The sequence below is a fragment of the Leopardus geoffroyi genome, chromosome B4 (genome assembly GCF_018350155.1).
Source record: "Leopardus geoffroyi isolate Oge1 chromosome B4, O.geoffroyi_Oge1_pat1.0, whole genome shotgun sequence".
In the NCBI taxonomy this organism is placed as follows: Eukaryota; Metazoa; Chordata; class Mammalia; order Carnivora; family Felidae; genus Leopardus; species Leopardus geoffroyi.
Genome location: NC_059341.1, coordinates 65,140,532 through 65,717,247, shown reverse-complemented (window position 1 = coordinate 65,717,247; position 576,716 = coordinate 65,140,532). Strand labels below are relative to the sequence as shown.

Below are 576,716 nucleotides of genomic sequence, written 5' to 3'. Positions count from 1 at the left end.
ATAGAGCACAGGCAGAGTCGATGTAGCATAATTCTTTTAGGCCCTAGAATTTGGAGTATGGTCAATGAACATTGGCTTCAACTTAAATGCAACTTCACCAGCTGCATTAGCTTCTAACAAAAGGGTCAGCCTGTCCTTTGAAACCTTGAAGCCAAGTGCTGACTTCTCTCTAGCAATGAAAGTCCCAGATGGCATTTTCTAATGTAAGGCTGCTTCATCTACATTGAAAATCTGTTGTTTTATGTAGCCACATTTATTAATGATCTCACCCAGATCTTCTGTGTAACTTGCTACAGCTTCTTCATCAGCACCTACTGCTTTGTCTTGCACTTTCATGTTATGGAGACGGCTTCTTTCCTTAAATCTCATAAACCAGCCCTGCTATCTTCCAGCTTTTCTTCTGCAACTTCCTTGCCCCTCTCAGTCTTCAGAGAATTAAAAAGAGTCAAGGTCTTGCCGTGGATTAGGCTCTGGCTGAAGGGGATGTTGTGGTTGCTTTGATCTTCTGTCCAGACCACTCAAACTTTCTCCATATCAGCAATAAGATTGTTTTTTATCTTTCATGTGTTTGCCGGCATAGCACTTATAATTTTTTTCAAACTTTTTTTTTTTTTTGCAGTCACAACTTGGCTAAATGTTTAGTAGTACAAGAGGCCTAGCTTCTACCTATCTCGGCTTTCAACATGCCTTCCTCACTAAGCTTAATCATTTCTCTTTTTTTTTTATTTAAATTGTGAGACATGGAAGTCTTCCTTCACTTGAACACTTGATTGGCCTAATTTCAATACTGTTGAAGGGCACCTGGGTGGCTCAGTTGGTTAAGTGTCCTACTTCAGCTCGGGTCATGATCTCACAGTTCGTGGGTTTGAGCCCCACATCGGGCTCTGTGCTGACAGCTTGGAGCCTGAAGCCTGCTTCGGATTCAGTGTCTCCCTCTCTCTCTGCCCCTCCCTTGCTCATGCTCTCTCTCTCTCTCTCTCAAAAGTAAATAATAAACATTAAATTTTTTTAAATAAACATTAAAAAAATTTTAAAGGAAAAATGTAGAAGAAAAGAATCCTTAAATTTTTTTTCAATATTGTTGAGTCTCAGAGAATAGGGAGACCTGAAGTGAGGGAGACAGATGGGGAAATAGTCAGTAGAACAGTCAGAATACACACAATATTTATAGGTCAGGTTCTCTGTCTTATATGGGCTCAGTTCATGATACCCAAAAACAATTACAATGGTCACATCAAAGACCCCTAACCACAGATCACCATAACAAATATAATAATAATGAAAAAGTTTGAAATTTTGTGAGAATTATTAAAATGTGACTCAGAGACTTGAAGAGGGCAAAATCTGTTAGAAAAAAAAAGAGCGCTGATAGATTTGCACAATACAGGGTTGCCACAAACCCCCAATTTGTAAAAAAAAAAAAAAAAAAATGCAGTATCTGAAGGCACAATGAAGCAAAGCACAAGAAAACAAGGTGTGCTGTATTTATTTTACACGTAACATTTGGCATCTGTTGCTGATACATTCTATAACTGGAGAAAGTTACGTGGAAGAGACAAATCTTTTTTGAAATAGGATAAGGAGGAGGTATTTGATCTATCTCACATGTGGTACAGTTTATTCTTCCACGTTTGTTTAATTACTATCATGTACGTTGTTAAACAGTGAAGATAGTAGGACATAGTAACTTTGAAACATGCAATCTTTCTGCATCGTATCTCTTGTTGCCTAGTGACAAAAATTCATCCTTTTACAGGCCTCTAAGTTAGGCCTAAGCAAAGAGAGCCTTTATAAATATTCTCCTGAATTAGAATTTTTAACTTTCTTTTTAGAAAGGTTTAAATCAAAAAGACTAATGAATTTTATTTATTTCTCATCTTCAAATGAGTGATTGGACCAGTTGTTATTTAAATTCCCATATAGCTGTAATTCTACATTTTAACATAAATGTAGCTATATTATAGATACATTGTAATAAAAACTGGTTAGGGAGTAGGGTTGGGGAGAGTGAAAAAGCCTCACAAGAAAAAGAAAACGTGGCTCCTAACCTGAAGATCTTTTGTAACTGAGCACATACAAGCATATTTACTCAAGTATAATAGGAATTTCCAATCACTGAGTACACAGCTATGAAGTTTCACATTCTTGTCCTTTGAATCGTTGATCTGACTGAAATTATTTGCATCTTTTATATTTTAATTTATACCTATTTTATATATTTGTGTTACTCAGAAAGTCTACGCAATTGTGTATTGAAATCTGAGAAAAAAACAGAGTCAGTTGATTTTACTTTATATTTTTAAGATGTAGTGCATTCCTGGTATGCATATGATTAAATAATTCAGAGCAATTTTGCTTTGGATGTAATCAAGACAACATAAAACTTCTCAGCAGTAGATGAACTGGAAACTGGAAGAACCGGCTGTGGCAGACCCCTGGGAGAGATCAGTGTTTTATTTTGTCATGTTTGGTATGCAGCCTCATTTTGATTTTTATTACATTGGGCTTTTCTTTTTTACTTCTTTTCCTACAGCCCCTTTGTGAAAGCAATATTACAGCATCTTTAAAAATAGCATTTTGAACTGAGAGAAGAGGACAAAACACCACTGTGGGATGGTGATTTGGCTATAAAAATCTTTGAGCCAGAGGATTGGTTTGTGACTGACTTTATTCAGATTTGCTCATTTAATATTGGTAGTATTTCAAGTAAAAAAAAAAATGTTCTGTCTTCCAGAGGATACTGTTAATTCATAAGATGCTTAAGAGATGCTGGTGAGGTTGAAGACAAAAGCATACAGTGTATTTCAATGTGTCTGTCTGTCGTCTGATATGGAATGGGCTGTGGAAGTCCAGACTGTTATTTGTGCAGGTGCAGAAAGCTATTGGACATCATCTTGAACAACTACACAGACTCTGGAGCCGTTGTAGTTTCAGTAGGGTGCTTAAGTAAGGAGTGGGGGATGGAGAAGGACACTGGGGGATGTGAGTATTCTTTTTGCGCTCTTGCGTTTGGGTACCTAAGCAATGCTCTAAGGCTGATACATTTATGCAGTACCTTCTGTGTGTCAAAGCACTCTGCCATATATCCGTCGCTGTTATCTAATTTAATCCTTCCAATGGGCCTTTGAAGTAACTAATCTCTCTGTAACCTGAATTTCCCCCAAGTCTTACCTGTCTGAGGGTACAGAAGAGGTTCTGTTAACACTAACATCCAAATTGCAGTGGCACTTAGCCCTCCCTGTGTGACAGCCGTCTTTACAGGATCTCACCATGCATGTCTCATGTAGCTTAAGAGCAAGGCCATTTCTTTTCCTCCACTCTGATTCTCACACTGGTGAGGTCAGCACCAACCCTTTAGAAATGCTCTCTCCAAGCTTTCCTGCCAAGCAGAGCTACCCTGGGTCTGCAGCTACCCTTGGATTCCTCAGCATAAATCTGAATTGGGATCAGTGGCTGCATAAGGTGCTGTGAGAGGGTTATTGGAATTCAGGGTAAAAGATGGCTTTACCCTTGGGACGCCTGGGTGGCTTAGTCTGTTAAGCATTGACTTCAGCTCAGATCATGATCTCTCGGTCTGTGGGTCGGGCTCTGTGCTAACAGCTCAGATTCTGCTTTGGATTCTGTATCTCTTTCTCTCTCTGCCCCTCCCCTGTTCACTCTCTCTCTCTGTCTTTCAAAAATAAATAAAACATTAAAAAAAACTTTAAAAGATGGCTTTATCCCCATCTCTGTGTAGCACTTCTCCACTTGGACCTGAGGTTACATTCATTGTACCATTGTTGCACACACACACACACACACACACGCACACGCACACCCCTCACCTCACTAATTATTGCTCCATCAATTTCTTTTCTTCACTCCTCTTTCCACTGGGGCTCAAAACAAATCCCAAGTCCATGTGAAAAGACATAGAGACAATTCCGCTTCACTCTCTTCATCTTCCTTCTTTCAGGTATCACAGCACACTCCCCACCCCACCCCACCCCACCCCCGCCGTCACCTATCCCTCTTTCTTTAGAAACCCTTACACAATACCAACTTATGACAGTAGACATCTAAAGGGATCGTGTATCCATCTGTTCCACACAGATGGCCAGACTCTGAAACCCATTTTGGAATCAGCTGGAGAAACTGGCTAAAAGTCCCTGTGCAGCATATGAAACATGGGCAGTGTAGACTCCAAAGGACTGTGTTCTTCAAACATTACAACGCTTCCCAACACACAGGCATAGAACTTGCCTGGTTTCAGACTCAGTGTGCTTCAGAAGACTTGTCACCAAAAACCATTCTCAACACCTAACATATAATGATTTTGAGGGAAAGAAAAATAAGAAGTATAGAAAGCGTATTCTGAATTTTACTACTTAAAAAGTTTGTGTTGTTCGAAAGATAATCATGTGCAGGGCTACTAAGAGGCATCAGCATAAAACAATAGTATCCAAAGAACAATGGGATCTGTCTGAGGAAACTTCCCATTTTCATGACTTTTAAAGGAAGCAGTGATTTATTATTTTCAGAAGTATGATTATTTTTTAATGTTTTTAATTGTACTATTTATGCTATACCGAACAATGCACATTAATCTGCACATTTTCGTTTGCTAAAACGTCTGAGCTTGCCTCACAACTCAACTCTCCTGAGTTTCATGGAGGACACTGAGGACTCCCCTGATCTCTGGCCAAAACTCTGTGATCAGTGCCCTACTCTGACACTCATGACAGAGGTTCCAAATGCATTCACAGTAGACAGGGCTGCACCAGATAGAACTTCCTTCTCTTCACTCCTTGCAAAATGTTTGCATTGCACTGTCACTTTTCCTCCCACTGTACTTAATGTCCCTGACAAAACATTAAGGCACCATAAACCCCACTGTTTAATAATAATACAGACTGTAATATTTTATTGGTACTTTTAACTTTTAAGGCACTTTGCTCACACGATCATATTTTACACTGATAGCAGTCTTTTCAGAGGGCTGGAGCTGAAGTCACTAGCTGACTTGTACATGCGACAGAGAAGAAATGGTTGAGAGGCATGCTGAGGACCATCCACTTTGTGGGTGTCTTATCTCTTTCATCAGAATCTGCTGATTTTTTAACACATATGACCGGAAGCCTTGATGTAATGACTCTGGTCGTGTTTTGATAATTTTGAAAAGTCATTATGAAAAAATTGAAAATGAACTTTTATTGGTTCACTTTTTCATTTGTTCATTAAAAATATTCATAAACACTCATTCATGTCTATAGATTCAGCTAGGGGAAAAAATAGTCCAAAACTCCACTCTCACGGAGTTTATATTCTAGCAAGCAGAGAGTCCATAAATGAAACAAACAGGTAGCGTACATATTGTGCAACATGCTAAGGAGACAAAGCAAGAAGGAGTTGGCGGTGGTGTGCATTTCAGACAAGGTGCCCCCGGATGGCTTCACTGAGAAGATGACATTTGTGTAAAGACCCAACAGAGAAAGACACTAAGAAGATTAGGTTTATATAGTTTACTGTATAACCCACAGCTTTTAAATTACGTTCATATTTATTTTTTTTTTATTTTTATTTTTTTTTTTAATTTTTTTTTCCAGTTTTTTATTTATTTTTGGGACAGAGAGAGACAGAGCATGAACGGGGGAGGGGCAGAGAGAGGGAGACACAGAATCGGAAACAGGCTCCAGGCTCTGAGCCATCAGCCCAGAGCCCGACGCGGGGCTCGAACTCACGGACCGCGAGATCGTGACCTGGCTGAAGTCGGACGCTTAACCGACTGCGCCACCCAGGCGCCCCTACGTTCATATTTATAACATCAGTTCAACTCACCAGGGACAGTATTACAGATGAGGAAATGAACCTCAAGGATTTGCCCAATATCATGGAACCGGTTAGATTCTAAGCTGGATCCAGAACTTAAAAAAAAAAAAAAAAAATCCCTGGTCACTGTTGTTTCCACTATACAAACTCTCCCTCTGTAATTGAAGACATAACATCTTTTTTGGGTCCATGGAAAAACAGGTTTAATAGTGGATTTTAAAATTTTTATTGTAAAACTGTTTAAATTTAAAATGCAGAAATGAAAGTATTTTAAGATCTTTTATCACACTGCAATCATATTCAGTTACTCATATTTAGTACAACTAATTGTTTTAGCAACTTTTCATTTTGTCTACTTAAATTCAATTAAATAAGTTTTATTAAGTACCAGCTATGTGGGCAGGAAAGTGTTCTGTTTTGTGAACAACAGAATACGATTAAAAAGCCTAAGTAGTCAAATGAGCCATCAAGGAATTCATCCAACTATATTTCGCGATTGTGACAAACTAGATCCTGAAATGCTAGTTCTTGGGGTCCTAGTTCTGGCTATATAGGACACATAATATAAGCCCTCATGAGGTGGTGCCTCAGTTCTGATGTGCAAAATCTCAGAAACATGGGGAGGTAATTGTTTCTATTAACATTTTTCTTAACATATTTGGAAAACAAATACACAAAGATGCTCCTAATCCCTCAGACCCGGAGGACAAATAATGATACTTTGGGTAAATAAAAAGTCTCATTGATTGCTCTTCTCATTCTTAAGATCAAAAATGAGAAATGTAGTTATAGCTTTCTTTCCACAACACTGAACATTTAATGCAGATAGCATTTAATGCAGGTTTTCTTTTTTCAAGCTAAATGAATGGCCAAGTCCTACTGGACTTGTTTTACATTGCTCAGAATTTTATGAGAGCCAATAGGCAGCAACTTAGCAACAGTGTGCTAAATTTCAGGATGGCACCGTTTTCACCCTGCCTCCTCACCAGTCCTATGGAGTAATCGCCAGTAAACACAGGGGGTGATATTAGACTCCCATATTGCAGTCACAGTAGCTGCAAAATGCATTTTTCTCAGGCCCCTTTGAAACCGACCACTTCATTAGGCAATGGACATGCTCGTCGACATCATCTCTGCCTCCTATAGTTCTCAAACTCTCCAGGCTTGCCTCGCTCCCTCATAATAAAATAAGCAATTTTCTCTAACTATGCTCACTGTTGCCCCTGTTTACTGAATTAGAGTTTCCAGGTTTGGTAATTGGTCTCCTGCAAATGTTGCAGCCACAAGTGTTTCTTATCACTCAGCTGCTGCTGTTCCCATGGCAACAGATGTGTTTACATTCACAACGTTATTCAACTTTTTTTTCCACCTCTGCAATTCAGTAAGAATAAAAATTGATGTGTGAAAAGGAAAGATATTGCCATAAAAAGGGACAGGAAAGAAAAAGGATTTTTAATTATAGGAATTAATAAAATATTCAACACCTACATACATGTTTGAATATTTTATTAATATTCAAAACGAAGCATGTTTACTTTTAGAGGAAAGTAATGAAGGCAGGGACTGGTGTCTTTGTGAGATTTACTAAATACTTTAAAATCAGAAATAAATATATATCGGGAGAGCCTGGATGGCTCAGTTGGTTGAGCATCCAACTCTTGGTTTTGGCTCAGGTCATGATCTCTGTTTCATGGGTTCAAGCCCTGCATCAGGCTCTGTGCTCACAGTGTAAAGTCTGCTTGGGATTCTCCATTTCCCTGTCTCTCTGCTCCTCCCCAACTCATGCTGTCTCTGTCTCTCTCAAAATAAATAAATAAATTTTAAAACAAAAAAAGAAATATAAATCTTATTACAGACATGGATGTAGAGAAAATCGTACTTAATACGAAGGTAAGAATTGAAAAAAATTGTGTGAAGACAATGGTTTTCACAACCTCCTGTAAACTTTTTTCTCCCTGATCTTAAGATCTTTGGGACCTATTGTGGGCTGAATGTTTGTGCTCCCCCAAATTTCATATGTTAAAGCCCTGACCCCCTATGTAACAATATTTGGAGGTAGGGACTTTGGGAGGTAATTAGGTTTTAATGAAGTTATGAGGCTGGGCCCTCCATTATGGAATTACTGCTTTTATAAAGAAGACCCTCCAAGAGCTTTCTCTCTCTATACACATTCACCAAGGAAAAGCCATGTAAGCACACATCAGGGAGGTGTCTACAATCTAAAATAGGTTTCTCACCAGAGCCCAGCCATGCTGACACCTGATCTCAAACTGCTAGCCTCCAGAATTTTGAGACAGTAAATGTGTTTAATCCTCCCAAACTATGGTATTTTGTGATACAGCGCCAGCAGACTAAGATAAGGCCCTATCATTGAGCCTGTAGAAATGAATTAGTCAAGACTAAGCTGCTTCAAACATTGTAAAGTAGAATAAATGCTATTTCCCTGTGAAATATGCCCTGTGAATATGATCTGTGTGTCCTCATAACTTACTCTAAGGTGAGATAAGTTGCAATTTGAGGAAAGCCCTGGTCATACCTTGGGTCTGAAGTCTTTCTGCTCAGTTATACCTGGAAATGGAAGCTGAGAACCATTTTTATCCCTGTAAGTGTCCTGTCGCTGATGTGTAGAAAAGTTGCAGTCAAGAGAGTGTCATAGAATCATTCCATGCAGCTGATCAGGAGCTAAATAATTTTAAATATAAATAAACTATTAACCTCCACTTGATTTACTTTCTAAGGAAGTGGGGAATGAGGAGGATTCTTTTGTTTTGTTGAGTGAAGTGGTGAAAGGGAAAAGCAAATACAACGGGTAGATTGCTAGGCTATAGATCTACCAAGAAGAATAAGGTCTGAGGAAAGCAGCAGGGAGGAAGACAAGTAGTGGAAGAATAATAAGAAAGGTAGGCTGAGAGCAGGGCCCGGGGGTGGGGGTGTGTAAAGGGAAGGAAGTAAGTGATGTGGATAGTTGCCACATGTAACGAAACTTTGGGGGAAGGCAGACAATATCTAAAGAGAGTTTTAAAGATTATTGTGTTTGCCATGTGATATAATCCTCCCTTTGCTGACTCATTAATTGGCCTTAGAAAAAATCTAGATTATTTTTCTGTTTTCTGTTTTCTGTTTTAAGTTGAACTTGGATTTAAGTTATGACCTGATGATGAGGCTGTCAATAAGATAAACTTTAAGTTTTACTTCCCTATATTAACTGCCAAGACTTCTTGGTATCCTGCATCATAGGACTTAAATGACTCAACTACCCTCCTTAGATGTGGGTATTTCTAAATCAAAATGGCAGGCCTGAATTTTACACAGTATTCTTGCCATCTTTGTCTTCTGCTTCTCTGTCTCCTTAAGGTCCATTTCTGAAATCTCAGAACTATCCTTGAATCCCTCTGCCTAACCTCTAACTTTCTGTGTATCTTCTCCATTTCATTAAAATAAATTAACATCCACCTGGTAATTCTATCCCCATCCCAAAGCATTGGTTTTGTAGTAGAAAATCAATATCTGTAAATTCTTTGGAGCTCTTTCCATCAAAAGGTGGAATCGACTTCTCAAACCCAGGCATCTATACTGGCTCTGTGACACTCTGCCTAGTAGAAAGCAGTAGAAATGGTGTTGTATGACTTCCAAGCCAAGGCCTCAAGAAACCTTTATCTTTATTCCCTTTCTCACAGTGTTTCTCTACTTGAGCACTATCAACATTTTAGACCAGATAGATCATTCTTTATTGTTGAAACTGTCCTGTGCAATGTAGGATGCATGTCTACCACTAGATGCCAGTAGCAATCATCCCCACTCACCATCTCACAGCCCTTCCCTTGGTAATTAACTTATTAATCTTAATATTTTAATTTACAGTCTTTTGGATTTTTAACATATATAACCAAAACATGTACAAATAATCATTATAACATATTTCTTTTTATTACCTTATTTCACTGACTGGAAATTTAGTATTTTTTCCTAATTTCCAGGAGAAGTTTTTAAACATTATCAAGTATGATATTTGGTATTGATTTCTAATAGATATACTTTAATAGATTAAGGATATTATCTTTGATTTCCTAGACTGGTAATAGGCTTTAAAATGTTTTTGAATGTATGTTGAATTTTTAAGTCTTTTCTGCATTAAGATAATTATATGATTTGTCTTATTTTGTTAATGTGGTAAGTAGCATTGATTTATTTTTTTATTATCAATTTTTCACTCTTGAAATAGGCTCAACTTATTTGTGTTTTATTATCCTTCTTTATTTATTACTGGATTCAGTTTCCTAACAATTTTAGGGTGTTTTTTTTTTCATCTATGTTTATCAGTATGGCTGGTTTGTAATTTTTCTTTATTGAAATGTCCTTGTTCAGTTTTATTATCAAGGTTATATGGGCCTTATAATATGAATTTGGGAGATGTTATGAATAATTTTTTCATTTGCCCCTTCAGATCCTTCCTCTGTCCTTTTATATGTTCAGAAAGTTTGATTGCTAAGAACAGAGGCAACCTGGCTGTCCTGCTCTCTGCCTTCTATTTGCATCTGGGTATGGGAGGCAAAGATTGGAGAGCAAAGGACAGGAGGAAGAAGTGATTAGGTTATTTATTCTTTCTACTAGCTCTAGGTTTATCTGTGGCTACTTTTCTGTTAAACTACAGATTCTGCTTGGAACCCTTTCTTGTGTGACTATGCCTGTCATGGTCCCCTGATAACCAGGTTCCTTCTTCTTGCTTCTTTGGATCTGGCGGCAGTAGAGGCTTCCTACTGTTGCAAGCCCAGGGGTGCCTCACCATCTTTTGTTTCTACTCTTCACCATGTCCACACCTCTATAAATAGTTCACTCCTTAAATTCTCTTCAGTTAAACCTTTTTACACGTGCCGTATTTCTACCAGGATTTTGACTGAAGATGTGTTGTTTCTAGAACTGGACCAGTGTTATGAAGTGAAGTTCAAAATGGAGCTCTGAGTTTCAGTTGTTCACATGCTCAGTGAGCACATGGATAATCCTGCTGAAGGAAATGTGGCACAAGTATTCCATGGCATACAGCAAACTTCACAATTATTTAAATTATCACTGGTGGTGGCATGGGATAGAATACTAGAAGAGGACAAGGTGATGGGGGAGTGGCTCTGGGATTTAGTTGCCATGGTGGCAGTGTTGATTACAAAGATATTGAGGTAAGCTACTTACTTATGAGTGTCCTGGAGACCTTATGAAAGTAAAAGCACAAAATTAAAATAAAATTAAAATTAAGGCTTTGGATTTGTCAGTGAAGTCATGAATGAAGAACCACAAAGCTTTCGTGATAGCCTTAAAGAACTTCCTTATCTCATGTAACCACAAGGTGGACATTGCTGAGCATCAGACCACAGATCTGATTGTAAGATTTACAGAGTTGCAAATTCTGTTAACCTGCTAAGTCCTCTGTGCTAAGGAAACTGTTTGGAAGGAGTGGCACTACTTGGAGTAGGGAATTGGGGCAGATAAAGACAAGGGTGAGAATTTTCGATCCCATATTATCTTGAAATTTTTGCTAGTGGAAGGGCCATTGCATCTCACTTTGTGCAAACAATTACTCCTTTTCATGAATAATCTTCATTAACTTCAGCTGGGACAGGTACTTTGCAGGAAACTCCCACACATCTGTCATTGTCTTGAGACCTGTAATGAGAATTAGTGTCCAGCCTAGTCCAGATGGAGAAGTGTAATGTCTACTCTTAGGAAGAGATAGTATATATACCAAAGGAATTACAAGATCTTGCCAATTTGCCTCTATGGGAGCTTACAGAATAGGCATGGTAATGGATTCTGGACTCCATTGTTCCTTCTTCATTTATTCTCAACTCTAGAAGCATTTCTGTGTCCTGTGTTTGTTCTTCCTGTATTATTGAGCGAGCTCTTTTTTAAAATTAATGGTTGTTTTAACTAAATTCTCTCTGTTGAAGTTATTAGAGTGGTTTCTGTCTCCTGATTGGACCCTGCCAGACAGTTTCATAGAGCTTACAGTAATGCCATTTGAACCTGCTCTTTATTTATGGAAGGCAGATTTTAGATGACTGTTTCAATTTACTTAACAGTTATGATCAATGCATCTTTCTAAACTTTTCTTACATTTTCTTGCATTATTTAGTAATGATTGTACATACCTTGTGGGTCACTATTATTTTCCTTTTACTTGATGTATGTATTTTAGAAATTCCTTCATACCAACTTTCAGTCCAAACTATCATCATTGCTTACTTTGCATCTCCACTCATCATTGGACCATGGCACTAACTGTATAACTAGACTTCTTGCCTTCCTTAAACTTATCCTCAAATATCAGTTATATTTTATGAATATATGTATCAGGTCATGTCATTTGCCTGCTAAAAAACCTGAGAGATATCAAAATTTATTGTCTAGCATGGATTCTTAACTTGGCTTCATGAACGAGCTCTAAGAGTCTAAAATATTACTTGGAATTCTATGCAAATTCATAGTAAGAGTATCCTCAACACTTAGCATATTCTTGGAAGAGTCATGACACTCAAAAATTAAGAACCACTTTTTAGAATATTTACAGCATTTATAATCTTTACATGAATTATTATAAAAGTACATAGTTCTCATTCCAGGATACAAGTTTAAACATTCTCAGTAAGTATGCTTGCAGGCTCAATGGCCAGTGCTTGAATTTTACAGTAAAGATTCTTGTAACCAGGGTGGGAAAATCCATGCAAAAATCATTCCAATAAAATGCTGACTTAATAACATTTACTTCTGCGTGGATGTGCCATGAATTACCAAAATTCTTGGTAATTATATATTTATTATTAGAACTCAGGGGGCACCTGGGTGGCTCAGTCAGTTAAGCGTCCGACTTTGGCTCAGGTCATGATCTCACAGTCCGTGAGTTCGAGCCCCGCGTGGGGCTCTGTGCTGACAGCTCAGAGCCTGGAGCCTGCTTCGGATTCTGTGTCTCCCTCTCTCTCTGACCCTCCCCCATTCATGCTCTGTCTCTGTCTCAAAAATAAATAAACATTAAAAAAAATTTTTTTTTAAACTCAGAATATCTTTGCACTAAGGTACCACATTCTTTTTTTTAATTTTTAAAAGGTTAAACTTTTATTTAGAATATTCCCCTTTCCAAACTACCCATTTCATAATGTTCTAGGTCAATAAAGTGTTATAATCATTGAAATAACAACACTGACAGAAGGTAACATTTATTATAAGCTTACTCTCTACTAATATGGTGCTAAGTACTTTTACATGTATTTCATTCTCAAGACAACGCTATGAGGTAGAGTTTATGATTATTTCTGTTCTATGAGGAAACTGAGGTTTGAAAACTTAAATATATTATCTAGGGGCGTACAATTGATAAATTTTAGAGACAAGAACTGAGCTCTTTAAAATTTATTCTCTTTACCAAGTGTTAGATATGTTGTCTTGTGGCTTGGATAGAAACTACTAAAATACGGCTTCTGGAAGATTTCTGTTTTATAACCAGTAGATATTTTTCTGGAATTACTTAAATTCTTAGTCCCTCTGCCTCCTTCCACCCTCAGAAAATGCTGATTATAATTATGTAATCAATTATGATGTGAGCAATACCCCCATTCTTAAAAAAATTATTTTTTTATTTTAATCACCTGGTGCTCATCACACCAAGTTCACTCCTTAAACCCCATCACCTACTTCACCCATGTTCCTACCCACCTCCCCTCTGGTAACTATCACTTTGTTCTCTACAATTAAGAGTCTGTTTCTTGGTTAGTCTCTCTCTCTCTCTCTCTCTCTCTCTCTCTCTCTCTCTCTCTCTCTCTTTTTTCCCTTCACTCATTTGTTTTATTGTTTTGTGGTTGTTTCTGAAGATTTTTCTCTGATTCTTTCTTGTCTTCTTTTTCATGGTTTTTGGTTTTCTTTAGTGATATGTTTGGATTTTTTTTCTCCTTATTCTTTGTCTATTGATTAGTGGTTTTTTATTTGTGGTTTCCATTAGGTTTATATATAACATCTTTTGCATATAGCAGTCTATATTAAGTTGATTGTCATTTAGGTCCTCTCCTTCCCATGTTTTAGGTATATGGCATCATATCTTACCTCCTTCTTTTTGTGAGCTTTGACTGATTTTTTTATAGAAATATTCATTTTTACTGCTTTTATGTTTCCTACCTTCATAATGTCACTTTTGGCCTTTCATTTCCACTCAAAGAGTCCCCTTTAATATTTCTTACAAGACTGGGGGCGCCTGGGTGGCTCAGTTGGTTGAGCGTCCAACTTCAGCTCAGGTCATGATCTCATGGTTTGTGACTTCAAGTCCCACATCGGGCTCTGTGCTGACAACTCAGGGCCTGGAGCCTGCTTCGGATTCTGTGTCTCCCTCTCTCTCTACTCCTCCGCTGCTCACATTCTGTCTCTCTCTCTCTCTCTCTCTCTCTCAAAATTAATAAAGATTTAAAAATTTTTTTTAAATATTTCTTACAAGACTGGTTTAGTGGTCATGAATTCCTTTAGTTTTTGCTTGTTTGGGTAACTGTTTATTTCTCCTTCTATTCTGAATGATAATCCTCCTGGATATGGTAATCTTGGCTGCAGGTTTTTCCCATTCAGCACTTTGAATATATCATGACACTCCTTTCTGGCTTGGAAAGTTTCTGCTGAAATATCTACTGATAGCCTTATGCTGTTTCTTTTGTATGTAACTATCTTCTTTTTTTTAATACTGATTTTAATAGTTGTTTCTTTATCACTATATTTTGCCATTTTAACTACAATATGTCTTGGTGTGAATCTGCTGCTGTTGATTTTATTTGGGGATCTCTATGCCTCCTGGGTCTGGATATCTGTTTCTTTCCCCCCCCCAAATTAGGGAAGTTTTCAGCTATTATTTCCTCAAATAAACTTTCTGCCCCCTTTTCTCTCTCTTCTTCTGGAACTCCCCTGGTATGAATGTTACTACATTCAGTAGAGTCACTGAGTTCCCTAAGTATATTCTCATTTTGCATAATTCTTATTTTTTTTTTTTGCAGTGTAATGTCCCCTCTTGCAGGGCTTGACACTTTCAGAAGTATCCCCAATGTGTGCTGCATGTGCTCTGTTGTTGTGTGCTTTATCCTTCAGGCCAATCATCTGCAGAGGCCCTCATTGCCTGATACAGGCAGTGTTTGGTCCCTGGCCTGAAAGCAGTGTGTTTTAACTAGATGTACTCTGATGAAATGAGACCTGTCACTGCCTGGAATGGAAGCCTTGCAAAACTCCCAGGTAGGGAGAGACAGAATGTTGATAGGGGTTTGGGCTGGTCTTCTGGAGGGGAGTCCCCACACTGGGACTGAGGCAAGCATGACAGAGGAGGGCAGTTCTTCCAGAGATGCCGGTGGGGGGGGGGGGGGGGAGGGGAGGCTTAGCGTAAGCCAGTTAGGTAGTGAGTGTGGGCATTGCACTGGTTCCCACAGGTGGCCCTGTGCTAATGCTGAGGGGCAGGGGAGGGAAATGTCACCTGCCAATGCCTTTGTTCCCAGAGGGATCTCTCTGTGAAGGCTTCCTCTCTGTGACATGCTCCAAGATGAGCAACTAAGCTCCCTACTGTGTGCTCCAGGTGCACTTCAGATTGCTGTTACCATGCTGTGTGTCCATGGGTTCTTTACTGTCTTCTCACCAAGAGCAACCCCAATGTCCTCTGAGCTTTCCCAGAGTCAGGCACACTGACCTTTAAAACTACAGGCTCAGGGCACCTGGGTGGCTCAGTCAGTTAAACGTCCAGCTTTGGCCCAGGTCATGATCTCATGGTTCATGAGTTCGAGCTCCACATCGGGCTCTCTGCTGTCAGCACAGAGCCCACTTTGGATCCTCTATCACCCACTCCCTCTTTGCCCCTTCCCTGTTCAGGTGCTTTCAATCTCCTTCTCAAAAATAATGAAAAAAAAATTTTTTTAACTCCAGGCTTTAAGTCCCACTCTTTGCAAGAACTCACAAAATTTGGAACCCCCCCCCTCACTTTCTAAACCAGTTGCTGTTGGGATTCATCTTCCCTGGGCACTCCCCTGTATGTTAGTCTGTCTCTCACCCTTCTCTGCAAGTGCAACTTTCTCCCCACTACAGCAGCTACAATTCATTTCTTTCCCAAGCTGTTTCTCCACACCTCTTACTTTCTTCAATGGAAGTGCAATGGAACTTTCTTTCTTTTCTACCTTTAATTGTGGAGTTTGTTCTGCCAGTCTTAGGTCAATTTCTGGGGTATTATGGGTGGTTTGGTAGTTATCTAGTTGTATTCATGGTATGTAACAAGCCTAGGGGCCTTTATTCCACTACCTTCTTCTCCTCCTGCCCAAATGCTCCTTTAAAAATATTATTTGAACTAAAGAGGAGAGGTATTATATATATTAATAATGTATATTATATATAGGAGGAGCATAGATCAAAGCTGTTGTTGAGGAGAAGCCGCTTTTCCTCTGCCTTCTTAGGTTTAGTGACTAGAGCCTGTAAATTTATAGTAACAAAACACAGATTAACAGGAGAAAAGACATGCAATTTTTATTAACATTTATTTGCATAGGAGTTTAAAAAAAAGAAGTGAAACTCAACGCACTGGTTAGACTCAGGAGTCTCTATACCATTTTAACAACAACAACACAAAAAAAAGGCAGGCCATTGGGCTTCAAGGAATGATAAGTTAGGGGAAGTGACTAGCAAATATATGGAGAAGATTAACGGGAGATAAAAATGTAGTTATTCAGATTTCATTCTGCCTCTCTGCGTTAGGTGATGAGTTGCTCTCCTCTTCCCATGACAGGAGATGGGGACACCTTCACAAAGGAGGGATTTATGCCCTGCTTTTAGGTAGACAAAGGGAAGGCAGAGAACCTTTCCTGCGTCTGTGGATTCTCAATTGCCTTCAGCTCAAAATAATCCTTATGCTAAAGTTGAATATCTTGGGGAAGCACATACCCTGATCTCCTCCACAGCAGTTCAAGTTAATTTTGAGTCTGTGTCACTTTGCTTCTGGTTTAGTTTAACCCTTTTAGATACTGCTTGATTAAGTAAAGTAAGATTAGTTACATTGTTAGCTATAATAACAGAGCAATGTTGGGATTAAAAAAAAACAGGCTAGTAATCAAGTCAACATAGGAGCTCTTCAATGACATTCGATCACACTCAATTTGTAATGGGTAATATGGTCTGCTGCTGTCCTGGTTCAAAGGGCATTTCAAACTGGTTTTGCCTTATCCCCTGTCTGTCAGGGAATAAGACTTTCCTTTTAAGTCAATGCGATTGCATGAAATATCTGAAACTCCACAACTATGAGTTTCCAGGATGATCTGTTGGTGGATTGTCCCCTCAGTGTGTCAGTGATATGTGGGGGTTTGTTCCAAAAAGCACAGGGTTCGTGAAACTATTTCTTGCCCTCTTGTTCATGTGATCATTTCTCCAGCTCCTCCAGCTCTCCTGTTCTTAATCTGCTGCCCTTTATATAATCACCTTTATATGAATTCACTCTCTGCATGTGTGCATGGGAATTTTTTGACCTTGGGAACGCTTTGTTCTTTTTTCTTCAGCTCATGATTTGAGTGTGGGTTTTTAGAGTGGAGAGTGAGAGGCCTTTGGGTGATTGAAAGAATTTCATGACTGCAGGTATTGGGGGAGGCGAGCGTGCCAGTTGAAGGAAAACCAAATAAATTAGCTATATTCCTCTACGTGTAAAATGTAAGCTCCTTCCCCTAACCTACAGGACACTTGGACCTGGCTCCAGCCCACTTGTTTGCACATTAGTCTGCACTTTCTCTTCCTTCCCTGAAACAGCCTTCCCTTGGCATGGTGGGCTCCTTAGTGTCATTTAGTCTCAATTCCAGCAACATCTACTCATTGAGGTCTCTCCTCAAATGATAAAGTAGCCTGCAAGTCACTCTTGCATCATTCTGTTTTGTTTACTTCATGGCACTTGTCACTGTCAGAAGTTGCTTCACTCATACATTTACCTGCATGTTGTCCAACTCCGATGGAACATAAACTCCAGGAGAATAAAGACTGGGTATCTCTCTTTTTTACTGCCGTATCCCCAGTCCCTATAATGTTGCCTGGCAGTAAGTCCTAAGTGAATATTTCTTTGCTCAGTGATTGACTGACTAAGAGAATGATTTGGTGAATTATGTGGAAGGTGAGGAGTTCACTTAGGACAGCTGTTTGCAAATTTTTTCCCCAGGATCCTATCACACTCAAAATTATTAAGGCTGCCCAAATAACTTTTATTTATGTGTTGTATGTATGCTATTTAATGTATTAGCAATTAAAACTGAAAAATTAAAAAATATTTATTAGTTAATTTATTTACAAATAGTAAAAATAATAAATCCATTACATCTTAACATAAAAAAAGAAGCTTTTAAAATACAAAGTCAAGGCACCTGGGTGACTCAGTCAGTTAAGCATCTGACTTTGGCTCAGGTCATGATCTCACAGTTTGTGAGTTCAAGCCCCACATCGGACTCCATGCTGACATCTAAGAATCTGGAGCCTGATTCAGATTCTGTGTCTCCCTCTCTCTCTGTTCCACCCCAGCTTGCACTCTGTCTCTGAAAAGTGAATAAACCTTAAAAAAAATTTTTTTGAAGGAATATTGGTGATGCTGCCTTGTTTCATGCTGACTAGGACACCTACAGTTTTCCCCACCATTGTTTCTGCACTATCAGTGAAAATTTTAACTCTTTTACAGGGAAAAAAAAATAGTATTATTATAAAAATAAATATTGACTTCATCTACCTCTTGAAAGGGGACCCCCCCACACACACACCAGAAATGTTCTGGGGCCACACTTTAAAAAGCACTGCCCTAGGGGAGCCTGGGTGGTTCAATTGGTTAAACATCTGAATTTGGCTCAGGTCATGATCTCACAGCTCATGAGTTCAAGCCCCACACTGGGCTCTGTGCTGACAGCTTGGAGCCTGGAGCCTGCTTCAGATTCTGTGTGTGTCTTTCTCGCTGCCCCTCCCCCATTCACGCTCTGTCTGTCTGTCTCTCTCTCTCTCTCTCTCTTAAAAATAAATAAATAAATAAATAAATAAATAAATAAATAAATAAATAGCAAGCACTACTCTAGTTCATGGTTGCTATAAGCCAGAGATAAGATACAGAAGAATAGTTGACACCTTCTAAACCCAAACTTCAGTCTAATTGAATTTACAAATACTAAGTTCAAGCAATGTTTTCTTCCTATATTCCCTTATATATAAATATATGTCCAGAAATGAGCCCAAAGAATAAGATAGCAGGTTAGAGGTACCTTATACAACTATTATGGAGGCTCATTGCTCTATTATGATCTAGGCATTGCTGATCTTCTGCATATGAGACAGGTCTTATATTTGTGCTCTATGTCTTAGAAACATTTCTACCATTTTCTACCTGTGGATAGAGTGAAGAGAGTGAAAAAGATTATAGGTAGTAATCCATAAGTTTTAAAATTCTTTTTCTAAAAGTGGTTCCACAATATTACTGGCCAAACTTTTCAAAGAAATTAGAATTTGACCAATTTTGATGACAAGCCATCAGTTAGAAACTTGAAGGTTCTCTTTACCCTATGAGAGATTTCTCAGGCCACTTGCTTGCATAGATAGCCGTGTAAAAATCTTAATTTTATTCTGTTTTGGGCATGCTTTGTATTTCCACATGCTTCCTATTATAGTGCAAGTCTATAAGCAAGGCTCTTTTATCCATACTTATGGACATTCTGCAAATGCTGGGAATTTGGCACAAGGAACAACCCTCAGCAATAAAAGTAGGAAATAAAAACCCCACTTTCCTTGTCCTTCACTGAGATAATTCTAAATTCCTGAGAGCATCCCCATCTGGACCTAATCCCATTGCCCACAGAGGTAACCCACCTCATTTAGTGCACCCTCTAATGGCTTTTCTTCCTTCCTTCTTGCACCTTCTCAACTCCACTTGTGGATCCTGGGATCCACTTAGATAAACCACCTACACTCAAGTCCTTTTTTCAGGAATGGCTTTTGAGAGATCAAACAAAGACAGAATTTTCCCTTAAATGAAGTCAGTGGTAATGAACAAATCTCAAGTAGTGGGCTTAGTTGGGAGGCAGAGAAGGAAAGAGGGAAGCAATGTCACCTTTTACTTGACAGCTGATAATGTGTTCTAGTCATAATATTCATTGACATGCCATTATGTTAAGAAAATCTTATACAGGGCATATTCTCAATTTCAAAGCATGGATGTTTTCAAGCCTAGTTTCTGGAGCTATATCTCCACCAACATATTTTTCTCATGATATTTGGTTTTCAGAACCACTAGATTTATCTGTGGACTCCACTTTTTGCTATCTGGCAAAACTTACAGATTTACAATTTATATTTCCATATTGCTTTCCCTTTCATTCTCTTTAGCTACTATCAGTCTGGCTTATAGTAACTTTTAAATATATGAGTGAATACAGGGGCGCCTGGGTGGCTCAGTCAGTTAAGCGTCCAACTTCGGCTCAGGTCATGATAGCACATTTCGTGGGTTCAAGCCCCGCGTCGGGCTCTGTGCTGACAGCTCAGAGCCTGAGGCCTGCTTCCGATTCTGTGTCTCCCTCTCTCTCTGACCCTCCCGCATTCATGCTCTGTCTCTCTCTGTCTCAAAAATAAATAAATGTTAAAAAAAAAAGAAGTTATTTCTTTCCATACCCCCCTCAAAATGAAATCTAAGAGAAAAATAATCTCAAAATGCTTATGATTTTTTATTTTCTCCACACCACTCTTTCCAAATCATGTTTTTACAAAGGGCCTGGCTGTACAAAATTGTTTTTAAAAATATTTTCAGTAAAATTCTAGTCCAACCACCTTGGAATGTGTGTGATCTTTTCTCCCTCACTCAAGAATTAGACTTTTTTTGTTTTCTTTCCAAGACAAGCAGGCTTTAGTTCAGTTGAGGAAATACAATAAGTAACTCATCCGGGCTATAATTTCTAACTGTTGAGCTTCTGGCAACTTGCCCCTCCTCACCATTCTCTAGATATTCCTCCTTTTCTCTTCTTCACTCCCACGCGCACACAGTCCCCTGATATCCTCCATGGAAGCATCACGTTTGCGAATTGGGATGATGGGAAGGCTTTGAAGTCGCTCAGGCATAATAATTTGCTTTCTATTTTTAAAAACAGATCTACTGGTAAAATAAATCAAGTGTTGGGCAAAGTGGTATAATCAAATGTTTATTTCGTGCCTCTTTCTGAAGAACAAATAAAATTTTCTCTCCGTGGGGACAAGAAATGATTTGGAGAATTGGAATAAACTTCACCTCTCTGTCCCCAAATTCTTGATCTTCAAATATTGACTGTCTTGATGAGAAATGCAGATGATCCCCAGCAGGCCCAACTCAGACAGAGTTCCAGGAAGCTTAATATGTGGCTGCTCAGTAACTGAGATATCAGTGCCTCTAGGTTCCTTTGAGTGGTCCAGCTGCAAACTGGATCCCTCATGGTATGTATTGTATTCACAAGTTATAATTCACAGTTTTTTTTTCCTTTTTGTTTAGTTTTGAGACAGTGAGAGACAGCATGAACGGGGGAGGGGCAGAGAGAGAGGGAGACACAGAATCGGAAGCAGGCTCCAGGCTCTGAGCCATCAGCCCAGAGCCCGACGCGGGGCTCGAACTCATGGGCCGCGAGATGGTGACCTGAGCTGAACTCGGATGCTTAACCGACTGAACCACCCAGGCGCCCCCCTAGTAGTCATTTTCAAAAAAGGTAAATGCTGATGTCAGCCTCCATGCAGCATGACTTAACAGACTTTAAATACCATTCCCAGAGCAATTTCACCAAAATCCCATGACCCCAAGTATACTAGTGATGAACACTCTCTTCTTAACCACTCTCTAGAAGCATGGGTTCTAGCAGCATAAAGCTGCGTCCCAAGGATGGCATCCACCCCCTCTTAAAATGCCTCCTGAGAAAGCTTACAACTATAAATCCTTCCTCTGCTTCTTTGAGATGTAAATCTTCTGCTGTTCAAAACTGTCTCTTCAAGGACCTAGGAACCATCTCTTTGAAATAAAACACTGAAGGAGATACCTCTCTCTCTCTGGCTCCCAGACCATGTGGGAGAGGAAAGGCCTAACTTCAGTGGACACCTTGCTCCAGCTTTTATAAACACACTAGTCATAAATATACAAGAAGCTTCTTCCTCCTCTGGATGAGTGCCAATTAGCTAGATGGCCTAGTTGGATGTACCAAACACCCCCTTCACACTCTCCATTGCCTCTCCTTTGGCACACCTTGGTGTTAAAAAGTCTCCTTTTATTTCAGCAGAGTTGAGCTCAGGGTTCTCTTCCCTACTGTAATAGTTATTACTGAATAAAATTTGTCTTTATCACTATTAACTAGTGTCCAGCTTTCTTTTTGATATCAGTCCCAATTCAACGAAGGAAACAGTAACCATTCTAGGAATTTCAAGCAGAAGAAATGTTGGGGCGTCTGGGTGGCTCAGTCAGTTGAGTGTCCAACTGTTGATTTTGGCTCAGGTCATGATCTCCCAGTTTGTAGGATCAAGCCCCACACAGTGCTCCATGCTGATAGCACAGAGCCTGCTTGGGATTCTCTCTCCCTCTCTCTCTGCCCTTTCCTGCTCATTCTTTCTCTCTCTCTCTCAAAATAAATACTTTTAAAAAAGAAATTTAAATATAGGTAGTTAGGTATATACAAAATATTATTGGAAGAATGGAGAATTGGAGGTAGGGTTACTAACTCCTAAATAGGAGAAATTTTTACAATGAGGGGGGCTCTACTGATAATTACACTAGTATTATGAGTATAAATCAGGACTGTTCTAGACATACATATGTATGATCAACCTATTGATCATACAGATATATGATCAAGTGGCCACTAACATGTCAAAGTCACACCAGTTAGCTGCTATTCAGGGTTTTGAAGCTTCTACCCCTACTGTTGTTGTCTCAACCCTAAAAGGCTCACACCCACAAAGCTAGAGACAAGGGGAAAGTCTGAGGTGAGTCCCCACCAAGTATCAGCCAGAGTGTGCTTGTCAGGAAAACAGTCTTCTTTTCTGCCTATCCACTGTGTCTGAGTACCTCTAATCAGCAATACCTGATTTGTATCTGGACCCCCTAGCTGTAACTGAGTCTGGAAATGTCCTTGATAGATTTCTAATTTGTCGACAAAGGAGGAAGATAAAATGAAGGTTCAGAGAACCAATATAAGCATCTTACCATAATCTATCATACCAGGCTATTTGGCCATGATATCAGACTGAAAAATAAGTCTCTGTCATGTCAGAGCTCTAAAATGTGAAATATTAAGATTTCCAAGTCCCCTCAAGATTGCCTGAATGAACTCTGGTCAACCTGACTCAGGACCATTCATTGGTTTTACCCATTGTTAAGTGCTGATCCTAATTCTGTTTACTGTGAGAAGGAGGCAAAGATGAGAAAGAAGTTTTTTTTTTCCCTGAATCTCTGTTAGTAAGTTATCAATACATTAATACTTTTTCAAAGCAGCAGATAGAGTTGTTTACTACAGGTATAATGAAAAGAGCATTAAGGATCCATGTGTTCAAGAGGAGGGCTGCCTGAGGAGTTATAACTACAATGATACTTTGGTTCAGTTTATGTTCCAGCTCCTGAGTGTATTGTGGAATACTTACTAAATCTATTATTTGGTTTGTCTTTTGGGTGTTCCTGTGACAGATACCAACGAGCGGCAGGTATCATCTACTGGGGAAGAGATAGAAGAGGGAGAAAAAACAGAGAAAATGACCAAAAGACAGTAACAGAAAAAGAGCCATAAGGAGACAAAAAGACCCAGAGAGATATGGAGAGACAAAGGCAGGCACTTGCACCTCCCGCACCAGGATACAAGTGTTCACATGTGTATATAGGCACACACACACCCTTACAATAAAGGAGCAGGACGGATGAAAGAAGAGACGGAGAAAGGAGTGCACAAAAGCAAAATGAGAGAACAAAAGTAAAATCAAGAAGACAAATATAGGGGCACCTGGGTGGCTTAGTCAGTTAAGCATCTGACTTCAGCTCAGGTCATGATCTCACAGTTTGTGGGTTCGAGCTCTGCATCAGGCTCTGTGCTGACAGCTCAGATTCTGCTTCGGATTCTGTGTCTCCCTCTCTCTCCACCCCTGCCCCACCCTGCTTGTGCTCTATCTCAAAAATAAATAAATATTTTTTAAAAATGTTTTAAAAGAAGACAAAATATAAAGATCGGGGAAAGCCTTTATAATGCTGAAGCTATGCAGAGAATCATTATAGCACAGGAAGAAATTTCAGGGATTCTGCATCTGTTCTTAATTTGTTTTGTTTCTAGGTTATTTCATTGTTTTTGTTTTGTTGCTAATTGAAGAACATCGCATAAACATACATTCTGATTATGAAACTAGCTTTTGTCTGGAATTAAATTGGTGACATGCAAATTTAAGAGATGTTGAGACAAAATATTTTTTGAGGTTTTCAAATGTGTAATCTATGCATCCTTCATCCCATATTGCTACTAGGTAGATAATGTGAGCACCTGCTTTGTTGCAATAATTTTGGTGTTGAATCAAATAGGCATTTCCCTTTGGTACAGTTGAAATTCTAACATGTCTCCTGGTTCCAGTTATTTAGGCCATTGTCCTCTAAAGTATTATTGCTAGTTTTGTACACATTCATTAACTTATTTTTTCTTGCACTTTACTATTTCCTTCAAAGTAAAAGAAAATCTTTTAATGAAGAGTATTTTTTCAAAAATTAGTTGGTGAACTATCAAAGGCAGTTTCATTATCAGGAATTAGGGTTGTCTACTGTCAGCATATTGTTCAATGTTGTCTTGAGGTTCAAGCTCATTTAGCAAAACAAGAAAATGAAATAAGCTGCACAAGTATTGGAAAAGGAGAGACAAAATTATCATTATTCCATGTAATCTGATTTAATAGCCTCAAAATATAAAATATCCAAATAATATATATATTCAGAATTAGATTCCTGGAGACAAGAAATATTTCAAAATCAATATCTTCTATATATGAAAATAACCAGTTAGACGGGACGCCTGGGTGGCTCAGTCAGGTAAGCATCTGACTTCAGTTCAGGTCACAATCTCACAGTTCATGAGTTCAAGCTCCACATTGGGCTCTGTGCTGGGCTCTGTGCTGACAGCTCAGAGCCTGGAACCTGCTTAGATTCTGTCTCCCTCTCTTTCTGCCCCTCCCCCACTCACGCTCTTTCTCTGTCTCTCAAAAATGAATAAACAAAAAAATTTTTAATAAAGTAAAATAACCATCAAAATAGGACAAATACTTTATTTACAACTGTGGGAAAAACTACTAAATATCTAGAAATAAATTTAGTAAGAAAGGCATAAGAGCTCTGTGAAAAAAATTCTAACAGGACATAATAGAAGACCTAAATGAGTGAAAAGAACAGCCACTATTCACGGTGAGAAAACAGAGAGTCTTAAAATCCTAATCCCACCTGAACAGATCCATAAGCATAGTGAAATCCAAATTAGAGTATCAAAATAGGATTTTGAAACTTAAAAAAGTTCAAATGTCAAGTGACAAAATAATATGAACAAATTACTGAGAAATTTTTGATTAAAAAAATCACAGATAGATACATGTCCCATGAAATATGGAAAAAATAAAAGTTACTATTAATCAAAACACTGTGGTACTGGTACAGAAATAGATAAAGCTAGGTATACATGGAAATGCAATATATGATGAAGCTGACATTACAATTAATTTGGGAAAAGATGAGCCGTGTAATGAATTGTATCAGGACAACTAATTATTATTTGGAAGAATTTTAAGTGAATTCATAACCTCTCAACATATATCAAAATGTTAAATATTAAAACACTAATGTAAGCAATTTATCTCTTAAAAGATTAATACATATACATGATATAATAGTCTACAATCTTTTGATGATTTGGGGAGAATTTCTAAAATTGGAATTAATAAGGAAAAATCTGACATATTTGACTACATAAACAGTGAAAACTTTTGCATCATGAAAGACTTCATTAAGAAAGTTACCTAAAAAAAAAAAAAAAAAAGGAAGTCACCTAGTGTCAGGCAAGGAAAAAAATTATAACACATATAACAGACAAAAGGCTAATATCCCTAATGTGTAAAAAATGGTAATAAGTTAATAAGAAAAAGACAAGCCAATGGAAAAATGGGCAAAAAATACTAGCAGGCAATTCACTGAAGAAAAGTATAAATGGCTTATAAACATAAGCCATGGTTGCAATTGACATAAAAATAAGAAAATAAATTTTGCCTTTGAAGACTTAAAAGGATAGCATCCAATGTTAGCAGAAGCATTGGGCAATGGGAACTCTTAAAATATAAATTAATATAATTTATGGGAAAGTAATTTGTCCATGAAATTGTAAAGTGTATATTTCCCTTAACCCAGCATTTCTTTTCTAGGACTCTAGCCCACATATATAACATGAATCACAAAGCAATTATCGTAGCATGATTCCATTTTTGTTAACGTATGTGTGTGTGTGTGTGTGTGTGTCTGTCTGTCTGTCTGTGTGTGTGTCTGTGTGTGTGTCTGTTTCTTTGCATTATGTATCTATAGCTGGGGTCCGTAAAAAATTAGCACAAGGTTGGAATAGATAGGCACAAATGAGTACTTTGACAAATAGAACTGAATGAGAGAAAAAGAAGATTTTCATTTCTTTATATATTTTCATTTTAAAGTAGTGCCTTGGGGCGCCTGGGTGGCTCAGTTGGTTAAGCGCCCGACTTCAGCTTAGGTCATGATCTCACGGTTTGTGGGTTCGAACCCCACAGCAGGCTCTGTGCTGACCACTCAGCCTGGAGCCTGCTTTGGATTCTGTGTGTCTCTCTCTCTCTGCCCCTCCCCTGCTTGTGCTCTGTCTGTCTCTCTCTCTCTCTCTCTCTCTCTCTCTCTCTCTCTCTCTCAAAAATAAATAAACATTAAAAAAATAAAATAAAAGTAATGCCTTAAACAGATGAATGGATAGAGAAAATGTGGCATATATACACAGTGGAATACTATTCAGCCTTAAAAAAAAAAAAAAGAAGGAAATCGTGTCACTTGTGACAACATGAATGAAACTGGAGGGCATTATGCTAAGTGAAATAAGCCAGACACAGGAAGACGAATACCACATGATCTCACTTTTACATATAGAAACTAAAATAATGTCAAATTCTCAGTAATAGACTGGTGGTTATGAGGGGCTGGAGGTGGGGTAAAAAGGGGAAATACTGCCCAAAGGGAACAAATTTTCAGGTATAAAATGAATAAATTCTAGAGACCTAATGTATAGCATGGAGACTATAGTTAATAATAATGTATTCTTAAAATTAGCTAAAACAGCAGCTATCAAATGTTCTCACCACACACGCGCGCACACTCACACACACACACACACACACACACAAATGGCAACTATGGGCGGTGATGGATATGTTAATTAATTTAATTATGGTAATCATTTTACCATGTATACATACAACAAAACATCACATTGTATACCTTAAATATATACAATTTTTATTTGTAAAAAATAAATCTAAAAATTTTTAAAGAAGTAATTTTTAGAAAAGTTAAAATGGTAATTTCAGGTACATCTATGTGACTTTTATTTGTAAACTGAATGTAAAGTGTTTGACTTTAAATTATCTCTATCTCTACCTCTTTTTGTAACAAATGTGATTTTATTTAATTCTCCCACATATTCTTCGGTTTTCAGCTCTATTTGTCACATCGGTCACTCAATAAATATTTGCTGAACAAATGAATTAATAGCCAGACATTCTCTACACTTTATCTGCCTATGGGTACCCTTTTTCCTTCATAAATACAATAGTTAGTTTTGATTTCTGTTGAGCTGATTTAGCACTAATTATTCAGCAAATTTTTCAGTACTATTTTTTAAAATAACTTTCATTTTCTTACAGCTTTAGCTGCCTCTCGTTCCTCATGTCTCTTATACTTGCCACCTCTCCTTCGTCAACTCTCAGAGTGGAAAGCATGCACTTGTTGACATATTCTGTCCATGTTCTCATTTTTAATCATTGAATTAGACATCATATAAGAAATAGACACTTTTTTAATTAAAAAATAATTATGTGAAACTATTTGAAGAATTATTTCTTCCAGTTGAAGAATAAATTACTGGGCTCAATCATGTTTTATTATTCTAGAAAAAAAAATAATTTCCCAATTAAGAGGAGGGGAAAGGATTAATTTAATTGTGAAAATAAAGAAATATATTCCCGTAATAAAAACAAAATGTGTTGGATCAACTCAGATTTCTACAGTGATAATAAAAATATTCTTTGTTCTACCTAAAGTCCCTGATTCTCAAGTCCAAGTTTATCTGTTTGGTTTAGGATGAATCTCCGGTCAAGACTGTTTATGCAGGCGCCTGGGTGGCTCAGTCAGTTGAGCATCCAACTCTTGATGTCAGCACAGGTCATAATCTCACAGTCGTGAGAACCTCTGTCCCCCTCTCTGCCTCTCTCCTGCTCATGCACGTGCCCTCTCTCTCTCTCAAAAATAAACATTAAAAAAACAGCTATTTTTATATGCATTTTAAAGGTAAAGAAACAAACCTAGGTTAATAACTTGAACAAGATTTCACAGTTGGAAATGTTAAATCTGGGACCCAAATCAGGTCTATCCAACTCCAGAGTTTGTGCTTCTATACCAAAAGCCACACCCACGAATTCTTAAATGTCGTTCTCAATCAGAACATTATCACATGGGTCTTCAAATAAGTGTTGCTTTTCCCATTCCATATTTCATTATCAAATTTCACAATGCTAATTTTAAATATAATCAGATTCATTCTTATTTAAAATGTAAATGGCGGGGGGGTGCCTGGGTGGCTCAGTTGGTTGGGTGTCTGACTTTGGCTCAGGTCATGATCTCATGGTTCGTGGGTTCAAGCCCCGCATTGGGCTCTGGGCTGATAGCTCAGAGCCTGGAGCCTGCTTCGGATTCTGTGTCTCCCTCTCTCTCTGTTCCTTCTCCACTTGCACTCTGCCTCTCTCTCTCTCTCAAAAATAAATAAAGATTTTTTAAAAAAGGAGTTTTCTCTTAAAAAAATGAAAATTGGAACCTTAATTACTTCGCTTTTAAGTAGACTTTATTGCTGTCTATAGAAATTCTCTGCCTATTGGAAAAAGATGCATTAAGAAATGACCAGTGCTCTGATATAATTATGTTCATTTGTCTCTGGAGTTTTTCTTAGCATTTTAAAATGAGCTAATAGTGCAAACCAATTAACAAACAAAATGAGATTACATTCAGACTGCAAAGCCAAACACCATTCCTGGTAAATATAAATATTAATAATTAGAGTTTTAATTAGAATAAACTTTTAAACCAAAGGAGGTATAGAAATAAACATAGCAAGCACAAGTCAACCTCACAACAAGCAACTATTTTAGCAGAAAATATAGAAGTATAGAAGTAAACTCTGTAAATTCTTATTCTCCTCCTCTCAATCTTAGCATTCATTTAAATACCTTTGTTTCCAATTTTGAATACAGACATCAAATAGCGTTTCGAGCCAGCATCAGTTTACAAAGAGTGGTAACAACCACTCCAGGTCTTTGTTAACAACCATAATGAAGAGGAAACAGAAAATAATGAAGTCAACTGTCTGGAAGTGTTTTCTTCATGTAGAAGCATCTTGAGTTTTCTCTGGTGAGACTTAGGGCTCCTTGCCCTATTTCAGTTTATAACCACTATAACCTTAAAACCCTTGGAGGACACATTCTGGACCTGACATTTAAAAAAAAAAAAGGGCTAAAAAATTGCTTTATGAGCAACATAAACCACATAATTAACAGGGTGATTATGAATAGTTTAGATACTTACAGAATTATGTGCTCCAACCATTGATGGAGGCCCTGTTAGGTAAAGTGCAATCACTGAAAAATTAAGGGAGACAAATACTGTGTTATCCTAACAAGAAGCCTTATTTGATACTGAATTTACAGCAGTAGGAAAGCCAAATTATCTGTCTTGTCCATGGTGCTAGCTATAATAGACAGTTAGGTTTTTAAAAATGTATAGAATCAATAGGGCACTGGGAAGGAAAGTCCATACAACATAAAACTATGCAGCCATAAAAGGCTAATGAAGGAGCTCTTTATGACTGTTACAGACAGTTGTCAAAATAATAATATTAAGAGAAAGAAATAGGATATAAAACTGTGTTAAAGTATGTAATCATTTCCTTTAGAAAAAAAAATTTTAACTTAGAGGAAAGACTGTGAATGTATTTTGGATTGTTTTTACATAAAATATCTCTGAAAGGGTAACACTGGATACCCGGGAGAAGAAATGGATAGCTAGGGGTGGGACACAGATTTTTCATTGTATATTTGTTCATTCATTTTAATCAGCATATACTGTGACCCAGGAACTCCCTAGCTAAAAGTTTCCCCTATGAATATAAACATATTCCAAAATACAAATTCAAAACAACATTCACTATAGCAACATTATTACTAGGAAAGAACTTGAAAAAAACTAAAAATGCATCAATGGCTGATTGCTTATATAAGTTGTGGTAGATCAGTCTACTGAGTGTAATTAGCAAGGGAAGGAGAATACCTGTGTACCCCAAATAAAACTGTCCCTCTGTCATCCCAGAGGCCTAGCTCTTTATTTGCTACCCACCAGTGAATCTTGGGGAGCCTGTTTGGTAGTATATTTGGTCTCTTGGGGTTTGGAGAGAAAAAAAATCCAGGAGAAATACTACACCAGCATGTCAAGAACTTCAAAGGGTCTAACATTTTACCCTACCTGCAAGCTAACAAGCTAGTTTGTTGGCCACAGTTTTAAGGATGCTTCCAGAAGACACAGACTCCAGAAATAGAGCATTTTGCTCTTCACAGAAATGCTAATAGCCAGAGTTTCAGCATTTTCCTATGCTGTTCCCTGTGCTCCAACTCCAAAAACATGACCCGAAAGGTCCAGGTGACACCTGCACACACAGTGGGTTGTATTACAGGAGATGAATTTAGAGCTTAGGGAACACACATCTCTTATAATGGCCAGTAAGATGCCTGCCCTTTGCTCCACAGGTGTACACTTTCTCTAGTTTGCAATACTGTAAACATTCTCCACACCAGCCCCCCAAAACAGGAGTGTTACACAGTTCTTTTATCCATAACAATGCTTTCCAGTGAGGTGAAACTAATCTGAATACCTTTTAGCCCTGAGTGTTACCATTGATCAATTCGGTGAAAGTCAAAGACAAATTTCATACCACTTTTTCTAGTTGAATGACTCTATCATTGTAGGGATAGCTATCTACAAAATAAACATAAATAACAAGTCAGTTATCCCTCTGGGAAGCTCCTCAGAGTAACCAAGGGTAACTTCAGTTTGGTAGGATTGCGATAGGCAGCTGAGGGGAACATAATTAACTCAAATTTTTCCTTAAATCCTTGAAAGTGTCTTATGACCATCTCTAAGATGCAAATCACTGTATTTGTGGGACAGAAGCAAATTAATGCCTGGTTTCAACACAAGAAGTACATTTCCAGGCGTGTATACGGTGCCCCTGGAAAAAAAGAAGTATTGTTTACATTTCGGGGATCCCCAAGAGGAGCTTACATCAGGCTAGGAACCCAGGTTGATAATGCCTCCAATGTAGCATGTCAGCCAGCTAGTAAGCCTTAAGATTGCCAGTTCAGTTTAAATAATTGAATCTGGTTCTTGTTTCTGGAAACAATTACCCAAGGAAAGTCAGCCCAACCTGTCCTGTTTGCATAGGCCACCAACCAGGATGGCCCCTATTTCTAAATCTCTCACAAAAATCATCTGTCTGTATCTCTGGGTATCTCCCCACCTTCATTCTCATACCTGTTGCTCAGTCATTCCAGTGGATGGACAAATGCCACCTGGTCAGTGTGTTAAAAGGTTTGGATTTCATTTGTTTTATAGAAAAGTATGGGAAGGAAGAATAGTAAACTTTAACAGCACAGACACTGGAGCTAAGATGGCTAGATATGGATCCTGATTCTGGCACACTTTTGTTAATATTGCCATCGATATTATTAGAAAAAAATATTTAAATATTAGGAAACTATCAACCTCACAGTACCACCTATGAATTTCCAAACTCTATAAAGTTTTAAAGCTCAAATTTTACCATTGGCAACAAATAGTATCAGTTGTGTTTCTTGAAGCAACAGGCTCACTTTGTTCATTTTTTTGAGAAAATATCCACCAAATAGCCAAATCTGAATAACCATAGTTTGTCAGTCATTTTTTCAAGTAAAAATGTTCATTGAAAAAGCAGTTAGTTCAACTCACAAATCAAATGATCACACAAGGGCTTTCTCTCAAGACAACCATCATACTGCCAAGAAGGGCTCCATGAACACTTCCTACTTTGTCATATAGAATATTAAAATGATGTATACTCAAAAGTTGATATTTAGTCAAATTAATAATTTGTTCTTTATCAAAGACAACCTTAAGTGAAATTCATTTGATAATTGACAGGGTTTAGAACATGCTGCTCCCAAAATGTAGCACTTTGGCATATTGAATATTTCAAACTGAAGGGATTTGAGAGGTACCTGGGTGCCTCAGTTGGCTGAGTGTCCAACTTCGGCTCAGGTCATGATCTCGTGGTTCGTGAGTTCCAGTCCCGTGTCGGGCTCTGTGTTGACAGCTCAGAGCCTGAAGCCTGTTTTGGATTCTGTGTCTCCCTCTCTCTCTGCCCCTCCCCTGCTCATGCTCTGTGTCTCCCTCTCTCTCAAAAATAAATAAGCATTAAGAAAATTTAACTGAAGGGATTTGAGAAACAACAAACACAAGAAAGACTCTCTTTCATCCCCCTTCTCCCCTAAAGTAGGTCGTAAACACGCAAGTGAGAGGTGCCCTCTCTATACCTGGAAGAAAGGAGCATCCTTATCTCCAAAGATGGAAGGATATCCAAAGGAATCCAAACAAATAGACCTTGCTAAGACTTTACTATCCTTAGCTACCCATTTGTCCTGTCACATTTTTCTACAACTTTCCACTCTTCATCAAACCTATTATAAAAATGCTCAGGCTTAGTTACTTCTTCAGGTCTTTATTTCTTTACAAAGACTCCTATGTCACATAGAATTAATAAATTTGTATGCTTTTCTCCTGTTAATCTCTTTTGTCAGTCCAATTTACAAAGCCCCAGCCAGAGAGCCTAAGATGAGTTAGAGGAAGAGATTTTTCTCCCTTACTCATTGAAGAACAAAATAGCTATTAGTATAGCTTAGTGCTATTGACTTAATTTGTACTCAGGACCAGCATTTTTACCCACCATTGTTTTGTACCATTAGTGCAAATGTCAGCATAGCAGAAAAGACAAATAACTTCTTAGTACTATTGTAAAAATAGGTTTGATCTCATGGAACCCTTAAAGTGTTTTGGAGACCCAGGGACTTTCAGATCCCACTTTAAAACTTCTGGTCTCTGTGAACATGATAAACTCCTAAACTAGGGCAAGTGCAATAGAAATGAAAAAGGAGAGCTGTGTAGGAAAATTTTTGAGTAGGATACACAGAATTTAATGACAAAGTACATGTGCGAAGTATAGAAGAAAGGGTCAATTTTACTGAAAATTGGCTGACTACCTGGTGTTAACATAAGGAACAAAAGGAAGTGGCCATAAGATCAGCAATGGTTTTGGAGACATCTCCTAAAAACTATTTTTTCCTGACCAAAGAAATACAAGGGGCAGTATTTTGTTTAGAGACTATGATCCCAAGTGTAGATCAGTCTATGACTGAAGTTATCATCTAGGCGAGCTGCCAGTGGAACTATGACAACTAGGTTGAAGGAATTGTAATTATAAATCTAGAAATACCTAAAAGAGGTATTTCACTAAATTCCCATCTAGGCATCAATAATAGAAGATTCTAGCTACACTGGAGATTGAGACTACAACAATAACAAAAGATGACAATGGTAGTGCAAACATAGGGTCCTTGACATCAGATGGAAAATTTGGCTAAGACATTAGTAGACCTCAACAGAAGAGGGGCACCTTAACAAGGATATTTGGTGTGACTCATTGTCCCTGGAGCAAACATCAGCAGTTTCAACATTGGACATCATACTCCTTGCAATAAGCTTCAAGGATCATCAATAACATTGGCATCAGAGCATTCACGGAGCTTCAGCAACAAAGCTGCTATGGGGTTTGCCACAAAAGAACCTCCATCTGAGCCAGAGTAGGAAGAGTTGGGTACATGATAATCAAAGGGCTAGAACATGAGAGACAGTCTCTGGAGAACTCTCTGAATGTTCTTTGTGAAGAATTTACAGCAGGACTTGTGTTCCCACAAGGATGTAAGAAAAGCAAGAGAAATATTGTTCTGAGGTATTATTTTTCCTCCTTTGCGTGATAAAACCTAGCAAATGATTGATGATTGGGTATAAACAAAACCATAATACATGAAAATTAATTTGGGGGCTATTCTTATCTTCCATAGACATTGGCTTGATCCAAAAGTCTATTTAAACAAAGACCTATTTTCCCCCAAGAAATGTTGATTTAATTACAAATCAGAAAGTGGAGAAGTTTCCCTTTTTGATAAAAACTCATTTGCTATGGTTTTATTTTATCCTCAAAGACTCCATCTGTGTCTGATCATTAATGATAACCACATAATCACTACATAGCCTGGCATTTTTAATATCTATTTTCCATTCTATATAATACTAGCCCTTGGAGAAATTAAGTTGCTACATCATATTTTATGATGGTTAACCTACCCAAAGAATTTCTCTGTTTTGTGAAAAATGTATTACATATTCACTAGGAAGGTCAGTAACCTGACCACAGCTAAAATGCAGTATTTTACTATATGTAGCTTTTTTTTTTTAGTTTTTCAATGTTTATTTATATTTGAAAGAGAGTGCACCAGCAGGGGAGGGCATAGAGAGAGATGGAGAAGAATCCAAAGCAGGCTCTAGGCTCTGAGCTATCAGCACAGAGCCCGACATGGGGCTTGAACTCACAAGCCATGAGATGACCTGAGCTGAAGTCGGATGCCCAACCAACTGAGCCACCCAGGCGCCCCCTGTCGAGATACCCCTGTCGAGGCACCCAAGGAGATAATTAAAAAACTATGAACACAAAATATATGCTGAGTACTTATAAAATGTTGCTTATCTTCTATTATCTAACAAAAAATAGGCCATGAATAGAAATTACCCACCAATCTCCTCCTCACCACTAATGTCTAATATACTGGCCTTTTAGCCATTCCTCAAACATGCCAGGCTTGTTCCTGCTCAAAAGATTTCGTACCTATTATTTCCTTTTGCACTAGTTATGTATTTCTGTATAACAAAACACCTCAAAACTTCATGACTTAAAACAATATGCGCTTATCATCCCACAGTTTCTGGGGGTCAGATTCTGAGGTGGAGCTTAGTTGGTGCTCTGGCTCAAGGTATCTTTTGAGATTGCTGTAAGATGTCATCTGGGGCTGTCATTTGAAGCTTAACTGGGGGCTGGAGGGTCCACATCCATTACAGATCCTTCTTGTGGCTGGCAAGCTGGCACTGGGTGTTGGCAGGAGACCTTAATTCCTTACCATGTGGCTCCACTCCATATATTTGCTTGAGCATCCTTGTGATATGGCAGCTGGTTTTCTCTGTAAATGTTCCAGAAGATCAAGGTGGAAATGGAAATATCTTTTAAGTCCTAACAGAATTTGTACACCATCCCTTCCACTGTAGAATCTGATCACACAGACCAATCCTAGTACATGTGAGAGGGAATACACACAGGCATGGATCAGGAGGCAAGGATCATTGGATCATTGGGGGTCATCTTGGAGACTGGCTACCACACTGCTTTTCTCAAGCCTTTTTTATTTTTTTCCTTAGCTCACCTGATTCAGGTCTCCACTGAAATGCAGTCTCCTCAAAAAGGTCTTTTACCCATCTAATATAATTTCAGGCATTGGTAGGTGCTATGAAAGCAATATAAGGTAATGGGATAGAAGGTAATAGGTCAAGGGGAATCTACTTTATTCATTCCCTCATGTGTTTATTTTTTTTAATCATCTATCCCAAGAGAAACTTTGTCTATTCTTGTTCATAATACAGGCCAGTTATGGAATACAGTGCCTAACACAGAGTAGGCGCACAGTAAATATTTTTTGAATCAATGAATGATTTTTGAAGCAGTGGTAATGAATTTGCAATCAGCACTTCATGCTCTTTTACACTATTTTGTAACTCTGCACAGAGAGAAATACTAGCAGAAACCTGAAGGATGACAAATCACAAGACCAGAGCTCCATAATATTTCCTTTTCAGTGAATTATAGTGTGTGGTAGTAATTAAGTTTCCACATCATTCAATATGAAATATTTTTACCTTTCTAAGTGAAATTTTCAGGATTTATGAAATATTTTAATTATTGTATGTATTATGTGTATATGTATGTGAATATTTTAAATATTCAAGTATAATAACCAGTAAGCTATCAGGAGAGGGTATTTGGAAATAACTGTAGATAAAGAAAAATATTAATTTTGGAAGGGACTTCATCTCATTGAAAAACATTACTTAACTATTTAATACTTCTGGTTCTGGTTCATTTCAGTACCTGATGTACATGTATATCATCATTTTGTTACTGAACTGAATGAAAAAAGAAGTGTGCTTTGTTTTATTTATTTTTTTTAAGTGTGCTTGTTTTAAACCAACATGGGAAAATTGCAGCCCTATTCTCCTAAGTGCCACTCTCCCCAAGGCAAAATTGCAATTTACCCCTTCCCTGCTAATAAGAATATAATGAAAGTTAAGGGGCGCCTCGGTGGCTCAGTAGGTTGAGCACCTGACTTTGGCTCAGGTCATGATCTCACAGTTCTGAGTTCAAGCCCAGGATCAGGCTCTCTACCGTCAGTACAGCTTGTCTGCCCTCAGCACAGCCTCTCTCCTGCCAACACAGAGCCCGCTTTGGATCCTCTGTTCCCCTCTCTCTGCCCCTCCTCCCACTCACACTCTTTGTCTCTCAAAAATAAACATTAAAAAAAAAGAATATAATCAAAGCTAAAGCCCAATGCTTAAGTTTCATCTAAGATGCTGTATCTTATACTCTGTACCATGAAAAAAAATGATTGGAAATGTTCCCGAAAATACTCATTTCTGCAAAGTCATTTGCACCTATGCAATTAGATTATCATGGCAATAATCTGTTCAGACTAATAGCTCTCATTGCAAATGCAATTATTCTAGCTTTAATCCGTTTTAACTGAGTCAGGGAGCAGAAATGGGTAGGTCAGTCCGTAAATGAACCTCTCACTCCAAGATCAAAGTAAGCAAAAGGATGTTCATTCTAAAGTGGACTGCTAAATAATTTCTGGAATATGGTAATAGAATTACAAAAATGGAGAGAATATTAGAAATTATCCAAGCTCCCTTACCAGCCACAGCAGAAGTTTTCCCCATAGTATCCAACCTCTATTTGAAATATACCATGTTTGAGGTCTCTCCTCTCAAAGTATTTTTAGAAAATCCAAGTTCAAATGTTGCTCCAAAGTAACTGTCTTTGAAGTTTCCACATTTAGAACCTAGCTCTATTCCTTGACACATGACAAAACAAGGCTAATCCTTTCTACCACTGGTCAGCCCTTTCAGTTAGTGATTCACATACTTGGGTGCACATCAGAGTCATCTGGGAAGCTTAAACTACTAATGCCTAGATTCCATCAGCAAAATTCTTATTCATCTTGTCAGGGTGTTAGTCGGGGATCTAAAGTTTCAGAAGCTCCCCCCACCGTGTAATTCTAATGTGCAGGCAGGGTTGAGGACCACTTTGTTTGCAAAGAACTGTCTCATTCCCAACACTTATAATCTTCTCTTCCCAAAACTAATTTTTCCTCTTTCCTTCAGTTATTCTTCACAGGACATAATTTCCAGAGTCCCTCATCATCTTAGTCCCCTGAATATGCTCTACCTCATTGTAGTCAATCCTCACACACAGAAGCTAGCAGTTCTCCAGTGGTCTGACCCATGCAGACTAAGGTTGCCATTGTGATATCTTATTCTTTGTAGATTGAATCACATTTGTATTTGAATAACTATGTGACACTGGTAGCACATTGTGAGCCTACTGTCAACTAAATCCCTTAATTCCTTTTTATGTGAACTGACGCAAAACCATGAATCCCCAACCTGATTGTACAAGGTTGATTTTCTGAATTTCCTACTTACTTTTATCATCTCTTAAGTTTGTTTTCATTTGTTCTATTTTATTAATTTTTTAATAAATCATTATTCAATAGCCCAGGGCCAAGATTAGGGTAAGGCAAGTAAGACATTCACCTCAAGGACAAAATGTAAGGGGCACCAAAGCTCTCAGAAATTGAGGCAAATTTTTTCAGCTTTTATGAGGTATAATTGAGAAAATTGTAATGTATTTAAAGTATATAATGTGATGATTTCATGTATGTATACACTATGAAAGAATTCCCACAATAGAGTTACTTAACACATAACTTACCTCTTTTTTGGTGAGAATGCTTACGTTCTACCCTCTTAGCAAATTTCAGTTATACAATATAGTGTTATCAACTGTAGTCACCATGTTATACATTAGATACCCACACCTTATTTATCTTATAAATGAAAGTTTGCATCCTTTTATCATCCTATCCTCATTTCCCCCACCTCCTAGCCCAGACAACCACCACTCTACTGTTCCTATGAGTTCAGTGTTTGTTTTAGATTTCATATGTAAGTGATACCATCCAGTATTTGTCTTTCTCTGTCTGAATTATTTCACTTAGTATAATGCCCTTTAGTTTCATTCATGTTGCCACAAATGGCAAGATTTTCTTCTTTCTCAAGGCTGAATAATATTCTCTGGTTGTGTGTGTGTGTGTGTGTGTGTGTGTGTGTGTGTGTGTGCACCCACACACCCATTTTCTTGATCCATTCATTCATGACTGGGCTACTGTGAATAATGCTGCAATGAACATGAGAGTACAGATACCTCTTTGAGATAACAAATAATTTTTTTTAGGTTTTTGAAATTTATTTTGAGAGAGAGAGAGAGAGAGAAAGCACATGGGTGAGAGGCAGAGAGACAGGGAGAGAGAGAGAATCCCAAGCAGGCTACATGCTGTCAGTGCAAAATCCCAACATAGGGCTCGAACTCACAAACCATGAGATCATGACCTGAGCTGAAATCAAGAATCAGATACTTAACCAACTGAGCCACCCAGGAGCCCCTAACAAATAATATTCTCATATAACATTTAAAAAAAACAATATACATGAAAAAAATCCATGATAAACAAAATATCAGAATTTTAAATCAGATTATTCTTTGTTTGTTTTATGACCCTGTATTATTATGCAATGGGAACAGTCATTTCCAAGCAACCTGTGGTTCACAGGCCAGGCTAGCCATCAAGCCCCCACCTCCAGCCCACCCCATCACTACCACAGTGGGTTATAAGGGCTGACAATGATATGCAAACAGATTGAACAAATTTTATATATATACATATATACACACACATTTTGGGTCATAGGGTTTTTATTACCTTTTCCATTTGGTTCATAGTATGTGTGGATATTTTGACCAGTGTATATGGGAGCACATATTTTTCTTTTTATCTCAGACTCCAATTAAGTTGCCCCACACTGCAATAACCATTTGCCCCTATCCCCAGATTTATGTATGTAATTTAATAAACACAAGTTTTGTATTTTTGTCTAAAACATTGATAAATATATTAATCATGGCAAATTCAAGTATAAACATTAGTTCTCTGGTTCAGAAAGCTTGCTCCAGTTTGAAAATTGTTCAAACAACTAAAAATTAACTTACCTGTAGTCATTTGCTTCACAATTCTCCATCTTCATATTTCTGTACTTAAGAGATGCTCATCATCTACTAAATTGAATTATACTCTTAGTACTTGATAAATTAGAATACCTCATTTTGGGTCACTTGGGTGGCTCAGTGAGTTAAGTATCTGACTCTTGATTTCAGCTCAGGTCCTGATCTCACAGTTTGTGGGATTGAGGCCCACATCAGGCTCCATGCTGACAGCATGCAGCCTGCTTGGGATCTCTCTCTCTGCCCCTCCCCTGCTCATGCACTCGCTCTCTCTCTCTCTCTCTCTCTCTCCCCCTTTCTCAAAATAAATAAATAAATAAACTTTTTTAAAAAGTCTTAAAGAAAAGAATACCTCATTTTACATATAGGCAAAAATCCCAGAAAGCTTACAGTGTTTTATTAAAAATGCATTGTAAATTTTATTGTCTATACTTTTCATTTACACAGAGAAGAATCACTAATTCATTTGATTTACTTAGAACAATGACCTCTATAAGTGTTTTTTTTTTTATTCAAATAGCAGAATAAAGAGGTGGAAGCAATAGAACATCACAGTTTTACAAGTACAAGAAAGAATTTTCTAACACCCAGAGATGTTCAGACTTAAATGATTTCCTTGTCACTAGAAGTGTTTAAGCATAAGATCTATACCACTTGCTGTGAATGCCATAGCAGGAAATCAAAAGTGTAAGAGGAGCTTGGATTTGATTACTCTAGAGGTCCTTTACAGCTCTAGAGGTCTGTGATAAGACCCCACAAGATAAGCAGTATTATAGGGTTCCGTATAAGTAAAATTAGGTTGTTCTTTAAGCTTGCTATTGTATGTAACTATGGTTCAAAAAGATATTTGGGAAGGAGCAATGTAATTATTTTCATGATTTCAAACCCAAGGGCTAAATAGACATTGTGAATAGTCCTAATCTCCTTCTAAACATGCACCATTTTGTCTACACCCTGTGGAACTCATTCTATTTTCTGCCTGCATTGCCATTCTGAACAGCACATTCTATGGATTTACTACTTATTTGTAAACTAAAGCATCATGTTATTCTATTTGTTCTAAAATTGCCTCTTTCCTACCTCTGAGGGAAAATTAAAAGTTATTTCTATTGTCTCCATACTTCTTTACACAAACTGAATTGATAGGTACTAAGAAAATGTTGATGACATATTTTACAAAATTATGTTTACAGTAGCCCAAGGAAAGAATAAATTTTTATTCCATTAGAAATGAACTCGACACATCCCCAAAGGCAAGGGAATTAAAAGCAAAAGTGAATTACTGGGATCTTATGAAGATAAAAAGCTTCTGCACAGCAAAGGAAACAACCAACAAAACTAAAAGGCAACCAACGGAATGGGAAAAGATATTTGCAAATGACTTATCGGACAAAGGGCTAGTATCCAAAATCTATAAAGAGCTCACCAAACTCCACACCCGAAAAACAAATAACCCAGTGAAGAAATGGGCAGAAAACGTGAATAGGCACTTCTCTAAAGAAGACATCCGGATGGCCAACAGGCACATGAAAAGATGTTCAACGTCGCTCCTTATCAGGGAAATACAAATCAAAACCACACTCAGATATCACCTCACGCCAGTCAGAGTGGCCAAAATGAACAAATCAGAAGACTATAGATGCTGGAGAGGATGTGGAGAAACAGGAACCCTCTTGCACTGTTGGTGGGAATGCAAATTGGTGCAGCCGCTCTGGAAAGCAGTGTGGAGGTTCCTCAGAAAATTAAAAATAGACCTACCCTATGACCCAGCAATAGCACTGCTAGGAATTTATCCAAGGGATACAGGAGTACTGATGCATAGGGGCACTTGTACCCCAATGTTTATAGCAGCACTCTCAACAATAGCGAAATTATGGAAACAGCCTAAATGTCCATCAACTGATGAATGGATAAAGAAATTGTGGTTTATATACACAATGGAATACTACATGGCAATGAGAAAGAATGAAATATGGCCTTTTGTAGCAACGTGGATGGAACTGGAGAGTGTGATGCTAAGTGAAATAAGCCGTACAGAGAAAGACAGATACCATATGGTTTCACTCTTATGTGGATCCTGAGAAACTTAACAGAAACCCATGGGGGAGGGGAAGGAAAAAAAAAAAAAAAAAAGAGGTTAGAGTGGGAGAGAGCCAAAGCATAAGAGACTGTTAAAAACTGAGAACAAACTGAGGGTTGATGGGGTGTGGGAGGGAGGGGAGGGTGGGTGATGGGTATTGAGGAGGGCACCTTTTGGGATGAGCACTGGGTGTTGTATGGAAACCAATTTGACAATAAATTTCATATATTAAAAAATAAATAAATAAATAAAATGCAATTAAGAAAATTAAAAAAAAAAAAGAAATGAAATACATGTGGGGTGCCTGGGTGGCTCAGTCAGTTAAGCCTCCGACTTCAGCTCAGTTCATGATCTCACGGTTCATGAGTTCGAGCCCCGCGTCAAGCTCTGTGCTGACAGCTCAGAGCCTGGAGCCTGTTTCAGATACTGTGTCTCCCTCTCTCTCTCTCTCTGACCCTCTCCCGTTCATGCTCTGTCTCTCTCTGTCTCAAAAGTAAATAAACGTTAAAAAATAAATAAATAAAAAATAAAAAAAAAGAAATGAAATACATGTATTTGGTTTCTCTACATGAGTGGCTCTCAACCTGGCTATTCACAAGAATCACCTGGAAAGTCTTTAAAATGCTGATGGACAAGTCCTAACTTAGGCCAATTAAATCAGAATCTCCTAAGGGAAAAGGAGCCTGGGTAAGAGTATTGGTTTAAGTATGACAATTGTTTTTAATGTGCACCAAGAGTGGAGATCTGCTCCTATATTTGTGTGTTGTACTCTCTCTCTCTGTTTCTCTGGAACAGATGGAACTGAAAAACAAAAACAAAAACAGTCAGAGGTTCTCTGCATGTAAACTGAGACACAGGTGCAATCAGAATATTTTAAGTGCCCACAGAGGACAGACAGAGCGTCAATCGCTGACTTCCAGGAGGAGTTTTCCTTCCTACTTTTTAAAACTAGGTTGAAAATAAAATATCCTAATTCATAATTTTGGGTTCTTTTTGTCTAGTTTTGTTTTTACAATAAAAAGACAATTGACAGATAAGTAGATCATAGTCTGAGACAGTCCTAGTGTGTTAACAGTGCCCTGACTAGTGGCTGGGAAGTTATATGCTAGTATCAATATTGGTTTGTAATAAAAACTAGTAGCCATAATGCTTTTTAAATTCTCAGCTTATTTTAATTTTAAAAATTCAGTTATGGGTCGGTCATTCAGATCATTTATTTTAAAGTAAGCATTTGATCAAATCTATAGAAGAAACAAATCATAGATTTAAAAAGAAAAAGATCTATGAAAGTGGACTGTCCCTAAGACAGTCAGGCAAAATGAGGTATTTATGTCATCCTGTGCTAAGGAGAAGGGGGTAGGGTTCTGAGACTTCAAAGAAAAGGAAAGCAATTCACAGAAAGATGAAAGGCATAAATGGTAAACAAATGTTTGCTGGGCCCTACACAAACAATAGGACATAGGAATTTTAGCAAACAGATTTTGCTAAATTCCTCTCTGTCTACCACTCCTAGTGCATATTAGAATATAGTTACCTATGGTGCTAACTTCCTTCCTGGAGCAGGACCTCTGTCTAAATACTTTTAGGAAGTTAGGGGTAAGGTCAAAGTTTCTTTATGAGTCATTTGGGCCTTGACAGTTTTCAACTTAAAATAATCCACATACTGGGGCGCCTGGGTGGCGCAGTCGGTTAAGCGTCCGACTTCAGCCAGGTCACGATCTCGCGGTCCATGAGTTCGAGCCCCGCGTCAGGCTCTGGGCTGATGGCTCAGAGCCTGGAGCCTGTTTCCGATTCTGTGTCTCCCTCTCTCTCTGCCCCTCCCCCGTTCATGCTCTGTCTCTCTCTGTCCCAAAAAAAATAAATAAACGTTGAAAAAAATAATAATAATAATCCACATACCAAAGTGGCACATCATGGGGTGATTTTTTCTGAATACCTGTGAGACCAATATTGTTATTTGAAAACAGTCACGTTTAAAGGTAGCATGAATAGTATAATCCCATTTTAAATATATATATATATGTATATATATATATATATATATATCTTTCATAGATATTAGTCATCCACATATACATGGAGTATATATGTTAAATATATATATACTAAATTATATACATAATTTTCTGTTTGTGGGTTGTTTATCTCTGGGTTTAGGATTACTAAATTTTTTAATTACTGATTTTTAAATTTTTGTTTCAATTTTTTAGTTTATTTTTATTTTATATTTTTTGTAAAATGAACAATGAATTAGTTCTGTGATAAAGAAATAATAAAGACTTTTATCAATTTATATGGCTTGAAATAGCACCAATTTTTCTTATACCGAGGTTGAGATCCAGAAACCTGCTACCATAGATTCTTTCAAAGACAGCAAAGAAAAGCTGGGTTTTTTGTTTTTTAATTTTGTTAACCATTTATTTTTGAGAGAGAGCTTGTGAGGGGCAGAGAGAGGAGAGAGAGAGAGTCCCAAGCAGACACCACACTGTCAGTGCAGAGCCTGATGTGGGACTCAAATCCATGAACCCTGAGATCAGGACCTGAGTTGAAACCAAGAGCCAGAAGCTCAACTGACTGAGCCACCCACGCGCCCCAGAAAAGCTGTTTTAAATCAAATACCAAGTTTTTCTCCTACCCCAGTTTTTCCGCCATTCCCTCATTCTTGTCAGAAATGATAGTTTATGCTATTTTTTAGAGAAAGCAAATTTTTTGTTGGATTATAAGAGATGAGAGCAACAGTATAGAAATGTCTGGATTGTGTTCAGGCATATTCTACAACTCTATATATCATATCTCAAGTCATCACTAAGATAATTGGAGAAAGGGATTTGGCAGAAGGGAGAGAAAAATACTGTTTGTAGTCCAACTCAGCTTCTTGATATTTTAGGCTATTCTTTAAAACTAGTCCAAATCTCATCTACTATTGAAGACTTTCAACCAATTCACTAATCTTTCTCTCCTCCAAATTCTTAGAGACTATTGTCTATATAACACATTTAAATCAATTCAATATTGAGTTACATTGTTATTTCACCTTTCATGTGTGTAAAACTGCCTTTTACAATGAGAATATAAACAAATTAAGGGCAAGACTATATCCTACATGAGCCCAATACAACCTTATCCACACAGCTATTCAATATCTACTTTTCACATTCATTGGGGGGTGGGGGGAGGCGGGGGGGGTGGTGTCTTCACAGTGGATCTGGCTCACTTGCATTCAAATTGTGAGAAATCCAAGTCTCTCGATAATTTCCTGGTACCCAAAGCTAAATCATTTAGTCTTTTCAGTGATCTGTCACAACATGTTTGACATGTTTCAATGATCTACCATAGCATGTTTGACAATGATTCCAACTTGTATAATTCATTGTTGTCTTCATCTGATCATGTGTACATTGTTTAAACAAGAAATGCTTTACCCACGTAGTCCATATAGCAGATAAAATGTTTTTCAAAGGATGAGCTTAGGGCGGGTCTTCCCAAAGCTTGCCTGGGGTACGTGAGAACATTAAAATACTCTGGAAAGGGGTGCCTGGGTGTCTCAGTCGGTTAAGCATCCACCTTTCGGCTCAGGTCATGATCTTGCCGTTTGTGAGTTTGGGTCCCACATCAGGCTGTCTGCTGTCAGAGTGGAGTCTGCTTTGGATCCTCTGTCTCCCTCTCTCTGCCCCTCCCCACTTGCATGAATGCACACATTCCCTCACACTCTCCCTCTCTCTCAAAAATCAGTAAACATAAAAAAATGTTTTGAAATACTCCAGAAAAAATTATTGTAAAATAAGAATGAAAAATGCTGCATACTTGGGGCACCTGGCTGGTTCAGTTGGTATAGCATGCGACCTTTGATCTAGGGGTTATGAGTTCAAGCCCCACTTGGGTTTAGAGCTTACTTTTAAAAAAGAAAAGAAAAATGAGGCGCCAGTGGCTCAGTCAGTTAAGCATCTGACTTCAGCTCAAATCATGATCTGGCAATTCACCAGTTCAAGCCCCGCATCAGGCTCTGTGCTGACAGCTCAGAGCATGGAGCCTGTTTCAGATTCTGTGTCTCCCTCTCTCTCTGTCACTCCCCCATTCATTCTCTGTCTCTCTCTCAAAAAAAAATAAATTAAAAAAAAAAAGAAAGAAAAACAACTAGATATCCTTATAGGAAAAAAAAATTAAACCTAACTCTTACCTCAAAATATATACAAAATTAACTCTAAAGAGACAGATTTAAACAAAACCTAAAAAAAAAAAATAATAATGCTGCATACATTATCCAGCTCTTAGAAATTAATATTGTACATTAATACACTAAGGCTCCTGTGAATTCTTGAAATGAGTAAACCTGTTTCATTTGGTTTAACCCAGCATTTCTCAGTGACATCATTTGTTGTATAACATTCAATAACAACTTGCAGAACATACTTTGAGAAATGCTGATTCTGGGGGCGCCTGGGTGGCGCAGTCGGTTAAGCGTCCGACTTCAGCCAGGTCACGATCTCGCGGTCCGTGAGTTCGAGCCCCGCATCGGGCTCTGGGCTGATGGCTCAGAGCCTGGAGCCTGTTTCCAATTCTGTGTCTCCCTCTCTCTCTGCCCCTCCCCCGTTCATGCTCTGTCTCTCTCTGTCCCAAAAATAAATAAACGTTGGAAAAAAAAAAAAAAAAAGAAAAGAAAGAAAGAAATGCTGATTCTGAGATTCAGAATTTCATTCCTCTTTCTTAAAGGTCATACCCAAATAGCAGACTTTATCATTGAGTTATCAACATAAAGGTTATTAGGGTTGATTAAGAGGGATCTTAACATCATAAGGCTTTGTTGTGTCCAAACTTCTCCTTAAAGATTTGTAATGCAGAAGACTGTCTTTCAGTGTCTGGAGAACCAAATAAATAATCCTATATATTTTAAGGTCCTGAGAAACAAGAATGATCATTTCATTTACCACTTAGTCTACCGAGTACACAGGAAGGCTGTTAACTTTCCATTCACTAATATGTTTTCCCAGCACTTCATTCTTTTCCTCTAGTTCAACTGTTAGATCACAATAGTGATACTTTAAAATATTCTGTCTGGTGAATCTACTAACACCAAAGGAAGCTGTAGATTATGCACAGTGAGACTGCTTGACAGAAAGAACAATGGAAAAGAACATCTATCCTGATAGAGAACAAAACCTCCTAGCTATGCTTAAAATATTAAAATCTGGTTTGCAGCAGCTTCTGTCTTTCTATGAAAACAGACAAATATGGTGAAAACATAGAGCTGGAATAGGGTTCTGGATGCCATAGTAACAGCATCTTCAGTGATGACATTATGTACCACCTGGTGCTCTCTGACTAAATTGCAGTATTGTCTCAGTATTCACCAAGGTGGGAAAAAGCCCAAGCATAAAACAGAACAATCACATTAAAGCAACAATTCACCTACAGGTTGGAGTAGGATGCATCAATCTTTTTTTATATTCCTAATAATGGTCTTTGTGCTACCAGGTGTTAGCTTCATGGCAAGATTTGTGAGCAAAGCTAAAATTCAAAGTAAAAGTGAAACAGAGACTATAAATGTGTACATCACAAACATGCATGGAAGACTCCACTGAAATCTAATCATTTCAATAAGAAAACCTTGCCAGGGGCACCTAGGTGGCTCAGTTGGTTGGTTAAGTGTCCAACTTTGGCTCAGGGCACAATCTCACAGTTCGTGAGTTCGAGCCCCATGTCGGGCTCTGTGCTGACAGCTCAGAGCCTGGGGCCTGCTTCGGATTCTGTGTCTCCCTCTTTCTCTGCTCCTCTCCTAGTTGCACTCTATCTCTCTCTCTCAAAATAAATGAATAAATATTAAAATAATTTTTAAAAAGAGAAAAAAAAAAAACCTTGCCAAACTTCTGTTTAATCAACATAGTTTCTAAGGCAGAGGCTGAATGACCACTTTGGGGAAAAATGGAGGAGGATAACAAGACCTTTGGACTAGATGATCTGTCAGGACCTTCACCACGTTAAAACACAATGCTTCTATGATAAAGTCATAGTATTTCAAAACATTAGAACATAACGACCTACTGAACTTGAGAAAACTCCCAGTTTTCCATCTGAGTAGGAAAAAACCCAGTTCTCCTCCTGTATGTCTCTTTATTCTCACATGACTACCATACTCATGACACTTCTAATACCAGATGTGTGGGGGTTTTCCCCAAAAAGCAATTCTCTGCAACACCACCTGGGTGTCCCACAGTTTAACTCAATTCTGACACTATCTACGTAGACATAGCATTAAGTCCCACAGGTTAAGGGCTCAGTCCCATAAGACCCCACATACACACATATACACACACACATACTTTAGATGCCAATCACAAGTCCAGGTTGTCACGTGTGCTTCTGAACTTGACTGGCTATAATTCAGAGGCTCCCATAGCCCCCTCTGCAGATTCAATTAATTTGTTAAAGCAACTCACAGAACTCAGAAACGAGTTACTTATGTTTATCAGTTTATTAAAGGATATGATAAAGGATACAGATGAACAGCCAGATGAAGAGATAGAGAGGGTGAAGTCTGGGAAGGTCCTGAGCACAGGAGCTTCTGTTCCCATGGAGTTGGGATGCATCACCCTCCTGGAACTTGGATGCATTCACCAACCTGAAAGCTCTCTGAATCCCATACTACTGGGATTTTTTTGGAGGCTTCATCACATGGGTGTAATAGGTCATTAACTCCATTTCTACTCTTCTCCCTTCTTAAAAGAATGGCAGGGCTGAAAATTCCAAGCTTCTATTCATGGCGTGGTCTTTGTGGTGGCCAGCCCTCATCTAGGAGCCATCGAGGAGTCTACCCAGAGTTGCCTCACTAAAACAAAAGATACTCCAAACACCCAGGAAGTTATAAGGGCTTCAGGAGCCCTGTGTCAGGAACCAGGGTCAAAGACTGAACAAAAGATGCTTCCAGTGCCCTTATCACTTAGGAAATTGGAAGGTTTTAGGAATTTTATGCCAGGAACTATAGGTCGAGACCAATATATGTATTTTCCATTATGTCATACTACCAAATAAAGGTAATGATAATTTTCCATTTCTTTCATGAAAGAGAAGTCCTTTATGGTTTTGTGAAATTAATCAAAAAAGAAGCTTTTATCTAACTGTGGGTCCTAATTCTTTTACGGACATGTCAGTATTTATTTAGTAAGCATCTATTCCTTCAGAATTTGTTTCAGGTATAGCATACAAGTTCTATGAAGGATATGTCATCATTACTATTCACCAAATATTTCTGGGTCTCTCTTTTCAGAACACATGTTAATTTTACTTTCTGCCTCTTTATGAAGTTAAGTTTGAACATGTAATTTGTTTGGTTCAATGGCATATTTAACATGTAATTTGGGGGGTCTAATGGCACATTACTTCCAAGCAGAAGTTTTAAGAGCCAGTTCATTTGCCATGTTCTCTGCCTACTGCTTCCATGATCCTGGAAGGAGATACCAAAATGAAGTCACCATTATCCTGGGTCCTTGAATCACTCCATTGAGCAGAGGACCACTGCTGACCCATGTTGGACATAAAATCCAAGAGAGAAATAAACTTCTCTGTTATATGACTGAGATTTAGATTTTTACCACAGCATAAATCTGCATAGCAACCTACTCTTGTTTACTGTGCTTTGCCTGATGACCTCCCATAACCAACTCGCCATCCCCAACGTCTTCTTTTGTCTTTAGCTGAAGATGGTAGTAAAGGTGATGGCTTGGACCATCTCAGGGAGTTACCGGTTTTCCTGGGTCTCTCTCATTTCTATAGGCAATATACACATTATTAAACATTTTTTGATTTTCTCTTGTTAATCTATCTCATGTCAGTTTAATTCCTAAACCGACCAGAAGAAGCTTGAGGTGTAAAGGAAAATTTTTCCTCCCCAACAATTCCTCTGATTAAACCTAGCAAAAAAAAAAAAAAAAAAAGACCTAGCAAAAGACGTTTGAAATTAACACAGATATATGAATTATATCTCAATAAAGCTTTTACCAAAAGAAAACAAGTAGCAAAAAATACATAGATGCATATCTATGTATATCTCTATACATTAATGTAATATTTTAATATATGTCCTTTGAGATGCTTTTAGACAAAATGGAATTATACAGTGTATGCTATTATGAAATAGGCTTTTTTGGTTTGACTTTGTATTAAGACCATTTTCCAAGACAATGAGCATTAAAAATCATATTAATGGTTAAATAGTATTTCTTTATATGGATATACCATAATTTATCAAATCTATTGCTTGGCTATTATAGTGTTTTCAGATTTTGATGTTAAAAGCAATGATGGGAGAGTATTGTCAGATTATTTCTGTTGGAGGCAAGTTTAGAAATAAATTGTGAGTCAAAAAAATACCATATTTTAATGTACATATTACTGAAAAAGTTACAGTAATTTAAATTCTGAGAATTCCCCTATTCACATCCCTTTATTTAAATTGGAAATTGTCATTTTATGTCTTTGCCAAGTAAAAATTGCTGTATTATGGTTATCTTAGCTTGCATTTCCTTAATTACTAGTGAATTTCAACATTTTTTATACATAAAGTCACAAAATGAAATTTTAAATTACCTATTCATGTCCTTTGCCCACTTTTCTATTGACATGCATATTCAAGTGTTTTTGAAAGATATATCTAGTAACAACATGCTAAATAGATTGAGGCATGTGTGCTGCCTAAATGTAACTGAGGGAAGATAAGATTTCAGAATCATAAATCTTCATTTCATTTGAATTTCTATAAGGTTGTGGCTTCTTTCGTTTAGGCCCAAAGTGATATTGTGGTTAAAAAAAAAAACAGCATACCAAAGTAACTTCAATTTTTCTTAATGTTTATTTATTTATTCTAGAGAAAAAGCTCAAGCAGGGTAGGGGCAGAGAATCCCAAGCAGGCTCCAAGCTACCAGTGCAGGCTCAAACCCATGAGCCATGAGATAATGACCTGAGCTGAAACCAAGAGTCAGACACTTAACCAACTGAGCCACCCAGGTGCCCCAGTAATTTCAATTTTTAAACCCAAGTCCTTTACTCCTATTTCTTGAACTCTGAAGGAAAATGCATACACAGAGTGACTAATAATATTTCTTAAAAATTCTCTTTTTCCTCTCCCATCCATGCTCTCACTTTAGTGCCTTTGAGCCTATTTCTCTCTTCAAAGCCACCTAAAAACTCCTCTTTTCGTAGTCCAAGCAACCTCTGTTCCTATCCCCTCCCTCTCTCTCACTACTATTTATCATGCGTTGTGCAAATATAATTAAAAACAAAATTTTCTGCCAGCTCAGATAACTTCTCCACAGAGGTAGAAGAAAGAGAAGATGGTTTTGTTAATAAATAAGCGTTGATCCAGAATGTGACGCACATCACAGGCAATCCACTAAGAGATTGGAAAGACAGAAAGAAATCTCACCCATGTTCAACCCATTGCATACATATTCTCAAACGGAATGATAACTAGTCTTCAAGTAAGAGAAACTGAGAGCACCATTTGTCACACATCCTAGATTCACTTGGTTATTGGGGTGGCTATCCTTGTTAGAGAATTGCCTTTAACCAGAAAAGAAAATAACTTCTCTTATCTTTATTATCTCTTATCTCTCCTACCCTCCCACAGAAACTGGAATATAGGGACACTATTTTCCTTAATGATTACATTTCAAAGAGATGGCTCCCCAGTCCCTGGGGAAGACACTCCTGAGTTGTGATACAAAAAAGAGGCTTATTTAGGTTTTGAAAAGGTTTACATACACACCAAAAGCACAGTTACAAGTTTTCTAAAGAAAATGTTCTGAAAGAAGAGACATGGGGGAGGGGAGCAGAGGTAGTCTCCATTCCTTTTTGCACCAGGGAAAATAAAATAGTTTGTTTTTTTCTTTTTTGTTTTGTATGTGTCCTTACGTATGCAAATAGGTTTAACCTCACTCAGTTGGCAACACCAGACTTTCCTACTGAGGACAGGAAAGTGTAGGCCAAAGTCCTCTATAGTAGAGGGCAGAGTGGAAAGAGGCTTCAATGTCCCTGAGGAGATGTTCCTTGGGTGATTAAAACACATCTAGACCAGCAATCAATGTTCTCAAGTTCCAGTCCTCCTTCTGCAATTAATTTGCTGAGTGCTTTCAGGGCTCTATCTTCTGAAAATCTCAGTTTCTTCATGAGAACAGTGAGAGGATGATTATTTATGTAATTCATTCCAACTATAAAATTCAGTTTTCATGAGCTACACGTACACAGAAATAAATGGCAATAGCTCTTCAAACAGATGTCCTAGTACAAACTGAAATGGATGCATTCCCAGAAAATGGAAACATCACTTCAAATAACGAAGAGAAGCAGCTGAGAAGGTAGAGAAGGAGAGGGACCAGGATTTCTCATCCAGAATAATATGGAGAAATTCATGCCAAACCACCAACAGCCAGGAAGCAATGGGCACAAGACTTTACCTGAAATGATTACCAAATCTCTGTGCACTGAGTTCTGCTAAGTTACATCTCTGACCTTCCAGCCATATTCTGGAAAATAATCGTCAATTCAATCATCTGGGCATATGACAATAACAGTATCTAAATTACAAAACAATTTTAAACACAAAAACATATAATGGTCAGATCTTACAGGATGTTCCGCTCTTTGTTCCCTAATTTGTCAATAAATCTAAATAACATATATATTAAATATATCTAAGTAGATGTATCATTTATCTATTGCACAAAATGTTGCATTGTATACAACCACAGTAGCATTCAGCAACACATTTATTTAGCTCACAAGTCTATGGATTTCTGCTGACCTGGCTGAGTTCATGCATGGGTGTGTGATCCACTAAGGATCAGTTGATGTAGCACTCTGCAGGGAGATATGAAAGAACACGGTCCTGCTCCAGGTGTCTCTCATCATCCAGCAGTCTAAGCTAAGCATCCTCCTTAAGATAAAGCAAGAGCATCAAGTGAAGGCTCCTTTCCAGCCTCTGCTTGATCACTTTGCTAAATCTTAGAATGACGAACTCTTGTCCTGGTTTGCCTGGTCTATCCCACATGCAGGAAGCTCCCTCAGCTCCAGCCAATCAAGGGCAGTTGGTCACCCTACAACATCCCATTGGACAAAGCGAGTAACATAGCCCAGCCCCAAAGTCAGAGTGGGAGGGCCCTACAAAGTTGCCCTACATGGCAAAGAGCATGGAGAGAAGGTCATTACCACACAAGGATTTTTAATTTCTTCCTATCTATGTGTTCTATTCTTGAGTTTCGAATAAAACAATCCATGAGGATAGTTTTATGTCCCGTGTCTGTGATGCCACTCAGTTCCTAGGTCCTTGAAAAAACGGCTCCTCCAGGTTGACTTCTTAGCTGCCAGAGTTGTGGCCTTTGAATTACAAAACCAGGGATGTACAAAACCCTTGACACTAGGTTTCCACCCTCGGGGTTTCAACCTACAGACATAGTACCTTTGATAATTCCCCCTCAACCACATAGATCAAATATGCCCTGCATTAACCTATTGATAATTTTCTCATTAACAAGAGAACTGCTAGAGCTCTACAGTATTCTTCCAAACTGAAGAACTTTACATTTGACCTAACTACAGAACTAATTAACAAAGGTATAGGAGACCCTTCCTCCTCCAAAATCCAAAACAAAACAAGGTCACTCCACCATTATGGTCAAAGCACATGAATTCTCATATGAAGTGCAATATTTAGGCACATATTTTATAGGCACATATATCTTGTTGGTATTAGAGAAAAAAAGAACATTCAATATTTTGAAAAATTTAACTCTAATATGCATTTTTTAATCCACTTAGTTGCTATTTCATCAAACAGAGAGAAAACTGCTCAACTCCATATTCAAGAAATTCATTTTTTCTTTTATTCTTACCTAAGTCTCTATTGCCTACAAGGATTTCATAGAACTTCTCTTAGGAAAGATAGTATCATTAGTCATCTAATTTGGGCTGATATCTCATTCAATCCTCATAATAATTTCACACAATTTACTGTTATCCATCCTTCACATTTTTTTTCTATTTCATTAACATGAGACCGAGAAAACAATAATTTTGCTCCTCAAAATTATTCTGATTCTGCCTCCAACTGGCCTTAAATATTTAATGGTTGGTTATGTCTCTAAGAAAGAAAACACTGTGTTCTTGGCAGTAATTCTCAATCACTATGTTTTTCAAACATAAGCAAGACCTACTGGAGATATCTGTAAGAGTAGATGAGGAAAATGTGCAAAGCCCTACTCAGCTGAGGAATTTTGCCACCACATATTCTGTGGTCATCTCCCATAATCCTCAAGTTTCAGCAGCAATAAAACTTCCTCATAAGTCTGCCAATTCATATACTATTGGGGCTGCGTATATTGTTCACTTGCCTAACCATCTCCATATTCAATATTGACAGTATTTATTAAATTGCTTCCCCATTTGTTCCAAAGAAAAAAGTAATATATTCTATCTTTTCCACAGTAAAAATCTGAAAAATAGACAAATCTATAAAATATAATAAAATTATAGAAACAAATATACATATTACCTTATATATCATATACACAAACATGTTTTACATAGTTTATTATACATAGTATATTTATATGTAGTATATTACATACTTTACTATATTTTTATTGTATTATATATACAATTATGAATTATATTACTATTCTATTATGCAACTATATAAAAATAACAAATGTGACATCTTAAACCAGTGGGAAAAGGATAAATAAGTCAATAAATGGTATTAGGAAAGTAACTTCATACAAAAGTAAATTCTGGGGGCGCCTGGGCGGCTCAGTTGGTTAAGAGTCTGACTCTTGATTTTGACTCAGATTATGATCTCACCATTCATGGGATTGAGCCCTGCATTAGGTCCTTGTGCTGACTGTGTGCAGCCTGCTTGGGATTGTCGCTCTCCCTCTCTCTCTGCACCTCCTCTCTCTCTCTCTCTCTCTCTCTCAATCTCTCATAATACAGCAAGCATGATAGCAGCAGGTTCCGACAGGCAGGACCCTCAGAAGGTACCAGTCCTCAAATCACGTTTTACCTCGGGGAGAAGGATACATATCAGTGATCCTGGAAATGATGAGAGCAAGAATAATGATCTAAAGACAGATCTGCTTAGATTTTATTCCACTCATGTGTGTACTAGAAAGATTCCTGTGATCCTGACAAATGACTCGTTTTCCCTGAATCTCAGCTGCTTCATTTATAAAGTAAAGGTCTCAAAATAAAGGTCTCAACTGAGCTAATCTTTAAGGTCCGTTCTTGTTGCAGTATTATACCAGCCTGTCAAGCAGCTTCAATAACATAAGACAGATATCCAGGCGACAAACCTGGATAACATATACAGTATGTATACATATACAGTATAACTATGACCTATACAGTATGTATGTGAATCATATGTGTTCCAACTGCTTCAGATATGCTCTGTAAGTTGTTCCTAAGCTGAAATGTTTCTAGAATAGACTCTATCTCTCACCTTCCTAAGGACTAGAAACTCATGAAAAAGTCTCCTAAGGTTTCATGGATCTTTTATGATGCTGCTTTTGCATTCTTATAAGAGATTTGCCTTCTTGTATGAACTCCTTAGAAAAAAAATGTTTAGAGGTTTTTAAATAATACAGTTTCTGAAAGACTCTTGGTTGAGAAAACTAGGCATTTGCTTCCTTAAGTGCGTATGCTGTGTATAATGGAAAGAACTTTCACCTGAGAGGGAAGAAGGCTGGATTCTTGCTTCAGCCAAGTCACTAACCTATATATCACTAGTATCTTACACATAGCAGGCATTCAACAAATGCTTGTGGAACTGAATTGGAAATGTTAGGCCATTATTGTGAAGGATTTTGATGTTGTAACACTACCACCTAGTGGGAAATCAGATAGAAAAAAAAATTCAAGGTATTCCTAAAAGCATTCTTTTAAATACCTTTGGATCAAATATTGGGGGTCTATTTGTAAACAACAAGCCAAATGTTAAGGCAGAATTTCTTGATCATTGGAGTCGGTCACAATGAATGAGTAGGTAATACATGAAAAAAGGTATTTGTGGTCAAGTAATTTTGAATAACTCAGAGTAAAGCAAAAATAAATAAGCTTTTTAAAATGTGAGGCTTCACAAAGCTTTGAATATGCTAATTTGCATTTTGACTTTCTAAGAAAGAGGATATCCAATATATTCTTAATTCTGTGGTGTACTTTTATTCACCTTATAATGTTGTTGGAATCAGAATTGGACTTATAATTGATGTGTATATTTAATTTAGCTGTATACTTTTCTCCAAAAGTTTTTAAATCAATGGCTAGGACTGACAATTACACTTACACTTTTATTGAAGATAAATATGGTAATATGCAGGTTTCATAACTTTTATTTGAGTATTTGTCTTTTTTGGATAATCTCAGGAATATATTCCATGTAATATATGGATATATTCCTAACATGGATCAAATTTAAAATGTTGATTTAATGATATTGGAATGGTTATCTTGATAAATTGTGCATTTATGCTGGCATTCTTACCATGAAAATCAGTGTCACCTTTGTGCTCTATGCAATGGCTTGAAGCCACACAATTAGAGCAGCTGGATAAAGTAAAATCTGGCTAAAAATAGTAAATTTGGTAGGAACATAGCAATATGTCCTATAGAAGAACAATGAAGAGATAGGGACCTAACATAATTCTTTTTATCTCAAACTGTGTGCCAAGGCACCCCAGGGCACTTTAGGAAACTAACAGGGCCCCTGTAAGATATTTGAAATTTTCAAGTGAAACATATCCTGACACCTGTCAGATACCACCTTAACTGTTAGCCCAAAGTAGATCAGGTTCACCATTAACTCACTCTACATTCCTTTCATTGATGTCCTATCTTTGTAAAGCTGACTTTTTTTAAGTACTGTTTGAAGATCAATGGAATAGTTTGTTTTTTGGGGTTTTTTGTTTTTGTTTTTGCCTAGAGGTGCCATAAAAATTTCTGAGGCACAAAGAGCACCATGAACCAAGAGATTTGATAACCTCTGAACTAATACATTCAACAGCTAACAATATTTGAGAACTTACTAGATACCAGACATTTTTTTTGGAGTGCTGGAAATAACAGCAGTAAAATAAAACAAAGTCCCTACTCTTCTGGAACTTACATAGTAAAGAAGAAAGACACACAATAACAAATAAATATGCCTGTCAGTGTGGTATGAAAAGTAATTTAGTGCTGCCCAATTCTGCTTGGACTCCATTAATCCTGTTTAAAAACCTTTGATGAATTCTTACCACCTATCAAATAAAATTTAAAATCCTTTGTCCAGCCTTTAAGTTCCTCCGCAATATTCCCAGTCATTTGATGGTTGTGATTTCTTCCCACGAGATTCCTTGATATAGAGGTTGTTACATACTGCTTTATAGATGGTCACCCATGTAAATGTATCATTTTCCGTATTAAAATATAACCTACTTGAGGGAAGGGACAGAATATCATCCAATTTTGTACTCCTTTCAGAACTAACACAGTTCCTTATCTACAGAAATTGCTCAATAAATAATTGTTGAGTAACTGAAAGACACTAGATAATAACATTGCACAACAAACAAGACCTCTTTGATTCCAGCCTCACTAGAGAATACTCATCTTCATAAATTTCTTGAGTGGAGAAGGATATCCACTCCATCAGTGCATATTCAAAATTGCATTCTGGGGCACCCAGGTGGCTCAGTCGGTTAAGCATACAACTTAGTCTCGGGTCATGATCTCACGGTCTGTGGGTTCGACACCCACATCAGGCTCTGTGCTGACAGCTCAGAACCTGGAGCCTGCTTTGGATTCTGTGTCTCCCTCTCTTTCAATCCCTCCCCTGCTCATGCTCTGTCTGTCTCTCTCTCTCAAAAATAAATAAACAAATTTTTGTTTTTTTAATTGCATTCTTACATACGCACTCCTTTGGTTTAAGACTTCCATTACAATGAGAATATAGCTTGGAGAGAGAACATGAAATTTTCTTAGCTTGTTTTGCCTTGCTAGAAATTGACTTCCTTAACTCTAAACTGGGGGCAGGTTTAGGCATTCAGTAAGTACTTGTGGGTTGGATAAGTAACTGAACTAATAAATAGATGAATAAGAGTGAGGATGATTCCACAATTAACACAAAAAATAGAAATTATGCCCAACTCAAATATTGCGGTTTACACTATGACAGTAAAAATAATGACAGTAAAAATATGACAGTTTTGCTCATTTAACAAACAAATAAGTAAAGGAACAAAGATGTTAAGAATTGATTACGAGTTAAATTGTAATAGGATTTAGGAGCCCAACACTGAACCTGCCACTCCATTACTGATATGTTGTCTAATAATTGTAACGTATTCCACATTTCAGGTTTAAACTTGCAGCATCAATGCAATCCTGCTATGTTTGAGACTCTGTATGGATTTACTCTTAGTTGAGAATCTAAAATATATTTCTAGTCAGGTTTACTTAAAGCAGCAGAAATGAACCACCACTGTGCACTCTGGCCTTGGGCCCATTTCCTTCATCACAGTGCTTAACACTGATTCACCTTGCCTGGGGACATCCCAATGTCCCCAGGCCTCAAAGTAGTATCTTTGGGATATAACCTCTTAAACATTTTATGCCAGAGTTGGCATTTGTATAAACAAAAGGTCACTGTAATAAATTGGAAGAAAGATAAAAGGTTAAACATAATTAAATAATTTAAATTTAAATAATTACTGAAAACATTGAAATAATTACTGGAAACTTTCAAGTGACCAATTCGAGGGACATCTTGGTTTGCTTGAGACTGAGGGTTTTCCCAGGATGCAGGACTTTCAGCGATAAAACCAGAACTGTCCCAGGCAAACTGGGATGGCTGGTCACCTAAAATCGATAAGCTGAGGAGATAACACAAGATGTGTCATTAAGTAAATTTCCTAGTAGAGAAAGTTACTTAATCTCTCTGGGCCTCACTTCACTTATCTGTGAAATAGGACTGATAAAGGGGCCTGCCTCCTATGGTGGGTTGTGAAGATTCAACTGATATACAGAAGCGCTTAGAAATAGTGTAAATTACTCAATAAATTCCAGTTCCTAATGTTATCATTTTTGCTGTTATTTTATGAGGCACTCATGAATGTGTGCTTCATGAAAATGTAATGAGAGAACTATAACTAATTTTATGATTTTTGTTCTAAAAATACTCCCCATAATTTTAACTATTCAACTCTTAGCTGTCCATTACTTTCCACTAGACATAGACACACTTTTAAGAAAACCTCCTGATTGGGGGCACCTGGGTGGCTCATTCGGTTAGATGCCTGACTATTGATTTTAGCTTAGGCCATGATCTTATGGTCATGAGATGGGGTTCTGTGCTAGGTGTGGAGCCTGCTTAGGATTCTCTCTCCCTCTTTCCATGTTCTTCCCCCACTCACATGTGCTCTCTCTCTCAAAAATTAATTAATTAAAAAAAGAAAATCTCCTGATTGTGATTATTATTAAAGATAAAATAAAATCTAACAATTGAAAAATTAAATCCCTGTGGTCTGTAGACTATCATTTAATATAGACCCTAAGTCTCCACTGCCAGACTACAAATTAAAGAATTAAAGGCCCCAATGATAGTCCATCTTAAGATTAATTAAATGGAAATTAATTGTTCCCAGAAAGAGACTTTGAGGTAGAAGGGAAATAACTTACCTAATACCAATTTGGAAACCCTCATAAATCCAACATCCTGCTAATGCCTGAGTGTAGAAAATGCCACTCCTTTTTGGTGACTCCTACACCAAATGTGTAGGTGACTCCTACACCAATCCCTATGCTCAGGGATTCTGAGCATAGATATCATGACAGATCATGTTTATGTATTGATTATTATATATTTCACTACCAATACTACCCCTAGAATATAAAATGTTCGTCAGGGCCTTGTCTGTCTTATTCTCTGCTGTGTTACAGTGCCCACCCCATAATAAATACTCAGTTAAAGAAGATACCAAATATAAGCTTGGTTAACACCAGATTTTTTCAATGTTGAAACATATTAAAATCAACAATATCAACAAAAAGGAATTAAACAAACTTTTATAACATCTCTACCACAGTAAAAGTGTCTGCCAAGCTTCAGCATAAATTTCCAATTTTAATAAGCCGTTTTTAAAATAGCGCTTTAAATTCCCTAAAGACCAGTTCAAAACAAGTAAATTCAACAATTTTCTTTTCAAAACAACTTTAACTTCAGAAGTACATATTTGACTTTATTCAGCAGATGAACTCTTCCTCTTCAACATTATCACTCCATGTTTAATTGAGAATACTTTTCCATTGTATATACATAAGGCACTAGCAGGAATCTGGATTTACATATAAATGGAATCATACTATTGTTCCATAATTTTTTTTCTTTATGCTTATAATGATACATATCATGAACATTCTTCAGTTTTAGCACATGTTCATCTTTCTTATTTTTGCCCAAGCATTTTCTGAATAAGGGGAACGACAGATCATGTACATTGTTGACTAATACTGGAGAACTGTGTTCTCAGAGCGCGAACCCCCTACAAAAAACAAAAGATATACCTCTCTAAAGACAATAATTATCGGTTGTGCTAGACTCTCCCATTCTTTCTGAAAGCAGCCCTTTGAGATCTTGTATTAATTTGGTAGGGCTACCATAGCAAGTACCACAAACTCTGTGGCTTAAAAAATAGAAATTTATTTCCACACACTTCTGGAATCCAGATGTTCAAGATCAGGAAATTAGCAAGGTTGTTTCTTCTGACACCTCTTTCCTTGGCTTGCAGATGGACATCCTTTCCTTATAACTTCACATCATTCCTCTGTGCATGTCTGTGTCCTAATCTCCTCTTCTTAATAAGGATACCAGTCGTATTGGATTAGGCCCCACCCTAATGAGCTCATTTCACCATTTTAAAGGTCCTGTATTCAAATATAGTCCCATTCTGAAGAACTAGGGGTTAGGACTTTAAGACATTAATTTTGAGGGACACAGTTCAGCCTATAACAGACCTATATTTAAGACTATATTCGTGTTTCAATAATATATACATTCAAACATTGTTTTTAGCAATACCAATTATGAGAGTACAGTATTTTATCAAAATTCCAAATTAAGTAGTACATACAAAGGAACCACAACTTTGACTAGAGATTCCAGTTATTAGCAGGAGTAGGCATGGTTTTCCTACTTATTTATCACTTTTTCCATTTGGATTTGCTGCTCATCTATGCTTTTATTTACCAGAATGGATGCTTACTGGAAACTTACTTATCTTTCATGTGAAATTAGCAACAGCAAATAATGGCATCAATGGCAGCCAGTTGCAGTTGATGAGACATGATTATCTAGCTTTCTGCACTTGGTAAAAATGAAGTATTTAAAATGCTTAATACAGTCACTTATCATTCTGTCATCCAGGCATTTCCATCTCCCAGCGAGACCTAATTCTCAATTTCATCTTAAATTTATGCAGTATCTATTACCAATGCCATTTGATATGGCACAACCTTTTCACAAAGTACCTGCTGGGGAGTAATTTCTTCTTGCATAATTTCTACATTGATTTCCAAGACACCAATGGCCTGAATAAAAATCAAGGTGCATATTAATCTGCTTACTTGAATTCTTTTATTCAGGAATTATTTTCATGTATTAACCTTGGTGTGAACAATTTTCAACACCTGACCTACAAAAAGCAATTACAGAGACAGAGCTCACAGGCAAGTTTGAGCTGGCAGGAACCTCACTCATTTAATGTCACAATGAGGTGAATGGCCCACTTGTTTCAGCTTTTTTATGTGAGCTCAAAGAAAAAGTAGAGGTCCTCCACTTATTCTAGCTTAGAAATGAAGACTCTCCCCTTTGATAAGGGAGACACAACACTCTAGTCTATGGTAGTTTGTTTTTAATTTCTTGTGAGTATGTGTGATAAACATAAGTTAGGCTTAGTGTATAGGGTATAATGGGAAAAGAAGTTCTGAGAGAATTTCTTTTGGATATCAGAAGTGGGAAGCTGCATAGAGAAAGAAACAAAGACCTTATGTTGGTGTTTTGTACTTACACCTCCTGTAATAATCAGTGATCCCAAGATCACATTAAATTGGAGCCCCAATTAACACGAAATGGAACTATTATAAACTGTCACAGGTAACTTCAGTACCTCAGCTATGTTAGCAGATGGGAAAGAATATTTTGAATGTCTCCATCCTATATAAATAACCAGAAAGTAATATATTTGAACTAAAGACCATGATCTGAACTTTGCCGCTATAAATAGCCAGGACATTTATAAAGTTCTCCAGGACATAGTCCACCCTGCAGCTGTAGATATTTTCCAAATACAAAGAATACAGGGTGCCTGGGTAGCTCAGTCAGTTGAGGATCCAACTGTTAATCTCGGCTCAGGTCATGATCTCATAGTTCATGGGTTCAAGCCCCACATTGGGCTTTGTGCTATCAGCAGGGACCCTGCTTGGGATTCTCTCTCTCTCTCTCTCTCTCTTTCTCTGCCCTTCTGGCTTGTGCTCTGTCTCTCAAAATAAATAAATAAACTTAAGAAAAAATACAATACAAAGAATATAATGGAATGCAACATCATAAATATTGCAAGAATTAGTTTATCCATAAGCAAAATACTACTACATCCAGGAAAAATCATTTTGTCAACGTGGGTGAGGGGAGGTAAGCAGGGAATATACTTATGTGTGTCTTTACAAAATTACATAAACTCCAAATCTTGTATTAAAACCTGAAAAACCACAAACTTAAATTAATGAGGTCACTGAGAAATGGCCTTTATTCAACACACACACATACACACTTCATGTTTACACATCTTTGCCTTGATATTCCTGAAGCTTTTAAGGGAAAGCTGAATATCAGGCTCTATTCTATTTACAAAATGATAACAGACTTACTACCACACCTCTATTCTACTCCTAGACAAGGAAGCACCTGTTCAGTGTGAAGCCCTACTGCTTTCTCCCTCTAATCAGGCAGGGGCTAGGGTCAGGGCCCCCCCTCCCACCCCGCCCTCCAAGGTCCCTGGATTGTGATAGGTATGTGCCTCCCTCTGTCTCTTCCTTTCTCTCATCTTACTGTAAGGAAGCACCTTCAACACTTTGCCTGGAACTCTCCTTAATGAGATCACCCGTCTCGTTAGATATCTTTTCTACTTTCCACATTACTTCAGGTGAAAATGTTGCTAAACCTGCTGCCACTACAAGGATCCCCTTTTTATCCGGTTTCCAAAAACATTTTCCCCAATTTCTTTTAAAATCTCAGCAGCAGCCTTCTGAAAGGCCATTAGGCTTCTACTAACAGTCTCTTCAAGACACCTTAGCCTTTCACTTGCACTCTTCTCTTTCATTCTAAGTCTATTTATTTTGAGAGAGAAAGAGCATGAATTAGGAAGGAGCAGAGAGAGGGAGAGAGAGAATCCCCAAGCAGGCTCTGCATTCTGCATGGAGCTCCACACAGAACTCAAACTCACAAACCATGAGATCATGACCTGAGCCGAAACCGAGAGTCAGATGCTTAACCGACTGAGCCATCCAGACACCTCATCAGTTACACTTCTCAAAACCCTCCCAGCTTCTGCCCACTGCCAGGTCCCAAAGCCATTCCCACATTTTTAAGTTTTGTTATGGCACTCCACTTCTGAGTGCCCAAATATGAATACTTACCTAATGCTGCATACCAAATGATTCCAAAGCATAGCAACTTAAAATAATGATCAACATTTATTATCTCACAGTTTCCATGGGCCAAAAAATTGGAAGTGGCTTAGCTAGGTGATCCTGGCAAAGAGTTTCTGATAAGATTGCAGTGCAGAGGGATGCCTGGCTGGCTCAGTCAGTAGAGTATGTGATGCTTGATCTCAGAGTTGTGAGTTCAAGCCCCATGTTGGGCATAGAGATTATCTTACAAAGAAAAAAAAAAAAAAAACCTTTACAACAACAACAAAAAGATTGCAGTGCAGATATCAGGTGGAGATGCAATTATCTGAAAACTTGACTAAGATTGGAAGATATGCTTCCAACATGGCTCAATTACACTGCTGACAATTTTGTGCTGGTTGTTAGCAGGAAGCCTGAATTCCTTGCCATGTGGACTTCTTTATACACCTGCTGAAAATCCTCATGACCAGAGACTAGATTTGCTCTTCAGTCTGAAACAACTGAAAAATGAAAAACTAAAAGATATATGAAACAACAGTTTTCAGAATTTGAGTATCAGATGATGCAAGATAGTGACTCCTAAGAGAGGGAAAGCAAATGAACATAACCTTAAAATTACGTTAGCTTCCTGCCTGAAAAGTTTTCAGGCCATAACACAGGGGAAAGAATTCACGGGAAGCCTAGGTATAATATGGAATTCAAGAGACAGAACTGGGAATCCAGAGAGGCTAAGACAGTTAAAGTTCAAGGGCAGAAGACCACAGAAAAGATAACTACACAGAGAAGGAAATTCAGAGATCTCCAGAGGAACCCACTTAAGTTTTCAGTTGAGTACTGATCGGCACATGTGTATGAGGAAACTACCTGAGGTCAGAGAAAAAATAGCAGAGGGAATAATTCTCTGCTCTCTGCTCTCTGCTCTGGGAAATGTTTGTGTTCCCACCCAGTAGAGTGTTCACAAAACCTCAGTACAGGGCCAAATTCACCCTACACTAAGGGCTGCTCTGATCCAGCCCAATAAAGGCTAAATGCAGGCCTCAAAATAATTAAAGTAGCTTCATCCCAGAATAAAGTTCAGGAATAGTAATAGAAAATACAAATTATCCAGCACTTAAGTAAAATTCACGATGTCTGACATCCATTTAAAATTACTAGACATGCAAAGAAACAAGTAAATAACATTAATAATAAAGACATTAATCAGTAGAAAGACTCAGAAAGATACAAGTGATAGAATTAGTAGACAAGGACATTAAAACATATATTCTATATATTATATATTCCTTATGTTCAAGGAGGGAGAGAAAAAATTGAGCACGTTAACTAGATAAATGAAAGACATTTTAAGAAAATCAAGTTTTAAGAGTTGAAATGTAATATCTTAGGTAAAATAAATACACATTAGGATTAACAGCAGATAGAAACTGCCAAAGAAAGTATTAGTAACTGGAAGACATAGTAATAGTGATAGGGAAAAATCTGTTATAAGGTGGCTGACAGGAGTGATAGGGGAATTCCAGTCCCTGCCCAAAGACTCCCCTTCTGGGTTCTTCCTGCCCTGCTTGCCACGTATGCCAAATTACTACTAATGAGGAAGTAACAGACTATAAATTGTCCCCCATGCTTATGCTCAGGACTCAGAGCTCTGGAGAGTGATCTCCTCTGAGCCCACCGGTGTGAAATAAACCTCCTTCCTTCCAAGGTCTCCGAGTACCACTTGGTTTTTCCACTGGGTGATCCAGGCCAGGTTCCATAACATTTGGTTCCCTGACCAGGAAACCCAACTGCACAGGCCCATTGTTGCCACCGGTCTGGGAAAATGGCGAGGCAGTGATGGTAGGAGGAATCGCAAGGGAGAAGGTGTGCCCTGCCTGATATTCGGCAGTCTCCCACTCAGTTGCCTCAGGCCCCACTCTGCCTTTCCCACCGGATTCGAGGAGGATTGGCAGGTGAGGAGCTGGACCCGACATTGGATACCAGTAAGACCTGGGGCCCCAATTCTGTCCTGTCCAGTGCACCCATAGTGGTGGAAGGGGGACCTGATCACTCCCCGAAGACCTCAATGGTCTCACAGGCAGGAATCCTGGTATGGGGCCCCATCAGTCCAGCCCACGCAAGGCTGGACTGTGATCCCAGACCTCAGTGATCTCACAGATAGAAATTCTGTGGGAGGGAATGTAATAACCTCTGGTGTGTATGTGAGTGTGAATGTATGACTCAGTCTGGCTTGCCTACCGAGTTCAATTCTGTGGCTCCACGAGAGGGCACCCTTAAAGTCCTTAAGGTCCCCCAAAAGCCCATCGAGTCTGAGTGAATGGCATACAGTCTATGGCGGCATTGGAATAGTTTCTGATCATAAGTCACAGAGCTGAGACCACTACAGCTAAGTGTCACCTAAGTTCCTTCAGGACACTGCCAGACAGGCATCTGACTGGTCTCCTCATTAGAGGGGGCACCCCTACTCCTCTGTCTTTGCGACTCTGCGTCACAGGAACATCATGGGGTCAGACAGAACAAAGAAGAGGTTTTCAGGAGACTGTGGAATTAAGATAACCCCTGGCAAGTTAAGGACCCTATGTGAGCTAGAATGGCCCACTTTTGGTGTAGGACGGCCCTCAGAGGGAACCTTAGATGTCCCAACAGTCCGTCGTGTCTGGCATGTTACACCACAGACCCAGGTGACCCTGATCAGTTCCTGTATATCGACTCCTGCTTAGAGACTGCCCAAACCCTTCCGCCTTGGGTGCGATTTACCTGCAACAAACAGGGACAGGCTAGGGTCTTAGTCACCTCGACAAAGTGGCCCAGAGAATGTCAACAGAAGTCCCAACCTCCACAAATTCTTGCCGGTGATCCAGAAGAAGAACCAATCTTGCTCCTGCCATATGCTCCCCCGAGACCATCAGCACCTAACCCCCCATTTCCCGATACTCCACCACCTTTGGTCACCCCACCATCTCTGGACTTGGCAGATCCTCTCTCCCCCAGACCAGTGGCCAAATTGTGCCCTCAGCCAGGCACAGGTGCTCTCCAGATGCTGGTCCACAGCCACTGGTACCGACTCTTCTCTGGGGGGATTGGAACAGGGCCTATGAAGCCTATGAATATGGCCAATCGCAAGGGGAATCCCTCAGGGACTATTATGAGAGGTCTGTGAGGCTTACACCCAATTTGACCCCGAGGCACAAGAGAGCCACGACACCTTGACAAAAGGACGGGGAAGGTCCAGCCACCAAAAGCGGGGGAGACCCAAAACTTCCTTAGCAAGTGATCAATGTTCCTACTGCAAGGAGAAAGGACATTAAAAGAATGAATGTCCCAACGGGGGAAAGTCCCAGAAACCCAGCCTATACACACAAGAACCATGCAAAAAAAGCTCATAGGCCTAGCAGGAATAGATTCAGATTGAGTGGGACCAGGCTCACTTCTTCTTGGCCCCCACGAGCCCACAGTCAAAATAAAAGTAGAGGCCCAAACTATGACTTTTATGTGAATTTGGGGGCCACACGGTATGGCATGAATTCCTCTACCTACCTGAGTGCCCTATCCCTCTCCTCAGCTGGGATATACTCTCAAACCTGGTGACCCAAATAACCTTTGAGCCAACAGGATGCACCAGCCTCCCATTGGATCCAAATAGAGGCTATCCTGTGCCCAGGCCCAACCAAGCGGCCCGCCCAAATTCAGGACTGCCTTCCCCACTGTATGGGTCGAGGATAACCCCCCCGACTTGCCCACAACCGGGCTCCCATCATTGTAGAGTTAATCCCAGGGGCTCAACCGCAGAGACAGTGGCAATACCCCCTCCCACAAGAGGCAAGAGCAGGCATCCAAGAAAGCCAGCATTCTGGTTGAATGCCAATCACCCTGGAATACCCTGTTCTTGCCAGTCAAGAAGCCGGGAGGAAGGTACCGACCAGTTCAAGACCTAAGAGCTATCAACAAAGTGACTGTCTCCTTGCACCAAGTGGTCCCGAACCCATACACCCTCCTCAACCAGATCCCAGGCTCTGCCAAATGGTTTACCTGCCTAGGTTTAAAGGATGCCTTCTTCTGCCTCCACTTGCCCCCCAGAGCCAACCCTTGTTTGCCTTTGAATGGACTGAACCAGACACAGGGCGACAGATGCAACTGACTCAGACGTGCTTCCCACAGGGGTTTAAAAACTCACCTACCCCCTTTTGGGAGGCACTGGCCGGAGACCTCGCCAGCTTTCCAAGGGAGACCACACACTGCACCCTTCTCCAGTATGTGAGTGACCTCTTCCTCGCCAACAATACCTGGGAGAATTGCACAGAGGGCACAAGAGCCCTCCTCCAACTCCTGTCAGACTCAGGGTATCAGGTCTCATGGAAAGAGAGCACTAGGGCCAGAGAGAAAGAAGGTCATCACCTCCCTACTCCAGCCCCAAACTAAGAGGGGGCTATGAGAATTCCTGGGGGTTGTGGGATTCTGCCAAATCTGTATTCCCAGATTCTCAGCAATAGCAAGACCCCTCTATGATCTCTTGGTAGGGCCGGAATGAGAACACCCTGTCTGGACTGAAGAGGCCAAAGCCACCTTCCTAGAGATAAAAGCCACCTTGGGGCAGGCGTCAGCCCTTGGCCTGCAGGATATAGAAAAGCCTTTTAATCTCTTCGGAGTGAGAAGGTCACCCTCAGGGTTCTCACACAGACTGTTGGCCCTTGGCAATGGCCAAAAGAGGCCAGTAGCAGCAGGATGGCCACCATGCCTTAGGGCACAATCAGAGTTTGGCCACAGTTCTGCTCATTAAGGAGGTAGATAAACTCACCTCCTGGGACAAGAGGTCACCTCTTGGGACAAAAAATAAATGTCAAGGTTCCCCATGGTGTTGCGTCTCTCATGCCTCCAACTCTCGGCTAGCACAATACCAGGGGCTTCTCTGCAAGAATCCACGGATCACTCTTAAAAACCATGCGGACGCTGAACCCCGCAGCTTTCCTACCTTCTCAGGAAGGGAATGTCCATTGCACACCAGGAACTCAAGGTTTCTCTCCTTTTGAACTAATATATGGGAGGCCTCCTCCATGTCTAGGGAGCTTCCCAGAAAGGAAATAAGAGAACAACTTCAAGGTTTAGGGGCCACCCTAAATGAGTTACAACAATACCATAGAGAGGGCATCAGTCTCTCTAGGATCCCCTGTCCACCACTTCTCACCAGGGAACTCGGTCTATGTCAAAGACTGGAAAAAAGACCCTCTCAAACCACAGTGGACTGGGCTTCATACCATTATTCTGGCCACCCCTACTGCCCTCAAGGTCACAGGTATCACTCCATGGGTCTACCACTCCAGAGTCAAGAGGGCCAGTCCTGAGGAGCCCCAGACTTGGAAGACTGACCCAAGTCCGATCTTTAGCCCTGCTCCAGCCACACCCCGGAAGCTGACTGGTCTATGCATGGCAGAAGCTTGAGAAATTGCCCATCTGATAAAATAGACTGTCCTTACTCCTTGCCATGGTATTGGCAGAAGTTGCCCCAGAAAGCTGGGGAAACAGCAAGAGGTTCCTGTTCACACTCACCTTCCTCTTATGGATAGGATGTTTTGTTGGCATTGGTTGCCTCTAATCTGGGCCCCATTCGTAAGAGCAGGGCACTTTCAGTGGAAGAATCTGGAGGGGGGGGGGGGGGGGGTTAAAAGCTTAAATGTGGTGTAACCTTTTTAGGTCTGCTGGTTTGCCTGCCAGTAAGGAGGTTGCCAATGCCATTTTGGGGAAGTGTTTGTACTAATGTATGCCTCAAGCTTCAGGAAAAAGAGATTAAATGATTCTCAGGATAAAAGTTGGTGCTTGGATTAACCTTCAGCCCTGAGGCCCAGGCTAAATGAGAGGTGTTATTACCCATCCTCCTAGGGGCAGGAATAGCCACAGGGACAGGGACTGGCATAGGAGACATCTTCTGTGGGGCTAACGAGTAGCTGACTCCCTAGTGTCTCTGCAGAGCCCCCCCCCAAAAAAAAGTTCCCTGGCAGGAGTTGCCCTCCAGAACAGATGGGCACTTGACCTCCTCACTGCCAAGAAAAGGGGCACCTGCATCTTCCTTGGAGAAGAATGCTGTTACTTTATAAACCAGTCAGTAATAGTTACAACCAAAGTCAGGGAACTGAGAGACAAAACCAGCCCATAATAAGTGAAGGTGATGCCCTCTAATACAGCCTAGATCTGTTTAAAGGGGCATCAAAGGGGGGAATGATAGGGAAAAATCTGTTACAAGGTGGCCAACAGGACTGATAATGGGAATTCCAGTCCCTGACGCAAGACTCCCCTTGCTAGTTTTTCTTCCCGCCCCGCTTGCCGTGATCGAACAGACTACAAATTATCCCTGCTGTTTATGCTCCAGACTCAGAATGATCTCCTGAACCCACTGGTGTAACATAAACCTCCTGTCTTCCAAGATCTCTGAGTGCTACTTGGTTCTTCTGCCGGTTGATTCAGACCAGTTTGCGTAACAATAGAAACTATCCAAGTGAATTACTGAGAGGGGAAAAAAGACTGAAAAAATGGAACAGATGTAATGTGTCAATTATACTTCCATTTAAAAAAAATTGGAACAGCATATCAGCTGCAGGATGACTTCAACCAGCCTAACATACATATAATTGAAGTTTCTAAAGGACCAGAGTAGACAAATTATTTAAGTAATGACTAAGATTTTTCCAAATGTGGTGAAAATGTAAGGCCATTCATCCAAAAAGCTCAACAAAGCCCCCAAACAAGAAACATGAAGCAAACTATACCAAGGTACCATATAATGCTTAATAAATAAAGTTGTAATTCTGAAACTCCCTATCCCTTTTTCTGCTGTATTTTCTTTATAGGTCTTACCACTCCTTAACATCACATTTATTTGTTTGTTTGTTTATTTATTTATTTATTTATTTATTTATTTATTTATATAGTTATTGGATTAGTGTCTTTTTATTTATTTATTTATTTATTTATTTATATAGTTATTGGATTAGTGTCTTTTTTATCCCCTAGAAAAATGAGCTTTGTAATAGCAAGAATTTATCTTGTTTATTACAATAAATCCAACAGGTAAAACTATGCCTAATATACAGTAAACAGGCAAAAAGTAAATGTCAAATATTTATTCAGAGAAATTATTCTGAGTTTATAAATTTTTATGAGTTTAGTTATTTTTGACCCAATTACTATATTACTATATCATACTTAAGGAGATAGAGTTTAGTTTTAGAAATAAAAACATTCCAGACAGTGCTATTGAACTGACCAAATTATCTCCAATTTATTATTCATTTTAAACCAAAATATACTGAATATCTAACCCAATTTTATTCAGTATAATCTTGTTTCTTTACAATATTCTATTGAAACTTCCCATACTCACATTAATCCCTGCCTTCCTTTTTCCTCACCTTTACTCCGAATTTGGCCCCTTCTCTCTCTCTCTCTCTCTCTCTCTCTCTCTCTCTCTCGCTCTCTCTCTCTCTCTCTCTCTCTCTCTCTCTATATATATATATATATATATATATATTTACATTCAGACACCATCTTGGTACAAACAAAAGCACATTGAAGGATACCAGAATATACCACTCAAAATATACCTCTGACATATGGATTACTTTGAGCTAAAGGCTATTGAGAATCAGCAGATTCAGGAAAAATTCTCTACCTCCCCCTAATGAGCTAAAAATAGAGTATAAATTTCCTCTTTTATAAAGGAAATTTACACTTGTAAAGATGTCTCTGTACCAGGAAGAGAGCTACTCCTACTGACAATTCTTAAGGCCTGAGAGACTCTTATCTGCATAACAAGACAACTCTTATTTACCATACATTTCCTTCTCTCCCCCTCCCACCCACAAGCCCAAACTTCTTTTCCTTTGTTTAGCTAAAAATGATATGTTAAGTCTCAAACCTCTAATCTTATCCTGGAGCCATATTTTATTTTGTAAACACCTGTGCAAACACAAGGAATAATAACTGTTTTCTCTTGTTCTTCTGTCTTTTATCACATCGATTCAAGACCCCCAGTCCTTGAACGTAGGATGGTAAAGATTTTACCACCCATACTACATCCAGACACACCTATGTACATGCAAGCACACACATACATATACAAACCCCAGTCAAATAGAGACAAATATATATAAGCAAACATACACAAACACAGGTGAACATACACAGACTTACACAAAGACACATATATACACAATAAAATCCTTATAAACAGACTTAAAAAAACTTTTAATCTATACAAAATGGCTACACATTATATTCTCTCTCAGAGATTCATAACTTGCTTTAAGAGATTTTATGTAAAGAAACTGGATTAAATTTGCTTAACATAGTACTTTCCAAAATTATTTGAACACATACCTTTCTCACACTGCTATGAGCATCTTAAGGAACAGTCTTCTGAAGGACACTGGCTTGGGAAATACTGAGCAGATCATCCCATGAAGTAGATATGTCAGATTATTTTAGCCCAGGGAATATCCATGTCACTTGGGGAGATTTCTCAAAATTCAGAATTACAGAATCCATCCCAGATGTATTGAATTGAATCTATGCTCTAATCCACTATGTGTTGGTCTACCATTACCATTTCAGAGGACGGTCTACTTCTCTTGTTTCCAATTTCTAGCTGGCACCTTACTATTAATCCCATATACATTTAAAACTCTCTGGAGTTCATTTCTTTAAATTTTTTTTAATGTTTATTTTTGATAGAGAAAAAAGAGAGAGAGAGCAAGTGGGGAAAAGGTAGAGAGAGCAACAGAATCTGAAGCATGCTCCAGGCTCTGGGCTGTCAGCACAGAGCCCAAAGCAAGGCTTGAACTCACAGACCACAAGATCATGACCTGAGCCAAAGTTGTACACTTAACCAATGAGCCACCCAGGTACCCCGTCTCTGGAATTCCTTTCATGTGATGCCCAACTATCTGGTACTGAGATCAGATGTCACCATTCGTCTCAAGCCTTCACTGGCCTGTCCAGGTCGTCAATCCGATTCCCCTTTTCCATGAAGTGGTGTCATTTTACCCTGTAATTTTTTTTTCTATCTCTCTGCCTGCTATCCTTCATCATAATTATTTGTTTACATGTTCCTTTTATCAGACCGCTATTCTTTGCAGATAAGCCCTCAAGTTTACATCTTTATATTCCTACTGACTTTCAGTGTGTTTAACAAAATATTCAATAATTTTGTTGGTGTTGGTTTGGGTTTATTTAAACTAAAGTGAATTAAAATCTACTCATTTTATTCTATTTTGGTATAGTTCTCAGTTCTCAGTTATTTACACATAATATCCACACATATGGAGTCCTTTATGTAGCAAATAACCCACTTAATATATATTTGTCCCATAGTCATCAGCCTATATTAGGGACACATTGTTACTGGCTCAGCCTACACAATTATGTCAAAATGTATACCAAGATATGGCCAAAAAAATACTGTTGACTAAGATGTCCATAGTAAGTAAGCATTTAGGACAGTAGTGTTCGTATTTGAACCAGGTCCTAGACTCCCAGCTCATTGATCTGCCAATGGCTACCACCTCCTGACTGAGATGTGTTAGCCATTAGAGTTGAGAAGAGTCCAGGTACCAAAAAGGTAGCAACAAAGATTAAAATAATAATAATAATATACAATAATATAAAAATACAACAACAACAATAATAATATCATTTATCAACCACTTACTTTTTGGCAGAATGCTCTACATCTACATATATTAATCTCTCATTAATCCCTACAATAACCTTGTAAGATAGCTATTAGTGTCAGAGAGGAAGAATTTGCCTTTCAAGGTTTTTCAAGTTGGAAGAAGAATCACATTGGCATGAGGCAGAATAACAGAAGGAAATCAAATTTAATAGCACACATATGGGGAATCCTCACAGACATGGAAATTCCAAAGATAAGCAACATAATGCTAATGTGAGCTCATGCGTATGAGAGGTCAGAGGATAAAAAGGGGAGAGAGACCATTAGCAGGGAAGTAAAAGGAGATATTTGGAAAACAAAGCTTGCCCTATTACTTAGATAAGTTTCTCAGGTAAAGAGGAATCTCTGTTAATATTTTTCTTCCTGATACAAGCAGGCAGTTGAAGGGGAGAAAAAGAGCTTTTCCTAAATCTGCTGGGTATTGATAACTTTCAGCTTAAAATAACATTCATGCCAAAATGGCCCATCTTGGGTCAGCCTGCTCTTGGCCTCTACATTAGCTTCCTCTTTCTACAAATAAGAAAATCAAAGCCTAAAGAGTGTTATGGACTGGGATTTGCATTCCCCAAATTTCATATGTTAAAGCCCTAATCTGAAATGTGAAGGTATTTGGAGGTAGGGTATTTGCGTGTGAAAGGTAATTAAGTTTGGGTGAGCTCATGAGAGTGGGGCCCACATGATGGGATTACTACCCATGTAAGAAGATTCCTTAAAATGCGTCCTCCTGGGGCGCCTGGGTGGCGCAGTCGGTTGAGCGTCCGACTTCAGCCAGGTCACGATCTCGCGGTCCGTGAGTTCGAGCCCCGCGTCGGGCTCTGGGCTGATGGCTCAGAGCCTGGAGCCTGTTTCCGATTCTGTGTCTCCCTCTCTCTCTGCCCCTCCCCCCGTTAATGCTCTGTCTCTCTCTGTCCCAAAAATAAATAAACGTTGAAAAAAAAAAAAAAAGAACTGTTTAAAATGCGTCCTCCTGGCCTCTGACTTTCTTTACCCTTATCACATATGCTAAATTTTGACAAGGAGCACTGTCCTTCATGCAACATTTAATAAGTATTTGTTGTGATGTTCCATTCTTTTTTCTCTCAACCCCCAATAATTATTCTTCCTCCAGCTGTACTATTTTACACTTTGCTTAACAAACAACCTACCTGAATTGATTCAGCTTTAGAACTTTCTCCCATCTAGCTACACTGCCCTCATGGACAGGGCTTCTATCAGAAGGATACTTTAGGATGCTTTCAGATACAGGTACCACCACCACCACCAACAACAACAACAAAACTGATTAAAGGAGGCTTAAACCAAAAATATATAACTCAAGGTTAACAAAAAGTCTAGGTATAAGCGAATCCAAGCAGTTTAGTGGCTCAAAGTTGTCAGCCCTCCAGGTTAGAATCCATGAGAGTCTCTTTGCTTTTGTCTTATGGTCACAAGGTGGCTACCATAGTTCTGATTAGTACTTCCTCCCAATAGCATGTACTGAGCAAAATAGACAAGGGTCAAAAAACACCTTCCCACCAAGTTGTCTCTCTGTTATCAAAGAAGAAAATGCTTCTCATATATTTTCAGATGGATTCCCTTATATTCCATTGTCATAACTAGAACTAAGCCCATTTTCCCACTGGCAAAGAGAGTGAAATTAATGCGATCGGTTTAGTCAGTTATGGTTTACCCTCCCCTGAGCCTGTTGCTACCTGTCCAATACCTCAAAAAAAAAGAAAGACTCAATTAGCAAGTAGGAAGAGAAGCAACAATTGTCAGATAGATAAACAGTTGCATTGGCCACAAAGCTACCCAAGTCTCCAGGAGCAGAAACCAGCAGCATGGCAGCCAGAGTCATATCTGCCTCACTTTCTATCCATCACTTCATCAAGCAGAGTACGCTAATATTTTGAGTGGATGAAAGGCTTAGGGATGACTTGAAGAGGACAGCAAAAAACAAGAACAATATTTTTACTGCCTGTATAGTGTGTGTGTGTGTGTGTGTGTGTGTGTGTGTGTGTGTGTGTGATAATAAGTATTAGAGTTGGATATAGGAAACATGAGTCACACTGATTTCTGAAAGAATGAATTTTTAGAAATCAACAAAAACATGTAACATGCAAACGTATATAACAATATTTATAACTTTAAAAAGTCATGTATGGAGTATATGGTAGTATATGATGTGATCATTATTTTTAGGAAAAACCTCCTAAGGAAAATGAATTTTCAAAGGGAGTCTGAAGGAAGGAAAAAACAAAGAAACGAGTGAGAAGAGGACCCAGGGAGGACACTGCACAAGAATCAGAAATGCCAGTAAAGACTGTGCTTTTACCCCCTTGTTATTTTTTTTCTTAGTGTCATTATTTTCCTCTCCTAGCAATCCCTTTTCATTCTCTGCCAAACTTATTTTATAAATAGTCGCCCCACACTGCTCCACTCCTTACCTCCTAGTAACTGCTCAACTCTGGGCAATTTAGCTTTTACCATCATCACTCTGCCAGGCAAGAATAGAAAGGAAACACTCTTATTACCTAATCTAAACCCATCTCTCCTCTTCCTGCTCATAAACCCCCAAGACGTGGAACCTTAAGACAGCAATAATATGAACAGAGAAGCCTTCCCTTGGATGAAATTAGGTACCGAAAGAAATTCTGAGTTTTCCTCCAAAAACTGTAGATAATCCTTAGTATCTCCCATGCTGTCGGTAATGTTCTTCAACCCCAGTGCCAGTTTTGCTTACCAAAATTAGCCCATTAGCCTTTCACATTTCCTAAATTGAAGTAATTAGGAAAAAATATTAGCTCAGAAGATTCTTAATGGAAAACAATCATAAAAATAGGAGAGTAAAAGATACAAGCCCAAAACCCAAGAATATGTAGAGTATTAGTGCTCCAAAAGATTGAGCAAATCCGTCAAATTATTAGGTCTCAGTTTTTCCACATTTAAAACTAGAAGGGAGAAAGGGAGTTAAAAGATCTCTATAGAAATTTTTAGCCCAAAGGTTTATAATTTTATCAAAGTTCTGTCTCAATAAGTCACCAATAATCCTTTTAATTGTTACATCCAGTAGTCTTTGATCTTTTCTGATTTTGTTTTGCCTCTGCAGCATTTGGCACTTTTCACATTTTCTTGTTTCCTTTGATGTAAATGAAAGGTTGTGATTTCTTTAAGAACTGGCAGCACTTAAGACCGCTGCAAATGGTTGTGTAGGATGGGTATTGCCCAACCTATTACATGCAAAGGACATTATTACAATCAAGGACATTATATCTATGCATGTATTATAAAACTTTTCCACTGATGACAGTAAATAATTTTGTCCAAAAAAACACCACTGTATTATGACATTTTTTTTAAAAAGGTAACTTTTCTAATTTATGCAAAGGGTCTCATAGGCTGGCAGTATACTGGCAGCAAGGTCTGTGTTGATAGAACAGAATGAGTTCAGTCTTAACCCAGTTATTAGAACTTGAGATTTTACTGTCATCTTTGGCTATTTCCTTTCCTCAACAAATGGCCAACATAATATTCAAGTAATTCAACCTAATTATAATTCAACTAATTCAATATAATTCAACTTTTTTTTGAGCATTCACTCTTTTTAAATTAAAAAGAAAAAGGCATAGTAGTATTTCAGAGAAGTCAATCCTATTAATTCTACCCTCCTCTACATTTCTCCAGCCACAGTATTTGTCATTCTCCCTACCTTTGGTCTCATCCTTCACTGATATATCTTCTATACCACTACCAGTGATATCTCCCCAAGACACAGACCCAATCATCTCTTTTGTTTTCTTGACAACATGCACTTATTGATGAAGAAAATGTAAGAGTCATCCATGTTCTGGCCCCAGTCTACTCTTCCAGCTTTATTTCATGCTTAGTGGGTCCTTAATACATCTTCACTTGGGCCGGGGCGGGGTGGGGGAAGGACGTGGGGGGAGAGCAGGAAGGAAGTATAGAATGCCTTGGCAAAATCACAATCATTATTGACTAAAATGTAAATGTTTATACTACATCTGTGGCCTAAATAGACACAGTTTTGCCCAATCCATTTTAACATCTGATTGGGTGAAATAAAAGCAAAAATTCAGTCCTCTTATTTGGAGCCTTTAGATAATTTCACAGGGATTTATAAAGTTCCCAGCATTTCAATCTAGGGACACTCTCTGTTTAAGGCAAAGCAAACTATTCTTCCTCATTTTGGAATTGTTTATTATTCAGAGGCTACAGAAAAATACTCATTAATCCCTTTACGAATGTGAAACGCAGAGGGATGCCTCATCACTGAGTCATTCAAAATTTTCGAACATTTAGCTCAAAAATAGATGATAACTCATGCAAGTTCTCTCCCTGTTTATTATTTCTGATCATTAAATTGTCTATGGCAACAAGTCTGTGACCCACCATATCAGCTGACAGCTGATTTTTAAAATAAATTTTCCTTCTGCCAATTTTCTAAATATATCAGCTCTCTTAAAATGAGTAAGCGTCAAGGAGCTAACCTGAAGACCCAGTTTTTGCCCCTACTAAGAAGGTAGCTAAATGTAGAATTTGAAAATGAAACACATTCCCTTTTATTTTCAGAATTTAAAAGCATAGGACATAATGAATAGCAAATAAGGAAAATGACATCTGAGAGACACAGAAAGAAAAGTAAAAAGCATTTTCCCATGATCGGTGACTTTAGTCTGTAGTTCTCAGCTTCACATGGGTGGCCTGGGAGTAGTGGCTCATCTAGTTGCACACGGATGGTCTTCAACCACATCAGTTGGTTTCACATTCAAAATGATGGTTCTGGGACCAAGAATAATCCCATTTTTTTTCTATGTTTTATTTATAATTGGGTGTTCTTCCACCAGTCTTTTGAAGCAACACAATCCGAGTAACTAAATACACTTACCTCGTCCACATGCCAATTAATTGCCTAACTTCCTCTTCTTTGTTACTTGGGTGTGTCTCACTCTGCTTAGCAAATGCATTTCTTTAAACTGTGTATGTCAGGGGCGCCTGGGTGGCGCAGTCGGTTAAGTGTCCGACTTCAGCCAGGTCACGATCTTGCGGTCCGTGAGTTCGAGCCCCGTGTCAGGCTCTGGGCTGATGGCTCAGAGCCTGGAGCCTGTTTCCAATTCTGTGTCTCCCTCTCTCTCTGCCCCTCCCCCGTTCATACTCTGTCTCTCTCTGTCCCAAAAATAAATAAACGTTGAAAAAAAAATTTTTTTTTAATAAAAAAATAAACTGTGTATGTCAAATTCTGATAAACTCATAGTATAAATATACTGGCGATGTTACTGTTTAAAGGAAATGTTTGATGAATGCTACTAAATGGTAAAAATCCTGAGAGCCACCTCTGAATTTCTCTACTATAAACTCTGGTTCCCACTTACTTACTGAGTTGTAAAAAGTGGAATTAGATCAATAAACATTTTTGGTCTTTGGAGAAAAAAAGCTTTCCAAATCTACTTTTACTTTGTTGGTTGTTTTTAGTCAAGACATTTTGAATGTTGTTATCCTTTGCATACTTAAGTGTCAGCTCACCACTGATGTTATGAAAGGAGCTTTGACCTTCATCTTAGTCTCATAAGTTGACTTGGCATGTGCCCAAAGTATTCTTAGTCAAGTTGATAGTGGCTCCTCATCTATGAGTCACATTGTTTTAAATACACTAATAATTTCATCAGTATGATCATAGTTTCTGCATGGAGGGTTTAGTTTAGGCTTTCTTTCCCTTCACTGAAACCACCTGGTTCGAGAAACAACTAAACAAAGGTGTATATATTGGATAACACTCAAAGGATCACATGTCAGGGTTGGATTTGGTTTGTTGTTTTTTCATTCTCTCAGCATTTCTGGCAAGTGAGGTGTGCAGAAACCAAAGAATACATTCCCTAACTGATGAGGTGGGGGAAGGCAGCAAGAAAATGACACCTACCTAGTTTAAAGTAATTCACTTAAAAATCCCAAAATTAAAAATCCCAAATTAAAAGGAAGATACCCTCTAACAACCACTTGATGTCACTGCTGTAGCTCATCTCCAGCTTCTCCGGAAGAAGAGTGCAAGTTGGCTCCTTCCTAAGTGACCAGAAAAGAAAAAAGGAGACAAATAGAGTTTTAGTCTTTTTACATGGACATTTTTTTTGAAGCTGATGATTGTTTTAGTTTTAAGTTGAGTTATCCCACCGTGCTTCTTTTTCTTGTTCTGAAGAGAAAAGGAAAGTCTGTGAAGGATCTGAGCAGCTCCTACTGGACAAAGACAAATATTTCATTGCCATGTCTACAGTTCTCAAATTAGCTGCGTATCAGAACTCATCTGGGGATCTGTGTGAAAATACAGGTCACTGGACTCTACCCAGGAACTGTGGAATCCAAATCTCTGGAGTAGGGCATAGGCATTTACGTTTGTATTAAGTCTTTCAAAGTGGTTCTGAGTATCAGTAAGGTTTGGAAATCTCCGTTTCACTTTGCATTACGTTTTTCCTAATTTATAATGTTAGGGAATGTAAGCTGACCTGGTTTTCTACGCAACTAACGAATTTTACATTTTCACATCCTCATTTGTCACTCAGAATGAACTTTTGGGATGCACCCTCTCCTTCATGCAAACCTTCTTTCTTTCATCTCTTTCCCTCATTTCTCCTCTTTATTTTTCTCTTCCTTAAGTATTACACAGTATACATTCTCTTAATTGCAACAATTATATATTTTGCTTTACTTACATATCTATTTTTCAACTGAAGGGAAGCTGAACTAAGTCCTCCCTTTGTTGTTTGGCCCTCCCTTTTATGACAAGGACTATACTAGTTCCAGCATTATTTCTAACAATAAAAACAAACTCCCTTGCTAAATTTACACATTATTAATGTTACATGCATTTTTTAGAAAAATAACTCCCTTACCTGGCCAGTTATATGCCAGATTCCATGTAAGACATTTCACACACATTTGTGCATTCTCTCATAAAACCCTATGTGACTAATACCATTAATGAATCTTTACAAATGAAGAAGTTGAAGCCAGAATTTTGCCTCCTCCACCCTCCCCCCCACCCTTAATCTTAAAATGGGAAATTCTAACGCAAATTCTTTGGTTTTTGCTCTCTCTTAGATACTGCTCTGTCTTATCAGAAATATGATCACAGTGCTACTGACCAATTTATTAAGTACTCAGTGTGCCAACTTCAAGGAAAATCAGACTATAAGCTAAAGGTAAAGATCCCTACATAATCACATACTATGTAATCTTCTTGATGAGTCATGTCATTTCTGGTTACTAGGAAAGAAGACTCAATAACAATCCCCAGAACTGTGAGCCAACTGCGGTGTGACAATCCAACACGTTTAGGACATTACCTAAAATTTTGCAGACTGAGGGACAGAAAATTCCATACTTTGAACAAAGAACCCAATTAGCGGCCCTGCCTTTAGCTGATAAATTGAAGATTGTGATGTCTTCCTGTGTTTTTTCAACAACTCCGTGCATTTCAGCTCTTCTGCAGAACTCGTCAACAATCTCAAGTGTTTTGTTTGCTTTTAGACTTCAGAGGAGATTTGAGACTGAAAACACACTTACCCAACCAATCATTTATGTAAGAAATACTGATTCAATTTTAGCATACTGCCTAATTCTGCCTTTTTCCTGACATAACAACTGGGAAGAATATCAAAGCAAAAATTGCATTGCTGAGCCTGAGAAGAGCCAAAACAATGATTATACTAGCACCAGATACTTAAAACACTGCCAAAAGAAAGAAAACAGGTATTACTCATTTTGCTAACTTGACTAAAATTGAAACAGAAATTCTGAATCTATGTTGTGTACCAGGTCCGGTATCTGGTGATTATCCAGCTGTGATTTTTTTTTCTTAATTAAAGTGAAATTCACATCACATAAAATTAACCAATTTAAAGTGAACAATTCAGTGGCATAAATTACATTCACAATGTTGTACAACCACTGCTTCTAACAGTGTTAGTTTCAACATTTTTTTTTTTAGTTTCAACATTTTTATCATTCCAAAAGGAAGCCTGATACTCATGAAACAGTTACTCCCCTCTCCCCCAGCCCCTGGAAACCACCAATCTGCTCTCTGCCTCTATGAATTTATGTATTCCTGATATTTCATATAAATGGAATCATACAGGAGCACCTGAGTGGCTCAGTCAGTTGAGTGTCCAACTCTTGATGTCAGCTCAGGTCTTGATCTCAGGAGTTGTGAATTCAAGCCCCACCTTGGGCTCCATGCTGGGAGAGGAGCCTACTTAAAAAATAGTTAATTTGGGGACATCTGGGTGGCTCAGTTGGTTAAGCATCCAACTTTGGCTCAGGGCATGGTCTTGCAGTCTGTGAGTTTGAGCCCCACATTGGGCTTTGTGCTGACAGCTCAGAGCTTGGAGCCTGCTTCAGATTCTGTGTATCCCTCTCCCTTTCTCTCTCTCTCTCTCTCTGCTCCTCTCCCACTCATGCTCTGTCTCTGTCTCTCTCTCTCAAAAATAAACATTAAAAAAAAATTTTGATAATTAATTAATTAATGGAATCATACAATATGTGACCTTTTGTGTCTGGCTTCTTTCAGTTAGTATAATGACTCCAAGGTCCATCCATGTTGTAGCATAAGCATATATCAGTACTTCACTCCACTTTATGGCTGAATAATATTTTATTATATGTATACATCATAATTTGCTTATCATTCATCTGTTGATGGGCCTTTGGGGTGTTTCCATCTTTTGGCTAATTTGAATAGTGCTGCTATGAAACATGTATACACATGTATTTGTTTGAGTAGCAACATTTTCTTTTCTTTTCTTTTTTTTTTTTTTTTTTGAAGTGTAGTTGACACACAATGTTACATTAATGTTACATTAATTTCAGGTGTACAACATAGTGATTCAACTTCTCTATGCATATGCTACGCTCATCACAAGCATAGCTACCCTCTGTCGCCATACAACACTATTACAGTGCCACTGACTGTATTCCCTATGCTGTACCTTTTATCCCCATGACTTATTCATTCCATTGAGTAGCAGTTTTAATTCTTTTTGGTACACCTTAAAGTGGATTTGCTGGCTCATATGGTAATTTTATGTTTAACTTTTTGAGGAACCACTGTGATACTTTTTGTAGCACATTTCTTCTCCTGCCATCAGCTCTCATTGAGATAGAAAGTTAGAGGAAGAGGTGAAACAATGTCAATGAGACCAGAAGTTCTCAGACTTGTTGGTCTCCTTAACTCTTTATACTCTCGAACTTTTTTTTCTTTTAAGTAGTCTTCAGGCCCACCATGGCCCTGACCAAACCCAAGACCCCAAGATCAAGATCTGAGCCAAGACCAAGAGTCAGACACCCAACCAACTGAGCCCCCACTCTGAAACATTTTTAAAGAACCCAAAAGGCTTTTGATTGTGCTGGCCGTGTCTATCATTATTTATTGTATTAGAAATGAAAACTGACAACTTCTTAAAATAACAGAGCCATTATATATTAGCATAAATAGCATATTTCTTGGTAAGATAACTATTTTCCAAAATGAAAATATTTAGTGACAATAGTGAAATTTTCATACATATGCAGCTAATGTAAGACATCTAGATTCTCTGGGTTCTCGGCTGGCTCATTTGATAGAGCGTGCAACTCTTGATCTCAGGGTTGTGAGTTCAAGCCCCACATTGGGTGCAGAGATTACTAAAAACAATAATAGTAATAATAGTTTTATTTTTCATTTTGTGCTTTAAAGTATTTTTTTTTTATTTGAGAGAGTAAGTACGTGAGCACACACACATGCATGAACAGGAGAAGGGCAGAGAGAGAGGATCCCAAGCAGACTCCATGCTGTCAGTGCAGAGCCCCACATGGGGCTCAAACCCACAAACTATGAGATCATGACCTGAGCGGGAATCAAGAGTTGGATGCTCAACCAACTGAGCCATCCAGGTGCCCCAATAATAATTTTTTTTTAAGACAGCTGGATTTTCATATCTGCTTCTACAGTCAATCTGTTGTTTTACTGAAGTATAAGGAAAAAAATCCAGGCTCACATAGATATATAATTGGAAAAGGGTGGAACAGTTTAGTAGCCTTTTGGGATATTTATCAGCATTTTCTTTGATACTACATGAAAACTTAAGTGGTAGAATCTTACAAAGGTTGGTTGTGATGTGGAATCTGAAACTACATTAATGAATTTTTCTCACTGTCTACATTAAAATCCATTTGTCTATTTAGCAATCTGACTAGCTCTTTCACCATGCATGATTGTAACATAAATGTAGGTTCACTGAATTATGGATCTCTTCTAAATGTTGATAAGTCTGGGTATACAGGAACAAAAAAAAATCACATTTTTTAATATCACCATCCATCTCAGAAAAATATGGGAAGCTTTTAAGGTCACAATGGTGACACATTTTTTCAAAGTTCTCATTTTTACTTAAAAGTATGAAGCTTGTCGTTTTCAACAAATACTTGTAGTTGGTGCCCTTAAATTGACAGCCTTCATTTATTTTCAAGAAAATACCTGCCAATTACCCAAATCTGAGTAATCATATTTTGCCAGTCCTTCCTAAAGTGAAAAATGCTATCTCATGAAAAAAGGGACTTGTTACACTCGCAACTCAAACAGTTGCACAAACGCTTTTTCTCCTAACAGTTCTCAGCAGTTCTCTGTGTGTACTTCCCGTGGGGCTTGAACTCACCATCCTGAGATCAAGAGTTGTATGCTCTACCAGCTGAGCCAGCCAGATGCCCCAGTCATACAGAATTAAAAATTTTTTTTAACATTTATTTACTTTTTTTTTTTTAATGTTTTTTTATTTATTTTTGAGACAGAGAATGAGCAGGGGAGGAGCAGAGAGAGAGGGAGACACAGAATCCACAGCAGGCTCCAGGTTCTGACCTGTCAGCACAGAACCTGACGCGGGGCTTAAACTCACAGACTGTGAGATCATGACCTGAGCTGAAGTCAGACACTTAACCGACTGAGCCACCCAGGCACCCCATCATTTATTTACTTTTAAGAGACAAAGAACACGAGCTGGGGAAGGGCAGGGAAAGAGGGAGACACAGAATCCGAAGCGGGCTCCAGACTCTGAGTTGTCAGCACAGAGCCTGATGCAGGACTCAAACTCATGAACCGTGAGATCGTGACCTGAGCCCAAGTCCGTCGCTTAACCGACTGAGCTACCCAGGCGCCCCATACAGAATTTTTAAAAGGCATGTACTCAAGGATCAAGATTTAATAGAATTAATAAGTTTTACTCTGCCTTGCCATCTGTCTCACCGGCCACTGTTTTCCACAGTCAGGACAAACATCAACATAGCAGAAAAGGCAGAGAAAGTTTCACTCTTGTTATGAAAATGGTTTTACTTTAAAGAACTCTGTACAAGGGTCTCCGGAATCCCTTAGTGTCTGTAGACTATGCTTTAAAAACCTCTACTCTAAACGTATATGCTTGGCCAGAGAAAAGTTATACAGGAATAGCTTTTTAAGGGCAAGGCTGGAAATTTGGAATTCTTAAGCAAATCAGTTGCAAAAGTGTCCCAAGAGTTGTTTCTGTTGAGAGTCTAGGGAGACAGAGAAAAAAAAAGAAACCGTCTTAACCTCCTAAACAACCAAACTTGTTAGGGGCCTTTTGAATGGTGCTAAACATCCCTCCTACGTAACAAATTCTCCTACTACCATTGCTTCTTCTGCATCTGGCTGAGAAAACACATGCCCTAAAGCCCCAGAATCACCTTCTGATCCCCATAATACCGAGGACTCCTAGTTTACCAATTCATCTCCACTCCTCTTTTCCCTTCCAGGCCATTCCAGGGACTATAGATAAAGAGATCAGTATCTCAGATTCATACCTCAGAGAACCATCACGCTCCAAAACTTTCTGGGACTCTCCACTGACCATTGCAGTTTTCTCATGGGGTCTCCAAAGACACTTTTTTTTTTTTTAATATAAAGTTTATTTATTTTTGAGAGACAGAGAGAGACAAAGTGTGAGGAGGGGAGGGGCAGAGAGAGAGGGAGACACAGAATCCAAAGCAGGCTCCAGGCTCTGAGCTGTCAGCACAGACCCCGACACAGGGCTTGAACCCACAAAGCATGAAATTGTGACCTGAGCCAAAGTCAGATGCTTCACCAGCTGAGCCACCCAGGCGCCCTTAGACACTTTTCTTTTTAACAAAATATTTGTACATGGTTAAAGTTTGAGATGTGCTGTTGTATAATGCACAAAATCTACTCCCAACATTAAGGCCTTTGCAGTTTGGACCTCAACTAAATTTCTTGCTTTATGGTTCACCAATCCTTTTTACCTGTGGTTTCCAAACCTGGCTGTTCATTAGAATCTCCTTGAAAGCTTTTTCAAGCTTATAGATTCTAATTTAATTGGTTTCCACTGGAGCCTAGGAACCAGTATAATTTTTAAAGTTTCCTCCTTGATTCTAATGTTCAACTGGTTTGGGAACACTAGCCAGAATTACTCTAGTCAGGCTACTTTCCTTATCAGGCTTCCAGCCATCACACTTTTCTACCTCCACACTTCTGCTGCCCACCTTCTTAAAAGCCTCTACCACTTTCCACCTAATTCAATCCCACCTACCCTCAAGATCCAGATCAGTGAAGGGGCACCTGGGTGGCTCAGTCACTTAACCATCTGACTTTGGCTCAGGTCATGATCTTTGGGTTCGTCGGTGGAGCCCCGTGTCAGGCTCTGTGCTGACAGCTCAGAGCCTGGAGCCTGCTTTGGATTCTGTGTCTCCCTCTCTTTCCGCCCCTCCCCTGCTCATGCTTTGTCTCTCTGTCAAAAATAAATATTTAATAGTTTAAAAAAAAAAATATCCAGCACTGTGAATACCCAACCACAATGTCTATACGTATTACACCACCTGGAAAGCAATCTCTCATGCCTGGGACTTCAGAAATACTCTTTATCTTTCCAATTTATTTGGCACATCATCCTGCACCACCTCCTTTATTGTTGCTTTGAATAATTTTTGACATGCTATTGTTATTTAACTTTTGACATATTTTTGTTTTATCTCCCTATCTGTGACAGAAGGGCCTCTAGGGCAAGAATGTGCCTTATTCTTTTTGCATACCAAGTTCCTAGCTACTGTCTTACATATTGCTGGCTTCAAAACAATCTGTTGCTTTGATCGCACATGTGTAAAAATTCTAAAATATGCAAGGGGCATGAGGGAACCCATAAGAGCAGATGAAGTCAGCCTTGCTACGGAAAGAAAACATAAATTGGCCCTTAAAAGGTGGGTAGACATAAACTAGGCAGCCACTGAAAATGAGAGGAAATGAGCACCAACAATTTAGGGTGTGAAAAGAATTTTAGCCTGCCTACTTCAGAATGTTTGTTCTGGAGAGTTCCATACTGTGAGATGAAGTCAGCTTGGTAGGGTGAGGCTGATGAGAAAGATCTTAAATACCAGGATAATTAATGCTGGCTGATCCTTTATGCAACTGATTGTTAATGGGGTCACTTTCCCACTTAAGAACTTTCCTGACAACATCTTTGAAATTTGGTTTATTTAGTCAATAATTGCCTTGTTATTCATGGCTTCAAAGCTTGATGTTTCTGCTGAAATACATAACATTGAAATATTAGCAAGACCATTCAAAATGCCCAGAAAATCTTTTTAAACCATTTCCACGGAAGCTCCTGCCACAGTCATAGTAACTTCAGAGGGATTTCCTTTCTTACCTCCTCTTCTGTATCACGGGGCAGTCATCAGGATTCCTAGTTAACTTTGGTTCTATGGCCAGAATATTTCTTCAAAATGTTTCTGCTGTCTGAGCGATGACACTTTAAGCTTAAAAAGAGCAGAACTTGGGGCACCTGCATGGTAGCTCATTTGGTTGAACATCTGACTCTTGTTCCCCACTCAGGTCATGATCTCATGGTTCATGAATTCAAGCTCCAAGTGGGGCTCCACGCTGATGGCCTGGAACCTGCTTGGGATTCTCTCTGTTTCCCTCTCTCTCTGTCCCTCCCTTGTTTGTGCACAGGTGCACGCCCCCGCTCTCTTTCTTTCTCTCAAAATAAATAAACAATTTTTTTAAAAAAGAGCCGAACTGGACAGGTCCTAAATTTGAACTCGTTTACTTCAATTAAGTAGATGATATTAAGGAATTTTAGTTGCCGCAGGAAAGCTTGGGCTGTAAAAATGAAACAAGTGACTTCAGAGATGCAGAAGTATGTGTCCTGTCTAGACCTGTCCCTGAAACCATGAAAATCCAGAGCGTTCCAAAAGGCCTTTGCCCTTTACAAGATTGCCACATGATCCCTAAGTGAAAGGGGGTGGTTCTGGGAGATATGCTGTAAGCTCTGGGTTTCAGGTTCCAGGATCACAACAAATTGTGAAAACGGATGATTGCTTAACCTTACCTTCAGTTAACACATCATTATTCAAAGCCTTAAGTTTAAAAAAAAAAAATAATGAAATCAAATTAATAAATCAGAATCCCATCTTTTATTATAAACCTTTTTTTCCAGAAAGACACACAAAAAATTTGTCCCCACATTTAAACTCTATTAAACAAGAGAGAAGAACTAAAATTAAAATGTATTTCTATTATGCATTTATTTAACAAATCCTGGGAGCTTACTATATGTATGGATTCTCAGTAGTACAGATGAATTGGTGAACAAAAAGTATCTGCTTGCAGGAATCTTAAATTCTGGTAGGGAAATAACATGTATGAACATATGTATCTCTGTAAAGACGACAACTATCAGGACAAATAAGTGCTTTGTAGAGAGTGACAAGGTAGCTGTTTCACACTGTTTGGCCAGGGTAATGCTTTCTTTTTATTTTTTAAGTAAGCCCTACACCCAATGTAGGGCTCAAACACGTGGCCTCAAGATCAAGGGTCTCATGCTCCACCAACTGAGCCAGCCATGTGCCCCAGGGAAATTCTTTTTGAGGAGGAAATATTTTAACACATCTGAATGACAGGAAGAAATCCATCTCATGAAGATTTGGGGAAAGCATCTTCCAGGAAGAGAAAGAATTAATGCACAGGTGAAATTCAGCAAAATATGAAAAAGGACACTAGCCCCATGAGCCAAACCTTGCCCACACAATTTTTAAATTGAGACTGCAGACCTAATAAAATAGAACAGAACATAACTGGTATGGCCTGAATGTTTGTGTCCCCCTCCCCCCAAATTTATATGTGAAACCTAAAACCCAATGTGATAGTATTAGGAGGTGGGGTCTTTGAGAGGTGGTTGGGTCATGAGGATGGAGCCCTCATGAATTGGAGTAGCACTTTTATAAAGAAGACCCCACAGAGATCTCTTCCCCATCTTCCCCATCCCCATTCTCCAGTAAAAAGATGCCTTCTGTGACCTGGGAAGTGAATTCTCACCAGACACCGAATCTGCTGGTATCTTGATCTCGGACTTCTAGCCCCCAGAAGTATGAGAAATAAATGTTTGTTACCATTAAGCCACACTTTGTATGGTATTTTGTATAGCAGCTTGCACCAAGACAATAATGGAAGAGCAATGTAAAATAATGGGGTTGGAATAATAATTGTCTGTCCCTTCTCACTCATACTCTCTCTTGGCGATTGCTGTTCTTTTGGATGATAGCAACTATATTCCAAGTGAATAGCACACATTTCTTCTTAATATTGTAAAGGTGTTATGTATTTTTCTCTTATCATTATTATAAGTAGGAATGCCACAATAAAGTTAAGCTATACTATTAATCACTTTTGAGATTTTTTAAGTTATTAATGAGTGTACTCTGAATAAAATCCAAGATGATGATCGTTTAAGCACCAGTGACATCACTGAGATGGTGAACACACTGGAACTCTATCCACTGTTGAACCAGGAGAGGGCCAGCAGGGAATGCTTCACATCCAATGAAATATGTCTGGATTAACTGCACTTGATTTCTAAAGATATCCAGATTTTCTCTGAATAGAGTTTAAACTCCACTGATAAAACAGGCAGAGAGCTACATGGATCCTCTAATCTTAAGTAAATTAAGATTGATTTCCTTTGGCTTTGCTTCCCTGGCCATCAAAAAATAATAACAGTCCTGCTAACCTCTGAGAGATATGCCAATTATTGATAATGGTAAATAATAACAGCAGCTGCCACGTATTGAGCACTAAGGGTGTTAGATGGTTTACAAAGATAGCCACAGCATCTCCTCCCATCCCTGCATGCACACCCCTTGTAATACAACTTTGTAGTCTCTCCCTTAAGAGGTGTCATCTCTTTTCCCCCTCCTTGAATCTGGGCTGGTTTTGTAACTTGCTTTAACCAATAGAATGTGGTCAAAACAACACTGAGCAAGTGCCGGAGCCTAAGCTTAAAAAGCCCTATTGCTTCAGCTCCTACTGTCTTAGAATGCTACTCAAGACTACCCTGTAAAGAAGCCTAACTACTAGTATCCAAAATCTATAAAGAGCTCACCAAACTCCACACCGAAAAAACAAATAATCCAGTGAAGAAATGGGCAGAAAACATGAATAGACACTGCTCTAAAGAAGACATCCAGATGGCCAACAGGCACATGAAAAGATGCTCAACATCACTCCTCATCAGGGAAATACAAATCAAAACCACACTCAGATATCACCTCATGCCAGTCAGAGTGGCCAAAATGAACAAATCAGGAGACTATAGATGCTGGAGAGGATGTGGAAAAACGGGAACCCTGTGCCACTGTTGGTGGGAATGCAAACTGGTGCAGCCACTCTGGAAAACAGTGTGGAGGTTCCTCAAAAAATTAAAAATAGACCTACCCTATGACCCAGCAATAGCACTGCTAGGAATTTACCCAAGGGATACAGGAGTACTGATGCATAGGGGCACTTGTACCCCAATGTTTATAGCAGCACTCTCAACAATAGCCAAATTATGGAAAGAGCCTAAATGTCCATCAACTGATGAATGGATAAAGAGATTGTGGTTTATATACACAATGGAATACTACGTGGCAATGAGAAAGAATGAAATCTGGCCCTTTGTAGCAACGTGGATGGAACTGGAGAGTGTGATGCTAAGTGAAATAAGCCATACAGAGAAAGACAGATACCATATGTTTTCACTCTTATGTGTATCCTGAGAAACTTAACAGAAACCCATGGGGGAGGGGAAGGAAAAAAAAAAAAGAGATTAGAGCGGGAGAGAGCCAAAGCATAAGAGACTGTTAAAAACTGAGAACAAACTGAGGGTTGATGGGGGGTGGGAGGGAGGGGAGAGTGGGTGATGGGTATTGAGGAGGGCACCTTTTGGGATGAGCACTGGGTGTTGTATGGAAACCAATTCGACAACAAATTTCATATGTTGAAAAAAAATAAAAAATAAAAAAAATAAAATTCATAGGCATAAAAAGAAAAACTGAGAACAAACTGAGAGTTGATGGGGGTGGGAGGGAGGGGAGGGTAGGTGATGGGCATTGAAGAGGGTATCTTTTAGGATGAGCACTGGGTGTTGTATGGAAACCAATTTGACAATCAATTTCATATATTAAAAAAAAAAGAAGCCTAACTAACCTACTAGAAGATGAGAGACCATATGGAAAGAGGCTCAACCATCCTAACTGTTCCATCCATACTAGGTGAGTTCCCGGACCTATGAGTATGGCTGTCTTAGACTACTGTACAGCCTCTGCCAAGCCACCAGCTGCCCTCAGCCCCATGAGTGAACTCAGGCCGAACCCACAGAATTGTTGAGTCAACCACCAGATGATGAGAAAGAAATCATTGCATGTTTAAACTCTTAAATGTTGGGATAGGTTTTTGTTGTTGTTGTTTTTGTTTTTCAAGAATCAATAACTGAACTAGGTGTGGACTAGGAGATCTAAGTGTTTTATATTTATTATCTAAGTGAATATTCTTAACAGCCCTTAGAGGCCAATACTATTAATGATGCAACATGACAAATAAAGGACTTGAAACTCAATGAATTTAAGTAACTTGCCTAAAGCCGCATAGCAAAGCAACAAATCAAACCCAGCTCTCTCTGGACTCCAACACACATTTACATCCCTCTGCCATTCTATGAGGATGCTTTAAAATATCATCCTATAAGGGTGTTTATGAAAGATGGGACTTTTTAAAATCCAAGCCACATTATTAATATTATTTTTTTGAGGTAGAATGTAATACTTCCATTTTTAGAATTTCAAGGAAATAATAGTATGTATGGAAAAAGAACACAAATTAAAAATGAAGATAATTTATTCATGAATGAAAATACACATATATCAATATCTTGTATCCAAATAATTGCCAAACAATTCAAAAGTATATAATGAAGTAATTTAAAAAATTTAAATAATTCATGACACTGTGATGCTAGATCCTTTACAAAGTTGTAGAAAACCATTTTTTTCCTGAATTTCTATGATACCTTCATAAGGTTAAAGATTATTAAACATTGTTCCCTCTTAAGCATTCAAATCACACTGAGATTTTGTTTCAGGCCAGGCCACCTCCTTCAGGGTGCACCTGGGCCCACTCAGAAGCAAACTAATTGATCAAAATGCCTATAGGTAAGAGGTTATACTCAATAAAGTATTTATTGAGCACCTACTAGTTATCTCATTGCTAGGCTCTATGGCAGAGACAAAGTGAGGAACATGGTCTCTTATGAAACCAAGAATATATGGTGGAAATCAATCAAGTTGTTCCCTCCCTTCCACCTCTGTGGCCATCAGATGAAAGTTCTGACAGCCATTTATGGAGCAGCTGTGATCATCCACCCAGAAGGTAGTGAGCTCATACATGCGCATTAGTCATGATTAAAGTAACTGTCTTTTTTTTTTTTTTTTTAGTAAACTCTATGTCCAATGTGGCGCTCAAGCTCACAACCCTCAGATCAAGAGTCTTATGTTTTACTGACTAAGCCAGCTGGTGGACCCTAAAGGAACTGTCTCAGAAGCCTCAGTAACTTTGAACAAATTGCTCGTTGCCAGCCCTCATGGTTGCCCACTGGGTTTCTGCTTCCCACATCACATTTGAGGTCTTTTAAAAAGAATAATTTTCAGACCTACATACTGACAATGTATCCAGAATAGCAGACAAAATGGACATCTGTATTAAAGATAAACACCTTTACCCTCATTTCCATTGAATGTCCCCATCAGAGAGTGATGTTCAGCACCTACATGTTCAGAGCTTCCTTTTCCACTCCTAATTCAGTTTCATTGTATGTGGCTAATGATAAAACTGTTACCCATTGCCTTGGCAACATATCCATTTGCTAAAAGGAGAAATAAAACCTGAGATTTAAAATTTTCTGCCAGGTCTCTTACACTAATTTAGGAAATATTTTTAAAAGAAATAGATATTAATAGCCTACAAATAGTAACAGGAAAATGTTTCAAGAGAAGACACTCATGAAAATGTACTAAAGCTTATTTTTTAAAATAAAAATCAAAGAATTTTGATGCCATTAATGTTCTTTAATGTTCTTCATTAAATTAAATATTATTTCTGGGTGGCTCAGTCAGTTGAACATCTGACTTCAACTCAGGTCATGATCTCACGAGTCATGGGGTCAAGCCCCACATCAGGCTTTGTGCTGACAGCTCAGAGCCTGGAGCCTCCTCCAGATTCTCTCTCTCCCCCTCTTTCTCTGCCTCTCCCCCACTTGTACTCTCTCTCTCTCTCAAAAACTAAACATTAAAAAAAAAGGTTGAAATATTACTTCTGCTCCAAAATGTATACTATAGTCTTCCAGTAACTTCATGAATTTTGTGCATATTGGAATTTCCCATCCTGGAATTTATAAATGGTTAAAGAAAAATAAAGATTGCTCTGAGGAAACCCTAACCATAGTTTGAAAACAATAAAATATTTGTACTTAAAGGTTATAATGTATAAATCAGATAAAAATGCAAATTTAAAACTCAAGACTTTTTCGAATCCATACTGCAGTTTTCCAGAAGTAACCTCATAATTCAATTATCTGTTATTTAGATTCCACCTCAACATTGCTGTGATTTTACCTTTTTTTTCCTTTGTTGGCTTCTGTTGGTAAATGAAAAACAAAAGAAGTGAAGCATTTTCAAAATTGAACCAAATACTAAAAAGTAGTAGATTGCAGAACAGCCAGACACCACAGAACTATTCACAGCATTTTTTTTCCACTCCACAATTTGTTGGCCAGAAGCTACGTTTAGCAGGTAATCTCAGGGCTTGCTCACAATTTAGGAAGTCAGCTAAGCAGTTTTTCCAGGAAATGCAAAGAACATGACAGGACTTGCACTCTGTTGGAGTAGAAATGCATCTATTGTGCGTTTGGGGGCACGAGACTGGAGTCTGCATCCTTACTCACCCTGTAATTATTGCTATTGCAATAGGGTTCTCATGTTCAAAGAGATCCTTTGAATGAGTTGATATGTTAAGTTTATTTTCAAAGAGATTGTTCTACTGAACCATTGAATTATGAGAGTATTCAAAAGTTATTTCAGTTTAGCTTGTTTTTATTTATAGGAATATTACATAGCTAATTGGTAGAATACCTAGAGTATGTAAAGATATCCATGTGACTTTTTAAAAGATAACATGTTACCAAAAGAGTTTGAAAACCTAAATAATTATTGCTAATGGCTGTTGGCCACTCATCATATACCATGTAATATACTAAGTTCTTTTTTATTTTTTAAAGTTTAGGGCACCTGGGTGGCTCAGTCTGTTAAGTGACTTCAGCTCAGGTCATGATCTCATGGTTCATGGGCTGGAGCCCTGCATCAGGCTCTGTGCTGACAGCTCAGAGCCTGAAGCCTGCTTCAGATTCCGTGCCTCCCTCTCTCTCTGCCCCTCCTCCATTCATGCTTTGTCTCTCTATCTCTCTCTCTGTCTCTGTCTCTCAAATATAAATTTAAAAAAAATAAATGTATTTATTTATTTTGAGAGAGAAAGAGAGAGCACGCAAGTGGGGGAGGAGCAGAGAGGGAGGGGGACAGAAGATCCAAAACAGGCATTGTGCTGAGAACAGACAGCCTGATGTGAGGCTCCAACTCACAAAAACATGAGATCTTGACCTGAGCTGAAGGCAGACATTTAACCAACTGAGCCACCCAGGTGCCCTGAAGTTCTTTTTGTAAAAAATCCTTATTTATTTATTTATTTATTTATTTATTTATTTATTTATTTATTTATGTGTGTGTGTGTGTGTGTGTGTGAGAGGGAGACTGTGCACGAATGTGCGTGTGCAAGCAGAGAAGTGGCAGAGACAGAGGGAAAAAGAGAATCCCAAGCAGGTTCTGTGGTGTCAGCTCAGAGTCTGACCTGGGGCTTGATCCCATGAATCGTGAGATTATGACCTGAGCCAAAATCAAGAGTTGGTCCCTTAACGGACTGAGCCACCCAGGTGCCCTTATACTAAGTTCTTTTATGCTTCATTCATTCATTCATTCATTCCAACATATATCTATTGTCTACTATGTGCATTACTCTAGGGCCTGGAGAACAGCAGTGAACGAAGCATCCCAGCTTTCATGAAGCTTATATTCTTGCACGAAACAATTAACAGATAAGTGAAACATAGACCATCTTTAATGAAAATAACTGCTATGGAAAAAAATTAAGCAGCAAAAGGAGACACTGAGGACTCTGTGTGAATATGTGTGTGTTAATGTACCTCACTGAGATAAGTCAACATGTAAGCAAAGACCTGAAGGAGCTGAGGAAATCCAAAAGTGGGTCCCAGGAAGATGTTTGTTAAACAGCATTAAGCAATTACTTATGGAGTATTCTTATGAACCACCTATTTAATTCTCACATCAGCAGTTTATGGTAGGTACTTTCATTGTTCCCATTTTGCAGGTAAGAGAATTGAGGCTCAAAAATGTAAAGAAATTTGTTTAAGGCCACAGCGTTCACAAAGGGCAAGTTGAAATCTGAACGCAGATCTGCCTTGCTCACAAACTGTAAGGCTTTCAACCAGCTTCATCCTGTCTAATCACCCACTTATCCTATCACAAGATTTCTACGTGCTCAATATTGGTACCTACGTAAGATGATAGTCAATTACAACATCACACTTAAAAAAAAAAAAAAACTACTTGAGAGGAAAAAGTAAACCAAGTTTGGCTCAGTCAAATAAAATAAATGAGAAAAATTCCTCTCCAGTTCCCTGGTTAGGGTTCTAGATGGGGGCAGAGCTGACCTTGTGGATTATGGCTCTCCAGGCACAAAAACAGGGATGCCTCAGCTGGCCCTGTGGGGCTGGTACTGAAATGTCCTTCAATGCAGCATTTCCAGGGCTGAAATAAGAGGCCATGAGTAGAAGTGGGGCAGAGAAAGAAGAAGGGGACAGGCACTGAGTCTGTTGTTGGAAGTCTCTATCATCACTCCCCATCAGGTCACTGATCTTTTCAGTTGAATCTCAGCATCAGGGTTGAATGTTTACATCTGACTGTGTAATTGAACTCTTCACAGGGTATAATCTACTTCAGGACTGGTCCTGCTGTAAGGCATTAAGACCCACCATCCACATGACTTCACTTAAGCACTACATTCCACAAGGCTTTAGCCTGTGGCCTGCTGAGAAAGAGTGGCAAAACTATCACCACTCTGTGGTCTAGGCTTTGGGCCCCTTGATTTCCTCTTCACTCCCTGGAAGCACATGTACCTGTGCATTAAGTGTGTGTGTATGCTTAGTGGTGAATGCACAGGACAAAAGGGAAGCCGTGTTCCCCAGCCACTCCAGACCTGAATAAATGGAGTTTTGCAGTAATTGAGTGATTTGAGGGAAAGTGAACATACAAACCCAAACAATCAAAGGAAAGATTATCTTACTTAATACCAGGGATAGAGGTTTTTCTTTCTGCCTCTCAAGTCCAAAGAGGAAAATCAGGACAAGTGGCTTAGGTTGTAAACTTTAAGGTCAAGGACCCTTTCTGTTGAGCTTGGCTCTCAAGTTCTCTGAGTAGTCAACTGCGGGTGAAACAATGAATAGTATGATAAATATCAGTTGTGAAAGATCTGATTGAAAGTCAGAGGCCACTTCCATGGGCACCCAACAAAAGCCTACCACAAACAAGGCTTAATCAACATTAGCAGGGCTATTAAACAGTATCACCTATTAAAAGCGAGCTCTTCCTAGCGCCTCTTTTTGGAGTTTCTCTGTGTGGGTGTGTTCGTAAGAGACTGGGTGAGCAAGAGTGTACTGGGTACAATTTGTGTGTTTACAAGAGAAAACAGAAGCTCTCAATGAGGAAGAACATATGTTTCTGGGACGGCATCTGCGCAAAAAGTACATAGCTCCTGAAGTTGTACTAAGAAAAAAAAACTAGTTAAAAAAAGTCTTTTATTTCACACACGTCATCTTCTTGGCACATTTCCCTCCTACTGCCCTTTCTGCCCGACCTTTCTTACCCTCAGGTCCAGGAAAACCACGAAATGTTGAACAGTCTGACAGAGCCTGCCTAACCAGATATGCTACTCACTCGGGGATCCCAGAGGCAAATCTCAAGCCAGGATCAGAAATGACTCTCCAGGGCGCACCTGCCTGGAGGGCGGCCACTCTGCAATTAAGCGAAAATCACATCCCTTGCCAGGGCTGCGCGGACGCCGAGCACTGCAACTTGAGCATAGCGCGGCCCCTGCAGGCGGTATCGGAGGTGACTCGGAGGGTTTGCGCGACCCCGGGCAGACCGCGCCCCTCTCCCACCTCCCCGCGGGCGCGTCCGACTAGCCAAGGGCCGGCGCGCGCGATCGGCCCCGCCCCCGATCCCGGGCCGAGTGCGCGTGCCTGGCCGGAGCGGCGCCCCCTGCCCGAGGAGAAGCTGGACCTCAGCTCTGGAGGCCGCACTCCCCCTTGCTCGGGCCTCGCTCCAGGCGTGGGGGGCGGGGCTGGAGGCGGGGCCAGGGCGGGGCTCGAGCCAGTGTCCGGGGCTCTGCTGCAGCGTCTTCCGCAGGTCTCGCGGCAGGCTAGCGGCTCCGTCGCCTCTCCGGCCCCATGGCAGCCCCCGGCTCCCCGGCAGAGTGCGGCTACATCCGGACAGTCCTGGGCCAGCAGATCCTGGGGCAGCTGGACAGCTCCAGCCTGGCTCTGCCCTCCGAGGCCAAGCTGAAGCTGGCGGGGAGCAGCAGCCGCAGCAGCCAGGCGGCCAAGAGCCTGCGGATCCAGGAGCAGGTGCAGCAGACCCTGGCCCGGAAGGGCCGCAGCTTGGTGGGCAACGGTGAGTGGAGCCCCGCTGTCCCCCGCACCGCGCAGATCCCGCCCCTTGTCCCTTCCCCTACCCAACCCTCATTCTCAGCGCCCTGTTGCTTCGATTCGTTGCTTCCTGGGGGTGCGGGACCTGGTGTTCTGCCCACCTGTTGCTCGCCGTCCCTTTGTATGACCCGCCGCTCCTCCAGACTCTGACTTACTTGGGGAAAGCATTCTCCTAAAAGCTTATTCAGCTTCGTCTTTTATGTATTTACTTATATTAGATGCACGTGTACATCTACGTGAAAGAATTCAGTACTAGATTTTCACCCCTTCCTTAACACCCCCCCTCTTCACCCCCCCCCCACCCCAATACCGTGGACTTAATCTGGAGGCTGCGGGAGTCTATAAGCATTTTGAGATTCTGTGCAGAAATTTGGTATCATTTTTTTTTTCTGGGAGAAAATGCTTCTAGCTTTTATTAGATTTTTTTAAAAGAGTATGACTCCTCCATATATACATATATATACATATATATATATATTTTTTTTTTTTTTTGAAAATAGCTGAAAGTACTGGCCCTCCCTCTTACAACCTGTAAATTGGGATTGTAGTGCCTCGCCCAGGTACTTTAGGGCTCTCCACCTTTATGCGGAGCGAGTGGTTGATCTAGGAAGTGAAAAAATTGAGTAGGAGGCTTTGGGCGAGGGAAAAGCCACACCACCTGCGGAGGAGGAGGAGGAAGGGGACTTTGGCCCAGGCGGCCGAAGCCTTGTCTGCCTCGTTGCACCGTGCAGAAGTCCTCGTGTGTACAGCCCTGGTCTCTCCAAAAATTTAAAACGTGGAAATAAAAGCGGTTTAAAAAACACAACAGCACTATATTAGTAATTAATTGATAGGGGAGGTGGAAGGGAACACGGCAAACCGGTTGTTAAAATTAGAGAACATGATATATCATTTTCTCCCCTGCTAAAAGTCAGATGATCAGATCCGCAGAGTAACTCTTATTGTTTAATTTACTTTTTTATAAAAGCAGTAAAGGGGCACCTGTGTGGCTTAGTCGGTTGAGCGTCCGGCTTCAGCTCAGGTTATGATCTCACAGTTTGTGGGTTTGAACCCCGCATCGGGCTCTGTGCTGACAGCTTAGAGCCTGGAGCCTGCTTATGATTCTGTGTCTCCCTCTCTCTCTGCTCCTCCCCCGCTCATGCTCTGTCTCTCTCTCCCTTTCAAAAATAAATAAAAACATTAAAAAAAATTTTTTTTAATTAAAAAAGCAGTATAGGCTTATTGCAGAAAACAAGAAGAAAGAAATTGAACAGTTAAGTTGGGATATCTGTTTGTTTCCAGCAATGTTGAACTGTTTCTTTTTTGAGGACATAACTTGGGCAATGGCAAATGTAGAACCCATTAGGAAGAAAAAAAAATATTTGCAGACCAGAAGATTTAAAACAGCTGTCCCTGGGAGGATGTATTGTTTTCAGTTTGTGTTAAAGAATCCTAAAGGATCCTAAAGAATCCTAAAGGATCAGGCAGTCAGTATTTGCATGCTTGAAAGGTAAAGAGATGTTTAATGACTGTAGTTAATGTAATTGCCTGTGTGTGCCATGAATCAACTATGTGGTTTGCATTTGTTACTATGCTTTCAAAACAGTACTTCTGTGGTAGATGTTTGAATCCCCATTTTACAGATGAGGAAACTAAGCAGCTAAGTAACACTCAAGTTTCCACAGATCGTAGCAGAATTGGTATTTAAACCACCAAGCCTGAATTTTTAAACCACTCATTAGTTGTATTGTTAGCTTTTGGGTTAATACAAAATGGGGTTTTTATTAGACCCTGAGGCCTTCCTGATCCCCTATTTTCCTCTAAGTAAAAAATCTGAGGCGTTCCGAGAGTAGGGAGGTCTAGATAACGCTCAACTGCCACAGTACATGGGATAAAAAGAACCTAAATTTACATTTGAGAGTCTGACTAAAGACTCCAGGACAATTGAGGCCAATTTTTGACTGCTGGTGTCATTGCACCCATTAGTCTGTGCAGGTCCAGTGTTTAACTGAAAACAAACTAGGGTCTTCTCAGGGGACACAAGGGATGCACATTGTGTGTTCTTTCTTACTCTCAGAAAGTGGCTAGCCAGAAGAGCAACTAGACATCAACTATTCAATAAATGGGGGAAATTAACAGAAGAAGAGGGAGCATTGTTGAGCGTCTGTGTGCCTAACCCTGTTCTAAAATCTTCCTCTGTTCGCATTTCATTAAATCCTTAAAACAATTGCATAGGATAGATATGAAGCTCCATTTCACGTGTGAAGAATGTATCAGTCTCTGAATATTGGATGCTTGACTCCAAACCCACATGTGAACTGTCTTCCCTACAACGTGGCGATTCAGGTTGCTTGGTGAATTCAAGAACTACTGAATGAGTCTATACTTCATGCAGGGCATTGTGCAGGTGCTGAATTACCCATAAGACTCCCCTTGCTTTTGGGCAAGAAGTTTAAAGTCTAAAGAAGGAAACCTCCCTTAAAAAAATATGTTCTCAAATAGGAAATAGTGAGGAACCCAAAAGAAGGAGAGCTAACATAGTTTAGAAGTATGAGTTAGACTACTAGTTGAAGGAAATTTTAAAAAGCTTCTGAAAGAAATTGATATTTTAGAACTCAAAAATTCAGTAGGACTGGATATGGGACAGACATTGGAGCATTCCAGGAGAGAGCAACAGGAATATTTCATGGTTCACAGAATTGATATGGTAGAACAAATCATGTCATGGTGTTTCTGCTCTAATGCTTAGGGCAACTCCTTGAATGGCCCTGCCTTATACTAAGGAACAAAGTGTTTGAAATATTTTGATTACAACAGGAGCTTCCCTGCAAACTGAAATGCACTCAGCAGCCTACACAGAAGTACAAGTCAGGCAGAGAGATAAGGCAGCTAACAACACCTACTTACTCTAAAGCCTCAGCTTTCTGAGACTTAAAAAGGAAATCGGCTTCAAAGGAATTTAACATGTCATGCCAAGGAACAATTACCAGGGATGGTTCATGTATGTTAATTAAAGTTCTTTGAAAAGGCCTGGGGGGCTTGTGATGGTTGTGAGTATTGTTTTTAGTATTTCCGTATTACTGTCATGTCTCTAAAGTTGAAACAGACAAGCAATTGTTGAAATAGTACTGGCCTGGAAAGAATCCTGTATCAACACAAGAAAGTCTGGGAAGAAATGACCCTGGTGTTAACTGCTGTTAGTTCCAGAGCCCTGGAGAATTCTGAATTGTTGACATACCTGCAAGATTGAGGCAGTAGATAACCTGTTGAAAACAGAGATGCAGTAAATGAGGCTGATTTGTTGATAAATACCCCGCAAGGGTCTTGAATGCCTCAGTATATAGGTGGGTGGTTTTCATTGTAAATCATTCTAACTGCTGAATCATTGTTAACTCTTGGGAGGTGGGTTGGGGAGGGACGGGAAGCTGTGAAGGGGAGGTTAGAGGGATGGGGTATCAGACGTGTGTAGTAGCATTGTGAAATGAATGTATTGTGGGGAATTTAAAAAATCATTTTATAAACGTCAAAGAGAAGATATTTAAGAATTGCAAGTATTAGCAAACGAAAAAAACTTAAGTGTCCAAATCCTATTTATTACACTTATTTTGAAAGTACTATTATACTTACTACACAGTTCCCCAGGGTGCTTGAATAGGAAGAAAATCATGTTTTAAACTGTTGTATGTAATACTCATAAAACACAGTGAACAATATCCCAATAAAATTTTCACCTCCTTTGGAAATCCACCATAAAAACTTGAGGCATGTCATTTACTTAGTTTCTCTGGCCAAAAAGTTTTGAATACCTGTGATCAGAAGAAATTCTGGAGAAAGGACTGAAAATTGGCTCAGGAAGCAAAAAAGGCAATAGGCATTATTGAGGAGAGTGGGGTTGGGGTGGGGGTGATTGTTCAAATCCTGTATGAATTATTTTTTGCCAAAAATAAATTCCAGGAATGAAGCAATTCTGGGAGCCAGGTGGCTAGTCATTCAGAAAGTGGGAGGGATGGGGGGGGCGGTGGCAGAGGTATGCCCAAGCTGCTCTGATTGTAGTACATCAGTAGTCCCACCTGATTGAAAGTACCTCTGTGTCTGCCTGAAAAGCCCATGGGCCACTTTTTATTTAGTGTCTAGCAGATGGATTGCTGTGAGTACAGAAAAAATGGGGGGTGGGGGAGAGGTTGTTGTATTTGTTTATTTATTTAGAAATTCTTCTGATTATAGTTTCTCAAAGGAAATAGAACATTAGCAAAAAACGATTACAAAAAAAATATATTCCACACCCTTAGAAAAAGTGAGAACACACCCTTTATGGATAAAGTTTTGAGTAAGAGGGATCTTAGGGATCTTTCAGAATCAGTGGAGCTGTAACAGTGTTTGATTTTGATTATAAAAATTCATTGCTCTGTGTGTCACAGATAAAATGCAGGACATTTCCTTTGAGAGAAGACTGTCATTTAGGCTTTTAAAAAGGCTCCTTTAATGTTATCTATGCCCTGTCCTGGTGGTTCCACTCATGGGAACAGAGGGGAGTTCACTTGACTTAGATATTTTAGGTATTTGTTGTTCACATTGGCTCATTCTTCTGAAGTGCTGTCTTGGTTATCAACTTTAAAACTTTTTCCTCATGTGTTCAAATAAGGATATACATATTTGCCTTATTTTATCTTCAGATATAGTTATCATCGATTTTACACTAAACCTGAATTTCTGGTCTGATCAATAAAAGCTTTTTTTTTTTTTTTTTTTTTTTGCTAAGAGAGTAACCATATTATTGGCAACCTATCTTGATAGGTTGAAATATAATATGTTGCTAGAACCTCTGGAATTTATAAACCAGAGTTGATAAGTCCCATAAAAGATCATTTGGTTCCATCTCACATGATAGTCAAGAATTTTAAATTACACAATTTTGAGATAAAAATGTTATACTCCAGCTATTTTGTGCATGTACATAAATGTGTGAATACATAAACACCATACTCCTGGAAAAGTAAACAGTAAAAGGCAGTGTTGCAAGTGGGAGTAGAAAAATGGGAAAACTTCATCTTTGTATTAGAGTGAGCCTGTTCACTTGCCTAACTTCTTATGGTAAGAGTAACAGAATTTCAGGGGTGCCCGGCTGGCTCCGTCAGTTATGTGTCCGAGTCTAGATTTCCACTCAGGGCTTGATCTTGCAGTTTGTGATTTTGAGCCCTGTGTCCGGCTCTGCACTAACAGTATGGAGCCTGCTTGGGATTCTCTCTGTCTAGGCACCCCCCCCCCCCACCTTCCCTGCTCTCACTCTCTCTATCAAAATAAATAAATAATCTTAAAATTTTTTTTCAAAAAGAATAACAACTTCAGATCCTCTTATAATAGAAATATTTAAAAATCTATTTTATATCTTGTGTAATGCTATCAGTGGCAATTGGATATTGGACATAAAAACAGTTGTTATATTCTCTCAAGTTCTTCAAATGAGGTAGGGAACCCAATATGTAGACTTAGATTAAAATGCATACTTAGAAAAAAAGAACCTTGAGCACTTGAAAATGCAATTCTCCATTACCATTAAAAGAATCCATATATTTGTATCCTTGGAATAATCAGATTTCAACTTAACAATGTTGATGGGTGAGGCATCATGATCAAAGCAATCCCTTAATTTCCAGAAGAAATCATTGCTCATTAGAAGCTTAATAAATTATTTCCACTAAACCTTAAATCTCACCAACACATCCATACAATGAGAGTAAGGAGGGTCCCATGAGAATTATTGTATTGGATTACCTTTTCTCTTTGAAGGAGGAAAACAAATGGGGACTTTTCTTGATAGCTATTAGGAACTTATTATAGACCACCAAAATATTACAGAAAAATACTCAAGCCATACAGATAAGAGAATGACAATAAATATTTAGCATCCAGATGTAGACGCAACCTCGCCAAAAAGAACATAGCTTTTCTACTCAGGAAGAAAGATTCTGCTTACGTTAGGGGGAAAGAATTTTTTCCTCCTCTTTCTATTCCCAGAATGACAGAGAAACAGAAAATATTTGAGCACCTTCCATCCACTCCAAGGCAAGAGCACACATGTGACTACCACCTTCATATTTTGGCCCCACTATGGCGATCCACAGGATAGACGTCAGCCTGAAGCATCAAGTGCAAACTGAACTTATAGAACTGGGATATTTTGAATGTATAAGGAAATATGACTAACAATTAACTCCTCAAGTGCTGATGCAAGACTGTACTAGAAGCAGTAGTAAAAGATGCTATTCTTTATGTCAGGATGTGAAAATTTACCTAGAAAAGATAAACTCTTCCTGCTTTAATCTGGCCTCCAACCCATTCTCCACCTCACTCCTGGAGTAAACTCTCTAAAGTCTCAATGCATCATTTCTTGATTTAAATTCCTTCAGTTCCTTGCTGTTTTCTACATAGCCATTCTATGAGTAAAATCGTCATTCAGCATGGCATTCCAAGTTCTTCAGGGTCTGATGCCTGCAACTTCTCAAACTTCATCTTATCACCACCACTCCCACTCCCCCACCAAACAAACACGTGTGACTTATCTTCCTTTGTGTTCCTATTCCTGTGGCCCTCATTCCTCCCTTCTCTTGGCCTGGTTAACTCTTACCTGCCCCTCAAAACTCAGTTCAGTTGTGCCCTTGGATAGACACTATCTCAGAGGGTAGAGAGAGATCTCGAATGCAAGTTAAAGGTTTGATATTTGCGAGTCACAGAAGATGTTTAGCAAGGGAGAAACCTGAAAAATGCAGGGGATTTCTGACAGTACATTTGGAAGATTTGGTGAGAGGAGGATTTTAAAGGAGAAGGGACAGCAGCTCTGAATGAGTCGGGAGGGAAGAGACTAGCTGTGGTAAGTGACAGGCAGTATAATGATTGAGACTTGTTACGAAAACCTGTAGTGAGTTTTTAAAAGAAAATAATTAACTTTGTGAGTTCTGTAAATTCATCATTTTGACACTGTGAGTATGATGTGATATTTGTCATTGCAGTTCTGAAGTTATCATTAGGGATATCTCAGCAAATGAATTGGCAGAAATGCCACAGTAAGAAGACACATCACAGGAATTAATAGATTTAGAAACTTCCAGGATGTATCAACTTAGTACTTTACCGGTGTGCTTATATTATAATCACACATTCTGCTTATCCGGCTGCTCAAGCAAAATGCATGATACAGACACCTGCAGTACATCAGGGCTTTTGTAATAGGTATTTTTGTAGTCATCTAGAGCAGTAATTTGAGGATTGTCCCCCAAATGCCATAAATGGATCTATCAGAGGAAAATCTCAAACTGGTTAGGGGCCTCCTAAAAAATAAAAACTTCTGGTGACTGGTTGATATGTTGTGTGAGGGTTAATAGTCATTGACTAGATCCATCATGGCACATGGAGCATGTGGCCCGTTCTGTGAGGAGAGCTGGTCTGTTTGTGGCACATTCACATTCATTGGAAGGCAGCCGTGCTATACTCACCACTGTATCACCAATGCTGACTGCTGGAGTATCAACTTTGTAAGAAGTCGTAGCTATCCAACCATATACCCAATATACCAGTTGTTTCTTGTATTTGATTATGGAAGTTGTGTTAACTGGTCACAATAAGCACTGCGCACTTTTTGTTCATTTTTCAATAATGCAGAACATTAATAGATTTTGACCTACTTTGAAATAATTCTTTGCATTAGTTTTAAACCGACAAATTCTGTTCATTTTCCAGCCTGAGCAAGAACTCACCTGAGTTGTATGCATGTTTAGAATTGTGGTTTCCATAAATATCTGTTCATTGTTCTTAGTAAGAACAGAAGATAAATATATGTGTGTGTATACACATATATAAATAAATTTTAATGTAAGTTCAGGAAAGTGAATCCTGGGTCATATGCCCACACAGGCAAAAGAAAAATCCGTCACCAGTTCCAGAGTCCTGAGGTATGGTTCTTGACAGGTCCTAATGAATTTCATGTTGTTTTTTTGTTGTTGTTTTTTTTTTAATTTTAACATTTATTTATTTCTGAGGGACAGAGAGAGACAGAGCATGAGCAGGGGAGGGGGATACAGAGAGAGACACAGAATCCAAAACAAGCTCCAGGCTCTGAGCTGTTTGTTAGCACAGAGCCCAACACGGGGCTTGAACTCACGAACTGTGAGACCGTGACCTGAGCTGAAGTGGGAAGCTCAACCGACTGAGCGACCCAGGCACCACATGAATTTCATGTTTTAAGCTCCTACTTTGGTTGGTAAATGACTTTAAGGAGCCATTTAAATATGAATTTCTCTATACAAATTCATTCTGATCAGCTTCAAGATGCCGGCTCACCTATAATGCCATGCCCCCAATTTTACTCTTAGTGAAGAAATTAAATTTCTTTTTAATTATTTTGAGAGAGAGAGAGAACAAGGGAGGGGAAGAGAGAAAGAGAATTCCTAGCAGACTCTGGATTGTCAGCGCAGAGCCTAGCATGGGGCTTGAACTCATAAACCATGAGATCATGACCTAGAGGAAATCAAAAGTTGGATGCTTAACTGACTGAGCCACGCAGGTGACCAGAAGTTAAAGCTTTTTAAGGTGTGTGAAGAGAACTGTTACCTAGAGGTTGCTGGTGAAAGGCCAAATACAAGCTTTTAGACCTCCAGGCTCTCTGTCCACCATAAGACCATTGTCAGCCCACACTGTGAAGGCAACGTCTTGTGAGCGTCAGCACAGTTAAGTGGAGCGTTTAAATCAACACTAGAAGTAAACACCTGCTGATTTCTATGTATACATTTAGTCATACCTGTTTTCACTGGAATTTCTTCTATCTCGAGCTCTACAAGTACTCTTCTTATAGTCAAATCAGGTTTTTAACCATGCTGGTGGAGAGTCATAGAAGAGAGTACAAGAAGTGAGTACTAGAAATTTGAAAGAAAAGATGCTTTTCTGAATGCAAATGATACTCTAACAGAGGTTTTGTTTGTCTGTTTAGCTCTTCTCAATTGTCTATTTACCATGAGGGAAGCTCGAGTTGATTTTTTAAATGTGCTCAGGGGCGCCTGGGTGGCGCAGTCGGTTAAGCGTCCGACTTCAGCCAGGTCACGATCTCGCAGTCCGGGAGTTCGAGCCCCGCGTCGGGCTCTGTGCTGACAGCTCAGAGCCTGGAGCCTGTTTCCGATTCTGTGTCTCCCTCTCTCTCTGCCCCTCCCCCATTCATGCTCTGTCTCTCTCTGTCCCAAAAAATAAATAAATGTTGAAAAAAAAAATTTGTAAATGTGCTCAGATACAGGTAATAAAGTCACAGTAGAAGCTTCTCAATTTGATTTTGTAAGTGTATTAAATTTAACCAGTTCGGTAATAAAGCCACTCACAAAACCCACAAACAAAAAACTGATTATGGAAGTTAGTTTATTTTTAACCCTGACAACAATCCATTATTTTGGACAGTACTGGCATACATAACCAGAAACCAAGATATTTTCTCCCAACCGCTGCTTAGGGAATCATATCATTCAGATTAATGTTCAGACCAGGAAAGAGAGAAAATTACATCATCACGTGAGGTGAACACCTGTGCAGTCTTCCAGGCAGTTCGGCATCCTTCCACCATCAAAACCCAGTCCCATCACCACCCCTACCCCTACCATTGCTTTGAGCTGAACTTCTTGTTATTTGTGGAGGTGGGGTTTCAAGTTGTTCTGTAACTACCTCATTCATTTCCCTTAAAGTGGGTTCCATAAAGTGTCAATGGTGTTCTTAGAAGAAGAGGTATGGATAATGTTGCCCAAGTAATATTAATTTAAAATAGTTCCTATAAATATTACCTTCTTTAGGAAACTCTAGAACACATTACACACTGTACAAATGAAATGAATGGCTGGAAAAACCACAATATCATTGTGATTGTCAGTGGCTGGGTCCATCACAAATAACCAGAAAAAGTTAAATTCAGTGTCACTGGTAAATCTACCAGAATAAAAACTCTGAGATACAACACAGTGTAAATTGAAGCATGCACACTAGTTTATCCCTCATTCTAGAACAGATTAATTCATGCAAAAGTGTACAAAATGTTTGTAACCCAAATTCTATTTTATTTTTTTAATTTTTTTTTAAGTTTATTATTTTACAGAGACGTTGCATGCGGGAAGGGGCAGAGAGAAAGAGGGAGACAGAGAATCCCAAGCAGGCTCCATGCTGGCAGCGCAGAGCGTGACGTGGGGCTCGAACTCACGAAGCCATGAGATCATGACCTGAGCCAAAACTAAGATTCGGATGCTCAACTGAGCCACCTAGGCGCCCCCTCAAATTCTATTTTAAAAACTATATCTCATTTTTGCACGTTTCTTTACAATTTTAAAAGCATTTATATATGTGCTTTCTCAAGTAAACCTCTGTCTCAGCAACTCTGTTAGTAACCGGAATTAAGGGAAACTGAGTCATCTGAGTGATTTGTCTAGGCACACAGGAAGGGGTGGAGTGGAGGCTCCAGGCCAAGTCCACAGATTTCTTCCATTTAGGGAAGATACCTGCGTCATTTTGTGAAGTAAACAAATTCTTTGAAATATAGGGATACCCTAATATTCCATGTTAGAAGACCTGAATTTTCATATTGCATTTATTGAATCAGGGTGTGCCTGTAAATATGCTGTTTTTGTTTGCTTTGTTGTTTCTGGGTTGGAGAAGGGCATGCCTGAGTTTTTATATGTGTTCAGTAGTCATCATTACATATTTTATCTTTCAAACAGAAAATGGCTTGTTTAAAGAGATTAGTTTCCATCCTGATTAATACGTATCCTTTTTTTTTTTTTTAAATCTCACCCAGTTCAAAATTTCTTTAAAATCTTAGCATACAGCTGCTAATTCACCTTTAATCCACTATACTGATCTCAAACCCATGACTGCCTAGTCAAATCAATCTGCATTACTTGTTGTTTGAGATTGTCCCTTTAACCAGAGAAACCTGCAAGCAGAGTATCAGGAGTCACAAGCTTTCTAGCACAGGAAGAGAGTCTGTGGCGTAAAGATCCAAGCTTATTTTATTCCTTGTTCCCAACTGTGTTACAGTTATTTTGGGAACCAGTAAACCGGTCTCAGTTCATAGATCCGAAAACCGAAGGAGAGGCTTCCTTATAAGGACTTATGTTGGGAAATAAAGATTTAATAGTTAGAGAGTATTTGGAGTTACCCAGATAAAGGTTCTCAAGGAAAGAGAATGATTGCTTTTGGTCTTCACATCCAAACCTATGATGATAATCCCACCAGAGCTTTGGCAAATGGCAATTTCATAAAGACCACAGTGCAGTCAAATAGCAGAGACCAGTAGAAATGAGACCCAGAGTTCAAACGTGATACAAAACCGCTTTGCAATTTGAAGCAAATAACTTAGGGGCGCCTGGGTGGCTCAGTCAGTTAAGCGGCTGAGTTTGGCTCGGGTCATGACCTCAGAAGCTCCTGCGTTCAAGCTCCACTGTCGCACAGAGCCCACTTCGGATCCTCTGTCTCCCTCTCTCCCTTCCCTTCCCTGCGTTTCTCTCTCTCTCTCTCTTTCAAAAATAAATAAATAAGTATTAAAAAAAATAATAAACCAAGTCACTTAAGTTTCCCTGTTTATAAAAGGAGGTGATAGTAGCTGACTGCATCACAGGCATATTGAAAACAAACATATAAAAATAATTTGCGCTCTTTTCAAAAGCAAGTGATATTGAGCTATAAGGAGTTCATGTAAGTTCCTTTAAAAAGCCTTATAGCCCCCAGCAACACTGTGAGTTAAACATCTTACTTAAGTGGGCCTGATGATAAAACTCACTGATTACCCTCCTGTTCTGGTAGGATACATTGTTTCACTGGATCTTTTCCAAAGATTCTTAACACATTTCAAATATCCTTGCAGGAATCTCAGCTTGAAAACGGAAGTAGCCCCCTATTAACTGTTTTCTAGAATGTCTACCTTTTCCTGGAAGTAGGGCAAGGGTAATACTTAATACTGCAGGTGATCATGGGCTGGAGGGGGCCCTGGAAGAAATTTCCATGTTTTTTGTTTTTTTTTTTTACATCTTCCACCATGTCACTGGAATTCATTGTTCTAGCTACCATCCACATATGTATGTCATTAATATTTTCCCAGTCTAGATTGTCCCTGACTCATATATTCAGTTTTCATATAATCTAAAATTTTGAAACTACTTTTTTGAAAGACAGTAAATTTGATTTCTTATATATCAGGTAACCAATAATTTTCTACTTGGCCGTAACGTCTGTAAAAAAGACTTCTCTTTTATTGGAGTCGGGCACAGTCTGAGCATGCTCCTGCCTCTCCCCCAGCCTCTCCTGCCTTTCTACATCCCTAGTGCTGAGGGCACCCTGGGCCCAGACCCTTCAAGATTAGAGCCAGGATGTTCCCTGGACCTGCCAGCCAGCCTCCTTTTCCATACCAGCAGGACCCTTGCTGCCTTGCTTTTCTGATAGCCTGGGGTGGAGAGCAGGGGTGACAGAGTTGTGGGGCCTAAGACAGCCTCTGCAAACCAGCCTGGAGCCTCAGGCAGGTTTTGAGAATTGAGCCCTTAAGGCCTCATAGCCTTTGCTCTAGGGTTGTAGAGAATTCCTTTCCCTCATTCAGTGCCCAGGTTCCAGACATTCTCTGTCATTGAGGTTAAAAATAAGGGGCTATCTGGCCGTTTGCCTGCCCTTATGGAGAAACCAGGCTCTAGAAACAGCAGATGCCTGGCTTACCTCACCTTCCATGGTCTATAGAAAGGTGACACTTATAAGCCTGTAGCTGTCCCCCCTAACCCCTCAGGACCCTTTGAGGCCTGAAACTGTTTACCGGCTAGGTTTGTTGGCTCCAGGAAATAAGACACACGTATAAACATAATTTGGAATGGATTCATACTTTTTAGTTCTCTGACAACAACAATCTCAATCCCCCCACCCCCTCAAAATATGTGATTCTATTTTTAAAAAATGTGAATCTATTGTTAGCCTTTGAAATTTTGACTTTATAATAATCTTGTTGGGAAAGTATGTTGGTATGTTCCAATGGTGTTGGAAAGACACTGCCTGTGTTTTATTCTCCACATCCTTTATGAGTCTGAAACCTGAGAGCGTTCATTGAGTATTTTTTCCTCTGATTTTTAAAGGAAAAGGAAATTTTGGTTAAAATCAGGGAACCAGAAATTTCCTAAGTTTTACGGATCTGTGATTTTTTAAATTTTTTTTTTTTCAACGTTTATTTATTTTTGGGACAGAGAGAGACAGAGCATGAACGGGGGAGGGGCAGAGAGAGAGGGAGACACAGAATCGGAAACAGGCTCCAGGCTCTGAGCCATCAGCCCAGAGCCCGACGCGGGGCTCGAACTCCCGGACCGCGAGATCGTGACCTGGCTGAAGTCGGACGCTCAACCGACTGCGCCACCCAGGCGCCCCTGTGATTTTTTTTTTTTAATTTTAATGCTTATTTATTTTTGAGAGAGAGAGAGGAAGACACAGAATCAAAATCCAAAGGAGGCTCCAGACAATGAGCCACCAGCATAGAGTCCGACGTGGGGCCCAAACTCACGAACCGTGAGATCATGACCTGAGCCGAAGTTGGACACCCAGCTGACTGAGCCACCTAGGTGCCCCAGATCTGTGATTATTTGGATTATCATCATCATTATTATTATTTTTAAGGCAGTGGGAGATTATTAAAGAGGAACAAATACAAAGCTGAGAGAAGGGGCCGCCTGGGTGGCTCAGTCAGTTAAGCATCCGACTCTTGGTTTTGGCTCAGGTGGTGATTTCACCATTCCGTGGAGTCGAGCCCCTCATTGGGCTCTGCGCTGACAGCGCAGAGCCTGCTTGGGATTCTCTCTCTTCCTCTCTCTCTACCCCTCCCCTGCTTGCTTGCTCTCTCAAAATAAATAAACATTAAAAAAAAAAAAGCTGAGAAAAAGATAAAGGAGGTAGAAGAGGGTCACAACACTGCCCTCTACCACCCCCTCCTCAAAGAGAAGTATTTTAAGAGATCTGCATCCATTGAGAAGGCCCTACAGCCCCACAGAGTGAGCAGGGAGGGCTGCCTCCTACTGTGTTTGTAGAGGAGTGGGCTGAATTAGACCACCAAACTAAGAGAGAATCTTGTAAGTACACAAAAGCACTCATCTATAGTTCTGAGGTTGATTTTCGTCTCCTGCCTAACTCATGTTGCCAAATACCTCAACCCCAGGCTTGGCCCTTTTTAAGCTGATCTATGTTTTCTTTGACCACAGTGACCCACCTTACTGTTTTTACAAGCTGTCTTATCTAGTAGTGTTGAGTCACTGTTATATTTGTCACCATTATATTTATTGCCTACACCTACATCCTTCTTAGGAAGCTTCTGAATTCCTGCCCTGGGAATAAAGTTCTCCTCTGACTTAAGAAATGGAAAATTTATGGGATGGACCACCTAAGCCAATAAGTGATTCCCCAATTCCTCAGTATTATAACAAACACTTTTGGATCTTTGTGCAAATCTTCTCTCCCCTTTGTTCCTTTTTCTTACCAAAAAAAAAAAAAAAAAAAAAAAAGTAATAACTAATTTTTAAAAATATTTTTTTATTTTTCAACTTTCATTTTGAAAAGCTCATAAAGAATGTTGTGAAACCTTTCTTCACTTCCCACATCTAAGGGTGATGTTAAACCAACACTTAAAAACACTAATACTTGGTATTGGTCTTAATTACTTAAATTTAAAGTACACTATTATTATATAATCCTTAACTACCAGTTGGCCTACTTAATATTTTACTATATGCTTGATTGCAGGAAATCTTCACCGAACCAGCAGTGTTCCTGAGTATGTCTATAACCTGCACTTGGTTGAAAATGATTTTGCCGGTGGACGTTCTCCTGGTACTAAAACCTATGACATGCTAAAGGTAGGATACCGAAGAATCACCTACTTATCAGATTACCATGAAAACATTTTTAAGCTTCCATAGATATTTTTTTGTAGATCTTTATTTATTTTTATTTTTATTTTTTTAAGTAAGCTCTGTGCCCAACGTGGGGTTTGAACTCATGATCCCGAGATCAAGAGTCACATGCTCTACCAACTGAACCGGCCAGGCACCCCTTCCATTGATTATTTTTTAATATTTATCTTTCCCAAATATTGCCATTTCCTAGATGAATTACATGAAGATTGCTTTTGTGTGGACACCATGGAAAACCGGGGACTTTAAATAGTGTCACATCTGGGGCACCTGGGTGGCTCAGTCAGTTAAGCGTCTTGATTTCAGTTCAGGTCATAATCTCGTGGTTCGTGAGTTCAAGCCCCACGTCGGGCTCTCCGCTCTCACAGTGCAGAGTCTGTTTTGGATCCTGTGTCTCCCTCTCTCTACCCCTCCCCTTCTTGCTCTCTCTCTGTCTCTCTCAAAAATAAATAAACATGAAAAAAATTTTTTTGCAATAAAATAGTATCAAATCTTAGTACAAAAAACTTAGTGCAAAACTTAGTACAAATAACGAAGTCTCTTTTTTAGAAAAGGGGCCAACCTCTTCATGTGATTCAGAGACACAGACATCTTATTTAATAGTCATGGAGTAGTTGGTCTTCAACAGAGATGAAAACTGATTTATGCCTCATTTAAACTTGATTGCTCTGCAGCCAGGCACCACTGCCACTTATGAAAATCGCTGGGGGAGAGGAACCGCACAGTACAGTTCACAGAAGTCCATGGAAGAACGATCCTTGAGGCAGCCTCTGAGGAGACTTGAGATTTCTCCAGACAGCAGCCCTGAGAGGATTCATTACTCACACAGTGATTACCAGTACAGCCACAGAAGCCAGACCGGACACACTTTGCGGCACCAAGACAGCAGGAGATCCACCCTCCTTCTGCCACCTAGATATGCTCGCTCCGAGATTGTTGGTTTCAGTCACTCTGCAGCCATGAGCAAACATCGCCACTATGACACCTACCACAGACAGTACCAGTACGGCTCTGTTAACGACGCCGTTTTTGACCCTGTTCCCGTCAACCCGGTGGTGCTCACGTACCCCAGGCCAGGGACCAGTCACAGCATGGGCAACCTTTTGGAGAAAGAGAACTATCTGACTTCAGGGCCTGCCGCTGGGCAGGTCAGGCCACTGGTGCCGCTGCAGCCTGTCACTCAGAACAGGGCTTCTCGGTCCTCCTGGCATCAGAGCTCCTTCCACAGCACTCGCATGGTGAGGGAAGCCGGGCCCAGTGTCACTGTAGATTCAGGCGGGAGGAGGACACACATGACTGTTGGCCAAGTGGCAGCAGGTGGAGGAAGTGGGAACATGCTCACGGAGAGAAGCGCTTTCACCGACTCCCAGCTCGGGTGAGTCCCCTTGTCAATCTGTGGGACAGTCAGTGCCAGCACATTCTGTTCCCACAGGCCTTAGGGTGTGAGCTGGCACTTCTGGGGCCGCAGAGAAAGGCTTCCAGAGATAAGTGATTAAAATAATGACTTTTCAGGCAGCTGCCTAATTGACAGATTAGCCTATTTACCTCAGGGACAGGGGCCAAGCTACCTGTTCCTATGGCAGCTTTGTGGGGAAATGTGACATTTAGTCCATCTGTTCCAAATTAGATGCCAGCTGAAGGGCTGGCCACCCCTTGGCTGTGTGAAAAGCTGCTCTGAATGGGAGCTAACTCCAGAGTAGACCAAGAAATGGGTAATTGCATGCATTTGCTCAATCATTCCTTGAAATGAAGGAAAGAAGGAAAAAATGCTTACTGCCCGTGCTAAGAGTGAACTTCATATGCTATTTTGATGACTACTGTCCTAAAAAGATGGAGAGTTAAGTAAGTAAAGCAGCTAATTTCTAGGTGCTGATACAGATGCTTTTACTTTTTGATTCTAGCAGCAGTGATTTGGAGGGTATTTTTTTGGCAATACTGAATAATTCATCAAATTTTCTAAGTCATTCTTTTGCCTCTCATATTGACTTTATGGCTCATCTAATCTAACCTTTGGAACTTAACTCATTCAGGTTTAATGATGGAGTACAAATTTCATGAACTGAGGAAGTTACTAAGAGAAAAAGGTTGAGACATTATTTGATTATTAAATCAGTAACTCCCAAAATAATGATGTAGTATTATTATAGTAAAACATTAAATATGTGGTTGTTTTAATTTCTAAAATTGCTTAGTGGAAGTTGTCATCTCTCATGATCCCTGTAAGAGAAATTGACTTAATACTCATTGACTGGGCAGGCCCTGGTGATAAAAGATACTAGGATTCATCTAATCTTGAAGCAGGAAATATGTTTTATAAAGCAAAACTGAGCATGAGACTTCTAGCATTTCTTTTTTTTTTTTTCTTAAGTTTATTTATTTTGAGGGAGAGCCAGCACAAGTGGGGGTGGGACTGAAAGTTGGAGGCGGGTGGAGAGAATCCCAAGCAGGCTTCTTACTCTCAGCATGGAGCCCAGTGTGGGACGTGAACTCAACGAACTGTGAGATCATGACCTGAGCCAAGATTGAGAGTCAGACGCCTAACTGATTGAGCCACTCAGGTGCCCTGAGACTTCTAAGATTTCTTACTGAAAGCTGATCTTTGTCAATATGAACATACTTAGAAGAAAATGCATGAGGTCATTATTTGTGGAGGAAAAAGCTGATCAAGGCTTTTAAATGGACAATTTAAAATTTATTAAATGCCTACTATATCCTAAGATTTGTGCTTGGCACAGTTTTCACACAGTGATTTTAGCAATAACAGAACTCTCATGCCACATCCTCTGACAATTAGCCTTCTTCTCTTCCTCCATCTGTGTGTCCCCATGCTTCTTGAGCCACCCTGTCACTTCTCGGTCTCCTCACTCTGCTGCATTTGGCTTCAGTCCCCACCATTTCACTGGAACATTGTCCTCACCAATGGCTGCCTTTTTGCTATATCCAAAGTAGACACATATTTAGTCCTTATAATACTTGGCCTTTGGGCAACATTTGACAGCAGGGTCTCTGAAGTTCTCTCTCCCATGGTTTCCAGGGCATCAGCCTCTCCTGGTTTTCCACTCGCCTCTCAAGCCACATCTTCATATTCTCTGAGTGCTCCTTTTCTGCATGCCTGGGGAGGTCATCTTTAGTAACCTTCGTCTTCCTGGTCTGGGTGCTCTTCCAGAGAGGCCCGTGTACCTTGAATCCTCATGATTCCCGAAGTTTTATCTTCAGAACCATCCTCTATCCTGAAATTCTGTCTAGATCTGCATGCATTTCCAGCAACCTCCTGGACATCCTACACTCAGTATATGAAAAACTAGATTTATTAGCTCCTCCTTACTGTCTACTCCTAACCATCTCCTTATACTGAAGTCGTGCCATTTACAAACCTAGAAGTCATGCTTATCTTCACCCCTCCCCAGTCACATCACCATATTTTAACCTCCTTAATGGGCCTTAAATGTTTACCCTTCTGTCCGTCTTTATTGCACATGTCTCTTCCTGTGGTCTTACTCAGAACTGTTCTCTGGCCATTAGAATGATCTTCACAAATCTAATTGTTTCTCTGCCCAGATTATAACCTTTCCATAATTCCACCAAGTTTTCATACTATGCAGCATGGCACACATGGACCAGCCCGTGTTTTCACCTCCGCTTATCACTCCAGTCCCATCTCTTTCTACTCTCCTTCACCTTTCCTCACCGCCATCCGCACACACTCCCCCCACTACAAACCACTTGAAACTTCTTCACTTTCTTCTTCCTTACTGCCTTCCTTTTTTTCCATCTAGCCATCTCTCTCTGTCTCTGTCTCTTTGCCCCCAGTAGCTCTGGTTTTGCCTGGCTACTCACGATACTGGATGTGGCTCAGATACTGCCTATTTCCTGATGATGCCCCTCACAATCTAGATGCCCCAGATAGGTGCACTGTGTGGGTGTCTCTACCAGAATAATACATCGTGGTTGTTCATTTCTTACCTGCTTTCCCTCTAGACTTTGAACTTCCTGTGAGTGTCTAATCATCTTCATATTCTCAGTACCCTAAAACAGAGGCAGGCCCAGTGTAGGCACTATATAAATATATGGGAAGAGAACAAAAGAATTAAGGAAGGAGGAAATGAAATAGAAACTCTTTACTTTTTGCAATCTAAGTTCTTTTTGTTGCTCAGATTCTAGAAGTATTAACTATGCTATTTAGGGTTATTGTTGTAATGGACAGGGCAGGTTTCATTAGAATAATCCTATCTAAAAGAATAGAAAGAACACTTGGGAGTCAAGAAATTTAGAATAAAGGGTAAGACTTATATTCTTGACAGTTCCTAAGTTGCCATTCTAGGGAAATCATAAAAACGAACTCTTCTTGAAATTTTTGTTCTGTTCATAAAACGAGAAGGGGGTCAGAGGTATTTCCTATAACGAGGAGAATAGGTGATCAAAGTGACATCCATGCCTAATGCCTAGATTTATGGTGTCTACGTCTCCCTTTCTTTAGTGTGCCCTTGGCATTTCAGCTCTCCAGGCTGCCTCCTGAGAGCCCTGGCTCTGGGACCACACCCTGTGTTCTCCTTTGCCCTGCATTCTGGCCCCTGTTTTTGGAATCTATATTTTTCTTTCTTTCTTTCTTTCTTTCTTTCTTTCTTTCTTTCTTTCTTTCTTTCTTTCTTGTTTGTTTGTTTAGTGGAAACCCCACGTGTAAAGAAGAGGTCTTTCATGTATGTGGAACATTCCTACAGAGTAGGGAGATAGAATTATAAACCTACATAATAACATAAGATATGAAACAATGGATCTTTCTTTCCAAAAGAAGAATGGCTGGCCAGTTACTAAGGTAGCTGAAAACCAAGACATTGGAGTAAAAGACAGTCAGTATCTGTTTAAATCAGACTGCTGAGAAAGGTTTAAGAAATCACCAAATAAAACATTCCAGGTCTGTTTTTCTGAAAATATGATTTTCGTACCTGTGGGGAACTAGTGGTTCAACAAATGAATATTAGGCTCCTCCTGTGTACCCAGCACTGCAAGAGGTAGAAACGGCATGGAGAGGATCAGTGAAAAAGAAAATGAGACACATCATCAAGTGCTAGGTTATGGAAATTCAGAGAACAAAAGAGCGTTGTGCTCTGAGATTAGTAGATGGAGCCTCTGGAGAGAGATTGAATCTCTAGTAGGATTACCAGTGAAGTTTGTGACAGCAGCACAGAACAGAAAAATTCTTCCACATCCTGTTAGTTACCAATCTCTTCAGTTTTTTGATTCGAGTCTCTTTCAGCTATATCTTTCTTTCCATTTCCATTTTTAATGGCCCAGTTCAAGGCTTTATTGCCTCAGCTAAGACTCTTACAGTTCCCTCAAAACGGCCTCTAGAAGTACGTATCTCCACCAGAGGCATATTCCCAAAGCAGTGCTTTAATCACACTTCAATCTTTACGGGAATTGCATTTCCTGAGCATCTGACCACACGCGGGAGCTCTCCATTCATCGTCTTATGTTTGTTTGGCCCTCTGAGGTGTAGCCCCATTAATACATAGAATATCTGGGGACCTGCCTCGGGTGGGGCTGTGTTGTTAGCTGGCAGGAACAGTGGTTGCTGAAGGATTGCACACGTGAAAAAGTACCATTTTTTAATTTTTTCCTACATCATCTCATATTCTGACCAATGATACCATACACTGCTTCCTCTTGCATTTTTCATATACATTGACATCATTTTAACATTCTCTGAAGTTGTTAAAAAAAAAAAAAAAAGACTTCTGGAGAATGTGTTCAGGTGAAAATGGGGCCCAGGTGCAACTACTCTTCCTGATTCTCCTCCCTGCCCCCTCCCTCCCCCCCCCACCCCAGCCCCATCTCCCAAGCACATTTCTGTAGGCTTCAGGAAGTGCTTTGTAATTGGGTAGGAAGGAAAGAGGGAAGGAAGAAGAGAGAGAGGAAGGAGGAAGAGAGAGGGAAGGGGTGGGGAGGAATGCTGTGAGAGAATAGAGGAAATTTGGAATAGGTCTAGCTGGGGATAGGGACACAAAGATTTCACTGGACTGCACAGACAGTAACAAAACGGAAAATCCACACCCTGACCACTGTTGCAAACCTTCTTAAAGAGGAAGTGCTCCTTCAGTTTGGGAATTTTTTTTTTTAATGTTCATTTTTATTTTTGAGAGAACACGAAGCGGGGAGGGGCAGAGAGTGAGGGGGACAGAGGATCTGAAGCAGGCTCTGCACTGACAGCGGCACCCAATACGGGCTCAAACTAGTTTGGGAATTGTTTTCAATGATAATATGAAGTAGCACTGGATTGATTAGCAGTGGATAGAGAGCTTCTTTATGAATCATGTTCAGGAAAATAAAGGAGTAATGGAATTATTTGTGGGTGTTAAGAGTGTTGGGAAATTCAAACTTTCCTGCATCGTGTATGACTTATGAAATGGATTAAAGGCTTAGTCTTAAAAAAAAAAAAACTGCATCGAACAGAAGGCTATTCTTATGTTATAAATGATCTTCCATCAGTTGAAGCACCTGTAGTGATGGATGGTAAAGATTTAAAATTGCCACTGAGATTGAGACTGTTACAGTTTTAATTTCTCTGTAAAGGTATTGGAGTCCATGCATGTAAGCTATTTCCATCTCTTTTAAATGATATATTTCTACTAAATAAAAGTGACTCAAATTCTGGATTCAATGATAATAGCCTACATTTTTACCCATTAAATGGACTCCTGAGGCACAACATTTTAAAATATGAGATCATTATATAATTCTCAGTACAGATGCCAAAACTGTTCTGCTTCATTCTTAATACCCTTGTACTCATGACATAACACTTGTATGTTTGAACATGTGTATCAGAAACACTGGGTATTGGTTTTTAGTCATGAGTCCCATTACTCTTATCTCCACACCTGTGTTGTACCCACTCACACACACATTCACAATACTATACACGCTCACATGTGCACACGTGCATACATTAGTGGGTTGGCCTGATATAAGAGAGAATTTACAGGCATACCTCAGAGGTATGGTGGGTTAGGTTCCAGACCACTACAATAAAGTGAATATTTTGTTTTCCCAGTGCATATAAAAGTTATGTATACACTATAATCTATGAAATGTGCAATAGCATTCTGTCTAAAAAAAACAGTGTACATACCTTAATTAAAAAATACTTTCTTGCTGGGATGCCTCAGTGGCTCAGTTAAGCGTCCGACTTCAGCTCAGGTCAAGATCTCACAGTTTGTGGGTTCAAGCCCCACGTCGGGCTCTCTGCTGACAGCCTGGAGCCTGCAGCCTGCTTCAGATTCTGTGTCTCCCTCTCTCTGCCCCTCCCCCACTTGTAGTCTGCCTGTCTCTTTCTCTCTCAAAAATAAACATTAAAAATTTTTTTGAAAATACTTTCTTGCTAAAAAATGCTAACCATCATCTGAGCATTCAGAGAGTTGTAATCTTTTTCCTGGTGGAGGGTCTTGCCTCGAAGTTGATGGCAGCTGACTGGTCACGGGGGTGCTTGCTGAAGGTTGGGGTGGCTGTATTGTGTGGCAGTTTCTTAAGATCAGACAATGAGGTATGCTCCATCGATGGACTCTTCCTTTCATGAGTGATTTCTCTGTAGCACGTGATGCTGTTCAATAGCGTTTTACCCACAGCAGAAACGTCTTTCAAGATTGGAATCAATCCTCTCAAACCCTGCTGCTTTACCAGCTAAGTTGATGTAGTATCCTAAATCCTTTGTTGTCATTTCAACAGTCTTCACAGTATCTTCACCAGGAGTAGATGCCATCTCAAGAAACCACTTTCTTTGCTCATCCATAAGAAGCAACTCCTCTTTAAAGTTCATGAGATTGCTGCAATTCAGTCACATCTACAGGCCCCACTTCTAGTTCTCTTGCTGCTCTTACCACACCTGCGGTTACTTCCTCTCCTGAAGTCTTGAGCCCCTTAAAGTCATCAATCAGCGTTGAAAAAAACCTCTCCCAAACTTCTGTTAATGTTGATATTTTGACCTCTTCCTATGAATCAGGAATGCTCCTTATTTATTTTTTAAGTTTTATTTACTTAGGTAATCTCTACACCCAATATGAGGCTCGAACTCAGGACCCTGAGATCAAGAGTCACATGCTCTTGCAACCGAGCCAGCCAGGCACCCAGAATCAGGAATCCTCTTAATGGCATCTAGAATGGTGAACCCTTTCCATAAGTTCTTTAATTTACTTTGCCCAACTCCATCAGAGGAATTACTATCTATGGAAGCTATAGCCTTATGCAGTGTATTTTTTTAATACATTTTTGAGTGTAATTGACAATGTTACATTAAATGTGTCTCAGGTAGAGAACATAGTGATCCAACAGGTTTATACATTATGTTCACCACAGTGTAGCTACCATCTGTCACCAGCACTACTACAGGATCATTGACTATACTCCTTATGTTGTGTATTTTATTCCCATGACTTCTAAAAACCATAGACCTCTTCATGAATATTCGTGTTATCATTGCTCAGGAGCATGATAATCTCTATATCATTCCAATTTTAGCCTATGTGCTCCTGAAGCCATGCATTTCTTAAATAATAAGACTTAGGTGCCTAAAATTACTCGTTGATCGGTGAGCTGCGGAGTGCATATTGTGTTAATAGGCATAAAAACAACATTAATCTTGCATATCTCCATCTGATTTCTTGGGGGACCAGATGCATTGTCAATGAGCAGCAATATTCCAAAAGGAATCTTTTTCTTCTGAGCAGTGGGTCTCAACAGTGGGCTTAAAAATTCAGTGAACCATGTTGCACACAGATGTGCTGTCACCCAGGGTTTGTTGTTCCATTGACAGAACGCAGGCAAAGTAGATTTAGCATAATTTTTAAGGGCCCTAGGATTTTGGAAATGGTCAATGAGAATTGGCTTCGACTTCAAACCACCAGCTGCAGTGGCCCTTATAACAAAAGAGCCTGTGTTTTGAAGCCAGGTGCTGGCTTCTCCTCCCTAGCTATGAAAATCCTAAATAGCATCTTCTAATATAAAGCTGCTTTGCTGCATTGAAAATCTGTTTTTTAGTGTGGCCACCTTTCTTAAATATCGTAGCTAGCTCTTCTGCGTAACCCGCCGCAGCCTCTACACGAGTGCTTCACCTTGCAGTTATAGGTTATGGAGACGGCTTTTTTCCTTAAACCTCATGAACCAACCGCTGCTAACTTCCACCTTTTCTTCTGCAGCTTCCTCCTCTCTCTCAGCCTTCATAGATTTAAAGAGAGTCAGGGCCTTCCTCCGGATTAGGCTGTGGCTTAAGGGAAGGTGGAATGTTGGGCCGGTTTGATCTTCTATCCAGACTGCTGAAACTTGCTCCGTATCAGCAATAAGTCTGTTTCCCTTTCTTACCCTTTGTGTGTTCACTGGAGTGGATTTTGAATTTCCTTCAAGAACGTTTTAAATTTCCCTCAGGAACTTTTCCTTTGCATTTGCAACTTGGCCAACTGTTTGGTCCAAGAGCCTGACCTGTCTTGGCTTTCAACGTGCCTTCTTCACTGAGCCTGATCACTTCCAGCTTTGGATTGGAAGTGAGAGACGTGCAACTCTTGCCTTCCCTTGAACACGTAGAGGCCACAGTAGAGTTATTATTGGCCTAGTTTCAATCCGTGTCTCAGAGAATAAGGAGGCCTTGAGGAGAGGGAGAGAGGTGGGGGAATAGCTGGTTGGTGGAGCAGTCAGAATACACACATTTTTGGGTTAAGTTTGTCATCTTACATGGGTGTGGTTTGTGGTGCCCCAAAAGAAATACAATAGTAACATCAAAGATCATTGATTACTGATCACCATAGCAAAAATGTAAATATCATGAGAATTACCAAAACGTGACCCAGAGACATGAGGTGAGAAAATGCTGCTGGAAAAATGGCACTGATGGACATGCTGGACACAGGGTTGCCGCAACCTTCAGTTTTTAAAAAAGCAGTATTGCAAAGCACAGTAGAGTAAGGTACAGTAAAATATGCTATGCTTGTGTTCATTGTGCTTGCTAACAGATACTGGAAAACACCCTGCCACCCTGTCTTTTTTATTCTCCATTACCTGGAATGAATCAGGTGTACTCTTTTTGAAGCCAGAGTCCTAGGATACCTTTAAGGCATGTCTTTAGCCACAGTTCTAAGATTTTGCTGTCCTCAGTCTGGTTTCTCTGAATCAATGCTTAAGGAAGCATGAATGTGTTAACATCCACAGTGATAATAGGTCCCCTAACCCAGTTACCCTCTAGGCAGAAATAAAAGGGGAGAAAAAAACCAGTTCAGTGAGGCATTTGGGAGTTATTGTTTTACAAGTGGCAATTTTATTTGTCCTCTATAAATTATCCTCTCTTGAGTCAAACTGCATCAGATTTCATCATCACTATAAATACCCGCAATTAGTAAAGGACAGAAGTATGCTACTAGAAAGACATAAACCAAATGTCATTATAATGGCAAAACAAATGGTAACAGAATGTTTATAAAATTGTTTTCTTTAAGAAAAAGCATATTTTAAAAGTTTATTTATTTTGAGAAAGAGAGAGAGAGAGAGAGAGCACAATCACAAATAGGAGAGGGGCAGAGAGAGAGAGAGAGGGAAAGAGAACCCCAAACAGGGGCAAAACCCTACACAGGGCTTGAACCCGCGAACTGTGAGATCATGACCTGAGCTGAAATCAAGAGTCAGATTCTTAACTGACTGAGAGACCCAAGTGTCCCAAGAAAAAGCATATTTAAATCTTAAAAAAAAATTTTTTTATGTTTTTTATTTATTTTTGAGAAAGAGAGATGGCATGAGCAGGGGAAGAGCAGAGAGTGTGGGAGATGCAGAATCTGAAGCAGGCTCCAGACTGAACTGTCAGCACACAGCCCGATGTGGGGCTCGAACTCATGAACCACAAGATCATAACCTGAGCTAAAGACAGACGCTTAGCCAACTAAGCCACCCAGGTGCCCCAAGAAAAAGCATATTTATAATTGTCTTTAATCATTACCTTTCCTGATGAATTCTTCACATCAGCATGATTTATTTGAACAAAACAAATCCAATTTTCCTGAATTTTACTGTTCACATACTGTTATATTTATTAAATAAGAATACTTTTAGAAGTGCCTGGGGGGCTCAGTTGGTTAAGTGACTGTGACTCTGGTCATGATCTCACGGTCCGTGAGTTCAAGTCCCACATCCAGCTCTGCTGTCAGCACGGAGCCCACTTCAGATCCCCTCTCTCTCTTGCCCCACCCCTACTAGTGCCCTCTGTGCACTCTCTCTCTTTCAAAAATAAACATTAAAAAGAGAAAAATTTTAGGATGCTTATTTTAAAATTCATTTTTAGCTGAAATAACAGTTTCAGACAACTCTGAGAAAAACCTAATGATTGTTGAGGGAAGGTGTTTCATTCCACAGGTGTAACATTACCATGGTAGAAATAATTTTTAACTTCTATGACCAAATTTATTTTATTTTTTTTATTTTTTATTTTTTCAATATATGAAATTTATTGTCAAATTGGTTTCCATACGACACCCAGTGCTCATCCCAAAAGGTGCCCTCCTCAGTACCCATCATCCACTCTCCCCTCCCTCCCACCCCCCATCAACCCTCAGTTCTCAGTTTTTAAGAGTCTCTTATGCTTTGGCTCTCTCCCACTCTAACCTCTTTTTTTTTTTTTTCCTTCCCCTCCCCCATGGGTTTCTGTTAAGTTTCTCAGGATCCACATAAGCGTGAAAACGTATGGTATCTGTCTTTCTCTGTATGGCTTATTTCACTTAGCATCGCACTCTCCAGTTCCATCCACGTTGCTACAAAGGGCCATATTTCATTCTTTCTCATTGCCACGTAGTACTCCATTGTGTATATAAACCACAATTTCTTTATCCATTCATCAGTTGATGGACATTTAGGCTCTTTTCATAATTTGGCTATTGTTGAGAGTGCTGCTATAAACAATGGGGTACAAGTGCCCCTATGCATCAGGACTCCTGTATCCCTTGGATAAATTCCTAGCAGTGCTATTGCTGGGTCATAGGGTAGGTCTGACCAAATTTATTTTAAATTCCACGTAAAGTCTTATTGTGCCTTTGAAGTGACTTTTTCAGATGTAATTATCATACTACACATGTTTATCTCCAGTGAGTTCAGTTTCTTTCTTCGGTATATATTATTTTGCTACTTAATTCAGTGACATTCTCAGAGGCCAGTCTGATCAGAGGTGGAATATTTCTACTGCTAGCTTCCTATGCCTTCTGACCTCAGCTGATGATTTTTCTTTTGGCTGAAGAAAAGCCAAGGCTTAGGTGTTCTAGGTGCTTCCCCATGTTAGCCAAGTCATCTCTGAAAGATCAGGTTGGTAGGCAGGAGGGAGCAGGTTTGGAACTCTGCTGAATCCGTGACTGTTTGTCTAGGAATGCAGACGTGGAGATGACTCTGGAGCGAGCAGTGAGCATGCTGGATGCAGACCACACACCAGCACCCAGAATTTCTGCGGCAGCTACTTTCATACAGCACGAGTGCTTCCAGAAATCTGAAGCACGGAAAAGGGTGAGTATCATCTTAAGTCCACTGTAAAATTACCACGCTTTGACATCTATTATGATGGCCCTGCACACTGAAACCAGTAATTTAAGTTAAAAACAAATCTTTATTGAGTTATATGTCAACTATAGGTCAATTTTAAATAACAAGTTAATAAAATAAATAAAAGAATAAAAGTCTTCATCGAGCCTTTTTTTTTTTAAATTTTTTTTAATGTTTTTTAATTTATTTTTGAGACAGGGAGAGACAGAGCATGAGCAGGGGAGGGGCAGAGAGAGAGAGACACAGAAGCCGAAGCAGGCTCCAGGCTGTCAGCACAGAGCCTGATGTGGGGCTCGAACCCACAGACTGTGAGATCATGACCTAAGCCAAAGTCAGAAGCGAACTGACTGAGCCACCCAGGCGCCCCTTCATCGAGCCTTTTTAATTAAAAGGGAATATATACTCATTACCAAAAAAAATTTACTGCAATTCAGAGACTTAGAATGTAAGTCTCCACACAAACCTTCCCCTCTTTGTCTGTCTCTCCAATCTCCCGCTTTGGGACCAAAGCCAACAATTGTTCACAGTCTGTGTACTTTTAGAGTTTTCTGATGGGAGGAGGAGGTTAGAGAGCTACCAAGAGAGCACATGAGCATTTTAGACTATTGTTTTCTATATTTAAATATATATTAAATATAAACAATGTTTTGCGGTTTTCTCATTAAGCAGTTATGAAAATGGTTCCATAGACAGCTCTGTACATATATCTTTTGGCATTCCCATAAGTGTTGTACAGGGCAGATCACCTCCCAAATGGAATCACTAGGTCATTTTATGTTTGTTTAAAAAGTGATATATTTGTTCAGGAAAAAATCATAGTTGAAAAAGGTTTGCAGTGAACCTAAGTTTCCCTCCTACTCCAAACCTACCCCCCATCTTCCTTTTTCTTTTTCTCTCTCCTATCCTCTCTCCTCCTCCCTCCCTTCTCTTTCCCTGTCTCTCTCTCCCACATCATTTTTGGGTGTCTTCCCAGAGATATTCTATACGTGTAGAAACAATTACTGGGTTGGTTCAGTATCCTTTTTCGTTTAAAACAAAATTACAAATGGTAGCAGGTTATGTATAGTAGTCTGCACTTTGTTTTCGTTTAAGGCTATGTCTTAGAAATGTTTGATATATATTAGCCCTATTTCATTCTTTAAAGTTGCTACGTGGATTTCTTTTGTATAAATGTACCAGTTTTGTTTGTTCATTTTTTAACAGCTTTATTAAGGTCCAATTAAATTTTACCATGTTTAGCCATCATGAAGCCACCACAATCACGATAACGAACATATCTATTATCTCCAAAGTCTCCTTGTGCCCCTTTATAATCCATACATCTGACCCCTCCCTAACTTCCACTCCCCAGGTAACCAATGATCTGCTTTCTGTTACTATAGAATATATTGAAGTTTCTAGAGTTTTATATAAACTATGTAGTATATATGCTTTTTTCTTTGGATTCTTTTACTGAGCTTTAATCTTTTGAGATTTATCCATGTTGTGTATATCAAAAGATGTGTGCATGTGTGTGTTTGTGTGTGTATAGCTGAACAGTATTTCATTGTATGGATACACCTTAGTTTGTTGATTCACTCACCTGTTGATGGATATTTGAGTTTGAGCTATTACAAATAAAGCTGCTGCGAACATAGATGCACAAATCTGTTTTCATTTCTATTGGGTAGATACCTAGGAGTTGAATGTCTGGATGATATGGTAGGTATATGTTTTACTTTTTAAGAAACTGCCAAACTGTTTATCTTTACTTGAGAGAGAGAGAGAGAGAGAGAGAGAGGGAAGGAGGGAGAGAGACAGAGACAGAGAGAGAGAATGAGAATCCCAAACAGGCTCTACACCATCAGAGCCACACAGGCACCTGTTTTTCCTTTTAAAAAAATTATTTAAATTCCAGTTAAATGCAGTGTCACATTAGTTTCAGGTGCACAAAACAGTGATTCAACACTTCCATACAACATCCGGTGCTCATCACAACAGGGTACTTTTTAATCCCCATCATCTATTTAACCCATCCACTCACCCACCTCCTCTCTGGTAACCATCAGTTTGTTCTCTATAGCTTAGAGTCTGTTTCTTGGTTTGCCTCTCTCTCTTTTTCCCTCTATGCACATTTGTTTTGTTACTCAAATTCCACATGTGAGTGAAATCATATGGTATTTGTCTTTCTCTGACTTGTTTCACGTAGCACTATACTCTCTATCTCTGTCCACATCACCATAAATGGCAAGATTTCATTATTTTTTATGGCTGAGTAATATTCCCGTACTTTATCCATTCATCAGTCAATGACATTTGGGCTGGTTCCATAATTGGGCTATTGTTGATAATGCTATTTTGAACATGGGGTGCATGTATCTCTTTGAATTAGTATTTTTGTATTTGTTGTGTAAATACCTAGTAATGCAATAGCTGAATCGTACAGTAGTTCTATTTTTAACTTTTTGAGGAACTTCCACTCTGTTTTCCAGAGTGACTGCACTAGTTTGCATTCCCACCAACAGTGCAATAGGGTTTCCCTTTCTCCTCATCCTTGCCAACACCTGTTGTTTCTTGTCTTAGCAATTCTGACAGATATGAGGTGATGCCTCATAGTTCTTTTGCCCATTTTTATTTGGGTTTTTGTTCTCTTGTCATTGAATTTTGTCAGTTCTTTCTATATTCTGGATATGTCTTTTTTTTTTTTTTCAAATATGTGATTTGGAAATACTTTCTCCCAGTTGTATTTTGTCTTTCCATTATTGTAACAGTTTTTGATTTTGATGGAGTCTAATTATAAATCTTTTCCTTTATGGACTGTGCTTTTCATGATACATCCAAGAAATTTTTCTGTACTCTGATGTCACAAAGATAATCTATATTTTCTTCTAGAAGTTTTATAACTGTCAGATTTTATAGTGTATGATCCATTTGGGTTTAATTTTTGTATATATTGCAAATGTAGACTGACGTTCCTTTAAAAAAAAAAAAAACACATATGCAGGGGCACCTGGGTGGCTCAGTCAATTAAGCGTCCGACTGTTGGTTTCAGCTCAGGTCATGATCTCACAGTTAATGGGTTTGAGTCCCCTGTTGGGCTCCGCGCTCACAGCTCTCTCTCTCCCTTTCTCAAAATAAATAAATATACATTTAAAAAGTATATATGCAATTGTTTAGGCACCATTTGCTGGAAAGATTATTATTTTGGTATTACTTCGTTTTTGTGCCTTTGGTGAAAAGTAATTGATCACATCTATATGAGTCTATTTCTGTATCATGTGTTGTATTTCACTGATGTATTATTGCTACATACGACACTGTCTCGATTACTATAGTTTTATATATTAATATAGTTTTATATTGAAGTTTGCTAGTATTAGTCCTCTGACTTTATTCTTTTTCAAGTGATTTTGGCTATTCTAGGTCTTTTACAGTCCCATTTGAATTTTAGAATCAGCTTGTCAGTTTATTTGTGACAAAACTGCTGGGATTTTGTTTGAGATTGCATTGAATCTATAATGTATGGAGAATTTTCATCTAAGCAATATTAAGTCTTCTGACCCCTGACCATGGTACATTTCACTATTTATTTAGGTCTTCTTTAATTTCTCTCAGCAGTGTATTGTAGTTTTTATTCCAGAGATCTTTCATGGTTTTTGTTAGATTTATCCCTAAAGATATATATTTCTAAATGTTTTTACACATGGTCTGGGTTTTTTTTTTCACTTCAATTTTTGATTGTTCAATGCTAGTATATAGAAATATAATTGATTTTTTGTATATTGATCTTGTATCCTGTGACACTACTAAATTCACTCTAAGCTCTAGTAGCATGTTTGTAGATTTGTCAGATTTTCTACATGGATCATGCCATCTGCTAATAAAAACTGTTTTGTTTCTTCCTTTGCAATCTTAATGACTTAGGTTTCTTTTTCCTTTTTTTCTTTGGTACTGGCTAGAACCTCTAGCACAGTGTTAAAGGAAGTGAAGGTGGACCTGTCCTGTTCTTGATCATAGGCAGAAGCATTTGGTTGTTCTTGCACTATTAAGTATGATGCTACCTGTAAGTTTTTGTTTGTTTTTAGGAATTTAATCTGGGGGATTTTTACGTGGGTTTTTTTTTTTGGAAGAAAGGAAAAAATTTTATATTTTAGTATTTTTTTTTTTTTTTAATTTTTTTTTTCAACGTTTATTTATTTTTGGGACAGAGAGAGACAGAGCATGAACGGGGGAGGGGCAGAGAGAGAGGGAGACACAGAATCGGAAACAGGCTCCAGGCTCTGAGCCATCAGCCCAGAGCCCGACGCGGGGCTCGAACTCACGGACCGCGAGATCGTGACCTGGCCGAGGTCGGACGCTTAGCCGACTGCGCCACCCAGGCGCCCCTTATATTTTAGTATTTTTAACACCATTTCCTTTTCCTGCTTTTTGTTTTATTTTTTAAATTGAATTATAATTGACATATAACAGTATATTCGGGTGTACAACATGACCCGATATATGCATATCAATGATTACCAATCTAGTTACCATCCATGCTCAGTTATGAATTTTTTTCTTGTGATGAGAACTTTTAAGATCTACTCTTAGCACTTTCAAATGTACAATACACTCTTAATAACTAGTCATTATGGTGTACATTACATCTTCTTGACTTACTTATTTTATAACTAGAAGTATGTCCCTTTTGACCACCTTCACCCATTTCACCCATGCCAAACCTCCCACCTCTGGCAACCACCAGTCTGTTCTCTGTATCTTTCATTTTGTTTTTTCTTGGTTTGTTTGTTTGTTTGTTTTTAGATTCCACATATAAGTGAGATCATATAGTATTTGTTCATTGTCTGACTATTTTACTCAGCATAATGCCCTCAAGGTTCATCCATGTTGTTGCAAATAGCTGTTTTTCCTTCTTACTTATGGCTGAATATAGTCAAATGTGTATATATATCACATTTTCCTTATCTACTCATCCATCAGTGGACACTTAGATTGTTTCCATGCGATAGCTTTTGTAAATAATACTGCAGTAAACATGGAAATTCATATATCTTTTTGAGTTAGTGTTTTCATTTCTTTTTGATAAATACTCAGAAGTAGAATTACTGGACCATAAGGTAGTTCTAGTCTTAATTTTTTGAGGAACCTCCATACTATTTTCAGAGTGTTTGTACCGAGTGATATGCTCTCCAACAGTGCACAGGGGTTCCCTTTTGGCCACATCCTTGCCAACACTCGTTATTTCTTGTCTTTTTGGTAATAGCCATTCTGACAGGTGTGATGTGATATCTTGTTGTGGTTTTGATTTGCGTTTCCCTGATGATTAAGAAGGCTGAGCACCTTTTCTGTATGTTGGCCGTCTGTATGTCTTCCTTGGAAAAATCTATTCAGGTCCTTTGCCCATCTTTTAATCGAATTGTTGTTTTGCTATTGAGTCATGTGAGTTCTTTATGTTTTGATTATTAACCCCTTATCAGATTTATGATTTGCAAATATTTCCTTCCATTCTGTAGGTTGTCTTTTCATTTTGTGATAGTTTCCTTTGCTGTTTGATCTAGTCCTACTTGTTTCTTTTTGCTTTTGTTCTTTTCTTGTGGTGTCATATCCAAAAAATCATTGCAAAGACTGACATCAAAGAGGTTGCTGCCTATGTTTTCTTCTAGGAGTTTTGTAGTTTCAGGTCTCACATTCAAGACTTTAATCTATTCGTGTATGGTATGAGATAGTGGTCCAGTTTCACTTTTTTTTGCATGTGGCCATCCAGTTTTCTCAGCACCATTTGTTGATAAGGCTCTCCTTTTCCTGTTGTGTATTCTCGGGTTTTTTGTTGTAAATTAATTGGCCACATACGTGTGGTTTATTTCTGGGCTGTTTATTCCGTTCCATTGATCTGCATGTCTTTTTATGCCAAAATCATACTATTTTTATTACTACAGCTTTTTAATATAGTTTTGAAATCAGAAAGCATGATGGCCTCCAGCTTTATTCTTCTTTCTCAAGATTGATCTGACTAGTCAGGATCTTTTTGTGGTTCCATATAAATTTTAGAATTATTTGTTTTATTTCTGTGAAAAATACCATTGGAATTTTGATGGGAATTGCATGGAATCTGTAGATTGCTTTGGATAGTATGCACATTTCAACAGCATTTCTCTAATCCATAAGCAGGGAGCATCTTTCCATTTATTTGTGTCTTCAGTTTCTTTCATGGACAGATCTTCTCCTCTGTTAAATTTATTCCCAGGTGTGTGTGTGTGTGTTTTTAATGCAATTGTAAGTGGGATTGTATTCTTAATTCTGATAGTTTATTACAGGTGTACAAAAATGCAACAAAATTTTGCATATCGTTTTATATACTACAACCTTACTGAATTCATTGATTAGTTCAAGTAAACTTTTGGTGGGATCTTTAGGATTTTCTATATAATATGGCATCCGCAAATAGTGACTGTTTTGCTCTTTCTTTACCAATTTGGATGCCACTTCTTTTTCTTGCCTAATTACTGCAGCTAGGACTTGAATACTATGTTGAATAAAAGTGGTCAGAGTGGACATCCTTGCCTTGTTCCTAGTCTTCAGAAAAAAAGCTTTTAGCTTTTAACCATTGAATATGATGTTAGCCGTAGGTTTTTCATACACCACAATATCAAGTTGAAGAACTTACCTTTATCCCTAATTTTATGGAATTTTGTTTTGGTTTTTACTCAGAAATGGTTTTGGGGGGCACCTGGGTGGCTCAGTCAGTTAAGTGTCCAACTTTGGCCGAGATCATGATCTCACAGTTTGTGAGTTCAAGCCCCACGTTGGGCTCTGTGCTGACAGCTCAGAGCTTGGAGCCTGCTTCAGATTCTGTGTCTCCCCTTTTCTCTTCCCCTCCCCCACTCGTACTCTGTCTCTCTCAAAAATAAATAAACATTAGATTAAAAAAAAAAGAAATGGTTTTTGGACTTTATCAAATGTTTTATTCACTTATTAAAATATTTCTATGGTTTTTATCTTAATTTTGCTAATATGGTAAATTACTTTGGTCTTTAAGTGTTATCCCATTCCTGGGATCCCACTTGGTCACGATGTACTGTTACCTTTTTAAAATTAGATTTGGTAAAACTTTGTTAAGGCAGTTATACAGCTGTACTTATAAAGGATATTGATCTTTTCTTGTAATGTCTTTCTCCAGTTTTGGATTGAGAGTAATAGAATACATTGGGAAGTGTTCTCTCCTCTTCAATTTTCTGAAAGTTTGATTGTAATTGGAATTATTTCCATCATAAATGTTTGGTAGAATTCACCAGCAAAGCTCTTGGACTTGAACTTTTCTTGTGAGAGGTTCTTAACCACACTCAGGATCTTCAGATTATGAAACTGGCACACTGCCTGCTGTGCTAAGGAAGCTATGTTCTCAACTATAAATTCATTTTCTTTAATTGGTAACAGGGCTTTGGGGACTCTGTATTTTTTGTAATGAACTTCGGTAGTGTGTGTCTTTCAAAGACTTTGTCCATTTCGTCTAGGTTGTTCCAGTGCTCTTCATTGCTTTGTGTAGATGTCATGTTATTTCCCATTGCCTGAAGAATTCTCTTTAACATTTACTCTAGTGCAGGTCTCCTGGTGGTTAACTTGAGCTTTTGTATGTCTGAAAAGGAATTTCATCTTTGCTTTTGAGAGGTCTTTTCACTAGGTTGACAGTTTTTTATTTCAGTACTTGAAAGTTGTTGCTTCACTGTCATCTTACTTGCTTTGCTTCAGACAAGAAATCGTCTGTCATCTTCATTGTTCCTCAGTACATACTGTAACTCTCTCCACCTACCCAGCCTGCTTTTAAGATTTTCTCTTTATCACTAGCATTGAGCAGGTTGGTCATAATGTGCCTTGGTGTAGTTTTCCTTAGGTTTCTTGTGCTTGGGAGCTCATTGAGCTTAAATTTGTAGATTTTTTACTTCTCATCAAATTTTGGAACTTGGGTTGGAATTTCAAATTTTCAACCATTAATTCTTCAAAGATTTTTTTTTCTGTCCTTTGGGAACTTGTTACATATATAGTTGGCTACTTGAAATTGTCTCATAGCTCATCTGTGCTCTATTCTTTTTCTTTAGTTTTTGTTTTCTGTATGTTTTCTTTTTTAGATATGTGTTATTTGCTATGCTTTAAATTCACTCATTCTTTCTTCTGTAAAGTTTAATATGCCATTAATCTCATTCAGGGATTTTCTTTCATTCATAAATTGTAGTTTTCATCTCTAAAAGTTTTGAGTCTTTTTTCTATCTTCTATGTCTCTACCTAACATTTCAAGTTACTTGAAATCAGTGTGACCCTTTTAAATCTTGCTTTTGAGATTTGCTAGGTGGAACCAGAGCAGCATTTATTCTAGAACGAATTAATCCCCACTTCTTAAAGCAAGACAATTCTGAAAACTAATGCACCATGAATTACGAGGTTTTCTGACTGGGTAGTGAGAATAGGCACTGTTCTTGGGCCTGTGTGACCAAGAGGAGCTGTTCCGTTAAATCCTTTGGTTATTTGGTTGGTTAGTTGGTTATTTCCCTGGCTTCAGGCAATTTTCTCACACACGTGCACTAATTAATACTCTACTGAATATTAGATGGAGACCCTCTGCAACCTCAGGAGTTCTCTTTCTGTGCCGCTTTCTCACTGGTACCTCTTCCCTACGGACTCTTCTTCTTGGATCCTGCACTGTCTCCTGAACTCTGCTTGTTGAATTCCATGTGGGTTTTACCTCACTACACAGCAGCCTGAGAACTCTCTCCATACAGTGATCTTTGACAGCAGTGGGGCTCCCTTGCTTGTTATCCATCCCTTAGGGATCACTATCCATCATTGCTACATTACCAATTATCTAAACCATTGTATGCTTTGTCTGGTTTTTAAAATTGTTTCAGATGGTAGGTAAATCCAGTCCTTGTCACTATTGAGTCATTATTAATTTTGGTAAATAATTCCCTAATAAATTCCACCTAGGATTGTGTAGACTTAAACCCCACCAACATTGCATCATAGTGCCCATTTATATGTACCATTACTACCATGAGATTATTCTTTTGTGTTTGTTTTTGTTAATCTAATAAGCAAAAAAAAAAAAGCCATCTCTTTATGGTAAAAACTTTCCTGTTTTTTTGAAATCAAGACTAATAGTTGGTCACTTAATCAAATCAGTGACAAAGGAAAAAAAATTTAGTTATACACACATACCACACACACAGTTTGTCATAATCTTGCATAAACTATGCCCATTGTGTATCATCTGCAATTTTTAGTTTCTTTAAAGTGAAATGAGAACTTAATGACACTGATTCATCTGATTTCACCTGTATCTGAATTTTTACATTTCCCGTAGTCTTTTACATTAATTTTGTTCACAAATAATTACAGAGCTTTTTAAAGCTGTTTTCCTTTATCTGGTCTTTCCAAAGCATGCAGATTAGTTTTCAGAGAAACAGAACTCTTTTCACCCTTAAATTTCATTCGTTTACCTAACAGGTAAATAAATTACATGATTACAGTAACAAGTACAGTTGGCCTAAATACATTGGGAAACATGTAAGTTATTCTTAGTAAATTTGTAACTCAACTAGTAAAAATTGGAGTGCAAAGCCCAACATAGAGTAACCTCTCAGCTTTGATAATTCTCAGGGAATCAGTAGGATTTCCAGAGGGAAACAAGAATGTGACTAATCCTACATATCAGTTAAGTAGAGTCAGGCAGGAGAAACAGGACTGTTTTCTCCAAAGATTTGTATCTCCTTAATGCTTGGTAGGAATTCATTATCTATTACGCGTAATATTATATATAATCCAGTGTTATGCATCTTATTGTATCTTTCATCATGCAGGATTGAAAAAGTCTTCTGAAGTCCAATTTGTCAGTATTTCTATTCATGACATCTGTATTTTAGGTATTACTTTAAAACCTATCCCCACATCTAGATTATTTCTCGTTTTAAAAGCTACATAATTATTGAGTAGTTCTCACTGCCCTTTGCCTGTATGTTTGTTCCATGCGAAGAATATGTAAGGATTAAAAAAAAATTTTTTTTAACATTTATTTATTTTTGAGAGACAGAGACAGAGTGTGAGCAGGGGAGGAATAGAGACAGAGGGAGACACAGAATCCAAAGCAGGCTCCAGGCTCCGAGCTGTCAGCACAGAGCCTGATGCGGGGCCCGAACCCACAAACTAACTGTGAGATCATGACCTGAGCTGAAGTTGGGACACTCAACTGATTGAGCCACCCAGGAGCCCCAAGATTTAAAAAAAATGGTGTATTTAACTAGTAATGAGCCCTCTTTATACATATAGGTGAAAAGAATTCGGCTAAAATTAGTCCTTTCTATGACTAACTCAGATAAATGTTTAAATCTTTTTTTATTACCAATTTTAAAAAGCTGGGCATTATTAAGCACGCTTTCATTTTCTAATATGGAATTACTTGAATTTTTCTTTTGTTTCTCAAATTGGGCTAGATTTCTACGATCTCCTAAGTTGCTAATTTGATTATAAATATCATTTTGCTTACATATGTGATTAAAGCTGTGCTTGCCTTCTTGGCTCTTTTTCTAAAACTAGGACAAACACTGGTTTTGAGAATAATGAAACATGAAAGTCACACTGAAACCTAAAAATACATATGCGTGGTAGAAAAATTTAAGTATTAAGTTATAACCAAACATGAACAAAATCCTGCTAATATTAAGCATAGTGCTATAGCATTTGAATTTATGTATAAAAGACATTACAGGCTCAGTCTCTGGGGCATGTGGCTCTTGATCTTGGGATTGTAAGTTTGAGCCCCATGTTGGGTATAGAGATTATTTAAGAATAAAATCTTAGGGGGAGAGGGAAAATGGGTGATGGGCATTGAGGAGGGAACTTGTTGGGATGTGCACTGGTATGTTGTATGTAAGCGATGAATCACGGGAATCTACCCCCAAAAGCAAGAGCACACTGTATACACTGTATGTGAGCCAACTTGACAATAAATTATATTAAAAAAAAGAAATAAAATCTTTTTTAAAAAGGCAATTATAATTTGAATATAAAGATCAAAATTCTAAATCATAAACTTTTAAAACCAGTGGCAACTTTTTAATCCTTATTTTATTTGATTAGGACTCAGACCATTTATCATACTTGATCCTCTTCTCCTTTTTGAACCTTTCTTCTTTTGGTCCAGAGTCTCCTGGTTCTTTTTCCATTTCTCTGGCTCCTTCAGCTTTCTTCTGTGAAAAATTTATCATAAGCTGTCCCTTAAATGTTTATGTTCCTGAGATGCCTTCCTGGGACTTTTCTTCCTCAGCACCATCTCCTGACCTGCCTCATCCACTCCTATGACTTCCATCCCTATATGATTTAGATGCTGATGACTTCCTGCATCTCTGCCCCCTTCTGTCCCTTGGGCTCTAAACCATGTGTCCATCTATTTCTTGGACATCCCACTGAACTCAACATCAGCATTTCAAAAATGGGCACGTTAATTTCTTTTGCTTTTCCTCTCTACTAGCCAACCCTCCTTCTAACTTGTTCTTCCTGCTGGGTTGGAAGGCAGGACCCTTGGTGGTTTGAGTATTAACACTCAGAAGTCACTCAGGGAAGCATGAGTCCCCGCATCCTAATTACCTCAGTGACCTTGGGCAGGATACTAACGTCTCTGAGCCTTGGCATTCCTACCTATAAAGTGGAAATAATAATCCTACTAGAAAGAGTTGTGAGAATGCACTCAGATCATGGTACAATGCCTGCCCCAATCTGAACATATTATTTCCTGTGTGAGTGGTAGTTCACCCAGGTGGTATGACACAAAAACTTGAACACAGACTTTCAACTTTTCTTTTATTGTTACCTCTCAACATTATTCATATTCATGCAGTCTTCAAGACTTTTTAGTGTTGCTACTAAAAGTGTCTTGAATCTACTCACCTCTTTCCTCCCTACTCAGCGCCACTATGCTAATCCCTATCACCATGTTTTCTCTTAACTCAGCCACTTCCTGGTTAATTTCCCTTCCTCCACTTTTAACCCACTACTGATACAGTCACCTCTCAGCACCCACTTGCCTTTAGGAGGAAGGATAAATTTAATCTGCAAGACCCTTCTAAAACTGACCTTATTTCCATTCCTGCTTCAGATCTCATCACTGAAGTTTTGACTGCCATAACTATCTTGCAGAATCTTATAAAACTCGTACGAATTCATTACTCAAAATTTGAGAAATTAAGAAACAGACAAAAGAGACATACCCACACTTCCCCAATATTGTTACCATCTTAGTTTTGTTCTCTGACTTTTTACAAATTGAATATGTAGCTTTCCTTGTAGGGATTTTTTTTTTTTTTGCTTTCATTTTAAGAAGCATGCACAAATATATGCTTGTTGTTTAAAAAAATACAAAATAACAAGCAACTTTCATAATTTATATGCCCATCATTTCTCCCAAACTCCCTAAATTCATTTCCTTCTTTATGTCTGTGTTTGAGTGGAAATACATAGATATTTTATACATTTTTTCTAGTAACACTGTACAATAAGCATTTTCTCATAACATTAGCAATATTTTGCATACCTCATATTAATGGTGGTATATTAATGGTGATGCACTAGCTACCATGTGTTGAGTGAGTACTATGTACCTAGCATGGAGATTGTTAATCTTAGATAATCTCCATTTGACTGGTGAGGGAACTGTAATGACCAATATAAAATATCTGTCAGTTCTAACATTACTCTGCGTCTCCCATGGAAACTTCAATCTGTGTGGATTGTGACAATCATTAACTAGTCTTCCCCTGTTGACATTTATGGTTTCAAATTTTTCCCTTTTATAAATACTACAGTCACAGGGTGCTTGGGTGGCTCAGTTAGTTAAGCATCCAACTCTTGATTTTGGCTCATGTCTTGATCTCATGGTTCGTGGGTTCGAGCCCCATGCCAGGCTCCACACTCAGCACAGAGCCTGTCTGGGATATTCTCATTCTCATTCTCTCTCTCTCTCTTTCTCTCTCTCTCCCCCCCCCCTCCCTCCCTCCCTCTCTTGCTCTGCCCCTCCCCTGTTTTGTGCAGGCTCTCTCTCTCAAAAATAAATAAATTTTATTAAAAATTAAATACTGTACTTACAATTACATGTGTGTGCATTTCAAATTCTTTCCTAATGAAGGTTATTAGAATATTTTTGAAGTTTTTGACACTTACTGCTGATTGCCTTCCTGAAAGGTTATACCAATTTTCATGGAGTGATTAGTTCTAATGGGAAGGAAAAGAGAAAAGGGGAGTGACATTTCACAGAGGTGGTGACATTTGAGCCAGCTCATGCAAGATGAGCAGGGCTTTGCCAGAAGTGAGGCAGAGTGGTCAGAGCATTCCCAACAGGAAGGAAGTGAGAGCAAGGGCACCAGGGCACAAGGGAGCCCTTGCCCCAAAGGAGTCAGTCTGTTCCTTCTGCTTATTTGCCACCAGAATCCTCATCATTTATTTTATAGTTGGCAGGAAGAAGAATCAGAATAGAGCCCTTCCGTATATTTAGAAACCATCTCAAATGAAAGGTCTTTTGAAGTTCTGAGATATTCATGTTAGTCTGTTTCTTCTTTCCTTTTCCCAAAGGGAGAACAAATCCCCTGAGGATTCAGTATAACTGGGAAATACATGCCACCTCTCTCATCCCATCTGCTTCCCTGAATGTGAGGGGACAAAGACAGTACATTTGGCGTTGGTTCTGATGTGTACAGGATCTGGAGCGCCTGGGTGGCTCAGTTAAGCCACTGACTTCGGCTCAGGTTATGATCTCACAGTTCACGGGTTCGAGCCCCTCATCAGGCTCTGTGCTGACAGTTCAGCGCCGGGAGCCTGCTTCAGATTCTGTGTCTCCCTCTCTCTCTGTCTCTCTCCTGCTCATGCTCTGTCTCTCTCTCAAAAATAGACATTAAAAATAATGCATTTGATATTGATTTTGCATCAGTCTGCTTAACAAGATGGATAAAAGTAACCTAAGTCAATTTATAAATTTGGGAGAGGTGCCAGACACTAGGGCGTCAAATTCAACAGTGACTAGAGCTATAGCAGATTTCTACATTTGTCTGAGCGTGGTGTGTCCACAATGCCTTCTTTCTGGGCTGGAGCAAGTGCTGAAAGCCCAAGGGGTGAAGGTGACAGGGTAAGCAAAGCCGGCTGTCCAAGCCCCCGAGTCCAGTTCCACACGCCACTTCTCTCTGATTCTATCATCGCATCTGGAAATGCAATATGACCGGTAGGCCACATCCCATCATATTTTGAAGAAGGCCACTTAGGAGTTATAAATCAAGCAATAAAATATTTCTAAAGCTCGCAAAATACCTTCAGGACAAACAGGATTTTCTTTCTGCATCTGATGCTTCTACAGCTACTGTGAAGATTTAGTATAGCTGGCATTTATGAAGTTGGTGGAGTGTACATTTAACCAACTTAAAACCTAACTATGAAATAGAAATTGATGGAATTGGAGAAACATGTGAATTATAAACAATTTAAAATGTGCCTTTCTGCTCTTAAGGAAGTGTAGTAATGGGAATAGAGGAAGTGATCGAGTAGATGATCTACTGGACCAGAATTAATTGACAGCTCAGAAATCTTTATCAGTAGCATTTTTGTGCAAATATATTAGAATGGCTATAGACGTAGCCCAACAAAATTGCTGTGGCCAGTTTACCAGTCGTGCCCTGTTCTGCACATGTCTCCTCTGAAGTGAGTTGTAAGTGGAAGTATTATTCCTCATTATTACTAGTGAAGCCTCAAAGAGACCAAAAGAGTACTTCTCTAGTAAGGTTCTCAACAAGCTATTAATTAGATAACATAAATGAAACTCTTAACACTATGCCAACACCTTCTAATGGTAGAAGTGGGTGGGAGAGTCATTATCTGTGTTTTATTATTATTATTATTATTATTATTATTATGGTTATTATTTTTAAACTTTGACTTTGATTCTTGCCTTGCTAGTCTTCTCCCCAGTCCTAACAAAGAAAGATGTAAGATTGGAAGATTATGTCTTAAATCTCATTTATCTGTTTATGAAAGGGAAGCTGAAATTTGATGATACATAGAAAATATGAAAAGGTATTACTGGGCGCCAGAGCATGAACTGTGAAGCAGTTAGGGCATCATTCATAAGTGATGAACTTCAGCTGAAAGGGAACCTCCTGCCCATTCACAACCATAAGTGTTTCCTAAAAATTTCTGCATTAAGATGGTGAGAATGACTGACATCTTTACTAGAAGTTCTTACTAATTTAAAATTTCTGCATCAGATGCCAATGGAAGCCCATGAGAAGGAAAAGCCCTCAGTCTACAACTTAACATTTTGCTTCAGCCACCCCACGTCCACCTCTTGACTTCTTTAGATAATATTTGCAGCCTAAAGTATCACATTGCTCATATGATTTGACCTCTTCTTGAACAGCCATACTTTTCAGAATCTAAACCATCTATTTTTATTCTTCTTTTCCTAGTGGTAACCCTTTCTCTAATAGACAGCATGCCCTTTCTTGCATATTTGGATGGGAGAGATATTTTCTATTTTTTTTAATTTTTTTAATTTTTATTTTTTTAATGTTTATTTTTGAGAGAGAGAGAGAGACGGAGTGTGAACGGGGGAGGGGCAGAGAGAAAGGGAGACAGAATCTGGAGCAGCCTCCAGGCTCTGAGCAAGCTGTCAGCACAGAGACTGACATGGGGCTTGAACTCACAAACTGTGAGATCATGACCTGAGCCAAAGTCGGACACTTCACCAACTGAGCCACCCAGGTGCCCCGAGAGATATTTTTTAAATAGCATATCAAGGGGTGCCTGGGTGGCTCAGTTGGTGAAGCGTCTGACTTCAGCTCAGGTCATCATCTCACAGTCTGTGAGTTCGAGCCCCTCATCAGGCTCTGTGCTGACAGCTCAGAGCCTGAAGACTGCTTCAGATTCTGTGTCTCCCTCTCTCTCTGCCCCTCCCCTGCTCATGCTGTGTCTCTCTCTATCTTAAAAATAAATAAAAACATTTAAAAATTTTTTTTTCAACGTTTATTTATTTTTGGGACAGAGAGAGACAGAGCATGAACGGGGGAGGGGCAGAGAGAGAGGGAGACACAGAATCGGAAACAGGCTCCAGGCTCTGAGCGGTCAGCCCAGAGCCTGACGCGGGGCTCAAACTCACGGACCGCGAGATCGTGACCTGGCTGAAGTCGGTCGCTTAACCGACTGCGCCACCCAGGCGCCCCAAAACATTTTAAAAAATTTAAATAACATATCAAAAGTGTAAAGTTACGTTATTTACTTAAATTAAGAAGCTTGCATAATTTTTATATGAAGCTTTTTAAATACCCTAAGCAATTGATCATAAAAATAGCTGGCATTGGGGCGCCTGGGTGGCGCAGTCGGTTGAGCGTCCGACTTCAGCCAGGTCACGATCTCGCGGTCCGTGAGTTCGAGCCCCGCGTCAGGCTCTGGGCTGATGGCTTGGAGCCTGTTTCCGATTCTATGTCTCCCTCTCTCTCTGCCCCTCCCCCATTCATGCTCTGTCTCTCTCTGTCCCCCAAAAAATAAATAAACATTGAAAAATTAAAAAAAAAAAAATAGCTGGCATTTAGGATTAGTTTGCATTGCTACTACCAGTGCCATGGTAAATGAATCTTTATTTCTACCATTGATGGTGAGATCTGTCCATTTATATTGACTGTAAAGTTCTGTCTGGAAAAAAAAAATGAAATGTTCATATAATTGTGCTGTTCTTCTATAAAACTTACTCCTCTCATTCCAGCTCTGTTCATCTTCATTATGCTCAAGACTTTAAAAAAAAATTTTTTTTTAACGTTTATTTATTTTTGAGAGAGAGAGAGTGAGACAGAGCGTGAGTGGGGGAGGGACGGAGAAAGAGAAGGAGACATAGAATCCAAACAGGCTCCAGGTTCTGAGCTGTCAGCCCAGAGCCCGACATGAGGCTTGAACCCACAAACCGTGAGAACATGACCTGTATGCTCAAGACTTTTATAGCTTAACTCTTTCTGTCCACTTAACTGTCACTTACCCACCTATCACTTTACTTTCCCCTTCAATTTTTTCATAGGTTTCAGTCTTCTCACATTTATTGTTAGCTCCTCCAAGAGAGGCAGGCACTGCCTTATAGCAGGTGTATATTGTATGCAGTGAGCCTCAGGTTGTGTCCCAGTTACTGTCTGATGGGGACTCTACTTGACATTAGTGAACTTCATCTGTTCATTCATATTACAACAAATGTCTTTAATGCTACATCAGAATAAATATCTGAAATACACATCTGCTTCTTCCCCAGGTTAATCAGCTTCGTGGCATCCCCAAGCTTCTGCAGCTCCTAAAAGTTCAGAATGAAGATGTTCAGCGAGCCGTGTGTGGGGCCCTGCGAAACTTGGTATTTGAAGACAATGACAACAAGCTGGAGGTCGCTGAACTCAATGGGGTACCTCGGCTGCTCCAGGTGCTGAAGCAAACTAGAGACTTGGAGACTAAAAAGCAAATAACAGGTACTGCTAACAGAATATTGAAGGATGTAGAACAGTGGACCCAGCTGGGTATGTTATGTCATCTGTTTTTCTTTTTCTTTTTTTTTTTTTAATTTTCTTTTTTCTTTTTTAAAATTTACATCCAAATTAGTTAGCATATAGTGCAACAATGATTTCAGGAGTAGATTCCTTAGTGCCCCTTACCCATTTAGCCCACCCCCCCCCCCACAATCCCTCCAGTAACCATCTGTTTGTTCTCCATAGTTATGAGTCTCTTATGCTTTGTTCCCCTCCCTGGTTTTATATTATTTTTGCTTCCCTTCCCTTATATTCATCTGTTTTGTCTCTTAAAGTCCTCATATGAGTGAAGTCGTAGGGTTTTTGTCTTTCTCTGACTGACTCATTTCACTTAGCATAATACCCTCCAGTTCCATCCACGTAGTTGCAAATGGCAAGATTTCATTCTTTTTGATTGCCGAGTAATACTCCATTATATATATATATTTACCACATCTTCTTTATCCATTCATCCATTGATGGACATTTGGGCTCTTTCCATACTTTGGCTATTATTGATAGTGCTGCTATAAACATGGGGGTGCATGTGTCCCTTCAAAACAGCACACCTGTATCCCATGGATAAATGCCTAGTAGTGCAATTGATGGGTCATAGGGTAGTTCTATTTTTAGCTTTTTGAGGAACCTCCATACTGTTTTCCAGAGTGGCTGCACCAGCTTGCATTCCCACCAGCAATGCAAAAGAGATCCTCTTTTCTCCGCATTCTTGCCAACATCTGTTGTTGCCTGAGTTGTTAATGTTAGCCATTCTGACAGGTGTAAGGTGGTATCTCATTGTGGTTTTGATTTGTATTTCCCTGATGATGAGTGATGTTGAGCATTTTTTCACATGTCGGTTGGCTATCTGGATGTCTTCTTTGGAGAAGTGTCTATTCATGTCTTTTGCCCTTTTCTTCACTGGACTATTTATTTTTTGAGTGTTGAGTTGGATAAGTTCTTTATAGATTTTGGATACTAACCCTTTATCTGATACATCGTTTGCAAATATCTTCTCCCATTCTGTCGGTTGCCTTATAGCTTTGCTGATTGTTTCCTTTGTTGTCAGAAGATTTTTATTTTGATGAGGTCCCAGTAGTTCATTTTTGCTTTTGTTTCCCTTGCCTCTGGAGACGTGTTGAGTAAGAAGTTGCTGCGGCCAAGATCAAAGAGGTTTTTGCCTGCTTCCTCCTCGAGGATTTTGATGGCTTCCTGTCTTACATTTAGGTCTTTCATCCATTTTGAGTTTATTTTTGTGTGTGGTGTAAGAAAGTGGTCCAGGTTCATTCTTCTGCATGTCTCTGTCCAGTTTTCCCAGCACCACTTGCTGAAGAGACTGTCTTTATTCCATTGGATATTCTTTCCTGCTTTGTCAAAGATTAGTTGGCCATATGTTTGTGGGTCCATTTCCGGGTTCTCTATTCTGTTCCACTAATCTGAGTGTCTGTTCTTGTGCCCGTACCATACTGTCTGATGGTTACAGCTTTGTAGCATAGCTTGAAGTCTGGGATTGTGATGCCTTCTGCTTTGGTTTTTGGGGTCTTTTCTGGTTCCATACAAGTTTTAGGATTATTTGTTCTAGCTCTGTGAAGAATGCTGGTGTTATTTTGATAGGGTGTCATCTGTTTTTAAGTTTCCCGGAACAAATGGCTAATGGGCTCATTATTATCTGAGAGGTGGCTTTCAAGGAACATTGTCACCCTCTGAGTTAAACCCCAGATTAAAGTCAAGTTAGAATTTTTTTTTTCCTGAAAGGGAAATTATTTTGAGGCTTTGCTCAATATTTTAAATTAAAAACTCTGCAACTTTGCATGTTTTTACAACTTTACAGTGCTCACCACATGGAAATTCTGCATCAGTTTACTAACAGCCAACTTTGTGATTTGAGAACGTGTAAGGTTTCAGTATTGCCTCAAGTACACAAGGCATTCATTCTGAAGAGACTCAGTAAGAACCACACCCAATTACTTGTTTTATTTATTCAATAATCCACTCGCTGAATGTATACAAAGAAAGTGAATCAGGGAATCAAATAATGTCCTTGCGTAGAGGATTAGTTTAATCAAATTAGTCAAAATACAAGAAATGTTATTTCCCAATCCTTCCATTACCTGGACCCCCCAAAATACCAGCTCCCTAGCCCACTCATCCCTGCACCCTAAAAAGAAGAAAAAAAGATGAGAGTGGCTGGATGCATTTTTCTAGTTCTTTACTTCATATTTCAAAATCTTGATGTGAACAAATAAATATCTTCTTTCTGCCCAATAGATTAGAAGAATGAAATAATCTGATAGAATTAAAGCAACAGTTTTAGTAATCCTTGAAATTTGGAGAAGAGAGACCTAGTTTTATTTAAATGAATAGTGCATATGGTAGAGGAGAAAAGGGTGCATTGATGTTCAAGCTTAGCCCTCTTGCTGTCACCGTCAGCTCCCTGCTGATGCTCCCTGCACACGTTCCCGAGTGCAAGAGCATTACTGAGTGCAACCGTTGGTGGTATTGCCTTGCAGAAACCTTCCTTAAGTATCTTCAGGGGCCTAGGTGGTATACATACATTTTTAATTTACCGCCAAAAGGTTTTAAGGTATTTGTAGGTATTATTAGGTGATGAAATCTCGGTTTTATAGATGAGAAAAGTAAGGCCCAAGCCCTTTTTAATATATCATATAAAAGTATTTTTAAATGATAATGCTGGACAGTGTTGTTTATTTTAGAAGGAAGTATTCCATACATTTTGTTATAAGCTGAATATATTCTACACTTCTGCAGAATATACAGCAGTTTATTATACAACAGGTTTTTTTTCCTGTTTTTAAAAATGTTGTCATTCTATCTTCTCTGCCCATTTATATCTTAAAGTAATCACATTTTTTTCTATCTTGATATATTTTAATTTAATAAAACTATATGAAGGGTTATACCTTGCTATCCTTCTGCCAGCACGCTGTCATGTCCCATGAGAAATTTCCTTCCATAACTATGACTTATATTAAAACACCTACAGAAATTAAGAGGGATCTCACTCATTCATTCATTCAGCCAGCATTTACGGGGTGCCTGCAAGTACCAGGCAATGAGAATCATTTTAGAAAGGTTGCAGATGTTCTTTTCTTTCTACTAAAACATGAACATTTACTTGATGGTTGGCACTTAAAAAGAAAACCAAACCTCACAATTGGAACGTAACATTTCCTTCATTAAACTGTAGTAATGACAACCGCAAGAGAGAATCAGATAATCTGTTTTACGGTAAAAAAAAAAAAAAAAAAAAAAAAAAAAAAACTTTCCAAAGGAGATGTTTCATTGTGGACTTTAAAATAAGGATAGGATACATTTTGAACTGGTGTTTTGAAGGAGAATGAAAATTATTCCCAGCAAAGTGAACATCATTAGCGAAGCAAAAAGAAGCTGCTGGTCATTTTTAGAGGCAGTTGGATAATAGAGTATTGATGTTAAGGTATATTGTATCTAGAGAGCTTGGGAGGATGTGTGGGTGTGTGTTGAGGAAGTAATCCATTGAACCATGCTTCCCCTTCTTTTGTAGGCAATAGGAAACTATGGTCAGAGAACATTCTGTGGTATTAATGCCATAGAAACCATTCAGTTATCTTTACATAATGTGCAGAACTGATCAGTGGAGGTTTATTGTGCAATTCTCAGGATTTCTAGTACAAGCCAAGCATCCCTTCCAGAGGGGGCTCATTACATGCTAATTGAATTGAGTCGATAGTTGAATGTTTGATACAAATCCTTCTAAATAACTTCCTTTAGCTCTATTAATAGAACAGCTAAGTAAGTGCTTTCTGGGCCTCAGAAATAAATTGTTGACTTAATGTAGACATGTTTATATCTTTGCTTAGAAACACAAAGTGAATAACCATACATATGAATCTTTTCTTGTCTATTTTGTGGGTATCTTTTTATTGAGCCTGTTGTTTGTGCTAGTCACTAAGCTAGGACTTTCCATTTTTCATCTTTGTCCCTCCAGTCATCTCCATAAGGCATTATTGACAATTTACATATCATCAGTGTGACACTCGGTGGGGTTAAGTAGATTGCCCAAGATTATGCAGCTAACAAAGAACAAAGCCCATATTTCAACCCAGCTCTATCTAGGTGTCTTGCTGTATGAAAGTGGCTCTCACCTCCCTCTTTGGAGGCAGAGAGTGATTCATTTTTACACTTCTTTGGGAAAAGGCTTGTCTTTTAGGATCTCAGATTAGAGAGCTCTCCTTCACTCCTCTGTGACCCTTCCTCTGTCTCCACTTGCCACTGACTTGGTTAAGTCCTCTTCACCTCTCTGCTCTACTATTGCAGTAGCCTCTTACCTGCCCACTGATTCAGTTTTGCACATTCCCAGTCTGTCCACTACTCTGCTCCTAGTGATTTCTTGCTGATACGAAAATATGGTCCCATTGTGCTCCCCATTACCTCTAAGATACAGTCTAAACTGTGCAGTATGCCACACAAAGATTTTATGATCTGAACCTGGTGGCCACTGGCAGCAATATCTCCTCTCATACCCTCCCAGCCCAGGTTCTGAAATCCTAAAGGATTTGCTGGTCTGTCTGTGTCTCTTTTCTGTCTTGATATCTTTGTCTCTGCTGTTGTCTTGGACTAAAATCCTTTTCCACACCTTGACCACCTGGTGAACCCTCCTCACCCTTCAATAGCTGTCTTTTCCTCTGAAGGATTTTCAGATGCCATCCTTCCATACTTCATCCCCCCCAGTGGGGTTTTGAAAGAAGGGGCATCTCTGAACTACTTTTGCATCCTTTAATATTAGGATGCCACTCATTTCATGCCTGTGTGTTTACTGCAATAACAACTTTGCTACTCCTCTAAGTTGTTCAACATCTGTGGCTGATTGAATATAAAAAAAGAGATTCATGACCTGGGAATATCTTGATTAAGAGAAATAAAAGGATCAGGTTTGTTTTCAGAAAAGACCCTGATTTTCCTGGCCAAGCTATAAAAAAAATTAACCATCCGATTTCTATATATGCATAAAAAAGGCATCAGCGCTTTGTTCTGCTGGGAGAGAACGTCAACTCACTGACCTTCCTGGCATTTTCAGTACCAGCCTAGGAGGGAAGCTCTTCCCTTTTCAGATGAAAAGACTTAAGGATCAAAGACGTTCCCTCTATGAGATTGTTCCCCCTCCCTTACCAAGTGAGCCTGTTAGTGTACTTTAATTGAAATGAGAACAGTACATACTGGTCTCAGAGGCTCATCTCCAAGGTCACTGAGTAATGAGCATTTGCAGGAGTGAGTAGGACTCTGACTTGGTAAGAATGAAGCAGGAGACTCTTGTGCCTCTTTTCATGTTGCATAAGGAAGAGTCAGGATGATTGGCAATGAAATTTGTTAAAAATGCATATTGACCTCTGCATGTTTTTTGGAAATATTTCATTGGCTTGCTATATTTTAATAAAGTAGCAAAAACATTTCGCTATAAGATATTCGTTATGCACCTTTTAAAAATAAGTGCAACAAGTTATCTTGGGTTTGTATATAACTTGGACTAAATGGCCTTTGCAGTAGTGTGATATTTCAGGAAGGCTTACAAAACTCAGGTGAAAGAAGTATATCCGTGCAAGGAAAATTATTTAAAAAAAAAATTCCTCCTGGTCTGTGATCACTTTGAAAAATAAGATTAAAATGAACCAGTCTTCCTCCTCCTGCTCCTCTTCTCCTTCTGTACTGATAATAGGGATTCACTTAATCATAACATATGTAATTTTTGCTACCTCATTATCATGCAGAGTTTGTTAAATAACTATTTCTATTCCTAGAAGGCAATATTAATAAAACACAGATTTTAATATCTTATAAGATCCTTCTACTAAAAGTAGCTGTTTTTTGCAAAAATCACAGTTGGCAATACATTTCTGGAGAACACAGTTATTCTTATCTCTTTTATAATTGCTAATTATTCAAAGTATATCCCTTACCAGAATCCATTTCTTTGTTTTTGGCTAGAATGAGAGCTTAGAGATAGAAAATTACAGGCTTATCACCTGCAACAAAGAACTTAATAATAGAAATTTAGGCACTATGAATAAATTGACTGGAAGTTAAAGGTGAGACCAATGAAAACCTAAACCCTAATGTTATATCGGGTCATCTAGAATCTAGTCATTGAAATGAATATGTATTAAGGGTCCTTTAGTCCATTCATTACCCAATGCGAGAAATGGGAATCATTTTTTTTTTCAAGTCATCTCTGTGCTCAGTGTGGGGCTCGAGTGCACAACCCTGAGATCAGGAATTGCGTGCTCTACCTAATGGGGCAGCCAAAGGCCCCAAGAATAATTTTTAAAATACAAATTACTAAAATCCATTCTGAGATTCTAGCTAATAAATTTGGAATGTGGCCCAAGAATACGTCATTCTGATATGCCGCTCGGTTTATTAGAAAACTGGTAGTCTAGTCTAACACTCTAGCTTTGGGATAAAACCGCTTGTCAATATTTTTTTTTTTTTTAATTTTTTTTTTCAACGTTTATTTATTTTTGGGACAGAGAGAGACAGAGCATGAACGGGAGAGGGGCAGCGAGAGAGAGAGACACAGAATCGGAAACAGGCTCCAGGCTCTGAGCCATCAGCCCAGAGCCCGACGCGGGGCTCGAACTCACGGACCGCGAGATCGTGACCTGGCTGAAGTCGGATGCTTAACCGACTACGCCACCCAGGCGCCCCCGCTTGTCAATATTTTGATAAAGGAGGAGCTCATTTTTAGCAGTCTTAGCGATAGAGCTGGATCTTACAGCAGATCTTTCTGTTTCCTTCAAAGCTCTCTTAGAAGTTTATATATTCAGTGAGCCAGAATCTCCTTCCCTAGAATTTCTACTCATTAGTTCTGGTTTTGCCTTCATATAGTCACAAAAAATGATACCTAGCTATTAAATTTACATTTGTTTAGTTACTAGAGAAAATGTATTCCTATGTGTATTAGATTCTAATATTTTTTAGCTTGGGTTAATTTTTCTACTAGCAATTGAATTTTTAATGATATTTAAGAACTCTATATATTAAGGATATTAACCCCTTGTCTCATATTGTCATATGTATTTTCCCAATTTGTAATTGGTCATTTATTGATGTTGTATGTACATGTTGGGAGAATGTATAACTGTTTAATCCTGAATCTCTAGTGAAAAGTTCCTTCCTAGCTTTGTACCATACAAAAATTTGGCAGGCATGACATTTCTATATAATACCCTACATTAAAAATTTAAAAGTTATACTAAAACTCCCAAACCAGATACTTTTATAGAAATAATACTGGATACCAAGTTATAAAGGACATTGACTGTTGGAGGAAAATTCCACTCCCTTTGTTCAGATTAATCCTCTTCTGGTTTTTATTGTAAGTTATACTTTTCCTTTGAGTGCCCTGTGTGGTCCTTTTTTAAAAGAGGAAATGGCATCATGCTTCACATTTTTAAGCCTCTGGCAGGCAGGGACTATTAATTTGTTTGCTTATTTAAAGCAGGAAGCTTTTTTTTTTCTCTCTCTCTCTTTTCTTTTTAACTTTCTTTAGTAGCTTAGAAACCACAACTCCACCTTAGACCTGCCTCTAAATTGTTTTCAACAACCCTTGGAATTTTTATCTGTCACTCCCCCATCCAGAGCCCCTCAAGATGAAGTGGGAGGAATGAAGTCATTGTGTTGCAAAATCTGTGGCCCAGGGACACTGCTACTGCTCCTGACTAGTCAAGTTTGACCAGGAAAATTGAGCCCGAATGCTAGCCCTCAGAAAACACTAGACCCAGTGTCACCCCATCTGACTGTAGCTCTGTGTAGGCTGCAGTGGAAGTTTGGTTTCAGAAATGGTTGTTTCAGAAACTGATTAAGTAAAACTGATTAAGGTCAAAAGGCTGCATTTGGCCTAGAGTGTTCTAAATGGTGGTCCAAATAGAACTATGGTTGAATAATTATCAACCTTTACGTGTGCAATTATTTCAGTCATTAAATCAGGGGAGATGATATCACCACATAATTCAGCCAAAAAAACCAAAAGCACCTTTCCTTGTTTCATAAGGTAGACTGTCCTGTATACCTATGCTTCCTCTCTCTCGTATGCAGACAAAAGAGTACATTTTAAAAGTGAGAATTACTGACTGGGCAATGGCGGAGTGAGTAGGGAAGAAAACGAAGATTCCCATCTCTTTCTACCTCCTCTCTCTGCCTTCCTGGATGCTAGGGAGTTAGAGTCATTTGCTGAGGTATGAAAGAAGGCAATGCAACTTGACACCTGCTGGGAGTCACTGGAATAGCAAGCAGGAGGTGTGCCCTCCTTCCACTGAATCAGAAGTATTTGAATGCCAAATTTGTAAGAAAAACCAATCCTAAATGGATGTGCCACTTTGTATCCTCTCTGACTACCCAGCCTCAGGCTCTGTCTCACAAATGCCCTGGAAAGTACAGTATTCTATTATCTTAATTTCTTTCTCAGTTGGCTTGTATGGCCTTTTTCTTTAATGGTGGGTTAAGGGGAGAAGTTTCAAGAGGAAAGGGAAAGTTAAATAAGTAAATGTTGTACCAGCCTTAGACCAATGTTTAGGCCATACATGTTGGTAGATAGATTAAAAATACTCTTGTATCTCCTTCACTACCAAACTATAATATAAGAAATACATGAGGTAGCCAGTGTAAATTCCAGGAGGACATAAAGTCTGTCATTGGGTAGGATTTAATAAATATTAATTGGCGATGTTGATCAGCCTACTGGTGATAGGCATGGGTATAAGCAAAGGCTCTGTAGGCCATCCGTGCTGTTACTGGGAGGCAAATATCAGGTGGAAGTTTCAGGTAGTGGGGAGCAGGAGGCGGAGGGAGATATTCCCTTTATATGACCCTTTAAAAGCATTGAGGTCTTGGGGCACCTGGGTGGCTCAGTCTGTTAAGCATCCAACTCTTTATTTTGGCTCGGGTCCTGACCTCGTGGTTTGTGAGTTGGAGCCCCGCATCAGGCTCTGCGCTGACACGCAGAACGTGCTTGGTATTCTCTCTCCCCCTCTCACCCTGCCCCTCCCCTGCTCTCTTGCTCTCTCTCTCAAAATAAGTAAACATTAAAAACATTGATGTCTTGGGGTGCCTGAGTGGCTCATTTGGGTAAGCATCTGACTTTGGCTCAGGTCATGATCTTGCGGTTTGTGAGTTCAGGCCCCACATCAGGCTCTGGGCTGACGGCTCAGAGCCTTGAGCCCATTTCAGATTCTGTGTCTCCCTCTCTCTCTGCCCCTCCCCTGCTCATGCTCTGTCTCTCCTGCAAAAATAAATAAACATTAAAAAAAAAAACAACAACAAAAAACATTGAAATCTTGGGATACCTGTCTGGCTCTGTCGGTAGAGTATTCAATTCTTGATCTCATGGTTGTGCATTTCAAGCCCCACGTAGGTTGTAGGGATAACTTTAAAAAAAATAAAATCTTTTTTTACAAAATTAAATAAATAACAATAAAAACATTGAAGTCTTTATTGCAGTAGGGTCATTTCGGGCCTTCATGTTGGTGAGACCAGAATTTATTATGTATGTGACGTCAGCTTAACGGTAGGATCATTTAAGAGAAATGGCAATAAATGTTTAAGGATTTCTAGCTTCCATTATCATTCCTGATTAATTTAAACCTGCATAATTTTATATCATAATTCCCCCCACCCCACCCCTGCTGATTATGGATCAGTTTCATTGCCATCTAAAGAACTCTAAACCAATTCTTTTGGTTGGGAAAGGGGCTATCTCTCTCACTCCCCCCCCCCCCCCCCCCCCCCCCCCCGCCAAATACCTAGCCACAGCCCTAGGAGTGCTGGCTGTAACTCCTCTTTTCAGCAGTTATTTGACCCATCCCTGTTTTGATAGTACTCTTTGTTTTTCTAGGTTTGCTGTGGAATTTGTCATCTAATGACAAACTCAAGAATCTCATGATAACAGAAGCCTTGCTCATCCTGACTGAGAATATCATCATCCCCTTCTCTGGTTGGCCAGAAGGAGACTACCCCAAAGCAAACGGTTTGCTCGATTTTGATATATTTTACAACGTCACAGGATGCTTAAGGTAATGCCACTCTACAGATCTTTCCTCTGTGTACCTTATATACTACATCCAGATTTTCTAAAACTCTACCCCACTACCTAGAGGTCCTATAAGAATTATAAAGATCACTCTAAATATAAGAAGCACAATGTAGAGACAATGAGAGAGGTAAAGTAAGAACAGAATGTTGTTTCTAGGCATGTTTGATTCCAGAAGCTACCCACATTAGTTCACAAGAGCGAGGATGTCAGTTCCAATAAAACAGAGATCTAACCTGAACACCCAGAAGTCCATGCAGACTGGCCTTCCCTATCTCCCAGGGTTTAAGGCAGGCTCCATGCTATTTTTAATTCATTAAAATCTAACTTAATGATGTGGTTAAAAAAATAATTGTAAACCTAGTGTTTTTGTTATATTTTATTAAAGTATAATTGTATTTGTTTTAGGTGTACAAAGTAATGATTAGATATTTGTATATTTTACAGACGGTCACCAGAATAAGTCTAATGTTCATCACCATACATAGTCACAAAATTCTTTTTCCTTGTGATGAGAACTTTTATGATTTTTTTCTCTTAGCAACTTTCAAATATGTAGTATTGTATTATTAACTATAGTTGCCATGCTGTATGTTACATCTCCAGCACTGACTGACTGACTTATTTATATGTTTGTTTATTTATTTATGGCATATGAAAATTTATTTCCATTATGGTTTTCTTTGGACTTACTTATTTTATAACTGGAGGTTTATAACTTTTCCACATACACCCATTTTGCCCCCCCGCCCCTGGAAACCCCACCAATCTGTACTCTGTATCAGTTTATTTGTTTTGTTTTGTTTTAAAAGTAATCTCTATACCCAACATGGGGCTTGAACTTACAACCCCAAGATGTTCTACTGACTGAGCCAGTCCCTATGAGCTTCGTTTTTGTTTTTGTTTTGTTTCTTTTAGATTCCATTTATAAGTGAGATCATACAGTATTTATCTTTCTCTGACTTATTTCACTTAGCATAAGTCTCTCACAGTCCATCCATGATGTTGCCAGGGAAGATATTTCATTCTTTATTGTTGCTGAATAATATTCCACGTATATATACCAGATTTTCTTATCCATTCATTTGTCAGTAGATACTCAGATTGTTTCCATAGATTGTTTCCATTTCTTGGCTATTATGAATAATGCTTCAGTGAACATGGGAGTGCATATATCTTTTCAAGTTAGTGTTTTCATTTTCTTTGGATAAATACTCAGAAGTGAAATAGCTAGATCATATGGTAGCTCTCTGTTTAATTTTTTGAGGAACCTCCATAATGTTTTCCGTATTGTTTGTGCCAACTTACATTCCACAGGCACAGCACAAGGTTTGCCTCTTCTCCATATCCTCACCAACACTTATTATTTCTTATCTTTTTGATGATAGCTATTTAATAGGTGTGAGGTGATATGTCATTTTGATTTGCATTTCCTTGGTGATTAGTAACGAGCATTTTTTCATGTGCCTATTGGCCATCTCTGTCTTCTTTAGAAAAATGTCTATTCAGTTCTTCTGAATCTATCTTTCCTCTTTCCTTTCTCCTTTCACCACTTTCCCCAAGTATTCTTGACTTCTTTGTTGCAAATGAATTGACTGTATATGCTCAAGTTTATTTTTGGACTCTTTATTCTGTTCCAATGACTTATGTGTCTGTTTTTATGCCAGTACCACATGCTATTTTGATTAATACAGCTTTGTAACATAGTTTGAAATCAGGGAGTGTGATGCCTCCAGCTTTGTTCTTCCTTCTCAAGATTTCTTTGGCTGTTTGGGATCTTATGTGATTCCATACAATTTGTAGAATTGTTTGTTCTATTTCTGTGAAAAATGCCATTGAAAATTTGCTAGGAATTGCATTGAATTTGTAGATCGCCTTGGGCAGAATGGACATTTTAACGATGTTAATTCTGCCAATTCCTGAGTATGGTATATCTTTTCATTTATTTGTTTCTTCAGTTTGTTTTTATCAATGTCTTATCATTGTTAGTATACAGGTCTTTTACCTAGTTGGTCAAATTTATTCCTAAGTGTTTTTAAATAGCTGTAAGGCAACAAAGCCTAAAGGAACAGAATGTTTTACCATAAGAACAGCTACCAAAGAAGTTAGTTTGAGCCGCATTTCTAAGTAGTGGGATGAAAAAATGCTTGAGTTGTTTTCTCCTTTGGGCTGTCAGATGCCAACTAAATCAAGAGAAAATAGAAACACATGCAGGAGAAAGAAAAATGCTAGTTTTAACTTCTTTAAAATCATGCATCTCAAGCTTTCTTGTATTTGAAAATAATCATTGTTCTTTATGTGCAAGGATTAAAAGAAATCAGAAGATGTAATCAAAATTAGACAGCCCATGAGAGGTCAGGACATATTCTGCCTTTTGTTATTTTCTCTAGTTACAGTTCATTTTTGAGGGAATCTAGATGGTAACTGAGAGAATTTATCATGGTAAAATGTTTAATCTCCAAAGTTAATCACACAGTAATGCATATCAAATACCAGTTTTGTGTAAGAATTATGTTAGCTACTGAGAATTTTACAAAGATGAATAAGAAAATCTTTTGGGGATTTTTAACATAGTAGGGAATGCAGATGGGTAAAAGCACTAGAACACAGCTACAGTGAAATGTATTTATTAGAGCAGTGGGCCCCTGGAGCATTAGCATCTGCATCACCTGGGTCCCACCCAGACCTTACGAATCAGAAACTCTCAGGGTGGGGCCCAGCAATCTCGTTTTGACAAGCCCTCCTGGTGATTCTGATGCCATGGTATCAGAAGTACAAGTGAGGTGCTGCAGGAATGCAGAACAAAGGACAATTCATGCCAGCTGACTGGGATCTGAAAGACACTATAGAAGAGGTGCCAAATGAACTAGGCCTTGGTGGATTATTTCAATAGTCAGAAATTCTCTAAGGACTAAGGACTAAATTCTTGAACAGCAGAAGAGGTGCCTATATGATCTCTTTGAATCTGTCCTGTACAGTTCACTAGAACTGCTTTTTTTATTGCACTTTTGATCTAATAACACATTTTGTTCTACTTGAAAACATTTTGGGGGAAAAATAAATAAATAAAGTAAATAAAAATAAAAACATTTTGGAGACAGCTGGGTGGCCCAGTCGGCTAAGCATCCGAGTCTTGATTTTGGCTCAGGTTATGATCTCACAGTTAGTGGGCTCGAGCCCCACATCGGGCTCTGCACTGACCATGGAGCCTGCTTGGGATTCATTATCTCTCTCTCTCTCTTTCTCTGCCCCTGCATTGCTAACATTCTCTCCCGTCCCTCCCTCTCTCTCTCTCAAAATAAATAAAAATAAACACTCAAAAAATTAAAAACATTTTGCATCTCAAAATTTCTCTGTAGCTCCCCTTGCCTGGCTGTGTACATCAGAGTTCTTAAAGTGGCAGATGTATCTGGACTTTTTCAACTCAAAATGACAGATACTCAACTCAAACTCACTCAAGCCAAATAAGGATTCATTGGCTCATGTGGGTGATATGTTGACAGTCACTTGTGAAAGTAAAGGAAGTACACGAGGAACCATGACCTCAAGGACTAGGACAGAAATTCAGCATCCCTGGGACTCTTTTTTTTTTTTTTAAGTTTATTTATTTGGGGGGTGGGGGGAAGGGAGAATGAATGGGGGAGGGGCAGAGACAGGGAAAGAATCCCAAGCAGGCTCCTCTGCCAGTTCTCAGCCCAACGTGGGACTGGATCTTATGAACCAAGAGATCATGACCTGACCCGAGATCAAGAGTTAGACACTTGATGGACTGGGCCCCCCACCTGGGTGCCCCTCACCCTTTTTTAAAATTTCTATCTTCTCTCTGCTTCCTCTTCTTTTGCATGTTGAGCTCATTTCTCTACAAATGCAAACATGTCTACACATTCTGTTTATCTTTAATCCTTGACACCTAGCAAAGTTTCTGACATATAGTAAGCAAGTATAAAGCATTTGAATTAAAAAAATAAATGAGCAAATGAAAAAGTGATGAACTGAGTGAATAATCAAGTCTGGCAACAGTCTCAAATTTGTGATGGGAAGTGATCAAACAGAAGTTGGAAACATAGGCTAAGGCCAGATTGGGGGGGGCCTTGAAGGTCACCTTAAGGAGTTAATTTTTTTCTTCTGTAAGCAAGATTAGCTAGTATGGGAGGATAGATATATGAGTTCTGTGTGAAGAAGAATTATAATATCAATGGGAAGGGTGTATTGAGAAGGTAAATAATATAAAAACGTTGAGTAACAAATTTCTTTGTGTAGTTTCCCCTTATGAATGAAGAATAAAAGATTTGCATGGTCTGAGTGTAGCAGTGCCCTGGTTCACACACATTTTCCAGAAGATGTGATACCTGAATACACTCCCATCAGTATGAAACCATTTCAAACAGCGTTTGCAAAACCAATCCAAACCACTGATTTGAACTACTTTCAGAAGCAGAACATAGCAAAAAATCTACAAAATTGAATGCCATATTATATGCTTAAGTATCTGTTCTTATTTCACCTGTATATCTAATTTACAATAATAATAACTGACATTCATTGTGTATTATGTTCTAGAAACTGTTCTGAATGCTTTATGAGGATTTTCTCAGTGTATTCTTAAACTGAGACCCTTGTAAAGTAAGCTTTCTCTATCTTGTAGATGACGGGCTTAGATTAATGATTTTTCCCCAACATCATGTAACTAGTAAGAGACAAAGCTGGAATTCAGATCCAGGAAGGCTGTCTCCAAAGCCAAATACATTTATAAATGAATACATTAATGTTTGTCACATTTCTACAGACTGTGCTCGTGTGGATAAAACGTCTGTCCTTCACAGTCTTGTAACCTCACAGGGTAGGTAAGCCAATTTAAAGTCACATTCAAGTCTTAAAGTACTGCATCCGTGTCTCCTTGTTTTTGTTTTAGAAGTTCTGTGCAGGTGGAACTCTACACTGCATTTCATATAAACAGAGAAGGTACAAAGGATGAAGCCTAAGAAATGAGAGAAATTTCCATGAGAGGAGATGGCATTGTAGGCAAATCAGGGTAGATGTTGTCACTATGAGTATAAAAGCCTCTAGGACCTGTGCTAGGACAAAGGCGCAGAATCTAAGAGAAGACCTCTAGGGAACCTGCAATCAAATAGCCTCAGTTTCCATGACAATAGAAGTGTCTGCTGAGCAGTTGCTTATTTTTGACCACAGCTTCTCTAAAAAAGATTTTAAGACAGGTGTTGACTGGTTCTAACAAGTGTGAATCTAAGCTGAATAAGAAGGTCATAAATGTTAGCAAATATCTTAATTGCTACAAGTTTATTTGAGGTATTCTGTCCCCCAGAGAGTATAAGAGCCAAAAATGAATTGGCCACATGAGCAGTATCCTTGGCATTATGGTTGACTCAGGTTAGCCTAGCTAAATTTTTTCAATCTACTTAGGAGAAAAACTGCATGCACCAGTGACTTTGTCCCTTTACTAACTTGACACTGAGATCAGTTTTGAGAAGGACTTCCCTTGGTCTGCATATAGCAATGGCATAGAATGAGTCACTTGCTTTGTTGATGAAATTGTGGCAGTGGCCCTATCCACCTGGAGCTGCCTCAGCGAGATTGCATTCACACAGGAGCACCTGCAGAGTTTATCATTCAGAGAGACTGTCAGGTACAGCATACTTGTCAGGTGTCAGATCTCTTACATACAGGATTAACGTCTGCTTGCAGCAGCATTTTCCATGGGACGTGGCGCTTTCTTTAGGTTTCTTAAACAATATTATGCTAGCCTAAGAGTAGTAAAATCCAAGGTAGGAGAGGAAACATAAAATTGTACCCTCTATCTTGTGCTAGAGCCAGCAAAAACGATCGTCAGCATCTCTTAACTCCATAGGCAGTGACCTCATGTTGGTAACTTGAAATCAGCCACTGGGAGTATTTATATCATAGAAACTGGCAAATGCTGCAAGTCAGAGGTCTCCCAACTCCCTTGCCCCTAGAAAGTTGGTTGTTAAATAAACATTCACCAGCACACCACCAGATCTGAATTTCTGTTAATTACCATCAAAGTGTGGATAGTTAGGGTACAAGCATATTTTTTTCTATACACATCCCTTTTCAAAGAAGAAACAATTCCTTTGTTTTCTTGGAAGCTATTCCAAAGCTTCAGCATTTCTTTTTTCTTTTTTTTTTTTTTTTGAATGGAGAAAATTTTTTTCAAATTATTTTTTATTTATTTAGAGTGAGAAGTGTAACAGTTAAAATATTTGATAAGTCATTGCAATCAGTAGGATACACTCTGCCAGGAATTTCAGATTCCAAAAGACTTATGTGACAATCATAGAATTATAAATTTACCAAAAAGCATTAGCTGCCTTCTTTGATTTAACACCTCTCCTACAAGCACACTCATTGTGATGAGCCCCTGCTTTCCAATTAATATGGGTAACTTCTTAGCAATTGATGTGACATGGCTGTCAAATCTGTATGTTCCACCTCCCTCATTGACACACTTTTGGAAAACCTTTGGATGTGACAAATAAAACCAATGGTTATTAACAGGCAAGGTTTGAAATTTCTACCAAAGATTTATCACTGTTCTCTGTTCCTCCATATTATTCTCCTGGCTTCTATCTTCCCCTCCTTCCTTCCTTTCATTTCTTTCCCCCTCTTTCCTCAGTCTTTGTTCTCTTAAAGGAGAAGAGGTGGAAATAACTTTAGAGGTCAGAAATTAGAATGCCTCCAGACTTCAGATTGGACTTCTTGTGGACAGGTGTAAGACCATGTGGAATGGCAGAAACCGTCAGAGAAGAGAATGGCGGGAAAAATGCTTGTTCCAAGAGCGATAAGATTCAAACTTCTGGAAGACACTTCGGGCCAAACACAAACATCTCTAGGCAGCCTCTGTTAGCAGTCTCCTTCATTCTTGAAGAAATTAAGCAGACAGTGATTCTCCCACAAGTACAGAACGAGTTATCAGAAATTTGAGGAAGGAAACTAGTCCAGCTTTCTTGGTATTTTACCACTTAGTCTATCTTTCCTCTTACCCAACACTGTATTTATTCCTTGAATGCCTGCTATATTCAAAGCACTGTTTAAATTTCTGAAATTTCAAAGGGAGATGAGATCTATCTTTGCCCTGGAGGAACTCCAGGTTTAGTAGGAGAGACAGGCACCTGAAGAGAAAAGTCACAGTCCATTTGATAAGAAGTGTAAAAGGTATGAAAGACCAAGGCATTGAGTTGCCTGAAGGTTGGAAAAAGTTAACTGGAAAGTTACATTGAAGGAGCTTTTAAAGGATGAGTAGGTGTTTGAATGTCCCTCTCCATCTTCAGCTCCTCATTCTGTTACTGGTTCATCTCTGTCATTTTTCAATATAGTCATATTAATCTTATCACCATAATTGAAGACCACCCTAGAATTTTGCCTTTTTGTTTAGGATGATTTTCTTATTCTTGTATTTTGTGCCCATAGATGCCAGTTAGAGAAGCAAATGGTTACCACATTTCCCTTGCAAATTATTCAAACTTCATTTTCTCCACATGTCATAGTATAGCAAATGTGTTTTGATGACTGTATAATATAATTATATAAACTAAAATTTATAACTGTCTTAAAAGAAACTTCCATTGTCACTTATTACTGTAAATCTAACCGGGGTGGATTTGAGTGGTCAGAGAAAGCAAACTACCTTAAAAAGAAAAGCTGTACTTATCAGTCTTGTGTCCTAATTAGCCACAGGGTTGAGAGTAATGTTATGGGGTGGGGGGGGGGGGGGGGGGGGCTGTACTGAATATCAGTACACCTACTCTCTGGAAAAAGAATGTCTCTATGTAAAATTTTAATATATTCAAATATATCTATCTTGTTGAGTATTAAAAAATATGGTGTTACTGAATTTCATTTTACACATATCTAGATATCAAACTTCAGAACTTTTTTGAATCTGCATTTCCTTAATTATATATATTCATTCTATTTACTTGTGCTCATTCATCCCTTATTCTGAATATTCATGACAGAAAAGGATTTATTTGGTCTAGCTGTGTGCATAATGCTAGATGATTATTTAAATAATTAAGATTACTTAAACTAGGGTCTAGTTTCCCTGATTATCAAATAAGTTTTTTCGTGTGTGAGAATATAGATCCAAAGCAAGCCAGAACTACTTTTTAAAATTGTAATTTAAATGTAGTTCTTTATTTCTGGAAAATAATTTAATATAAAGCTGGAAGATAGTGTAAACAATACCAAAACCTGATAGAAGTAGTCACATAATTCAACCTACAGAGTGGTTTTTCCAGAAATATAAAGACAATTGAATCATCAATTTCAAACACATGTATTTGGTTAATTATTTAAATTCTTCACATTTGATATGTAAACATAAGCAATATTGAAGTCTGTTGATGGAGAGGAAAATTTTTTCTGTGCCCTTCAAGATTCTTCTGGCTGGTCTAACAATCAAATTGACTTGAGACAGACTAGCAGGAGAAAGTCAAACAAAAGCTTAATAAACTGAGTAACTCCCCAAAATGGCTAAAGCTATCACCTTAAATATCATCTTCAGTCAGAGACCAAGAAGATGTTGGGGGTGGGAGTTAGCAAAGTTACCAGGCAAACCACAGTAAACAAGAATAAGGCTGTTATGCAGTTTTAAGTTCATGCTTTCTCCATTGATAATTTTTTAGAGATTTAGAGTCTTCCCCCACTTGCCAATATAGCTAGGAGACACCTTCACAAATGGAGATTTCCCTTACAAATGTAAATGTCTCTTACAAAAGTGTAACTTCCACTTGGTTTGCAGACCTTCTCCTGTGTTCGCTGCTTCTTAAAAATAACCAGCTTAAAATAATATGTCAAAGAGGCATTCCTTGGGGCGACAAAATTTACTCCTGTACACCATATGTAATGGAATTGGCAATATTTACAGCAATGTTATACTATCAGTTATAATTGCATTTTTTATGTGGTACATTTTAGATATTGTGGGGGTCAAGGATAGACCACCCTAAGAGGGCCCACCTTGACATGAAGATTATTTTGAGCTGAAGGCAATCAAGATCATGTGGGCTCTAGAGAAAATTTTGCCCCTTCGTTAACTACATAGAATACCCTAAATTAGGGGTCTTTCCAAAATAAGGGTTATTAGCAGAGATAAATTTTATCCGACCCATCTGTATGGCAGGACAAACATCTAATTACCAAACATCTGCTCTTTTCTTACTGCCCTGTAAATTATATTCCTCTGAAGTCCCAGACCCCTACCCACTTCTTCTTAGTTCAGAATGACTCATATACTTCATTATGCCTGTCTTTGGAATTTCCATGAATGTGTAGATTCTCTGTAAATACGCTATTTGATTTTCTCCTCTAAATCTGTGTCATGTCAATTTGATTTTTAGTCCAGCTGGGAGGATCAGAATTCTTGGGGGACAGGAATTCTTGATCCCCAATAATATAGAAACAAACGTGTAGTTTAACGGATTAAATTATTTTGTAAATGTCTCTTCACATAAATTTAAAAGGTGTAAGTTGTATTTAAATGGATATATAAGAGCTTCCTGGGTAGCTCAGTCAATTGAGCATCTGACTCTTGATTTTGGCTCAGGTTGTGATCTCACAGTTCGTGGGTTCAAGCCCTGCATCAGGCTGTGTGCTGACAGCATGGGGCCTATTTGGAATTCTTTCTCCCTCTCCCTCTGCCCCGCCTCCACTCACACACTCTCTCTCAAAAGTAAACATTTAAAAAATAAATGGGTATATAAAATCTGGATTTTAAAAAATGTTTTATAAGCTAAATCTTGGAGATTTCAGATCATCAGTTTGAAATCTCTCATCAGTGGGGCACCTGGGTGGCTCAGTCAGTTAAGCATCCGACTTCAGCTCAGGTCATGATCTCACAGTTCATGGGTTCGAGCCCTGCATCAGGCTCTGTGCTGACAGCTCAGAGCCTGGAGCCCTCTTCGGATTCTGTGTCTCCCTCTCTGTCTGTTCCTCCCCCGCTCATGCTCTGTCTGTCTCCTTCAAAAATAAATAAAAACATTTAAAAAAAAATTTGAAATCTCTCATCAGTAAGTAAGATAGTAAAGCAAACAAATCAAACATCAAACCAAGCAAATACAGCCATGTTTTCATCCCTCTCTCATCTCCCTCAGCCCAGTGCTCTTAAGAGTATATGTCACATTAGAATTGTCAAACAGCACAATGACAATCCTTGAAAAGGTCTCAGTTCTTCAGACTCAATTTTCTCCTGTCCTATCCATGCCCTTAGCAGATAGGCCCAGATTAAAAATTGTACTTCTCAATAATTATATGACATTTCTCTTTGTCAAAGAAACTCTTATCATAGTCAGAATTACTATTAAAAGTTTTGTAATTCATCATTATTTAAAAAAAAAATGAGCAGGTTGATGTATTTGGATAAAGCAGCTGATGACTTTGTTGCTATCCTGTGGTTAAAGTCTATGGCTGTCTTGGACGTACAGACTATCTGAGCATCATATGATTTTCGCTAGGACTTAAACACCTTTATCAATCTTAGTCTGGTACCCAGATGTCTCACTTAGGTGTCAAGAGTGTCTACCCAAGTTCCAATGGCTTCTGGGCATATGTTAAAAATGAGTTTGCTCTTGATAATGGATTTGAAATGTAATTTGGCATTTTATCTTGAACAGCCAGCTAAATCCAAAAGAAATGACTGTTAACCTGCCAACCAGATTATTACTGGCTGCGTTGACTATTCAGAATACTTTTGGAGGACCTGAAAAATACAGGAAAGCAAAACTAAAGGATTTTTAAGGACAGATTTTCTCCTCCTCTACCTTCTGGTTTCTTGATGTATAATAGATGCTGACATATCTTTGTTCGGTTAATGTTCCTTGTCCTGGAAGGAACAAGATATGTAGGTGGGAGAGCTTTGTTCTACTTTCCAATGATGCTTCTGTTTGCAGACCAAACAGTTGACTTTGGCTGATGTTTGCAGATACCTTCAGGAACTGATGTTGACTTCAGGGTAACAGACAAGCCCTTCTCTTGGCAAAGAGTTTTTGTCCCTCTGCCAGCTCAAATGAGGCTCCCCTTTTGTTCTGTGCAATAACAGGCTGCCTCTGCTGCTTTCTCTGGGTTAATCACAGACAAGGCCCAACTGTTTGATATATATCAGCTGAGAGATAAACAAAAGCCCAGACCTAAATCTCAAATAACAAGAGGAAGAAGGACGCCTCCTTATCCACCAATCTCTTATCAAGTGCCTGTTGGGTCTTAGAATGGACTCTGACCAAGCACTTAGCGGACTGAGGCCTTACTGCACAATTTCTGATACATAACATTAGAAATCCCACAATTGTTGGTGAATGTGAAGATGTAGCCGTAGTATTTTTTAAACCATTGAGGTGATCACTATTTCAGTATGCTTGGTTATACCTTGAAGACTGGTCCCATAGGCAGTAGGTCTTGCATGTGATACACGTGTAAACTGTGTGTTAGTAGAAAACCACACCTATAATCAGTAGACATTGCCCCATTTAAAAAAAAAATTGGGGGGCAAAACTGGGTGACATAGTTAAGTGTCTGTCTTCGGCTCAGGTCATGATCTCACAGTATGTGAGTTGGAGCCTGCTTCAGATTCTGTGTCTCCTTTCTCTGCCCTCTCCCTGCCCCAAAAGTAAGTAAATATTTTAAAAATATTTTTAAAAAATCTCTGCCTCTTAGAATTACTTGTTGGTGAAGTATCTTAAAAAGATTCACTTTGGGGCATCTGGGTGGCTCAGTCGGTTAAGAGGCTGACTTGGAGCTCAGGCCATGATCTCTTGGTTTGTGAGTTCAAGCCCCGCATCAGGTTCTGCACTGCAGAGCCTGCTTGGGATTTTCTTTCTCTCCTTCTCTCTCTACCCCTCCCCTACTTGTGTGCACACATGTGCAGACACGCACTCGCGCTCTCACTCTCTCTAATAAATTAAAAAAAAAAAAATTGACTTTAACCATATTATTATCTGTCGTTCTCCTATTGATAAACAATTATAGCCTTTTACTTTTTTTTTTTTTAATTTTTAATTTCAGTATAGTTAACATACAGTGTTCATTTCCCCTAGCTAGTTGGCCATGCACCACACAGTGAGCTTTGAACATTCTGTGTTGTAACAAACTTTCTTTCAGTGCTGGCAGACTGGTTGTAACAGCATGCCTGCCTACAAGCAGCCACACACAGATAACTGTTGATGGAAAGGCCAATAAAAATCCTACTAGAAGCAGATAATTCTGATTTTAAACAGGAGTCACAGGTCAGGATTCCAAATGAGATTTTAGCATGCTGTGATTTGGAGGAATTTTATGAAAATTACAGATCATAATATTTATATAATGCCTACTCTGTCACATCCACTAAATTGCAGTTATTTTTATCATTTGACTTTGTCCATTCTTTGGTTCACCATATGAATTGAAGGTTTAGTCAACCTGTCATTAATCTTAACAAGGATATACCATTCTTCTTTTAATTCTAGCAAGGTCCAGGGTGTTTGGTTTTCTTTTCTTCTTTTCATTGTGACACTCAGGAATGTGGGAGATAAGTGGTCGCAGAGAGAGTCACAAATCACTGATTCGCTTTTGGATAAAACACCTGAATCCTCCTAAATATGTGAGGTTTTGTTCAGAGATGTACAGAGGGTCAGATTCTATTTTTTCCCCACCTATTACAGGTCACATTACCAGAAAAACTCTTCTTAATACCTTGTGTATTAAGGTATCTTAATACCTTCTTTTTTTTTTTTTAAACGTTTATTTATTTTTGAGACAGAGACAGAGCATGAACGGGGGAGGGTCAGAGAGAGAGGAAGACACACCATCCGAAGCAGGCTCCAGGCTCCGAGCTGTCAGCACAGAGCCCAACGCAGGGCTCGAACTCACAGACCGCAAGATCATGACCTGAGCCGAAGTCGGACGCTTAACCGACTGAGCCACCCAGGCGCCCCAATACCTTCTTGTGTATTAAGATCACAAGCAATTGATCAAACTGGTGTCCTCCCAGTCTGACTCAGTGAAGGTGAAGAGCTCCAAAACAGCCCTGCCTTGGTCAGTGTGTTTATATTCCCTGCCTTGGTGCAATGAGTTTATATTCCTTCTTCTGAGGCCCCAGCCACCTGCCTCCAACCCCCACTCCAAGGACCTGGTCTTTTTTTTTTTTTTATTTATTTTTCTTTTAAGTTTTTTTTAACATTTATTTGTCTTTGTGAGGCAGAGACACAGCGTGAGTGGGGGAGGGGCAGAGAGAGGGAGACACAGAATCCAAAGCAGGCTCCAGGCTCTGCGCTGACAGCACAGAGCCTGATGTGGGGCTGGAACTCACAAACCATGAGATCATGACCTGAGCCGAAGTCAGACTCTTAACCGACTGAGCCACTCAGGTGCCCCTAAGGACCTGGTTTTTAAATTTCAGCGTACCAACAGCATGAGGTTTCAGCTTCCTGGAAGTTGCCCACATACTTACTAAGACTTTGGCTAGATTATACCAGAGGAAGTAAATGCATCATTTAGTTAACACCATAGACACTAAATTAAGCATTTCTAATATATTATTTGGTAACTCTGATAATCAATTTTTAATGAGTCGTGTGTTTGCTCATTCTCTTTTACTTTTCGATAGGATTTTTGTTTTGACATATTGATACTTGATATTGTTCCGTTTATAACTTTGGGATTTTTTTCATATTAAACTTCCATTGGGCTACATGTAAGGAATAGTTACAAAGAAATATTTCTTAGGATTCAGGAGATACATTGTAAAAGCTTCCATTCTGCCTAAGATCATCACGGTTTAATTCTCTGATTCCCACAAGCTTAAATACTAGCTATTGAAAAAACTATTTTAGTACTTTAAAATAGATATATCATTTTAGTAATTATCGCTTCTTTTCAGAGTGGTGCAATAGCAAATTCCTTTCTGACTAGTGACTTCTATTCATGGATATAGTGCTATAAAATAATCCACCCTTATCGTTCATATTTCTGGGTGTTTAAGTAAGGTAGGAACTATTTTTGATATGCAGGAGCAAATGACTGAAGCAGTGGGGTTCCATGCACTTTCTGTCAACAAAGGTATCAACTGCCAGAAAATCCTGATAAGTCCCATTTCAAGCAAGCAGAGTCTGGATAATACCAAACTGCAAGACAGCAGCTCATGTGTGTGAACTGGCAGTCCTGCCAATTTGAATTACCATTCTCACCCAAAATAAACACTTTGAAGTTGAACGAAGTTAAGCCATCCATCTGCAAGGTGTATAGTGGCTTCAGCTAGTGAGAAATCTTTTGATTTGTCAAAGCAATTTTAGACTACTGCCATTTCTCTAAGCCAGAGGTTGCAAAGGTCAAAGGGAAGCTTTCAAACACGTGATAGCATTGTCTCAGAGTTGAGGGACATATGGTGTTTGCTAACCAAATGGCGGAGTGAATAAATGTTAGACGAGGTGTGCTCTATTCTGGAGAATAAAGAACAGCTCTCCTATCCTGACGTTACCACTACTGTGCTATCATCCAGAAAAGTAACTTAAACTCTGTGGACCTCAGTTTCTCCAGGTATAAAATGAGATGACTGGAAAAGATGCTTTTTCAGTTTCTGTCAAGCTTCTTTAAAGAGTGGATACAGGATCTTGGTTCAAATGATCATTTCTTGGGAAAAACCTACAGTAAAAATGGTTTGATTTACAGTTTACGAACCCATGAGTTTTCTTTTTTCAACGGTACAGTAAAAAGTAAATAAAGAGAATAAAGAGGTGAATCTGTAATTAGAATAGTCAAATGAAAACCAGAGTCACAGAAGGGATTTTGTTAAAGTTAAAAATTCATTGTAGAATAGACACTTCTCTAAAGAAGACATCCAGATGGCCAAGATGCTCAACATCACTCCTCATCAGGGAAATACAAATCAAAACCACACTCAGATATCACCTCACACCAGTCAGGGTGGCCAAAATGAACAAATCAGGAGACTCTAGATGCTGGAGAGGATGTGGAGAAACGGGAACCCTCTTGCACTGTTGGTGGGAATGCAAATTGGTGCAGCCGCTCTGGAAAGCAGTGTGGAGGTTCCTCAGAAAATTAAAAATAGACCTACCCTATGACCCAGCAATAGCACTGCTAGGAATTTACCCAAGGGATACAGGAGTCCTGATGCATAGGGGCACTTGTACCCCAATGTTTATAGCAGCACTCTCAACAATAGCCAGATTATGGAAAGAGCCTAAATGTCCATCAACTGATGAATGGATAAAGAAATTGTGGTTTATATATACAATGGAGTACTACGTGGCAATGAGAAAGAATGAAATATGGCCCTTTGTAGCAATGTGGATGGAACTGGAGAGTGTGATGCTAAGTGAAATAAGCCATACAGAGAAGGACAGATACCATATGTTTTCACGCTTATGTGGATCCTGAGAAACTTAACAGAAACCCATGGGGGAGGGGAAGGAAAAAAAAAAGAGGTTAGAGTGGGAGAGAGCCAAAGCATAAGAGACTCTTAAAAACTGAGAACAAACTGTGGGTTGATGGGGGGTGGGAGGGAGGGGGGTGTTGGTGATGGGCATTGAAGAGGGCATCTTTTGGGATGAGCACTGGGTGTTGTATGGGTACTGACAATAAATTCCATATAAAAAAAATTCATTGTATTGATCCAGCAACCATTCTCTCCTCTACTGTTAGGTTGAATCATGAACTTACATTTTTGTGGGTTAAAAGCAGTCTTGTATCATTGATTTCATCCTAGAGATGTGGTCTTCGCGGGAGCAGGATACAATGCTGTGTGTGCTTTCTTGTTCCCACTAGTTCTTAACACAATGCTGGGCACATTTGTTCTTTGTATGTATCGAAAGCAGTATTTGGGGGCAGAAAGGCTTTTGAGATCGCTTGGTGCAATATGTTATTTTATTTAATTTTTTAAGTTTATTATTTTTTTTATTTAAAAAAATTTTTTTTTTTTACATTTTATTTATTTTTGAGAGAGACAGAGACAGAGCACAAGTCGAGGAGAGGCAGAGAGAGAAGGAAGCACAGAATCCAAAGCAGGCTCCAGGCTCTGAGCTGTCAGCACAGAGCCCGACATGGGGCTCAAACTCACAAACTGTTGGATCATGACCTGAGCCAAGTCGGACACTTAACCGACTGAGCCACCCAGGCGCCCCTAAGTTTATTTATTTTGAGAGAGACAGAGACAGGATGAGTTGGGAAGGCGCAGAGAGAGTGGGAGACAGAATCCCAAGTAGGCTTTGCACGGCCAGCACAGAGCCCGTTGCAGGAATCAACAAAGCCATGAGATCATAACCTGAACCGAAACCAAGAGCCAGGTGCTCAACCAACTGAAAGCCATGCAGGCACCCCACAACCTATTATTTTAAAGATGAAGAATAACCCAAAAGTTCTCAGAATTGTAATTCTTTTGATGTTCAGAATGACAGCGACATTGTAAATAAAAACTTTTGAATATCCTTTGAATGTTCTACCTACCAATAAAAAGAACGAGTCTGATAAATTTTATAGGACTAGTTCTTAGCAATTAAAGTTAGCCAAAGGGTGATTCTCAAAATTCAAAGAATGTGAAGATGCTGCTCTTGTGCCATTTTTGTTGACAGAAGTGTTAACACTGTGGGGAATTCAACTTTTTTAATTGCTATGCTAAGAAGAAAACCTTAACCCAGAGGAACATAGTAATAATAATACTAGAGTATAAACGTGATCTGAATTTGAAATATGATCCCCAAATAAATTACTTTGCTGTATTTGATACGTTTCAGTTCTCTATAAGGAAGCAATCTTCACTTGTAGATGTAGTTACTGTTTATAGAAAGATGTCATGACCTAGCAAAATTAGAAATAGACTAAGTACAAAGATATTTATAGGTCATGCTTTTGACTTAGGTCTTAACTGTGGAACTTTACACTTTTGTCACACCTGTCTGCCATTTTAGCTATTAAATCATCACATTTTTTTTTTAATTTTTTTTTTCAACGTTTATTTATTTTTTTGGGGACAGAGAGAGACAGAGCACGAACGGGGGAGGGGCAGAGAGAGAGGGAGACACAGAATCGGAAACAGGCTCCAGGCTCTGAGCCATCAGCCCAGAGCCCGACGCGGGGCTCAAACTCACGGACCGCGAGATCGTGACCTGGCTGAAGTCGGACGCTTAACCGACTGCGCCACCCAGGCGCCCCAAATCATCACATTTTAGAACATCTGAGTTGATATTTGTCAGTAATTGTTTACACTGAAATCTACAAAACCCCAAAATAATATAGTCCAACATCATGTCTTTATAAATGTGGAAATTGAGGCCCAGAGAATTTAAGTAACTTTAAGTTACTTAGAGTTAAGACACGGAACAGGTTGGGACTTGGACATCAACTATACTGTGTCTAATGTACCATTTGTTCTTTTACTTGCAAAATGTTTGCCTCATATCTATCCTCTCAGAGATGGATTGCAGATGAAGTAAATGATGCTATGACCTTGGTGCTTAGAGTGAAGTAGACGGAAAGCTTTTATTGACGTGACAACATGTTATATGAATATAGTTAGAAGTTGTGTCCAGATTTGAAAATGAGAAATTGATAATTAATTGACCCCAGGAAGTGTCTGCCACACTTTTGCATATTTGTCAGTTTTCCAGACACGTGGAAGAAGCATCAATCAAATAAAGCTTTGAAATAAAGGCCTATTAGATACACAGCTTAAGTCTTATGGTTGGTTGGTTGTTTTTCCTGGTAGAAACATGAGCTCAGCAGGCCCTGATGGGAGGAAAGTGATGAGAAGGTGTGATGGACTGATCGACTCACTGGTTCATTATGTTAGAGGAACCATTGCAGATTACCAGCCAGATGACAAGGTGATTCACGCATTAAATATCTTGCGTTTGATTTACTTACTTTGTCTTACTAAGACTCTTCAGAGTATTCTGGAAGTAGCTATTTGGCATTAACTCATTTGCTAAGCTTAAGATATCCCATCCATGCTTAGAAATATTAAAATCTGCCTGACCCCATTTTTCCATCTACTTTCCAGACCCAAATTTACAATTAGCCATTTAACAACTCTGTGTAGATATTTGAATGGAGGCCTGTGCTACATGTGCAGCAATGAACTTCAGTTCATCTCTTCTCTTACTCCCAAACTTGCTCCTTCTCTGAATAATCCTTCTTAACAATTATCACCATCCACCAAATGAAAGCAGAAATCTGAGTAATCTCCGACTACCTTCCTTCCTCACATCCCGTATCCACCAGGCAGCAAACCGTAGTGCGCTCCACCTCAGAAATGCCCTCCAGTTCGTCCATTCCTCCCTCATACTGCTGCTGCTGCCCTGGTTTGTGCATCTTTCATACTGATCACTGCAGTAACCCCTAACTGGTCCTGTAAACAATAGCTTCAGTTTTCCAGCTCCATGTGACTACTAAATTATGTATCTTAAAATATAGAATCGTTCTGAACACACCCTTAAAAGTGAACTAGAAAGGCTCTCCGGGGTTGTAAGAAAGTCAGCCTCTATGTTGTAATATTGTGCTCATGACCGTTCATGATCTAGCCATACTCATTCCACTCCCCGCACCCAGGGAACCCCACAGTCCAAGCACACCCTACAGCATCCAGTAAACTGTGTAAGATCTAAAACCTAGTAAGTCCTATGGTAGCATACCTGCAAAGGGGCATCTATGTGTATATGGTCAATATGCACATCCTCTTTTCTCAGGCCACGGAGAACTGTGTGTGCATCCTTCATAACCTCTCCTACCAGCTGGAGACAGAGCTCCCAGACAGATATTCCCAGAGTATCTATATTCAAAATCGGACTATCCAGGCCGACAACAACAAAAGTATTGGGTGTTTTGGCAGTCGAAGCAGGAAAATAAAAGAGGTATGTTGGGAAGACTTTGAAAGCCAAAGTGTGTATGTGTGTATTTCTGAGTACTTAGTGTATCTCAGGCACTATTTTAATTTGTTCTAATCCTTACATCCACCTTACGAGGTGTGCATTGTTGGTATCCTCGTTTACTGATGAGGAAACAGAAGTACCAAAAGGTTAATGAATTTTCCCAGAAAAATTTAGGAAATTAGTAGAGGGGATAGAATTCAGTCCTGGGCAGTCTGGCTCCAGATTTGCATTGTTCACCGCAATGTCATACTGCTGTATGCTTTGTAAGTTAGGAAATACGCTTAATATAGTATAGTCAATGGTGTAGAAATTGCTTAACATTAATAGCGACCGTGATGCTTGGCTCTGGATATCCTAAAAGTACACCCATATGAAGAAATACTGTGCATTCTGGCATTTTGTGAAAACTGGAAGAATGTCACCCCTCCTATTCCTCAGACTATCGTGGTGTGTATTTGTGAACTTGGAGAGCAACTGGTAAGTTTAGAATCCTGATGTTATCCCAGACAACTTCACAAGACTTGGGGAAGAGGCCTGTTTTTCTTATCTCCAGGGTGGTTGTGACTAATTTAGCTTCTAGCTTAATAGCAGCCTGAAAACTATTCTAGAATAGCCTATGCTTAATTCTCTTAGATTCTCTTTCACTATGAAATGTAAAGTTGGGAGGTTTACAGGATGTTGTTAAGGAGAAACAGTCATTGTGAGCTCAAAGTTAACTGATTGGATATCATACCTATTTGCCTTTTCATTTCCATACCAGGCACTTGTTATTATGCAAAGTATTAGTCTCTCTAGACTAGATGGTATTTCTGCTCTCTTGGTTTGGGTGTGGAATTGTAGAAATGACTCAAAGGCATTAATTCTGGATTTCATTGTGTATGTGGTTAGCAATATCAGGACATGCCAATGCCGGAAGAAAAGAGCAACCCCAAGGGTGTGGAATGGCTGTGGCATTCCATCGTGATAAGGATGTATCTGTCCTTGATCGCCAAGAGTGTCCGAAACTACACTCAGGAAGCGTCTTTGGGAGCTCTGCAGAATCTCACAGCAGGAAGTGGACCAGTGAGTATCTCCCCTGTTTTTCTGCTTTTTAAAAACAACGACATTGTTGGGGCACCTGGGTGGCTCAGTTGGTTAAGCATCGGACTCTTGGTTTCAGCTCAGGTCACAATGTCACAGTTCGTGAGTTTGAGCCCTGTGTCAGGCTCTATGCTGACAGTGCGGAGCCTGCTTGGGATTCTCTCTCTCCTCTCTCTACCCCTCCGCTGCTGTCTCTGTCTCTCATAATAAATAAATAAACATTAAAAAAAATAATGACGATGTAGGACATACCTACATCAGGTTCAGAAATGAGGTAGTAAGAGCAAAAGTTTTTCTCTCTTCGGTTAAGACAGTTCTCTATAATTTCCAGCAAGAGTTCCAGCTTTCTAGGACTTTCAGCCTCCATTTCTACAGAGCCAAGTCAGGCTGTGAGTGAAAGACTCCTAGATATTTATATTAGAGCTCTTTCAGTTACAAGTCTCAGAATCCTACCTACTGGCCTGGGCAAAAAAGAGTAATTTCTTGGCTCATTTAACTGAAAAGTCCAAGGTGGTGGATAAGGTGCTCCAACAATTGTAATTATAACTTTATCTCTGGGTTCTCTTTGCTCTTTTGGTTTTATTCTCAAAGGCTCTCCTCATATGGCAGCAAAGGTCACCAGTGATTTCAGACTTACCTTTTATCCAGGCCAGTGTCCCCACAGAAAAGAAACTACCATTTTCTCAATAACTCCATTTGGAACTCAAGACATAAGTTTCACTTGCCCATTTCTGAAGAAGTACCTGTGGCTAGGAGCCTGTGATGTTCTGATTGTCCAGGACTCGGTAGTGTGCCCACATGTGAATTTCAGGGGATGGGTTAGAGCAGGCAGGGGTCACTGCCACTTGTATCACATGGACTGAAATGCTAAAGGAGTGGCTCATCACCAAAAGGAAGAATGAGTGCTGGGCAGGCAAAAACAACAGATGTCTACTGGGTATGGAGTTGGAAAGGACATCTGTGCTTTTGTGCCCCAAAAACTCAACTGCAGAATAAGGAGCTGCTTCTCTTCCTGATGTGCTTACTTTATACCAGCAAAGTCAAAAATATATAAAACAGTAAAAGCTCATTCCGTCCCCCATGTATTTTACACCTTACTTCATAGTTAGGGATTCTATAAACATGTAGTTATTTGAACTAAGCTTATATTCCTTGCCTTGGTCATGAAATCATTAGAATAACCCCACCCCCATAATAGTTCATAATATGTCCAGTTTCCAATTATCCATCCCCATAGAGAAGAATACTCTTCTGGATAACAAAAATATTATTTATTCTTTGCTTGAGAAACCGTGTTCATTCTTTAATGTGTTTCTAGAGAAGCCTGCTCTGTTTTGAACAAAATTGTGAAATAGTAAAACCAATATTTCTCTTAACACAAATAGGAGTGCCTGGGTGGCTCATTCAGTTAAGCATGAGTCTTCATTTTGGCTCAGGTCATGATTTCGAGCCTTGTATCAGATTCTCTTCTGGGTGTGGAGCCTGCTTAAGGTTCTCTCTCTCCCTCTCTGCCTGCCCCTCCCGTGTGTGTGCCTGGCTGGCTAAGTCAGTAGAGCATGTGACTCTTGATCTTGGGGTTGCAAGTTTGAGACCCATACGGGTGTAGAGATTACTTAAAAATGTATATACGTGTGTGTATACACACACACACACACACACACACACACACACACATATGTATATGACAAAACTTTAACCTCTCTGATTTTCTGCAAAATTTACTTGTGCATGAAGAGAAGGAAACAAGAAACTACCAGGAACGACACAGTCCTCTTACCTTCCCATTTTCCCATGCTAGGTTTCCCAAAAACATTTTTTTTTTTTTCACTTTGCCAAACTACAGAAACCCTTCTATTAGCTACCAGCCAACTTAAAAGAAAATGCCAGGAATTAACTTGGTGTACATGTATGTGTATGGGTATCTGAGTCCACTGTGTTCTGAGTATGGTTCAATATGAGCTAAGCCTTTAAGCTTGGCTTTTAGCCTCTTCCAGTCCAAGATCTCTCATGGAATCCAAACAGTCCAGAAATGTTTCCATGTTCCTGAGGATAGATACTACATACAGAAACACTTACACTACTTAAGTTCTGAATATGTAGTTTATTACCTAGAGCTTAAGTTCCTTCATTCATTTATTAAACAAACATTTTTTGAATGCCTACTGTATAGCAGGCACTAGCCTAGAGCTAAGCACATAGCAGTAAATAAGATTAAATCCCTGTGTTTGGTAATAATCTAACTGGGATAAACAAAATAGGAATTTAAGGCACTAGGAGATTCCAAGTCCAAAAGGAATCGAAGCATTGGAGATAACCTCATAATTGTCCTAATTGTGTCGAGGCATTTAAAATCATACCTAATGTTAGACCAGTCCAGTTCCCTGAAAGGAGGCTTACACTGAACTGGTATTAATCCATACTCAGAATTGTTAGAGTTTAATTTGACTGGAGATTTATAGGAGAAAATCCTTGGCACCATGGGACAATGATATGTTCTTTTAAGTTAAAAGATGCTTTTTATGAAAATTTTAACTTACATATATATCTTTTCTAGTTATCACTGTTCCTAATTTTGTTATGCTTAAATTGTGTGATAAAAAAAATACTTGGTTTTATAATTTCCAAAAAGAATCATTGAATAGGAAAACATGAAAAGCAGGGCATTTAAAATAATTTCAGGAAATATCCAGTCTATTAAACTTGTGTTCATAACTGAGATAGCACTGAGCAGTTGATGGTCATGTGCAAAGAGCCTAAACTAGAATGGATACAATGTGTGTGTCAGTTATGTATCAGTAGAAATAAGTTCATTAAACATCACATAGTCAAAGTTAAAAACCATTGAAATAAGCACTTTTCAAATTTCTAAAACACTTTAGAAGTTTTTAATTTCATATCTGTTAGGAAAAAACAAAACATATCCCCTACCCTCACACTTTACTAGAAAACAAGTTCCAACAGCAATGAGATTTAAATGTTAAAGACAAAACTATAAAGCTTGTGAAAGGATATCTTCATGATAGGGGAAGATTATTTAAAAGTGGATGCAAGGGCGCCTGGGTGGCTCAGTTGGTTAAGCGGCCGACTTTGGCTCAGGTCATGATCTCGCGGTCCGTGAGTTCGAGCCCCGCGTCGGGCTCTGTGCTTACAGCTCAGAGCCTGGAGCCTCTTTCAGATTCTGTGTCTCCCTCTCTCTGACCCTCCCCCGTTCATGCTCTGTCTCTCTCTCAAAAATAAATAAACGTTAAAAAAAAAAAAATCTTGTTTAAAAAAAAAAAGATAAAAGTGGATGCAAAAAGTACTACTATAAAGTATGTGTTTTATAAATTGACTACATTAAAATTAATAACTTACGGTGCTATGCTATCCAAAGACATTGTTAAGACAGTAAAGAGTCAAATCACAAAGTAGAAAAAGATTTTTGCAACGTGTGTAAGTAACAAAGGTTGGTATGTAGAAAATATGACAACTCATTGCGGCGCCTGGGAGGCTCAGTCAGTTAAGCGTCCGACCTCGGCTCAGGTCATGATCTCACAGTTCATGAGTTCGAGCCCCGTGTTGGACTCTGTGCTGACAGCTTGAAGCCTGGAGCCTGCTTGAGATTCTGTCTCTCTGCCCCTCCCCTAGTCGCTCTCTGTCTGTCTCTCTCTCTCTCTCTCTCTTAAATATAAAAAATAAAACATAAAAAATTTTTTTTAAAAAACTCATCAAATTAACAATCAAAAGGTAATCCAAAGAAAACTGGCAAGAGACTTGAACAGGTGTTTCACAAAATGGCCAATAAACATTTGAAAAGGTATTTAAAACCTCCTTAGTAATCAGGACAATATGAACTAGAAGTGCTTTTTGCAAATAGTTGACTGACTAACTATAATAGTCATTCTCACATATTCCCTAGAGCTGGAATACAAAAATCTCTTGGGTAAATCTGTTTACTTTCCTTTTTGAGCAAATTCTAAAGACCACCTCACTTCACTTTCTCATTTGCCTCCACGAATCAGAATTAATAAGACTAATATTTAGCTATTCTTTCCCCTGATTGATTAAACATCATTTGAGAATCCAAACTTCATCTAGACTTGCATGTTTCCAATTATCATTTTATATACTAACATCAAAGCGCTTTATTATATATAAGAATATATCATTAGGTGGTATAGTATGATATACGTACAAAACAAGATTTTAATTTTAAAAGCATCTTATGTCTCAAGAGAAAATAAAAATTTTAAGAAATATCTTGTGATGTTTTAATCTATCTTGATCTCCTGAGATGATAGTAAATCTTTAGGAAAACTTGATAACATATTATTCATATAGTTCAGTTCAATAAATATTTACATAGGACCTCTCATGTTCTAGGCACTGTACAAGGCACCGAAAGGAAAAAAAAAGAGTTGGATAAGATCCATTTCTTCCTTTAAAGGAGCTTCTAGCAGGAGAGATAGCAGTTTAGTATAATTGTAACCTAGAGAATTAGGGAGTAATGATAAGGAAAGAGGAAAATGGATACCAGGCCAGATGAAGACATCTGAAGACCATTCTGGAAACAATGGAGAGTCATTACAGAGTTTAAACCTGAGGCGGAACATAATAAGATTAAATTTTAGAAGAGTCATTCTGGTGTGAGGCTTTGAATCCCCAACTGGCATTTAAAAAACAGAAAGTTGACTGGCAACATTTGGTTCCTAGTGGAGATTGGAGACCATAACTTCGCAGAAGTACCAGTCCGCAAATGCACTATTTAGTCTAGCAGTATTTGGTGGCCAAGTATAAAATCAGTTTTGCAATTATACTGGGTAGGTAGAAAATAAACTGGAACGATAAGAGAATTAAGGGTATTGAAAGATAGTTTGTGATGTGTTGGTTCATGTACGACTAGTCTAAGAAAGAAAGTTAAAACGGAAGAGTATTGGCAACTTGAGGTGTGGGGAGTAAAGGTTGAGATAAGGGCACTGGAGTTCTTGATGAGGCTGAAGAAGAAATATAGTAGGAGTGAGGGACAGAGAGCAAAGTGAACAGGAAATTGTGTTCAGAGTATAACATTTGAGTTTATGTTTTCAGAGTCAAGGTATTTTGGGATGAAATAGGTTCTGTATGACCATGGAAGTGAATGACTGATGTGTGGAAGAGATGACAGTCAGTGACATTTAGCAAGTCTAGGAACAAAGGCATAATTAATGTGGTCATCTATAGTGAACGTGGAGTGGAGAAGGCTCTGAGCCAGGCTCCGAAGCCTCCAGTGGATGTTGGGAAAGGAACGGTAGGCCTTGAGATGACAAAGAAAATGCTATGGGGGTGATAGAGCCGGATGGCCATGACTCAGAAGACAGAGCTACTGCGTGTGAGGGAAGACATCTAGACGGGCCATCGGGAAGACAGAGGAATGCTAACCTACCTCTGTGCCCAAGTCACAGGAGTGGTACAGAATAAATAGCCTCCTCTGGATGGCTACAGAGGAAGGATTCTTCTCAGAGTGGAGCACGTAGTTTAATGGAGTGCTCTACAAGTTAGTGTGACAGACTTGTTTACAATAAAACATTCTAAAATAGTGATTGTTAAACTTCTTTTGAGTCTTAGACACTTTGACTATCTAATAAAAGTTATACACCCTTTCCCTGAGAAATTTTATTATAAACACAAAAATAAGTTTTCTTTATTTTTTATTTTTAAGTAATCTCTATACCCAACATGGGGCTCAAACTCACAATCCCAAGATCAAGAGCCACATGCTCCACCAACTGAACCAGCCAGATGCCCCAATACAAAAAATAGCTTTAAGGACTTGCTGTCCTCTCCCTAAAACCTTTCTGGGATCCAATCTTCAGAACCCCTGTTCTAAAAAGTATAGTAGAGAATATAAGAGCAAATCTGCAGGAGGGAGGAGAAAATAAGCAGTATTTAGATAAGATAAACAGAGAAGATAGACACCCTGAAGAATGGCGGGAATTTCTGGCAGGTGGCCTCAAGTTAGCTTCAGATAGAAATCTATAAAGTTGTAGACACAAGCCAAGATCCCTGTATTAGAGGTTTATTGATGCCAGGAAGGTTTTGGTCAGTACTCAAACTAATTTGTCAACCTAATTCCAAATAAGATTGGTCTCTAGTGGACTTGGACCTGGACCAGCAACTTGTATACACAGCCTCTGACTGAAAGCATCGAATTAGAAATAATCTAACGAGCCATACATTCTTTTCTCTAAACGCCCAATATCTCTTTCAGAATAAACTGGCTTTTTAGAATTGAACAAGTTTATTAAGATATGTAAAATGCCAAAACTTAAGCAAAAAGAAACAGAAAAGGTGACTAAGCCAACAAATACATCGAATATTAATCAAAGGCATCTCCCTTTAAAATTTTTCTCAGCTCAGTTGTCTTCGTGGGTAAATTCCACCAGACCCACAAAGTTGAGATTATACTTACATTACACAAATAGTTGGAAAACATTATGCAACTAATTTCATGACACTAGTGTTTGATTCTAAAATATCATCCTTATATCCTTTTCACAATGCTGAGCTGAAGATATGAATAAAGAGGAAAGCAAGGAAAAGACAGGCCCATTTTATTTACAAACAGGCAAAAATATAGTAGGTAACCAAATCCAATATTCTATTTAAAAATACCTAATAAGCTGTTTTTCTCCAGTAATAAAATTGAAAACGTAATAAGAATTTAAAGGAAGTATCTTCAGGCTGGTTTCATCACAGCTTTAGTTTTAACAGTCTCTAGTAATCTACAGAAATTTAAAATTAGTGTGAAGTCAAATGCAGTGATATTGATATGTCTCACACAACAGATGCCAACATCAGTAGCTCAGACAGTTGTCCAGAAGGAAAATGGCCTGCAGCACACCCGGAAGATGCTGCATGTTGGTGATCCAAGTGTGAAAAAGACAGCGGTCTCCCTGCTGAGGAATTTGTCTCGGAATCTCTCTCTGCAGAATGAAATTGGTGAGTCAGCAAACGTGTCTTGATGTAGTGATTACATATCGAAAATACAAATTCAGGGGCACCTGGGTGGCTCAGTTGGTTAAGCATTCAACTCTTGATTTCTGTCACGATCTCATGGTTTGCAAGATCAAGCTCCATGTCAGGCTCTGCACTGACAGCACAGAGCCTGCTTCGAATTCTCTCTCTCCCTCTCTATCTGCCCCTTCCCTCCCTCCCCTCTCTCTCAAAATGGGTAAATAAACTTAAAAAAAAAGAAAGAAGAAAATATAGGGGCATCTGGGTGGCTCAGTCAGCTAAGCATCTGACTTCAGCTCAGGTCATGATCTCGTGGTCCATGAGTTCAAGCCCTGCATTGGGCTCTGTGCTGATAATTCAGAGCCTGGAGCCTGCTTTGGATTCTTTGTCCCCCTCTTTCTCTGCCCCTCCACCACTTATGCTCTGTCTCTCTCTCTCTCTCTCAAAAATAAATAAACATTAAATTAAAAAAAAAAATACAAATGCAATAAAACATTGTCTGTATCACTTTTTTTTTTTTTTTTTTTTTTGCAACGATGAACTGAAAATGTGACTAAGGAGCAAAATGTGGTAAAATAGACCTGGCCTTTGCACCCAGGCATCAAGGGTCCACTTTCTCCCAGGGTCTCAAATAGGATTTTTCTTCATATCCAGCATTTTGTTTTGTTTTGTTTTGTTTTGTTTTGTTTTGTTTCTGTTTTAATTACTATAGAAGGGAAACTTAGACCTAATTATAATTAACAAGGTAAGTACATATTTGATGTTTTTGTACCTTCAGTTGTATCATTGTGGATAGTCTTTTTAACCTATGCACCTGGCTTTCGGGATGCTCTCTGGGTGGCCTATTTAAGCGCTGCTCTTCTGAAACATTGAAAGTGTACACAGAGTGGTGTTCACTTTAGAAGCTTGGTCCTTGGGGCGCCTGGGTGACTCAGTCAGTTGAGTGTCCGACTCTTAATTTCGGCTCAGGTCATGATCCCACGGTCGTGGGATTGAGCCCTGCATCGAGCTTCACTCTAAGCGTGGAGCCTGCTTGGGATTCTCTCTCTCTCTGCCCATTTCCCCCGTTCACTCTCTCTCTCTAAAAAAAAAAAAAGAACAAGAAGAAGAGACTTGGTCCTTGTTGCACTAGAAAAAAATGAATGAACAGATCACACACAAAAAAAAAGACAAAAAGGAGGAGTATACTGAATGTAGTGGATTCAGCATAGATGGTTTTTAAATGAATACAATGAAACATTTGCTTTATTTTTGAGAGTCTTTATTATTGACAAAGGTGATAACTATTTACACCATCAAATAATGTTTTCATTTGCTTTATACATAGAAATGCCTGATATGGGGCACCTGGGTGGCTCAGTCGGTTAAGCAGCCGACTTCAGCTCAGGTCATGATCTCCTAGTCCGTGAGTTCGAGCCCCGCATCAGGCTCTGTGCTGACAGCTCAGAGCCTGGAGCCTCTTTCAGATTCTGTGTCTCCCTGTCTCTGACCCTCCCCCGTTCATGCTCTGTCTCTCTCTGTCTCAAAAATCAATAAATGTTAAAAAAAAAAAAAGAAATTAAAAAAAAAAAGAAATGCCTGATAAATACTTGTGAAAACTATAAAATGAGATAATAGGAAAATAATGCCAAAAATCAGTCATGCTTCTAATGCTCCATAAATTAGTCATTTCTGACAACTTGAAAACTAGCTTTTCACAAAATTCCACTAAATTTATAAACAAATGCTCGTTTGTTTTGGTGGACACACACACACACACACACACACACACACACACACACACACACAGCACCAGAGATACTGAAGTCTGATTATGTCTTAATAATGTCATTTCCAAAGCCAACCAGCAGCACAACATTGGAGAGGTAGTTTCATACAATGGTTTCGTGCCCATAATAAATATAGAGAGAGCCTGGAAATTTTTCAGCGAATATGAAAGAAACCTTGCCGTAGGCACTCTGAAAATTATGAAAGTGTTCTCCTCATTGTCCTTTGTGGACTTTTGTGTTGCACTTTAATCAGGTATATTATCTTTGACTTTTTTTCTTTCTTTCCCTAAAGGAAATGTTGACTCCATCTTTAAAACAGTGCCGATGGAAATAACTGTGCTCCACACATTATGCATGTACCTTCAGGGCAAAAATGCTGTTGGTCTCAGGTTCAACCATCCTCTAACTGTTGGGAAGATACAAATACAGCCCCATACTTTATTTTTTTATAAATAAGCATTGTATTTAATTCTTCAATGGAGCGGGAAATGGCCTTGGCAGAATCAAGGTTTTTTTGTATTTCACTACACTTAATGTTTACCTATTTTCTTTGTTTACCTACTTTGAGTGACTTCTGGCCTTCATACATTGCATCTTAAATTTTGTTGACAAGCTTGGGTAATTACAATATTCATACTTTTTTTTTCCGTTAACAATTAATGGCTTAGCAATGTGACTTCTCATTCCATATTTGTCACTTTTAACCAGAAGCTAGGTAAGTGGAAAATCATTGTTCTGGATGGTTTTATTAAATAAAACAACATCAATTAAAAAAAGATACGTGCTCATTTAAAAAATTCAAGAAATTAAGAAAAGCATAATAAATGAAGCAAAAAATACTTCCTCTTACCACTTGGAAAATAACCATTGGTAACATTAGGTGAATATTATTCCTGAGATCTCTCTATACCTATCTACCTATGATAAAAGTTTAGACAAAGAGAGATCTAAATAAATCATGCTATTAAAATTGGATCATACATCTAGTGGTTAACTAAAAATTATTAGAGTTAATTTTAACAAAATAAAAGCAAACTGAATGATACAGAATAACTTCAAATACATTTTTCATTACATTTCAGGCATGTTTGAGAGATTGTGATAATGTGTGCTCGAGTTTGTCTCAGTCCTGATCTCTAACTCTTGACCAAATCTAGAAGAATGTCTTAATTGCATGTGTAGCAATCTTAGTCTCCTCAATCACCAATAGTTCATCTTGTTGTAACATTCATGTCATGTGTGTGCAACGTGTGTCAGTAGCCCGTAAAAAGATAAAACAGAAAGAAACAAAGGAAAGAAGAAAGGGGAGTCAAAGAAGAAGGGGAAGAGGGAGGAAAGTTTCTATTCCAATATCTATATTTATTCCAGTTTGTCATTTTAGTGGTCCTGTTAATTCAAGTGCCATGTAACCCGTAGGTGATGCCTACTGAGCATTATAGGGAGGACCAGTGTTTTGTTAAATAGGTCTGGCCTTCTCCTTCATTATGGAATAGATCCAAAGGATTATTATGTTACAGTCACATCAGAGTTTATGGTGACCTGCCTGATCCAAATCCTCTTACTAATGAAGTAGTTTGCACTAAAAGTTAGTTTTGGGGCGCCTGGGTGGCTTAGTCGGTTAAGTGTCCGACTTGAGCTCAGGTCATGATCTCCCGGCTCGTGAGTTCGAGCCCCGCATCAGGCTCTATGCTGACAGCTCAGAGCCTGGAGCCTGCTTCGATTCTGTGTCTCCCTCTCTCTCTGCCCCTTTCCCACTCATACTCTGTCTCTTTCTCTCAAAAATAAATAAACATTGAAAAAAATTTTTTTAAGTTGTTCAATTTGTTTTATGCAGCCTGTAACTGTGATGAGGCTTTTATCTGTAAAATTCTGATGAGATTATCTGTTATTTTTTTGGCAATTTTTAAATGTTAATTCCAGTGTAGTTGCCATACAGTGTTCTATTAGTTTCAGGTGTACAATATAGCGATTCAACTATTCCATACCTTACTCAGTGCTCATCAAGATAAGTGTACTCTTAATATCCCTTTACCTATTTCACCCATCTCCTCACCCATCTCCCCTCTTGTGACCATCAGTTTCTTCTCTATAGTTAAGCATCTGTTTTTTTGTTTTGTGTCTCTTTTTTTCCTTTGTTTATTTGGTTTGTTTCTTAAATACTACATAGGAGTGAAATCATATGGTATTTGTCTTTCCTTGACTGAATTATTTTACTTATTAGCATTATAGTCTCTAGCTCCACCCCTGTTGTGACAGATGGCAACATTTCATTCCTTTTTATGGTGAATAATATTTCATATAATACACCCACACCCCGCATCTTCTTTATCCATTCATCTATCAGTGGACCCTTGGGCTACTTCTATAATTTGGCTATTGTAAATAATGCTGCAATAAACATAGGAGTGTGTAAATCCCTTTGAATTAGTGTTTTTGTATTCTATGGGTAAATACCCAGTACTGCGATTACTGGATGGTAGGGTAGTTCTATTTTTAATTTTTTGAGGAACCTCCATAGTGTCTTCCACTGTAGCTGCACCAATGTGCATTCCCACCAATAGCACACGAGGGTTCCCCTTTCTTCACATCCTCATCAACACTTGTTGTTTCTTAAGTTTTTTATTTTAGCCATTCTGATAGGTAAGAGGTAGTTTTTCATTGTAGTTTTGATTTGTATTTCCCTGATGATAAGCAGTGGTAAGCATCTTTTTATGTGTCTGTTAGCCATCTGTATGTCTTCTTTGAAGAAATGTCAATTCATGTCTTATGCCCATTTTTTTAAATTGGATTATTTGTTTTTTGGAGGTGAGTTGTATAAGTTCTTTATATATTTTGCATACTAACCCTTTATCAGATATATCATTTGCAAATATCTCCTCCCATTCCAAAGTTGTCTTTAGTTTTGCTGGTTGTTTTCTTTGCAGTTCAGAAGCTTCTTCTTTTGATATAGTCCCAGTAGTTTATTTTTGCTTATGTTTCCCTTGCCTCAGGAGACAGATCTAGAAAAATGTTGCTATGGCCAATGTCAGAGAAATTACTGCCTGTGCTTTCTTCTAGGACTTTTATGGTTTCAGGTCTCACACTGAAGTCCTTAATCAATTTTGAATTTATTTTTGTGTATGGTGTAAGAAAGTGGTCTGGTTTCATTCTTTTGCATGTTGCTGTCCAGTTTTCCCAGCACCATTTGTTGAAGAGACTGTTATTTTCCCATTGGGTATTCTTGCCTCCTTTGTCGAAGATTAATTGAATATAATTGTGGGTTTATTTCTTTGTAGCCTCATGCTTTCGTAAGATGATCCACTGATAAACCTCCCCTCATTTTAATTACACTTAAATTCACTTAATTCCATGATGTCCATCTAAATTCAGTGGAAAGAAAATTCACATTCTCAAGGCCTTTAATTCTGTGATTTAACATATTAAAAGGAGGAAGCCTTCTGATAATAATTTGTTTCTATTGGGAGATTACTGCTTGCAGGGTGCTGTGATCAATTAGCACATTAACTCATTTAATCCCTCACAACAACCCTGTGAAGTAGATACTATTATTATCCCATTTTATAGATTAGGACAATGCAGCATTGAGAGGTTAAGCAACTTGCCCAAACCACACAGCCATTGGGTGGCAGAGGCAAGACTGAAACGGAAGAAGTGTGGCTTCAGAGACTGAGCTCTGAGCTCTAAACACTGTGCTGTGATGCTTTAATAACCGTGGAAAACAGAGTTCAGGTCTTTGAGCAGAAGGTGTGTCTTTCCTGTCAATCAGGTCCACATATTATCAAAGGATGACAATTGTTCAGTTCCTTTTTTGCACACCTCTCTGTTCTAGGCATAGTGATTCATGCTGGAAATACAGAGATGAATTTGATAATTGTTCTCAGGAGCCCATAGCCCCACTTGGAATTCAGACAGGCACATAACTAATTACAATCCAGTATTCTAGAGAAGTGCGCAGTTCAGGGTGCCACATAAACTCAGATGAAAAACAACAAAATTGGGGCACCTGGGTGGCTCAGTTGATTAAGCATCTGACTTCAGCTCATGTCATCATCTCACAGTTGGTGAGTTTGAGCCCCGTGTCGGGCTCTGTGCTGACAGCTCAGAGTCTGGAGCCTGCCTCAGATTCTGTGTCTCCCTCTCTCTCTGCCCCTCCCCTGCTCATACTCTGTCTCTCTCAAAAATAAACATTTAAAAAAAATTTTTTTTGAAGAAAATTAAGCAGAAGTTTTCATTATACAACCATGATAAACACAACACTGTATTCAAGAGTTGTGAGGAGAAATAGAAGCAGGAGAAATAGATAGCCAGGAACTTACATACAGAGTGAAAAAATAAAATAGTTTTTTTCTCCTTTTTATTTTTTTTTAAATTTTTTTTTTAACGTTTATTTATTTTTGAGACAGAGAGAGACAGAGCATGAACGGGGGAGGGGCAGAGAGAGAGGGAGACAAAGAATCGGAACCAGGCTCCGGGCTCTGAGCCATCAGCCCAGAGCCCGACGCGGGGCTCGAACTCACGGACTGTGAGATCGTGACTTGAGCCGAAGTCAGACACTTAACCGACTGAGCCACCCAGGCGCCCCTCTCCTTTTTAAATATTAGTATTATTTGTAGATTGATGAAACTAAGCAGTACAGATAATTTTTTTAAAAATTTTCGGTCACCGTCAATATTGTTGTAGAAGAACAAGTCCTATTCATATGTTAGTGTATTTCTTCTCAGGTTTCTTTTGCGTATTTTCTTTTCTAATGTTTATATTATGGATTATTTAAGTATATTAATTTTTCAGAAAGAATATTAACAAATATTTTCTTGCGTTACATGTTTCATAAATATTTGGGGGATGTATAATATTCTTTGCAGCTTGGTTTTTGATAGTATCCTATCACTGAGTTACTTGGGCATTTTATCATTTGTCACTTATAGATAACACTATAATAAAAATCTCTGCATAAAGCTTCTTCTATTTTTAAAGTGATATCTTTAGGATGAATTTCCAGAAGTGGAATTACTAAATTAAAGGATGTGAAAGTTTTTTAAATTCTTGATGTTTCTGTCAAATTGTCATTGTCATTTCTATCAAAAGATTTCCAGTGTACTGAGCACTGAGTATCCTCTTTTTAAGAATCTTTTTAAAAATTGAATAATAGAGAGATTACATCTTTCCATATATTTCTTAACCAGTTGTGTTTCTTTTTAAAATATTCTTTACTCAAAATATCTTGGGATGTTCAGATTAAGAGACAACCTTTTTAATCAAGTATTCTTCTTCTTTCATTTTATAGCCAAAGAAACTCTACCTGATTTGGTTTCCATAATTCCTGACACAGTCCCGAGTACTGACCTTCTCATTGAGACTACAGCCTCTGCCTGCTACACATTGAACAATATAATCCAAAATAGTTACCAGAATGCACGGGACCTTCTAAACACTGGGGGCCTGCAGAAAATCATGACTATCAGCTCAGGCGATGTGTAAGTCCTGTAGTATCTGCCTGTTGGCTCTCTTCCCTTTCCTCACTACCACTCCCAACACCCATCTGTAAATCTAGCTGTGAATGTGCAATCATTGAGGACCATGGGTAACGTGGCCAAAGAATGAGATTGTAACGCTGGGCCAAATCATTTGGTTCAATCCTTAGTAATCAAGCAAGTGAAAGACTGAATTCTCCAAGCCTAATAGTTGCCCATTATCTTCTAAAGTATCCAGCTAGAGGCACCTGGGTGGTTCAGTTGGTTAAGCGTCCGACTTCTGCTCAGGTCATGGTCTCACAGTTAGTGAGTTTGAGCTCTGCATCAGGCTCTGTGCCGACAGCTCAGAGCCTGGAGCCTGTCTCCATTCTTTGTCTCCCTCTCTCTCTCTGCCCCCCCCACCCCTGCTCATGCTCGCTCTCACGCTCTCTCTCAATCTCTCTCTCAAAAATAAAATTAAAAATTAAAAAATTAGGGGCACCTGGGTGGCTCAGTCGGTTAAGCATCTGACTTTGGCTCATGATCTCCTGGTTCATGCACTTGAGCCATGTCAGGCCCTGTGCTGACAGCTCAGAGCCTGGAGCCTGCTTTGGATTCTGTGTGTCCTTCTCTCTCTGCCCCTCCCCAGCTCGCGTTCTCTCTCTCTCTCTCTCTCTCTCTCTCTCTCTCTCTCTCTCTCTCTCTCAAAAATAAGTAAACATTAAAAAAAAAAACCTTAAAAATAATTTAAAAATTTTTTTAAATGAAGTATCGTCAAATGCCATATCTTCTCTGGGTAGCACATTCCAGCCTTTTATTGACCTAACAAATTCATTTATTTCCCAGAGCCATAACTATGATTTAAGAATAGGAGAATATAGGCAATGTGGAAGTCCTGTGGACAGGGATTGCCCTTTTCCTCACTTAAATCTGGAGCCAGTATCACCCCAGTGGCTTAAAAGAAGCAGTGATAACACAAGAAGTAGGAGGCAACATAATCAAATTCTTGCTTTCTTGGTTTTCTCTATCACATCTCTTCCACGTCTTATTCCCTTTTGAGAATAGAAGTTCAATGCATATAAGTCATTCCACGTCGCTTTTCTGTGTCTTTAAATTTTCCCCATTAAAAAAAAAGTGAGGAAGAGAATGAAAAACCTTGTATAACAAAATCATTATTATTAGTTAATTTAGAGACATGGGATCCAAAGAGGGCATGAAGATTATTATATTTTTCTCTTTATACAATTCTGAAGTGTTTGACTTGTTAAATACAAGTTACTTTTATAAATAACCAAGCAAGAGAAGAAATGTTACAGCCCAATTATAATGAGTTGCAAAGCAAACAGACTTTACCTATGGTAGACAAATGTGTGCTTGGCCACACAGGGGCAAGCCTAGGGGTCTGTGGTATCCTGGAGTACTTGTGCTCTGCAGCCCCACTCTGGCAAGCCTCATAGGGAAGGAAGACCATATTCAGAGTCACAGGATAAAACGGAGCACTGGTTAGAATGTGAGCTCCCCAAGTCAGAATATCCACCTGTCCCCAGCGCCTGGCAGAGAGCAGTTACTTAATTTGTGGAGAGATTGAATGATTACTGTATAAAACAGAAATGACTATTCCGAGTAGTCATCCATGCTCCTAAGCAAATCTCAGTAAGACCTATGAGTTTAATTATTTGAGTATTCAGACACATGAGAACTCATGTTCTTTAATTATTTGAGTATTCAGACACATGAGATCTCATAAGCACATGAGAACTTTTGGAAACTTCTTATAGCTTAGCAACAAATGGGGATGTCTGACTCTGTTACTTCCTTTTTGCCTTGAGTGTCCATCCATTTGTGAACCAGTCCTCATATGCCCTGTCTCCAAAAAAAAAAAAAAAAAAAAAAAAATCAACAAGGAGCTTCTACCAGATGTGCCTGCTTTTCCGTCCTTGTGAGAGTGTTGGGTAACTGACCTGTAATTTAAGGGCTAGACTGGAAATAAGTTGCCATATATAGCATTTTTTTTTCAAATAAATAATTTCAAAGTGCCAAACAACCAATTGATAAACTATGAATATAAAACATTTGCAATTCAAGAACACTTTCCAATTTTAGATATCAGAGACCCATAGTCTTCATGGATTTATGGGTACTTCAGTATTAGCAAGTGAGTCCAAGAACTCCATGAAGTACTAAAAGAATCTGTGAGGTGCTGATTTGGCTTCCCCTTCATACAAGTCTGGTATGGAAGAGAAAGGCTCTTAGCCAAAGAATGACCCCAAGATGTGCTTCTCCATACAGTACTGCATTTTTAGTTCATGGTTGCCTGTTTACAAACGCCCATGATATGAAAAATTAAATCTTTGTTTCTTTGGGGGCCCCTGGGTGACTCAGTTGGTTAAGCGTCCAACGATTTCAGCTCAGGCCATGATCTCATGGTTTGTGAGTTCGAGTCCCACATTGGGCTCTGCACTGACAGTGTGGAGCCTGCTTGAGATTCTCACTCTCCCTCTCTTCCTCTCCCTGCTCACGCACTCTGTATCTCAAAATAAATAAACATTAGAAAAAAAGCTTTGTTTCTTTGTTAGAAGACAAAATTTGGCCGTATGTGATTTGAGGTGATGGAAAAGAGAGAGCTCTAAGAAAGCAGAGAACCTTAGCCAGAAATAGGAAGTTCAGTACAAATTTAAAAGTAAAACATCAAAAACTAGTAAGTACAGTGTTCATTTCTGTGGTGACTTGGCTATATAAGAGGAGTGCATTTTCCATTTGCTCTATACAAGAACAAAGAAATTTTGAAACTATTTTAAATGTTTCAAGAATTTGTTAACTTGAAAATACCACTCCTGGGGCGCCTGGGTGGCGCAGTCGGTTGGGCGTCCGACTTCAGCCAGGTCACGATCTCGCGGTCCGTGAGTTCGAGCCCTGCGTCGGGCTCTGGGCTGATGGCTCAGAGCCTGGAGCCTGTTTCCGATTCTGTGTCTCCCTCTCTCTCTGCCCCTCCCCCGTTCATGCTCTGTCTCTCTCTGTCCCAAAAATAAATAAACGTTGAAAAAAAAAAAAAAAAAAAAAAAAGAAAATACCACTCCTAATTCATAGAGTAGTATAGGAGGTATATGTTTTTCAGTCCTTCTTTTCTGCATTTGTATTCTATAAATATATATTATAAACATACTAATATATTTCTATTCTACAAATAGTATAATATTTAATATAAACATATTTGTATTTAATGTAATATAAAATAAATGGAAATAGTGTATACAAATATACAAATTTTATTTTGTAAGTTAATTCAAAGATTTATGGAGTCTAAGGACATATTCCTTATAAATATCAGGAATATGCTCTATAAACTGATAGCCCTGTGCTAGTGGTTTTAAAAGATGAAAAAAAGTGTTTTTTTTTAACCTAGTGTGGCCCCTGGCCTTCAAAGCTCACCATCCAATTCTCTTGTCATGGTGAGTGACCTGACTTAATGGATGGCCACCAAGCAACAGCAGTTAAAGATTTATGGAATGTCTGAGGCAGCATCCAGAAGCCTGACACACTCTCACTGATCTCAGAATGCTTTCTTCCTTTTTTCAGTTATGCCTCCAACAAGGCAAGTAAAGCTGCTTCTGTTCTCCTCTATTCTCTGTGGACGCACACGGAGCTCCATAATGCCTACAAGAAGGTAAGTACACTAGAAAGGTGAGTGTTGCAGTTAATAGGCAGATAATAGTGGTCCCCTGGTGAGAGATCACTAAAAACGTTTAGCGTTTTCTTGGGGCACCTGGGTGGCTCAGTGGGTTGAGCCGACTTTGGCTCAGGTCATGATCTCATGGTTCATGAGTTTGAGCTCCATATCAGGCTCTCTACTGTCAGTGCAGAGCCCTCTTCAGATCCTCTGTACCCCCCTCTCTCTGCCGCTCCCCTGCTCATGTTCTCTCTCCCTCTCCCTCCCTCTCCCTCTCTCTCTCTCTCTCTCTCTCTCAAAAAAAAATTTTTTTTTTAAACTGCATTTTCTTGGATGACAGTGTTGTTACCTTTCACATATCTGTTTGCTTATTCCAAAGGCTCAGTTTAAGAAGACAGATTTTGTCAACAGCCGGACTGCCAAAGCCTACCACTCCCTTAAAGACTGAGAAAATGAAACAGAGCTCTCCGAAATCTCAACCATCCGCAGCCATAAAAAAGCCCCAGAGGAAAACACCTATTTTTCTACTTCCCAGCCCAAGAAACCTCAAAAAAGCATGCCCTGTTTCTTATCCTTTTCTATTTCCATGGTCCCCAGAATCCAGAACACAAATAATCAGAATAATAATTTTATTAGTTTTCCAGAAGAGTTTTGCAAGTTTGCTACCACTAGGCACTGGTAACAGGCTTGATTTTATCCTCCACTAGTAGTGGTCTTTGTGATCAGGGCTTATGGCACAGGGCCTCCTGGAAGCAAAACGTGGATTCATGTGGAATGGATATAACAGAATAAGGAAAGAAGTCATTGTATGACTAGGATTTTAAAAGTTTGATTTACATTTACGTTCCTTTCCGGTCTCCATGTTTTGTCACTCAAATGCACGTTGTTTCACCTTTGAGCTACGTGTGTGTGGTTCTGCGGTGTTGAAACAGAATGGAAATGATGAAGAATACTGACAGAGTTATCCAGGAGAAATTTTCATGGCAAAATTATATGTTTGTTTACTCTATGCTTGTTTTTATCCTCTTGAATATTTTTTCTCTGATTTTAAATGAACTTAAAAGTTTTAGATCACAGCGTGCATGACTCTAAGAAAGTGAAATTGAAATGATCATAGCAACTTTAAAAATCTTTTCAAAGGCAACTGTGCTTATGAAATTCATTGTTCCCTCTAAACACCGTGTAAATGCTTTTCTTGCTCAAGGAAAATATGAATAACAACACCATTAAATGCAAATCTCTTCTGAATAGTAGGATTCAGTGTGATCTATCTCCTGGACTTTTTCAGTTACTGCCCTGGGCTGATAGAAAAATGGACTCTATATTCTTCAGCTCCAAGAGGAACCAAAACCTCTCAAACAGCTGGGTGAGCCCAGGGCACTGAAAACACAGTTCATTTTAATGAATTGCATTATCAACCAGCCCAACTTTGCCCAACATTTAAAAAAATAGCGCAGAGCCTCTAAATCTCATGTGATCTTCCTCAAGCCTTTATTTTAAATGAAGGAAACTCTAGAGCAAAAAATGAAGACGTTATATTGAGGGAAAATATTTCAAGGCCACCCAGAAATGATATGAGAAACACTAATGTTGAAAAGTTGACAACCTCGTTTGTCGAAGCAAACACTCTGTCAAGTGTTCTTTTAACTGAGCTCTGATTAATACCATTTCCATAGAATTAGTCTTCTCAATTACAATTCTGTTATATTTTGCTTTTTTAAAAAAAATCCAACAATGTTTGCTGTAAGAAAGTAGGAAGGAAAAATGTCTTTCAGCTCCTTTTGGCCAGAAAAGTGTAATAGAAAATAAATTCCCATTTTCAGTTTGAATGTGTACTTAAGTCTTTATTACATTTAGGCATTAAAATTATTTTAATTTTAAAAGCTCAATGGAGAAGACTTAGGTTTCTAACCTAGTTCAAAATGAAATTAAATACCAATTTCTTTTTTAAATTTTTAAATGTTTATTTTTGAGAGAGAGAGAGAGAGAGAGAGAGAGAACAGGCAGGGGATGGGCAGAGAGAAAGGGAGACAGAGAATCCGAAGGAGACTCCAGGTTCTGAGCTTTCAGCACAGAGCCTGATATGGGTCTCAAACCCACAAACCGTGAGGTCATGACCTGAGCTGAAGTCGGACGTTTAACCAACTGAGTCACCCAGGCGCCCCCAGATGTCAATTTTTAAATACTAAAGAGAGAAATCATCTGTTTTTTCAGAGTTTTGATGAATACAGCATTTGGAGCATATTTATTCCTCCAGATAACTGAAGTATGTTCAAGAAGTTTCTATGGTTTTTAAAGCCCTAGTAAAGCCTTCAATGACTTTAAACACGAAAGGAGGCAAAATAATGTTGCCTGCATTGGTATCTGTGTATGTCTGATTATTGTGTATTGTGGCATATGTGGTATGATTGACATGACATTTGAGGACTTGACCTTATAAACTTCAGTTGCTAAGGATTTAATACTTTGTAATTATTTCTATTCCTTCCCTAATTAATGCCTAAATTCTTTCCTAACAAATACTTCCTATAAGAAAATGGGACTGACTAATGACTAAAGCTTGTAAAAAAGGAGAGACCTACGAATGTGTTAGATTTTAGTAAATTTGAGTGGGTCTGTGACCCTGAAAGGATAGACTCTTTCTGATCCCCATGTCCTGCTTTGTTCACCCTGATTACCAAAACCTCACTACTTTACTCTGTAGACACCTCTGAGGAGATCCTTGTGTGGTTGAATATCCATTTGGATCACAGTTCCACACAAAAAGTTCTTTTTTTTTTAAATGCATATCCTGACCTTGCCCATGTCATCAAGGGAACTGACAGGCTGAGCAGGGTCTTTTCGTGTATTTGTGCTGAGAGTTCCAAAGGGCTGCTGCCTTGTCAAGAATTCGTAATGGCATTCTGGAATATAGAAGGTTGCTGCCCTGGATTTCCGTCGCTGGGAACATTTGTTTATATCTGATGGAAGTCACCAAAGGGTTATCTGGCAAGATAGGGGATTAACATGTCAAACGGGAAAAGAAGCAGCATTAGAAGATAGATAAGCCTCTTTAAAACAAATGCAATCACCCTCCGAAGAAGCAATTTCTTAGAATAAAAAAAGGAAATAGGAAATACATATATTTAAATATGTCCTTATATACATATACATATAACTTATTTGTACTGTAGTTATAAATGAAATTTCCTCTAAAATGTGTAAAGAACTTATGCTTTGAAATGAGGATGACTTCAACATGTTTGTACTTGGAACAAAATTGCAGAAGCCTCAAATCGGGATCTGGGGATTAAGACAGAATTGAGAGGGCATCTGGTCAGGTCCTCCTTAAAGTGACAGAGAAGAAAAATATGCAGTCACTCATTCAGTTCAGCGTCACCCTGTAACTCACCCCAGTAACCGTTGCATTAAAGTATTTGTTGTGGAAGAGAAAATAAATTTTAAAAAAGGAAACAGAATTTTCCAAATAAAATTCTCCTTTAGCTGTAACGTTTTAGTTTACAGTGGTCCTGACAGTTTCATCTCTCATGAAATAAACTTCAACCTTTTAAGGACTATAAGAAAAAGGAAAATTCTTCATATGATATATTCAGGAAAGAGATCAAAATGCTGTACGTTGGTAAAAGAGCTGTTTAAGAGCTGAAGGGAAAGCATTCTGAAGCCATAGTCAGACACAGTTAAAGAATCCAGCAATAGTTTGCCTGGAAGAAAGGTGCCATGTTACCTGGAAGAAAGGTGCCATGTTACCTGAAGGACCATTGTATAAAAGTTGGCAGTCTTACTCTAACCAAGTAGAGGACAGACCAGGGCCAGTAGATAGAGACCTGGGAGAGTAGGTCTGACTAGACAGTAGTGACATGTATGGAGCACCCCTCAGACTCCTTGTGAAGTATATACTCCTTTCTTTTTCTTTCTTTCTTTCTTTCTTTTTTTTTTTTTTTTTTTTTTACATTTTACACATGAAAATGATGTGAAGCAGAGAGAGGTTACATTCCAAAGAAACATAGCTCAAAAGTGCTGGCAGGCCATATAAAGCCAGGTGGGTTAGCTCCTCACCAGGGGTTCCTTGGAGACCAAGAATGGAAAATGTGTCTCCATGCTGGGGAATGTGGGGATCTCTTTGAAGAGTTAAGCGGGCAGTCTGACATAATGGTGAAGAGGACTCATTCTAGAAACAGTCTGAGCACAAAGTGTGACTTCCCCATTTGATAGCTGGGGCAAATTTCTTACTCAGAGTCTCAGCCTTCTTTATCTGATAGGTGAGAATGATAGTAGTATTACTTCATTGGGTTCTTTTGAGGGTTAAATGTGTTCATAGTTGTAAAGTATTTAAAACAGCGTCTGACAGGGGTGCCTAGGTGGCTCAGCTGGTTGAGCATCCGACTTCAGCTCAGGTCATGATCCTGCATCAGGTCAGAACCTGGAGCCTGCTTGGGATTCTGTCTCCCCCTGTCTCTCTACCAGTCACCTGCTCACACTCTGTCTCCCTCGCTCTCTCAAAACTAAATATTTTTTAAAAATTTTAAAAAGCGTCTGACAGTATGCAGCCAATAAATGCTAACTATTACATTACTTGGAATTCCCTGGTTTGAAGGTTCTTTTCTTTTTAATCCATCTCTTTTGAGTTTGTCTTTTCAGATATGGTTGGTTCGTTAAAAGCCCCAATCTCCTCCACCCCCAGAACACACACACACACACACACACACACACACACACACACCCCTTAGAAGGCCAGGTAAAAATGAGGAAAACAAACACAGTCCAGACAAATGATTCTGAATGTCTGTTCCTCAGGACACAAGTCTTTGGGGAGGTATTTACAGGTGTTCTATGAAAAGGAATATCCCGTAATCAAATACGTTTGGGAAGGGCTGAGTTATACAAAGATTGATTGTAAGACTTCTCAGAAGCTTCAACATGTTGTTTCATTCCCACCTAGAGTGGCGGGAATCTGCAGACAGGAAAGTAACTCAGAAGGCAGTTATTAGCCCAGAGGAGCAGGCTGAGGCAGCAACAGACATTCCTACATCCAGCTGATCAAACCTTGTCATAAATCTCACACCAAGAAGCAGTTAAATCTCTCAGAAGCCTGAATTTTGTCTCTAAGCTACTAAGATACAAATGCATCTGGCAAGGAATAAAAAACAAGTCCAAACTTGCAGATTTTCCTACAACTATAATAGGATGTTCTTCCCAGTGACAACTAATCCTTTGGGTGTTTTACTTTAGGGAAAAAAAAAAGAGGAAGAGTTCCACTTTTAATTATCTTTCAACATACATGTATTGAACATTTATTCCTAGAGCTGAGGACCAGTGAGATGCACTTTTATGAGGAAGTACTCACAGATCAAAACGAAACTGACTTCCCTGTGATGGACACTTGCATAGTTAAAAGTATCCTTTGCGTTATCTGGGAAAAGAAAATTCATTTCGTTTCCTGGAGAATGAACTTCATCATGCTATAGGGTGACAGCTGGGCAGCTCTAGACTCCTACAGATCTTCTGGAATAGGGCTTTCTCATAAAACAAGAATGGTTAGCCTGGGAGGCAGAGGATTATTAAGAAGATCCCTTCATTTTTAGCCAGAGGGAGTCATCACAATTGATATCCTTTAATTAGAGTGTGTAAAAATTTTAATATTTAGAAAACTGACAAAGACATTTTTCCTCATGAATTTGTTTTACCTCTTGCTCTAATTGGAGATTTTTGCAGGTCCTAATTTAAAATATAGAAGTAATCTATTTTTGTGGTATTGCCTGAACAGCTTTCTATAAGAATTACGTGTGACATATTAAGTAGCACATTCCCACCTCTTTTGGTGACTCACACCTACTGTGACCCAGTTCCTCATCTCCTGTCCTGTTTCTCCTACTTTATCACTTACAATGCTTCATTTGCATTTAGGTACAAAAAAGTTCAACTCAAGTGACTTAAACAATTAATGTTTTTATGTCATGTAACAATAAGACCATGTTCAGGCTTGGGCTTGCTTATTTCAGCAGCTCATTGAAGTCATCAAGAATCTAGATTTCTGGGGCTCCTGGGTGGGTTGGTCAGCGTTGACTCTTGGTTTCAGCTCAGGTCATGATCTCACAGTTCGTGAGTTCGAGTTCCGCGTTGGGCTCTACACCGGCAGTGTGGAGACTGCTTAGGGTCCTCTCTCCCTTTCTCTCTGCCCCTATCTTGCTTGCTCGCTTGCTCTCTCTCTCTCTCTCTCTCTCTCTCAAAATAAATAAACTTTAAAGAAATAAAAAGAATCTAGATTCCTTTAGTCTTTCTGCTCTGCTATCCTCAGCATTCGCCCCTGGTTGATGTCTCCATGTTGACAAAATGGTTGTAGCAGTTCCAAACATCCCATCATTTCAGGGCCATTTCCTAAGGCCAGAAGAGTAAGCATTCCTTTCTTGCCTCCTTTTTTCAATAAGTGAAGAAAACTTTCCCGGAAGCCTCCATCAGATATCCCTCATTTCATATCACCCAGAATTATATCACCTGTCAATTCCTAACTCAACTCCTAGTTAGGAAAATGAAGCTACTGTTCCTTTCTCAAACCAGGCACATTTCACCCAAGTCTTGGCCTGCTTCCCCCGAAATTCAGGGATGGGGAATACTTGAACAAAGTCAGGGTTTAATTGGGCAAGGACAAAAAGGGCTGCAGAATAGTCAACCACCATTGCCTGCCATCTGTAGGGACACTCAAAGAGGAAAAAATACATTTGTTAGCAAACTGACTTCATTTGGCCTCTAAGAGAAGTGTGCGCTTAAACACTGCCGGTAAAAGTGCGAGTTTGGCTGCCGTGGCTATTGCATTTAGGACAAAGTCTGTGAGGGTTTGTGGACAAAGAGGATAGAAGAGCTAGGAACTGCAGTTAAACCAGTAGTCGTGATTTCAAAGAGAATATGATGAAAGAAGATGGTAAAGCAGGTGCTCAGCCAAACAGTAGGTGTGGAGTAAAATCACTTCGGAGGTACGGTGCTTCTCTTTTTCATTCTCCCTTTCTTGACCTCTGTCATTCCTCACCTTTAGTAATTATGGAACCCAAGTTATACCTTCATTGAGCAAGCCATCTTGGAAGAAAGTTGGCCTGAGCCTGAGGTGTTTGGATAATCTCATTTTCTCAGTGAGACATCAGTTTAGCCAATAGACACGACATGGATTTGAATTCTGACTTTACCTCTCACCGGATGTGTGACTCTGGGGAGTTACTTTAACTTTCTGGGTGTTTCACCTCCTTGGTGAAGTGGAGTTGACAATGACTGCTTCACAGGATTGTTGAGGGAAAAAAATAAGGTGATGTTTTCATCATGCTTGGTGCCTCAGCACTCAATACTTACAGGAGCCTTTACTACTTCCTATAGATCTGGCAGCACCCAAGGGCTCCCCGGCCTTCAACTTCCTCCTCCTGTTTCCATTCTCCTTCTCACAGTGGCCCAGGAATCCTGTTAGAGCAGAAAACAAATTTCATCATGATGAAACAGGAAGTGATAAGAGAGAGGGAAAATTACCTGCTGAATCTCCTCTCCCCCTTCAGCCCCTCCTCATGCCTCCTGGTTTCTCGCACTTTCTTTGGTAAATTTATTTATTTATTTTGAGAGAGCACAAGCAAGCAGGGGAGGGGTGGAGAGAGGGAGGGAGGAAATCCCAAGTAGGCTCCATGCTGTCAGCGCGGAGCCCAAAGCAGGGCTTGATCCCACAAACAAATCCCATGAACCGTGAGATCATGACCTGAGCCAAAACCAAGAGTCGGTTGCTCAACCAACTGAGCCACCCAGGTGGCCCCGCTCACTTCTTCTACTGATCCGTCGTGCACAACCCCAGTCTCTTGACCTGTTTCTACACCAAACTCTGTCCTCTAGAACAACTCAGATCAGGGAAACCTGCTAGGGGCACCAAGTGAAAAGACTCCCCTTACTGTGAGAGTTGCAGCAGGAGACAATATGTTCATGCTAACCCAGCTGGAAATACTGAGTAAGCTTTTCTATTAAAGGCATTTGTGCCACTTATGGTAAATAACACTTCAGGTCAAACAATAAAACTTAATGTCCTTTCCTGAAAAAAAAAAAATGATCTTTTTTTAAAAAGTGTTCTGATACTCTTCAAAAGTAAATGTTGAGGGGCACCTTGGTGGCTCAGTAGGTTGAGTGTCTGACTTCAGCTCAGGTCATGATCTCATGACTCGTGAGTCCGAGCCCCGCGTCGGGCTCTGTGCTGACAGCTCAGAGCCTGGAGCCTGCTTCCAATTCTGTGTATGTCTCTCTCTCTCTGCCTCTACCCTGCTCACATTCTGTCTCCCTATCTCTCAGAAATAAATAAACTTTAAAAAATGTTTTATGTTTGTATTAAAGTTTGATGTGGCATAGACTGCTCATTGCCCCCACTACACCCTCTCTCAGCTTTTCCCAACACAATAGAGTATTGACAGGTCACATGGTACCCAGAGTAAAAACTGCATTTCCCTGCTCCCGCTGGCAGTCAAGTTGAAAGCATTTGACTAAATGCTAGCCAGTGGCATGGAAGTGTAATCCTACAGTCTCTCAAAACCTTCCTGAAGACCGTGGGCACATGCCCTTTACCCTCATTTTTCCGCGTTAGCCATTCTGCCTGGAATGCTGATACTCCCTACCAGGACCACAAGGATGAAGGCCACACTCTGGTGTGGCAGCACAGTGATCTCAGTTCATACGAGCTCTGGGCCACTCACCTTCAGACACTGCACACATGAGAGAGAAATACATTTTATTGGGTATAAGCTATTATTATTTTAGGTTTTATATCTCACAATCAAACTTAATTCTAACTATTACTTCTTGGCACTATTATATAGAGCAAAATCAAATGAAGAAAATTTCCAAACCAGAGATACAGTGCTTCCGTCCTAGATCAAAAAGCCACCTAGAAGATTAAACTGCTAGCCAATATACAGAAGAAGAGAAGTAACTTTGGTGAATTAATTTTAAACTTGGATTCATTTATTCTGTTGATAAGGCACTTTACAAAGCAGTCTTCAGCCACATTGTGAAATTAATTCTGCTCAGTAGAAAGATACATTTTCAAGAGGGAACTGGAAGGTACAGGTTTGGCCAAATGGTGTCATCTTTCCTCTGGGAAGCACACCCTGGGTCATATTGCCTAGAGGGGAAAAAGTACGTGAAATACAATCCTTGTAAAACTATGTGATTAGAGAAGCCTGTTTTCTACAATGTATTTGCTGACAAATGTCAAGAGGAAACAGTTTCTGCAAAATGAAGAGCCATTAGGTGGCCTAATTTAGGTCACAAACATTTCTATTTTTTTTATTTTTTAATGTTTTTAAAGTTTATTTATTTTGAGAGAGAGAAAGAGAGGGAGAGAGAGAATCCCAAGCAAGCTCTGTGCTGTCAGTGCAGAACCCGATGTGGGGCTTGAACTCACCAACCGTGAAATCATGACTTGAACAGAAACCAAGAATCAGACGCTCAAATGACTGAGCCTCAAGCACCCCAGGTCACAGACATTTTTAAAACCTCTACTGGAAAACCATCTACAGCTGCCCAATACCCTGTGTCCCATAGGAACTCTGATAAAAGGCATCCAATTTCTGACCTGCTTATTGTAGTGTTAGAAAATAATACTGGGCGCCTGAGTGGCTGAGTCAGTTAAGCGTCTGACTTGGGCTCAGATCATGATCTCACGGTTCATGAGTTCCAGCCCTCCATCGGGCTCTGTGCTGACAGCTTGGAGCCTGGAGCCTCCTTTGGATTCTGTGTCTCCCTCTCTCTCTGCCCCTCACCTGCTTGTGCTCTGCTCTCTCTCAAATATAAATAAATGTTAAAAATTAAAAAAAAAAATAATACCAAGTCATAATAAATAGGCCTATATTGATTTGTGGAATTTGCTTAATGGATCTTGTCTTTCGGCACCCAGCACCCCATCCCACCTCTTGTAAATTCCCTCCTGTGTCACAGGGGCTAGAATGCAAGGAACTACATTTACACTCTCCTGCTGCTAGAGTTTTGGGTGCAGCTGGGGTTCTGCCAACATGATGCAGGTGGGTAGGAAGGCAGAGGCCATGTTCTAGCTATTGTTGTGTTTGGCAAGCAAGTCCCAACAGATGTTAAGTGTACCAATGTCCAGTCACCAGCCTCACGAGTGTTGGCAGTCATGACGATGACAGATGTGATGGTAGGAACCGTAGCAGCTGGCCTCCCGACTTCTGTTCTTCCCACTCTTCCATGAGTGTGTGAACATCCAAAGTCCTTAAGACTCATATACCTAGAGTGAATTCTGTTTTCTGCACTGAACCTGGTATAGTATTCCAGTCACTTCTATTTGCTAGGAATTGGGGAAATCTGTTTCCCAAAAGAGCCTAATTGTTAACTGTGTTCTTTAACATTAGAAAGGGATCTTTAGTATATCATAAAGATTTGTATTTGTTTTTTTTAATGTTTATTTATTTTTGACAGAGACAGAGACAGAGTGTGAGTTGGGGTGGGGCAGAGAGAGAAGGAGACACAGAATCCAAAGCAGGCTCCAGGCTCCCAGCTGTCAGCACAGAGCCCGATGCGGGCTTGAACTGACAAACTGCGAGATCATGACCTGAGCCAAAGTCGGACACTTAACCAACTGAGCCACCCAGGCACCACAAGACTTGTATTTCTTTTTTAAAATTTTTTTTTTTTTTCAACGTTTATTTATTTTTGGGACAGAGAGAGACAGAGCATGAACGGGGGAGGGGCAGAGAGAGAGGGAGACACAGAATCGGAAACAGGCTCCAGGCTCTGAGCCATCAGCCCAGAGCCTGACGTGGGGCTCGAACTCACGGACCGCGAGATCATGACCTGGCTGAAGTCGGACGCTTAACCGACTGCGCCACCCAGGCGCCCCAAGACTTGTATTTCTTAAATATTGAGCTCACCTTAAATAATCTGGTTGTTTTACATACAAATATAAGTTTTCTATAAAATTTTTACTTGATCTTTGGTTGATATTCTAATAAGTTTAACAGAGTAATTTACTCCAAATAATGAACACCTTCATTAATTACATTCAGTTAAGCATGTTAAACAATAATCACAAAATTTCAATGTATCTCAAGGCCTTCACACACATTACATCATACAGATATTTAGCTAAACTTTTCCAAGCAGTTAAATGGTGCTAAAAAAAACCTGAGGATAAAGACTTGAAATATCCAATTCCTTTAGATACTCAAATACTATTTATGAACTAAAGCAAATACCTTCCTCATAAAAATCACAAGACTAACATTAATTATTTCATATCACAGCTACAGGGGTACCTGGCCGGCTCAGTGAGAAGAGCATGGGAGTCTTGATCTCGGGGTCATGAGTTCAAACCCCACATTGGGTGTAGAGATTACTAAAAAATAAATAAAGTTTAATAAATAAATAAATAAATAAAATCACAAGCACAAAATGCCAGATACCCTTAATTATGTTGAATGTGTGAAATAACAAACAGAGACAGATTATGATGATGATTTTAAAACTTGTCTCTAGGTGTACATAGAAGTATTAAAATTATTATTTTGACTTACTTATGTCATCTTTCCTATGATAGCTAGAGTCTTTTCAGGGCCACAAAGTCACTTATATAACTAAAGAAAACAGTATACCTGAAACTAATATAATATATTTAACTCTACTGGAATTTAAAAAAATAATAAAATTTAAAGTAAGTTATATAAAGAAATAAAAATAGGAAAAGCAGACTTACCATCTTAGGATGGCTAAGTTCGTTTGGTGTGAAATCCAGGACCAAAATGCTATCACAGGTGTGATCATAGTCCTAGAGATTCCAGGGGGGGTCTACGTGCTGGTTCCTTTTGATTCTACAGGAACCACCCAAACCACAGATGACCTCTCTCTGTCCTTTCTCACAGATTATCCTTAGAGTAATAGGACTTTGGAAGCACATGTTTTTTCTGCTACCTAGTCCCCTTCCTCAACCTCTAACGACATTTCGTTATCTTTAGTGGGGTGAACTACTTACTCATATGTATACACACACAATCACACATACCAAGTGAGATTGCAACAAATCTCTGCTGCCTGATTAGAGTTAACTGAATCTTGCAAGTAAGCACGCACACACACACACACACACACACACACACACACAGGAATTAATGTATTAACTTTATTACTTATAAAGCCATTATTTTTTAAACATCGTATGGACATTGCTGACTTTTGGCCCCGATACAAAAAGTCTACAATAATTACAAATTAGAGACAGCATTCCTTTGGGGGAAAGAAAACACACCTTCTTCCTTTTTCCCTCCTGGGGAAAAACCCATTGTCCCTGAGAACGTAATAGATTTGAACTCATGGGAAATGAAAGGCACTTCCAGGTCTTGAATTTATATCCTACTTCAAAGAAATTTTTCTGAATCAGGAAAACTTAGCAGTTTTAGATGTTTTTAAATCACTTTTGAACAGACCCCTACTGGGGGTTTTGCTTTCAAGAGTTAAATTTTGGCTAGTAGATAATTAAAGCCATTGATTTGTTCTATGTTTAGCTACTTGAAATTACACTCAGGGCCAAAGTGTCTTGTAGGAATTTCTTCTTCATCAGATAAACCATTACAGAAAGGTCATTTCTAACAATGCTATACTTGGCAAATTAATCTTTTTTAAAAAATTCTTCACAACATTAGTGTACTATAAAAACCCAAGTGATTAGCCAAACTCCTCATTGTTAGAATTGTAAACTGAAGTTCAACATTTCTTGACTCACTGCCTGTGATTCATTATTTTGAATAGGTGTGTTCTGGGCTGAGGCCCCATGTTTGAAAATCACGGCAATAAAACCCAGATAATCAGAGTTATTCATGACATGCTTATACACAAAATTTGTTTCTGTATACCACGGTTATTATTAGCTTTGCTTATCCTTTTAACCCCATTATTTAAAAAAAAATTTTAATGTTTTTATTTATTTTTGAGAGAGCAAGAGAGTGTGAGCGGGGTAGGTGCAGAGAGAGGGAGACACAGAATCCAAAGCAGGCTTTCCAGGCTCTGAGCTGTCAGCCCAGAGACTGACGTGGGGCTCGAGTTTGAACTCACAAGCCGTGAGATCATGACCTGAGCTGAAGTCAGATGCTCAACCAACTGAGCCACCCAAGCACCCCTCCCAATATTTTTAAAGACAGTATTTCCTCATATAGTCTTTCTACTGTAGAATCAGTTTATTAAACAATAATAAAGCATTTTATTTTTGAAAAATTTTTGTAATATTAATTATGCTCTGACAAAAGCCATCCAGTCATTGTAGGCCAACAGAGTCTGATTAGGTGGAAGACATTTCTATCAAAACAAAAAGTTCCTAATTGAAGAGGATATTTATATCTGGTCTGTGCCATTGCCTGGAAGTCAACAATTAGAGATTAAGGCTCTGGTTAGCATGTTAGGCAGAAAAACACTGAAGTAGGATGACTCCATTTATATAAATTTCAAAAACTAAACTAAAAAAATATTGATTAGGAATAGATATTTCTGTGTCTTTAAAAATCATTAAAAGAATGCATGTCAAGAAGTATTTAAGAACACACGTAAAGAAGATATTTGCTCCTTGCTTGCCGTGTTGAGCACAGTGCTATATCAGTAAATGGACATGACAACCATTCTGTAATGCACGCAGAGCTGTGTTTAAGAACGCTTGAAATAAAGATGTTTATGAGGAAAAAAAATCATATTGTAGGTTGAATTGTGTCCCCAAACCCAATCTGACTGGTGTCCTTATTTTTAAAAAATATTTAAATTAAAAAAAAAAGCTATAAAGAGTAGCTAGTAAATGATTAACACCAGACTTAGGTCAGCAGTTACCTCCCGAGAGAAGGATACAAGTAAGGAGATTTATGTGGGGGATTCCAAGGTATTGGAAATGGTGTATTTGGTATACATATATTGTGAGTTCTCTAGTATGATATATGTCATGATTTAAAAGTTTAAAACTAATTTAAAAATTAAAGATAAGCTTCCATGATTAAAAAATGAAAAGCTCTATGCTGACAGCTGCTTCAGATTCTGCAGCTCCGTCTCTCTGCCCCTCCCCCACTCACGCTCGCTCCCTCTCTCTCTCTCTCTCTCTCTCTCTCAAAAATCATTAAAAAAAAACATTAAAAAAATTTTTAAAAACGTACCAGAACTCTGAGCAGAGTCACACACATTTGTCCCATCCCCATCTCTCCTTAGAGGCTGTTGTGTTCCACCAGGATCCCTGACCCCAGGTTTTGAGCACACACCCCCAGCTTTTGGGAGTGTTAGCAAACGCTGTCTGTGAGCTGAGTCCCTCTCTGGGACTTGCTTTTGGCTAAAGATAGCCATAAACCCAAGATAACACCCCCTTCCCGGAAAAAGCCCATATCCACAGACTGGTTAAATTGAGATTACTGGCATACCTCCTTTTATTGCACTTGGCTTTATCGCGCTTTCCAGATAGTGTGTTTTTTTACATATTGAAGGTTTTGGCAACCCTGCATCAAGGAAGTCGATCGATGCCATTTTTCCAACAGCATTCTGTTCACCTCATGCCTGTGTGCCATATTTTGATAATTCTCACAATATTTCAAAGTTTTTGTCACCTGTGATCAGTGATCTTTGTTATGGTCACCTGTGATCAGTGATCTTTGATGTTACTATTGTAATTGTTTTAGGGCATTGTGAATCATACCCACATAAGACAGCAAACTTAATTGATAAAAGTGTGTGTTCTGACTGCTCCACCAACCGGCCATTCCCCCATGTCTCTCCTCCGGGCCTCCCTATTCCCTGAGACACAGATTGAAACTAGGCCAATTAATAACCCTACCGTGGCCTCTAAGTGTTCAAGTGAAGGGAAGAGTTGCACGTCTCTCACTTTCAATCCAAAGCTAGAAATGATTAAGCTCGGTGAGGAAGGCATGTTGAAAGCCAAGAGATGCCAAAAGCCAGGCCTCTTGCACCAAACAATTAGCCAAGTTGTGAATGCAAAGGAAAAGTTCTTGATAAAAAAGCAAAACAGACTTATTGCTGATACGGAGAAAGTTTCAGTGGTTTGGATAGAAGATCAAACTGACACAACATTCAACATTCCCTTAAGCCAAAGCCTAATCCAGAGCCAGGCCCTGACTCTCTTCAAGTGTACAGAATCTAAGAAAGGTGAGGAGAAGAAAAGTTGGAAGCTAGCAGAGGTTGGTTCATGAGATTTAAGGAAAGAAGCCATCTCCATAACATAAAAGTGCAAGGTGAAGCAGCAGGTGCATATGGAGAAGCTGCAGCGAATTATCCAGAAAATCTGGCTAAGATCATTAATGAAGGTAGTTACACTAAACAACAGATTTCCAATGTAGATGAAGCAGCTTTATATTAGAACAAGATGTCATCCAGGACTTTCATAGCTACAGAGGAGAAGCCAATGCCTAGCTTCAAAAAACTCTTTTGTTAGGGACTAATGCAGCTGGTGACTTACATTGAAGCTGATTCTCATTGACCATTTCCAAAATCCTAGGACCCTTAAGAATTATACTAAATCTGGGGCACCTGGGTGGGTCAGTCAGTTGAACACCTGACTCGGTTCAGCCTCAGGTCATGATCTGATGGTTTGTGAGTGTCAGCCCCATGTCAGACTCTGCATTGATGGTGCAAAGCCTGCTTGGGACTCTCTGTCTCTCTCTGCCCCTCCCCAACTCACGCATGCGCGCGCTCTCTCTCTCTCTCTCTCTCTCTCTCTCTCTCTTTCTCTCTAAAAAGCACTAAGAAAAAGAATTATACTATACCTACTTTTCCTGTGCTTTATCAATGGAAAACAAAGCCTGGATGATAGCACATTTGTTTGCAACACAGTTCACTGAATTTTTTAAGCTCACTGTTGAGATATGCTCAGATAAAAAGATTCCTTTCAAAATATTACTGCTCACTGATAATGCACCCGATCACCCAGCAGATCTGATGGAGACATACAAGATTAATGTTGTTTTCATGCCTGCTAATACAACATTCATTCTGCAGCCCATCGTTCAAGGGCTGATTTTGACTTTCAAGTCTTATTATTTAAAAATTACATTGCATAAGGCTATAGCTGCTACAGATAGTGATTCCTGTGAGGGATCTGGGCAAAGTAAACTGAAAACCTTCTGGAAAGGATTCACCATTCTAGATGCCATTAAGAACATTTTTGATCTATGAGACGAGGTCAAAATAACACGAACAAGAGTTTGGAAGAAGTTAATTCCAACCCTTATAGATGACTTTGATGGGTTCAGGACTTCAGTAGATGCAATAACCGAGGATGAACTGAGAATAGCCAGAGAACTAGAATTAGAAGTGGAGCCTGTGGATGGCACTGAATTGCTGCAATCTCCTGATAAAAGTTTAATGGAAGAGGATTGCTTCTTATGGATGGGCAAAGAAAGTGGTTTCTTGATGGCATCTACTCCTGGTGAAGATGCAATGAAGATTGTGGAAATGACCACAAAGGATTTAGAATATTCCATCAATTTAGCTGATAAGCAGTGGCAGGATTTGAGAGGATTGACTCCAATTCTGAAAGACATTCTACTGTGGGTAAAATGCTATCAAACAGCATCACATGCTACAGAGAAATAATATGTGAAAGAAATTTGTTAATTGATGGGGAAAACTTCATTGTCTCCTTTTAAGAAATTGCTAAAGTCACCCAGCCTTTAGTAACCACCACCTTGATCAGTCAGCAACCATGAACATCCAGGCAAGACCCTATACCAGCAAAAAGACTACTACTCTCTGAATGCTCAGATGATCGTTATCATTTTTTAACAATTAAGTATTTTTAAATTAAGGTGTGTACATTGTTCGTTTTAGACATAATGCTATTGCACACTTAATACACTACCGTATAGTGTAAATCTAACTTGTGTGTGCACTGGGAAACAAAAAAATTCATTTGACTTGCTCTGTTGCAATAGTCACTTTACTGTGGTCGTCTGGAAGCGAACCTGCAATATCTCCGAGGTGTGCTTGTAAAAAGGTCTAGTCCCTTTGCCCTTCAGAGGATTTAAATATGATGACATGGACATGTTTTAAATAATTATGAAAAATATTAGAAATAATTTAGGTTAATTGAGAAAAAATGCCAGTCAGATTGTTGCATCCACACGACTCCTGAAACAGAATGCTACGGGCACCAGTGACAGTCACAACAAAGTTTATTGCAATGAGAGGTAAGGCAAACCGATGGATTGGGACCTACACTCTTGACTAGAGTGCGGTCTTGAACAGCCGGGGTACAGAGTATTTATAGCCAACCACGTCTTATCACCTGGGAACAGAACAAAGGAATAGTTCCCAGGTGGAAACAGTTCAAACAGGCCCTTGCTCCAAACCAATCAAACACTAATCCACCCCTTGATTGATAGGATAAGGCTGTTGTCTCTTAACCTATAGTGTTAAAACAAAGCTGTTATTTCTTAAGGCTACAGGTTAGCCCTACACTACAATTTAACCCTTACAAGATATCACTGAAAACAGATATCACTCACTCTATAAAATGGCATGTTATCAAAATTGCATGCCGTCCAGAACCTCTTCAACTTGTGAGATGTGTTTTTTTTCTTTTTGAGGTGGTTTTTGTTTGTTTGTTTTATTTTTGTTTTTGTTTTCATCAGAGACCTCTTAAAGGAACAAAGGTACTGTAACATTTTGAATATGAAACTCCAAAATGGAATTTCCAGTTTTGTTTATGTGAATGTGAGGCATTCTTTCTTAAATGTAATGAAAACAAAATATATAAAAGCCTAAATCTTGCCTTCTAAAGAATGAATACCAATGCCAATGATCCCACGTCAGTTATCACTAGGCTGCTGTTTAAGGGCTGATATTTAGAGGCAAGAAAGTAAAAGTCGAAGGGACAGAACATCTTGTGCATGATACCCACATTCGTCTCTCGGTGCTGTTTGAGAATCAGCTGGTAACTTCCAAGCTCTGCCTTAAATAGAAAATATCAGTCTTCTGTCAGTTCTGCTTAACAACAAGGGAAGCTCTGTGGGCCCTCCTCGATTATGCAATAATGGGAAAGTTTGAGAGAGGCAGAAGGAATCTATTTTGGCTGAAAATGGAAAAGAGTACAGGAATCATCTGAAGGCTCCTGGGTTTCATGTTATAGGAGGAGTATAAAACTGCACAATCATTTGGGTTCTTCCGAACTTTTTGTATAACAATGTCCATTCAGATGTGAACTCTTATCAACCTACCCATCTGGAATTCCTAAGAACTTCATCTGCTTAAGGATGCATCCAGTGAATGTTTCTCTCCGAAAATGGCACCAAGGAATATTTAGTGGGAAAGTATGACAGTTGTTACCTCAGTGTCAACATAAAGAAGCCAGTGTATCCCTAAAATACTTATCAGCTTGCCCTTGGATCACGTTAAGGCTCTGCTATCTTTGCGCATGCCTTTCAATACTATTCCTTTCTTTCTTCATTCATTTCACAGATACTTGTTTGTTGCCTGCTATGTGTCAGACACAGTGCTCAGCGCTAGGGATATGATGAACAACAAAGATGACCCTGACCTTGTGGAACTTAGGTTTTGTAGGATTTGTGGCTTCATGGAGAATTGGCAGTCTCTGTACTATCATTCACCCACTGTATAAAGTGGATTTTTTTCTTTATTCCACAACTATTTCAATGAAAAAACTCTCTCTTATACCTTTAAAATGAACCAGCACTGGTTTTAGTTTCTACCTGAAGAACCTGACACCATAGCTAAAATCGCAGAATGTACCTATATGGGCTGGCCTGAGAAAGCTACAAAGCCATTTATTTTCCCCATGACCTAGAGTGCTACAAAATTATAGTAGGGAAAGCCTACTCCAAGAAGTCCTAGGAAAGAAGAATTTGGACTGACAGGGATGGTTCCAGGTGGCTCGAACATCCCCCATAGGAGTAAAGTACAAGCAAATATCTGTAGAGGCCTTAGATCAAAGCATTGATCCACACTGAACACTGATTTTCAACAGATGTGTTCTTCCCAAGTTTATTCACAGTTGCTCACCTATCCATAGATATACCACCACCCACAACTCTCCACATAGATGGTTCATAGAACATAGCTTATTTCAAAGGACTCACCTCTAGAGTTGTTTTGAAGAAGGCAGCAACTTTTTTTTAATGTTTATTTATTTTTTGAGAGAGACAGAGAGTGTATAAGCTTGCCAGGAGGAGAGAGAAGGAAGGGGGGAGGGGCAGAAAAAGAGGGGGGTGGAGACAGAGGATCCAAAGCAGTCTTTGTGCAGACAGCAGAGAGCCCCATGCGGGGCCTGAACTCACAAACCATGAGTCATGACCTGAGCTGAAGTCAACACTTAGCTCACTGAGCCATCCAGGCAACCCCTGAGAAGGCAGGAACTTTAATTACGTGTCCAAGCAAGACCCCTGAGATCACAGCAATGGGAATGCTCAAGTTGGAGGTTCACACTGGGTGCCTGGCACTGTGCTAGGCCTTTCACTGCAGCATCTCTGCAAGTCCCCACTCTGTGTCTCCATTTTCCACAGGAGGTAGTTGCTTTTGGAGCTAATAAATGGTGGAGCCAGATTTCAAACCTCAGGCTTTGAGACTCCAAATGCCATATTCTTTTCTCTAGACATGTTCTTTAAAAGGAAATCCAAGGGGATTGCACAGATTCTTCTGTTTATTCATTCTGGTTGTTTTATGTGGTTTTGCCCAGTCTCCCAGGTTTCATCTGGCCTTCAAGAAAGCACTTACCACTGCCATCTCAGGCTGAACCAGTCCACTTGGCCATATCTCTTTGTTTTTCAAGACTTTCTCAAACTCTGGAAATGATAAGCTTGGGTTGTATCGTCCATCATTCTGATATGAAGTTGTTTTTTATCTTATCTTTAATCATCTCTATCATATACAGAAACTTTCTTAGACCCAGCCTTGCCTAACCTGCATTCCAGTCTAGTATTAGCATAGATGAAACTAACTTGTTATAATAATCATTGACACTTTCATTGTAACTAGCTAACATAATACAGCTGAACATGAATTTGAACTGTGTAGGTCCACTCTCAGTGTGGACTTTTCCTGATATGTACAGTACAGTACTATAAGTGTATTTTCTCTTCCTATTGATTTTTCTAACATCTTCTTGTGCCTAGCTTTATTGTAAGAACACAGTATATAATACATACAACATGAAAAATATGTGTTAATCAACTGTTTATGTTATCGGTAAGGCTTCTGGTCAACGGTAGGCTATTAGTAGTTAAGTTTTTAAGAGTCAAAAGTTAGATGCAGATTTTCAGCTGCAGAGGGGACACTACTCCCCTCCTAACCACCACCACCACCACCTGACCACCCCCAACCCCCTTCAGCCCCCCAACCCCTGCATTGTTCGAGGTCAGCTGTAATAGCCACCACCCAGTGAAAGCCAAGTTAACTTTGCATAGTTCTCCAGACTCTCCATGCATGTGTTTTCGTAACTCCGTATCTTTACTCATGCAGTACCATTCACCTGAAATATCTTCTCCCCTATTTCTTCATCTGGCAAACTTCCCCACGTTCTTCAAAAGGATCCTGCAACTCAAAAGGAATTTTTATGGTGATATCGCAGATACCCCAAGCTGAGTTGCTTGCTCAAATTGTTGTATTAAAGTTTTATGGTCCTATCACCTGCCCATTATATTGCAAACATCTGCTTAATTGTCTGTCTCCCCTGCTGGGCAGTACATTGATTGACGTCAGGAGTGGTGCCTTACTCAGCCATAGATATGTAGCATCTCATGCAAGGCTTGGCACAGAATAGGTGCTCAGTAAACATTAATTATTGGATGGGTGAAGTGGTGAAGATTTAACACTTATATTTTTAAGTATAAGGGTTTTTTTGTAAATAAGTTTTACTTGTAAACAAGTAACGGGTTTTTTGTGTGTGTGTAAGATCCTCAGCTTGGCCTTTTCTGTGTTCTTCCCTGACCCCTGGCCCCTTTTCCTCCGCCAGTTTTATCTCTTGGGATACACTGGAGGTTGTAAATTTTCTAGAGGGGAAAAGTACAAATGTTAGTCCAAGTCTCTTAAACATAAGAGAATGTCTCTTCCTCACACTAAAACCACATAACTCCTTTAGGGACTGCAAGCAAAACACAATGGGGCAAATGCAGTCACTCATGTACAAACACAACTGAATCAATACAAGAAAACATCTCATAGATGTATGTGTGTGAGGTAGCACAGAGGTAAAACTTAGGCCCCAAAGCCAACAAAACTCAGGTCCAAATTCCAGCTCTACGCTTACTGAGTTACCTCAATTTCATCATCCATAAAATTTGTATTAAAATTAAACTTGTGTCAAAGAGTTGTTGTACCTGCCAATTTCTAGCATCATGGTCTTAGATCATCACCTGTTGAGTAAAGTGTTTAAACCAGAAGATCACCAAGTTTCTTCCAGGTCTAAATTGACCTGTGATTTTGTTGTTTCATATGGTTCTGTATATCTTTTCTTGGTTCCCTTCTTAGAATTATAAGAGAAAAGGAGCTAACTATCCTTGTTTATTGCCAGCCTTTTAGGTTTGCCATTGATCGACATTTCCCTCTTTACCCAAACTCCAAATCCCGGCAGGCACGTGCATAAGAACTATTTATAGCCTTCCAACAACTCTCAAAGCAGCTGGACTGCTTTTGGATAGGGGGATTCCTGAATCTAAGTTGAAAAGGAAGATTATTTTTAGTTTATTAGAAACATGGTTTTCTAGTCTTCCAGGTGATGAAGCATTGGACAACTTCAACTATAATCAGCAACGGTTTAAACCTCACTGGAAAACTGTGATCACTAGGTTATCCTGCTTAAAAATAAGGAGATTTTTAAGAAGAATTCCAAGTAGAATCAAGCAATTGAAAAACAGACTATCTAAAAGCTTTTTTAAAAAATTTCAATCATTTAACTTGGTAAGAAGTACCGGAAGACAAACTTAGTAATGGTCTTCAGACTTGAAAGGTTTTTTGCAAAGAATAGTAACTAACAATTTTGAATGTTTCTTGGGCACAGAGCAAGAAAACTCCCCTTTAGAGTGCTTGGTGTCAACAGTTGCACCTGTTACTTTTCCTTATGAACTTTTGCACAAAAGAGTCTCACTTCCTTATCTGTAGTTTTATTGGTCTGTACGTTAACATTTATGAGCCTTCTCAACGTGAGGATATTCACCATGAAAGAGTAATTTCTAATGTGGTTTTCTCTTGCACTATTATTAAATCCAAAGATAATTATAAGGATTATATAAGGGTTGTGGTTATGAAAGCCTGAATTTTCACAGCCAGCACGACTCCTGTTAAAGGCCATTTCTAGGACTAAAAGAAGAGGTCAGGCTGGGACCTCCCATAGGAGACCCTCCCTCTCAACTTAGGAGAAGGTTAGCTGGGCCATACTGCAACAGCAAGCCCAAGAACACTTCCGTCTTTTACTCAGGCTCGTGAAGAGGAAGAATCCACATACCTATCATATTGGAAGAGAAGAAAAAGGAATGTTTCCCCCTCATCTCTTTAATATACAAGTCATCAAGACTGCCACAGTCCTCATGGATTGGAGGGAGAAAGACTCTGGTTAAAGGTGCCTTCAGGATAGAACAATAAAAGTAAAGTGCATAGAATGTGTCAGCCATACCAAAAATATTATGCACATTATTCTTCCACTCTTGTCAATAAAACCTCATGACGTTGACACTATGGTCATATTACAGATGAGAAAGCTGAAACAAAATGGCTGAAGGACTTAAAGTGACAGAACCAAGTGGTGATTCAAGACTATTCATCTTACTCCAAAGCCTGTATTTTTACTGCACTCTGTGGCTCCCGTCACTCAGAGGGACTCTAATCAGGACCCCAGAAGGCCAGTAAAGTTGCTGGAGAAGGAAAAGGCTATGGGGGTCAGCACACACCAGCTCTCAGAGAAAGGAAGCACATGGTTACCATAATTTGTAAGACCAAAACAGAGATTAAGGTACAACCTTTGAGCTGCTCCGCACCTGAGGCCCCCTGCAAAATTCAAACCCTGGTCAAAGTGAAGAATTAAGGCACTTAGGACTAAGATCGTGGATAACAGGTCAATGTGCAGTGGCCTTAGCTAAGTATTGTGGTCTAGGCTGATTCGAGGCTTAAGCCATCTGTGAAAAAAACGAGAGTAGAACTGAGTTTAGACCTGTTTAGAATGGGTCAGCATCACAGAATCACAGAGTGGCAACACTGGGCCAGACTGAGTCGTTATCTCAGAACAGCCTGTCTGCCCTCTGCTCTCCCTTTACGTTGAATTTATATATCAGCAAATACAGCCACGTCAGTGTTCAGCTCACAGAGCATGGCAAGGTTCTGTGTGTGTCCTTTAGAGCAGAAGACTTGGTCTTCTGCAGAACTTTTGCAGTTCTTTTTTAATTTCTTTAATGTCTATTTATTTCTGAGAAAGAGAGACAGAGCGTGAGCAGGGGAGGGGTAGAGAGAGAGAGAGACAGAATCCAAGGCAGCCTCCAGGCTCTGAACTATCAGCACAAAGCCCAACATGGGGCTAGAACTCACAAATCATGAGATCATGACCTGAGCCAAAGCTGGCCGCTTAACCAGCTGAGCCACCCAAGTGTCCCAGAGCTTTTGCAGTTCTAGTAGCTGATGTGTAACCAAAAAAGGCAGTGGCACTTATTATAATCTGCACCATTTGAGGTAAAGATAGAGTGCAAATTGGCATGCAAATCTGAAAACCCAAGTGCCAGAGCACCAACCTTCCTGACCAACAGTAGCATCTGCTGTTGACTCCTTAGTCTTTGTCTGTGTTCAGTTCAGAGTTATGGGCATCTTGACACTATCTTTCCTGCCAATAGGATTTCATGTATATCCTGAATGCTTTCAACTGGAGACGATGCTCAACAGCATCCTCTGCTCAGCATGTTGACTTCAACTGGGGCATTAATGGGAATATCTTTTCATCCAAAGAAACACACGGGGAAGAACAAAGCAAGCTTTGTTCCTCATGTAAACAGTCCTATGAAAATGATTTATTCTTGCTTATTGGCTTATAAGTATGACATTATCCTTCTTTCTTAAGGTGAAAATTTTTTTTAAGTCAGAGCCATCCATGGAAGCTAAACTTATGCAAGTTTATAGGGTAGAGTTTAGATGGAAAACTTACCTCTGAATTATCACTCTGTTCCCAACCTAGGACAAGGAAGCAATAAACTCGAAATTCATTTGTCTAACGTGAGTTGATTTTGAATTCATCATTGAGAATAATCATAATGTTTGAATCTTAAAGGTAATGTATTTCCAATTTCTGTCATATATGCTGCTTTGATTTTACAACAATTAATTGGATCACCAAATGAACATGTGAGTGCTTAGTAATTATAAAGCACTATAGTTAGCATTGTAAAGAACACTTTACTCACTCTCATTTATTGCTGGCAATAATTGCCAATGCCTTTAAAAGTTAAAAATCACATACTCTTTGACCAGCAATTGAATTTCTAGGAATTCATACTACAGATACATTAGTATATATGTAAAATGGCATATGTAAGATTATTCATGCAGCAGTATTTGTAATAACTAAAGATGAGTGCTATTGATCATCAATACTAGTTAAATAAATAATTGACTAAATAAATTAAGTTACAGTTTTTCATGAAACTATAAAAAAGAATGAGAGTCCTCTTCCTGTATTCACTAGAAACTTTGTCAAGATAGGGGCACCTGAGTGGCTCAGTTGGTTAAGCGCTCAACTTCAGCTCAGGTCATTATCTCAGGGTTTGCAGGTTCGAGCCTTGCATCAGGCTCTGTGCTGACAGCTCAGAGCCTGGAGACTGCTTTGGATTCTGTGTCTCCTTCTCTCTCTACCCTCCCCCACTCTCTCTCTCTCTCTCTTTCTCTCTCTCTAAATAATAAACATTAAAAATTTTTTAAAAAATTTTTGCCAAGATATAATTTTAAATCAAAACAAAAAGATATAGGACAGTCTATACAATATATTATTATTAGTGTTAATTTGATATATTTGAAAAGATGCAAAAGAACTAGTAACAATGGTTGTCTTCTGAAAGAAAACTGAATGTATCTTTAAATGCCTCAAATATGACCCATAAGCTTTTTTTTTTAACAATATACCGCTTTTTACTGACTGACCTATGGACTTTTGACATTGATCCAGGATATGATGGTCAAATGGCTGAGATCATAACTCTTATTATGTATTAGATGAATAGTTATTTTCTAGTGAAAAGTAGTACAGGTTTTATTTCTAGTCATGTTCTCTTTTTACATATTTTTACTTGTGGGGAATCCCAATTTACTTTATAATTTTTCATTCAACTGGCAATTTATCTAGTCTCTGAATGGCTTCCAGGTCCTTTCCATCCTGGGCAGAATCTAAGCGGAATCTAAAGGAAATCATTCCCTCCCTCCTTGTTTGCATGTATATCCTGTCAACTAGAAACAATATTTTGTAAAGTCAATATAAAGGCATGTGGTTTCAATGTTAAAATATGATAGGAAATAGATTGCTTGAGAGAAAGCCAAACTGCAAATACAGAGAGTGAACAAAGGAAAAGAAATATAACAAGTCAGAAAGGAACAAGAAAAATCAAGGATTAAGTTAGTTCTGGCTTGACATAAGAAGGACTACTCATGCACATTAAGAAACTAAAAAGCCATTAAAAACTAGTTCTAAAATATTCCTATGGGAGGAGCCGGCATAGATTTATCACTGCAGGAGGTTGGCTCCTTTGAACTTTGCTCTGAACTTCAAGGCATTCATCTTAAAATGTAGTATGTGTACCCCAGTGGAGGATGCAAATTCATACAATGGGATACAAGATGAAAAACAGTCTTTTTATTTTCATGTTTTAGTTCAATTTGTGGATGTTTTACGATGTACATAATATATTATTTCCGTAGTACATGTTACACACACACACAATGAGATATTGGATGCTCAAACTTTCTTTGGGGTGCATGGCCAAAATGATTTGGAAACCACTGATCCGGTGCTCAAGGCTAAGAATGAGAGAAACTAGATGGGAAGAATCTTGTTGCATTGGTGTCCAGGATTGCTGACTGACGGTGGAAGATTATATTAGAATAAGACACTAGACATTTAGGAAGCCAAGAACAAATTCTAAATCAAGCAGAATTTGATGGTTTGGTTGTAATTGAGTAAACTACACATATATGTATGTCCTAAAACCCCACATAAAACAATTTATGTGTTTTCACCCTAAGCAACTTAGTACCATCCTGGCTATGATTTGGGATCCAGGAACTGTAGGGACAAGGTCAAAGGGACAAAAGCTATAATCTTGAAATTTTAGCTCCAAAGGACCATCTTAATACATGAAGGACCATAAAAGAAATCTAGCAGCAAAACAGAGATCATGTTCTAACTCATGGTGCCCCTCACATTTTATAATCCCTTCAATCAAAAATGTTTGTTGAGGCACTTCTACTTCCACCAAGATGGAGTAACTGGTACCAGAATTGTCTTTTCACTGTAAGCAAATGGAAAAGTAAACAAAAATATGTGAAACAACTGTTTTAAGCCTTAGGCAAGAGACCTTCCAGGTGGTTTGATCACCGAATGAGGAAAAAACAATGAGGTGAGCTCTAAGACCACCTCAGCTTCTTTCTACCTAGAGGAATTTTCAGACCACAGCCTCAGAGAGGAGTCCAGGCAGAGAACTGCAGCCACAACAAGAGAAAGAGTAGCCTCCAGGGAGGGTGAGGAAACATCATCATCATCTGAGCACTGGGAAATGGCAATGGATAAATTATATGAATCATTTGCTTTTTTTTTCTTTCTTGAGAGGCAGAGAGAGAGAGAGAGAGAGAGCATGCGAGAAAGGGAGGGACAGAGAGAGAGAGAGAGGAGAGAGAGAGAGAATCCCAAGCAGGCTCTGAATTCTCAGCATGGAGCAGGACACTGGGCTCAAACTCACGAATGGTGAGATCATGACCTGAGCCAAAATCAAGAGTTGGATACTTAACCAACTGAGCTACCCGCAGGCTCCTCATTTACATTTATTTAACAAATTATAGCACAAATTACAAAGCACATAAATATATACAACTGTATAGCCATAATAATGTCATTCTCATGAATTCTAATATGCTTTCTGGAATAAGAGATAAAAACATGCATTATAGCCTCACTTTATGTGTTTGTCATACATGTGAATGTGGCCCATTATGAATGTTGTGAAAATTTGTTATAAAAGATGATTTTTAATGACTTAAAAAGATATCATCTTACAGATATGTAGTAACAGTGATGTCTAAGAACAGAGCTTTGATTAGGTCATGAGAATTTGCCCTTTGCTTGAGCATCCAAAGAAAATCTGTGAAAGTCGGACACACAGCAGTAATAACAACAAGAATAACAAGAATAATACCACTGCCATTTATCAACTTTTACTGTTTTCAAGGCACTTGTTATACAAGATGGTATTTAATCTTCATGATAATCCTGTGAGGTACATTAGCATAACTGTTCATATCTTATAGTAAGGACATAGAGACTCTTAAAGGTTAGTGCTCATCATCATAGAGTATTTAACTCCAAATCTGATTCCAGAGTTTATACTCTGAGCCATTATACAAAACAGCATCTCAAGCCACAATAGGATGGCTGCTTGGGGAGCATGGAATCAGAACCAGGAAAGTGAAATGAATTAAATGTGATGAAATGCAAATTGGAATATCAATGACGATTTAGTGCAGGGAACAAACAATTCCAGGTATTGAAGAAGCAAAGGATTGAATCAGGAATCATGACCATTGGAAGAGGCAAAGACAAAGGAGTCAAGAGGCTGCTACTGGGATGATTGTGTTCGTAATAAGGAGGATCAGCTGCTTCTACTACCTCCATAACTGCCTCTCAAAACCCGTGAAGATGGACACAAGACATGAAACAGTGACTCTGGTCCCTTATATATATCTTTTCGCCTCTTGGTACCTTTCCATGACTTGCTTGCCAGGAGAAACAGCATCAGAGGGATGGCTTTCAAGAAACATACAGTGGGGAAAGGAGAGTCTCTTCAATAAAGGGTGTTGGGAAAACTGGACAGCCACATGTAAGAGTGCAAAACTGGATCACGATCTCACACCATACACAAAAACCAACACAAGATGGATTAAAGACTTCAGTGTGAGACCTGAAACCATACAACTCCAAGAAGAAAATAGGGAGTAAGGTCCTTGATATCAATCCTGGCAATGCTTTCTGGATTCGAATCAAAAGCAAAGGTAACAAAAGCAAAAAATTAACAGTTGCTACCACGTCAAACTAAAAAGCTGACAGCAAAGCAAACCAGCAACAGAATGAAAAGACAACCTATGGAAAAGAAGAAAGTATTTGGAAGGCACATATCTGATAAGGGATTAATATCTAAATTACTCAAGGAACTCATACAACTCAATAGCAAAAACACAATAATGCAATTTTAAAAATGGGCAAAGGACTTAAATGGACCTTTTTCCAAAAAAGACCTACCTAGAAATGTCCAACAGATACATGAAAAGGTGCTCAACATCACTAATCATCAGGATAATGCAAGTGATGTAAAAACTACAGTGAGATATCACCTCACACCTATTAAACTTGCTATCATCAAAAAGACAAATGAACAAGTGTTAATGAGGAAGTGAAGCAAAGGGAAACTTTGTGCATTATCAGTGGGAATATAAACTCATACAGTCACTATGGAAAACATTATGGAGTTTCTTTCAAGAAATTAAAAATAAAACTACCATATGATCCAGCAATCTCACTTCTGGGTATATATCCAAAGAGAAATCATTGTCTCAAAGAGATACCTGTAGTCACATGTTCATAGCATTATTCACAATAGCCAAGGTATGGAAACAGATGAAGAGATAAAGAAGATGTGACTATATATATACATATGTGTGTGTGTGTGTGTGTGTGTGTGTGTGTGTGTATATATATATATATATATATATATATACACACCTACAGAAACACACAAAAGGAATGTTACTCAGCCTTAAAAGGAGAGTGAAATCCTGTCACATTCCACAACATGGATGAACCTGGAGGGCATTGTGCTAAATGTGATAAGCCAGATGGAGAAACACAAGTACCAAATGGTATCACTTATATATGGAATCACCCCCCAAAATTCAAACTCATAGAAACAGAGTAGAAAGTGGTTGCCAGGGCTCAGAAGTGGGGAAAATAAGGAGAGTTTGGTAAAAGAGTACACACTTTCAGTTAAAAGATGAATAAGTTCTAAGGAACTAATGTATAACATGGTGATAGATAACACTGTATTGTATAGTTGAAATTTGCTAAAAGAGTAGAACTTAAATATTCTCACTGAAAGAAAGAAAGAAAAGAAAGAAAGGAAAGGAAAAGAAAGGAAAGGAAAGGAAAGGAAGATAAAGAAAGAAAGAAAGAAAGAAAGAAAGAAAGAAAGAAAGAAAGAAAGGGAGGGATGAAGGCAGGGAGGAAGCAGGAAGGAAGGAAGACTCATGGCCTCCACCTGACATTTGCCTCCATATCTCTCATGAGTATGTCTAATTAGAGGAACCCAACTTTCCTTTAGAACCCTAACTGCAAGAGATTCTGGGAGATACAGCTTTTAGCTTTCCAGCCTCTGCTGCACAGAAAGACATATAGAAGGAGTTAGGAATAAATGTCAATCCAATATAATTAGTACAAATGGCATCAGGCTAAAAGAGCTAATGTGTTCATCTCACAGCAAGCCTGAGCTTGTCAGCAGCATCGTCATACCATAAGGTACTGCTAAACTATAAGCTCTGTAAGGACAATAGACCAGTCTTCCTATCAGTTAAATTTTCAGAACCTAATATAAGTCCAGTACATATCTCTTGAATGAAAAACTACTTAAAAGTCTGTACAGAACAGCTACAAAGATGTTCATTGTTGTCAGAAAGATCTGGATTCAGGTACTGATGTTTCCTCATCTGTGAACTAGACAAAAATAGTAAACTTTCTCTTAAGAGTTTTTGGAAAGAATTAAATAATTCATGTAAAGCACTTACCAAAATGCACAAAGCATTTAATAATGTTTGTTGATATTATTGGTATTACTATTATTATTATTTTTAATTATTATTATTATTATTCCTGCCCCTTGTCTGTAACTCTGCATTAGGGATCAACTTGCCGGTTATCACCACAGATGTTTTCCAAGTCAGAAGGTTACAACTCCCTCTCTTCCTTGGACAATAGCTTGGCGAGTATCACCAAGTTTCTCCTTGTGGATCTTTTCTGTGTTTCCAAGCCTGCCCAACCCCTCGTTTGAGTAGTATCATTGACCCATTCGTATAGATATATGCATTAGATCTTTTAATATCTTTAGTTTTATAAGATCAATTCCTGCTGCATTATAAGCCAGTCACTTCAAACACCAAATCATTTTCTATGAAGAAAACATGGCTTTAAACTATAGTTCTTTATTTATTCATGAGCCTGAGCATTTTCTAAAATGTCTTATTGGCCATTGGGCTTTGTATACATGTGTGTGTGCGTGTGCGAATGTGATTTGTCTATTCATTTACCTATTGGAATATCAGACTTCTTCTCATTAATTATTAAGCACTCTGTATATATTTGAGGTATTTTTTTTAAGTTTATTTATTTATTTTGAGAGAGACAGAGAGAGTATGAGTGGGGTAGGAGCAGAGAGAGAAAAGGAGAATCCCAAGCAGGCTCTGCAATGTCAGTGCAGAGGCCAATGACGCCGGCTCCAACTCACCGAACCATGAGATGGTGACCTGAGCCCAAACCAAGAGTCAGATGCTTAATCAACTGAGCCACCCAGGTGCCACTGAGGTATGTTTAAGTTATTTGTTTCTTGTATATTTTATAAATATTTTCATTTTTAGCATTTTTTTTTACAAACAGAAGTTCTTAATCTCTTCATGTATACTCCCACTTGTTTTTTTTTTAGAGAAGTCTATTCCACCTCAATATGAAATATGTTTCTGATTTTACTAAATGTTTCATAGCCACAATTTTAATGGCTGCATTATACACTAGTACAGGTTGTACCAAAATATATTTAATCAGTTCTCTATCTTTGGATATTTAATTTTCCCATAATAACTTGGCATGCATCCTTGTGCCTGTCTCCCACATTTCATACGATCAGGACCAAAATATATAAACATTTCATTGTTTTTATACATGTTGCTATTTTAGTATTGTCTTACTAATTTCAGTGTCCCAGGTCTCTTTGCCCATTCAACCTACCACTTTGACTGTTTAAAAACTCATATTACTAAGGAGAATCAATTCATAGCTAAGAACCCTCCACAAAACATATTAAAAACTCTTAATTCAGGGGGCACCTGGGTGGCTCAGTTGGTTAAGTAAGCATCCAACTTTGGCTCAGGTCATAACTTCACAGTTCATGAGTTTGAGCCCCACATTAAGCTCTGCACTGGTGATCTGCTTGGGATTCCCTCTCTCTCCCTCTCTGCCCCTTCCTTATGCATACTCTCTCTCTCAAAAATAAATACACTTAAAAAAAAAAACCTCTTAATTCAGAAAAAGGTTTTGATATACTGGTTTTCCATTGTAGAAATTTTAGATAGAATGACTATATAATTTATTGTCAAAACTGGACCCTTTTGAGAGTAAAAAGGGTCATATTAAGAATTAATATTAGTATTGCTAAATAATATATAATATAATTAATATAATATAACATAATATAATCATATGTGATGTTATATAAATTTATATATTATATATTAATATAATTATATAATTACATATAATATAATTAATATAATTAATATTAATCTAGTGTGGCAGCTTATTGATTTCAGCTCAGATGATGATCTCACAGTTTGTGGGTTTGAGGCCTTCATGGGGCTCTGCACTGACAGCATGGAGCTTGCTTGGGATTCTCTCTCCTCTCTGTCTCTGCACCTCCCCTCCTTGTGTGCTCTCTCTCCCTCTCAAAATAAATAAATGAATAAACTTAAAAAAAAAAAAAGAATTAGGTTGAATTTGCAACAATGTGGTTGGAACTGAAGGGTATTAAGCTAAGTGAAATAAGTCAGAGAAAGACATATCATACGATTTCACTCATATGTGGAATTTGAGAAACTCAACGGATGAACATAGGGGAAGGGAAGAAAAAATAAGATAAAAACAGAGAGGGAGGCAAACCATAAGAGACTCTTAAATACGGAGAACAAACTGAGGGTTGCTGGGCGAGGGGGTGGGTTAAATGGGTAACGGACATTAAGGAGGGCACTTTTCGGGATGAGCACTGGGTGTCATATGTAAGAGTTGAATCACTGGGTTCTACTCCTGAAAGCCAAGACTACACTGCATGTTAACTAACTTGAAAATAAATTAAAAAAAAAGAATTAGGCTGAGGGGTGCCTGGGTGGCTAAGTCAGTTAAGCATCAGACTCTTGATTTCGGCTCTGGTCACGATCTCATGATTCATGGGATCAAGCTCCGCATTGGGCTGTGCACTGACAGCTCAGAGCCTGATAGTGATTCTCTCTCTTTTCCTCTCTCTCTGCCCCTCCCTGCTATGCTTCTTTTTTCTCTCTCTCCCTAAATAAATAAATAAATATTTAAAAAAATAATTAGGCTGAGACAAGACACAGCTAAACCAGGGCTTATGGTCACCTACTAACAGGGGCCATTCTCAAGTGTGTAGTGTGAATAATATTGGCAGTCTAAAGGGAAGGTGTCTTAATTGATGATACGTGCTATGTATTTGGTCACACTCTGACGTCAACAAAAGTGTTCTTGATTCCTGCTCCCTTAAATCTTCCTTGAACTCCATGCTTGAAGAAGAGGTATGTTAGATGCATAATGGAAAGAGAGGCACAGGTGTGTAAGATTTCCTCTGGTTTCAAGGAAAATAGCTATAAGCATATAGAGGAATTGTTCTCATTTGCTTTCTCTGTTGCTGAGACTTCCAGTTTGGTCTCCACCTATGGGCAACTAGTAATAAGATCAGTAAGGACCAAAACTGCTCGAATTTGAACATAGCTGCTTGGGTCCTGACTGAATATTTCTGGAAACAGGATCTATGTTTCATTCATTAACTGTCACTTTCCAAATCTTCATTTTTTTAAAGTGAACTCTATCCCCAACATGGGGCTCTAACTCACAACCCCAGGATCAAGAGTCACAAGCTGTACTGACTAAGCCAGCCAGGTGACCTAGCAAATCTTCATTTTTTAAACCTTGTCAGCCATGTAGGTGTTACTTAAAACAGTTTCTACTACTTAAGCAAACCAAATAGAGGAGGAGATAGATGAACATCCTTTTAAACCTCCTTTCTAGTGTGGCAGCATAAATAATAAAGATAGACAGCCATCTCAGAATTTTAGAGCTGGATGGGATTTTAGAGATAGCCTAATATAGCCCATTTGTCTGTAAAATGAGGACTGAGGCTGAGAGTGTTAGGTGTGTTATCTAAGGAGTACAGATAGTGGGGAAAAACTAATAGTTTGAGAAAACTAATAAGACCTATTAGTCTTATGACTCCTACTCCAGTTCTCCTGTACCACAGCTCATACCACATTTTGTTGCTATTGTGAGGATGAAGGAGTAATATTCGACTTTTCTGTGTGGGGCAAGTAAATGAAAGGTATTTTTTTCCCATAATAATGTGATAGAAGAGTAAGAATATTAGAGTTAGGGGATATTTCTGGATTTGCTTCTCATTAGATAATTGACCATATATTCAATGCTTAAAATAGGAGCACATAAAGCCTTTATTGGAGACACACACACAAAAAAAGACAAAAGTAAATTGAATCACAGTGGGAATGCTCTCCAAAATGTAGACTGATTGCTTATTGTTTTACTTCTTCTCCAATGGAGACACAAATTCAGTTAGCCTTGATGGCAGGAGAATGATAAGTTGATTGGTTCGCTCGTGCACTATGTCAGAGAGACCAGGAAAACACTAAGGTGACTTGAGAAGTAGGCAAATTCTGAAATTATCTTGTCTGAACACATTATCCTTTTGAACTAAGCTTTGCAAAATACAATCACAACTGGTGTCTCCAAGATTCTTTTGTTTCTAGGAGACAAGTCTGCTGTTTTCATCACAGTAACAAACAGACAAGCAGCTCTTGAAGTGTGATCCTGGCAGAGAGCCTGTGCAACAAAATACTGGTGTGGACTGCACCAGCTACCACAAAACTCGGAGCAGAAAGGAAGAGTGTTGGGGAAAGAGTTACTTGAGGGACAAAATTCAGTGCAACAATTGTGAAGGAAGACAAAATTGCAGATCGAAAGGGGAAGAGCTGTGTAAATTCTATGGCCCAGGACCCCTTTCTTTATCTGTATGCCTCTCACAGCACTCTTCCCCCAGGGGTGGACTTCCCTTGTCATATATTCCATAGTGTTTCTCCCCACCAGCCCCATCCCAAACTGCGTGCTCCTGGACAATCACCTTGAAGTCATTCCCTCTCTCTGCCCCAAGGCTGGGGGTGGCATAGGGCCCTGGGTCAGAAGGAGGAAGTGAGTGAAGAACAGGCCTAGTCAGAGAAATAGAACTTCAGAAAATAGTTTTATCTCCATAAGGGCAGGGATCTTTCTTTAGTTCATGAATGTGTCTAAGCCATCAGAACAGTGCCTGACTCATCGAGTGCTTTTAGTAAAATTTGTTAAATAAATTTTTAAATGAATGAACAAACTTCTGAGTCCTTAACCCACTATAATGGTGGCAAACTACTTCTCCATCATTATTGGGCTCCTTCCCTCTTCCAGGATTTCTAAAATTTGATCATCTTACATGATGCCCAGGAAAAAATAATCTCCAGTCTGTTCTGGTCACTCTAGCCATCCTTGTTGACCAAGCCCACAGTGGTTCTCTGAGGCATTCAGATACTGCACTGCCTCAAATGAAGCAGGGTAACCTTGGATGAAGCCAGGAACCCCAGGCCTGTAGTGCATCAGGAGAGCAGCTCTTTGAGGCCAGGGAGCAATGCCAGCTCCTCTTGAAAGTAAGGCCAACAGCCTGGGCTCTCTTGCCTGGGTTGGGGCCCTCATTAACAAGGAGAATCCTAGCTCTTTCTCTTCTTGTTCTCCAAGCTTATTTTCTCAAACTTTATCCTGTCTCTAGGTTTTCAACTTTTGGAAACAAAACCCAAAAAATGTTCCAGACTGACTCTGCATTCCTCCCTGACTTCCCCCAGGCACAGAGCTTACTACCAGCTTAAATGGTAGAATGGAAAGGGGAAAATGATGGAAAACAAAACAAAACAAAACAACAACCCATAAATATCTCAAAATATTATCCAGCCATATGGGTACGAGACCAGGTGCATATAGTTACGGCAACTATGAGTCCTACAGGTTAGACCACTGACCAAAAAAGCAGTTTAAAAGAAAGAACAGTTGTGTGTATCCTTCTCTGAGGTCCAGGGTAGAGAGGAAAGTCACACTTAGTAACAGGTTTCTTTTTTTGTTAGTTTGGTTTTGTTTTATTTTTTGGTCTAATATCATCCTGTAACCAACAGCTTTGAAGAAACTAATTTCTTCTAAAAATTGTTTGAATGTTAAGATGACCACCAGCTCAAAAAGCATCAGCGACACTTCAATAAAAGGACATAGACTAGGTCTCAAGGCACTTGGTTCACATAAATTTATACTTTCAATCAAATTTAATGGGTTTTCTTTTCTTGTGAGGAGGATGAGCATTATTAGCTTCACATATTAATATATTTTAGGGATATGATGAATTTGGGAAGTAAAAGCATCTTTCTCCTATCCCATCTAATGCAGAAGAAACTTCCTAGAAGGAATTCATTTGGAATGGAAGGGGAGTGATTTTCTTGCAGATAAGGATGGGCAGCGTGGGAGGATTCTTAATGATTTATGGTGTGGGTTTCACGAATATTGGCAACTACGAAGTCAGGAGAGAGGGTGATTATGAAGCAGATTGATTTATTGGTTACTATACAAAGACAACAAAGGCTTGAAACTAGCTTTTAGAAGTGATTCTTTATCTTTTCTCAAGTAGTAGGAAATAGGAACATAATGGAAATACTTCATCTGGAAGTATTTGGAAGGCCATCGCTAAATCCCTGAAGGGACACACAATTGTCGGCTCTTGCTCCCATCCACTCCGTTTGCATCCTGTGCCACGACGTATGTTCCAGAAGAAACCTATGCCACCTGTCTTCAAGACAGAAAAGAAAATGTAAGTAGGAATAATATTTTATAGTGATTATAGTGATCAGAATTCCTCAGGCTCCTTTCTGCTGTGATTTTTCTATGACCTTTAAAGAGCTTATATTTTAACCCCAGCCAGATCTCTGCTGTAATTTGAATATGTTCCATGCTATAGATAGAGAAATGCTTCAGATTTAAGCAGAACTGCCTGACTTTAAACTGCTGGGCATAACCTGTGAGAAAACATTTAAAACAGTATTAATCTTAGGGGTGCCTGAGTGGCTCAGTCAGTTAAGCATCCGATTCTTGATTTTGGTTTAGGTCATGATCTCATAGTTGTGAGACTGAGCCCCATATGGGGCTTTGCACTGAGGATGGAGCCTGCTTGGGATTCTCTCTCTCTCCCCCTCTCTCTCTCTCTCTCTGCTCCTCTCCCACTCGCAAGTGTTCTCTTTCTCTCAAAATAAATAAACTTAAAAAAAACAGTATTAATCTTTACTCTTTTTGTGCCTTTTTTTCTTAATTTTTTTTAAATGTTTATTTTTGAGAGAAAGAGACAGACAGAACATGAGCAGAGGAGGGGCAGAGAGAGAGGGAGACACAGAATCCAAAGCAGGCTCCAGGCTCTGAGCTGTCAGCAGAGCCCAACAAGGGGCTGGAACTCAAGGACCACGAGATTATGACTTGAACTGAAGTCACACGCTTAACCAACTGAGCCACCCAGGCACCCCTTTTTGTGCCTGTTGAATGCTATTACAATTTTTTTTTTACATTTTGAAACCAAATCATATAAAACAGGGGTGCTCTCAAAAGTGAACATTTATGTGGCATTTTTTGCAGGAAAGGGTAATTGTGAGATTGATATGATGCTAATTCAAGGTCAGCTAACTGCAAATTATCACAGTTGAGTCATGCTTTCTAAAATACTTTTTAACACTATTTATTTCCTTTTTAAGCCAATAAAAACAGCATGAATCAACTTATGCACCTTTTCTCACCCCAACCTCAGGTCATAGGTCCAGGCCCAGAAAATTTTAGCCATGTATATAATTCCAAAGGTTTAAATGTCCCACCTTTTTCTATCACTCCCGTTGGTCAGAGCCCCACTTTTCCTATTACACCAAGACATATTACAAAGGAAAATAATTTTTGTGGTCGCTGAGCTACTGTAAGTCTCACGTAGCATCTGTACCAGACTTCACTACCTGTTCATGAAATAGAACTAAACCTAAAAAGAAGAGGTCAAGCAGAGCCCATATCTGTTTTGTTGTGTGTTTTTTTAAGGATTTTTAAAGTAATCGCTACACCCAATGTGGGGCTCAAACTTACAACCCCAAGATCAAGAGCTGCATGCTCTACTGACTGAACCAGCCAATCCCAGAACCCAAATCTATTTTAAAAGACCTTACAATAAATTCTAATCTCAAATAGAAATTTTCTGTTTTGCATTATCCACAAAAGTGCTTCTCAAAAGTTCTTCAGTAATACTGAAACAGGTACATGTATAAGGAGAAGTACGACTTCATGACATGACTAAGTAATTAAACGACAATATGAAGTCATACTTTCTGGTATAAGATTACTAACATACCTGTAAAAACCACAGATAGTTACTTATCATATTAACCAGAAACTTCAAGAATGAAAGATACCTTTTAAAAATGTTCAAATCTTCCCGTGTTTTAGGTACTAAATAGAAAACACTATCTGCTGTGTGCTCAGGAAAATTTCCTGCTACACATACTTATATATATCTCTGATCAAAATGTCACAAAATAAGATTGCAGGTGAACAGGTTATTATTACAAATTTGAAGATATTTTGATGAGCAACATGAGAGAACACATGGGAGAGCATTTGGGATTGAGTTGCATAACCTGTTGAATAAGTATCTCAAATCCTATCACAGTTAACATTTGACAATGAGAATCTCACTTCACTGATAATTATACATGCAAAGAAACTAATTTTTTAAATAGCATTTCATTTTGTTAAATGATTTCTTAATGTTAAGAAATGGAAGTGGCTCAGTCGGTTAAATGTCCGACTCTTGATTTCGGCTCAGGTCATGGTCTCACACTTCATGAGTTCAAGCCCCACATCCGACTTCACACTCACAGTGCAGAGCTTGCTTGGGATTGTCTGTCTCCCTATCTCTCTGCCCCTTCCCTGCTGACTCTCAATTGCTCTCTCTCACACAATAAATAAATTAGCATTTTAAAAAACAGAGAGAAAGAGATGGAAATGTCTTGTAGGGAGTGGTCTGGCACATGGCCCAGACACCTGTTTCAGGATCAAGGCACTCAATCCCCTAGCTGCTGGGCATATAGGTTGGTGATGGCTCACAGCTGAGCCTATTTTTGCATCTTGCCCTCTGCCAAAGCCTTGATCAAGATTTTGCCTACTCTCCAAGTGCAACCCACGTTTAATGGCTGGTCAATAACAAAGTACAAAGGCCTGCCCCTTGTTTCAATTTAGAATGAATCTGAAAGGAAATCCCAGCCTCAGAGCACCCTATAGGAGTATTTGAGGCTTCTATTGCAAACTGTTCATATTAAAACTTCACCCTCTACCTCCATCGCTGCATTACAGATGTTGTTCCAAGAATACACAATCCTTCTGCACACAAATCTCTAACTCGACGTTACACAGTTCGTATTGAAAGTAGTCCTAGAAATAAGACCCTAAAATGGATTTTGGGGGGCCTGGGAGGCTCAGTTGGTTAGGCATCAGATTCTCGGAGCTCAGCTCAGGTCTTGATCTCCGGATGTGAGTTCAGGCACCACAGTTGGGCTCCGCGCTGAACGTAAAGCCCACTTAATAATAATAATAATAATAATAATAATAATAATAATAATAATAAACAATAAATAGGGTTTTGGAGCCGGATTCTATACCAGCCAACTGGCAATGAGAACCCCATCCATGGTGAGGAGTACTGATAGCAATCGCCATGCTGTGAAAATGTGATCACCTATTTGATTCCAGTTATACTAAACCTGGTTACCTGTAACTGTTACATAATAAAACAGGGCTTTCTGCATTTACTGTATTGAATTTTCTCTCCCTATAGCTTGGACAAGACTGCCACCTCCTGGAGAAGCTGGTGCTCTCATCTACTTGGGGAATCACTCCGAAAATTGTTTGCGTCCCAACGCCCTCTCGCTCTCTCTCCTTTAAGTTAAAAAATTTCTAACCCATCACAACTGTGAACAAGTTTTGCAATGAGCCAAGAATTCAAACCAATTTGCGCATCACAATTTCATGTTAAAATTTAAACAAACTCTGATGTTTGTAGAGCGCTTCGTAGGTGCCAAGGGCTTTAATTCTTAGTCCTCACAACAGCCCTTTGAAGTAGGAACTATTATCACAGGCACACCAGCGGTACGAACGAGGAAATTAAGTATTAGCGAAGTTAGACTGCAAGCTAAGGAGAACCCCCATTTACGTCGTCAGAACTCCAATGACTGCTGAGAACTCAAGCTCCGTAGCTAAGTGACCGGCTCGCCCCACCCGCGCATGCGCAGAAAAACACGGAAGCAATTTCCGTAGTAATTATGGGAGTCTGACACTGGGGGTGTGGCAAGGGCTCCAAAATCCCAGCATTCGCATCGTGCCGGTGTCAAGATGGCGGCCCCCATGTTCCGGTGCTTTTCCCGGGGCAGGTGGTTTGGGAGCCCAGGCACGTCAGGAGTCTTGTTCCTGGGACTGCGTGAGGCCCATTCGGGCGCTCAGGGGCTGCTGGCGGTGCAAAAGGCTCGAGGTCTGTTCAAGGAGTTCTTCCCCGAGAGGGGTACGAAGATTGAGCTCCCAGAGCTTTTCGACCGTGGAACGGGCAACTTTCCCCAGACCATCTACTGCGGTTTCGACCCCACGGCCGACTCGCTTCATGTGGGGCACCTGCTAGCTCTTCTGGGCCTGTTTCACTTCCAGCGAGCAGGCCACAACGTGATTGCGCTGGTGGGAGGTGCCACCGCGCGCCTGGGAGATCCGAGCGGCCGCACCAAGGAGCGCGAGGCCCTGGGCGCAGAACGCGTGCGAAGCAATGCGCGCGCCCTGCGCCAAGGCCTCGAGGCCATGGGTGCTAATCACCAGCAGCTCTTCGCGGATGGGCGGCCTTGGGGAAGCTTCACGGTACTGGATAATTCAGCCTGGTACCAGAAGCAGCAGCTGGTGGACTTCCTATCCGCCGTAGGCGGCCACTTCCGCATGGGGACGCTCCTGAGCCGGTTGAGCGTCCAGACCCGACTCAAGAGTCCCGAGGGCATGAGCTTGGCCGAGTTTTTTTACCAGGTGCTCCAGGCTTATGATTTCTACTATCTGTTCCAACATTATGGATGCCGGGTCCAGCTGGGTGGATCTGATCAATTGGGCAATATCATGTCCGGATACGAGTTTATCCACAAGTAAGCGCCTTTAGACCCAGGAGAAATCGTGTGACCAAATAATTTACACCCGAATATCCTACGATTCACTATTGGGATTGGGTAGTGACGCCCTTTTCAAGTCCTTTTTGGTTTTCTCCCCGTTAAGAGTCAGAAATGGTGTCGATGTGACAGGCTGATAATGAGAACTAAGGGGCTGGATTAATGGTATTAGGTATGGAACATATTCTAGAACTCTGCAGGAAATACACCACCAGCCAGGATTCTGTGTTACTGAATTGAGAAACTGCTTTCCTTTGTTTATACTTGAATGGGATTGTGCCTCGGTGAGTGGTTTCTGCTTTAGCTGCACCTTCCATGAAGCTAGTATTAGTTTTTGGTTGGCATCGCAAAAAAAGTGTTTTTCAACTCCAAATGTTTGGCAAATAATGTAGATTTTAATGACATTTTCTTAAGGGAGATGAACTCTGTAGTTCTAGCCTAACCCATGTGCTACTCATTTTTAAAATCCCTTAAAGCATCCTTAGTGTCTCTACCTGACTCCTTACCCAGTTTTCTTTCCTTGTTTTCTTGGGCCTTTAAAGTTTTGAGGCTCTAGTTATACAGAAACTCCCCCAGAGTCACTGGTTCCATTGTAGTTGAGAATGACAAATGCCAAAACAGTGAGTGCTCTGAAAACAAGGGACAAACATTCAGATTTAGAAGGTAAAGGAAGTTTTCTCAGAGCAAGAGACCAGAATGAAATCTGAAGAACGACTAGCAAAACCTACCAACACTTGTGACTGAAGCGCATAATGAAATTTTCCTTTATGCTTAGGTTGACTGGAGAAGACGTATTTGGAATCACTGTTCCTCTAATTACAAGTACAACAGGAGCAAAATTGGGAAAGTCTGCTGGTAATGCTGTGTGGCTAAACAGAGATAAGACCTCTCCGTTTGAATTGTATCAATTCTTTGTCAGGCAGCAGGATGATTTGGTAGAAAGGTGAGTTCTTAATAGTGTGCTGAGAACAATTAAGTATATTAAGCTCATGGTATAATTTTAGCCATTGAATCTTTGTGTGCCTTTTATAGTTTTTTGTGTTTTGTTTTCACTTAGATTCTACTTAAGACACAGAACATTGCAATTTTAACTGTTCTAAACAAGTTTTTTGTTAGTTAAAGCAGAGAATTACTGTGACTCCTGAAAAACTTAGAGTCAAGTTTTGATATACCTCTAGTGAGTACTTAGGATGTTATCAGTTGCATAGTCTGGTTTTTTCACTCCTTTTATGGTCAACTTGACTAAACCTTATTTTACTCTTATCTCTAAAGTTTCTTTTCTTTACCATAACGTAATACACACTTTGAAGATCCTTTTTTAAAAATGATTTTCTCGTTAATTCATTCACATTATCTTAAACCCTTCAAAGAATGTAATTGATGATAAAAATATACCTGCAACAAAGAAAAGGTGAATTTTACCAAAAATGATTTTTCCGGACTGAAAAATGTTTTATAATGAACTACAATAATTAAGATTTTTTTTCCTTCAGGTTTGTTTTCAACATATTTGATGATACAGTTTAGAGTTTTGATGTATCAAGAACTGACATCTTTTTGAATATTTCATTTTCTACTTGGCTCTGATGTATAAAAATAGAATTAATTTCTGTGTATTAACTGTGTGCCCAGCAACTCTGCTAAACTCATTAATTCTAATAATAATGTTTGGATTTTAAAGCACAAGCTTAAATGTAAGGGTAAGTGAGAGACAAATGGGAAAGATTAGAGAATCCAGATAGACTCCAGCATCTATGGTCACTTAATGTCTGTGGCGCTGCAGAACAGTGGGATAAGACCATCTTTTCTTTCTTTCTTTCTTTCTTTTATTTATTTATTTTTTTTAATGTTTATTTATTTTTGAGAGAGACAGACAGCTGTGAGCGGGGAAGGGGCAGAAGGAAAGGGAGACACAGAATCAGAGGCAGGCTCTAGGCTCTGAGCTGTCAGTACAGAACCCAAGGCGGGGCTCAAACTCATCCACGATGAGATCATGACCTGAGCCAAAAGTCAGACGCTTGACTGACTGAGCCACTCAGGTGCCCCAAGACTATATTTTCAATATATATCACTTGGATAATTAGATGCCTTATTTGAGGAAAATGGTGAAACTTAACCTCACACTGTATGCAAAAATCAATTCCAGGTAGATTGTCAACATAATCTGTAACGAAAGCTAAATCATGTGTTCAGAGCATAAATAGGAAAATCTCTTCATAACTGGGATAGAGAAAGATTCTTATGTGAGATACAAAGAAAAAGATTGGTAAATTAGACAATTAAAATTGAGATCTACAGTTCTCCAAAAGCCACCATTAAGAGTAGAATACCAGTTACATGTACTAAAAGTACTAGCTATTCTGACAGGTATAAGGTGATCCCTCATTGTGGTCTTGATTTCCATTTCCCTTAGGATTAGTGATGTTGAGCATCTTGTTATATTGGACCATCAGTTTGTCTTTGGAAAAATGTCAGGTCCTCTGCTAATTTTTAAATTGGATTATTATTGGTGTTGACTTGTATGAGTTCTTTATATATCTTGGATCTTGTTGATCTATCGTTTGCAAGTGTCTTCTTCCAGTCAGTAAGTCATTTTGTTGATGGTTTCCTTCTCTGTGTGAAAGCTTTCTATTTTGGTGTAGTATCAGTAGTTTATTTTTACTTTGTTTCCCTTGTCTGAGGAGACATATCTAGCAAAATGTCTAATTTCTAGAAAATGTCTAGAAAAAAAATGCTAAGGCCCATGAGATTACTGCCTATGTTTTCTTCTAGGAGTTTCATAGTTTCAGGTCTCAAATTTAGGTCTTTAATCCGTTTTGAGTTTATTTTTATGTATGTTGTAAGAAAGTGGTCCAGTTTCATACTTTTGCATGTAGCTGTCCAGTTTTCCTAGCACCATTTGTTGAAGAGACTTTCTTTTCTCCATTGTATTGTCTTGCCTCCTAGTGTCATAGATTCACTGACCATATAAGTGTGGGTTTATTTCTGGGCTTTCTATTCTCTTCTCTTGATCTGTGTGTCTGTTTTTCTGCCAGTACTTCCTTCTGTTTGATTACTCTGGCTTTGTAATGTATTTTGAAATCTGAAAGTGTGATACCTCCTGCTTTGTTATTCTTTCTCCTGATTATTTTGGTGATTCTGGGTCTTTTGTGGTTCCATACAAATTTGAGGATTATTTGCTCTAGTTCTGTTAAAAATGCTGTTGGTATTTTGAGAGGGATAGCATTGAATCTATAGTTTGCTTTGCGTAGGATGGACATTTTAATGATATGAATTCTTTCCATGACCATAGACTATCTTTCCATTGTTTGTGTGATACTCCGTTTCTTTCATCAGTGTTTTATAGTTTTCACAGTACAAGACTTTAACCTCCTTGGTTGAGCATGGTAGTCTTTTAAGTAATCTCTACACCCAGCGTGGGGCTTGAACCCACAACCCCAAGATCAAGAGTTGCATGCTTTAGGGCCACCTGGGTGGCTCAGTTGGTTAAGCATCCGACTTCAGCTCAGGTCATGATCTCGTGGTTCATAAGTTCAAGACCCACATTGGGCTCTGTGCTGACAGCTCAGAACCTAAAGCCTGCTTCAGATTGTGTGTCTCCTCTCTGTCCCTCCCACACTCATTCATTCATTCATTCATTCATTCTCTCTCTCTCTCTCTAATAAAAACATTTAAAGAGAGAGAGAGAGATGCATGGTCTACTGACTGAGCCAGCCAGCACCCCTAAGCTTGGTAGTCTCTTATAATCCTTTGTATTTCTGTGGTGTCATTCGTATCTTTTCTCATTGCTGATTTTATGTATTTGAGTCCTCTTTTTCACTTGATGAATTTGGCAAAAGGTTTATCAGTTTTGTTTATCTTTTCAAAGAACCAGGTTTTGGTTTCACTTATCTTTTCATTTTTTTTTTAAGTCGCTTTTCATTTATTTGCTCTGATCTTTATTATTTCTTTGCTTCTGCTAACTTTGGACTTTGTTCTTTTTCTAATTCCTTTGGTTGTAAGCTTAGATTGATATTTTTCTGGTTTCTTGAGAGAGGTCTGTATTGCTCTTAGAACTGCTTTTGCTATGTCCCAGAGATTTTGGAACATCATGCTTCCATTATATTTGTTTCCAGGTATTTTTAAATTTCCTCTCTGATTTCTTTGTTGACACATTGGTTATTTAATAACATGTTATTCAGCCTCCACGTGTTTGTGTTTTTTCACAATTTTTTTTTGTAATTGATTTCTAGTTTCACACCTAAAAGAGGTTTGATATGATGTCAGTTTTCATAAATTTATTGAGACTTGTTTTGTGGCTTAACATATGACCTATCATAGACAGTGTTCCATGTGCACTTGAAAAGAATGTGTATTCTTTTTTTTTTTAATGTTTATTTATTTTTGAGAAGAGTGAGACAGAGCATGAGCAGGGGAGGAGAGAGAAGGAGGGAGACACAGAATCTGAAACAGGCTCCAGGCTCTGAGCTGTCAGCACAGAGCCTGACGTAGGGCTCAAACTCACAGACCGTGAGATCATCACCTGAGCCGAAGCCAGATGCTTAACTGACTGAGCCACCCAGGCGCCCCAAGTATGTGTACTCTTTTGTTGGGATGGGATATTCTGTGTATCTGTTAAGTCCATCTGGTCTATTATGTTGTTCAGAACCACTGGTTCCTTGATTTTTCTGCCTGGATGACCTATCCTTGGATGTAAGTGGGGTGTTAAAGTCCCATTCTATTATCGTATTGTTGATTTCTCCCTTTTATGTCCATTAATATTTGCTTTACATACTTAGGTGCTACCATTTTTGGTGCATAGAAATTTATGATTGTTCTATCTTTGTTGGATTGATCCCTTTATCATTATGTTAATGCTCTTTTCTCTTGTTATAGTCCTTGTTTTAAAGTCTGTTTTGTCTGATACAAGTACTAATGCCGTGACTTTTTGTTTGTTTCCATTTTGATGGAATACTTGTCTCCATCTCTTCGTTTTCATTTTGTGTCTTTAGGTCAGAATGAGTGTCTCGTAGACAGCACGTAGATGTGTCTTGGGGTTTTTATCCATTCAGTCAGCCTGTGTTTTTTGATTGGAGCATATAGACCCTTAACATTTAAAGTAATTATTGATAGTTATATACTTAATTGCCATTTTGTTGTTTGATTGTTTTTGTAGTTCTTCTGTCCCTTCCTTTCTTGCTCTCTTCCCTTGTGATTTCATAACTTTCTTTAGTGTTATGCTTGAATTCTTTTTATTTTTTTCCGTATGTATTCTCTTTTCAAAGGTTTGTGGTTACCCTGAGGTTCATATTTAACACCCTACATATATAGCAGTCTGTTTTAAGTTGATAGTCACTTAAGTTTGAATGCACTTACTATTTTTTTTAATGTTTTAATTTTTTTTTTTTTAACGTTTTTTTTTTTATTTATTTTTGAGACAGAGAGAGACACATCATGAACGGGGGAGGGGCAGAGAGAGAGGGAGACACAGAATCGGAAGCAGGCTCCAGGCTCTGAGCCATCAGCCCAGAGCCCGACACGGGGCTCGAACTCACGGACCACGAGATCGTGACCTGGCTGAAGTCGGACGCTTAACCGACTGAGCCACCCAGGCGCCCCAATGTTTTAATTTTTTGAGAGAGACAGAGCACAAGTAGGGGAGGAGCAGAGAAAGGGAGACCCAGAATCCAAAGCAGGCTCCAGGTTCTGAGCTGTCAGCACAGAGCCCAATGTGGATCTCAAACCCACAAACACAAGATCATGACCTGAGCTGAACTTGGATGCTTCACTGAGCCAACCAGGTGCTCCTGAACATGTTTAGAAAGCATTACATTTTTATTCACCACCTCCACATTTTATGTATTTGTATGTTTTTATTTTTTGTACTGCTTAACCAATTATTGTAGATACAATTGATTTTACTGCTCTTGTCTTTGAACCTTCGCAATAGCTTTGTGATTGATCTGGTACCTTTACTATATATTTGCTTTCACCATTGAAATTGTCATAATTATTCTAAGTTTTAGTTATGGCCTCTTCTTTCCCACTTAAAAAAGTCCCTTGAACATTCTTGTAATGCTGGTTTAGTGGTGATGAATACCTTTAACTTTTGTTTATATGGGGAATTCTTTACCCCTCCTTCAGTTCTGAATGATAACCTTGCTGGGTAGAGTATTCTTAGTTGTAATTTATTTCCTTTCATCATTTTGAATATACTGTGTGCTCCCTCTGGAGCCTGCAGTTTCTGCTGAAAAATCAGTTGATAGCCTTCTGGGAGTTGCCTTGTACATCACTGTTTGCTTTTCTCTTCCCACTGTTAAGATTCTGTCCTTTTAGTTTTTGACATTTTAATTATCAATGTGTCTTGATATGGACTTCTTTGGGTTCATCTTATTTGGGGCTGTCTGTGTTTCCTGGATTCAGATGTCTGTTTCCTACCCCAGGTTAGGGAAATTTTCGGCTATTATGTCTTCAAATAAGTTTTCTCCCTTTCTCTCTGTTTTTTTTTTTTTTTTTTTTTTGAACCCATATAATGTGAATGTTAGTATGCTTGTTGTGTCAGAGGTATGTGTTCTCAATTAATTCTGTATTACTAGGAATTATAGCTTAATTGGGGAAATCTGAGCGTTAAGGTTTTGAAGGTAAATGGTGAGATACCATTCATTATAGGCTGACTTACATACCAACCAAATGTGACTATTGAACGAGGAGACTCCATCTCAGTATCTTTAATAACAGGTTATAAGCTTTTAATGACCTGTTTAAATTGGTATTAGGGGGTGTTTACCATCTTGCCCATAGGAGGAAGAGTCACTGGCATCCACGTGGTAAATTCCACCAGGAATGCCAAGAACTTGGGCCTGTTCGATGTTGCATGGCATTGTGTCAATGCATCCATGCCTATAGTAGGGAGGGAAAGGGCCAAGGAGGCCACCACCAGAAGGAGCCATTTGAAGTAAATGGCTCCTGTAGTTAGTTACATCTGAATGGATTTGTACACCTTTGATTGTTTTACTGGCAATTCTCTTTTAAGAATTTAGAGAGATTGTCTGGAATAACAGTGACTTGGGCCTTGATGTCTAATCAGACATTTTTTTTTTAATTCTACCAAATATTTATTTTATATAATTTATTGTCAAATTGGTTTCCATACAACACGCAGTGCTCATCCCACCAGGTGCCCTCCTCAATGCCCATCACCCACTTTCCCCCCCCTCACCCCGCATCAACCTTCAGTTTGTTCTCAGTATTTAAGAGCCTCTTATGGTGTGCCTCCTTCCCTCTATGTAACTTTTTTCCCCCTTCCCCCGTCTTCTGTTATGTTTCTCAAGATCGACTTATGAGTGAAAACATATGGTGTCTGTCTTTCTCTGCCTGACTTATTTCACTTAGCATAACACTCTCCAGTTCCATCCACGTTGCTACAAATGGCCAGATTTCATTCTTTCTCATTGACAAGTAGTATTCCATTGTATATATAAACCACATCTTTTTTATCTGTTCGTCAGTTGATGGACATTTAGGCTCTTTCCATAATTTGGCTATTGTTGAAAGTGGTGCTATAAACATTGGGGTACATGTGCCCCTATGAATCAGCAGTCCTGTATCCATTGGGTAAATTCCTAGCAGTGCTATTACTGGGATTGGGCAGTTCTATTTTTAATTTTTTGAGGAACCTCCACACTGTTTTCCAGAGCAGCTGCACCAGTTTGCATTCCCACCAGCGTGCAAGAGGGTTCCCGTTTCTCCATATCCTCTCCAGCATCTATAGTCTCCTGATTTGTCTATTTTAGCCACTCTGACCAGCGTGAGGTGGAATCTCAGTGTAGTTTTGATTTGTATTTCCCTGATGAGCAGTGACATTGAACATCTTTTCATGTGCCTGTTGGCCATCTGGATGTCTTCTTTAGAGAAGTGTCTGTCTATATCTTCTGCCCATTTCTTCACTGGATTATTTGTTTTTCGGGTGTGGAGTTTGGTGAGTTCTTTATAGATTTTGGATACTGGCCGTTTGTCCGATATGTCATTTGCAAATATCTTTTCCCATTCTGTCAGTTGCCTTTTAGTTCTGTTGATTGTTTCCTTTGCAGTGCAGAAGCTTTTTATCTTGATGAGGTCCCAATAGTTCATTTTTGCTTTTAATTCCCTTGCCTTTGGAGATGTACCAAGTAAGAAATTGTTCCAGCAGAGGTCGGAGAGGTTTTTTCCTGTTTTCTCCTCTAGGGTTTTGATGCTTTCCTGTCTCACATTCAGGTCCTTCATCCATTTTGAGTTTATTTTTGTGAATGGTGTAAGAAGGTGGTCTAAGTTTCATTCTTCTGCATATTGCTGTCCAGTTCTCCCAGCACCATTTGTTAAAGAGACTCTCTTTTTTTCCATTGGATATTCTTTCCTGCTTTGTCAAAGATTAGTTGGCTGTACATTTGTGGGTCCAAATCTGGAGTCTCTGTTCCATTGGTCTATGTGTCTGCTTTTGTGCCAATACCATACTGTCTTGATGATTACAGCTTTGTAGTAGAGGCTAAGTCTGGGATTGTGATGCTTCCCGCTTTGGTTTTCTTCTTCAAAATTACTTTGGCTGTCAGGGTCTTTTGTGGTTCCATACAGACTTTAGGATTGCTTGTTCTAGCTTCGAGAAGAATGCTGGTGCAATTTTGATTGGGATCGCATTGAATGTGTAGATTGCTTTGGGTAGTATTGACATTTTGACAATATTTATTCTTGCAACCCATGAGCACGGAATGTTTTTCCATTTCTTTGTGTCTTCTTCAATTTCCTTCATAAGTTTTCTATAGTTTTCAGTATACAGATCTTTTACGTCTTTGGTTAAGTTTATTCCGAGGTATTTTATGCTTCTTGGTGCAATTGTGAATGGGATCAGTTTCTTTATTTGTCTTTCTGTTGCTTCGTTATTGGTGTATAAAAATGCAACTGATTTCTGTACATTAATGTTGTATTGTGCAATTTTGCTGAATTCATGTATCAGTTCTAGCAGACTTTTGGTGGAGTCTATCGGGTTTTCCATGTAGAATGTCATGTGATCTGCAAAAAGTGAAAGCTTGACTTCATCTTTGCCAATTTTGATGCCTTTGATTTCCTTTTGTTGTCTGATTGCTGATGCTAGAACTTCCAGCACTATGTCAAACAACAGCAGTGAGAGTGGACATCCCTGTCGTGTTCCTGATCTCACGGGGAAAGCTCTCAGTTTTTCCCATTGAGGATGGTATTAGCTGTGGGCTTTTCATAAATGGCTTTTATGATGTTAAATATGTTCCTTCTATCCCGACTTTCTCGAGGGTTTTTATTAAGAAAGGATGCTGAATTTTGTTAAAGACTTTTTCTGCATCGATGGACAGGATCTTATGGTTCTTTTCTTTTATTAATGTGATGTATCACATTGATTGATTTGCAAATATTGAACCAGCCCTGCAGCCCAGAAATGAATCCCACCTGATCATGGTGAATGATTCTTTTTATATGCTGTTGAATTCGATTTGCCAGTATCTTGTTGAGAATTTTTGCATCCATATTCATCAGGGATATTGGCCTGTAGTTCTCTTTTTTTGCTGGATCTCTGTCTGGTTTAGGAATCAAAGTGATGCTGGCTTCATAGAATGAGTCTGGAAGTTTTCCTTCCCTTTCTATTTTTTGGAACAGCTTGAGAAGGATAGGTATTAACTCTGCTTTAAATGTCTAGTAGAATTCTCCAGGGAAGCCATCTGGTCCTGGACTTGTATTTGTTGGGAGATTTTTGATAACTAATTCAATTTCTTCACTGGTTATAGGTCTGTTCAAATTTTCTGTTTCTTCCTGTTTGAGTTTTGGAAGTCTGTGGGTGCTTAGGGTCTTTGTCCATTTCTTCCAGGTTGTCCAGTTTGTTGGCATATAATTTTTCATAGTATTCCCTGATAATTGCTTGCATTTCTGAGGGATTGGTTGTAATAATTCCATTTTCATTTGTGATTTTATCTATTTGGGTACTCTCCCTTTTCTTTTTGAGAAGCCTGGCTAGAGGTTTATCAATTTTATTTTTTCAAAAAACCAACTCTTGGTTTCATTGATCTGCTCTACTGTTTTTTTAGATTCTAAATTGTTTATTTATGCTCTGATCTTTATTATTTCTCTTCTTCTGCTGGGTTTGGGGTGTCTTTGCTGTTTTGCTTCTAGTTCCTTTAGGTGTGCTGTTAGATTCTGTATTTGAGATTTTTCTTGTTTCTTGAGGTAGGCCTGGATTGCAATGTATTTTCCTCTCAGGACTGCCTTTGCTGCATCCAAAAGGGTTTGGATTGTTGTATTTTCATTTTCATTTGTTTCCATATATCTTTTAATTTCTTTAATTGCCTGGTTGACCCGTTCATTCTTTAGTAGGATGCTCTTTAACCTCCATGTTTTTGGAGGTTTTCCAGACTTTTTCCTGTGATGCATTTCAAGTTTCATAGCATTGTGATCTGAAAGTGTGCATGGTATGATCTCAATTCTTTTATACTTATTAAGGGCTGTTTTGTGACTCAGTATGTGATCTGTCTTGGAGAATGTTCCATGTACACTAGAGAAAAAAGTATATTCTGTTGCTTTGGGATGCAGAGTTCTAAATATATCTGTCAAGTCCATCTGATCCAATGTATCATTCAGGGCCCTTGTTTCTTTATTGATTCTCTGTCTAGATGATCTATCCATTGTTGTAAGTGGAGTATTAAAGTCTCCTGCAATTACCACATTCTTATCAATAAGGTTGCTTATGTTTGTGATTGTTTTATATATTTGGGGACTCCCGTATTCGGTGCATAGACATTTATAATTGTTAGCTCTTCCTGATGGATAGATCCTGTAATTATTATATAATGCCCTTCTTCATCTCTTGTTACAGCCTTTAATTTAAAGTCTAGTTTGTCTGATATAAGTATGGCTACTCCAGCTTTCTTTTGACTTCCAGTAGCATGATAGATAGTTCTCCATCCCCTCACTTTCAATCTGAAGGTGTCCTCAGGTCTAAAATGAATCTCTTGTAGACAGCAAATACATGGGTCTTGTTTTTTTTTTTATCCATTCTGATACCCTATGTCTTTTTGTTGGAGCGTTTAGTCCATTTATATTCAGTGTTATTATTGAAAGATACAGGTTTAGAGTCATTGTGTTGTCTGTAGGTTTCATGCTTGTAGTGATGTCTTTGGTACTTTGTGGTTCTTGCAACATTTCACTCACGGAGTCCCCCTTAGGGACATTTTCATTGACCCAGGGGACTACCAGAGTGGTATAGGGGCCACTGTCTCTGGGAGGTGGGATGATGAGTCCTGGGGAGCCACCAACTCCCTGCGGTAGAGGCTTAGGTGGCTGCCAGCCCTGGGTTTTAGAGAAGAGGTCAGAGGCAGTTGCAGAGACTGGGTTCAAGTCAGGATGGATGGCAGCTGAGTGGCAAGAGGGTAGATGGCCGAAGGGGGCTATAGACGGGAGAATGCTAGTGTTAGGATCTAGAGTTTAGAGACTGGCTGTCTAGATACTAAGTGGCCAGGAACACTGAGATTTTGTAACTCCCAGAAGAGGTTAACCTGTGTGTTTTCATAAAGGGCAAAATTAAGTTGAGGATTTATTGGAGTTGGGAGCCCTTTTTGTTGAGGGAAATTTGTTCAAGGGGGCAGCGGGGGTAGAAGGGCATAGATCTGAAGTGTCCAGGTACCTGGATAGTAACCTCCTCCATGTCTAGCAACCATGCCCGTGCCCCCCCAGTGCCTTTCAAATGGTTTCAGCAGTCCCATTAAAATTAGTAGCACTGCCCTGTAGTTAGGGGGAACGCCTTATAGAGTAATAATCTGGACTCGGGGTCACTTGAGGCCTCGTCAGGTTTAGAAATGAAGAGGTGTCATTCGGGTCACTATGGTCATTGAAATGATAAACATACGGGACCACGCCAACTTTGCTGCAGGAGACAGGCCTAGTCTAACGTTTCCCATTCACTGTGAGCCTTAGCTTTAGTGATTTCTGTGAGGAAAGGATGAGCACAGCACCAGGCAGTAAATATCCAGGGTGGGGGGGTAGGTACAGATATCAGTGGCTCTGGGGGCTCCATCTTCCTTTACCTGTCCTCATCCTCATCAGTGGCCTCAACAACCAGGTCAGCTTTTCCTTTGGTACCAGGGGCACCCCCTGAGACATGTTGCTTTGTTCTATCCCATTTGGGGAGGAAAGCCTAGGGGGCTCAGGATGTGGTATCTCAAAGGAAACAGACATGTAGCTGGACTGTTCTCTGAGAAGATTATAGATTTTAGGGTCTTCAGAGAGACTGGCCCGTTGTGCAGTTCAGCCATGAATAACAGTTTTCAATCACAGGCCACAAACCTGTAATAGCCAGTTAGCTCCCTTCTATCCTTCCTGCTGCACAAAGTCTTTAAGGTTAGAATTTCAGTTAAGGCATAATTTCTGATGCCTTAATTGTTACTTTCTGATTTTCTTCATTACGTTGATCTTACGTGTTGTTACCAGAAAAAGTTTCTGGAAAATGTCCCTGTGAGCCCACTTCATAAGTGGCTGCATTCCTTTCCAGGGTGTCCCAGTTGCCCTCCCCAGGACTGGGATCTGCCTCCACTAGTGCAGTGTACATGGGACCTTTGGGAAAGCCCTGGCTTTCCTATTGGTGCAAATAGCAGAGCCTTGGCATGTTGGTACCTAGTGGCACTAAGCAATGCCCAGGAAGCTTTCATCTCTGTTAAATAAATTTTGCATTTATTTGGAGCTGATGTACCTCCTCTGGGGTCTTAAGAGGCACTGGCATAAGATGTTCAGGACATTTGTGTTTGTCTATTAATTGTTTAGCAACATCACACCGGAGACTGGACTTATGATATCCCATGGGGTTAGGAAGACAAAGTGATGGTGAGTGTAGCGGCCATGTGGGGACAGCAAGCCTCAGTGAATGTCTCCTTTCATGGTGCCATTGGTTTCCTGTTACAAGGCTGTTCTGTGTATCTGGGTTAGGGCACATAGTCCCACTGTGACCCACCACTCAGTGGTCACTAGGGGAGTTCTCACTCCTCCTTATCTACTGGAGTACCCTTTCCTCGGTACCATTAGCCCAAAGCCTCATCTTCGGCAGCAATCACAGCCTTGGGATTCACTCTGCCTTCACTAGCTGTCCTTGGCCCAAGGCAGGGAGGACCCTCATGTACATTAGTAGTCAGTAAAGGCCTTTATAATTAGTGGTCTTATCATCTCATTAGTCCATATAGCCTAAATCACATTGCACTGGAGAGTGAATTATTATGGTAGCAGTGACAGGAAACACACAGCAGAGGCAATATGCAGAAGCACGGAAGAGTGCAGTAGACCTCCAACAAGTGGTGCTGCCTTCCCAAATGGTGTTACCATCTGGGTTAGCCAGTCACAGTTAGTAAGGTGGTTGAAGCTGGGGGTGGTGCATGGGTGGCTCAGTCTGTTGGGCTCCAACTCTTGATTTCGGCTCAGGTCAGGATCTCATGGTTTGTGAGTTCAAGCCCTCATTAAGGTCTACGCTGATGACGCAGAGACTGCTTGGGATTCTGCCTCCGTATCTCTCTGCCCCTCCCCTGCTTGCTCGTTCTCTCTCTCTTTCTCAAAACAAATAAAAATAAACTTTGAAGGGGGGCGCCTGGGTGGCTCAGTCTGTTAAACGTCTGACTTCAGCTCAGGTCACGATCTCGCGGTCCGCGAGTTCGAGCCCCGTGTCGGGCTCTGGGCAGATGGCTCAGAGCCTGGAGCCTGCTTCCGATTCTGTGTCTCCCTCTCTGTCTGCCCCTCCCCCATTCGTGCTGTGTCTCTCTCTGTCTCAAAAATAAATAAACGTTAAAAAAAAAAAAAAAAAAAAAAACTTTGAAGAAAAAAAAAAAGATAGTTGAAGCTAAACGCGTTCCCGTAGGTTAACTACAAGTGCTATCATCACACAGTCCCCTTGACTGTACCATCTACCAACTGTTTGGCTCTCAGCCTATTGATAGTGGTGCCAGCGGTTAGAAATGCCTGGGGACACTCACCTGGGCTGACTACTTGTGGCTGCGCTTAGAGATGGTTCCCTAGGCCGAGTGCCTCTTGTGAGTTCGTCTTGTGGCTAGACTTGCCTTAAGGGTTCTTACAATTGCCGGATGCACCTCAGCCACAACCATCAGAGAACTTCGAAAAACAAGATTTATGACTCAGAAGTTCTGGAGGGTCCGTGGCATTCTGGGGTCTCAGGGAGAGAGAGAGGAAGAGAGTGTGGTCCAGGGGCTCTGCATTATTGGGATGAAGGGTGAAGTGCCTAAGAACTTTGTGAGTTCATTCTTTATTGGCAAATTTAAAACAGCAGAAATTAGGAAGTAGGAAGGGAGAAACAGCATCACTCAAGCGGCCAGTTATCTAGGTTACCCAGAGCTTTCTAAAAGAGGAACTTCATGGGGCGCCTGGGTGGCGCAGTCGGTTAAGCGTCCGACTTCAGCCAGGTCACGATCTCGCGGTCTGTGGGTTCGAGCCCCGCGTCGGGCTCTGGGCAGATGGCTCAGAGCCTGGAGCCTGTTTCCGATTCTGTGTCTCCCTCTCTCTCTGCCCCTCCCCTGTTCATGCTCTGTCTCTCTCTGTCCCAAAAATAAATAAATGTTGAAAAAAAAAAAAAAAATTAAAAGAGGAACTTCATGCGTGTCAGTAGTCTGGTGCTTTGTCTAGTTGACTTGCTGCTAGCTGTGGCATGCAATATGTTTATTTGAGGTGGAGGGCTTTGAAATGCATGCCTTGGCTGTCAGAGGGTTAATGTCAGGTACCGATGCTACACTTACAGAACTACTTAGGAAAAATATGTGTCTCTGCTTATTAAACCTGTATTTGTACATAACCTGTGACCCAGCAGTTCCTCTCCTGGGTATGTCCCCAAAAGAAATCAGTGCACACAGGCACCAAGAGAAATATATGGGAATATTCATAGCAGCATTATCAGTAATTGTCCAAGAGTAGAAACAACACAGAATAAATAAATATATCGTGGAAACAGTCACAGCACAGAATGCTGTACGTGACAGCTGTTCACACAACCACATGGATGAGCCTCTTACTAAACATAATCATCTGCCAGAAAAGCCAAACACAAAAATGTATTCTGTATGATTCCATTTATATAAAGCCTGAAAACAGGCAAAACAAAGTGAAGCTGTTTACGGAGGGGTACTGAAATGGTAAAAGTATAAAGAAAAATAAGTGATAATTTTGAAAGGCGAAGGATGGTTAATTTGGAGAGGAAGGGGATGTGATAAATTTGGGCTTCGGTGGGTGGAGGCAATGATGTATTTCTAGGCAGGTGATGGTAGATGTTTGCTTTCTGATTCATTAAACTATGTGATTTGCATACTTTTCTATGTCTTTCTATGTGTTTTAAAAAGAGGATACACAAAATAGTATGTCAGGAAGTTACAAATTTTTTATTTATGGGCACATATACATAAAAGTACTAAAACATCCCTAGGAAGGATGGGCACAAATTTAGATTAGCTTCTCTCTGTGGGCGAGGAGGGGAATATGGTAGTGCTGGGATCTAGAGCTGTACTTTTCTTTTTCAAAAAGAAAGGTCTGGAACAAAGATGGCAAAATAGTAACATCCTCAGTGTGGGTGGTATGTGCACGGGTGTCTTTTTTGGGTACTTTTCGTGTTTATTTTTCATAATTAAAAATAAATTTAAAGGGGCACCTGGGTGGTTCAGTTGGTTAGGCATCTGTCTCCTCACTTCGGCTCAGGTCACGATCTCAGGGTCATGGGATCGAGCCCTGCGTTGGGTTCTGTGCTGACAGCGCGGAGCCTGTTGGGATTCTCCCTCCCTCTACCACCTGCTTCTCTCTCTCACTTGATCTTAGCCAAAAGGCCGAGAAGCGATGCTTCTCTCTCTCGATGAATGAATGAATGAATGAATTTAAAAGTAGGCAGGATGGCTTCCGATTCTGTGTCTCCCTCTCTCTCTGCCCCTCCCCCGTCCATGCTCTCTCTCTCTGTCTCAAAAATAAACGTTAAAAAAAAAATTTTTGTAAAAAAAGGCAGGATGATTTTTAAAGGGTAAGGGAGTTAGAGATAAAAATTAGATATGTTATTTATATATACCTAACACTGTATTTTTTGCCCCAAAGGTACCTGAAGCTCTTCACTTTTCTGCCCCTTCCAGAGATTGACCACATAATGCAGCTGCATGAGAAAGAGCCAGAAAAGCGGGGTCCTCAGAAACGACTTGCTGCAGAAGTTACAAAGCTTGTTCATGGACAAGAAGGGCTTGCTTCTGCTAAAAGGTGGCCTTTTAGAATAACTAAAAGTGGATAAAGTTAATGTAATTAATAGACTTGAGAAAATTCATTAGGGTTGTTATTTACCACTAACAAGAATTGTCAGTGGTTGACCTAAGTACTGTAGAATAGCTTCTGTTGGAAAGAAAGATCACCTTGAATTAAGTGTAAATTATGTAAGATAAACGTTGCTGTTTCAAAACCTTTCAGTGTGGAACATAATGGGCACTCCATAATTGGTTACTGGGTACTAGCCCATGTGTCTGGATAAGCGCTCACGTGATGTGGTTCTCAATGTGTATTTCAGGTGTACTCAAGCCCTTTACCATAGTAGCATAGACGCACTGGAGGTCATGTCTGATCAAGAGCTAAAAGAGCTGTTTAAAGAAGCTTCGTTTTCTGAACTAGTTCTTGACCCAGGAACAAGTGTCCTAGATACATGCCGCAAAGCAAATGCCATTCCGGATGGTCCCCGAGGGTAAGATTATTTAACTTTTAGATTCACAGTTAATTCGGCAGTAAATGTTACAGTTCACAGCATGTGTTTCCAGAAGGTATTTTCCTGATAATGCTTCAATGGGGTCTCATTTCAGGCAGAAGTTAATCCCAGAATACAGTGAAATCGGAGTACTTATTGTCGAAAATCCTTTAAATTTTCTATAAAATCTGGTACTACTATACCGTCTCTCCTTAAGTCTAACTCAGTTTCTCCTCAGCATTGGAAAGGACTCTGTTTAAGGGACCACAGGGGTTACTGAACTTTTCTAGTGGTTTATTTACTGATACTGGAAATTGTACCACTAAAGATGACACCGTATCTGATTCTGACAGAGTTCTTAAGTAACACTGACATTTGTTTACATTGTATAAGCTGAGTAAGATTGGCTTGTACATTTAAACAAAATGTAGAAATTGATCTGTAAACTGTAGCAAATAGCCCAAAATAACACTTCCTAAGAGAAAGAAATTTGTCCTTAAACAGAAGATGTTTTACTGTAATTTTATAAAACCATGGGTTGTAGTAGTTTATTTCATTTGGTAACACGTTAAGAGAAAATGAACATTTGCCTTTCACAAGGACTTCCAAGGCCTTTCATACTCTAGACCTCTTTTCTTCTCAGAGTTCACTGCTTTCTAGCTACTCCCCATGTTTCCTCACCGTTTGTGAAATTTACTGCTACTCTCCAGTTTACATGTCTCTTCTTTCAGGAAAATTTCCAACCCCCACCCACCCAGTGTGCTCCTAGAGCAACCTTTCCTGGGGCTTTATAGCATTTAATCACTGTAATTATTTATTTGTCTGGATTACCCCACTAGTTTTCAGTAGTAAAGGCTCTATGAATGTTTATTGAATGAACTGGGCCATAAATAATGTGAGTAAAACCTATTTACATATGCCATCAAAAAATTGTTGCTAAACTGTAATTAGATAAGCTACTGATTTTCCATTTCTGAAATCAGCCCATTTCACTTTTCTAAAAAAGTTCTGCTTTTTAACATTTTAACAAAATGTGCTATTATTTGCATAGTCTCAGAATAGAATTTCCAAGGTTCTTCCAGTTTCATAAGCAAGTTTTCTAAAGGTTTTTGTAATAGCATATATAGTTGTGACTTGTAGCTCATGGAAGCTCATTAAAAGCAGCATTGCCCTTTTTCTGTCGGGAGGCTTCTTTTCTGTAAGCCCCTACTCAAAGTGTGGGGAAGGGGGGAATTGGCTTGAGAAAGTGATTCCGTTACTCATTTTTAAATCACTACCAACTGAATAGTTCTATATAGAGGTGTGGGATATCCCAGCTTTTTCTCTACTAAGTAAGAAACTGTGCCTTAAATCTCCTTTAGAAGAGCATTTAAGGGGGGCAGATATCTAGAGTGAACATAAAGGTAACAATTCAGTGCTAAGTGGTTTTAGTTGGACAGCCTCTGAAATATAAATGAAATATCATTGGGAGAGGTGAGTGGTGATGGATTTATCTAATTAACTAAAACACTGTTATTTTTAGGTATCGGATGATAACAGAAGGTGGAGTCAGTATAAATCACAGACAAGTAACAAATCCTGAGAGTGTTTTAGTCGTTGGACAACATATTCTTAAGAATGGACTTTCATTACTTAAAATAGGAAAAAGGAATTTCTACATTATAAAATGGCTTCAGCTATGATGAAAAATCCTTCTGGTGGTTCAGACGTATCCATCTCATTCTCAAGATGTACCAAAGGTTGGCTCCAGAACTTATACTTTCGTTCACACAAGCCAAACAACAGAGAATGGAGTATACTTTAGGCCTCAGAGTGTGAGTAATTTCATTATTTATATAGGTTGATTAATGTGTAATGATGGGGTATTTTGTTTCCTGATCTGCAGGTATTAAGGACTACCATAGAAAACCATAATTGCCAAGGATAATCTCTTTTAAAAATCCTATTTCATGAAATAACTATTGTATCCTTCTTGCGCTCTTTTTAGAGATGAGGAAAACAGTGAAAAAGAGGGCAGAATAAGGACTCTTGGATACTTTTATATCCAAGTGTCTATCTTCCTGACCTTACTAACACCAGCAGCATCCGCAGTGGTCACATTAGAGATGTGAAATACGGTATTGGAAACTGTAGATTTCTGAATTTTTTGCCATTTAGGAAGCAAATACAGTTCTCCTTAAGAAGAAAAGTATTACACAAAGCCCTAGTTGGGAGTAGAAATTGCAGTAGAAAGTTTCTTTTCAAAGAACAAAAACCAGTACTTTTGAGAAAGTTTCCAGTTCAGTTTTCCAGTCTCTTACCTGTGTTTCAGTATAAATTTACTCACAGCCTTGTTTTGCCAGATTACTAAGGTAGCAATATTTTATAAATTTGGAAACTTAAGTTTCAGCTTCTGTCCCCAAGCAGATTACAACTTGAGATAAACTGAAAAGTAACTAGAGAGAAAATAGCGGCAAATATAGTATCAAATACCCCATCATATGAGAATATCAAAGTAATTCTTCTGGTAAGGGAAGTCTTCAGGTCACACTTAAAGGATTTAGAACAAGACCTAGTTAAGCTGTACATACATCAGGCAAGTCAATTCTCAGAACTGTTTCTACATGTGAAAAATCAAGGTAGTTATCATCCCTATTTCCCTGAGGACCAAGTGAAACATAAGTACCAATGGTTCACAATCCAGTTCCTTCTTGAAAACCTTACAGGCAGCAAAGCATGGCTTTAGTGTTCAAATTCTAGCCATTTACTACCTGGGATACTTGAAACAAATCACTAGCCTGATATGTAAAAATGGAGATGTAATCGTCGCTTTGTGAATTGTGAGATTGCATAGGAAAAAAGTTGTAAAACTTTTCATATAGCATAAGCTGTCTTATGTTCCAATTAGATTTATATGTTAAAAAGCTAGTAGATCTAAATTTTTCCCTGGGAGCAAAGTTAGGAAGAATTGACTTATTGACAAAACTTGAATGTCATTTCGTACCAGCAATTTTATTTACATAGCAAGAACATACAGGCGTCCGTGGTAAATGTCAGAGATCATCGCCACATTTCAGAGCTTCACTCAGTTTGAGCCAATAAATGAAGGGTTTCTGAAACTTTACATACCTTTCTTGCCTCTGCTTTTCCTGTACAAGGTGTGTAGTGCCAGCAAGTACATTACCATCACCTCAGTTTTAAAGGTAACGTTTTCAATTTGAAATTATGTTTGATATGCTGAGGAATGGTACACTCTAAGTTTCTCCCCCCCTTACAAACTCAAAAGACTGGGATGGTAGTCATTTGATGTATCTGAAGTGAGTAAATCAGGGATGGCTGTACTGATATTGAATAATGGCAGAGTGATTTTAAAGTGTGTGCTAATGAACATTTAGGTAGTATGTATTCTATCAAGAAGGTACTATGAACAGATTCAAAGTAGTACCATTAAGATTGAATCTGGTTTTTTATGTTTGAGATCAGTTGCTGAGCCCGTTGTTTGCTAGTACGTGGGTACCATAAGCTCACGTTACCAACACGTTGTTCCTGCCAGTAGTCCTTCATAACTGTTGTAACAGAAATGTTAATATGTTCAGTAAATTCTGTATTGCTGATATGATCTTTTAGAGACGGAGCTAGATGCCTTAAGGATTTTGACCCATATCTTAAAATTTTTATGTAATTCATACCAAGAATCACCTGGGGAATTTTAATAAAATGTGAGTATGTTCTAAACCTCACCCCAAAACTCTGAATGTATTTTAGTAGTAAAAAGCCTTTAGGTGTGTCTGTCCAGATGTTTTTCTTTAAACAATAAGGCTCCATCAGTATTTTCCTATCTGTTGTAATCTAATGTATCGTTGGTGTGAAGCAAAAGTAACTGTTACCAGCTAATAGAGACGTATACTTCGATGACCAGCACCGTATCTGGTTTTAAGTCTCACCTCCAAGTGAATGTTAGAGCATGTTATGAGTGACCTAATTTAAAGATGTATTGGAATTACTATTATATTTGAAAATCAAGTCTAGATGGTTGTTTTTAATGCAGGAAAGTAGAATTCATGCTTGCAGGTTTAAGAAAGAATCAAAGATAATTTAGATGTTTAATGCACTAGGGCAGCGTGGACCCGGAAGTGGAAGGGCTGCAATAGCTACACCTCATGCACATCACCGTCAGTGTTACAGATCTTCTTGTGCCTTCAGCTTTCTTACTAACACATCAGAGGTTGCAGAGAAGCTCAATAAAAGTAGATCTCGAAGGATAGGTGGACTACAGTGACTGTGAGTAACTTGTCAACTCACACCTTTCAAAGCCAGACCAGTTTATAGTGTGCATGCATTATAGTTGTATGAAATGTTGTCTTCGTGCGTTCTTCTCCAAGGACTATGGCAGCAGCTTTAAGACTGCTCACAGGTTACACAGGTCATCTTATCCACAGGCAAACTGCTTGTACGACTAGAACATGAACAGTTCTTTTTAAGTTCAAATGAAACTGTCACAAGAAAGACTTGATGTATTTTATGTGTACTTTATATGTACGGGGCAACTTTAGAAACAGCCATTTATTATTTGGATTAAATGTATGATTTGTTCTGTGATACAGAGTACGATTTTCAGTTTATAGCCAGTCTCTTCACATGAGCAGATTCATACCATTGCAATACACAGGAGTTCATAAATAAAATTCTACTCAAGTAGGCAGTAACTAGCAAATTTCGAGTCAACAAAGTCTCAGTGTTACATAGTTCTCTTCACCAAAGATGAGTCTCTCGGATTTCAGCAATTATTTGACTGGCTCCTTGTAATGCCTACATTAAAAAAGATAAAAAAAATTATAGATGCTTATTGAGTTATGATATCAAAAAATCTTAACTATGTGGAAGTAATCTCTCCCCTTTATATGTGGCAGATCTGTACAACTAGTACCTTCAGTCTAAAAATCTAATCAAGTACTATGCAAAAAAATAGACTAGCCATCCTATGATGACTGTGTATCTCCAGGGATCAGAATGTAGTGTTTATATCTACAACCCAGCCCCGGGTGTGAAGATTCAGAAGCATTTGCGATACCTTTAGCATGTCCGCAGCTTCCTTCCTGCGCTGTGCCATGTCCTCGGATTCAGTCAGAAGATCATCCAGTAAGGATGATTTATACAGCTGTCCTACTAACTCACTCTGAAGAGTATCTTTCACATGATTCACCAAAAAGTGCATTACTGCCTTTGGCACACTGTAAAATAAAACCATCAGATGATCCACTTAGAATCAAAGCCTAAAAATGTTTTAAATACATGTATTTTCAAAACTGATTATGGAGTTATCCAGCAGTATACATATGCTCTGATTTATAGTACTAACCTGTCTTGAATATTCTTTCTGACAATAAGAAAATACGATTTGATGAGTCGCTCAATGACCTCACAGTCTCGCTGTTCACGCGCAGATAGTTTTCGTGCAACAGGAACTGGCTAAATGGGGTGAAGGGAAGAAAAACTTTGTTTTTGTGCCATTTTCAAATAAAAGTTCAGTAAGTTTGGGGCGCCTGGGTGACTCAGTTAAGCGTCCAACTTCGGCTCAGGTGATGATCTAACAACAGTTTGTGAGTTTGAGCCCCACGTTGGGCTCTGTGCTGACAGCTCAGAGCCTGCTTTGGATTCTGTCTCCTCCTCTCTCTGCTCCTCCCTACTTGCGCGCATGCTCTCAAAAATAAATGTTTAAGTTCAGTAAGTTTTTGTGACTTTTAGTTTCTTTCGTCTTTTAAAGCGTTCTCCGAATAACAGGGTTATCTCACTAGTGCTGAACCTATTTGCATGGCTTACCACATCCAGCAGATTGACAGCATGGCCTTTTTGGGGACTGGCTGGCATAATTGGAATTGGTTTTGATTTTTCCTCCGCTAATAACTCTTCAGCTTTTGAAGTTTTCAGCATTCCTCTCCAGTTGCCTGTTGTTGGTTCCTGAACACCATCTCCGACCCCACCACCTCCAGATGCAACCTGAAAAAAAGTTCCAAAATCTGTTCCAATCGTATCCTATCGGACCTTAACTAAACAAAGTTCATTTTCCTTGACAGCAGTCAAGAACACACATTCTGTACCCATCTGGAATCTCATCTATTCAGACAGATAACTGGGTCAGAAAGAGATGGCGGGTGGCATGTATAACTGGAACCCTGAGCTGTCTAAGAGGTTCTGTTGTAATTTCCAGGCGTCAGCCAATAGATTTAGTTTTTATCGTTTGCTAACTTTAAAAATCTTCCTCTTCTCCAACTCCTCTACCACTATGAAAAACAAAACAGCTGCCATTCAGCTTTTTTTCAAAGGAACCTTACACACTGTTGAACTGTGATCTCTCCAACAGTTCTGTGAACTCCTGTTTCCAAAACTTCAGCGTTTAACAGTCAACAAAATACCATAGGATAAACTTACAAACTCTGTAACACACTCACGATTCTTAGGCTGATGTGACTTTAAACTGCCTAAAACAAAGGATGTGACATAAACACAATGTAAGTTTCCTCCATGTCTATACTCTTGAGAAAAGATCTGCTGAAAGGAATCTAGCACTACCATTAACCACAAGTGCTCTTGCACTTTGTTTTCTAGGATAGGTTAGAAAAGATGTTTAGGATAATGGGAAAAACAGTAACTCATCAACACTTAAGCAATATTTTTAGACGCTCTTTAAAAAGATCTTCCAATCTATAATGGAGTTAAGATGACCTCCAAACTTCTAACAGAAATGCGTTATGGCAACTGTTTAAAAATGTCTTTTTTTTTTTTTTTTTTTTTTTTTAAAGCTCCATAGATAACAGATCTGAAGACCAATTGTAGGGTGACAACTGGTTAGGTAGACTTTTGGGGGCGATCACATTACAAGTGTATACAGGTTTCAAATTATAATTTGTAGACCTGAAACATATTTTTAAAAAGTCATTGCGAATGGGGTATCTTTCTGAATTAAAACACTGGCCCAAATTTGTCTCTGTCTGTTAAGATAGGCCATATCTAAATACAGGCAGTATATTTACACACTGATTTTAAAATGAGTAATTATACTTTAAATACCTATTAACTACACATGAATGATAGAAATTATAAGGAAACTAAGCAAATTCAGGGTGATGCCATGAGTGAAGTAAAACCCAAAGCAATGATTTAGATGGTCTCTAAAACCTGAGCACAGGGGGCTGAGAGAGGTAAAACATTTATAAAGTTTTGAGGTTCAGCACCTTAAATCTGGACAGTGAGGAAAGGAGCTAAATGCAGAAAAAACTAAATATGGATGGGTCTGAATAGTTTACTGATTAATAATTTTCTCCAAAAAAGTTCTCAAGAATTGACAGTCTCAAACTCTCCCAGTCCCCTTTGTTTTGAATTTGCTTAAGCTGTTGAGGCACATTTTAAGCTACACATTGAGGTGACAATGCAAACTGAATGGAAGCATAAGGAAGCTGCAGGAGGGGATTATCCATTAGTACTGGACCAATGTCAGAACTTTTAAAGAGGAAATGTCCTGGGGCGCCTGGGTGGCGCAGTCGGTTAAGCGTCCGACTTCAGCCAGGTCACGATCTCGCGGTCCGTGAGTTCGAGCCCCGCGTCAGGCTCTGGGCTGATGGCTCAGAGCCTGGAGCCTGTTTCCGATTCTGTGTCTCCCTCTCTCTCTGCCCCTCCCCCGTTCATGCTCTGTCTCTCTCTGTCCCAAAAATAAATAAACGTTAAAGAGGAAATGTCCAAACATATAACAACTTCCATCTCTGGAATCTTAATTTCCTACCACAATATTAAAATCAAAACTAGTAGGAAAGCCTATTGTTGTTATTTAAAGAAATGTTAAAACTAGAACGAATGCCATCTTAAAAGGATTAGAAAAGAAAAACAGTAAAAAATGGAACACAGACAAGAGATAGATGCTACTGCACAAACAGCTTCTTCAGTGATTTTGAAGACAGTGTTTCAGTGAGAACCAAAGGTACATTTCCATTCTGAAGCAAGAGACTCACATTTTTAGTTTCTCTTCTGCTGTCCTGAATTAACTGTTAAAAGATATGTTAAAACATGCAGTTTAACAAGCAAAATTTAAATACCAATGGTGTGAATTTCAAAACTGCAGGATAATTTCCTCTTTAAATTATTTTTCTGTGTGTTTCTGCTATCTGGCAAGCAGAGGCATGTCAACAATAATTTATGAAGTATACAGTTACATATTCAGAATTCTTGTTAGACTAAATCTAACCTTAGCACAATATCCCAAATTAATATTCTATTCAGTGTACAGTGTGTTGTTTCCAGATGATTACGTTGCACCAAACAACCAGGCATGCAGGCTTAGATTAAGAATCAGAACAGACCTTGCCATCAGCCTCAGCAGAAGCAGCAGGGGAGGGCTCCTGGGAGGCAGGTGCCAAAGCACTTGGAACTTTATAAGACTAAAGGTAAAAAATGCAGGGAAAGAAAATCAAGGATGCCAAAAATGCATTCAGAAAACATTCTATACATGTAAATTTTTCTTCTCTGCATCAAATTAGTAAAGTAACATGAGAAACAAAAGGAACCATGGGACATAAAATTATTTTTTATTCTTCCTTATTTCTTATACTGTTACCACTTTGTTAAAAGCCTTCTGCAATGAGTACCTAAGGACAATCCAAATCGTTTTTATTTTTGGAATCTCGTAAGATCTTTTCTGGTAAAGGATTTAAGATAACAGATTTGTATACACACATTTTAATGTATGCAACTTATTACAGGTAACCAGAACCTATTATATGCATATTATTTTTCCCTCTCTAAAATACCTTCTTGTTTTATAGTAAAGTCATCCATTGGTCACTTCAACTAATTGTACAGAGTTGACAAAGTCACCTTAAACTTTTAAAAGCTTGATATTTAAAATCCAACTTTAAGCATTTTTTCTAATGTATTCAAGATACCATTAACTTTAAATTACTCAAAACCTATTTTTAAGGGGGCCTGGTGGCTCGGGTCAGTTAAACATCCGGCTCTTGGTTTTCGGCTCAGGTCATGATCTCAGTTTGTGAGTTTGAGTCCCATGTCAGTCTTTGCATGGACAGTGTGCAGCCAGCTTTAGATTTTCTCTCTCCCTTTCTGCCCCTCCCCTGCTTGTGCGTGCATATACACACATGCGCTCTCGCTCACTCATAATATAAATAAGCTTTAAAAAAAAAACCTATTTTTCAACTTGAAATACCTTCACTCAAACAATGAAATAATTCCAATGGAATAGTGAAGAGAGAAAAAAAAATTACTCTAGAACTGAGGCTTACCAATCCATCTTTGCATGTTGGGAATATGCTTTAAAAATACTGTTTTTTACCTTGTCTCGTGATACGGCTGAAGGTAATTCTCTCGCTAGCCTGTTTCTCCTTTGTTCCTAGAAAACACAACCAAACAAAACCAAAGTAATTATCAGAGCACTGAGATACAAGCCTACTAAAAAATGTTCAGCTGAATTGAAAAGTGTGGAATGACTTACAGTATATCCTCTCACTGTTGGGACTCATGCCATAATTTTATTTTAAAACAAACAAGAAATCATTTAACCCAATGCTTCTCAATCTTTTTTTCTGCCCAACACACCTGAAGGATACAATACAACGTCAGTGACAGTGGCTCCCTAAACCAGGGATTCTCAAATGAGGGGCAATGGACTGACATCTTTGCTTTCCCCACTAAAAATCACAGATTGAAACTGTCCCACATAAATGTGTACGTCAGCCTTCAGCATACCATGTAGAATCTTAAGTGCACAGATGACAGAATACTTAAGCCTTTAAACCTCACTCTAACCTGCACACATCTATGTGAAATTCCCACAACCCCCACACACAAAATCGTAAGAGGTATCTGTGGTGGAGGTTATCTTTTAAGGATGTTCCGTTTCCTTCATTCTACTATCTCCTAGAAATAAATGGAGCAGTGAAAACAATCCTTTCTGTAACCTAATTTAACAGACTGATGGACCACCCACTCTTCTACTTTGCTGTTATCAGGTAACTCTGGTACAAAGCTTAAGAAACTGACATTCAAATCAACAGGTGGTGAACACCTACTGTATGTCAGAGCACCAGGACAGGTTCAAGAGTGAGATGTATGTGTTAACGGCTCTCTCAGCAGCAACAGATACATAGAAAAGCATTTAGGTTCAATAAAGTCAAAACTGCTCCTAAGTAGAAACCATTTCATGAACACTCTCAAGCCTGCAAAAAAAGATGTTAACAAAGCTTCCATATTGACCTTTTATGGGTAAGACTTTCTTTTGACAGATTCTTGACCAATTTTCATTATTTTTTTTTTTATGAGGTAGTCCAGTGATAAAAAATACATGATAAAAATGTGTGGATTTTAACAATCTTCAGAATAAAAAGTTTTCCATATTAAAATGTACGTTTTGAAGAGGGACACAAAGCAAAAAAAAAAAAAAAAAAAAAAAGGGGGGGGGTGGGCAGCAGAATCTGGAACCCAGAAATTCTCATCCTAGTCTGTTACCAACTTGTTATGACCTTAGGGGTTCTGGAAAGCATCCTGGCTTATTTGCTTTGTTGACCAGAGAGGTTACCAACTCTCCCTAAGCCCTCAGTTTTGTCATTTGTTAACATTATCTACCCTCAAAGGGTTGTAAAGATTCAAGTAGAATATTCAAATAAAGTTCTTTGTCATGGAATCATTAAAAACAGAGATCTACTCATTTGTTTAAAACAAAACAAAACAAAACTTAGCTGAAATCCCATCATAAATGACCTTGTCAGGACGCCTGGGTGGCTCAGTCAGTTAAGTGTCCGACTTTGGTTCAGGTCATGATCTCATGACTGGTGAGTTCGAGCCCCGCGTTGGGCTCTGTGCTGACAGCTCAGAGCCTGGAGCCTGCTTCAGATTCTGTGTCTCCCTCTCTCTGTTCCTCCCCCACTCATGCTCTCTCTCTCTCTCTCTCAAAAATAAACAAACATTAAAAAAAAATTATAAATTACCTTGTCAGTATTACAAAAACTGTTCCATACATAAGTTTTCCATGAAGGTCATTTCAGTGTTACAAGGACTAAATCCTAGTCCTAAAACAAGATCGACATGCATTTTTCATGTAACAGTTATCTGGTGCACTTTCCAAGTGCTTTAAAATGCTTACTTACGTGCATTTTTTAAATTTTTTTCTGACACTAACTTACCCCAGCTATGTAGCTAAAAATAGTTCCCTATACCTGTTAAAGATGCTTGTTTCTTTTTAACAGCACCCAGGAAAATAAGCACTAAGATAACACTTAATCATCTGTGGGCCTGAGATTCTTCATCTATTTAACCAAAGGACTGAAGTTGATGATGACCTTGGGTCCTCTCCAGTTCCCAAATTCCATGTTTACAGTTTTCTCTCCATCCATTTGCATGAAAGGAAATTTTATATAGAAGGGAACTCTGAGGTCTTACTGGATTAAGGCATAGCAGAAAAATTTACTATTCTTGGATAAAAGTAGCATTGCTTTATCCACCAGCCTTGGCTCCATGTGAGATCTGCAACTTGCAACATTAACCTCAAATGGAAAAAAAGAGCCATGAAATGCAGCCACCCCAGTACTGGTGAAAATTTACCATTAATTTAGGTAGTTCTTAGAATGTTTCCTTCCCAGCTTTTAGAGCCAAATAAAAGCAATTTTAAACATTCACTTTTTTGACTCTTCAACCTGAATAAACTACAACAGTTACTGAGAGAGAGCCAGCCAGGCAGTCCTTCAACACTAAATCAGTGAATCCCAGATCCCCTCTGAGTTACGGTTTCGGAAAGAGAAAATGAGAAAATAATGCCTCCGGGTGGTTTTGAGAATTCAATTTAACATAACAATGTAATGCCCTTAGCATACTTCCTGGGATGTAACAGACAGCAATAGGTATCTGTATGTTTTATACTTATGCCATGCTTGGTAAATTTGATACAACTGATTTACAGTGGATTTTCTCTCTCAAAAGAGACAATTCAAATTGTATTTACCTCTATATTATTGTTCATCAGCCCACAAGCATCAGCAAAGTCTGGATGTTTTGTGTTGATGTAAGCCAGTTCAATTGCCACTAAGTTATGGACCTAGAAAAAAAATTAAATTAGGCTATATACTAAAACATGTCAACCTAATTCTAATTTAGGAAACACAACTTACTAAATAGTTCTAAAAAAGGCAGTATGGGAAACTGATGCCTTAATAAATACTCAATATTTATACTCCAACTAATACATGTTATGCCATATTAGAATTTGCTCTATCCTTTATTAATATTTCATCATCTAAGACTGCATTTCTAAGGGGGTGAGATAGTGACCTTAAGGTAGTTAGAGGTATTTTGTTAGAAAAAAAAAAATTTACCCAATGCAAATCTAAGTTCGAAGGCTTTATGTAACCTTGCTATTAAAACCTCAGATCATCTGCTATTGCACATCAACGTTTCAGTTCAGTTTCAACAAGAAAATATTTCATAATCCGATAAAGTCAAAGATGTTAACTTTGAGTAAAGGATACATTTAAAGACCTGAGCCTTAATTATGACAAACCTAGTTTAAATATTATACGTGGTTTGAAATCCTAACGGAACAATAATCTAAAAGGAAAGCTAAGGGGCGCACGCCTGGGTGGTTCAGTCGGTTAAGCATCAGACTCTTGATTTCACCTCAGGTCATGATCTCACGGTTCATGAGTTTGGGCCATGCAGAGCCTGCCTGGAATTCTCTCTCTCTCTCCTTGCCCCCCCTCCCTCACTAGCTCTCTCGCTCTCAAAATAAACTTGAAAAAAAGGAAAGCTGAAATTAATTCCAACAGTATTGCAGAGATTTAACTAACCCCTTCATCTGCACCATTCCAACAAATCTCAGGTATTAGAACAGCATTAAAACGTCAAAACCAGGTGAAAACGATCTATGCAAATGAAATTCCAATGATTCTGTCATCTCACTAGGTGGACCCTGAGACCAGGTGAACTACGTATCTTTACTCCTCTCATTCTGGGGGCTGCGCTCGCAAGGGAAACAACCGAGTGGCAGGGATTACATTCTCCACTTCCAAGGATGGTCTTGTACTCTTAGTAAACCTCCACTGGGGCTCACCACCATCCCAAATGCACTTTTAGTGACCAGGAAGGTAAACAAAACAACCAACAAATAGAGACATAAAGGCAATTTCAAATGCTTATCCCACATTTTTGCCAATTTCAGCATTTTTAAGGATAGCAGCAACCCACAGAATAGTAGCAAGCAACCATGACATTACAGTACTGGGCCATCAAAAGCAAACTAGAAGTGGCCAAATTATTGTCATGTGCCAGAGTTAAAATAAGAGCTTGCTCTAAAGGCTCAGTTTACTGGGGCTGAAGACAAAGCTAATTTTCCATTAGATCAGTGGTGCTGCGAAACAGAGCCAAACTATTCACAATCCTCAAGAGGAACTCCATTCTCATGAAAACCTGTGGCTGCAGGCTAACGATGATGAAAACATGAAGAAAAATGTACTTTATACCAGAATTACTGAAGTTTCCTTTGAAATAATAATGGAAGTTCACTAATCTTTTTCTTGCCACTATACTGGAAAACATGCCTGAACTCTAAAGTACTCATACTGCTGTACAAAAAGCTTCAACAGTGATTACAATGACGACTTGTGAAATAACAGCTCACCATTTCATTTGTAACAGGTAACCGTTTACGAAGAAGACAAGTCACTACTTCAACTATGGCATCATGAAGTTTAGGAAACCGCAACAACTCCTAAATATGATAGAAGAAACACAGAAGTCTACTTTGTTTAATGGAAAATTATATAATTAATGAAATAATTAGATTTTAAGCTACATGTAAGCTGACTACTTCAAAGCACTTTTATAAAAGGAAGCTACAGATTTGAACTTACTGTTAACCCATCTTACAGATTTCCTCCCATCCCATGAAACCACCACTTCCGTACTTTACTACTTAATCGGACACCCGTTACATTTGTCTGTTACCTGTGTACTGTAATTGCTACAGTGCTGAATGATCCTTTGCATTTCCTCATGAACTAGTTCCACACAACGCAGGCTGGGTTCTTCCAGACGTTTGATTTGCCGCTTGACCAGTAACTCAAATGAAACTTCAGGCACAAACAAAGCAGGACGAGGACCCTAAAAAAAAAAAAAAAGTTGAGCTCTTATTATAGCTATAGACAATTTTAGCTCTTCCCTAGGTTAAAATAAATCACATTGTTTGGTATTTTTCATGAAAAGTGGTTCCTAATATCAAGTATGAGGGCAAAGAGGCTGTACAGTTCATTTAAAAAGATATAGCTAATGGGTTAAAAATTATAATAAAACCTTTAACCTCTTTTTTAAAAAAATTCTAAGCCGAGCATACTCACAGTAGCATTTCTAATGGCAGTCAAAATGTCAATAGTGTTAAGGCCACCTAGTGGGTCAACAGATTCTAAAGTTCGCCCAAAAGTCTCATGGAAAATATAACATATCCGAGCACCACCGCATCTGAAAGGCAATCAAGTATATGATTCCTGTTATTACTAAAAGGGAAAGAAGGTGCAAGTTAGAAGTCTTTAAGGTCTTATTTTCTGAGAACGTCTCAGATAAACGATTACATTTAGATCATTTTCATGTGCTCTTAATTCCATTATGAACCAGTTTCTCTATTTTTTTCTTTTAATGGAGAAGAAGGGCATTCACATGTGTATGTGTGTGTGCACACAGAGCTGTTCTGTCAAAACACAGTCAACTAAGAACTACTGAACATCTTTTCTCTGCCCTAGTTTTCTTCTACTATAAGCTTTTGAAAAGACCAGGAATGGTATCTTATTTGTTTCTGTCTATTCACAATTTAGAGGGGAGATAAATAAACTTTTCCTGTAAAGGGCCAGATAGCAGTTTAGACTTTTCAGGCCATACAGTCTGTCACAACCACTCTGTTCTACCACTGAGCACAAAAACAGCCACAGACAAAATATAAGAAGTATAGCTGTATTCCAGTAAAACTCAGGCACACTGAAATGTGGATTCTATATAATTTTCATATCATGAAATATTCTTTGAATTTTTTTTCAACTATTTAAAAATATAAAAATCATTCTTAGCCAATGGGCTACAGTTTGCCTACTCCTGCTTTAAACAAATCTCTACTGGGGCGCCTGGTGGCTCAGTCGGTTGAGCGACCGACTTCGGCTCAGGTCATGATCTCACAGTCTGGGAGTTCGAGCCCCGCGTCGGGCTCTGTGCTGACAGCTCAGAGCCAGGAGCCTGCTTCAGATTCTGTGTCTCCCTCTCTCTTTCTTCCTCCCCCACTCATGCTCTGTCTCTGTCTCAGAAATAAATAAACACTAAAAAAAGAAAAAAAAATTTAAAAAAATCTCTACTATTCACTACTTTCTTACAGTTGTCTAGGCAGAAGGTGAACTAGCCTAACATTATGCTAGGTGAAATAAGGCAGACACAAAAGGACAAATACTGTATGATTCCCCTTATATGAAATACCTAGAATTGGCAGATTCATAGAGACAAAGCAAATTAGAGGTTCCTAGAGACGAGGAGGAGGAACAAAGAGATACTGCTTAATGGATACAGAGTTTCTGTTGAGGTGATAAAAAATTTTACAAATAGACACCATTTGATGGTTAGACAATATTGTGACTGTATTAATGCCATTAAATTATACTTAAAATTACCAGTCTGCTTTCAACCTTTCCCTTCTCCAAATAATTTTTCAAAATCACCATAATTATACTTCTAAAATGGGTACTTCTCTGACCAGAAGTGTTCTGTTATAGCAAGAAGTCTTCCAAATTCTGAAGATCTCTGGCTTTCCACAGTCTTGTTCTTAGATGCCTTTGTTGCCTTACCTCCTGTTATGTCTTGTCATTGTACATACCATTCTGCAAATACACCCTGCATTATTCTTCGCTGTTCAAAGCCTAAAATACTCTTCTACTTACTGCATCCCGAAGTTCTATTCAGAGCCCAACCCAAATACATTCTAACTACGGCATTCTCCCAGTCCCTGAGAGAAATGTAAACGGTGTCTTTTCAGTGTCCTAAAGGCTTGAATAGGTGGTTACACAGGTATTTACTTTATTAACTATTTATAAAACCCCCCATATATATTATATGCATGTTTCTGGATATGTATTTAGTAAGTATTTAAATAAAAATACTTGATTATACTCCTGTTTGCCACACAATTGTGCCTCAGGTTACCTGGATCTACCTTACCCACTAAGCTCTTTTTTATTTATTATTTTTTTAATGTTTATTTATTTTTGAGAGAGAGAGAGAGAGAGAGAGAGTGCAAGCAGGGGAGGGACAGAGAGAGAGGGAGACACAGAATCCGAAGCAGGCTCCCAGCTCTGAGCTGTCAGCACAGAGCCTGACGCAGGACTTGAACTCACAAACCATGAGATCATGACCTGAGCTGAAGTCAGACACCTAACCAATTGAGCCACCCAGGCACGCCCCCACTGAGCTCTTTAAAGATTCATCTTAGTAATCTTTATTTCCCTCAATATGCTATAAATATAATAACCAACCATGCAACAATTTATGGGGTTAACTCACTTATATAAGGCCACCTGGGTCACACAAAAGTACACAGAACACACAAAAATGCATATATAATTTCATGAGTGGTGAAATCTGAATAAGCTCTGTGGGTTGTACCAATGTCCATTTTCTCATTTTGTTACTGTACTATATACAAGATATCAACACTGGGGAAGATGGGGTGAAGGATTAACAGGACCTACTTGTACATTTATTTGCAACTTCCTGGAAGTCTATAATTATTTCAAAATGAAAAGATTTTTTTAAGTGAGAATTTAGAGAAATGAACATTCTTATGTATTGCTAATACAATCTATTAACAGTATGGCAACAGTAAGAGGCTTTTAGGACGTTATAACCTTTGACATAGTAATTCCATTCTAGGACTTTATCCTAAGGGTTTACTTGGATACATGCCCTGGAAACAGTCCATCACAACATTTTTTATATTTGTGTATAAATGAAAACAACGTATCAGTAGTAAGGTACTGGTTTAAGAAATGAGAGTGTACCTAAAAAATAAAATACTATGTAAATTTTAAGATTGATAATAGAAATGTATAAGTAATATTAGTCGTTTGTGATATGTTGATTTACAAAATGATTCCAAAATAGCGTGTATAGCATCTGATTTTTGAAGATGTGTAATACAGGCATTTATAATGCATAGAAAAATGTCTAGATTCATGCCAAAATTAGCAGGGAGTATTTCTAGTTAGTGGAATTAAGTAATTTTGTCATATATTGTTTTTATCTGCATTTTCTTCCTTTTTTTCATGAATAATTACAGTGTGTATATTAAAGAAATGAACATTTAAGGAGTTAAGTTACCAAATATTTTAAAGATTTATCCAAGTTTTATTAAAAAAAAAAAAACCTGAAATTTTTACTGTGCTTTATACTTAGTTTACAGAGCATTTTTACACATACATCAGACATCATCCTATGCAAAATACTACTTTACAGGTAGTATAAATCACAATCAGATCATCTCAGATTTAAAGTCACTATTATAAAAGTTAAAGTAACCTAGCAATTCAGGTAACCAAATCCATACAAAAATTTTTTTTTACTTACAGCTCTGAAGTTTCAATATATTTTGCAGTTCCTTCAATAGTGTTACAATATTCTGTGGCAAATTTGGTAATAAGCTGGAGTAAAGTAGCACTTTTATCATCCACAGGTTCACCATAGCTATTTAGGAGAGACTGATACTGAGCAGCTAGAACATTTATTCTTGTTTTCAGCTCTGGTAAGCAGTCTCTGATGTGATGCATCAGTAACCTAACAAAGGTTAGAAAAAATGATTTAAAGTAAAACTGTATTTTGAAGCCCCAAACAGCTCAAATTTTTAAAATGCCAATAATGGTGAAAGCTGTCAAATAATTTGTCTTGGCAGGAAATAATGCAATTTTAGGCTAGAAATAAATACTTAGTCTGAACAAAGACAACTTGATTGACACTTTAAATTTGCCTTCAACCCATAAAATTATAGCAGTTGCTAAGAGAATCAAATATAAACTGAAACATATTATTTCTATATTAATTACAATTACCTCAAAGAAAGTAAGCTACTCAATATAATTCTACCTAGATGATTTTTGTTTCTGACTTATCTTAGCAGAGTGAAAATCAATCTTATTAAGATCCAAGTCTATCAGCCTTTATTTAGAGAGTAAGACAAAAGAAAAAACAGCTTTCATTTTAGTCACTTATAAATTACCTAAAAAGGTCTTCCAGTCCCTCTACCATCAGTGGGTATTAAGAAATTCAAGGTACATACCTTAAATTCTTTTTGTGAATAATAGAAGGCATCCAAAAATAAGACTAGATTATGTGAAAAATTATAAATTTTAATTAAGTTCCTGAAATCCCAAGTGGAAACTAAGTCATTTGTTATCTAGTTCTAGCACCAAAAATAAATGACTGTCAAGAACTTCATAATTAAGATGTCTTAAAATTCCCTTGCGCATTTCTAAACTCCATAATTTAATGCCAACCACCCCAATAAAAAAAGATATCTATATAACAAGAACCTACAATACAAGAAACAAGACCTGAAACTATATACATAAGAACATTATGAAAATATAAAGAACTAAAAATGAGAGCTCTCAGACACCTACTGGCAAGCAAACAAACAAACCAACAAAATCTCATTTTTCAAGAGGTAAAAATGTTACCTGTTCAGAGTCCTAGCAAGATACTTTGTTCCATTTCTATTAGCCAGGGATGGGTATTTCTTTTGAAGAAAAGCATATTCATCACGGATTGAATCAGTTACACTCTTCTTATTGTTAATGTCTAGCTGGCTCCTAAGGTTGAAAAATAACAAAACCTTTCAACTAAAGTCAACTGAGGTCTTCTACATACCTTGGATGATGATGATGATGATAGCACCAAGCATTGTTTGTAATGCCTGATACGGATTGTTTTATTTAATTCTTGCAGTAATACTATGCAGTAGGTATTATTCCATTTTATGCCAAAGGAACTGAGGCTCAGGGACATTAACCTACCCAAGGTCACATGTTAAGTACTTCAGCCTATATTCAATCTGTGACTTGTAAGTAAATAATGCCTGAATAGTTTAGGACTCATAACTACCATTCACTATAGTCAAAAGCAGTACTCTTAAGTAACAGGGATAGACATGTGAAAAAAGTAAAAGCATGATAGCCAGCTGTATATTTTATCCATGGACAGGCAATGGATTTCTACCAACAATAATTAACTTGAAGAGCAGTCAACTACAAATGCAACAGTTTTATACCACCAGCTCGCATGAAAAGAGAGTGGGAATTAAACACACACACACACACACACACACACACACACAAAAGAAAAGAAAACAAAAAGAGAAGTCAAAGTATAGGAGAGTTAGGACATACGAATAAAGCAGACAACTGAAAGAGATCTTGGATATCACTTAGTAAAAACATTTTCATTTTATTTATTTAATTTTTTTTTTTTTTTTTTTTGACAGAGAGAGGGAGGGCGTGCAAGTGCAAGTGGAGAAGGGGCAGAGAGAGAGGGTGACAGAGAATCTTAAGCAGGCTCCACACCTAGCATGGAGCCCAACCTCAGGCCTCGATCTCACGACTGTGAGATCATGACTTGAGCTGAAATCAAGAGTTGGACACTTAACAAAATGAGCCACCCAGGCATCCCTTTATTTATCTATGTATTTACTTTTTGAGGGAGAGAAAAGCAGTATCATTTTAAAAGGCCTGAAACCCAAACATGTTAGGTGTTATTTAAGGCCACATTATAAATCTAGTTTAGAGACAAACTAGGACTAGAACCCAGATCTCCTGTTAATTTCAGTGCTGCCTACTTTATAAAGGCTTTGGACTAAGAGAGTGCTTCATTTGAAATCTGCTTTCACCATGTGACTTTGGGAGATATAAAACTTGAGCCTTCTAATTATAAAATAGACACCAACACCTACCTCACAGCGATGTTGTAAGGGTTCAAAGAGATACCATTTGCAAATTGCTCACAGTAAAGTCTCTAAAACATAATTAGACACTCAGTAGTAGTTTCCTTTCCACAATTTTTAATACCAGCTATTCATTATTAGAATACCTTTAATAAAATTTCTCCAAGTCACATCCTGGCAAATACAAAGGATCAATCACTAATGCCAGAGGTGTTAAACCAATTTATTAAAATCCTACCATCTTAACAAACTCTTTCTTGATTGCATGCAAATTTAAATAATACTCTTTCTTCTTATCCAGTGCACTCCTCATACATAACACAATAGGCAGGAATTTTTCAAGCCTCACTATTAAATTTTCTTCCACTTTATAGCACTGCTTACTTTAAAAATCCTTTCCATTACAAACACCCACAGGAGGCTTTAGTGGATCTTTTCTCCCTTTAGAGCACTGAATTCCTAACAATACCACAGTTACAGTAAAAGGGAAAAAGAGGGATCATATCACATTTTAGATTACTTTTTAAAATTCAGATTTGCTCTGAAATGGGAATGCTGCAATTATTATCCCATTCTTGATTGCTAACCTGTTAACTACTCCAATTATTCCAAGTTTGACTGGTATAACCCTTCCCATCAATACATCCATGGCATCAGTACCCGCATCCATGAGGTCAAGTTTAGTGATTACAGCTAAGGTTCTGCGACCTGGTAAATGCAAAAAAGAAAAGATATTGATCCATTAAATAAAGCTATTCAGTATTAATAAAGAAAAATCCTCATCTATAATCCCTCCTTAACGTTACTTCTGCCATCATTTTGGCAGTATTTTTCCAGCCTTTGCTTATAGATACTTTTTAAAGTTTATTTACTTTGAGACAGAGACAGAGAGAGGGCAAGCTGGGCAAGTGCAGAGAGAGAGGGTAAGAGAATCCCAAGCAGGCTCTGTGGGGTCAGTGCCAAGCCAGAATCGGGGCTCCATCTCACAAACCACGAGTTCATGACCTGAGCTGAAATCAAGAGTTGGATGCTTAACCCACAAATACTTTTTAAAAACTTACTTTAGGGGCACCTGGGTGGCTCAGTTAGTTAAGCATCTGACTCTTGATTTCAGTTCAGGTCATGATCTTGTGGTTCATGAGTTCGAACTCTGCACTGGGCTCGAGCCTGCTTGGGGATTCTCTCTCTTTCTCTCTCTCTCCACCCCTCCCCTCCCCTGTTTTCTCTTTCTCTCTCTCTCTTTCAAAAATAAATAAACTTTTAAAAAAATAGAAAATTATAAAAAATAACTTATTTTAATCATCATGTAAAATTAAAAAATTTTTTCACATATAGTGTTTTTTATTAGCTCTTAGGGCTCATTTTTTATAAGTATTTTAAAAATCTATTTAAAATTTACTCACTCCTGTTGTATAGTTCCAGGAGTTTTGATAAATGCAAGACTTATGTCACTTCCACCTCAAGACAAAACAGTTATATCACTTCCCCCCAAATTTATTTGTACTACCACCCAATCAAACACCTTTTCTTTAAAAAAATTTTTTTCAATGTTTATTTTTGAGACGGAGAGAGAGAGGCACACAGAGAGAGGGAGACACAGAACCCAAAGCAGGCTCCAGACTTTGAGCCGTCAGCACAGAACACGACACGGGGCTCAAACCCACGAACCGCCAGATCATGACCTGAGCCAAAGCCGGAGGCCCAACCGACTGAGCCACCCAGGTGCCCCTCAAACCCCTTTTCTATTCCTAGATTTGCTTTTCCAGAATATGACATAAATAGAATCATATACATATATATAGCCTTTTGACTCTGGCTTCTTTCACTTGACATAATGCACTTGAGAGTCATCCGTGTTGTTGCATATATCAATAATTCATTCTTTTTCATTGCAAAGCAGTGTTCCATGGTAGGGATATACTATAGTTTGGTACTTTGAGAAACATTTGGGTTGTTTCCAGTTTTAGGAGATACAAATAATAGGTTTTAATTTAACATGGGTAAATGTCTAGGAGTGGTACTGACTGAACTTTTTAAGAAACTGACAAACCGCTTCAAAGTGGCCGGTACCATTCCCACCAGTAATGTGTAAGAACCGCAGCTGCTCTGCACAGTGTCTAATTTTACATACGGCGTTTTCAACATTACTTCACATCTACGAAATCATTCTTTTTAATGATTCCCTACCCATCACTACCTTAATAATCTATTATTATCTTAATCTATTATAATCTTAATCAGTCCTACTATGGGCCATATATTAAGTTGAATTTAATTTTTTGACACTATAAATAATACTCGATGGGACTATTTCCTTACAATATATGACCAGATTCAGATTCCTAGATCAAGGGGTGCCTGGGTGGCTCAGTCGACTCTTGACTGTGATTCAGGTCATGATCTTGCAGTTCGTGAGATCGAGCCCCGCAACGGGCTCTGTGCTGACAGTGTAGAGCCTCCTTGGAATTCACTCTCTCCCTCTCTCTTCCCCTATCCCACTTCCTCTCTTTCAAAATAAATAAACTTACAAAAAAAAAAATTACTAGATCAAAAGTATGATCCTATTTATGGCTCAAAGGTCAGTTTAAAATAGAATGCATATAAAATGCTTAACAGTTTAAATGATAAATGTAAAATTTAAATAAACCTTTTGATAGAGCTTAATTAATTTATTTCTTACTATTATTTTTTAAGTAAACTCTACCCACAATGTGGGGCTCAAACTCATGACCTTGAGATCAAGAGTCATATGCTCCACCGTCTGAGCCAGCCAGGAGCCCCTAGAGCTTATCTTCCAATCTAAAATGAACATGTGGTGAATACTTTTTAAAAGCTTTAAATTAAATAAAAATACTTTTAAAAATTACTGTTTATGGGAATTTTAATTAGTAGCCTTAGCATTAACTTTTCCTACCAAATTTTTATTTCAAATTCTTCTTCAAAGCAAGAAAAAAGAAAACAGGACACAGCCCACAGAACCCCCAAATACTCCAGTAAAAAAATTAGATCCTATGTGGAGCAAAGCTACATTTATTAGCAGCAATAATAATTACTCTCTTATAAGCTGCCATTGTATATATACTATGAGATGTATATCACAGCATTAGTCAACTATCATACAATGATCCACAGTATGAACAATCCTTGGGGTTATGAATACTTCATAAAAGGATTTTACCTTTATTTCTAAGAATTTCCTCTGCCTTATGTCTGTCTAAATGTTTTCTACCTCTGCGGAATGTAGATAACCACAATTAGCTACTGTATCATAATCGACAATGATCAATTATGAGTTAATTATTCTTAGAAGTCAGCTAGTCAAAAACCTAAATCATTTTATTTCTACAAAACAAACCGTCCTTGAAAAGCCATCTTATTATTTAAAAAAAATTTTTTTTAATGTTTATTTATTTTTGAAGGGGAGAAAGACACAGCATGAGCAGGGCGGGGCAGAAGAGAGGGAGACACAGAATCCAAAGTAGGCTCCAGGCTCTGAGCTGTCAGCACAGAGCCCAATGCAGGGCTCGAACCCACGAGCTGTGAGATCATGACCTGAGCTGAAGTCAGATACTTAACTGACTGAGCCACCCAGGTGCCCCTCATATTATAATTTTAAAGTCATCAGGTAACCATTACAAATATGGACATTATGTTAAGTATTTTTGCCTTGACTATACAGCAACTAACCCATTAAAACTTTATTTTCCATCCGAATCTCTATTTGTAATTATAAGCAGAATAGGAGCACATTGTTTTTTAAATCTGTATTAACAGTTTGATATTCCTTTTAAAAATATTCCTTTCTTGAGGGTAGATTTACCACTGTTAACCAACCATATCTCATTAAATATAAACATTTGTCCTTACCATCTGGATCTACCTCTCTTGAAATCTTAAGGGCCTCTGATGTGGCCATATCGGTATTAGCAGCAGTGACAGCAAGGATGATGGAATTTGGATTACTGATGAAGCGAAGAATGAGCTCTCGGATTTGAAGCTCAATATCCTTAGGTTGATCACCCACAGGCACCTGAACCGAAGAGAAATGAAGAAGGAACTAGTAATAAAAATCAACTCAGCCTCCCCTCACTTAATCTACAGAATGTAGGCATTACTCCATTTATAGTTAAAATGAAGAAAGTATATACATACTACTAGTAGTGGTATGTATGCATTTGGTAATATGTGAAAGCCTCAAAATGTACCTCTTGCAAATATCAGAAGTTTACTGTGTGAAGGATTGGTCAGTGTTAATTCCTAGAGACAAATTCATTCATTCATTCAATTACCAAATATTTATTGGCAGCCTAATGTATTTCAGGCACTGTTCTACATCACATATGTCATGGTAGTCATTAAGAAAAAAGAGACTGATAATTATTTGAAATCAGATTATGCTTTTAAATAATGAGGGAAGAACTCACTCAGATAATGACATTTGAGAGAATGGCCAGAAACTGAAGGAGATAAGGGAGAGTTACATGCAGATATCTAGTGGAAGAATATTCCAGCAAGATGAATGATAAGGTCAGAACACTGGAACAGAAGGAGTTAGAAGAGTAACAGGATACTTTAAATCTCTTTTTAGAACTTAAGCTTTTACTGTGAATGAAATGAAAAGCCAATGGAGAGATTTTGAGCCAAGGAATGACACCATCTAATTTTTACCTTAACAGCATCATTCTGGCTGATTACTTAACAGATTATGAGGAAGACCTGTTAGGAGGCTGTTGCAGTAATGCAGATGAGACGATAGTGGCTAGATGAGGATGGTAGCTACAGATCTGTATATACAACAGAGTTCTAGATATATTTTATATGTAAGGAAAGCCAAAAAGATCTGCTCACAGAGTAGTGTGGAATAAAAAAGTATCAAAGCTGGCTACAAACTTTTTGGCTAAGCAACTGACAGAAGAGGGTTGCCATTTATTTAGTCGGGGGAGATTATAGCAAGATCAAGTCAGCTTGAGGGACAGGTCAGAAATTTAGCACGAGACATAACAAGTTTGAAACGTCTACTAGACACGTGTGTGGACATGCCAAATAGACAGTTACAAAAGTCTGGAGATGTTTAAATGCTGTCAACATACAGACATTCACGTATTTAAACCCATAAGTTTCGACGAAATCATCAAGGGGGGGTAAGTGTACCCACTTGACAAGAGGTCTAAAAACTGAGCTCTAGGCACTCACTGTTAACACTGGGAAGATAAGAAACCAGCAAAAGAGACAGAGAAGGAGTGGACAGTGATGCTGGAGAGAAACCTGCAGAGTATGGTGTCGTGGAAGCCAAGTAAAGAAAGTGTTTCAAGAAGGGAGGGCTCAACTATATCAATGCTGCTAGATCAAGTTGACTGGAAAAAAAAAAAAAAAAGGCTGATTATTCTCACATAAGGTCAAGTAAAAACCACATTTGTTCGAGTGAAAACAAACATGACCAAATCCACGATGAGTAACAACTAATCTTTACCTTGGTCATTCCTGGCAAATCCACAAGAGTCAGATTGACAACATTGGGTGAAAAAATCTTAAGATGAATTGGCTCAGGGCTTACTCCCTAAAAATAAGTTTTAAAATACATTAAAATCACATTAAAATTTCATTGAAATATAAAAATGCAAAGTACATCTCATTTCAAGTAGATAGACTCTAGATGCTTTCAGATACAAATTAAACCATGATCCCTAAAACATTTCAGCAATCAAAACCTGATGAAACCCATGGGAAGTAAGGCAGCCAGCCAGCCATATAGCAGGTTATAAGCTTACTCAATCCTGTAACATTAATATACAAAATTTATTTCTCCTTTATTATTCCACATTCTTTTCTCTGGTTCTAGACAGATACAATTTCTTAAGTACGTTTAATAGACTTAGTGCTGAACAAAAGAACACTGTGTCACTATCCAAATTTATGAGGTTCTTGAGTAGACAGTGAGGCATAGGTAACAAGTTATCCACATCAACTTGGTTCCTAATCTTTGAATATCAGGTAGCAAAAACATATATTCTAAGAGACTCCTCAGAAAATTTATCTGCATCTTCAGATTCCTGAATTCAAATAGTAGAATTTGGATTGTGAGAGATACCTTTATTTCCCTAGACTGAGATCATTATACACACTGCCTTCTCTTCACCACTGGCCCTCTACAAGTTTTAGAGCTGAGTCAGCTACATGTAAAAAGGCACATAGAAAATGTGCATTCGTCTTTGCATATGCCCTTCTTTATCCTTTAAAATGTCCTCTCATCTACCTACCTTTTATCTTCCTTCAGACACACCCACTGAAAATTTTAATTTCACAGAAAGCTTTTTTGAAACATCCTTTACTCTGAGTTATATTAGATAACTCCAAACTACTTTTCTATTTCAAACACATCAGTGTTCCAAAGTCATGTGCTGATATTCAGCATACCTACCCAGCTTGTGTACTTCTTAGGCATTCCCTTCTCATGTCCAATACAAAGCTTTGCTCAAATGCCTTTACAACTCCAATCTCATAAATATTTTAAATTCCTCAGGGCTTTATGTTAGGCATATGAAATCATTTAGATATTTATACATATGAAATTACTTACATAAGATCAAAGTATCATTTACTTCATTACAAACATGATTTAGGAAAGAAGAGATTTTTCACAGATTTGGGGGTAGGGGACTTCTCATCTTTTGGACACTGTGGGTGAGAAAACCTGCTAGGTAAGTATATCACATCCTCACTGTAAATTAAACATCTTGTTGGTATACAGACTCCATCTTTCATGACATTCAGTCTAGTTTAACTAAAATTTTCCTTTCTGAAACACTAGTCACATCCATTATAAATTCTAGCCCTATGTAAAATTACCACCAATTCCTAAGTTCAGTAAATCCATGGGGACACAGGAGAGAATTCAGACTGGTACTACGATTAATAACATCCCCGAAGTTAAAATTATCCCTGATATAATTACAGGACAGACAACAAGCTAATCTAGTTTGCTGCCACTTTTTCTACCTTTTCTATACAACACAATCATTAGAAATTCAGGGAAGTATGGTAGCAGCAGCAGCAGCAGTAACTCAAAGGTTACCAGCCCAGAGTTCAATAATGAACAAAGCTTAGTCAGAGAGATAAATATCCTGACTAGACATAAAGAACTGACGTGGCTCAAAAATGCCTTTGTGTCAGGACAACCTCTTCAGCACAACATCTGGCAGATCAAAGGGCTCAGTGAATACTTGTCGAATATTAGTACTAGGCCAGGGCCCACTTGCTGGATTAAATAGCCTTTGGATAATACAAGAATGGAGGTTAAAAAAAAAAAAAAAAAAAGAAAAGAAAAAAGGAAGGAAACAGAAAGATAGTTAAGGATAAAGAAAGAGAAAACAGAAGCATTTGTGAGAAGCAGTGATAGTGCTTGGTGTCAAGATTAAATGGCATCTTAGACACATTTTTTTTTTTTAATTTTCACAATGTTAGAAAACAGGAATTAAGTTGTTAACATTAGTTTTCATTTTCATCAAAGGAAACTTCTCTCTTTACTTTCGTAAGTAAATCTAGCCTTACTCAGGTAAGAGAGCTCTTCAAAATCTCCTAAGTTACATAATGCTTCTTGAGTTAGAGTACAATCAATCCATCAGAAAAAAATAACTTACTATAGCAATATTAAATACAAAAATTATATAAGTGATATATAAATCACAAGATAAACAATCATCTAAATGAAATATTTGATAGTATATGAAAGCTCTAAGAAACAAAAGGGATTTTAAGTAAGGTTTTTATATACTTGTGAAAATACTCCATTAGTTTCAAAGACCAGGACTATGAATTTACAATGCTCATAACACATTATACACAGAATACTCTCAATGATATATTTACTGAGGTTTATACATTCTAACTCTAAAAAGATGCCTACCTTATTATTTCCCGAAATCCTTTCTGTTTCGTTTTCAATTTCTTGTCGAATTTCATCAAAATCCGTGTAAAGCTAAAAATTATTGAAACAAAAAGGACAACATTCACGATAAGATCAACAGTTCTTAAGTGAGGGGTTGATAAATTTCAAGGATGTCTACAGATCTGCTTCAGAGAATTAGTAAATTCTAATATATACATGTATTTTCTAAGCCAAGGAGTCTTAGTTTACATGAGCTTTTCAAAGCTGCCTGATCCCACAACAGTTAATTTCCACATTACAATAAGGCTCAACATAAAGTGTCTTCCAAATAAACTGCTATGGTTAGAAATGTTACTAATAAGATAAGATTTATTTTACAAGGAGCAGTTGCTTCAAGATAACATAACACACTGCCAATCGTAAGAAACTAAATTATCAACTACTTGTACAAAAAAATGTATCAACATATTATCTCTTCATAATATTCTTGTGTGATTGATTACCTTATTTTTGGTGTGAAGAAATTTACCCCATTCTTCTGCTTCAACCCCTAGAAAAAGAAAAACTCCATTTATTGGAAACTATAGCAATTACCTTTTTATCTTAGGAATTCAAAAAGGCAACACAATATTATTTGTTCCTATTTTGCCACTGACAAGCAGTATTTTAAGACCTCCTAAATTATACTTTCATATTTTAAAAACTATCATATATTTCAAAAAATGACTTTTGAGAGTTACTCACAGATCTTCCTTTTGAAATCTAGATTTGAAATCTAGAGTCTGAAAATAAAATTGTTCATTTCTCTTCATATTTTGTATGTAATTATATTATGGTAAAAGCATATGCTTTGTTTTTAAATATCTTACACATAAAAGCAGTTTATACAACGAAAGTAACTCAAGCAAATGGCTAACAAACAGAAGAAAAACTAAGAATCCTACTGAGTAATGCAAAAAGCACATGTAATAGATTTACACAAATAACTCAAGGTAAAAATTTGCAATATGTAAATGAAACTTTTTTCTTTTAAATTTGGTTTCCTGCTGGTTACCTATAAAGTCACAATTTGCTGTTCCTTTAAAGAGTTCTCTCAGTAGTGCAAAATTATCCTGTAACTTCTATGTACTTTCAAGGTGATTTTCCCACCAGGGCCAAGACTATGTTTTCCCTTGGAAATGAAGGTTAGAAAGCAATGAAATGAGTGTTTGTGGGTGGGAGGAGACAGACAGACCCTAGCATATGTACTGTATGGAGTCGCTACTCTCCATGAGTTTCCAGTAATAGGTCTGTTCTTCCTGCACTTCCTGAAAAAAAAGGAAAATATAATTCACTGTGGGCGCTGTTTCAAGTGGTCTAAATCTTGGCGAGCAAGTTTTGTTCTATTTTTCTCAGAAAAACTAGAAATGTTTAATTGTAGAAAAGTAACCAAACTGCCTCCCCTAAGCACAGCTATTCTGCTTTTGCCAAATTCAGAGTTCTAAGTATCCTAATGACTGAGTTCATGAATAACTCATATCGGTCACCTGAAATCAAAATAAAAATGACTAAAAGATAGTTAAATAAATATTGAAGAAAAAGTGATTCAATTCTTTGGTGGAAATAAGTAAATAAAACTGGATCCTTTTTGCTAATAAAATGCTCACCTACTTGAAGCTTAGTACCTTCTTCCAAGAAGTCTCATTGGAGGACTGGAGTAATCTAGGTGAACAGAACTCACAGAGACAGCTACTACGTACCAAAGGGGGGGGGGGGAGGGTTAATTTACCTTATCGTTTAAAAGAGGTCTGGCTTAACAAGCATGTTTTTAAAAATAAAAATAAAATAAATTACATTCACCACCAAAAAAAACCCTGCATTCTGATGCAATGCCAAAAGGTAACAAGAACCACCTACAATCAATGTGGATAGGCAAATAAAAATGGAAGAAAAATAATGCACACAGCCTGTAAGAGTACGTAAGCACACATGCAGGCATACTAGAAAAAAAAGGGCCAAAAACAATGGATAAAGGAAACCTTTAGAAAGGTGTCTTGAGTTTTTCCATGTAGCAGGGTCTGCAGTTAAAGAGAAACAGCACAGAATGATAAGTTTAATGCTTAACCCTAGTATTTTAAACCTTTTTAAAAAGTCAAATCTGCAGAAACCTGAACACATTTCAAATGCACGGAGCATCCAATTTTTCAAAACTTACAACTGTAATTCCCATTACAATTAATAGTAAATACCTAAAGGGATATATATGTTTTAAGTGATATAAATGAAGCATACCACGTGCCATAATTTGCTGGTATTTTCCATCACAGCTAATTGTATTACTTCTGGTTTCTAGTTCTAACACAACCGGATTAAAACTGATTCACTCTCCAAAAATCTGCCATAAATATTTGATATGTAGGAAAAAATAAATTGCCTGGCACAAAAAAATCTACAAAGCATACCAAACACATTTTCCAAAACCTCAAAAGTAAATATATGTGAGTATTTACCCTATTCACGAAGAATGAGCTTTTTATAAGGGATTATTTTCTTTAAAATACATACTGAATTTAAAAAGAACACCATAAAAACAATTTTGGTCTTTAATTAACATGCTATTTTTGGATTTTGTCTAAAAGGAAATCTGAAAAAAGACTGATTCTTAAAAATATATGAAAGATAAATGTGAAGTTGAAAGTTAAAACTAAATCAGCATGAATCTATTTTTAGTAAGATTTTATCAGAAAATTCTTTCACACTGGCAAAAGGGGGAGCAAGCTGAGAAATACTATATAAATATACTGACACCTCAATTATCCTACTTGGCTGACAGAATGAAGGATTCCACATTACATAAAATTTCCTGATAATTACACATATTAAACATTAAGATATTTTATTTTAGTCAGTTTTGATGGACCTGTATCTAAAATGGATTATTCTGGGGCACCTGAGTGGCTGAGTCGGTTAAGTATCCAACTTTGGCTCAGGTCATGATTTCACGGTTCATGGGTTTGAGCCCTGTGTTGGGCTCTGTGCTGACAGCTTGGAGCCTGGAGCCTGGAGCCTGCTTTGGATTCTGTCTCCCTCTCTCTCTGCCCCTTCCGCTCATGCTATGTCTCTGTCTCTCAGAAATGAATGTTAAAAAAAATTTTTTTAATAAAAAATAAAATGGATTATTCTGCTCCATGTCATCCTAAAATATACTGCTCTAAATCAGCCTATTATTGCAAACTTCGGCCTTTGTTACATAACAAAGCCCTCTGAGACTATAAATCCCTATCCAAAATGGTTAGAAATTGATTTTTTCTTTCTTTTAAGTTTTCCTGTCTGATTATGTTTTCCTTACTTTCTCCTCTCTGGTTTGTCAGACTGTCAGGTAGTTCATACTCTTCTGGCTAACTAAATGTTTATCTGTTTCTTTGTTTCTAATTTTCTCTGGGTTACAATGATTCATGGCCAGGTAGATTGGTTTACCCTGAGTATAAAGAGGATCTGATGAGAAAACTAAGGAACTATGCTAATTATTAATAATACACATGAAATTTAATACTCAAAATTTATGAAATCTAGTTTGTGTTCTGGGTAGCTGAGTTGTCATTAAGTGAGGATTAAGTGTGTCTTAAGTAATACAAAATATTGTGCAGTTTTTTTTTTTTACATAAAATGTAAACACTAAGCTTTGAAAAAAAAAAAAAAATATATATATATATAGGTAAGATGTGCAGATTTGCTGACCAACCACTAAGATGAGAGATATCAACAAAACATGGTGAACATATGAGCAGAGATACTGAGGAACTGACACTTCTGTGGCTGAAATGTACACCTTTTTCTACAAACACTACCCACATCTACAGTTTCTAAGAGACAGGATATCTATCATTTGCCCTTTTCATGATGACTGAAGAAAATAAAGGGTTAAAAGAAAGAGACCTAATTAATGCCATATAGTTTCTTAAAGTCTGATTTTAAGTTTTCTGGTATACTTCATGATGTAAGTTAGTAGGAATGAAATTTTAAGTATTATTCTATATATTTGAAGCTGAATCATAGGTTAGTTCAACATGATTAAATTCGAGGCTTAGAATTTCAATACTAAACAAATATCATAGAAATACAAAGTGATGAATAATATACCAAGAAGCTACCTAATACACTTAATTAATAGGCTCCTACATATCCTCTGGCAGTCTATCCAAAAATACTACTTGTTAACATCTAAACTTCATTAACTTGCTTCAGTGATTAACTTTCTATAGTCATTGCATTGCAGATGCTCATGATAGGTTTTTTTTTTTTTTACTCCTTAAAAAAAAAAAACAAGCTATCACTACCAATACTCCTATAATAATAGAAAAAATAATTAAAGTAACTTCAATTTCATCAATACTATCATCCCTTCTTAGATGAGAATCTAAGTAGAATGAAACTGCATTGAAAACAGATCTCTGCAGATGAGTAACAAACATGGTACTCTGCTGCCAATGTAATTAGTTATTTTACAGACTTATAAATAAGAAAGTCTGAGCCAAACACTGAACTAAAAAGGAAGATTAAATATATTATTTTCGTCAAACATTCCAACCTCACTAATATAAATAAATATAAATAGGACACACGCTTAATAAGGAATTTAATATCCACTGATAGATACAACATTTCTCAAAATATTTTCAATTTAACCAAAGAACTGCTATAAAGGACAGTACATGTTTTTCTCATTTTAATATTCCACATTTGCTATTGGAGGAGTGGGTGGATCTTAAAAATCAGAATAGTATGTGCTATGTAGGTAAGCATGGCAAGAGAAGGACAGTAAAAAAGATAAAAATAAAAAACCAAAACTCTTTCTAAAAATAATATTCATCTTAGCTTGAAGGGCAAAAGATTCAAAATTAGCAAGTACATGGTGACACCAGAAAAGGGAAGGTGAGATAACCCTGCTATAATAAAAAACAAAGTCATTTTAAGTGTATTTAAAATTTTTAAGCTAGAATCTAAATGATTTAAATTTCTAAATCAAAGTAAAAAAGTAAAAACAGTTTTTAAACACTAGGGGAAAAAAGCTTAAAACAATCCAAAAGACACAAAAATTTTTCTTTAAGATAACTGATTTCTATTTAGTGAGTATCTCACTAAATTCTCCATAAACATTAACGACAGTTTACTAATAAGCTGAACTACCAAAAAGGTAGTATTCCAAACAAGTCTACTTATGGTCCTCAAAACCTACTTTTTTTTTTCTTTACATGAGAAATGATGCATTCCACCTCTCTTCACAGGAATTCTGCTTTTGTTATAACCACTAATTTCTGGTCTACTCTGGTCTAATGTGTTTTTAAGATTCAAGCAAAAATGAAGAATTTTTAAATAATTCTTATTCCGATTCTAAAATTTACCATTTTCTTCTCCTGTTGTTTTTCGCTTATCTTCGGGTGAAACATGGACTAGCTGCAGAATGAGAGGTCTCCGGGTGACAATACCAGTGCCTCTGGGAAGCAGGTCCCTCCCCACTAGGCTTTCTAGCACTGAGCTCTTTCCACTGCTCTGAAAACAGAATACACAAGAGCAAAATGAGTTTCTACATAGATTTTTTAAATAACTTAATAAGACTACACTGACAAAGCACCATACAAAGAAATTAAAGAAAAATTACTGCAAAGACTTTTAAAATGAAAGTTTAGTTTTATTTTCTATTATATGATCTTTATTTCTTTAAAATAAAAACTCCAAAAAGAGAGATTAAAGTCCTACTCTCCCCCCGCCCCCCCTAAAATAAAGTCCCACTCTCCTGTAATTTTCCTACTTTTTTTGATACTCTCCGAAACAGGTTTTCAAAACCTGTAATACTGGCACGTAATGTTATGTCTATGAGAATATATTACTTTAAATGGGGTAGCACTACATGTATTTTTCTCTAACCGGCTTTTATTTTTGATGTAGCAATCACAGATAATATTCCATATCAATATACTAACATCTGTGTTTAATGGTCAAATAGTATTCTACAGTGTGTAAAGCCAAACTTGACTTGGACATTTAAATGGTTTTTGCTACCATTAACAATGCTACAGTGCACATGGTTTATACATATAACCTTACTCATTTATCCTATTACTTCACTGGATTTAGTTCATTAAATGAAATTGCTAAAGAGCTAAAGATTAAAGAGCACAGAGATTTGAATCATTCACAGATGCTGTCAGACTGCACACAAGAAGGCAGGAACCAAGCTACACTTCCCATTCAATCTGCTGCAGCCCCATTAGCAGTGGGCATTATCACTTTTTTGAATCTTTGCTACTTTGATAGATGAACACTGACAGCTCGTTTAAATTTACATGACTTTATCATTGAAGTCAAGGATCATTTTGTTTAAAGGTTTTTTGTATTTTTTCAGTGATTGTTCAAATGCTGGCATTTTACATTTCTTATTAGCTTATAAAGTTTCTTTATCCATAAGTACTTGACTTTTGTTCTGAATATTTCCCAACTTTTTATTTTGAAAATTTCAAAGCCACAAGAGCTTTGAGAATATTAACAGTGAATGCTCATATCTTAACAAAGATGCACTGAATATTAACATTGGACACATATGCTTTATGTCTCTTTCTACACACACGCATGTGTAAACACACACACACACACACACACACACACCTTTTTCTTTTGTTGTCCTATCTGAATTAGTTACATACACCATAACACTTCATCTCTAAAAAATATAGCATATCTGTCTCTAAGGGCATGCACAAAGGCATTCTTCCATACAACCATATTCAATGATCACCCTCAGGAAATTTAACATAGATATAAGACTAGTAAATAGATAATCAAGGGGTGCCTGGGTGGCTCAGTCGGTTAAGTGTCCGACTTTGGCTCAGGTCATGGTCTCGCGGTCTGTGAGTTCAAGCCCCGCGTCGGGCTCTGTGCTGACCGCTCAGAGCCTGGAGCCTGTTTCAGATTCTGTGTCTCCCTCTCTCTCTGCCCCTCCCCCGCTCATGCTCCGTCTTTCTCTGTCTCAAAAATAAATAAACGTTAAAAAAAATTATAAATAAATAATATATAAAAACCTTAATTTCTATTTATACATCTTAAATACTTATAAATTTTGTCTTAACTTTATAATTAGTATTTTCTGTATAAATTGTTTTCCTGTACTACACTTTTTCTTAGTCACAACTAGTACAACTTTTACTTTCATATTTTCCACAAAGGCAAAAATCCTAAATAATGTCGGGGGGGGGGGGGGGGACTCCTATTATACACATGTTGGATCTTCTTTGCCTGTTTTCAATATGTCAATGTCTGTCAAATTATTTTTTTTAATGTTTATTTTTGAGAGAGAGACAGAGCGTGAGCAGAGGAGGAACAGAGAGAGGGGGAGACACAGAATCTGAGCAGGCTCCAGGCTCTGAGCTGTCAGCACAGAGCTCAATGCAGGGCTCGAACCTACGTACAGCGAGACCATGACCTGAGTCGAAGTTGGACACTTAACCAACTGAGTCACCCAGAAGCCACCCCCCAAATTTTTTTTCTAATATTTAGAAAGAGCGAGTATGTGAGCAAGTAGGGGAGGGGCAGAAAGAGAGAGAGGGTGAGAGAAAATCCCAAGCAGGCTCAATCTTATGAACTGTGTGTGAGATCAAGACCTAAGCCAAAATCAAGAGTCAGATGGTTAATCGACTGAGCCTCTCGGTCAAATTCTTTTTACACCTCTTCCCTACCCTTTTTATTTTTAATGTTTCTTCCTTTTCAACATCTTTCTCTCTCAAGGTACTATATGTTATGTTTATTTGTTCTTGTTTTACTTCTAAGCTGTCCTCATTTCTAAAATAAATTTCCTTTCATTTCTAAAACTTTAGTAAGTTCTACCACCTAGTTCTTATTTGTTCCTATACACACTTGTTATTTAATGCCTTATCTTGCCTTTCTTTTGTCTTAATATCTAGTTGTTTTTATCTGTTTTGCGAACATGTCTTTCTGGTATACTTTCTTGTCAACAAGAATGTTATTCTGAGTCTCATTTTTCTTTAAAAAACTTTGTATGAGATTTGACAACAGTCATTTTCTAAACTTTAGGAAAAAACTTGGCCTAGAATAACAATTCTAACTTTACACTCTAAAACTCCCTTTTGTCTCCATACAGTGTTCAAAAATATAGTTCTTTGTTTTCTGGTAACTTGTCTCTGTTCCTCTCTACCACTTTTATCTGGATCTTCTCTTTCCTTTGTCTGTATTCTTCAGGGGTGGTCAGTTGTATTCTCAGTTGCTTCTCACTGCGAGAACTGGTCTTAGAAAGGAGCTTTGTTTGGTTAGTTTTCAAAGTTTCATGAAGGTTCTCCAGTCCCTTAAGACTTTACCACAGATCTCCCTCATTCACCTATTATCTGTGTGTGCAAAACCCTGCCCAGTTTTTCAGTCACAGAAAGAAATAAAGTGTTGATACATGCTACAATATGGATAAACCTCAAAAACATTATGCTAAGTGAAAGAAGTCAGTCAAAAGACCACATATTATCTGATCCTGATTATATGAAATGTCCAGAACAGACACGAAAGTGGATTAAGTGGATGCCAAGCACTAGGGGCAGAGGAAAATGGAAATGACTACTAATGGATACAAGGTCTCTTTTTAAGATAATGAAATACCTAAAAGTAAATTATGGTGATAGTTGCAAAACTCTATAGACATGCTAAAAACGAATGATTATACATTTCAAGTGGGTAAACTTCACATTATAAAAACAACACCTCAATAAAACCATGGAAAAATAAAATAAAAGAGAAAAATTCAAGATGAATTACAAATTTTAAAAATTCTAACTTTATAAATTAGAGAATATTAAAGTATACTTTCCTGACTTTGAGATAGAGAATGACTCCTTACTACATAAAATGTACAAACTAAAGAAAAAAAAAGTGACAGTCCAACTACAGTAAAATTAAAATTTATTTTACTCATACAAAAAAATTAGAGGAAAATATTTGTGATCCCTCTAACTCACAAAGAACTAGTAAGCAAAATGTATAAATAACTTCCACAAATCAGTGAGAAAAAGATGCATAATGTATTAGAAAATAATGTGCAGAGATATGAACAGAAACTCACAAAAACAGCACCACAAAGGGTAAGAAAAAATTTAGAATGATCATATTCATTAGTAATCAGGGAGATATAATAAAAAACACAATTAGATACCACAAATTTAAAATGTGACAATAAGTAAGAGTCCTGTCCAAGATGGCAACTTAAGAAGATGCTGAACTTTCCCCCTCAACAGAGACACCAAATCTACACTTACTTATACAGCAATTCCTCCAAAGAACTGAGGGCTGACTGAGTAGTTGCTACACAACAAAACACAGAACACATAGAAAACGGCAAGAGAGACAGAGAAACCAGACACTGTAAGGAAGGGAACCCCTACCTCCAATGCTGTGAACTGAAGTGGGGAGGGATAGTATGAAGGGACTATACAAGAGCAGATTGTTCTGCCCTGGGGCACAGGAAAAAGCTGTGGTTTAAAAAAGCAATTAGTATATAAAAGATCCAGCATACAACTCCACCAAATGATGGGGGAGCTCCCGGAACTCTCTCCAGTTGGGAGGGGTTGGCAAGTGCCACGGTTTACATGCATCCTCCACCTTGATAGTGCAAAAGGGAGTAGGGTTCCAGGTGCCACAGCCAGCCTACTGCCTCAGAGAGCACTGGGTCCCTAACCCACACCAACCATCGCCATCCCATCAAGGCGGCGCCAGTGTGTCACAACTGCAAGGAACCCTTGCTGGGCACTCACTACAGCTCCAGCTGTCGTGTCAGCATAACATAGGCACAAAGCACTGCAAAACACTACAGGCCCACACCACTTTGGCTCCAGACAGCTTGCTAGGGCACCCTTGGCAGAGAGCACTACAGGACACCATGGACCACACAAGCCGTGGCTCCAACTGCCCCGCCAAGGCACCTCGGCACTAAGTACCCCAAGACATACCAGCTTGTTCCCATTTTAGCTTCAGCAATCCTGCCAGGGCACCATCTGTGTGGAGAACCCAGGGACCAGCCCACATCCACTTAAGCTTTAGTTGTCCCACCAGAGCACCCTCTGCAAAGAGAGATCTGGGACCCTCTAGCTTGCACTCCCCTCAACTTCAGCTGTCCTGCCAGGACACCCTCTGAGTGGAAAGCCCCAGGACCACCCTATCCCATGCCCACTTCCATGCTGGCCATCCTTCCAGGGCAGCCCCAGCACAGAGTGCCTCAGGAACCCCAGCCCACTCCAGATACAGCTCCAGCCAGCCAAAGTCACCCGGCACACACAGTGTACACAGGGTACGATTATACTCAAGACCACTCCTTCAAGTTTAGGAAAAGCAGCTGTCACACCTAAACCACAGAAACAAAGTCAAGCAAAATGAGAGACAGAAGAATATACTCTGAATGAAAGAAAAAAGCAAAACCTCAGAAAAACTAAATGAAACAGATATAAACAACATGCCTAATAAAGAGTTTAAAGTAATGATCATAAAGATGTCCACCAGACTACAGAGAAGGGTGGAAGAACAACCTTCAACAAAGAGATAGTAAATACAAAAAAGATCCAATCAAATCTGAAAAAAACAGTAACTAAAATGGAAAATACACTAGAAAACATCAACAGCACATTAGAGTACATAAAGAAGACCAGATCAGCATCTGGAAAACAGGGTACTGGAAAACACCCAAGCTGGACAGCAAAGAGAAAAAAGAATTTTAAAAAATGGTAAAGGCTAAGGGATCTCTTGGACAATATCAAGCAAATAAACGTTCACATTATGGGGGTCCCAAAAGGAGAAGAAAAAGAAAGAAAGAAAGAAAGAAAGAAAGAAAGAAAGGGAGGGAGGGAGGGAGGGAGGGAGGGAGGGAGGGAGGGAGGGAGGAAGGAAGGAAGGAAGGAAGGAAGGAAGGAAGGAAGGAAGGAAAGGGCAGAAAATGATGTGAAGAAACAGTACGTGAAAACTTCCCTAACCTAGGGAAGGAAACAGACATCCAGGTTCAGGAAGCCCAAAGAGTTCCAAATAAGATGAACTCAAGGAGGCCACACCAAGACAATATAACAATTTAAATGGCAAAAATTAAAGAGACTTTTAAGAACAGCAGGAAAGAAGAAAAAAGTTATGTAGAAGGGAAACTGCATAGGGCTATCAGCAGATTTTTCAGCAGAAACTTTACAGGCCAGAAGGGAATGGCATGATATATTCAAAGTGCTAAAAGAAAAAAAACACAACCAAAAATACTCAACCTGCCAAGGTCAATTCAGAATTGAAGGAGAGACAAAGAGTTTCTCAGACAAATGTTAAAGAAGTTCATCACCACTAAACCAGCCTTATAAAAAGTGATAAAGTGACTTTTATAAATGGGGGTGGGGGAGAGTGGGAGAGGACATTATTAGAAATAAGAAAATTATGCATAAAATATGACAACATATACACAAAACATAGAGGAAGAAATAAAAAAGGTTTACTTTTTAAGGATGTGTTCGAACTGGGGCACCAAGGTGGTTCAGCCAGTTCAGTGTCTGACTTCAGCTCAGATCATGATCTCGCAGTTTGAGTTCGAACCCTACATCTGGCTCACTGCTGTCAGTGCAGAGCCTGCTTCAGATCTTCTGTCCCCCTCTCTCTCTCTCTCTGCCCCTCCTCCCCTCTCAAAAATAAACAAACATGAAGAAAAAAAGAAAGAAGGTATTCGAACTTAAATGACCACCAACTTAATACAGACTGATATATACTTAGTATCCTACATATGAATCTCAAGGTAACTACAAACCCAAAACCTATAACAGATACACAAAAAAATAAAGAGAAAGACAATCAAGCATAACACTACAGAAAGTCATCAATGACAAGGAAAGAGAGCAAATGAAAAGGAACAGAGATGAACTACAAAAACGACCAGGAAACAACGGCAATAAGTACACACCTATGAATAATCATTTTAAATGTAAATAGACTAAATGCTTTGATCAAAAGACATAGGGTGGTAAAATGGATATAAAAAAAAGGGACTCATTTATATACTGCCTACAAAAGACTCACTCCAAACCTAACACATGTAAAAACGAAAATCAAAGTACAGAAAAAGATATACCATGCAAACAGAAATGAAGAAAACCTGGAGTAGCAATACTTACATGAGACAAAACAGACTTTAAAACAAAGACTGTAACAAGAGACAAAGAAGGGCATTACACAATGATAAAGGAGTCAATCCCACAAGAGGGATTATATAAGTATCTACCCACCCAAAATTGGAGCACCTAAACACAAAGTGCAAATATTAAAACATAAAAGGAAAAACTAATAGTAATACAACAGTAGTAGGGGACTTTAACATCCCACGTACATCAACGGACAGATAATCTAGGCAGAAATTCAATAAAGAAACAGTGCCTGAATGACAGGTTAGACCAGATGGATTTAACAAATATATACAGAACATTCCATTCAAAAACAGAATACACATCCTTTTGTTGGAACATCCACCAAGATAGATCACATGTAAGGCTATAAAAACAAGTATCAATAAAGCTAAGAAAACTGAAATCGTATCATGGTTCTTTTCTGACTATAACAATATGAAACTAAAAATGAATTACAAGGAAAAAAAGGAAAAAAAAACATACAAACATGTGTATGCTAAACAACACGCTAATAAACACCCAATGGGTCAATAAAGAAATCAAAGAGGAAATCAAAATATACATGGAGACAAATGACAATATAAACACAATGGTCTAAATCTTTAAACACATCAAAAGCTACTCTAAAAGGGAAATTTACAGTGATACAGGTCTCGTGAAGAAATAAGAAAAATCTCAAATAATCTAACCTTACACCTAAAGGAACTATAACAAGAACAAAGCCCAAGGTGAATAGAAGAAAAGAAACAATAAAGGTTAGAGCAGAAATAAATGAAACAGAGACTGATAAAACACACAAAAAAATCAATGAAACCAAGAGCTGGTTCTCTGAAAATATAAACAAAAATTGATAAGCCTTTAGCCAGACTCATCAAGAATGAAAGAAAGGACACAAAATCAGAAATGAAAGAGAAACAACACCACAGAAATACAAGGGTCATGAGAGATTACTACAAAAAAAAAAAAAAATTGTATGCCAGCAAATTGACAACCTAGAAGAAATGGATAAATTCCTAGAAATGTACAATCTTCCAAAACTGAACCAGGAAGAAAGAAAAAATCTGAACAAACCAATTACTAGTAACAAAATTGAATTGGTAATAAAAACTCCCAACAAACAAAAGTCCAAGACCAGACGGCTTCAAGGGTGAATTCTACCAAACGTTTAAAGAAGTGTTAATACCTATTCTTCTCAAACTATTCCAAAAAATAGAAGAGTAAGAAAAGCTTCCAAATTCATTCTATGAGGCCAGCATTAGGCTGATACCAAAACCAGATAAAGACACTACAAAAAAAGAAAACTATAGGCCAATATCTTTGATGAACATAGATGTAAAAAACCTCAACTAAATATTAGCAAACTGAATCCAACAATACATTAAAAAAGTCATTCACCACGATCAAGTGGGATTTATTTCTGGGATGCAAAGGTGGTTCAATATCCACAAATCAATCAATCGCATCCACAAAACAAACAATAAGAATATTATGATCATTTCAATAGAGAAAGAAAAATCATTTGACAAAGTACAACATCCATTTATGATAAAAAAAAAAACCCTCAACAAAGTAGGTTTAGAGGAAATATACCTCAACATAATAAAGGCCATGTATGAAAAATCCAAAGCTAACAACATCCTCAATGAGGAAAAGCTCACTATGATCAGAAACAAGATAAGGATGTCCAATCTCCCCACTTTTATTCAACATAGTACTGGAAGTCCTACCCACAGCAATTAGACAAGAAAAAGAAGTAAAAGCCATTCAAATTGGTAAGAAAAAAGTAAAATTTTCATTATTGGCAAATGACATGATTCTATACATAGAAAACCCTGAAGACACCACCAAAAATCTACCAGAACTAACAAATGAATTCAGGAAAGCTGCCGAATATAAAATCAATATACAGAAATATGTTGCATTTCTATACACTAATAACGAGGCAACAGAAAGAAGGTAAGAAAACAATCCTATTTACAATTGTACCAAAAATAATAAAATACCTAGGAATAAACAACCAAAGAGGTAAAAGACCTGCTGTCCGAAAACTATAAAACACTGATGAAAGAAACTGAAGATGACACAAACAATTGGAAAGACATTCTGTGGTCATGGATTGGAAGAACAAATATTGTTAAAATGTCCATATACCCAAAGCAATCTACAGATTTAATGCAATCCCTATCAAAATACCAACACTTTTCACAAAACTAGAACAAATAATCCTAAAATTTGTATGGAACCACAAAAGACCCTGAATAGCCAAAGTAATCTGGGGAAAACAAAAACAAAAACAAAACTGGAAATATCACAATCCCAGGTTTCAGTATACACTACAAAACTGTACTAATCAAAACTGTATGGTACTGGCACAAAAACAGATACAAAGATCAACAGAATAGAGAGCCCAGAAATAAATCCATGATGGTCAACTGATCTATAACAAAGAAGGGAAGAATACGCAGCTGGAAAAAGATAGTCTCTTCTCAACAAATGGTGTAGGGAAAACTGAACAGCTACGTGCAAAAGAATCAAACTGGACCACTATTTTATACCATACACACAAATAAACTCAAAATGGATTAAAGACCTAACTGTGAGACTTGAAACCATAAAAATCCTAGAAGAGAGCACAGGCAGTAATTTCTCTTGACATCTGTCATAGCAATATTTTTCTAGACATGTCTCCTAAGGCAAGGGAAATAAAAGTAAAAATAAACTATTGGGACTACATCAAAATAAAAAGTTCTGCACAGCAAAGGAAAACAGTTGACAAAACTAAAACACAATCTACTGAATGGGAGAAGATATTTGCAAAGGACATATCCGATAAAGGTTTAGTATCCAAAAAATATAAAGAATTTCTACAACTTAACACCAAAAAAAAAAAAAAAAAAAAAAAAAGCAAATAATCCAATTTAAGAATGGGCAAGGGACGCCTGGGTGGCTCAATAGTTTAAGTGTCTAATTCAGCTTAGGTCACGATTGTGAGTTTGAGCCCCACGTCAGGCTCTCTGCTATCAGTGCAGAGCCCCCTTCAGATCCTCTGTCCCCTCACTCTGTTCTTCCCCTGCTCATATGAGCACTCTCTCATAAATAAGTAAACATCAAAAAACACTTTTTAAAATAAAAAAAAAAATAGAATTGCTATATGATCCAATAATTCCACTGCTGGTATTTACCCAAAGAATACAAAAACACTAATTTGAAAAGACATAGGCACCCTTCCATTTTCTGCCGCGTTATTTACAAAAGCAAAATTATGGAAGCAGCCCAAGTGACCATCTATAGAGGAATGGATAAAGACAGGATGGACAGACAGAGAGAGGTGTACACACACATACACACACACACACACACGCCACGGAAAGAGTATGCTAAATGAAATAAGTCAGAGAAAGACAAATACCATATGATTTCACACATATGTGGAATTAAGAAATGAAGCAAAGAAAAAAAGAGACAAACAAAGAAACATACTCTTAAATATAAAGAACCCATGGTGTGAGGTGGGTAGCAGGGGGGAATGGGCAAAATAGGTAAAGGGGTTTAAGAGAACGCTTGTCATGATGAGCACTAATGTACAGAATTGTGGAATCAATGTATTATACACCTGAAACCACATTATAACACTGTAAGTTAAGTGTCTTGGACTTAAAATTTGAGGAAAAAAACACATTAGACCAGATGGACTTAAGAGATACACACAGAACATTCCATCCAAAAGCAACAGAATACCCATCCTTCTCAAGCATACATGGAACACTCTCCAGGATAGATCATATATTAGGCTACAAAAATAGTGGCCTAATTAAATTCTTAGTAAGTTTAAGAATGCTGAAATTATATCAAACGCCTTTTCCAACTACAATACTATGACCAGGAATCAATTACAAGACTGAAAAATTCACAAGTATGTGGAGATTAAAAAGCATGCTATTAACCAATGGATGAAAAAATAAAATTAAAAAATAGCTTGAAACAAATGAAAATGGAAATATAACATACCAAAACTGCACAAGCAGTTCTAACAGAGAATTTCATAGTGATAAATGCCTGTATTAATAAACAAAAAGATAGCAAATAAACAATCTAACTTTACATCTCAAGGAACTAGAAAAGGAAGAGTAAATCCAAAATTAGTAAAGGAAATATCAAAGATCAAAGTGGATATAAATGAAACAGAGACTAAAAAGACAACAGGAAGAAAAAAAATCAGTGAAACTAAGAGCTGCTTTTTTGAAAAGAAAAAAATAGACAAACCTTTAACCAGACCTGCCACAAAAAAAGAGAACTCGAATTAGAAATAAAAGAGATATTACAACTGTTACCACAGAAATACAAAAGATCTTAAAAGACTAATATATACACATCTGCACAATGGAATATTATTCAGCCATAAAAAAGGAAAGAAGTGTTGATATTTGCAACAAAATGGAAGGACTCTGACAGCATTATACCAAGTGAAATAAACCAAAGACAAATATCATATGATCTTACTTACATGTGGAATCTAAAAAAAGGCAAAAAGAAAGTCATACACACTGGGAACAGCTTAGCAGCTCTCAGAAGCAAGGGGTGAGTGAAATGGGTGAAGGTGGTCAAAGGTACAAACTTCTAATGAAGTAAGTCCTGGGGATATAACGTACGGTATGGTGACTACAGATAATAATATTGTACTATATATTTGACAGGTAAGAGTAAATCTTACATTTTCATAAGAAAAAAAATGCAACTATGTGTGGAGATGAGTAGTAACTAGATTTATTGTGATCATTTCACTATATATATATATATATATACATATATATACACATATATATAATCATTATGTTGTACCCATGAAACTAATACAATGCTGTATGCCAATTATATTTCAATTACAAAAATTACGTCAACAGACTCGCAAACAAACCAAACATGTTTATAGGTTCTCATTTTTTATCTGTTATAAATAATATTGGCTTCCTCTACAACTGGCTAGATCGGTGTGTGTTTTCCCCTGGTGATTTAAACAACCAATGTCTGCGCTCATTCTAGGAAGATGAGTGGCTACAGAACTTCCAGTATGGCAAGTCACAGGTAGCTTACTCTGAAAATATGACCCACTTGGCACCCCTATGACTTCTGCTTTTTTCATCCTCACATAATCCTCAAATTGATGCAATATCTATATATTCAAGGGTTAGAGATTTGTGTGCCTGGTCTCAGTGTCATCTTTTAGTTTCTTCCGAATTGTACTGTACTGAAATCTACAGTACTTTGGATTTATACTGTGAGATTGAGCCTTTCACTGTAAAGGCTTTGTCATATTTTTAGCCTTTTCTCTTTGATAACCACCATCAGTTGGGAGTAGCATTCATTCATGACACATTACCCAAAACTGATTCAATTTTTACTAAGTTTTCACTTTTCATTTTATAAGAGACGCTTCTTAATTCTTTGATATTAATACAACAGATAAATGTGATTTTTCTTTATTTTTCTTAATATTTTTTTTGAGAGAGAGAAAGCATGCAAGCAAGCAGGTGAGGGGGAAAGGGAGAGAGAGAATCTTAAGGATGCTCCACACCTAGTGCGGAGCCCAACATGGAGCTCAATCTCACAACAGTGAGATCATGACCTGAGCTGAAATCAAGTGTCGGATGCTTAGCCAATTGAGCCACCCAGGTGCACCTATTTTTCTTATCTTTTTAACATTTTTTATCTGTAGTGAAAGAAGTCAGACATAAATGGTAACATATTTTATGATTCCATTTCTATGAAATAGCCAGAATAGGTAAACCCACAGAGACAGAAAGAAGATTGGTGGTTTATAGGGCCTGGAGGAACGGAGGAACAGGAAGTAACTGCTTAATGGGCATGGAATTTTCTTTTGGGTGGTAAAAATGTTTTGGAACTAGAAGGAGGTGGTGATTGCACAACATTATGTATATAAATGCCGCTGAACTGTACCCTCTAAAATGGCAAGTTTTATGTTACAGAAATTTCACCTCATTTTTAAGTTTAAAAAAAAGGGAAGCAGCACATGAACTATACAAAGAAACTAGAAAAAAAAAAAGAGAAAATATATAAGTTTACCTAAGAACATGCACAAGAAAACAATACAGGAATGAAATCTATGATCAATATTTAGCACCAAATTACTAAACTTCATGAAATCATCACCTCTAAGAACACAGGACAAATGAAGGCACATCAAGCAGGAGAGAGCAAGATTTCAGGAACTAAAATGTAGACGGCAGTGCTGGGGGCAGGGCATGCTTTTTTTAAAGTAAAAGAGTTCTAGGATGATTTAGCAGTTTTTTAAAAAAGATGATAACAGGGCAGCTGGGTGGCTCAGTTGGTTAAGCATCTGACTTCAGTTCAGGTCATGATCTCACGGTCCATGGGTTCAAGCCCCACATCGGGCTCTGTGCTGACAGCAAGGAGCCTGGAGCCTGCTTCAGATTCTGTGTCTCCCTCTCTCTCTACAGTCCCTCCTTCACTCACAGTCTGTCACTTTCTCTCTCTCAAAAATAAACATTAAAAAAATAAATAAAAATAAAAAGATATTAACAAGAGTTGGTGAGGATGTGCAGAAACTGAAACCCTCAAACACTGATGGAAGGAATGTAAAACAGTACAGCCGCACTGGAAAACAATGTGGCAGTTTCTCAAAGTTAAACAAGAGTTACCAAATGACACAGCAATTCTACTCCTAAGTAAAACCTTGGTTTGAGAGCATAATTCTTTCTGGAAACATGCTTGTAATCCAAAGCACTCATATATCAAAGCGAATTTCAAGAACCATTGGCTCAGTTGCAATCATGCGATTTTCATCATCACATACTATTCATATTGTAAGACACTGCTCATTTTTCAAGTTAAAATTTATTAGAAATGTTTGCTCGTCTTATGGAACACTCGTAAAACAAGTGACTCGCAATCCAAGGTTTTACTGTATATCCAAGAGAACTGAAAACATGTCCAGACAAAAGCTTGCAAACAACGTTCATAGCATTCTCCATCATAACCAAAAAATGGAAACAACCCAATATTCATCAACTAGAATGGATAAGCAAAATGTGGCATATGTATACAATGGAATATTATTTAGCCATAAAAAGTAATGAAGTACTGGGGCACCTGAGCAGCTCAGTTCGTTAAGTATCTGACCCTTAATTTTGGCTCAGGTCATGATCTCATAGTGGTGAGATGGAGCCCCGTGTAGGCTCTTGCTGGATGTGGAGCCTCCTTAAGATTCTCTCTCTCCTTCTCCCTCTGTTCCTCCCCCCATGCACACAAGCTCCCTTTCTCTTTCAAAAAAAAAAAAAAGTAATGAAGTATTAATACATGGATGAACTTAAAAACATCATGCTGAGCAAAAGGAAGCCAGACACAAAGAGCCACATATTGTATGATTCTATTTATATGAAATGTCCAGAATAGGCAAATCCATAGAGACAGAAAGTAGATTAGTGGTTGCCAGGGGATGGGACAGGGGAAGGATGAAATGAGGAATGACTGCTAATGAGTACAGAGTTTCTTTCTTGCATAATAAAAATGTTCTGGAAAAAAAAATGTTCTGGAATTAGATGGTGATGGTTGCACAACTTGTGAATATACTAAAAACCAATGAGCTGTACATTCTATAATGGTGATTTTATGTTACATAAATTATATTTTAAAATGTTAGAAAAAAATGTTGGTTTGCAAACTGGTCATTTAAAACCCAAGATTCCTTTCTGAATTCCTAAAGGTAGAATGCTGAAATCACTGAAATGAAAGGTAAAGTGAAAAGTTCATTACTAGCAACTCTTGAGTCTCAGGTTAATGTCATGTTACTAGGATTCCTATACTGGGTGCTGGTGTTTTGTTTTTGTTTTTTTTTAATTTTTTTTAATTTTTTTTAACGTTTATTTATTTTTGAGACAGAGAGAGACAGAGCATGAACGGGGGAGGGTCAGAGAGAGAGGGAGACACAGAATCTGAAACTGGCTCCAGGCTCTGAGCGGTCAGCCCAGAGTCTGACGCGGGGCTCCAACTCACGGACCGCAAGATCGTGACCTGAGCCAAAGTCGGCTGCTTAACTGACTGAGCCACCCAGGCGCCCCTGGGTGCTGGTTTAGATTACATACCTGGGAGGGCACCCCCTTATTCTCAACTTAAAAAAATAGTGATTAAATTTCCCAAGTTGAGTCACAAAAGTTGTTTAAGTCTTATCTCCTCTCCACCTGCAAAGTACACCATGGTCTAAAAGTATCAACCTTTTCTCTCCCCTCTTCTGTTCTTTCCACACAGATGATCTCAGTTAAAGAAAAAAACAACAACAAGAAACTATTTAGCTAAAACCATTAAAGTTGTGAATGATCTACAGCTATAAACATGATTCCTTCTCCTCAGCTCTTCCAACTCTATAGGCTTGAAAGAAGGATTACTTGGGCAATTTAACAAATCAAAATTTAAAACATTAGCAAGAATGCCACATATATCAACATGCTACTCAATGGTGGTATGCCCTTAGGCTCAGCTTCCCTATCTTTTCTAGTTTCATGCATTTTAAAATCAAAGACTCACTAATACACTTTTCAATTGGGATCTATGAATCATCTGCATCAGAATCACCTGTACTGCCTGGCCCAACCTAGATTTGAAAATCAAAATCTCTGGGGATGGAATCTAGGAACTTATTTTCAAAGTGATTCTTACATATACTAAGTTTGCAAATCACTTCTAAAAAAAAAGTTCAACAAAATGGGACCTACAGCCACTTAAGGTGTAGTTAATGTGTAAGAGAGAGGCTCTGATGTATTATGAAGACATCATCACTGCCACTGAGAAGTTTACCAGTCAGAACATTTATTATTATGTTTGGATAATATTGTACACTACTCCATTAAATATGAATGTAATGCATGTGCTGTATATTACAAAACATTAAATGGCACAGAGGACAAAGTAGTGGTATACTAGTATTCAAGTCAAACAGAAGTGATTTTTTTCAATATAATGAAAATATGGGGGGGGGGGGGAGACATTGTTTCTAACCTTATTTATTAATTCTGTACCTGAATAATAAAGGACTGAAGTACAGCTAATAAAGACACAAATGGAGATAACCTTCATTACATCTTTAAAAACTAATTTCCCTGGGTACTTGGCTGGCTCAGTCAGTACAGCATGTGCCTCTTGATCTCAGGGTTATAAGTTCAAACTCCATGTTGGGCAGAGAGCCTACTTAAAACACACACACAAACTTAATTTCCCTACTGAGCAATTTCAAACATCAACACGCAAATATGGCATGTATCACTACTAGGATGGTTTCTGCTAGCACAACATTAATGATTTTCCTAACAGTGAGATCTTTACTCCTCTACTCCAAAGAGTAATTCTGCCAACAGGTTTACTCACGGAAATAAACTCAGTTGTGGGGCATCTCAGTGGCTTAGTCAGTTAGGTGCCTAAATCCTGACTTTGGCTCAGGTCATGATCTTAGTTTCATGGGCTCAAGCCACACAGCCAGCTCTGCACATTGATCCCACAGAGCCTACCTGGGATACTCCCTCTCCCTCTTTATCTGCCTCTCTCTCTCTCTAAATAAACAAACTTTGGAGAAAAAAAAAAAAAAAAAGGAAAACTCAATTTTGTGTAAGAAAAATCCTTCTTGATTTTAAACTATTTATGCTGACACACAATAGCCCTGATTCTTTTACTTCTCCAAGCTTAGAAAGCATGGAGAATCTCTTAAAAGTATATGGAAAGTTTCTGGTTCACAGATAGGAAACACTTCCAAATTACTACCAAAGAAGACTTAGTTCATCTCCTTTCATTGTATTTTCAAAAACAGATCCATTTGATGATAGAAGTACCAGTGTTTTAAAATATTATCTGGTTACAGTGAACAATATCCATTCATTCAAAGTATTTATGGAGCACTCACTACACGCCCCGGGACTGTTCCAGAACTAGGAATAGGAACGCAGCAATGAACAAAATATGTGAAATAAAAATACAGCTCCTAATATTATATTGATGATTCAGTGTCCAATCATCACAAATAAGTTACAAATACTACAATACATGTAGGCAAGAGTAAGCAGAATCTATATCAATCCTACAGCAGACCAAGGATATGTGTTTCTGAAATAATTTCTACCACTTTATTTAAAAGCAAGAAAAAGTACAGGATGTCTATGGTTTCCAAGGTTTGAATATACTCCATGGTACTCTGAACGTTAAGTTCCCTGTCACAATATTTATACTCTACACTAAAATACTGTAGCAATATGTAGCGACAGAAAATGAGGAAACCGTCCCCTTCTCAACAGAAAAGATCATTGAGAAATGAAAACACTTAAAATCAATATACTAAGCTCTAAAATGCGTTTCTCTGAACTCTAATAAAAGTCCTACGATTCTTTTAAAACCAAGAAAATCAGCAGGCAGAGAAAATGAATTGTACTTCTCCTGTCACTCTAAAAATAATTTATTTTTTCAACATTTTCTGCATATAAAAAATTATGTTATCTATGACACCCAATATGAAAAGACCAGAGAACCTGATGCTCAATTTGGATGGAAGACAAAAACCACAGCCAACGCAGAAAAACTGGTTATTCCTTCCAAACACCCAGATACAGGTGGTTTGGGGCGGGGGAGAGGGGGGGTTGCTTTTTATTAACTGCCTCGGCGTCCTCAAAACATGAAGGGATTGCACTGCAGCAAAACATTCAGGCACCACACAGTAGCGGCCTTCTCAACCCCGACCCCGCGGTTCCAAAACTGACTCCGGAGCCCCTGAGCAAGGCAAGAAGGGGAATAAAAACCCTGCCGCCCTAAAACCAACCGAAGAAGGGCTAGCTGGCCCGCCATGAGCCCAGTGTGGCCCCACGTGCCCAGCGCGTCCCCCAGGTGCCCTTCCAAAGCAGCGGCCCGCAGGGCAAGCCGCGCCCGGTCTCCGCGGGCTCCAGTTCCGCTCGCCGGTCCGTCCCCCGACTAGCCCGCCCCCGGGACCCGCCGCGCCGGCTCCGCCCCTCGCCTCCCGACGCGGCCCGGATTCCCAGGCCCGAAGTAACCTGCCCCGGGCGGAAAGGCGCGGCACAGCCCGAAGAGCCCGGGTGCCCCCAGCAGCGCCCTCCTCCCACAGGCCGCAAAGGCCGGCTCGGAGCCGGCGCTGCCGCAGCCCCTACCAGGCCCGCGCCCCGGGCTCTGGCCTGGGCGGACACCGCCCTCGTCTCCTACCTGCGTTCCCACCACGACGATCTGAGGCAACTGGATGATGTCGGCGCCCACCGTGTTGAAGACATCCTGAAGCTTGTTGATAACTGGAATTAGCGCCTCCATAGCTCCGAAAACACAGGACCCCCGCCCGGCCGGTAGCGGCAATGAATGGGGCCGGGGCCCAGAGTCCGCCTCCTTCCTCCTCTCCTCCGCCTTCTCCTCGGGAGCCGGCACCCATTGGACCCCGCCCGCGCTACCTGCCCCCTCCCAGCAGGCCATGCGCTAAGAGGAAGGTGGAGAGAAACAGAGCCTGCCGGGAGTTGTAGTTCTGGGGCAGAGGAAAGAGAGGCCTACGGATTCCAGAAAGCTACGCCGCGCTGGGCGGGTGGAGAGCCCGGGGAGAAGGTGCTTGGGGCGGGCGTGGTTTTCAGGCTGTCGTCAAAAGCCCTCGGAGCGAAGCCCTAAGAGTAGGAGGGAAAATACACTTACGCCTGTATTCAGAGCATAACGGGTGTGAAAATGCCAGATATGGATGTGTGGTTAGCAGAGCGTAGTATCTTGATTATCCAAGATGTTATTTCCTTATGAAGCTGACTGCTCAATAAGGACGGGTTGAAGAGACTTAAAGAATAACTCAGAGCCTCAGACACCCCAACCAGGTGCAAAGGGTCTATAGGCTGATACTAGAAGGCGTGGGGTGCTGTTTTGCAAAAATACAACACCCAGACCCGGTTGGAACATGCGGGTTCTCCCAAGATTTTTGTAAAAACGTGTTGTGGAAGAAGCTTAAGTCAAGAGTTTTGGAGGGGAAAGGCTGAGCCCTTGTTCTCTATATTCTGTATAACACTTTATTTGCTGTGGCCTGATTCCTGACAAAGTGGAGATCTGATAACTATCTTACTTGCTTTTTGCTAAGTGTGCCTGTTACATTCCTAAATGTTGTTTTTCTTTTTTAGGCAAGATCATATTTCTCCTCTACTCCAAACCTCCAAATCTTTCCCATCTCAAAGTTTAAAAAAGGTGACATATGGGGCGCCTGGGTGGCGCAGTCGGTTAAGCGTCCGACTTCAGCCAGGTCACGATCTCGCGATCCGTGAGTTCGAGCCCCGCGTCAGGCTCTAGGCTGATGGCTCAGAGCCTGGAGCCTGTTTCCGATTCTGTGTCTCCCTCTCTTTCTGCCCCTCCCCCGTTCATGCTCTGTCTCTCTCTGTCCCAAAAATAAATAAACGTCGAAAATAAATAAATAAATAAATAAAAAGGTGACATTTGAGCAAAAACCTAAAGTAGGTGAAAAGAAAGCCCCCTTGCTTTATTTTTCTCCATAGTATTTATTTCCATCTTGCATGCTACATATTGAACTTATTTACTCTCTGCTCTTGCTAGATTATTGGCTTCTAGAAGCCAGGGATTTTTGACTGTTTAATTTACCGATGCATCCCTAGCCCCTAGAAAGTGACAAACAAGATACAGTAAAACCTTGGTTTGTGAGCCAAACCTTGTTCTGGAAACATACTTGTAATCCAAAGCACTTGTATAGCAAAGTGAATTTCAAGAACCATTGGCTCAGTTGTGATCATGTGACATTCAGCATCAAGTACAACTCATATTACAAGACACTGCTCATGTACTACTGGTATTTCAAGACATTGCTTGTTTATCAAGTTAACATTTATTAGAAATGTTTACTCGTCTTGAGGAACATTCGCAGAACAAGTTACTTGCAATCCAAGGTTTTGCTGTCGATGCAATCTCAGTCCCATCTGAGTTTACAATCTAACAGGATGACACCATTCATTATAAATGGGTAAAGTGCTATGACTGACTGTATTTTAGAACACATAATAGGAGCACCTTTTCTACTTTGAGGGGGAAGAGTGAAAATTCCAGCAAGACTTTCTAGAAGTCACCAGATTTAGTCTCCAGGAGGGTAAAAACACCTGCAATAGTGGAAGTTGTGCACTACACAACAGCACTAGGTACTACTCACCTGCACAGCCCTACACAGTAGCCCCGAGGAACATGCTTGATTTGTTCAGTAGGACTGATGGTAAGTATTCAATAAATATTTGGGGCCAAATGAGTAAAATATCATGTAAGCTAAGACCTGAAGGTCCATGAGTAGTGTTCTAACATCTTACCAAGTATTATGAACATTGTTTTTTTTTTTCCTAATGTTTATTTATTTTTTAGAGAGGAGGAGAGGAAGAGGATCCAAAGTAGGCTCTCTGCTGTCAGAGGCAGGCTCAAACTCATGAACCATGAAGTCATGACCTGAGCCGAAGTCTGACATTTAACCAACTGAGCCACCCAGGCACCCCTATCTTCTCTTTCTTTAAAAAATTTTTTTTTTCAACGTTTATTTATTTTTGGGATAGAGAGAGACAGAGCATGAACGGGGGAGGGGCAGAGAGAGAGGGAGACACAGAATCGGAAACAGGTCCAGGCTCTGAGCCATCAGCCCAGAGCCTGACGCGGGGCTCGAACTCACGGACCGCGAGATCGTGACCTGGCTGAAGTCGGACGCTTAACCGACTGCGCCACCCAGGCGCCCTGGTATCTTCTCTTTCTTAAACACAAAAACTTCAGAACTGCAAAAAAATGAAGAGCAGACAAGATATTTATTCTAAATCCTCTTATTTTCTACCAAGATGATATAGTAGTCAGAGTTTACCCACTTTGCTTCTCAGCCCTCTACTGATAGAGATTTCCATCTCTTCTTTTTCTGTGAGCAGTCCGTATTCCACCCAAGAAGAAGACAGAGGGGGTAGGCTCATGGTAAAGCTCCATGGGCATAATCAGTAACCGCTTCATAGGGGCAAGGTGCCCTGGGGCCAAAATGATGCAACTACACCTGTTGTTCCCTAATTTGTGGCACCAATAGACATAGTCTTTTCCTATCTGCAAAACTAAAATAACAAGCATACAATATTCCAGAAAGACAAATGTCATGAATTTGTGTGGCGTTCTATATTTCCATTTAAATTATAAAATATCTCTTGGGAGGTAACATCCAGATCCTTTTAATGCGCTTCAGGAATAATAGTGTCTGCTTTTTAATTCTATCTTTTTTCTAGGAGAAATAACCACATGGCCAGTGCACAAAAAGTCCTCCTATCACCACCGCCACCAGTTAGGTTTAAGCAGCTTTGTCCAGTACTTCTCTAGACTCTAGAGCATTGAGTTTATCGGATGCAGAGGAAAAGAAAACCGTTTGAGGCTGCAGAAACAGGAAGTGGAGAGGCCTTGAAACAATGTGGCTCTATTTTGATAACTTTAAAAAAAAGAAAAAGAAAAAACATAAGGCAGGATACTCTATGTGCAATGTGTTTCACTGGAGACAAACAAAGCAAACCAATATGGGTTTTCACGTTTTAAATTCAGAATATTCTTGCTTGTGGGAAAGCCACTTAGCTAAGAAGTCTGACTTTCCTCATCTAAAGTGGGATAACATGTTTCTCAGTGGGTTGCTATGGAATCGCATTAAGCCATTATCAGGTACTGTCTCCAAAGGCTTTAAAGACCAAACCAAACAAAACAACACTCTTCTCCTTTGGTCATCTCTTCCTTACCATAGATTTATGATTTAGACAGGATCATTTAGTTGCAAGTCACAGACATTTAATTCAAACCAACTAGCTCAAAAAGAGGGATTGATTAGCTTGTATAACCAAAGGGCAAGCATGACGTTGGCCTCAAAATTAACTGGAACTGGTGGCTCAGGTAGCATCAGAATTCTCTCTACTTCTTGTCTCTGCTTCCCTCTACATAATCTACTCTATCCTCTCAAATCAATCTATTCCTATGGATGAGGTGAGCAGGCAGTGGTGGAAGCTACAGGTACCTCATTGAGCAAGCTGCCTCAGAGCCGATGATGTTGAGTGAATATGTGGGACGAAATGAAAGTAGGTTTCCACCCCGTTTCCCTGGTATATGAGTTTCCTATTACTGTCTTAACAAGTCATTTTGTGCTTAAAACAACTAAAAATGTATAATCTTACAGCTCTGTAGGTCAGAGGTCCAATGTGGGTCTCACCTGGTTAAAATTAAGGCATCATCAGGACTGCATTCCTTTCTGGAGTCTCTACAGAAAAGTCCATCTCCTTGCCATTTGCAGATTAGAGAATGCTCACATTCCTAGCTCTTGTTCCCCGTCCAACATCTTCGAGGCTAGCAATGTCCCATCACTTTAACCCTTCTTCTGTCATCATATCTCTCACTACAGCCAAGAAAGTTTCTCTTTTAAGAACCCTTGATTAAATTGGCCCACCTGGACCACCCAGGACAACCTCCCATCCCAAAGTCTGTACCACATCAGGTTAAGATGAACCTGACCCAAGCAGGGCCATTTAGAAGCCTTCCCTCAGAATTGTTTAACTTGACCTAACCAGAGAATGTTCTCTTTCTGGTTATGGAACTATAAGCATGTGAGTCACTGTCTTGAGGGTTCAAGTTTCCTACCACATGAATAAATTGGTTTTGGAAACCAATCTGTTATTCACCATTAAAAATTTTCCCAAATCCAACATTGTCCTATACTTTTAAATGTACATATATAGACATAATCTAGGAATTCTAATCCCCATATTTAATCACTCCTTTTCCTTCTTGCCCTTTTCACGTTATAACATTAAACATTTATTGAGTGCTTTCTGGATGTGAAGCAGTGTGCTAAGTATTTTGCAGTTGCTTTGCAGGATAGGTGTACAGATGTGGAAACTGAGGCTCCAGGGATTTAAGTGAAGTGATTTATTTACATAGCTAATATGTAGCAGAGCTGTGATCAAAACAGGCTATTTGGCAGACTCCTAACCTTTGCATATACCGCCTCATTTCTTCATTCATTCCCTCATTTATTCAACACACATTTATCAAGTACCTATTAGGCATATGGGTCTTAGCCAGGCACTATATTTGCTAAAGGGAGGGGGTACTACGGACAATAGCATGTCCTTCCCCCTTAGCCAACATTGAGTCCACGGAGGGCAGAAGTGGCATCTTATGTAGCTAGTTATCTCCACTACCTAGCATGATGCTTGGTTATATAGTACCACTCTAGTAAACTTCCGTTTTCCTTTTATTGGAGAGTCAGGATTCGAAAGGATTTAAGCAGGTCTAAACTGGTACAACTGTAACTAGGATTTGCAGTTAAACCCAGCCAAAACATATGAGGCTACCCTGACACAGAAGTCTTCATCAGAATAGCTGCCAAGTTATTTTGGTAGGGAGTGAGTTGGCTTTGTTCTAACTTAATATCCCGAAAGAAAGAAAGTTTATTTTGAATTAAATTAATAACTAGAAATTATTTTACTAGCTCTCGCAGAAGATCATCCAGACTTTCTTTATAGCATCAGTGTCTGGTATCATTTTCTGCCAGTGTTTTGATCACTAATCATAACGGAGCTGCCACTATCTATGCCTTCAAATCATAGTGGAACATGCAGATCTAATGTTAACATGAAATACACAATTCTGGGGGCACCTGGTGACGCGGTTGAGCATCCAACTCTTGGTTTCGGCTCAGGTTTCTTGGTTTGGCTCATGGTTGGTGAGTTTGAGCCCCACATAGGTCTCTATGCTGACAGTGCGGAGCCTACTTGGGATTCTCGCTCTCTGCCTCTCTCTTTGCCCTTCCCCCACTCACGCTGTCTCAGTCCCTCTCAAAACAAAACAAAACAAAAAACAAAACACACACATACCTCTGATGGGGAAGCCTCTGTTATACTTTGGAAACTGCCTGTATTTTGCAAAACAGCTTTTGTAAACAGCTTTAATCAATTTGCACTACTCCCCAGGCCTCAAGCTTAACACATACTTTGTCAGCAGGTGCAGGAAATTGTCTACAGATGATGGGGCCGGTTAGCTGGTTCGACAGCCAGCAATTAAATCTAGGGGGATTCTGACAACCCAGTAGAGGGCAGTGTAACAACACAATTAAGAGTAATAGCATTGACTCTTCTCCCTCGCCAATTTTCTTTTCTTTGCTCCATACCGTTCACCAATGGAACTTGCTTATTTTTTTAATCCTCTCACCCTCAAAACATGTGTATATCACTGTTTGAGATATAGAGTGACTTTCCATCGTGGTAATGCCAACAACTGAAAATTACGTGTTAGACATCCCTGTTCTTAAACTACCTTTCTTACCTTGTCTCTGGGAATTTTTCATTGGCCTTTTTTTTTTTTTTTTTTTTTTTTTTTTACAACTGCATTACAGGTTCCCAAGATGTTGTTTGCCTTTCTTAGACGCTCTGCAAATCTCCTTTTTCCTCTGTTTCTCAGACTTCCTTTGTGTCTTCCCTATACCAACTCAATTAGTTCACACTTTTTGGTGAAGAGGAATTTAGCTTTTCAGCCCTTGGTTAAGCTACCTTTGCATATCCAAAGACTCACCAGTACACTGTGGTAAACAGAAGGACATCCACTCTGGATTTCTTCCTTTGGTAGTCAGGCCTAGTATAGACTTTGAACATCTTTCCTTTCTAATTGCCCAAACGGTCCATGGTCCATCTAACCAGCAGTCAGTAGCATGAGTCAGTTTAAGTTATAAGAACCAATTTTCTAAAAATGCCACACAATTGTGATGCTAAAACTTATACTTTAGTGACACAATTAGTAAAATTAGTCAATAAGACAGTATATCAAAAAGTATTTATAATATATATAAAGGTTTATCCAACAGCTGACTTTCTGTTTCTTTCTGATGGATTTTATTTTGTCTTCTTCAGTTATGGAATTTTGACTAAATAGATCAATAGATAGATGGACAGATGAATGAATGATTGAATAAATGTTTTGCATATTAAATACACTTCATATAGGCTAGTCAGAGACTAACAAGTTACTTTGGAACTAGAAAAGTGTGAGGAAAAAGTTCTGAATTAATCAACCTCTTTGAGAAGTCTTACTTACTCCCAACCCCTAATCTATGAAATAGGAATAATAATATAACCATTAAGGATGTGACCTACTACCCAAACAGAAGTAAATTTTTAAATAGAATGAGCAGTACTAGTAAGTTAATGGAAAGATAGAAGATGGTATACCCCGGGGCACCTGGGTGGCTCAGTCGGTTAAGCAGCCCACTTCAGCTCAGGTCATGTTCTCATAGGCTTTGTGTTCGAGCCCCGAATCAGGCTCTGTGCTGACAGCTCACAGTCTGGAGCCTGTTTTAAATTCCCTGTCTCCCTCTCTCTCTGCTCCTCCCCTGCTCACACTCTGTGTCTCTCAAAAATAAATAAACATTAAAATATTTTTTAAAAAAAGAAAAAGAAAATGGTGTGCCACAAAATCCAGACAGCAGTTTCAAATGCGTGCCACTATTCACACCAGTAGCAAATACAAAAGTAAACAAAATAAAAATGAAAACAGAAAAAGAACTATTAAATACTATGTCAGGTACTAAAGGTACAAAACTGAACAAAACACATCCATTGGCATCCTCAAAATTCCTTTCTTCTCTTTCTCTTTTTGGCAAGTGGGCACAATTCATACACATCAGCACATAGGAGAGAGACCTAGCCTGGGCTTCCTGGATTTAAGGATGAATAGGAGTTGACCAAAGAGGAAGAGAAAGGACTTCTAAACCAAGCAGAAAGAGCAGCTTGTGCAAAAGTGAAGAGGAAAGAAAGCACATGATGAATTCTAGATGCTTTAAACAGTTCAGTGTGGCTAAATGTAGGCATAAAGGTCTGTGAGGGAGTGGTGAATGGCCGGGCTAATAGCTGGTCAGTCAGAGGTGAACTCATGAGAGTGAGGAGCTAGAGATGAATCTTAGAGGCAAGGGAGAAGATCAGAAGAGTAGGCAAAGAGACATATGATCTTACGAGTTGTATAAAGATGAGCCACATCCCCCTGGATTGAGACAAGGTAACAGAAAATGTGAAATCAGACAGGGAGTGCTGTAGTAATCCAAGTCAGAGATGATGGTAATGTATACAAGGGTAGTAATAATGAAGGTGGAGACATCTGGACAAATTTGGAATAGATGAACTTGTGCAGGTAATATAAAGAAAAAAAAAAATGGCCAAGGGCAGAATGGGCAATTAGAACATCTAAAAGGAGACAGGAGAAGGATATTAGAACAAGGAACCATAAAATAGTAACCAAAAAACATAAAAGGAAAAATAAAAAAGAATGGCTCGTTCAAAGTGTATTTTAGATTTTTTTTTAATTTATCTTTGAGAGAGAGTGCACACACACAAGTGGGGGAGGGGCAAAGAGAGTTGGGGACAGAGGACCCGAAGCAGGCTCTGCACCTACAGCAGTAAGCCTGATGTGGAGCTTGAACTCATGAACCCTGAGATCATGACCTGAACTAAGTCGGGCACTCAACCAACTGAGCCACCTAGGCACCCCCAAAATGTATTTTAACCTCCTTCTTGTGGGCTTCTCTTGCTTCAGAAGCTAAAAACTATATGTCTCAGGGGCACCTGGGTGGCTCAGTTGGTTAAGTGTCCGACTTCAGCTCAGGTCACGATCTCACAGTTCATGGGTTCGAGCCCTGTGTTGGGCTCTGTGCCGACAGCTCAGAGCCTGGAGCCTGTGTTGGATTCTGTGTCTCTTCTCTCGCCCTCCCCCATTCATGTTCTGTCTCTCTCTTTCAAAAATAAATAAACATTAAAAATTTTTTAAAAACTATATTTCTCAATATCTTTTCAACTAAGTGTTCCATATATAATTTTATTTCCATAAAACAGGTACATTCACTCAAGGCTTAAATTCTGTTCTAAATTATGAAAAGATGTAAGGGTTACACAAGGCATCCATTTTGCTTGTGCAGGTATAGGAGGCATGACATGGTTCAGGAGTTAATGGTTTTGGTTATACTTTCTGATTTTCAGATAGTGGCTGAGGTAAGCAGACCCTGAGAGCCAGCTCCTGCTTGTGATAAATGTGTTAGTAACTCTTGGTGCCCCAATTTTTCTGGGAGTAATTCCTGGATGTCTAGCCTAGAGCCCATTTACCATTCTAACAGATTTATAAGCATCTAATTCCATGTATCAAATCTCTTTCTGCATAAACTTGTTAGAGGAGTGTATTCATTTTCTAGGGATGCTATAGCAAAGTACCACCAACTCATTGGTTTAGAAAAATAGAAATTTAGGGCACCTGGCTAGCTCAGTTGGTAGAGCTTATGACTCTTAATCTTGGGATCGTGAGTTTGAGGCCCATGTTAGGTGTAGAGATGACTTAGAAAAATCATTTCAAAAAAAAAAAGAAAAATAGAAATTTGTTGTCTCACAATTCTAGAAGCTAGAAATCCAAAATCTAGTTGTCAGCAGGATGGGTTCCCTTTGAGGGCCGTGAGGGAGAATCTGTTCCATGCGTCTTTTCTAGGTTTTGGTGACCCCAAGTGTTTCTTGCTTGTGGCAACATTACTCTGACCTCTGCCTCAACCTTCACATAGCAATCTGCTCCCTGCATATGTTCACAACATCCTCCTTCTGTGCATGTCTGTCTCTGTGTCCAAATGTCCTCCTATTTTGAAAACACCAGTCATGCTGGATTAGGGCTCACTCTAATGACCTCATATTAAGAGAAGACACAGTAAGGATTTTAACTCAAAGGAATTTTAATTTGATTACCTCTAAAAAGACCCTATTTCCAAATAAGATCAGATTCTGAGGTACTGGGGGTTAAGACTTGAACTTATTTTTGGGGGGGAATACAATTCAATCCATAACAAGGAATATGACAGGAACATTTAGTATTCCTTAAATATTCACATGGTTCTGATTTCCCAGCCTCCTTTGCAGTATGGTTGAGGTCATGTGACTACTTCTCTAAATAGCTGTGAGCAGAGGTGGTGTGGATTTCTTCTTAGCTGAGTCAGTGAGAAGCCTTGCTCAACCTTCTAGCTCCGTTTTCCTGATTTGACAAACTTTGAAGACACATGTTGAAAGAATGATGAACCAAAAAGGCCAACCCTTGGTCAGCCTGTCAGCCTGGGTTCCTGAGTGTCTACATAGAATAGCGTCCCCTGCCAAAACATATTATACATGTAACATAAGCAAGAAATAAATCTTTGTGGTTTAGAGACACTAAGATTTAGAGGCCTGTTTGCAGCAGTTGGTGTTAGTTATCTTCATTAATACAGCAGCCTAACCTTGACAGGCAGATTATTGGAAAAGTTCCCATCCTGGAGTTCAGTTTATGTCCTGAAATGGACTTTTTAAAGCATCTGCCAGGGTGCCTGGGTGGCTCAGTACATTAAGCATCTGACTTTGGCTCAGGTCATGATCTCACAGGTCATGAGTTCGAGCACCACATCAGGCTCTATGCAGACATCTCAGAGCCTAGAGCCTGCTTCAGTTTCTGTGTGTCTCTCTCTGCTCCTCCCCTGCTCATACTCTGTCTCTCTCTCTCTCAAAAATAAATAAACATTAAAAAAAATTTAAAGCATCTGCCAAAAAGCGGGGGGAGGGAGGGTGGTGCACCTCTCCCAACAAAGAATATTCAAGGAGAAGAATACAAAAATCCCTACATATCTGTATTAGTCTGCTCAAGCTGATAAAACAAGTTACTACAGATTGGGTGGCTTAAGCAACATTTATTTTCTCACACTTTTGGAGGTTAGAAGTTCAAGATCAAGGTGCCAGCAAAATTGGTTTCTGGTGAGACCTCTGTTCCTAGCTTAGAGATGGCTGCCTTATTGTGTTCATGCATAGCTTTTCCTCTAGGCACAAGCAGAAAGAGAAAGTCATCTGGTTTCCCTTCCCTTTCTTATAAGGGTACCAATCCTATAGGATTAGGGCCCCACCCTTATGACCATTTAACTGTGCTATTTCTTTTACAGGCCCTATCTCCAAACATAGTTACATTGGGGGTTAGGGCTGTAACATATGACTTTGGGGCAGGAGGGGACACAATTCAGTCCATGACAGTATCATTGAATGAATAATATAAAATATGGAGAGCTCTTCTGATCATACTCTCTAGATGGGAGAGTTAGTAGCTTCTTTCTGTTCTTCATATTTCTTACTGTTTATGTTTTTACTGTTCATAATATAAATTAGATCACACTATACCTATAGCTATTTTTTCACTTATAGTGAAAAAACGATTATAATTTTTCTTCACTTATTGCTATATTATAGACATCATCCATATCAGCACATACAAATCCCAACATATTTTTTCTTTTTTTTTAATGTTTATTTATTTATTTTGGAGACAGAGAGAGAGACTGAGCAGGGGAAGGGCAAAGAGAGAGGGAGACAGAGAATCCCAAGCAGGCTCCGTGCTGTTGGCACACAGCCCGATGCAGGGCTCGAACTCACAAGTCATGAGATCATGACTTGAGCCAAAATTAAGTTGGACGCTTAACCCAGGAGTCAGACACTTAATCAACTGAACACCCAGGTGCCCCTTAAAATATTCTTTCAAATAGCTGCATAGTCTTCTGTTGTAAAGAGTGTGACAATTTACTTAAGTTTACTTAAGTTTTTCTCTTGACAGATGATAGATCAGTTCAAATTTCTTATTCTGGACAACGTTGCAGAAAATTTGTGACAATTTGAAAAAACTCACAGATAAACCATGTAGCCTAAAAATACCGAAAAATTTAAGAAAGATTTAGGTATTATTGTAAGAATACATTATGTAATACATATAACAATAAAATATGTGTTAATTATTTATTTATTGGTAAGGCTTCTGGTCAACAGTGGCTATTAGTAGTTAAGTTTTGGGGGAGTCAAAAATTATATGTGGAATTTTCAGCTGTGCAGGGGTTGGTGCTCCAAACCCTGCATTATTCAAGAGTCAATTATATTCATATTTATATTATTATTTCAGTAGGGTAGATTCCTAGACATGCAATTGCTAAGTCAAAGGGTATGCATCATTAAAATTTAAATAGTTACTGTATGCCAGTTTATAATTGTAGTAAGAGTATATGGGAGTATCCATTTCCTCATACCCACCCTAGGGTAGTGTCCATATTTTTAGTTTTGCCAATTTAATAGGTAAAAAAGCAATCATTTTGTTTGCATTTAATTATTAGTGAAATTTTGCATATATTGGCCCTTTATTTCTTTTTCTAAACATTTAAAATAAAATAAAATAAAATAAAATAAGCACACTTAAAAAAAATGGTCCTTACAAATGCCTTCTTGGTGCCCAAGTGCAGCACTTACAGTGTCTTATTTGACAAGCAGCCCAGCCTATCTGCCTGCATAAAACTTGGAATCTTGAAGTGGAGATTTCTATGTGCTTATCAACACTAATGCTGAGCCCACCAGCTACCTTATTTGTGCTCACAGGATTCACTATGCCCAGGGGCTTTGGCTGAGAAATTAGACTTCTAGATGAACAGGAATAGAGAGAAGCCAAGAATGGAGAGAAGCACTATAGAACATTTAAAAAATTGAAGCGACTATGCATAGTTATACATACAATAAATTATACTTGTATATGATACCAAATACAGGCTTTCAAAAAAGCAAGGAGAATCAGGGGGACAACGAATAACAAAAAACATAATAAGAATCTTACAAAGAATGAAATCTTGTCATTTGCAACAACATGGATGGATCCAGAGGGCATAATGTTAAGTGAAGTCAGTCAGAGAAAGACAAATACCATATGATTTCACTCATATGTTGAATTTAAGAAACAAAACAAATGAACAAATTAAAAAAGAGACAAACCAGAAAACAGACTTCTAACTACAGAGAACAAACTGATGGTTACCGGAGGGGAGATGGGAGAGGTGGGGGATGGGTGAAACAGGTGACGGGGATTAAGAGTACACTTATCATGATGAGCACTGAGTACTGTATAGAATTGTTGAATCACTATATTGTACACCGGAAGCTAACATAACACTGTACATTAATTATGCTGGAATTTCATTAATTAATAACCGTACAAAAATTAAAAACTGACTTTGGGAAAAAAGCTTACAGTACTAGAATCTAAAGGAACATTAACAATTTCATCATTTTAAATTTTAGTCCAACTTTAGTCATTTACAAATAAGAAACAAAGGCTTAAAGCGGTAAAATGATCTGCCCAGGTTCATAGCTCCAGTTACTAGCAGAGACGGGATTCGAACTCCACTTTCTTGATCTTCAATTTGACAAAACCTCCTTGATCTAGGAGTCCTGTATCTCCAGATTTAAAAAACAAAAAAAAACAAACAAAAAATAAAAACCCTCATACATTTTAAAATGTGACTTTTGGGGGCACCTGGATGGCTCACTGGGTTAAGCGTCCGACTCTTGATTTCAACGTTTATTTATTTTTGGGACAGAGAGAGACAGAGCATGAACGGGGGAGGGGCAGAGAGAGAGGGAGACACAGAATCGGAAACAGGCTCCAGGCTCTGAGCCATCAGCCCAGAGCCTGACGCGGGGCTCGAACTCACGGACCGCAAGATCGTGACCTGGCTGAAGTCGGACGCTTAACCGACTGCGCCACCCAGGCGCCCCCGACTCTTGATTTCAGTATAGGTCACGATCTCACGGTTGGTGAATTCGAGTTCCCTGTTGGGCTCCACACTGGCGGTGTGAATCCTGCTTGGGATTCTTTCTCTATTCCTTTTTCTCTGCCTCTCCCCAACTTCTGATCTCTCTCTTCTCAAAAAATTTTTTTTTAATTTTTTCATTTATTATTATTTTTAATGTTTATTTATTATTTAGAGAGAGAGAGACAGAGACAGAGGGACAGAGTGCAAGCAGGGGAGGGGCAGAGAGAGACACACACACACACACACACACACACACACAGAATCTGAAGCAGGCTCCAGGCTCTGAGCTGTCAGAGTCTTTTTTAAAAAATGAGACTTTTTGCAGAATTAAAATTTGACAGTTACTTATCCGGCTTTCACTGTTATTTTATGTCCCTGCCTAAGACCCAGCTGCACTGTCTGGTAGAAGGTGAACCCAAACCCTGAAGCCAACTGAAAGCCCCAAGAAGTAGCATCCCTGAGTTTTGCCCACAGACATTAAATTCACAAAGAAGACCAACTCCCAGGATCAGTCACCCAGAAGCAACTGTGGCCTGGAACCTAATCTATAACTCCTCTAAAAGCCACTTTCCTACCCTCCCCCCACCCACTTTGCCAACTGTGTGTCAGAGATTGTACATCTCATTCTCCAGATCCTGTTATAAAACACTAGCATGTTAGCAAACCTTAGATTAATTTTATCACACCCAGACTGGGGTATGTTCTCAAGCTAGGAGATTCTCTAAAGGTTGTTTTAGATTTTTTTTTTTCACTTCAAAGAAAGGGTGGAAATAATTTTAACAATAATAACGAAGGTTATAAAAGGGAAGATAAAAGTCACCTGAACTCTGTTGGCACCTCATCAAATCCCTTGCCCTAGAGGTGACTATTATCAAAGTTTTCTGGTGTGTGCTTTCAGAAATTTTCCACACATGGGTTGGTTAAGCATCTGACTCTCAATTTCGGCTCAGGTCATGATCTCACAGTTTGTGAGTTCAAGCCCCACGTTGGGCTCCATACTTCAGCACATAGCCTGCTTGGGATTCTCTCTCACCCTTTCTCTCTGCCACTCTCCCACTCCTGTGTGCGTTTCCTCTCTCTCTAAATAAATAAAACACTTAAAAAATTAAAAAAAAAATTCCCACACATGTCTAAGTTGGAGTAGAGTCATGTTGTTTTATAATTTGTTTTCACTTATCTTGTAGGCATCTTTCCAAATCAATGTATGTAGCATCACCTCATTCTTTTTAATACCTTTAAATGTATGTATGTATGTGGAACACAATTTGTTTATGATTTGATTTTTTATCTTTATTATTATTTTTTTAAGTTTTTTTTAAAGTTTATTTTTGAGAGAGAGAGACAGAGAGAGAGAGATAGAGCATGAGTTGGGGAGAGGCAGAGAGAGGGGGACACAGAATCTGAAACAGGCTCCAGGCTCTGAGCTGTCAGCACAGAACTCACGAACTGCTAAATCATGACCTGAGCCGAAGTCGGACGCTCAACCAACTGAGCCACCCAGCAGGCGCCCCCTTGATTTTTTTTTTTTATTAAAAAACTTTTTTTTTTTTAACATTTATTTGTTTTTGAGACAGAGAGAGAGCATGAACAGGGGAGGGTCAGAGAAAGAGGGAGACACAGAATCTGAAGCAGGCTCCAGGCTCTGAGCTGTCAGCCCAGAGCCCGACGCGGGGCTCGAACCCATGGACCGCGAGATCATGACCTGAGCCAAAGTCGGACACTTAACCGACTGAGCCACTCAGGTGCCCCTGATTTGTTTTTTTTAAATTGCACTGGTCTTTAAAGGCACCCACACTGAGAGAATTTGAAAATTATTGGTGGAATGAGTACTAATGAATGTTCCTCGCCTAATATAATCCATGTACAGGGAAAGATGTGTGGCCTTAGATAGGTTACCTATGCTTCTGAGCTTCATTGTTCCCATTCTGCAAAAAGGGACCAAGATTTCTTGCCCAGAGGGTGATGGTGGCATTTGATGAGATAATGCGTAAGGGACTACCTGGTGAGGTGGAAATGATGTTTTGGAGAGGCAATATACTGTACTCTTTAAAGCATGGGTTTTATAGGCAGACACAGCACGCTTGAATTCAAGTTCTGTTTATGGGTTCTAACCTGGAACGAGAGATGCACACTCTGAGTCCATTTGCTCCGCTACAAAATACATTAAAAAATAGCTGTGTGATTCAAGACAAAATAAGGCATATAAAGGGCTTACTTAACAGAGTGTCTTTTTCATGAAAGGTGCTCAATAATAGTAGCCATTGTTGTCAAGTGTGACCACTGAAGCTAGATAAATCTGGGTTTATAATCTGCCTCTGACACTCCTTAGATACATGTCCTGAGGGGTTCTCTTAAAGTTTCTGAGCCTTAGTTTTCTCATCCTACCTTATGGGGTTGTGAGGATGAAGTAAGATGCTCAGATCATTCCCAAAACATGGTACATATAAGCACTCAGCAGTGCATTCAGGTCTTTGAATGGGAATACACATAAACTCCTTCCCTTTTTACTTCCCAGTTCTTCATGCACAGATGAAGGGTATTTTATTTATTTATGTATGTGTGTATGTATGTATGTTAGTAATGTTTTTATTTTTTAAAGCACATTTTACTTATTTATTTATTTTAATATAATTTACGGTCAGGTTCGCCTACATAGAGTGTATACAGTGTGCTCTTGGCTTCAGGAGTAGATTCCCATGATTCATGGCTTCCGTACAATACCCAGTGCTTACCCCGACAAGTGCCCCCCTCAATGCCCATCACCCATTTTCCCCTCCCCGCTCCCCCCCATCTACCCTCAGTTTGTTCTCTGTATTTAAGAGTCTCTTATGGTTTGCCTCCCTCTCTGTTTGAAACTATTTTTCCCCCTTCCCTTCTCCCATGGTCTTCTGTTAAGTTTCTCAAATTCCACATGAGTGAAAACATATGATATCTGTCTTTCTCTGACTGACTTATTTCAATTAGTATAATACCCTCCAGTTCCATCCACGTTGTTGCAAATGGCAGGATTTCATTCTTTCTGACTGCCAAGTAGGCTCCACGCCCAACATGGGGCTCTGACTCATGACCCTGAGATCAAGGGTTGTGTGCTCTATTGACTGAGCAAGCCAGGTGCCCCCAAATAAAGTGTATTTGACTCTAAGGTAGCCGTGTTGAAGATGAGTTTTAAAGTCAGAACCTCTGTGCGCTCTTGTCATTGTTCCATCATCTAAAATCCTTTCTATAGGCTCAGTCTACCCAGCAGTTCACAAGAAGTGTGATGAGATATAATGAATAGCATTAAAATGTATTCAGATCAGAATGTTAATCGTAAGCAAAAAAATCCACAGAGGACTTCTTCCTTCAAGGCATACGTTTTCTCAGCAAATTAATTTCTTAAGTTATCAAATAACAACTAACACCAATTCTATTTCTCTGTTGAATTTACAAGTTCAATAGGAACACAAATTGTAATGACACGTTGCGGGAGTGGGGAGTGGTTACGGGAGAATGAATCATAGCCCAAAGGAATGCAAAGCTGAGAAACATCCTGAAAAAATGTTAAGCTAGAGAGCTAGAGATGGCTCTGAAAGACAAGTGTTTAGCAATCATGGCTCAAGTCCATTTAGGACAGTAATTTTCAAACTCTGCAGGTCACAGATCATGTTCCCAACCCACTAGGGTTTAGGCCATTCATGGGTCTCCATGAGTTCCCAGTTCCATGGATGAAATAAGGAATTTTGCTCCAGGAACCTTATTGCTAAATACCACCTACAGACTGAGAACATAAGGAAAATACTTGAGGTCCCTAAATCATTCTGGTTAGATCCTATCTTTCCATTTGGACCCAAAGGGAGTAGAGGCGAGAACATTTGGACAGGGGGACAGAAGAAAGGAGGAGAGGGTTGTAGGGAAGTACAGGGTCTGGAGCAGAGCTTCTCAGCTTCGGCACTACTGAAGTTTTGGATGGGAGAATTCCTTGCTGCTGGGTGCTGTCCTGTGCACTGTAGGATGTCTGTATAGCAGCATCCCTGGTCTCTATGCACGAGATGCCAATAGCACCACCTCCCTCCCGATTGTGACAAACCAAAAACGTCTCCAGACTCTGCCAAATGTCCCTGTTGAGGGAGGAGACATGGAGATGGAAAAGCAGACTGAGAGCCGTCATTCTTGGTGTGAGGAAGCAAAGGATGGGAATATACCCTTGCCATCTGCCTCCCCTCCTTTCTCCTTTTATAAACATTTCCTTTCTCCTTTATAAACATTTTCGGGCTTTAAAAGGCTTTTTTTTTGGATCCCTTAATTCCCTTCTCTTTTTTTGGCTGGAAAGTTATATCTTTTTCATTCTAGTTACCCCATGACAGGCTGAGACTTACCCAAGAGACCATTGGTGAAGCCCTCAGGCATCTGGGAGAAGAGAAGGAAGACACGAAGGCACAGGGCGCAGGCCGGAGCTCATCGGGACAGGTCTTGTATTCGGCCCGTTCTTACCACAGTTTTGACTATCACTGTGCTTCATAAAAATGGAGGAGAGCAGGTAAAGAAAGAAGGGGGTAAATCAGAATCATCTGGGAGAAGGGGCGCCTGGGTGGCTCAGTCAGGGGAGCAATGGATTTCGGCTCAGGTCATGATCTCACGGTTCACGAGTTTGAGTCCCTCGTTGGGTTCTGTGCTGACAGCTCAGAGCCTAGACGCTGCTTCAGATTCTGGGTCTCCCTCTCTCTCTGCTCCTCCCTCACTAGTGCTCTGTCTCTGTCTCAAAAATAAATAAACATTAAAAAAATTTTTTTAATAAAAAAAATCATCTGGGAGAAAATGATCCTTGTCCACCTGCAGGCACGTAGCCCCAGGCACATCAACATCACAGCAGCCGCGAGCGCCGATGGGTATCCGTGGGATGGTTTCCAATAAGCATCTAGTGCGGTTCTCAGGTGTTGCTTCTTCCCACTCTCTCCTCCCAGAACAACCACCTGCCTAAGAAGTTTTCTAGGACAACTAATCTCAGTCACAAGTGGGCTGTCAGTAACAAGTTAAAGATGTTCCTTGGGGTGCCCTGCTGCCTTAGTTGTAAGAGAATGCAATGCTTGATCTCAGGGTTGTGAGTTCGAGCACCATGTTGAATGTAGAGATTACTGACATAAATAAATAAACAAACTTAAAAAAAAAAAAAGATGTTCCTTGAAGCATTATCTAAACTAATGAAGGGGTGCCTGGGTGGCTCAGTTGGTTAAGCATCTGAATCTCTGTTTCGGCTCAGGTCATGATCTTGCAGTTTCGTGAGTTCCAGCCCCACGTCGGGCTCTGCGCTGACAGTGTGGAGCCTGCTTGGGATTCTCTCTCTCTCTCTCTCTCTCTCTCTCTGCCACTCCCTTACACTGTCTTTGTTTTTCTCAAAATAAGTAAATAAAAAAAAATAAAGTAGTGAAAATTAGGAAGTAGGACATTTGCTTAAAAAGTTGTGGTGGAGTATAAATGAAATAATTTATATAAAAAATATGAATTTTTATAGTGCTAGTGCCTAGCACATAGTAAGCCCTCAAATGTTAACTGTTGCTATGAAAAACTGGGCGCGCCTGGGTGGCTCAGTCAGTTGAGTGTCTGACTCTTGATTTCGGCTCAGGTTGTGATCCCAGGGTCATTGTATTGAGCCCTGCCTTGGGTTCTGTGCTGAGCATTAAGCCTGCTTAAGATTTTCTCTCTCTCTTTCTCTCTCTCCCTCTGCCCCTCTCCCCCACTCACGCTTGCCGTCTCTCTCTCTCTAAAAGAAACAAAATGAAAAAAAAATTTAAATATGAAAAACTGCTTTTGGAGGTAGAGAAGTGCTTAGGGTAGATGATATTGAATGAAACTAGTAAGACCCCAGGCTACAAATAGTGGATCCCTATTTTACAAAAATATATCTATAACTTGGAAATTACAGGGGACCTGCATGGCGTGTTAAACGTCCAGCTTCAGCTCAGGTCATGATGTCTCGGTTCGTGGGTTGGAGCCCCGCGTTGGGCTCTGTGTTACCAGCTCGGAGCCTGGAGCCTGCTTCGGATTCTGTGTCTCCCTCTCTCTCTGCCCCTCCCCTGGCTCACACTCTGTTTCTGTCTCTCTCTTTCAAAAATAAACATTAAAAAAACATTTTTAATGTTTATAATTTGGGGATTCTAGCTCAATCTGAGCTGTGACAGGCTATCCCTTGGGTGTGGTTATGACTGGTGGGGAAACACGCGCGAGGAATTTGCTCTGGTATCAAGTAGAATAAGAGGGCACCTGGGCGGCTCAATCGGTCGAGCGTCCGACTTGGGCTCAGGTCAAGATCTCAAGGTTCATGTGTTCAAGCCCCACATTGGGCTCGCTGTTGTCAGTGCAGAGCCCACTTCAGATCCTCTGTCCCCCTCTCTGCCCCTGCCCCAACTTGTGCTCTCTCAAAGAAAACATTACAACAGTAAGTAGAATAAGAGAGCAGAGTGGAGGGGGAAAAGACAACTACCGGGAGGTTCATAGCACAGCTGTGTTTTGGGCTGTCCTTCCCGGCAGAGCTGGATTAAGGGGTGGGCGAGCAGGGGAGCCTCCCGTGTTGCCATTGTACAAGGGATGCTAAAGTGTCGGTGAGCGCTAGTCATGGTGGAAAACAGTGCTTTGGGGAAAATCGTATTTACCAGAACTCTCAGAGTACAGAATGTGGTTAAAGCCACTTGTCACAGTTTGAGACCCCCCAGGTGGCGCTCGTGAGTAAGTGGCCCCTACGCCACTTTCTAGTGCAACTGGGTCCAGCTGATTGCTGTCTTTTTGTGTTGTGAATAGTAAGCATATGCAACTCTCTTGCCAAAACTGGAGAGCCCAGAACACAATAGCTGGGTTGCCAGCTGCCCCCAAAAGTCTTACTTCTCTGCCCTTCCTTCTTTTCTCCAAATAAATGTTAAACAAGTATTTAAATAGTATTAGTTTTAAAAGGCACCAAATTATTGCTTTTCCCTGGGGCCCTGTATGTCCTATCTGACCCTGATCCTAGGCCGGCCCCCCTGGCCTTCTTCGGAGCTCATAAAGAACAGGATTATTGGCAGAAGCTGAAGAATTTTTATTTGTTGCATTTCGGTTGTTATGTTGGCTAAGGAATCTGTTGCATACTAAGATCTGAGCGACTTGTGTCCTATAACTGGGGCTTAGGTGACAAATACTAATGCAAAGTGTGGGAGCTGGGGACTCTCTCCTCTGTTCGGGGCCCAAGTCACTGTCAGATAATACCCTGAGGTGAAAGGAAGCTTGGATCTGCCAGGCTGCCACCACTGTTGGCAAACTCTGACGGGTGACTGCCACTAGGGGTGGCATATTCTTAGGTGATGTCAGCAGGTCCTTAATGATGGTGTGTTTCTTCTTAATTTCTGGATTTGAGAGAATTCAATTTAATTTTTAGATTTGAGAGAAAATGGAAGATACAGAGAAGAAAAGTCAAGATGAAATCACCCAGGATCCCATGGTTTTATTTTTAAACCTTACATTGATCTTTACTTAGGCTGCTTGAAGCCTGGGCTTTGTAGTCTCATCTCATACTAGTTTCATGGTTTTCTTTGCTTTGGTTTCTGAATGCTGAAATGTACAACTTGTCCTACTGCACTTTTTCTCATGTCACTTGAAAACAATAGAAACGCAGATCCTCTGGAATTTGGTATTTTAAGAGTAAACGAAATACATAAATGTCCCTTATGCAGAACTTTGGTCTCACCAAATGCATGCAGGAAGTTAACCACAGATTTACTCAGCTTGTTGTCTCTTTTACTCTCACACAATTTTTCCTCCCAAAAACCTATTACTGTTTCTTGGATCCATTAAATAAACCAATCATTAATATATAATCAAAGCAATGCTTTTAGTAATCAATCCCAGTTCCTTTTATTTGAAATAATGTGTAATTTTGTAACATTCCAGATATTGGTTGGTACATATCTCCACTCTAGTTAAAATAGGATGTTTCTCTTGTTTTTGTTTCGTTTTAAAAACACAACAGTAGGGGTGCCAGGGTGGCTCAGTCGGTTAAGCGACCAGCTCTTGATTTTGGCTCAGGTCAGTTGGTGCGAGCCATGCGTCGAGCTCCATGCTGACCATGTGAAGTCTGCTTGGGATTCACTCTCTCTTTCTCTCTCTCTCAAAAATAAATAAATAAACGTTTTAAAAAAGGAAATATTATCTTAGGTTAGATGACAGCTGACATCTGTGAGGTCAAAACTGTTCCTTGTGAATGTTGACATATAACATTTTGTGAAAGTATGGCTTGCTTATATATTTTCAAAAATCATTTTGTTTACAAAGAACATATCCTCTGATTAGAGGAATGACAAAATATGGGGATAGTTAGCTGTATGCTCAGAGAAATTTAAAAAGAAACCTGTCAATATATTCAGAGTAATCCTAGACCTTAAAATTTTTTTTTAAGTTTATTTCGAGAGAAAGAGAGACAGCAAGAGAGCACAAGTGCACATGCACAAGCTGGGGAGGGCCAGAGAGAGAGAGTGTGAGAGAGAATTCTAAGCAGGCTCTGCACTGTCAGTGTGGAGCATGACACAGGGCTCGAACCCACAGAATCGTGAGATCATGACCTGGGCTGAAACCAAGAGCTGGATGCTTAACCGACTGAGCCACCCAGGTGCCTGCCCTTAGACTTAAATATGGAATATTTCCATATTGCATATGGAAAGCACTCAATTAAGATTTGAATGTTGAATGAATGAATGACTCAAGATAAACTATTTTCTGAGACTATTATTTTTCCTAGGACAATTTGAAGTTGTTTTTCTTTATATATCTTTATGAAAAATTTTAATTTGTATGAAGAGAGATAAAAGGAAGTTTGCAATTATAGAATCACAACGCGGGAAAATAAAGAACTAGGTTAAACTCCATAAAAACATTAAAAAATTTTTGTTGGAAAAATTTTTTTGAAATACATGTAGACTTACAGAAAAGTTAGAAACAAATTACAAGAATTCTAGCTTATCCTTAATCCTGATTCTCTAGTAACATTTTTATTTCATTGGCTTACTCTCTCTCTCACTCTTTCATTGCTGAATCATTTGTTGGTATGTTGCAGACATGTTGCTTCTTTACTCTCCAATACTTGAGTGTGTATTTTCTAGAACAAGGATATTCTCTTATGTAATCACATTGTAATTACTGAAACAGAAAAATTAACACATGCAATATTGTTATCGAATCTGGAAATGTTAATTTCTCACCAATTGTCTCAATAATGTCCTTTATAGTAGGAAAAAATATTCTGGCTTGGGTCCAATCAAGGATTACATACACATTGCATTTAGTTGTCTTCTGTAGTCTTTTATTCTGGAAAAGTTCCTCAGTCTGTCATTGTATTTTATGACCTTAACATTTTTGAAGAATATAGGCCAAGCATTTTGTAGACTATTCTTCAATTTGTGTTTGATATTTCCTTGTGATTAGATTAGGTTCTGCCCTTTTGGTAGGAATACCGCAGAAATGACATTACGCCTTTCTGAGTGCTTCGGATCAATAGGCCCATGACACTAATTTGTCTCTACTGGTGATATTCACTTGGTTAGGGTGCTGTCCCCATGTTTTTCCATTGTAAGGTTATTTTTTTCTTTTTGTAATTAATAAGAATTGTGTAGGTGCAACTTCAAGACTGTATAGATATACTTGTCCTCAAGAATTTTTTATCCATTAGTTACAGTTCCCATTTATTGCTATGCTTTGTGAAATGCTATTTTTTTTAACTTCATCATTACTTCTACATTTGTTTGCATTCTATTATCGGAAGAAATTTTCCTCTTTCTTCATTCATTCATTCATTCATTCGTACCAGTTTGAATTCATGTGTTCCTATTTTATTTAATGGATTTTAATCCATTACCATCATTCTCCCTGACCCTCAGGCTTAATGAGATATAATTGACATATAACAACCACCATTTGTATTTTCACGTTCAACTGTCCCAGATTTGCCAGTGGGAGCTTCTTCAAGCTGACTCCTGGTTCTTCAGACATGTCGTTATCATTCTTTGGGCACTTTCCCATTTTCTAGCATAATATGATATTCTAAACTTACTTTGAATGTTCTCTACCTTAGCCCTGGAATCAGCTAGTTTTCCAAGGAGTTCTGGTTTCTTTTAAAGGAGAATGGTATTTAGAAACCAACATAGATATGCTGGGATATTACTGGGGTGTTATTGCTTCTAGATCCTCACAGCAGACAGGTAGGAAAGATATGAACACACACATCGATGTGTCTATACCTATATCTATATCTATATATCTACAACTATATCTGTTTGTTATAAACATCTATACCCACCTAGATAGCTAAATTTATAAACCATATATTCGTGCCGATTCCTGCAATTCTAGTCCAGAAACAGGATTTATTAGCATGTTCTCCCTCTCCATATCGTAACTGCTTTCTCTGACAGTGAGAAATTTGGTTTCCATTATCCTCAACACATCACTTATTTGCTCAGTTCTAAAATTCAGCAGAAGTAATGTTAGAGACCTTAAGCCATGCCACTGGGAGAAACACACCAATGACCCGGAATTCAATATTTGTTTGTAAATCTATCATTTTTAGTTTAAGAATACATAGTTGGGGCGCCTGGGTGGCGCAGTCGGTTAAGCGTCCGACTTCAGCCAGGTCACGATCTCGCGGTCCGTGAGTTCGAGCCCCGCGTCAGGCTCTGGGCTGATGGCTCGGAGTCTGGAGCCTGTTTCCGATTCTGTGTCTCCCTCTCTCTCTGCCCCTCCCCCGTTCATGCTCTGTCTCTCTCTGTCCCAAAAATAAATAAACGTTGAAAAAAAAAAAAAAAAAAAAAGAATACATAGTTAATATTCTGTATTTAAAAGTATGTGTTAATTAGTTCTTCTAATTATTAGCTTCAGTTTGGCTATTATTCGTGTGCTATTATTTGCTATACAGATAGGTTCACTCATTTGCATTTGTATTTTACTTTAGATTTTGTTTCACAATTTTATCATGTGTGTGTGTGTAAAACATTAAGATGGTTCAAAAGTCAAAACTCAACAAAAAAGGTATGTTTAGAAAAGCATCATTGGGGCGCCTGAGTGGCTCAGTCGGTTAAGCGGCCGACTTCGGCTCAGGTCATGATTTCGAGTTCGAGCCCCGCATCGACTCTGTGCTGACGGCTCAGAGCCTGGAGCCTGTTTCGGATTCTGTGTCTCCCTCTCTCTGACCCTCCCCCGTTCATGCTCTGTCTCTGTCTCAAAAATAATAAAAATTAAAAAAAAAAAAAAAGAAAAGCATCATGACTACTTTAGAAAATAATTTTTCTCTATTGAGGGTTCCTTCTTCTATACTTATAACTAAGCCTGGGTCCTTTGCTTCATTCTCTTTATATTCCATGCCTGCTTGCTCTCTACTCCTCAAGCATACACACAAACATACATAAATGCATCTTGATGGAAAAGATACTGAAAAACTACAAGATGATCTTTAGGATAAGGCATGTTTCTTCCACCGTTGGACATGATTCTCTACAGAAACAACATTCTTAATTTTTTCACAGTATATTTCACAGTATATGACAAAATGTTTAAGTGATATAAAATATTGTTTCTTGTGAAAATGCCATCATGAACTATAAGGTCCATTCTGACTGTATGAAAGCAGAGAGTTTCTTTTACTAAGACAAAGCAAGATGGCTTTGTTTTTACTTAAATGCAGGACCAAAACAACCCATGAATCACTTCCTCTATGAAGTAACTGCAGACTAGGCACTCATCCAAACCCTGGGCCAGATCCACCCTGCCAGCCCCACTTCCTTAGGACATGTGTCTTTCAGCGCCTCTGGCTCCTTTTGGAACAGGGACCAGCTGCCTCTAATTTCCTCAGTCCAGGTGCTATGGTGATGGTGGTGATGGTGAGACTGAGTTTTGAAAGCAAAAATCCATTGTGCGAAGATTAAGATTTTCATCATTATATTTTGAAGTCCTTGATTATGTATTAACTAATCAGAAATCTGGTTTTGTTATTAAAGCAGTTTAGCTATACAAAATGTTGATTTCTTTTCCCCTCAGCCTCTATTCCAAAGCTCTATATGCCCTACAATTTGATACTTCAGAAGAAAGGTTCTGTTCATTTTTTTTCCTTTTACATAACCTAGCTTGCGCACTGAATAAGTATTTATTAAGTTCTTAAAATGTGCCAGGCACTGTATTGTGGATTTGGGACATCAGTAATCACAAAAGATAAGTGGAACTTATTTTCTCACCAACGCAAGTTATTCAAGGCAGCACAGGGGAAGTGCCCCGCAGTTCTGCACCACTCCAGGGACTATCCAAAATGATGAAACGGAAGAATTCCCCTGAAAAGAATCTCCAGGAAATAACAACAGCTAACGAACTGATCAAAAAGGATTTAAACAATATAACAGAAAGTGAATTTAGAATAATAGTCATAAAATTAATCACTGGGCTTGAAAACAGTATAGAGGACAGCAGAGAATCTATTGCTACAGAGATCAAGGGACTAAGGAACAGTCAGGAGGAGCTAAACAACGCTATAAACGAGCTGCAAAATAAAATGGAAACAACCACGGCTCAGACTGAAGAGGCAGAGGAGAGAACAGGTGAACTAGAAGATAAAATTATGGAAAAAGAGGAAGCTGGGAACTTATTTTCTAGTAGGTACAGGCAGACAATGAAAAAAAACATAAAAGTAGCTAATTATTTTGCTATAGGTTATGGGAAAATAGATGTTATGGGAAAAATAGATCAAATTAAGGAGGAATGGGAGTTACATTGGTAGTGATGGCAGTTGTAATCTAAAATAACGTGATCAAGAGAAATTGAGGTGGTGAGATTTGAACAAAGACTTTAAAGTGGTGAGAGTGTTACTCATGCAGGTATCTGTGGAAGGAGTATCACAGGAAGAGGGTACAGCCAGTATATGTGATATAAGGCTGAAGTGTACTTGGCTTCTTTAAGGAAAAGTAAGGACATGTATGGTTCAGGGTGGTGGTAGGGAAGACATATAAGGCCTGGGAGGCCACACAAAGCCCTAGGCTTTTATTCTGAGTGAAATGGGGAGTTGCTGCAGGGACTGGGGTTGAAAAGCAACATGATCTGACTTGTGCTTTAACTGACTCCCCTGGCTGAATATTTGACAATGGAGGGGTGGGCTGGGGGGGTGGAATGGAAGTCTTGAGACTAGTTAGAAAGCTATTGCAATAATGTAGGCAAGAGATGATGATGATTCAGGGCAGAATGGTAGCAGTGAAATTTGTGAAATAGAATCTGATTATATATTTTGAAGATGACCTAAGAGAACTTCCTGATGCACTGGATGTGTAAACTGAGAAAGAAAGGAGTCAAAGATGAAAGGTTTTGGCTTGAGCAACTTGAAAACCACAGTTGCTATTAACTGACATAAAGATGATTATGGATAGAATGAGTTTTATGGGGGAAGACATCAGGAGTTCACTTTTAGATGGGTTAAATTTGAGATGTACTAGACATCCAAGTGGAGATGACAATTAGATGGTTAGAAAAATGTTTTTGGTGTGCAGAAGAACAGTAAGAGCTGGAGATATAAAATTGGGAGTTGACAGCAAGAAATTATATGTGATCACCATTGGAATGAGTGTGGATAAAGAAGAGAACCCAGGACATACTTAGGATACCCCTAAGAAGTCTAGGAGAAATGTAGAAACCAGCAAAGGAGCTCAAGAAAGAGTATCTAAAGGAATAGAAGAAAACCAAAAGTTGGGAGTCCAGAAAAACAAGTGAAAAAAGCGAATCGAGGGGAGCATGATGAAGCATGTCAAATGCTACTGTATTAATAAGTTAAAAATTGAGAATTGACCATTGGATTTAGCAACATGGAAATCATTTGGTAACCTTGATAAGAGCAGTTTTAGTTACATGGTGGATGGGGCAAAACCCTAATTGAAGTACATTCGGGAAAGCATGTGGACAGAGGAATTAGAGATAGCAAGTACAGAAAAGTCTTTCAAATACTGCTCCAAAAGAAAGGGAAAATGGGGTGGTAGATGACAGGGGAAGTGGAGTGAAGAGGTTCATTTAAGTTGGGAAGAATTTGCAGCAGGTGTGTTCGCTTATAGAAAGACCCAATGAAAACAGAAAAGACAATATTGTATGAAAAAGGGAAAATGGCTGTAGGTGGGTGGGGATAGGATATGGTTTGAGAAGGTGGGTGGGGATAGGATATGGTTCATGCACAAGTGCAGGGATCAGAGTTAGGTAGGAACATGGATGGATGGGCAGGAAGATAGAATGTGTGGGTTTAGGTGTTGATAGATGCCTTGATGTGATTGTGGGAGACTGTGGAAGTCCCTTGCTGATTGATTTTCTCACTAAATTAGGAAAGGTCATCCATGGGGACCCAGGATGAGGGAGACAGCATTGGAAGTTGGAGGAGAAAGGAGATGTGAAATAATGACCTAATAATAAATTGAAAGTGAGACCAATCCATGTAGTTGGTTGTTTTGGACAGTTGCATGGGCATTGGCATGGAGAAGACAGAGTTGAGTAGATCAGGTTCTAGTTTTGCCAAGCAAGACAAAGCTAGGAAGGAGCAAGGGAGCTGAGTGAATGCAAAGCAGTGATAACAGTGATTAAATGTGGCGTTTAACCTGGGTAAGGGCGGGGGGCAGGGGCGGGGGTGGGGAAGAAAGGAGGACATCAAGAGCAGTGACAAATTACTTCACCTCTCTAAACGTTTCCTACCTAAAACTCTGCATATGGTGTTATGAGGTTTATGTGAGATGATGTATATATAGAAGAACACTTAAAGGACCAAGCACCGAATATATATTCAGCGTTTCTCAAATGAGGTTTTCATCAGGATCACCTGGGGAATGCCCAGAGCCCAACCCAGGCACATAGAATTTCTGTGGGTGAGGCCAGATCTTCACTCTGTCTATTCCTCAGATGATTCTAATGTGTAGTCAGGGCGGCAAACTTTTGCATTAACTGCATGATCTCTATTAGTATTATCAATTAGACGGAATGGAGGGAATATGGTAGAAGAGGAGGATCCGGAACTCACCTCCTCCCACGGACACAATGAGGGAACAACTACATACACTGCAACTCACTCTGAAAACAATCTGCAGACTCTCGGAACACATCTCCCACAGCTGAAATCATCAAAAGAAGGCGGCATCAAGAAGATAAGGAAGGGCAGAAACATGACAGGAAAACAAGCCCCCAGTGCGGCTATTCACAAGAAGGGGTTACATCGCAAGCATCCAGGAGCGAGGGGAACAAGCCCCACACTGGGCATCCCCAACCCCGGGGACCTTCATGGGAACACAAGCCTCTATAACACCTGGTTTGGAAATCAGCAGGGCCATAGGAAACAGAGTCCCCACTCTTGAAGAGCCAATGTGCTATGTCTCTTGGTTGAGACCCAGCAGTTTGAAAAGTGCCTATATGTGAAGACTTAATGACTAATTTTAGGATGTGTGCTGGAGGGGCAGAGCCCTGTAGGAACTTTCTCTGAGAATGGAAGTGCTGGTAGGCACCGTTTTTCTTGCCCTCCTTCAGCTTAGCTAAACAGACACCTGTGGGTTTAGACACTGTCCATCTATCTCGCTAGCACCCAAGTGTTCCCCTAAAGACCTGTGCCACTCAACCAACCCACCTACCCCAACAGGCACCCTTCCACCACAGGGGCTTCTGCCCCACCACACCTGGCAGGCAGCCTCTGTCCAGAACGACATCCTTTCTAGAGTGACTACTGCCCCACACACCCAATGGGACCTAATGCCTCTCCAGAACAATTCTTGCCCTGGTAATTGGGAGCTAGTCTCACTCACAGCATGCCTGCAGTAGCTACAGCCAGGCCTCTCAGCCTGTCAACATGCGGACAAGTAGGCTGAGGGGCAGCCCTGCTCACCTGTATACCTGCAGCAGTTGTGACTCCGACACAACAGGAAGGCACGTGCAGCCCCACACAGGGGTTACCCTGGAGCACCTGGTTCTGGTGACCAGAGAAGGTTATGCTAATGGAACAACAGGACACCTGCACAAGCCCACTACTTTCAAGACCAGGAGATGTCGCTGACCTACCTATTATACAGAAACTAACACAGAGAGTCAGACAAAAGGAGACAGAGGAATATGTTCCAAATCAAAGAACAAGACAATACCTCAGAAAAAGAGCTAAGTAAAAATGGAGATAAGCAACCTACTTCATAAAGAGTTCAAAGTAATGGTAATAAAGGTGCTCACCAGAATTGAGAGAAGAGTAGAGGAATTCAGTGAGAACATCAACAAAGAGAAAATATTTAAAAGAACCAGTCAGATCTGAAGAATAACTGAAATGAAAAATACACTAGAGGGAATCAGAGCAGATTAGAGGATGCAGACTGGATCAGCGATCTCGAAGACAGCTAGTGGAAAGCAGCCATAACGAAGAGCAGAGGAAAAATAACGATGATTAAAGAAATGAGGAGAGGTTAAGCGACATCTGTGACATCAAATGGACTAACAATAACACTATATGAACCCCTGAAGGGAAGAGAGTAAGGTGCAGAAAATGTATGTGAAGAAATAAAATTTCCCTAACCAGGGGAAAGAAACAGACATTCAGGTCTAGGAAGCATAGAGAGCCCCAAAGAAGATGAACCCAAGGAGGTCCACACCAAGACACATGATAATTAAAATGGCAAAAATTAAAGATAAAGAAAATCTCATAAGCATCAAGAGAAAAATACATAATTATATACAAAAGAAACGCCATAAGGCTATCAGCTAATTTTTTAGCAGAAATTTTGCAGGACAGAAAGGGGTGCATTGATATATTCAAAGTGCTGAAAGGAAAAAACCTTTCAACCTTAAAAAAAACCTTTACGACTTGAGAGGAGAACATGGCAGCAGAGAAGGACCCTAGCCTCATCTGGTCCCATGAACACAACTAGATAATTATCAAATCATTCTAAATACCCCAGATATTGATCTGAAGACTAACAGAACAAACTCCACAACTAAAGGGAGAAAAGAGGCCATATCAAAGAAGGTAGGAAGTGCAGAGATGTGGTTTAGGGGAGAAATGGATCACAGGTGCTGCAGAGGGGAGGGAGCTGTGGTCCTGAAGAGAGTGGGAGAGAGAAAAAGAGAGAGAGAGAGAGAGAGAGAGAGAGAGAAGCATATAGGGGGACACACAAGGAGAAAGTTTCCCCAAAACCATTGGCTTGGAAAATGAGAGGGGCTGAATTTAATAAGTTCTTGCAAGGAGTGGGTCTTAAGGCCTGGAGTTTTTTTTTTTTAACTTTTTTTTTTAACGTTTATTTATTTTTTGAGACAGGGAGAGACAGAGCATCAACAGGGGAGGGGCAGAGAGAGAGGGAGACACAGAATCTGAAACAGGCTCCAGGCTCTGAGCTGTCAGCACAGAGCCCGACGCGGGGCTCGAACTCAGGGACTGTGAGATCATGACCTGAGCCGAAGTTGGACGCTTAACCGACCAAGCCTCACAGGCGCCCCATTAAAGCCTGGAGTTTTAAAGGTCGGCAGGCTTGGCTAAGATAGAGACCTGAGGGTGCTGCCCAGCTACTAGAGAAAAGGCAGGCAAACAACCCCGGGGGCAGACAGCATGGAAACAGCATCTGAAGCTTGGGACACAATAGGAAGATTATTTGTTCTTTTTGGAGTGCATCCCCCAGAGGCAGCATTCAAGGGAGGTGCCTCTCTGGCAACCAGAACGCCATTTCCCTCCCTCCTCCAACCCTCTGCGTAAACACAGAGCAACCTTTGGGAAGCAGCACAACACTGACACTGGCTGCCTGACTTGCTTACACCAAGCCCCACCCCTCTTGCTCTGGCGCAACTGCCCTTCTCAGTCAAATCTGCCTCAGTCCCAGCTTGGCAGTCCCCTCCCCCTGAAGACCAGTGCAGGCCCCTACCCACACCATTCCTCTAAAGCCTGGGATTTTAAAGGTCAGCAGGCTTGGCTGGGATAGAGCCGGGAGGGCACAGCCCTGCTTCTGGAGAGAACGCAGGCAAACAACCCAGAGGCAGACAGCACGGAAACAGCTATCGGAAAAATACCTGGGGCACACGGTGAGGGTAGGGGGTGAGATTATTTGCTCTTTCCATAGCACTTCCCTGAGAGCTAGCTTTCGCCAAGATGCTTCTCTGGGGATAAAGGAGCTGGCTGGGGCCATTTCCCTCCCCCTCCCATCAGCATAAACAGAGAGTCACCAGAGAGAAGCAGCCCAGAACCTACAATAGCTGCCTACCTTGCTTGCAGCAAGCCCCACCCCCTCGTGTTCTAGAAGGACTGCCCTTCTAAGTCCAGCTTGCCTCAGTTCCGACGTGGAGGGCCCCTTCCCCAGAAGCCCAGCACAAAACCCCACACCAAGTCTCCTGACTGCAGAGTTCTACAGGGCCTCATTTCTGGTGGGATTGGTGTCAGGTCTCAATTCACCAGCAGACCAGAGCACACCTAGCTAAACTTACCACCTGCAGGCCAGGGACCAAACACCGCCCACGGCCGGCAAGAAGAGCCTCTGCAAATGACTATCCTTAAGGATAGAGCAGCCACATCACGACAGCAGAGTGCACGCAGCACACACCGGAGACACTAGCTGAAGCACTAGGCCCTTGGCACTACATGACTTCGTCTTCATGAGGCCATTACTTTTAGGAGGAGACATAACTGGCTTTTCCAACACATAGATGAAGGCAGAGACTTGGACCAAATGCCAAAATGTTGGAATTCATCCCAAAGGAAAGAACAACATAAGTCCGTGGCCAGAGATCTCAGTGGAGTAGATATAAGTCACATGCCTGATGGAGAATTGAAAGCAACAATCATAAGGATACTCACTGGGCTCGACAAAAGAAGACATCAGGGAGATCCTTGCCACAAAGATAAAAGAGTAAAAAGAATCAGAAATGAGAATGCAATAAATGAGATTGGAAAAACAGGCTTGATGCAATGAACAGCAGGCTGAAAGAAGCAGATGAATGAGCACGTGATACAGAACACAAAGTAATGGAAAACAATGAAGCTGAACAACAGACGGAAAGAACAATTATGGAACACGAGAATAGACTTAGGGAAATCAGTGACTCCATCAAATGTAATAACATTCATATTATAGGAGTCCCAGAAGAAGAGAAGGGAGTAAAGGAGGCAGAATATTTATTTTAAGAAATAACAGAAAACTTGCCTAATCTGGGGGAGGAAACACATCCAGATCAAAGAGGCACAGAGAATTCTCATCAAAATCAACAAAAGCAGGCCAATACCAAGACATACTATAATTAAATTTGCAAAATATAGTGAGAAAGAAAAAATCTTAAAAGCAGCAAGACAAAAAAAGTCCTAAACTTATAAAGGAAGATCCATAAAGCTAGCTGGAGATTTCTTAAGACAAACTTGGCAAGCCAGAAGGAAGGGGCATGATATATTCAATGTGCTGCATGGGAAAGTCAGCAGCCAAGAATACTCTACACAGCAAGGCTGTCATTCAGAATAAGAGAGACAAAGAGTTTCCCAAACAAATCTAAAGGAGTTCATGACCACTAAACCAGCCCTGCAAGAAATATTACAGTGAACTCTTTAAGTGCAAAGGAGAGACCAAAGGTAACAAAGACAAGAAAGGATCAGAGAAAATCTCCAAAAACAACGACAAAACAAGTAATAGAATGGCAATAAATGCGTATCAATAATTACTCTGAACATAAATGGACTAAATGCTCCAATCAAAAGACATAGGATTTCAGAATGGATTAAAAAAAATAAGACCCAACTATATGCTGCCTACAAGAGACTCATTAAAAAAATTTTTTTAACGTTTATTTATTATTTTGAGAGAGAGAGAGAGACAGACATAATGCAAGCAAGAGAGGGGCAGAGAGAGAGGGAGACACAGAAACCAAAGCAGGCTCCAGGCTCTGAGCTGTCAGCACAGAGCCCAACATGGGGCTCGAACCCACAAACCATGAGATTATGACCTGAGCTAAAGTTGGACACTTAAACAACTGAGCCACCCAGGTGCCCCGAGACTCATTTTATTTTATTATTATTTTTAAAAGCTTTTACTTATTTATTGTGAAAGAGAGCAAGCAGGGTAGGGGCAGAGAGAAAGGGACAGAGAGAATTCCAAACAGACTCCACGCTCAGTGCAGAGCCCAATGCAGGGCTCAATCCCACAACCATGAGATCATGACCTGAGCTGAAATCAAGAGTCGGACGCTCAACCAGCTGAGCCACCCAGGCGCCTGAAGAGACTTGTTTTAGACCTAGACATCTGCACATTGAAAGTGAGGGGCGGAGAAAACATTTATCACGCAAATGGATGTCAAAAGAAAGCTGGAGTAGCAATACTTATATCGGATAAACTAGACTTTAAAACAAAGAGTGTAACAAGAGACCAAGAAGGACATTATATAATCGTAAAGGGGACAATCCAACAAGAAGATATAATGATTGTAAACAATAAAGCACCCACAATGACAGCACCCAAATATATAAAACAATTAATAACAAACATAAAGGAACTAATTAATAGTACAAGAATAGTAGGGGACTTCAATACCCCACTTACATCAGTGGACAAATCATCTAAAGAGAAAATCAACAAGGAAATAACGGCTTTGAATGACACACTGGACCAGACATACTTAACAGATATATTCAGAACATTCCATCCTAAAACAACATAATATATGCACTTTTTAAGTGCATGTGGGACATTATCTAGAATAAATTACATATTAGGTCACAAAACAGGCCTCGACAAATACAAAAAGACTGAAATCATACCAATCACCTTTTCTGGCCACAATGCTATGAAACTTGAAGTCAATCACAAGAAAACATTTGGAAAGATCACAAATTCATGGAGGCTAAACAACATGCTACTAAACAATAAATGGGTTAACCAGGAAATGAAAAAAACAAACAACTATATGCCACAAATTGGACAACCTAGAAGAAATGGATAAATTCCTACAAAGGTATAAATTACCAAAATGGAAACAGGAAGAAATAGAAAACTTGAATAGACTGATAACAAGCAAATAAATTGAGTCAATAATCCAAACACTCCCAACAAATTCACAGGCAAATTCTACCAGACATGTAGAGAAGAGTTAATACCTACTTTTTAATTTTTTTTTTGAAGGGGGGGAGAGGGAAAGGGAGAGAGAGAATCTCAAGCAGGCTCCAAACTCCACACGATCTCACCACCATGAGATCATGACCTGAGCTGAAATCAAGAGTTGGGTGTTTAATCAACTGAGCCACCCAGGCGCCCTGAGTTAATACCTATTCTTTTCAAACTATTTCAAAATGTAGAAAAGGAAGGAAAATTTCCAAATTCATTCTATGAGGCCAGCATTACCCTGATACCAAAATCAGACAAAGACTCTACTATAAAAGAGAACTACGGGCCAATATCCCTGATGAACATGGATTCAAAAATTCTCAATAAAATACTAGCAAACTGAATCCAACAGAACATTAAAAGAATCATTTACCACAAATAAGTGGGATTTATTCCTGGGCTTCAAGGGTGGCTCAATATTCACAAATCAATATGATACACCACATTAATAAAAGAAAGGATAAGAACCACGTGATCCTTCCAGTAGAGGCATAAAAAGCATTTGACAAAGTACAACACCCATTCAGGATAAAACCCCTCAACAATGCAGATTTAAGGGGAACATAGCTCAACATAATAAAGGCCATATATGAAAAATCCATACCTAATATCATCCTCAGCAGGGAAAACTGAGAGCTTTTCCTCTAGGTCAGGAAGAGGACAGGGATGTGCCCTCTCCAAACTGTTACTTAATGTAGTACTGGAAGTCCTAGCCACAGCAACCGGACAACAAAGAAGAAGTAAAAGGCATACAAATTGGCAAGGAAGAAGTAAAACTTTAATTATTTGCAGATGACATGATACTCTATAGAGAAAAACCCAAAAGACTACACCAAAAAAACTCCCTGATACATGAATTGTAAAGTCTCAGGTTACAAACTTAACATACAGAAATCTGTAGCTTTCTATACACCAATAATGAAACAGCAGAAAAAGAAATCAAGGGATCGATCCTATTTACAATTGCACCAAAAACAGTAAGATACCTAGGAATAAACCTAACCAAAAAGGTCAAAGATCAGTAGTCTGAAAAGTATAGGACACTTATGAAAGAAATTGAAGATGACACAAAGAAATGGAAAAACATTCCACGCTCATGGACTGGAAGAACAAACATTGTAAAAATGTCTGTACTACCCAAAGCAATGTACATATTCAATGCAATCCCTATCAAAATAACACCAGCATTTTTCACAGAACTGTAACAAACAATCCTAAAGTTTGTATGGAATGACAAAAGACTCCAAATAGGCAAAGCAAACCTGAAAAAGAAAAGCAAAGCTGGAGGCAACACAATTCCAGACTTCAAGCTATATTACAAAGCTGTAGTCATCAAGACAGTATGGTACAGGCACAACACATAGATCAATGGAACAGAATAGGAAACCCAGAAATGGACTCACAACTATATGGTCAACTAACCTTTGACAAAGCAGGAAAGAACATACAATGGGAAAAAGACAATCTCTTCAACAGATGATGTTGGGAAAACTGGATAGCAACATGCAAAAGAATGACTGGACCACTTTCTTACACCATACACAAAAATAAATTCAAAATGGAAGAAAGACCTAAATGTGAGACAAGAAACTATCAGAATCTTAGAGAACATAGGCAGCAATCTCTGTGACCTTGGCTGTAGCAACTTCTTACTAGACATGTCTCCAGAGGTGAGGGAAACAAAAGCAAATATGAACTATTGGGACTTCATCAAGATAAAAACCTTTTGCACAATGAAGGAAACAGTAAACAAAACTAAAAGGCAATCTATGGAATGGAGGAATGACATATCTGACGAAGTGTTAGTATCCAAAATATATAAAGAACATATAGGAGTGCCTGGGTGGCTCAGTCAGTTAAACATTTGACTTCAGCTCAGGTGGTGATAGTCTGTGAGTTTGAGTCCTGCACTGGGCTTTGTGCTGTCAGCTCAGAGCCTGGAGCCTGCTTCAGTCCTGTGTCTCCCCTTCTCTTTTTCTTCCCCTCCTTTGTTTGAGTTCTGTCTCTTTCTCTCAAAAATAAACATCAAAAAAAAAAAAGAAAGAAAGAAAGAAAGAAAAAGAACTTATAAAACTCAACACCCAAAAATTGAATAATCCAGTTAAAAAATGGGCAGAAGACATGAATAGACATTTTTCCAAAGACAACATCCAAATGGCTAACAGACACATGAAAAGGTGCTCAACATCACTCATCATCAGGGAAATACAAATCAAAACTACAATGAGAGATCAGTTCACACCTGTCAGAATGGCTAAATTCAACAACACAAGAAACAACAGGTGTTGGTGAGGATGTGTAGAAAGGGGAACCCTCTTGTGCTGTTGATGGGAATGCAAACTGGTGTAGCCACTCTGGAAAACAGTATGGAGGTTCCTCAAAAAGTTAAAAATAGAACTACCCTATGATCCAGCAATTGCCCTACTAGGTATTTAGGAAACAAATACAAAAATATGAATTCAAAGAGATATGCATATCCCGATGTTTTTGGCAGCATTATCTACAATAGCCAAATTATGGAAACAGTCCAAGTGTCCATTGACTGGTAAGTGGATAAAGAAGATGTGGTGTATATGCACAAAGAAATATTACTCCACCATAAAAAGAATGAAATCTTATCATTTGCAATGACATGGATGGAGCTAAGAAGTAATATGCTAAGTAAAATAAGTCAGAGAATGACAAATAGCATATGATTTCACTCACTTGTGGAATTTAAGAAACAAAAAAATAAGTGGTGCCTGGGTAGCTTAGTCAGTCAAGCATCTGACTCTTGATTTTGGCTCAGGTCATGATCTCATGGTTTGTGAGATCAAGTCCCGAGTCAGGCTCTATACTGACAGGGAGGAGCCTGCTTGGGATTCTCTCCCCCGCTGTCTCTTTAACCCCCTCCCCCACCCTCTCTAATGCGTTTAAAAATGAGCAAAGGGGGAGAAAAAGAGAGACAAACCAAGAAACAGACTTTTTTTTTTTTAACGTACGCTCCATGTCCAAGTGGGGCTTGAACTTACAACCCTGAGATCAATAGTCACATACTCTATCAACTGAGCCAGTTAGTCTCCCCAACAGATTCTTAACTATAGAGAACAAAACTGATGGTTACTAGAGGAGAGGTGGATAGGAGGATGGGTTAAATAGGTGATGGGGATTAAAGACTGCACTTGTATGGAAGTGTTGAATCACGATTTTGTACACCTGAAAGTAGTATTATACTTACAACCCTTACAACCAAGAATATTCTACCAAGCAAAGTTATTATTCACAAGAGAAGGAGGAAAGGCTTCCCAAACAAAAATTCATCACCACTAAACCTTACAAGAAATGTTAAAGGGACTTCTTTAAGTAGAAAAAGCCATAACTAGAAAATATTTACAAAAAGAAAAAATCTCACTGCTAAAAAGTACACATAAAGATAGTAGATCAATCATTTTTGAAGTCATATGAATGTTAAAAGACAAAAGCAAAATCAATATCTATGAAAAATAGTAAAGTGATATTCAAAATAAAAAAGATGTCATATAGGACAGATACATGACATGTGGATGCAGCAGAGATAGGTAGCACATTTAGAATGTGTATGAACTTAAGCAACCATCAATGTAATATAAACTGCTACATGTATAGGATGTTATATATGAACCTGATTGTAACATGAACCAAAACCTGTAATAGATACCCAAAAAACAAACAGAAAGGAATCTAAGCATAACAATGAAGTCATCAAACCACAAAGGAGGAGAACAAGAGAAACAAAGAACTGCAAAAACAACCAGAAAACAACAAACAAAATGGCAATAAGTACATATCTGTCAATAACTACTTTAAATGTAAATGGACTATATGCTCCAAACAAAAGACATATGGTGAGCTAATGGATAAAAAACCAAGACCCATCTATACGCTGCCTACAAGAGGCTCATGTCAGACCTAAGGACACACACAAACTGAAAGTGAAGGGATGGAAAAAGATTCTCCATGCAACAGGGAAAAAAAGCCTGAGGTAGCAATACTCAATTTTTGACAAAACAGACTTTAAACAAATTCTGTAACAAGAGACAAAAGGTGGGTTTTACCTAATGATAAAGGGATCAATTTAGCAAGTGTATATAACAATTGTAAACATCTATGCATCAAACATAGGAGCACCTAAACATATAATTATTAACAGACCTAAAGGGAGAAATTGACAATAATACTGTCAGGGAACTTTAACACCTCATTTACCTCAATGGATAGATCATTCAGCCAGAAATTCAATAAGGAAACAGTTGCCTTTGAACACATTAGACCATGTGGACTTAACAGATATATACAGAACATCCCATCCCCAAACAGCAGAATACACATTCTTTTTTAAGTTTATTTATATTTGAGAGTCAGAACATGCGCATGTGCATGCAAGGAGGTGGGGAGGGGCAGACAGAAAGGGAAAGGGAATCCCAAGTAGGGTTCATGCTGTCAGTGCAGAGCCTGATGCATGGCTTGAACCCATGAACCGTGAAGTCATGGCATGAGCCAAAATCAAGAGCTGGATGCTTAACCGACTGAGCAACCCAGGTGCCCTTACACATTCAAGTGCACATGGAACATTTTCCAGGACAGATCATATGTTAGGGTACAAGTCTCAATAAATTCAAGATTCAAATCAGATGAGGCATCTTTTCTGACCACAATGTTATGCAACTACAAATCAATTACAAGAAAAAAAAAAAAAAACTGGAAAAAACCAGAAACATGTGGAGGCTAAACAGCATGCTACTAAACAACCAATGGGTCAATGCAGAAACCAAAGAGGAATAAAAAAACACCCAGAGACAAATGAAATGGAAATACAATGCTCCAGAGCCTCTGGGATACAGCAAAAAGAGTTTTAAGAGGAAACTTTATGGGAATACAGGACTACCTCAAGAAAAAAGAAAAATCTGAAAGAATCTAACCTTATACCTAAAGGAAATGGAAAAAAAACAAAGCCCTAAGATAGGGGAAGGAAATAAGTATCAAAGTGGAGCAAAATGAAATATACTAAAAAAAAAAAAAAAAATGAAACAATGAGCTAGTACTTTGAAAAAATTGATCAGCCTTTAGCCAATTCATCAAGAAAAAAAGAGAGAAGACTTAAATCAGAAATGAAAGAGAAGAAAGTACAATGGACATCACAGAGATACCAAGGATTATAAGAGACCACTATGAAAATTATATGTCAACAATCTGGACAACCTAGAAGAAATGAATAAAATCCTAGGAATATACATTTTTCCGAGACTGAATCAGGAAGAAACAGAAAATCAATTCCATTACTTGTAATCAAAAAGCTCCCAACAAGCAAAAGCCCAGGACCAGATGGCTTCACAGATGAATTCTATTAAACATTTGAAAATGGGTTAATACCCATCCTTTTTTTAAAAAAACACTTTTTTAATTTTAATTTTTTTAAGTAATCTCTATGCCCAATATGGGGCTTGAACTCACAACCCTGAGATCGAGATTCACATGCTCTACTGAGTGAGCCAGCCAGTCACCCTGATACCCATCTTTCTTAAACTATTTAAACAAATTGAAGAGAAAGGAATGCTTCCAAATTCTATGAGGCCAACATTATCTTGATACCAAAACCAAAGAAACACACCACACACACACACACACACACACACACACACACACACACACACTGTAAACCAATATCCCCAATGAACGCAAACGCCAATACCCTCAACAAAATATTAGCAAACTGCATTGAACAATTAAAACATTAAAAGGATCATTCCTCATGATCAAGTGGGATTTATTCCAGGGATGCAAGGATGGCTCAAAATACACAAATCAGTCAATTAACAAATTGAAGGACAAAATCATACAATCATCTCAATAGATGCAGAAAAAGCATTTGACAAAATTCTACATCCATTCATGATAAAAACATAGTGAGTATAGAAGGAATATACCTCAACATAATAAAGACCATATATGACAAACCCATAGCTAGCATACTAAATGGTGAAAGCTGAAAGTTTTTCCTCTAAGGTCAGCAACAAGACAAGGATATCCACTTTCACCACTTTTATTCTTTTGGGTTTTTTTTTGAAGTTTATTTATTTATTTTGAGAGACAGAGAACATGAGCAGGGAAGGGGCACAGAGGGAGTGAAGGAGAATCCCAAGCAGGCTCTGCACCACTAGTGCAGAGCCTGATACGGGGCTTGAATTCATGAACCGTGAGATCATGACCTGAGCTGAAATCAAGAGTCAGATGCATAACCAACTGAGCCGCCGAGGTGCCCTTCACCACTTTTATTCAACATAGTACTGGAATTCCTAGCTGCAGCAATCAGGTAAGAAAAAAAAAAAAACACATTCAAATTGGTAAGAAAAAAGTAAAACTGCTATACTGCAGATGACATGATACTATGTGTAGAAAACCATGAAGACTCCACCAAAAAACTATTAAAATAAATGAATTCAGTAAAGTTGCAGAATACAAAATCAACATATAGAAATCTGTTGCGTTTCTATCCACTAATAACAAACTCACGGAAGAGAAATTAAGAAAAAAAAACAACAACACTGGGGCATCTGGGTGGCTTAGTCAGTCAAGTGTCTGACTCTTGATTTCAGCTCAGGTCATGATCCCAGGGTCATGGGATCGAGCCCTACATTGGGCTACAGGCTGGCTGAGCATGGAGCCTGCTTGAGGTTCTTTTTCTTTCTCCCTCTCTTTCTCTCTCTGCTCCTTCCCACTTGCTCTTGCTCTCCCTCTCTCAAAATAAATCAAATTAAGGGGCACCTGAGTGACTCAGTGTATTGAGTGTCTCACTCTTGGTTTTGGCTTGGATCATGATCTCATGGTTCATGGGTTCGAGCCCTGCATTGGGTTCCACACTGATAGTGCAGAGTCTGCTTGGTATTCCCTTTCTCCTCCTCTCTCTGTGCCCCTCCCCTGCTTGTGCTCGCTCTCAAAATAAATAAAATTTAACATAAATAAATTAAAAAAAGAAAACCCCATTTACAACGGCATCAAAAAGAATAAAATGTGTAGGAATAAATTTAACCAAGGAGATGAAAGGCCTATATTCTGCAACTATAAGATAGTGATTAAAGAAACTGAAGACAACACAAATAAACAGAAAGATACACCACGTTCACAGGTTGGAAGGATACTGTTAAAATTTTCTTACTACCAAAAGCAATCTATAAATTTAATACAATCCTTATCAAAATACCAACAGTGTTTTTTACAGAACTAGAACAAATAATCCCCAAATTTGTATGGAACCACAAAAGTGCTCAAAAAGCCACAAATAGTCCAATTACAAAAATGGGCATAAGACATGAATAGATGTTTCTCCAAAGAAGACATACAGATGGCCAAAAGACACATGAAAAGATGCTCAACATCACTATTCATCAGGAAAACGCACATCAAAACCACAATGAGGTATCATCTTATAGTCAGAATGGCTATTATCAAAAAGATAAGAAATAACAACTCTTGGCAACGATGGAGAAAGTGGGACCCTCATGCACTGTTGGTGTGGCGGGAATGTAAATTGGTGCAGCCACTTTGGAAAACAGAATGGAGCTTCCTCAAAAAATTAAAAATAAAAATACCATACCACCCAAATAATTCTGTCAGCTCTTTACCCAAAGAAAAAGAAAACACTGGTTAAAAAAGATATATGTTTAGTTTACTGCAGCATTATTTACAATAGCCAAGATATGGAAGGAACATAAGTATCTATCAATAAAGATGTGGTATATATAAATACAATAGAATATGTTCTGCTGTTCTGCCATAAAAAGGAATAAATCTTGTCACTTGCCACTAGGATGGACCTAGAGGGCAATATGTGAAGTAAATCAAAGAAATATAAACACTATATGATTTCACTTATATGTGGAATCTAAAAAACAAACGAACAAAAAAATCTCATAGAGATGTGGTGGATGCCAGAGGGGTGGGAGGATGGGAGAAATTTGTGAAGGGGTTTGAGAAATATAAACTTCCAGTTATAAAAGCAAGTCATGGGGATGAGAAGTACAGTAGAGAGAATATAGTCAATATTATAAGATGGTAACTAATGGCAAACATTTTGTAATATATATAATTGTTGAATCAGTATATTGTACACCTGGAAGTAATTATTTAACTATAGTTCAATTAAAAATAAGATATTATGTGCGGAATGCCTCATGTGGGCTAGGCAATTTACTAAAATATCACCTAAGTCCCACAACGTTTCAAGAAAGCGTTTGTGTCTAAAGTCACAAATAATGGAAGTCAGGTATTTCTAGCCAGTTAAGTATGAGCCGCTATGTTAATGTATGAGTATAAACCGCCACTCCAAAGAATGGTTTGCAGAACATCAACATCACCTGAGACCTTGTTGGAACTGTGTCATCACAAACGGGTTAAATCAGAATCTGCACGTTAACAAGTGATTCCTATGTACATTCATTCGAGAAGCCTTGAGTTACGCACACTGGCTCTCTCCACCATGTTTCTAATCTGGTATAAGGTGAACTCAAACAAGTCATATCAATGAGCCAAGGACAACCTTTAGTTTAAGGAATTCTGCAGCTGATGCTAATTGTTTTTATTAATTTTTTTTTAAGGTTTATTCATTTTTCAGAGATGGAGAGACAGAGAGTGAGTGGGGGAGGGGCAGAGAGAGAGGGAGACACAGAATCCAAAACAGGCTCCAGGCTTTGAGCTGTCAGCACAGAGCCTGATGCGGGGCCTTAACTCACGGATGGCGAGATCATGACCTGAGCTGAAGTCGGATGCTCAACCGACTGAGCCATCCAGGCGCCCCTGATGCTAATTGTTTTTAGGTATCAATTAATAATTCATTAAGGCCTGACGAAGGCTATACATTTCTAAAAAGGATGATTTCTAGAGATACTTTACCTGTGAAATCATACTGTTCACACATTCCTTTTTGAGATATGTTTTATGTTTTAAATCAAAAGCCAGTAACTGGGTGAAACCCAGTGAAGCATTCCACGAAATACAGTTTACCTGTAGAGTGCTTTGTAGTCAGCAAGTGCTTTTTTCATATTTCTTGGACTGACCATAAGACTTTATTATTGGGACTCAGGTAAAATGTATAAGGTCATATAATACGTAATAGCAGGACTACAACTCAAAGACAGTTTCTCTGACGTCCATTTCCATGTCTGTTTCCCCACATATGACTGGAAAATTTAGGCGAACACCATTAACTATGGAGTAGAGCAGTCATTTCTCAGAGAAGAGAGCAGCACTGTTGTAGTGCTTCCTGCAGATGTAATCTTGGAGTTATCACAGGGAGAAGTCCCTCTTTCCACACCTGGGGAACCCGGACTTCTGTCACAGCCTTATTCTTGAGAGATTTACATAGGTTTCGGTAGGGAATGAGAGGTAGGAAGCAGCATTGGTACTCTATTGGAGTAACTTTTCTCTGAGACAAACAAAATCATTGTGAACATCTCCAATCCTGGCTGCAATAACATTTAAGTCTTTATAATTCATTTAAGGATGTATTTATTTACAAGATACAAATGCTTAATATTTAATAGGAATTAAAGTGCTTAATTTTACAATGTTTCCAATTCTATGCCTTTGTGACCAAATATACATATGTTACACAATATATACACTATATGCAAATATTTTACATTCATATAGCTAGAAAAGAATTACTTTTTGTGTATGCTTTTTTCACATTGGAGTTAACTCTAAAATTCTGATAACATACCTTTTCAAACTGACCAGCCAACAATTCAAAAACCCAGATAACACTTACTCAAAAATATCAGTCAATTGTCACTCACAAAATAAAATGCTAGTTTGGTTAAAAAAAAAAAAAAGTTTTATATACAGATATGATTGCTAATGAATGCAGACCCCTCCCCTAAAGTGATACATTCCAATATCCACATAATATGTAATATATAATACAATTCTGTTATCATAATGGTCCCCACAGACTACTGTGTTTCTTTCCAAACCTGTGTATATATCACTCTATGTATTTGGTATTTACTTATTAAAATATGCTACAATGAGATTTCTTGATTTACTCTCTCACTAAATCTACCATAACAAATTTTAGGAAGAAGGATACCATCATGTAACCCTCAGTGACTCCAATGAGTTAAAAACTATCTTGTAGAAGCCATGTGCTAGTTCTGCCAAACGCTCAGTCCAAAAAGTAGAAAACCATGATTGACTTTAGAGGAATTTTTTACCTCATAAAACAGTGCAGAAAATGGCCCAATAGGATGAAAGTCTTTTAAGCCTAAAGAAAAAGGTAAGTAATAGAGAAAGACCTGGGGGCAACAGATCCCATCAGTATGCTATTACAAAGACTTCTACTTTATAGTTCATATCCCTACTGCACTTAAAGTATTTTTCTCTTGTCTTAACATACACTGCTCTGATCAGGAGATCAGCAGTCTCTTTCTGTCCACCTCTCTGTTCACTCTTGCTTATTTCAGTTCCTAATTTTTTATTCCTCTTTACTGTATCAGTAAAGAAAGCAAAGTTATCTGCTCATGAGAACATGATTACGGGGCATACAGAAGAATGAATTGTATTAAAAACCCATGTAAATAATTCATGTTAAGATATTTAAGTGAAGAGAACAATTTCTATAAAAATTTCATTCCTATGGAAAAACAGAATTGGAAATCAACAGTTTTTACATATATACATATATGCATAAATTCACAGAAAGGGTTTTAAAAGTAGATCTAGTGGTCTTTATATATCAGACTCATATTTTCTAAATCTGAAGAATCTATAGTAGGTAGTAATATGAAAATAAAAAGCAATTTGATTCTACTAAAATTGGATGAGAATGAAGAAGTAACACGATCCACTACAGGTGTCAATACAGTTCTATAGAATAAGAACTGGTTAGCCACAGTTTTTATATTAATACATTCTTGAAGAATACAAAATTGAAGAATGAAAACATTAAGACATTCTTGCCTTTTGAGTTAATTTTAGCTTATTAATACCATGTGCTTAATCTTAGACCCGCTAACACGAATATCATGTGATGTAAGAAATTTTAATCTTCTATTCTGCATTATAGCAAGGATACCTGCAAAAAAAATAAGACCTTTGTTCCTTAGAAGTTTATTTGCTCCTGTTGGTGCCCTTTCCTCTGGACATATCTAGTCCAGAAAGATAATAATTAGAGTTATCACAGACAATATTCTCAGCATAAGAACTTAAGGCTTTAAATATAATCAGAAGTGGGATCGAAAATTTGAAGGGAAAACAACCACCCTGTTTCCACAAAGTTGACGAGAGAAAGTAAAACATAACTGTGAACTCACAGAAGTATTTTTGATATAAGGTTTTTAAAGGCATCAATGAGTCTTTAGCAACCCTGCAGCACTATGAAGCTTGTCGTTTTCTTTATATACTCATGACTACTACAAGTACTCTTTTAAAAAATCCAAATGTGTATCTATATATGGGACAGGGTATATTTAAAAGGTTTTTGTAAAAAGTTTAGTACTTTTTTAGGTTGGAGTATTTGTTTTTAATTGGGGTAGGTCACCTGGTGAAGGTAAGTACGCCAACCTGCATGTTATGTTAAACTTCACGGAAAATGAAAGGAGCTTGATGACGTAGTGCAGATGTGCTTAATTCTTTCACTATCCATACCCTTTGCAAAAGTAAAGATGCTCTTGACAGTTACTTGAATCCAAGGAATAATGCCCTCCCCTTCTCTTCCCTAGAAGTTATAGTATCATTTCTAGAAGTTAATTCTCTATCTCCTCGTGGCTAGAGGCATTCGTATTAAAATTTCAGTATAAAAACATACCCTGAAGAATTTTATTGCTTGCATACATGATGGCATCGTAGATGCCATTATTACGAAAGTGGCTGGTGGCATTTTTCATTACCGAGTCCCACTTAAAATCTGGAGAGAAGTCTGCACTACATTTTGTACTTAATATACCAAATGGGAGACTTTCAATAAAAGCGAAATTTAAGTTTAAAAAACTGGAATGTTTGTGGTGAGTAGCAGTTTTTATCGAAGAAGTACTTTTTAGGTTTGGAGGAAGGGCACTTTAAAGATGGCTTGGAAAGCACCAAATTAGGGAAGATAAAGAATAAAGCCTATATGGGATGTTGGTTTTAATAGGAGGGCAATTAATTGTTTTTTTATGTTCAATTTGTCATGGCTGCTCAGGGGTGTCAAAAACCAAGATGGAGATGGTTCTTGAGACCAATCACACTTTGAAGTCTTTTAGTTTAGTTGAGTGTTTACTAAATGCTTAAGAGTATGCCCTTGCCTTTCTCCAAGTAAAAGCATTAGTGATTCTTTAAGAGAAACAGGTAAGGCTGCTTCAGTGCTTCTCTTTGCGCTTGTCTAAAGAACACGGGGTGAAACATGAAGACGGTGACTGAATAATCAGAAATTCTCTTCTAGTACGAATATTTCTGATTTTTTTAAATTAAAGATCATGTTAAGAGCATGATGATATTCTTTTTACAGGAGTGTTCTCTCAATAACCTAAATCAAATGACATTGATATTTACTCAGCCAAAACTTGAGTGTGTCCATATCACTCAATTTCCCAGGAGAAGAACTTACGGTAGGGAAAGTGTAGTCTGCTTGCTGTTCAAAAGAATTTTCAAAACTAACTTGGCCCACAAATCTTCTAACTGGCCCTTATGTTTCCATTGCTCTGTCCACATTTATGAAAGTCATGTTTTACTGATAATCATTCTGCATTTTTATTGCTTCTCTTTTCTTGACATTAAGAACACCAACACATCATCTATAGCTATAGTGTAACTTTCTCAAAAGCCACCCTGAACACATATGTTGTACATACATACCCACCCCAAGGTTGGCAGCTAGAAAAGAGAAGTAATGTAACTTTTCTTTGAGTCTGTCCCTTATTTGATAGGGCCTAAGAAGCTACCTTTATCTCTTTCTGACTCCAAATATTTGGTTTAATGTTAATGATCGTGGCTGACTTTCCTTTTTATAGAGGAAGGCAATCTAATTGTGTCTGCCATAATCAGTTTACCTTCTTTTTTGGAGTGGGGAAAAAAGATACTTTAAATATTTCTTAAAACAGCAGGCCTGAATAAATGTGTGGCAGTCTCAAATTCTGAGTGAATCTATTCTACATTTAAGGTGTCATTCTCAAAGGCCAAGATAGTGGGGTCATTCTTGTGGATTTCTAGCTGACTTAGGCATTTAAACATGATAATGTTTGGGGTATAACAGGCTACATGGGGGGAAAAATACTAATTTGAGAAAAAGATTAAGTTAAGTAGTCAACCTAATGTGAGATTTTAGTCACAACCACAGTATGGTGAAGAGTAGCCTTTGTACAAGAAATCATGTATGGACTATTAAAAATTCTCCAGGAGATGGGAAAAAGTGCTCAGACTCTCTTCAATCATCTTGTACCTCCCCCAAGCTTGCCATTAAAATATTGCTTTTCATTATTGTGTTTCTCCCTCCTCTTCCTCACTGAGGTGGTTAAAAGAGTTGAGCATAAACTTCCTCTAATATCTATCTCCCTGCACCTCAAACACAGGTGATCACATGTGAATTTTGTTCCCCATCGGACAAAGGAATAGGCCCACACAGTTATCTGAAGTGTTAGTTATATAGTCTGCATTTGACCATACTTTAACAGTCTTATGGAAAAGAAAAACATTACAATCAATGTAGTTTCCATATGTCCCAGTTCTGTATAGAGTCAGGTATCTTGTACAGTTTAGGTTTCTGTGAAAATTTGTGCACATGCTGATATTAACTGCTGCAAAAATTGCAAGATTGTGAAAGATAAAATAACCTGTGTGACTTTGACCATCCCAGTGACCAAAGTGCACTTTATCTCAGAATAATCAAGACTGAAGCATTAATTACACCCTCATCATATATTTCAATAGGTATTATTAGCACCTTCAAAGAGAGGCACTGTTTTAAATAGGCACAGAACGAAAAAATAGTACTTTAAAAATACTGTTGGAACTAATATATCCCATGCCAAATAAATTACTGCTTTTTCTTATTATAAAAATATCAATACCTTAAGATGTCAATCAGTTAAACATAAATCACCAAAAACATTTCTTAAAATTTAGAACACTGTTCAATTGCAAGATAAAACATGCTTTACATTTAAAAAATAAATTAGAGACAAATATGAACCTAAAGCTGAAGAGAAAAGCATGTATAATATAATTATATTCATATTTAATACTATATACACATAATTGCTATATACTTGAGATATTTTATTCTTAGGAGTATTTCTACAAAAACAAGTATTATCTTTTCTTAATAAGTTGAAAGTTTGAACACCAACAATTTGTCCTTGTTGTTTTAAAAGAACATACGTCATTTATGCAGCTTGAGCTTTATAAACTAAATTAAATAAGTTAATACAATAGCCTAAACTGTCCCTGTATTTATTTATTTATTTATTTATTTATTTATTTATTTATTTATTTATTTATTTATTTTTACCACGGATCTATTTTGGCAACATGGAGGTATATCTTTCAAACTGTTACAAGTCCTACCTGTGAAGGAGAAGACATTACAGGACCTTAAATGGTGGTGGCCTATTCTAACCTGATAGTGATAGAATCCACTGATAACATTTTCTTCAAGACAAAAGTACATATGCAAGGAATAGCTCATTAAAAAATGTTCCATTTTCACATTATTTCAAACTTTTACCGGTAGAATGGCTCTGCACATTAGTTTCACTATGAATACAGAAACATAGGAAAGTACTTCCCCAAAAGATGCATTTAAGAGCCTATATTTTTCAACATAAAGTGCTAAGAGATGAATGAGGAGGGCTGGGAATGTCTTGAGCTGTAAATCTTAGGACCTCCACACTGTGGATGGTCCTGAAGTTCAGCATTCTGATTTTCTCTTAGGTTCAGGATGATCATCCAAGGTGGTTGGATGCTTGTTGGGACCATCTGGTGTCTCACCTGTGACAGCTAAAAAGATGATTTTCAGCCACTTCTGTTTCAGTTCCTCACTGTCTGCGGCAAAGCTGTGCACAGACTTGGACTGGGTCAGTTTGAAACTGTGTGGCAGGTCTGCACTCCTTGGCATGTCGTCCACAACGTAACCCAGGAGTGGAATGGTGGCCTGGGCTCGGACATCCTAAGGAAAAAACATGGTACATAGGAGCGTGAGATGTACTAGCTTGCTGTGCATGGGCCTGTGTGACCTGGCTCCCACTAAACCTCTTTTCCTACCACTGTTCTACACAGATGTGCCCTGTGAGCTCTCCGTGGACAGAGATGGGCATCCAGGACTTAGCATACTGCCTGCACGTGAGGCCACTGATAATGCTGCGTGAATGAATTAATGAATGAGAGCTGATACCTAAATCAGCTACGATTCACTGATCCTACACCCTCTCTCTGTGAAGGAGTCCATTCAACTCTTCATTCAGATGAAAAAGGGAAAAAAATAAAGTATCGTATAAAAGCCGCAAATGTTAATGATGATTTCATTACCAAACGCAGCTTTATTTGGTGATCCATTTATTCAGGCATCAATGTATTTATGGACAAAAAAAGTTACGGGAAAAACAATGAAACAGAAGACAATATATACCTTGGTATTTGTAGTCTATTTCTAAAATAAGGTTTTCCTAGCTCTTAATGCAGACATAGGGTAAAATACAACAGATGCGTTGAAGATTTTATATATTTCCAGGTGAATGCAGGTGTTTTTCAAGCACAACACAAGCCACAGTGTCTGGGGCTGCTCTGGTGAGAAGCTCAGCCTGCATGTCTGTTGTTCCCATAGATTTAGCTCACATCTATGCACACATGGTTCTCAAAAATTTGCTACTGGATAATGTTAATCCAAGGTTGATTTAAATTCCCCTTCCTCTCATATTCTTTTCTTTTTCAAGTATCCATCCATTCAGGAAAAAAAGACCCCAACTTATCATAATCATTTCCTGGCATTATAAAGGCTCCTTCTCCTCCTTGCTTCTCCCTCTGCTTCACCCCTTCTCTTATGCCCCCTCCTAATCCAACTCACCCTTTCTCAAACTACTGGAGAGGAATGAGAAGAAGGGAGGAGACAAATGAGGCACAAGGGGAAAAATTATGGGCTATATATATATATTTTTTAATGTTTTTTATTTATTTTTGAAGGAGAGAGAGACCGAGCATGAGCAGGGGAGGAGCAGAGAGAGGAGACATAGAATTCGAAGCAGGCTCCAGGCTCTGAGCTGTCAGCACAGAGCCGGACGCGGGGTTCAAACTCACAAACTGTGAGATCATGACCTAAGCCGAAGTCAGACGCTTAGCCGACTGAGCCACCCAGGCGCCCCTGGGCTATATTTTAAAAAGCAGCCTAAAGGGGCGCCTGGGTGGCGCAGTCGGTTAAGCGTCCGACTTCAGCCAGGTCACGATCTCGCGGTCCGTGAGTTCGAGCCCCGCATCAGGCTCTGGGCTGATGGCTCGGAGCCTGGAGCCTGTTTCCGATTCTGTGTCTCCCTCTCTCTCTGCACCTCCCCCATTCATGCTCTGTCTCTCTCTGTCCCAAAAATAAATAAACGTTGAAAAAAAAAATAAAAAAAAAAAAAATTAAAAAGCAGCCTAAAAACTTTAAAAATCAGTTTAAATAAACTTGAATTTTAGTTACTATTTTTCAATTGTAATGAAAGACAATGCAAGTGGTTGAACTCTCTTGTTCTATAGAGGACAGTAATGGAAAGATTTTGATTTCAGTGTCTATTCACCTCCCTTTGTACCCCAGGACCTCCATCCCCTCAGAAAAATGCAGTTTACGTACCTGGGGGGCACCGTACATGTACAGCACAAGAGGGTCTTGTTTGGGGATCACACACCAAGCTTTTTGCCAAGGTTTTGACTTTTCCATATACTGAAGAAAGCTGCACACTACGCTGTTTCCAGACACTTCTGCTGATTCAATCTAAAAAATACAATGGAAGGAGAGTGAGAGAAAGAGAACACAAAATGAACTGGGTAGAGAGTAATTCACCTTATTGGAACATTCATAAAGTACAATATATTCATATAAAATGTCTCTCGGGGATGTCCAAAAAGGGTTCATCCCCAATTATTATTTAAATACTTATCTAGATCTTTTTTTTTTTTTTAATTTTTTTTTTTTTCAACGTTTACTTATTTTTTTTAGGACAGAGAGAGACAGAGCATGAACGGGGGAGGGGCAGAGAGAGAGGGAGACACAGAATCGGAAACAGGCTCCAGGCTCTGAGCCATCAGCCCAGAGCCCGACGCGGGGCTCGAACTCACGGACCGCGAGATCGTGACCTGGCTGAAGTCGGACGCTTAACCGACTGCGCCACCCAGGCGCCCCTCTAGATCTTTTATGAGCAAGGGAAAATATTTAAGTATTACCAGGCCTCAAATTTAAATACAGTTAAACATTTATTGAATGCGTGCTATGCAGGCACTTTTCTTAGTTCACTACTTCATTTAATCTTCACCAACACTAAGAAGATATCATTTGCATTCTCTCTGAGGCTCAGAGAAGAAATTACTTTCCCCAGGTCACACATTAGGAATTGGCATGCTAGAATTTGGATCTGGATCCAGAGCCTGAGCTTTTTACTTTTTTTTTTTAATTAATTTTTTAAAATGTTTATTGGAGAGAGACAGAGCATGAGCAGGAGAAGGGGCAGACAGAGAGGGAGACACAGAATCCAACCAAAGCAGGCTCCAGGCTCTGAGCTGTCAGCACAGAAACCAACGTGGGGCTCGGACTCACAAACCGTGAGATCATGACCTGTGCCAAAGTTGGACACTTAACCGAATGAGCCACAGAGGTGTCCCCCAGAGCCTGAACTTTTTTTTTTTTATTAAAAAAAAATTTTTTTTAACGTTTATTTATTTTTGAGACAGAGAGAGACAGAGCATGAACGGGGGAGGGGCAGAGAGAGAGGGAGACATAGAATCGGAGGCAGGCTCCAGGCTCCGAGCCATCAGGCCAGAGCCCGATGTGGGGCTCGAACTCACGAACTGCGAGATTGTGACCTGAGTCGAAGTCGGACACTTAACCGACTGAGCCACCCAGGTGCCCCGAGCCTGAACTTTTAACCACAATGCTATACAAGCATCAATGATATAATAATGCGATAGCAAAAAGGTAAATACTGACCAGCAATCAGAATCCTGGAACCCGAGATAATTTAAAAGTTTTTAAAATTGTAGTCTTCAACAAGTACAAAAAGATCGAGATCATTACCTTGCATATATTCAGACCACAATGCTATGAAAGTCGAAATCAACCACAAGAAAAAATTTGCTAAGGTAACAAATACTTGGAGACTAAAGAATGGATGGGCTAACCAAGAAGTTAAAGAAGAAATTAAAAAGTTCATGGAAGCCAATGAAAATGATAACACCACAACCCCAAACCTCTGGGACGCAGGAAAGGCAGTCATAAGAGGAAAGTATATAGCAATCCAAGCCTTCCTAAAGAAGAAAGATCTCAGATACACAACCTAACATTATGCCTTAAAGAGCTGGAAAAAGAACAGCAAATAAAACCCAAAACTAGCAGAAGACAGGAAATAATAAAGATTAGAACAGAAATTAATGCTATCGAAACCAAAAAAACAGTAGAACAGATCAATGAAACCAGAAGCTGGTTCTTCGAAAGAATTAACAAAATTGATAAACTACTAGCCAGTTTGATCAAAAAAGAAAAAGGAAAGGACCCAAATAAATAAAATCAAGAATAAAAGAGGAGAGATCACAACCAATACAGCAGAAATACAAAGAATAATAAGAGAATATTATGAGCAATTATATGCAAATAAAATGGGCAATCTGGAAGAAATGGACAAATTCCTAGAAACATATACACTACCAAAATTGAAACAGGAAGAAATAGAAAATTTGAACAGACCCATAACCAGTAGGAAATCGAATTAGTAATCAAAAATCTCCCAAAAACCAAGAGTCCAGGGCCAGATGGCTTTCCAGGGGAATTCTACCAAACATTTAAGGAAGAGTTAACACCTATTCTCTTGAAGCTGTTCCAAAAATTAGAAATGGAAGGAAAACTTCCAAACTCTTTCTATGAAGCCAGCATTACCTTGATTCCAAAACCGGACAGAGACCCCACTAAAAAGGACAACTATAGACCAATTACCCTGATGAACATGGATGCAAAAATCTTCAACAAGATATTAGTCAACCGGATCCAACAATACATTAAAAGAATTATTCACTACGACCAAATGGGATTTATTCCTGGGATGCATGGCTGGTTCAATATCTACAAAACAATCAACGTGATTTATCACATCAATAAAAGAAAGGACAAAAACCATATGATCCTCTCAATAGATGCAGAGAAAGCATCTGACAAAACACAGCATCCTTTCTTGCTAAAAACCCTCAAGAAGGTAGGGATAGAAGGATCATACCTCAAGATCATAAAAGCCATATACGAAAGACCCAATGCTAATATCATCCTCAATGGGGAAAAACTGCGAGCTTTACCCCTAAGGTCAGGAACAAGACAGGGATGTCCACTCTCGCCACTGTTATTCAACATAGGCTTGGAAGTCTTAGCCTCTGCAATCGGACAACACAAAGAAATAAAAGGCATCCAAATTGGCCAGGGAGAGGTCAAACTTTCACTTTTCACAGAAGATAGGATACTCCATATGGAAAACCAAAAAGATTCCACCAAAAAACTGCAAAGTGGCAGGATATAAAATCAACGCACAGAAATCGGTTGCATTCCTATACACCAACAATGAAGCAACTGAAAGAGAAATCAAGGAATCGATCCCATTTACAATTGCACCAAAACCCATAAAATACATAGGAATAAATCTAACCAAAGAGGTGAAAAATCTATACACTGAAAACTATGGAAAGCTGATGAAAGAAATTGAAGAAGACACAAAAAAATGGAAAAAGATTCCACGCTCCTGGATAGGAAGAACAAATATTGTTAAAATGTCAATACTACCCAAAGCAATCTACGTATTCAACACAATCCCTTTCAAAATAACACCAGCATTCTTCACAGAGCTAGAACAAATAATCCTAAAACTTCTATGGAACCAGAAAAGACCCCAAATAGCCAAAGTGATCTTGAAAAAGAAAACCAAAGCAGGAGGCATCACAATCCCGGACTTCAAGCTATACTACAAAGCTGTAACCATCAAGACAGTATGGTATTGGCACAAGAACAGACACTCAGATCAATGGAACAGAATAGAGAACCCAGAAATGGACCCACAAACGTATGGCCAACTAATCTTTGACAAAGCAGGAAAGAATATCCAATGGAATAAGTCTCTTTAGCAAGTGGTGCTGGGAAAACTGGACGGCGACATGCAGAAGAATGAACCTGAACCACTTTCTTACACCATACACAAAAATAAACTAAAATGGATGAAAGACGTAAATGTAAGACAGGAAGCCATCAAACTTCTCGAGGAGAAAGCAGGCAAAAACCTCTTTGATCTTGGCCGCAGCAACTTCTTACTCAACACGTCTCCAGAAGCAAGGGAAACAAAACCAAAAATGAACTACTAGGACTTCATCAAAATAAAAAAACTTCTGACAGCAAAGGAAACAATCAGCAAAACTAAAAGGCAACCGACAGAATGGGAGAAGATGTTTGCAAATGACATATCAGATAAAGGGTTAGTATCGAAAATCTATAAAGAACTTATCCAACTCAACACCCAAAAAACAAATAATCCAGTGAAGAAATGGGCAAAAGACATGATTAGACACTTCTCCAAAGAAGACATCCAGATGGCCAACCGACACATGAAAAAATGCTCAACATCACTCATCATCATCAGGGAAATACAAATCAAAAACAGAATGAGATACCACTTTTCACCTGTCAGAATGGCTAACATTAACAACTCAGGCAACAACACATGTTGGTGAGGATGCAGAGAAAAAGGATCTCTTTTGCACTGCTGGTGGGAATGCAAACTGGTGCAGTCACTCTGGAAAACAGTATGGAGGTTCCTCAAAAAATTAAAATAGAACTACCCTACGACCCAGCAATTGCACTGCTAGGCATTTATCCAAGGGATACAGGTATGCTGTTTCGAAGGGACACATGCACCCTCATGTTTATAGCAGCACTATCGACAATAGCCAAAGTATGGAAAGAGCCCAATGTCCATGGATGGATGAATGTATAAAGAAGATGTGGTATATACGCACAATGGAGTATTACTCAGCAATGAAAAAGAATGAAATCTTGCCATTTGCAAGTATGTGGATGGAACTGAAGGGTATTATGCTAAACGAAATTAGTCGGAGTAACACTAATATCATATGACTTCACTCATATGAGAACTTTAAGACACAGAACAGATGAACATAAGGGAAGAGAAGCAAAAATAATATAAAAACAGGGAGGGGGACAAAATGTAAGAGACTCTTAAATATGGAGAACAAACAGAGGGTTGCTAGAGGGATTATGGGAGGGGGGATGGGCTAAATGGGTAAGGGACATTAAGGAATCTATTCCTGAAATCATTGTTGCACAATATGGTAACTAATTTGGATGTAAATTAAAAAAAAAAAAGGTTCTAAAATCGCAACAACTCTTTGAAGACCCATTTATAGTTTTCTGCTTTGTCCCCTGATATATATATCACTGGCTAAAAAGGGAACAAAATCATTGACTAAATAGATTTTATTATACACATTATGGGAAGCAAGTGGTTTGCTTCTATTTTCAATTGCTCAAATCTTTAGGGTAGCACTACTCGGTGCCATCCACTGAACAGTGCTTTTTCACAAACTGCTCTGTTACCCATTCCAGACAAAGCACAGAAAGTAGGAATAAGCACTTAGAAATTTTTAGAGCAATTTGACTTTGTGATGACATGCAAGCAACATGATTGCGTATTTTACAAAAATATTGAGTTGTGTGGCTCGGAAATAAAACTGGCCCTTCATGATAGATACCTTAAGGAGCACTGGCAGGCAAACTACGACCCACCAGCCCACCACCTGTTTTTGTATGGCCTAAGAGCTAAGAATTTGTTTAGATTTTTTTGATTTTTATAGATAAAATTTAAAATCAATCTGATGACAGGGAACACTAACTTTGGACTCCAATGAAATGAAATGTTATCTCCCCTACCTACAAAGAATTCCAATCTTATTGCCCTATGATAAAAAACTATACTACATTATTATTGTATTTTGAATTCTGTCAGTAAAAATTTGTGAAAATGTGTTTTCTTTCTTGTTATAGAAGTAATGTTTTCAGGTTTTCCTCTTGGCCTGCAAAGACTAAAATAGTTTCTCTGACCCTTTACAGGAAAAGTGCGTTGACTCTCGGTCTAAGGCACATAACACACTAGTTGGCAAGAAGCAAGTTTCAAAATGCATGTATGTGTGTGTACATGCACATATACATACTTATCTTCTACTTATAGACCTCACATAATATATTTATTTGACTAAATATATTTAGTTTCGAGAAAACTACCTAGAGATTTTTAATTCAGAGATACAACCTGAAACCCATCCCTTAAAACAAGTCATTGGACTCATTATATTATACCAATTGCTGTGTTTAAAAGTCTTAAGGCTGTGTTCTTGGGAGCCAGTGAAACATGTCTTTCCACCTCCTCGCCAGGGAAAGCCCCATTTAGGTCTGCCCACAAGCAACACATATAGCCTAGAAGAATTCAGAGTTAAACTTTTAGCTTTTCAGCCTTAAATGGACTCTGAAGTTTATGATTCTTTTTCAGTTAACAGAAATGACCCTTGTATGCTTATACTGTATAGATGCTCAATAAACAGTCATTGATTTTTTTTTTTAATATTCTTAAAATGTTTATTTATTTTTAAGAGAGAACATGAGCAGGAGACGGACAGAGAGAGAGGGAGACATAGAATCCAAAGCAGGCTCCAGGCTCTGAGCTGTCAGCACAGAGCCCAATGTGGGGCTCTAACTCACAGCCGTGAGATCATGACCTGAGCTGAAGTAAGATGCTTAACTGACGGAGCCACCCAGGTGCCCCAACTGTCACTGATCCCTAATAAAGCATGGAAATTCTTAGTAAACTATGTATGTCTATGACTTTAGATACATAGAATTATGGTCATGAGCCTATTCTTCACAGACTTTCAAGGCTACTTTGAAATTTCTGCCACAAAGGCCTTATTATATAATTTATTCATTATGTTAGTATCTTTGAGTGTGAAACTCATTTCAGGTACAAGCTGCATCATAGTGCCCAGGCTTGGGAGGTTCTGACTATTCTAAAAATATGAGTCACATTCACTTGCTAGATATTTTACTAATATTTCAAAGCAGTTACCAGATTACTGTCACTGGCTGCTAAATGATGTTTTTAATACAATAAGCTGGAAGACGTTTTCAGGTAATAAAGTAATAATATGAATTTTAATAATTTCAGACAGTGGTTTTTGAAGCCAATATGATAAAATTACCAGGTAAACACTTTCCTATTAAAAAATACAGTGGAGGGGCACCTGGGTGGCTTAGTCACTTAAGCATCTGACTTTGGCTTAGGTCACAATTGCAGTTCATGGGTTTGAGCCATGCATCTGGGCTCTGTGCTGACAGTGTGGAGCCTGCTTGGAATTCTTTGTCCCTCCCTCTCTTTCTGCCCCTCCCCCAATCGCACATTATCTCTCTCTCTCTCTCTCTCAAAATAAATAAATAAACTTTTAAAAAAATACACTGTAATGTTGGGCATCAGAAGAGACAACAATTCATACTCTTAATATTTTATTATAGCTGCCCTCACAACATTAATGTATTTCACTCTCAAATGATGTTGACTAAACATAGCACTGACCCTTTTCTTTCTACACAACTGAATATGATCCCAAAATTAAGCAAGATGAGAGAAAAGTATGAATCTTGATTCTTCTTCAAATTGTTAAACATTAAGAGAAATAATAAAATATGCTATTTATATTCTTTAGGGCTAAAAAACAATTCTACATTTCTTGCATAAAAATTTCAGTTCTCCAATATTTAATATTCCATACCTCTAAAATTCCTTTTCTCTTCTTTTCTTCACTGTCCGTGAATCCACTTATTATTTGATAACAGTCTTTACAAACTTTGTTCAATTTTCCACCATCATACTCAAGTTGAGCTTTGTAATCAGAACACTTCCAACAAACCACCTTAAATTAAAAAAAAATGAAGAGTAAATAATCATACAGATTTAAGCAATAATCACTTCCAGTAATACTAAATGAGAAAGAGTTAAATATTTAAGGCAATTTTTTACCGGACCAAGAATATCCCATGAACATTAGGAATATTTATCACGGTATTATAACGCTGTTGGTGATGAGCTCTGCTAGTTCATCCTTGTCTTCCTTGCTCTAAAGGTAGGAGACCTTTACCTTTCATATCGCTGGATGTTTCATCAATAAGCTCCCGAAATCAACTCAGGATCTTCCCTGCCTGAAGCTGTTTCCTGACTCCACCCCACCCCTCCAAACCTATTCCCTACTAGTGCTCCCTATCCTGGAAAACAGCACTGACATCCAACCAGTCATGGCAAGTCAGAAACCTAGGAGTCATCGTCCTTGACATATACCTCTACTTCACCCCATACAGTCACCATATTATGAAGTCCTGGTTTTATCTCCTAGATATTTTTTTTCGATTTGTCCATTTCTCTACATCTTCCTTCTAAGTCCAAGCTATTAATATCCTACTTTGGACTACTGCAATTTCACGACTGGTCCTTGTAGCACTCTTACCTGAGCATTCTCTAGCCTCTGTTTTTACATCCGTCCAAGCTATTTTCCAAACAGCACCAGATGCTGTCTTAAATATGCTAATCTGATAGGTTTCTCCTCTATTTAAAACCCTTAGTTTTCCCTTTGCTCTTGATAAAGAACAGATTCTTACCGATGGCCCACAATATCCCATATAATTGGCCCCTTTTAGTCTCTGTATCCCCAGTGACACTGGCTTCTTAAGAGCCCCTGAAGTGCTATACGCCTGTCCTCTCTCAACTCTGCTTCAGCGAGTTATCTCTTGCTCATCATTCAGATGTTGACTCAAATTTCACTTCCTCAAGGAAGACTCCTCCAACTTCCAGAATAAGGAACTGTTTCTTGTCACTATGCTACTGAAGTTCCCTTATTTTTCTTGATGTACTTATTAGTTCAAAAAAAATTTTTTTAACGTTTATTTGTTTTTGACAGAGAGAGACAGACAGAGCATGAGCGGGGGAGGGGCGGGGAGAGAGGGAGACACAGAATCTGAAGCAGGCTCCAGGCTCTGAGCTATCAGCACAGAGCCCGACGCAGGGCTCGAGGTCATGACCTGATCTCACAGACTGCGAGATCATAACCTGAGCCGCAGTCAGACACTCAACCGACTGAGCCACCCAGGTGCCCCATTGATGTACTTATTAGTTTTTAATCATACACTTGTGTGATTATTTGGTGTTTGTAACACTCACTAGGCTGTAAGCTCTGTGAGGCATCATTCTTGTAGATTTTGCTCATAAGGCACACAATAAACTTAGAATGCCAATGAATGAATGAGTACAATGCAAATGCATTCCATTTCTTAGTGAATAGCATTTTTTTCCTAATTATTATAGGATAATCATCAAAAAACACTTCCCAGTTTAAAAAATTATTTTCTTGGGGCAACTGGGTGCCTCTGTCGGTTAACTGTCTGATGTCTGTTCAAGTCATGATCTCATGGTTCATAGGTTCAGGCCCCGCATTGGGCTCTGAGCTGACAGCTCAGAGCCTGGAGCCTGCTTCGGATTCTGTGTCTCCCTCTTTCTCTGTCCCTCCCCCACTCATGCTCTGTCTCTCAAAAATAAATAAACACGAAAAAAATATTTTCTTGGCCATAGCAACTTCTCACTAGAAATGTCTCCTGAGGCAAGGGAAACAAATGCAAAAATAAACTATTGGGACTTCATCAAAATAAAAACCTTCTGCACAGTGAAGGAAACAATCAACAAAATTAAAAGGTAACCTACTGAATGGGAGAAGATATTTGCAAATGACATATATCAGATAAAGAGTTAGTATCCAAAATACACAAAGAACTTACAAAGCTCAACATCCAAAAAATGAATAATCAGTTAAAAGATGGGAAGAAGACATGAATAGGCACTTTTTCAAAGAAGACAGATAACCAACAGACACATGAAAAGATGCTCAACATCACTCATCATTAGGGAAATACAAATCAAAACTACAATGAGATATCATATCACACCTATCAGAATGGCTAAAATCAACAACACAAGAAACAACAGGTGTTGGTGAGGATGTGTGGAAAGGGGAACCCTCTTGGGCTGTTGATGGGAATGCAAACAGGTGCAGCCACTCCAGAAAGCAGTATGGAGGGTGCCTCAAAAAGTTGAAAATAGAACTACCCTATAATCCAGCAATTGTACTACTATTTACTCAAAAAATACTAATTCAAAGGGATACATGCACCCCAGTGTTTATTGCAGTATTATCTACAACAGCCAAACTATGGAAACAGCCTAAGTATCCACTGACTGATGAATGGATGAAGAAGAGGTGATATATATATATATATATATATATATATATATATATATATATATCATAATGCATACATACACACATGCAATGGAATATTCCTCAGCCATAAAAAGAACGAAATCTTGCCATTTGCAACAATGCAGATGGAGCTACAGAATATTATACTAAGCAAAGTATATCAGAGAAAGACAAATACCATATGATTTCACTTATATATGGAATTTAAGAAACAAAATAAGCATAGGGGGAAAAAAGAGAGACGGAGAGGCAGACCAAGAAACAGATTCTTAACTATAGAGAACAAACTGATAGTTACTAGAGGAGAGGTGGGTAAGAGGATGGGTTAAATAGATGATGGGGATTAAAGACTGCACTTGTTATATGGAAGTGTTGAATCACGATTTTGTACACCTGAAACTGATATTACACTGTCTGTTAAACTGGAATTTAAATGAAAACATAAAACACACACACACTTAAAAAAAAGCATCTTCGTGCTTCAAAAAGCATATTTCCTCCCAATTTTAGTGGACAAACTATTTAAAACTATATAAATATTAGTAAAACTTTTAGTTTAGGTTCACAGCATATACAATTCATGATAGAAAAAAAAAAAACTATTCATTGTTGGGGCGCCTGGGTGGCTCAGTTGGTTGAGTGACCAACTCTTGATTTCAGCTCAGGTCATATTCCCAGGGTCGTAGGGATTGAGCGCCATGCTGGGCTCCATGCTGACTGTGGAGCCTGCTTGGGATTCTTTGTCTCTCTGCCTCTCTCCCCTGCTCATGTTCTCTTCCTAAAATGAAAATTTTTAAAAAATTTAAAAAAACTCAATTCATTGTTTTCTCATAATTGCAATGAAATTACTCTAAGAGTTAGAATTAAACATGCCTGCATCTGCATATTCATATTAGCTACTCTCTTATTTCGAACTCATATCATAGTATTTTGGTAATCCACATTCAAACACGTTTGTTTGAACACAAGGCAAGTGTGTCAGTCAATACCCAAAATCATTTCAAGCAAACTCAATGACAGATTAAAAAGTCTTACCCTGAGGGGAAAGTTTGCTATCAAATTGAACTTTGATCACAGAACTGTTTCACTGAGAAAACTTAGGAGGAAAGCAGAAGAATAGATCTGCAGTAAAAGACCAATCTAAATGAATGATCAATAAGAAGTGTTGCATTTCAGCATATACTAATAATATGTTAAATCATGGCACCACAATGCCTGCCCTTCTGTTTACTTGTTGCTTTTTAGAAGAAAGTATATAATCTTCAACTTGGTACACAAGGCCATCAAAAACCTGCTCTTCTCTCTCCCCTGCTTCATTTCATGCTTTGTTCCTCCCTCACTCTATCCATATGAAACAGCTCAAATTGCTGAAAACCTGTCACCAGCCCCCTCTGGCCTGAGTTATTGAGTTTTGCGTGCCCCTTTACATGTATAACCATAAACCTCTAATGGGCACAGAAGTCCACACATGTTCCTCTGGGAGGCTCACTTCCCTGCCCAGAGACAACTGTATCATACTGAACCCTCTTTCTCGAATCTCCCTCATCCCTCTTCTCCCTCTTTTTTCAGCTGATGACTCTTCCTCATGCTTCAATGACAAAATTTCCTACCACAAAACAAAAAACACACCCACATTTGCACCCATCATTTCCTTTTTCCTTTCTGTCATAATGGAGGGAAGTTTTCCTCTCCCATCAAAAGCCTGAACTTCCATTTATGCTGTATGTTCCAACTCTTGTTTTCTCAGAGACATCAACTCCTTTGGTTATTATTTACCTATTTAACTATTATTTACCCATTTAACTATTTCTTATGCCCCAGTTCCTCTTACTCATTAGGCTCCAGCCCCATTACCTCTGGCATCCCAATAGCAGACCCAACTTTCTCCTATCTCAGTTCTTCTGACATACAGAGCCACTAAATGCCTTTCCCACCTCCCTTGCCATGGTTAGCTCTTTCTCACCTTTTAGGCACCAGCTTAAATATCTATGCCTCACAGAGGTTTTCATTTTTCTAAGTAAAATTGGTTCCAAGTCCTCCTCTGTTAACATCATTCTCCATTCTAACTTCTTGATTGCCTTCTTGGTGTCTTTGTAGTAATTTAAAATGCTTATTTGTCCATTTACTTGACTTTGGTTATTTTCTCCATTAGAATGTAAACTAGGTGAAACTGGCTATCATTTTGCTTACCATTTTTTCTCCATGATCCAGCACAGTGTTCTGCACATAGCTGTCACCAAAATAAGTTTATCAATTAAGTAATTTATTTAATTGAATGATTTTTTTTTTTTGCCTTTCCAAACTTGATGCTTTTACAACACTTATATAGTTACTAGCAGCCTTCATGACCATTAAGAAATCTCACTTACATGTCCACATGCTCGACAATGATGTCTTCTCCTTGTCAGTGCATTGAAAGACTCCTTGCATTTCATACACATCGTTACTTCATTATCTCGGATCCATCTTGGAGCTCTTTTCCCCAGCTCAGCAGTCTAAAAAAGAAAGAGATTCAATTTTAATAGAAAAAACTGTCATTTCCATCTATTTGTTTACTTATTTATTAAAAAGTACTTCAACAACATTGCTTATATCATGCTCTGAAACTCAAGACCCAGGAAAAGAAATAAAAGGTACAAAGAAGCTTAAGCAGCACAAAAGGGCACTCACTATTGTATTCATGTAAGGAAAAATGAGATTCTGTCTAGCCAGTTCTGCAACTGCAAAGAGAAAAGAACTTAAAGAATTTAATTCAACTTACAGAAACCTCTGAGTGCATGTCATTATCCTTTGCAATTGCATTTCTGAAGGTTTCATGCCTCTGATGGAAAGCATCAATGGTCTCCTGAAGAGCCTAAAATATAAATGAGATTCAAAGCACACATTAAAATATCACTTGCAAATTAATGAAAATGCCTTATCAAACAAATATCTATAATGTGAAAATGACCTTAAGAATTAACTGACCTTGTTCTTATGACATTGATATATGTATACGCTACAATATGTACATGTTTGTGTACACACACAAAGGTTACCAAAAAACAAAAACAAAAACGAAAATAGAAATCCGGTTTACCTTGATCCATTCTTCTTTGTCTTGCTCAGAACTAAAACAAAGCAGAATATAAGTGAATGCAGAAAACATTAATGAGTTATAACTTGTGAATAAGAATAAAACTATGCTTTGATGTTGTTTCAACTTTCTGGAAAATTCAGGGATGTCCAGGAAGAAGTTTCAACAAAAATTAAACAGAATCTTTGGCAAGTGAACAAACAAATTCTTAAACAAAATTATGGTACACATAATTTTTGAGTGGGAGAGTTAAGTTTAGCTTCCATTAATATACTGCCCTGATGTTATTTTTAATAACCATCATCTAGCTGAACATATTAGGTAACGTAGATGTAGTTATACCAGATATATAACTAGTCTTCCAATTCACCTTTAAGAAAACACACGAGATTTTCAAAGGCTACTAGTCACAGTTCATCTTAGAAAACATTACATGTATCCTCTAGAATCTAAAATATCTTTGTAAAGGTCTTAGGGAGCTATTTAATATTTCCTCTGATAAATAATTTTGCTAGAAAGTTTTAGGCAATACTGTACTTAACCCATTACAGATAAAGCAAAACAAAATTTTTAGATGCTTGTAGGAAGGAAGTTTCACAGATTAATGGACTCCAGTACTTAATAATTTTCTGTTGGGGAAAAAAAAAAATTCCTTGACTATAATCAAATCTTCTATTTTCCTATTGAGGCAAATTCTCTTTATTTCATCTCCCTTGCAGGTAGCTTACACAGCTGGCTGCTGTCACAGAATGTGTTAGAAAAGTCCTCATTAGTAGACTCTGGCCTGAGCTAGATCTTCAAGTTGGGGGATTTTGAAGAATGTCAAAAGAGTGGGGTTCCATTTGTTTGCATGTGTTTGCTAGGCTAGGGCTGAGTTTGAGTTCCAGCCTGAATGTCACATGCCTTGCTCCTACAGGTGTCACATATAAATGAGTCTAGCAGGAGCTTGGCTCTTGTGACATCATCCATCTTTCTAGCAAATTTATTCTTGAGCATCATGATGTGCCAAGAATGCAGCTGGAATCCGTGCTTGTCAAATGGAAGATTCTGCTTATTGTTCACCTGGGGACCCTTGGACCAAGACTCTTACTGGGGAAGGCTTCAATCTTGCTCCTCAAAAAAGATTGCTCCCTACTGCAGTGGCCTGCATGGATAAAATTATTTTTACTGCCTTGTAATCATAGTTATTTCCTAGCTGCTCTCAGCCTTTTAAATGCAAAGAAACTTGATAAGTCTTTAATGCTTTTTGTTTTACTTTCTCAGTCATGGCAGATTTTTTACTTCTCTAACTTACTTATTACTATGTTTTTACATACATTTAGTAACATAAAACCATGAAATAAAAACTATGTAAGACCGAATACTTTATATTCTTTTAAATATGGAAGAGGAAGTAGAATGTAAGAGGTTTTTTTTTTTTTTTTTTGGTCACTGTGGAAAAATCTTTATTTTAAGAAAAAAATTTAGTTAACAAAAACGTTTAACAAGTTTCACTTAACAAAATACACCCAAAAGGAAATCACAGTACAAAGAAAGTTTCAAGTCAAGGCCTCACCAATTCCTATGGTATTAGTAATGTGTCTCAATTTTCAAAACTAACTTATTTTTAAAAGTTTAAACTTAACCTAAAAGATTTTAAATAAAAGTAAACTAGAATGAACAAACATGAGAAATGTTCCTCTTTAATTAGGGATCTAGCACCTTGAGTTTTCCAAAAAAGTATGTCTCCCCAATGTGTTCACAGTGATGTGGTATAAAAGATCCATTTAATGTACTCAAAACTAATTTCACTCAGATAACATCATTCTGAAGTACACTACCAAAATGTTAATTGAGAAAAGCTGAAAATAGTTTTAGTTTACTCAAAGCACATGCTAGAAGAAAGCTTGTATGACAAAACACTGAAGAGGTAATTTTTTAATCCAGATTTCACAAACTCATTGTGCAAAATGGGTCCCACAGCTTCTGTAGGAGGTCAGTCTTAAGGTTGACTCATTCTGCAAGAAAAGCAGAATCCTTTTTCCCCCCAGTTGGTTTTAGAAGTGAATTATCTATAAATATGTCCAAACATACATCCAATTTTGGGCTCCGTGCAATCTCTGTAACACTCTGATGTTCTGAGACTTTCAATGTTTGTCTCTATTCTTGAAAGAATCATAGACTGAATGAAAAGTAATCACTTAATTTGGATCTTTGATTCACCAAGTAATCATAGATATAAGTGCAGCAATGCGATTAGGGGAAGAGGAAATTTAAGGAAACATGACCGTGTTTTCAATACCAGTTGAAATGTATCCAATACTGCATACTGGAACTCTACAAAGTGATTACTGCCTGTACTTAACAAAATTCCTCATGAATCAGCCCCACCCTCAAGAGAAAAGAGCCCACTTGCTAATGGAAGGCTGGAGTTCCCATTTAGACAATCCCTGAAACCTTGATAATCTCTCTTCTGCTGTTTAGACATGTCTCAGGTTTGCAGATTTGGAAGTGTGCTGGTATTTCAGAACAGCAGCACTTCATTCTTCTACAAGAAAACTTCTGCACTGAAAACTTGCACTTCTGCCCTTCATGCACTTCTGCACTGAAAACTTCTCTGAGGGTCAGAACTACTGATAAGTCCTCCCCGTTGCCAGAACCAGTCACTCAGTGAGTCATGCTCTGAGTGAGGATTCAGGTCAGGAACCTCCAAGCACAGCAAAATACCTTCTTCCCTTGGGTTTGAATGGCTGGGGCCCAAATCCCACCATAAAGTCGGAAAACCATGGCATTCAAAGCCAAGTCCTCTATACTTTTAATTCATGCTTGAAATGCCACCTTCTAATCCTCAGAGCAGTCCCCTAGCAGTTCCCTAAGTAATGCCAGGTTCAGTAGAGATTTGCTGTGGGAAACCAAAGTACTGGCTGGCTATTTCTTCAAATTTTCCCAGCCTGCTGGATCTCCCCTAACTGTAAGATCACCAATTCCCTGATTCCCTGGGCAGATTCCTGCCAGAATGAATTATTCTCTTTTGAAAGTCTGAACTTCAAGCTTTTATGGTTACTAAGTACAAGTATCCAGGATGAATTCATATGAGCTTCAGAACTACACTATAGGTACAACAGAACAAAAAGGAACAGACGTGCTCTATGAGTCTCCAGATCCTGGGGTATCAGAACCATCAGAGTGAGGATTGGTACTTAACCCTCTGATCTGTGACCTTCTGAAGGTTCTCAATTTTCACCATGACATAGGTCTTTGTAGGATAAATGGATAACAGTCTTCTAAGGCAGATATTTCAAAATCTGACAGCATGCTGTTTCCCAGAGGTTCACACGTCAGGTAGCTATGATCCATTGTAGTGGTTCTCATTGTTTTTTCCCCTCTAAACATGGTTAGGTTAGAGAGATGGATGCTAGGACTCTAGCCTTCTTTCCAATTCAATAAAGCATGCAAAAAAGAATCACCCCTTCCAGAATTCCTGGTTTCTAGAGGCCACGATGGCTCTAAATGGCCCCCTTCATGTATCCTCCACCGTGGCAGGAGAATCATTACCTTTTCTACCCTGCCTCTTCTGAATATTCTCTCCATCAAAGTCCAACAAGTCCCACAAATGCAGAGACACTGAAGGACTGACAGTTGATGCTTCAACATTTAGCATGGGATAATAAGCATCAATAAACACTGTGCACCCAAAAGAAGGGCGGAGGGAGGAAGTGTTAGGGGAGAACCTTTTCCTACAAGTCTCAAAACCCTGGCTTGAATGCAACAACTTCATTCTCTGAGCACCCTGTAAATCTGAAGAGGCAAAGTAACTTACTGAATTTTTACCATCTCAAAACCACTATCCTAGGCACTATGGAGGAATCAAAAGGGAAGACATCATTCTTGCCTTTTAAGAGCTTCTACTACTTCTCTTATGTCCAACCAGATTCCCAGAGGTCTATAGTATTCACTTGGGAAAGATCCTCCGAATTATTCTGTCCTACAACTCCTTCCAATGCTTGTAGAAAGCTGTGTGAATGAATCTCTCACCTGGCTTGTAGCTCCAGTGTTCTCTCTTTTCCAGATACCTGGAAAGTGTGTGGATACTCTTCATTGTGGGTCTCTACAATTTTCATTCCATCGATGCCAACCCTGGTTCGAACTGTGAATTTAGAGCCCACCAAGCTGAATCTTGGTACACAATACAGCAACATGTTGTTGAACTGCAAGGAGACAGAACACACACCAACAAGTAAGAAAACAAAGAAGAAAGAGGAAAGTGACCAATACGAAAAGTAGCCCTAGGCAAAAATTCCAAGGAATTTCTAGGGAATATCATACTTTCTATGTGAGCAAAATTATTGAAATACTATATTGAGATTTTAGGCCTATGTCAAAATTACCCTATTTTAAAATTTATAACATATTTCTCTTTATTGGTTCATAATAATTAATTATTGTTTTTATTTTGAGAGAGGGGAAGGAGCAGAGGGAGAGAGGGAGAGGGAGAGGGAGAGGGAGAGGGAGGGAGAGGGAGGGGGAGAGAGAGAGAGAGAGAGAGAGAGAATCCCCAGCAGGCTTCACACTGTCAGTGCAGAGCCTGACGTGAGGCTCGATCTCACAAATTGCAAGATCATGACCTGAGCCAAAATCTAGAGTTGGACGCTTAACCAACTGAGCCACTGGGTGCCCTTCATAGTTTACTGATATTTAAGTAAATCAATCATCATTTGTACTATTAAGAAAATTAGTTCAATTAAATTCAGCAATAATTTATTAAAGACTTTCCACATACCAGGACCTGAAATTCTCAACCACATAAGTTGAAGCCCTTAGGCATCAACATTTCTAATTGTTGTGTCTTACAAAGCAAGTCTACAATAGTTATTAGAGAAAAAGAGTAATTTTTAGCAATTATTTTTGTGTGTTTAATATTAGGTTAAAAAAAACCCAAATTATTACTTTAGAACATGTGGGGTTAGCACACTAAGCCCTACATAAAAATCTAAGTTACTGTTTTATATTGGCCCACATCTTAAGAATTTGTCATGTATGAATAGAGAAGTCATCTATTTTGGCAAAAAGTTTTTAAAGATCTTCTTTACCAGATCTGCTTTTAAAATGAAGGACCTTCTGGGTACCTGGGTGGCTTAGTCAGTTAAGCGTCCAACTTTGGCTCAGGTCATGATCTCATGGTTTGTGAGTTTTCGAGCCCCACATTGGGCTCTCTACTGTCAGCTCAGAGCCTGCTTCAGATCCTCTGTCTCCCTCTCTCTCTGCTCCTCCCCACTCATGCTTTCTCTAACTCAAAAATAAATATTTGAAAAAAATTTAAGTAACATGAAGGACTTTATTTTGAAAACTGAATCAAACTTTGTATAATACCTCATTTCTAGTCAACAATGAACTACCCCTGCTAATCAGGACCAAGCAGTAAGTTTGGGGAGGCATTTAATTCACTTTTGAGTATATTAAAACATACAGAAAGAGGAAAGACTAAATACTTAGGTTAATCTGTAGGCAGATTCCTAAAGAAGGTCCATACTTACCTTCTTTCTTCCTATTATTGTCTCTTACACTGTTTCTAGAGTCACATATATTTTTGGAAGACAAGGGCAAATGGGGACTATGCACTGCATAACTTCTCCCGTCTCAGGATAATTATCTCTAAAAGTCACAGGTTGTTAGGAGGATTAAATGAAGAAAACTGTCCTGTTGAACCAGGTCCCGTTTGGCTCCACCTAAGCCATCAAGACAAGAAATCTTGATGGGTTCTGAAAACATTTCAACCTGTTTATGTGACACTGTCCATTGTACTCATTCTGAAAGCAAATTTCTCATCGGTTGTTCCTTGTGCATTATTATGCAACAGCCTGTAACCAGCATCATAAATTTCATTTCCTCAATGGAAATAAAAGGGCACTAAATACACTTTAACAGATGCATCTCAGCACCACATTTCACATTTACGTTTCTAGAAGAGAACCCTAATGACCTATGCCCTATTATTAACAGTCCGCTGTGTTCTAAGTATGGCAATCACTAGCCTCATTGCAGTACACAGGACTTAGGGATTTGAAAACACTCTGAAAGGCTCTCATCACCATCCAGCTTGGTTAATGCAACAGCTTGCTGCTGTTTGTGTTAACATTTCTCTCTATCTTGTACGAAGGCCGTCTCAGGAGTGGATTTGGTCCAGGCTGTAAACAGTGCAGCAGGAAGGGGAGAGCCGCCGACATGCACAGGGCTCAACTTTCAAGACAGCAACAACAGCCTCATTTTCTGCAAACTGAGTGACAAATGTAATGTCATGCCATAAAATTTCTGAGTTATCTGATGCTGTACCCAGTTCACTTTATAAAGTTCAGCAAAGTCTTCTTATTTTATAGAAACACCGTCCATGAATGTGGAAATTCTTGGCATTTAGTTTTTGCAGTTAACACTCATGCAAGATGACAGACTGTTTTATGAATGATGTTTCTCTTTCTGTTTTACACTTGCAAGATTATGTTTCCCTTATCATATAGTCTTCCTAATTGGGGCTTTACGTTCTCAGTGGTCAATAACTGTTTTATCACCCTTCTAGAACTCATGTCACAATCTAATGCTCATCAATAAATACCTTTTTTCTTCTTTCTTACAGCTGAAAATAAGAGCTCTTGACAGACATAAAACAGCGCTTACGAAGTAGCAGATGCCATATATGTACAGGAATTAGGTAGTCACTCTTGTTCCCTCTGTGAACCCTGCTCCTTTGGTGAAAGCTGCTATCACCTTGCCTCTGGGTTTCTGCTGGTCCTGAAGAAGAAGTGATAGCAAGTGCAGCACCAAGTAGATTGACTTTCCCTTTTGGTGCAGGACATCCCTTGTTATCCACGGCCACAGCTCAGAAGTCGTTATGGACATGTAATCTCTGGCTGGTGAGTGAGCTCCAGAAGTGCTAAGCTAGAAGCCAGTCTCAATTTTATTAAAAACACAGGGTGAGTCCCCTTTCTTGATCTCCAGTGTCCTCAACTACTCATATTAAGTCTCTTAAAATGTGTATTTAACTGAAACAATTCAATTTCATGTCTCGCCAGTGACAGTTTCATTCCAGTTTGTTTTAAAAGGTAAAAGAAAAAAGTACATTATTGGAGAAAATTTCCAGTGCCTGCTCTGTATTCAAAGTTTAAATAAGTCATGGAATGGGGGAGGGAAATCAAAACCTGTCCAGCTACAAGCAAATAAAGGCTAGAACTCCAAAGGGCCAAGAATAAAAACCTCCCGGGTCATTCTGTAGGATAATTTAGTGATTTTTTTTTAAACATTCAGATATCAGGTGTGGTTATATAATTTAGTCAACAGAATACACTGCAGTAATACAAACAAGTATGGTGTGGAGGCAAGAAAACGTGCAAACACATGAAAGTCAGCTGAATGTTGAAATCAGATTCTAAATGCAATTTGGCTTTTTTAGAGAAATGTAATACCACCAGAGAAGGATACTGAAAACTAGCCCTCATATTCTTTCTAGAGACAAAAATAAGAAAGGTTGCTGAGGTTACTATGTATAAAAAACCAAAATGCTCTATGCAAAGCAACGTGTGCTGGCAAGAGGAGGGTGCGCGACAAGAACAGTTCAGGGGATGGAGGTGGGTGGGCGTGCTGGGATCAAGAGAACAGACCTACAGAGATGCTTTTAAGATGGTCTTCACAAGACGAATGCGGCTTTCCAGTAACTCTTGCTCTAGGACTCCATTCTCCTGGGAGGCAATGGCAAGAGAGGTTTGATAGCTTACAATAAGTGGAACGAGATGGGTCCTTTCTTCAAAGACACTATGGCTGTAGTTCCCCAAGGCTCCTTGCCATCTGTCCTCCAAATAGCTGCTTAATTTGGCTCTGCACCAAGATATTCAACCTAAAACTATTTCCAGGATAATTCTCAAATGTGAAGATTAAACCAAGGCAATTGGTTAGACACAGAGCTAGAAGCTTAAGTATTGAAACTGTAACAATCATGCAGAAGAAGGGAAAGGAAATTACCTAAGCATCTAAAAGAAGGGGAAAGGCAGAGGGAAGACATTGGTAGAAGGAAGACATTAACTCCCAGGCATTTTGCCCCAAATAGTATATTAAGCATGTCTTTTTAATCTGTATTTTTTTTTAAGTTTATTTATTTATTTAGAGAGAGAGCAAGTGCACATGAGCAGGGTAGGGGTAGAGAGAGGGAGAGAGAGAATCCCAAGCAGGATCCGTGCTGTCAGTGCAGAGCCCGATACGGAACTCGATTGTCATGACTTGAGCCAAAATCAAGAGTCAGACACTTAACTGACTGAGCCACCTAAGTGTCCCTAATCTGTATTTTTGATGCTTTGCTGACAATGGAGGGATTTGTCCTTCTTCGGGTTATCCACTTACTAGAAGTAGTAAATGAGTGACCTACATGCATGCTTTTCATATGGCAACCAACCAATCCAGAGGCCATACCCTAACCACCTCCTTTTTTGAGCTTTTACACCCTGGGCCAGTATTCCCCTGCCCTAATCACTCAGACAACAGCCAGTATATACCCCAGAGCCTGATGGAATTATGTAAACTAGCAAATCTTAAATCTGTTTATTTTGTCTTGCCCATTCCTTCTCACTGAACCCATAATAAACACTCTTGCTCACATTTTCTGTTTGGTTCCTCTGCCTCCTTATGGACTCTGGTGCTTTCTTGTGTAACCACCCCCCGCCCCCCCCCCCCCCCCCCCCCCACCGGCCATGGTATGGCAAGCCTCTCCTTTGAGGAATCTTTGCGTATAATGATCTTTTTCATGGCAATTTTCTCCTGATCTAGTGGTCTCACTGTACCTAAACAACAATCATACATTTCAAAATAATTAGAGCTCAGAACCCTGACATGGCATCACAAGTCCTAGATTTACATTTTTAGCTCTCTGTATGCTCTCTCAGTGGTAAAGTATTTTTGTTGATCTCAAATGAAGATTTTGGAGTTAATTTGGATAGTATCTATAAATCTTATAAAGTTATAGAGATATAATTCATATACCATAAAATTTACCCTTTTAAAATGACAGTTCATGGTTTTTGGTATAGCTATAAATTATGCAAGCATCACTGCTATCTACTCCCAGAACATTTCATGACTCCAAATGGAAACTCTGTCCATTTCCTTTTCCCCACCAGCCCTAGGCAACCTCTACTTACATCCTGCCTCTCTCCATTGCCTACTCTGGACATTGCATATAAATGAAAGCATACAGTATGGGCTTCTGGGAATGGCTTCTTTCACTTGTCAAAGTGCTTTCAAAGTTCATTCATATAGCATGTATCAGTGTTCTATTCCTTTTTACTGCCATATAACATTCCATTGCATAGATATACCACTATATCTGTATGTCCACATATTTTGGCTATTATGAATAATTCTGCATAAGCATTCACATACAAGTTTTGTGTAGACACGTTTTCAATTTTCTTGAGTTGTATACAAACTTGGAAGAGCTGCTAGGTAATAAATATGGTGACCAAATGTTCTTTTTGAAAAATGAGAGATACTGAATACTACTATGCATGGTAATTAGTTCCTGCAAGTTTTCCTATCAAAGGAGGCTGTAACCAGAGGGGGAAAAAAACCCTGTAAGCTCCCAAATAAACTCATAGTATGGCTGATGAGAGGACTGTCCTGCACCAGAAAGTCAGATGTGAGTAACATCCTGAGAAGGTATTGTGGGCCATTCAATGGGCAAGCCTCATGACCAATGTGTCTGGTTTCTTGGACGATAATAACAATCATAACAATAGCTAACATTTACTAGCTATTACTCAGTGTTAGCTTATTGTTACTCCACATTAGCTATTATTCTGATTATTATCACATCATTAGATATAGAAAGGAACTGGAATTAACAGAGACTAAAAACATAATGGCCTGGATGCCCCAGGAAGTGCTCTTAACATTTGAGATAAGCCCCAGACTAAATGTCATTTCCAGGAAGTAAAGGAAAGGACAGGGACTGCCTCCAATGTAAAGGAACTATGTGGCAAACTCATGCATTTTTCAGAGATATTTTAGGCATAAGCTTCACAACCTTGAGTATATACTTCCTCAAACTGGAAAGATTAAAGTAGTGATCAGAGAGGATTCAAAAGAGAACGCTTGTCAGAAAATGGTACTCATTAGCCTCTAAGAACTGAAGGAAAGAGTGAATCTGAAACTAGGAAAATTTGAGAAAACATACCCTGCCCCCACAACTGATGGCTAAGATCATCATAGACAAGTTGTCATCAGCTGTAGGTTACTGAAGTAACTGACACATGGTAAGTACACAGAAAATTTATTTTTAAAATACTTTAAGATTTGAGTCCTTGAAGGAACAAGTTTCAGTTACTAAAGGACATTGTCTTATGTGGAATCCTAACAGTGTTGACTAAATCAGATTAGACAGAATTGCTTTGGTGAGCACACAAACATCCTACTTTTCCAAGATGTACAGAACCACGTCTCTGAATTACTGTTACGTGACCAGCTCACACTAGAATACTCACTAAGAAAAGGTAGCGTTCTTGTGCTGATGTGTTCCGAGCAGCGAGTTTCAGGATCTGTCCTTCTTTTATGAGTTCGTTTGAAGGATTGACAATGTCTTCTTCCTCTCCCAACATTTCATAAATCTCTAAGAGTTTCTTTAGATTCTCCTAGGAAATGAAAACAAAATACAGCAAGACCAAATAAAGGGAGGTTTTACTTTCGTGCCTTTAATAATACAATGACCTTAGCTAAAATCCGAATAATGCAGAAGGGATTGGGACTAAGCACAAATTTGGTATAAAATGTGTCAGTTCCGAGCAAATTGAAACAGGGTGGAAAAGAGGACAGGATTATTCCACATAACACTAAACACTTTATAAATAATCTTTTTTTTGTTCACCTTTATCAATTCATTTTGGTCCAAACCTACAGACAACATTAGGCTATATTATTGACAATTATCTAACTAGAAGATTTCCAACTCCTTTGAAAATTACTTACCATTTTTCTTATTGCACTATTAGAATGGCTTGCTGCCGTAGATATAATCTCAAGTGATTCTAAATGGGAAAAAAGAAAAGTAAATAAATGTATTTTGTCATTACTACGCTACTAGATAGTTGAATAACGTAACGTTATAGTAAGAAGAAACCTGAGACTGTACATCTGACACCAAAAGCAGGGGCAACTTCCATTTATAAAATGAATACTTTCAGAACTTCATTTGTGAGCAGATTATTTGGAACTTGAAGGATACTTCCTCGTAAATAGTCATACACATTTTTATATACGACCCAGATAACGGACCTTCAAAATTAACAATTACCATGTACACTAGATTGGCATAAGGCACTTCGCCAGATGCTTTCATATATATTACGTCACTTAACTCTTCCACAACCTTGAATGGAGAGTCTGTTAGCTCCACTCGGCAGATGAAAGGAATGGCGAGTGATGTGGCTTGGCCAAGGTCACACAATTATGACACTGTAGGGACACACTGGAACCTACATCTTCTGATTCAATGTCCTACAACGTTTCAGCAGTACTATTTTATTAGTTTTATAAGCAAATTAACCACCACGCATAACCAACTTTCTTTGGTGAAACATGTTCACAGTTCTATTCTTGGTCGGGCAAAGGGGAATCAGCTGATGACAATGCTGAAGGAAGGCTCTGCTGTGGAGGCAGTGGGAGAGGTGGGAACGGGAGCCATCTGGTGTGGGCAAGGTAGGAGCCCCAGTGCTGCTGGGGAAGGGCTCTGGAGGCTGAGGCCTCCTGGAGGATCAACCCCAGGGAATGCCCTCAATCCTAAATCATGTCCTGCTCTTTCTTTTTTATCTTAGGAATACCATAGCCTGCTTAATTCTGTTACCACAACAACCTCATTACTTCTGGACCCAATTCTCTTCTTTGTTCCGTGGCTGAACAGAATGCACTTTTGTTGCTTTCTCCTCTCTTTTGGGTCTCTAAAAGCACTTCTGTGATTTCCTTACGATATTAGTTTAAGGAGCAATGGGAAAGCAAAGAGAGAAATAAAATGCCCTACAGTGTTGCTAACGGTCTCATTTTTGACCCTGCCACCTTAGGGCAAGTCTAAGTCTTTGAGTTTAGAAGATACTGCATTTTTATTTATATTTTGGAGAACTATCCTGATTGGGGAATGCTGTGCATGTCACACAGGCTCCAAGGTAGAGGGAAACAAAATAAAATAGCCTGGGATCAGCAGTTTGAGGAAGAGTAGCAGTAATCCCACCCTTAGTCCTACCACTAATTCTGTCGCCAAAACCAACCACTTAGCCCAGAGGAGTGTGAATTGGGCATGAAGTGGAAAACAGAAGAAGTCAAGTCAGGATAATTCTAAACCATAAAGGGAGAAAGGGAAGAAGAGAAGTTCCTGTGGTCACTGACTCACTTGGATGGCAGGAGAAATTCATCAGAGAAAGCCTGTGTTCAAAAAAGACCCAGGTGCCGAGACCAAAGATTGTGTTCTGTGTTCTCATCTCTTACCAGGGTTCATTTATAATAAAGACAAGCAATTATTAGCAAAGTACCAATGTTTCAAGATTGTACAGCAGCACTGTTAGTACTTGACACTAAGCCATCCCTATCTCTTAAATTTTCATTCTTCCCTTCAGTTACCTGATTTTTTTTTTAATTAAAAAAATTTTTTTTCAAGTAAGCTATACACCCAGCGGGGTACTTGAACTCATGATCCCTAGATCGAGAGTCGCATGCTTTGATTTTTTGAAAGAACCTGAGAAAGCTGAACTATTGAAACTCCTGAGTCTTAAAAAAAAAAAAAAAAAATCATTCATTAGGAACCAGTGAAAAAAATAAAAGGCAACTGGAGGAATAGGAATGAAGTTTTCCTGAGAAAATGTTAACTGACACTAAAAAGCATCACTTTCTCTTCTCTTTCAGGGTAGGTAGAACCAAGTTGGTTTAGGTTATTTTTACACAGTAAATGTCATGTTAGCTTTCTTGGTATGTATCAACCTATCTAATTAACCAGCAGCACCAGTAATTCTGAATGGTTGTATTCTTTCTGTGAGAAGGTAATTGTGTATTGCTATTCCAGATGTCTCTAAGACTACTGTTTCAGATTTCTGAGTTAATGATTAACACGAAATCAGCATGAGAAATGTGATTTGCCTTTCTCTAAACCTGGGATCTGGGCTCGGAAGTGCTTGCCTAATTGAGCTGTTGATGACAATTTCCGATGAGGCTATTTTTTGGCAGCAATATCTTACTAAGTTGGCTGTGAGACCTGTCTCTCTCTTTAACCACAAGCCTTCCTGGCCACTTGATTACCCCAGAGCAGAAAGGGGGTGGGGGGAGGAGCATTTACTTTTAGCATCGTTCCAGTCTGGAGAGTCAGGGGGCAACTTCCTTAGGTAGTCCTTGAGGAGCATCTCATACCGGGGGATCCGCTGAACAGGTTCCAGCATGTGGTGCTGCAAAGTCAAGCTCCCGCACACCTTCTGTCTCTATAATGAGAGAGGTTTTTTAAAGAAAGATTTAAAAATTAAGTTGGCCAATCTAAAAACGGTCATACGGAACTTCAATTGTGGACAGGATTTCCCTACAAAGCGTGCTCTGTGGATCACCTGCATTAGATTGATCTAAGGCACTATTAAAATGCAAATTCTGAACCCCACCCCAAAAATGAAATCACAATCTTTGAGGCTCAGGCCTGGGAAGATGCATTTGAAAACACCCCAGTTTCTTACACCATGGAAGTTTGAGGCCCACCAAACTAGAGTAAGAACAGAAAGAAAAATCAAGCAGAATTTTAAGGAAGAAAATTCTCAGATTGCTGGCAACCACTTCAGTCACTAGAAAGGTTTGTGTGGTTACATTATTGAATCAGACTCCAGAGATTTTTAAAAGATGCATGTATTTAATGAGGTTCACTAGGCCCAACTGCGTTAAATGACTTTGGACTCAGCAGAAACTGTTTAATATCAAGGCTACCATAAATGTCATTTCCTTTGAACTTAAAGACTCCACAGAGAAGAATGACAAGATCTGAGTGTCTTAGTATCTGTCACAAAATTTTAATTTTTCATTGGGTCATGGCAGTCTTTTCCATTAGAAACTGAACTCTGTAAATAGATCTCCTTTTCTTACAGCAAAATTGAGTCTATATAGCCTTTGCTTTCAATAAGCTGTTAAGACAGGGAAAAGATTACTTGAAAAATAAGACATGTTCTTGTTCATATTAAACAAACCAGGAATCCAATTAAAATAGTTATTAGACTCTTACTATGATCAAGGCACTGCAGGGTATAAAAGTTGTCTTAAGACATGATGTTTGCATTCAAAGCAAACAAGAAACTAAAGCATTCACAGACAAGAGAGCATTCAACATGAACTCTGATAAGGACAGCTGCTGATGCAAAGGGAAGTGAAGACCAGGGTCGACGGGCAGGAAGAGGGACCTTGGAGAACAACAGTCAGGCATGAAACATGTTGAGTTTTGTTGGCAATAAGATATGTATGGGGAAACAGGGGCTGAGGAAGAACAGGTAATCTGGGTAATTAAGTCAAAGTGAATTATTTAGACTTGCTTCATCTAATGCAGGTTTTCGTGTAGGAGAGCAATAACATTAGATTTGAGATGTGTTAACATTAACTTACTGCAGTGTGACTTAACCTACTGCAGTGGGGAGATGTGGGGATATTAGTTTGGAAGGGATTATTGCAGACCAGGAAAAAAGTATAGAGTCTGAAATCACCATGGAAGCTGAGGAAATCATAACTTTACTTAATAAAGTGTAGAATATTAATGTTATAAGTTTAGTCATTTCATTTGATTTTCTCCAAGCCTATAATATATAATATTATATATCTATGAAATATAGAAAATATTACTGATCCCCACATTTTTACATGAAGAAACCGTGGCTCAGAGAAGTTAAAGTCATCTAAGGTCCCATGACTAAGTGGCAAACTAGAATCCTAAACTCAGTTGATTCCCAGTCCACTAGTCTTTTCAACACCTCAACAATGCCTCATACTAGGGAGAAGACTGATATTTCAGAGATAGAATTTTAAAGATTTCATAAAACAGTAATGGCCACTAATCACCACCATCATTTAGTGAACACTTACTATGCAGTAAACATACTAAACATCTTCAGTATACTGTTTCACAGGCAAATTAATGCACAGAGAATGAGGAAAAGTGACGAAAGATAAAGTTAACTTATCAAACTCTGGTGAACGAGAAAATATTTGTTCTAATAATCACATAACCACAAGCTACTCTGTATAAGGCACAAAAAATCAAGATGGAAAAAGTACTTGGGTGCTAAAGGCAGGAATGGAACATGTTGACTTTGTTTTGATAGCAAAATGTTGATACAGAGTTGTGTAACCAGCATTCAACAAGGTGCAATGACAGTTTAGAGGCAGGAAACAGACTAGAAAAATGACCCTACCGGCATCTGTAGGACATGATGGTTAAAGCCTCAGGAACATGTGACATCACAGAGGGTGTGAAGGTTGAAAAGAATGTGAAGGGCCACATTCTTGTACTCTGTCCACATTTCAGTATAAGTAAAAGGGGCTAGTAAAAGAATCAAAGGAGCCAGTATTCAGAAAGGTAGATGAGTGCTTAATGATGAGAGAAGAAAAAGAAAGAGTAAATGGGAAGAGGCAGGACTTTTGGTTATGGCTGAGAGAGCAGACTAGCAAAATCCCCCCTGGAAAACGCAACTAGAAAGGGGAATAAAACTGATAAAACTACCATTTTGGTACTTTGGAAACTGATGAAAGGCATAGAACGATCTGAAAAGTATTTATGCTTTGAAAATTGTTGACCTTTGGGTAAGAACAGTGAGAATCTGTGGCATTCTGGCCTGAGGCCGTACCCATTCCTCCCCTAACAAAGGAAGTTTCAAAGACCGAAAGGTTCAGCAGGGGTGGGACTGGCAGTGTCTCTGCTAAAGTTTAAGAGGGCTCATATTATTAGATTTGGAATGGTGGGCGAGGCACACATCCAGGAACACTGTTGGTGAAAGTGAATAGTTCTGAGGTGGGCAAGTGGAGAAGACCAATGGCTTCACTGGGCTGAAGCTGTGGTTGTGTGTTGGGGAAGGGGAGCAGATAATAATTTTCTTGGCTGAGGCTCTGTAGATGATCAGTAGAGACTGAAGACAGCTTGACTCAGCATAGTCTCCTGGCCACCCTGAGGCTGTGAACTCGTCCTGAGGAGATGTAAAAGGGTCCAGTGGACTTGAAAATGGTCAGATCTTTAAATGTGCTCTCCTATGCATAGACAGGTCCATCAGCAGAGGACAGAAGTGTACTGGCTCTAGGTAGTTAATCATCTCTGTTCAATAACTGTTTGACCCCTAACCTACACAGACATAGGGGTAATCCCTACAAAACTGGGATCACATACACACACATGAATATTAAACAAAAAAACTGAATAGAGACATTGGCAACAGCATACCAGAAGAGAGACAGGTTTTATAGATTTAGTATAAGCAAGTTACTAAACAAACGAAAGTAACCAAAGCCACTTTCAGTGGGGGAAAGCAAAACCTGGAGTTGCTACAATAGGTTATCTAAAATGTCCAGTATTCAACAACAACAACAAAAAAGAGACATTCAGAGAAATAGTAAACTGTTACCTATACTGAAGAAAAAAGGCAATCAAAAGAAACTGTCTCTGAACACAGATACTGGATATGGGCGACAAAGACTTCAGCGTAGCTATTATAAAAACATTCAAAGAATTAAAGGAAATTGTAGTTGAAAAACATGAAAAGTGTAACAATAATGAATGCACAAATAGCAATTTTCAAGGAGGAAACAGGTGTTATAAAAAGAACCAATGGAAATTCTGGAGTTGAACCATACAATAGCCGGGATGAAAAATGCACTGCAGGGACTCAACAGCAGATTCCAGATGGCAGAAGAAAAAATCAGAGTGCCTGGGTGGCTCAGTCAGTTGAGTACAAGACTTTGGCTCAGGTCATGATCTCATGCATCAGGCTTGCTGCTGTCAGCACAGAGCCTGGTTCGGATCCTCTGCCCCTGTCTCTCTGTCCCTCCGCTGCTCACTCTCACTGTCTCTCTCAAAAATAAATATTAATGGGGCGCCTGGGTGGCGCAGTCGGTTAAGCGTCCGACTTCAGCCAGGTCACGATCTCGCGGTCCGTGAGTTCGAGCCCCGCGTCAGGCTCTGGGCTGATGGCTCAGAGCCTGGAGCCTGTTTCCGATTCTGTGTCTCCCTCTCTCTCTGCCCCTCCCCCGTTCATGCTCTGTCTCTCTCTGTCCTAAAAAGAAATAAACGTTGAAAAAAAAAAATTAAAAAAAAAAAAAAAAATAAATAAATAAATATTAAAAAAAAGAAAAAAAAGAAAAAAATGAATTCAAAGAAAGATTAATAGAAATTATACAATCCGGAGAACAGAAAAAAGACTGAAGAAAAATGAATAGTCTCAGAAACTTGTAGAATAACATCAAGAACACCAACATATGTGTACTTGGAGCAAATTATTTGAAGAAATAATGGCTGAAAACTTCTCAAATTAATTAAAAAAACCCCTATACATCCCAGAAATTCAATCCTAAGCAAGATAAATATAGAAAGATTTACATTAGATACATACCGTTGAAAGAAAAAAGCAAAGAGATAAATTTGAAAATAGCAAGAGAAAAGCAATTCAGCACATACAGGAAATAATATAATTAATAACTTCCCATATGAAACAACAGAGGACAGAGTACAGTGAATGACATTCATTTTGCTGAAAGAAAAAAAAACCTATTAACCCAGATTCTGTATCTAGCAACACTATCAATTCAGTAGTGAAGAAAAAAATAAAGATTTTCCCAACAAAAGACCAAGAAAATTTGTTACTATCCAATCTCTGCCTTGTAAGAAACATTTATCACTTTTCTTTTAAAATTTTTAAAGTTTATTTATTTTTGAGATACAGAGAGTGTGTGTGTGAGCAGTGGAGGGGCGGGGGGTGGGGGGCACAGAATCCAAAGCAGGCTCCAGGCTCTGAGTTGTCAGCACAGAGCCCGATGTGGGGCTCAAACTCACAAACCATGAGATCATGACCTGAGCTGAAGTTGGATGCTTAACTGACTGAGCCACCCAGGTAACCCAAAACATTTAACACCCTTTGTAGAAAGGAACTTACTCTAGAAATGGTAAATATATGGGTTAATAATTTTTTTTGGTACATTTTTTCTTATATCCTCTCTTCTTTCAAAGATACAAAATTATATAAAATAATAATTATATCACTGTATTATTGAATTTAAAACCTATATAAAGGTAATGTATATGATACTAAAAGCATGGAGCATGGAGGAACTGAGCTATGATGGAGCAAAATGCCTGTATTTTATTAGAATTAATATTAGCATTAACCTGAAGTAGATTGTGGTAAATTAAGATGCATATTATAATTCCTCCAACAAACAGAAGGAAAAAAACATTTAAAATTTAGAGGAATTAAAATGGTAAATAAAAAATATTTGTATAGCACAAAAGAAAGCAGAGAAAGAGCAGCAGAATCCTCACCCCAAGGACCTTATGTGATCTCAAGAATTCCTTTTCAACATTTAAACTATCAAGTTATTAACACCTTTGACTAGAGAATCAAATAGAAATCACTATGGAGTTATCTAAAATATGTTATCCAGGTTTGGCACAACTGAAAAAAAGTCAGGACACATATGTAAAGTCACACACACACACACACACACACACACACACACACACACACAGAATAATAATGTCTGCAAAATGTCAGGTTTATGGCAATCATTTTTTATATTCATTGCATCATCTCAACCTCTGAAAGAAAGCAAGAGAGTCACAGACCCGAATGGGAAATCACTTTGTAAATCCATGTGAATCTTTATAAAAGCTACACTCTCCTGGTCTCAAAAGCAAATGGAGAATTTACTGCTCAGTGCATGGCATGTGCTCGATAAATACATTAATTCTGCATAGATGATTTTTACATCATTCAGAATAACATGGAATTTGGTGGTCTCAGACAGATGTCTCAATCTAAACTTTAGATCTAGAAGACCTTATGATTTGTATAGGAAAATAATTCATAGCCTTGAACAAGAGTCCAATTACCTGAATTTCTTCAACTACTGATTTGAACTGGGGGATACGCTCTGTCATGTTTTTAACCAATTCCATTGCATTATCAAATCCTTTCACATATTCTCCATACATCTTAAGGAATGGTGCCAATTTCTGAAGGATGTCACCAATTCTAGGGGTAGTTTCCCTGTATAAAATACAGAAACAAGTCATTAAGATTTCTTATAGAGTAAGTGAATTAATAGGACTTCAAATGAAGTGATCACTGTGTATACACATTCTTTGCTTTATCAGATCCACCTTGCTATGAGATTCGTAGAGAATAAGGCAGCGCCTTTTTTTTTTAAGTTTATTTTTGAGAGAAAGAGCACGAGTGGGGGAGGAGGAGAGAAAGATGGAGACAGAATCTGAAGGGGGCTCCACGCTCTGAGCTGTCAGCACAGAGCCCAACGTGGGGCTTGAACTCACGAACTGTGAGATCATGACCTGAGCCAAAGTTGGACGCTTAACCGACTGAGCCACCCAGGCGTCCCTGAAGCAGGACCTTTTTAAAGGGACTTTAGGAATGAAAAACTATGGAGTTTTTAAAGCTCCAGATTACCCTGGAATCTTGTCCCCACTAATCAAAAGATAGTTTAGAGAGCAGAGATGAAATCCTTTTAAACCAAAGCTAAAAATGTACCACAACTTCTTTACCATACAAATTTAACACAGATGTTTGGCTATAGCTCTGTGTAGCATTGTTGTTTCCATTTATAAGCAAATAACACAGCATCTAATATGACTGCCTTAGACAAATCGCTGGCCATCTATTCCTCTTACCATTCTTGCATTCGTTTTTCCAGCTCTGGCAATAGGAATTTACTATGGAAGACATTTATTGATGAAATATTAGAAAAGATTTTATTCACCATCTCTGCTGAAAATGAGCCTCGATTTGCTTCTTCCAATAATTTGCAGTAAAATACCTGAATAAGAGAATAAAGCAAACGTTACTTCAAATTTACTGGTTAACCACCTAGCACTGGGCTAGGCATAGTGGGCTCTTAGTAACTTATTGAATGAAAAAGTTCATGAATCAAGAAATCAATCATTTTTGAAATGGATGAGTATATGCTTTGATTGAGAAGAACCAGGAGTTAGAATTAGAAAAGTTGACTCTAACTTAGGCTCTCCCTCCGTTTTGGAGATATTAACCTCTTCTACGCCAGAAAATTTCCAATTGAGGTAAAAGGATTTACTTCTATCTATAAGTAGAGTTAGACATGGAAGGAAAATTTTATCAAAATTAATAATTTTTGGTGGTATTTTTCACTCTTCTTTATGTTTTGAATGACTTTGACAGTATTGCCCTTTATTGTAATTTGTGGGCCTAAATCTCACTTTCCCTATTAAAACTGTCTGCCCCCTTGGGAAGGGAGGCCATCATAATTTAGTTCCCACAGAAGAACAGGTGCTTAATATCTGGCCAGTGGATGAATAAAAGAATATTTCAGTTCACAGATGTTTACTTGCTTTTTAGTAAGTAATAATGCAAGATAACTTAAACACTTATAAAAGGGTACAAAGATCTTCTCCTGTACATAACAATGGTATCTTAAAGACACTTTTTAAAAAACTGCACTCTTAGCTATTCTCCACTATGGCTACTATACCTCTTAATTGCCATTCTGTTAAATGTAGGCAGAAGGAAGTCTGTTCCTTCAAATGTCCAGATGGTTGTTAATTTTCTAAATTCACCTCCACTGCATTTTCTTGGGAGGCAAAAAGAACACAAAATTATGTCCTTAGAGACTCCAACAGATAGGATATTTTAAGTAATTAAGACTCTAAAATTCTAAAAAGGTCAGCAACAGTAGCTGACAAGCTAATATGGCTAAAATAACAAAAAAGAATGAAGACAAAAAAAACACAAAACTTGTAAGAGGAAAAGACATGTCTCCACAATAGGAATACTTAACGTTTCTGGTCTGTATTCCCCTGAGGGGAAATCGTTTCAAACATACAAACACATGAATTGACTGACTTACAGTGAAATTCTTTGGAAAGTGAGTGTTTAAGACACAAACTCATTATTTCAAAGGACAGAAGCCTTAATGTGGCCCCTTAAGGCTCATCTGACAGGGCCATAGTCCACTCTAGGAACCAATGATAAGGAGGCATACCCAGGATGGCCTGTTCCCATGAAGTTCCAGTTTTCCAATGGCAGAAGTGAGATAATTCTTCTTATAGTTAGTACTCAAACATGGCAACTTTCTCTTCTAATAAGAGGGGTCTAATGAGCAATTTACCAGTTATCTTGTTCTTTTATCACTAAAACAATATTAAGAAGCCTTAATAATTTTTAAGCGATTCTTCGTAATGTGTATTTAAAATGATACTCAAGGCCCCAACATGACGAAAGTACAAAATGTGATAAAGTACTCTGAATGCCATTTCTAACAAATATTGACTGTGCAACTTTATGCCAGGCACTATATTAGATGTCTCCTACAAGCTTGAACAAGTGAACGCTCAAAATGCCTTCTGGCCCTATTACTCCATCAATTCAGATGACTCACATGGGTCTGAACAGCACATGAGACAAACAGAATCAATGACATATTCATGAAGGCATTAGAATCACCAATCTCTTATTTAGATTATAATGGGAACATGGCTTTAGGATCATAATAAATGGTCACGAAACAGACTAGTGTTTAGGGATGAAAGATAAAGGCATTTTGTGACTCATACAGAGAGTCCTTGAATCTGCTTTTTATGAACTGAAAAACCTTTATGTCTAGTGCATTCACTGACAAAGCTAAAAATCCTAAAGATTTCCTTGAAGAAAAAGCTTTCACTGGCAAAAAACAGTTATGCCCATCCAGTAGTTTCTAAAGCCCCTTTACTAAAAATGATATATAATGCCAAAAAATAAAATAATCCTGAATGGGAAAATATTACCTTATCTAAGAGGTCAAGTCGGTTGACATAAGCTCTTTCTGTAAGCAAAAGTTCGTTGGCTATTTTGTGAAGTTTTTGTTCATTAGTTTCCTAAAAATAGAATAGATATCCACATATTAGGAAATAAAACTTAGACAAGACTTTTCAAGTAATAAGCACCTTATCAAATGGTCAAAACAGTTTTCTCAAGCTTCTCAGCTACCCAATTCCTTTCAGCCATGAAGGACCACCCAACCAGAAATGAACAAAATTAAAAATAAGCATTCTGCTAGATTTAACCTATAACGACTTCTTTAGCTTCTGTCAAAATCAACACTATCATCTATTTTGCCCTTGAAACACCTTTTATGTTTCTCAGACACTAAATTTGGCTCATTTTCTCCCTGTCTCTCTTAGGCTACTCTTCAGAAATGATTTCAACACTCTTTCAGATAATTTGTCTAATTATTAGCTCTATGCATCTAACTTTTTGCCTTTTTAAAAAAACATTAGGAAAAATTTCAATCATATATGAGTAAAGAGTAAAATGAACCAGCAAATATCTATCAATGAGATTCAGTAACTATCAACTCATTGTTAATATTGTTTCATCTATGCCCTCCTCCTCTCTCTACCCATATTATATTAAATTAAAAACAAACATTTTATTATTTCCTCAGTGTATGTTTACTTGGCCCCTAAATGTATTTGGAGAGCTTTGCTAGTTCTGTGAGAATGGGAACACTTTTTTTCTCGGTAACTTGGTAACCCTCCTGTCTAATACAGTGCTTCAATAAAATATTGGCGTTTGATAAAATATTGCTGAATAAATGAATGAGTAGCAATCATACATTCCTATTGTTGGACATTTATTACCACTCTGACATGCTGTCAATGTAAGACCAAACTCATTTTTTCAGGAAAGCCTCTATCCTATCACCTCCCAACTCCACCCCACTGGAACTTTACCAGCCTGGCAATGGTTCCATCCTTTCCCAGTCATCTGCCTTTGGTACCTTGAATCACTGTAAATGTAGCTCCCTGCCATAAAATCCAGCTGGCTACGAATGTCTACTCATACTATGTCTTTAGCAACCATCCCTTTAATTCTCATCACTGCCGCCTGGTTTTGCTCATACAGTATCTCAAACCCAGGCTAATCAAAAACTCCCATTTTGATGTGATTCTACTACTTTTTGGCTCTAACACACCTTGTATGCGGTTGTATAAGCAATCTTTCCAACCCTGCTTTGCCAAGATCATTCTACTTTCCATAGAAAGAAAATGTTTAACAGTCCTTTCTTTTTTTAAAATTTTTTAAATGTTTATTTATTTTCGAGAGGGAGGAGAGAGCACACGTGTGTGAGTGGGGAGGGGCAGAGAGAGGAAGACACAGAATCTGAAGCAGGCTCCAGGCTCTGAGCTGTCAGCACAGAGCCTGATATGGGGCTCAAACCCACGAGACATGAGATCATGACCTAAGCCGAAGTCGGACACTTAACCAAATGAGTCACCCAGGTGCCCCAACAGTCCTTCTTTCACCAGTGGGATAACAGCCAGACTATGTATAATTCAGGACTGTTCAAATCTCATCTCTACTCATTGTCTCAGACTTCTTTCCCATTGTATCTTTGCAGGCACCCTTCCCTCCAAACACATGAATCTAACCCACCATTATCCAAATGTGTCCATGGTCATTCCCAAACCTTTTTTCTTTCCATCCTCTCTGCATGGCATATATTCTTGCTTTATCTCTCTCAGTATTGAAGACATACTTTTTTGGGGGGGATGGGCTGCTGAATTTTTATTCCTTGTCCATGGAGCCTTCTTCAACTACCCAGAGCTCTTGAACTTGGTCCTATTAGAATTCATTTTCTATTTTATACATCTTTTTGTTGAGAAATTTCTACCTAGCTACTTTGCTGAAGTACCCTTTTCATTGTAGGCAAGTACGAAGCATAGTAAAGGTTTAGTAATAACTCTGGCACCAAAGGAGAACAAAGCATATTTCAAACCAGTGCCTAGTTTGTGTAAAGGCTACATTTAAAACTGTGTATAAAATGCTATTATACTGTATAGCATGCTTCATCATGTTCAGCATATGAGGTTACCATGTTGCTTATCACAGTAGCACTGAAATGAAGTATTTTTATGTGAAGGCTTTAGGTAAAGTAACATAATACTGTTAAAATAATCTGTGGTCTCAAAAATACTGAAACAAAAACTATATTGTCATTAAATCCCGCAGCTAGCCAAGATTTTGGTTAAACAATCAATTCAGGGTAAAGTACTAGCATTGTTGTCTGTCTGTTTGACATCCTTTCCCTCTATTTCTTAATGATACCCAGATTTGGTTAGTATATCTACCTTACTACTAGGTGGCCTTCCCTTTGGAGAAACTATCCTCATTCCCCAGATCAAAAGGTGGGCCCAAACTGGTGTAATAATCAAGAATATACAGTGATCGGTTCAAGAACCAATGAGACATGAGGGAATATGCACTAGGACTTTCTACTCTTAAGGAAGAGCCATAGAAAAAGAAATTTCTCTTCCATGCTCCATGTAAATAAGGGTACCTGTAGACTTGAGTGCTATGGGCAGCCACCCCATAACCACAGAGATGAAGTTAATAAACTTCCTTATTATTTAAGCCAGGTTGAGCGTTACTGGTGTTATTTGTGTTGGAAGCATCCTCATTAATATGGAAAACTGAAATACTATGAAACATGGGGTATATTCTGCACGACTGAAAAAGTCTCAAGTAATTTTTAAACAATTACTACTTATAGAGGAGAAAATAATGAGCTGAAAATGTGACTTCCAAACCTATAATAAGAGAACACAAATATGTAGTGAATATATAAGACATATATCAACATTTCAGAGGAAGATAAATGTATATTCGACATACTCAAAAGAAATACTGACCTGCATCAATACTATAAGGCATTTGTGTTTTTGTAAGCCAGATTTATTGATATATGACTTACAGTAGTAAGGTTCACCCTTTTTTTTGGTGGATAGTTCTAAGTGTTTTGACAAATGATTAATATAATCATATCACTACCACAATGAAGATAAAGAACACTTCCACCAAAACTTAAGTCTCTATAGTCGGTCCCACCCCTCTCCTATTACCTGCTCCTGTTAATAATTAGACCTGTCCTTTTCCAGAAGGTTGTATAAATGGAATCACACAGTATGTGCCTTTTGAGTCTTGCTTCTTCCACTTCTCAAAATGCATTTGAGATACATCCATGATGTCATTAGTATTAGTGACTTGCTCTTTCTAAGACCTTTGTTTTATTCTAATAGTGGTACTGTATCTTTGTGACTCACTCACTTTCATATGTTCTGATTCTGGTTTTGACAAATACCTTTAAGGAAAAGCATCCAGCAAAGTCTGTGCCATGATAAAATAATACATCCTTTATGAGTCAGAGAATTCATTAACCAACAAGTCAAACTGTCTATCATTGCCATGCAATGAAGTCACTCCTGAGGTCTTCCACATCCTACAGGATCTTAAATCAGAAGCTTATAATAAATGATCTTTTGCTGACTCTAAATCACACTTTAGCTGAATGTGGCAAATTGTGGGTATCCTGGTCATATTTTGCAAAATCCAAGGGAGTGACCAGCAGTTATTAGCAAAAGCTGTGTCCTTCCATACAGATGGTCTTCTAATGTTAGGTCCCTGACCTTGCCAAAACCAACACAAAGTTAAGCAAAAGTAAACTCGCTGACATTCGGTTTAATCACTTGCACACAGGTTTGTGAAAAGTTACTAAGGATTTTTGTGGTAGAGGTGAGGAAATCATGGACCCAAACAACAATGTTGCCATAAGAACAGCTAACGATTATTCACTGACTGCTTGTTATGCACCAGATGCTGTTACAATTATTTTATATAAATTGACTAATCTTTACAGTAATTCTATAAAATAGGTACATTATTCCTGTTTTATCGGCAGCACACACATACAACAAAATAAAATTTCAAGGCTTGGAAAGGCCAGGGGACTTGCTCCCAGTCACACGGTTGAAAGGTAACTGAATCAGATTCCAATCATCTAAGAGAGCCTGGGCTTTTAAGTCACTGGTCAGTAAATCTTTGGCTCTCGCTCGAACTCTTCTCTGCAACAAACAACAAGACTATAAAAAGTGCCTGCAAGGGTTTTCCCTTCCCAATTTTCTTTTGACTAACAAAATACAAGCTATCCACTTAAAAATGAAATGTGGTATCTACTCTGCATTTTAATGTATATAATCTTTCTCTAATATAAATTCTATTTATGGCAGGCTTTTCAGCATTTTAGTAATAATCATCAGGTAAACGGGGCGCCTGGGTGGCTCAGTTGGTTAAGCATCCGACTTCAGCTCAGGTCATGAGCTCGCAGTTCGTGAGTTCAAGCCCCGCGTCAGGCTCTGTGCTGACAGCTTAGAGCCTGGAGCCTGCTTCAAATTCTATGTCTCCCTCTCTCTCTGCTCCTCCCCTGCTCATGCTCTGTCTTTCCTTCAAAAAATAAATAAAAACATAAAAAAAATAAAAAAAATAATCATCAGGTATTGCAGATTCAGTCATATTTGATACAACGATATGATGGCTTCTAACTTTAAAAAAATTAGTTACTGAAACTCATCTATGAATTACATTTAAGGAGAAATACAGAATCTATCTGCATGCCAGGGGCTCCATTACTCTAGGAGATAGTTTTTTTTTTTTTTTTTAAGGTTTGTTTATTTATTTTTGAGTTGGGGGAGAAGGGGCAGAGAGAGAGGGAGGGAGAGACCGAATCCCAAGCAGGATCTATGCTATCAGCACACAGCCCGATGCGGGGCTCGAGCTCACAAACCGTGAGATCATGACCTGAGCCAAAAAGTTGGATGCTTAACTGACTGAGCCACCTAGGTGCCCCAAGACTTATGCTTAAATAACAGACAAAGTTGTTTTACAATTGCTGGTACATTAGAGACGTAGGCTGGTATTTTTTTTTTTTTAAATAAAAAGTTAAATAGGTAAAGTTAATGTTGTTTCTTATTATTTGCCACTTCAAAACCATGTAACTGCTACTTTTGTGCTTAGCACTCCACTAAGTCATACATTCTTGTGATTCTTTGGAAAATAGTAATAGCTACACAATATTGATTTAATAAATAATCCTATTTGCCTCTACTGGAACCTAATACACAGGCTTGACTCTTTAAAAACAATCATAAATATGCTATTACAAAAGCATCTTACCTTTGATATTCCTCTATAATATAAAGATTTTTTTTCACTTGTAAATGACACTATGTTCCTATGTTGAAAGCTGATTCTCAGAATATTGCCTCAAACAAAGATGCAATAGGGTACATCTGAACTACTGAAACTGAAAAGCTAAAATACACACTTCTTACAGTAAGAGATTACACAATTTACTTTTCTCTGCTTCTTGCACTTGCTTAATGCACTTCCTAGGTTAGGACTGTGCACCTTCACACCCCCAGTGACCTTCCAGTAGAGAGCTGCTCCATTCTCACTAGGCTAGATTCAGCCTGGTCATTAGTCAGTGTGCCTGCTGGCTCATGAATGTGCTACACTGTCAGTTCTGCCTCCTCATTTACAGATGTCACCAGCTCCTACGGCTCTTTTCAGACCTTTTGGCATGACTCTTCCATATGGCAGGAGCCCCAGACAAAGAGCCCCCACGGCAGCTCACAGACTTCGTTTATTGGATAGGCAGAAAATGCTCATGTGGAGCCAGAGATTCATTCTTCAAAATCTTAGTACCATACGCGCTGCCACATGTCTCGGAACCACCAAGCAGGGGAGCAGACATTTTGGAAAGAACTTCATAAAGGTTAATAAACAATTAGAGTTTCCTACAAGATGCTTTAAGGACAAAAGCTTCAATTACATAAAAATGAACCAGATACTGACATCATGCTTTATTACTCTTCAACTATGCTTTTTAACTTTTCAGTACATGTTCTCATGATTTCATTTTAATCAGGAAGAATTTTTTTTCTAAAAACATGGAATCAAAACTACTAAAAGTTCTTATAGTTTTTTTCATATATTCATTACAGTTTATATTTAAAGTAATATAAGTTATTGGGTTTCTTGGTCCTGGGAGTTTCTACCCATATTTGCTACCAATTAATTAAATTCTACCCTGCAGATGGAAGATGTAGCTTTATATGAACACACATGTTTCTGCTTTCCCTGAAGTCCATTCTTTCATAACAAGATGAGTCAACTTAGGAAATTAACACTTGATTCTCTACCACAATTCATGAGCTGTATTAAAATTTTGATATGTCATTTTTAATGTCTTCCACGTGGCTCCAGGTGATAATTTAAAATTAGATCACAATAATATTTGAATGTTACATAACTGTCCTATCATCTCAAAAAGCATCTTAAAGTCTCTAACTTGTGTCAGACACCTTCATTCCAATAATCCATAATTCTATAGAGTTCTATAGATCCTTTCTTATTAATACTAAGGAACAGGGAAATCAAGGGAAGGTATCACAAGTGAGTGATAGTGACAGCCCTATTTATTGAGTACTTACTGTGTGCTAAGCACTAGCATGTGTTTCACATGAATTAGCTAATGGAATCCTCATAATACTCCTGGGAAGCAGGCATCATTATCCTTTCACTTTATAGATGAGGAAGTAGTGTCTTAATGAGGATGGGTAACCTGCCCCAAATCATATAGCTAAGTAAGTGACTCAGCCAGGATTCAAATCTAGGTCTGTGAAAATAAAGTTCTTGCTTTGTCACAGCCTCGTAAGGAAGAGAACTCCCTGGGGATTTGCAGGACAAGAAAATGGAAAGGTAAGGGAATAAAACACAGATTTTGTGTTCAATGAAGATCCTGTAATAATGCCATAATGAAGGCCATATGTTCTCAGGGAAGATTTGTAATCAGCAAGTAATTTATCACCAGGTTCACATTACAGGAAAAAGAATACCCACTATGACCCATGCACATTATTCCTTTGCCAGGGCTTCATTATAGAGTATCACAAGAATAAATAGTCTATTACCTTAGCATGATCCTTCAGGAAGCTTTGGGAGCAAAGTCCAAGCCTACTTTCTTTCTTTCTTTTTTTTTTTTTTTTTAAGATTTTATTTTTAAGTAATACCTATACCTAATGTGGAGCTGGAACTCACAACCCCAAGATCCAAAGTCACACGCTCTACTGCCTGAGCCAGCCAGGCACCCCCAAACCTACTTTTGACCCAGCGACAATGTTTTTCCAACCCGATGTCCTCTATTCTATTTATTCAATTCTAAACAGGAGAACAGGTGACTGAGAGTTTAATCTGAAGGTTTACTTTCTATCTTTTTGAGATAGGGTGGGAAAAGGGCAAAATAGAGCTCACACTGAGAAGGACAATTTAGTTACTTGCACAAGATCAGACAGGAAGTAAGTGGTAGCAAAGAGAGAACTGTGTTCTTCTTATATCCAATTTAGTATACATTAAATTGTCTTTTGCCTTTTGCAGAAATTAAAGATCATGCATCAGGAAGAATATATGCTCACAATCAATAACTGAATTAACCTATCTTAAATCTAGGCAGAGCATCAAAGTAATTAGGTCACTTATAAATATGTCTGATGATAATTCCCTGGAGTTAAAACCTTATGCATATAAATGAGTGCATTATGTGCTAATAACCTATGGGCCTCAGAGGAGAGAAACAAACAAAATATAAGAAACCTGTGTTAAAAAGGAAGAGTCAGCCAAAATGCCCTCTGTGCCTCCCACAAAGGAGCATCTCACTTTAAAACAAACTGGTAGGTGCTGGGACACTCACTTGGCAGGATATACTAAACTCTGGATCTATTAAGGGACATTTCAGGTCATGTGTCTGTTTCCCTTGAATTACAAATGAGGAAACATGATTTTACTTTTATGCTTACTTAACATATATATAGCTCACATTACATTTTAAGGCACTGTTCTAAATCCTCTACAACGATTTGATGATCTATATGCCTTGTAATAACCTTGTGAGGTAGGTTATTATTTCCATGTTGCAGATGAAGAAAACTAAGCTACAGAGAGCGTTAAGTGACCTGCTCGAGGTCCTACAACTGTATGTGGCTAACCTGGGCTACAAACCTAGAGACTCTGGTCCTTGAGCCTGTCTTCTTGACTGGTTATTGTATATTGCTCTTTTTATTTTTATTTTATTTTTAAGCCACATATGATGACTGCTGTGTTTTTAAGATCTGACCTTTCCATTTCTCTCACACCCATGCCAAACAGCATCGTTAATATGCATCCTGACCTCCACGCACCTCACTTTCCCAAACCTCCTGGTTCATGTCAACATTCTGTTAAGCCCCACCACTGACTGTTATCTTCTTGTTCTCTTGGCACTGCTGACTCGCAGACCGCGGCTCACTCCCACTGCCAGTTCCATCTTCTCTTTCTTGAGTTCCAGGTCACTCAGCAATGCTGGGGAGACTGCTGACTGTGCCCACTACCCTTGACCTTGGCCCTCAGAATCTTAGTCACAAGTCACCACAAGAGCTTTCTCCACTGTCCTCAAGCTCCAAGCCCCACCCCTTGAGGCTGTACCTCTCTCACCGAGTTCCAGACTCCCTGACTTCTCAATTTATGCTAACGGGGAATTCATCCTCTTAGCCTTGCTCTGAATCTTGATTTAATCTTTGAGTTCCCTTTTTCCCTTACCTCAAGATATCTTATGTAATGATCATTTATCTCAATCCTCTGTTTCAGCTGTTTCCTCTTTTATTTTCTGCAGTGCCTTGCACATAGTGTATGTGCAATATAAACGTAGTCTGTTTAATTTGATTACCCAGGTTTTCTGAGCTAGTTAGCTATGATGTCCAATCCTCATAAGCTCACCAATAATCCTATGTCCCCCTCCCCCAAACCCTGTGATTCTCATAACATTGCTCTCTTTTCTTTTTCCTCTCGCACAGCTATGTTCCCCTTTTGATTCTGTTTGTGCTCTCCAGGGCTCAGTCTTTGCCCTTCTTCCTGTTCCTGCACATTCTATTTTGGCAGTATTAATCACACCCTTATGTACATCCTCTTACATTCTTACCCTCTTTCCTGAGCTCCAGACCCACATTTCCACTTGCTAATTAATAGCTGCAAATGGATGTCCTGCAGGTGTCATAAACTCAGTAGTACAAAACTAACCTAATTAGCAAGTCTACTCCTTCCCATCATTCCAAACACAATTGCTTTCCTTCCTGTCTTCCACCTCAATTATTAACATGTTAGGAAACCAAGGCCTAGCAAATTATGTTAAAATACCATGTCTGAGGTCACCTAGCTGGTATGTGACGAAGATTGGGTTTGAAGTCATCTCTTTTAATTCTAATGTCTTTATCCTTAATCAATACACCATAAAACCTCCAGAGTATTCATTTTTTGAGTTTTATTTGAGTGGGGGAGGAGCAGAGAGAGAGGGAGAGAGAGCGCAAATTCCAAACAAGGGGGGCTCAAACTTACGAACCATGAGATCATGACCTGAGCCGAAGTCAGACTCTTAACCAACTGAGCCACCCAGGTGCCTCCAGAGTATTCCATTTTTGTCTTAGACATCTTCATGAGGACAATCCACACATCTTTCAACTTCCGTATGTCTAAACCTATTTTTTTTTCCTCCAAATATGCCACTCCTTCTATTCTCTTGTAGCTCAGTAGGTGATACACCAACGGCCACTTCACCCAAGCTAGGAGTTGAACATGACTCATTCCCTACCTCCATCAGAAGGTCCTTAGAAACCTCTCTTCCTTGTCCTAACCTTCTGCTGCATCTGTCCAGGACCTCATCCTCTCACACCTGGATTATTGTAGTTGCTTGCAAACTCTGCTCCATCTGTTTTCCTTTTATCTGACTCATTTTTTCTAAAACCCACAGATGTATAATCATGTCATTTCCATGCTTTAATTAAATGCCTCTGAGGCCACACAGTATTTGGCTTATGGAAAATTTGAAATAACACAGGAAAGCACCTATGCTTAATCCTACAAAACAGGATGCAGAATGACCATACATTAGGCTACTGAAATTGTTTTCTCCCAAAAATCAGCTCAGAAAAAAATAAGTTGGAATGTTAAATATCAAAGCAGCTCTCTCTGGGTAGTAGAACTATGAGTGACTTGTATTCTCTATGCTTTGCTGCATTTTCTTTATTATCTATGAGGATTGTTCATTGTTTTCAGGGGAGAAAAGATACAGGTTAGGCATACAAACCGCCTGCAATTTGTCCCTAGCTTACGTTTTCTTTTTAAGCCTATCCTATTCTCACACTCAATTCTTTGGCCCTCTGGCCTTGTACTATGAGGTCAGGAGTACCCACAAATATGTCATCTATCCACTTGCCACTGCTTGTTTCCTATACTCTGCCTCTGCGTAGATAGAGCCACTCCTCCCTGCCTAACCCCATTCCCATCTATTCTGAACCAACCAGCAACCTCTCCTACTTTTCTTCAAGCTAAATTCAACTGCTTCTCAGGAGCCTGCCCCTCAATCAGCCCTTCCCCAGGCTCAGGTCATTCCTCGTCTGTGTTTTTGAAGTATGTGTTTATTGCACCATATCATGGTGATTTTTCTCTTATCTCTCTCCCCTGGGTAGACCAAGGCTTTGAAGGCAGGACGTGTACTCTTCACATCCTAGGTGTTTCTGGCACTTAGGACAGTAAGCCTGGCACAATGAGTTTGTAAATGGAACAGGTGTTTTTTTCAGATACAGGCTCTCTGAGGTTCATTTTTTCTCACCTCGCTTTCTTATACCTTTCCAATAGACTAAATGGAGTCGCCACAAAATAAAGAACTTTCCAAATTCACCATTCAGTTCTAAGTGAATAAGAAAAGCGATCCTCATATGGACTATCTATATGGTTAGTGGGACACCTTTTCTGTTATTCTACACATTGTTTTAAAATCCCAACAACTTCAGTGAGAACTTTCACTGTAATACTAGCAACAACAAAGACTGATTAGTGAAGCTGGGTAATTCCTTTGCTTCTGCTGTCTTTCATATTCTTGGAATGAAAGCTAAGCTGGCAAGGGAAGAAATAGCTAAGAGTAACTTACTATGTGTCTTCAGGTCTAAGATGATCTCAACAGTTGTCGCCCCCAACCTTTACTTTTTTAAAAAGTGAAAAAAAAGAAATTCAAAGCCTTACAGAAAAAGAACTTATAGCCCACCACAAGAAAGTGACAGCCAAGGTAAACATTATGTTTTAACTGCCAGAAAACTCTGATACCTCACATTACATCCTGCAAAATCAATAGTGTTAAGAGTTACAATTAAGTGAAATCAAAGGAGAAAAGGAAGTGACTTAACTTGGATTACAGCATTGACATTCTACTTGCAATACTTCTGAATTTGATTCTCTGTCATTCTTTTCTTTAAGAGATGATTATCTTAATTTCTTTTGTGAGGGGCAGAGGGAGGAAGGGAGAAACAGAGAGAGAGAGACAGAGAGACAGGGGGAGAGAGAGAGAGAATCTTAAGCAGGCTCCATGCTCAGCATGGAGTTCAACTTGGGGCTCGATCCCACAACCTTGGGATCATGACCTGAGCAGAAATCAAGAGTTGGGTTGGATGCTCAACCAACTAAGCCACCCAAGTGCCCCTGTCTTCTTAATTTTTATTTGAGTATGTTCAAAGGTTATAAACTCTCAAAGATTATGTTAAAATATAAGTAAAATGGTAATTAAAAAAAAACTAGAAAGAAAATTTAAGTTTTTAAACAAAAATGTTTCTATAAATATCAATTCTCCATCAGTTCTATCAAATCTCTATCTTCATTAATTCCTCACTTTATTACACAATTTCTTTCATTTTTCACGAAATGAATGATTAACTTAAAATGTTTCTGTAATATTCTGGATAAAGCTATTACTAAATTTAAATACATTGCTTCTTTGAGTTTATGCTGCCAACAGGTATGTAATTTCTATCAACTTTAGTCTTTAAAAGGTCACATCTATGTGTTTATACTTGGTCTACAATATGAAATATAGAGGAAGGAAACACTGAATAAATCTCAGAAAGATCTATGAACACAACCTGTTAAAGTACATCTTGGATACTAACAGGCTCATGAAAACTATAAAGAAAGGTGTTTATTATGTGGCATAATCAATGACTGCATTCCACATTAGTGCATTTCTTTTTTTTTTTTTTTCAACGTTTATTTATTTTTTGGGACAGAGAGAGACAGAGCATGAACGGGGGAGGGGCAGAGAGAGAGGGAGACACAGAATCGGAAACAGGCTCCAGGCTCCGAGCCATCAGCCCAGAGCCTGACGCGGGGCTCGAACTCACGGACCGCGAGATCGTGACCTGGCTGAAGTCGGACGCTTAACCGACTGCGCCACCCAGGCGCCCCCACATTAGTGCATTTCTAATGAAGCTTACCCACCGAAGCACACAGATCTGAGGGAAAAAAAAAATAACCATTTTCAAACGAAATTCATTCTAAAATGTACTGATTGACCCATTTGCCTGAGTCTCTTAATATAGTTTAAGCTATTTTTGATAACCCAAATTCATCATGCCAAATACTATTATAATACTGTCCACACCCTGCCCACTGTGCCCTCAGGTAGGCATGCCTGCACAGGCACACATGATATTCTTCTGCCCCTACCTTCCCTGTCATGTATAGGTTTTAAGGTTTCCTTATAACATATCCCCTTTAGTAGATTTCAGTTTTTTAATCTCATGTTATACATATCTAACTTTAATTTAAAGACACTGATAACACCTTGTGGGTAAGAGCTAAAGGTGTCACAAAGTACTCACAATTTTCCTTTAGTTCAGAGGTTTAAAAAAAACAACAATCTGCCTACTTTGAGGTGTCTGGCTATATTTTAGATCACTGATGCTGCAAAAGTTTAAGTATTGGAAAAGTGTAGCTTTGCTCAAGTATGGTAGGGACAAGAGTTTCAATGAGGTAGGTATTCTTTATCTTTTATATGGTAAATTTAACAGTATTCTATATTTACCACTGAAGTGATTCTTGATCACAATACATTAGATATCAGTGAAAGTTACACAAGCTGAGACAATTTTCAAATCAGTTTTCATTATTAATAATGCCTGTTCAAGAACTAATTTAATGTGGGGATAACTGGGTGGCTCAGTCGGTTAAGTGTCCAACTTCGGCTCATGTCATTATCTCACGGTTCGTGAGTTCAAGCCCCATGTTGGGCTCTGTGCTGACAGCTCAGAGCCTGGAGCCTCCTTCAGACTCTGTGTCTCCCTCTCTCTCTCCGCCCTTCCCCCACTCATTCATTCGTTCTCGCTGTGTCTCAAAACTAAACATTAAAAAATTAAAAAAAGGGATCTAGTTTAATGTGTACCTACTTTCCTGAACTATCTTTGTGATTCTATTCTGCTCCTACCCCTCCATCCCCCAATCCCTCCTGCTCTCATTCTTGGTGGGCATTTAAGAAATACTCATTAAGGGGCGCCTGGGTGGTGCAGTCGGTTAAGCATCCGACTTCAGCCAGGTCACTATCTCGCGGTCTGTGAGTTCGAGCCCCGCGTCAGGCTCTGGGCTGATGGCTCAGAGGCTGGAGCCTGTTTCCGATTCTGTGTCTCCCTCTCTCTCTGCCCCTCCCCCGTTCATGCTCTGTCTCTCTCTGTCCCCAAAAAAATAAATAAACGTTGAAAAAAAAAATAAGAAATACTCATTAAATTTAATACTGGTTATGGGCGCCTAGGTGGCTCTGTGGGTTAGGTGACCGACTTCAGCTCAGGTCATGATCTCACAGTTTGTGGGTTCAAGACCCACTTCGGACTCTGTGCTGACAGCTCAGAGCCTGGAGCCTGCTTCAGATTCTGGGTCTCCCCCTCACTCTGCCCCTCCCTGGCTCGCACTCTGCCTCTCTCTCTCTCTCCTTCAAAAGTAAATAATAAACATTAAAAAAAATTAATACTGGTTCAAATGAACCTTATTTAAGACTTCTGATTTAAGTCTCTACATCGAATTATATAGAGACTGAAGTAATTTTTTTCAGTTGTCTGCAGAGTGAAATTCAAAGTATTCCATAGTATCTTAGACGTTCAACACACCAGACAGTTCAAGAAGCAGCTGACAATATGGGGGGATGGCTATACTAACAAAGAAATATACCTATTAAAAACAGCATAGAATTATTATTACATTATCACTGAAAAGGGCCTTAAGATCACATCCAGTTTATATCCTTTAACTAAAGGCACAAATAATTTAATTGATTTGTTTGAGGTCATATCACTAGTTAGTGGACAAGTCAGAAGAAGCATCAAGATTTCCTGGTTCCAATGGTTCCACTATATACTATTTTTTTTTTTAACATTTCTTTTTGTTTGTTTTTAACTGTGGCAAATATATATAACATAAAATTTACCACCTTAACATTACTAATATTTATGTTTGCATATTTGAACCAATGCAATTTAACAGACACCAGAGCAGCAAAGGAGAACATATTATCACCACATATATATTAAATCCTAATGCTCCCCTTTAGATGAGAGACACACGTAGTGTTTGTAGCAATAGCTCTGCAGAGATGTCATTTTTCTTCCCACACATAGCATGTGCCATCTACTATTTACATTCCCACTTAGGAGAAAGGCCAGCTGTACTAATGCATTCCGCTAGTTTAATAAGAAAGCCCTATTAATTCTTTCCCAAACCAAATAAGACTCATCAATGAAAATGTACAGATAATAATATAGAACAGGAAAAAAAAAAGTCGTACCCAGCAACCACAGGCATTACCAATCAAAATATTAATAAGAATAGTTCTTACTGTTTTATAAATGCTTGCTGGTGGCATCATTCCAACTATAAAAGGACAAATGAGGAGTCTTGAGTTCTCGATTCTACCCTTCTCTTCTGTTCACCATGGTTCAAGCACAGAGACACTAAAATCTATGACCACATCAACATGTAGTGAAGAGATTCATTTTGCAATGTCCTGTTTCTTTACTGTTTCAGATAATGTTACCAAGTATGACTCACTTTTCTCCCACCCACTTCCTTATTTAAACTTTCCCTGCTTGAGAGTCAGCATTTAAAATTAATTCACTAACTGGAAGAAAATAAGCCACTGGCTTTTTGTCTATTTGGGATCTTTTTCAGGGTTGGTGAAAACTTTACATTACTATGGATTTCATTTTAGTTAAAGTTCTAAAAACCTCAATCAATCACTTTTTACTCTGATATTTTACTATCAGTCAGTCCTTTTGAATTTCTGCCTAATGTTAATGCCACTTAAGGCACAGCACCATAAACAATCCTAAATAGAGGGGCACCTGGGTGGCTCAGTCAGGTGAGTGTCCAACTCTGGATTTCAGCTCGGGTCATGATCTTGCATTTCGTGGGTTCAAGTCCCATGTCAGGCTCTGTGCTGACAGTGTGGAATCTGCTTGGGATTCTCTCTCCCTCTCTCTACCCCTTTCCCTGCTTGCACATGCACTCTCTCTCTCTCTCTCTCAAAAATAAATAAACATTAAAAAAAAAATTTTTTTTAATGTTTACTTTTGAGAGAGAGCGCACAAGAGCACGTGCGGGCAAAGGTGGGGCAGAGAGAGGGAGATAGAGAATCTGAAACAGGTTCCAGGCTCCGAGCTGTCAGCAGAGAGCTGGATGCGGGGCCCAAACTCATGGACCATGAGATCATGACCTGAGCTCAAGTTGGACACTTAACCTGAGACACCCAGGTGTCCTAAAATTAATAAACTTTAAAAAATCCTAAATATTAGATTTAAGACTTGGATTTGTCATTTACAGATTTTCCTATAATTGTCAAATTTTCAATTCTCAACTCTCCCACACAGATTGTTATTTATAATCAAAAAGAGACTGAGCAATGGGAACTTTTTTTGTCCTTGGAGACAAAAACAAACTTTCTATTCTAGGGAACTGTACGATGATGCTTCTTCGACCCAAGAAATTCCAAGTACTGTGTAAAGGCCATATTTATTAATCTCTTCAAAGCACTATATTGACATGAATAAAGAATACAAATGCAATGCTCTTGTTATAAGAATTCTATCAAAGCTTCTGCTATAGCACAAGTAAATTATGAATGTATCTCACCAGCAAATCAGCTCCTTGTAAGCTTAGATTTTGCACACAGGCAGAAATGCCATTCAAGCAGTTCACTGAACTGCAGCCCTCTTTAGAAAGGATGTGAACTTCCATTTTGCCACAGCCTCACCTCTCTCTAGTACATTACTCATGATGCCGTATTCATTGACATTTCCTGCATTCAGGCACTTAAATTTGTGATTTCTTGCATCAGGGACACAGTACTGGCCTGTGAGTCAGAACACCAAGAGGTCCAGGCTATTGTTGTGACCCCAGAGAATCACATCAACTTTCTGGAAGTGATTTCTAGAACTGTTTCTACTTCTATAAATGAATTGCTGAACTAAGATGATCTTTAAAGAGATCATCTTTAAATCCAAGATTAAGTCAATTGTTTTAAAACCATACTAGTTAGAAAAAAATTTTAAATTAGAAGCCTGGAAAGAGTTACGGTTATAATCTGCTGAATAATTTGTGAATACTTCCATATTTGCATCCTTTTTAAAAATTTTTGTTTTTTTTATTATTTGAGAGACACAGAGAGAGCATGTGTGCGTACTTGGGTGGGGGAGTGGCAGAGAAAGAGTCCCAAGCAGGCTCCACCCTGTCAGCACAGGGCCCGATGCTGGGCTTGAACTCTCCAACTGTGAGATCATGACCCAAGCCAAAATCAAGAATTGGATGCTTAACTGACTGAGCCACCCGGGTGCCCCGCCCCCTCCATATTTCTGTCCTTACTTGAAACATTTGCTGGTTCAAGTTACTCTTCCAGGTCTAGATTAGAAATGTCTGAAAAGCAAAGAGTATACAATTTCTTCTTGCTTATCCCGTAAATATACTAGGGATGTGTCCTTAACATCTAGAGCAACAAAGAACATTTTCTTCCTATGCAAGTAAAAACAATAAGCTTGTGGTTTTCCTACATTGAAGTCTTCAGAACGTTCTGACTCTTGAAATCACAAGAGAAAGATCAACAGAAACTACACAAGAAAAAGTGAACTATTTTCTCATAGAGTAGAGGAAACATCCATTAGCAGCTAAAGCTTAAAACTGTTTAACTGGTAGTGTGGGTGATCTGACTCATTGCTTTCACGAGTGCTATTAAGTAGAGTTTTAAGACAGTAGTGGAATAGGTGGTGCTTCCTCCTACTTCTGAGCCAGTCTCCCGCTTTACCTTCATCTCCTGGTGCTGGTCCAGCTGTTCCTGTTCCAGAGGGCTTTCTCCATCTTCCCGCTCTTGCACGTTTGCTTCCGCATCTGCCCTTCCTTCTTCTAGGGGGAGCACTTGGCTGACAGTGGAGGTCCTGCAGCTACTATCAGACGCGTTTCCATCATAGTCATTTGCCATGGGTGATGCGGGTTCTGTGGTAGTTTTCTCCTTTCCTTCTCCATTCACTAAGTTCATAGCAAGCAAGGGTTCTGAAGTTTGAATAGGAGTATCTGGGCTAAGAGTGGCCGCTTTATCCTCCTCACACTCCATCTGGTTTTGTGCTGCCATCACACCATTAGCCACACCAGTCTGTACACCCTGAGTTGGATCTGTGTCATTTCCCTGCGTCTGTGGTGGATGCTGGGAGAGGAGCTTTTGCTGAGGGGTGGTTGTCAATTTATGCCTTCCTGGGGTCCTAGGAGCATTCAGGTGCACAGCAGAATCTTTCTTCAAATCACTGTAATTTGATAATGTGCTAGAAGATAAAATACAAAAGAAGGGTGAAAACACTGGCATGGGAAAGTTCTATAAGACAGACCAGCTTATTCCAGCTGAAAGGAGGTATTAAGTGAAGACTTTCCTCTGATGGTTTTAGAAATGTGGATTAGAATAGGCGGGTATAGTTCTCAGTCTCTTGGGATACTATACACCCTTAAATAAACGTTTCAATAAAGATGATAAGACTGAGCATTAGCTACAGGGTCTGGAACATTTCCTTAGGCTGTTTATCAGTATGGCTCATTTGTAAGGACAGAGATGTGAGAAACATTTATAGTTAATAAAGCCATCTTTTTCCAAGATTTTACTTTCATAACATTTTAAAAACAAGTATAGTCAGCCCCTCAGTTTATCAACAGGTTGGAAACCAAAGGTTACTTTTGTTAGGAAAGCATAACACATATTCTCAGAAACTTTGTCACCTGCTCTGCCATAACCTAACTTATCTCTCTGCTTCCACTCTCCACCCCTTGGAATCCATCTCTCTAGGTCAACCACGGAGCTCGAACTCTCTGAGGGCACCCTGTACACTTACAGGTAGTCTAGCATTCTGACAATGGCTCAGGATTGTGTACACACAAGCCACTGCTAGCCCCAGCCTCGTTCATTTCCATTCTCTTCCCTTGCCGTGCTCCTGCCCCTCCTGCCTCCTTGCTGCTCCCACATTCCCAACAAGCCAATGTGTGCATCTAAGGATCTCTGCAGCTGTTGTTCTCTTTGCCCAGACAACTTCCCTAAGACATTGGTATGTCTTAGGTATGGGAAGGCTGACTCCTTCCCCTCATTCAGGATTCTGCTCAGACATCACCTCCTGGATTATTCTATTATAGCACACTCTACCACCAACTACACATCTCATTTTAGTCTTCCTTAAAGCCCTTGTTATTGGGGCACCTGGGTGGCTTGGTCGGTTAAGCATCCGACTTCGGCTCAGGTCATGATCTCACGGTCCGTGAGTTCGAGCCCCGCATCGGGCTCTGGGCTGATGGCTCGGAGCCTGGAGCCTGTTTCAGATTCTGTGTCTCCCTCTCTCTCTGACCCTCCCCCGTTCATGCGCTGTCTCTCTCTGTCTCAAAAATAAATAACGTTAAAAAAAAAAAAAAGCCCTTGTTATTACTTGATATTATATATAACTCTTAATAGTATACAATGGAACCAAACCGCCAATATATTACAATGTCCCTATAGAAATATTTGCATAACATTTTAATCTAGGATTCCAGGGAGGAAAAACATAAATCTCTGGGCTGCAGTCTTGGAGAGATTCCTATGACCTAATAAGGAGACAAAAATGAGTACAGACTAGTAGTCTGTGAGGGCGCGGAACATGCCTATCATGTTCTCTCTGTTTTACCCCCACTACTTAGCACAGTGCTGGAAATAGGAAAGTGCTCAGTAATCAGCAATGAGTAACTGTGATTGTGATGGTGATCATGGCAGTAATTCATAACAGCGGCTAACATTTATTTTAAAGTTTTTTTTAATGTTTATTTATTTTTGAGAGAGAGAGAGAGAGACAGAGAGAGACAGAGAGAGAGAGAGAGAGACAGAGACAGAGACAGGGCATGAGAGGGGGAAGGGCAGACAGATAGAGGGAGACACAGAATCTGAAGCAGGCTCCAGGCTCTCGGCTCCGAGCTTTCAGCACAGAGCTTGATGTGGGGCTAGAACTCCGGACAGCGAGATCATGACCTGAGCCAAAGTCGGACACCCATCTAACTGAGCCACCCAGGCACGCCCAGTGGCTAACATTTATTAAGTGCTGGAAAGTACATAGTATTCTTTACATTATTTGTTTCTACTCATAATAATTGAAAACAGGACCCCAAAATAGGGAAATTGAAGCTTGGACACTTACATAACGTGGTGGTATCACATGGCTAAGAAATGATAAAGCTAGAGTCCAAACTGTAAAGTCTGACTCTAAATTCCATGGTCTTAACCCCACATTGTAACACACTAGAACATGAAAGATGGAGTGAGAAGCAAGTGAGCAGGCTGCATATAAAATGTGGGAAAAAAGTCCAGAGGTGGCCTCTTCCCCAGAGCAGACTGACGTTACAGGGTAGAGGACACAGCGACACGGTTCACGGACAGTGCTGAGATGTGCATTTCCTTCTCCCTTCATTCTACTCCTCCTGGACACTGCTGATCTGGACTGGAGAATGGAACAGAGAACAACAACAGACGGCAATAAGGTAATGAGGGAGGAAAAAAAGACAAGGTAAGCTCAGCACCACAGGAAGGGAAGGGAAAATCTGGCAGGGGAAAATGTCACATATATAAAGTTGTTCGTTGTCAATATAAATAAATATCACATACTCCACCATTAATATTTGCCTTCTGGGAGAGTATACCCTTAGCCTAGACAATTTCTCAAGCAGTCTTTGGACATTTGAATGGTATGGTCTTCCTTTTCCTGCCCACATCAGTGTCCAGAAACCCAATAGAAAAATCCTCAGCAGATCCTCTGAACCAAACTTTAGACTTGCTTGGGATTTTGGGAAAGAATAGTTACGCATGAAAGATAAGAACTTCCTGTAATAAGTAACGTGCAGGGGATATGCAGGTAGAGGTGGGATAGGGATAAGGTGGGGAGAGGTAAGTAAAAGCAGTGGTTGAGCCAATACATATATTCCTGCTGGTTTGTGGACGCCAGACCGTGCGGAAAAACAGTTGGCCTTGAAGTGCCTTAGGAAAACCAGTGTTCAGTTTCATGGAAGATGTTATTTCTTTCTATAATCCTGAAATCTTTCATAGGTTAAAAATACCAGTTTGTCTTATGCCCCAAAAAACCAAAAAACCTAATAATACATACATAAATACATAAGTAAGTAAATAAAATTTACATGCTGCAACGACATCCTCCAAATCACTCATCTTAATAGTGTTACCTGCATTACTGCAGAGCAAAATTCTGATTCCTAGGTAAAGTCTTAATAGGGTGGTCTACTAGTTGGTGGTCTATGATCCCACTCTTCCTGTCAGTTTACTGTGGTAACCTGGCCTGATGAATCTCTATTCCACAAAATGCTAGTCTGAGTTGTAATAACTGGGGTGAAACCTGAGAGCTACACACACACTGTAGGCACATGGACATCACTCAACAGGAAATACAACTTCCATTCGAGTCCTGTAGACTCAATGCAACGCTAACCCATTCACACACTTTTAGGGCCAGTTCCTACTAGTAATACCTCACTAAGAACAGACAATTCGTTTTTTAAAACTGGCAGCAGACTCTGCTACAAGTAACACCCCTTCACCAGATTTGCCAAAATGCTCACGTTACATTCTATCTACACTTAAAGCCAGTTTGCTTAACATGTCCTAAGCCACAACATCTCTCTTTAGATACAACCTTCAAACTTTGCATCAAAAAATGACTTTGAGGGGCGCCTGGGTGGCGCAGTCGGTTAAGCGTCCGACTTCAGCCAGGTCACGATCTCACGGTCCGTGAGTTCGAGCCCCGCGTCAGGCTCTGGGCTGATGGCTCGGAGCCTGGAGCCTGTTTCCGATTCTGTGTCTCCCTCTCTCTCTGCCCCTCCCCCGTTCATGCTCTGTCTCTCTCTGTCCCAAAAATAAATAAACGTTGAAAAAAAAAAAAAAATGACTTTGAATCTGTGAGGTTTGAAAGAGTCAAAGAAAACTGGTATTAACAGGTGGAAAAACTATGTCCATTTTATGTATGGGCAGGAATGCAAACAGTTGGGTTACCAAAATGGTGAGAATCAGAAGGCTCAACCTGTTGACCCACTCAGGGCTTTCTTTCTTTTTTTTTTTTTAATCTTTTTACTTAATGTTTATTTATTTTTGAGAGATAGAAAGACAGAGCATGAGCAGGGGAGGGCAGAGGAGGGAGAGAGACACAGAATCCAAAGCAGGCTCCAGGCTCTGAGCTGTCAGCACAGAGCCCGACGTGGGGTTCGAACTCACCGACCACGAGATCATGACCTGAGCTGAAGTCGGACGCTCAACCGACTGAGCCACCCAGGTGCCCCATGGGCTTTCTAAAGCCACCCCCAGACCAGGTATGCACTACAGACAGGGGTCCGGGCTCCAGGCCTTCCTGATATTTCCTGATATTATGCAGTCACTGGATTTGGCCCTGGGAATCTGCACATGTTAAGGGTCATTCTCTGTGCTACTGAATCAACTTGCCCTGAGAAAAAAAAATTTTAATTGTTCTTTCCTAAATCATTCTAGTAAAGATTACTGTAATTTAAGGTAGCAAAGGTATTAAAATTCCTACTTCAGAGGGAAAGATGTTGAAATTTTAGTGTTTATGACTCAAGTTCCCACAATTGATTGGGAATGAAAAATGAAGACAGGCTTCTGGACTCCTTTTGTCAAGAACTTGTTACTATAGTCTCATTTTATTTTAAATGTTTATTCATTTTGAGAGAGAGAGAGAGAGAGAGAGAGAGCACAAACTGGTCGAGGGGCAGAGAGAGAGGGAGACACAGAATCCAAATCACCCTCCAGGCTCTGAGTTGTTAAGCACAGAGCCCGACATGGGGCTCAAATCCACGAACCACAAGATCATGACCTGAGCCCAAGTCAGACACTTAACCGAGTGAACCACCCAGGCACCCCAGCATTTTAAATGAGGGACATTGTAGTTTTGCACTTGGTCACAATTTTCAGAAGATTTTTGAAGTATTTCCAAGCTATGATCTACTATATAAATAACAATACATCCTGCAAATAAATCATGAAATCACCCAGTGGGAAACCATTCCCAAGTATTACACCAGAATAAATGGAAACATTTAGCTTCAAGGATGAAAGGGAGGCTATATATGTTGCTTAATTAAATACAGACTTTTGGTGACAGATAAAATTAAAATCCTTCTGACAAAATTTTTTTAAAAAACTTTTACTTACATCAGTGATGGGCATTCCAAGAAAAAGCAACTGAGGTCATATATGAGTTTATTTTTATCTTTAAGTGAGAAATACACTTTTCACCTACTTTTTTTGAAACACTAGGACTAAAGAATATAAAATTGTATCTAATAAATGCAAAACTGAGCATGCATTTTGCTGCTGGCAATATCTCCTCCTTACAAAGGAGGGAAGAGAGGGGACTAGGGACTGAATGGATACTGAAGACTCCTGTTAAATAAAGTGGGTCAGAAAGAAGGCCACAGAGATGGCACAGGCCGGCAGAAACTACATGCACAAACATACAAAGTGAGAAACAAAGAGATAGAGGCAACCTCCTGCTCTTCCGACCCAGACATCTAGCTACAAACAGAAGGATGCAATGGAGTAACCCAGAGTGACACAGGCAGATACAAAGGAAATGAGAGAGTGTATCTATTGATCTATACAGCACACAGCATGATAAAAAAGCTTCTGGCACAGAGTGCTACACACCGGTCATATACAGAAAATGATAATTCATATTAGGGCAAGTTTAAATATTTTTAAAATTTACTCTTTCCAAAAGCCTACCAAACCTAGTAGAATAAAATACTTTTGAATTACAGAATCTATTACTCTATCATCTTAACATGAAACAAACAGCTTTTCTCTCCCCACGTCCTTTTCCCATTGTATATTAGCTCTTACCTGCCTCCTTCAAAGCGACTGATGAGATCAGATACCTTGCTGGGTTTTTCTTTTGAGACACAAGAAGCAGAGGCAGGTTTAACTTCCTCCATCCTTGGTTTTGCACTAGATAAAGCTTTATGCCTGGGAGTTTGGTGTATATTAGACGAAGGTGGATTCTGCAGATGTAATGGCTTTGGAGGCACTGTAGACAAAAAATGAAAAGAATTGAATATTTCACTAAGATGTGTTCCACAACAAACATATTTCATATCTCATGCAAAAATCTTCAGTATTATCAAGCTTCTGTAAAGGGGTCTGTCAAATCTGTACTGAATCTTAATCAACAGACTTCCATCTATCTTAGACATTCGCTGTGTCCTGTGGAAATCCCATCTCCAAGAGTCAAGCGGTTCTTTTAATTTTAGGTCATTTTAAATATGGCTTTATTAAACATCTAAGGATCTATATATTTCTATGACCTTCCCAAGCCTATTAGAGATAACACAGCAGTTATTTATCTAAACAGAGAAAAGAAAGTACTAAGTTTGAAACTAATTCCCAGGGATACACTGCTTGCTACAAAACAGATTTTCTAACAACAGAGTGAGAAGTAATATACCAGAATCCAAAGCTAGTAAATTAGACATAAAAGCCAACAAAACAACATCAAACAACAGTAATTACTGTAGCATCTTCCCATTTAACAAAAACTCCTTATCTTATTTGATCTTAGAGGAAATCTTTCGCATCACAGTCCTTTGAGGTAGGTAGCGTTATTCACCTCTTATGTCTATGAAGGCTCAGAGTGGTTAAGTGATTGGCCTGGAGGAATAAGGCTGATCTGGTTCCATGACTGGTACCCAGACTCTAGCTCCTTCCTCCTCCAGCACTGCTCCTCATCACACATCCAGCAAAAGGGGGTGATAGGAGTTCTACTAGTATTGTCTGCTATGTTAATTGTTGGCTTGTATTAATACACCACAGATTCGTTGCTTACTACTAAGCCCTTCCCTCAGTTAACAGATCATTTCCTGAAATACTAAAATCCACAGAATTTCTCTTAACAGATGAGGAATTCTGTAGATGAGAAAATATAATATGCTGTAAGTGCTTTACCAGTATAGGAATTACTTCAGTTTTGAAAATCAATATACTTTGCCTCTTAGATTAACATTCTGGGCAAAGGATTATAGAACATGTATGTATTTTTCTATAACTGGTTCTAACAAATTAAATAAAATCATCTTTTTTCTTTTTTTAAACCCTTCTCCTAACTTCCAAAAGAAGGGAGGAGAATCATGTCTCCTAATTACATGCCCCATTTTCCCCCAGCTGGTTATCCTGGTTTTTAGTCATCTCATTTCTTCTATAAACTCGGCTAGCTGACAGTTGCCTGATGCTCACTGGCCCAGATGTCATCATTTCTATGCCAGTTATCAATTCTTTCAGAGAAGAAGAAAAAGAAAAACATATCACAATGAACTAGAGGTAGAATAATTAATTCACCTCATTCCCTTTTGAGGCAAGAAGAAAATCCCGATTAAAAAAATGATATGCTTCTTTTATATGGAAATGGAATTATTTTCCAAGATCTGCTCAGTGGGGGTGGTTAAATATAGTACCCATTGAAAAAGAAGGGACTTAAATAAGTGTGACATTTGTCAATTTTAAGGAAAAATTTCCTGTGTAGAATATATACCAAAATAGCAAAGTAGGACAAGATCCCACCAAAAAAGCAGTTTTAATATCAGAAATAATTTCAACATTCCTAAATAGAATATTCAAAAAAGGGAATGAATATGTTATTTATAGCCCAGTAAAAATGGTTATATAAACATTGTTATGAAATTCTTGTAACTCATCCATCCAGAGTTTACTCAGTGAACATTACTTACTTATTACATATCAGACTCTCTTAGATGCTTAGAAAACTCAAATAAGATGATACATACCTAAATAAGTGTGACATTTGTCAATTTTAAGGAAAAATTTCCTGTGGAGATATATACATATCAGGCATTTTCCTGTCTCAACTATGCCTATCTCTTAAACTGTTTCAGAGGATAGTGTACTTTTTCTCCAAAGTGTTTATAATAAATTATTATGATTAGGTAGTCAAACAGTATCGCACCAACCAGAAATAAAACAGTAAGTATATTAGAGATATAAAGCTTTCTCTTTCACAAGATTGGCATTCTGTGAGGGTAAGAAACAAGTTTATTTTGATCACAAATATATTCACAGTAACCACATGCACAGTGCTTGGCAAATTTGTGGAATACATGAAGGAACAAATTAGTGTCATCAAGGAATTCATCATCTAGTGAGGAAACAGCTTAGCGATGTTGGGAAAGGTGGGCATTGGGGTGTTTTAGAAGCACAGAGGAGGCATCTATCTCAGCAAAGGGAGACAACCCAAATGGAAAATAAAGTAAATATGCACATCTTAAATAAAAGAGTACAAATGTTACAGGTATATGACAAAAATCTCAAGATGATACATGAATGGCTAACGCGTCAGAAACACGGTCCTAGGGGGAAATAATGTGTATTTTGGTCAAAAACTGTAACTGATGTAAAAATGACTGTCTTTTCCTCCCCCACCTCCTCTTTCATCATTTCTCATCTTTCTTTTACCCAACTTCCAAATGCTCTCTGGACATCTCCTCGGTGTTCTATCAGCACCTCCAGTTCAATCCTGAAACTTAACTTACTACTTCTTCCCGCTGTAGCCCAAGGGATGTAAAGTAATAAAAACAGTGTCCAACCTCGCTAATAATTAGGGAAATGAAAATTAAATTTAAAATACGATTCTACTTCAGCACCATCAAGTTAACCAAAAAATTTAAATCTGACAATACCAAATGTCAGTGAGGGAATCAGACAATATGAAATCTCACACATTCTGGGAGGGAGTATAAATTTACAGAACCATTAAGAACTTGACATTTCCAAGGGCGCCTGGGTGGCTCAGTCGGTTAAGCGTCCGACTTCAGCTCAGGTCATGATCTCACAGTCCGTGAGTTCGAGCCCCGCGTCAGGCTCTGTGCTGACAGCTCAGAGCCTGGAGCCCGTTTCAGATTCTGTGTCTCCCTCTCTCTCTGCCCCTCCCCTGTTCATGGTCTGTCTCTCTCTGTCTCAAAAATAAATAAATAAACGTTAATAAAAAAAAAAAAAGAAAAAAAAAAAAAACTTGACATTTCCAAAATATATATCCTACAGGAATTCTTACATATCTATACAGACCTTTAAAAATTTTTAAATTAATTCAGTATTACTGAATACGTATTAAGTTCTATCCACTTGATCTTATCAATGAGTAAAGGAAATGAAACAAAAAAGTCCAGTAAGTAAACCATATATGAGAAGGTGGTGAGAGCTAAGAAAGAAGGGGGAGGGCTCAGAACAAGATTAAAGGGATCTGGAATATGGTAGGAAGTGCAGATTGCAGTATTAAGTAGGGCATTCAAAGGGGGCCTCTTCGAAAGGTGCAGATTTGAAGAAGACTGGAAGTTGGGGGAGTTACCTTGGGAAGAGCATGCCATCAAGTAGAGAACAAGCTAGAGATAATGGAAGCCAATGTGACTGAAGTCAAAGCAGCAAACAGGCAAGAGTAGGTACTGAGGTCAGAGGGAGGGCATGATAATGTAGAATCTTGGGGAACACTGTAAGAATAGTGACTTTGAGTGAAATGAGAAGTCGCCACAGACTTCTGTGAAGACAAATAACATGACAGGACTTCTGTGCAACTGTGTCACTCCGGCTGCAATGTTGACAATGCAGAGAAACAGGGTAGAAGCAGGGAGAAGGGTCAGGAGAGTACTGTGGAAATTCAGCCAAGAGCCAAGAGTACTTAGAAGAAGGCAGTGAGGAACGTTGGTTTCCAGGTATGTTTTAAAAGCAGACTTCCTGGGACACCTGAGTGGCTCAGGCAGTTAAGCTTCGGACTCTTGACATTGGCTTAGGTCATGTTCTCACAGTTGTCAAGCCCTGTGTGGGGCTCTGTGCTGAGTGTGGAGCCTGCTTGGGATTCTCTCTCCCTCTCTCTCTTTCTGCCCCTCCCTTGCTCATGCTCTCTCTCTCTCTCAAATAAACTTAAAAAATAAATAAATACAAGTAGACTTCCTGGAAGAATAAATGTGAGGTATGAGAGAAAGAGAGAGGAATCAAGGATGACTCTGGAGACCTTCAGCCTGAACCACTGGAAGGATGGAATTTTCATCAAGGGACAAAACAGGTAAAGCAATTTTTGGAGGGAAGATCAGCCGTCCAGTTATGGACATGCTAAGTTTGACATTATCTAGTTGACTATAAATAAAATGGGCTTATTACAGCCAATTTTATAGACCATAAGTACAATAAAACAATTTACTTAAAAATTTCCAACCATCCAGGGGCACCTGGGTGGCTCAGTCGGTTGAGCATCCCACTTCGGCTCAGGTCATGATCTCGTGGCTTTTGAGTTCGAGCCTCGTGTTGGGCTATGTGCTGGCAGCTCGGACCCTGGAGCCTACTTTGGATTCTGCGTCTCCCTCTCTCTGCCCCTCCCATGCTCACACTCTGTCTCTCAAAAATAAATAAACATTAAAAAAAATCCAACCATCCAAAATAATTACTGAACATGAAAAAAAACCCCAAATTAATAGTTTAAATTTGGGGATTACCAGAGGATTTGGTTACTCTTATTTTACTTACTATGAAAAACAATAGTTGGCTTTTTTTTTCTTTTTAAAGTAAACCCTACACTTAACATGGGGCTTGAGGGGCGCCTGGGTGGCTCAGTTGGTTAAGTGTCTGACTTCAACTCAGGTCATGATCTTGTGGTTTGTGGGTTCGAGCCCTGCGTCGGGCTCTGTGCTAACAGCTCAGAGCCTGATGCCTGCTTCGGATATTGTGTCTCCTTCTCTCTATGCTCCTTCCCCATTTGTGCTCTTTCAAAAATAAATAAACATTAAAAAAAAAAAAAAGGGCTCAAACTCATGACCCTGAGATCAAGTGTCGCATGTTCTACCAACTGAACCAGCCAGGCGTCCTATACAGCTGGCTATTTTTAACGCATTATACATTTATAACATATTATACTTTAAAAATGGGACATTACACATAGAATGCTTTACTTTAAGAGCAAATGGAATAGGTTTGAGTACTTTACATTTACTTAAATTATTTAGGCAATAATGTTTCAAAGTTCACGATACTTTTTAAACATTAAGGTTTAATGATTGATAAGTGATAATATGTAGGCTCTATCAAAATAATTAACTATGGAGAATGTTGTGGATCAAAGCTCCTAAGAGAAAAAGAACTATTAGCTTTAATTGCTAAGGAAGTTATTTTGAGTTATGTCTAGCATGGCAGGAAATAGGCCAATATTAAAAGTGGTAAACAAGAATAAAGACTTATGTTGGAAGTTGCTCAGTAATTTATTTGTTTGACTGGTAGGATTGGTATGAAGTGAATAAACCATTGTTTTCCAAGGCTTTAGGGTATTTCTGAGGCTGAGGCAAAATAAGCCCTAACTATTGAAGGAATTCATTTCAAAAGCTACAGGCTCTTACTTACATTCAAATGTAAGCTTATCTCATCTAAAATTTAGCACTTTTATTGTTTTAAAAACTGTAATTCTTCAAAAATACTTGTTGGTATTTAATTGATATAATGACATGCAACATTATTTTAATTTCAGGTGTATAATATGATCCAATATTTGTATTATTGCCAAATGATCACCAAAGTCTAATTAACATCCATCACCACACAGTTAACATTTTTTTTTTACGTGATGAGAACTTTGAAGATCTCTTCTCTTAGCAATTTTCAAATATACAAAATCCAGTATTATTAACTATAATCACCAAGCTGTACACTATATCCCCATGACTTACTTACTAGTAAACACAAAAATAGAAACCTGATATTGTTCCAGACACGTTAATATATAATCACCATGAATAAATGTATTTAATATTGTGCTTCCTTTTAAATATCACTAAAATTGGGGCGCCTGGGTGGCTCAGTCAGTTGAGTGTCCCACTTCGGCTCAGGTCATGATCTCATGGCTTTTGAGTTCGAGCCCCGTGTCGGGCTCTGTGCTGGCAGCTCGGAGCCTGGAGCCTGCTTCGGATTCTGTGTCTCCCTCTCTCTCTCTGCCCCTTCCCTGCTCTCTCTCTCTCTCTCAAAAATAAACATTAAAAAAATTAAAAAATAAATAAAATAAATATCACTAAAATAGATTTTAGCTATGATATTATTAGCACTCCACATGAGGAAAAAAAAAACACATTTATTTATGAGCTCTTTTGAGGATCCAGATCAGAGTTTCTCAAACTACTGACATTTCATAGCTGATAATTCTTTGTTTTGAGGGGGCTGGCCTGTGCATTGTAAGACGCTGAACAGCATCCCTAGCCTCTGCCCACTAGCTGCCATTAGAAACTCCCACAAACGGTGTCAAGCAAAGAATTCTCTAGACAATACCAAGTATGGGCAGTGGGGTGGGGTGGGATGGATTGGGTGGGCTGGGGTGCGGGGTGGGGCTGCAAAATTGTCTCCAGTTGAGAACACTTACCTAAAATAAGAATTTTCAGGGCCCTTGGGTGGCTCAGTCAGTTGAGTGTTGACTCTTGACTTCGGCTCAGGTTGTGATCTCACGGTGCTGAGAAGTCCTGAGATAGTTCCTGAGACCGAGCCTCGCTGCTTAAGATTCTCTCTCCCTCTCCCTCTGTCCCTCCCCCCACTCATGTGTGCACTCTCTCTCAAGAAAGAAATAAGCATCTTCAATTAAATTAAAATTACATAATGGAGCTTAAAGTGTCAGTAGGCTCACCATTTATGATTTGCAATTAAGTGGGAATAAAGATATCAGTGTGATAATCTCTTGATGTGTGCAGGAAGTCCCCATGATATCCCTTTGCTTTTTCCCCTTCAGTTATCCAAATATTCTTAAGAGTTTGGAGAAATTAAAAGTAAGCTTCTCTCCACTAGAGGGTGGAGAACACTTTCATTTGGTCAATAAGTAGTCCCCAATCTCTTTGGCAGCTGATCTGACAATACCAAGATGTAGCCTTCTCTCCCGAATGTTTTTCTCTATATGGCACACATTCTTCCAAGTCTTAAGCAAAGAACAGCAGAAACAAAATAGAGGAAACGTGGTAATGGAGCAGGGAGCCAATTCAACAAGTGTTGCTGAAGGCCTGCTCTGCTATGGAGGGACTGGCAGTACAAAGGCAGAAGAAAATAAGATGGATGAGTGAAATATATTCTAGGTCAGACTGCAGTGAATGCGAAAACATACGTTTGAGGAAACACAAAATATCAAGGGTTAGGGTGGGGTTAAAATTTTAGCTGGGGAACTAGGGAAGGGCCAAACAATTAGTGAGAGTACTTTTAAAGTATAATGTTCTCTAAAGTCATTTATTTAAAATCTGAAAATAGTCCCTATAGTTATATAAAATTATATTTATTAACCCATATTCAAAAAGGAAGTAAATATATATTTAAATATCAAAATACTGACTTCTATTAAACTTTCATTAAGCTACAAACAGCAAAAGCAAGCTCAAGTGTTGTCTCCCTAAAGAATATGATTATTTTGGCACATAGCTCAGGAAGGACACTTGTGTAATTTATCTCAATGAACTACGAAAAACAATGAAGTAATGCATCTTCCCAAAAAAGACTTTATTAAATAATGAAATTCCTGTTTGTGATCTGGGCAATTACATAAAACTGAATTGCATTCATTTTTTATATTCTTACCTCATTTGATCTTTGTCAGCTGAGGTCTAATGAGCAAGAGGGAACCTTGTATTTTGTAAATAAAATAGCTTAAATCATGCTCAAAAAAATGTCTATGTTCATATTCATATGAATTACATAGGGAGAACTATGGCCAAAATAAAAGGCTATAAACTCATGAATGGACCATTCATTTGAAGCACCAATTATTTGACCTTACTTGACAGTCATACTTGATACGACTACAAATACAGCTACCAGTGAGAACAAAAAGGAAAACGTCCTATAATCTGGAAGATAAGCCCCTTTTAAAGGTCTCTTTCAGAAATCCTAAAAACATAAGAACTTTAAAGAGTAACAGTCACTCTTTTATGATAGATTCTCTATAACACTTTTTTCCTCGCAAGAACAGGAAACAGACCAAATACAACATAAATCAAAATGCTCAGCATTTGGTATAAATAAAAATTTATTCAGAAGAAACTACACATTAAATCATAGTAGAGCTTAGCTTTGTGTTAACGTTTCCAAAGGCCTTACTGTGTACCATCAAAACTGTAATTTTGTGCTTCTCACAGTTAATACCTGGTTCACCAGAAATTTATTGCTAAAAGGAAATGGTTCCTGAACAAAATATTCAAAGATTTCCACCATTATAATTGTTTCCTCCCCTTGTTGGCTGCTCAATTCCTGAATGGATGAGCCATTTATTTCAATTTCTGTGAAGCCTTTTCAAGCCCCAGTTCCTGAACAGTAGAAAATCACATTTACTAAGTATGTTAAGCACGGTTTTACAATGATCTGTTTCACAGATCCTCTGAAATCTAGCAAGGCATACTGACTTTCTGACAGCACTCATTCATTTGTCACACATTTATTATGCAAATAGTAAGTTAGGCCCTGTACGAGGTCAAGCATAATACATGAAGTGTCCCTGTAAGGGGACAGTAATTCCAGCAATGAGAAAAGAACCCTAAGAGAAAAAATGTATAAGGTGTTTTAGGAGCAGAACAAATACCCAACTCTGCTTGAGACTGATGTTTTTTCCCCTGAAAAAAATAAATGCACCCAATTCCTCCCATTGAAAGCTTAAAACTCTTTCTTAGTCATTATCATTCTTCTGGATAGCCTTCATCAATGAACAAAACACCCAATCTAATTAAAAAAGAAAAAGAAAAAGAAAAAACAACCCACCAGCATACCTTGTGGCTTTGGACTTGCAGCTGAGTGTTTTGCTGGCGTTTTTCCATTTATTCCCTGAGCCTCTTCATCAGATACATTCTGATCAACCCGTGGGGTTGTGCTGCTTTTCACACAAGGTGGAACTAGAGTGATCTTTGGACAGGTACTGATGCCTGGGAGAGTTGAAAAAGAAAGGACAGGTAAATACAGAGGTGGAGCACAGCTATGTCACATGACCTAAATTCCTTTTTATCCCGTAAAACAAAAACAATCACAGTTACAAGACTAAGCATAGAAATATTTTTCCCATGTGTACTGGCCTTGACAGAATTTCTTGGGAAAGATCTCATTCCATGTGTTGAGAAACCTCGGTAATGCATGCTGACAGAGATCGAGCCCCTTCCTCCCCCACCACACACACACTCCCTCTCTTCCTCCCTCCCTTCCTTTCAGGGCCACAGAAAGGGCAGAATGCAGCTGCTACTGGTGAAGGAGAAGACAGGAGGGCCCCAGCATTAATCTGCTGAAAGCTTTCCTTTCCAGCAGCCAGTCACCAGTCATTGAGTGACTCTCAAGAACAAAGCAGGAAAGCACCAACATGACAGCTGACCTAACGACTCTAGAAGAACGGCTCGATGAATAAAGAAAAAATACATATACCCTTCCCTCACTCACTAGTTTACCAGAGTCCAGATCTACATCTGTAAGCTAATACCCATGTTTTCAACAAAAGGATTATACCGGTTATACTGTCATATTTATAGCTCAAAACTCTAAAATGTCGATACTGAAAGGCATCATGAGACCAAGATGTAGAAAAATAGATCAATTTTTTGAGTCCTGATTTAAGAAGTTAATTGTTAAGTTTCAGAGACTTTTTAAGAAATGGTGTGCGAGTGCTTTCTCTTTATACGACTCAAACTTTCCTTGCTTCTAGTTGACATAGTGATATTAACAATAGACTAGACACTGCTATAGGAGAAAATACAATTTCTACCAGGGAGATCATGATCCATTTAAGAAACTATCATTGGTTTAAAAACAGAGTTTCATTTTTACAGAATAACTAAATAACTAAAAAGAAAACTAGGAGAGATAAAAAGCCTTAATTATTCAAAACAAGAAAAGCTAATAGAACCCAATCAACTTTTTTTTTTTTTTAAAGCACTTTTTTTTTTTTTTTTCAACGTTTATTTATTTTTGGGACAGAGAGAGACAGAGCATGAACGGGAAGGGGCAGAGAGAGAGGGAGACACAGAATCGGAAACAGGCTCCAGGCTCTGAGCCATCAGCCCAGAGCCCGACGCGGGGCTCGAACTCCCGGACCGCGAGATCGTGACCTGGCTGAAGTCGGACGCTTAACCGACTGCGCCACCCAGGCGCCCCTCAACTTTTTACTGAGTAAAAAAATTCCCTTTTATTTCAATTGATTATTAAATAGTATTGATTAAAATCTGCACATACTACTGCTTTATTTTCTGCATTCTCCTTGAAATTTATCTTGGTAAAATAAGTTTTAGAAGATATTAACAGTTTTAAGTATTGTCAAGAAGTTTTAGAGACCCAGTGCTGAAACAAATTAAGTGGGTTTTCATCAGACACCCTTCTGCTAAAATGAGCTGCTGGCTGGATTAAACATTCTTTAGCCAAACAGAAGGCTTTGAATGCAAGACCTAGAGATTATTTGACAGCATATTACTGCAATTGTGAACAGAAGAAATAAAAGGTTGAATCTTTAAATGTGTGAGCCTATCTACTTTTTTAGAAGAACTGGGTGAAGTAGGCAAAGTCTATCTCTAAAATCTGTAGCATGACATCCAACCACTTAGTCTTTTAGGAGCATTGGGATGTTGGTTCCACAGTGATCTCAAGGGATGGTTTGGTGGTTCTAAAGGCCACCTTCTGGGGTCTGGAAGTGTGGCCTTGGGACAAAAGAGTGAAAAGCCAGAGCTTAGCTCCAAATCAGAGGCAGAAACTATAACGCAATTGTAAAATGAGGCACTGAAAGAATGTGATCTATAGCAACAAATCTATAAAAAGAAGGCAGTCAATGGGTTAAATGAGAAAACAGGAGTATACTGAATCTTTGAAAAATAGATCAACACTGTTACATATTAAAAGATGACACCACTTTAATAATTAGCCTATTTAGAAACAAAAAAAAATGTCTTGAATAAATAATAACTTGAAATTAAAAACTAGGCAATTTCCTGAGAGCAAACTTTCAGGGCATGATGTGTTTTATGCAGGTGTCATATTTATTAGAAAAGATTTCCCACGAATGTGCCAAAATGCCTGCAGTAAGAGATCAGCTACATATTCTATTTTCTTATAAATCCATTAAAGTCATGTTTATAACATTTTTTTTTTTGCCAGTGGCAAAAAATCTACAGCCAGAAACTTGATTTTAGATCATTGTTTAATACCAGTCTACAAACTTCAGCCACTATCACAAAGTATGAAAATATGGTTAAAGACACAGAAAACACATTTTTAAAGGGTTAAGGGGGGAAAAAAGGGCAATGACAAATAGGCAACAGAGACTAGTTGTGGCTGCAAAGCCAAAAATATTTACAGTCTGGCCCCTTACAGGAAAAGTTTGCTGACCACTGCTCTAAGTCAGACACATCATGGTAAAGAAAATGTGCCATAAAAAAGGACCATTTTATTAAATTGCTCATCTTCTGACACTTTGGAATAGCAATACAAAAGAAGACTTTTGAGTGTCTATGACGCACTCAGCCTACTCACATTTGGAGACAGTTCTTATTTGGGTGCCAATTGCACAATACAGAACTGAAACCAAAATTGTAACCAGGTGGTCCACCCATTCAAGAAATTTTATATCAACTTTTAGATTCCAATTTACCAAGAAGGTGACCAGTTAATCTTGGGCACAGATACAACTAGTTTACGTTATGTTAGTGCCGGGGGAAAGTGTCCTATTTAAATAATGTCTCCTCCTGAGTATTGGTAATCCAGTTTCAACCACTGGTCCTACCCATTTTGCATTCCTCTTTGGGTTACTAATTTACGCTTGCTGGGTCATATCTTCTGTAAGGAATGTCTAGACATAGGCTAACTGCAAAAGGCTTCAGATATTCTCAATCCAGCCTCATCTTTGCATAAGGCTCCCTGTTCCAACTGGAGAGGTTGCCACTACAGCTTAAGTTTATCTGTCTTCTTTTGTATCATACTTGTGAGTGGCAGATAATGACTAGTTAGGGTGACTTTGTCTCCCATTTGCAAAATTTTGTTCTAAGCTGTTATACTTTGCCAAATCATTCTTGAGTGGCTTTTTCACATCTTACTCTTTGGCTATCCATTCCAAAGCAAAGTCCACTTAGTTCTCTGATTCTTCATGCCTGATCTCTTGCCATAGTACCACCCATGCCCCCAGACCACATTGTTATGACTTCACTATGGCCATGTTTACGCGGCCTCAACCATTCATAACATCTCTTCCAACTGCACCAAATCTCTAGTTCGTAAAAGCTCGATGGACTTCACTCCTTGAGACAAGAGGATCTCTTGGATTTAAGAAGACAGAAGCAGTTTTACAGGGAAGACAAATTTTTTAGGAGTACACTATACAGAGTAAAGAGATACCTCAAAAAAAACTTAATTTGAAATATTCTTAGATTTACAGGGAGCTACACTCAGGTTCCTAAAGTTAGCATCTATTACAACACATTTATCTTTTTTTTTTTTTTTCAACGTTTATTTATTTTTGGGACAGAGAGAGACAGAGCATGAATGGGGGAGGGGCAGAGAGAGAGGGAGACACAGAATCGGAAACAGGCTCCAGGCTCTGAGCCATCAGCCCAGAGCCTGACGCGGAGCTCGAACTCACGGACCGCGAGATCGTGACCTGGCTGAAGTCGGACACTTAACCGACTGCGCCAACCAGGCGCCCCTATTACAACACATTTATAAAAACAAGTCTTATAAAGACAAATTTTTCCACTAATACCCTTTCTGTTACAGGATCTGATCCAAAATATCACATTGCATTTAGTTTTCATTGTTTCCTTACTGCACTCCAACCTGAGTTACTCAGTCTTTGCTGGTTTTGTAGGGCATTAGCACTTTTGAAGAGTAACAGTCAAGTGTTTTGTACAATGCCCCTCAAACTGAATTTCTCTAATGTTGTCTCATGATTACATCGGGTTTATGGGTTTGAGGGCAGGACATCACAGAGGCAATGTGCCCATCTGTAAACAGTATTACATCACTGCATGTTATCAATGTGACTATCACATTTGATATTAACTTTGGTCCCTGGGAAAGGTGGTGTCTGCCAGGTTTCTCCACTGGAAAATATTATAAGACTTTTTTTAAAATTTATTTTGAGAGAAACAGAGAGAGAGCGAGAGACAGAGAAACAGAGAGAGAGAGAGAGAGAGAGCTCGTGAGCGTGAGCAGGGGAGGGGCAGAGAGAGAGAGAATTCCAAGCAGGCTCCGAGTTCTGTCAGCACAGAGCCTGACATAGGGCTCAGACTCATGAAATGAGAGATCATGACCCGAGCCAAAATCAAGAGTCAGATGCTTAACCAACTGAGCCACCCAAGCACCCCATAAGACATTTTTCAACAGTGTTTTCCTATTATCCTTTCAAAAACTCCCCATTTGTCCCATTAGTTCAAGGAAGAGTCATTATCTCCCATGTGTTACCTAAAATGCCTAGTTTAAGAGATCAACTAGTTTTTTGTTTTTTATTTATTTATTTTTTTAATAAAACTCATGGTTTACAACTCTTTTGCCAAGGAGAACAAATTCATTGTTAGGAAATTTATTTTAGAAAACTATTTGTTTCCCAAACTTCTGGAGCTCCATAATAAACTCTCCAGAAAAATGATAAGCAAACCACAAAGGATCTTAGAAAAGAAAATATGATCAACAGTTTCAGAAATTTCCTTGGACCTAGGAATTCTACCTCTAGGAATTTAATGTACAGAAATAGTCCTGAATGTGTAAAAGTATATGTACATGAATAGTCAACGCAACATTATGGAAAATACACATAGTTGTTAAAAACAGAAAAAGAAAAATAAGATTGGGAAGATCTCTAGTATTTATTATTAAATAAAAGACAAATATTATAGAAAATATGTATAGACAAATATTATAGAAAATATGTATAGAAAATATGCATTTTATGCCCCCATTAAAAATGAAGATATGGGGGCACCTAGGTGCTCAGTCGGTTAAGCATCTGACTCTCAGTTTCAGTTCAGGCCATGATCCCCTAAGTTCGTGAGTCTGAGCCCCACATCAGGCTCTGCACTGACAGCACAGAGCTGCTTGGGATTCTCTCTCTCCCTGTCTCTCTGCCCCTACCCCACTCATATTCTCTTTCTCTCTCTCTCTCTCTCTCTAAAATTTTATTATTTTTTTTTTTTTTTTGAGAGAAAGAGAGAGAACGCAAGTGGAGAAGGGACAGAGAGAGGGGTGGAAAGGGAGAGAGAGAATTCCAAGCAGGCTCTACACCACCAGTGCAGAGCCCAATGAGGGCCTTGAACTCGTGAAATGCGAGATCATGACCTAAGCTGAAGTCAGAAGCTTAACCAACAAGGCCATCCAGATGCCCCCAAAATAAATAAATTTAAACACACACACATATACAAATGTGCCTAAATGCATTAGAGAGGGATGTCAGTAACATGGCAAACTTAATTTCGGGAACTGAGAGTAGGAAGAGAGGATGAATAGGAACTTTCATGTTTTGCTGTCTGTACAACTGAATCATTTAAACATTTTATAATGAAACTGTGCTTATAAATTACTTACATAAAAGAGAAAATCTATGAAAGTTACCAAATATGTGTATTAAAGATTGTTTAAAAACATATCCTTTATGTTTCCACACCTATGCTCACAGCAAGATTATTCTAATAGCTAAACTATGGAAGCAACTCATTGACAGATGGACAAATATACATGCAATGGAGTATTATTCACTCTTAAAAAGGAAGGAAATCCTGATACATGCCACAACATGGATATCTTGAAGCTATTATGCTAAGTGAAATAAATTAGTTTAAAAAACACAAATATTGTCTGGTTCCACATATCTGAGTTACATAGTCAAAATCAGACAGAAAGTAGTGTGGTGGTTGCCAGGGGTTGAGGAGATGGGAGAATGGAAGTTACTATTTAAATTTTTAAAAAGTATTTATTTTTGAGAGGCAGGGAGAGACAGAGTACAAGCAGGGAGGGGCAGAGATGGAGGGGGAGACAAAGAATCCGAAGGAGGCTCCAGGCTCTGAGCTGTCAGCACAGAGCCTGATGCAGGGCTCAAACTTACAAACCGTGAAATCATGACCTAAGCTGAAGTCAGACCTAAGCTGAAGTCAGACGCTTAACCTACTAAGCCACACAGGTGCCCTGGAAAGTTACTATTTAATGAGTACAGTGTTTCATTATAAGATGAAGAGTTCTGTGGCTGGATGGTGGCCATGGTATCATTGCACTTAATATCAACGAACTATATGCTTACAATGGTTAAGGTGGTAAATTTTATGTATTTTTTAAAAATAATTTTAAAAGCTTTTAATTTAAAAAGTTTATCACTTGCTTAACAAAGAAAAGGTGAAGAAATATTAATACATTCAAGTTGCCTACTTCACATCTCTAGTGTGTCTAAGAGCTAGCTCACACTCCACATACCCAAATCTGACATCCTCACCTCTCAACACTCACCCCAAACCACTGTCTTCACAGTCTTCTCCACATCAGCTAATGGCGGTTTCACCTTTGCTTAGGCCAAAAAGCTTGGAAGCATTCTCAAGGCCTCTTTTTCTCTCTTGTTCAACATCTTATCCATCAAGAAATTCTGCCAACTCCACCATCTACCATCACTGTTCCAAGGCTACTATTCTGGCCTAACTTACTAGAAACTTCAACTGGATGAGAGCAAGACCCTCCAACCTGGTCTCCTTACTCCTACCCTTTTCCCCAGTATAGTCATATTTTCAAACAGGACCAGTGAGAGATCCCTTTTAAAAACCAAATCAGATCATATCACTCCTATGCTAAAAATTCTCCAATGGCTCTATATCTCACACAGGATAAAAATGCATCTCCTTAAAAGGGCTGACAAGCACTACATGATCTGGTCTCAGTCCCTTTACCACTGACCTCATTGCTAGTATTGCCCCCTTGCTCATTCTATTACAGTCATACTGGTTCCTTGCTGTTCCTCAAACAGGCCAAGTACACCTTTGGTCTAGCTACTCTCTGCTGCAATGCTTTCCCCGCCATGATAATTGCTGGTTAATTGCTTTGCCTTCTTCATATCTTGGCTCAAATTTTTTGTCAATATGTACTATACTGACCATTCTCTTTAGTGTAACTGCCACTCTTATTAGCTGTACAGTTTTTTTCCCCCATAGCACTTATCACCTTCTAAAAGCCCACATTACTGAGGAAGGCAGTTTAAGATGTCAGCATAGGAAGACCTGAACTCATCTCCCACACAACAAATTTACAGCCAACTGTGAAATAACTCCCCCTGAAAAAGACCTGAAAACTAGCTGAACATCTCCTCTACAGTAACGGATAATTAGGCCACATCAATACAGGTAGGAGAAGCAGAGATGGGTCTCACCAAACACCCTTCCCCTGTCGTGGCAACTCACAACTGGGAAGGATGTCACAAATACAGAGTTTCTCATTGTGGAGCAACATGATGTGCCTCACATCAGGCACTTCAATCCTTGGGACCTACACCAGAGAGATGAGGAACTTTCAAAGTTAAGTGGCTTTGAAAAACAACAGGGCTTACATCCAGAAGAACATAGGGCTATAGGAAATGGAGATTCCACTCTTAAAGGGCTTGCCTGCAGACTCACTCACCCTGGGACCCAGCACAAAAGCAGCAGTTTGAAAAGCACCTAGACCATATATGAATGAGATTCACTTGGTAATCTTAGAGTATCTGCCAAAGGGTTGTTAGGACTCTCTCTAGGGACAGATGCACTGGTGGGTGCCATTTTTGTACTCCCCTCAAATCTGCTTAGAACAGGTAGGTACACCCCACACAGGGATGCCCCTTGAGCACCTGGCTCTGGTGCCAGAGATGATTGTGTTTCTGGTCCTAGCAGGTCTGAAACATTGGAGTGACAGTTCTTGGTGGGCTACTACCTCTAGAACACTGCAGAGATAGCAGTCCAATGTGTGAAAAAGGATTATTTACTTGTCCTGGAGCTTCAGTTGGATGGGTACTACATACCTAAAGGACATGCCATCCTCTCAGGGAATGTAGGCCAGGGAACATTACCTTTTTGTCCTCCCTTGGCCTTGCCATAGCGCACCTGTTCTTCCCAGAAACGACCACATTGCCTGGTCTGGAGGCCGGCAGGGTTTAGGATTATGGTCCCGCAGGACTGTATATATTTGCATATCTTAAAAGCTGCTGCCTGAGGGTTAAGTTTTCAATTAGCTTGAAACTGGGGCTGACTGAGATCCCACATTCTGTAAGACTCAAAAGGCTAGCGACTCCCTCAACAACTGTAGCCTATCAGGAATAAATCACATTGCTTAGGCAATCACAAAATTTTGAGAGATAACAAAGGGTAAGGTTACCAATAAAGTTCATCATCTATACAGGCCACTCATCCAAGACTGAGAGAGATAGGTGTTTCACCTAATACACAGAAATGAAAAGAGTCAAGCAAAATGGGAAGACAAAGGAATATGTTCCAAATAAAAGTACAAGATATGCCCCTTCCCCACCCCGCCCCAAAACCACTTAATAAAAAAGAGAGAAGTGATTTACCTGATAAAGAGTTCAAAGTAATGGCCATGGATAAACACATTAGAACTTTAAAAAAGAGTTCAAAATATAAGTAGCAAACAGAAGTCATAGATCTGAAGAATAACTAACAATCACAGAACTGAAAAATACACCAGAGAGGTTCAACAGCAAAGTAGATGAAACAGAAGAAAGAATCAGTGATCTGGAAGACAGAGCAATGAAACCTCACCCAAACAGAGCAGCAAAAAGAAAAACTTTAAAAATTGAAGATAGCTCAAGAAACTTATGGAACAACAAGCAGATTAGCATTCTCATTATAGATGTTCCAGAGGAGAGAGAAAGGGTCAGAAAACTTTCCTGAAGAAATAATGGCTGAAAACTTCCCTAACCTGGGGAAGAAAATAGACATCTGGATCTAGAAAGCGCAAAGAATTCCCCCCTGCCAAAAAAAAAAAAAAAAAAAAAAAAAAAAAAACAAACAAAACCCAAGCCCAAAGAGACCCACACAAAGACACATTATAATTAAAATGTCAACAGTTAAATAAAGAATCTTAAAAGCAGCACAGCAAGAGAAAATATAACTTGTTATATATACAGGAACACCCATAAGACTATTAGCAGATTTCTCAGCAGACAGTTTACAGGCTAGAAGGGAGTGGCATCATATATTCAAACTGCTGAAAGGAAAAAACTTCCAACCAAGAAAACTCTATTCAGGATTTAAGGAGAGATAAAGAGCTTTCAGACAAACAAAAGCTAACAGAGTTCACCACCACTAAACTGGCCGTACTAAAAATGTTAAAGGAACTTTAAGCTGAAAAGAAAGTACATTAATTAGTAAGAAGAAAAGAATAAAAACCTCACCAGTATAGGTAAATATGGCAAAGGTAGTGGATTAATCATTTATAAGGCTAGTATGAATTTAAAAGGTAAAAGTAGTGAAAATAATGATAGCTATAATGATTAGTTAAGGGATACACAAAATAAAAAGATGTAAAATGGGACATTAGAAATATAAACATGGGGGGCAGGGACTAAAAATGTGGTTTTAGAATGCATTCACAAACCTAACTTCTTATCAATTTAAAATGGACTGTTATATGTGAGCATCATGGCAACCACAAAGCCAAAACCTACAGCAGACATACACAAGATAATGAAAAAGGAAATCTAAGCATAATACTATAGAAAGTCATAAGAGAATAAAGTCATAAGCCAAAGAGAAAACATTCCCAAACTCATTATGAGGCCAGCACAACCCTGATACCAAAACCAGACAATGACAACACACACACACACACACACACACACACACACACACACACACAAACACACACAATTGGCTAATATCCCTGACGAACAGAGACGCAAAAATCCCCAACAAAAATGATAGCAAACTGAATTCAACAATACATTAAAAGGATCATACATCATAATCAAGTGGGATATATCCAGGGATGCAAGGATGGTTCAACACCTGCAAAACAATCAATTTGATAATGTGATATAGCACATAACAAAATGAAAGCTAAAGTCACCGTGATAATCTTAATAGATACAGAAAAGGCATTTAACAAAATTCAACATCTATTTATGATAAAAACTATCAACAAAGTGGGTATAGATGGAACGTATCTCAATAGAATAAAGGCTGTATATGACAAGCCCAGAAGTAACATCATACTCAATGCAGAAAAGTTAAAAAAGCTTTTCTTTAAGATGAGGTACAAGACACATATGCCCAATCTTGCCAGTTTTATTGAACACGATATTGGAAGTCCTAGCCAGAGGAATTAGGCAGGAAAAAGAAATAAGACATCCAAATTGGAAAGGAAGAAGTAAAACTGTCACTATTTGGAAACATGATTTCATATACATAAAACCCTGAGAGCTTCCCAAAAACTGTTAGAGTAAACAAGTTAATACACAAAAATCTGTTATATTTTTATATAGCAACACCAAACTACAGAAAAACTAAGAAAACAATCCCATTTACAATTGCACCAAAAAATAAAATAGTAGTAAGCTTAACCAAGGAAGTGAAAGACTTGTTCACTGAAAACTATAAAGCACTGATGAAAGAAACTGAAAAAGACACAAATAGATGGAAAGTTATTCTGTGTTTGTAGATTAAGCAAACTAATAGTTAAAATGTCCATTCTACCCCAAATAATCTACAGATTCAATGCAATTCCTAACAAAATTACAATGGTATTTCTCACAGAACAATCGGGGTGCCTGGGTGGCTCAGTTGTTAAGCATCTGACTCTTTTTTTTTTTTTTTTTTAATTTTTTTTTTCAACGTTTATTTATTTTTGGGACAGAGAGAGACAGAGCATGAACGGGGAAGGGGCAGAGAGAGAGGGAGACACAGAATCGGAAACAGGCTCCAGGCTCTGAGCCATCAGCCCAGAGCCTGACGTGGGGCTCGAACTCACGGACCGCGAGATCGTGACCTGGCTGAAGTCGGACGCTTAACCGACTGCGTCACCCAGGCGCCCCAGCATCTGACTCTTGATTTCAGCTCAGGTCGTGTGCTCATGGTTTGTGAGTCTGAGTCCCTCATCTGGCTCTGTACCAATGGTGTGGAGCCTGCTTGGGATTCGCTCCTGTCCCCTGCCTCAAAATAAATAAATGAACTTAAAAGAAAGAAAGAACAACCAATTCTAAAATTTGTATGGAACCAAAAGAGATCCTGAAGATGTCAAAGCCATCTTGAAAAAGAACAAAAATGGAGGCATCCCCTTCCCTGATTTCAAAGTATATTACAAAGCTCTAAGAATCATAACAGGATGGTATTGCATAGAAACAAAACACACGGATCAATTGAATGGCATGGAGAGCCCAAAACTCAACTCATACATATACTGTCAATTAATTTATTACAATGGAACCAAGAATGAGGAAGGACAGCCTCTTCAATAAATGGTCTTGGGAAAACTAGACAGCCACATGCAAAAGAATGAAATCAAACTGCTTTCTTATACCATATGCTAAAATGAACTCAAAGTGGATTCAAGACCTGAAACTATAAAACTCCTGAAAGAAAACATAGGTGGTAAGCTCCTTGACATAGGTCTTAGCAACATTTTGGCTTTTTTGGGTTGTATTCAGTTTTGTTTTTTGGATCTGACACCAAAGGCAATGGCAACAAAAGCTAAAATAAACAAATAGGACTACATCAAATTAAAGGCTTCTGCACAGTGAAGGAAACCATCAACAAAAATTTAAAAAGCAACCTACTTGAATGGCATACTAATTGTTATTTAAAAAAATGAAATCTTGCCATTTGTGACAACATGGATGGACCTTGAGGGTATTACACTAAATGAAATGAGTCAGACAAAGACAGATACCATATGACTTCACTTATCTGTGGAATCTAATAAAATACTTGAACAAACAAAATTCAAAGATACAGAGAACAGGGTGGGATAAAAGGGTAAAGAGATTCAAGAGGTACAAACTTCAGCTCTAAAAGAAGTCATGGGAATGCAATGGTACAGCATGGTGACTACAGGCAATAATGTATTGCAAACTTGAAGAAAAGAAAGTAAATCTCAAAAGTTCTCATCACAAGAAAAAAGCTGTAACTTTGGTGAGGTATGGTAACTAGACTGACTGTGGTGATCATTTTGTAATGTATACAAATGTTCAGTCCTCATGTTGTACACCTGAAACTAATACATTGTTATATATCAATTATACTTCAATTAAATTAAATTAAATCAGTACAACATTTATTTTGTTTGTTTATTGTCTGTGTCTCCTGCTTAGACTGTAAGCTGTGAGAAGGCACTGACATTTGTTCGGATGTATCCCAGGAACATCACCTGCCACACAATAGATGCTCAATAAATATCCTACAGATATTTTATCTTTTTGATAAATGAGCTCTCAAGTTTTGAACAAATGAGCTCTCGAGACCTGAGGCAAGTTTCTCTTCATTTGCCTACATTCTTAGTTTCTAATTCAAGAGAGATATTTTCTAAATTCCAACAATAAGTAGATACACAGCTGTTTTAGAGCCCATGCAAAATTCGAAACATTTCCATTCTTATCTCAACTTTTAAACATTGAAGGTCATTTCTACACAAATTCTAAATACCAGGGCGCCTGAGTGGCCCAGTCGGTTAAGCATCAGACTTCAGCGCAGGTCACCATCTCACGGTTCATGAGAGCCTGCTTTGGATCCTATGTCTCCCCCTCTCTGCACCGCCCCCCTCAAAAATAAAAAAAAAAATTTAAATGAAATAAAATTAACATTCTAAAAAAAAAAAACCAACCAACAAATAAACAAAAACAACCAAATTCTAAATACCTAGGAAAAATTTTTACAGAAGTAATCTTTCCACAACCCAGCAACAGACTTCTAAACATCTGGAATTGTGGAACTATCCAGATGTCTTGATAAAAACAGCAGCAGCTAAAAATCTCAGTAATCGACTCAAATGTTTCCATCCATCATAATCTGTAATTTTATTTTCATTTATTCGAGTCGCTAAAATGCACCGTAGGCTGCCAATGTTTCAGACTTATGATGATGCTACCTAAAATTATAGAATTTTATAATTGCCAGAGAAAGCAGATTGCTTGAGGTCTTTAAAGTTCAAAAGCAATATGAATTCAAACTAAGTCTTGAAGGTAGTAACTGCAGATATTCGATATTTTTCAAGGCCCCATAGCTGGATGTGCACAGATAAAATGCGTAATATGTGTAAAAAGGCAATTGTGACTACTGTATTTTTCTTAAGCAAATGCAACATTGTATGTATGCAATGAGATCAGAGAAATGTATAGCCTCTAAAAACACAAATATAATTTGTTTTCAAAATAGAAATACTTTATGTTTCTGAAACATGCTCCATAATTATTTACCGATTTTTTTCTCCCATGTATAAGGAAAGAAAAGGATAACTTTTTTTGAATGTTTATTTATTTTTGAAACAGAGAGAGAGAGACAGAATGCAAGCAGGAGGGGCAGAGAGAGAGGGAGATACAGAATCCAAAGCAGGCTCCAGGGTCTGAGCTGTCAGCACAGAGCCTGACATGGGACTCAAACTCACGAACCGTGAGATCATAACCTGAGACAAAGTGGGACACTTAACTGACTGAGCCACCCAGGCACCCCAAAAGGAAAACATTTCTAAAGAATGGTTTGTGGTCCCTTAAAAGTTAGAATTCTGTTAGAGTAACCGAAACAAAACCACATAAGCTTGTCGAAATTCCAGTACTGAGTAGATCACAGCTGAGGCCCATGCCTATAGTGCCTGTTATACAGCTGACTACATTTTATCACCCCAGTTTAAATGTTGGCCTAGGAATCTGTTTCCCTTTTCAGTGTGACCATTTGTTAATTTGTTAGGTCCCATGAATCCCTGCACAGCAGTGCGAAAGTACACATTCCATGATGACTTCCGGATTGGAGCTGGCGCAGTTCTGCGGAGCCTTGGCATGGTATTATCTTGGAGACTGAACTTCCTCCAGCCAACTTTCTGCATCAGGAAGGGAGCTGGAGGTAGCTCTTCCACCCCTAAAACCATGGTCTGATGTTCACTTTTTGATTATATTCAAATAAGAATATTGGTCAAGATTGTAGCAAGCTCTGGCTATTTAAAGCACAAAGATTATTCTGTGTCTGCAGCCATGACTAGAGCGGAAGGTGGGAGTAAAGAGAAACCACAATCAATTACATGTGGGTTTTTTTTTTTTTTTTTGCCTACTTGGAGAGGGTGGTTCTAGCTGACACCATCCAGAGTTGGAAGAGGTCCCCAGCCTGCTGTGCTTCATCTGATAAACTGTTTTCAATGTACAATAACACCCATTTCTTAGCTCCTTCTTTCTACTGCAAAGGGTAAGCAGGTGGATTAAAGTGGGCCCTAGATTCATCTAAACACCCTGCATTACTGTTGTGCCAAAACTTTGGCATACTGATTATTGTAAATAAAAATTACTTAACAGACAGCCTGTGCAAAGACACTCAGATCCTACTCTGTCCTCCTGAAAGCAGAAAAAAATATCTGCTATGTCGAAAGTACCAGGCTATGTCCCTGTACCAGGAGGTAGAGGTGTCTTTATTACCAGAGATAGGGAATTTAGGGCCGAGAAGGCTGCATAAATAACCCCTTTTCTTTTTTTTTTTTTTTTGTATTAAAATAGTTTTTTTAATGTTTATTTATTTTCGAGAAAGAGACAGAACACGTGTGAGGGAGGGGCAGAGAAAGGGAGACACAGAATTCAAAGCAGACTCCAGGCTCTAAGCTGTTAGCACAGAACCCGATGTGGGGCTCAAACTCCCAAACCATGAGATCATGACCTAAGCTAAAATTGGACGCTCAACTGACTGAGTCACCCAGGTGCCCCACAACCCCTTTTACTTCTTACTAATCTACTACATCAGCCCAAATTCTTGGGAGCTTCAATTAGTAAGGAATTCTAAAGTTTTCTTTGTCCAGTCAATTCCTCACAGCTCTATAGTTTCTTTGTCTAAAAAGTATAAAAACTGCCTGCTTTGGTCATTTCTTTAAGTCTCAATTTTATTATTGGGCCTCTGCACACATGTGTAAAAGTTGGGCCTTTTCTCCTGATAATCCATCTTATATAAATTTAATTCTTAGTCCAGCTAGACGAATCCCGGACAGAAGAAAATTTCTTCCTCCCCTTCAGTACTCCGAGTGATAGGATATCAAGGTAGTGGATCAGGGGACCAGATCCTTTATCTCTCTCCTCCCTCGAGCTTCCTAAGGCCCTGAACACTCCTTGTCTGCCTGCCTAGCCTGTCTTTGCCCTGACCACTGCTTAGCTTTTGCCCTGACCACTGCCCAGCACTTTTTCATACTGGCTTACTTTCTCTGCACCTTCATGTGCTTCAGTGCCCAATCCCTCCACGTCTTTCAGGGATTCCCAATAAACTGTCTGGGATAAATTCTTGCCAAATAATGACTCTCTTGCAAATTAATACAATAATTTGCTTATAACTATATGGCCAACTACAAACATGAATCTCTATTCAATAAAGGTAACAACAGCATTAGTAATGATAAAATGATGTCTGATATTTGATGTGGAGAATTTACGGCAGATAATTTTAATCCCCAATGATTTAATCATTATCTTTTACCTTTACCATGATTGTAAATATATGTCCTAGACTCCATAAACCTTTTCAAATTTTCCTCCATTTCCACTAATCACAATTGCTGTTTTGACAATGAATTATTTTCTGAAGAGCATGTTTGTGTTTATGACCCCTTAAAGAAATTCGGTTTTTAATTTTAACAGGTCTCATCTTTATGCCTCCAAAATACAAGCTGTTCTGTAAGCAATGAAAATATCTAATAAGCAACTGCAAAGAGAATAACAAAACCTATCAAGTTACCACTTTATTTCATTCTTTGTTTTATCTGTCTCTATGTTAATGTACTGAGTGAAAACTCCCTAATTAAAAGGGCCCAGGAAGATGCTAATTACTGGTGACAGGCGGACAAATAAACTGTAATCCTTACCCTCATGTAATTCAAGATGTAAAAGAGAAAAGAGAGGGGCACCTGTGTGGCTCAGTTGGTTAAGCATCCAACTCTTGATTTCAGCTCAGGTCATGATCTCACAGTTTGTGAGTTCGAACCCCTCGTTGGGCTCCATGCTTCAGCACATAGCCTGCTTGAGATTCTCTCTCTCCCTTTCTCTCTGTCCCTCCCCCTGCTCATGCGTGCACGCTCTCTCTCTCTCTCTCAAAATAAATAAATAAACTGAAATAATAAAATAAAATAGAGATATGCACAATTCCATAGGTGTCTGGAATGCTCACCTTCCCCTGCTTCCCCAGGGCCCTTGCTAATGGCAACAAGAAGCGAATGCACCAGTCTGTGCACCAGCTAAGAGCCTGCACGATGGCCATGGGAGGGACCAAAGAGGAGAGGAGAGCCTATGAGACATACTGAGGAAAGCATCGGTAGAGGCTGGCCGAAGAAGGGAAGAAAAGAGAGGAGTAAAAGCTTGCTTAGGCTCCTGGCTAATGTGACAAGGAAACACTGCCTTTCCTTTTAAGTAAGAATGCAAGAATACAGTTGTGTGTGTTACGTTTCAGGAGCCTGTCAGAGTGTCCAGAATGAATAGCAAACCCTGGTATTCATTAGGTTCAGCCATCCCTAAACACTCCATCTGCCTCATTTTTCAAACTCATTGTTAACATTTTCAAATGTATTCCCTTTGATACCTTTTAAAAAATACCATTTCATTGCCTGTTAAGGTGGGGGGGGGGGTGGGGAGTCTATTTGCCTAAGGCAGAGCCAACTGTACAGAAGCTATGACCCATTTTTTGTTGTCGTCTTTGGTCTCAGTAATTATGGGTTAAACCACTTATCCTTCTTTCTATAAGAAGGACTAATTTCTTTAATTTTATTAATAGCAGTAACAAATATCAGTCAAGTGATTAGGCTAGAGGGAGAAAAAAAAGCACTTATTGAGAGCCTGAAGAATGCTTTTGGGTGTTTGCCAGTTCCTTCAGGACTCCACAGGGTTCAAGCAGTCCACTAAAGAGCCCAGGCAAAAAACCACAGCAATCTTCATAGCACATACCACACGTCCTAGGGCAACTTTTCCTGCAATGTGTTCTGGGAAACTCCACTCTGGCAACAGGAACTCTCATCCCCCTCCCCCACTACCCCAATCCACTCCATCCCCCACTACCACCATCACAAATGGACAACGACTCTGTGTGAAATATTTGTGACCTGCCAAATTTTACAGCTTTACCTTGTATCCTCATGATGCCAGTGGGCATATTATGGGCTACAAAAAGCCCTACAGTAAAAAAAAACCCCAAAAAAACCAAAACCCGTTTGACTTTGAACCCAGTATATGTCCAGGAAAACTCGTCATTATAGATGACAGGTCAACATCCCATGGAGCTAACGTGTCTTGGAACGCGTTTTGGGAAAAGTTGTCCTAGGGACTCCTTCGTTCTGACAGCTATACCCCTGGTGACTCCCCCCCCCCCCCCTTTCCCATCTCCATTACTGGCATCTCTTCCTGACATTGCCATCATTTTGGCTGCCTTCGTGACCCTGACTCAAACTGAGCTGAAACTCCATCCAACCTGTCCTCGGCTCTGGGAGGTGATGCTGCTGCTCCCAGCTCTGAAGGTGCACTCTCCCACAGTGTGCTGACCACAAAAGCAGCACTAGGGACAAGGCTCTGATTGCTTGAGTCCTGCACGTGGAGTCTCAAACTGGAGTAGCTCCTGGATGAGCCCAGGTGAGATCACAACTCTGGAATTCTGCCAGTCCATTTTCTCTCCAACCCCCATCCTCCCCTCCCCTACAAAATCTCACATTTTAGCAGACTTGAAGGCATACAACTTAGCAAACACAGAAAACTCTGCAAAGGGACTTTTCCTCCCTTATAAAATAGGATTAAAGTATTACAATAATTAACCATGCAGAGAACAGCCATGTGTAGAATACTGTGGGCAGTTTTATGTCATTGAGAAAAGTATCCTAAGACCCCTGAATGTAAAAGCACATTACTGGCCTTTAATTCTGCTGAGTCACAAACAGATCCAACTACTCATTTGCTCTGTGACCTCCCCAGGGTCACACCCCAAGATCAGGCAAATCTTGATCAGTACATTTGACAGGAAGCTTGACTTCTTCCAAGACTTATAACCCATACACCAACAGGGAATTAGAAAAGGTTATGCTCCCTGGAAAGAAACTAGTTTTCAAATTGGCCTTTTCTCAACTGATTTGTTCTCTAAACACCAAGAGGCATTTGTATAAATGCAGTGCAAGGCATAGCTTCAGACAGGGATATATTGATGTTACAAGATACACTCTTCAAGAACATACATTTTGTCACAAAAATATTAACAATCATAACTTGGAATTTCGTAATGCTTTAAAACTTACACAGTATATAACAAATTTGCTTGTAAATACTACTGTTCTTTCTGTTAGCAATAGTAGTAGTAATAAAACTTAACAACGTGGTTTATTCTGAGCCAAGTATGCAGTATGTGAAGAACTTTATATGCATTATTTCATTTGCTCCTGTCAAGAATCCTGTGAGATAAAGGCAGGCAGGCAGACACTGTTGTGTTCATTATGAAGGTGGTAAATGGGGGTGGTGATACATGGAGGTGGTGGTAAGTGACTAGGCTGATGTCAGAGGTCATATCTACATGGAGTTTGTCAGTATCCTCTGGACAGGCACTCCGGCTCATAATTCTTTGGCTTCACTCAGCACATAATCAAGTGATTACATCTGTTATATTATGGCTATGTGCCTTGATCCTGTGCCTCTATTTCAGCCAACACTGTAGCTAGTAGCTTCAAAATACCCAAGGTATTAAAAAATCCTACTTAAGAAATACTAGGTAAGGGGTGCCTGGGTGGCTCAGTCAGTTAAGTGTCTGACTCTTGATTTCAGCTCAAGTCATAATCTCACAGTTCATGACATCAAGCCCAGCGTCAGGCTCCATGCTGTCAGCGTGGAACCTGCTTGGGATTCTCTTTCCCTCACTCTGTGCTCCTCCCTCCTTTCCTCCCTCTCTCTCTCAAATAAAAAAATAAACATTAAAAAAAAAAAGGAAATATGAGGTAAGAATTTTGATTTGGGGTAACTAAATAGATCAAGACACAGTTCCAGACTTCTCTGCCTCTTCCCTGTTTGACCTCCTCACTTGCCCTTCACTTCTTGACATTTTTCATCTCCTTCCTCTGCTGACGTCAATAAAGCCTCTCCATTATATACTCTTAACCATTCTCTTTGGAGACCAGTGGGCCTATCTCTCAGGTTCCTTCCATGACAGTCCAGTGCTACGGTTCAGGGATGCACTGTGGCTCCTGCTATACCTGACCCAGACTCTACAAGGAGAGGCCAGGAAAGACCTCATAAGGCACTTTCACATAGGTCCTACCACATTTCACTTTCATCATCAACAGAAGTATGTAGGACAGAGATCTGCATGTTATAGTAAGGTTGGTAAATGATGATGAAGCCAAGAGTCACATGAGGGGTTTGGATTCTAAGGGCAGTGCTCTTTCCACTACAACTGGGGTCAGGCCCATTTACATTTTGCACTGCAAATGGGCTCATGATCCGGAACACTATTTCCAGTACTTGCTCTGTTTTGCCAAACACTCTACTCACCACATATGAGCGCTGTAGTGATCTTAAATCCAAATGAATTGAAATATTGTTCTAAGAAACCAAACATACTCTTTAATCACTAAACACCCTAGTTATTACAAAAACCAAGTTTAAGAAATATTTTTTAGAAATAAAGTCTTAGAATCTGCTCTAAGAAATTAAGATAATAAATGTCCTCAGAGCAACTCAGATCTCTATTTACTTCAAGAATTCTGCTAGACCCAGCAATTATAGCCTGCCACAGACTTCAAAGAACTGAAGTGCATTTCTTCTCCATAGCTGGCATACGTGCAACTTTTCCCCCTACTGCAAGACTGGTTATACAGGTTGGTTGAAGATGAGAGAAAACATGTTAAAAGTTGCATGTATGTGCTAATTCAATAAGCATGTACTTAGTACCTTGCAAGAGAGGGCATCAAAACAGGAACAGTAAGTGCCAGTGTAGTGATCAGTGTTTGGGATCACTAAGATCCTCATCTTGCTCTTAAGTTCAAAGGAAGTTTAAAATGCCCCTCAATCAGGAGACTGCAAGCGACAGCCCATGAGTCTCTCAGTGGGAAGGTTAAAACATACCTGATTCAAGGTCTGCAATTTATAGCTCACAGGGCTTATCTGGCCCACCATTTATTTGTGTCAATGAAGTTTCATTGGAATATAGCCACATTCATTCTTTTATATATTGTCCATGATGCTTTTCACTAAATTGGCAGAACTGAGTAGGTATGGCAGAAATCCTATGTCCCACAAAGCCCAAAATGTATTTGTGATGTGGCCCTCTGCAGGAAAGGTTTGCAGACCTTGACCTAAATAATCAAGTCAACAAACTATGGATTAATGGTGAAGTGCTATATAAACACTATTACTACTATAGCACTATGTTAATATTATAATTTTCCAGAACCAGTCTTGGCTCTGTCCCCAGCTAGCAATGTGACCTTGGACAAGTAAAAACCGCTAGGTTTCAGGAAAGTCATTAACAGCATCACGGCACAGCTGATCTTACATAGTATCTACCACATCTGGGCTTACAGATGACTCAGGAGTAAACTAACAGTGTTACAGAGTATGATCTTTACTTTCTTATCGATCTTAATCCCAGATGCCTGGTATGCTATTAATTCACTTACCTCCCTAATTCTTTTTAGTAAAAATTATCTTCCCCTGCTATCTCGTGCATATGAACAAATAAGCCAATAGGTCATGCTCTTGGTCAATAATTCTCAACCACAAATCACTGTGGAACTTTAAAAACAACAACAACAAAACACCTGCAATACCTGCACAGAATTCTGGGTCAATGAAATCATAATCTCTAGGGACCTAGAGTATCCGGGGACCTGGAGTACCTGGGACCCAGGTATCCGTGTTTTAAAGTGATTCCAATGTGCAGTCAAGGTTGTGTCATAACAGGCATGGATCAAATTAGTATTTGCAGTGGAAGCTGTATGAAATGAATCTTTAAATGTTAAGCTGTTAAGCTGAAGTTCCACCAAAATTATACCATAAAACAGGAGTACCATGAAGACCTAGTGAAATTTTAATAGAAACAATTTAGGCTCACAACATCGATTAGCTCCTATCTAACTCACAGCCAAAATTTATATCTCAAGAATGAGGCCCTCTTCACCATGTGGTAGATAAAGTAAGATTATCTGATTTTAGAATCCACTGCTGAAAAACAAAACAAAACAAAAACAAAAACAATGGTGTATATGAAAAGCTATCAGTTAGAAGCCTTGAGAATTCAAAAGAGGGACATTATTCCTGGCCAAGTAAGGAAAGTTCTGCTATGAAAGGAAGCTTCTAAAACAATAAAATTTAAAAATTTTATTGACTTCATAAACTCTGAAAGAAATAAAAACAGATGTAAGAAAAGAACTTGAAGGGCAAAATAAAGTTGTTTTTTTCTAAGAGCTATAGCCAACTCATTTATTCAAGATGTCTGGTTTATAAATTAACCAGAATCTTGGCTTTTCCTCTTCCTTCAACCCAATGCCAAACTATTTTCCATTTATTCACAATAAATTTATCTGCAGATCCAGAGAGAAGAAAATCAAACTGGCCAAAGTTTTGTAAGGTTTGACAAAGATGTTGCTAAGACCGAACAGAACTGTTAATTATCTTAATCACAAGCAACCAAGAACTGACTACTGCGTCTCTTGACACATACACAAAATAGATCCTTTTCATAACCAAATCATTCCTGACTTTGCTGATTTTCATTAATTTTGCACCTGCTTTTCTGAACTTGATTTCTCTGAACCTGATTCCCAGCAGCTAAAACATTCCAGCCTGACACTCTCTACTAGCCAGTGTCTGCAAGCATCTATCTGCCTACTTCACACTAAATCACATAAAATTACTGGCAGACTTCTACTTCCCAGCCCACTGTCTTCTTACACTTTGTTTTGCAGTTACCGACACTGTTCATTCACTTTGCAAACCTGGGTTTAGCTTCCTGGCAGTCATGGATAAAATGAACTCTACCAAGTAGGAAAAGTTCCTCAGGGCCAGCCAGTCCTTCACCCTGAAAGCCACTTATTTAAACATAACCAATACAATCTCTATAGCCCAGCATCAGCTAACCCTACTGTGGGAAGCAAGGCTAATGTTTATCTGGAAGTGCATTTTTTTTTTCCTCAGAGAAAACAGGGTGGCTTAGTAAAAGGGCAAGGTTTTGACATTATTATTTACTTTGTGACCGTGAGAAAGTTGCTTACCTTTATAAAGACATTTTTTTCTCCTTTAATGTCATTGCTTAGTTTCAGGTCACAGGTAGATAGATGTGGACCTCAGTACTTCTATTTGAAGAGTGGCAATTTTTTAAAAAACCTGACAAGGTCGGTGACCTTGGAGACAGTCTCTTATCAGTCCCAACCCATCTTTTCATTTCGATACCCTTTCTTTTAAGACAAACATTAATATAAAGCCCATTTTACTGAAAATTTAATATTTAACAGCTTACCAAGTTAGATATTTGCTTTCCTTACTCCCTGCTGTGTAATCAGACCAGCAGGCCTTGCGGCCTCGTATTTTTCCCTGGCTGGGTTCTAGACCAGGAGTACAATAGCATTGTGTGTTCAGCTTCTAACAGTGTAGGGGATTGTTTCAGTCACGCAAAACTTAAAAAGCAAATATTCCATCTAGCTTTTCTATTATTTCCTTTTTTTTTTTTTTTTTTTTTTTTTTTGGCTCACAGAGGAAGTTAGGAAGAAAAATAAACCAATTCATCAAATATAACCACTTTTCTAATTCTGAATTTTAAAACTGCATTATATAATTCATGTTTAGTTATGTCTAATAGGACTGCTCCCACAAAGAAAAAGTTTCTTTTATTCATTCCATGATGAAACCAGTCTCATTACTGCTCTTGCTTAATATCCTTTAATGGGACTACAAGACCTGTAGCAAAATTCTAATTTGCATACAAGATTTCATCATCAGACATCAGCCTACTTGTAAAGGCTGCACATCTACTCACAGCCACACAAAGCCTAATGCTGCAGCCACATTCCCACCTTCTCATCGTATTCTTTCATTCTACATATATGTGAAGACCCCTAGTGGATACCTGAAACCATAAGTGGTACTGAATCTTATATTTACTCTTTTTCCCATACATACATACCTAAGATAAAGTTTATTTTATAAATTAGGCACAATAAGCGATTAGCAATATTAATAAAATAATTACAACATATTGTAATAACAGTTCTGTGAGTGTGCTCGCTCAGTCTCTCAAACTATCTTGTCCCACACTCACCTTTCTTCTTGTGATGATGTGGGATGATAAGATGCCTGTGCGAGGAGATGAAGCGAGGTGAATGACGCAGGCATTGTAACATACTGTTAGGCTACTAGTGACCTTCTGACAACACATCAGAAGAAGGATCACCTGCTTGTGAAACCATGGATGAAGGGGGACTACTGGACAGTTACATTCCTCATCTCTAAGCATGTCTCCTTATCACTATCCTGTACTTAAATAAGTAAGTGAATTTTAGACTAAAGAAATATAAAAAAAATATCTTCTTTGCTCAATATCTTCATTCACTATTTTGCTATTTTCTGCTCTAAATTAGCAATTCTGATAGAAATAAATCAAGAAAAAAATTTATTGGGCAATGTTAAAAGAGAAAAACTGTGATATTCTACATAAATTGGTAACTTCACCAGTTCAATAGTCATTGGGGGGCTTACCTTTACAAAGTAACGAAAATAATCATTTTCAAGCTTTATGTACTTCTTATTACACGCTAAGTAGATTTCCTATTTCTAAGAAGTCACATGATCTAACAATGTATCATCATTATTACTCTGATAAATATATTATCATATAGCAAATCATCATTCATAGAACTTAACTGCTTGTTATGGATTTTTAAATGTGGGTCAATTTCCAATTATCCAGATGGATTTGGAAAGAAATTGTATAACGTATAAACACATAAATAATTCACACACTTTAATCCATGAACTGGTTTTCAAGCTTTGTAAGAATTTATTTAGAGGAAACATTTCTAGATTGTTACATTTTATTCTATCTTCTTTCTTTTCCTTCTTTCCTTCTATACGAGAGTTTCAAACTTAAATGCCTTTAAAGGCAGGAGGAAAAAACCCAAGAAAAACAAAGAGGGAAAAGTATACCCTTAATATGTAACAAAACATCTTAAACATTTTATTTTCATCTTGCCATAATTTTCTCCATGCAGACAGTTCCCCAAATTTCCTGCTCTCACACCCCAAAACCTCTCCCATCTGTTTTCTCTCCTGCAACACAGCCCTATAATTCATAATCCAAAACCATTTATTGAGCCCATCCATGACTTCAGTGTCACCCCCTTTGTTCTCAGGGTTTTTTTTTTTTAATTTTTTTTTAACATTTATTTATTTTTGGGACAGAGAGAGACAGAACATGAACGGGGAGGGTCAGAGAGAGAGAGGGAGACACAGAATCTGAAACAGGCTCCAGGCTCCTTGCTGTCAGCACAGAGCCTGACGCGAGGCTTGAACTCACGAACCGCAAGATCATGACCTGAGCTGAAGTCAGACGCTTAACCAACTGAGCCACCCAGGCGCCGCTGTTCTCAGTTCTTTATAAACTGTTATCAGCTTGGCCTCCAGTCTTCCAACAGAAAGACACTCATTACTCAGATTCTGCTCAACAAGGAAGACCAGAAACTAATTAGCACAATATTTACTCTATGAAAGAGAACTGAGGGGAATAAATGAAAAACATGACAAATATGTATAATTTATTGACTTCTCTGTATCCCTGCTCATTTAGCTCTAAATTTCCTAACAGAAAAGGTTATGAATATTAGAAAAATACTCATTCATATAACACATATTAACGAAGCACCCAGTATCTATCAGTCACTGTTCTAGGCTCTAGGGATATAGCAGTGAACCACAAAACAACAACATATTACATAAATGCTAGTTGGCATAAAGTGCTATGAGGAAAACAAAGCTGGGTAAAGGAGACAGAGAGCTGTTGGGCAAGGTAGTTCAAGGAAGGCTTCCCCAGTCGGGTGACAATGAGTGGACCCAAAGAGAGTGAGGCACACAAATATTTGGGGGATTAACATTCCAAGGGAAAAGATAAAACTACAAAAGCCCTAATGTAGGAGCACAGAAGTGTTCAGGGAGAAATCAGAAAGACAACATGGATAGATAAGAATGAGCAGGGAGCACGTTTAGCATCGAGGTCAGAGTTAACAGGGTAGAAGCTAGGGTCAGGAGAGGCAGGACCTTGTATATCGTCCCTGACAGAATTGGGAATCCACTGAAGGGTTGTGAGCAGAGGAGAGACCATGATCTGTTTTCCATTTTTATTTTTTTTTTAATTTTTTATTTTTTTTAATTTTTTTTTCAACGTTTATTTATTTTTGGGACAGAGAGAGACAGAGCATGAACGGGGGAGGGGCAGAGAGAGAGAGGGAGACACAGAATCGGAAACAGGCTCCAGGCTCCGAGCCATCAGCCCAGAGCCCGACGCGGGGCTCGAACTCACGGACTGCGAGATCGTGACCTGGCTGAAGTCGGACGCCTAACCGACTGCGCCACCCAGGCGCCCCTGTTTTCCATTTTTAAAGAAGCATTCAGGCTGCTGGGTGCAGAACAAACTCTAAGTAGTCAAGGGCAGGTAGGAAGCTATTGGAATAATCCAAAGAAAACTTGAGTGGCTTGAAGCAGGCTAGCAGCAGTGGACATATTAAGACATGGTCAGTTTGAAGTCTCTTGAAGCAGGATTTGTTGACAGATTAGATGGAAGAGAAAAAGACTGAACAAAGACTAATGTTTTTGGGGGTGCCTGGGTGGCTTAGTCAGTTACGTGTCCGACTTTGGCTCACGTCATGATCTCTCCATTCATGAGTTCAAGCCCCGCGTTGGGCTCTGTGCTGACAGCTCGGAACCTGGAGCCTGCTTCGGATTCTGTGTTTCCCTCTCTCTGTGCCCCTCCCCTGCTATGTTCTCTTTCTCTCTCCAAAAATAAACATTAAAAAAAAATTTAAAGAAGAGCAAGGTTTTTGGCCTGAGTCTAAGAAGTAACAGATGATACACAATGATATGGAGAAGGCCACAATGACTTAGTGGTTTTTTTTTTTTAATTATTAAAAAAAAAATCTTGTCTATATTCATTCTCTAAGGGGAGAACAAGTGGTTTTCTCCAGGACGGGTCTTAATAACTACCATGTAGAACAACCAACCTCCATGGCCAACACTATGTTTCTCCTCATAGGCATTTTCCCTCTGCTGCTTCAAAATAGGACCAACCAACTACAGAACCCTGGTCGATTAGCAGAGCGGAAAAAATCATAGAAGGACCTGATCTAAACAGGGCTTAACAGGTACTGTGGTAGTGGACAAGTCAGAAAATATATTTAAATCAGGGAGAAAACCTTTAAAAATATATTTTAGACCAGTAAAATTAGCTCCCTATTTTATAAGCAAGAAAGAACACAGAGAGTGAATATGATTATCAGAGGATAGATCAGAAAGGAGGTAGGGACCGGACACCTAAAAAAAGGCTTTTTTATTTTTCGAATGAATGGTGTTCTAGCATCTAAGGAGAGGCGGCCAAATTTAAATCTCACTCTTGGGTTACAACATAAGTTACATTATTTTGGATGAAAATGAAATGAAGACCATATTATTATCCCTGCAAAGATTAAACAATACTTACTATTGAGTCATTGATCACGCTATTTTCACTTTTCAATTTCCATGTGAGAGTCTGTCTAGAGGTACACGTTTTAAAAAGGAAAATTTCTTCAAGTCATTAAACGAAGATAAAACTTTTACAAATAACATGTAACTATGTGTATGTGAAATGTTTTCTTAGACAACTTACTGGCAATAAAAGTAAACCACTGGTATGGGCAGGAAGTGCTCTATTACTGTCTTTTCAGTTTAAAAACCTTAAAAGGAACTTGTAAAGAGCACACTATGGTAGCAGCCACTCACTACAGGGAGGTGTCCATTAGAACAGAAAATTCTAGTAGTTTTCTCTCCATCTGAGAGCTGCCTTCCAGGAAGGAATATTAATTCCCTCCAATCAACCCTAACTGTTTGAAGACGGAATGAAAAGAGAGAGCAGCTATTTCAAGGAGAGAGAGAACTTCACTAATGGAGAAAGAAAAATACTTCCCTTTTGTCAGTTTGAAACAATTTTTCATATTTAGAGTATGATGGGAAACCATGGTGAGATCATACAAACCTTGAGCTTACTTACGCAAGAACAGTAGAACCCTCACAAAGGAATCAAGCCTTCCACCTACATGAGGGAGGAAGCAGGAGCAGGCAAGGACTGGGCTCCTCAATCTCTAGCAACTACTAGAACCTGGGAGCAGAGCAAGCCAAGGTTGTGGGGCTCCAGGAGGGAGCCTCAGCTTGCCTGCAGCAGTGCTAGGACCAACCCTACCCTCGCGCTTCTACACTCCGTGCAAGCTCCACTGAGGCCAAAAGAGGAAAGAGTGACGTCAGAAAAAAAAAGAGAACCTTGGTAATTGTGAAGACTGCCTGTCGTAAGGTGCAGCTCACCCTGTTTAGCAATGTAGGCATTCTTCAGGAGGGTTGATATCCATGCAGAAACAATGGGAAAATAGCTACACAAAATGAATCCATTTCAGCCTTAAAAAATATTTTTAGCATAAATTTCCTGTCACATGGTTATATTTCTACCACACAGTAGAATTGCATTCCTCTTTCAAAGTCCATTTCTCATTTATATGCTCTCTAGAATACTAGAGGAAGGAAACAGTAGCTTAATACCAGTAACAATTAAAAAAAAAAGTCCAGATCTATGCCTATCTCTGCAATGTTATCTAATGTAAAACACATAACACTCCTCTGAACTTTACTAAAACAAGAAGGCTGGGATGGTGGGGTTTGTTTGAACAGAAGAGTGCTCCATGCAGTAGCACTAGAAAAGGATTAGTAGTAAACATTCCTTAGCTTTGTTCACACTAGAAACTGAAGGAGAAGAAAAAAAAAAAAAAGGAAAGAAAATTCTTGCTTTCTTTCTCTGCATTCTTCTCCTTACTGACTGAATTTTTAAACTGTCCTAATGTTACTAAGAATGAGTCAGAGAAATAGAACTTAAACCAATTTGTACTTTGCTAGCCCAGAGACGCCTCCTGAAAGAGCCAAAAACCCTGAAGATACTACATATTTAATGTGAAAGTTGAAAAATACTGTGAACCCTATTCTTAACATGAAAACAAAACCAAACTCTCTGCCACTTATAAGTCCCTTGGCATGCTGTGTTACCAACTGACCACACTATTAAAAAACAAAACAAAACATAAGAAAGATACAGCAGAAAATGAAACCACTTACCTTGATCAGTGGACGTGACTTCACATATATTGATAATTAGTTTACTTTGGTTTGATAAGAAAATATTTGTCTTTACTCTTTCAGAGATCATGGGATAAAATCTCACTCCTGGCTTTAAAGCCTCTGCTAGACTGGAGATCACACAGAGCAGCCAGGAGCCCGCACCAGTGCCCTGTGTACCTCAGGGCATTCTCAGACCTTACTTCTCAAAGACAACCTCATGCATAATATGCCACACCCCCAGAGGAAGGGCTGCTGCAGGGTTTTCATGAGACCAAGTATCTGGTGATACAGAGACGTCTATTTATTACGGTAAAATAAACAACAACAGAGGCACATGGAAGCTTCAAGTGAACTAGAAATGCATTTGGGAATAGGATGGTTTATAAACTGCCTAATTCCTTAACTGTTAGTAATGCTCTCAAAACGCCAGCGTGAAAACAGTTTGTTTCCACTTTAACTGGGTCCATGCCCTGGACGGAAGAGGTTACAGACTCTGGCTTCACAGGCTTAAGACGCTAAAATGTCATTTTGGATGATCAAAAATGCTATTTTGCCACTTTGACGTTCCATTTTACGACAGGTCATGGAGTTTGGTGAATAAATACTACTCATAGATTTCCTAAGGAAGCCAAGTTTTGTTATTTAGAACACTGTACAATTGGTATAATATTTATTACTCACTTTTCTATATCTTTTTATGTTTGTATCATTCAACAAGTACTCGAAAAATTCCTCATATCCTGAAATATTAGAAAATGTCAATTAAAATATTTATAAGATCACAATGAAGTAACAGGCTATACAGATATCCCTCTCATGGTTAGAAATAACCTCTCCAATCTCCTCCTCATTGTGTCCATAGGCAATCAGTGTCCAGTTGCATCAAATCACTTGGATGGCATTTAAAAAAATTTTTAACATTTATTTATTTATTTTTTTTTAATTTTTTTTTTTTCAACGTTTATTTATTTTTGGGACAGAGACAGACAAAGCATGAACGGGGGAGGGGCAGAGAGAGAGGGAGACACAGAATCGGAAACAGGCTCCAGGCTCTGAGCCATCAGCCCATAGCCTGACGCAGGGCTCGAACTCACGGACCGCGAGATCGTGACCTGGCTGAAGTCGAACACTTAACCGACTGCGCCACCCAGGCGCCCCAACATTTATTTATTTTTTGAAAGACAGAGCGAGATGGAGCATGGTCGGGGAGGGGCAGAGAAAGGGGGGTACACAGAATCCAAAGCAGGCTCCAGGCTCTGAGCTGTCAGCACAGAGCCTGACACAGGGCTCCACCTGACAGACTGTGAGATCATGACCTGAACCAAAGTCGGACACTTAACCCACTGAGCCACCCAAGCGCCCCTTGGATGGCATTTTAAAACACACATTGCTGGGGGAACCTGGTGGCTCAGTCGGTTGAACATATGACTTTGGCTCAGGTCATGATCTCACGGTTGGTGAGTTTGAGCCCCATGTTGGGCTCTGTGCTGACAGCCCAGAGCCCGGAACCTGCTTCAGATTCTGTATGTATGTGTCTCTCTCTGCCCCTCCCGCTTACACTGTGTCTCTGTCTCTCTCTCAAAAATAAATACACATTAAAAAAGTTAAAAAAAAAAAAAAAGTTGCCTGGGGCGCCTGGGTGGCTCAGATAGTTAAGCATCCACCTTCAGCTCAGGCCATGATCTCATGGTTTGTGAGTTTAAGCCCCATGTTAGGCTCTCTGCTGTTAGCACAGAGACTGCTTCAGATCCTCTATCCACTCTCCGCCCCCCTCCCCCTCCTGCCCCTCTTGTGCTCAAGCTCTCTCTCAATAAAAAAATAAACATTAAAAAAAATAATAAATAAAACACAGATTGTCTAGTCCCATCTCCGCAAGTGAATTCAGTCTGTGGTGGAGCCCAGAATTTACATTTCTAACAAGCTCCCAAGTGACAGGAACACTACTGATCTGGCACTGCACTTCAAGGACCACCCTAGGAGAAGTACTAGGGCAAGGATTTGCCTGTTTGGAGTCTTGCCTCATTCACTGACGGCCTAAAGCCCTGGCTCACTTGCATCTGCTTAGAACTGCTTGATGTCAATGGCAGGAGGGCGATACCCAGGATGAGGTCTGAGGGGCTGTGGAACAGTAACTTCCACCTGCTCACCGGGAAGGGAGTGATTATCAACTTAGTAATTCTGAATAAAAGAAATCTACTTACATATTAGGCCATGAATAGGTTTTAAAACTCATCTAAAAAGAAGGGATAATTTGAAACATTAAGAAAAGGAGTCCAAGAAAGAAGAAACCGGAATTGTCTTTTAGTTCCTTTGCAAACTCCACCCATGTGTTTGAATTTCACTGTGGCAGGAAAACTGTCTATGTTGGATTCCAAGACCACTTAGACTTGGCAAATTTCAGTAATGTAAAAAACGTTTCCCTGTCAAAAAAATGCTCCAGTTGATGTGCTTTCTGAGCTTTGATAGCAATGTTTAGATTATAAATTCAGGTTTGGTTGTCCAACAAATAAATACCTTTCCTTTTCTTTTTTTTTTTTTTTATACTTAACATTTACTTTTGTGCCAGGGGCTGCTGAGCACCTTCCATGCAGCACGTCATTAAATCCTCACTGTAAGGCAAAAATGAGTTATCACTATAGAGGAATAATTCAGGTCAGGGAGGAAATAGTAATTACCATTTTGTAGAAGAGAAAACTAGGTTCAAGAGGTTAAAAAACTTGGCCAATAACACTAGTAAAACAACAACCTTTAAGAAGTTAAATTCACTTTTGTACAATAAATTAAGATATAATGGAATCCACTTTTGAATTTTTATAGAAACATGATTTGTAGCTAGTAAGTGATAATAAAGTATAACTTAGTGTAAACTCAAGTGATAATAAAGTATAACTACTACTATCGACTCTCACTGGCCACAAGCGGATAATCTGCAATTATATTCAGCATCAAACTGTAAACTTGTTTTCTTTTTAATCCAGAAGAAATTTTATCTTTTTTTTTTTTTTTACTTCACAATTTGTTTTAAATTCTAGTTAACATAAATGGTAAAATTGGCTTCAGGTGTAGAATTTAGTGATCCATCACTTACAGATAACACCCAGTGCTCATCCCAACAAGCATCTACCACAAACATGTAACTAAATTCTAAGCTCCCTAATAATAGCCAGGGCAGTTTCTTACAAAGTTAAACATGCACTTCCATGTGACCCAGCAATCACACTCCTAGGTACTTGCCCAAGTGAAATGAATACTTACATTCACACAAAAACCTGCGCATGAATGTTTACAGGGGCTTTACTCATAGTCACCAAAAGCTGGAAACACCCAATCATCCTTCAATTAGTGAATGGATAAACAAACTGCGATAAATCCATGCAATCAATGGTCTAACATTCAGCAATAAAAAGGAATGAGCATGTGCCTTAGAAAGAAGCCAAATATAAAAATAGAACTAGCACCACGATGTAGCAATTGCACTAGTAGGTATTTACTCAAAGGATACAAAAATACTGATTCAAAGGGGTACCTTCAAGGAGTACCTCTTATGTTTACAGCAGCATTATCAACAATAGCCAAATTATAGAAAGAGCCCAACGTCCATCAACTGATGAATGGATAGAGATGTGGTGTGTATGTATGTATATGTGTACACACATACACACACACACACACACACACACACACACACACACACACTGGAAAATTACCCAGCCATCAAAAGGAATGAAATCTTGCCATCTGCAATGACGTGGATGAAGCTAGAACGTATTATGCTAAGCAAAATAAGTCAGTCAGAGAAAGACAAGTAACATAGGATTTCATTACATGTGGAATTTAAGAAACAAAACAGGGGAAGGAAGGGGAAAAAAGAGAGAGGGAGGCAAACCATAAGAGACTATTAACATAGAGAACAAACTGAGGGTTGCTCAAGGGGAGGTGGGTGAGGGATGGGCTAAGTGGGTGATGGAGACTAAGGAAGGCATTTGTGATGAGCGCTGGGTGTTATATAAGTGCCGAATCACTAAATTTTACTCCTGAAACCAATATTACACTATATGTGAACTAACTAGAATTTAAACAAAAAAAGAAAGAAGCTAACTTAGAGGCTACATATATATGATTCCTTATGACATTCTGGAAAAGGCAAGCCTACAGGGACAGAATAAGTCTGAAGCAGCAGGTAGTATGGGAACAAACTGGCTGATTACAAAAGGGCATGATGGAATATTTGGAGATAGGACTGTTCTAGATCTTCATTGCAGTGCTGGTTACATAACTATATGCATTTGTCAAAACTCATAATTATACCCTAAGGAGGGTTAATTATGTTGTACACAAATTATCCCTTAGTTTTAAAAATTAAGGAGCAAATAAAGCAATATATTCTTTAAGAAAGCAAAAGGGGGGCGCCTGGGTGGCGCAGTCGGTTAGGCGTCCGACTTCAGCCAGGTCACGATCTCGCGGTCCGGGAGTTCGAGCCCCGCGTCAGGCTCTGGGCTGATGGCTCGGAGCCTGGAGCCTGTTTCCGATTCTGCGTCTCCCTCTCTCTCTGCTCCTCCCCCGTTCATGCTCTGTCTCTCTCTGTCCCCAAAATAAATAAACGTTGAAAAAAAAAATTAAAAAAAAAAAAAAAGAAAGCAAAAGGGTATGAAATGCATAGTCTTAGTGTAAACTCAAAACCAAATCATTTTGGTACATTCACTGCCTTTCTCATCAGTAGTAGAGATAATCACTGGTTCATTTTATTCACTTAAAAATCTTTTTTTCCCTTTTATTTCTTATTTTTTGAGACAGAGCAAGAGAGAAGGAGAAAGTGAGAGCCTGCACAAGTCAGGGAGGGGCAGAGGGAGAGGTAGAGAGAGATTTAAGGCTCGATCTCAGGTCCCAATGTGAGATCATGACCTAAGCTGAAATCAAGATTGGACGCTTAACTGACTGGGCCACCCAGGCTCCCCTGATTTTTAAAAATCTTAAACTCAGAAGTGACCTAATTAGTTTCCCACATAGAGTCCCTCTGGGAAAATTGAAGTTTATGATAATACATTTAAAGGGAACTTTCAAATAAATGTTTAGGAAATAGGTAATTTAATAAGATTATTTGTCACACATATGTCATAGCCCCGAAAATACCTAAAATCAATGTTAAACAACTCACAGTTATTCACCAAATGCCTTATGCACGAAGACTTCACGGGCCGGCATTCTGCTCCTATGCTTCTCCTCCTTACAGAGAGGTTATTCTTCACAAATTGTTGAAGAAGGACTTAGAAAGGTCTGTCAGACATTCACATAATACTGCATTTCATAACCATTTGTTGAACTTCATTTACTTTTTGTGTTAAAGGCTATCTCTACAACTTTCTATAGCTTACCATTTCTTTTTTTTTTTTAATTTTTTTTTAATGTTTATTTATTTCTGAGACAGAGAGAGACAGAGCATGAGTAGGGGAGGGGCAGAGAGAGAGGGAGACACAGAATCGGAAGCAGGCTCCAGGCTCTGAGCTGTCAGCACAGAGCCCGACGCGGGGCTCGAACTCACGGAGTGCGAGATCATGACCTGAGCCAAAGTCGGCCGCTTAACCGACTGAGCCACCCAGGTGCCCCTATAGCTTACCATTTCTAATGGAAGTGATCTAAGACAAAAATGTTACCACACGGCTTGTGCTTTCTCAAAATTTATTAATCTGCAATCTGCACCTTTTTAAAAAGGTGGTGGATTAAGTTGTCTGACCTAGCATTTTTTTTTAAAGCTACCTGGCACACCATCTGTCGTATACTTGAAAACGTCTGTGGACTAATGCCAAAAGTGACTTTAATAATTATTTACTACGTTTGGCAATAAACACGTTTTGGCAATAAATAACAAGACAGTTATACCAAGTGAATGCGAGTATTTCACTTTGTTCAGATACAACAAGGAGTAAGAAAACAGAAGTATTTATGACTTTCAGTTATCAACTAAGGAGCAAAATCCTCACTCTCCAATGTTATTTAACTGAGAGGCAATCTCCATTTTCACAGAATAAAACTAACCTGAATCTTAACCCATTTTGCACTCTTTAGTTTTCTAATAACAATCTAATAAAATGAAGTAACAATTTGATACTAAAATGATTACCTCATTGACCTAAAAAAACACACATTTTAATTTAAAAAGTCAACCAACTGATGCCTAATTTCCATTCTGCACGTCTGTGAGCCTTAATGAAGTCCTAAAAATTCTTGAATACATTCCAGGTAAATGTTGTTTGTTGCTTAAATATTTTTGTACCAAATTATTTTTATACAGATCTTCAAAGCAAGACTATTATCCCTGAATTGTTATTCTTTTAAAAAATATTTAGTAGAAATGTTTTATGTTAATTCTGTAGTTAGACGTTCAGTTAGAGTCCCAACCACACAGTACTGTTAAGGACCCCTCAAACCAGAGTTTCTGGATGGATGATAGATAATATAAGCCTTGGTTACACTGCTGCCCATTCTGGCTTCTAATTCAATTCTGTTCCTCTTCCACTCTGGCTGCCCAGCGAGAGCTACACATCTTTCTTATGGTGTGTGGATAGGGACAGCTTGTATACTTTAGATATATAGGAGAGAAATCTGCAATATGTCTGCAATGTCATTCGACATTAATAATCCTCTAATAAAAAATACACAATCCTAGAGAATAAAAACACTCTTTTCTAACCTAAGTTATGGAATTGATCTGCATATCTCAAGTTATAACCTGTCTGATTTTCTTGGTATGTGTTTCCTGTGTCACAACACTCACTTCACATGTTCACACACACCATTCAGCAGTACACACACTTGAAGTTGGTGATGTGTCTCTCTTGTAGCATTTCCCCCACTCATTATAGTCCACCTTCACATCTGGCATGCTTTTTATCTAATTCAGCCTTTGTACTAATCCCAGGTAACTGATATGATCTAAATTCAAAGGAGCAACAAAGTTAATGGATAAATACAGTGCTTCTTCTTTAATTATGACCATTATTATTTTTGCACAACTTCTCTGGATTCCACTTGAACAATGCCAGGTAACGACCCTACACTGGAAGAGCTATGTATGTGTTTCCTTTAGGAAATCACATTCACTTCAGCAAGAAGTTAATTCTGAGATTTCAAATTCCACAGTCATCGTCCTGTCACCACCTGGATTCCTCCTTTTCCTACTCTAAACTCTTGAATGAACCTATTCTTAGCTGTCCTAATAGCTTCATTAAAGAATATACACACAGCACTTACTATGATGCTGGACACACGATACATGTCCATTTCTCTTCTCTCCTCCTCCCTCCCCATCACAGTCCCCCTGCCTCACCCACCTCACAGAGTCACTCTTTACAAATGCTTTCTCTAGCAGTTTCTTGTCCTTCACCTGTACACACCACAACACTGTCCACCTGTAGGTCTCTGGTTCGGAGGCTGCCATTTGGTGTGAACAAAATACCACCACAACTATTTTAAAGGATATAGAATTTCTGTTAGGGAAGATGAAAAAGTTCTAGAAATGGCTTAAGTGGAGACAGTGGTAGAACAATGTGAATGTATTAATGCCACAGAACTGTACACTTAAAAACAGCAAAATGGTAAGTTTTATGTATATTTTATGACAATAAAAAATTATTGCGACTAGGACATTTTCCACCATGAATTTATGACACCCAACCTCAGCCAGCCTATTTCTGCTTTGGCCAATCTCTTTGTTGATGCTTATGAAGTCCCTTTCATAGACTCTCCACTGCCTAACCGTGCCTCTGCATTCTACTTTCTTGACTATCTATTTGGGACAACTGACCCACTTGAAAGCTACAGCTCCTCCCCTATGCAGAAGATTATAAAACACCTGTTTCCGGTACCAACCTGTCTCTCAGCTTCATGCTCTCATTCCCATATACCTGTAAGCTACCCCTTACGCTGGAGAAGGGAAGACTGAACTTAACCCTGAAGGGTAAATGAGATCTTATTAGGCAGCAAAGGAGGGAAAGCACCTTATTTCAGGCTGCATAGTGAGGAGACGTGTGGCAGATTTGCAAACTTCACTGCGGCTGGCAGGACTGTTCATCACTTCCCAGCTGATATCCTCAATGGCTGCTTACTGCCCTCAGAACGAATCCAAACTCCACATAATGCCTTAAGGCTCTGTCCCCTGCTTACCTTACTAGCCTCATTCCTTGCCACGTTGCTTTCAAAATATGTTCCCAAACCATGTTCCCTCTATCAATCACCGGTTTTGAGAAGGAAGTAAAAAAAAATGTTTTCTTTTCATAAATTTCCACAGGAACCTAACTATTATTTTTTCCAACTTTGAAATAGTCATGCAGCTTCCAGAAAAGGCTCCTCTGAGGCTTTAAGAAAATAAAACTTAGGCTTTGCCCTTGGCAGGTCAGATAAAGGGTAAAGTACAGCCAGTTACTTGCTACTAACTTGGGAGAAAAGAGGGAGGGCTTTTGTTTCTCTCTCTCTCTTTTTCATCAGCTGCCTCGCTGCCTCATCCAGATTTCTTTTAATGACTTGTCTTCCTTTCTTCAAGACCCTTATGCACAGCATGATGGTGTAACAGCAGCTGCCTAGCCTTTTGTGTTGGCCCAAATATTCTTACAGGACAAACTCAGAATATGGAAAGAAAAGATAACCTAAATATAACCATCACCATCCCGTCTGCAAATCAGCCATTCTACTTATTTCTTCCCTTTTATCCCACAGATAATGACACACTTAAACGTGCAGTTTCCTTTTTGATGCAATCACAGGGATATATTACAGAAATAAAGAAAACTCCAAAGAAAGAAAAATAGGATATTAGTCATTCCAAATTTTAGTAAGCTTTCAGATAACTTTTTCTAAGTTATTATGTTTGTGGTAGGAAATAAGATCAAGGATAAAAAGAGAACTTAAAAAAAAACAGCCAATTTCCATCATATGGGCCTTAAACTGATGAATGGGGTACATGATAAATTATAAATGTACTTGCTTGAAATTTTAAAATCATTATCCTAGCAATCTATATATTGTGAATTTTACCAATAATGCTGAAACAGATTTTCAGTATTATACTAAGGATAAAATATCCATATAAGTCTTCAAGACATAACACTTAGTTTGTACATTAATCACTAAAACTCAAATAATCTCATATTAGTAAACAGTTCACTGTCTATGGGGTATGGCATAATCTTTATCTTCTACACAGGGTGACAAAGACCAATGTATTTAGCATCTGGGCACATAACACAAATGGGTAAGGATACCAGTCTACAACAGTATGAATTATTTACTTGTGGCAAATTGGAGAATTATTGTTTTTAAATGTCAAAGCTCAAAAACATTGTGTGGATCAAATAAAACTTTGAGCCACTGATTTGAGGTTTGTTCTGAAATTATTTTATCCATTCATTCACAAGGAATTATTGAGCCCCTACGTGGGACTCCATACAGTATACATGGCACACTGCTAGGTACTTGGGAATTTTTTAGAAAGTCCTGATGATCACTTTCAGTGGAATCTCATTTTCTTTCAACTGCACTATTCTTTTCAGTTCCTATGACCTCAAGGTCTTTCATATGGTCAGGTCTCACTTCCCCCTGCAGGTTTCCTTTGAACACTTATTTACAACCGTAATTAAATGAAAGTTCATGCAATGTCCTCCTTGTTGAGCATTTGTCTTCCCTACTATTCTCAAAGCCTCTGGAAAGCAAGGGCCATGACTGTCCCATTCATTTCTATAGGTCCTCTGCACACAGTATCAAACACTTAATACAATCTCAATTAATAATCCCTTCCAAGGAGTCAAAGAGAGAGCAGACAAGTAGAATGGTGACTGACAAGTTTGGCTGGGGGCCCTGTTACTGCAACAGGTGTAGGAAGGTCAAGGAGGGCTTGCTAGAACAATGATCTCCAAACTTTTTGATGGCACATCCCTCTCAGTATGAAAACCGGGCATCGCACCTCCAAGTATGTATGGATGCATGGATGCATGTATATATGCATAAGTTAAATGCATTAAATACAAGTATTGTTGCACTAAAATACATACTGTGAAATACTAAAATAGAACTTAATATGGTGTGAGGTACAGATAAAATACTATTTTTGAGGGATCAGTGTGATTCAATCTGCTTTGTTTTTTAAAATCTTGGTTAAATAGTTCATGGTATAGCCATTTGAAAGAGCAGATCTAAGTCAGTTTACTTCCATATGTGGTTTTAATGGTTATTTCTAGCTGAGAAAAATTCATTGTTCTAAAAGGAAGAACTACATCATTAGCTGCACTTACTAAATCATGATATACATTTTTAAATCCATCTACCAATTATGCAAAAGTTTTCCTTGAAATTCTTCTAGTATATTTCTATCTGCCTTGATGTCTTGGAAAGTGTTACTGTTTTTTTTTTTTTTTTTTAATTTGGTCTAAACCCTACTATAACTATCTCAAAGATTTTAAAATAAGGCAAAAAGGATCTTGTATTTAAGTCTGAATTCGTATGCAGAAATAGTTATTTTTTATTTTTATTTTAGAGAGGGACAGAGATAGAACGTGACCAGGGCAGAAGGGCAGCGGGAGAGAGAAAGAGAATCCCAAACAGCCTGACACAGGGCTCGATCCCACAATCGTGAGATCATGACCTGAGCCAAAATCAAGAGTCGGATTCTTAACCAACTGAGCCACCCACGCACACCAGAAATAGTTTTTTTTTAAGTAAATAAAATAAATAAAAGACGCACTAATATCTATCTTGCTGAGGACACAATAATGGAAATATTTCCAAAGAGTCCCTCCAAAAATGCTCTGTCCATCACGTACTTTTTCCCTTTGCTGATTGCAGTTACTTTCTCACTCATTCAAATGTTACCCTTCCCTCAGAAGGACAGGTTGTGCTTAGTTTTTCAAATATATCTGCTAGGTAAGAACCTGCTAAATATGTACAGACAGACACTTCTCTTCACATGGAGGATTAGCAAATGGGGAACATTTGTGGGGTTTTTTTTGGTAAAAGAAAAGGATATAAAGGTCTTTAGTCTGCAAACTTGTTTAAGTACTGTGCCATTATATAATCTACAAATATGATGCTTATGATGATTTGTCACCCAGTATTACCAGAATTCCATTACATTATCTAACATATGTAATCATCACAATTATATAACAATGTAATCCCGGTCTTTTTTAACCAGCCATGCCTAAAATTCCATGGGCAGAAAGGAGACCAGTGATTCTACCAACACTTCGAAGACTTCTGGGTAAGACTCATTCTTCTCCTCATCTCTTCCATTGGATGCTCTATTTAACACTTTCAGTATCCTGGGCTTTAAGCACCTGTGAGCATAAATTTGATCAACAAAATCCATGACCTCCAGCAACACCCAGTTTAGCCAGGGACAGACATGAATGCATCCAGAACCATCTGAGGCTTGAGGAGGATTTGCTTAGTTCTCTTTGTTGGGGTAGGGCTCTTTCCAGGAGCAGAGACATGAGAGCCAGGTGACGTAGTGACTATTCTAATCCTATGGGGGAAGACCTCTCCTTATCTTCCAGGCAATGAAATGGCAACACACAACTGTCACCGGTCACTTGGGTAAATTCCTTTACCTAACATTTTTTTTCATTAGTTTTAGCTCAGTTCAACAATCGAAGTGTAAGCATGGGTTCTGTGCTGAGCGAAAAGCTGGGGATTAAAATGAGTAAAATAATTCCTGGTCTCAGGAAATCAGTCAGTTGGGTAGAGAAGCAAGATAACAGTCAATTGCAAAATATGGTGCTGACAGATCTAACCACAAGGTGCTTCAGGAGCCCAGAGGAGAGAAATGCAGCTGGAAAGAAAAGTTTACTGGAAGACTGGTAGTTGAGCGGTGTCTTAAAGGAGCACAAGTAACACTAAAAGTATTTTTTTCTGTTTAAAACAAAAACTGTACAATGTATAGCCATTTCTTGCCTCAACACTCACACTGCTTCAGTATTTTATTACTGAAATATATAACTAACTTCATGGTTGGGTAAATTTTGGACATTTTTGCATAAATATAGATATTAAAACAGCCTTTTTCAAAGCTACTGCATTTCAGGTAGTCAAACTATTGAATTAGCTAGTGGCTAGTACTCCAGATACAGAACTGGTTCTTCTGAGGAAAGACACTACTTCCTTGACAATTTTCTATGACAAAAAGGCAATGACAAACTCAAACAGGGAACGGGAATACTAATTTGGAAAAGGACTGCCAAATGTAGCACCATCAGGTACCTTAAGTCTGAAGCTAAATGAGCTCAAAGTCATAAACACTCCACTCCATAGAGCCCTCAAAGTGGCCATGACCATGAGTTGAGAATGTGCTCATCAGAATTGGCCTAGAAGTTGTCAATCATCACAGAAGAGACTCAATGTATACAATAATCAGAAAGAAGAAAAATAAATTAAGGAACAGATATATTAGTGATCATTTTACAGCAATAATTTTATACCTATTTCAATTCTTTAAAAGTTTTATTTATTTATTTTGAGAGAGAGCATGAGCAGGGGAGGGGCAGAGAGAGAGGGAGAGAGAATCCCAAGCAGGCTCCGCATTGTCAGTGCTGAGCCCGATATGGGGCTCAACATGAGGCTCAAACTCATGAACCTGATTTCATGACCTGAGTCCAAACCATGAGTCAGATGTTTAACCAACTGAGCCACCCAGGTGCCTCTTCCAATTTTTTAAAGAGGGAAAACAAGGGACACCTGGGTGGCTCAGTCAGTTAAGTGTCCGAATCTTGATTTTGGCTCATGTCATAATCTCATGGTTCCTGAGACGGGGTTTGTGCAGTCAGCATGGAGTCGGGTTGAGATTCTCTCTCCCCCTCTCTCTCTCTGCCCCTTCCCTGTTCGTGTTTTCTCTCTCTCATTCTCTCTAATAATAAATTAATTTTTTTAAAAAAGGAGGGAAAATTAGCTTTACAGAAAATGCTACACTGCCAACCCTGAGATCAGCTTACTCTTTAAGGGAGCTACACCTTTCCTTTTTTTTTTTTTTTTTAGTATTTATTCATTTTTGAAAGAGCGTGTGATCAGGGGAGGGGCAGAGAGAGGGGGACAGAAGACGGAAGGGGGCTCTGTGCTAACAGCAGTGAGCCAGATATGGGGCTCGAACTCAGAAACTGTGAGATCATGACCTGAGCTGAAGTCAGATGCTCGACCAACTGACCAACCCAGATGCCTGGGAGCTACACCTTTTTCTAATGAACAGAAAGAACATATCTTCATTATTACCTTTGGCAAAAAGACGACTACACACACATACACACACCAGCAGAATTGAAGGTCCTCGTTTCCTGAGTAGTTGTGTGTCGTTTCAAAAAATTTTAATGTCGGGGCGTCTGGGTGGCTCAGTCGGTTAAGCATCCAACTTTGGCTCAGGTCATGATCTCACAGTTCGTGAGTTCAAGCCCCGCAGTGGACTCTGTGCTGACAGCTCAGAACCTGGAGCCTGCCTCAGATTCTGTCTGTCTGTCTGTCTCTCTCTCTCTCTCTCTCTCTCTCTGCCCCTTCCCTGCTCATTCTCTGTCTCTCAAAAATAAACGTTAAAAAAAATTTTTTTTTAAATTTAATGTCCAACAGTTAAGCAAGCAGGTTGAATTTATAGTGTAGCTGTTAATGTATTACTGACATAATTTAACATAACTACCAAAACATAACCATCAAGGTCAATCATCCTGAAGTTTTCTTCCCAGAACATAGTTAAACCCCCAAACAAGCAGACTGGCTTGACTTTGTTCTCTTGTTCAATTTAAGTTTTGCACCACTTCACTCATCTCACTAGAAGATGAACAAGGAAAATGCCTCTACCATTCACCGAGTCAATTTGGTTACTATCCCTTATCCATAAATGGCCAAGTCCAAACTGCCTTAGAATCAATCATTAGCAGACCTTCAGATTACTTCCAACACATTATCTGATCCCTATCACATCCTTCAAGATCTGACTCAAATTCACTGCCTCCTTATTAATCCTACACTGAGACATCTCCTATAGAAGAATTTCACATCTCTTTCACAAAAGCTACTTGCCTTGTGTATCTTCCCCTAACATTATGTACTTTTTTTTTTTAAACAATCACTCCAAAATAAACCTGTTTCTCTAACAGAACACTGGGGTTGGAAAGGACTTTAGATGTCATCTAATTCTTACTACACAACAGACAAATCTTCTCTACAGTTCTGATTACTATTTGAATACCACCATTGATAAGAAAATGGCTCTTAAATATACTATTCCACTCATAAAAAGTCAAATTATTAGGAAATCCATCCTTAAGTTTTTATTGCACCATCCAAACACAAAATAATAGTTATGTTAGCTACTATTACTTTACTTAGGACAGGTTTATCTTCTCTACCAAATTATAATTTGAGTAATTTTATATTAGTTTATTTTTAATTATAAGGCCATTGTTAATTATTTAAAATCTACAGACAAGAGGTGCCTGGCTGGCTCAGTTGGTAGAGCGTGCAACTCTTGATTTCAGGTTCCACATTGGGTGTACAGATTACTTAAAAATAAAATCTTAAAAAAAAAAAAATTAAAAATTAAAATCTACAGACAAGTTGTAAATAAAACAAAAGTGATTCTAAAATCTAATAGCAACAAACAAGTCTGTGTTTGGGGTTAATGCTTTAGTATTTTTTTCTATGTATTATATAAAACGCAACTCAGCACAGCACATACAACATGTATGCATACTATGTTTCATTGTGAGCACTGTTCTACATTTTTTTGAAAACAGGCTTTTAATATTTGTACAACATACAATCTCATGACTAGGTCGTAATTCATGTAGCCATTTCCCTGTTGTGGAACATACCTGTAGTTTCCCATTTCTCTCCATTCCACAGGAGCACCTGACGTGATGTGATAAATCATTCACAGAATCACTAGGTAACTTAACTACTGGTAGATTTCTAAAACTGGGACTGTGGGATCAAAGAATACGAATATTTTTAGCACTAATGATACACGTACCAGGTGTGTTCTCACTTGCTTGCTTTACTCCCATTTCAGAGTTTCTGCTTCACAGGACATTCTGAATAGGTTGGTAAGTCAAATGACCTCTGTGTTCCACAACCACATCTGATGGGACCATGGGTAAGTGCCAACCAAGACTTCACCATCAGAGTCTCTCTCCAAGGCATCAGTAGTTGGGACTTTGTTTCTGCTGGGCACTGGGCCTAGAAAGTGGTATAATCGAGACTTGGGGTGGCCCTGCTTTCTGCCATCCAGAGATGCAGAAGAGGTCATCTGAGGGAGATAAAGTGTAAGTATGTTGGCTCCAGGCTCCTCTGAGGCCTGGATAAGTGTACTGTGCCTTGTTTCTATACAACCCTCTTTTAAGTTAGAGTGGGATTCTTCTATCCTTTATAACAAAATGTTCCCTAAGATAATGCATATTACCAAATTATTTTCCAAAAAGTTGTATCAATTTACACTTTCATCTGAAGTGATACTGTCATCTGAAATAAATAAGGGTGCCAATCCAAAATACAACCATTCAGGAAATTTTTGCCAGTGCAATAAAGGAATATTTATTTTGTGTATTTCTTTGATTGCCAGTTATATAAAACTTTCTTTTCATGTATTAGTTATTTGTGTTTCTTTCTTTTGGAAATGTCTGTTCATGTTCTTTGACAATTACTCACTACCTATGGGCTTCTTAAAGATAGTAAAACTTAGTAATTGTCTCTCCATCTCTTTGGAATCTTATTTCTCTACCTCCTCAGCTATTGCAGTATTTAAGTCTCCTAGGTTGTTTTGTTTTTGTTTTGTTTTTGCTTAGGTTAAATTTTCTAGTAAAAGAAAACTGAGCACAAAAGCTACGAAGATAGGATTGAAGCCAAAATGGATTGGGGTTTTAACCCCAGTTTATCATTTAATTATTAGCAAACTTGAAAACAGTATTTATCTCATAACAAGTTTTATTTGTTCAACGGGGATAAATTCCATTTATCTCAAGTGTGTGCTAAAGATTAAATGAGATGATGGGGCACCTGGATGGTTCAGTTGGTTAAGTGTCCAACTCTTGATTTTGCCTCAAGTCATGACCTTACAGTTCATGGGTTCAAGCCCTGTATCGGGATTTGAGCTGACAGCATGGAGCCTGCTTGGGATTCTCTCTCTCTGCCCTTCCCCCGCTTGTGTTCTCCCTCTCTCAAAATAAATAAACTTAAAAAAAAAAGATTAAATGAGATGATGAATACACTTTGCATTGTTTGACACACACAGAAAAGCACTAAAAGTTGGAACAATGCAATAAGTAATTGTACTGTAAATGCATTTAAACTTGCTTGAACTAATGTGCTTTGCAGACATAGAAAACAGCTATGTAGAAGCAGCACAAACACAGGTTCCATAGCTTAAGTTGTTTGAGCAATTTGATCCCAATGCTCATGTGCCCTGTAGTAGGAGTGAGATAGAGATCATGAACCTGCTGAGCCCTCATATTTCATGCAGAATGGCCCTCAAATGCAAGCAAAGTAATTATTTCATCTCCTACCCAGAGCAAAGCAGTAGCAATCTCTTCCAAACCTGGGAACAAATAAAACACACACTAGGTTAAACTCAATGAAAGAGTTGATCTCCAAAGCAATGCCTTCCTAAGCAAATTCTCAAGGACTTTTTTTTTTTTTTTTTTTGCTCTGTGCAAGTTTTACTCTGTGCTGACTTTAGTGTCTAAATATCAAGAGTAAGATGTGACAACTATATTGTGATGACGATGATAAGAGGAGAAAAATTCTGCCCACCTCGGATGAAGAAGATGATGAAGATAAAGATGCAAAAGAACAATTTAGGCTGTCTTGGATATTATTCCTTCCAGTGTTTCCATCACTTAAACTGTCATACATTTCTAGACTACAAAACTGAAGATCTACTCTCAGAATATCTAAAACTATTCAAAGTTCTTCATTCTTTACAGGATAGAGTAAAAACTTCTACGCAAGCCAAGACCTCCACTCTCAAATCCCAACCCTACCTCAGCTCACATTCTGCACTCAGCTTCCTAGGCCTATCTGCCTCCCTGCTTTTGCTGCCTCAGACCAGAATTCCCAGCCCACTCCACCTGCACGGTCAATTATCTGCTCCTCTGTCCCCGGTATACCACCTCCATCACCAACCACAATGAATGCAATAGATTGGTTAACAGATTATTGACTGAGCACCTGTGAGCACAGACCATGTCTAATCAAGTTCTTCATCCAGAATCTAGCAAGGGCAAATGAACACGCAAAAAGCGTTCTTTTGGAGGTAATGGGTATGTTTATGGCACAGATTGTGGCAACGATTTCACAACTGTATACTTATCTCCAAACCTCAAATTGTATATATGTACGGCTCTCTCTATGTCAATTGTACCTCAATAAAGTCTTTTATTTTTTTAATTTCTGTAAATGTTTAATTTTGAGAGAGACACAGAGTGCAAGTGGAGGAGGGCAGAGAGAGAGAGAGAGACATAGAATCCGAAGCAGGCTCCAGGCTCTGAGCTGTCAGCACAGAGCCTAATGCAGAACTTGAACCCACAAACCATGAGATCATGACCTGAGCCAAAGTCAGACGCTCAACTGACTGACCACCCAGGCATCACTCAGTAAAGCCTTTTTTAATTTTTTTTTTTTTTCAACGTTTATTTATTTTTGGGACAGAGAGAGACAGAGCATGAACGGGGGAGGGGCAGAGAGAGAGGGAGACACAGAATCGGAAACAGGCTCCAGGCTCTGAGCCATCAGCCCAGAGCCCGACGCGGGGCTCGAACTCACGGACCGCGAGATCGTGACCTGGCTGAAGTCGGACGCTTAACCGACTGCGCCACCCAGGCGCCCCAGTAAAGCCTTTTTTAAACAACAAAAGTGTATGCTGAATAAATGAATGTGAGAGATGAATGAATGAATATATGTGAGGGGTAAGAATGATGGGAGAGATCAAAGAGAAATGTACCCTATAGAGGGAAGTACTCCTGGGCCTTCACTGCTAAACAGAAGCAAATATTTCAACATTGATGGGATTATTACCAATGCCTCTTAGAGAATATCACAACTATCACCATCAACTTTAGCACTAAATGGGGTTTTCAATATTACCTCCTTTAATATTCATGATAACTCCCTAAGTTCTAACGAATGGGGGAAGGGGTTTCAAGAAGCTAAGTAACTTGCCTAGAAACTTCCACGTAGCCAGCATGAGAGATGGCAGAAAATCTAGGCTGCTTGTGCTCTAAACCACTGTACTGAATGCCTTCCCACGCTAACAAAGTAAACTCTGACTTTGGAAAAGACAACATGCAGTGTGCTTTTGGAGCACCACGTGACCATGATATGATCCTGATAGGCTTTCCTCAATTTTCTCCTGAATGAAGTGGGGATAACACACCCCCACTCCACTGAATTGTTCTGGATTTTTAAAAAAAAATTTTTTTTAAATGTTTATTTATTCTTGAGAGAGAGAGAGACAGACAGAGCATGAGTGGGCGAGAGGCAGAGAGAGAGAGAGAGGGAGACACAGAATCCCAGGCAGGCTCCAGGCTCTGAGCTATCAGCACAGAGCCCGAAGTGAGGCTCGAACTCACGAACCCTGACATCATGACCCAAGCAGAAGTTGGACATTTAACTGACTGAGCCACCCAGGCGCCCCATGCTGGCTTCTTATCATTTGTGTCTCAGCATCATGAGACCTCCCCAGATAAACATTTCCTGATAAACCAATCTGAAGTTTGCTGCACTAAAATCCCTCAACACATCAAGGTTTTGTCTTCACATTCTCGTCACTAGTTGAAATTAACATTGTTCATTTATTTATTATCTATCTCCCCCCTCTACTATTTTCCACTAAAGTCCTTGCCCTTTGTGTTCTGTGCCCTATCCTCCACACTTGCAATACTGCCTAGCAGAGAGTAAGTGCTCAATAAATGTTTGATAAGTGAATGCAAAGTTAAAAATGATGACAGTAACACAAAGAAAGAAAGAATCAATAGGCAGCAGGATGGTTCTGGGCAAGGGGAAGCAAGTGGTTGGGGTGGTGGGAAGCTGAGAAAAGGAAGACCAGGTAAGTAATCCCAGGTTCTATGGCTCCAGCAATGTTCAAAGAGGATGCATTAGCCCACATCAGAAATATACTATCCAGACGACAAGTGTGCCCTCGAGTGGAACTATATTTGTCATTCAGGCTGTCTTTCCCCACCTGCTCTGGGCTCCACAATCACTAAGCAACATTCCGATCCTTACTTTCCTTCTGCTACAGATATGGATGTGAGGAAGCAAACATGCAAACTAAAAAACACAAACATCTAGTTGGCTTGGAAGTTACAGTTCTCATTTAAATGCCTAAACTTCTTAAAAAGCTGTATCTGTTTCTTATGACCTTGGTTACTAAGGAATCATCTTTCAAAGCTTCTCTTCCTCTGGGCATACTGAAAATTGCACCTGTGAGATGTTAGGGTGACACCCCAATGTTCTGCTCCTCATAAGGCTAACAACGTAGGAAGTCAGCTGATTCTACCCCCGTATCTTTGCATTCAACATGTAAGGCTCAACATTAGCTGTTTCTGCAACCGAGTTTTGTGACCCTGGATATGTGGCTTAATGTTTATGGGCCTCAGATTCTTCTCTATAAAATGAGAGCTGTAAAACAAGATGATCATGACAGATCCTCAAAATAGGTGGCAAGATGTGAAAATTATGTGAAAGTATGTGCAAATACACATCTAGCAATATATACTAGGGATCAAAAAAAATCCAATATATTCCATCTGTTTGCCTTATGAAATATACCTTGACTCATGACTTTATTAATCTGAACACAGGACCAGAAAATCGGTATGAATGAATGAATGAATAAATAAATAAAAACACAGGATTTAAACAGAGAAGGAGGAAGCAAAGGAAGGAAGGAAAGAAAACAACTCCTTAGAAGGGAAGTCAGTAACTGAACACATTTGTTACAAAAGAACAATTAGCCTCAGAGTGGGGGTTATTTGTAAAATATGGAACTTTTCTAAGAGTAAGGTATTGCTAGACACCCTCAACACAGCTCCATCAAAGCCATTCCCAGATCTGAAGTGGTCACACAAAACCATTCCAAGGATGGGCTGCTGCCTCCATAGACCCATTCATTCCCAATTCATACAAAGTTTGCCTTTTTACTCTACAGAAGCACAGAAGCTGTTACAAGCACCGAAGAGGAAGCATCTCAGAAGCAGAGCAGCTGATAATCAAAACTATGGCACACTCAGAGAAAAATCCTGCCAAATGCAACCACTTTTGAGCCGTGGCTTTTGGGTGACCTTACATTATTCACATACCCACTTCCGAGGCTTCCCATCCTGTAGTTCTATATCTAACACAAATACAAAATTTTACTGGTGCATAAAATCAATTCATTCTATGCATTTCTTGAGACCATGACAGTATGGGATTGTTGGAGAGGATAAAAGAGGAAAAATTTCAGTACATCTATTTTTAAATGTCATGTAACATGCAAACAGCTTCAACACTGAAAACATGTGAACACAGCATCAGTAATGACAGCCTCTGCAGTTTCTCTTCCACTTCAAATCCCTAGTGTTCCATCAGCTGAGGCAGCTCACGGCCCAAATGCGCCAAAACGGCCCAAAAGAATTCACTTCAAAGAATGGATTCTAAACCTGTACTTCAAAAGCAAAGAGACTCAGTTGAGAAGTTAGAAAGAATGCGGCAATAAAATAAAGGAGGAAAAAATGTAAGCATCTAAGTGCTATTTATTAGCTCTGTAGTCTACCTGTCCAAATAGAAGTGAAGTCAGGCAGCATCCGAGCATATATTATGGAAGCAGCAGAAAGACGTGCCTGCCCCTGAACCAGAAGTGAGTTGATTTGCTGTCTATTCAGACCGTTATGGGTTTGAATCAGAACAAGCACTTTATTCAGAGTTTCCAATTCGTCATCCATTTAATACTTTTATAAGAAGTAACTGCAAATGGGGGTTAACAAACGTTATAAACTTGCCATTTAGTGAAACCTTAAGCTATACTGAAGGACTGAAAAGCATCACACCATCAGAGTTTGAAAAGTTGGAAGGCAGCTCAGAAATCAGGGAAACCTCACACCTCTTCCCACCCTCAGGCAAGGACGGTGAGAACCAGAAGGCAAGGCTTGGCAGCAGACCCAAGAAGGGAGTACAGTCTGAACTCATTACCACAAGACTGTGGACACCATTTATGAATGGAAGCAAACACCTCAGCCCCGCTGATAAGAAACAGCAGGTCCAAACACCACCGCCCTGTGAGCGACCTCGCGATCTGGGGTCGTGCACCCCTGCCCCTCGGGTGTGCTGGTAGGAATCTCAAGTTCTCTGGGAGTGTCCCAGCCACCAGCCCCTCTTCAGTAATTTAGAAAGTGCAGCCCTAAGTTTCTTGTCAGTGGCTGGCAGAAGAGAGTTTTCAACACATTTGAACACACTCGTGGCTTTATGAATTATTACTCAAAAAACCCAGTAAGGGGTGATAGTAACACATATGCTTATAAGTGAAAGTAAATGACTCAAGTGCCTGCCAACACCCATAAAACGCTGGGACAAATTCTGACATGAATCCCCACTTAAAGAAAACCAGTCTTAGAACTTTAACTCAGTAACAATAAAAATGGTGAAGTTCACAAACACTAGAGAACTTGAGAAGTGCACAGATTTATCCAGCCCATCGCACCGATTGAGGTAACCACACCCCAGGCACATGGAGGCTCAAACCCTTCACACTCATTTACTCAAAGCCTCTTCTAGGTTTTCAAGGTAAAGTAACTAAAACAACATGAACACCCTAAAAACAGACACTTTTATATTATTTCATCCTCCCCCCCAACTTACATTGCTTGTAGGTGTTTTTATGGGTGAAAATTTCACCCCAATAATACAAGATTAGCTTAAAATTTCTTGCACATGCTCCTAAGGAAAATTTCAGGCAGAGAGGCATCTGTTAATTATTGAAAAAGATGCTTTTTAGAGCTAGTATGTATCTCATTTAATTTTTCATAGTAAAAACAATAATACTGTATATAGATCAGTAAATGCAAAAGAATGTAAGAATTTTAAAGTCAACTACACTTAATACCAAGAACCCATAACTAGCAGTCAGGCCTAAAATCCTGTTCTTGAAGTAAGACCAGGAGTCCTTGACCAACACAAGGTTATCTAATTTTATACTATCATTTAAAAAAGAAAACCAAACAAGATTCGGTCTGATAGCAATGACCTTTCCTAGCTCTCTGGGCAGCCAGTGACCCACTGACATGAATGTCTAAGATGACAGCAAAACAGCACAATTAGAAGGACTCATGCTGCATAAGCAAAAAGCTTTTCTTTGCAACCCTTCCTATATCAAATAAAAATGGCAGACCTAGCCAGACTCGCAGAGCCCTGGTGCTATGGTTTAAATGACAGAAAAACACAAAAGGAGTATCTAGAGTACAGACAGCACTCTTTTTGTTTCTCACTTTTATATTTTAGGGCACTGTTTTGGGGAAGGGGATACAATGCTGCTTTACAAAGGACAGAGAACTCCCTTGTTTGAGCTACCAACCTCTTATAGCCACACAGAAAAATGTCAGTCATCCATTTGTTAGCACCAAAATCTCCTTCGACTGCTTACAATACGCACCACACATTTTAAGGGGATGTTGAACCAGAAAAACAAAGGAAGCCCTTGAAAAAGACACCGATCTCCGAGCTTTGCCCCTGCCCTTATCACAGTGCCTGCATGCCTGCCGTTAAAGCACTGTCACATTGTTTCCACATGCTCAGGCCCTTGAAACTTGTGTAAAAGCATTGCAAAATAAAACTGCATCAACATCGCATTTCAAAACATGAGCTAGTAATGGTAGGGCGGTCATGTAGGTTAGAATAATTATTAATTAAATCATAACCTACAAACGCCCCTGACCTGAGACATTTTCTCATTTGACGAACAGGCATAGAACACGTTGTAGCCATGGGCGTATTTCAAAAAGAATATCGGTGTAATTCACTCTTAGAAACTGCTAAAAATGATTGCCTCTTTGCCACTTTCAGGGGTCATAACATAATTTCACAGGCACAAAAAATTTTAACTGATTAAAAAATAATTCATTTTCCCACCAACCGGATATTGTGTAGGCATAATTGAGCTGCTTAAATTCAAAACAACAGAAGTGTGTAACGCTGGAGATTTGTTCCAGAAGAGCTTACAGCTCCCTTTCCTTGGACCACATGGAGATACTGCCCCACACCAAACGTAGTACAAACTGGATACACAGTACAGGGTTACTTACCTTATAAAAGCTGAATTTTTTCCTCTTGATTAGAAGTCACAAATGGTTTAAGTGAAACTCCCTTCATTTGTTCTTCCAGCGAGCCAAATCTAGCTTCCCATTAACCCAGTCCATTGCAGATAATTTCACACAGCACACGCTTCCCAGTTCCCAGCCCAGCAAGGATAATCACATTCCAGCGGGGAGTGAACAGATGGTGGATTCCATGGTAACCAGCCCTCCTAAGGCGATTGGTAGAAGTGTGTGACTACAGCTTATTGGGTAACAATCACTGTCTTTGTGCTCCAGCCTTGCAAATCCTAAAGGAAGCAACATATAGCCACTCACATGCGCAAGGGCTTGCCTAGCAGGTGTTTGGCTATTTAAACAAGGCGATGCAGGCCAATTAAAAGCTTTTCCGCGAATCTACTCCTGGTGATTCAAAGTCCTAACATTTCAGATAGTGTCCACTGCTCATTCAGGGAGAAAGGTCACAAGAGGCTTAACTTGACAAATAGAAAATAACACTTGAAACTTAACTTGAAAATTCAAGATAAAGCATTCTAGAAATCTATGCTGTGCCAGCAAATCATTTTCTGATTTGCAATCCATGTGAGAAGTGAAACTGGTTTTGTATTTAGATTTTTTAAACAAATAGGACTTTTAAAACCTGTAAAACTACCTTAGTTTGAAAGTAAGTTTTCAAAACCAGTTGTTTTACAAATGTGCATGCAATCATTTTTTAAAAACTTGTATACATTCATTTTTACTATGTTTGTGGATTTCAGGTTGGAGGGATGGCTATTGAATTTAAATTTTCCATTAGAGCCTTACCCAGTTATGGGATGGAAATCTCTTCATTATGTACTCTCTACAGGTTTGTTTCTGCAGCCACAAAAGGTAAATGCTGATTCAGCAGGAAAAGAGCTTTCCGTGAACGGGTGGTACTCAACGAATTAGAGAATAAGTCCTTGAAGGAGTAAAATGGCTGAAAACCAAATACTATTTCACACCAAAACCAACTATGAGAGGTAATGCACAAATCTAAAACAGATAAACTCAAATCACTCCAAAAATCTATCAGAAATAAATTTTTAAAAGGTCAAATAATTAGGATAAGCCTAAGGTGAAAACAAAACAAAACTTGTAAGCTGTGACTAGATGTAGATATATTAATTACCTCCACAGTTATCTCCTATCTTAAATTTACGAGTTCTCTTCCAGGCATGAATATAAACGACACAAATATTGAAAAGAACCAAACAAAATTATTTGCAGATGATATGATTCTACCTGGAGAAAAATCAGAGAAATCAAGTAGGGTATTGTTTATGGTACCAGAAGTTCAGTGAAATAGCCAAATATATCAATATAATACCTTTATAAGAGCAAAAAACTATCAGAATACCAATGAAAGGGGATTTCCTAACAACGGCAATGAAAAAGTATACAATTCTCGGGAATATTATCAGGAAGTATGTGAGAACTACTTGGGTGGGGGGAAGAATGAACTCTTATCAGAAGGAGTAAAGGAAAACCTAGTATGTTGCTGAATACAAAGATCTATTTTAAACATGCCCAAATTACCACATAACCTAGTAGTAAAATTTCCAACATACTTTAGAAAATAAGTTTAACAAAGTAACTCTGATGTTTACTTGGATTTAAAAAGATGAAAATACCAAAGAAAATTCTATATGAGAAGAGTAATAATGGGCAAAATAACTATACCAAGTTTTTTTTTTTTTTTAATTTTTTTTTTCAACGTTTATTTATTTTTGGGACAGAGAGAGACAGAGCATGAACGGGGGAGGGGCAGAGAGAGAGGGAGACACAGAATTGGAAGCAGGCTCCAGGCTCTGAGCCATCAGCCCAGAGTCCGACACGGGGCTCGAACTCACGGACCGCGAGATCGTGACCTGGCTGAAGTCGGACGCTTAACCGACTGAGCCACCCAGGTGCCCTATACCAAGTTTTAAAACATGTTATGAATATAATCTACTGATATGGCCCATATGTATAACTTCAGGAAAAACCTCTTTCCCATGCAGTTTCCTACTGAACATCTCTGCTTTGATGTTTAACAACTATCTCAAACATAAGCTCCCAGACCTGCTCCTCTTGCATCATTCCTTGTTTTTGGAAATGGCAACTCCACTATTCCAAACTCAGGCTAAATGTCTGGGAGCCCATCTCTGACCCTTCTCTGACAACTTCACATCCAACCTGACAGCTCATGCCATGGGCTATTTCTTCCAATCTGACCACTTCTTACCACCTGGTCTCTTTAATAACTTCCTAATTAAACTCTGCTTCCATCTCACCTCCTACAGGGCTATAAAACCTAAATGGATAATGCCAACTCTCTTCTCAAAACTGACTTCCTGTTGCACTAAAAACGTCCCATTCTAGAGGCACCTGGATGGCTCAGTCAGTTAAGCGTCCAACTTCAGCTCAGGTCATGATCTCATGGTTCGTGGGTTCAAGCCCTGCATCGGGCTCTGCGCTGACAGCTCAGATCCTGGAGCCTGCTTTGGACTCTGTGTCTCCATCGCTCTCTGCCCCTCCCCTGCTCATTCTCTGTCTCCCTCTCTGTCTCTCAAAAATAAACAAACATTAAAAAAAAAAAAAGGTCCCATTCTATGCGATGGCTTAAAAAGCCCTTAATAACCTGGGACCCAACCCCTTTACTCACCGAAATCCTATCTTCTACAACCCTTTCCTGCCTTTCCCAAGCTCTTCAGGCAGTCTGACAGTTTGTCCTCTCCTCTGCACTTTCTCAGTAATTGGGACTGTGATGGTGTTTACCACAGGCCAGTTATCTGTATGCATCTCCCCTGCCACCAGACTGTGAGCCAGCCCCTCAAAGCCAGGGACTGCCACTCTGGACTCTATGCTCCTAATGCCAGGCAAAGGTCCTTGTGTATAGTGAGCACTTATTAAATCTGCAATGAATAACAGCTTGCTGCAGAATTTTTTAGTCTAGTGCAAATTTAGAGGGAACCTAAGAATCTAATAACAGATGAATGATTACACAAGAATGTGCACAACTTGATGGAATATCATGCAGTTATTAAAAATATGGTCACAAAACCTATGTGGCATAAGGAGAATGTTGATGGCATTTTAATAACAATATACTATTGGGACACCTGGGTAGCTCAGTCGGTTAATCAGCCAACTCTATTTTGGATCAGGACATGATCTCACAGATCATGGGATTGAGCCCCTTGTCAGGCTCTGCACTGACAGTGCAAAGCCTGCTTGGGATTCTCTCTCTCTCTCTCTCTCTCTCTCTCTCTGTGCCCCTCCCCGACTCATGTGTGTGCTCTCTCTCTGTGTGTCTCTCTCTCTCTCAAAATAAATAAATAAACATTTAAAAAAGTATATACTCTTTGCTGAGCCCCTAGTAAGTATCAGGTATTGTAATAAGCAGTTCACAATATTTTATTTAAACCTCACAGGGATTATAAAGTAGACCTTACTATCCTCATTTTTTAGGTGTGGAAACAAAGACTCAGAAATTCAGTTCTGTGCCCTCTGTCTCACAGCTAAGATCTGAACTTCATTTGAGACCAAAGCTTGGCTCTAAGTCATTATTGCTACATTATCTTCTGAAAATAAAGGGAAAAAAATAAATACATAACTAAATACTCACTATGAACAACTACATAAAAAAGAAAAGATACTTAGGAACTAAAGCCTAGGGTTACCTACTTCAAAATTCTAAGAGCAGTTGTGAGGAAGAAATATTGGTGATATTTTCCTTTCCTCTGTTTTCCAAAATTCTTGATGTCAAAAATGATTACTCTCTAAAAATAATATTTACTCCTTCTACACATATTTTTCAATGGTGATTCTACTCTGTTCTTAGGTGGATCTACCAAGTAGCAAGACACAATAAAAAAATCTAGGAAGAACTTGACTCACAGTTTCTAGAGAATTGATTCCATGGGCATTTACTGAGAAAGAAGAAAAAAATGGCAGATCCCAGAAAGGCACACAAGCGGCAGTGTCCTCTTCAGAGCCACGTGCACCTCTGGGGGTTCTGACATTGTCTACGTGATGGCACCTCCAGCCGCACTGTCCACCAATCTAGTAACAGGGCCTCCAAACGTAAGCATGTGACAAAGAGCCAACAATCCCGTAAAGATTCTCAAGGTGAAAAAGGGTTGGAAACAGGCCGGATAATTTATCTTCTTCAAATGCTGGGTGGGCAGCAACAATGCCCAGCATCCGTCATAGTGGCCACTGTGCCGGCAAAGCAGCGATCAAATAGCCTTGTGAGTATTGTTCTACCTCCCTTGGCTACTGAATGTACCTGGTAGTATCCATCCTTACTCAGCCTTTCTCTTTTTCTTAGCAAGAAGTTTTATCCAGGAAGATGCTGTAAGTCAGAGGTTCCCAAACTCTTTTTTTTTTTTTTTTCAATATATGAAGTTTATTCTCAAATTGGTTTCCATACAACACCCAGTGCTCATCCCAACAGGTGCCCTCCCACCCCCCATCAACCCTCAGTTTGTTCTCAGTTTTTAAGAGTCTCTTATGCTTTGGCTCTCTTCCACTCTAACCTCTTTTTTTTTTTTTTGAATCATGGAGTCCTTAGCTACTTCTCAGTAACTTTTTTTTCTTAATGTTTATTTATTTTTGAGAGAGACAGAGACAGAATGTGAGTGGGTTAGGGGCAGAGAGAGGGAGACACAGAATTCGAAGCAGGCTCCAGGCTCCGAGCTGTCAGCACAGAGCCCGACACGGAGCTCGAATTCATAAACTGTGAAATCATGACCTGAGCTGAAGTCGGATGCTCAACCAACTGAGCCACCCAGGCGCCCCTCTCAGTAACATTTTCATGGCACTCCAGGCCAAGAGAAATCTCTAACAGGCTCATTTACTTTATTTTAAGCTCACTTATTTTGAGAGCGAGTGTGCACACATGCACACACACAAGTTGGGGAGGGGCAGAGAGAGAGGGAGACAGAGAACCCCAGGCAGGCTCTGCATTGTCAGCACAGAGCCCAATGCAGGGCTTGAACTCACCAACCGTGAGATCATGACCCAAGCTGAAGCCAAGAGTCAGATCCTCTACAGACTGAGCCACCCAGGTGCCCCTAACAGGCTCACTTATTAAGTATTTAGGTATAAACAACTTTGTAACTATTTTTGACCCAGCAACTTACCACCATTTGAAAATGTAATATAAAACAGTTGCAAGAAAATTAATATTTTTATTCCACTCTGAAATCATTACCATTACTGACTAATGGCATGTAGGTACTGGATGGGTTTGGGTCCTGCAAAACTTCTCACACCACAGGATCATATTAGACCTTGCCATCCTCATTTCTGTTCCACATTGATTTTTACCAGATACTTGCTTATTATCACGATAACCCGCCGAAACCCCAGCTCTGCAAAACTATGATGTCATCAAAAGAAACACAGTACAGTGTAATTCTAAAACAGGACCACCTAGAGCTAATTTTTCCCACAGTGTTTAAAAGATGTCCCTGTGTTTCCCTTGAAATTTTAAAATACCCTCCAGGTAGCACCCCACTGAGCTGGTGGCACTGCCCCAGGGCACCTCGGCCTAGGCACTTATTTTGTCAATGATGTCTTTAAGCCCTTAGTTTTCGCAGTGCCAGATGATGAAAAGACTCCCTAACTAGAAATTCAGAAGCCTGGACTTACTGCTTAGCCAGTGGTATGACACGGGTAGGCTGTTTTGCCCTCCCTATCATGTGTGCTTCAGTTTCAAAATAAGGGAGCTAGTGTAGATCATCTCCCAAGTTCCCTTCTGCTCTCAAACACTAAGAATGAATGTTAGAGGAAGGAGGGTTCTTCCTCATTCTTACTGGTTTCAGGGGGAACAGAGAAAGGGCTAGAGCAGCCAGGACAAGTATTTATTTTCCAGAAGGAAATTCACACTAAAATTTAGGTGTGCTATGATGAAAGGTTGGAGCATGAGATGTTACTAGGCTACCAGGTGAGGTGGTGGTTACATCCCCCGTAGGGCACACTGTTGAGTGACGTTGACACCAGCACTGCTCTTTCCGTGTGCTGTTTCTACTCTTACCCAAACTCCTTCTGGACAAATGGTTTGCATTATGAGGTGACTGGATATTGTCAAGCTGGGAGTGACTATGAAACAGACTCAAATTACCTATCCTGATTGGAGATCAAACTCATCATGTCAGCTTAAGAAGGACCAGACTAAACAACAGGGCTGACCAGGCACGGACACTGAAACACAAAATACAATATTTGTAAACAGGTGATATTTTCTCAGACATTTACCGAGAATTTTGTATTCTTAACATTCTATAAGATTTGTTTTTAAATTTAATTTTTCTCTTTTGCAACTAGTTTTAAAGACATGATTTAGAAAAAATGTATTTGCAGGGTAAAGAGTGCTTTATAGGCAAAAGAAAACACAATGAAATAAGTGGAACTTTTCTGCCCAGTTTGCAGGGGGTTAAGATGATACAGTAACGAGTCTAGCCTGACATGATGGAAGCAATTTTTTTTTTAACTGCCCATCATTCCTCTTGTGGTTAGCATTTCAGAGAAGTATTTCCCTCTCTGGGACATGCCCAGGTACCACACTATAAAGAAAACAAAAGTTGAGGAGGGTTAGTCTATGTTAGGGAGGCTTGTATACTAGCCATCCTTCATCAAAGTCCAACCATTAGGACTTGACCTCAGATCTACCAATGCCCCATGGATTTTTTTTAAGTAGGCTCCATACCCAATGTGGGGCTTGAACTGATAACCCTGAGATCAAGAGTTGCATGTTCTACCAACTGAGCCAGCCAAGAACCCCTAAGGGATGTTTTTGATTAAAATTGGAAGGATGATGTCTTAGTCCAGTGTGAATAACAGGATCCAATTCTTCACATCATTAGAGTATCTGTTACTGTCTTCGTTAGGGTAATAAACCCTCTCCTTACAGATCTTTAACACTGACTCTAAAACAGAGGTGGGAGGAAATTATACAAGTATCTGGGTCCTAGTCTTTGCCATTCACATTCTTCCTTCTTACATTTTTTTTTTCCAGGAAGTGACTCATCTAAATTGGAATCTAGATGTTTTAATTCTTCTTTCTCTGTTTAAGAAAATTCCTGAAATATATGAAAGCTGAAGACACTTTGCAGGGAGTACATATATACAACATAATATACATTTATGGTAATGTATTAATTAGTAAATGCATTTAAGTTAAATGTTTATGAGACAGTGTGACAAGTGGAAAAAGGGTTAAAAACAAAGACTGTTATGTAAACAAGACATTGGGCTCCACAATTTGCAAAGTTCCAACCTAAACTCTATAGACAAAAATGAGACACTGGTTCCTTTCTCTTGAGGAATCTTCAGCACGTTTGAGAAACAAAGACCTTTACCTCTGGTGCAGGGGCAGGAGCTGGTGAGGAGCTAACAAGATAAAACAGTGATAGATGGATGGTACTAGGTAAATACTATGGTACTATGCAAAGATACGCAAATATCATTCTGTAAAAATGATCAAAATATCAACATTATGAACATTTTTTAAAAAATTTTTTAAACGTTTATTCATTTTTGAGAGACAGAGAGCACAAGCAGGGGTGGGGCAGAGAGAGAGGGAGACACAGAATCCGAACCAGGCTCTGAGCTGTCAACACAGAGCCTGACGTGGGGCTCGAACTCACGGCGAGATCATGACCTGAGCCGAAGTCAGATGCCCAAACAACTGAGCCACCCGGTGCCCCTAAACGTTCTTTTAGAGGCTGAGATTGAGCCAGAATGGAAAGGACAACTCAGGTTTGCGCTCGTAAAACTCAATGTTCAACAGTTATTACAGTTCAAAAAATAAATATCCTGAAAGACCAACACATGCAAACCCTTACTACCTTATTTTTGTCTTAACTGGAGTTAGTAGCATACAGTGTAGTATTGGTTTCAGGAGTAGAATTTAGTGATTCATTACTTATATAGAACATCTAGTGCTCATCCCACAAAGTACTCTCCTTAATGCCCATCACCCATTTAGCTCATCCACCCACCCACCTCCCCTCCAGCAACCCAAATTTGTTCTCCATAGTTAAGAGTCTCCTACGGTTTGCCTCCCTGTTCTTATCTTTCTTTACTTTTCCTTCCCTTCTCCTAATGTTCATCTGTTTTGTTTCTTAAACTCCACAAGTTAAATCACATGGTATTTGTCTTTCTCTGACTTATTTCGCTTAGCATAACACACTCTAATTGCATCCACATTGTTGTAAATGACAAGATTTTGTTCTTTTTGATGGCTGAGTAATACTCCATTGTATACCACATCTTCTTCATCCACTCATCAGTCAGTGGACATTTCAGCTCTTTCCATACATTGGCTATTATTGATAGCACTGCTATAAACATCGGGGTGCATATGCCTCTTTGAATCAGCACTCCTGTATCCTTTGGATAAATACCTAGTAGTGCAACTGCTGGATTGTAGGGTAGTTCTATTTTTAATTTTTTGAGGAACCTCCATACTGTTTTTTAGAGTAGCTGCATCAGTTTGCATTCCCACCAGTGGTGCAAAAGAGTTTCCCTTTCTCTGCATCTTTGCCAACATCTGTTGTTTCCTGAGCTGTTAATTTTAGCCATTCTGACAGGTGTGAGGTGGTATCTCATTATGGTTTTAATTTGTATTTCTCTGATGATGAGTGATATGAAGCATCTTTTCATGTGTCTGTTAGCCATGGATGTCTTCTTTGGAAAAGTGTGTATTCATGTCTTTTGCCCATTTCTTCACTGGATTGTTTTTTGGGTGTTGAGTTTGATAAATTCTTTATAGATTTTAGATACTAACCTGATGTCATTTGCAAATATCTCCTCCCATTCCACTGGTTGCCTTTTAGTGTTAACTGTTTTGTTCACTGTGCAGCAGCTTTTTATCTTGATGAGGTCCCAGTAGTTCATTTGTGCTTTTGTTTCCCTTGCCTCTGGATATATGCCTACTAAGTTGCTGTGACCTAGGTCAAAGAGATTGCTGCCTGTTTTTTCCTCTAGGATTTTGATGGCTTCCTGTCTTAAATTTAGGACTTTCATCCATTTTGAATTTATTTTTGCATATGGTGTTCCAGTTTTATTCTTCTGCATGTAGCTGTCCAGTTTTCCCAACATCATTTGATGAAGAGACTTTTTTCCATTGGATATTCTTTCCTGTTTTGTCAAGGATTAGTTGGCTATACATTTCTCCATCAAGGATATTAGCCATGGGTCTTTCATATATGGTCTTTATGATGTTGAAGTATGTTCCTTCCATACCTACTTTCTTGAAGGTTTTTATGAAGAAAGAATGCTGTATGTAGTCAAATGTTTTTTCTGCATCTATTGAGAGGATCATATATTTCTTATCCTTTCCTTTATTAATGTGGTATATCATGTTGACTTATTTGTGGATATTGAACCATCCCTGCAGCCCAGGAATAAATCTTACTTGATCATGGTGAATATTTCTTTTAAAATATTATTGGATTCAATTTGCTAGTATCTTGTTGAGTATTTTTGCATCCATGTTCATCAGGGAAATTGGTCTGTAACTCTCCTTTTTAGGGGGTCTTTGTCTGGTTTTGGGATCAAGGTAATACTGGTTTCATAGAATGAATTTGGAAGTTTTCCTTTCATTTCTATTTTTTGGAACAGTTTCAAAAGAATACCTTTAAATGTTTGGTAGAATTCCCCTGGGAAGTCATGCTCCCAGGCTCTGGACTCCTGTTTGTTGGGAGATTTTTGATTACTGATTCAATTTCTTTACCGGTTATGGATCTGTTCAAATCTTCTATTTCTTCCTGTTTTCAGTTTTGGTAGTTTATATGTTTCTAGGAATTTGTTCATCTCTTCCAGAGTGCCCAATTTGTATTTCTATGGTATTGGTTGTAATCTCTCCTCTTTCATTCATGATTTTATTTATTTGGGTCCTTTTTCTTTCTGGTAAGTCTGGCTGGGGGTTATCAATTTTATTAATTCCTTCAAAGAAGCAACTCCTAGTTTTGTTTATCTGTTCCACTATTTTTTGATATTGATATCATTGATTTCTGCTCTAATCTTTATTATTTCCCATTTTCTTCTGGTTTTGGGCTTTATATGCTGTTCTTTTGCCAGCTCCTTTAGGTGTAAGGTTGGGTTATATATTTGAAATATTTCTTCTTTCTTTAGAAAGCCAGGATTGCTATGTATTTCCCTCTTATGACCACCTTTGCTGCATCCCAAAGGTTTTGGACTGTCATGCTTTCATTTTCATTGGCTGCCGTGTACTTTTTTATTTCCTCTTTAATTTCTTTTTTTTTTTAATGTTTATTTTTGAGAGAAAGCATGAGCAGGGAAGGGGCAGAGAGTGGCAGGGGTAGTAGTATTGGGACAGCAGAGAGCCCAATGTGGGGCTCGAACTCACAAACCACAAGATAATGACCTGAGCTGAAGCTGGATGCTTAACTTACTGAGCCACCCAGGTGCCTTAGTGTCTTTAATTTCTTGGTTAACCCATTCATTCTTTAGTAGGATGTTCTTTAACCTCCAAGTATTTGTGGTCTTTTTTTCCTGTGGTGATTTCAAGTTTCATAGCATTGTGGTCTGAAAATATGCACAGTATGATCTTAATCTTTTTGTACTTGTTGAGGGCTGATTTGTGACCCAGTATGTCATCTATTCTGGAAAATGTTTCATGTGCACTGGAGAAGAATGTGTATTCCGCTGCTTTTGGATGAAATGTTCTGAATATATCTGTTAAGTGTCCATCTGGTCTAGTGTGACATTCAAAGCCATTGTTTCCTTGTTGATTTTTCTGCTTAGATGATGTGTCCATTGCTGTAAGTGGGGTGATAAAGTCCCCTACTATTATTACCAATGAGTTTATGTTTGTTTTTAATTGATTTATATATTTGGATGCTCACAACTTGGGGGCACCGCTACTACTTAGATCAAATTTACACAAAACTGTTGAGCTTAAGTTCTACAGGGTTTTCTTTGTTAGGAGAGAAAGCAAATTCAGCAAAAATAATCAACTGAACCCTTACTATTGAAACCTCGGGATTATTTATGGCCTCTCATCTGGTCTTATAAAATCAACTCTCTCTACCTAACCTTACCTTTCTACTCCAAGTCCAAACCCCAGAAAGAGGAAAGTCTTGAAAAGAGTAGCCAGGCTGTATGGGCAAGAATCCTTTAAGACTAGGACTGAGGTGTACTCCATTGTGAACATTTGAAGGTGACCGTATCTGCTCTGTGTATGGCAGGGTATGTGTGAGGCAAGAGGGACATAATGGTGTATTCTGAAAATTTTCATCTTCCCTATAAATTATATATAAATGCCCTGGGTTCTTTTCTGAGGTAACCAGAGGATAATCAGTTGAATACGGGGACAAATCATGGTTAGTTAATGCTGTGAATATAGATTGCCAAACTCTTGGCAGGATGGGAAATACTTATAGAATTTTTTGTCCTACAACTTTTTGGGGGGTGACTTCTCAGCTATAACCTGGGATTTGAGGCATGCATCTAAGAAACAGGCATAATATTTGGTACCTTCCTTTCAAGAAGATCAAGATGACATAGGTGAACTCTCTTTGAATACTTGGATAACTATATAGCTGTAAGAAGTTTTAAACATGTTTAAAAGTGTGGTGGTGGGACATAAATGCACGTAAAACAACTGTTTACTCTGTGAGCCAAGAATAGCACAGGATGACTTCCTGTCATGAAAAACCACCAATGAAATTTCTTTTTTTTTTTTTTTTATTTAAAAAAAAATTTTTTTTTTCAACGTTTATTTATTTTTGGGACAGAGAGAGACAAAGCATGAACGGGGGAGGGGCAGAGAGAGAGGGAGACACAGAATCGGAAACAGGGTCGGACGCTTAACCGACTGCGCCACCCAGGCGCCCCTGTTTTTTATTTTAAAAGAAATTTCATTGGGGCGCGGTTAAGCGTCTGACTTCAGCCAGGTCACGATCTCGCGGTCCGGGAGTTCAAGCCCCGCGTCAGGCTCTGGGCTGATGGCTCAGAGCCTGGACCCTGTTTCCGATTCTGTGTCTCCCTCTCTCTCTGCCCCTCCCCCGTTCATGCTTTGTCTCTCTCTGTCCCAAAAATAAATAAACGTTGAAAAAAAAATTTTTTTTTAAAAATAAATAAAAAATAAAAAAAAAAATAAAAAACAAAAACAAAGGCAAAAAAACCCTCTTAGCTCCATTCATATTTTTGTCAAGCTGTCTAATCTTGTTCCTGTCTTTCTTGTTCATACTTCTCAAAAGGTGGGAACTCTACAGTCATGGCCTCCACTTCCTCAGCTCACCTCTGTCTGACCAACATACACCAGACTCTGCTCCCTCCAAGACTAGCAGAGACATCCCAGGTGCCATACCCACAGGTCACTGTTCAGTTGTTGTATCCCTGGACTTCCCTGGGTGCATCTGACTGTGCTGACCTCATTCTTCTTTGGCATTCCTTCTTCCTGTATTGCCTCACAATCAACTCTCCCGGTTCTGCGGGGCTCTCTCCAGCAACTCCTTTCCTCTTCTCATCAGCATCTCCTTCCCCACTTTTTCCCTCCTCAGCCACATCCAAACCATCAGGTAAGACCCATAAATGTTCACTAAATAAATATTCATAAACAGATCACAAGTAAATGTGTTTAGACATTATACAACAATTCATTGGCAAAACATGAAGTTATCAGTTCAAACATGGAACCCCATTAACAGATTAAAAGCTTTTAATCTTTATATGTGAGAAAACAAGGTAAATGATATCTTACTGAACATATAGCTGGAGGTAGGTCCAAGTAAAGACCTTATCATTCCTCGTAAGCTAGTCTGCTCAACAGGTGTGTAGGAATTTAAATACTTCCCTGTCAAGTTCTGATGTCAAACCTCATTCCTGTTTCAGGTCCTCCGCACTTGCCCTTCCCTCTGTTTAGAACATTTCCCCAAATTTTCCTCTTGCTTCCATAACACACTTCATTAGAGTCTGTGCTTAGATGCCATTTCTTCAAGTATCTCTTTGCTTCATCACAACCCCTTGAGACTTCCTACCTATTCCAGCACCTTGGTCCTTTTGTCATTTAATAGCACTTATTCCTGCCCAACATTAAATTTTTTCCCCCACTCATTTTATTGTCTGCCTCCCACCCTAGAAGGTAAATTCCATGAATAAGGGAATTTTGTTTTATTTACTAAGGAATCCCCAGTATCTGGCCCAAAGTAGGTGCTCACTAAATCTTTGTTGAAAAATGAACAGAAGAAACAACAGTAGGGAATGAATAAAGACAATGTAAGTGTGGGCTCCACCACTGTTACCTACCCAGGTAGTGACCACGGTGCCAGGTCACAGACACGTCTGAGCAAATGGGCACGGAAATACATGATAAGTTTCTGAAGCAAGTCAAGCAGCAAGTACACTTGCTAGTCTTGAGGAACAAGCAGGCAGGAAGTCTATGGCCCAGGACTAATGAACTTGACTCATCAGGACACCACACTTTCTCCAGGACAAAAGAGTAAGTCTCAAAGGGAAGATGGTGGGCAGTCCAGGAGATAAGGGATCCTATAGAGGTCATGGATATTCTAGATGCTTTCTGGGGGAAAAGTGAACAAGAGATGTCTGACTTAGCAAAAATGTAAATCAAGGGAAAATTTTTTAAACTTTCTTCTTGGCACTCTTCTCTATTCCTTTGCTCTTCTACAGGGTGGGTGGACAGTGACGCGTGACTTTACGCTAGCTCTCCATTTTCCCTATTTATGATCCAGATTTTACCTCATGACCTAAACCTGGCAGTCATGTAAATCCTAACACTATTCCAATGTGATCACACAATGGTGTTTTCCTCTTGAAAACAGAAGTACAGTCAGCCAACCTGGGAGCCCAAAATAGCTAGTCAGTTCATAAGCCCCAGTTATATTCTCTTCACTTGTCTCCACCTTCACTGATTTGTCACTCACTGGACAGCAGGGACGTCTGTGTTTACAGAAGCACCAGCTTTATACCTTTTCTAATGCTAGAAAAAATGCAGACTCCCATGCTCAAAGTTGTTTTGTTTTGTTTTGTTTCATTTTGAGAGAGAGAGAGAGAGTGAGAGAGAGGGTGAGTGGAAGCAGGGGAGAGGAATGGGGAGGGGAGGGGGAGAGGGAGAGACAGAAGGAGTGAGGGAGGGAGGGAGAGTAGGAGAGAGGGAGAGAAGGATAGAGGGATAGAAGAAAAGAAGGAGAGGAGAGAAGGAGAGAGGGAGGGAAGTCATGATCTCACAGTTTGTGGGTTCAAGCCCCGCGTCAGGCTCTGTGATGACAGCTCAGAGCCTGGAGCCTGCTTTGGATTCTGTCTCTCTCTCTCCCTGCCCCTCCCCTGCTTGCACTCTGTCTCTCTCTCAAAAATAAACATTAAATTTTTTTAATAAAAAATTAAAAATAAATTATAGAAATGGGCGTGTAGGTGGCTCAGTAGGTTGGGCGTCAAACTCCTGGATTTGGCTCAGGTGGTGATCTTGCGCTTAGTGGGATCAAGCCCTCTGTCAGGCTCTGCACGGATGGCTCAGAGCCTGCTTGTAATTCTCTCTTTCTCTCTCTCTCTCTCTCTCTCTCTTTCTTCCCCTCCCCCTCTCACACTCTGTCTCCCTCTCTCTCAAAATAAATAAATTTTAAAAAATGTTTAAAAATTTTTAATAAAAGAATTAGAAATAAAATTAAAATCACCTATAAAACAATCCGGTAGATATAATCGTGGTTAACGTTTTGATGCATTTCCTTTAAAACTTTTGCATAATATGTATCAGGATTGGCATTATTCTAAACATTGTGCTCTTTAAGTAATTTTATGAAATTGTGGCACCTAGGTGGTTCAGTCAGTTGAGCATCTGACTTTGGTTCAGGTCATGATCTTGCAGTTCAGTTCGTGAGTTTAAGCTCCACGTCGGGCTCACTGCTGTCAGTGCAGGGCCTGCTTCAGATCCTCTGGCCCCCTCTTTCTACCCCTCCCCCGTTTGTGCTCTCTCAAAAATAAACATTAAAAAAATAAATTTTATGAATTTATTTCTAAAGAAGAGTTTGCTTCAGTTTTTTCTCAATTATGCCAGGGTAGATGGGGTTTAAAAGATGATTTTGATATGTAATTGAGCTATTTAACATTTTATAGGGGTTGGTAATGCTCAAGGACATAATTTCTCTAAGAGTCCAATAAATATGAGCACAGCCATTTCAAATTTCTTCACATAAACAAAACTTTCCACCCAACAAGAGTTGGCTCCTGATTCAAAGGAGACTTATTTTCAGCTGATGTACCATTTTCTCCTGCAGGTTGAGCTGATTTATTGTTCAGAGTCACTATCTGCCTTTCTAATAAGGTTTCTAATAGCCTCTTAAATGCTGTTCACTTTGGAGGATTTTCAACTATTAGCTGAATAATGCCTCATGCTAGATGAAACTCATTAATTTTAAGAAGCAATTGGGGTGCCACAATTTGGTTCTTTCTTTAAAAACTGGCGATACAGTGTTCAACAGAACTGTAATGCCAGAAAACACACACACATTGCCCTCATAAGATTCCCCTCTCCCCCATGCCACCCCACCCCAAATTGCCTTTGCTAGGGAGAGGATCAATGTCATTTTTGGTCTAACTCATGTAAAACCACAGGATTTATGGTTTTAAAGCATCATGTCTGGGAACAATACAGCCCACACTTCCTTAACACCCAACATGATTTATATGATCACCAAGGAAACCCTAAGACCTTCCTAATCATATATAGTTTCACAAACACAAGAAATTTAAGTGTTTCCATTTCAGTAGGGTGTACACATTTTCTGAAATGAACTAGAAGATCAAAATTCCTTACCAAAGAAAGAAAATAAAAAGCTGTTAGATTTCTCAAGGGAAGAAACTTCCCTACTTAGTACCATGTCATCTAATCAATTCTATTTAAGAAACATTTACCAGGAATGTTATGTCACATGCAGATAATAAAAAGGGGTTCGAAAGCTATTCCTTGCCCTCACAGACGTCACAGTCTAACATACTGGTTCTTAAAATGTGGCTCCTGGGCCAGCAGCATCATGGTATTCTCTGTTAGAAAACTTTTAACTGCCAACTCAATTTCTTTAGTAGACTGAAGGGCTAGTCAAATTTCTATTTCTTCATGGTTTATGCAGTTTGTCTTCCAAAGAAATGTGTCTGTTTTATCTAAGTTGTTCATAGTAACCACTTATTATCCTTTTAGTGTCTGTAACAATCCTGATATTGGAATTGTCTCATTCTTGATCAGTCTCAACAGGGACTTATCAATCTTACTATTACTTCAAGGAAGCATTTTATTTTCTCTATTGTCTGTTCTCTAGTGCATATTTTTCACTTTTATATTTTTTATGCCTTTCTTTCTATTTACTTTTGGTTTAATTTCCTCATTTTCTAAATTCTTCAGGTAGAAGCTCAGATCATTGATTCTAAAACTTCTTTTCTAATGTAAGTATATAAAGCTGCATATATTTTTCCAGTTTTATAGTTTTTTAATGGCAGAAGAGTATTACAATACCAATTATTCCATCATGGCCAGGACCAAAATTCTTTCACGGAACTCCTTCTTAGTGCTTACTTAAAAATCAAATTAAGAACCAATGTGGGTGGGGGCTGTGCTAAATTGGTGATAGGCAGACATTGTTGGGATGAGCACAGGGTGTTATATATAAGTGATAAATCACTGGGTTCTAATCCCAAAACCAATACTACGTTATGTGCTAACTAACTTGAATTTAAATTAAAAACAACAACAACAACAAAATAGGGCACCTGCATGGCTCAGTCAGTTAAGCAACCGATTCTTTATTTTGGCTAAGGTTATGATCTCATGGTTAGTGGGAAAGAGCCCCAAGTTGGACTGTGCACTGACAGCATGGAGCCTGCTTGGGATACTCTCTCTTCCTCTCTCTCTGCCCCTCCCCTCTTGCTCATACACATGCTCTTGCTGTCTCTCAAAATAAATAAGTAAACTTAAAAAAAACAAAAAGAACCAAAGAAATAAACCAAATGAGGGGGGAATAGGTCCCCACTATGGTGAACACGTTAAGTTTATTGAGCACATACAGAACTCATCAGAGAGTACAGCTGAAGAACTGTGTTTTCAGTGAATAATTCCTCTGATACTTGCTTTCAATCCAGTGAGAAGAGCTATAATCCAAACGTCCATAATTTTCAGTGTAAAGAAATTCATGGGAAAAGTGCAGCTAGGCAGATTTTGCCTCAAAAACTCACATACACACCACTTGCACCCAGCAATGCAAACCACTTCCTTTTCCTTCCCCTGCAGGGATGTAAACCCCAACAGCTGCCATTCCATTAATAAAAACCTTTCCAGGACTGGTAAATTCTCAACTCTTTCCTACAATGTGTACAGAGCACTATACTAGGTGAGATGCGATGAAATACAAAGCATAATCCATGCTCGAGACAATTTAAGGAAAACAACAAAAAGAATTTGGGGTGGTTTGGATTCTGTAAATGTCAAATGTCAGAATTCTCAGTCAAAACTGTACCACAAAATTGCCAATGAGATACAGTGAGCAAAGGACAGTTTTTTTGGTAAATGGTGCTAAGTCCAATTGATATCTACATGGCACAAAAAATAAATCTTGACCCCTACCACACATCTTTTACAAACATCCATTTCAGAGCGATCATAGACCTCAATGTGAAAGATAAAACAATTATAAACAAATAAACAATATGCTTCTATAAATACTGTAGGAAATCATCTTTACTACCTTCAGATAGGCAAAGGCTTTTAAAAAGAACACAGAACCCTAACTTTAAAGGATAGAACTGAAATTGAGCATTGCTCATGAAAGGACACCAGTAAGTATAAAAAAGAAAGCATTACAGGAAAAATAAGTATTTATAAGTGAGTGCTCAAAGAACTAGTATTCAGAATACATAAAGAATGCAGACCAAAAAAAAAAAAAAAAAGACAATCCAATTTTTTTTTTTTTAAATGGGCAAAAATCTTGATTGGGAACTTCACCAAAGAAGGTCTCCAATAAGCATATAAAAATGATTAACCATCAGAGATATGTGAATTAAAATCACAAAATGATACCACTGGACACCTGTCACATGGCTAAAATTTTTTAAAACCTACGGAGAATACTGGCAAAGAAGTGGAACACCCAGAATATTCACACACTACAACCAGTATGGAAAACTTTTAGGCTAACATCTCCTAAAGTTTAACGGATGCCTACCCCATGACCCAATAATTCCACCAAAAGACACGTATAAAATGTTCATAGCACCATTCATCATAATAGTCAATGCCCGTCAATGGCAACATGGAAATAAACTACTAATCACAATGAACAAAATTACTGCTACAGTGTGCAATGGATTGGCCACAAGCTTTGGAAATGAATGATCTTGGACATGAATTTCAGTTTACCATGTAGGACTAAATATGCAGATATGAGTACAAAACCTCAAAAATCTGCTTTCTCCATCTGAAAAACAGGGTCATAACCATCTTACAAGACAATTCTGAGGATTAGAAATAATGTGCCTATAAAGCAAAGCACTATGTCTAATAGGTGTTCAGTAAACAGTAAGACTGGGATTTAGGCAACAGCACTTCTATCACTCAGGATCAATACCAGTCTTTTTTATACATAAACTCTTTTCCTGTAAATATAATGTTCCACCTGACCTGCCAAACCAATTTGTAGCATTGCCAACTCAGTCATCGGTGAAACTATACAAGAACCAGGTCATGGCATTTTATTATTCAGCTACTTTATAAACCCACATGCAATTGCAGCTGTCAGTTCTAATGCCAGAGGATCAAATGAGTTGGAAAGATTAAACAAATGGGCAGGAGAAATGCCAACAAGTGTATAAAGTGGATAGGAGTCCAACTGGTTCAGTTACAAAGCTGATCCTTAGAGAACACTAAGTGCACTGTATGCACTCTGAAGAGAAGCACGTGCAGGTTACAATGCCCAAAAAACCAAAGAATGAAAATGGGGACAAAAGTCCCTTATTATTACTATGGTTGTGAGCGTCATCCTGAGTCTCCTTTAGTCTTAAAAATAAGTCTATTCATACTTGTCGTTAGAGAATAAAACATATAGTCCTATAGTAAATCTCACTTTGACTTCTTTTTAATATAAAATATGTATATACGTGTGTGTGTGTATAAGATCTGGTATTTCGTAGCAACCAGATCCTAAATTTTAAAGTCATAATAAATATTAGGAGAAATGGCTATTTCTAAGTATAACACATAGTCAGTAATATTTTACTCACTTATAAAGAAAAGTCAGGATATTAACTTGTATTGCCATCTCAACTAGTAAGGGGAAGGCAGAGGAAGGGCAAAGAAAAAACAATCTTTTGAAATCTTGAAATCAAATTAAAACATTTTTTTTCATTTTATTTATTTTTAGAGAGAGAGAGAGCACAAGTGGGAGAGAAGGTAAGAGGGAGAGAGGGAGAGAGAGAGAGAAAGAGGGAGAGAAACTCAAGCAGGCTCCACGCTCAGCACAAAGCGCGACACAGGGCTTGATCCTATGACACTGTGATCATAACATGAGCCGAAATAAAGAGTTGGATGCTTAACTGACTGAGCCACCCAGGTGCTGCCTGAAATCAAATTTTCTTTTTTTTTTTTTTTAATTTTTTTTTAACATTTATTTATGAGACAGAGAGAGAGAGAGAGAGCATGAACAGGGAGGGTCAGGGAAAGAGGGAGACACAGAATCCGAAACAGGCTCCAGGCTCTGAGCTGTCAGCACAGAGCCCGACGCGGGGCTCGAACCCACAGACTGTGAGATCATGACCTGAGCCGAAGTCGGACGCCCAACCGACTGAGCCACCCAGGTGCCCCTGAAATCAAATTTTCTGATCCAAAATAACTCCTTGAAGAGTAAGGCTCCAAACTTCTATATTTTGACTTTATATTCATACACCCTAGCTAGTTCTAGTCTATTAAAATTAATTATTATGCCTATCAAGTTTTAAAAGTAAGATATAGTTAAGAAATTATGAGTATTTCAAAGTACTCTAAACTCAGTTCTATTCATTCCACAAGAAAGGTCAGTAGTCCATCTTGGTGCAAGTCAGTGACATAGGGGCTCTATACAATGGGAATGAAGAACAAGAAGCTTTTTCTTTCTTCTGTGGCTGAATTACAGGGAGAATCCCAGTCCATTTCTAACCTAGTAAAACAAAGAAAAACTTTGGCCAAAGCCTTGTGAATCTGTTTTTTTCCCCAGGCACCATATTTTTATAGCCCATGCTTATTTATTTTGTTGCATGGATCTAGTTTTCCATTTACATGAGGTTGTACATAGAAGAACCAACCTTAGTTAGGGGAGTCCTCTTTCAGTTTTCTTCAATGAACCATTTATTTGCAAAAGTTCTACAAATTCCACTCCAGTTTATTTCTCTGAATAAAGCAATGCCCCCCACCTTTGAAAAACAGCAAGTGCATAGACTGCCTGACACACAGAAGTAAAAGTTTTAAAAAATGTGAGATCCATAAGTTTAAGCCAGCATTGCACCCAACACATTTGTTTAAAATCCTAATTCAGTGTTTTTCCTTAAAATTCTAAGGTCAGGCTATATGATAAATCAAGAATATAAGTACAGTGAGATTTCCCCCACCCCAGGCACTTTGCGAGATAGTCTTTAATTAAATATGACGGTGTCCTCACTTATTTATAATCCAAAATATTGAAAAAAATTTAAATATCTAACAATAGAGGACATGTTAACTAAAGTAATACTTTTTAACAGAATCATACAACTATTGAATTTTTACTAAGAATTTTTAGTAACATGAGATAATTCCATGTTACATGGGAGGGGATCCACATAAAATAGGACCCCAACTGGGGCACCTAGGTGGTGGCTCAGTCGGTTAAGTGACCAACATCGGCTCAGGTCATCATGTCACGGTTCATGAGTTCAAGTCCCACGTCGGGCTCTGTGCTGACAGCTCAGAGTCCGGAGCCTGCTTCAGATTCTGTGTCTCCTTCTCTCTCTATTCCTCCCCTGCTCGTGCTCAGTCTCTCTCTCTCTCTCAAAAATAAAGATTTTTTTTTAAATTAAAAAAAATAAAAATAGGACCCCAACTCTGTAAAACAGATACAAAGAAACATACATCAAAATGTTGGCAATAGTTACACCTAGACGTTTATTTTCTTTCTTATCAAGAAAAATCTGTTTAAAATTGTTTTTCTGAACAAACACATTTACTTAAAGTGGCTTTTCAGTTAACTACAAAAGACCAGGAGAACATTATAGCCCCAATGACAGAAGGATCTAGTCAACTGGACTTCAGATCCTAGTATGTAATTTCAAGAAATCCTTAAACTTGCACATTGCCAATGTACCTTGCTAATGTTTTAGTAGTAGAGAGAATTTTATTCCCAAATAACTGATGACTAAGAGAATATTAAGTACACAAATAAGTTCTAAGAAATTGACTAAAGTATAGTTTTTATGTATTAGAAACCAAAGAAGGGAAGAAATGGAAATTAGAAATAGAAGGAAAAAGCTTAACATAAAAAGTCTCAGATCAGGAAGGTCAACAGTTTCACTCAAAGCACAGCTTACATTCACGACTCTCAGAGAACATTGCTATGCCATGAATCCTAAAGAGAAAGGCCATTACCTCAAGGAATCATATATGGACCATAAAGTACATTATGTCCTAAAGCCACACCACAAAACCATTCTAAACAAGAGCTGTGATAATTTCAGTAGTGAAAAAATGACTTATCATTTAATAGTAATCAAAAAGACAAAAACCAGTTACTTCATCTACTCACCTACTTTGTATATTCAAAACTTCACGTTTTTAACCTGAGATACCTCGGAAATAGAAATTGCAAAAATAAAATACTCACAGCCCCCCATAAAGGATCTTTTTCCAACAACATCCAGTGCTGCCTTTTATTCTTCTGATCAATCATACTTATTTCCTGCTTGTGGAGGAATTATTTGTATCTATAATTTATGGGTAAAACCTACAGGTCTGTATTTAGACACCAGACACGCACACATCCTCCATTTGACATGAAGAACTAACTAATGGGAAGTGCAGAACTAGGTTTCATAACTCTTCTAGTACTGATGCAGCTTCAAAGACCTACGCAAGTACGGCATTTCAAAATTCCATGAAGGTATTTCAAAATGCAGTGAGAGAGCTCTTCAATACTATGGTGGAATGGGAAGGATGGGCCCAAGGACATGTGATTTTACTGTAGTTACAGCCTTTAGATTTAAAACAGACTATCCTTTAAAAATAGGTTTTAAAAGGTCTTAGAAATTGTTTTCATATTCATTAGAAGTCATAAGAAATGTCGAATAGCGAAAGACAGTGAAAGAGTGTTTAAGCTCTCTGCCTCTCTGGAGCAAAAGACCCTTCTATTCCTTTCCTAGGTCACCTAACAATCCCAAATAACTTCATAAAAGCATCAGGATTTTATTTATTATTATTTATTTTATTTATTTATTTATTTTTTTTTTTAATTTTCTTTCAACGTTTATTTTTATTTTTGGGACAGAGAGAGACAGAGCATGAACGGGGGAGGGGCAGAGAGAGAGGGAGACACAGAATCGGAAACAGGCTCCAGCCTCTGAGCCATCAGCCCAGAGCCTGATGCAGGGCTCGAACTCACGGACCGCGAGATCATGACCTGAGCTGAAGTCGGACGCTTAACCGACTGCGCCACCCAGGCGCCCCAAAAGCATCAGGATTTTAAAGGAGATAAGGGGCAGGGGGCGGTACCTAGATGGCTCAGCTGGTTGACCATCCAACTCTTCATTTCGGCTCAGGTCACAATCTCAGTTTGCAGCTTCGAGCCCCACGATGGGCTCTGTGCTGACAGCATGGAGCCTGCTTGGGATTCATTCATTCATTCATTCATTCATTCATTCATTCATTCTTTCTCTCTCTCTCCACCTCCCCTCTCTCTGCTCCTCCCCCTATTCGCTCATGTGCACTGTCTCTGTCTCAAAATAAACTATAACAAATAAAAAATAAAGAAGGAAAGTTGCGAATGAGCAAATTTATCATCCTTGCCACGTTTATAAGGGAAAATTACTGAAGTCCATGCTTTAGTTCATAATTCACAGACATCTCAGACACCCAGGGGCGCCTGGATGGCTCAGTCGGTTAAGTGTCCGACTTCGGCTCAGGTCATGATCTCGCAGTTTTTGAGTTCAAGCCCCGCACTGGGCTCTGTGCTGACAGCTCACAGCCTGGAACCTGCTTCAGATTCTGTGTCTCCCTCTCTGCCCTCCCCCACTCACACTGTGTCTCTTTCTCAAAAATGAACACACATCAGAAAAAATTTAAAAACACCTAATTGTTTATTACAACATGGGTTGAGCATTTACATAATAATCCCAGTGTTAATTTCTGTTTCATGTACTATTTAGATGTTGTTGTCAGCATCAAAGTCTAACACCAAGACTAAGTTCACTTTGCAATATCACTTTTTCAAACTACTATGTCTCTGAAAGAATGACAAACTGAAAATAGATTAAAGAATTTGATAATACTTGAGGAAATTTTGATGCATAGAAAAAGCATTTAATGTAGCTTATGAATCAACAAGTGCAATCATGGAGGAAACTACTTGCCAAATACATTAAAATCACAAAGTCTTAGAAATTTAGAAATCCTCCCATTATATGGATGAGAAAACTGAGGCCAAGGGTGCTAAGGTAGGTGTAGACATACTGACATCAAGGAGACAAGCTATAAACATTCCAGATCTTCTTACAGACTTTTTTTAGTACATTTCTGAATTAGTTCTTTCTCAAACATGCTGTTTTCCAGTGTACTTTCAAGGAGTGGTGATCTTCAGGGCAAGTCACCTACTGGCAACAATCTCTTGCTGTCAGTGAATATTATTATCAGCTTTGAAAGCTGATCTCTATGAAGTGAAAGATAAAGAGAAACGGCATGTTCATACAGTAGTGATGGTATCCAACTGAGGATGAATGCTTTGCAAACGTCACCGATCCAAGCCACCCTCCCCACCCAGATCAGCCAAGGGTTGGGGTGTCCTCTGCAGAGTCAGGGTAGGTTTGCACAGGAAGTGTTGGTGTATGTACTCAGTCTTGGGTGATGAAGTCAAATGAGGATGTCAGCATTTTTGGTTCCCTTCAAACTGACCACATGCCAGTGAACTATTGCCTGAAATTGCAACCGTCCTCCTCCGCTACATTACCAAGGCCGGAAGGGTCCTAATGAGTATGGTGGCTCTGGTTCTTGACCTTTTTTTTTTTTTCAATGTTTTTAGCAGAGTAGTAAGCAAAGAAAAAAGAAATTCGTACAAAATATTTTCTGATAATTTGACCTTGTATAATGAAGATTTTTTTAAATTAATCTTTATAATTAAGCCTTCTCATTACTGTTCATTTCAGATATTATGTGGCTATAGTTGTAGAAACGGGTTGCAAAAATTGCACTGAAATAACATTTCTCTCATAAATGTTTGGGTTTTTTTTTTCAGTTTGGCTGTTTATATTTTATAAAAACAGATTTATGTGTCTTGGCTTTAAATCAAGTGATTTTGATCAATTTAGTCATACTCTAGATGCTAATTAAATTTGAAAGTGGCTTTAGAAACCATGATTATCAACCAATGTGTTATAAAGCTAAAATTAGTACCCTACCTCCAAAAAACATTATGGGGCTAAAAATAAATCTTTAGAAAAGCAAATTATGTCCTTCTCATAATGACCGTAACAAAGGTGCCAAGGGGCCCCATTTTACAGATCGTAAAAGTGAAAAATAATGGTAAGCAGCTCCCAGCAGAACTGTGATTCAGACCCTGTGCTGTTTAACTTCAAAACCTGGTCTCTAAAATCCAAATGTCTGCTTAGTCTCCCAGAGACTTCTTGAAATTATTAAGCTGGTACAAACTAAGAAAACTTTTTACTCTGTCTGCGCTTTCTTGTATTTAACTCCAAGCTCAAAACCTAAAACTGCTCATACCTGGTAAACTTCCCCTTCCTACTTCATGTGACCTTTTCATAACCAAATTCCCCAAAACTTTCTTTTTAATCTACTTGGAAGCCAATATTTGACCAATGATCCTACAAAAGTAGGATCATTTTGAATAATTCACCCCATAGCCCACCCAAGCAATAGTCAGTTTTATCTTAGTTTGATTATTGGTCACGAAAATGGGAAGAGCACATTTGTCACTTTCTCAAGGTCACTTTGAGCTAGAAATATAATTCTGGTTTAAGGTCTGGTTGCTAAACCACGCTTCCTCTGCAATAGCGAGCTACCATTGGTAGACTGGTCGCTAAGAAACGAAAAGCAACAAGAAGTATGAGATATTTCAAATATTTTTTTTTTTTTTTTGCTGATCTCTTTCCCCTACTTGTCCCTCCTCTATATTTTTCCCATTTCATATATATTTTATATTGTGATTATGGGAAGAAACTCTAACTGCTTTGGCAAATAAGGAAAAAGCTTATTCCTATTTCAAACATGAAGCAAAGTTTCATTTCCTTTTATTAAAATATGGTATATAGCCTCAAAAAGTACGACATTTTCAAAAAGCATTATGTTAAATCCATTTCTTCTATTTAAATTTTATTGGTACAGACCATTATCTTTTGACTTATAACTTTAAGACAGTTCACTAAGAAACACGTAGCTACCGACACATATGGGAATTGGCACCGTAGAGGATCTGGTCTGAACTCGCTCTGCCAACTGAATTTCTGTGGTGATGGATATGTTCTGTATTTGTGCTATATAATAAGGTAGCCACGTGAGCACTTGAAACACGTAACCAGGGAATTAAGTTAACATCATTTTAGTGCATTTAAATTTTAATTTTAAAAGCAACCAGTGGCTGACAGACAGCTTAGGCCTAAGGTCTGGATATCTTTTTTTTTTTAACTTTTTATTTTGAATTATTATAGACTCATAGGAAATTGCAAAAATAGTACAGAGAGGTCCAGTTTCCCCTAATGATTACATCATATTATATTACTATAGTACAATATCAAAACCAGGAAACCGACTTTGGCACAATATGTGTGTTTAGTTCTGTGCCACTTTATCACTGGTATAGATCTGCATCAGCACAACCACAATCACGACACTCAAGGATTCTGCCATCACTAAGAGATCCTTCATGTTAGCCATTCCTAGTCATCACCAACACCTTTCTCTTCACTGTTCCTAACCTCTGGCAGCCACTATTCTGTTCCCTATTCCTATCATGTAGTCATCTACAGCACACTGTATATAGTGGAAACATACTGTGTGTGACTGACATTGGCTTGTTTCATTCAGCATAATGGTCTTAGGACCCTCTCGGGTTTTTCCGTGTATCAATAGGCTGTTCCTTTGTACTGCTGTGTAGAATTCCATAGTGCAGTTGTACTAAAGTCAGTTCAGCCATTCACATGTTAATGACCATTAAATTGCTTACAGTTTTTGGCAATGACAAAATTGCTATGAACATTCTTGTACGGTCTTAGTGTGGATCTAAGTTTTCATTTCTCTGGGATAAATGCTCAGAAGTACGACTGCTAGATTGTATGATAAGTGTCCACACGTGCCTATCCTCATTTATCATCTGAATATCTTCATGTTGTTTGCCCATTTTCTAGTGAGATTGTTAGGGTTTTCGTTTTCCTGTTCAGTTTTGAGAGGTCTTTATATATCCTAGATAGAGTTCTTTGTCAAACATTGGGTTCTCAAATATTTTTCCAGCCTATAGCTTGTCTTTTTGCCATTTTAACAGTCACAAAGCCAAAAGTTTTAAACTGATGAAATCCTACTTATCCATTTTTTGCTTTTATGATTTATGCTTTTGGGATCATGGTTAAGAACTTTTTGGTAAGTCCTAGGTCTAGAAGATTTTCTTCTAGGTTTTCTTTTAAAAGTTTTATAGTTATGGGGCAGCTGGGTGGCTCAGTTGGTTGAGTGTCTGACTTCGGCTCAGGCCATGATCTCACAGTTCGTGAGTTTGAGCCCCACGTTGGGCTCTATGCTGACAGCTCAGAGACTGGAGCCTGCTTCAGATTCTGTGTCTCCTTCTCCTTCTGCCCCTCCCCACTCACGTTCTGTCTCTCTCTCTCTCAAAAACAGACACACATTGTTCAAAAAAATTTTTTAAAAGTTTACAGTTTTATGTCTTACGTTTAAATTAATGACTTATTTTGAGTTAATTCACATATATAGTCTAAGGTTTAGGTTGAAGTTATTTTTTTTTCCATAGATATCCAATTGCTCTAATATTATTTGTTTAAAAGACACACTGCATTACTTTTGCACCTTTAGCAAAAGCCCCCTACTTGTGTGGGGCTAAATCTGGGTTTTCAATTCTGTCGCACTGACCTATTTGTTTCTCACTCTGACAATACCAGTCTTGATTACTGTAGCTACATAATGCTTAGAGTGATTCTTCCCGCATTATGCTTCCTTCTCAAAACTGTTTTTTTTTTTTTATTTTAATTTTTTAGCTGTTTTGGTTACTTTGCCTTTCCGTGTAAATTTTTAGAATAATCTTATCTACACCCATAAAAAATCTTGCTATGGAACTGTATTAAACCTACATACAGCAATTTGGGAGAACTGTCATCTTTATTAAGAGTCTTCCAATCCACAAACACAATATGTCTTAGATTTTTATTTCTTTCTTTTATTTCTGTCATCAGCACTTTGTAGTTTTCATGGGTATATCTTTTAAAAACAACCCAAACAATGACCCAGAAATAGCTTATAAATGCTACCAAAATAAAAAGTGATAGGCCAAACAGGTTTTGGAAATCAAAGAGATCTGGAGTAACTAAAATTAAAAATCAGGAATCGCATAAACACATTTATTTGGGGCAAATAAGCAGATTTTGCTGAAAGGCTGGCTTCACATAATTTACAAAGAAATAAAAAGGCACCACAGGGAATTTTGCAAGTAAAACTGTAAAAAGGACAGATTGGAAGCTTAAAGGATAGAGTACATACCCTCTAGTTATATGCAGCACTTCTTCCCTTTATGGATTATATTTCTTCTATGTATCAAACCTGTGCATTACATGTGCATGTTATCGTCTTCTAAACTGTTGGTCATGAGTATCATGCCAGGGAAGTTTGACAATGGCATCTAGAAGGATTCTTCTAAACACATGTAGCATGTCATCTTATCCATACTATCCATAATTTCCCTCCTGAATAGGTCACTCCACCAGACTTGGTAGGGTATGAGGAGAGTAAGGAAGAAAAACATAAAGAGAAGAATCAAGGAAAGAACAAAAAAGGAGGAAGTACATTACTAGTCAACTTGACAACTACTTACATGTAGGAGAGTGAAAAACTAAAAGTAAGGGGAAGTAGGGCTGCCCCATTTTTACAAATGATCAAATTAGAGAAAAAATATTCAACTTATGTTTAACAATATCTTATCAGTATTATTAAGATAATGTACAACCCAAACCAGAGGTGCGTGGGTGGCTCAGTGGGTTAAGCGGATCCAACTCTCAATTTTGGCTCAGGTCATGATCTCACGGTTGTGAGATTGAGCCTGGTGTCGGGTTCTGTGCTGAGCATGGAGCCTGCTTGGGATTCCCTCTCACCCTCTCTCTCTGCCCCTCTCCACTCGCTCACTCAATCTCTCTTTCAAAATAAATAAACATTAAAAAAAAAAATAAAGATTATAACCCAAACCAAAAGCATTCAATCAAATGTTCAATTCTAAGCAAAAATAGGAACTAAAGGTCAAAGATTTAATACCAGTCAGATTCTATTAATTTTAAAATATGCCTGTAAGGCGTATTTAAACTCTGTTGAATCACTATTGCAATAAAGCACTAAGTCTGATTTTTTTTTTTTTTTTTGATGGAGTTCCAATGTGGATAGAGAAAAATTTACTAACATAAGTGCTTTACACATTCAGGAAGCCACTTATGAGCCTGTATGAGCAAACTTCATACATAATTTGGGTGAATAAGCAGAACGAGAGGGAGTTTCTGCCATCGGTCTTGTCCTCTCTTACCAATCTGGAAACAGCTGCAAAAGCTCCAAATGGTAGAAAATCTTGGGAATTCTTTCCCCCCACTATTCACTTCTGCCTTTACCACAATCATTTCTACAATGCAGTGAGTTTGCCTTTCATTGTTCACAACTCCTGAATAGCATTTAGTCCTGACTCTAGGGAGGAAAGTCTATATAAAGGGGTTATTTCTCTACCTTTGATAATATATAAGACAACCTTTACCAAAAATAACTAGCTCAATTTTCAGACCAATTAAAATATATAAATGCATTCAGACATCCCTGTCACATACAAATCTTGGCATAACCCAAGTGCTAAAGACTATATTCTGTTAATGAGTTTAATTCCATGGGAAAAAAAATGACTTTTGTCAACCAGTGAAATACAACATTTAAAATCTCCACAGGGGTGCCTGGGTGGTTTAGTCAGTTGAACGTCCGACTCTTGATTTCGGCTCAGGTTGTGATCTCAGTTTGTGGGTTCAGGCCCCGCATCAGGCTCTACGCTGACAGAAGCAGAGCCTGCTTGGGATTTTCTCTCTCCCTCTCTCTATGCCCCTTCCTGACTTGCACTCTATCTCAAAATAAACATTTAAAAAAATATAATTTCCACAAACACACTGAATTCTACTCCTGTTAACTGAAACTTAAATTAAAAAAAAAAAAAAGAAAAATCTGATGAGGTTTTCCCACTGCTTTGATTAAAACACACATACACAAGTAAAATTTTTAAATAATAATAAAAAAATAAAATTTCCACAAATATTGAGAGGCTAGTTATATGTAAATGTTTCTCTTAGCCTCCTTCCAAAGCTTGAAACTTTCTCCAACTAACAATTACTTTCCACCAACTTATAACTTAAGCCAAGAGTGCCTTTCCAATACTACAAACAAACAAACAAATAAAATATATCCCTAACAGACTGGAGCGGGTTGATGACAGCCTCAAATTCTTTGCCACTATTTTCATACCAAGAGGTAGGGTCATTTATCACCTCTTTGAATGACTCCATCCAACAGAAAAGAACAGAAATGACATTGCACCAGCTCTGAGCTAAATCTTTAAGAGGTCTGGCAATTTCTGCTTCCTTCTTTTTGGAGTCCAGCTGCCACATTATGAGAAAGTCCAAAGAGCCACATGCATGAGAAAGGCTTCCATAGAAGAGAATGAAGGTCCAGCTGACAACTCCAGCTAAGATCACAGCTGACAGTCAACAGTCAACACCAAGTTGCCAGCCCTGTAAGTGAGCGACCTTGGAAATAAATCTTCCAGCTCTAATCACGCTGTCCCAGCAAACAGCACACAGACCAGAAAGGAGCCATCCTTACCAAACCCCAGCCAGATCCCAAAGCTGTGAGCAAGAAAATAGTTGTTGCCTTAAGCCATGAAATTTGACGGTGATTTGTTAGGCAGCAATAGATAACAAAATTTGGTACCAGAAGTGGGACTGTAACAAAAACCTAAAATCTATACCAGCTTGAGTCTCAGTGATGGGCAGAATCAAGAAGGGTCTCTAGGAGACAGTTAATAAAGATCTGAAAAACAAGAAGAAATGCCGCTGGTGGCTAAAGAAAGGGAGCCTACATCCTGCACCGACAGAATAACTAGCAAACCCAAAGCATGCAATAGCACGGAAATAGAAAGGGCACCTAACGGGCTCATGCATCAGACTAAGGAGAATTTCAGCAAGAATGCTGAAAGTACTAAGTGGTTCATGTTAGCTGCCTATGATAAAATACAGGAGTAGTGAGATGAACTAAAAAGGAACCGTTTGGTTCCTTTTCAAGAAGAATTTAGAGGAAATATAGAGGAGCCAAACTTGATGGGTTCAAAATAAAACCATTCCTCATTTCAGCATCTTAGCACAAAGTAAGCTCAAAGTGAGACATGGCTCAAGGCCAAGATAAATCCTGTGCTGCCAGTAAGATGTGGCCTCAACCTTTTTTGAGCTATCAAAGATGTTAGGTGCTTGGTTCCTCATAGACTATGTTAGACCAGTGGTTCTAAAACTCTGTGTGCACCAGACTCAGCTGGGGTTGAGGCATGGGTGTTAAAACCCAGACTGCTGCACCCAATTTTCAGGTCTTGAATGGGGTCTGACCTCTGTAGTCTCCAGGTGATATTAATGCTGCTGCTACAGAGACCACACTTTGCAAATCACAGAGCTAGACCAAAAGGCTTTGAAGAATTTTCAGTGTGATTCTAAGAACCATCTCTCCTAGACAGTAGAGCTCGTAAGACTCTTAAAGACATTTTCATATAACCCCTGACTTAAAGGTAGTTCAAGGTAGACCCCTGTCTCAAAGAGATTTGTGGGAATGGTTTGTAATGTTGTGAACCCAAAGAGATCTGTGAGAATACACATAAAAACTCTGAAAAACATATCAACGGAAAGAGCATTGGTGTGGACTAAAGAGACATTTCAAAATGAAAAATACCAGGGCCCTTATTCAGACAGGAAGAGGCTACAAACATAAGTCATTTCTTATGGAAAAGTAAGATTCAGAGGACATAACCAAGAGCCTAGAGGGCGGAGACCAGAGCCACGAAGAACCACCCCAGTTAGAACCTTTTCACGAAACCATTGACATTTACCTAGCTGGATTTTAGAACCGCTGTGGACCAGGGAGGGCTAGGTGTCTCCCATTTCCCTGTTCTGTGTTTTCAAAAAAAAAAAAATAACAGCATTACTGAGATATAATTCACCTACCATATTATTTACCCAAAGTTTGCAACTCAGGTTTTTAGGATATTCACAGATACAAGCAAGTTACTTTTAAAAAATTCCATTACCGGGGCGCCTGGGTGGCTCAGTCAGTTAAGCATCCGACTTTGGCTCAGGTCATGATCTCGCGGTCCGTGAATTTGAGCCCCGCATCGGGCTCTGTGCTGACAGCTCAGGGCCTGGAGCCTGTTTCAGATTCTGTGTCTCCCTCTCTCTGCCCCTCCCCCGTTCATGCTCTGTCTCTCTCTGTCTCAAAAATAAATAAAAGTTAAAAAAAAAATTTAAAAAAAATTCCATTACCTCAAAAGAAACCTGTACTCTTTAGTTATCACCCCCATATACCCATCCCACCCATATACTCAGCTCTAAGAAGCTGCTAATCTACTTTGTCTTTATAGATTTGCCCATTCTGGACATTTCATATTGATGGAATCATACACTATGTGGTCTCCGTGACCCACTTCTTGTACCTAGCACATTTTCAAGGTTCATCCACGTTGCAATATGTATCAGTACTTCATTCCATTGTATGGATACACTACATTTCATGTATCTGTTCATCAGTTGATAGATATTTGGGTTGTTTCCACCTTTTGGCTATTATAACCTTATGTTATATTCCTGTACAAGTTTTGGGTGGGCATATGTTTTCTCTTGGATATACACTTAGGAAAGGTCAAATGCTAACTATGTTTAACCTTTTGTGGAACTGCCAGACTGTTTCCAAAGCAATGGCATCATTTTACATCTCCACCAGCAGTGTATCCTTGTGACTTCTCCACAGCCTCTGATGCCTTTTTGAAGGGGAGCGTCTGTGGCAATTTTCCTGTCCCTGCCTTGCCATTGCATGTTGGGTCAGGGGAGGAGAGCAAATAATTTGTGCCTTTAGTTCACAGGTATTTGGTTGAGAACAGCTGCACCAAAAGAGCCTCATCTGTACCTGGACCTGACATAAATGAGCTCCTGGACTCAAGCTAACATAGCAATAGAGCAAGACTTGTGGGAGTCTTGGGTGTGGGCGAGTGCAGTGTGCACGTGGGTGAGTGGCCAGAGTGTGCCCTGTGGTAAATTGCTGTTCTGGTGATCACCTCCAATGAACCACCCTTGTAGGTATCCACTCCTTGTGGGGTTCTTTCCCACATGGACTCTGGGCTGGGCCGATTACTGCTTGAACCATCAGACAATGACAAAAATGATGCAGTGCCAGTTGTAGGCCTAGCCCTTAACTGCTTGGGCAGCATCCTCTTCTTCCATTTGGAACCCAGATACCACAAGGCAACCTAAGCCGCCACTGGGTCCTAGCTGATCTCCCCAACCAAGACTCAGAGGACCACAGCCATCCCAGCATCCAGATGATACCGCAAAAAAACAGAACCTCCTGGACAACTCAGTGAGTCACGAGATAAATTGCTGTTTTAGACTATCTGGTTTTGGAGTGGTTTGTTACACTGCCATAAATAACCCCAACAAGTCCCTTTTAGTGGCATTTTAAGCTTCACTTCTCTCTAGGCATGACAGACTAAATTATAAAGAAATATACTGTGCAGTAAACTTTTTTCCCCCTCTAAAAGCTTAATCTATTGTACTTAGGATCAATTCAGCAATCATTGAAGCATATGAAATACACCTTCTAAGTCTCAGGAGAATTTCCTTAGAGTCTATCTTAGAGTGTAAGTGACTAATAGTGACAAGAACTTAAAAGTTTCCATTTTCAGTAAAAAACAATAAGCAGCTGCACAAGCCATCAAAGAGGACTGGCTACGGATGGGAATCTCAGCATCAGCTGACATCTCCTGGTGCTCAGCAAGGCACACGAGGATCACAGACAAATGTGAGGAAAGTCCCTGAGTATCAGATAAATTCACCACAGGCATTCGGAAGACAGGCGAGGGATAGACAAATGCCAAGCAGTCTGTGGTAATGGCCAGAATTCCTCAAGGCACAGTCACGGGGTTAAGATGGCAGGTCTTTTGAAGCCAGTTGTTATGGCAACCAGAAAGGATTTTTAACATCAGTGACACCAGTAAGAATTTCTAAACTCTTATGCTATGTTTTCTCTTATGCTGACACGGCTGCTGTCCTTTTGCTTAGCTCCTCTTTCTTTATTCTTATTTTTAATGTTTGAGAGAGAAACAGAAAGTGTGTATGTGACTGGGGGAAGGGCAGAGAGAGAGGGAGACAGAATCCCAAGCAGGCCCTGCACTGTCAGCACAGAGCCCAATGCGGGGCTCCATCTCATGGCCATGAGATCATGACCTGAACCAAAATGAAGAGTCTGACACAACTGAGCTACCCAGGCACCCCTGCTCCTCTGGATTTAACGGGCTCTCACATGTCTGCTCCAGTCACCCTTGACTTTCAGTTCATCTTCTAGATGATGGCATGCAAGGATCCTGGAGGCTTTCTGCATCTCGAGAATACGGACAATAATAAATTGATTATAGCATAGAATTATTCTGATTTTCACAGAATAATGCATTAAAAAGTTCCAGACATATAATAAACTCCCAATATATTACACTATTAATATACTATATGTGCTAACTTTGTACAATTACATCTGCCCTAAAAACAATGACTTTCAAGGAAAAAAATGTAAATAGAGTATCAACTCATTAACCTATTAATAGACACCTCGTTTAAACAAACTGTAGTACAGCTATACAGTGAGATGCTAACGTAGAGGAAATAATAGGGGTGCCTGGGTGGCTCAGTTGATTAAGCATCAGATTTTGGCTCAGATCATGATCTCCCAGTCCGAGAGTTCGAGCTCCACATCAGGCTCTGCACTGACAGCTCAGAGCCTGGAGTCTACTTTGGATTCTGTGTCTCCCTCTCTCTCTGCCCCTCTCCCCTTGTGCTCTGTCTCTCTCAAAAATAAATAAAAGTTAAAAAAAAAATTTTTTTTAAAGAAATAATAAAGGAAGAGGGCTTTGAAAATTTGATATGGAAGATTTCTAATACATACAAATGAAAAAACCAAGTTTAAAGAACATACAATCCCATTTTAAAAAAATGTTTATTTATTTTTGAGAGAGAGAGAGAGAGAGAGAGAGAGACAGACAGACAGACAGACAGCGTGTAAGTCGGGGAGCGGCAGAGAGAGAAGCAGACACAGAATCTGAAACAGGCTCCAGGCTCTGAGCTGTCAACACAGAGACCAACACGGGGCTTCAACTTGGAAACAGCAAGATCATGACCCGAGCTGAAGCTGGACACTCAACTGACTGAGCCACCAAGGCATCCCCATATAAGTCCATTTTAAAAATAAGTATATACTTGGGGTGCCTGGGTGGCTCAGTTGGTTAAGTGTCTGACTTTGGCTCAGGTCATGATCTGATAGCTCATGAGTTCAAACCTTGCATCGGGCTCTGTGCTGACAGCTCAGAGCCTGAAGCCTGCTTTGGATTCTGTGTCTTCCTCTCTCTGCCTCTCCTGTGCTCACACATGTGCTCTTTGTCAAAAATAAACAAACATTAAAAAAAAAAAAAAGCATATACTCTGTAGATGCATAGAAAAAAAATCTGGTAAAAACCACCAGACTCCATGGACACCACAATTTGGGTGGGAATTTCAGTTTCTACAGAATATATTGCTATAATACTTGGTTTTTTAATAATAAGCACATGAGTCTTATAAACAGAAAAACATAAATGTAAAGACCACAGATCCTTCTTTAAAAATATCATGCTTTTACCTGAATTCGTTCACAAGGTTTTCAGCGTTCATTCTTCTTTAGCACTCAGAGCAGCTCAAGTCTGTTTTTAGAACAGTGTCAGAAGCTGCTATATGAGCTGTTTCCTGTATGGGGCAGCTATTTTTAATTAATGAACATTTTGTTGTAAGAGTTCACTGGAAATAAAACCACCAGTCTGCAAGTCAGACTAAAGAAAAGCTTACTCTGTAGAAAGATTTGTTATAAAAACATACTCTAAAAGGCATTTGACAGTATGTAATATTTACTTTATTAATAAAAACTTTATTTCCATAGTGATACTAAGATCCATCTCATTTAAAACTTCCTCAAGGAAACATAAATTCTATTTCATTACTCCTAAAAAAAAAAAAATACAGCATCCTTCCTATCACAGGCACTCAAATGTGAGTTGTGGGGAACATCAGAGGTGAGACAGAAAAGAGATGAATTACAAAAATAGAATAATGGTTTCCAAACATTTATTGACCAACAATGTGAAAATGCTGTTCTATTCTGACTCGAAGAATTAAAATTGGGGTTACTCTATCTGTAAGTATATTAGTAACATAATCGTCCCTTCTAATTAATTAGATTCCCCCCAAGTTTATGAGACAATATGGCTCAAGAGACAGCTACTATAGAAACAAGTTATATTTATTTACCCAGTTCCTCAACCCACGGGTTCACAGCACTACAAGGAGATCTCTCGGAGAGCCAACAGCAGGAACAGTAGGTAAGAACTCAATGGTTAGGGAGCAGCACCAGAGTTCGAAAGGCCCCACCCAAGCCATTCCCCGCCAGAACAAAAATAGGATTTTCCTGCAGATCTAAGAGAAGGTTCGAAGAAGGCCCCTCCTCCCTGCACTGTGTGTAGTAAAGTGTCTGGTCACAAAAACAAGGGTTGATTGTTCTCTTGCCAAACTGTACTCCTCCTGACAGGTGGCAATCCACCCACTTATACTAAACTCTACACATACCCTTTCCACTCACCACTTCCCTAAATTCCTTGCATTTGTAGACTGTTACACAATTTTAAAAGTACTTTCTTATCCATTAATTTAACTCAAGCAGGTTATAGGATTTCTACCTAATACATTGAACAAAAAAATGCTGGCATTTAAAACACATTCTGAGAATGGGATGGTGAAGGCTCTAATGTCCTAAGAAGGCCTTGCTTATAGCACATCCTGCAGAGGGTTGTGATGGTTAATTCTATGTGTCCACTTGGAGGATGTTTTTGGATAAGATTAACATTTAAATCAGTGAATACTGCCAATCAACACCACAATGAGATACCACCTCACATCTCTCAGAATGGTTAGAATTAACAACTCAGGAAAGAACAGATGTTGGTGAAGATGTGGAGAAAGGGGAACCCTTTTACACTGTTGGTGGGAATGCAAACTGGTACAGCCACTCTGAAAAACAGTATATGGAGGCTCCTCAAAAAATTAAAACCAGAGCTACCCTAAGACCCAGCAATTGCACTACTAGGGATGTTGTATCCAAAGGATACAAAAATGCTGAAGGGGCACATATATACATACATACATACCACGTGTGGTTATGCTTCATCCTAACTTCCCCCACTACATCAGCCTTCTCTCATCTTGCAGCCGTCCAATGTGGCCTGCCATCACTGAGCAGCGCCACCCACAGGGCATCGCTGTACATCCACTCACAGAGCTACTTTTCCAGGCTTTACTTCTGGCCCCTCCCACCCATCTTCCCATGAAGATGGTACCCACAGCCTACCCTGACAAGTGCCATGTTGGCACTTACTTTTCTGCCACCAAACCAACATTGTGAAATATTTCTTGCATATAAGCTTTTAAAACATATACTTTCTAGCACTTTCTATCGTCTTTACCTCTTCCTCATCATCTCTCATTTCCACAACATATCCTGCCCTAGGGTCACTTTAGCACTCCAGCTTTTGATCCCTATCACAAATTGAACTTGTTGACAGAATAGGTATTATACACACTTCACAGATGACGACACAGAGGTAGAAAGAGATGAAGTGACTTGTATAAGTTCAGATTATAAGTTAACAACAAAATTACAATTAGGACCCATTTTCTATTAACTTAGTTTAATTTCTGTTATACATGGAGGCTATATAACAGTATCATAAGCATAAGATCTGGAGTCAGGTTATGCTTGCTCTACTACTTATCAAACTATGACCCTCAGGTCTATGAAGCTATTAGTTTATTAATCTAAACTATTAGTGGCTTGATTTCCTCATCTGTAAAAACTAGAGTAGTATTGACTTTCAAGGGGATTTTAAGGAGATTTCCTAAGCTAAAATGGGTAAAACACTTTGAACACTGTCTGACACATAGGAAACTCTTAGTAAACTTTATCCACTCTCCTTATTGTTTATAATTTAATCAGCCTTTCTACGGTTATGGTACAAATGACCTACTTACACTTATCCTTTTTCTTTAATCATTCGTAAAATCTTAAAATTTCAGCTGGATGAGGCCAAATACACTTAAAAGCCACTGATGAATCCACTGTTTATTCCCCTAGCATGGTTTATTGCACTGCATGTCAATAAGTACTTCAAAGAAACTGGACACAGAAAGGAAAAATCACAACTCAGATAACATTTCTACCTGTTGAGCTGGCTAGTTATTGGCTATGTGAAATAGCCAGTCAGTACAGCACTTAATTTTGTCCCTTATGAGGTCATTTTATAGAATGTTGACCAAACACAGTATTTTTTTTATTTTTATTTATTTTTTTTTTCAATATATGAAGTTTATTGTCAAATTGGTTTCCGTACAACACCCAGTGCTCATCCCAAAAGATGCCTTCTTCAATACCCATCACCTACCCTCCCCGCCCTCCCACCCCCCCATCAATCCTCAGTTTGTTCTCAGTTTTTAAGAGTCTCTTATGCTTTGGCTCTCTCCTACTCTAACCTCTTTTTTTTTTTTTTTCCCTTCCCCTCCCCCATGGGTTTCTGTTAAGTTTCTCAGGATCCCCATAAGAGTGAAAACATATGGTATCTGTCCTTCTTTGTATGGCTTATTTCACTTAGCATAACACTCTCCAGTTCCATCCACGTTGCTACAAAGGGCCATATTTCATTCTTTCTCATTGCCACGTAGTACTCCATTGTGTATATAAACCACAATTTCTTTATCCACTCATCAGTTGATGGACATTTAGGCTCTTTCCATAATTTGGCTATTGTTGAGGGTGCTGCTATAAACATTGGGGTACAAGTGCCCCTATGCATCAGGACTCCTGTATCCCTTGGGTAAATTCCTAGCAGGGCTACTGCTGGGTCATAGGGTAGGTCTATTTTTAATTTTTTGAGGAACCTCCACACAGTTTTCCAGAGTGGCTGCACCAATTTGCATTCCCACCAACAGTGCAAGAGGGTTCCCGGACCAAACCCAGTATTGATATGGCGACATTCTCAACTCAAACGGCAAATACACTGCGTGATCCTATTCCTCTGGCATTTTGACCTTGGGCCTCTACCCAACACATTCAATTACTCTGCCCACGTGGATTAATGCTTCTGTGAAGACGTGGGCAGGTGGTCAGAATATCTGAGCTTTCATTTAAATTCTCACACAACCTTTTCAGACCTCAGTATTGACAATAATGATACCACCACCAACCCCCCCCCCCCACTACTTCACAGGTTTTTCAGAAAAACAAAAAACAAAGCAAAACAAAAAAACAGTCAAGACAAACCATAAAAAACAGGCATTTAACTCAGGCTTCCAAGTCTGCTGCACAGAGGGGGAAAAACCGTGTGTGGGGACGGCATCAATGTTTCTCCAAATGAAGGCATCTTACCATTTTATTAGTATTTAATCCACAATAAGAATACTTCTGACACTGATACTTTTTATTTCATATTGTAAAAGGCTTTGTTATGAAGATTTCTCGCAGTAAGGCAGACCCAAATTGACGTTTTTACCCTCCTCTGCTAGCTCTGTGACTTTGAGCAAGCTAGCTAACATTTTAGATTCCTGGGTCTTGTTTGCTTGTTTGCTTTTTGGTACTGGTGGTCTTATTGAACGAAGAAGACAATTTTACCTTTTCTCTCGCAGGGTTATGAGGAGCAAGTGAGGTCACACACACCAAGTTATGAGCAAGGCAGCAGCAGTCAACACTGCTGCCCTACTCCTCCAGCAGTGAGGAGGCAGTCGGTTTCACTCGCGCCTGGATTTCCAAAGCCGTCTAAGTGGATTTGCTAACTGATGGGAGTTAACACAAGAACTGATTCAAGAACTACAAGAAGTAAGTTTAAAACCTACCCACAGAAAAAATAGAGGGTGAGTAAAAGTTTTAGCAACACTGTTAGCTGCGATTCACAGTACCTATGTTGCATTTCCTTTTAGCTCTCACAGCCTTAAATCATATCCCTGGCACAAGAAAGTACAGGGAGAGCTGATAAAAATGACAATGCCTGGGGCACCTAAGTGGTTCAGTTGGTTGAGCACCTGACTCTTGATTTTGGGTCAGGTCATGATACCAGGGTCATGGGATTGAGCCCTGTATCAGGCTCCATGCTGAGTGTGAAACCTGCTTAAGATCCTCTCTCTCTCTTTCCCTCTGCCCCTCTCCCCAACTAATGCTCTCTCCCTCTAAAAACAAACAAAACAAAGCAAACCAAAAAAAAAAAATAACAGAAAAAGAAAAAGAAAAAGGAAATGTCAGTGCCCCATCTGCCTCACCAAGATCTAGGACCCAAACTCACATATTTCAAGAGGTACAGTCTGTAGGAGTGCTCACAATACTGACTCCACCTTTGGCCCTCCATCTTGTTCATGTTTGCTCAATGACCTCTCTTCGGGCTCCGTGTCCCAGGTCCCTTGGACATTGACATACATACCTTAGGGATACCTGCCAAGGCCAGAATGGGTTTAGGCTTATTTCGGCTTCCCAGGAATCTGTTAAAGATAACACAGACTTCCTTCTTTCCTGACGCACAGGAGGTGCCACAAGGTTTGAAGGGTATGCGCAAGCCCTTTGAGATGCATGTCAACTTTTGGTCTCACTACAGTGCGCTTCTGCATGTCCCCTCGCTTCATAAAGTCTGTGGACGAAGGTCTGGATTTTGCTGAGAATAACTCTGAAGCTGCTGTGGATTGTCCTTGCCCTATCTCCCCCCATGTCAGTAAGGTACCCTGAATACAACTCTGTAAAAGATACGCAGTGTCTTTCTTTGTTTCCTGGTCTCCAAGGGCCCTCTCTGTTTGAGAGATACTTCACTATCTCTCCTCCACCTTCTAACACCTTCTCATTTTAAATTTGGCCCTGGATGTGTGCAATCTGCCAAAAAAGAATGTTTTCTTATCATCTTTTTCTCTAAGGCATAAGATTTTTCAAAATGTGGTTTCATCCCATTAGCAAGCCCAGCAGAAAATAGAGTATGTAAGCACACAGAAAGGCTAAGTTTTATCCCAGATACACACATGCTCACACATGCACAAACAGTGTTGTACTGGGTTGTGGTTAAAAAGTTTGAAAATCACTATTCAAAAGCACTGCTTTCCTTTTGAAAACAGGTAACTGACAATAACACTGCTTTTTAAAAGGTCATTGCTATTATAAAAGACAGTTTAAAAGGCTGGACTGTTGGGGCACCTGGGTGGCTCAGTCGGTTAAGCGTCCGACTCTTGATCTCAACTCAGGTCATGATTTCACAATTTGTGAGACTGAGCCCTGTGTCGGACTGCAGTGCCTGCTTAGGATTCTCTTTCTCCCTCTCTCTGCCCCTCCCCCTGCCTCCCTTTCTCTCTCTCTGTCTCAAAACAAATAAACTTACAACGAAATTTAAAAATAAAAGCCTGGACTATTAAAAAGAAAGTTCTTCCTCCTACTGAACACTTCAGTCCAAATGATCATTAAAATGCCCAAATAACTGATATATATCCAAGTCAAGACACATATATGAACGAATCAGTAGGGAGAGGACAGGTACAAAGGAAAAAATATTTTATTAATTCCAGTCATGGTGCTAGATTATATGCCAGGCACACCTCTAGAATTCCCCCTTTAATCCACCTAATCCTGTAAGTATCACAATGTGGTAGCTAGATTTCATAGTTCTTCATTTTAATTCATAACCTAATGAAGGTCATTTTCTTGCAGTCACAGGACGGACAAGGTTGGTCATTACACCTCTTGACCAGCAGTGCCTGATTTAGGCAGAATAGGGTCCACATTCAGGATTATGGATAAAGGTACAATTTAGAACATCCTTCAGTCTCTTAGTTTTCTCCTTAAATAGACTGCGCTCAAAACAATAGCTTAATTGGCACAGAACTGGAACTCAAAGAGCAAGAACAGCCAGTGACTTGCTCTAAGATGTTGGGAAAGCCAATTTCTATGGACCTCTATTTGTACGGCAGAACTTTACAGTTTCTGATTGCTAAGATTTTAATGATTCATGCCTTTAAGAGGACACATTCTAAGGAGCAAATTCTATCCCCAGAAACTTTATCAGAATTAAAATAAGGACATAATTTAAATAAGTAGCAGAAAAACAAACTCTATGGCACAAATTCTTTTCCTGTAGCATCCTGACTGCCTATACCCTCTCCCACCTCCACAAGAATGGCTGACCTGGCCTCCTAACCTTATACGTCTGCCTAGAATTCTTGCCTGTCCTGCCACCTAGTGGCAGCAAAGATTCACATGACCAGAGCAAATGATGACTCTTGTGTCCAAAGGCTGTTCCCTCAGCCACCTTCTGAGAATGACTGTCCCCTTGGGACTCTGGCCTTCAGATGCCTCCTACCTCACAAAAAAACTGGTCTTCATTAGGGCAAACTTAATTTCCAGAGGAGCCATCAATTGAGAAGCCACTATATTTGCTAATATTTGTTTAAATGGTAAAACATACAGATGGGATTTTAAAGAGACTCAAAGACTCATACAAGTAGAAAATGATCTCTTCAAAGATATCATCCATCTCTTGGGGGCACCTGGGTGGCTCAGTTGGTTAAGCGTCCAACTTCAGCTTAAGTCATGATCTCCTGATCTCATGGTTCGTGAGTTTGAGCCCCACATTAGGCTTTCTGCTGTCAGTGCAGAGCCCACATAGGATCCTCTGCCTGCCCCTACTCCATCCCTCCCCGCCCCCACACTCTCTATCTCTCTCAAAAATAAGTAAACATTACAAAAATAAAAAATAAATGAAAAATAAAAGAAATTATCCATCTACTGGATTCAAGGGCACTGTGCTACACAACTCTGGGGGTCTGAAGGAGCATTCACAACCTAGCATATATGAAGGGCACGCCATGGACTATTCGCATATGCCCAAGAGCTCTGATAAGACTCGTTACTATCCAAAACTTGCTATACAAAACTTGTCAGAATTCCCCCTTACTTCTTTCTTTGCATCAGGAGACTCCTGGCCTTATATGCAAAACTAAGCTCCAGAAATGCTTACTTATTTAAAAAAAATCTTCAAACAAACCTTTAACAATCCTTATTAGTAAGGGGTCAAATGGCCGGTAGCTTCTACAGCTCTCTGTTGGTTCCCACTTTACATTCAAAATAGAAAAACTCTCTGTGGGGAATGGGCAAGTAGGTGAAAGGGATTAAGAGGTACCAACTTCCAGTTATAAACAAAGTCGTGGGGATGAAAAGTACAGCATAGGGAATATAGTCAATAATATTGTAACAATTTTATATGGTGACAGATGGTAGCTGCACTTACGATGAGCACAGCCTAATGTACAGAGTTGCTGAATCACTATGTTGTACACCTGAAACTACAGTAACATTGTGTCTCAACTGTAACATCAATAACAAGAGTTAAAACAATAAGAAAAACTCTCTGTGAATGATTTCCTGATGCTTAGCCAAAAAGGGATAAAGCAGCATAGGGGTATTTAACACATTTCCTTTCTTTTAATCAAGTTGCCCCTTCCCAGAAGGGAGGAAATGGCAGTTAATCCCCTTTGTGTGTCTATGATTTTTTTTTTTTAATTGTTTCAGTGATAGGCAGAGAAGTTCAGAAAAAAGAGGAGAATCTGTATTAAGAATGTACCATGTGGAGCGCCTGGGTGGCTCATTCGGTCAAGCCTCCCACTTCGGTTCAGGTCATGATCTCACAGCTCGTGAGTTCGAGCCCCAGTTGTGCTCCGTGCTGACAGCTCGGAGAGTGGAGCCTGCTTCAGTTTCTGGGTCTCCCTGGCTCTCTGCTCCTCCCCCACTCGTGCTCTCTTTCTCTTTCTCAAAAATAAATGAGCATTAAAAAAATTGTTTTAAAAAGAAGCTACCATGTGACAGACACCAAGCTAAGGCTTTCATATATAATATATGTGTATGTCTATATATATATATATATATATATATATATATATATAGACATACACACACACACAGAGGTTATCTTTCCCAAGAAAAATTAGAGCAATGGTAGCACACTCAGAAGTCAATCCCCACTTTGTCAGTTACTGGGGGTACAACCTTGAAAACATATATAAATTCTCTGAAGCCTAGTTTCCTCCAATGTCATATGGGAACGATACGTTCTATAATGTGCACTAACAGCTATGCACCGTGCCTGGCGTGTGTTGATTGCATTCTCTCCCTTATCACACTGGCTATATTTTCTTGAAACTACTGGAGTCATGGGGGGCGGGAGGGTGGGCAGCTTCAGAGAACTAGAGTCCCAAGTATTTCTGCACTTACAAACTGTCTCCAGCCTTTTGTCTATTTTAAAAAATATTTGCTGAGGAGTCTGGGTGGCTCAGTCGGTTAAGCATTCAACTTCGGCTCGGGTAATGATCTCACAGTTTGTGGGTTCAAGCCCCATGTCAGGCTCTGTGCTGACAGCTCAGAGCCTGGAGCCTGCTTCAGATTCTGTATCTCCCTCTGTCTCTGCCCCCTGCCCCGACTCGTGCTCTCTCTCAAAATACAAATAAATGTTAAAAAATTTTGTTTTAAATAGTTGGAAACTTATTATTTTGAAAATTAAGTTTCATTTTGAATGTAAGCATAAGGTAGCTTCCTCACAGATGAAAAATAAATAAGCAGAAAAAGAAATAATGCATCATTGAATTTGACAATTACCAGAAAAAGGCAAACCATGGATTAAGCTGTAACAACATTTAAGGCTGCCACATGGAGAATGGAAAAGTGAATTTTCTAGCAACTTTCCTATGAAAGATATGCAGTGTTTACTTGTTATTAACCACCTGACATTACGCAGAAACCAAACCAAATTTATCAGAAAAAGGTCATAGTTAAAACCTTTAAAAAGACAGAAAATAAAAAAATTTAAAAAAAAAAAAAAAAAAGAAAAAGGGGCGCCTGGGTGGCGCAGTCGGTTAAGCGTCCGACTTCAGCCAGGTCACGATCTCACGGTCCGTGAGTTCGAGCCCCGCGTCAGGCTCTGGGCTGATGGCTCAGAGCCTGGAGCCTGTTTCCGATTCTGTGTCTCCCTCTCTCTCTGCCCCTCCCCCATTCATGCTGTGTCTCTCTCTGTCCCAAAAATAAATAAACGTTGAAAAAAAAAATTAAAAAAAAAAAAATAAAAAAAATAAAAAAAATAAAAATAAAAAGACAGAAAATAATAGTCACAGGGCAGAGGGCATCAACTGGGAACAAGCAGATACTTGCATTTAAAAAATATATAGCATTCTTAAAATTCCCCCAGGAAGGTTTTTGTTTGCTTTACAGCATCTCTCAGTACTCTGTGCAAATATGTGAATTCCACTTCTGCTAGTTGTATAAATTCACAGCAAATAAATAATGTACCTGGCAAAAAGACATCAAAAGAAATAAACAAATGAATCAAGGGAAATATTACTACTAAACTCATCAAGTAAAAGCCTCTTAAGCTCTGAGGCAGTTTTCATTATCTTGTTAGCTTCTAAGACTGAAGAAATCATTTGAAAACTTTTATTACAAGCCTGGAGATACAGAAGGAGACATGAAAACCTTCATCTGACAAGGGCTTAATTAAATGCATCAGTAAATCTTGTATTTACATCAGTTTTAGTTGCTTGAATAGTGCTTATGTTCCCCCCCCCCCCCCCATATGTTCCTGATTCAAAACAGGACTGCTTTCCAAAGGAAAAATATTTTCCCTAACTGGAATATTCTATTATCACACAAAAGCTTAGAAAAATCAGTATTAACTTTGAACACGATGAATAATTTTTGGACCCTCAGACACAGGAACAAGTAACACACATCATACATAATTACTACAAATACAACTTCATAACAAATTCACTAGTAATCTACTGGAGAAAATGAGTTACTTGTATTCTTTATCTCAGTTAAAAGCATTTTAAAATGCCCAGCTATTCAATATAAACAATATATAGAAAGCCCATGAATTTTTAAGAGACCTAGGCTGAAATAGTCAATCTGCAATACAGTAATTGTGATCTTGGACATGCTATTTCATTTCTCTCAGTTTCACTGTCTATAAAATGATAATATCTATTTCACAGGATTATCATTAACATCATGAAATATATACAGAGGAAACCATAAGGTCTACAGTACCTTGTGGAATCTAAATAGATCCTAAATAACCAACCTTTCTTTGCCTTAGTTTTTCAGCATCTTTCTCGAAACCAATCCTCCCAATTTTTTTTTTTATACAACCCATTAAAACTTCTGACTCTGCACCCCAGGACATGACCATTTATAAATTACCCATTACTACTGTACTAATGTATTAAAAAATACACAAAAGTAGAACTTTTAATAAGAGGCTCTAAAGATAAAATGAAAAGCTGTTTATTTTTAATTTTTTAAAGTTTATTCACTTTGAGAGAGAGAGAATGTGTGTGTGTGTGTGTGTGTGTGTGTGTGTGTGTGTGTGTATACACAAGTCGGGGAGGAGCAGAGAGAGAGGGAGAGAGAATCCCAAGCAGGCTCTGCATCATCAGCACAGAACTCCCAACCGGTAAGATTGTGACCTAAGCCAAAGTCGGATGTTTAACCAACTGAACCACCCAGGAGCCCTGAAAAGCAGTCTTGGCTTCATATTACTTAATATCTCAAAGCATGGTAAAGCTTAAGTCAAAATTCATACTTCACACTGGATGTACATCCAGACTTCAGAGAGTCTTTGTGATAATTCTGATTTTATTTTTTTTGTCACCTATTTGTCCTGTCGGGTTAAATAGTCACTGTTTTTGCCTTATCATGTGACTCAGAACTACTAGAAATGTAAACTCTACTATTTACTTGTTTATTTGGGTTTTATTTTTAGGCTTATCTTCAAACTGTGGTTTCCTTAAGAGTATTTTTACATTCATGCACCATTTTGTGAGAGTTTAAAGCTAGACAATATATTCTGTAAGTCCACTGAACCAACCACACGCAAACTACAAAGTTCAGGATGCCTGGGTGGCTCAGTCGTTAAGCATCTGACTTCAGCTCAGGTCATGATCTCACAGTTCGTGAGTTTGAGTCCCACATCCCATGAGCACAAGCCCTGCTTGGGGTGAACTCCAGCCCCTCTCTCTGCCCTTCTTGGGATTCTCTCTTTCTCTCTGCCCCTCTCTCATGTAAGCCCTCCCCCCACCCCCCACCACCCCAGCCTCTCTCTCTCTAAAAAAAAAAAAAAAAAGTTCAGCAAAATACGAAAAGCAAAAAACAAACAAAAACTCCCTGCCATGCCTTTTGAGTCATAGAATTGCCTTTCTCTTTTCAGGAAGCCTTATCTACCACATGGATGTGAATATGTGACATTCAGACTAGGAAGCCACTATCAACATATACAATAACTAAGATGACATTTCAGCATACATTATAAATGCTGGTAAAGATTTTTAAAAAAGAAATCGAAGTTCGAATATTTTCTCCTAACACCTGGATTGTCTTACATATCCCCAAGTATACACACACTTTACACCCCACTTGGCCTTAAACTTTTAATACAGCCTCCTCCAGTCTATGCTCTGCATGGCCTCAAACTGTTAACCTTTCTAAATTATAAGTCTCATCATGTTACCCACTCCCTTCTCAGATATCCTCCATGGCACAACTCCTTACAGGGTAAATCCAAACCCTTTAGCCTTGCATACAAAGTCTATGATATGGAGAAGGATTTTGATGAGGGAGCATAAGGCACGCTGAGGACAAAGTTCAAGTTAGCAGCCCCCTCCCAGGAGTGTGCTATGTGTGATATTCCTTGGACACTTCCAGCTGCCCAAGAACAGGAAAGGACAAAGAAAACAAATAGTTAAACTGATAAGAGTCTTCACCAGTTTAAAAGAAAAAGGCAATCCCATCAATAGCCTAAAGTCCAGGAACTCCTTACTGTCTTAATGTTGATGCTTTGCTAGAGGGAAAAACAACCTTAGCTTGACAACAGCTAGGCCTCTAGTCATCTGTGAGTCTTTAGCCTATGAAAATCTCTTTGAAAACTTCCTTTTTGACTTTACCTCCCTCAACTCCATGGTATATAACCAGTCATTCTTCACAACCCCAGTGCAGCTCTTTCCGCCCACTTCCAAGAATTCTTTCTTGGCCATCAGCTCTGAACTCCCCCATCACCCCCAAAATTTCATATCATCTATACACAGCTTTTCCTCTTAGCAATGCCCACACTAAGGCTTATCCTAGAGCCCCACCAAATTGTTAGATGTTTTTAACACGTGGTCTTGCATAGTTTCACCCATTCAGCAAGCATTTATTGGCTATCTATTATATGCCAGGCATTGGGGAAGATAAAGACCCAGTCATTGCCCAGATTTCCAGCACAATAATCAAATAAATAAGATTCCAGCATAATGTAAAAAGTACTCTAATGGAGATTTATGCAAAGTATTATGAAAGCCTGGGGTTGGGATGCTTCTTAGCTCCTTTTGTCAGGTAGGTGTTATCTCCTTCACCCAGAGTATACTAACCTCCCTTATTCCTTGTTCAATAACCTCTTACTAATCCTTGTAATGTCCATTTTTACTTCATAAACTGGCCTGGAAAGATTTTGTGACTTCTTCCCAGTAGCTGCTATATCACTGAGTCAAATTGTTATAAACAACACTTACTGCTGTATTATTATGACATTTTCAATGCAACTTTTGTGGAAAGGTAAATCTTCAAATGTTAAAAAAATAGCTGGCAAAGCTGCAAAATAATGATTCCATCTAATGACAACTAGCAAACTTTTAAAGTTAAGATTAGCCATTCAAGAAATGTATTTGCTCCACAGGGGTTTTATTTATCCCCATTTTTAATGGAAACACAATATTCACAGAGGACAGTGCACCCACCACGCTGAATGAATTTTCATACGATGGACACAGTCCAGTAACCCGCACCCAACCTTAGGTCTTTCTGAGTCCCAGTAACAACCTGAACATCTATAGTCCGACACTATAGGAGCAATAATCTAGTTTTTAACTGGACCTTTTTTCAAAAATAAGAACTTTTTTAAATATCAAATTGAGAATTTCAAAGAACAGAAAAATTACAGCAGGAAAATATTTTAGGAATAAATAAGACACTAAATTCAATCAGCTGTACAATCTAATCTGAGACACTCTATTTCAAAACTATCTATTTTCCTTGAAAAGACTTTTAGATTTTTAAATGCATGCTTGCTTCTTCCAAGCTTTATTTTTGTTGAAGGACATAAAATTTTTAAATTAAGACAAAGGCTTAAAAAAAACTTTTGAATTTTGTTTGTGATCCTTATAATAGCAAGTCAAACATCCCCCCAAAACCACAATTTACAAACCAAATCTCTTTCAAAAGGCTATCAGCTGGCCCAGCTCTTCCTGCATTTAAATCCTTGAAAATGTGATTTTAATGAAATGGTGACTGGAGAGATTTTTGAAGGTGTCATCATTCCTGTTGATAATTTCCCCCCTACTAATAGCCAATTATATGAAGAAAGGACCAGCAGTTCCAGAACAAGACCTGGCTTCTCCTCTAATGAGTCATTTAGAAAACTTTGCAAATCCCTCAAACTCTATAAACCTGTTTCCTTATCTGTAAAAATAGAGATTACGTTATTGAATAGATGAATATTTCCAAAACAAAAAGCTCCTTCCAAATTCAGTTATACTTGTGAAGTATTGCTATTAAATCTAGAATAATGAACATAAAGGCAGAGCCACATTTTAGAGCCCTAACCCTACCAATCTTTGTTCATTGACCTTAATGGAGTCGTTAAATCTCTCTGGGCTTCACTGTTAAGAACAAACAGCAGACCAAATCACTGGCTATGATCATTGTCTGGGTTATGGAACACTTGAAATTCACAAGGCTCTTTGCAGAACATGTTCCTGTGGATAGAATATTGATTTACCGGCTAAGTTCAGTTCTATCACTGAGGGGATATGAGGGGACTCCTACCCACGGAAAATTCAACCATGTTATACCTATTAGAAGAAAGAAAATCATAGCCACAAGCAAACAAGGCCACAAAAAAGTGAGCTATTTGCATTTTTCCCATTAATTTGCATTCATATGTATCTATACAGATTTCGCCATGAATTCAGTTAGCACTCTCAGCCAGACAAATGGCAAGAAGTGACAAAGGTTAAAAGAAACATTGCGCTAAAATTTTTTTAATGAAGAAATTCTACTCATTACATCTAATTAACAAAAAGGAAAGCAACCCTGTCCTTATTGAATTTAATTATTAATCATTTAATTATTCAATTTTAACACAGAACTCTTCACCCCAGCTCCTGAGAGCAGAGCTGGAGGATTGAAGCACTGCCACTCTCCAGGGTCCCTTTAAGCCCTAGGACTCTGTTTCCACTGAAATGTTCATTCTGTCTATATATGCTACATACCGTTCTGGGCACAAATGTAGCAATATTATTTTTTTAATGCTTATTTATTTTTGAGTGAGAGACACAGAGCATGAGCAGGGGAGGGGCAGAGAGAGAGGGAGACACAGAATCTGAAACAGGCTCCAGGCTCCGAGCTGTCAGCACAGAGCCCGACACAAGGCTCAAACTAACAAACTGTGAGATCATGACCTGAGCCGAAGTCGGACGCTTAACTGACTAAGCCACCCAAGTGCCCTCAATGTAGTATTTTTAATAGTGCCTAATAAGCTGTTTTTAATGAAACAGCCCAGCCTACATACATGTACATGTACTCACACATAAACACATACCCACAAAACACAACCCTGGAGGGCTCAGTCCACTGTAGACATCCTTGAAGCACACTGAATGCTCTAACAGTACATTTTATTCCATATTTGACAAACCAAGCACAGGCCATGTTTTCTTACAGAAGACTCTTGCAATTAGATATAGAAATTTCCTCCCATACTCTACAAACACTACAGTATATTTATGATGTATACTTATAGCATGCATTGGATAGACTTGCTTCAAAATGAGGACAGTTGTAAATGGTACGAAAAATGATCTCATTACTACAATTCCTCCTCTTACGAGGACCAGGACACAACTTTTAGGCATGATTGTTTTAGGTCTAACAGTCATAAATTACGTTAATGGACAAAAAAAATCCTAGGTACACTTAGGCTAAAATACAACTTGCTTCACAATGCTTCTCCTTCATATAACTCTGATTTCTAGTTAAAAGAACAAGAAACTAGACAATGTTGAAATAGAATACTCTGAGACACTGTTTTTCTTGGTAGAAATTATGTTTTCCTGTAAGTAACTTTTTAGTGACATAATGTAGAATATATGAAAAGTTGAGAATTGAAGCCCCATTTTGCTTTCTAAAATCTGAAGATTTTGAGATGCTTTAATCCCTTCAAGCAAATGCCTAATCATTACAGAAGTCAGAACAGGTTATACCACTTTGTGTTCCCCCATTTCCATTTTGTCCCAAATATCACCCTTTGAATGCAGAAACATTGAACATTTAACCCAAAAGAAACCCAGCTCATTAGCTGACTGCAAACCTTTGTGTGTCAAATCCAAAAAGAGAGGTGGAAATCTCAGACCATCCAAATGAGAAAATGCCAGATTATATTTTCAGACACCCATTTTAAAGGACCGCATCCTTTTATGGAAAAAGTACTGGACCTCTTTAGAATATAGGGCACTCTAATTTTCCTTCACATTTATCACTTCTTTCAGTATTTGGTTAATTCCTTCTGGATTAAGTACATTCAAGGTCAAAAGAGTAGGACCCAAACTTTATGAGGTTCAGGTTGAAACCGACACAAAATTCAATTAATGGAAATAATATCAATCTCATAAATAAGGTTATAAATAAATCTTCCCACCAGTTCCTTTGACCTCTGAACCACCTTTTGAGGTTTAGCAGAATAAATTCTCCTAAAAGTAGCAATTCCAGGAAACCAGGAAGGGGGAGGGGCATTATTCTTTTACTATACTATTCTCATCCAAGTCACTAAATAGCATTTATTCAGGTGCCATGAAAACAGGAAAAGAAAAATACATAAAGGATGGCCGCTCTCCAACTGTCCCCCAACAAGACATTCACAATTCCTGTTCTCCTGAAGCCAGCAATAGTTGTAGGTCATGAGTATATTTTGATCCCACTCAAAAGTTACAATGAAAATATTGACATAATGCATCTCTTCAATTTCACCCAATTTTAGACAGCTTTTAATAATAGCTATAAGAGAGCTATAACATTTGCCAATGATTTAATTCAAATTATATTTAACACTTAACATAGTATTCTAGCAAAAATACCAGCTAGAAATGAGTCCCAAACTATTAATAATAGTAATGCTCACAGAGCATTTACATGAGAAAACTATGATCTGTAAATGGAAAAGTACCATCCATTAAAATTATCAATTTCTTTGCTTTCTCAATCGTTGGGCGACTACTTTAGCAATCACAATAATTCCTTTTCCTTTTTAAGTACTCACAAACAGAACAACACAATCACAAAATCTCCTTCTCTAGGAGTCTGTGACTATCAGCTGTTATTTGTTCCCAATATAACTTTATGAATCAGAGGGCAAATGTTTTCATACTGAAAAGTTCTTTTAAAAAAATTTTTTTAACATTTATTTATTTTTGAGACAGAGAGAGACAGAGCATGAACAGGGGAGGGTCAGAGAGAGGGAGACACAGAATCTGAAACAGGCTCCAGGCTCTGAGCTGTCAGCACAGAGCCTGACACAGGGCTCGAACTCACGGAGCGCGAGATCATGACCTGAGGTGAAGCCGGCCGCTTAACCAACTGAGCCACCCAGGCGCCCCTAATACTGGAAAGTTCTTAAAATGACAAAGGAAAATGACAAAGGAAACTTGTTTTCTTATTCGGATGCAGAAATTTTACTAGATCGTGCTGCCTCCTAGAGGCCAAAGTACATAAAAATACTACATTCATCACAATTGTCCACTTTCAACAAACATCACATGGCCTCAAGTTCATGTGTTGACAGCAACCAAACAGAACATGACCTGCTTAATTTTATTTCAAGTGATTATTTCTCATTTCTGTGTAAATATTTACTTGCATTTTTTAAAAGTGGAAATGGTTAGTTAAAAATGTCTACTGCAAATGACCCAACCCTGAAATGATCAAGCAAATGACATGCAGATTCACACAAATCCACAAATATGGAGTATTAATAAATGCAAACACTGAAAATGTATCCTGTAAGTTTAAATACAACAACCTGACAGCTCATCTTTAAATATCTAAAAGGATTACATTGCTATATTTAATAGAGCCATACACCTGAAAAAACTGCAGTATAAAGTAAAATTTTATCTGAAAGTATGTGCTATTAAACAAAATGCACAGCAAACATATTGAGAATTAACACACGTGGGAGCAACTATTGCTGCAAAACCCTGGTTCACGATGTTACTGTTAAACAATCTGTAGACAACACTAGATGAATAAAATGTCTAATTCAAGGAAGTCAAGAACAATGCAATCTCCCTCACTGCTTTTTGGCCACATGCTGCTTCATTGTGTTCATGTAATAAAAGATCTGGCAAGTGGGAAGTTTCAATGCATTCACACGAGGAAATTCTGTAGCAGAGTTACCCTGGGGATAAACACACTCTATAGCACAAAGAGCCATTCTAAGTAGGTCAAAACACCCCCAAACGATATTTAGAATCACCAGAACCTTCATAAAAGACTTTAACACTGTCGCATCATCCAAAAGGGAAGAAAAATACAAAAAATCACAGGATACACTGTTAGAAACAAGAACATTAAAGATTATAAAAAGAGCGACTGTTTAAAGATTTAAATTTTCTAAGATTCTAAGTTGAAGTCTAGTCAATTTACCAGCAAAACGTGTGGTCAAAAGCATGCTTGTTATCCTGTTGAATTAAATAAAAGAAAATAAAACCTAATACCTAATGACTAGAATAGAAATACGGACACATGGAAACCAAAACTTGTTTAAAACAATCATTTGGTATAGACTCAGAGGCTGGCATATACCACATTGATACTTTTTCTTTTTTAATGTTTATTTTTGAGAGAGAGAAAAGAGACAGAGCATGAGTGGGGGTGGGGGGCAGAGAGAGAGGGGGAGACACAGAATCGGAAACAGGCTCCAGGCTCTGAGCTGTCGCTTGAACTCACAGACAGTGAGATCATGACCTGAACTGAAGTCAGACGCTCAACCGACTCAAGCCACCCAGGTGCCCCTAAAATAAAAACTTTTTTTTAAAAAAAGACTAAGGACTAATGAAAAAGCAAAAGTCAAAGATTCTATTAGTAACAACCAGGGCTTAGGGGCATCTTGTGAAGGATGCTAGAAGAGCAAATAGTACATATAGAAAACTCTAATTTCTCCTGGACTCTTACACCAATATTGCAAAGCACTTGCTGCCGTTTTCATCATTTTTTCAACAATTTCTGGCTGGCTGGGCACTCTATATAGTGAAAAAGAAAACTTTAAAAGCTGTAGCATCTTTTTCTCCCATGACTCAACAGAAATCCAAGGTCTTAAAGCTCAAAAGACCATGGTATCCTAAAGATGACTGGCCTAAAAATGCTAAATCCTCACAAGTGACTACTCTTTCTGTTCTTATGTCTAGATGTGACAACCCCAGTGTATTTATGTTAAAATAAACAAAAAAATTTTGGATTTTGGTGACAAGTATGTTAAAAAGAGGTAAATTTGGGGCGCCTGGGTGGCGCAGTCGGTTAAGCGTCCGACTTCAGCCAGGTCACGATCTCACGGTCCGTGAGTTCGAGCCCCGCGTCGGGCTCTGGGCTGATGGCTCAGAGCCTGGAGCCTGTTTCCGATTCTGTGTCTCCCTCTCTCTCTGCCCCTCCCCCGTTCATGCTCTGTCTCTCTCTGTCCCAAAAATAAATAAACGTTGAAAAAAAAAATTAAAAAAAAAAAAAAGAGGTATATTTATTCTAAAGATAGAATGGTTTCTCACAGAATTCAAATGCAGAATCCAAATTCACTCGCAAGAAAGACTAGAACTGAGAATTGGAAGACCACCAAGAATCATGGGAATGTCTGCTTGTCACCTCTGTTATTCATTAATAGTTATTTCATTAACTATTCCTTCTGTAATCACAACCTCCCCTGGGCTACTGCACATCAGCCCCATTTTCACATATTAACATGATTCTCTTAGTTCAAGTTCCACATTCCTAGAAAAATATTTTTTAAGTTTTTATTTAAATTTCCAGTTACTTAACATACAGGGTAATATTAGTCCTAGAAGAATATTCTGATGGGCCCAGGTAAGGTCTGCCTATTGGTATTTTTTTTTTAATGTTTTTATTTATTTTTGTGACAGAGAGAGAGCATGAGCAGGGGAGGGGGAGAGAGAGAGGGAGACATAGAATCTGAAGCAGGCTCCAGGCTCTGAGCTGTCAGCACAGAGCCCGATGTGGGGCTCGAACCCACAGACTATGAGATCATGACCTGAGCCAAAGTTGGACGCTTAACCGACTGAACCACCCAGGCGCCCCAAGGTCTGCTTATTTGTGATCAAATCATCTGTGCCCAATCAAATGGATACCTGGAAGCCCATCCACTGGTGATAAATTCTTTTTGCTTTTGAGTGTCTGAAACTGAAAATGTCTAAAATGTTTTTATTTCACCTTTATTTTTGAAAGATATTTTTGATGATATAGAATTCTAGGTTTATCATTTTCTTTTTGTTCTTTTTTTTTTTTTTTTTTTTTGAGTTCTTTAAAAATGTTGTTCCTTTGTTTTCTCACTTGCATTGCTTCAGATGAAATCTGCTGTCAAAGACCTCTACATGTATGGTATCTTTTACCTCTGGTTGCTTTTATTTCTTTTAATATATATTTTTTTAAAAATTTAATGTTTGGGGCGCCTGGGTGGCTCAGTCAGTTAAGTGTCTGAATTTGGCTCAGGTCATGATCTCACGGTCCCTGAGTTGGAGCCCTGCATCGGGCTCTGTGCTGACAGCTCAGAGCCTGGAGCCTGTTTCAGATTCTGTGTCTCCCTCTCTCTCTGACCCTCCCCCCGTTCATGCTCTGTCTCTCTCTGTCTCAAAAATAAATAAACATTAAAAAAAATTTTTTTTAATTTAATGTTTATTTATTTTTGAGAGAGAGAGAGAGAGAGAAAGAGACAGAGAGACAGAGAACAAATGGGGGAGGGCAGAGAGAGAGGGAGACACAGAATCCAAAGCAGGCTCCAGGCTCCAAGCTGTCAGCACAGAACCCAATGTGGGGCTCAAACTCACAAACTGCAAGATTGTGACCTGAGACAAATTTGGATGCTCAACCAAGCCACCCAGGAGCTCCAACTCTGGTTGCTTTTAAGATGTTCTTTTATCATGGATTTTGAGCAATGTAATCACGATACGCTTCTGTGTAAGTGTTTGTGCTTGGGTTCCGTCTTAGTGTTTGTGCTTGGAGCTTACTAAAATTTTTAGATTTACAGATTTATTGTTTCCATCACTTTCGAATTTTTTTGGCTATTTCTTCAAAAACTCTTTTCTGTCTCCCACCCCTTTCTTCTACCCTTCAGGGACTACAAGTACACTGTATCAGGCTGTGTAAAGTTGCCCATGGTTCACTTACTCTCCCTTCACTTTTTCTCACTCTTGTCCCCCACCCCCATGTTTTATTTCAGATAATTTCTATTAAGCTTAAAGTTCCTTAGTCTTTTTTCTGCAATGTCTAACCTGCCATTATTCCCAGCCAGTGTGTTTTTCATCTCATAGTTTCCGTCTTCAGAAGTTCTATTTTGGTCTTTTTTTCATCCTTCACATCTGTATTTTTTTAAACATATGGAATATAGTTACAATAACCCATTTTAATGCCTTCTGATCATTGTAACATCTGTTACCTCTGGATTGGTTTCAAGTGATTATCCTCCTCATTAAGGATTGTGTTCCTGTTTCTTTGCATGCCTAGTAATCTTTGATTGAATGCCAGACATTGTTAATGTTATTCTGCTGGGTACTGGATATTTTTATATTCCTATAAATATTCTTAAGTTTTGTTCCAGGATGCAGTTAGAAATCACTTGAAAACTGTGCCTCTCAGGTCTTGCTTTTATGATTTGTTAGGTAGATCCAAGGCATTGCTCAGTCCAGGGCTACTTAATTCTCCACTATTAAGGCATAATCATTCTGAGTATTCTCTCCAAGGTCCCATCATGACTCAGAAAAAGTACTATTCCCTTTGAGCACTGAGCATTGTTTCTTATAATCTACATTGGGTGGTTTATTCTAGCCTTTGGGTAGTCTCCTTTTATGCAAACAATGATCAGTATTCTACAAATTCTAACCACAATGGTCTCCCTGATTTCTCAACTCAGTCCTCTGCACTCCTCCTAAGATTTCCCTTCCTGAGCTGTGAACTAGAAGCATTCTCAAAGCAACAAAACTTTTAGAGCTTGCCTCATCTATTTCCCATCTCCCGGGGATAACAATTCTCAGGATCATTGTTCTTTATTACTTTATGCCATGTCTTTTTGTCTGTTTTGTTTGTTGGTTGGTTGCTTTTTTTGTTTTGGATGGGAGGGTAAATTCAGTTATCCCATCTTAGGCAGAAGCTTAAGTTCAAGCCTATCCATTTGGAAAGTGGGAGAGAAGCAGCAATTCAGAGATTGACTGGCAGATACCCCCAAATATATCTATACCACATGGATTCTACACCACATGAATTCTTTTTTTTTTTTTTTTTTTTTAATTTTTTTTTTTCAACGTTTATTTATTTTTGGGACAGAGAGAGACAGAGCATGAACGGGGGAGGGGCAGAGAGAGAGGGAGACACAGAATCGGAAACAGGCTCCAGGCTCTGAGCCATCAGCCCAGAGCCTGACGCGGGGCTCGAACTCACGGACCGCGAGATCGTGACCTGGCTGAAGTCGGACGCTTAACCGACTGCGCCACCCAGGCGCCCCTACACCACATGAATTCTATAATAAAGAATACTCAAGAGTACATGAGTATTCTATAATAAAGAATACTCAAGAGTACATGATTTATAAAATCATGCCAGTCATTTTTGACATATACTGATTTATTTTTTAAGCAAATATTTATTAAGTGTCTAGTATGTTCCAGACTATCAGGATATACAAGTGAAGAAAATGTGATTTCTGTCCTCCTGCAGCTTTTAATTCTGTAGAGAAGGCAGACCCTAAACAAATAATGGTTCATAGGTAGTAGGGGATGCAAATGAAAGATGACCATATAGTCACCTGAAATCCCTAGAGATCTGCAGAGCGACCTTCTATAGAATACCGATCATTGTTTGCATAAAAGGAAACTACCCAAAGGCCAGAATCAATGCGATCCAAATTAACACAGAAACCTCTCATAATGTATGTTAAAATTTTACTGCCATAAAAGCATCAGAAGAGAATAGATTCAGTCTTTACAAATCACTATGCACTACCCATGAGCTACCCAGGAATTACACAGATAAAGTCCTGAAGGAAGACAAGCACAGAGAAGTGAATACATTGTGGGGTGAGGGGCAACACTAGGATTCAAAACATCAATCCAAAGGAGAATATAAACAAAATGTGGAATTATGATTTTATGACTTCCTAATTTTATCCACAAAGCTGCCTTTGACAAGAAACGTCTATGTCCAACATGACATTTAGGGCTCACTCTGCTTGCCCTAACAGCACTCTATACTCTTGATTAGTGTAGTAGTTTTAGCAATTTTCTAATAACATTTTTCAGAAATGGTGAATGTTATTGCTCAGATACATTCACTTAGATAAATATTAAGGTCCATTTTTTTTTGTTTCTATGTCTTAGGCTCAGAATATGCTTTTTTATTATGAGACAATTGAGTAGTTTAACAATCCCTGATGATTTAATTCACGAAACTAACTAGAAAAACCCTCGAGAGCATGCTGACTCAGCATTTTATGTTATACACTGGATTAAATTAAATGATGAACTTCAAAGTGAAGACAGGCACACAGGATTACTTCGGGTTGCCTCTATTAAACCAAGCACATTAAAAAATATTTTTAAACCAATAACAAAAAGTTGCCATGAAATCCTTTACTATAGGAAAAAGTCTTGGCGTACAGACTAACTTGACAATTAAAAGAAAAAGTACTTCTCTCAAGGAACAAAGGCATTTCCTGCTCATTTCCACTCTGTTTTTTGAGCAACCTAAGTTTTTGCATTGCGAACTATGTGACACTAATGCTTCAATGAGGTAAAATGGAAAGACACCTGCACAGGGTACATACACTCATTCCCTCAAGTCATTCCCACGTTACTCATTTACAGTATGATTATGTTAAAAGGAGAAGAGAACATAGATGCTACATAGTTCTGCTCCTGGAATATGGGAGAACTACTCTTTCACTTCCCATTACCAACATGCCTCTTTCTCCTCAATGCTACCCATTGCTTATAAATATGAATTCAGCAGCTGGCTGACAGGTTGGAAAATAAACAGTTTTTATAGTCCTTTCATATTTTACCTTTAGTAGGTTCTTTTTATTAGAGACAAACACTCAGAGTAATCAAGTCTACTCTGTCCCTGGTGGCAACAGTCTACTATGAAGAAAAACTGGGAATTGTTCTTGATGGAAATGAAATTAATTAATGCCATATAAATATTTTTAGAATGCAAGTCCAAAACTCCTACTAAAAAAGTAATTGAGTTCATTCATTCAACAAATATTTATTCAACATTATATAGCAGATGTTATACTAGGTATCGGATGTGCAGTAGTAAATACAACAGATGCAATCCCGGCTTCCTGGATTTTACTCTTCAGAGAACAAGGGAGATGATAAGCATATAAACAAACAAATAGATAAAAAATAAAATAAAATAAAGCATCCTACATCATGGGAAAATGAACAGTTTTTGAAAATACTGTTTACTAGAATTTGAAATAATGAGCCAAAATCAGGCTTTTTCCCAGGAAGTTGGGCAAGCTGATTAATCAGTCTGAACGCCACTTTGCTTCTGTATAGGATGAGCACAGATTTCATCAACCAAATTAGAACATTTATCCAGGACCAATGCTAAACAGGAAGAGATGCCAGGAGAGAAACCAAGAGAGTACCAGAAAAACTAGTATTATACCAAAAAAGGAGATAACAATATCTACCTCTTAAGGTTATTGTTGAATTGTAGGCAATACTTTAAAACATGTTAACGCATAAAAAGGCATTTACTTTTATTCTAATTGGATATAGTTCTGTACTTTCCAGAGATCTAGAATATATCCTTCCCAATTCCTATCCCACCTTTCCCAATCTAAATTTTACCAATCCTTCAAAATTAAGCTAAAACACCATTTTGATATATTCATTTTATGAAGTCTTCTGCTAACAGCTGAATGATAAAAGGGCAATATAAGCTACAAGATCAGATTCTAGAATGAGTGGATCCAAGGGGGAAGAGGAGAAGCAAATTTTAAACCAAGTCAAATAGAATTGAGTACTTGTATGGCTATATCCAATCTGTGCTCTAGTGGGAAGATCTTGTGCTCTTCAAAAACTTTCTGTTGACAGGGTGCCTGGGTGACTCAGTCAGTTAAGCATCCATGTCTTCATTTTGGCTCAGGTCATGACCTCACAGTCTCGTGGGTTCAAGCCCCACGTTGGGGCTCTGTGCTGACAGTGCAGAGCCTTCTTGAGATTCTCCCTCTCTCCCTCTGCTCCTCTCCTGCTCATGCTCTGTCTTTCAAAAACAAAAACAAACAAACAAAGTTCACTGTGGAGAAGATCTGGGATGATGGCATCATAGGAAGCAGGAATCTTGTCTCCCCACCTGAACAACAATTCTGCAGAATTTCTCTGATGCTAATTATTTTGGAACTCTGGAGTTGGTTGAAGGCTTGTAACTTCCAGGGGAAGACTTGGGTGGTAAACTGCAGTCAATATAGGTCAACTTCAGCTCTTAGTGCAACAGCAGCAACCTATTCCCCAACCCCAGTCACAGGACAGGCAGTAGTTTCCATACAGCTTATAGGAATCAGGGTGGGCAAAAAGGACCCCATCCTCCAAATTTCAGGATCTATGCTCTCATTGCTGATTGCTGCTTCTGATCACAGAAGTGCAGACAAGGAAGTGGGCAGCTACTATTGTGGCAGAACTCTGATTCAAACTTTCGAAAGTCAAAACTGAAGAAAATCTTGACAGCAGCAAGAGAGAAGTAAATCATCACAAAAAAGGATCCTCATTAAGAGTATAAGCAGATTTCTCATCAGAAACTTTAGAGCCCAGAAGACTGTGGGCCAATATATCCAAAGTGCTAAAAGAAAAAAACCTCTCAAACAAGAATCCTATATCCAGCAAAACTGTCCTTCAAAAGTGAGGGAGAAATTAAGACATTCCCACACAAACAAAAGCTGGGGAGTCTGTGACACCTAGATATGCCCTGCAAGAAATTCAAAAGGGAGTCCTACATGGTAAAATAAAAAGAACACTAGACAGTAACTCACAGCCATATAGAGAAATAAAGACCTCAATAAAGGTAAATACATGGCAATAATAAAAGCCAGTATTATCTTAACAATGATTTATAACTGAACTTTCTGTTTTCTACATGATTTAAGATACTGTTCCATCAAGGAAAAAAACAATTATCAATATAAAAGCTAGTATTACTTTAACTTTGGTTCATAACTCAAAATCTTGTTTTCTACATAAGAGACGAATGCATTAAAACCTAGTTTGTTTTAGGGCACATAATGCCCAGAGAGGTAATTTTTTGACATTAACAACCCAAAGGAGTGAAGACAGAGCTGTAAGAGAGATTTTTTTTTGTATGTTATTGAAGTTAAGCTGGCCTAATTCAAATTCATGTTATAACTTTAGGATTGAATGTAATTTCCATGTAACCACAGGGAAAATACAGAATATACATAAAAGGAAATGGGAAACGCAGGTAAACATTTCACTACAAAGAAAAAACAAATGGGGCGCCTGGGTGGCTCATTCGGTTAAGTGTCCACCTTTGGCTCAGGTCATGATCTCACAGTCCGTGAGTTCGAGCCCCCTATCAGGCTCTGTGCTAACAGCTCAGAGCCTGGAGCCTGCTTCAGATTCTATGTCTCCCTCTCTCTCTCCCCCTCCCCTGCTCATGCTCTGTCTCTCTATGTCCCAAAAATAAATAAAAACATTAAAAAAAAATTTTAAATAAATTTAAAAAAAGAAAAAATAAGTCAACAAAAGATGACAGTAATGCAGGAAATCAGTGACGAAAAAAGCTATAAGGCACATAGGCATATAGAAACAGCACAATGATAAGTTTCTCCTTATCAATAATTATTTTAAATAAACTCTCCAATCAAAAGTCAGATTGGCATGGGATGTCTGGATGGCTCAGTCGATTAAGTGCCTGACTGCGGCTCAGGTCATGATCTCACGGTTCATGGGTTCAAACCCCATGTCAATCTCTATACTGACAGCTCAGAGCCTGGAGCCTGCTTCTGAGTCTGTGTCTCCCTCTCTCTGCCCCTCCCCCTCTCATACTCTTTCTCTCTCTCTCTCTCTCTCAGAAATCAACATTAAAAACAAAGTCACATTGGCGCAATGGATAAAAAACACAATCCAACTATATGTTGTCTGAGAGAGACTTACTTAAGATCCAAAGACACAAAAAGTTTCTAAGTGAAAAGATGGGGAAAAAAAGATATTTCATGCAAATAGTAACCAAAAGTGAAGGGTGACTATACTAATATCAAACAAAATGGACTTTAAATCAAAAAAGGTTACAAGAAATTAAAAGGACATTATATAATAAGAGGTTCAATACAGTAAGAAGATAACAATTATAAACATTTATGTATCTAAGGACAGACCATCAAAATATATGGAACAGATGCTGATAGGCTTAAAGGAGAAATAAAAAGTTCTAAAAGTTAGAGACTTGAATATTCTACTCACAATAATGGATAGAGCCACCAGTCAGATGTAAGGAAATCAAAGATTTAACACAACAAACCAACTAGCCTTAATAGACATATACAGAACACTTTATCCAGCAACAGAATACATATTCTTCAACTGCACATGGGGCATTTTCTAGGACAGACCATATGTTAGGAAATGAATTAAGCCTCAAAAGATTTTTTTTAATGTTTACATATTTTTGAGAGAGAGCATAGGGGAGGCAGCAGACAGAGGGAGACAGAGGATCTGAAGCAGACTCTGTGCTGACAACAGAGAGCCCGATGTGGGGATCAAACTCACAAACTGCAAGATCATGACCTGAGCCAAAGTCAGATGCTTAACTGACTGAACCACCCAGGTGCCCTATCTCAAAAGATTTTTTTAAATATCAAAGTATATTCTCTGACCACAATAGAATGAAGTTAAGAATAAAACAAGGAAAACTGGAAAATTCATGGAATTGTGGAAACTGAACACACTTTCAAAGAACCAACAGATCAAAGAAGAAATCACAAGGAAATCAGAAAATATTTAAATAATGAAAATGAAAGCAAAATACTAAAACTTATGGGATGCAGTAAAAACAATGCTAAGATAGAAATTTACAGCTGTAACTGCTTACATTAAAAAATAAGAATCTCAAATCAACAACCTATAACAACATAATGAGCTAGAAGAACAAAATGAACTGAAAGCTGGAACTATAATACGGAGCAGAGCTAAATTATAGACTAGAAAATAAAGACAATCAATGAAACCAAAAGTTGGTTCTTCAAAAAGATGAACAAAGTTGACAAACCTTTAGCTAAATGAACGAAAAAGAAAACAGAACACTCCAAGTACTAAAATCAGAAATGAAAGTAGGGACGTTACTACCAATTCTACAGAAATAAAAAGGATGAGTATTACGAACAATGCTATACCAACAAACTGAATAATCTAGATGAAATGGACAAATGCCTAACAACACAAAACCTACCAAAACTAAATCACAAAGAAAAAATCTGACCAATCCTATAATCAGTAAAGGGATTGAATCATTAGTCAAAAATCTCCCAACAAACAAAAGCCTTGGACCTGATGGCTTCACTAGAGAATTCTATCAAACATTTAAAGAAGAATACCAATCCTTCTCAAACTTTCAAAAAAAAAAAAAAAAAATCAAAGAGGGAATAATTCCTAACTCATTCTAGGAGGCCAGCATTACTCTGATACCAAAAGAAAACAGAGACATTACAAGAAAACTAACCAGCCAATACTCCAATGAGCACTGATGCAAAAATTCTCAACAAAATAGTAGCAAACAATTCAGCAACATAATGCAACAATTATTTATCATGACTATGTTAGATTTATTTCTAGAATTCAAGGATGGTCCAACATATGAAAAATTAATGTAATACCACATCAACAGAATGAAGACGGGAAAACACATGATCATCTCAATTGATGCATAAAAAGCATTTGACAAAATTCAATACCCTTCCATGACGATACTCAAAAAACTAAAAATAGAAAGAAACAATCTCAACATAATAAAAGCCTTATATGAAAAACCCATAGCAAACACCACACTCATTTGAGAAAGACTAAAAGCTATTCCTCTAAGAAAAAAAGGCAAGGAATGCCTGCTTTCACCACTTCTAATCAACATAGTACTGGAATTTCTAGCCAGAGCAATTAGGCAGGAAAAAGGAATAAAAGGCATCCAAAATGAGGGAAGAAGTAAAATTATCTGTTTGCAGATAATAATCCTATTGGCCATTTATAAAACCCTACAGATTACTCACACACACACACTCACACACACCTGTTATAAATGAAAATTAAATTCAGCACAGTCAACACACAAAACTCAGTTGCATTTCTATAAACAATGAGTTGAAAAAAAATTATGAAAATACATTTACAATAGCAGTAAGTAGGAATACTTGTACAATGAAAACTATAAAACATTGCTGAAAAGATTTTAAATGACATAAATTGAAACACATCCCATTCTCTTGGATTTGAAAACTTAATATTGCTAAAATGTCAATACTACCCAAATTGATCCACAGAATCAATGCAATGCCCGTCAAAATCCCAATGACTTTTTTTTTGTAGAAATAGAAAAACCCATCCTAAAATTCATATGGAATCTCAAAGGATTCCAAATAGCTTACACAACTTTGAAGTAGAACAAAACTAGACAACTCACACTTCCTGATTTTGAAATTTACTACAAAGCTACAATAATCAAAACAGTGTGGTATTGTCATAAAGATATATAGACCAATGTAATAGAACAGAGAGCCAAAAAATAAACCCTCACATACATGGTCGAATGTTTGACAAGGATGCCAAGACCATTCAATGGGGAAAGGATGGTCTTTCCAACAAATGGCGCTGGGAAACCTAGTTATCTACATGCAAAATAATTAAGTTGGACCTTTACCTAACACCAGATGCAAGAATTCAGATGGATCAAGAACCTAAATTTAAGACCTAAAACAAGAAAATTTTTATAAGAAAACATAGGACAAAAGATTTATGACATTGAATTTGGCAATGATTTCTTGACAGCAAAGCAAAGGCACAGGTAACAAAAGAAAAATAGACAAATGAAACTTCATGAAAATAAATTTTTGTGCATAAAAGACCTATTCAAAAGAGTACAGAAAGGCAACTTACAAAATGGGAGAAAATATTTACAAATCTGATAAGGGATTAATATCCAGCATATATACAGAATTCCCAAAACTCAATAACAACAAAAAACAACCTAATTCAATAATGGGCAACATTTGGGGCACCTGGGTGGCTCAGTCGGTTAAGTGTCCGACTTCAGCTCAGGTCATGATCTCGTGGTTTGTGAGTTTGAGCCCCGCGTCAGACTCTGTGCTGACAGCTCAGAGCCTGGAGCCTGCTTCAGATTCTGTGTCTCCCTCTCTCTCTGCCCCTTCCCTGCTCACGCTCTGACTCTCTCTCTCTCTTTCAATAATAAATAAATGTTAAAAAAATTAAAAAAAAAAAAATAATGGGCAACATTTCTCCAAAGAAGATATACAAATGGCCAATAAGCACATGAAAAGATCCTCAACATCACTAATCATTAAGGAAATGCAAATCAAAACTACAAGATACCACCTCACATCCATGTGGATTGTTACTATCCAAAAACCAACCAACAAACACAAACAAAAACAGAAAACAAGTGTCAATGAGGGTCTGGAGAAATTTGGATCCTTGTATATTATTAGTGCAAGTGTGTAATGTAGAAAATACTGTAGCAATTCCTTTAAAAAAAAAAAAAAGTGAAAGATAGAACTACCATATAATCCAGCAATTCCACTTCTGGATATACAACCGAAGAACTGAAAGCAGGGTCTTAAAGAGAGATTTATACACTTAGGCTCATGGCAGCATTATTCCTAGTAGCTTTAACATGAAAGCAAGCCTACTGTCCACTGACAGATGAACCAATAAGCAAAATGTGGTAAATACACACATGGATTATTCAGCATTAAAAAAGAAATTCTAGGGGCGCCTGGGTGGCTCAGTCAGTTAAGCGTTCCACCTCAGCTCCGGTCATGATGATCTTGTGGTTTGTGAGTTCGAGCCCCACATCAAGCTCTGTGCTGACAGCTCAGAGCCTGGAGCCTGCTTCAGATTCTCTCTCTCTCTCTCTCTCTCTCTCTCTTCTGCCCCTCCCTCGTTTGCTCTCTCTCTCTCAAAAATAAACATTAAAAAAAATTGAAAAAAAAATTCTACCATATGACACAACATGGATGAAACTTGAGAACAATATACTGAGTGAAATAAGTCACATTTGATTCCATTTATATGAAGTATTTAAAGTAGTCAAAACTATAGAGACACAGTATAGTGGTGGTTTCCAGAGGTTGCATAGTGCAGGGAGAGAATAGGAAGTTATGTTTAATGGGTGTAGAGTTTCAATTTTATAAAAGATGAAGAGTTATGGGGATGGATGGTGGTGATGGTTGCACATGATCGTATTTAATACCACTGAACTGTGCACTTAAAAATGGTGAAGTCAACAAAATTTATGTTACGTGTATTTTACCACAGTTTTTAAAAATGGAAAAAAAAGTTCTGAGGATATGCTGTGCAGACAGGGAAGAAGGATATCAAAAAGACAGGAAGGGAAGGAATCTTGCTATGCAAAATATCACCTTGAACCTTTCTGATTAATTCAGGTAACTAACAATCATCAGTGTATTCAGGTTTTTTTGTTTCTTTTGCTTACTGTTTAGGCCTAGGGGAAAACTTTTTTTCCAGAAAGTAATCTTAATGATTTTACAAAACAAAGAGAGAACTGGAATCAATTGTACCTAAGGCAATGATAAACTGGAATTCAAGGGAAATGTCTCATTTTCCCTATTAGACAAAGTTTACATATGCATGATCGCTCTAAATATAAATTATTTTAGTTCTGAGAATATAGCAGACTAAAAGTTGTGAGTCCCATTTCATTAAAATTCAAAGAGTTTTTTAAAAACTTTATAACTTGGGGCACTTGGGTGACTCAGTTGGTTAAGCGTCAGACTCTTGATATAGGCTCAGATCATGATGTCACTGTTTGTGAGATCGAGGCCCACATCAGTCTGCACTGACAGCATGAAGCCTGCTTGGGATTCTCTCTCTCCCCTCTCTCTGCTCCTCCTCAACACACATGTGCGCACGCTCTCTCTCTTTCAAAATAAATAAACAAACTTAAAAAGAAAACTTTATAACTTAAAATCATTTGGCCATATGTTAATTGTCAAAGTTGGGTGATAAAGCTGGAGGTTATACCCTTTTCAAACCTCTGCAAAGTAGGTATTTTCCATGATAAAAAGTTAAATTATTTTAGTGCATTCTTTACCACAAGGTGTTAAGACACTTTCAGCTATTAAGGGTCATATAGTTCCAGAGGGCAATGATGGGCTAGAATTCAAAGTAAGGAGAATACTCAAATGATTCACCTACCATATGGTCCTCAAAGTTCTCTACCTTTTTTGCTTCAGGATCCTAGCTTATAAAAAGTAGTAAATCCAACCAATCCAGCCAACTGTATTACTTTCCAGTGTAACTGTACCTCAAAAACTGATATACCTTCATTTGTACTGATAATTTCTGCAACATGGCATTCCTAGACAAATGAATTTGTTAACTTGTTTTGAATTAACAGTGATCTGCCCACTCATGGATGCAACAGTGATCTTTAGATTCACGAAGAAAGACAGATGAGATCTGAATATTGTCTGGTACATACTGACACTCCCAACTCCACCAGAATTATCAGGCATAACAGGCAGAGATATAAAACCTTTTCCTATTAAATTGTTCCTCAAGTCACTGAAAAACAGTGAAAAAGGAGGGCTTCCCAGAGGTGCTATTTCAGGACAGACTTATGAATGAAAAATGTAAAGGAACAAAAATGCAAAAGAACTTCAGCGTCAGTGTGCTTCTAATCAATCCGTGTGGGGATCAGTCAACAACTGTTCAGGGTGTCCACATTTACATAAGCTTCCTATAAAACACATAAGTGCACACAAGAAAGGAATGTCCAGGAAGCTCTACTTTCCAACAAATTGACTTGCTTGTGGAGGACTTCCAAAGTAATGCAGTTCAGGAAAGTAAGACGCCCTGTTACTGTTATCTTTAAAACATACGCATGACCTTAATTAGTAATTTCTTCCTCACGCATGTTTGAAAGAAAAAAGAAATCTAAGGAATAACACAATTATAAATCAAAAGAAACTAGTACACCAATAGTAAAGTCTTTGCTATAATTTTAAAATTAGAGAATCACAAATTTGTGCAATATTCTAATTTATACTGCAATCTCTGATAATGAGGATTACAGACAAAATTGGTTTTACCATCTTTGCATTTTATGTTGCTACACAAACATGGCTTCACTACTTGTATATATTTTAGGTATAATATTTATGTAATATGCCACAAGCTGTCCAATAATGATGTATATCATTTTATACAAAGTACAAAAACAAAAAGAAACCTAATTACATGAAAAAAACTGACCAAAAAATATACAAGTTAAGATTAGGAGAGTACAGGCAAGATCTCAATTACCCCTTCACAAAGCTTTACCCAAAGCACAAGAGACCTAAACCTAGTGCTTTCAGACTTGCCACGCTTAAAAATAGAGCCAACCCCACACTGAGTCAAAAGGGTATCCACACGTTGGGGTCACATGATCAGTCTATCAGAAGGAGAGGTGACCGCAGCAATGGGAGACTGGTTAAGTACAGGACTGACCAAATAAGTAAATGCATCAAAGATAACAGGGGCGAGAATATCCACTTTCTGAAAGAAGCTGCAAATATGGCAAGAGAGAAAACTAGAATGAATCCTGTGGTATCAGATTAGACCTGGCTATATCTGTGTGAATGGCTCATTGTTTTTAGATAGAGAATATGTAAAGTGTGTACATACATACATATGTATACAAATGCATATCTTCCCCTAGCTGAGAAGACCTGGGAGCAGTTGACATCCCAATAGTCATGATCTTGGTTTGTCTATACCATTCTCCACTAAGAAGAACCAGGGTGTCTTGGAGCATTACTGGTTCCAGTATGGATTCCAGTACTGAGGAGAAAGGGAAGAACACGACAATCTTGGAACACCTTGGGCCAGTCAGAAGTGCTCAGAGAATTATGGGAACTTGCCAAAAAAGAACAAAAGCCAACTTGAAAGGAGTGTAACAAATACAAACTTACTAGGAAATGAGGAATACACAGGAGTGCAACCAAATAAACGTGAAGTTTGATGAGAAAGAACATATATACATAGTCTCAAAGTATTTTGACCACACAGTACTTTGTACTTAATTACAAAGAAGCAAATCTGCAGTAGAGAAGTCGGGCAGAAATCACCTTAGTAATGAGACCAAGAGCAATCAGTCAATCTTATGATTGGTAAGATTCAATTAGAAGAGAAATGGTATCAGTTTTGTGATATACCTGTCAAAGATTTTTAAACTCAACACAATCATGACAAAACCTCAGACAAACCCAGATTGAAAGCCTTTCCATGAAACAGCTGGTCTTTAATCTTTGGAAGCGTCAAGGATATTCCAAAAGCCAAGGAAAGACTAAGGTTGTATTCCAGACTGTAGGAGACAAGATAGATATGGCAGCTAAAAGCAAGTGGCAATTCTGTACTGGATCCTTTTGCCATAAAGGACATTACTGGGGCAACTGGTAAAACCTGAGTGGGGCCTAAGGATTAGATGTTGTAATCAATTTAATGTCCTGATTTTGATGGTTGTATTATGAATATGTAGGTCAATGTCTTTAGTTTAAAATATATACAGGCACTAAATATTCAGGGATGATGGGGGATCAGGTAGGCAACTTATTATCAAATCAACCAGGGAAAAAAGTTCTGTGTATTACATTTTCAGGTTTTTTTGTATATTTGATACTATTTAAATTTTTTAAAGACATAGGATTTATAATCAGTAATTCCCCTAAGCAAATTGTCTGAGTTGGATTACCTCAGTTCTTCAGTCTACAAATGGAAATAATACTGTCTACTCTTCCAAGAATATTATGAAAATTAAATTACATAAAAATACAAAATTTAATATATTGGAAGAAATTTTAATATAAAATACAGTAAAACCTTGGATTGCAACTTGTTCTGTGAGTATTCTGCAAGATGAGCAAACATTTAAAAAAAAATTTTTTAATGCTTATTCATTTTTGAGACAGAGTGCGAGTGGGGGAGGGGCAGAGAGACAGACAGACAGACACAGGGTCAGAAGCAGGCTCCAGGCCTCGAGCGGCCAGCACAGAGCCCGATGTGGGGCTCAAACTCACAAACCAAGAAATCATACCCTAAGCCAAAGTCGGATGCTTAACTGACTGAGCCACCCAGGCACCCCGACGGGCAAACATTTCTAATAAGTTTTAACTTGATAAATGAGCAGTGTCTTGCAATACAAGTAGTACATGATGCCGAATGTCACATGATCACTACTGAGCCAACAGTTCCTCTCTCTCTCTCTCTCTTCCTCACTGCAGGATTGTAGGCGATCAACTCCCATGTTCGGATGCTCCATCTCAGGCCATAGTGTTTGGCAGAAGTCAGTGATTTTTCAGAATGTTGGAAGGTGCCCACAACTGGCACTAGTGTATTTTTTGTCACTTCAAAGCACCGATGGACAGTCCTTTGCTTTTCCACACAAGAGTAAGCTTCGAATGCTTTGCTTCATTCTAGGTCAGGCTGCCTGCAGACAGACCCTTTCCTCAGCTGCCTTATTGCCAGTTGCATTAAATACAGTATATGACAAGAGTTTATTGATGCTGTACTGTAGTCAACATCTGTGTGAGCATATACAAAGGCCCCCATGAAGAAAAAGATCCCATTGAGCCAATAGATAGCAGTGATTCTGTTAGTGATGGTGAAAGTCATGCTACACAGTAACCCTCCTCTCTCTTGTGTCCCTCACACCAGCCACAAAGGTTTTCAAAGGTAAGTGCAGGTTAATTTATTTTTCTTTATATTTTCTTTACTGTTTTGTATTTTATTACAGTATTGTAATCATTTTTACATGAATATTTTTGGGTTGTGAACTGAATCATCTGATTCTTATGGGGAAATTCTTAGTTCTTATTTCTTATGGGGAAATTCAGTCTGATATACAAGTACTTTGGATCACAAGCATGTTTCTGGAATGAATTATGCTCACAAACCAAGGTTTTCCTGTACATTAATTTATAACCGTACTTTAGAAATACTCTGTCTCAGGATATGTGGTTTCAGGTTTTCCCCAGTTTTCCCTTGCATCCCTCTCATACATCCTCTCCTATAAATCAGCCTATAGGAAATGATCCCCAGTGCCCTACGCTTCACTTGCTTTCCATTCTTTCCTATTCCTTATTCTTATTCAATGGACATTCACATTTAAGACCAAGCTCAAGCACCCCTTTTTTCTATGAGCCCAGATGACTCTGCTCCATCTGTCCAGAGACAATGGCTCCCTTATTTGCACTTCCATTGTACCTTCTATATTCACTCGCCTTAATACCTCTAACATCATATAGCAGCACCATGATCTGCTTCTGTTCATTTCTCTATTAAGATGATGGTCTAGGGGCGCCTGAGTGGCGCAGTCGGTTAAGCGTCCGACTTCAGCCAGGTCACGATCTCGCGGTCCGTGAGTTCGAGCCCCGCGTCGGGCTCTGGGCTGATGGCTCAGAGCCTGGAGCCTGTTTCAGATTCTGTGTCTCCCTCTCTCTCTGACCCTCCCCCATTCATGCTCTGTCTCTCTCTGTCCCAAAAATAAATAAACGTTGAAAAAAAAAATTTTTTAAAAAAAGATGATGGTCTACTTGATGGTATGGACCTCATCATCTTAGCCACCACCTTGCTTAAACCAGGGCTTGGGACCTAGTAGGTGCTCAATAAACGAGTTCTGAATAAATGAATCTACCAAAGTGAATGAGCACATGAGGGCACAAAAGGGGCCAAGGTCATAATTTGCAGCACCTAAAGATCTGGGGACAGGTCAGGCAGGTATTCACCTTTAATTTTTTGCCAGACAGTTCTCCGTGTCCTTCCCCTCTTCATAAGTGTTTGGCTTTTGGTTTTCCACACACATACATTCATAAAAACAAACCCTGAAGATACATACCTTCCACTTCTTCTAATACCGCGGGCGGGGGGGGAGAATTGATTTCTCTTTTACATGGATTTCACGAAAGCCTGCTATGTGTGTGGCATCATACTATGATTCCAAGGTGAACAAATCAGACAGGGGGAGGTACAGCATTTTGGTGTGTATGTTCTGAACCTTGCCCCATCAAGTATTTGCACAATCTATCTCTATTTAACAGATGAAAAACGTCCCAAGTCATTCAGGGTAAGTGATTTGCTCTAGGTCACTGAGCAAGTTAATGGATGACTCAGGACTCAAATGGCTAAGTGTTTCAGTTGTACATTTAATTCTAGTTGTATAAGATTACTTCCCATACTGCAAATGGAACAGACAGTCTCATTTAATACAACACAATAGTTCATACGGTGTGTCACCTTAAATCAGAAATCTAATGCTTAACGGTAAAGACAATAAACTTTAACTCCCGGAAAGTGAAAGCATAACTTTAGTAACCTTTGAGTCATCCAACCACACCTCAGGAAACTACTTAATGAGAAATATAAAGGTGATTCTAAAATATGAAAGTCTAGGGGCGCCTGGGTGGCTCAGTCAGTTGGGCGACCAACTTCAGCTCAGGTCATGATCTTACAGTTTGTGGGTTTGGTCCCCAAGTCGGGCTCTGTGCTGACAGCTCGGAGCCTGGAGCCTCCTTCAGATTCTGTGTCTCCCTCTCTCTCTGCCCCTCCCCTGCTCACATTCTCTCTCTCTCTCAAAAATAGATAAACATTAATTTTTTTTTTTAAATCATTAATACAAGAGCGCCTGGGTGGCTCAGTCAGTTGGGCATCTGACTTCGGCTCAGGTCATTATCTCGTGGTTCGTGAGTTTGAGCCCCAGGTGGGGCTCTGTGCTGACAGCTCAGAGCCTGGAGCCTGATTCGGATTCCGTGTCTCCCTCTCTCTCTGCCCCTCCCCAACTTGTGCTCTCTCTCTCTCTCCCTCTCTCAAAAATAAACATTAAAAAAATTTTTTTTTAAATATGAAAGTCTAGTGAAGGAAGATCAAAATTTAAGGGGTCAAAGCTTTCAATTCTTCCAGTACTGAGCCAATATCCTTTTTACTTAAAAGTAAAACGTGTGGTGGTTTTACTTTCAGCCAGTGACTCCACAGACGAAAAGTGGGTGACTACTCATAAGACAGCAGCAGCTCCACCACACAGAAGAGACTTTAAGGATCAAAAATCTGGTCGGGCTACGAGACCTGTCTGAAAGTTGATTTTCCTTATTTTTTGAATTTTCATATTCTCTTTTAACCTATACTGTATGATTCATTTTAAGAGGCTGGGGCTGTGGGGGCTCACACATATTATGGGGAGGACTTTACTTTATCCTTCTCTTCCTGGAGACATCTCCACAGCAGGAGGCTGGTGGCACACTGAAATAACTGCTACTCCCAATAATCAGCCTGTGCTTTTGTCCTCTGGGCAATGCGCCCCCCTCGCTGACGCACCTCTAAATCCTCCCCGGGCTCCAGGGCCCAGATCAACGCCGCTTCGTCTCTGCACTACGCCTCCTTGTCCCGCTGCTGGACTTCCGCACGTCCATGGGCTCCAGGCTTGACCACTTTCCAGCCTGTGTGACAGGTACTGCTGTTCTGTGTCTCCAGCGAGGACAGAATCGTGCCCACACCACCTGGGCAGGAGAGCGCACACGGCCAACTAGAGCTTGTTGGTTTGGCCCATGAAACAAAGTAACATTTTGTAATTAGTTGCAACCACTGAGAAATTTTTTACGTAATATTCCAGCTTCTGAGCTTCTGTAGAAAAATTAGAGGTTCCACTGGCAGGAGGTCCTTACAGAAGCTTCTTTTTTTTTTAATCCATGTTTAGTAAAGAAATTTTACACTCTTGGAAAGAATATGTATCTTATTCACAGCTCACAGTATAGCCTGACTCCCAGTCTAACTTATTCCTCATTTTCAGTGAAGCTTACGTGAGTTATGTAAATTCAGTCCCAAAATAATTAATGCGTAAAGACCTACTGATGAAATGCAATAAATATGTTTTCTGCCATTTTCAGCACCCACAGAAACAAAACATTTTATTCAATAATCCTACCATGAATTAGCTGCTTCCTTCAGTCCTTACGCATATAAAAAGCCATTGTACTAGGTAAGCCCCAATTTGCAACCTAATGGTTCCTAAGTAATGGTCAAAGGGTAAGAATTATGTAAGTCAAAGTTCATTTCCTAAATACCTATTTTATACCACAGAAGTAGCAAAAGAAATTGAAAAAAAAAAAAACCTTGATACAAGCTTTTACAAATATTAACCACATAAAAAACTTACCTTTAAAGAGCCATATGAAGAAGACTGTGTATTCTTTTAAAGGATTTTTTTCCTTGTAAGGACTAGACAGAGCACACTGAAGACTTCACTGGGCACCAGCTTTTTCTAATAAACCTCACTATGCCAAGTTCAGTTTCTCCTGTTCCTTTAAGAACCTCTGAACCACCTTCAACCTCATTTGCCTCACTCTCTTTCATGGCCAATTCATGAACACACCCCAAAGTCTCCAACTGGGAAGTGTTAAAGAAAGCACATATTTGGGGCGCCTGGGTGGCGCAGTCGGTTAAGCGTCCGACTTCAGCCAGGTCACGATCTCGCGGTCCGTGAGTTCGAGCCCCGCGTCGGGCTCTGGGCTGATGGCTCAGAGCCTGGAGCCTGTTTCCGATTCTGTGTCTCCCCCTCTCTCTGCCCCTCCCCCGTTCATGCTCTGTCTCTCTCTGTCCCAAAAATAAATAAAAAACGTTGAAAAAAAAAAAAAGAAAGCACATATTTGCATAGGAACTTATTTATCAGTGACCCTTGCTTTTCTATCTCAATTTACTATGCTTCTGTGAAAGATTTTCTAATAAGCCAACCATGTCTATATACATTATCAATCACCATCTCAAATGTTAGGCAATTGGAAGAAAGCACTTAAATCATTACAAATTTGGGACAGGGTGTCTTCTTTTTTTTTTTTTTTTTTAATTTTTTTTTTTTCAACGTTTATTTATTTTTGGGACAGAGAGAGACAGAGCATGAACGGGGGAGGGGCAGAGAGAGAGGGAGACACAGAATCGGAAACAGGCTCCAGGCTCTGAGCCATCAGCCCAGAGCCCGACGCGGGGCTCGAACTCACTGACCGCGAGATCGTGACCTGGCTGAAGTCGGACGCTTAACCGACTGCGCCACCCAGGCGCCCCAGGACAGGGTGTCTTCTTAAAGGTAGCCAAAACTTTCTGAACTCTGAAGAAATGCTACCCATTTTTTGTTTGATCTTTGTCCTAGTTCTTACTTGGCCATAATTAAGCCCTTTTGAAGAGAGAAAATTCCTCTGTCAAAAATCATTGCCTAAGTCAGAGCTCTATGGAATTATATTGAAACATTCCAAAGTTTTTCCACTGTTTTTTCCACCTAGAAGTCAGTTTATCCACTTTAAATGGATAAAGTGTATGATATTTTAGTTATATCTCAATAAAGTTGGTTTTTAAAAAGAGTAAACCTGGGGCACCTGGGTGACTCAATCAGTTGAGCATCAAACTCTTGATTTTGGCTTCAGGTCAGAATCTCACGGTTTGTGAGTTTGAGCCCCACCCACATCAGGCTCCCTACTAACAGCTCAGAGCCTGCTTGGGATTCTCTCTCTCTCTGCCCCTCCCGTTTGCTCTCTCTCTCTCTCTCAAAATAAATAAACAGGGACACCTGGGTGGCTCACTCAGTTAAGCATCCGACTTTGGCTCAGGTTATGATCTCACAGTCCATGAGCTTAGCCCTGTGTGGGGCACTTAGCTGACAGCTCAGAACCCAGAGCCTGCTTCAGATTCTATGACTCCCTCTCTCTCTGCACACCCCCCCTCAAAAATAAACATTAAAAAATAAATTTAAAAATTTTAATAAAAAGTAAATAAGCTTAAAAAACAAAAGTCAACCTGTTAATTTTCTAATAATAAACAAAAACACAACCCCACAATTTATTACTTTAATTTGGTTTTAGGACTTTTCAAATATGGTTCCTTTTTCAAAACTGTCATCACAATCAAATGCAGAGACTGAACTTCAGGACTATGGTTCATTTTCATTCTGGCATTTTCAGGACTGCCAGTACTACAGCTCTCCTGAAACAGATTTTTCTGACCTCACATTCTGTTTCTCACAAGCCCTTTTCTTAGCCATAAGGCAAGACATTGAGGAATGTGACACTTTGCAAACAAGACTGGTGCTCTGAAGATACAACTTCAGATACTAGCTGGAGACAGGGATAAGCTAAGCCACTGGGACCAAATCATAGGGCTGACAGTTCAGTGATCTTTAAGTAGGAGGGACAGAGGAATTTATCCATAAAACCAGACTGTTACTGGCTTGTAAGCTGTTATCACCAGAAGGAATTCTGTAAGAACGGATCCAGAGATTTATGAAGACGGCAGTGGGCAGAAACAATGGTTTGAGACATGTTTGGGTGATTTATACATTTATTTCACCATAAAGCAACAGTTACAGTGCATGTAATCTCCTCCCTATCCTTACAAGTACCTACCAAAAAAAAAAAGAGAGAGATAGAGAGAGATAGAGAGAGAGAGAGAGAGAAAATCTACCCAAGCATCCACCTAGACGAATGAGCTACCAACCAAATCCAGGAAGCCACGTGCACATGCCTGCAAAAGAAAGGAGTAAGAGCCACTTTGTGCTAGCTCATGAGCAGACATGAGCTCTCATGCAGGCCAGGGAACACTCTAGTTCTCCTCTTCCATCTGGTCCAAAGTACTTTAGTTCTTTTGTTTAATTAAGATAAAAGGTAATTTTCTACTGTTTTATACCTCTAAATCCCACAGAAGAGAAATGTAATTTCTAGCCGCATATTAACTGAATAATACTGTGGTTGACTGTGGGCTTTACACACGGACTAGCTTAGATGTGCGTCCCGGTTCTATCATTCATTAGCTAGGAAACTTTGAGGAAGCCAATCACCTTTCCAAGACCATAGTTTCCTCATCGATAAAACAAGTGAAATAGTGCACAGCTCGGAAAATTGGAGGGAGGATTAAGTAAAACTGTGTATATAAAGCTCTTTGCTCAACACCTGGCATGTGGCAGGCATTCAAACCCTACAAATACAACGTCCACTCCACAGCAACATGTCTTAAAACCCTCTCTGATCTCCCATGTGCTTCTTACACTCTGTGCTTGTCCCTGGGCCTATCTTGAACTCTCCCCAAAGCATTCCTTATAGCCCTAGACTTCTCGGTTCTTCTGCCCATTCCCTTGTCCAGCTCATGCTCCTGTAAAACTAACATGAAAATGACAGAACTGTTGAAGGAAGAAGAAGAAGAAGAAGAAACGAGAAAACAGAGACTTCGGCACCCTTTCTTGCTGGCAGAGAGCAAAGGCTGGCAACATTCATCTCCCTAGGAGACTCTGGCACTCTGCCCCACTTTGTGCACACAGGTCAGCATATCCACAGAGACTGGCTTTAAGAGCACCATCTGTTCCAGGGGACCAGCTACAAATCAGGCAAGTTGCAAGTACCCTCCTCTTCAACCAGCATTGGCATTCTACTAGGAGTTATATGCCCCACCAAACAGTCCAGAAACTTCAATAATGAGATGCTAAAACAATGCTGTATACTTCCTTCTATGAGTCATAGAAGTCTTTTTCAGTACTTTAAAGTCACAATAGGGCGATATAAAACAAGTAGGAAACAAATCCAAACATAGGCAGTTCTTTCCTTGTTCAACAACAAAAAGTGAGCACAGAAGGTACCCAAAACCACCATGAAGAGACGGTAATCGGACATTTTTGTGTAGATAAAACATAAGCAGTGCCATTTGGTTTTAAGTTTATACCTGATTTTTTTTTAATGTTTATTTATTTTTGGGGGCAACTGGGTGGCTCAGTTGGTTAAGCGTCCAACTTCGGCTCAGGTCATGATCTCGCGGTTCTTGGTTCAAGCCCTGCGTTGGGCTCTGTGCTGACAGCTCGGAGCCTGGCACTTGCTTCAGATTCTGTGTCTCCCTCTCTCTCTCTGCCCCTCCCCTGCCCGCACTCTGTCTCTCTCTCTCTCTCTGTCTCTCTCTCTCTCTGTCTCTCTCTCAAAAATAAATAAATATTAAAATTTTTTAAATAAATAAATAAATGTTTATTTATTTTTGAGAAAGAGCATGAGTGGGACGGGGGCAGAGAGAGAGGGAGACACAGAATCTGAAGCAGGCACCAGACTCTGAGGTGTCAGCACAGAGTCTGATGTGGGGCTCGAACTCGTGAGCAGTGAGATCAAGACCTGAGCCAAAGTCAGATGCTTAACCAACTGAGCTACCCAGGCACACCAGTTTATACCTAATTTAAATACACTTACACTAAAGCAGTGGTTCTCAGGCTGGGGCAATTTTAGCTCTTCATGGAAAATTTGGCAATGTCTGAGCTACTTTCATCCGGTGAGTAGAGGCTAGGATGCTGGTAAATGTCCTACAATGCACAGGACAGCCCCCACAACAAAGAATTATGAGCCCCACAGTGTCAATGGTGAAGACTGGGGAATTCTGCATTAACCAAATACTTTATGGATGGTGCTCTTAAACATAATTGAGGGGCACCTAGATGGCTTAGTCCGTTAAGTGTCCGACTTCGGTTCAGGTCATGATCTCACTGCTCATGAGTTTGAGACCCACATCAGGCTCTGGGCCGACAGCTCAGAGCCTAGAGCCTACTTCAGATTCTGTGTTTCCCTCTCTCTCTGCCCCTCCCCTGCTCATTGTCTCTCTTTCAAAAATAAACAAACATTAAAAAAATTCATTTAGGGGCACCTGGGTGGCTCAGTCGATTAAGCATCTAACTTCAGCTCAGGTCATGATCTCACGGTTCGTTAGTTTGAGCCCTGCATCGGGCTCTGTGCTGACCACTCAGAGCCTGCAGCCTGCTTCAGATTCAGTGTCTCCCTCTCTCTCTCTTGTCCCTCCCCTGTTCCCGCGCTCTCTCAAAAATAAACATATAAAAAACATTTAAAAAATAATTTAAAAAACCCATCATAATTGGGGTTTACAAATTGAATCCTGTTTACCAACCACTAGCACTTGTAGAGAATTTTCACACCCTTTATCTACAGTTTGCTTTGATTCCATAAAGACCCAAGAGGTAGGCCAATGGAAACCAAAGGGAAAGGGGGTGGAAAAAAAGAGTCTGATTGTGACTTAACAGCCAGAATGCTATTTCTATGATGTCACACTATAATCCTAGTCTGGTACATGAAGGTAAAATTGAAAACAATCACAGTCAAAATTTTTAGGAAATTATACACGATTGCTTTTTACAGTGTTGAACATTATTTAACTTTTTTGATGACAAAGACATAGTTGTGAATATCCATTACTGAAACATTGGATGGTTTTGCAAATTTTTTCTATTCTTTATGTCAGATTGTCAGACAATTTCTGCTGTATTGTTTAGAAGCACACTCCTGTGGTCACTCCCCTTCTTGCCTCTAATTTGTGGCTTTTCATCTGCAATGAACAGTGGGGAAAAGTAAAATCAAGCTTAACGTATTTGTTGATGAAGGCTAACATGAAAAAATTTCAGAGCTTTCAACATTACTTTAAGAGCTATAGATACTTTTTTCTTTTTCAACTTGGGGCAATGTCCTAACAGTTACTGCTGTTAAACGAGACTGATCTAGGAAGGTACAGTGTGGTCAGTACGACATATTTCCGAGCCATGTCAATAATGCAAAGGAGAACGTACTATCTCCTAAGAAGAAAAGAACTGAGCATTTCCTGCATATTCCTACCCTCAACACTGACGTGCAACATTATGAAAAATAAATTTCATGGTGACAACATATCAGTAGCATATAGGATGATAGAGGGAAATATGTGAAATAATGTGCAATAGGAAGATCGGGGGGTCTACAAAAGGTATTTCCTTTCTGTTGAAAATGAAAAGACACTGGTCAAATATAAAACACCCCAAAAAGTAACAAGGAATTCACAGAACATCTGAAAAAACTCTGTAAGCATACCTTTGTAAACATAAAAACACATTAAAATCTTTGTAAGATTTTAGGAGCTAATAAAAACATTTGCTGATTTGAAATCTGCTTGTTCTACTTAATTCTGTGGGTATCTGTGTAGAAGTTTTGATACATTAGTTTCAGCAGACATCTTCAAAAGACCTGGGTCCAATTCTAATTACCAATTAAAATGCACACACAATCATACATATATTACATATACCATATATACACGGTCTGTATACAATTTGTAGCAGCATTTATTGAGTACTGAATATGTAAATGTACCAAACCTGACATGCATTACTTCATTTAATCCTTTACAATGTTATGATCATTTTCATTATCCTGATTATAAAGAAAGCCTTCAGGAGGTAAGGCAACTTGCCCGAAGCTGTGCAGTGGCAGAGGCAGGATTTGAACCCAGGCCTGTGTGATTACTGAGCCAGATCTCTTAACCAATTTTACCCCACTTTCAAGAAATGAAGCTATTTCTCTCAGAACAAAAAATTTCTACCACTCATCATTGTACTGAATTTTTCTTTAATCTTGTCCACTACTCCATGACTTATACAGAGTGAACATAATTTGATCAAAACACCAAATGATGCCTCATCACATTGTATAGATTTTTGCATTAGAATAAATCTGAACCCTAATTCACAAATTAATCACATTCTAAATGTCAATATCTACAAAAATTTAACGCAGTTCCCATTTCCCTAGCATAAAGCACTGAGAAGGCAATTAATTACACCTATAAAGAAACCAGAGAGTGGCCCCAGATACACAAAAATCCTAATTGACATGAAGGAAGTGACCTTCCTATACACACTATAATTAAAGCTTTCTTCTTTGAAAAGGCCAGACTATTATAAAGGAGCAAAGAAATGAATTTAGCCTATGAATTTAAAATTATTTTCCTGTGCATGAAATTTATGGGGAAGAGAACAAAACTATTTTAAATATTCCAGCTGTAAGGAGTTTTGCATTCAAGCTATTAAGTGCTCACCTGTACCTCATTTTGTAGGAACAGGACAACCAACTTTTCTGTGGCTAAGAAAGATCTACCGCAAGCTAACACAAAGCTAATTACTATGGTTTGAGGTCTTCCTCCATCATACAAATGTAGATGGAAAGTTTTAGAATGTACTATCAAATAAAAGAGCTGGAAAGGAAAAAATCTTTCAGAGTCCTGTGAGAAACCTTAGAAAACCAAGGGAAAAGGCTCAGCTTGTTATGTAGTTCAGGTTAAACATACTATCAAATAGCTAATCCCTTTGCTTTGCCAAAGGACTTTTTCCCTTACACCCCACCCCCAGAGTGATTTTCACAGATGGAACTTTGTCTCAAGGAAACAATTCAGAGATGTAACTTCAATAGTTATAATTAAAGTATACTTTGTATACCAAACAAATATACTTTTAAAAGTTCTAGTTGCGCACCTTTAAACTGAATCACCTCTCATCTGCACCAAGAAAACTTATTTAAAGGAACTCTATTTCGGAAAAATAAAGACAAGGAGTAAAGAAAAAAATGAAGGTAAGGTAGGGTAAAGTTTGTTTACTAACTAGATTTTTAAATATTGGGCTGGCATAAAACATGCACTTTGAAATCTTTTTTTTTTTTTTTTTTTGGGACAGAGAGACACAGAGCACGAACGGGGGAGGGGCAGAGAGAGGGAGACACAGAATCGGAAACAGGCTCCAGGCTCTGAGCCATCAGCCCAGAGCCCGACGCGGGGCTCGAACTCACGACTGCGAGATCGTGACCTGGCTGAAGTCGGACGCTTAACCGACTGCGCCACCCAGGCGCCCCATGCACTTTGAAATCTTGAGTGCTAAATTTGTACCCCCGCCCTCACCCAATTTCACAAAAACCCAGTGAGCCAGGAGCTCTTCTAGGTGCTGGCGAAATAGCAGGGAACAAGACCACTAGAGTCACTGCTCTCATTATGCTAACATAAAATCATCTTTGTGTTAAAGTCATTCAACTAATTAGGAAAAGCGATGAAGAAGCTTCTCTAACTACATAGTCTCAACTTGATGAACTGAGGCCTCATGCCAACTCGTCTCTACTTTATTCTTAAATCAGTTTGATCCCACACTCTGCCTCCACCTGTTCCAGTCAAAACTGCAGCCAACAGTGTCTTAGTTGCCATAGCGCTGGCGCTCTGGTCAAAGGGCCCGGCCTGGCACCCTACCTCACAGGTGTGACCAATGCTCACTCCCACTACCCACCCGAACACACAACCACCACCTACATCCCTGTTTCACAAGCCCTCAGGCCTAAGCTGGGCAGCTGCCACAATGTGGACCCTGACGATACCCTGCCTTTGTGAAAAAAGAACGCAACCGACAAAACCAGCTGATCTCATGGAGGTTAGTTCATGTACTGGGGGCGGGGGAGGGGACGAACAGCAGAAAGTAGGAGTAGAAAACAGTTAAATAGTGCCAAGTGTTACAAAGAAAAATACAACCCAGAAAAGAGTGGGAGAGCAGGGTTTCCAACGTTAAATAAGATGGTCAGGGAAAGGCCTCGGGGTGAAGGTGAATTTAAGTAAACATGGGAAACAGATGAACTCAATACTTTTTAAACATTAAAAATGTTTTGGGGAGCCTGGTTGGCTCAGTCTGTTAAGTGTCCAACTTCGGCTCAGGTCATGATCTCGCAGTTTATGGGTCTGAGAAGCTCCGTGCTGACAGCTCAGAGCCTGAAGCCTGTTTCGGATTCTAGGTCCACCTTTCTCTCTGCCCCTCCCCCGCTCACACTCTCTCAAAGATAAGCAGACATAAAAAAATAAAAATAATGTTTCAAGTGACTGAAAGTTCCTATCCAAGACTTTCAGGTCTACAATAAGAAGTTGTGTCACATAACACATGAGCAAAGAGAAAATATTAGAAGAAAAAAATAACAGGAAGGGATTCTCTCCATCTATAATTGGGGAGTAGTATTTTCAGATAAAGGCAAATAAGCAGATATAAACTGTTAAGCTTGTCCAAAAGTCCATAACGAAGCCTACTTTCTGAATGAGCCACTATAACATTTGCAGGAACTAACTGTAAGGAACTGGCTTTGAGACCTTTTCCAGATGAAAAAGTATGAACAGTGGAACCCAGGAATCTATGCCAGAAATGGACAATTAACAAAAGATCTGCAGGAGTGAAATATTCTGAAATAAGGGCTTTTAGTGTGTCAATAATACATGTAATTGCCAACACAATTTTCCTCAGGTTTACAGAAATGGGTTACCATCAAGACCATGAGGAAGAAAAGTACCCCACGCACTCCTGCCGGCTCTGGGAAGCTCTCATGACATTATAGGATGCCCCCTGGAAGTGGCGATTACACAAATATCTTTTACTTTTCTATTTCTTTTTTCTATCTCCCCAGCGCCCACAATGTGGTTAAAGCAAATCTCCCAGGTTAACAAAAACTTGCAAGTTGGTCCTTTAGTTCCAAAACTTGGAAACGAGCATCAGTTCTCAATTGAAAATGAGCCTCTACTGGGCACCACACTGACTTCGGAACAATGATGGGCATCATTGGCAGTTTCCTCCTTGCTTCTCCGCGAATCCTTCTCTTCCCTTCTTTTCACTGTTTTCACAACCAGTGGCCTGAGCTTACCACTTTCTATAAAAGGACTAAAAAGGGGCTCTAATTAGCACCCTCATCAGTTTCCTATTTCTTCCACAGTGGGCATCTGAGTGTGACTACCCACACCCTGTGCTTTAAGGTGTTAAGAGTGGTGGGAGGAGGGAGCTTACAGAATTCTCCTTGAAAATTTAAAGTGCCTTGGGGCGCCTGGGTGGCGCAGTCGGTTGGGCGTCCGACTTCAGCCAGGTCGCGATCTCGCGGTCTGTGAGTTCGAGCCTCGCGTCGGGCTCTGGGCTGATGGCTCAGAGCCTGGAGCCTGTTTCCGATTCTGTGTCTCCCTCTCTCTCTGCCCCTCCCCCGTTCATGCTCTGTCTCTCTCTGTCCCAAAGATAGATAAACGTTGAAAAAAAAAAAAAAATTTATAAAAAAAAAAAAAAAAAAAAAAAAGAAAATTTAAAGTGCCTTGCTGACACATACCAATAGGATCATGATATTGATCTATTAACATTATATACACACATATACATGTGTATAATAGACATATTCCATTACATAGCCATACATTATAGTTCTATTTTTTTTTTTTTTTAATTAGGTAAGAGAAATGCAGTTTTTCCTGTTTGGATAACATCTATAAATAGCAGGATTCTTGAAAATTAATACTATTCATATAACTTCAAAGTTCGGTACATAAGTATCACCCTGCTAAAGATAGGATATCATCTAGTCAAAATTTCCTAGAAAGAAAGCAGCAGAGGACTTGAATTAGGTAAGTATTCCTGGGAAGTCTGGGTGCACAGCAAAGACCAGGTAGCTATTTCTTGTTTCCATCTGCAGAATCTTTTCTAAGAATGTTTGTTTCTCCATGAACATGTTTGTTTGTTTGTTTTTTCCTCCCTTCCTTACTAGCTACAGTGGGTCAGAGCATTGCTTTTGTTTTGAATACTATGGATAGAAGAGAGAAAAATACCAGGGAAAAGTGCTTCCTCTGTTACTCAAGAGCAACAATTAGTAACTTTATGTTCAGGGATGTTAAAAACTGGCAATAAGAAATTAATGGGAGATAGAAAAGCCCAGGTGTTGAGAGCATGGATTTAAATCCTGGCTCCCCCAGCCACATGAACTTCTAACAAATGATTTAATCTGTCTGGGCTTCTGGTTCCACTTCTGTACAGTGAGGACTTGTGGTAACTGAATTTATGCACATAAAGCACTTAGGACAGTGTCTGACCAACAAAGTAAGTGCTCAATAAATGATAGCTATTATGACTCTTATTATAATAATTATAATTAGGGGGGCTGAAGAAGTAGCCAGAGATACAGAGGAGATAACCACACAACATATGTTTTGGGTTTAGACAAGAGGGAGAAGGCAGTGGTTAGTCAATGTTCTCAGTTATATAATCCAGGAATACATTTCATCATCACTATTATTCAGAGGGAGTAAATACTGCAGTTACATTTTACAATTCAAGCCAATCTATATTTCAACATCTTACAATTTTTTAAATGCCACCAACGGAAAGCACCCCAATTTCAGAGATGTTAAAATGTGAAAAAGTGTGCATTTTAGATTTGGTGAAATACATTGAGATCTGGAAAACAATACAGACAGATTTCAGGTATCAGATGTTCCACAGTCTCACCTTTTGCTATGAGAACTGGAAACTAAAATTTTGCTTCTGATCATACCTAATATCTATCACTCAGATTGTTTTATTTTTTATTTTTATTACTTTTTTAATGTTTATTTTTGACAGAGAGAGAAAGACAAAGCATGAGCGGGGGAGGGGCAGAGAGAGAGGGAGACACAGAATTTGAAGCAGGCTCCAGGCTCTGAGCTGTCAGCACAGAGCCCAACGCAGGGCTCGAACTCACAGACCGCGAGACAATGACCTGAGCCGAAGTCAGATGCCCAACTGAGCCACCCAGGCACCCCTCAGATTGTTTTTTAAAGCAAGCCCATTAGATCTGGGCAGAAAGACAACTTAAAAAAACTTTTTTTAAGGTTTTAATTTTTGGGTGGGGGGTGGGGGAGGGGAGGGAGAGAGAGAGAGAGAGAAGGCACAGAGTGAGAGGGAGACAGAGAATCCCAAGCAGGCTCCATGCTCAGCGTGAGCCCAACATAGGCCTCAATCTCACAACTGAGCGGCTGAAATCAAGAGTCGGTCACTCAACCAACTGAGCCACCCAGGTGCCCCCCAATTTTTTTTTTTTAAGTAGGCTCCACACCCAAAGTGGGGCTTGAACTCATGACCCAAAGATCAAGAGTCACACGCTCTTCCAGCTGAGTCAGCCAGGTGCCCCAAAAGACAACTTTTATTAGGAGTTTTGATCTCAAAAGCTAAGTCCTAAGAGTGAGAAACAACAGAAAAAGAAAAAAAAGGCCATAAAAGGAAGATAGCAAGAATGGGAGAGACAAAGCTAGAAGAGAACAAAACTTTGGACAAAAAAGCATTGTGTCTTTCCATAGAGGAGCAACCCAGGTCCTCCGAATTCCAAAGGTCTCTTAGTCCAGACATACCACAGCATCAGAAAGAATGCCAGGACTTGGGGCGCCTGGATGGCTCAGTTGGTTAAGCGGCCGACTTCAGCTCAGGTCACGATCTCACGGTCTGTGAGTTTGAGCCCCGCGTCGGGCTCTGTGCTGACAGCTCAGAGCCTGGAGCCTGTTTCAGATTCTGTGTCTCCCTCTCTCTGACCCTCCCCCAGTCATGCTCTGTCTCTCTCTGTCTCAAAAATAAATAAACGTTAAAAAAATTAAAAAAAAAAAAAAAAAAAAAAAAAAGAATGCCGGGACTAATCACAATTGTTAAACAAAAAGGGCACCTAGTCAATGAATTCTCAACAAGGCCGAAGTATACCACTCCCAAGCTTCTCCTAACACACCGCTGCACAAAACTACCCCACGTTGCTGATAGGTGCATACAAATGATATAGACACAGAAGGAAAGCAAAGAACCACTGACAGGAGAACAGTCTCTGAGCTAGGAGCACAGGCCAGAAAGACACCCCATCTCTACAGCACAGCCACTAAGTCACCCGGCCTATCTTTGAGCATCCTCATTAATAAGGAGCTCACCATCATTAAAGGAACCCAATTCCATTTTCTGACAGCATTGCCAGAAAATTTTTGTGTTGGACCAAGATGTGCCAAGCTAGTTTGGGATTCTTCTGTTTACTTCACATTTACTGTGCCCTTACATGGACTTCGAAGGGCCCCTGAGGAGTGATGGCAATGGATGACTCCAGTTAGGGACGGTGGGGCAGGTACAACAGACAAACATGAAGAACTGGAGTTGGCTGGCAAGTTAATGAGGATTTTTTTTCTAGGAACATAGAAGACAAAGAGTCAGGGAAAGCTACGGGAAGACTGGCCTCACATCCTGACCAGGAGGTCCATGGATCATGCAAGATGACCAATGGCCACTTGAGTCATCAGAGGATCAGTGTGAAGAGGAGAAGGCAGACTTCAGTTAGGAAATAGAGGTAGAGGGTGGTGGTTCTGTGATGCACTCCAGGCTTTAGGGAAGTTTGACATGAAAGTGGGGCTCAGGATGGCACAAGAGGGAAGACGGAGGAGAGAGGCCCTTTCGGCAGGGACTCGGGAGAAGAGGGCTAAGCAGGAAAGGGCTCAGCATGTTTGAGCTTGCATTCAATAGGTACAACTGTAAGCAACCAATCACAATCTCATGAGATAGCACCAGATTAGAGGGACACATACATTAGAAGAGAAAGCCAGACTATGAGGATAGCACTTGTGTTAATCCCAACAAAACTACTGAAAGTTATTCCCTCAACACCTCCCGAACACTGCTCTAAGCCCTTAAGAATATTAACTTTTATTCTTCCAACAACTCTATGATGTAGGTAATATTAACATTCCCATTAAGGGAGCAGAGTCAAAAAGAGCTCCAAATCCACCACTTAATTACTAGAGGAGGATTCAAACTCAGTCCGTCCAACTCCAAAGCTTGTCCAACTCCAAAAGATACTATCAGCCCTTATCATGGATTCTTTTCACCTAGATTTCTAGGCCCTGCCACAATGCCTCGTCCATAGTGAACACTGATATACTTGTTAAAAGACTGAAGGATCCCTAGCTTTAGTGGGATTCTAGGAGGCAAGCTTTGTAATGAAGGATACAGAGAACTGAAAAGAGAATGGAGATACATAGATGGAGTTAATTGGTGTAGGGCTCTGAATGGACTTGGAAGTGAAATCATTTTTCCGACCTGGTATGGATTTCCTTCCTCTGAACTACAACCACTCTAATCACTGCTTTTACATACAACACTAACTTATACCCAGGTGTTTATTTTACATCCTACTGCTTCTTCTAGGATTGAAATGACCAAAGGTCAAGGCATTCGTCTCATTCACCTTTGGACTCCCAATATCATTTATCAACATGGTATACCACCAAATGATACCATTAAATAGCATAAATTAGGGGAAAAAGGTATAGATCACTCAACTTTCTGCAGGTGAAATGAAGATCACTTTGTTTAAAAGTTTTATTTTTCAGGGTGCCTGGAAAGCAGCCAACTCTTAGTTTTGGCCCAGGTCATGATTTCACCGTTAGTGGGGCTTGATCTCCCACAGTGCACATTGGGCTCTGCGCTGACAGCACAGAGCCTGCTCGGGATTCTCTCTCTCCCTCTCTCTCTCTGCCACTCCTCAGCTCGCTAAATAAATAAATAAATAAATAAATAAATAAATAAATAATGTATGTTTTACTCTTTCTATCAAGGGTTTTAGTTGGCTATAATTTGATAACCTCACACACATTATATTGCACTGTACTTGAAACTGTAAGCATAACTCACCTGTATTCTTCAGTCAGGGCATCTTATTTGGTTCTACCTACTGACTTTTCACTTCCTAAATATGCTCACTAGCATACATTTTAAAAAATACAAATAACCTCTTCGCAAAGTCATTGCACTTTTTAGGGTTACTCTTAACATGGAGCCTAACACAAAATCTTGCTAGAGGCCCCAGGGAACAACCCGGCCTTGCAAAGCAGATGGGGTACTGGTGTGCAGCAAGACTGCACAGTGGCTCAAGCATTCCCCAGAATGGTGGCAGCTCCCTAGTTTTTGCAGATGCTACAGCTGAAGTTGATGGCTTAATTTCAGCGCGCTGGTACGCGTGAGGGGCATAGCAGCTGGGGTTGGCTTCTCCACTGTATTCTTGCATAAGGGAGGCAATACAAAATTGATCATGGGCACCCAGAATACTTGTTGGTGATGTCCACACTGCCAACTACACTCCAGGGACAGAGAACTAATTCTAGACAATGCTCTGCAAACAATGCTAAATTTACTCATGAAAACAAACACACAATTCCTGAACTGTGATCAATGCATGACTAGTTCAAATAAGAACGAATGTATGAATTTTAAAAGGTCCATCTCCCCACTGAGAGGTTACTGGTAACGATTTAACCAACAGTCACTAAGGTGACCATTTTAGAATATTCCATTATAGACATCAATAACAGGCAGTTGGCGAGCCACAGAATGCTTCCGACTATGTGAAGATTATGATCAAGGTCCAGATTTCAGAAAATTAATCTGGTGGGGTGGGGGGGCCTGGGTGGCTCAGTTGGTTAAGTCTCCGACTTCTGCTCAGGTCATGATCTCACAGCTCGAGCTGAGAAACAAGAACAAAGTAGAAAATACCTATAACAGATATAAAAAATGCAATGAAGAATCAGCCAGAAATGGGCAAAAGGTTTGCCAAAAAGTACAGAGGGCCTGGATGTTGTGCTAGTTGAAGGGCCATCTAGATTGTTCTTTGCTTTGCACCTGCTAATTTTGGTTACCTGTGCTGAGGACCAAAAGCAGGGTTTACCAATGTTTAGGAATTCACAGTAAAGCTGGTTGCACATTAGAATCATCTGGGGCACTTGTTAAAAATACAGCTTCTCTAACCCTACCCCTGGAGATTCTGACTCATTATACCTAGGGTATGGATGGGAATTTTTCTTTAATTTTTTTTAACGTTCATTTATTATTGAAAGACAGAGAGAGACAGAGCATGAGCAGAGGAGGGGCAGAGAAAGAGGGAGACACAGAATCTGAAGCAGGTTCTAGGCTCTGAGCCATCAGCACAGAGCCCCACCCAGGGCTCGAACTCACAAACTGTGAGATCATGACCTGAGCCAAAGTCTGACGCTCAACCAACTGAGCCACCCGGGCACCCCTGGGAATTTTTAATTAGCACTCCAAGTAATTCTGATGCAGCCAGTAGGAGGACCTTTGGAAACCAAGTAGATCATCAAAATCACCTGATGTACTTTCCTTTTATAATTTTACTTATTTTGAGAGAGAGAGAGAGAGAAAGAGAGAGAGAGAGAGCGCGCACACATGAGCGCACTCAAGTAGGGGAGGGGAACAGAGAGAGGGAGAGAGAACAACAAGGAGGCTCCATGCCAACAGCGTGAAGCCTGACTTGGGGCTCAATCCCACGAACTGTGAGATCATGACCCGAGCAGAGATCAAGAGTCAGACACTTAACTGACTAAGCCACCCAGGCGCCCTGTTCTGATGTACTTTTTTTTTTTTTTAAGAGTGTTAGTGGGGGAGGGCAGAGAGAGAGAGGGACAGAGGATCCTTACTGACAGCAGAGAGCCCACTACAGGGCTTGAACCCACAAACAGAATCATGAGATCATGACCTGAGCCAAATCTGGATGCTTAACCAACTGAGCCACCCAGGCATCCCCCAATGTACTATTTAAAAAGTATAGGTTGGGGCGCCTGGGTGGCTCAGTCGGTTAAGCGTCCGACTTCGGCTCAGGTCATGATCTCACGGTCTGTGAGTTCGAGCCCCACATCGGGCTCTGTGCTGACAGCTCAGAGCCTGGAGCCTGTTTCAGATTCTGTATCTCCCTCTCTCTGACCCTCCCCCGTTCATGCTCTGTCTCTCTCTCTGTCTCAAAAATAAACGTTAAAAAAATTAAAAAAAAAATAAAAATAAAAAAATAAAAAGTATAGGTTTCCGGGCTCCTGTTCAAATCTAGTGAATCTCACATTACACTCACAAAATTAAATGCATCATGTTTGACTCCTTTTTCAAACAACTTTTCAGCACATGCATGTAGAAAAGAATTTCAGTACAACTGGGACTATACCAGGTATGCATCCAGCGTCCTGGAAGCCCAGAGGTAGTGGCTTTGGGCAGACCCCTAATCCCTTCCCCAAAAGTCCCACATCCTCTTCTGTCACCAGTGGGATCCATGAACCCAAGTGTCTGTCAGCAGAAGAAAAATGCAAGCAAATAAGTAAATGGGGAGTAAGTCTCTGAAGGTCCTCAGCTTCACAAGTTGGCATGGCTGTTCATTAAGAGACAAAGGACCACTCTAACTGCCCTTGGAAGGAAATCCAAACTAAAAAACACTTCCTGTTTCCTGTCCCTCTGAAGGACTTTCCTATTTCAAAGTCCCTCTTTAAGCAGCTTCAAGAAACATTAACGATATTGCTGCACACCACTATTTTATTACAAATCTTTAAATTATTTGTTCAGATCATTGTTTTAAGTGTAAAATACATTATTAACGTCACAAAGAATATTAGCGCTAACATATGTAACATATTGGTGTCACCTTGCACTTTGCCTCTCAAAGCCCTGGGCAACCTTCAAGAACTAGTGTTACAAGTGTATGAGCACTGAGACCAGAGAGACTCCGTTCAAATCCTGCCCCTGAAGATTAGGCTGGTTGTAGCGCGTTACAGTTATGACCTTCTGAAACTTGAGCTTTCTTCTTGTCTAAAATGATAATAGAACCTGTCTTACAGGTTGTTATGGAAATGGAAGCAAAACCACATGTAATCCTGGTTCAGAGACAGCATTCAATAAACAGTAAATGCTCATCACTCTTACCCAAATCTCCATCCCTCCTCCCACAACAAAGGTGAAATCAGCCCTCCAAAAGTGCTCGGGGTATTGGAGGTAAGCGTTGAAAATCTGAGTACTCCAGCTGTGATGAGAACTGGAAAAAGAAACTCCACTTACAGAAAGGTAGCACATCATACAATGTGAAAAGTCCTTCACCACAAAGCACCTGGATGATGAATAAATTACAACAGATATGCTTCTAAATGTATTTTTATTGCTAAGATCATAAGAAAATAAAGGAGTTTCCCTAGGACAACAGAAAAAAAAAAAAAAAAAAGAACATTTTTGTGTGTGTAAAACATCCCTTTAATTATGTGTTTTTTCCATAGTAGAATTATGTGCTTAATTTTATGTGTATAGGACCATTGCCTTTGACTCCAGGCACATTTGAATTTGAATCCTAGCAAACCAAGTACCAATTCTAAGATTTCAAGCAAGTGAGTAAAGCTCTCTGTGCTTCAATTTCTTCAGTGGTAAAATGGGCTTACCGCTACCTACCTATTAAGATTGTTATAAAATAAATTCATACGTGTGTGTGTTTGTGTGTGTATCACATAGCACAGTACTTAGTACAGAAAATGCAGTCACTAAATAGTTGCTATTATGAATATCACAGGGGGAGGGTATCCATTCATTCAACAAGTATTTATTGTGTCCTAGTGCCAGACTCTTTCAGACACAGATAGATAAAAAAAATTCCTTGTTACAATACTATCTGGAATGTTTGTTTTCTGCCATTTACTTATATAATCTTATAAAGTACTGTTCTCTGCATTTTTCAAATGAAGAAACTGAGAAATTAAGGGACTTGGTCCAATTCACACAGCGAGTAATAAAAGAAGAATTAAAACTTGGGTGCTATGAGTCCCAAACCCTATATCTTAATCATCTTAACTCTCTGCTTCACCTAGATCAGGAAATGCACATTCCAGGTATATACAGAAGATGCAGTTGATAGACTTTATTTTTTTGGCACCAAATCAGCAAAGTCTAAAAATAGCCAGTTTCACAATCATAGATATAACACACTATCACTACACCGAATTTTCTGTTAAGTTCTTAACCTCGCAGTTTTTGTTCCTTCTTTAAAAGGGAAAGTAATTTTTCAATTACGAGTCACATCCACTGTGTATGCAATGGATCTAAATGTTGTGGTTTCGTATATAAATACGTTTCTAGGTGCTGCAAAGAAATGGACACTTCTTGCAAATTAAACCTGGTTTATTTTTTTATTTGGAGAGGATCCTACTTATGTAATGATCATTGGATGAGACTGAATAGGGAGGCAGATTTGATTCAAAAAAGGAAGCACTTTTGCATAGGGTGTGGTCGCTCAATAGGTTAAGACTACTTATCTAAATATCAGATCATTCTCAAATATATTGAGAATATATATATTATGGTAAAGAGAAAGAATCTTATCAAGGAAGACAGTACTTTCCACTTTTCAACTCTGAAAATAACAGCAGCAAAAACTTTGAGTTCTTATAAACCATTTTAAAACAATGTAACTGACCTACAAAAGTTATTGCTACATTCTACATATCATTTATTATTGCTTTTTTAAGATTTTATTTTTAAGTAATCTCTACGCTCAACATGGCACTCAAAATGATAACCCTGAGATCAAGAGTTGCATGCTCCACTAACTGACCCAGCCAGGAAACCCTACCTATCATTTTAAAAAGAAAAAGAAAAAGGCTATTTCTTCTATAAGCGCAACTGCTTTGTAGGAAAGATTTATTGACTGCCACAACTCCATTCACTCCTACTTCTAAGGAAGTCTCTTCATCTTTTGCTCACCTACTCAAGTCATGCGATTTTAAGTAAAACGATGATGTAAAGAACTTGGATCCTATCAGCCTCAGACTGAAAACAGATGATGACTAAGAAATTTGGTAGCTCAACTTAAAAATTAATTCATAAATAACTTCAAAACAAAGCAAACATATTTTCATTAAAAAAAGGAAACCACTCAGGGTGACTGGGTGGCTCAAGTCAGCCACCACCCGACTTCAGCTTAGGTCATGATCTCCTTTTGGTGGATTTGAGACCTGTGACTGACTCCTGGCAGAGCCTGCTTGGGATTCTCTCTCTTTCCCTCTCTCTCTGCCCCTCCCTGCCTCCTGCTTTCTCTCTCTCTCAAGTACATAAAGGGGGGGGGGGGGGCTCGGGGGGCACACACTCTTCCATTCATTTTAGAGCGAATCACACCTAAATCTAGAAGAGATGATTTCACCACTGTCCTCATTTTGCAGATGAGGAAATTGAGACATAAAGAACTATAATTCAGTTACTTGTTTACCTATTTTCTCACATCACTGTTTCTACCCTTACCTACTATAGCTGTAAATTTCTAATTCACCATCCATCATGTGTTTCTAGCCTAGGACTACTGCTTCAGGACAAGGACTAGACAGAGAAATTTTAAAACTCCAATACTTATCCCATTTAAACCCTCATAACAGCTTTGCCTAATCAAAACGTGTGAAAGTGAATAAGAGCATTTGTATTTCTGCCGCTTAAACGACGGTTTTGCCTGATAACTGGTCTACACAGAAGACATTTCTGGTATCGTAGGATAGGAGCACAAAAAAGGGGGTGGGGCGTAAAAAACGTTTTACAGATCAAGGGAAAAAATCCCTAGTTTCCACATAGGTTCCAGCTCCCCTCAGATCAAAGGAATGCCGTTAAAGGGAGAAGGAAAATATGTGGGCTTGAATAGATCGTCTTTAGGATTCCTGCCAACACTAAGATTAAATGAGAATTCAGAACTCAAAATCCTGCATTACTGATAGCTGGATTTATCTATACAAAAAGAGCAATAAGAGTTCCATTTCTTGATGTTAGGAACATGTTTCCTTATGAGAGAGACTTTCACAATTAGAGTGGAGGTCAAGCGTATTTTTCAACAGCCAAAACCAGAGCACTCAGGATAGCTGGTCGGAGGTTACCCAACAGCTGGGCTACCGGACTAAGAAGAACATCAGCCTCCCCCATGTGTCGTAGTAGTCCTTCACTAGGTCTGCCGTAGCAGGAATTTAGCTAAGAAACTTAAACTTCAGGGTCTCGAAAATGGGCCTTACTACTTCCTAAGTTTTTTTTTTTTTAAGCTATATCTACACTTCCGGAATTCCCTGATAAGTGACCTCCAGGGCATACTCAGCCCTCTGTGAGTTCCTGCCCAAGGTCCTTTGGGGGAAGGGACGAAACCGGTCAAGGTGGAAGGCCAGGCTCCGGCGTCTGGGAAGCTGCCCCCAGCTGGCTCCCTTAGCAGCCCGCAGACCCGCACACCTGCAGGGCGCCCGGCGCCTCCTCCACCGGCGGCCACGCCCCCGCCCAACCCTGCCCCTCGAGACACTCACCTGCGCCGTCTGCGGGCGCCTGGCTCCTGAAGGCGGCCGGCTCGGCCCGTCCCAGGTGTGGCGAGGGCCTGCTCCAGGGCCGAGGGGTCCCGGGCGGCAGGTAGGACGGACTGGACTTCCGCCGGATAGCCACCCGCCTGAAGTTGTAGCCGCCCTCGCCGCTCATCGCGCCGGGTTCGCTCGCAGCTCCGCGCTCTCCCTCGCCCTCGTCCGTCCGCAAGTGTGCGCTCGACCCGCTCCTTCGGGGGGACCGGACCTCGTGGGGGGGGGGGGGGGTGTCGCCTGCGTGCCACACTCGGCGCGACTCGAGAGGGGCGACCCCGGGCTGCTCGGCGCCCCTCGCGAGTGCGCCGCCGCGCCTTCCTTCCCGGGACGCTCAGGGCCGCGCGGAGAGTTTGGCTCGGGCTCCTGCCGCAGCCGCAACGCCTCGGTCGCTGCGGCTCCCGCACTCACCTGACGCGGCCACTGCAGCGGCCAGCCGTGCTGTGTCCACCCTCCTCGCTGGAGCCAATCGCCCGCAGGTCCCGGGGGCGGAGCGCCGGGAGCGCAGAGTACAGACAGTCAGCGCCGCCGCGGCCGCCTCCTCCCGGGGAAGCAGCCAAGGACTCGCAGTGCCGATTGGAGCGCCCTGGGCGCGGTTCCTGAGCCGGTTTCCTCGGGACGGCCCCGCCCCGCCCCGCCCCGCCCGGCGCGCCACGGGCCAGCCCATTGGCCGAGAGGAATGGCGCGGCACACACCTGGGGTGCTCAAGGGGTCAGCCGCGCTCGCCTGCCGGCCGCGCGCTGGTCTCGAGGAGAAAGAGAAGATAATTAACAGCTACTCTGAACGCTGCCCAAGGGCTCGCCATTCTTACACACCCACATGCCTGGGGTCACACGTGCGCCTCAGGCCGCTGTCCCGAGCCCTTGATTATAATCTTATTTATGGTCGTAGAGCTACCCGGTGACTTAAGTATCTCAGATCAGGAAACCGAAGCGGAACCTACACTGGGTCACATAGCACTGCTAGAATCCCTACTCGAGTTTCTGCATCAATGTCTTGTCCTTATCTCACTGAATCAAATTGTCTTACCAGAGGCATCAGACCAGAGACGACGAAGGCATGTGTGGAAGGAAAAGTAAAAGGTGGAACTAACAATCCACAGGTTTCCAGAAAAGGATCAGACCCTCCATCACCTTGAACACTTTTAGGACTTTATTAGTAACACACTGCAGGGTCCATTTAATTTGTTGTTTTGTTTCACATCAGCTAAATAGCAAATTGGAGAAAATACACGTTAAATTGGTTTGCTCACGTGCATTTAAAAATTCACTACTCTCTCTGATAATGAAAAGGCTGCGTTCCAAAATCACAGATATATCCAGAGAGGAAAAAACAGCATTCCAAGAACCCCAACTCAAGCTGAAAAAGTTCCCCAACCATGGTTTCCACCTTGGAAGCCACTCCACATTTATTCAAATGGTCCTTCACCCGCTTAACATCTCCAGCTCCCTGGAGTGTAGCTCATAACCCAGTTCTCAAGAAAACTTTAAAGAGGGCAGTTCAACTGTCTCAATCTCCTTGGCTGCTACATCAATAAACATACCCCTGAGAAGAAAATACCCCCTGATTTTTAAGTTTTCACACCTTGTTGAAAGGAGGTTTTGCTCCCCTTGGATTTATTATCCGTATCACTACATTGCACCTAATTATATAAACTCGTGTGCCTGGGTAGCTCAATTGGTTAAGCGTCTGACTTTGGCTCCGGTCATGATCTCACTGTGCGTTCGAGCCCCACATCGGACTCTGTGCTGACACCTCAGAGTCTGGTGCCTGCTTCAGATTCTGTGTCTCCCTCTCTCTCTGCCCCTGTCCCACTCATGCTCTGTCTTTCTCAAAAATAAATAAACATTTATTTATTTTAAAAGTTTATATACTATGCCATATGGTACTGGAAATAATTTAAATAGTAGTTTCAAATATAAATTAATACTGAAATAGATTTTACTCCATATACGCGAGTTAACCATAATTGAAATACAAAGTTTAACATAATGTATTTGCTTCCATAAAAAGGTAGTATTGCAATCAATACTACTGTACTAGCAACCTAGCTCAGAGTAACCTTTTTTTTTTTTTAAGTGAGAACATGCTGGCAATCTTCTTTTTTAGAGAACTGGTTACTGATGAACTCCCCTCCCCAACATACACACACACACACACACACACACACACACACAGAGAGAGAGAGAGAGAGAGAAATGCTTTCTCTGTCAAAAGAGGACTACAGTAAACACATCTGTTTGGGGCAAAAAGGTACCTTACTACAAGTATTTGGGGCAGCAGTTTTATGCTCCCTTATTTGGATATTTTGAGTAGTGTGTACATATTTCTATTTCTATCTTGGTTCAAAGTTGTTCACATTTGCCTAATGATATAGTATCAGTTCACATCAGTGGATGTCTGTATTTTCAGATGGGATGTTTTATAACATACATATCAACCGACATTACCTCTATCAGTGTTACTGCTGCTTACTATTTTCTGATAAAAACCATTTTTAAGGAACTTCACAGTTAATGGCTATGATTTGCAACATGGAACGAGTGGGTCATTTGATCTCAAGTTATCTTAGGTAAGAGTAGAACAAAATATTGAATATTATCTAATACATATAGTCTTTGTGTACTGTGTTTTTGATCTATATAGCTAATAGGAGATTTGCCACTAATTAGCACATACTGAATGAGAACTGCACTGGATACCGACACACAGAGATAAGCACAGTTCACGGGTGCTTATACACCCCATCTCTGTGGCTGAGACAGTGTGGGATGCTAACCCACTCCTGTATCATTTTCCTTGGGCACACAAGGGGACTGATTTAAACCTCCCCTTGCAGTTAGGTAGAGCCATGTAACCACATTCTTCAAAATTTTGTGGACAGGAGTGGTATGTGTCACCTCCGGGCCTGGCTTCTGCACCCTCACCATGAGACTCTCTAGTCCTCTAATTGCCAGCTGGAATGCAGAAGGGCCGGAGGAGAAGCTGGAGCCCCACACCATGGTGGAGCTCCTGGAGAGGAGCTGGCAGCCCAGAATCACCTCTTTCCCAGGAATTAACGTGTAAGGTCAGACTAGAAAAATGCATAGCAAGACTATAGACTAGTTCATGTTCCTTAAATTTTATCCATAATTATATTTCGCATTGTAGCAAAAGTTTTATGTATATTGATATATCTTTTAATTCTGATTTAAATATTTTAAACAAACATGCAATTTAATTTTAACAACCTAACCAGTCTCCAACTGATCTAGTCCCTAATAAGTGAGATACAGCCTAAAAAGAACATTCAGGAGAAAAATTATGAACCAATAAGCTGCTTCCATGACTGATAGGACATCATTTCCCAAACTAGAATTTATGATAAATCAATGCTTTGCAGAAAATTCATTCTTATTTTTATCTCACTAAAGAAAGATAAAACCTCTTCACTTTAATAATAAATTGTGTTATATCCTCAGTGAATGAGTTACAAACTTATTATTCATTTACTTTGATGCCATCACTGGGTAGGAATTTATAGAAATGTCATTAAAGTAATAAAGGTCACTAAAAGGCATGAATCATGCTGACTTTATGTAGTAGCATTAGGGGGATGACATACAGAAGATAATTTTCTGAAGACCTAATTAAAGAAGATGCTACATTTATTTTAACAGGAAATAGTAAACAGTATGATATATTGAGTTGATACTACTTGAGATTTCAATAGTTTTCTATATATATGAAATCGCATGTTAGAAATTATGCAATCATATATATAATTTCATATATATTATTAATGTTAATTAATCTTTGTTAATTTAACTTCTACACCTATATTTTGACCAAGTATTGCATCAAGGAAACATATATACACACCTCTTAGAAGATTTGCATAAATTCAGAGAGTCCTCTGAAACTGTCATGGTACAAGTTTGGCTTTGAAATTCAATTTAACCCTATTGCTCTTTGAAAGGAAATGGCCAGTCAATATCTTTTTAAACCACTTGGAAACTGGAAAGAAAGCAGTTACCTTATAAAGTATACAGTCTCTGATAGTTCTGTGATATTAGGAGAGGGGCACCCAGCTTGAAGCTGGCCTATCAGAAGTTTCCCAGAGGAAGTCAATGTTAAGGGGGAATGGCAAGGTGAAGACAAGGCCTAGTGGAGGGCATAGAGAGCCATCCATGACAAATGTTTTAATGATCATTTGGTGAATCTTGCTGTGAAATTTCTTTTATCTATTCTGAAGAATTTTACAATTTCTCCTACTTCCAATTGTATTGTTTTGTATGAGATAGAAAATTGCTTATCTTACCTGGAGAAATAAAACAGCCGTATCTACTTATAGGTAACTTGTTAATCCCATAAAAAGAACTCTTATTTTTTTCTAAGGAAACATGGAAATACAGTCCTTCCTCCAACAAATATTTGCTAGTATCACATTTACAGCCATCACTAATGTTACTAATAATCACGTTTGCAGCCATTGTTCTGTTTCTGTACCTTTGTGTGTATACACTCTAAGATTTTGTTGATTCCATTTTATGTGAAATTTCTTTGGAGATATTTTAAATGCTTTTAAACCCACCACATGCAAACCTACAATGCACAAACTCAATGATCATGAGGTATTTAAAGTAGCTAAATTTGGAGGCACTTGGGTAGCTTAGTTGGTTAAGCATCCCAACTCTTGGTTTTGGCTCAGGTCATGATCTCACAGTTCATAAGTTTGGCCCCATGTCCAGCTCTGTGCTGACAGTGCAGAGACTGCTTGGGAATCTCTCCCCCTCTCTCTGCTCCTCCCCTGCTCTCTCTCTCTCAAAATAAATAAGTAAACTTAAAAAAAAAAAGCCAAATTTCTTTGTTAATTTTTTTTTAACGTTTATCTGTTTTTGAGAGAGAGACAGAACATGAGCAGGAGAGGGGCAGAGACAGAGAGGGAGACACAGAATCTGAAGCAGGCTCCAGGCTCTGAGCTATCAGCACAGAGCCCGATGCAGGGCTTGAACTCACAAACTGTGAGATCATGACCTGAGCCAAAGTTGGACACTTAGCCGACTGAGCCACACAGTCACCCCCAAAGTAGCCAAATTCTTAAAAACAGAAGGTAGAACAACGGTTGCTGGGGCTGTTGTTCAATGGGTATAGAGTTTTAGCTTTGCAAAAGGACAGTTCTAGTGTCTGTGCATATAATTAATACTACTGTACTATACACTTAAAATGGCTAAGATGGTAAATTTCATGTTATGTATTTTTACTATGATTAAAAAAACCCTCAAAAACCAAGTTTACACGTCCACAATGATATATTTTATCAGGAGCTATCTAGCCTTAAATTATATGATACCATTGATTGTAAGATGCAATGCAATTTCAGAGATGTTAAAAAGAAAAAAAATGGATGGATGGAATATGATATACATACATTTGTAAACATACACATTTTTTTGTACTGTTATAAATCCAAATAACATTCTGATAGACTTTTTCTAAAGCTTCTTATCTGTGCATGATTTAAATCAATTTTCTTTCTCAAATATTTTATGTATGTATGTATGTATATATTTTATGTACTTATTACTGGAAGAAGCTTATTCTTTGAGCTAAAATATTCCAGGAATGATCAGAAGTGAATTAGTGGCAGAATATATAAAGAAATTAGAAAATTTATTACAATGTTACAAAAACCCCATATCTCATTTAATGAAGTGTGGTTTTTCCTGTTAACTTGGTTTTATACACCTTAAATATATTGCCTCATAAATTATTAAAAACTGAAAGAATACAGCAACACTCTTGGTTGTGTACTCAACTGCCATCCCTACTTTTCTTTGTTAACAAAACCCAATGTCATTTAAATGTTGGCAGCAATATAGCAGATAAATTGTGTTCTTTCAAAGGAAAAGCTGGATGGGGTCAGATGATCAGGGTAATCCTGTTTTCTTTGCTCGTTGATTTAAGGGGAGAGCATATGGCTGGTTCCGCACAGTGGGTGTTAAGGGAAACTCTGCTGTGGGCTTCTGGGAAGAACTTTCCTCCTCGATAACAGAATAACCTATGGAAAAGAACCCATTCCCTACCCATGTCCTTCATGCTCCTCCTGCTTATAGAAGTGGTTTTATAAGGATACAGATGTAAGCCCTGAGTTGCTGTAGCCATCTTGTGACCAGGAGGGGAAAGGTTGCTGGATCTACTCAGGGTGCTAGAACAGAATGTTGCAAAGAGCCCACGGAATTGCTGAGTTCAATATGCTATGCAAGCAACTTGAAACTTCCTACATCTTGAATCCTTCGTAAGGATAGGTTGTCTTTAGAATGAAGCCACCATTAGTCACCCTTTCTTGTTACCTGTAGCCAAAAGCATACTAATACAAGGAAAATAATTTATCTGAATTTTAAGAAAAGTACTTAGGGTGGTGAAATTATAAAGCCTTTTATTTAATCTTTTATTACTGCTGGTTAGAAAGGTTTTATTTTAGGGTATATATATATATATATATATATGTATATATATGTCACTTTTGAATATGATAATCTAGGTAACAGGTCAGCAAACTATGACCTGTGGACCAAATGCAGCCCACCCACCGATTATTTTTGCATGGCCCATGAACTAACAATGGCTTTTAATTTTTGAAACAGTGGGGAAAATCAAAATAATAATATTTTATCATACATAAAATATATGTAAAATACAAATTTCTATGTCCATAAATTTTTATTGAACCCAGCCAGCAGTTTATGATTGCTTTCATACTACAACGGCGGAGTTAAGTAGTTGTGACACAGACGAGATGGAGAACAAGTCTGAAAATATTTACCCTCTGACCCTTTACAGAGTTTTCTGACCCCTGATATAATGAAAATAAGAAACCTACGTAGAATGTTCATTTGATTTTGAAAAATAATTAAACTAGTATCAAAACCTGTCATTTAAGCTCTATATTATGCCTTTGTACATACCGTAACAATGTCAACAAAGCTGATATATTGTAGCTATAAGATAGTAGTGCTAATTGTATAATTGTATAATGTGTAATTTATCCAATGACACCATTGCTTTTATTATACAACTCACATCTGTAGGCATTTGCCTACATCATTAGAATACAAAATAACCATATTCAAAATGCCATGAAATTTCTCATGAAAAAGAGACAAACTACAAACCTGAACTCGGTGATATTATTTATGCAATACATCCAATTGAGTCGTTTTCAAAGTAGACACAACGTTTTAATGAGAACACTGGCAATCAGAAATACTGTTTAGGGGTGCCTGAGTGGCTCAGACGGTTGAGCTTCCGGCTTCCGCTCTGGTCAGGATCTCGCAGGTCATGATCTCCAGGTCCCTGAGTTAAGCCCTGCTGTGGGCTCTGTGCTGACACCCTGGAGCCTGGAGCCTGCTTTGGCTTCTGTGTTTTCCTTTCTCTGCCCCTTCCCTGCTCGTGCTCTGTCTCTCTCTCTCTCTCAAAAATAAACATTAAAAAAAAAAAAAAAAGAAATACTTTTTAAAGCAGGGAATGTTTTCGTGCAAAAAGATTTCAATTTGTCATGAGAAAACAGACTCCTAATTTTTGAGTCTCCAAAGGGCAAATCAAAACCTTTGTTCATGGAATGTATCATTTTCAAACATTGATTATAATTATGTATACTTTTGTATGATTTTCCTTTCTAGATTGTAAGGTCTATGATGGTGAAGTCTGTTTAATTCATATTTGTATCCCCGTAGCATCTTGCACAGTGACTTCTGTATAGTAAAATACTCAGTGAAATTTACTGAAGAAAAATGCATTAAAGGAAAAATATATATGACCATTATTAACAGTAATTCCTCCTGAAGGAATGGATCCCATGAAAAGAGTCAGAAATTTAGATAACAATATCTGTATAAAGATTTTAACAATTTATTAAAATTTAATAAATTTTAATTTAATAATTAAAATTTTATTTAAAATTTAATAATTATTTACAATAGTAAAAGTCTGAAAGTAACCTAAATGTCCAAAAATAGGAGAGTGTTTTAAAAAGTATACTTTATTCATTCCATAGAATAGTATTATACCAGCCTTAAAAATGATATAGTTCAAAAGTTTTAATAACCTAGAAAGAAATTCCCTATAAAATGTTAAGAGAAAAAAGCAGGATTCAAAATTGTATATGCAATATCATTCAAGGAAAGACACCAAAATATTATCAGCAGTTTTTATTGAGAGATGACTATGGGTGAATTTTATTGTCCTCTTTCTCCTTTTCCACATCTTGCAAATTTGCTAGAATAAACATGCTTCTATTGCTTCTATTACTAGGAAAAGAGGAACAAACATCTGGGAAATACATGAATGGGGTTGGCAGAACCTCACCTGGACCGATTTGAAGGAAAATAATCTGATTTATTCCAGCTGAACTGAACGCTTTTATCCTGAACTGATCCGCTCTCTCCCAAATTTCCTGGTTGAAAGTAACTCCCATCCAAGGACAAAGAGAAGCTCAGCAAGTCTCGGGTGAGAATAGGATCTTGAACTTAAAAGCTGACACTGCCTCCTCAGCCTCACTAGTGTGATCATCATTTACCCTGACAATTATCACCCTGTGTCTTTGCTGATCTAGAGTATATTTAAGAACATGATCAGTTCTTGCATAATTTGTTCAATACCTTAGGCACAATGTTTCCATCTGAAAATAGACAGCCAGGCTTTCTGTGCTTGTTTTCAGACTTTATCAGATGTATTCTGGTGAATGTTTTAACTGTATTATGCTGTTTTCATATGTCCTGAATAACAGGACTGTTCTAGAAGCATCCATATTGTTCAGTACAGGGTTGCAAGCACCAGGAGATTGCCATTACTTCAGCACATGTTCCAGCTTTCCATTTGGTATAATTTCCAGGTGGTATAATTTTGTCCAACTGGTTGGTCTTAAAGGAAGTTTTAAGATTCCACTGATACATGTAATATGTGGTCAATAAATGTTCAAAAAGAATTTTTAGTAGTAACTAAACAGTTGATAAATGAAAACTGCAATTTTGATGGTCATGTGCAGTGTTATTATAGAGAGAACATAAGACAGGAGCAGGTGATGCCTACACATTGAATTCATTAGAATTCATTTAATTTTTATTCCAACAACATGAAGTTACTCCATTTCCCCGGTCTGACTTCACTTTCAAAGTTCTAATGAAGTATATGGAGCAAGAAAATATCCTTTAAATATAATGTATATACATTAAAAAATATATAGAAACTATATAGTAATGTGCATAATATATTCCAATGTGGTCTTTGGAATATTCCAATAATAATGTGTTTCTAAAGAGTACTTTTGAAAAATCTTGTTTTCCCCATCAATCGTTAGATGTGGAAATTAAATGACATTACCAATAACTGTAGGCTGTCACGTTCCAGTCCAAAGGCAGCCATTTACCAGATAAAACACACTTTTAAAGAACAACCTTTGACTGGTTTTGTGTGTGTGTAATTAAAGTGACATTATCATAATTATACTTGAATTCAAGTCAGCTTTGTTGATGCAGCTGCTGGAAAGGAGTGACATTAAAGAACTCTTCACAGGAGATAATTAGACTTTTAATAGATGATATTTTCATAAATTGGATTTTATTTTCATCTTTGTTTGATATTTATTAAGTATGCATACTTACCTACGTTTGTAATTTGATGAGGCTCTTTCCATATTTCATAAGTATATTTAGTAACATGGGCCTTATTTTCTAATAAAATAACCCAGAATTAGGGCAACTATTCATGAGAATACAGAGAAAGCTGGCTTCAAAATATATATGATTTTCTGCCAATTCTAATGAAATAGGCAGGCTTGAAGTCTGAATCTATGCAAATCTAAGAAAAAAGGTAATTCTCAGCAGCAAACCAATGCGAAGTTTAGCAATGTGACAATATCTTTCTTTTTTTTTTAAAGATTTAATTTTATCTCCATACCCAATGTGGGGCTTGAACTGACAACCCCAAGATAAAGAGTCACATGCTCTACCAACTGAGTCAGCCAGGCACTCCATGACAATATCTTTCTTACCTTCGTATTAGGAAGAAAGTTTGCATAAATGTATTTTTTAGGGGAGGGTGTGCAAATATATATTCTTTTTAATTTTTATTTATTAAATTATTTATTTTGAGAGAGAGAAAGCACAAGTAGGGGAAGGGCAGAGAGAGAGGGTGAGAGAGAGAATCCCAAGCAGGCTCTGCATTGTCAGTGCAGAGCCCTATCGGGGCTCAAACCCATGCACTGTGAGATCATGGCCTGAGCTGATGTCAGACACTTAACCTACTGAGCCACCCAGGCACCCCTACAAATATATTTTTAAAAGAACCCTTAATTTTATTTTGGATGAAAGGGTCATTCAAGGAGAGAGTTGGAATTAATACATAAAGGAAAGAACCGTTTAGTCTCTGACTATACATTGAAAAACATGAGTTATCTTAAGGATTATGTATAGGGTCAATTGACATTAGAATTGACAATTATCAGTGAGCCTATTGAGTAAAATTATCTGACTCAAATTTTTATTGGGGAAGCATAAATGGGCATGTCTTAAAGTTTCAAAAAGGCATGAAAGCTATTTGTAAAATAAAAATTGGGATTTTAAGCCAATATTGTCATGAAACGAAATATATGCAGATTTTTTAATGCTCATTCCAAATTATTAGAATATTTTAAAAGGCAGATTGTGAAAATGCTATTGCTTAATGTTCATTGTGGTTGATGTTTTTAGATGGATAATAACATATAAAAATCCGAACAACAGATGTAATTTAATAATTTTAAAAACTGAAGCAATCGTGATGTGAACAGGATTATATTTATCTTCTTTTAATAAGAGATAGTTGAGGCAAGAAGAGATTAAATACCTTTCCAATGCACAGAGATTGTAAATACCAGGGCTTAAATCTGAACAAATTTCATGTTTGTCAAAATACTTCTGATGACATAGTCTGCTTTAAAACGATTATTGCTCCAGAATTCATGCTATTTTTTTATTTCTGACTTCATTGTAAAATATTTGAGAGCCAATATTTATTTTTCCATTTTTGAATAGATACTATATTTCCATGGTTGAAATAGGAAAACAATGTAAAAAAGCATTCACCTCCTACTGAGGGATCTGGCTCCCTTGGTTCGCTTCCACCATACCCCTTGCTCTTTTACAGATAACCATTTCTATAGGTCTCCACTGTTACTTTATCAAAAGTAACAAGGGGGAAAAAACTAATATATATTCAAATTTTCTCCCTTTCTTTCATATAGGGTAACAGTAAAACATGAGCCCTTTTATTTTCATTATCAATGGATCTGAAAGAAGTAAATAATTTCTTTCCTCTGATTTATTTAGAAATTGAGATAAATCACTTACTAATCTTGGGCTATTAGCTCTTCTAAATGAGGCAAATCTTCCTGTGATATTTGACTGACATTATTAATCATTCATAACTTCAAGGGAAGTCAAGTTATGAAGCTACCAGCAGGGTTTTTAAATTGGTTTTACTTAAATACACAGTAATTAAAACGTCTACTGCTGATATAAGATTTATTTTAATGATTTTTACCATCTCTATATGACTTAGTAGGTATGTCAGAATTTTAAAATCTCAAGTTGAAATGTATGACTGCATTGGGTTATGAGAGTATTGCAAGACTCAACATTATAACTCTTTGAAGTAACAGCATTAAAATGCTTTGTCCCAGATAATAAACACATTATTTTTTTCTTGCCAACACAGAAACTGGAAAATCCATTCTGTTAATAATAAGGTCCAGGTTCTGCATAGCTCCGTTCACTGTTTAGGTCCCGGAGCATTACTTCAGCATCTTCTGGGGCGGGACTTCTATCCTATTCGTGGGCCGGCCTTCTACTGTCACACAGGGCCCTATGCTGAGGATTCCCAGCCTGCTTTCATGCTCTGCTGTCAAGATCTTGAAATTCTGAATAATTTTTGAACAAGGAAGTCCACATTTTCATTCTGCACCAGATCTCACAAATTACGTAAACAACTGTAACTTTTCTTTACTCTTTAACAGGATGTTACTATAGTTATGACTTATCTATCTTTATATTGTTTTCTACACTTAAATTACATTATGAATTATGTTTACTTTTGATACTGGCAATATTTTTTCCAGTGAGATTTATCTTCCTTGACTGCTAATATTGTAGCTGAATTATCCTTTCTGCTTAAGG

The 576,716-nt window shown here is 38.9% G+C and overlaps 4 protein-coding genes, 1 long non-coding RNA gene, 1 other non-coding gene and 1 pseudogene across 29 annotated transcripts; 4 read left to right on the top strand and 3 right to left on the bottom strand.

The window, feature by feature from the left end:
• The first annotated feature begins 97,006 nt into the window (after positions 1-97,006).
• Positions 97,007-192,089, top strand: PKP2 (plakophilin 2). Of its 2 annotated transcripts, none has more exons than XM_045463082.1 (13): positions 97,007-97,312; positions 112,102-112,214; positions 112,946-113,646; positions 124,652-124,787; positions 142,114-142,321; positions 152,241-152,418; positions 170,164-170,281; positions 171,143-171,307; positions 172,214-172,387; positions 179,206-179,359; positions 186,428-186,617; positions 190,170-190,257; positions 190,640-192,089. In XM_045463082.1, the coding sequence occupies exons 1-13, from the start codon at positions 97,090-97,092 to the stop codon at positions 190,706-190,708; spliced, it is 2,517 nt and encodes an 838-aa protein (XP_045319038.1). In that variant the 5' UTR covers positions 97,007-97,089; the 3' UTR covers positions 190,709-192,089. The 2 variants fall into 2 exon arrangements, with proteins under 2 accessions (XP_045319038.1, XP_045319039.1); XM_045463083.1 differs by lacking the exon at positions 97,007-97,312 and adding an exon at positions 104,005-104,194.
• LOC123592312 lies at positions 120,704-120,807 on the bottom strand. The gene has a single exon (XR_006709703.1). It is a non-coding gene; the product is annotated as a U6 spliceosomal RNA (small nuclear RNA).
• A 12,915-nt stretch (positions 192,090-205,004) lies between the features above and the next one.
• LOC123591808 lies at positions 205,005-207,099 on the top strand (annotated as a pseudogene).
• Positions 207,100-229,980: 22,881 nt separating this feature from the next.
• YARS2 (tyrosyl-tRNA synthetase 2) lies at positions 229,981-251,256 on the top strand. The gene is made up of 5 exons (XM_045466363.1): positions 229,981-230,802; positions 231,599-231,766; positions 246,910-247,065; positions 247,367-247,537; positions 249,060-251,256. The coding sequence occupies exons 1-5, from the start codon at positions 230,024-230,026 to the stop codon at positions 249,217-249,219; spliced, it is 1,434 nt and encodes a 477-aa protein (XP_045322319.1). The 5' UTR covers positions 229,981-230,023; the 3' UTR covers positions 249,220-251,256.
• Positions 250,508-299,065, bottom strand: DNM1L (dynamin 1 like). Of its 11 annotated transcripts, XM_045466350.1 has the most exons (21): positions 298,797-299,031; positions 280,788-280,935; positions 277,425-277,463; positions 275,910-275,956; positions 275,425-275,496; positions 272,992-273,078; positions 271,389-271,551; positions 268,109-268,229; positions 266,263-266,394; positions 265,157-265,363; positions 261,901-262,021; positions 261,512-261,667; positions 261,186-261,275; positions 259,515-259,607; positions 256,854-256,910; positions 255,868-255,945; positions 255,520-255,552; positions 253,337-253,513; positions 252,876-252,985; positions 252,588-252,747; positions 250,508-252,325 (listed from the first exon to the last, which is right to left on the bottom strand). In XM_045466350.1, exons 1-21 carry the CDS (start codon positions 298,896-298,898, stop codon positions 252,269-252,271), a joined length of 2,250 nt encoding a protein of 749 aa, XP_045322306.1. In that variant the 5' UTR covers positions 298,899-299,031; the 3' UTR covers positions 250,508-252,268. The 11 variants fall into 11 exon arrangements, with proteins under 11 accessions (XP_045322306.1, XP_045322309.1, XP_045322308.1 ...); XM_045466353.1 differs by lacking the exon at positions 277,425-277,463 and having other exon boundaries at positions 298,797-299,033; XM_045466352.1 differs by lacking the exon at positions 255,520-255,552.
• A 17,561-nt stretch (positions 299,066-316,626) lies between these two features.
• On the bottom strand, positions 316,627-565,088 carry FGD4 (FYVE, RhoGEF and PH domain containing 4). 12 transcript variants are annotated; one of them, XM_045465984.1, is made up of 18 exons: positions 564,937-565,082; positions 417,264-417,416; positions 408,343-408,526; positions 402,232-402,742; positions 384,989-385,078; positions 382,865-383,010; positions 382,073-382,229; positions 376,298-376,436; positions 373,948-374,006; positions 373,467-373,613; positions 366,985-367,157; positions 362,974-363,004; positions 362,656-362,748; positions 362,264-362,389; positions 357,363-357,503; positions 350,140-350,280; positions 348,309-348,486; positions 316,627-316,733 (listed from the first exon to the last, which is right to left on the bottom strand). In XM_045465984.1, the coding sequence occupies exons 3-18, from the start codon at positions 408,432-408,434 to the stop codon at positions 316,681-316,683; spliced, it is 2,277 nt and encodes a 758-aa protein (XP_045321940.1). In that variant the 5' UTR covers positions 408,435-408,526; positions 417,264-417,416; positions 564,937-565,082; the 3' UTR covers positions 316,627-316,680. The 12 variants fall into 12 exon arrangements, with proteins under 12 accessions (XP_045321940.1, XP_045321941.1, XP_045321939.1 ...); XM_045465985.1 differs by having other exon boundaries at positions 316,646-316,738; XM_045465983.1 differs by lacking the exon at positions 316,627-316,733 and having other exon boundaries at positions 342,838-348,486; positions 564,937-565,079.
• LOC123591547 lies at positions 501,546-516,911 on the top strand. 2 transcript variants are annotated; one of them, XR_006709402.1, is made up of 4 exons: positions 501,546-502,402; positions 505,301-505,442; positions 508,792-508,981; positions 516,381-516,911. It is a non-coding gene; the product is annotated as an uncharacterized LOC123591547 (long non-coding RNA). The 2 variants fall into 2 exon arrangements; XR_006709401.1 differs by lacking the exon at positions 516,381-516,911 and having other exon boundaries at positions 508,792-509,243.
• Positions 565,089-576,716: the final 11,628 nt, after the last annotated feature.

Coding starts and splice junctions, on each gene's coding strand:
- YARS2 (XM_045466363.1), top strand. CDS start 230,024: ATGGCGGCCCCCATGTTCCGGTGCTTTTCCCGGGGCAGGTGGTTTGGG. Junction 231,767..246,909: donor CAGGATGATTTGGTAGAAAG/GTGAGTTCTTAA, acceptor TTTGCCCCAAAG/GTACCTGAAGCTCTTCACTT. Junction 247,066..247,366: donor GGGCTTGCTTCTGCTAAAAG/GTGGCCTTTTAG, acceptor TGTGTATTTCAG/GTGTACTCAAGCCCTTTACC.
- FGD4 (XM_045465986.1), bottom strand. CDS start 564,649: ATGAGCGGCGAGGGCGGCTACAACTTCAGGCGGGTGGCTATCCGGCGG. Junction 417,417..564,483: donor GGCGCCCGCAGACGGCGCAG/GTGAGTGTCTCG, acceptor CAACTCTCCCAG/GCATCAGTACCTGTCCAAAG. Junction 362,390..362,655: donor ACATGCACTCAGAGGTTTCT/GTAAGTTGAATT, acceptor TTTCTTTTTTAG/ACTGCTGAGCTGGGGAAAAG.
- DNM1L (XM_045466354.1), bottom strand. CDS start 299,054: ATGGCCTGCTGGGAGGGGGCAGGTAGCGCGGGCGGGGTCCAATGGGTG. Junction 273,079..275,424: donor GGATTTCGGGAAATAATAAG/GTAGGCATCTTT, acceptor ACTTATTTTTAG/GGAGTAAGCCCTGAGCCAAT. Junction 261,668..261,900: donor CTGCCATTAGAAATGCTACT/GTGAGTATGCTC, acceptor TTTTTTTTTTAG/GGTCCTCGTCCTGCTTTGTT.
- PKP2 (XM_045463082.1), top strand. CDS start 97,090: ATGGCAGCCCCCGGCTCCCCGGCAGAGTGCGGCTACATCCGGACAGTC. Junction 112,215..112,945: donor AAACCTATGACATGCTAAAG/GTAGGATACCGA, acceptor ATTGCTCTGCAG/CCAGGCACCACTGCCACTTA. Junction 172,388..179,205: donor TCACAGCAGGAAGTGGACCA/GTGAGTATCTCC, acceptor CTCACACAACAG/ATGCCAACATCAGTAGCTCA.